We start from the raw sequence: 549,104 nt of genomic DNA, 5'->3' as shown, positions 1-549,104 counted from the left end.
GGCTGAGAGACTGTGGCTTCATGCCAAGGCTCAAGGCAAACCTATCCTGGGGCTTTCTGGTCAAGTTTCTTCAAAGGGGGCTGGCCATTGCCATGCTCTGAGGCTGAGAGAGTGTAGCTCCTTGCCCAAGGCTCAGGGCAAACCTATCCTGGGGCTTTCTGGTCACGTTTCTTCAGAGGGGGCTGGCCATTGTTATTATTATAATTATTATTAACCTTTATTTATAAAGCGCTGTAAATTTACACAGCGCTGTACATGCAATCTTTTTAATTGGATGGTTCCCTGCCCTCGGGTTTCTTCAGAGGAGATTTGCCGTTGCCATCCTCTGAGGCTGTTTTTGTGATTAATAACTATGCTTTACTTACGTTCAATTTGTAACAATGAAAATACGATTCCTAACAGTAGCAAAATTAAGGTTATGAAGTAGCCATAAAAATAATTTTATGGTGGGGGGTCACCACAACATGAGGAACTGTATTAAAGGGTTACGGCATTAGAAAGGTTGGGAACCACTGGTTTAAAAGTTCATTGTACATTGCAGTCAAAACGCAAAATTTTCCTTCATGATTCAATACGCAACAGAAATAATACATTTTTAACACCACTTTAAGTGCTGTAGCGCCATCCTGTGGACCCCTGGGATTTGCAGTTTTGAATCCTGGTATCTGCAGTTTCACAAGGTCTTGAGCCTTCTCTGGTTGCATCTACACTGTAGAAATAATGCCGTTTTAACACTGCTTTAAGCACTGTAGTGCCATCCCATGGACCCTTGGGGTTTGTACCATGACCTATGAGGAACGCCTTAGGGAGCTGGGGATGTTTAGCCTGGAGAAGAGAAGGTTAAGAGATGATATGGAAGCCCTGTTTAAATACTGAACCAAAGCTAACAAAATGATATTCAACACAGAAAAATGTAAGGTACTGCACTTAGGGCAGAAAAACAAAATGCATAGATATAGGATGGGGGACACCTGGTTTAAGGAGACTCCATGTGAAAGGGATCTAGGAATCCAAGTAGACCACAAGTTGAACATAAGTCAACAGTAATGAGGCAGCTAAAAAGGGCAATGCAATTTTAGGCTGCACCAATTAGAAGTATAGTGTCTAGACCAAGGGAAATAATAGTGCCACTATATTATGCTTTGGTCAAGCCCCACCTGGAATACTGTGCCCGTTCTAGGCACCACAATTCAAAAAGGACATTGAGAAACTGGAGTGTGTCCAAAGGACGGTGACTAAAATGGTGAAGGGTCTGGAAACCATGTCCTATGAGGAACGACTTAGGGAGCTGGGGATGTTTAGCCTGGAGAAGAGAAGGTTAAGAGGGGCTATGATAGCCCTGTTTAAATGTTTAAAGGATGTCATATTGAGGAGGGAGCCAGCTTGTTTTTTGCTACTCCAGAGACTAGGAGCCAGAATAATGGATACAAGATACAAGAGATTCCAGCTCAATATTAGGAAGAACTTCCTGACAGTAAGGGCTGTTCGACAGTGGAACACACTCCCTCAGAGTGTAGTGGAGTCTTCTTCCTTGGAGGTCTTTAAGCAAAGGCTGGATGGCCATCTGTTGGGGATGCTTTGATTGGGAGTTCCTGTATGGCCCTTGTGGTCTCTTCCAACTCTATAATATGTATATATTCTCAGGAGTTCAACAGGAAGTGCATTAACTTTGAAACCCATTTGCTGTAATAAAGAAACCCAGTGGTTGACTTCTTCTTTTACGTGTCCCTAGATACTCTTATTATGAGCAAAACCAAAACAATGCTAGTTCTTTACTTGCAGTTCTAAATATTCTAATTCTGTCTTCATTTGTTTATATTTTATGAGTGCTGTATTAAATTTAGATGGGGAGTGGGACCAAATCAAATCCTTTGCTGAAACATTAACCTCAGGGAACACTCTGGATCAATTTTCTGAGCCTGTGATAACAAGATGTGCAAGGATGTACTCTCTGAACCCAATGTGCAAAGAGAACATTGGATTTGTGTGTTCTTGTTTGTCTCTGGTTGCAATTTCCCTTGCCAATTTTATTTGATTACATACTCCATTGTCACAAATAAATAATGTTAAATCTCTATTTCAGGTAGCCTTTTCTCTACAACTTGTATAATGCCAAAGAAGTGGATATGACTCGTTGTAAGAGTGATAGTATATATACATATTACTCTTACAACGAGTCATATGTATATATGTGGCAACTTGCTTTTGTAATGTAGGGGTTATATTTATAAGTAGAAATGTACAATTTTTCAGGAAGTTAATCATAAATTTCAGATATTAGATTTTATTGTTTATCAACTCTCAGTTTACTGAGGACTCCAAGCTGATGAAAAATGGATTATTATTTTTTTTAAAAAAATTAAATAAGTAAAAACTTATTAAAACACTCCACACATCTCTATTGAAATATCTCTAAAACATGTGAGAGAACATGTTTGAAAATTTTTCCATGGGAAGAATAGTTGTTTCTGGACCCTAGCAGTTTAGGTTATTCTGTCACACATTTTGCTAGTTTCTCTATTTTTAAAACACGACACTCCTCCTGTATCATATTTTTACTGTATGTGTAGGTTAACTGTAAATAACAACAGTAAAACTTATTTACAATGCAATAAATTGGGTGAGATTCTACACAGGTGTAGTTGCTGAAGAGGTATAAGAGCCTGATAAGGCACACAGGGTGAGATTGTATAGTTATATAAAACATCATCATATCTGCATCACAATAAGTATAAATTAATATTTCAGCATAAGCTAATTTTTTTCAGAGAATAAATGTGAAAAATATATTGTACACTGTGAAGAACCTATGTGGACAAAAACCATGATACTATATCACTTGTTTATAAACATCCACATAAGTGGGAGTAAATGGAAAACGTAATGAACAAGAAATGTGAATGACTGTGATTTTGTGCAGCAAACAGACCATCTATGGCTATTACAAACCATCATATGAGGATTAGCTTGCATAAGAATGTAGCATTTGAGGGTGAGGCTATTACCTAGACTTGTAATTAGGAAAAATCTGCTTCCAGTCAAAGGGGCTCTGGATGGATTCCCATGTGTACAAAGGGATTTCTAAAATAAATAATCATTTATTTTCATGTGTAATTCTCACGAAGGTAGCTAGCTTTGAGAACAGGTTGAATCCATTTGGAAATTATCTCTCACCATAACCCTGCAAAGCTTATTATGGAGGTTTGTTTAACTACATGCCAGAAATCTTATAAAGAGATTTACAAGCAAATTTCCATCAGGTTCAGGCTAAGAGATAGAAAAACAACTGGTGGAAAAGTAAATTATTTCAGCCAAGCACTTGTACATGGGTGTGAAGAAATCACCATAACTGGACCAGAATACAAATCAGTTTTATGTGTTACCTCGCATTATTATGACAGAGTTTAAGAAACCCAAAACTGTCTTGTCATTCGTGTTGAACACTGATTTGCTCATGTGTATACTTTTTAAATGTGCCATCACAACATTCTTTCATTTATTCACTTTTGAAGGAGAAGTGGTGTTAGTCTGTTACACCAAAAAAGAAATGTCTCCATCTTAAAGAATGTTAATTAATTGTGGCATAAACTTTTGTTCACTACATCAGAAGCATGAACTGTTACCCTAAGATGACTGTGATAGCAGATGGCAAGTAGTGAAGTTAGATTGAAAATAAAAACAGAAATACAGAAATGTTTCCATGATACAGTTTGGGTATCCCTTATCCAAAATACTTGGGACCAGAAGTGTTCTGTATTTTGGATTTTGGAATATCTGTATTTGCATATACATAATGAGACTGAAGAGAGACAGGATCTTCCACAGAGGAGGAGGAGAGCAGTTTCTAGGCAGCCATTTTGACTGGGTGAGTGTTTAGTTTATTTAACTCTTGGGAGAGTGCTTGTTGATGAGGGGGTGTACAATAGTACAGCAGAGGCAGCAGGGGAGCAGCAAACTTTGTCTTTAGAGGTTCTCCTTTAAATTTTTCTACTTTTTTAAAAAAGGACTTTTTGGCGTTTCTTGCAACATCTTTATCAATGACTTGTATGACAGAATTAGGGGCATACTTATCAAATTTGCAGATGACACCAAATTAGGAGGAGTAGCTAACATCCCAGAGGACAGGATCAAAATTCAAAATGACCTGAATATACTGGAAAGCTGAACCAACACTAACAAAATGATATTCAACGCAGAAAAATGTAAGGTATTGCACTTAGGGCAGAAAAACAAAATGCATAGATATAGGGTGGGGGAAACCTGGTTTAAGGAGACTCCATGTGAAAGGGATCTAGCAATCCAAGTAGACCACAAGTTGAACATAAGTCAACAGTGTGATGAGGCAGCTAAAAAGGCCAATGCAATTTTAGGCTGCATCAATAAAAGTATAGAGTCTAGATCAAGAAAAGTAATAGTGCCACTGTATTCTGCTTTGGTCAGGCCCCACCTGGAATATTGTGTCCAGTTCTGGGCACCACAATTCAAAAAGGACATTGAGAAACTGGAGCGTGTCCAAAGGAGGGCGACTAAAATGGTGAAGGGTCTGGAAACCATGTCCTATGAGGAATGACTTAGGGAGCTGGGGATGTTTAGGCTGGAGAAGAGAAGGTTAAGAGGTGATATGATAGCCCTGTTTAAATGTTTGAAGGGATGTCATATTGAGGAGGGAGCAAGCTTGTTTTCTGCTGCTCCAGAGAACAGGAGCCAGAATAATGGATGCAAGCTACAGAGAAAAGAGATTCCAGCTCAATATTAGGAAGAACTTCCTGACAGTAAGGGCTGTTCGACAGTGGAACAAACTCCCTCAGAGTGTAGTGGAGTCTTCTTCCTTGGAGGTCTTTAAGCAAAGGCTGGATGGCCATCTGTTGGGGATGCTTTAATTGAGAGTTCCTGCATGGCAGGGGATTGGACTGGATGGTCCTTGTGGTCTCTGTCAACTCTATGATTCGCTGATCTTAAAAATGGTGGGAATCCAAGTGTAGTGACTGACATTAATCCATTCCTCCCATCATTTCACAGATGCTAGTGTCTGGGGCTCAACAGACGGGCGCTTTGCACCTGCCTGGGCCCAAACTAGGGGTGCACAGGGGCTGAGCGTTTAAACGCTCAGCAACCCTACCACGCATCCCAGGCACCATCTTGGTGTGCCCCCATACAGCATGCCAATGGTGCCCCGCACACAGACTACTTGTCTGTAGTAAACAAGAGAATGATTTCTGAACTGAGAAATCCCCACTTCAGCTCTCACCTCTATCATAAATTCACTACGTGTTCAATCCAACCACCACTTTATGTGTGAGACTATGAATCCTTTTGCATTTATAATATGAAGAAAAACAAAACTTATTTATAGGACTTGTAAGAATCATTATTTACCTTCTGGGAGGCTTTGAAGATTTAAAATGTACTGAAGACATGCCTACAGAGCCATTGTGCTGTAGTGGTTTGACTCTTGGGGACTGGGTGTTTTTATTTGTGGTTTTTCCACATTCATAGAATCATAGAGTTGGAAGAGACATTCATAGAGGTCCTTCACCCTTAACCCCAGCGAATGTGGAGGAACCACTATAAATATATAAATATAATATAAATATAAATATACTCTAATATACAGAGTATTAGTGGAATTTGGGAACAGCCTATCTTGCCAGACTATCTTGGCAATTGTACTGTGGGGTGAACATCACTGGCTCAAACTGGTTCTGTATTTTTTCCTCTTCCCCCTTATATGTCCAGATTGGCTAATACAAAAGAAGGAATACTTAATATTATTCACAGATGGTATTCAACTCCCATCCAATTATCAGGAAGAGTTAAAATGTCCCACCATCATCATGAAGCTGGAGGGGTTGCAAACAGACTGGCTCCTATCTTCATTTGTGTACAGAATATGCTAAATTAAAAGTTTTTGGGCAGCAGTCATAAACCAGATCTCACTTATCACCAAACAAACTGTCCATTTCTGTCCTGCCCTTTTGTTACTCCATTTGTATACCAAAGAAAACAGGGCTCTGAAACATGGAAACCTTTATTGCCTTCCTCTGGCAGCTGCAAGAACTGAAACAGCTGCCCACTGGAAGAAGGGAGATTCAACTCTGGAAAAATAGTGGGCTAGAGTTTGGAACATATGGTTCCTTGAATAACTTTCCTACACCATCCGTTCTTGTAATGGACAAAACTGCAAACAGCCTGCTCATTTAACAACACCTAAAACATGACCCATAGAACTGAGCTGGGCTTTAAAAGTCTTGTATGGGGATTTATTCCTGAGCAAGCATGCACAGAACTGAGGTGTGTTTGGCCAGTGAAAGTCCACAAAAGCGGGGTGGACTGACTGCACCTGCATCCTACTTCTCTGCTCCTGCCCATGCACACAGCCAGCATGCTGATACATTTTTCCAAGTAAAGGATCAAGTAAAGGAGGTTCGCAAGTAGCAGCTGCCTTCCTGCCTTTCCTTCTGGGTGGCACATGGGCACACCACCAAAGCAGGGGACAATGACCCCCCACACACACACATTGTTGGTTGTTGTTAGCTGCCCACAAGTGGACCCCAACTCATGGGGACCCTATGGATGAGACTTCTCCAAGACCCCCTGTCCTCCACCACACTACTCAAGTCCTGTAGGCTCAGGGTGACCAGATGTCCCAACAGCAGTGGAGGACAAGACACTACAAAAACATGGGGCATTCAAGGAAAATGTAGGACATTACCAGATAAAAGCAGAAAACACTAACATACTGTAAAGCCAGTATTAGAAAGCATTATTTAGCCTCATTCTTGAGAAGCTGGGCTGAGAGAGGGGTGATGAGAGCGAAGTGGCTTTCTTGTTGCAAGGGGCCAGCCCCTTTGTGACTCGTAGCGTTGCCGTTTCTGCTGGCAAAGCAGCTATCCTGAAGTAACAAGAAGTAGAAAAAGGATTAGCCTAGGTTTTTTTCTTGCACAGAATAAATGAGTGTCCTTTTTTGTTTATAGAACTGTATATAATTTTCTGGTATTATTTCAGCTGTTTGCTTTCTTTTGCTACTTTGAAATGGTTTGGAGATTTATTCAATAAAGAATATTTTGACTAACATAAATGTCAATTCATGCTTTAGACATGCTCAAAATGGTGGGCATTTTGGAATTCCTCCTGGAGAGAAGGCTGAAATGTAGGACGTGTCCTGGAAAAGGACTCCTGCCATTGTATGTAGGCTCAGGCCTGTGGCCTCCCGAGTCTATCCATCTGGTGTGTAGGCTTCCTCTCTGTCTATTCCCCTCTACCTTCCCAGCATTATTGTCTTTTCCAATGAGTCCTCCCTTCTCATGATGTGGCCAAAGTATGACAGCCTCAGTTGGATCATCTTGACTTCCACAGAGAGTTCAGGCTAGATTGGTTCGAGGACCCATTTGTTTGTCTTTCTGGCTGTCCATGGTGTCCTCCGCACTCTTCTCCAACACCACATCTCAAACAAATTTATTTTCTTCCTATCTTCTTTCTTCACTGTCCAGCTCTCACATCCAGACATGGTGATAGGGAATACAATAGCTTGGACTATTATCACTTTAGTGCTCAGCTGTATATCTTTACACTTTACATCCACCATACCAGGGGGCTCATACAGCGCAGATAGGGAGCCTTATCACACGGAGGGCTTTGCAACTCTGTTTGACACAACAGCGGGTCCAACCATGCAAATTCACGCTAAAACGTGATACATTATCTCATGTGATTGCTTTCTATGGGGGGTTGTTCTGAGGCACTTCCACAGTCAATACAAAGTGATTCCTCATTTTGGTGAATTCGGTTCCAAGCAAATTCACAAAAATTGCTTCTAAGCTCACTTCGATTTCACTCCGAATTGGTCTGGTGTGGAATGCAACTTTGCTTTCGTCCTCGTACACCTCCCCAAACCTCCAAGGTCCCACATTTCCCATGATGCTGCGCTGCAATTTTGCCCCATTTGCTTCCAGTGCTCAGAAGTGTAGATTTAGATGTAGATGACAGGTGTGAAGGGAATGAAACAGGAGGCTGGGGGGAAGAGATGGGAGCAACAGAGGGGGCCATCAGAGGCTGGGGGAAGCAACAAACTCCAACTCCCAGAATTTCATAGCCTCAAGCCAAGGACCCTAACCCCACAACAAACTCCAACTCCCAGAATTCCATTGCACTGAACCAGGACAGTGAAAGTGGAGTCAAACTGGATTATTTCCCAAGTGCAGATGCAACCTAAGATAAGGCAACTGTTATAAAGGGAAGGAGAGTGGATTGGATTCAGGGAGGTGGTACTTTAGGAAGCATGGAGAATAATTATAATAATTATAATTAAAAAAAACAAAAATGTTTTAATAATAATAGTAATAATAATTTATTTTTATAATAATAATAATAATAAGTTATTAGTTTGCTGAGGCACCAGAGCTCTCTGGCAGAGAAGGCTCAATGTCTCATGACACTACAGTTCCCAAAATTCCATAGCACTGAGCCAGGACAATTAAAGTGGAGTTAAACCAGATTATCTCCCCAGTGCAGATGCAACCTAAGAGAAGGCAACTGTTACAAAGGGAAGGAGAGTGGATTGGATTCAGGGAAGTGGTATTTTAGGGAGCATGGAGAATAGGGGAAACCGGATCATTTCTGCACTCCTTCAAAAGGGGTCTCCTTCACAGCCAAAGGATTTACTTCCAAGTAAACCTGCAGCTTCTACACTGATTATTTTGCAGTGACAGAAATTTATTAATAATAATAATAATAATTCCTTAATAATAATAATAATAATAATAATAAATGGATGGGGGCTCTGACACGGAGGATGTGGCTGAAATTGATGAGGAGAATGACAGGAGGATAGATGTAGATGTGGCTGCAAGGAACACAGAGAACCAGTTTGGATTTGGCTGCCAGGGATGGGAAAATAGAAGGGAGGAAGAAACGTGCAGCAGTCATTCATGTGAGGCTGTCATTCACGTGAAACTGGAACCAGGAAGTGGCCCCCTTCTTCACCCTGGAAGTGCAAAGGTTCACAATGTGCTCAGGCCCCCACTGAGCATGCGCAAGAGTCCCAATTCAAATAGCTGAATCCGCATGGTATGTACGGGTGTGGTAATTCAATGTGCATTTGCTCTGCTTTGACTCAGGAATCACCACAATTTTGTTGTTCACGTGTGATAATTCATCAGGTGGATTGCCTTGGATTCGAATTGACTCTTCTTCCCCTTCATTTTGAATGAACTCTGGATTTGAGTTCCAGTCTCATGTATGATAAGGGATAGTGAGGGCTACAATTCAGTTCTGGTGGCCCAGAGACCCCTTGTGAGAGGACTATGGGACACCCTCCTTGGATTGTATATTATGCTTTTGGATGAATAAGAGTGGCCTCCCTTCATCTGAAAAATGTTCCGCCCCTGAGATTAAATGGTGCACCCTAATCATGCCCTGCCATGGAGCAGTGCTACGGAATTCCAGGAACTGTACTTTGTTGGGGCACCAGAGCAAAGAAAGGGCAGGGCAAAGCAAAGCTCTGCCATGGCTGCATGCTATGAAATTCTAGGAAGTGTAATTTGTTGTGGCACCAGGGCAAAGCTCTGTCACGGCTTAATGCTATGGAATTCTGGGAATTCTAGTTTGCTGTGGCACCAGAGAAGAGCTCTGCCATGCTTCCATGCTATGAAATTCTGGAACTTGTATTTGTTGTGACACTGGAGCAAAGCTCTGCCCTGGTTCAATGCTATGGAATTCTGGGAACTGCTATTTGTTGTGGCACTGGGGCAAAGCTCTGCCATGGCTCATTGCTATGGGACTCTGGGAATTCTAGTTTGTTGTGACAACAGAGCAAAGCTCTGCCATGGCCCAATGCATTTGTTGAGGCACCAGAGCACAGTTCTGCCATGCTTCCATGCTATGGAATTCTGGGACTTGTAGCTTGTTGTGACACTGGAGCAAAGACTCTGGGACTTGTAGTTTGTTGTGGCACCAAAACAAACTGCAGAGCAGAGCAGAGCAATGAAATCAATCCCATTAAATTCTGGGGGTTGTAGTTTGCTCTGCTCTGGGCCCACAACAAACTCCAACTCCCAGAATTCCATAGTCTTGAGCCAGACAAAGAGTTAAAGCGGGTTACTTCTCCGGTGCGGATGCAGCCCTAGAGAGCCCAGGGAGTTTCCAGTCAGGGGCCCCGCCTCTGCCTTCGCCCACAGGAGGAGGCCTGGGCCTGGAAGAGAGAGGCCTGCCTGCCTGGGCTGAGCAGGGAAGAAGGAAGCAGGAGGGGCCCGAGGAGGAGGAGGAGGAGGAGGAGGAAGGCCTGGCTGGCGGCGACTCTGCAGACAAAATGGCGGCCCTGGCGGCGGCGGAAGAGCAGAGGCCCCCCTCAGCGTCCTCGGCCTCAGGGGAGTCGTGAGGAGGACGGGGAGGGCGGCCATGGCCATGGCCATGCGGCCCCTCGGCCTCCCTCTCCTCGCCGCCTTCTTCTTGGTCCTCCTGAGGCCCCTGTCTTCCTCGGCCAAGGAAGGTACTGCTGCCCAGAGGAAATGCTGGCCTCTAGGAAATGATTAGGAATAGCTGTCTGTAGGGAAATGTTGGGGAACACTTGAAGGGATGCAACAGGAACAGCAAATGGCAGGAATGTCTTGGCAAGATTTCCTGAGACAGCTGCTTTTTAAGCCTTCCTCTGACTATTGAAAGGCAGCATGGTCTAGTGGTTTGGGAAGGCATTAAAACAAATGGCAGTGCTTGCTCATAGGGGAACCACACCTGTCTATAGCGAAACATTGGGGAATACAGTAGAGAAATATTGGGGAATACTTGCCTATTGGGAAACATTGGGTCTTTCCCCCCATTTCTTTCCAAAGATTTGGAGAGAGCTGCCATTCCCAATTGATGCCTGACCTGACTACACAACAACAACAACAACAACAACAACAGCAACGTTTATTGATTAATCAGCTGGCCATATCAGACTACACATTGTCTCCTCCTCCAATTTCAGTCAGGGTTTCTTATAGGGCATTCCACTGAAATGGCTTTGACCTCTTCTGAAGATTCTTACCAACAACAACAACAACAAAAAACATGATAGGGTCCCTATAAGTTAGAAACAACATGAAAGAACACACCAACAACAGACACATTGTAGATGGTATTCTAGTGGCCAATGTTCAGCATCAAACATCTGTGTTGATCCTGTTGGATATTTCTGCAGCATTTGACACTCCGGATCATCAGATTGGGAATAACAGGAATGCTGTTTTGTCTGATTGTTCCTCCTGTCTTTCATTTTGGAGATCTATGCCAAAAGCTTTGCCTGTATCTCTAGGGGTGCCACAAGGATCAGTCTTGGGTCTCCCTCTTTTTTCATTATATACCCTCCCTCCTGGATTTTCTTATTTCAAATTTGGGTTTTTAATATCACATTTACACAGACAACACAGAGATTTTCCATAGTTATAAATTAATTGTTGTCTCAGTGTGGAAGTCCGTGATGGACTGCTTGTCGAGCATTTCTCATTGGATGGCTGTCTTAAACTGAACATGGCAAAAATGGAGCTCTTACCCTCCACTGTGTTTACAGGGTTGTTCAGTGGCTCCTTTCCTGGCTGGCAGAAACCTCAGAGTCCTGCTGGATTATTGTTTGTCTCCAACCCTTTATTGGGATGACAGCATAGGCATGTAACTTCCACCCCTTGGGCATCCATAGGATCCATAGGTTTTTTGACTGTTGAGATTGCTCATCTGATTGTCCAAGCTTTGGTTATGTCACACCTGGATTATTGCAATAGCCTACTGGCAGGTTTGCCTTCTTTTTCTCTTCTTCCTCTGGCTTTAATTCAGAACAGTGCCATTTGGGTTGTCTTAAATCTCCCTAAATGTTCACTTATTCTTCCCCCTCATAGATCCTTTTTTTGGCTACCGTTTTGGACTAGGAGACATTTTAAACTTTTGGTTCTTGTATTTAAAGCTCTGCTTTAATCTCTCCTGGTACCTGGCAGCTCAGGTAGCATGGTATTCGTTCCTCTTGAAAGGCTGCAAGCCTTTTAAGATCTGGCTCTGGCATCTGTGGAACTGCCTTCAACTAGAGGAGGGTCTCACCCATTTTTGTTAGGGATTGAACACTTTCTTTTTTGATTCACTGGATTAAGCTGCTGAATTGTGCCTAAAGTTACTGAGATGGGTAGTTGCTGGTGGAATGCTGGTGGTTTCATGTATGTTTATAGTTAGGTTTTATTGTCTCTTTCATTTATTGTATAGTGGGCGCTTGGCAACCACTGGAGTTTGGATCAGGATCCCCATGGAGACCAAAATCTGTGGATGCTTAAGTCCCATTATATACAGTGGCATAGTGAAATGGTGTCCCTTATATAACATGGCAAAATCAAGGCTTGCTCTTTGGATTTTTTTTTAAATATACATTTTTAAACCTTGGATGGTTGAATGTATATGTTACACATTTCTCCCTTTTGTGGAAAGGGCATTATAAATAAGTGTTGTTCATTTCCAGTTCCATATTCGTTCTGAAAGTTCGTGCCTTGCCCTTACATTTTTTATTTGCAAAACCTTCTTGTTATGTCTTGAAGTAAACTCTGAGTTATGGCAACCTTATCATAGAGTTTTCTAGGCAGGATTTATTCAAAGGATGTTTGCCATTGTCTTCCTTTTAGACTCAGAGAGGATATTAGCCCAAGTTTACCCATTGGATTGCCATGGCTGCAAAGGTATTGGAATCTTGCTCTCCTGGCTGAGATCCTACATCACCAAGTGTAGTGTACAGTTTCAGCAGGTGAAATTATGCCATGGCTCCTCTTTACCACCCTCAGGATTCACCCTTTCACTATAATAGCACCCCTGCCAACAGCTATTCAGTGATGAGAAGGGAGAAGTGTCTGGCTACATCCCCGTAACCAGACATGGCATAATGACCGGGGGGGGGGGGGGGTGTCCTCTGGAAGTCTCAATGAATATTCTGCGTCTGGCTCTGGGGACATAGTCAGATGCCTCTCCAGTCTCCTCCCTCCACCAGTCATTGAATAGCTATGGAGGGGGTTGTTCCCACTAGGTGAAACCCCGCGTTCTGAATCGAATCCAAGGAGTGGCGTTCCTATTAGGATCCGATTTAAACCTAGAACGGTTCTAGAGCAACCCGCAATCGTCCCCACTACAAATCGAATCGCGGGATAGAAAATTAATTTGAGCTTTCCTCATTTAACTCGTGTTAAAAAAACACTAGGGTCCGACCTACGTTTTTCCATTGATTCGAGTTAGGAACCGGAGTATTTAAATAGGAACGACAGCCTTTGAATCGTGTTAGATGGATGGGAGGAGCGGACTGTGTTGGGGCTGGCCTTGGGGGAGTTGCCCTTTCTGTCCCCATCTGTCATGGCTGTCGCCATTTTTGCTTCCCTCACCCCTTTGTCCGCTGTGGTCTTTCAATAAGAGATAAGAATTATTTTTATTTTTGCAACCTCCCCTCTGTGTGGGGAGAGCCCATTTCTAACGGAGGAGAGGCAGGAAGGGAAGGCTCCTTTCGAAGAGGCATTCCCTGCCCGCTTGGGCACTGATCTCGCCCAGACAGGGAAGGGAAGGCTCCTCGCGAGGAGGCATCTGATCTCGCCCAGGCAAGGAAGGGCTCTGATCAATGGGGGGGGGGGGGATAGAGCCTTTCTCCCTCCCTTTCTCAAATGGAATCTGCCTTCTCCTCCAACCCTGGAAAGAGAATCTTTGGGAAGAGTGCTCCCTCCCTGCTTTTCCAGCAGCCTCCTTCATTGATCTCTGGGCTCTCTGAAGGGATTCTCCCTGGCTGTCTTGGGAGACAGGATGCTGCCCTCCAAAACCTATCCCATAGTTCCTCTGGAAAGAGCTTCACTTTGCCAGAAGCCTCTCCCATTGATCTCTGTGCTCTCTGAAGGGATTCTCCCTGGCTGTCTTTTGGGAGACATGAAGAGGGGATGCTGTCATGCAAAACCTATCCCATAGTTCCTCTGGAAAGAGCTTGGGTTTCTTAAATTCGCTTTGCCAGAAGCCTCCCCCATTGATCTCTGTGCTCTCTGAAGGGATTCTCCCTGGCTGTCTTTTGGGAGACATGAAGAGGGGATGCTGTCATGCAAAACCTATCCCATAGTTCCTCTGGAAAGAGCTTGGGTTTCCTAAATTCGCTTTCCTAAATTCGCTAAATTCACAAACAGTCAATGAAATGGAAACGATGCCAAAAGATAAATCGCTTCCAAATATTCCGGATTAACGTTACGTCATTCTGACATACTATTGATTGACAGCTCCAAATAAGGTATGGAGGAGAAGAATCGCTTTATTTAAACACCGATTTCATGCCAAGTAGGAACGCTTGCAGGTAAAAACTTCGATTTAAATAACCAGATGGGAACGATGAACAAAGCGATTCGGATAGCGGGATAAGAACAGTGTTATTTTGAATCGATTTTATTAAAAACGTTGTATTTTAAATCGTTTCAAATCTTAAGTAGGAACAACCCCGAGGAGGACTATTGCAATGACATGGTGAATCCTGGGGGAGCCTTTGGTCGTTGCAGTGAGAGGAAGAAAATATCAACCACCACAATGACAGAAAAGAAGAAAAAACAAGACATACATAGGCATCTGTTGGACTAAAGCTTGTGCATGTCACTAACAAGGTGCTGCCAGCCTTGGTCTGACACTCAACACTGCAGTAAAGAACTGAGTCTCTAAAGCGCTAAGCACATTCCACCCACTCCTACCCAGGTTTTATGCATTAAAAAATCAATGTAAATGGGAATTTCTGGATTCAACATCCTTTATATTTTACTTGTAGCTCTAGCATAATTTCCTTGGGTGTTTTAACAACTGAAGACCAAAAATAAAAAGCCCATCTGTAAGCAAATAATCTTTTGCCTACCAGTATTAAACCTAGCCAGGATGATGATGATGATGATGATGATGATGATGATGATGATGATGATGATAGGTTTTATTTATATACCGCCCAATCACTGGGAATCCAAGCGGTTTACAACAGAGGGGATAATACACGGTTCCATGCCCTCAGGCTTACAATCTAAAAGACATGGCACAAAAGGAGAAGGGAATGGTGAGGGTGTAGGGGATCAGGTCCAGCATTCTTCTCTCCCTCTGAGACCTGGACCAAGGCAGATGGACCGGAGAGAGGGCTCTTCTTCTTCAGGCTAGCCCTGGTGGAACTGGGACAGCCTATTCTCTCCCTCACAGGCTGAAAGATGACAGTTATGGAGGGATGAGCCTCTATCTTCAGGCTAGCCCCTGATGATGCTGAGGACCTTATCGCACACACAATTTTAAACGTTCTGGGGACCAAAGGAGGACGCTCGTGTGCGCACGTGGCTGCCCAAAAACGGAGTTTATCGCACACAATTCAGTCCTCCAACAGTCCCCGTTCCGTCCCCCGGCGCGCACCCGTTCGCGTCCAGTCCTGACAGGCGTGATTTTTTGCTGACGGAAGGTAATCACTGGACGCGAACGGGTGCACGCCGGGGGACAGAACGGGGCCTCTTGGAGGACGTCTTCGTGTGCGATAAACTCTGTTTTTTGCAGCACGTGCGCGCACACGAGCGTCCTCCTTCGGTCCCCAGAATGTGTGTGCGATAAGGTCCGTAGTCAGCCTGTTCTCTCCCTCACAGGCCGAAAGATGATGCTAATTCCTTACCCATGGATCAAGGCAGGGAAAAACAAAAAAATTAACAATTAGCAACATCAATTAAAACACTTTAATTAAAACATTAAAAGGATAAGTAAGGCCCGGTATAGACAGGGCCAATTTTAGGGCTCGGGAATATGGAGCGTCTGCACACTCCCAAGCCCTACCGCGCACCTCCGGCAACATCATGGCTCGCCTCTGTCCCCATGACCACCATGATGGCGTACGCATGGTGCAGCCTCCAAATGGCGCCCTGGGCACATCCCAGAAAGAAAGTTCTTTTTAAGCCTCCCAAAGGCCATGCCGTTTGGTTTGCGCGACCTCTGTGTGGAGCAAAAATGGGTGGCTGCAAGACTCCCTTTCAGGGCTGTCTGCACAGCCCCTAAGACACAGACATTTTTAAACAGTCTACAATTAAAATTCAACATCTTAATTCATAATTTAAAATTACCTGGATAAACCTGCCAGAAGAGATTAGTCTTCAATGCTGTTTTGAATTCAGACAGTGTATTCAGCTGTCAAATCTCTTCCAGCAGGTCATTCCACAGACTAGGGGTGGCTGAAGAAAAAATCCTCTGGCTGACAGTTGCCAACCTTGCCTTGGCTGGCTGGAGTAAACGTCTGCCAGAGGACCTGAGAGTACGGGGAGCATTATTTGGGAAGAGGCAATCCTGAAGGTAACCTGTAAGAAGGGATTTAAAGGTAAGAAGGGCTTTACAGGCAAGAGCCCTGGTGGTGCAGTGGTTAAATGCCTATACTGCAGCCACTCATTCACAAACCATAAGATTGTGAGTTCAATACCACTGAAAGGGCTCAAGCTTGACTAAGGATTGCATCCTTCCGAGGTTGGTAAAATGAGTACCCAGATTGTTGGGGGCAATTAGCTTACAATTTGTAAACCGCTTAGGGAGTGCTTAAGTGCACTGATAAGTGGTATAGAAATGTACTTGCTAATGCTAATAACCAACACTTTGTACCTTGCCCTGAAATTTATTGGCAGCCAGTAGAGTGATTTGATATTTGTGTAATATGATCACTCCTGTACATCCCAGTAACCAGTCTGGCTGTCATGTTTTGAAGGTAAGAAGGGTAAGAAGGGCTTTCCAAACTTGGTACAGAGGTAGTCCAATGTACAGCACATTGCAGAAATGTAGCCTTGAGGTCACCAGTGTGTGCTCTACCATCATTAGGTCCTCCAGCTGTAATTAGAGACCCAGCTGTCATAAGAGCCAAAGCTGATAGTAAGTACTCCTGGCCATTGGTGTCTGATAAGCCCCGGATTGTTTTTAACTGTATTGTATTAAGGCATGATGTGAGCAGCTTTGGATCTTGTATGGAAGATAAGCAGGATATAAATGAGACAAAACAAAATAAAATACCCTAGCCCTATTTTATCTGCACAACCATTGGCAGCCCATTCACCATTGCCAGTATTATTATTCTGCTTTGTTCTGCTCTTTGGTGATGTTTGCATTTAAATATTTTTACTCCTATGAAATGTTCTGTTTTTATTTTTGTTTTTAGAATCTTCTTTGTTCTTGCCCGCACCACAGAATTTGACCATTCAGTCATATCATTTTGAGAATGTGTTGAAATGGTCTCCAGTTAAGGGAATCAATGGAACAGTATCCTACCGTGTGGAATATCGCTTGTAAGTAAATACCATCATTCTTATATACTAAAATAGTTACTTGCATTCTTAAATATTTTCGTTGAAAAAATGCAACAATAAGAAATTCCATTAATTGTCTGGTCTTTTTATTGTAGACAGTCTAATGAACATTGGGAAAAGGTGAACTGCACAGATATCACAAAGCCTGAATGTGATTTTGATCATGGCAAGGATTTTTATCGCATTATTTTACGTGTTAGGGCTGAACAAGGGGGATTAAAATCTAGCTGGAGTCAAGCAGATCCCTTTCAAGCAAAAAGAGACAGTATGTATCTTTTATTCCACTTTCATATTACTGTAGTATTATCACTGGGAAAATATTATCTGTGGATAAGAAATGAAATCAAAGTCATCAGTACTCCTATTGTCAACAACAGTTTTGTAGCAGTATAAACACTAAGGAATTTATTATGCCATAAAGTTTCATAGATCAGAGGCCATGTCCCTCTGATGAAATTCATGGCAACTTTAAGCTATACTAAATTTGTTAGTTGTTGAAATGTCAAGAGTTTTTGTTTGAAGCCATAGACTAGTATAGCTGCACACATACAGGGAAAGATTTTACATTTATATTATAGAGGTATGCTGGTATTACCGTGGCATTTCATACATAAGATGTAACACTGTTCAAAAGATGTTGTTATTCACTGTCAAGTTGGCTTCGAAGTTGGTGAATCTGTGACTAGAAGACTTTCAAGAGTCCTGATTGTGTAAGCCCTGCTCTGGTTTTGTAAACTCAATCTATTTGTAATGTGATCTTCCTGTTTTTTTACCACCTTCCACATTTCCCAGCATTATCATCTTTTCCAGTGTTTCATGTTGTCTCATGGTGTATCCAAAGCATGAAAGCTTCAGTTTTGTAATTTTAGCTTCTAGGAAGGTTTGATTTGCTCTAGACCCCATTTCTTTGCCTTTTTGCTGTTCCATGGGATCCACAGAACTCTCCTCCAGCACTGCATTTCAAATGAACTTTTTTTCCGGTCGTTTTTTTTTCACTGGCCAGCTTTCACAAACTTACATAGATTCAGATGACATCGCATATATGTTTATGTGAAGGAATAGCAAATGAGAACATCCTCATTTGCCAGTAGAAAATATTCCAGTCCAGATTTGCTTATTGAGAAATTTCCAAAATTCCTTTCCTACTCTGTGCACTCGCAAATTCTGCATTGGGGTGAACAACGGTAGAGAGGTTGGGCTGCACTGTTGTATTTTGTTTGTTTTGATGGTTGTTTTTTCCACATTTTATGGGGTGATTGGGTAAACTACTGCATCTGGCTGATTTTTAGGTAGAAAGTCACCTATTTTTTACAAAATTCAAGGGATAAGGGCTTCGAGATCCACATTTTGGGATCCAAAGGACCACAAGCAGCCCACAGGTTCTACTTTGTCCATCTTCTTTCTATATGAAAGAGAACACTTGTGGATGACAATCAGTTGTCTGATCTGTTTCTCTGATGTTTATGAACTTCCCTGTTTCTGATTTACATAAACTTCCTTTATTATTATTATTATTATTATTAACCTTTATTTATAAAGCGCTGTAAATTTACACAGCGCTGTACATACAATCTTTTTAATTGGACGGTTCCCTGCCCTCAGGCTTACAATCTAAAAAGACACGATACAAAGGGAGTGGTGGTGGGGAAGGGGCCTCTCTAGTAGGATAATACATATAAAATACATAGCAATACAGGAAATGATTCAATAAAACAGGCAACAAAAGAAAACAAAAGAACATCAAATAGCAAGTTTCCTTTAGACAGATAGAGAACACCAAGGTTTCTTACTGCCACAATGATTTATCCCCTTTAAATGGCAGTCATAAGAAATGCTGCAAGTGTGCGTTCCTGTGTGAATGTAGATCTGCTGCTTCCATTAAATGAACCAATATTAGCATAGAGTGGAAATCAAGCCTTTGATGAGCTGCATTTGATTGAAACTAATGGAAAATGGTGTTTTGCCAATTTTTGCCTTTGTCTTCATCTGTTTCAGCAATGTTGGGACCTCCACGAGCAATAAATGTGACCACAGAGGCAAACTCACTTATTTTGAGATTTTTGCCTCCTTTTGCTTATAGAGGAAATTCCTTTGTTTTTCATTATAGAATATACTCCTGGGAAGAGTCAGTGGGCAGAAAAGTAAGTACAGTCATCCCTCTATATTTGCAGCTTTGATTATTCACAGATTTGATTAACATGTTCTCTCTAGGAAAATGTAGGTCCTCCAGTGCAACTCTGTGGTCAACTTTAACTAAAATTTACACTGGAAGAGCTAGAGATTCCTAGAAAGAATACTCTACTAGGCATTTGTAGCTCCTCCAGTGCAGTTCTGTAGTCGGTGTCTGTTTGACATTGACCAAAGAGTTGCACTGGAGGACTTAGAGAGTCCTAGAGAGGTGTCCTCTCAGGTAAAAGCATAGTGTTTTTGTTATTTGCAGTTTTTCCATATTCACTGGGGTCTTGTTCCCTTAACCCTAGCGAATATGTAGGGACAAGTGTACTTGCCTTTGCTGAACCAGTTGGTCATGAAATAATTTCCATTCATGATGTAGACACACAGAAATACTTTTTAAAAGGTGGACAAGTGTGATGGAATTCTGTTCACATCCTGTCAGTCACACCAACAAATTTTCAGCAAAATGCAACTGACTACTTCTGGTTTTTATTTTACCTCATTATGAGCTTAGTTCCCTTTTGGAAAGTTGCAGTGTACACTGAGGGGTGGGGGCACAAAACATTTTTATGTGTTCCATGTGTTTTGGGCATTCCTATGGGTGACACTTTCCCTATCCATAGGTACATGTACCAGATGGTACCAGATGTACATGTACCAAATGGGTTTTGGTAGCTAGAAAACCCATGAGGCTTACTTGGGCTATACAAGCTGGAATAATAGACTGTTTGCAACTTTGTGTAACATACCTTGCTGCATCTGCCCTACAGAAATAATACAGTTTGACTGAATTAACTTTAATATAACTTTTACTGCCTTGGCTTAATGCTATTGAATCTTTGGATTTGTAGTTTGTTGTAGCACAAGAGTATCTGACAGGGAAGGCTAAATATCTCACGAAACTTGAAATTCCAGGATTCCATTGCATTGAGACTTGACAGATAAGTGGTGTCAAACTGCATTATTTCTGCAGTGCAGATGCAGCCCAGGATACCACTGTATCACTCACCTTTTTGTTGTTCCAGAGACCAGAATCCTCTACCTCCCTCATGCAAATCCACCTTTTTCATACTGCCTACACCCAATCCAGCCATATAGTGGCCAGTTGAGAGCAAGAGATATCCAAGGAGCATCTGGCTATATCCTTACAGCCAGATATTCAGTGATACCATTATCCTCTAGGGACTTATGGAGAACTCCTGGAAAGTTCTAGAAGATGACTTCACCATCACACATTTGGCTATAAGGGCATAGCTAGCTGCTTTTCATATGTTCCCTGATTCCCACCAGCCTTTACATGGTCATGGCCCGGGCCAGTAGCATGAAAAAGGTGGATATAAAGGGAGAGGAGACTGGACATGTGGTGTAGTTCCACCTACAGAATTTATATGCTATATTTGTTTGATGGTAGGATCTCAGCTAGTAGTGTCAATTATTGTTGATTTGGAAAACCTCTAGTGCGCATCTGTGTTTTCTTTATATCTATTGAATGGTTGACTTCTATTATCCTTTTGAGTATATTTAACCTACGTAGTTTTTGGATTATCATATAAACTTGGACTGGACAATTTTGATGAATAGAGAGTAATTTTGTAGCCATGGGTCATCAGGGTGGTTCTGGTCACATATGCTATCCAAAGGCCAAAACAATGAAAATGACATTAACTGGAAGTGGCCAGGAATCAACTTACAAATTTGAAAAAATGTATATTTTTTTTCCAGTGTTAAACCAAGGGTGAGGTTGCAAACAATTTTAAGGGTGAACTATTGATCCTGGAGGCTTCTAGGAAAGGTAGTTCGTCCTTTTTCTGACCAGAAAAGAGCAATTAGAGGGGTTGGGAGGGGACTGGGGGCTTCTGAAATTGCTGTGGGTGCTACACTTTGCTGACTCCTGATATATATTAATAGCAATTTCAGTTCTCCCAGTTTCTGTCCTTATGTACCCCAAAAGACCCCTGGTGTGTGCAAGAGGAAAGTATATATAGATGTGTGGTTAGAAAAATATTTTTAAAAACTGGAGGAGTGGCCTACAACCATGATGCAACAGTGTGGACTAAATATGCTCAGTGATCATGGAACACTTGCTGTCTGGGGCAGGGAGGTGGGGAGGGGAGCAAGGGACAGGGAATGAAGCCCCTGGAATCCTGCACAGAGAGGATGTCCACACTACACATTTTTAAGGTGCCAAAAGGATCAGTGTTAATGGAACTTCATAAATTGTCTTTAGAAACAGTTCCTATCTATGGAGACCATCACATTAAATTTTCTGTTAAGAGATGTTGTCCTGCATCTACCAAAACCAGTTATCAGGTTGCTTAGGAAGTTTCAGTGTGGGATCAGCTTTATTTTGCACTGAAGAATGTATCTCTTGATGGGAGGGGTGTACAAAAAGTTTTGGGTATTCCCATAAAAGCATTCTCAGAGGAATGGTGAGTATAGCTTGGGCATAAGAGAAAGAGCTGATAAGCTACTGCAGAACAACATGGCCCTGATATAAGTAGGGAAAGCTTTGGACAATTTTAATTTGCAGGAAACCAGATGTATGTAAATTCTTGAAAAAGGAAATAGCACAACCACAGCAAATCACATTAAGCCCACATAATATCTCTTCTACAATATTTTGAGGTACAAAAGTGTGTCAGTCATAAGAAATCCTACTAATTCTGTTGGATTAGAGCAGAACTATTCTTTAAAAATAGACTAAAGGTCTGTAACATAATTCCTTGGTATAATTACAACTAAACTATGAAGCTCATATGAAGTAGATATTAAATCAGTTTAGTTATAATTATTGCCATATAAGAACACTTGAATTTTCTCTTCCTCTGCCCTGTACAGGATTCAATAACAACTAAAAATACTGAAAAGAAATTCAAGGATCTAAAGGAAAGAACAGTATATTGCTTTCAAGTACAGGCAATATATGATGACAAAGAAGGACAAAAAAGTGACACTTACTGCAAAAAAACGACAACCACTGGTGTGTGTTTTCTTCATAAAGAATTATATATTAATTACTATATCATGAAACTGATGTGCACTTAAAGTAGTAGATTGCATTCATGTAATTTCTAATGCTAAAATGATGACTCTTACAAGTTAAGGAGTAGTTTTCAATAGCTACATAGCTATATCAAGTTGTTCAATTTGTACTAAAAAGAAAATGGTAATTATAGCTCTGGATATGTAAGATTTTATGCTTCCAAATGGGATCTTATATTAGAAATAAAATGTTCACATTGGCGGGATACAGACTGTCCAAAAAGGGCAGTCTGCCGCCGCCTCCATTTCTGCCGGCGGGAAGGCTCAGCTGCCAAACAGTGAGGCTTCCCGGCGTTGGAAAAAGAACCCGCAAAAAGTGTCGCGCAAATGACGCACTAGTGACGTCGCAAACGCAATGGGACGTATGGATGCTACGGGTCCGTCGTGTCAAAATGGCAGCGCCTGTGCAAACAGGGCGCCGCCATTTTGACGTACTGAGTATGTACTAGGGTTAGGGAGTGTCTGAAAAGGATGCTTCCAGGCAACCCTAGCACGTACTCAGTATGTGCTTTTTGGCCCATCTGGACAGGGCCATTACCATATATACTTGACTGTAAGATGACCTCATAAGTCGAGGGCAGGTTTTGGGGCCAAAATTATGGATTTTGATAGGACCCACACATAAGTCGAGGGTAAAACTTAGGGGCATGTAATGAAGGATATAAGGGACCAAACAAAGGAAAACAATGCCAAAGAACTTACAAAATTCCAGCAGGCATAAGTATTGGTTCTCACACTAAAGGCTGGATGGATGAAAGAGTAGAAGGGGATCAATGCTTCCAGGGCAGATTAAATTCTTGTCTTTCACCAGGGGATGGTAGGTAGGTAGGTAGATAGATTTCAAATAAAGTACAGTGTGCCCGCGTCATACGCGGGCGTGCTATATGTGCCTTTCAGCATAAACTGAAAGCTGTGCAAGAGCACGCGGGGTGTAAGGGGTGGCACATCCTATTCAAATTAATGGGGCGTGCACCCATGGTGCACGTGCGCCACCACATGCACGAGCCCCATTCACTTGAATGGGGCTTGAGCATACGTGGTATTTGCTTTATGTGGGGGAGTCCGGAACGGATCCCCCGTGTAAAGCAAGGCCGCAGTGTACTTACATTAACCCAAGGATAAGTCGACTCATTTTTTGGGTCAATTTTTAAATTTAAATTGCTAGACTTATACATGAGTATACAGTATACACTAAGCATGTTTCCATGCGTTTTAATTTGAATTTTGCAGAATTTGAAATTCTGTGTGCTAAATGTGTAGTTATGGATCAGTGTGCAAAATGTGTACAGTAGCAAGAGCTGGAATAGGACTGGAGAGGAGGTATAGAAGATATATTCAAAGGAAATGGAATCCCAGAATTCCATAGCACTGAACCATGGCATTTAAAGTAGAGTCAAACTGTTTTATTTCTGCATTGAAGACAAAGCTTTATTGATCTCTTTGGTTTTGAGTGGTCAATTCTAAATACTGTAGTACTGAATCCTTATAGGAATGTAAGTTTTGCTGATTTCAGTGAGATTTAGTTTGTGTAAGAAGCAAAGGTTACTTGGATACATGTATCATGCTTTTACTAATCATAGTATATGATTTCTTCCTTATCCTAATGTAGGAGTAGGGAAACACTGGCCTTCTGGATGTTGGTGGACTGCAACTTCCATCAGCCCTCACCAGCTTAACTGATAGTGAGGAATGTTGAAAGTTGCAGCCCAATAATATCCAGAGAGCCACTTTTTGCTTACCTTTGTTAGCTGAAAAAGCCGTAGCAACTTTTGCACAATGTTTAATTGTCTCTGTTATCCAGTATTCATTTCTTTGAGGGAAAATTGTGTTCTTCCTGCTCCTCACATAAAACTCCCAGAACCTTGCAGACAAAAATGTAGCTTAGTTCAAACTAAAATGTGACATTGAGCCACCCAGCAAGCTCCTGACATCTGCCTGCTTCCTTTTGCTATCTTGACTCTGAGCTCTGAATCCCACTTTCTGCCAAAAGCACATACATTTCCCCTCAGGAAGTTTCACATCAAGTTTGATAGTGCCCCTCTCCTATATGTCGCTATGGTAGGAAGTGTCATTCAGCTAAAATGACATTTCATTCCCTCCCCAACACACACACAGAGAGAGAGAGAGAGAGAGAGAGAGAGAGAATCTGCCAGTATCCAGTTCTGCCTTTTTGCAGTTATGGAGAGCATTTCACTGCATTATTTGAAAACTAATCCATGAGAGCTGAGACATTGGTTCATTCATAGATTTTTGAGGTATTTTAATAAATTTTAGTAATCATGTCAATAATATCAGGTTAAGAATAGCTGATAACACTTTTTTCTTTTTCAGAAGCAACACTATTTTTTTGCATACTGGGATTTGGCATTGCAGTTTTTGTCATTTTTGCAATATTTATGTGTCTGTGGCTTATTCGGAAGTATAAAAGTGCAATTAAATCTTTTTGGCAGCCACCTCTGAGAATACCTTCCCACTATGAAGAGGTTTGTATAGTGATCATTTATGATGGTTTAAAATAAAGTGCAATTAGATTAAATTATAACTAGTATGTGTTTAGTGTTTGAACTTTGATCTTAGACTCAGATTGATAGATCTATGTTATGAGATATTGTATGACTTCCCCTGTGGTCTCCCTGTACTGGTGCAAGGAGAGGAAAGTTGTTTAGTAGCTATGAAGCAGTAACACTGGAACACAGTTTCAGCTCTTGGATTAAGCAAAAACACTGCCTGGCTTTTACTGGCTGGTTAATGTCTGTGATGATATGCTGCTCACTGTAATTGGATCCTGATAGAACTTGCATTCCAGAAGGGGCAGGAGGACATATGATCCTTACTTACTTTATTCTGAGTTGGCTCAGGAGTGCTGTTTCACACAGGCTTATATTTGACAGCAAAGTCTGACACTCATTTTCTTTCACAGTTCTAGTTTTTCTAATAAGAACTCTTCCAGGTACTTAAAGCACTACATCAAAAGTGTCAGATTTTTTTTTTATTATTGTCATTATTGTCATTTTGTTGTGGGTTTTTTTTTTTTTTATTATTATGAAGTCATCATTTCACATTCATCTGTTTGTGTATTTGCTACTTGATAAATATATGCCTGTCCTCAAACTCTGGTTTGATGGTAAAGTATTCTGTTTCCAATTTGTCTTTAACTCAAGTACATGTCATTCAGCTAATGAATCATTCGGTTAATCATTGAGCTTCTCTTTCTTGATTTTTTTAGATAGAATGAAACTGTGGTTTGCTTCTCTCACATACCAAGTGAACTGAAAAAACAGCTAGAATAAATTGAAATCACAAATACATTTGTAGGGATCCAGGACAGTGGCCAGAATCTTGTTGGGAATTTGCACATGTGTAAACACCATATAGTACTACCCAATGAATCCCAATCCCTGTTTACCAGGAAGCAGCCACTGCAGTCAATGAGAGCCTGTTCCTTTTGCTGAGGAAGTTACTGACAGTCTCATTCCTCCCATGAACAATCTTTAGGGCAGGCAGAAGCATGACCTCTGTTGCAATTCTACCTTGCACCAGAGATCGCTCGCATGAGAAGCCAGTTCCTTTCTGTCGATGCAGTTTGGGGGAACTTTGATGGTCCCTATCTAGGCATCGTGAATACAAAGTAGTCATATAACTGCATTACACATTCATAACTGCCCAGCTGGATTCCAACCATTATTTCTAGTATCCTTTCTGTTCAGCAGGGAATTTCTGACAAATACAGTGTTTACCTGATAAATTATGATAAAGATGGGCTAGGTGAAGTTAGTTAAGAAAGCATAGAGCAGTATTAAAAACACAAAGAGAATATACATAATTGCCCAATATACTAGCACAATCAAGCATGGTCAAGAAATGATTCTTACAGGCTCAAATAACCAGGAATTGAGTTGTTTTACCTGCCACTCAAGAGGGATAGACTTCTCTGCATGCTTTTTCACTTTTCTTTGTTATGAACAGTTGCCCTTCATACCAGGGAGTGGGGGCAGTCAGGTGCTGCACTTGATCATATTTGCAGTGAACTATAATGTAGAGCTTATTCTGCATATTTTATTTAATTAGTAATGAAATGCTTCTTTTTTCAGGACTTACAAAATGCTCAAGTGGTCACATTTCAAAACTGTGCAGAAGAACACTGGGAAACAGTGTCAGTTACCTCTTGTATGGATCAAAGCCAAATTTTGAGAGACAGCTTTGTTAGTGGAAATCAAGTAGATATATCAGAATGGAAAGAACATAGATGACAATGTATAGAGCGTCTTCATCTCACACTTATCAGTGAATCTTAAATGTCCACTTGTGGAGTTTTACTACAGAGAAATTGTTTCAAAGGCCTCAACACACCCTTCTTGTGTTGAACGGTGAAATGGAAAGCAATACTAAATTTGCGTTGGAGGACACAAATGCCATGGATCAACAGAGCTCTATTTAAATACTTCTCAAATGATCAGAGACTATCAGGTTTATGGTTTCATGGTTCACTGCAGTAGGCCGAAACCTGAAATCAGGTTTGGAATGCAGTTCAGTTAGACTGCAGTACGGTTCAGTATAACCAGGAAGGTACAAGGAAAAGTATATGTCAGTGATCTCATGTTGCCTCATATATAGATGGGAGTGCGTGGGCAAGGGTGGGGTGGAGTTCATGTACAACACAGAGAACAATTGTATTGCTCTAGTTTTAGTACAGTGGCACTACCATTGTATATAATGGCAATTTCAGGCTCAAATTAATGTTTTCATTTTTACCTTCTGAAGCACTGGAGGAGCACTATCACCATGTTTCTCTCCTTCAGATATCACTTGAAAGTCTTCCTATCTTTTGTTGTAAACAGTACAATAGAATACACAGAGCGGAGCCTTTCATTTGTGCCCCTCACATTAAAGAATGGCTGTACTTGTTGCTCTCACTTTCCAGTTTAATTGACAACTCAGTATGATTATTTGAAAAGAAATTTACAGTATGGTTTACATTTACATTTTATTTTAGGTTGTTTTTCTACTGGACTGATTATGGTGTTTGATTTTCAACCTTTTTAAAGAGAACCAGCATGGTTAGTGGTTTGAGTATTGGACTGTGACTCTGGAGACCAAGGTTTGAATCCTCGCTCAACCACAGAAACCCACTGGGTGAGCTTGGGCAAGTCACATGCTCTCATCCTCAGAGGAAAGCAAAGGCAAACCCCAGCTGAACAAATCTTGCCAAGAAAAGCCCATGATAGGTTTGCCTTAGGGTTGCCATAAATTGGAAACTACTTGAAAACACACAAGAACATAGTCTTGTATATTGCCTTGAATGCTGCTATTCAGAGGTGAGGGACTTGTGTTATAAAAGCATTATAAAGTACATACTGTATGCTTTTTAATTTTGTATTTGGAATCAAAGTGCACCCAAGGAAACTAAAGTTTAATTTTTAGTTCACTTTGTTCTAGTGCTGGGTAAATTTTTTTTTACTTGACAGAGACAAAAACAATGTAAATAATCTCCATGCATGTGAAGAGAAGGGTAAATATATTCGTTTTTTTTAATGGTCATGTTCAAACAGCACAATAAGCCAGAATTCCTTAAAATACTGGCTTGCTGGGAGCAACACAGTGTGCTAGACATGCTGCTCAAACAGCCATCCTGCAAGTGGCATCAGCTAAACCAGCCACAAATATGGCTTGTCATGATGTCCAAACCCATGATTTTGGCTTGTCTAGGAAGGAAGGAAGCAGAGCGTTGGGTTCAGACATTACAAAAAGCAAACCACAGACTGGGTTCAGATATCACAATTAACAAATTGCAGCAGGAATGCTTGGGCAGCATAGATCAGCACATTTCCTGATTGTTGATATGCCAGAGTTCTGACTCACCATGATCTGATGCCGCCTAACATATCAAAACATTTCATCTTTTTTATTCCTTGACAGAAAAGAACACTGGCTGGAAGAATAATGAAATACTTGGAATATTCTGTGTAAGGTTTAATACTTTTTTTTTTGTGCCAAAATTTGAAAGTTTTTTTTTTCCTTTTTGAGAAAAGTGATACTGCTGAAATAAATTCTTTTCTATTTGAAGTAGTATAAGCTGTTGCTGTGTAATCAAATTACTACACTCTGAATCTAATTGCTATTCCCAAATAGAGTAGACCCAATGAAGCAACGGAACATATTTTTATTTTATCAAGTTTATCTTTAGTTAATTGAGCTCCTCAATTTGGGACTTGTAGGCAATCTGGTGTTATTACTGAATTGACTTAAATATAAGACATCACTAACTTAAATGGAGGAGTCTATATCTAGGTAGTCTCTTGGGAGGAGTTTGGCCTAATATTTGTCCTTTGCTTTAGTAAAGACATCAGTGTCTGTCACTAGGCTCCTGCAGCACACACAAAAAGAGCAGTCCCACAGGTTCCAGTCATTTTTTATTCAAAACTAAAAATTGGTACAAGTAACATGAAACAAGGAAATGAAACAATGTAAGTCTTGCATAAGTAAACAAACACATTTTGAACCAGCTGTGGACTAACTGAAGTTTCTTGCAAAGTGCATACAAGGATTTTTTTTCTTGCACTAGCCTCCACTTTTTTATGGTTTCTATTTTGGCAACCAGATTTACTGTATATACTGTACTCGACTATAAGTTGATCTCATGTATAAGTCAAGGGCGAGTTTTGGGGCCAGAATTAGGGATTTTGCTATGACCTGTGGATAAACTGAGGGGCACATAGCAAAGGATCTAAACCAGGAGTTCCCAACCTGGGGGTTGCGCAACCCTTTCTTGGGGGTCACCAAGTTGGGAATCCCCCCTGCCTTCCCGCTGCCCTTCTCCCCGTGGGTGCTGGTGCTGGAGCAGGCACCGCGCAGGGACAAGGGGAACGGGGCGGGGCTCTCCTTTCCCTTCTCCCTGCGAGTGCCGGTGCTGGCGCAGCCCCCCGCGCGGAGGAAGGAACGGGGGGGGGCTGCTGCCTCCTTTTCTCCCCATGGCTGCCAGGCAACCGCAGGGAGAAGGGGACGGGACTGCAAGCCCCAGCAGCCTTTGTGGCCGGACGTCCCGCCCCTTCTCCCTCGGTGGCCTCCCTAATTGGTTGGGAGGCTGGGAAGGGGCGGGACTTCGGCCCCAAAGCCCGCTGGGGCTTGTAGGCGGCCGAAAGTTCCGCCCCCTTCCGGCCTCCCAACCGATCAGGGAGGCCGCCGCGGGCGGGACTTTCTTCCCCAATGGGGGTCGCAGCCCAACAAAGGTTGGGAACAGCTGATCTAAACATTAAGCAAAGCAATGTCAAAGAACATACAAAATCCCAACAGACATAACTCTTTGTGCTTACTCTTAAGACTGGATGGATGAGAGAGAGGAGGTTGGTGCTTCACATACTATACTCTTGCTTTTCACCAGGAGATGGTTCCTTTTTTAAAGCAAGAGTTAAGATACAGTACTTACATTGACCCATAGCTAAGTTGATTCAGGTTTTTTGACCTAAATTTCTCAACTTAGACATGAATATATACAGTGAGCTTTTTTACACAAACTGAGCATATGTGGTGAGGCAGGTGCTTTCCCATTTTTTCTGTTTCGTTGTTTAGAGGCTTAGTAAGAAATTGTAGAGGAAGCTGCTATTTACCTTGCCTTTTGTGGACAAGTATGCATGGTTACAGTAGGATCAGATACAGTACAATACCATTCTTTCCCACCTCGAGCTTTATGCCATTGTTTACTACAGACACACTGGCAATCTAAAAATCTATGCTGTTCTAGCCCCCCTTCGCCACCGTCCTTGTTCTGATGTTGCTAAAAACCTTCCAGCTAGACAGAGGACAAGGAAGAAAAGGGGGTTGGGCAGGCATGAAAAAGGCTTTGTCACAGGCTTTGCTAACAGGTATGCCGGCCTCTAAAAATAAAACATTTTTGGATAGCCAAAGCCATCTAGTGGTCAAAGCAAATAGCACAGCAAATATCCTCGTCCCCAAATCAGTTTTGTGTTTGATAGAAAAGTGGAGAAGTGTAAGGAACACCAAAATGTTGCTATCCTCCAGTTGTGTTCCCAGTGTAGAAAACCATTATAGAACCATGACAAGATCTGAAGAGCTTTCAGCTCAGCTTTGTTGTTGTTATTATTATTATTGATGGTATTTATACCCTAAAGGCTATCAGAGCGGTTTTGTTATCCATCAGAGATATGCAAAGGGCACCCTACATGCATACCTCTGTCTCCCCCAGGTTTTTCAGGGAGTAAAACTTATTTTGGAGCTCATCAGGAAGGGGCAAAAATGGTCCTTGGGCCCTGTAATGACTAGGTCTCTAGTCATTTCAGAACTCTTCAGACAGTAAAGGGTTAAGACAGGAGAGAGGTATATGCAAATAAAGGAAGACATCACTATGGAAGGCTGACTTGGCCAACCAGGGAGCAGAATCAAGGGTTGTTCTGGAAGCTTCCATAGGAAGCATATATAAGGCCTCTGAGTCCGAATGACAGTTGGGGACAGTTGGAAGAGAGGAAAGAGAAGAGTGCTGTTTAGAGATGGATAGTGGCAGTAATTAGTGAGCCTGGAAGTTAATTATTTTTATAATAGAAACATATCAAAATAGAATGTGTAGGTTATTTTATTAATTTTTCAATAGTTTATATGAAATGAATATTATTTATTTATAAAGATTGTACCTATAAGATTCTTAAGATCTTGTATGAGTTGTATCTTTCTGGTTTTTATTTTGTGACTTCTAATAAAGATTTCCCAAAAAGTATCTACTAATCCACACTCCTTGACACATGGCCTGACTCGGTTATTGCTAGAGTAGATCAGTCAATAAGTAGAAGGAAAACCCTGAACAGTGTAGGTTAAGGGAAATTTATCAAATTCACTGGGCCGCTGATTGGCTGCTTAGACAACAGGAGACCATCACAGGCCCTCAGCAGCCGCCTATCCTGGCTGCAGCACATGAAGCAAACTTACCTTTGAAGAGGCAGGCTCTGGCTTCCCTTTGGTAGAATCATAAAGAGTTGGAAGGGGCCTCATGGACCATTGAGTCCAACTCCCAATTCAATACAGGATCTCCAGCTAAATCATCCTCAGCAGGCAGCTCCCCAGCTTCTCTGGAGATACCCGGAGAAAGAGACCACACGACCAGTTGGTTCCATTACTGAACCACTCTTACTGTCGAGAAATTCCTTCTAATGTTCAATTGAAATCTACTCTCCTGTCACTTTAAACCATTAGATTTGGTTCTACCCTCTAGAGTAGCAGAAAATAAACATGAACCCCACTCTGCGACAACCCTTGAGACATTTAGAGAGATATTTAAAGACTCATGTCATCCTTGTCTCCACCAAACTGAATGTGCCCAGTTCTTTAACCTTTCCTATGTTCTCCATGTCTCTTACAATCCTGTTGCCCTTCTCTGAAGCTGCTCCAACTTGCCTATATCTTTAAAATGAGGTTCCCAAAACTGCAGGATTCCAGATGAGGCTGGACCAAAACAGAATATAGGGAGACTATTAGTTTCCTCGACTTCGAAATTATGTTTCTATTAATGCAGGCTAAAATAACATTCAACCCTTTTGCTGCAGCATCACACTACTGGCTCCTGTTCAACCTATGATCAGTAAGAATCCCAAGATCCTTTTTGCATATAATACTCCTGAGCCACCTATCCACTATCCTATACCTGTGCATTTGTCCTCTGTGGCCTAAATGCAGAATTCTACATTTGTCTGTTCCTATCATCCAGTGCATTAGCCACACACACACACACACACCAGTCAGCAAATTTGATAAGGATTCTCTCCATCCCATTAAGTCATTGATAAAAATGTTGAAGAGTAATGGCCCTAAGAAAGAACCTTGAGGCACTCCACTCAAGACTTCCAGATTGAAGTGCAGCCATTGATGACAACTTTTTGAGCGCCGTTTTACAATCACTTACGGCTCTCATCTGACAATGTTCCACTTATTCCACATTTAACCAGTTTGCTAGTCAAAATACTATGTGGGACCTTATTAAATGCTTTGCTGAAATCCTGATGACATTCATAGCATTCTCATAATCTATTAAACTAGTAACCTAATTTAAAAAAAAAACAGTTTAGCTGGATTTCTTATTAATAAACTCATGATGGCTCCTAGTGATCACTGCATTGTCATGAAGATACTGTACTTGAGACAGATTCCTGCATAATCTGTTCTATTTTTCCTGGTATTAAGGTCAGGCTGACTGACCTTTTTTGAAGAGAATGTTTGCTCATCGCCAGTCCCATGGCACTTCCACCCATTGTCCAAATGATGGCAAATGGCTCTGAGAGTACATAAGCAAGTTTCTTCAATACGCTGTGATGCAGTTCATCTGGCCCTCCCGGGTGATTCCTGACTAGCTCCTTGTCAAAGTCTCTGCTCATGCATGGAAGTACACAGTCCTCTTTTTGAGGAAAAACTGAATCAAATCAGGTGTTGAGCAGTTCTGCCTTTTTGTAGTAATTTGTTAGCATTTCACGCTCCTTGTTGAGCAGTGGCCCCAACGTTTCCTTGGGTCATTCTCTTGCCTCAAACATTTGAAAACCTCTGCTTGTTGCTTCCTGCTCCCCTAACCAGTCTTATCTTATTTTGAGCTCTAGTTTGTGTTATACTCTTCCTGAAAGCTTGGGCTAGACACCTGTATGTTTCCTTAACGGCAGCTAGGATTGGCATATAGAAAATTGAACTTTTGGACTACACCTCCCAGACTCCACCAACATGATCAGAAACATTTTCTTACAGTGACACACCATCCAGAAGGCTTTCAGTACATTAAACCTTATAGTGTTGCTAAAACATGCAAGCAGAGGGCCCAGGACTGAACAACTGACTTGGCTTCAGACATTGTGGGCACCTCAACAGGAATACCTGGTAGAAGTGATGCTCTTATTTTAGTTTCTGGATCTTTTGGAGCTTTACTTCTTCATTTGCTTGCTTGCTAGTTTGCAGTTTTGGAAATGAGTTCGTTTCCCCACCAAACCCATTAGAATTAACAAAGACATGGAAGACTTACACAAATGTTTACATTTTTTGAGAGAATATGAATACGAGTAGGCAAAGAGAAAAAAAGGACTGAGTGGAATCTACACTGGGAGATGTTACACAGGAGCAGCCTTCTACATGTGGTGGTCTTGCACTTTTGGGTACAAGTATTTAGAATAATGCAACAAACCAAGGCCAGCCTTAACTTGTAACTATGGTGGTGTGTTAAGGTCCATCAGTGAAGTTCCATTGGGTGTCCAGAAAGGTCCTCCTTCCATGGCTGTACATAGCAGCTAGATGGTACCCAGACATACTCCCAATTCAATCAGCTCCCTATGCACAGGCACCATCCAGCTGCTGTGCATAGCCAGGAAACACCAGTCTTCAGCTTTCTTGGACAGTCAGTGAGGTCCAAGGGGAAAACGGCTGCTGCCTTTTCCCACATACTGTTCCACTTTCCAGGTCTTTGACTAGCCACATAGGTGGACCAAAGTACGACGTAGTTGTCACAGTGCAATCAAGGAAAACACATGAACACACTAGAAGGTAGACACCTACTTTGTGCTTGTGAAATTGGGAGGTTATGGCATCTTAAATCACCAAATGGATTCTACCCTATATTTAGGAAGCCTCCCATTTTTGCCAAAAGCTATTATTATACTTAGGAGCAGCAAGGATTTAAAAAGCTAAACAATAAAAAAAACTTATCTGATTATTTAATTTAAACTGCTTCTTCAGAAATGTGAGGAAATTAGCATGTTTCTTGTAAAGTGGGTCAAGATTACTAGATTCAAAGTTTTCATGCACTTGGTGTATCCATGCCCCTTTCCATCATCTTAAGTATGTGAATCGAGCACTGGTGCAACTCAGAAAGTCAACACCAAAGGGATTTATAGGAAGATCTTACAGTAGTATCAGTATAAACTTGATAAAACGAAATATTTTACCAATTTTTATTGGATGTTAATGTAAATACAGTGAACAACTATGGTTGTCTAAAATTTTATAACAGAACAAGGTGACAGTCTGATGGAGAAATCAAGTACAAATTAAGTCTGACATAATAGGACAACTCTCAGCTTAAGGATTTGCTTCATAGTCTGTCCACTGAAGTCTGTTTACAGAAATCCACACTACCAGGCCACTTCCCCAGGACCTCTAACAATCAGAATGCAGGGCACTCCTAGTTCACCTGATTCTTCATTTCCCTACAACTTGCAAGAGTACTTAATATAAAAGGAAAAAAACCTATTAAAATATGCTTTTTATGCAGCCTGACTTAATTCTCAGTAAACAATTTGGATTTGGGGACACAAAATACAACCAATACAAGTTAGTGCAAATTGCACTAGCATAAAGGCTTATCATTTGTATGAATAAAATATAAAACTCTTTGAAAATGATAGCCTTGCTACAAGTTGAACATGACTAGTTAAAAAAATATAATTGGCTTCTTCCATCTTTCCCTCCCTCCCTCTTTTTTTTTTTTCTTTTTTTTTTTTTTTTGGAATCTTAGCAAATCACATCTAAAGACAAACCTTTTCCTTAAAATATATAGAAAGCAACAAACAGGAATTCCTGCAGCAACTGGTGCATGGGACCTCCCTCACCCTCAATATGCAAATATCCATGGCAAATGTGATTTTACTTAAAATAATCATACAGCCTGCCTGTATATCTAATGCCCCAAAAGGTTAATACGTTATTAGACACTTGGGATATATATTTTTTTAAAATAAGAAAAGATCTCAAGTTTAAAACCAACTATTATGTTATGCCTTGCCAAACATACCAGTACTTTAGTTTTAAATAATTTGGGCCATCCCATTTTAGGACATGCTGCATTAGCAAACAAAGTTTTTGTGATCTTAGTGCATTTCAGAATTTTCATACTTCTATCATGCATTTTGTTCAGTACAAATTGTGCAGTAGTACAGAACATTTCCAGTATTCAGGAAATTCGTGTTAGGTGAAGTTCTGCGATAGGCTGCCAGATTATACTAGCTTTTAAGAACATTGGAAAACAATTTTTCCTCCCTGTCATGCATTACAAAATGGCTGTTTAGAAGAATCTTGCTAATGATATTCTAGATAAAATTCTTTAGTGTTACTTTCTGATCATCTAATCAAAGTTTTCACCCCTCAGCTAATGTAGTATAAGAAGCTACTAAGCTGATTTGCACTTAAGAACAGCATGTGATGATTCTGACAAAGCTATAGCCTCTTAAAACAGACTCCATATAATAATCAGATGATCCTGCCAACTGCAATATAATGGTAACATTCACTGCTTTTCATGTTATTTGAAAAATATGAGGAAATTAGCACAAATATTTCCCCATGATTGTCATTTAACATATAGATTCAGAGAGCAATAATATGTACATATGTACATATTCTATTAAAAAGGTAGCTAAATATAACAACTTGGAACAGAATATTTAAATCAGTTCACTTTCCCAAAAAAAAGGAAAAATTCAAAATGTGTAATGCAAATGTGCCTGCAAAAATAGAAAACAACCAAAACATAATTTATATTTACATTCAGGACTTGCTAAGCAGGATAAAGAAAAACTGTACTCTTAAGCCCACAATTCTTCTGTTCTTCCAAATTTGTAGATAAGGGTACTATGAAGAAAGAATTTGACATAAACCAGACATTAGTTTCATCTACATGCAAAAAGATATAACACTAGCATATACAGTATATTTCATTTCATTACCATCTCCACTGGCTTCTTAGAATAAAAGCCCAAGGCACTGCATACTCAATGGAATTTGGTACTGACAGCAATCTGAACACGGACTGCAGTCCAAGCACATGATCTACTATGCATGTCGTAAAACGAATCTAAATCCGTTGGTCTCAACTAGACATATTATATTACTGTGAAGCTGATAAATAACACTTACGTTAAATTCCAGTGACTTAATGTTTGAATGAAAAAACTGGATTAAGGCCATAATCTGATTTAAATATGCCCCTTTAAACTTCAGGTTCTTTTACTAAGCCTTACTATTTAAAACTGTTTGAGACAGCCACTAGTCAGTATGTAGTTTTGCAAAAGGCACAGATCAGATTTTGATATATTCAAGTGTATTCTTAAAATTTCAAAGAACAGCAGCAAAGCGAAGAATCTGTGAAAATACTGTATTCAGTCAGTGAACAAACTTCGTGGAAGAAGGCATTGTGTACTAAGAAAGTCTATAACCAAGCCAGTATGAATGCCAATGACATGTTTTGCTGAAGAAATCCTTACATGCAGCCCATTCGATATGCAATAATTTCAGAATTAATTTACTCCTCCACCCTGAGATTTTACTGACTTTGAAAACCATGGCTTTAAACAGAAAGCCAATCAGATATGCTCACTCCTTTTCAAGTAATCACAACCCAGTGTAACAGCTTTTGAATCATCATTATATACAAACAGTAAATAAGCACTATAAGAGGTACAGCAGAACTAATCCTAGGACACTGCCCTCTGAACATGGTAATATATATAAATGTATAGATAATGTATTTCAAATGTAACATAGTATCACATATGGCCTTTGATCCAATGCAAACCAGACAGAGAGATGCCTGGAAAAATCTGTAGAATGTGATTTTACAGTAGCACAGTAGTAGGAATTTAGATTTAAAAAAACCCAATAAGGTTATAACCAGATTTATCAACCAAATAATCAAAACACTGGTGTTAGGTAAGATACTACTTTGCAATACCACATGGTGGACTTCAGTGTATTCCTCATCTCTGTCACTGCTTACAGGTACTTCATATGTTTTATTATTGAACTGAAAGTTTCCTTTTAGTTTTGATGTTTTGTACCATGAACTAGAATTCCATAACAAGCCTTAACACATCTTATTCTTCTGTTTGAATCATGCAAATTTTAAACAACTGTATATTTAACATAATCATTCAATGTTTGGGTATGACTTACCTAAAAAATATCAAAGCATTTTGGAAAAACACTGCTAATCCGGGGTAGACATTAACATCTATGAAATAAAAATACAAAGAATATTAAGTGGTCTTCAGAATATGGTAATACACAAAGGGGTTTTTTTGACATTTTTCTGAAGTAGCTCTAAAATAGTTCTTTTAACACAAAATATTGGACAGAACCACTCACTTCCTACCAGAAAACACTAAGCCTTTGATTGCATGTATAGTGGAGTCCCATCTGACTGAGGGACTTCACACTGAACTTGTGTCTAAGAACTGAACATTTTCAAAATGCACACAACACTGCTCTGAGATTGAGCTGCTGCCAGGCTGGAGAGGGGAGGAAGACTCAGGAAGGGGTCTTTGGATTATGTCTAGATATAAGAATTATTATAAAAAGCCAGCAGTAATATAAAAAAAACAACAGTATTACACAGCTAGAGTTACAGGACACAACTTTAAACAATGTTTTTTTTCCTAGTTTCCACCTTTCTTGTTTGACCATCCCACCAAATACAGTAGCTCCTTTTATTCAGTGCTTCAGACCCCTCCTGCCCTGCCCCAATGGCTAACTGATGAGAAAACATCTGGCCTTTTCTTTTACAGGAAGAGTAAAATGTGGCAAAAGCTCTTCTGGTAGATGGAAGCCACAAAACTTTTCTACTTAGTGTTTGCAGTCCATGACTACATGGCAAGAAAGGAACAAAATGCCTGCAGCTTCCCAAAAAAGGCTTGACCTATGAAAACTGCTGACACACATACACATGAAATAAACACCAACTAATAAAAAGCGTTGATTTTTCAAATATCCAGGAAGTGGGCTAGCAATTTCCATAGAAGACAATGCATTTGCCCTGAGTCACTGAGATTCAGTTCAGTTGGAAGAACAGGCCAACAGAACCTCCCTTCCTGCCTACTATTATTGGGTAGAACCTGCCTACATAATTTAGAACAGCTGTACACAAATCCTAGCTAAATGGGCTTCTATTAAGTAAAGGTAAAATGTAAAGGTAGTCCTGTGACATGAATGTTTAATCATAACCGACTGTAAGGGGTGGTGCTCATTTCCGTTACTAAGCCAAAGTGCCAGCGTTGTCCAAGACGGCTCCAGTGGTCATGTGGCCAGTATGACCGCACAAAACGTTGTTACCTTCCCACCAAAGTGGTACCTATTTATCTATTTGCATTTGCTGCTTTCAAACTGCTAGGTTGGCAGAAGCTGGGATTAGTGACAGGAGCTCGTCAAGAAATGCTGTTAATTGTTAACCAACAACATTTTCCACAGTACTTGTTAAATAATTCCAATGATATGGGCATGACACAGTGAACATGCAGCTTTTATAAGTACTACAGTTTCAAGAAGGAATACCATTTCAAGAAAATGTACTTTTGTAAATATGTTCACCTTATATTAATGCCTAGCTCATGTTCATATCCTAGGTATTCCCCTTCCCTCTTTTTTCGTCTTTTTATTTTTTCCTATTTTTTTATTTTTTGTAATAATACTTTTAAAATCCAATTAAACATTAATGAATTAATAACAAATTTAATTTAATCTCAACAGAAAAAGAAAAGCATGTGCACCTATCTCATTTTAAAAAGGATGTTAAGTATGTATTTCTTCCTCCTTGGATAAAAAAGTAACAAGAATGACTCTTACTTTGGGTAACGTATGCTCCAAAAAGGATCCACATGGAAGCAATAAGTGAGCCAAACATCAACATGAAGCCAATGAAGAGCCAGACACGAGCACCTGTAAGAACATACGAAGCTAAGTACTGGGGTAATATTTGCTGTAAATTATGAGAGGATGCTACTTCAAAGAAGCACCACTGCTTATTCCACTCATGAAAAGTAGAACAAGACTTGCATTCATCATCTCAACACTGCAAAGATGACACAAAAGAACATCTACAAAAAACATTATCCTCAGAAATCAATGGTATCATGATAAACTCCAGAAAAATTATGGTTTAACATAGTGCAAGATAAATGAGACTATCGGGTAAAAATCTTATACTGTTTTGTCAAGCTTGTGATGCTTTCGGTCTGAACAATCACTTGATAGCACTGACAATACCAGTAAAATGCAATATAACAAAAGGAGAGTTATATTTTAATGAGGGAGGCCTGGGTGTCTAGCCTCTGGCTATGAAGTTTCTTTCATTAACTGGAAACCTAATTGCCTCTTGAAAGCAACCTACTTCACAGGTTTACTTGAAAGAGAAAATGGTAGTTATCCCATGTATACTGTCCTTGATTTCTACAGAAGATGGTGATATAAAAGTGCAATAATTTAGAAATGTTTCCAGAATTCATCTAAGGCATTTTTATTCTGTCATTTGTTAAATCTAAATCTTAATTTTCTAGCCAGTATTAGAAATTATTACTAACAATATTTTTATGAGCTGCTCCACATCTTACTTTGTGGTACTATACAGCTGGCCCTCCATATCTGCAGTTCTGATCTGATTGTTCACAGATTTGATTAATATGTTCTCTCTAAGAATCTCTAGCATGACTCTGCCAGACATTGACCATAGAATCACACTGGAGGACCTACCGTAGATATAACACTCTTTTAGGCATTTGTAAGGCCATCCAGTGCAATTATATGGCCAATGTCTGCTAGATGTTGGCCACAGAGTTGTGCTGGAGGTCCTAGAATTCCTAGAGAGGTGTGCTTTCAAGTTAAAAAAATGTTTTGGTTTTTTTTTGCTGTTTTTTCACTCTCATAGGGGCCTTGCAGCCCTAACCCCAGCATATATGGAGGGCCCATTGTATTTAAATAGGTCACATCTCAGCATCCACTTGTAGAGCAAATTCTCTAATTATTATTAAGTCTAGCTAGATAAACAGATGTATTCTCACCTGTTCTTCCTAGACATCCATCACCATAGCTGTCTCCTCTCACCTGAGCATTTGATACAGCATTTATCCTAAAAGACAAAAAGAAGCATTTTAATTTAACTAATTGATGTTACCAGCAACCTAAAAAGAATTAAAAACCTTCACTATTCTGGATCCACAAGATAGTCACTTAGTAAATAACTTCATTGTTAGCATTCTTCTCTTTGAATGTATCGTGCAATAAAATATGCAATTATTAAACCTGAACAGGTAACAGCCAAAATGCTAAAGCACAGTAACTGGTATCTGACAACAGGAGTATTGGATTCACTGGATTCTCTACCACACAAATACATATAGTAATTTCTGTATAGTTTAACATCTATAACTCTTAAGTATATTTTCTAATATTGGCAGTGATAGTGATCAGTCTACTGCAAAAAGTCAAAAGGCAGAAGAAAGGATCATTCCTAGATAGCTGGCATAAGGTACTTATTAAGTGTAAAAACAGTAAGAGGTGTAGATCAGAAATTGCTCTCTGAAGATAGTGGAGACAGATACCCAGGAAAACCAGCCCATGCCCCCAAACAGAGAAGGCAGCAAACTATAAAGGCATCAAGCGCTTTAAGAAATAAATAAATATAAAAGGGAAAACAAAATAGATAGAGGGAGAAGGGTTTCTTTGTAGCTTCTTTTTATCATTTGAGACAGTTTACATTCAACTGCCATCTGAGGTATGAAATTCATTTTATACTGTATATACTTACATGAAGAAAGCCAGTGTGGAAAACACTCCACAAGTATGGAATGCATGGTTCATTTGATCTGGCTTCGGATAAACTACAGCTGCATCAATCATTATCCACCAACCTGTAAAAAACTGCATTGCATGTGATGATTAAACGAAGTCAGAAACTATAGAAAGGTCACCTATGCAGTTTCCTTTTCCATCTTCCACTCAAAGTTCATAATCAGATGGGTCCTAGACATCCAGTCTCATAAGAGAAGCAAGCCTTCAGAAACAAATGTAGGTCCATTTTGCAGCTAAAGAACTCTCTCCTTCACAGTAGCTTTTAGATACCTCCTAGTAGGGATGGGAAACATGCAGCTCATGTGCTGCATGCAACACCCTGCCCCCATGAATTCTGGCAATACCTTATAGGTTCCCTGCCCCCACATCAAACTAGTTGCTATGAAAGAAACTAGGGGAACTACTTTAAGAACAGATTTGAAACTGGAAAAAATATGCCTACCTAAAAATTAGTACTTCCAGGAGATGCTCCATGGAAACAGTATGTTTCCAGACTAAATTGCCCCAACTACTCAACATAAATGGGCTCAAAATGGAGGCCAAAACAATGTAGGTCAAGCAGACTCCATTTAAATAGTAAATGGCACTTGGAAAAGATGATGTCCCATTCCTCTAATTAAGAGATATCATACTTCAGTATTGGCTTCAAGATACATAAGACTGTATGGTTTCATGGTTGTATCTGCTTATATAAAAATGGGAGCCAGTTGCACTGTCCTGAGGATAGAGTCTATGATAGGGTGTTAATTGCTCCCAAACTGTATCTCTTCCCAAATAGGCTGAAAAGCCATGGCAGCAACCCCCATGGTTAAAAATACTGCTGCTTAATGCCCGGCCAGTGAATGGTAGGACAGCTGCCATTCAGGACGTGATCCTGGATGAACATGCCAACTTGGCATGTGTTACAGAGACCTGGTTGGATAAAGTGGGGCAGGGAGTCCATCTTTCCCAGCTTTGCCCATCAGGATTCTCTGTGCAGCAGCAGGCAAGACCTGGGGGGGGGGGGGGGCAGGAGAGAGATGGAGTGGCAGTGGTCTACTAGGATAATATCCCCCAACCATGTGTCCTATTCCCTCAGTCTGCAGGGTTTGAATGTATGTATTTAGAGGTGAGCAGCCAGGACAGATATGGGACTGTTGGTGTACCGCCCACCCTACTGCTCAACAGTCTTCCTTCCTGAAATAGCTGGGGTGGTCTCAGAGGCTGGCGTTGGAGTCTCCAGGGTTATATTGCTGGGAGATTTCAATATCCATGCTGAGGCTACCATGTTGGGAGTGGCTCAGAACTTCATGTCCACTATGACAACCATGGGTCTTTCATTCCCCATAATAGTGATCTGGGAATGGAGGAGCTTTCTACTGTTCTGTTGTCATGGGCAAATCACTTCCTGATCAGGTTTAGACTTGCTAGAACTTGGAGCGTCCAGAGGAGTGGGGAACCCATTAGGATGGCCCACCCCATTTGGCAGGTGATCCTGTTGAAGCCCCCTGGTTGATCTGTGAAATGCAAGAATGACCAGGTCAGTAGACATGATCACTCCTAAGTGTTACGTCTCATGGAGTGGAGCTAAACCAGCTCCTTGTTTCTCTAAGGAACTGGCAGCAATGACGTGAACAAGATGGAGAGTAGAGCAGCAGTGGCAGAAAGTTTAGTTAGAGTGAATCTGACTGAAAACAGGCTAAAATCTATCTGAAGGCATATAGTAGAGCAACAAACAAAAAGGTTATTTTTTTTTGGCTACAACTATTGCAGCTGCACAGAACCATTCAGCTGAGTTGTTGAGAACTGCTGTGATCTGGTCCAGAGGATAATGTAAGCACAACAACTCATTGTGAAGAATTTGCTCACTATTTTGCAGATAAAATCACTCAGATTTGCTCTGACTTAGATGTGAGTTGATACAGTTTCAGTGGATGTAATCTTGGCCCCTGCTTGTCAAGTATTGATGGACACTTTTCAATTTGTGCAGCCTGAGGATGTGGACAGTATCACTGGAGAGGTGACAGCCACCACATATGTACTAGATCCTTGCCCTTCCTGGCTAATTAAACAGTCCAGAGGAAGACTGGTGGAGTGGGTAAAGGAAGTGATTAATGCCTCTTTGCAACAAAGCAGGGTCCCAATAGGCTGTGGTGAGACCTCTTTCTTAAAAAAAATAACTGGATACTACTATATTAGCTAACTATAGGCCAGTTTCCAACCTTCCATTTTTGGGCAAGTTACTGGAGCATGGCTTCTCAACTCCAGGGATTCCTAGATGAAATGGATTACCTAGATTCATGCCAGTCTGGTTTCAGGCCTGGCTATGGGACAGAAACTGCTTTGGTTGCCTTGGTGGATGATGTACGCAGGGAACAGGACAGGTGGAGTGTGTTCCTGCTGGTTCTACTGGACCTCTCAGTGGCTTTCAATGCCATAGTATCCTTCTGAGTCGCCTCTCTGGAATGGGGCTTGGAGGTACGGTTAACAGTAGCTCTGTTCCTTCTTGGAAGAATGCTCTCAAAAAGTGGTGCTGGGGGATCCCTGTTAGACTCCTTGGTCACTGGCCTGTGGCGTCCTTCAGGGTTCAGTCTTGTCCTCTATGCTTCAACATCTACATGAAACTGCTGACAGAGGTTGTCTGGAGTTTTGGAGTAAGGTGTCACCTGTATGCTGATGATACCCAACTCTCCTTTCCACCTAATTCCAAGAAAGCTGTTTCTGTATTAAATCAGTGTATAGCAGCTGTAATGGACAAACAAACTGAAGCTTAATCTAGATAAGACAGAGGTGCTCCTGGTCAGTCAAAAGACAGATCAAGAAATAGAGATTAAACCTGTGTTAGATGGGGTTATACTCCCCTTGAAAACCCAGGTTTGTTGTTTAAACGTACTTCAGGATTCAGTGCTGAGCCTAAAGGCCCACATTTCGACAGTGACCAGGAATTCTTTTGCACAGTTAAAACTGGTGCAACAATTGTGCCCGTTCCTTGAGAGGTCAGATCTGGCTACAGTGGTACATGCCTTGGCTACATCCTGTTTGGATTACTGTAATGAGCTGCCTTTGAAAAGTTCTCCGAAACTTTAGCTGGTCCAAAGAGCTGTAGCCAGGTTGTTAACTGGAACTGGCTACATGGAACACACAACCCTCTTGGCATGACAGCCCCTCCCTAAAGAGGCCAGGATGGCTCCATCTTTGCTTTCTTTTCGACCACAGATAAAAACATTTTTATGCCATCAGGTTTGGGATATAAATGCTGTGTAATTCAGATTTTAAGGCTTGTATAGAGTTTTTAATACATTTTAAAATTTAATGCATAATTGAACTTTTAAAATTATTTGTTAAGACAACATTAAAATAGTAAAGCATCATACTTCCTTATCACAACTACAAAACCAGCTTGTATTAATATGTTTAAAGTATATGCTCATTCTGAACAGAGAGGAGACAGCAAAATATGTCTTTTCCATTTCTGCTTCATATATCTAGTAATGATTTATCAAAAAAATGGAATACAATAGTATAGCATAGTGCATACCTGTACTTTATTTGTGAGGCTAGAGAAAGATGTGAGGATCTGTGAAATGGCAGGAGGTGTGGATTCATAACAAGCATGGATTCCTGCCATTTCAAGGATCCTCAGTCTCGATCCAGTCTCACATATTTTGTCACCTGGTTCTACCTTCAATGCAGCTGCTTCAATGCTCCTGTCTTGCTTCAGCCTCACATTTCATTCATTTGCCCCTTCTGTTATGTATGAGACACAAGGGTGACAAGAGACAGAGGATCTGAGAGATGAACCAGCAGGAGTGGCACAGTTGCTGCCTTGAAGGTGGAAACGGGTGGCTGGTGGCAAAAAGTTCCTGGTTTTTGAGGTTTTTGGACTTTGGATTAGAGGTGCTCAACCTGCACTGTGCTATCTGAATCCATCTATGACCATAAGAAAGATGAACTAAAACTAGAACTGAATTCGTAATGATGGCATATATCACTTGAGAAAAAAAGAGAAAATTAGGAATGCAGCTATCACTAATGCATGATTTAGACAGTGTGCTTGGAATAATGCCAAAATAACCATCACTGCTAATATGCTGATCTAACAAACCTATGCTTTCATTACTCTGCTGTACTGCTTCCAGTTCTCCCAAGAGGAAACCTAACAACACCCCATTTTGTAGTTCATAACTTCCCAGAATATATTCTGATATGATAAGGCCTTTAATACAAATATTATTTCTTTGACCAATCTATAAGTGTGGTGATTATTCTCAAATGAAAATGTGCACAGAATAGTGCAGTGGTAAGCATATTTTCCTCCAAAAAACCTGACAAGGATTTTTACCCATTGATAGGTTTGCCTTACGGTCAAATAAGTCAGAAACAACTTGAAGGCAGACAACAAAAACGTGTATAAGACTAATGCCTAACTGGTCCTCAACAATGCAAGAGAACATAACTTTTGAGAAAACTTGCACACTACTGCATTGTAACAGACCAAATGTAAATGTTTCCCAAAGCTTCAACATAAACAGTGCCTTTAAATATGATTATTTTTTTTTACCATCAGCAACTGGTCGACTTACAGTCAATTTTGTACAGTAATTTGTCTCAAGACTTACCAGAATCCCAGCTACCACTGAAGCAACAGTATTTCTTCTTTCACTCCAATCTATACACTCACATTCTGGCCATCGGAAATTGTCCAGGAAGCCTGCCATTTTCTAAGTTCGGTTTTGCTTCTTTACTTGTGTATTTGCATTAGATTTTCATAAGCTTCCAAGATCTAAACAAAAGATGATCAAAATATATGAGGGGTTTATTCCCACAGACTTTCTAAATAGTAGTATACAGTAATCAGGCAAGAACCCATATACAGCTGACCCTCCATATCAATGGATTTTTTATCCACAGTTTCAAGCATCCATGGCTTGAAAATTTATTTTTAAAATAAAAATTTCAAAAAATAAGCTTTGATTTTGCCATTTTATACCAGGGACACCATGATACATTGTATTTAATGGAACTTGAAGATCCAGAGATGTTGGTATCCACAGGGGGTCCTGGAATCAAACTCCAGTGGATACCAAGGGTCGACTGTACAGATATACAATTATCTACAGCTATACATACCTATTCAGGCTCCTGCTCTACCCTCTGTATAGTACTGTGTATCTCTTCTGAACAGGTCTCTAGAGCAAGACAACTCCTTTGCATTGGATTTTCCCAAAAAGATGTTTTGTCAAGGAACAATATAGGCCTACAATTACAGTCAACATGCATTTCTTTGAAGTCTATTGTCCCATGCTGGTAGAGGGGCTAGACATAGCATTAGGCTAAGAAGTAATGAAAAGCTGAATATTACTCTCCTGATATGCAAGCAAATGTACACACACAAGATTTCCTAACCCCATTCTCTGTCCTTTCCCCATCAGTAGGGGAAAAAACGCACAGAGAATGAATAAGGACAGAATAGACTAGGAAACCCTGTGTGTCTACATTTTCACTCCCCTATTCACTTGAAAAATACCATTGTAGAAGGGATGATCACGCATGAGGCAATGAATCTAATATCACATTACTCACAGAAATAGGCTATGCAGGGGTTGTAGCTGTTTTAGATATCAGTCCACTCACACCTTGCATTCATGCAAAATGACCAGAGTATGCACATCACTTTTACAAGGAGAGATTGATGATGTTCTAGGACAGGTGTACAATAGCCTATAGTGAAAGACATAGTTATACTAGAGCAGGGGTAGGCAACCTTTTTGAGCCGGGGGCCGGGTTGCTGTCCCTCAGACAACTGGGGGGCCGAAGCCAAAAAATAAATAATTAAATTTTTAAAAAATTATATAAATAAATAAACCGGGACAAATGTAGGACAACAACTTCAAATGGAGGATACTTTTTTTAAAAAATGGAAGACACGCAAAAATTTGTCTATAGACAATTGCCCCTGTAACGGAGAGCACTCCCAGCTGTCCAATCAGAAGGCAGCTGAGGGCCAGCCAATAGCCTGTGGGCTGGAACTTTTGAAGATTCCGAACTGACAGTTGGGGAGTCAGTGGGAACTGGGACAGTTTAGAACGGCAGTTAGGGTTTAGAATCTTGGGGAGAGAGGACTGAGGTCCAGGAGTTCCTGAGGGAATGTGTTAGTTAGGGGCTGGAATCCTGAGAGGGAGGGTTCCAGGGCTCGAGAAGGACGGTTAGGGGTAGAGTCTGTGTAGAAAGGGCTCCCTACCGTTGCACTGCCAGACCTCTAGGAGAGGGAGGGACTGGAGTGTAATATCCTGCGGGATATGGTTAGCCTTGGTGGCTGAGTTAAGAGAACGAACTGTCTAAAGAGAGGCAGGAAAGTCTCTAGGTGATAGAGGGATATCTAGGGAAAAGTAAAGTGACAGTAGCCGAGTCAAATAATACAAGTGTAACTAAGTAACCTGTGCCTGAACTAGCAATTACATAATATTATTCAGTTCAAGAAAGAGATGTTCAACCATTCTGTTTAATAAAGTTTATATTTTGGTTTACATAAAAGCTTGTCAGTCATACATATCAGCTCCACGCTACTATATAAAGAAAGGACCCTACCGCCAGGCATAAAAAAGAGGGTAACCGTTACATAATTGGTGGCAGCAGTGGGATAACAGAAGTCCCAGGTGCTTGCCATGAAAAAAGAAGGCTTGTGGTTTGGACATCCGGTACATACATGGTGGCAGCGTAATGAGGTGGCAGCGGTGGGATAAGTAAAGCCCAAGCGCCTGCCATCTTTAAGAGGGGGTCCGTTACATGCCCCCGCTTGCCCACCTCCTCCTCATAGGCCAAAGGCCCCTTGCCCTCGCGCAAGAGGCCAAAGGCCCTGGCGGCAATCGGTGGCAGGACCGGGCTGGGGCCAGTCCCAAGGCCTCGCCGGGCCACATCCGGCCCGTGGGCCGTAGGTTGCCTACCCCTGTACTAGAGTATCTACCCAGACACTTCCTGATCTACAACTGTAAAATATAAAACTGATGAAAAAAGTTGCACAGCTGTTTTCTTGGTGAATGGGGAAACAGATACACAGAGAAACCAAATATATTCCATCCACCATCATGGACTAAAGCAGCAGTAAAACTGTCAATGAAAAAAGCAGGTTAAGGGATATAATTACACTATATTAAGTGACATCTAATACCTCTATCAGAGAGCTAGCATAGTCTAAGTGTAGTGGAATCTCCCTCCTTGGAGGTCTTTAAACAGAGGCTAGATAGCCATCTGTCGGGGATGCTTTGATTTGGATTTCCTGCATGGCAGAATGGGGTTGGACTGGATGGCCCTTGTGGTCTCTTCCAACTCTATGATTCTAATAGTTTGAGCACTGGACTACAGTACTGGAGATCAGGGTTCAATTCCTTCCTCAGCCATGGAAACCCACTAGGTGACATTGGGCAAGTCACCCTCTCTCACCTTCAGAAGAAGGCAAATGCAAATTCTCTCTGAACAATTCTTTCCAAGAAATCCCCATGATATAGTTGACTTAAGATCACTGTCAAGTCAGAAACAACTTGAAGGCACACAACAACAATACCATTACAGGGAGATAATCAGACAATGTCACCATATTCTGTGGAAGTGTTGCATTGATTTATTTCTACAATGATTTCCTTCTACACTTTACTCAAAATAGTGGGATACACTATTGTAGGATATTAGCTTCAAAGCGGTAACACCTTTCTTGAAGATCCACATCTAAGGCATCCAGTATATCGTATTTTCTGGCGTATAAGATGACTGGGCGTATAAGACGACCCCCAACTTTTTCAGTAAAAATATAAAGTTTGGGATATACTTACCGTATAAGACTACCCCTCTTTCTGTGAAGCTGGCAGCTGGCCGTGCGCATGCGCACGCAGACTTCAACAGGCCTCTGGAGACCTGTGAAGCTGGCAGCCACGCACAGGCTTCAAGGGGCCTCCGGAGGGCTGTGAAGCCGGCTGCAAGCCATGCACGCACACGCAGGCTTCAAGAGGCCTCTGGAGGTCCCTTGAAGCCTGAGCGTGGGTGCCAGCTTCACAGGCCTCCGGAGGCCCCTTGAAGCAGGCAGCCGGCCGTGCACGCACATGCAGTCTTCAAGAGGCCTCCGGAGGCTTGTGAAGCCGGCAGCTGTGCACAGGCTTCAAGGGGCTGCTGGAGGCCTGGAAGCCGTAAGGAAGCCTTATGGAACAGACCAGGTGAGCGCGCCGGGCCGCAGGGCTCTCTTGTGGTTCTGTGGCCAGGGCTTAACCCGGCGTATAAGACGACCTCCGACTTTAGACGCAGTTTTAGAGGGTTAAAGAGTCGTCTTATACACTGGAAAATACAGTACTTTGCTACAAATTCAGTTAAAGGAAGCTGACATAGACATGTTGGGATTTCAATTGTTAGAGCACCAAGTGATACAGTGAGGCAGACAGAGCATGGAAAGTTACTTTTTTGGATTACAATTTCCAGAACTCCCCAACTGCCATGACTACCGGAGGGAGTATGCGACCCACACTCCAAAATATAACTTTTCTACCGCTTGAAGATCAAATGCTATGATAAGCATCTTTAGGGCAACAATCCTCTGAAAGTTTATCTGGGTATAAACCCAGTGGAATGAAAGGATATATTTCTGAATAAATGTATAGCAGACTGGGCTGCAACCTTCACTGATTTCAGCTAGCAAACATGAGGAACATTACATTTCTTAACTTTTTTTCTGATGCCAGGCACCTAAATTTTAATTTTCCATCTTTCATAGGGAGAAAAAAGTATATATCAAATAAAGAAATAAATTCTTCCAGAATGTTTAATTTCCCCTTTGAAATCAACTCCCTTATAATTTTAATTCATAAGCCGACACAACATTTTTGCAAGATATTCTCATGTTCAGTAATGAGGTAAAAAGCAATGTTAGCAATATGCATGCATGAAGCATTAATTATGCTGTGCACTCCCTAACCTCTACTTTACTTCTTTTGAAATTTTAAATATCCAGAGTAGGCAACCTGTGCTTAGCTGACCCAATTTCACACGTTTCAAAATGCAAATCTCTGATGGAGATTCCCCAACAGCAGCCCTCTGGAATTCTATTTTGGTCATTCCAGCAGCTACCAAATCCAGCTCTTTGTGGTCTGTGCTACTTTGTCCCAAACACCAACCTGATAACCTTTTCACACAAAGCCCTTGCGCTCTACTGCTGAATCCTCAAGCCAATACACTGAGAAAACTCTGAAATCGAGATTTTAATGAATAAGCAGGCAGCCTTTATCTATGCAAATGCAGCACTTTAATAAACCTGTAATAAATTTCATTCCGCTGAGGCCTCCTTTATTGGCTTTTTGCCTTTCGCAAGCACTCATATAAAGCTACAGAGCATTCATCTGAGGAAGTAGGCGCATGTCTATGAAAGCTCATGCTCCCAACTTCTCTCTTCCAGTGAGCCTCAAAACTGCTCCAAGATCTCTTTGTTGTTGTGTGCCTTCAAGTCATTTCTACCTTATGGTGGCCTTAAGGTAAATGGGCTTTTCTTGGCACGATTTGTTCAGAGGTTTGCCATCTGAGAACCAAAAGCGCAAGGTCAACTAATGGGTTTCATGGCTGAGCTGGAGAATCAAACTCTTGTCTCCAGAATGGCAGCCCAGCACTCAAGCCACTACACCAGGCTGGCATACAAGATCCCTCTGCATAATGGTTTTCCAGACGAACACTGTGATGGTGTCTTTGAATACAAAGCTCCAGTCACTCTTGCTGAGCTTGGTCCCACAAGTGGAACCGGTTTCCAGAGATGGAAAGATAATTTAAAAGGGGCGCAGTCAACTCCTCTGCACAGAAACAGACAGAAGGGTGTGTAAAGGCATCCTTGGGTGAGCATTCCCCAACTATTCTCATGAAGAGTTTTAATTTCCCCAACACCTGCGCACACACAAAAACAGCGGAGTGCCAGGAAACCATCCATCCGTCCATCGGGGCAGGAAACCCCCTCCCTGGCTTGGAAATCGAAACTAAAACAAGTGCTAAAAACACTTTTGCCCACAGGAAAGAAAGAATTAGATGCTCATTTGTGCTTTGCTGTGTGCCTTCGAGTCGTTTCCAACATATGGACCCTAAGACAAAACTATCACAGGGTTTTCTTGGCCAGATTTATTCAGAGGGAGCCTGCCATGGCCATCCTCTGAGGCTGAGAGCGTGTGACTTGCCCAAGGTCAGCCAGTGGGTTTGCATGACTGAGTTGTGACTCAAACCCTGATCTCCAGAGTCATAGTCCAACATTCAAACATAATGTACTACATCAAGCAGGATTATCTCTGCAATGTGTTTTGGTCCCTCCTCGCTATGTTTTGATATAATGAGGAAAGAAGACAGAGCCTAGTGGCACCTTTAAAAGTGGTTTATTTTGGCCTGAGCTGCCATAGAGTCAGAGCCACTTCTTCAGAGGACTTGAGGAACAGACACTCCTCCACTCCTGGCCTCCTGAGCCTTGGTCTCAGAAGCACTGGTTCTCAGGCCAAGGGTCAGGGTATCTTTGCAAACACAAATGTGTGACTACATATAGCCATACATTTGTGTTTGTAAAGATATACATAGAAAGGACAAGAGATATGTTTTTATATACACACACACACACACACACACACTTTATATACAGTATATATAGTCACACATTTGTGTTTTAAAGATATACATAAATAGGATGGAGAGATATGGAATGTGTGAGAATATGGAAAATTAATATGTATACATGTGTGTGTATGTGTGTGACATTTGTGTTTGTAGAGACATCCATAAGTAGGAATGGAGAAATATGTAATGTGTGAAAATACAGAATGGATAATAATAATAATAATAATAATAATAATAAGTGAGATATGGAAAATAAGGCAGTCATATAAAAGCACCAGGCGTTTGTGTTTGTAAGGATGTCCATAAATAGGAAGGGAGAGGCATGGGGAATAGCAGAGACTATCGCCAAAGAGCGTGGGGCTCTGGAGAGCAGGGGAGGCCTTGGGCAAGTGAGTCCTCAGAGGATGGCCATGGCAAACAACAACAACAACAAACACAACACCTCTGAAGAAATCTTGCCAAGAAGAAAGCCCCACGGCGGGGTCTCCTTGGGGTGGCCCACTCCCTCAGAGCCGCCCCCGCTGCCCCCAGCCTCGCTGGGCTCAAGGGCAAGAGTGAGCGGAGGAGGAGGGCGCCGGGTGGGAATGATAGTAAGGGCTCCCCGCGCGAGCCTCCCCCTCTCCCTCTCCCTCTCACCTGGAAGCGCCTCCTGCCTGCTCCATCCACTGCCCCAACAGGGCCACCCCTGCTCTGCCCTGCTGCCTGCCAGCCACAGGCTGAGGCGAGGAAGGAAGCCACAGGGAGCCTCCACCAATCAACTCCCGGCTTGACGCGTCACAATCGGGAGGAACCGGGATGAGCGCGGTGATTGGGCAGCGCGCCGGCGCAGAGACAGAGATTGAGACAGATATGCCTGGCGAAGGTGTGGCCTCCGTGGCTCCGCCCACCCGCAGACGTCATAGACGAACTGGCGCGCGCAGGAGTCGGTCGCGACTCGCGAGGCTTCAGAGCGCTTTCCTGCGGCTGGGAGCCCTGCTGATGCTGATGCTGCTGCGTTAATAGGAATTTTTGCCTATTGGCTATAGTGGGATCTCACTAACTGCTTATGTTTATTTTATCTCCAACATATATGTGTGTGTGTGTGTGTGTGTTTTATATATTGACAACATGTAAATATACACACACATCTAAAACATTGTGTGTGTGTGTGTGTGTGTGTAAATATACAACATCTATCTATCTTTCTATAAATATAGTTTTTGGGAGACATTGAGCCTTCTCTGTCATGGGAACTCTGATTCTACAATAAACTACAATTCCCAGGATTCCCTAGCACTGAGCCAGGGCAGTTCAAGCGGTCTCAAACTGGATTATTTCTGCAGTGTGTTTTAGACCTTAGGCTGCTGCCACACTGAGGAATTAATGCAGTTTGGGCACTGCTTTAACTGCCCTGGCTCAGTGCTAGGGAATCCTGGGAGTTTTCTGTGGCAAACATAAAGCTCTCTGACAAGGCTTAATTTCTCACAAAACTATAAATCCCAGAATTACACAGCATTAAGCCATGGCCATTAAAGCGGCGTCAAACTGCATTGATTCCTCAGTGCTGATCCATCCTTAGCTGCACCTAAATGTGCAGCTTCCTTTCCCATTTTGTTTTCTTCTGCACTGCTTTAAACTTGATGTCTATTGGTCATTTAATAATGCAATCCTATGCATATCTCCTCAGAAATTAGTCCCATGATTTATAGTGGCACTTACACTATGTCTTGAATGACATGCATACAGACAGACCTGAAGTTGTGCTCTTTAGCTCCCAGGAATTGTGATTTTACTGTTCAGTATTGTAATAGCCACACTATCCAAACTACACACTGCTGTAAAAATAGCAGTTACAGGTATCTTCACTCACTGCTGTTATTAGATAAGCTGCAGTACATTTGCTTAACTAGCTAAAGGATATGGTTCTAGTAAGTTTTCCCATTACAGGAACAGTAACTCTCAACCTAAATTTGTTTCAGTAATAGTCACTGCTACACTTCAAATTGAAAGTCTCAACTACAGGAGACCTACTCAATATATTTACTAAAGTATTGACATACCACTCAGCAATTGGTTCAGTAGATCTGTTCTAATGGACCTAATAACTCAATTCAAGATGAATCTCTGAAGATGCCAGCCACAGATGCTGGCAAAACGTCAGGAATAAACTCTTCTAGAACATGGCCACAGAGCCCAAAAGCCTCACAAAAACCTATTAATTCAAGATATCTCTCCCACAGTCATATTTTTAGCGTCCCTAAAAATTCCTGCCACTTTAAAACCTTTGCTCTAGGAACAAACACTTGTCTGTTTCAGCTAATTTTTAAAACTGTCCAAATGTGTAGGTGACTAAATTTCTAATCAAAATATTAATTCACCATAACTAACAAATGAAGGGATAGCAACAAAGGCAAGGCATGCTGGTAGAAGTGTTTTTATTTAATCCTATCCTTCCACAGCAAAGATCACTTACTATGTGTTTGAACTAGAAATTGTTCCAACAGTAAAACAGAAGAAGAAAAATCTTAAAGTCTTTTGGAAGGATCTGTCTTTCACAGAAAAATCAAATTATTATCTGCTTAATTCTACTTCAGAATAAGAGTAATCCAGTTTAAAAAACTGGTTTTAATATCAGATGCTCTACCACTTTTGTTTTCTGCTTTCTCTGTGTCATTTCCAGTCTTTTTTCCCACTTGGATTTTGTGGAGCTCCTGTATCTTTGCAATTTCTTTGCCTGCATTAAAATGTACCATTTGTCTGCTGAGAAGGGGAACAACTAAGTTGAAATCATTAATTCGTTTGTTTAATGCCTTGACATCTTCTATAAAATGTTCACAAATCTCCTGCCATTGTTTTGCTTTCTGTGGTGTCATTGGATCTCCCAGTTTCTTCCTAGAAATAACCATATCCTTTCTTAGCTTTTCAATGGTTTCCCGTATTTCTTTCTGCATGAGAATCCATTCTGGTTGGTATCCATTGTCTATCAGGATCCGGTTCAGGTTGTGAGTCATAGGATCAATATGTGGACAATCTGAAAATTTTCTCAAAGGCTTTCCTTTACCACTAAGGTTATCAAAATCTCCTTTTGCCATGGATTCCTGAATGAGGTCTTCAACCAATCGTTCCATTGCTTGGGTGATCTTTGCTTTCTTACTTTGCCGTACATCTTTAGCTAACATAGCTTCACTCATAGCAAGTCCACTCTCCATAATCTGCTTCCGGTATTCCATGACCTGTTCAGAAGCCCGATCAACTCTAAACTGCATGTACTGTTTTTGTCTTTGACTTGGAGTACCATAACCAATACCTTCAAAACTTAAATAGTGTCTGTGTTGTGGTGCTTTAGATTTGAATCTGTCTTCCTCATCATCCTCTGCCTTTTCTCTTGATTTCATTTTCTCAGCTATATCATTAAGCACAGTTGTATATGCTTCTTGAATTTGCACAAAAATTGCAGCATCTGCTGTAGCTGATCCGCTGTCTGGGTGATACTGCTTGGCAAGATCTCGGTATACATTTCTAACATCATCCAGTGAGCAACCTTCCTGAACTTTAAGAATCCTGTAAGATTCTTTGATGTTCTTACGCCTGTGATCTGACAGCAGTCGATGGCCATAATCAAAGCAACGTGGAGCTGGATTGTGTTTCTTTGGAACCAGCACTGAACATACCGAGATATGACATTGTATTTTTCTCATCAGCACCACAGAAAGCCACTTCATAGCTCTTCAGTGTAGCTACAGGTACAAACCTGAACAAGTTCAAATGGAATTTAAGTGAATTAGATAGATGTTTGAAAAGATCTATTGCCATTCTTGGGTTCTTTTCTGTGAGTTAGTTTAGATAATTAACAAATGTTTTGAGTTAATTCTCACACACAGTTAACCCAGAGGCTAAGCAGTTACGAAGTATACTTTATAAATGAATAGGGAATAACTTTGTCCACTTTTGTCCTGTCCCAGACCTTGAAAGGCCACACCTCTCTCCATCCCTTCCCCAGTTTAGGCCTGAACCCCACTTAGCAGTGGAGTGGAGACATGCTTTGCCTGCCCCTGCTTTATAAATATGTTTGCTGGATTCTGCTTCCACAATATCAGTGAAATGGGAGCATTTTTGAAGCTATATTCCACCTGACAGATTAGTATTACATGCATCACACCATCTATTAACTCAAGTTCCAATAGAAATGGAGGGAAAACATGCAATTTGACATAAGTACCTGAAAGAATTTCAGGAGGTGAGGATACTCTGTAAAGTTTTTCTCAATGGCTTTGTGTTTGTGCTGGTCTACCTACTCTGCATTTCCTATTTTCAGATTTGGAAAGAGACCTTCCTCTTAACAGTGAGTTTCCAAATTGTTTCCAGATTTGTAAGGGAACAACTAACCTTCATGCTGCCACCAAAAAATGCAACTGATTAAAAGTCAGGTGATTGACTGAATATGTGATCAATAAGATTAACTAAAGAAAGTAACTCTAAATAACTTAAGCCCATCTTTGAAACTGAATCAAGAATCTTGCAGTCTCAGGCAATAATTAATTTAGAAAACAAATGACGGAATATTCTTAATGATAAAGTGAGAAGACCGACACCATTTTACCTTCAATTCTTCTAGAAGAAACATGGTCATTCCGCATGTCTTGGCAATTCTGAAGCTTTCTGTCAGCTTCCTTTAGACTATGGGGGGAAAGAACAGTCCCATCAAAAATATAAGTGATGATCAGCAAAGAACCTTCAGTTAAATGACATACATAAAACTGGTAAATGTTTTCCTGGATACTATCATTTGTATATTCTTCCATCTTGGAAGGACAAAAGATATGAGTCAAAGACTAAAGTCAACAGAATAACTACCACATGTTTTTGTATTTAGATTAAACAAGGAGAAGGAAACAAAATAGGAGAAAATATCATTTGTTCCAGTACTGAACTGGAAATAGACTGAACCAAAAGTCCATACACATAAGTTGTGGCTCCTAAGACCTGAATGCATTGCATTTAAGGCAGATTAAAGGATTGTCTTAGTTTTTTATGGAGTATGTCCAATGATAACGGAAACAAAATTTATTTCATGTGCTATTACTCCATGATTGCTAGAAACAACGTCAATGTCGAGAGCAGACTGGATTTTCCATGGTTATACTTTTGGGTTTAATACTCTTTTGAATATGCTCTATAGTACAGATTACATAATGAAATCAAGATTTCTTTTTAAAAGAGTAATTTCTCTTTTTATCAAATCACTCTATTTCAGAGTATTGTTTACAAGCTTTTACTCTGCCTCCTACACATTATACCAGTATAGACCCACTACAAAGGTAAAGGTAGTCCCTTGACATGAATGCCTAGTAACCAACTGCAGGGTGAATAGTCCCACTAGTCTATTTAAAACCCCATTGACCCTTGTGTTTGTATCTTCCTTCAAGTCACTGGGCCCTTATGGCAACCCCAATAACTTCACAGGGAATGCTCAGAGATGGCTTTTAGTTCCTTCCTGTGAAATATAGCCTGCAGCACCTGGCTTCATTAGCAGTCTCCCACCCAAGTACTAACCAGGGCTGATCCTGTTTAGCTTCTAAGATTAGACAGGACCTGGGGCCTTTTAGGGTACTTAGGCCACTCGCAGACCCCTGCTGTTGTTGTTGTTGTGTGTCCTCGAGTCATTTCCCAACTCATGGTGGCCCTCTCTTGGGGTTTTCTTTGCAAGACTGGTTCAGAGGGGGTTTGCCATTGCCATCCTCTGAGGCTGAGAGAGTGTGACTTTTTGCCCAAAGTGGGCTTCACGGCCGAGCTGGAGGCTCAAACTCTGAGACTCCTTTGACAGCCCTGGCTTAATGCCAGGGGATTCTGGGAACTGTAGTTTTGAGAGACACTGAACCTTCTCTGTCACAGAGAGCTCTGGTGCCGCAACAAACTACAATTCCCAGGATTCCCTAGCACTGAGCCAAGGGGCAGTTAAAGCAGTCTCAAACTGGATTATTTCTGTAGTGTGTTTGGGACCTATGCTACCTAAAGAGCTCTTCGTCCTTTAGCGAGAAAGACACTGACCTTCCTTAACGTCTCCCGAGGAAGCTGTCAGCGAAGCCCCGCCTCCGCGCGCCGCTTGGGATGCTGGGAAACGTAGTCCTGGGTAAAGTTGCCATGGAAACCGTTGCCATGGGAGACAGGCCTACAGGATTCAGGCCCTTGGTTGCTCAGCCCAGTTCTTCATCATGTTGCTCTTGCTTTTTCAGAGTGTGGGTTAACAACAGATGTGAGAGTGGCACTTCTGGTGTCAAAAAGAGAGATTTGTTTTATTTATTTCAAGGATTTTATATATATACATACCGCCTCTCTCCCACAATGGGGTTCAAGGTGGATGATTATTATTATTATTATTATTATTATTATTATTATTATTATTATTATTATTTTCTTACATCCTGCCTTTCTCCTTACATAGGGACTCAAATAATAATAATAATAATAGTAATATTTATTTCTATCCGGCCTCTTCAATAAGAAGTGGCTAACAGCAAATTTGAAAACAATACAACAAAATGTATAAATATATAAAAAATGTTAAAAAGGGCAAACAATTTAAAAAGTTAAAACACTTATGAATTAAAACGTTACAATGTTAAAAACCTTAAAATTTAAAACGCACAACATTTAAATCCCAGCCTTTATCAGATTGGAAAAGCCTGACAGCAGCATTGAGAAGGTCTTTATCTGCCGATGAAAGGAATAGCAGGGATGACTTAAACAGCCAGAATTAAAACGTAGATGACAAAAGGCAGAAAAAATAATACAGTAATTAGATGTTACTAACATTCAAACATAAGTTAAAAACAGCATAGTTAAAACCAGTAAAAAAAAACCAGTAAAATATTAAGGCAGCAGACTACACAACACAAGTAAAATTCACCTGAATGACCCAGGTCAGGGAGACAAGATGCCTTGGGCACAAAGGAGGACAAAGTACCATGAAACGGAGGACGTCACAAAATAAAAGCGAAAAACACTCATAGGAATAAAATCCATGCTTCTTAGTCAAGCTGAAAATGGAGTACATTTTGGAATTCCCCCCGGACCAAAGGGTTGAAATGTAGGGAGTTTATCACACGGGTTTTTCCCATGCAGAAACAGGATTTAAAATGGGAAAATCCCACAATAGCAGGATCGTTTTCACACAACATCGCGCATTAACACATACAAAAAGTGGACAAATCCTGCAAAGGTGGGATCGTTTTCACATGATGTCAGCGGCACTGAGCATTAATCCAGCAGTAACCCACACAGAAAGTGGACAAAATCAGCTGCTTTTTTACACAGGATTTAGGTGCTTAGCCTCCTGTGTGATAAATTCCTGTCCAGGAAAGGGAAGATGTCTAGTCACCCTGACCAGAGTCCTTTCACCCTACACAGTTATAGCACTATGATGTTACTTTAACTGCTGTGGCAACATCATAGGGACACCTGGCATTTGTTGCTGGCAAGGTACTAAAGTTTGCTGGCTGAGGATTCAGAATATCCTTTCCTAAACACAAGAGTCTCTACAGGATGTTGCCATAGTACAGTGCGTCCGTGCCATATGCGGATGCACCGTACACTGCTTCCAGCCTAGGTAGAAGCCTCGCAGGGGGGGACAATGGTGTGCAGGCTCGTGCCCCATTATTTTCAATTGGGTGTGAGAATATGTGCTTTTTCCATTATGTGTGTGTGGGGGGGTCTGGAACAGATCCCCTGCGTAAGGGAAGGGTCCACTGTAGTTGAACTGAGTGGCATCACTGTGGGATATGGGGGGGGTGCAGCCCACATCGGGTGACATCCCGAAAGTAGAGGTGTTGACACCCGGTTGGGCCCTCCCCTGCACTCTCTCCTGTGCTCCCCCTGCCCCCACCCATGCAACGTCCCTATGCTCCCCCAATGTGCCATCCCTGTACTCCACCCCATCCACCCCAGCATGTGCTCCACCCCCTGCTCCCTACCATGTGCTGTTTCCTGATGAGGAAAAAGACAGGGTGGCATGGGAGATGCAAGCATGCGCCACCCTGGAAGCCCTGCCCCCTGCACAGGGTGACCTCCAGTGCGGGGACACCAATAGTTGAGGTGGACCCCATAGTGCTACAGTTGTGTTGCGTGAAAGGGCCCCAGGTTACTGCAACAAGTTCTTGGAAGAATTACAGTGGTCCCTCCACATTCACTGCAGTTAGGAGTGAAGGACTATGTGAATGTGGAAAAACCGCAAATAAGAAAGAGCCGCCTTGGTTCCCTTTTTGGGAGAAAGGTGGGATAAAAACCAAAGTAAGACAGACAGAAAACACTGTTCTTTTTACCTGAGAGAACACCTCTCTAGGAATCTCCAAGCCCTCTAGTTCAACGCTGGGGTCAACGTCTGCCAGAGGTTGATCATAGAATCATACTGGAGGACCTACAAATGCCTAGAGAAATGTCTTCTGTAGGAACCTCTAGGTTATCCAGCGCATCTATATGGTCAACCTCTGACAGAGTTGCTCCGGAGGATCTAGAAATTCCTTAGAGAAAATATATTAATCAAAATTGCAAATAATCAAAGCCACAAATGTCAAAACCACAAATGTGGAAGGTCAACCGTAGTCCATAGGAAGAACTGGGAAGAGTCAGCAGAGTAGGGGAGAATCAGCCTGGGCACCAAGACCACTTCTCAGAGAGTCTTTTCTCTTGTCTGCTGCTAGTGGTGGTCCACCTGTCTACATCTTTCTACTTGATATCTCCCAACAGGATGAAGTCCCAGGTGCTGGAGGCTTCCTGCTTGACCACATGGCCATTGACCTGAAGGGTCTCCTTAGGGCTCCTTTTTGTCCCCCATGCTATCAAATGTCTACACAAAACCTCTGGGAGAGGTTATTCAGAGTTTTGAAGTTGTATATTACGCATATGTTGATAACACACAACTCTGTCTCTTCTTTCCATCTGATTCTGTGGAAGCTGTCTGTGGGCTAAACCAATGTCTGCTGTCGGTAATGGACTGGATAAGGGCAAATAAATTTAAACTTAATCCAGACAATACAGAGGTGCTCCTGGTCAGTCACACAAGGCAGATCAGGAAACAAAGAGTCTCCGGAAATCTCACATTTGCTGCTTGGGTGTGCTCCTGAACTGTTTGGATGCTCAGTTTTCCGCAGTGGCCACGAATGCATTTACAAACTGGTATGCCAGCTCCACCCAGTCCTTGAGACATCAGCTCTGGCTACAGTGATACATGCCTTGTTTACATCCCATTTGGATCACTGTAGCACACTCTACTCAGGTTGGCTTCCAAACTTGAGAGAAGAAGCCCCTCATCACTGCGGGGTGGGGGGACATTTATGTCTCATTGTGCATATGATGGGGCATGGGGAAATGTGTGATTGAGTGTGTGCATATGTGCAGGCATGGAAGTCTGTGGACAGGTTTATGGATATTCATACCTGGGTGGGTGGGAATTTCATTGCACACTCAGTCTCCACCAAACATCCACGGCTATGTGCAAGGCAAGAAGGCTGTTCATTCTTAGATTAGTAATTTGTTCACTAGGATCCCATTCTAGAGTAGGAGTGAGAATTGTACAGCCCTCCAGGTCTTTGAAACATTTCCAGCACTAAAAGAAAATCCAATTTCTTAGGGCATATTGAGATAGAGTGCTGTGCAATTCATCAGTTGCCTTAGACAAAGCAGCCAAAGCTTATTTCAGCTGTATCTGTTTGGCTAACAAATTATTGCATGCTGGTTTTGGGAAATGAATCTTGCACTATAGATTAATCTCTTAAATTATTTTCATCTTTGACAGGTTGGGATCCTATTCCAATTTGCTTACTTAGAATTTTGACTTTTACAGATATATGTTTGTTCCTTGTTTCTTTTTCTTATCAATCACATGTATATTTCTCTAATTTTATATAAGATCATTTGAGCTGCATCATACAATTCAATTAATGCAAATGTACTGTTATCTTCCTCTTATGTGATTGGTCACAAGATGGAATTTCAGGCAGTGCATTCTGTCAGTGATCTAGACTAAAGCCTTCCCTCAGCAAAACAATTTCTTTCTTGGCCAAATATTCATATAACTTAAACTGGCATCTGTTCAGGGATATTTTTTTTTTAGTACTGCAGTTTACAATTTAGAAGAAAGAACACTGAAGCAATTTTTTTTAAAAAAATTCAAAGTAACTTAAATATTTGGTAAGTTATGTTTACTTTTTTATTATAAATCAGGTTTTAATGAAGTAGTAAGATAAAATATCTTTTAACTTTTACAGGAGAATAGCATCTGGGAAAATTTATTGCACTTTAATCTCTAAAATGTACATTTATTATAATGTGAAAAATCAATTCTGAATCAAATATTTAGATGAAGGAAAATAATGAAAATTAATAACACTTTTTACATGTGAGCAGAAACACAACAATATTTTGTTTTAAATTGACTTTACTCTTAATTTCCACTAAAAACTGTTGTGTCCATTTCCTGGACACTGTAGCAAAATGCTGTTGTTACTAGTCTGTGAGAATTATACTATTATCATTTGAAGAGGAAGTAGTTTATCTAGAGTAGGGCAATCTAAGCACTGTTCTAAGCAAAGCTGAGTTAAATACACAACTTGGGTAGCAATGATAATCTAAAACATTGACAGTTGTTATAATAATATTAAATTATGGGGTGTTTTCTATTTAGTGTGGTAAAGTTAAGTATATTTTAAGATCGTGGCAGAACAGCTAGACAGTTGATTTGTGTAGAGGTCTGTGCTAAACTGGTTTGTCTGGATCTCCAATCCTGCAAGGTAGGACTGGCTGCAAGATCCTTTTTGTCTGTATTCCAGAGGTTGCACTCATATGTTCTTAGTACAATTCTAGCCAGCACCTCTGAGAATATAGCTTACGTGTGTGTGTGTGTGTACATGCCTTCAAGTTGTTTCTGATGTATGTCAACCCTAAGGCAAAATCTTTAATGTGGTTTTCTTGGCATGATTTGCTCAGAGTTGGTTTGCTATTGCCTTTCCCTGAGGCTGAGAGTGTGTGCCTTGCCCTGGCTAAGTGGAGACTTTAATTCTGGTCTCCAGAGTCATAGTCCAACACTCAAACCACTGTGCCATGCTGTGCTCCACAAGCTTGTGTGTGTGGAAAAGAATGAGCTACTTTTTAACAACATTTTTAAAATAAGCAAAAAATGACATGAGTGAGGCTACCACTCTTCATACTGGGCAAAGAATTCATTTTAAACAAGGTGTGCTAAGTCCAACATAAATCTGCCTAGAAATCAAATTCACATGACATTAATTTAAATGGGTCTACTCTACTTTGGACTGAGACCATCATATTATTTATAGAATCAAATGTGGTGAATTTTAAAATTAATTGCTTACTTTAAAAAATATGAACATAAATGTGGCTAACTAATCAGGATCATAAGAATAACTAACTAAAGCAGCACATGAGGAGCCCCTGTAACATGGCTTAGTCTTGTTTTGACTCAGTCCCCAACCTAAAGAGAAAGAAAAGTTTGTCACACCAGGAGAGCTGGGCAGCTCCAAAAGAGGGAAACTCAGGGGTCATTCCCACTGGGCATATAATTCGAAGCACCCTTTGAGTCTGCTTCAGATTGCGTATTCGATTTGCCCGAGCCATAGTTCCCACTATAAAGTGTGTCTTTTTTGGAGCACATGCATTCAGTTTATCATCACCCATGTTCCTCATTCCCATTTGCAGTTTTCGGGAGCATTTGGATGCAGATCTTTCTTGTTGCCAGTTTCCACAGCTGATCAACAGCCTGGGATGATTTGATCATCCCCCATGATTCCTGCAAGTACCAAGTTCATGTATAAGGCTGCATAATAACACAGAGAGAAAAAGCAGGAGAAACACAGTCTGGACCATGTAAAAATGTAGATTTTTGATGCATGCAACTACCTGACCATACTCTTTATGGAAAAATATTTACAGAAAGGGGAGGGAGATAAAGCCTGGATTTCTGACAGAGGAGCTATAGGCTAGAGAAAGTTAGCACTATTTCAATTCTCTCATCTACATAGAAGTCACTTGCTATGATCTGTCTAGTAATATTAGTACATCATGTGTATCTTAACTCCTACAAAATGGTTACTGCAAGACTTTTGTCAAGCTATGACACACTTGTTTCTGTGCCCATTCAGAGTTCTCAGATATCTACCCAATCCATGAATAATCACAGAATATGTCTCTGGATGGAGATATGAATTAACTTTAATGTATAGTATGAGGTACTCTGTGCTTGTCTGGAATGGAGGATCCACAAAGTTTTGGGATGACTTTGGGCTAGTCTCAGTTATCTCTCAGCTTGACCTGCTTAATAAAAATTGTTGGGAGACTAAATTTGGAGGGTAGAAAATAATATAGACTACCCAGAGCTGCATGTAGATGAGGGAGAATAAAAACTGAGTAAATTAATAACTGTGAACTGCTTCGAGTGCAGCCCCAGCTCCCAGTACCTAATTAAAGGTCTCAACTTCCATCTTTCCTCCTACTTCAGTTTCATGCACTCAGATTGTCCATATATGACAGGGATTGTTCCAGGTAATCCTCTGTCATCCCAGTTTTCTACTGCTTTTCAAATATTCTTATTCTTCTCTCCTCCTCCTACTTGCCCCCTTTGTCCCTGGCTTACTTCCGTTTCTGGAAACTGAGTTCAAAAAAGCAAAAGTTGGTTGTACAAAATTAACTCAGCTGAGGGGAGATGATAGGAGGGAGCAGAGTCATGCCCTCTCCCAGTAGGCTTAGGCAAAAGCAAATTTCTGCAGCCTCTCCTAGCTTGTATATTCTTCCTCATTACACTAATGGCTTTTGGCATCTTGACCACACATTGATGTTGTTTCACCTTTCCTGTCCAAGTTTTCAGCTGTGAAATGTTGGCTGTGTGTGTAATTTCATGTACAAACAATTGTTTTGCCATGGTTCATTTAACATTGATAAATAATTCTTATGTAAAATGCTGCTCAAGGATGTTGGAATCAGGGGCCCAAGCATGTATGCACATACACACATGTGCACAGCCACCCACCCCAATAGCCTTTCAGAAAAAGGGGAACATTTCTCTTTCCATCTCAGCTTCCCATTTCTTTGGGAGAACTGTTTGTAGGGGGTGCATGCCTTACAATATGTAACTATTCATACAGTACAAGAATCCTCAGCCTTTGTCCTCCAACTATTTTTGAAGTTTTCAATATTTAATTTTATGAATAAAACTGATTTTTAAATGTTTTGTCACATTGATCATTTCAAAATATTTTCCATCATGTTTTATTTCCAATACAATGGTCACACTGTACAAGCAAGCAACATTTTACTTGGTCATTCTTTGTTATATCTTGCCTAGAAAATCATCTTTCCACCCCTGAGTTCTGTAAATTATTCAGAAAATTTAAAACAAAAATAATGTATGTGTAGAAAGAGTCATGTTCCCCTGTTAGAAAAGAGGATGTATCTCACAGTACTTTAATTAATGTATTTGATGGGCAAAGGGGAAGGACTGCATAATGTCAACAAAGTATTTCTTAAAGGTCACATTTGCTGAGCTTCACCCCTCCTCCTCTTGACATTTATGATAGCTCATTCCCAATTCATATTAAAAATAAGGTCACTGAATAAAAGTGTAATGAAGTAAAGTCAAAACTGTGTGTCATGTCATCTCTTCATCAAACTGAACATGCCCAATTCCTTATATGTTTGGTTCTCCATACTTCTTATCATACTTCTGAACTTCCTTCAACTTGTCTATATCCTTCTTAAAATAAGGCACCCAGAACTGAACGCAGGACTCCAGATGAGATGTCACTGGTGCTGAATATAGTGGAACTATTACTTTCCTCAACTTAGAAACTGTGCTTCTATTAATACAGTGCGTCTGCGTCATACGTGGGCATGCTTTACATGGCTTTCAGCATACCCTGAAAGCCACACGGGGAGAAGGGCCAGCGCATCCCATAGGCATGAATGGCGTGTGCACCTGTGGCACGTGCGCACCTCCACACCACCGCATGCACGAGCCCCATTCATTTAAATGGGACTAGAGCATAGGCGGTATTTGCTTTACGCAGGGGAGTCCGGAACGGATTTCCCGCATAAAGCAAGGGTGCACTGTACAGGCTAAAATAGCATTCACCTTATCTGCTTCAGCATCACACTGCTGGCGCGTGTTCATTTTATGATCAACAATAATCACATGTAGTACTACTGAGCCAAGTATCCCCCATTCCATCCCTGTACATTTAGAGTTTTTTGGCCTACATGTAAAATGCTGCATTTGTCTCTGCTGAATTTCATTTCATTAATTTCAGCCCTTTTTTTCTAGCTTATCAAGGTCCTTTTGAATTCTGTTCCGAATTTCCAAAGATTTCCCTTCCCAGTTTTGCATCATCTGCAAATTTAATAAGGATTCCCTTTACCCCATCTAATGGAGCACTCCTCTATAATCTATTCTAATATTTTTCCTGGTATTGAGATTTCCTGGTATTGGTACTGAGATCAGGATGACTGGCCTGTAATTTCCTGGATCATCTTTTACCTTTTTTGAAGAGAGACAGTGTTTGCTTGTCTCCAGTCCTTTGCCACCTCACCCATTCTTCACGATTTCTCAAAAAACCCGATGTTCCTCATAACTACCAGCTCTTGCTTCTTGGAGATTTCTGAGATTTGTTTCAGAATTGTGTTATCACTCATGACATAAATTCTAAATGAGGAACATTTTTATTATTATCAATAATCCAAGGTCGTAGCGTCACTGATCAGTAGTAGAAAGGCAAGAAATGGCTGCATGTTGAAAAGCCCCAGAGGATGGCTCTGTATGTGGATGGCTATGTAGGATCTAGAACTCAGCATTAGTAGGAAAATGCCCCCCCCCAAAAGACTCTCATACAGTTAAGAGAAATCACCACCATAGGTACCTTTTAGTCCATTCAATACCATTTTAGGTATTACTTTTGTGAACAATACAAATTCCCCATATAGTTGTCTAGAAAATCTAAAAAAAAAGTTTGTGCTAGTCCATTATGACATACACCTACATTTGAAATTATGCAAAAGGCTCTTTAGAGCCATTGTAGTTTGTCAAGATGAGCTGTTTGTGATGATCTATTAATTAACATATTTGTTAATAATAAAATAATTTCCCATGCAATATGTCTCCATGTAATAAATAAGTTTCCAGCCAATGAATTGGATCAGCTGCCAAATAAAAATGTTTGGGACTGAGACACTGTGGTAAATGATAAAGCACTTCTTATTCTAAACACCCAGATGGCGGATCGAGTGCTTGTGATTGGAAGTGGAGGTCGAGAACATGCTCTGGCTTGGAAACTGTCACAGTCTCCACATGTGAAGCAGGTACTAGTCGCTCCAGGAAATGCAGGAACAGCAAATGATGGGAAGATCTCTAATTCAGGTAAAAAGAATATTACCTTACAGACTATTTCCCAGGTGTTTATCACACATGAGGAATTTCTTTTAATTTCGAATGAAAAGAAAGTGGGGCCAGAATGCATTCACGTAAAGTCGCTGGTTTAGCAAAATTACGTGAATGCTCATTGCATTCGAACTGGCTCCCCATTGCCCAAAAATAGCATGTCATTGCCTGAATTTGTGTGTGGCAGTCTAACATGAAACCCCATGATTGCACTCGGACTGACTTCCCATTGCCCGAATTTGTGTGTAGTGAGTTATCATGCAATAACATTAAACCCCATGATTGCGTTCAGATTGCCATTGGATTATACTTCCAATTTCCCTTGGGCTAGAATCCACCAGTAGGTCTCATCCCACTTGCTGATGGAATTGCCTGCCCAGTCCTTATTAGACTAAGCAACCTGCCACAATCACGTTACAACCTTGCAACAGCAGCTCCTGGAATCACAAACAGTGCCTAGGAATCTATGAGAATGAGAGCTGATTAGGAAGAAAACCTGAAGATGCCAGCCACAGATGCTGGCGAAACATCAGGAAGAAAATTTTCTAGAACATGGCCACATAGCCCGAAAAACCCACGCAACCAAGATTGTAAAAGGCATGAAAAGACTATTGACAAGCTGAAACAAATCCAGAGAAGGGCAACCAAGATGGTAACATTTCTGGAAACCAAGCCCTATGAGGAATAGCTTAGGTAGCTGGCTATGTTCACCTGGGAACAGACTGAAAGGTGGTACTGTGGCAATATTTAAATATCTGAAGGGATGTTAAGTAGAAAATGGAACATGCCTATTTTCTGTTGCTCCAGAGAGTAGGACACAAATGAGGGAATTCAACTTACAAAAAAAGAGATTCCACCTAGGAAAACTTTCCTGATGATAAGGGCTGTTCAACAGTGCCATAGACTGCCTCATGATAAACTCTCTTTCTTTGGAGGTTTTTAAAGAGAAGCTGCATTACTGTTTCTCAGGAGTGTTTTAGTTGTCTATTTCTGCATGGCATGAAGTTGGACTTGATGGCCCTTGTGGACCCTTCCAGATCTATTATTCCAGCTCTGTGGTGGCACAGTGGTTAAATGCTGGCACGGCAGGCAAAACGTTGTGAGATTGATTCCACTGGGCTCAAGGTTGACTCAGCCTTCCATCCTTTCATAGGTTGGTAGAATGATTACCCAGCTTGTTGGGGGCAATTGCACACTGTAAACCACTTAGATAGTGCTTAGCACTATAAAGTGGTATAGAAATGTAAGTGCTATTGGTAAGTGCTATGATTCCTCTTTCCTAGTAGAATCTGGCATGAGGTAGCAAGCAGGTTTTTGATATTAGCCTTCCGATTGATTGATTGTATAGTTCCTTTTTGCCTCTATTGCAGTGGTATAACAATAATATGTAAGATATTTAGGGTCCAGGTGTTAACCACTCATCATATCTTTATCATTTGTTTCAGCTGTTTTAATTAGTAACCATACTATTCTTGCCCAGTTCTGTAAAGATCATAATATCGGATTTGTGATTGCTGGACCAGAAGCGACACTTGCAGCTGGTAAGGTCAGAACAGCTTTGAAAGAAAATAACTTGATTCTATATTTAAAATTAAAATTCAGTTTGAAGTAGCAGAGATATTATTTATACAACACTGCACGAGTAACCTAGTTTTAGTACATAACACTGAACTGATCATAAACTGGTCAGGTTTGGTTGAAGTCTATTGTTAGTTCCACAGTTGTTGTTGTTGTTGTTGTTGTTGTTGTTGTTGTTGTGTGCCTTCAAGTCATTCTGACTTACGTTGACCCAGAGGTAAACCTTGTAGACCCATTCAGTCAATTCAACTTACATAAATGTTGAGTTACCAAGTTGCAATTGATTAAGTGGATCCATTCTAGTTGGGGTTAACAATTTGATTTATGCCTTGGTTTTTACAACTTGCACCAGCCTGTTGTCCCCTAGAAGCAATGGACAATAATTCCCAGCATCCCCAGCCAGCATGGTCAGAAGTCTGGCCCATAATATCTAAGAATGTGTTATAAAAATTGTCTTGCTAGACCTGGGTGAAAATCAGTGTAATGTTAAGGATGGACACCTGTTTCTCCTGAAAAACCCATAAGGGTAGCATGACTGAGACAGTTATCTCTTTGTCCCAAGTACTTGGTAATCAGAAATAGTGTCTTCATTCTGAACTCTGTTCTTAGATGCCAATGTTCTAATTTAAAGTGACAAATAATTTAAAGAGATTTGAAGGTGGCATGAAGTCTCCCTTCAAACTAATGACCTACTTTCTGATCATTGTAATTGATCTTTTTCCAGCTGTATAATGTCTTTATTGAGAAATGGAAAAACTGATAAAATAAGATGTAACATTGTGTAAGCAGTTAGGTTTTAACTTTTCACTGTTTCATTATTAGGAATTATTGATGACTTGATAACAGCTGGAGTTAGATGTTTTGGCCCTACTGCCCAGGTGGCACAACTGGGAACAGACAGGCATTTTTGTAAGGTCTTTCTTGATCAACATGAAATTCCCACAGCAAGATGGAAGGCATTTTCCAGTTCACAAGAAGCCTGCATCTTTATTAACAAGTAAGTGTTATTGTTGCTGTCAGTTTATGAATAATTGTCTACTCTTTATATTTTGTGATAATAGACTGTTTGTATTTTCTTTCATGGGCAAATAAACAACCACGTTTGATACTATTAACATGTTTTTATAAGAGCCCTGCTGTAATTCATGTATGAAAGAGAAATCTAAGAACTCAGTTGTGAAAATCTAATCTGTTGCATTTTATGTTACTTTCTATTGATATTTTTAAAGGAAAAAAGCAAAAATTTTAAACCACAGAACTTGAAAAAAATACCTCTTAAAATGCCTTACCTGCCCTTTAAATAATTTTGAAAAGTAGTTATTTGGTAAACCAAACAAGTAACTTCATTTCCACTCATAGTATTACTTCTGAAATTTAATTTTTCCATGCTAATTAAAAAAAAGAGCTTGTTGCTAAGGTAGAAGAGAAGAGACAAATAGGCCACACTTTTCCTTTCTTTTCCATCATTAACATTTGTTGTTGACTACAATACCAGTATGCCTGGTATAAAAAAGACACTATGCAAACAATATGGAAAACTGGCTCTGTAAATGTAAAAAAGGAGTCATATCTAGCTTTTCTTTAAACACACACCTGCCTATAAACCTCTGTTTTTAAGTGCATTTATTGGTAAATGTATATAACAACTGGATGTCAAACTGGAGCTACTGTAGATGGTGGCTAGATAAAAATACATCTGTCAAATGCATCATTCTAGACTTTGCTTTAAGGAGAGGAAAGTTTGCAGTAATTTCCCTCTAACCTATCATATTTTAATTTAAAGTGCAGATTTTCCTGCATTGGTGGTAAAACCTAGTGGCTTTGGTCCTAGAAAAGAAGTAATTCTTGCATCAAACAAAGAAGAAGCTTGCAAGGCAACACGAGCAATTCTACAGGTGATATAGTATCTCTGTGTTAAACTACAGTGAGAGTTAATTTATAACAGCTTTACTTGATAAGTCTGCAAAACTCAGAGGAGTTGCTATATATCAAAATGAGTTATGAAATACATTCATTTTTGTAGTGTATGCACTATTTTTGGTATATGTTCATCACACTGAGTTGAAATTCATAGCTAGTCCTTACTTAGAATTATACCATCAAAGAGGAAAAGGGTGGATTGTTCTCACAAAACTGCAGATCAAACTGCCATTCAGCTGATATGTTTGCCCAACAGTGTTTACAGCCAACAAAAATTCATTAAGCACTCAGATGATGGTAGTACTTGAGGCCAGTGGCCAGACTACATGGTGATTTGCATGTGATTTAAAAAAAACCCCATAAAAACTGACTATAATTGGAAGTGATTTAAAAATAGCTTTATAATTAAAAAAAGAAAAGAAAAGAAAAATTAAAAGAATGAAGATCTGACCAAAGGTTCTCATATTTATAATGCAGGACAACATTTTTGGAGATAATCGAGAGACAATTATCATTGAAGAACTTCTGAAAGGCGAAGAATTTTCTGTAAGTTTTACATTTTAAAATATAAATTTCATATATTGTTTCTATATTGTCAACACATCGTAACTTGATTTGTCAGTATCAGCTAAAACCAAAACACAGATTACCACAGTTTGGAGCCCATCATTGAATATTCACTCACATTTGTAGAATATAATTGTTTCTAGTGTATTGTCATGGATAATCCCAGAATTGTAGAGTTGGAAGGTCTCCCAAGAGTTGTCTATTAGTCCAGTGCCTTGCCAATGCAGGAAAATGTGCTGGAATGAGGACTTTAACTTGGATCTGGCAGCCTGTCATGAAGCCTATTGGATATTCCTGTTTTACTCCTGGTTTCCCAGCCAAATCTACCTGGTAGGATTATTGTGTAGACAAACTAGGGGCCCCTGAACTCCTGGGAGAAAATACTGTGTAAACTTCAAGGGTATCATAAAAACTATGAAACAAATGGACTGCTGCATGAAGGAAGGTGTTCTTTAGCAGAGCTGTGCTGAAAATCAGAAGCTCTCAGCTTTTAAGAAAGATCCTGGGGGTGGGGGGGGTGGGAGGTTGGTTTTATTGTGCATAGGGGTTAACATGTAGTAAATCTTGATTCGCATTAAACATGACTTCCGTCAAAGAATACTAAAGGATATCTTTACAGAGCAGACCAGAGAACAGGATTTTAGACCCTTTCAGATTACACAATCAGAACACTTTGATTTCACTTTCATTGCCTTGGCTGCATCCTATGGAATCCTGGAATCTGCAGATTAGGGAGTGGTATTGAAAATTTTCAGCCTGAGTGCTTTAGTGCCTCACAAAACTACAAATCCCAGAATTCCATAGGATGCAATTATAGCAGTTAAAGTGGAACTAGAGTAGTGAGGACAAGTTCTGTGTAGTGAGGAAAGGTTCAGTGTCATTATTTCTCATAGCTGAAGAGTACAAAGAAACCTCCATCTAGAGCCTTTCCCTTTTTCTTCATTGCCAAGCACTTGGTAGAAATTACTGTAAATATTTCCCCTACTCCCTCCCCAAGAGCTTAAAGCAGCTTTTCAAACCATTTTAACTACTGCTGACATCATCCATGAGCCATGCTGGCTGTGGATGATTGGAGGTATCAGCCATCAGGAGGGTCTAAAACTGGGAAAGCTGGCTGAAACAAAGGGAAAGAGACTTGATAGTTTTTTGTGGATTTTTCGGGCTATGTGGCCATGTTCTAGAAGAGTTTATTCCTGACGTTTCTTTGAGGATTTGAGAAAAGAAGGGGGTAACAATCAAGGTAAGGAAAGGAGGAGAAACAATTTGACACCTTCTCATATAGATCCTTTTGAAGCTGTGCTCGTAACTGCAGACTGATCTGCAACACACATAAAGTGCTAATGAGTTGTGTCCACTGGTTTAAAAGGCATCATACCAAAGCAAAACACTAGCCACCTCTTCTGCTTCTGTGTTAGTCAAATACTTGATATAACCTTGATCATCTCTCTGTATTCAAACTCATACTACTTCCTTGAACCTTTCAATCCTATGTATTGTACTAAGTATCATAAATATATGTAACTTTTGCTCTTAACATATGCCACTCAATTCTGTCATTTTTCTTACAGTTTCTCTGTTTTGTGGATGGAGTCACTTTTGCTTCCATGCCACCAGTCCAGGTCCAGAAGCAGTTACTGGATGGAGATCAGGGTCCAAGTCCTGTTGGAATGGGAGCATATGGGCCTGTGCCTCAGGTACCAAAAAAGATTTTGGTCTCTTTGTGGTTCAAGTGCAGATGCTCCAATACTAAGAAGCCTCATTTCTTGTCAATCATACAGGGCTCCTCCAGGCTAACAAAAATCCTCAGGATTTAGTGGGAGTTATTCCTGAACTTACTGGGATTTTAAAAAATAGCCATATAATATGCTTGTTATTCTGATCTATTTCTTGTGAATTTCTGGGACTAGCCACAACTTTTTAAAATTTAACACAGGGATTACCTGCCCCATGTCCCAACAGTTTCTGATAGGCAAGGCAAGGGTAAATTCCCACAACTGTATCCATTGTTTCATTTTCTCCTGTACTTCTGTATTTCTGGGCAGTACCACTGGTGACAGGTTGATTAGGGATATGTGAATGTTGTTATGGAAGTTTTCTTCTGACTTTCCTCCCCTCATTACATATTCAATTACAAAACTGGACATTGTTATAATGATATAGTACTTTAATACTAAGGCTGTAACATTTTTTAAAAAAAGAAACTTGTCAGACTGGGAACGTGGATATTGGAGCATGGGGCTGAAATGTGGAGTTTACAAAGAGGATGAGAGTGAGGAAAGGAAATCCCACCCACAACACAATTAACCATGCCTCAAGCAAGTGGGGGAAAGTGTGGACAAAATCCACGTATATTTAGGGCATGACTGCATGCAGAAGTGGGAACAAGTGTCACAAGGCATGAAGTCCAGAAATAGAAGAGCCTGACATTTGTTAGAATTATTGACCCATCTGGAGAAGCCCGTGGTCCTGTTTTCTGCATAACGTCTTTGGCAACATTATCTAGAATCTGGGCAAGCTGCAATGTCACTTCTTTTTATTAACATAAAGTGTCATTACCAACATTCTCACAAATAGATGTTTAGTCAAAGCTATTCACAACTGTACTCTGACAACACAGAAACTAGTACTGTCTGTAGAGCTTTGCAGAGGAGAAGTGTTGCCTTCCTTTTTCCTCCCCTCCTCCACCCCACATGTTTCTGGCTCCTCGGATTGCAGAGACAGACCCGAAAGTGAATTGACAAACCAAGGGAAACTTCAGCTGTCTAGGATGCTTGCAGGAGTCAAGGCTTAGGGCCTTGACCCCCTGAATAAAATTCTTGGACCTTCTGATTTTAAGCTTATCAAAATCAATTAAGTATAATCAGGGAAGAAATGATACACATAATCTGTGAAAGCTACAGAATGATGCAGAATATTTAATTTTTGCTTAGAACACATAAAATTTTGTATCTCAGCTCCATATACAGTGCAGAGATGGGAATCATGCCCCTTCCAGATGTTAGTGGACCTCATTTTCAACAGTTCTAGCCAATATAACCAATGGTGAGGAATGCTGGGAGTTGTGGTTGAACATCATCTAGAGAGCTGCACGATTCCCGCTACCCCTGTTCTAGAGTCATAACTGCTTGCCCTCTGCTGGCACTAAATCAGCCTTGCACTGGTATAACAAGGCAGCAGTAGCAGTTCTCCATGCCTTAATGCAGCGTAGCAAGGGATTTGGAGAGCAATGTATAGAAATTTGGGGCCAATAAAAACCACTGACACCATGGCAGATCTGTGGCAGTAAGCAGAGAAGATTATAATTGCTAGATCAGTTGCAAATAATTCCAATGTAATGTAGTAATGTAGTAATGTAATGTAGTAATGTAATGTAATGAAGTGTAGGAGGGGGATGTGCAATGAATTTTCAGATGAACTGAGATTTAAAAGAGACATGCATAAGAAATGAACGAAATCTATTGGAGGAGGGCAAATGTTGTTCCCATCTTCAAAGAGGTTAAAAAAAGAGAGAACTCAAGCAAATACTGATCTGTCAGTGTGATATCGATACCAGGAAGGATTCTAGAACAGATTGTTAAACTGTGTACACAAAATTAATGCTGTGATTACTAAAAGCCAGCATGGGTTTCTCAAAAATGAATCTGGGTACCGCAGTTCATGAAGGACATAGACAAGTTGCAGCATGTCCAGGGGAACGATTGTGATGATCAAAGGTTTGAAAACCAAGTCTGATGAGGAAGAACCTGGGGAGCTGGGTATGTTTAGCTTGGAGAAGGGAAGTCTGAGAGGTGACACAATTGTTTTCTTTAAATATCTGAAAGGATGTCATGTAGAAAACCAAACCAGCTTGTTTTCTGCTGCTCCACAGACTAGAACACAAACCAATGGATTAAAATTACAAGAAAAGAGATTGCATTTAAGCATTAAAAAGAACTTTTTTTAAACTTTAAGAGCTATTTTAACAGTGGAATAGCCTGCCTCAGCATGTAGTGGACTCTTCATCTTTGGAGGTTTTTAAGCAGAGGTTGGATGAACATCTCTTAGCAGTGCTGTAATTGTATATTTCTGCTTAGCAGGGAGTTGGATTAGATGGCCCTTGTGGTCTCTTCCATCTCTAAGATTCTATGTTAACAACAACAACACATATATAATAGCAGCAGCTATTGTTAAGAACAACTGACATATAGTTAATTGTGCGGAATTATGAATTTTCCCATTTCCCATTGTTCTTTAGGTTCCTGAAGTTCTTCTACAAAAAATAAAAAGCACACTTCTTCAACACATTATTGACTGCCTGAAGCAAGAAGGCATGTCATATGTAGGTAAGAAATTGCTCTGATAAATAATATTGTTTAGAGATTATTGATCACATTATGGTTTGTTCTCACATACGACTACTCTGTGCTGTCTTCCTGGATTGTTTTATATGTTAGAAGCTCACCATATTTAAAAGTACAGTGCTTGTCATCTATTCATCCTTTCATATACACAGCAGATTCATATCAGTCCCATTTAATAAATAACTTCTCTAAAATTATTATTTTATTAGTGAAAAACCTGATCCTCAACAAGTAACAATTTACAGATTTCTAATGCTTTACTTCATCTCATACCTTAATCTCACTGTTCACTACTTTAAAAAATGTCTGTAAATGTACTTTTATACTTCTCCCATCCAGGTGTGCTGCAAATAGAATTAATACTTACAAAAGATGGTGTGAAAGTCTTAAGCATGGACTGTAACTTTGGTGACCCTCAGTGCCAGGTAAGACAGAATTGTACAGCTCAATCCTACAAACCACTGAGCCAACCAATTAGGAATTTAACTCAGTTTAATTTGTACTGTGTTGGTATAATGCTGTTGCACATGGTGCTGCACTGGCATGATAAAGTGACCAAAGAGACGCTGGTATAATGCCTTGGCTAGACTGAATCAGCCTAGCAACCATGCTACATGCACATTTTCTTTCCAATGGCCAGACCAGCTTGTGCAGCAAACAGATGTTGATTTTTGACAGCTCAGAGCTAAGAATCATGAGATTGTTTTTCTGTCATGAATTCACTTCATCATCTAAAACAATCTACTGTTGCTCTATTTCCATCTTACACTATAAGGTTTATAAAGCAAGCATACTTTAGAGAACCAAAACCAGGATTACTGAGCAATGTATTTAACATACTTTGAACAATTTAAAAGCATTTTATAAATGAAAGATGGTGAGACAGATTTTTGTTGTGGTCCAGATGATGTCAGTGGGCAGGACCAGACTACAGTTGTTGCCATCTCTAAGCAGAGCCATGCCCTCTGATATCTTTCACTTTGAATATCTGTTGTTATCTCTGGGGCAAATGTAGATATCTGCGTTCTCTGATTTGAGAAGGTATGAAGCGGGTGTTGAAAAAATCTGCTGTTAAGTCTGATCACTGGCCAGTGATGATGCCAGTATTGATCAACTATGGTGGGGGTAGAATTTCCTCCTCTCCCTGTGTTATTTTGTAAAATCCAGATTTTAAGAACCTTAAAAAGCATGCTTTTTATATTAGAACTAACTATCCCTAATGTTACTGACAAGGGCCCCATTCCCACTGGGCGATAAAGCGACGAATCTTGCTGCGAGTCAGACTTGGAGCGAGTTCCCGAGTTGTATTCAAATCACATCTATCGTTCCCATTACAAAAGGGAGCAAACGGACTCGGTTTTTCTTGACCCATATTTTTCCACTGATATTTCTCCGTTGTATTTTGATGCTGACTTTTTTGTTCCCCGTTCCTATTGCCTGTCTGGAACCGGTTTTCCTTTTTTAAGCTGTCAGTCAAGCACTTAGGCGATTAGTCATCACAGTGACGTCAGTTGCTTCAATGCATTTTGACTCGGGCTATTTTTGTTCCCCATTCACATTTGCGTCTTTCCAAACTGTTTTTCTATTCGGTTTTTTTGTGGTCAATGGATCCCTAAAACGCCTGAGCACTTGGGCGGCTAGGCATAATTGTGATTGCTGCCCAGACGCTGGAGCGCTGAGGCACTCAGCAAAAACAGAAAAAAGAAAAAGAATAAATAATAGTTATAAAAAGGGTGTGCAGTGGGTCTCCTCACACATTGATCTATGTGGAGCGGGGGGGGGGGTTGGCAGGGGGGCATCATGCGCTTACTGTGTTTGGAGGCCAATGAACCAATTTGCAATGTTCGGACACCTGACAGAGCGCCTAGGCTATCGAAAGCTTAATTATTATTATTTTTTTTTAAAAATTGTCTACACATGTGATCGCCTTGCCCTGCTTCCCCCTCCACTGGGGGAAAGGCTATGTGAGTGGGGGGAAATGCCGCCAAGAATGCAGGAAAGAGAACAAAGTGGGTGATACCCCTGGGACAGCCCCGTGAACATTGCTCCTCCCTCCATCATTCCCATTAGTTTGCCCTGGATCCGACACAGCAGCTGCAAAAAACCCTGCTGGAAATGTGCAGTCAGGATAACCCGTGTTATCCACCTCTGATTCGAGTTTTCACTGGAGAAATTGATCAAAGTAGGATCGAACACAGATTCAAATGGGAACGATTTTCCTTAAACAAGGATCGAATGCAAATTCAAATGGGAACAGTGTCCCTATAATCTGATTCTTGATTCGCTTTATAGCCCGGTGGTAATGGAGCCAAGGTGTTGGTGCCCCATCACCATTTGCTTATTTATTTTACAAGATGACTAATGAATCCTACAGCATGAAGGCATTGTGGAAACATTTTCTGTAAATATGTATTATCCTCAGTCTGATAATCACTGTATGCTGATCTCCATGGATTTTTGGGAATAAATAAAATAATATTTTATATTTTAAAATTCTATAGTTGTTGTATTTGACACTCAGTCATTTGTCTACTGTGTTCACTTTTGCAGGTAGTTCTTCCACTTCTTAACCATGATCTATATGAAGTGATCCAAGCTGCTATCAATAGCAGGCTCTGTGATGCCACATTAACTTGGCCAAAGAATTTAACTGCTGTGTCAGTTGTCATGGCATGTGAAGGCTATAGAGAATGTTATAGTAAAAATACAGAGATCACCGGTAATTCTTTCATCCTGACCACTTCTAGTAAAAAGAATTAATAATCTAATTTGATATTTTCTGATGATCATTATTCCTTGTCAAAGAAACAGACCATGATAATCCTCTTCACTCTCCAGTGTAGGGCTGAAGGCAAAGTATGGTTCTCCAGATGTTGTTGGATTTCCATCAGGCATAGGCAGCAATGGTGCCAATGGTGAAGGAATTACAACAACATTTGGAGGAGCATGCTTTGCCCACCCCCGCTCTTGCACTTTAAATTGTTTACAAGGGCATATCTACAATCCTGTACTCATTCACTTAACCATGAGTTAGCTGTTAATTGCATCCAGTCAGCTTCAACTTATGACAGTCTTATAAATGAGAGACCCTACTATTAGCAGCCCTGCTCAGGTTCTGCAAACTCAGGGCCATGGCTTCCTTAACTGAGTCAATCCACCTGTAAAGTGGTCTGCTTTTCCTACAGCCTTCAACTTCACCAATCATTGTGAGCTTTTTCAATGAGTCATGCTGTCTCGTGGTATGTATGACAGCCTCTGTTTAGTCCTTTTGGTTTCTAGGGTAAGTTCAGGCCTGATTTTCTGTCAAACACATTTATTTGTCTTTTTGGCAGTTCATGTTGCTTGAATATCTTATCTAGTTTCTATGTAGTTGGCTTTCCAAGTCTAGAGTTTGCATCACTGAAATAACTGAAACTTACTACTGAGTAGATACGATTGTGTTGTTCATAGGTCCCTTGTTATCCAGAGTTCCTAGAGTGAAACTTCAATAAAATGTGAAACAGGATTCTTGCCACCAACTCTCAATGCAACTGAGAAGATATTCTGAAAAGAATAACAGAGTGCACTTTCATTTTTAATTTTGTAGGTCTACTTCAGGCCAAGGAACTGGGCCTGGAGATCTTTCATGGAGCAACCATAACAAAGAATGACAAAGTGTTAATTAATGGAAGCAGAGTCTTGACAGTAACAGCTGTCAAGCAAGACCTCATGTCAGCACTTGAAGAAGCTTACAAAGGACTAGAAGTAATTTATTTCCAAGATGCAATATACAGAAAGGATGTTGGCTTTCCTGCTATGAAGTTCCTTGGGCAGTCTGTGTATGTATTTGTTAAAAGCACTAGTAGGCAATGGCTGCAATCCAATATCCCTTGGGTGTAGCATAAATATCCATGTCCAAAGACATGCCTCTCCAGAATAGCAACATTGTGTAACACATTCTAATGTGTCATTGCCACAATGCATGATGACAATATGCAACACCAATATGCAATGTAAAATTGTAATTCAGTGTGCAACTACAATGCACAGCATTGTTGTATACACAACTCTGGCTGTAGTCCTGTCAGCAGAATACATCTGTTGTGCTATGGCAAGTAATTTGCCTTACATGCATTAAGCGACTTACACATGTGTAGGTCATAGAATCATAGAATCATAGAGTTGGAAGAGACCGCAAGGGCCATCCAGTCCAACCCCCTGCTATGCAGGAAATCTAAATCAAGGCATCCCCAACAGATGGCCATCCAGCCTCTATTTGAAGACCTCCAAAGAGGGAGACTCCACTACACTCCAAGGGAGTGTGTTCCACTGTCGAACAGCCCTTACTGTCAGGAAGTTCCTCCTAATGTTGAGGTGGAATCTCTTTTCCTGGAGCTTGTATCCATTGCTCCGGGTCCTAGTCTCTGGAGCAGCACAAAACAAGCTTGCTCCTTCCTCAATATGACGTCCCTTCAAATATTTTAACAGGGCTATCATATCACCTCTTAACCTTCTTTTCTCCAGGATGAACATCCCCAGCTCCCTAAGTCGTTCCTCATAGGGCATGGTTTCCCAAACCCTTCACCATTTTAGTTGCCCTCCTTTGGACATGCTCCAGTTTCTCAATGTCCTTTTTGAATTGTGGTGCCCAGAACTGGGCACAATACTCCAAGTGGGGCCTGACCAAATCAGAATATAGTGGCACTATTACTTCCCTTGATCTAGACACTATACTTTTATTGATGCAGCCTAAAATTGCATTGGCCTTTTTAGCTGCCATGTCACACTGTTGACTCATGTTCAACTTGTGGTCTACTTGGACTCCCAGATCCCTTTCACACGTAATTTCATTCAGCCAGGTGTCAATAGCATGCCAACCAATGAGTGCTAACCCAACATTTATAAATTTGACAAGAATTTTCTTAAAACTACTGTCTTAAGCAAAATGTGATATTTGGGGAATTGGGGTTTTTGTTTCCAGTTTTTTATCCTCTCTTCCATAAAAATGTCCTCTTTCACCAACACAAGAGTACATAATTGCACTAAACACTTTAATATGAATTCATTTTGAAGAATAACTTCTTATTTATTCATTTATTACATTTCTATCCTGCTCTTTCACCAGTCCAGATTAACAATTCTTTTCAATAACGTTAACATGATTTATTAAAATTATTACAAATTATGCAGTTTTAATAATCAAATTAAAGTATTGGTCAGTATTATTCATCAATTCTTTAAATGAATCTGTATATGACCAACCAAGTTGTTTTACTGTAGATAATACAAACCACCTTGAAAGTGCCAAGAAAATAACAATCAGATTTTTCATAAACTGCAGCAGATGTAGGAAAAATTACCTTTTCTGAGGGTAACTCCTGAAATCTTCCTGGAGAATCTGAATATCAGTGCAAAAAAAAGCAACTTTTCCAAGGTCTCATGTGTCCCACTTTTTCTTTCATTCTGGTGCAATTCTTAAAAGCTTAAAACAACTGATATTGGGTTGGAGTCATATTCCTTTTCTTCCCTTATGCTCTGTGTAATCTGCTGCAGCATCTATGACAGTGATGTGTTCTTCCATTTTAGGAGACCATTACATGAAGACAAAATTGCTGATTTTATATCTTGCAGTATCTTGGTTCACCCATCTAAACTTCCAGCTGCAAGCAATTCCAAATCAGGTAAGGATATGGTGAACTGATAAATAACTAAATTACTTGATGGAAATTTCTCTAACGCAAATCAAATAATGTTATGTCAGTACTGGCCAGGTTTTTGCAAATTCTTTCTTCATTGTTCTTCTTTGCTTGTGCTGAGACAGACAGGCTGGACACCAAGTGTATGGGATAAATGTTGACTGCCACAACTTTATTGCATAGTAAATTAGCATAAACAAATGAAAGGAAGGGGTATAGACTGCAGTATGCAATAAGGCTCTAAGGAGTTTATCAGACAAGGAAAATTGGAAGTATAATCCAATGGCAATCTGAACGCAATCATGAGGTTTAATGATAACCCACTACACGCAAATTCAGGCAATGGGGAGTCAGTCTGAGCGCAATCATGTGGTTTCACGTTATTGCATGATAGACTGCCACATGCAAATTCAGGCAATGGCATGCTATTTTCAGGCAATAGGAATCCAGTTCGAACGCAATGCACATTCATGTAATTGCGCTAAACTAGCGACTTTAAGTGAATGCATTCTGGCCCCACTTTCTTTTCATTCGAATTTAAGAGAAATTCCTCCCATTTGATAAACTCCATAGTGTGGGTCCAGCCTATTCCTCTACAGTAGGATTGTAAGACTGCTCAAAGTAGGATTGCTCAAAAGTGTTTTTTTAGGCTTGATGTTCCTGATTTTTTTTAGACTTCTTCCAGAAGTTGGTTGTTCTAGCTGATGCTTCTGGGACCTGAGGTCCAAACATCTGGAAAACCAAAGGTCTCTTACAACTAAAGGACACTTAACTTTTCTTTTTTTTTCTTTTTTCTTTTTTTTGTCTTTAGCAAAAGTGATGGGATATGCAGAAGCTAGGTCTGCCTACAGTTTCTTCCCAGAAGAAATAACTTATGTTCTAGATCTGATATTTTACTTAATGCATCTTATGGCTTAGTATTGTCACTATCTGATACTGCCAGGGTGGCTTGGTGGATGTTTCATTGTTACCTATGTACAGTAATATGAGACCTAGCTAGAGTGCCTTGGTGATTATTTTTGCAGTCAACCCAATTTATTATCTTTAACTGATTCCTCATAGTAGACAATTCCCACCCATTATTATTATTATTATTATTATTATTATTATTATTATTATTAAACTTTATTTCTAAAGCGCTGTAATTATACACAGCGCTGTACAAAATTTCTATAACTGTACCCACTACAGTTATAGAAATTTGTTTGGGATCAATGTACTCAAATAGTGGGTGTTGTATGCTGTGCCTTATGTTGTTCACAAAAATATATTACCAGTGATCATTGGAATTCATCAAGGAGGTGGAATAAAGATGAGATGGAAATGTGCATGTTTACCACTAACAGTATCAGCAACACCAAGCAGTGATCTGTTTGTACAAACAACCAACACAGACCACACATCACAGCCAATCTCATTAACTGTCTTCCAGAACCACAAACACATCCAAAGGAGACAGTTAAAAATATTCTTTCAGATTATGAATAACACACACACACACAGAGTGAGAGAGGTTATTTTATATTGTGTCAAATGATGCTTAGGTATGTGTGAGTCAGATGTGTGAGAAGAGTAACGTTTCATCCATGTATATGAACTATAGAAGTGAACATTGTTGTCTTCCTTCATGTATTCTAACTCTTCCCAACATCACGTGCCTGTATCAGTGATCTGACAGGATTTGCAAGGGGGAACAATTTTCAGCTTTTCCTTGACTGGTATGTACTTTGCAGGCAGCCATGAGCACCAACGAGGTACACCTGCCTTCTTTGATTTGGGAGCATCTGGTTATATTGATCCCATTCTAGTATCCCAAACTAAAGGCATTGGAACAAAACAGAAGGTAAACAGAGATGTGTCTGTTTTTCAGTTTACATGATATGTGCACAGTCTTATGATAAAAGACTACAAATCTATTCTATTCTAATCCAGATGAAATAGTATTTATTTAGTATTTCAAACCACTGTATGTTTCTGTAAAGAGCTTTTTACATCAGGCCTTCCAAGGCCTTCCAAGCTAAATACAGCTCATCCACCATACATAGCTATGCAGCTTGGAGACAAGTAGATAAAAGTAATTCATAATAAATAATTCATTATTTTCCTACTAATTAAGTTATGGTTACATTACATTACAGTAGTGGCTTAAGAAGAGATAACTTTACATTTTTGTGGTGTAAATGACATCTCAGTTATTGTTATAGAGCTAGTCTCACACATTAAATGGCAAATTAGGAATATCACATCGTTCAAGTGCTGACTTATGCTGTGCTTCAGGTTGCAGCCTTGTGCTTTTTGTGGCTGTTGAGGCATGGAGAAGATAGAGAAGGTGGACTGAATCATTGGTCAGCTCCTTTTAGTATTCAGATTTTTTTCAACGTACCTAAAATTATCTTGCTACTTTTGAGAACTGGAAAGAGTTATTTTTAAAATTGCAGCTGTAACAGTTACTATGAATTTGCAATTTATTAAAATTTTTAAAAATAGCTTTTGAGCTTTGCTGTCAATGAATCTTTCTTTTGCTTTTTCTTCCTTGTTTGCATTTTGCCTGTATGACTTTTAATTTGGCACTATTCAGTGTCAGATTAGTCAGACTTGGGAAATAATGGTTCTAGTTTGGGTGGTGGTGATTTGGTTTTGTTTTAATTCAGTCATCCAGCTATAAGAGTGGGCCTATGATGATGTTTCCAAGCAACCTGGCAAGCCCCATTGTATTGGGACATGTATGTCTGACTTTAAAATAGGACTGGGGTTCTGTTAATGTGCCAGCCACCTACTGCCTAACAGTCTGTCTTCTGAGTTGCATATAAGAATGACAAAGCTGTGTGTTTTGATACACTTTAACATTCACACCAAACCAAAGCTACCTTGTCCAGAGCAGCTTGGGACTTCACAGTTAGTAGGAGAAACACGGACCTGCCATAGCTAAAGGCATGTGGAAAGACACACAGTATATCTGGTTGTCACTTCTAGTTTGTTCTGTTGCAGAAAGACCATCATTATCTGATCAAGTCTGATCTTTAAGACCCTTTTAGCCCCTGGTGGTGGAACAAATCTAATGGTTCACCAATGGGTGCAGAAAGATCCACATGATTTCCTTTGTTCTCATAAGCTCTGCCTTATGCAGTGGTTCTGCCTTCTGCTTGGAACAATGAGGTGATCCAAGCTATTGATACAATAATTCCCTGTTTAAATATTTGAAGGGATGTCATATTGAGGAGGGAGCTGACTTGTTTTCTGCTGCTCCAGAGACTAGGACCCGGAGCAATGGATGCAAGCAACAGGAAAGAGATTCCACCTGAATATTAGGAGGAACTTCCTGACAGTCAGGGCTGTTTGACAGTGGAACACACTTCCTTGGAGTGTAGTGGAGCCTCCCTCCTTAGAGGTCTTTAAACAGAGGCTGGATGGCCATCTGTCGGGTATGCTTTGACTGAGAGTTCCTGCATGGCAGAATGGGGTTGGACTAGATGGCCCTTGCGGTATCTTCCACCTCTATTATTCTATTTAGGGTTGCCATTCCTGAGGGCCTCCAAACCAGGAAAAATGTAGGACATGGTTTTTAAATGTAGGACCTTTTTTTTTATTTATTTATTTTTTATTTTTATTTTTTTAAATTCCTTGCCAGGAAATTTTTAAAAAAGGTGCTACGTTTTAAAACCTTGTCCAAGGCCTCCCTGGGGCCTGGGAAACAGTGTCCCCCAAGCAGCAGCAGAGGAGGAAGGGGGGAGGGGGAGAAAAAGGAAAGGGAAGGAGAAAGAAGAAAAGGAGGAGAAAGAAGAATAGGGAACAATATAAAAAGAAGAGGAGGAGGAGGAGGAAGAGGGGAAGAACAGAAAAAAGGGGAAGAAAAAGAAGAAGAGGAGGGGGAAGAGAAAGAAGAGAAGGAGGGGAAGAAAACAAAGAGGAGGAGGAGGAGGAGGAAAAAGAAGAAGAAGAAAAATAGGGGAAGGGGAAGGAAGAGAGATAGCTTGCCGGCCAGGCTCTTTTCTGCCCTCGCCCGCGCAAGGGACCAAAGAGGAGACACTCCTCCTCTTGAGGCTGGCTGGCCAATGGGGAGAGTGGAGCTGGAACAGCCCTGCCTCCTGCTAGCAGTCACAGGCTCCTGCAGCAGGGGAGGGCTGTCCAGCCTTTGGCCAGCCACCCTGAAGGGCAGGAGCTCCTGCAAGAGCACGCAGGGCCAGGGCAAAGGCTGCAGCCGCAGCCGCAGGAGCAATGGCGGTGGCGGCTGCAGAACAGCCGCGGTTGTTGCGGCGGCGGTAGCAGCAACCAGCTCAACCCGGGGCAAAGAGCCAAACCCGGCCGTGACCGTGCCAAGTGGCCAAAAATCGGGTTTGTCACGGCCCCAGGGGGGTTATGGCAACCCTAATTCTATTATTCTATTATTATTATTGTTGTTGTTGTTATTATTATTATTCCACTAATAGAAGACTTCTGATGGCAAAGCAACAAGAGTTAGATTTTAACCTGAGCCTTTGCCTCCATCAGGACCAATGACTGGTACAGGCTTTATATTTTATAAAAGAGGAATGCATTTGCATTACAATTTGGAACTGATTCACTTTTTTAAAATTACAGATTGCCCAACTATGCAATAAACATGATACAATTGGTCAGGACTTGGTTGCCATGTGTGTCAATGATATCCTAGCTCAGGGAGCTGAGCCCCTCTTCTTCCTTGACCATTTTGCCCATGGAAAACTGGATGCTGGAGTATCTCAGGTGATCACTGAGGGCATAGCTGGAGCATGTGAACTGGCAGGATGTCGTCTCCTTGGTATGACCATTTGTTCTTGCTCATCCATTTTGAAATGTGCTCCTTATGGCCAAGTAACTGCATGTTTTCTTGGCATGAATCTCCAATTGCAGACTTTTAATCAGATTTAAAGGCTACTCCAGATGGATAGTAGCTGTCCAAATTTGGGCTGGAACTTTCAATGTTGCATCTGCATTTTATATAGACAGAACAGGTAGACTTGTAGAAGAAGAATTAAGTATATTAACCAACTGCAACCACATTCCATTTTAAAAAAAGCATGCTATAAATGCTCCAGTGTTGAATCAGGGCTGCCTTTCCTTTGGTCAGCTGTTCCCTGGTGATAGCCTTGTGTTTTCTTAAATGGCCATATATAGATTTAGGCAGTGCTGTGGGATTCTCGGCATTGTACTCCCCAAAAAAGAACACATTCCATTTTTGGACTACAGCTCCTAGAATTGACTTTTTTGGACTGTAGTTCCAAATGGTGCTGATGGCTGAGGAATTCTGGGCATTGTACTCCCCAAAAAGTGACTTTTACAAATTCTTAATTTAGGATGTCAGATTATGATAGAGGAACTTGAAAAAGTGTCTGGCTTGTACCAGATTGATGCCAAATTCATGACAGGGAGAATGCAGCCCAACTGTGGGATCTTGGCATTTTTCATCTCTATCTTTGTGTGCACATGTGTTCATGCTTTGGAAATATTTCCCTGCCCTCTCAATATTTTGTGCCTCTGCTGACTTTTGTGGGTCTCCTTATTTTGTTCCCATACAACCAAACTTTGGGAACCAAGCTCAGCTTCATAAGTATTATATACAATAAGACAAACAGATAATATTTGTGTTTGTAACTCACTGAGGGAGGCTATGGTATACTCAAATGGAAAATAAGTTTCATGAAATTTGATAGTTCTTACTGTTGTTGTTTTCTCCCTTTCCACGCCTAGCAAGAGAGACCAGTGAAATGTCTGACACATGGGCAGCTGGAGAATATAATCTTGTTGGCTTTGCAGTTGGAGCTGTGGACCGAAGAATGAGGCTTCCTCAGCAGGAGAAGATTGCCAGTGGGGATGTTCTCATTGGAATTGCTTCTTCTGGTCTTCACAGTCAAGGATTCAACCTAGTGAGGAAAATTATTTTAGCATCATCACCACACTATTTATCTTCAGTCCCTAGTGGGTGTGGCTCCTATACTTTAGGTAAGTCAACATTAGTCATTTTCTTACTCTTAATTCTTTTTGGGGAGTAATAGCACTCAGCTATTAGTGAGTCTTCAGAATAAAATGTTGTACATAATTGTACATACTGTAATTGCATAGTTTTAAAACCACTGTTTATTTCACTTTATTTGATCTCAGTGTTAATTTCTACTGTAACTATTTCTAGTATGTCTTCAGACAGATAAATGTTTGCTCTTATCTCATATTGCTTCTGACAAAGAAGGAAAACAACCCTGTGTTGAGGAAGACTTTTTTACCTTGCTTGCTTCTCCTTCAAACTACAAATGATTTCATCTTCTGTTTTAAATTCATTCCTTCATATCTTCACAGGAGAACAGTTGCTAACCCCATCCAAAATTTATAGCAAAGCCCTGCTGCCTCTATTCCATTCAGGAAATGTAAAAGCCTGTATCCATATTGCTGAAAGGGGATTGATGGGGAGTTTTTCCAAAATTCTTCCAGAAAAAATTAGCATAATTTTGGGTAAGTAAAATATTACAGGCTGGAATCCTGTTGGTGCACTATGCTAATGTAAACGTATTCAAGGGTAGCTGTGTTGGCCATACAGCAAAATACAACAAATTCCAAAATCCACAACTAAAAATCACAGAATATTTAATGAAACTTTTGAAGCTCCACTGGCATCTTCATCAGGCCAAGGTGTTAGAAATCATATAGGAGAAGAAGAAATAAAATGATGATGTTAGAGTCTCAGGCCTGCATTTTGTCTTAAGATGTATTTCTTGTTGTCAGTTATGATGGTATGGATATTAATACAAGCAGATGCCACTCACTTCTTTGGCCATGTGGGAAGTGAGAAACAACGAGCCTTAAAATCCAGGCAATAAAATTTAAACTCCACTAACAACAGAAAAAGTAACTTCCCTTGAGATCCAGGCTGATTCTGTCCTGTATGAGGCTACCCACTCCTTTCTCAGGTAGAGAACACTGAATTTCTCAAGAAGCCACTGTACTGTTGCATCTGGAAAAACGTTTAGGTGCTGCAAAGGTAAAACTTGCCTAATGTAGTCCCAATGAAAAAGTTTTACTTTTTGTTGGAGATAGTTAAATTCAATTTTCTTGACTCCCTCATCTTTAAGATTCCCCTGTTGTAGCTAAATTTGGTATCCTCAAATCCAGAAAACATATTCAAGAGTAACCAGGTTGACTGTACAGTGAAATACAACAAATTTCAAAATCCACTTAACAGTGATACCTTTATCGGAACAACTAAAAAGCACACAATGTATCACGTAAACATTCAAAGCTCCACTGACTTCTTCATTAGGCAAAGGTATTAAAAACCATACAGGAGAAGGATTCCACGGGTGCAGCAGCAGTGACTGAAATAAAGCATTGGATAAACAGGCAGCTCAGAACTTGCAGATTTTTCTTTCTTTCTTTCCTTGTTACCATTGGACAGCTCTGGAAAAAGTGCAACCACTAGCATAGTGCATTAAGAATTTACCATGTATAAGTGTGTGTGTGTGTATGTGTTTTATTAAATTTAGTTATTATTAAATTTATTTCTCAAATTCAACCTCCTCTTTTCCACCTAAAAGACATGCAAGCATATAATTTTTTTAAACCTTCTATAATTAATAATACCATCCTGGAAACAAAAGGCCCCACTGAGATTTCTGACCAGTGGTTTGTGTACCACTGTCACACTTTTAGAACCCAGCTGTCTCTGAGATAATTGACTAAACAATGCCTGATAGGTCTTCTGTGCCAGACTGGAGCCCACAGGAGCACTCTGGCCATGAATGACTGATCAAGGAGCCAAAATACCAGGAAGACAGAAAGTTCAGTGTAAGGCTTAGAGTGAAAGTCAATCCAAAGTTCAAATTTACTCTCAACCTTAAAGCTTAGAATATGCTCAAGTAGTGCTCTGAAGCCAACAAATGGTTAGTACAGTCAGCCTTCTGTATCCATGGATTTTTTATCCATGGATTCAAGCATCCACACTTTGATTTTATATATATATATATATATATATATATATATATATTCTCTCTCTCTCTCTCTCTCTCTCTCTCTAAAAAGCAAGCCTTGATTTTGCCGTTTTATATAAGAGAAACCATTTTACTACACCATTGTATTTAATGGAACTTGAACATCCATGGATCTTGTTATTCACGGGGGTCCCAGAACCAAACCCCAGCGAATACCAAGGGCCCACTGTAGAGTCTTTGGATGGGAGGTTCATTTCACTGATGTTCTCCTTTTGTGTTTGGAGAAATCAGCCATCTCCATTCTCAGGATCTCCCAAACACTCCAAAATGTCTGTTAGTCTCCTGCAATTATAATTGACCCATTCCTCAAGCATACTATTCCACTTTGCTGCCTGATTTCAGGATTTAATAGGAAACATCCCTTTGGAGGGGGTCTCATACTCTCTAAGGGGTTGTTCCCACTAGGTGAAACCCCGCGTTCTGAATCGAATCCAAGGAGTGGCGTTCCTATTAGGATCCGATTTAAACCTAGAACGGTTCTAGAGCAACCCGCAATCGTCCCCACTACAAATCGAATCGTAGAGCGGTATAAAATTTTGAATCGAATTTTCCTCATTTAACGCGTGTTAAAAAAACACTAGGGTCCGACCTACGTTTTTCCCTTGATTCGAGTTAGGAACCGGAGCATTTAAATAGGAACGACAACCTTTGAAATCGGGTTAGATGGATGGGAGGAGCGGAGTGCGATGGGGCTGGCCTTGGGGGAGTTGCCCTTTCTGTCCCCATCCGTCATGGCTGTCGCCATTTTTGCTTCCCTCACCCCTTTGTCCGCTGTGGTCTTTCAATAAGAGATAAGGATTATTTTTATTTTTTATTTTAATGGTTTACAGGCGCTTAATCTCTTCAGCGCTTTAAGCGCCTGAAGTCCCGGCTGCTCAAGCGCCTGCATCTGCCGGTGGATTGCAACCTCCCCTCTGTGTGGGGAGAGCCCATTTCTAACGGAGGAGAGGCAGGAAGGGAAGGCTCCTTTCGAAGAGGCATTCCCTGCCCGCTTGGGCTCTGATCTCGCCCAGGCAGGGAAGGGAAGGCTCCTCGCGAGGAGGCATCTGATCTCGCCCAGGCAAGGAAGGGCTCTGATCAATGGGGGGGGGGGATAGAGCCTTTCTCCCTCCATTTCTCAAATGGAATCTGCCTTCTCCTCCAACCCTGGAAAGAGAATCTTTGGGAAGAGTGCTCCCTCCCTGCTTTTCCAGCAGCCTCCTTCATTGATCTCTGGGCTCTCTGAAGGGATTCTCCCTGGCTGTCTTTTGGGAGACATGAAGAGGGGATGCTGTCATGCAAAACCTATCCCATAGTTCCTCTGGAAAGAGCTTGGGTTTCCTAAATTCGCTTTCCTAAATTCGCTAAATTCACAAACAGTCAATGAAATGGAAACGATGCCAAAAGATAAATCGCTTCCAAATATTCCGGATTAACGTTACGTCATTCTGACATACTATTGATTGACAGCTCCAAATAAGGTATGGAGGAGAAGAATCGCTTTATTTAAACACCGATTTCATGCCAAGTAGGAACGCTTGCAGGTAAAAACTTCGATTTAAATAACCAGATGGGAACGATGAACAAAGCGATTCGGATAGCGGGATAAGAACAGTGTTATTTTGAATCGATTTTATTAAAAACGTTGTATTTTAAATCGTTTCAAATCTTAAGTGGGAACAACCCCTAACACAACTCTCTGTGTTCACAGCTACATTCTGTATGCTTTTTTCTACTCAGTAGTGTCTGACTTTCTCTGGATTGTATCCACTACTGCTGATGAGAGTTGAAGCTGTAAAGATGAACAGGGCTTTAACAGGGGCAAAATAAAGTACAGTATGTAATTGCACTGCCTGTGCAAGATGGTATTGTCCTTTACAAATTTAGTTGTTTTTAGATGCCCATCATTGGAAGATACCTTCAATCTTTTCTTGGCTCCAAGAAGAGGGAAATCTTTCAGAAAGAGAGATGTTGCAAACATTCAACTGCGGAATTGGTGCTGTGCTGGTGGTTCAGAAGGAACTTGCTGGACAGGTTTTGAAGGAAGTCCAAAAATATGAGGATGCATGGCTGATTGGGAAAGTTATCCACCATATTTCAGGTTACTGAATTTCCTAAACTGATTAATTTTCTGATTAGTTTTCTTACTGAGCCAAGAGAAGTGATAACAATATTCTGCTTGGCTTTACATTATTTGTATTACATTTCTGCTGCTGTGTCTCTTAACATGTACAGTAACTGAGGGATGAAAACCAATCAGATTTTAAAAAGTGTATTCTTCAGAACAATAATCACCAGCCTGGACTGTCTTCAGCTTTAAGAAAGATATTTATGGCCCCCCAGGACGTGATTCCAATACTTAGCTTTATTGTGATGGAGAATATTTCAATTCATTCTCCTAATGAAAGGAAAGGGTGAGGGAATCATAAACCTGTATGTGCTATTCTTAGTCCTTTTTGTGTCCTGGATAAAAATAGATCACCCTGGATCTAAAGATGTCATAACCTAACAAGTCCCATTAATTTCAGTAAGTTTACTGTGACTGAACCTGCTTGCATCCAGTGTGAAATTTAATCTGTATTTCCACTGAATCAATCTGTTAGATACTATTTGCTTGTAACACCTTTGTGTCATGGCTAGTTTAGGAAAGTGTATGAATAATGCTAACCAGTATCCTAAGTGTTATAGCTATAAGCAAAGTTATGTTTTAATCAGCTTACCTGATTCTTACATCTGAATGTTTTTAGCTGTTCTGTTTTAAACTGCAGAGGGGAATATCTCATCTGTATTCTAAACAAGCATAGCTTTGTGTTGCATGTAAACATAAATCATCCTTTACATTGCTGTAGCTTGCATACTTCTGAGTAAGCATGTTGCAAATTGACCTATTGCCACACATCACTCTGATGGATTATAATGGACACTGGTAGAAAGCAAGAAGGGAAAGTTAGAATGGCAGTAATGGGAAGTAAAGGGCACATCTTGCAGACTGTAGACTAGCAGAAGAGAACCTCTGGCTTGCAGACCTCATCTCTGAGGCTCCCTGAAGCTCCCAGGCATCTGTCCACCTTCTCTCCAACATCAGTAGCTTTCCCTTGCCTTTGAAATTTGCAAAATATCTTTGGAGGTCCATGCAAATGCTTGTATTTTTCCCCCTCATTACAATCTTCTTTTTAAAAATGGAACATATGCACTCAATTTTTTTTCCTCTTCAGGGTATCCTCAGGTAGAAATCAAAAATCTCCTTGAAGTGTTGCTGCAAAGTAAACACCTCTATCTCAATAGTGTTTCCGCTGTAGGTGGGCAGCCCCAAAACATGCAGAGAAAGAGCAAAGTGAAAGTGGCTGTTCTTATTTCAGGAACAGGTGAGCATGTCATTTATTTCATTTAATATCCATTTCTGCTGGAGAGGTTACACATTCTGCCTTGTGGTGGGCCAGGTGTGTCATACTTTCATTTTGCTATTGTGTGAAGTTAACTCTGATTGATGATATTCATTTCCACTGAATATTGATAGTCCCTGTGTGCATATACCGGTAATCTTTTTGCTATTGATAGTCTTAATCAGATTTTACACTGGGTGCAACTTCCAAATCTTGCATCACATCAAATTCACATTGAGAGTATAATATTCCTATTGGAAAGTTGAACAATATTTAATTTTCATGTCTGTGAGGTGTACCTCCTCAAACAGAATCTCCAAAAGAAAGAAAGTAATTAGGTTGCTTGTATTGTATTTTTTTTTAATGGTAGTGTTTTCTAACTGGTTTTTTTTTATTATTATTTGTAAGTCTCTCACTTTAGGGTAGCCATAAGACAGAGGGGCCGTTTCCACTGGGGTATAACGCGGGTTACGAAGCGAATTCAGGAAGTAGCGTGCCCATTTGAACCCGATTTAAACCTAGAACGGTTCTAGAGTGTCCCGCATGCGTTCCCATTTGAAATCGATTCCTATCTCGCTTCTTTTTTTAAACCGCATTAAATGCCTTTAACGCAGGTTAAAAAAATAGAAGGGTCGACCCTAGGACTTTCCCTTAATTCGGGATAGGAATCGATCTATTTTTAAATGGGAACGATTTTCCGTGATTCGGGTTGCCTGTATGGGACGAGCTGAGCGCGAGGGGCTGGCCTTGCCTTGTCCTCCATCCGTTGTGGCTGTCGCCATTTTCCTCATCGCCCCTTTTGTCTGCGGAGATTGTGTTCTGAAGGTAAGGAAATAATTGTGTTGTAAGGTTTTGTTTGGTAATGTCTTGAATTTTGCTCAGGTTTACTAAATTTTGTCATGTCTTTGCAGTTACAGCATCAGTGCCCAAAACACACTGCACAAATAATCCAGGACTGCTGTAACGGCCCCTGTTCAGTGCTATGGAATTCTGTGAACATGTCTGGAGCCACAATAAACTACCTTTCTCAGGATTCCCTATTAAATACTATTTAATACTGTCTTAAGGGGGGGACGGATAAAGGGTTTTTAATTGTCATATTTTATATTTTACTGTTGTTAACCGCCCGGTTTGGTTTGCCAGAGGGCGGTACACAAATAATAATAATAATAATAATTATTATTATTATTATTATTGCACTGAGCCAGGGCCTAACCCTAACCCTTCCCTTGAGGCTGAGAGAGTGTGACTTGCCCAGTGACCTTCACAGATGGCACAACTTGAAGGCACACAACAACAATAACACTGACCCCTTGCAAAAAAAACCCCTCAAAACCCCCCAAAGCCACTAAAGATCTGGGCCAGACCAAGGCTGTTATCACACGACGGAAATTGGAAGTATAATCCAGTGTCATCCTGAACACAATCATGGGTATTCACGTTATTGCGCAAAAGGTTATCACACGCATTTGCTGGCATTCCGAACGCAATTCCACATCAATCCAAATTTAAATAAATTTGGTGAACTAGCGAATTCACAAATCCTATTCCCAGGCTACTTCGCATTCAGTTTGGTGTTGTTTGATGTGATATGCATGCCTGCTTTGGCCCTGATATTCCCCCTGCATCAATTCCCATGATCCTCCGTTTTGGCTTCCAGGGCTCCTAGGTCTTCCCCAGCAGCCAGGAGGAAAAGCAGCTGTTTTTGGCAGAGGAAAGAATGAGGGGGGAAGGCTCTCCATTAGGCATCCTGCAAGCTCTCTCTGCCCAAAATGGTGGGCTTGGGGCTTGCCCTGCTCCTGGCCCCTTGTGTCCCTCAGGGACCTTTTTGCCTTCCTTGCTTCCTCCAGGGCCAGGGGGCTTCAAAAAGAGAGAAAACTCCCCCTCCTTTTTTATTATTAGCTCCAAAGAGTTGTTCTTCTTCCCTCATTCCTTCTCCTTTGGGGGATGATGGAGTGGGGCAGCCTAAGGAATAGGGATCTGTTTTCCTCCCCTCAGTGTCATTGCTCTGGGTTCAGAACAAACTCCAGCTCCCAGAATTCCATAGCCTTGAGCCACAAAGAGTTAAAGCGGTGACAAACTGAGTTATTTTCCAGTGTGGATGTAGCCTTAGTCACCAGCTCTGGTTCCTGCCCAGCTTCCCCTCCCCTTTCCCCATTTCCGACTCATGGTGAGTCAGCACCATTGCCTTCAGTGGGACTCCAATGGGCCAGGTTAGAACCAGAGAGGACCCAGGCCCCTCACAACCTCACTGCAGCCAAACTCTCCCAAATGGGAGGGACTCCTTCTCTCCCCCTATTCCCCCCATAGCTGGAGACTTAAAAGGCACAGGCACAGACACACACGCACACAACCATGGAGACCCACACCCTGCTTTTGGGTTTTCTTGGCAGGTTTATTCAGGTGGGGTTTGCCATTGCCATTTTCTGAGGAGGCTGAGAGAGTGCAATTTGCACCAGGTCACCCAGTGGGATTCCCTGCCTTTTAGAGTCATGGTCCAGTGCTCAAACTAAGTACAAGGTTGCTTTGAACTGATTTTGAATTGGTGAATTGCCTAAATTAGGTGAAGTAATGGGTAATGAATGGACAAATAATGTGAATTGCGTAAATAATGTGAAATAAAGGGTAATGAATGAACAAATAACATGAATTACCTAAATAATGTGAAATAAGGGGTAATGAATGAACATATAACATGAAACAAGGCAAAACCATGGGAACCAGATGCAAGCCCCGTGGGAAGTGTAAAAAGGTCACAATCCGATTCTGCCCTCACTGCGCATGTGCAGGGATGCTAATTTGAATTCTAGACTATGAAGGGTATGTACTCATATCATAATTTCTTTTCATCCACACTACTTTGGCTTTGCGATGGGCATTGTGTTCTTCTGTGCATTTGATAACCATTTGCATAATAGCGTTCATTTTCAAATTGGCCCTACTTTCTTTTCTTTCTAAATTGGGAGACATTCCTCCCATGTGATAATGGCCAAAGTCTATGAAAGCTTATGCTATAACTTCTCTCTCACAGTTAGTCTCAAATATGCTGCAAGATCTCCTTCCATACTGATATTGCACAGTAACATGGCTATGTCTCTGAATTCTACATAAAGCAAATGCAAGACTAAACAAAAGGGTCTTTATTCATCACTATATAGCAAAATACTGTCTAAACAAATAACATGGCTTATAAGAACAAAGAATTTTGTGACTGGAATATGGCCCTTATATAACTATGGCCTGGGCCAGACTTCCCAAAAAGGGCGCCCTGCTGGCGGCCTTTTTTCCTCTGGAGGGAAGCTGCAACCACCAAACCACACAGCTTCCCTCCGGAGGAAAAAGAACCTGCAAAAAGTGGGTTCTTTTTCCGCCACACCAGTTACATCTGAGTGACGTAACTAGCGCGACGTGTGGACGCTATGTGTCCGTTATGTCATAATGGTACCACCAGTACGTGCTAAGGCTAGGGACTGTGCGGTTACTGTGTGGTCCCTAATCCTAGCTACGCAGCTGCCACGCCACAAAAAGGCTGTCTGTCCCACGCCTAGGTTAATAAAACTGAGTGAACTTTAGTGAGCTTCAAAGATATTTTGAGTGAGTACTATGAGATGTAGTTTCCATTTCTACTGTGTAGATGTTTTCTGTGTGTAATAGAAACTGACTGACTGACTGACTGTTTCCTTTTCTAATTTGAGGTACAAGCCTTGCAGCCCTTCTCACATATGCAAAAGAACCAGCAAGCAGTGCACAAATAGTTCTTGTAATTGCTGATAGGTCTGGAGTGGAGGAATTGAAGAATGCAACCCTGGCTGGCATCCCTACCAGAGTAAGAAGAGTACTATATTAATTTAACTTACTTTTAAAAAATAGTCCACATTTTATATGCTGGAAAATACCTTTACTTAGAATATATTTCTTGCTTAATGATATACTGGTTGCAGGTTCAGATGTTAAGTAAACATGAAGTGATGATGTCAGTTTGATCATATGGCGGTTTGATAACTGGTAGGCTCTCCAAAGTATTGATTAGTGAAGATATGGAATTACGGATACTCGTGCCCTGGAGATTCACTGGCAGCTGAAAATATTTTTTTATCTAAGTGAGCTTTTATTTGTCTAACTCTAGTTTATTTAATTTTTTAATTACTGTCCTCTGAGCTCATTCTTTGTTGCCTGCTTTTTATGTGAGTTGATATGCTATAGATTACAGTGTGCACTTTATTTTTTTGTGTATTTTACATTAGCTGCCTTGGCTATTCCAGGAGCAGAAAGGAAGAACAGACATCCATTAGCAATCAATGATTGATGAAGCAGTTTAATGGAAACTGTTCACAGAAGCAGTAACTGATGTTACTTGTCTTTTGGATATTTTTGGTATCTCTGTTCCAGATGAAAGCTGTCTCCTAAACAATAACAATGTATTACAGATATACAGTTATAGCAGTTTATAACTGTACTACTTTTAACTGTCACAGCATCATCCTATGGAATCCTAGGATTTCTAGTTTAGTGAGGGTACATATAGCAGTAGAACTCTCACCAAACTACATATCCCAAGATTCTGTAGGGGGGAGCCATGGCTGTTGAAAGTTGTATCCAGCTGCTATAACTGTGTAGTGTAAATTCTCTGACAGTACCTTTTTGTGATCAGTGTTGTACATGCAGGCTGAATAGATCTCTCTCTCTCTCTCTCTCTCTCTCTTACATCCTCAAAGGGGAGGAAAGAAGGGAGAGGAAGGGCAGCATGTGAAATCACATCTTCTCAGTGTGACCCCACATTGCTGATGACCGTGGATGAATATTGCAACCAAGATGGTTGGGATGACTGGCTCTTTCACAGGGGTTGGCTTTGCAGTTGTCAAAGAGAACCTTGTTTTCTGAAAAGCTTCCAAATTCTAGCCACCTTAATCTGTCCTTGTCTTTGGAAAAACTGTAGATCCCATGAATGTCTTCTGAATGTGAATCTTGGAATGCTGAAAGATCTGCATATATCCAATATGTTGACCTTACTGTTCACCAAATTAATAACTTTTTTCTTTTGTTTTGGAACTCTCCCCTCACCTTTTTTCTTATTCTATCATTCACCTTGACTTTTGTAGGTAATTGACCATAAGCTGTATGGAAGCCGATCAGAATATGATGGCACAATTGACAGAGTCCTTAATGAATTCTCTGTTGAGCTGATTTGTCTTGCTAGATTTACAAGAGTTTTGAGTAGTAACTTCCTCAGAAAATGGAATGGTAAGCAACCAGGATGGAATAGCATTGTAATATATATTTAGAAGCAGGGATTGGTGCATCAGTTTGTGCCATTTGCACATTCATTATGCAAACTGGTTTTTTTTAATGGAGTTTGCAAAGGGAAGCTTCATTCTACCTTCCTCTGACACAGCTTCTGGGGCTTTTGAGGCTTCTGGGGCAAAGAGCATCCCCCCCGGTTCCCCCCCTGCCTGGAACATGTGTGTGTTTGTGCACTCATGGAAATGACAGTTTGGAGCATGCACAGAAAAAGTATTTCTACACTAGCAATGGGGATTTGTTTGTCACCTTATGATGGCCAAATTCGCATTGGGCCCTAAGTAATGTGCTTTTAATCCCTTGTTAGGCTTTGTGTGTGATAACCAATAGCAAATGGGCTTGCTTTTGTGGGATGCCAGCACTTTAACCATTTTTGGGATGGAAGCACATAGGTCTAAATGTGGAAAAGTCCATTGCAACAGAGGAAAAGAAACTGTAGGCATTCTTTGGAGCATCTCGTGGAATTGAGATGCTTATCACACTAGTCAGTTGTTTTGGGTTGTCCTGTTCAACAACTGGTTCACCAACATTTGTGGGGACAGCTGAATTGAATAATGCACTGAAATACATAATACTCATCACCTCTAATGTACCCTTAACAAACTTATGCTTTAATAGCGTAACTTCCACTGTTTTCTTTTCCACGCTGTAAATTCCTCAGTATCAACAATGCCATTTGTGCAACTCTGTTTGTTCTGCCTCCTATGTCATAATTGGTTTCCCTTTAACTTTTTTTAAACTTAAGCTAGAATAACTCAGTTATGGCATGGTGTCACAGTACCATTACATTACAACCTGAAAAAACTCTAAATGTTAACAATAATTATATATATCACTGAGGCAGTAACAGTGTGGCTCACAGTACATCAGGAAAGCAGAGAGATCTTTGGAAAACAGTGCAGTAAAGATACCTGAATAGTAACTTTCAAAGGTTAACAGGACAGCATTGTATGCTTATTGCACTACAACAGCAAACCATTAACATAAAATAATTACCAAACAAAAATAAAAAATAAAAAAGGGTTTCAAGATTGTAGAGAATAGAAATTAGATAAGAAAATGCAGCTGTTCTCTTGGGAAGTGTTGTCCCCCACTTCCAAACAAAGGAGGTAGTCTGAGGCTTTCCAGCCAGAGATTTCTTTGAGAATCCCCAAGGGAGGGACAACCAGACCACATCAACACCACACCTACTACTCAATACTTCTCACAGTGAACTGGAATGAGACATTTGCTCTCAAACTGGTTACTTAACCACAACAGGAAAGGGATCATTAACAGATTATTTCCAGCATGAAGAAAATTTTTTAATTACTAATAACTCTACAGTAAAACAACACCAGGAGCCACAACATCTTGTGATAAGACTGAAGCAAAGGTGGGATCAATCCACCATTATAACAGTATAACATCATTGTGTGATAAGCACCTCACTGACACTAGTTTTCTAAAGCAGAAACAGCAGGAACAAGAAGCATGGCTAAAGGATTCTGGGAATTTTAGTCCCAATAAGTAATTTTTCCCAAGCAAGAGTATATTCTGACTTGCATGTTGGTCCTGAAAGGGTGGATCGGGTGAGTCTGCTTTGGGATTTGGATTCAGTGAATTCTTTCTCCATTTCCACTCAGAAGGGATTATGGCTGCTGATGCTGAGTATTCAGTAACTATGAGGCAGTGCCTTCTACAGGTCAGTAAGGTTTATATGAATTAGCAAGTTGAATTCAGAATATCCAAAGCAGTGGTTTCCGTTTAGTAATCTGCATGTTGGACCAAAATTTGTTTCTTGCATGCCTATGCTCTGTAATAATTCTGAATAAGGATTTTATTAATTATAGGGAAAATTTTGGGCACGTATCCCTCACTTTCACATTTAACCAGAGGAGGAAATGCCCACAAGCTGGCATGTTCATCTGCAGACAAAACTGCTGGCTGCACAGTGTATTTTGTACTTGTAAGTATTTTTCCCCTATGTATAAAAAAAAAACAACCCACATTTTTGGTACTATGAGTAACAACAGGTAATTATTACTCTGATTAGATACAGCATGCTTTACCTGGATGTTATTTAGAATAATGAATTTTATAAGTAAAAAATGTCAGACCTTGGCAGATATTTTTATAGGGACTGGGACTGTGTAATATGTGTGACCCCATTATGTCCTGGTGTGAAGCAGCTATCTTCAGATTCTTCCTACTTTCTAGTTCTGATGGCCAGAAGCCTGTTCATTGAGCCATAGCAATTAAAAATGGTATCATGGTGCTTTAATTCTGTTGTGTGAAAAAGGAGGACTTTTTTCATTGCCTGGGATTTCTTGACGGATTTTCAACCACTCAGTCTTTCCTTGTCTCTCTCAGGAGGATACCAGCCTCGAAGCAGTAATTTTACGAGAGCCTGCCTATGTGATGGCAGAAGACACACAGGAGACTTTGCTGGAAAAAGTCAAAGAAGCAGAAAGCAGAGCATTTCCCACTGCGCTGCAGCTGGTTGCTAGCAGAATGGTGCGGCTGGCAATGGACCGTAAAACCTATTGAACCCAAGAAAGTCAGAAATTGATTCATCAAAAGGAAAGCCAGGACATTCCTAGTCTTAAAATCATCCATGACAGTTAAATACAGCCATCAACAGTACTTTTGACAATTACAAAAGCTAACCTTCTTAGTATCTGGTTTCAATCCTTCAGTCTCCTTTTGTTCAAGCACCAGAATGTAGTGCTTTTCATGTGCAATCAAAGCCATTCAGTTTCCTTTGCTATAATGGATGCATTAAGATCATTGTTGGCTCCTCATGGTGATGAAAGTGTGGTTCAGGAGCACTATGATCTAAAACCAATTGCTGTTTCCAACCAGAGTAGACCTGTTGAATTGATAGAACTTACACAAAGGTTGACTTACCAAGTTCTCATTAATTCAGTGGGTCTATTTTAGTTGTGACTGACTGGGTTTAGATTAATATGGCCAACAACTGATTTCACACCAATGCTCAAGCATTATCACTGTATTTTAACTTATATGTATATCTCTTTCTTTTCTTTCTTTCTGGTAATTGTGGAGGCTGGAATTCTCTGCCTTGCTTGTACTGTGTGACCAAACGCTTCCTCTGGGATCACCTGTTCTATGTCTAGCTATAATCACAACTAAGGGATGCAGTGGCTTAGTGGTTAAGATGCCAATTCTGACAGTCGTAAGGTCATATGGTTGGCAGTTCAAAGCCCAGATGACACATGATGGGGTGAGCTCCCGTCACTAGTCCCAGCATCTGCCTAACAATTTGAAAGCATGTAAAATCATAGAATCATAGATAGAATCATAGAGTTGGAAGAGACCACAGCCGTTACTGTTAGGAAGTTCCTCCTAATGTTGAGGTGGAATCTCTTTTCCTGCAGTTTGCATCCATTGTTCCGCGTTCTAGTCCCTGGAGCAGCAGAAAACAAGCTCCCTCCTCAATAGGACATCCCTTCAAATATTTAAACAGGGCTATATCATATCACCTCTTAACCTTCTATTCTCCAGGCTAAACATACCCAGCTCCCTAAGGTGTTCCTCATAGAGCACGGTTTCCAGACCCTTCACCATCTTAGTTGCCCTCCTTTGGACACACTCTTTTCTCCACATCCTTTTTGAATTGTGGTTCCCAGAACTGGACACAGTATTTCAGGTGAGGCCTGACCAAAGCAGAATAGAGAGGCACTATTACTTCCCTTGATCTAGACACTATACTTTTTATTGATGCAGCCTAAAATTGCATTGGCCTTTTTAGCTGCCACATCACACTGTTGACTCATGTTCAACTTATGGTCTCCTTGGATTCCTAGATCCCTTTCACATGTAGTCTCCTTAAATCAGGTGTCCCTCATCCTATATCTGTGCATTTCGTTTTTCCGCCCTAAGTGCAGTACCTCACATTTCTCCTTGTTGAATTTCATTTTGTAAGTGCAAGTAAATAAATAGATAAGCCTTTGTTGGGAAGGTAACAGCGTTCTGTGCAGTCGTGCAGGCCACATGACAACCAGAGATGTCTTCGGACAACACTGGCTCTTTGGCTTAGTAATGGAGATGAGGAGCGCACCCTACAGTCGGTTACGACTAGACATTGATGTCAATGGGAAACCTTTATCTTTTTACTTTATAGTCATAGTCAGTTCTGTCATTTCCTGCTCTTCATTGGCCACTGCATGGCTGTGTTAGTGGTAGGCAGCATGAAAAGGGTGGATTTTTAGGAAGGGAGACAGGTGACATGGCATAGTTCTGCTTGGAACTACATGTTCTCAATGAAGCATCTCAGCCACTCAGTCAGATCAAAGTTAAGCAAAGTTAAGCCAGCTGGGCTGGCTGAAGTAGAGTTCCCCAACCCGTCCTTCCCCACAGTACCCCTCCAAGCTTCTAAAAAGTGTTACCCAGAAAATTCAAGATTACTTTGCTAAATCAAGTGAACTGTGGGTACAGGAAATGTGGATTCAGAAAAACCAAATAGGAGGAACCCTTCTCCTGATGGAAGGTAGATCCTGAATCCAACCCATTGTGTTTTAATTGTTGATGCTCTGTTGTGACAGAGGACTGCCACATGTTTATTGTTTAGATCTCAGTTTTCCTACTACTTTAGTGGCTGTGAATAAGATCTGTGGCTAAGGTGTGCAAAATCATATGCCATATGAAAAATGTTGCCTGCCGTGAATATCTTTAGGCACTTACTCTCCCTTCAATAAAACTTCACAGTACAAGCCTTATCCACTGAATCCCAGCTTCTTCTCTATCATATTTACAAAAGTGTCTCTTCATTCAGAGCTGCACCTGAATCCTATGTTGACATGAACCTTCCCATCATTCATACTCACAGAATATGCCCTCAGCTCATGGATGAATTAGTCTAGTCTGGAAATACTTTGCTCAGGCTTAGGCAGGCTGTTCTCTGGCAGAAAATTTGCTGCTCAGTCACCATAGCCCTGTGCAGACAGAGACTATAGCCATTCTACAGCAGTGGATCTGTTTTCACAGGGAGTATGCAGGCAGATGCTAGGCAACTGAATGCTGTGAGTAGACTTGGGAGTACCTTCATATTTGGGTTTTACTATCTGTAATCTAGCATCTTTTATTAATTAAATTGTCCCTCATTTGGCTTTCAAATGTGTATCAGGTTATTGATGTGTCAACCATAAGGAAGTCTGTTAAGATGTGCACACAGATTGGCAGCTGTTTCAGAGAAAGGCTGTTGCTGTTCATAATGGTACTGTTTTATCCTGAAGTGGGACTGAGACACTTTGGGACTAAGATACTGCCATATTTTCTGTTGCCTGTATTGTAAATGTTTCAAATGGAGTAAATAATGGGCAGGCTCCCACAGTACACTTTCGGAACACATTCTTTCCTAGAAATAGTCAAATACTGCAAGCCATCTTTTACATAATTAAGGACAGAGATCCTGGATCTTGGAGATATAGCATAATGTTCTGCCACAGTATAAAGTTAATCCATGCCTCCCTTGTCATCCCAAAACCACACTTTTTACCTGCTTCCCTCCCCCAACACAGCCATTTTCTGACTGATGGAGAGCAGGAGTGGTGGGGAAGAATCTAGCTTTGTTCCTATATAGCTGGATGCACAGCAATGAGGCATCGTCTGCCTTTGGAAATCTCAGAGGATGATGTGCATCCAGTTATAGGAACAAAGCTGGAAGCTTTTCCACCATCTATTCATTCCACTGACCAGTAAATGGTCTTGTTGAGGATGTTGTGTAGCAGGTTAAAGGTGAGTTTGGGGAAGGGGTTTGGTCATTAGTGGATCAGTAGAGAATTCTGACCTCTGCAATGACAAAAAAAGGACTTTAAAGTGTAGGCTTACACAGATACAATGGATTTATACATGTGTAAGTGACTCACAGGATGCCAGCATTTCTTTATCGACCACTGAGGAATTCGGTTTTTATTTATTCAAAGTTTTAAAATATATTCAAAAAATATAAGAAAAGAAATAAAAACAGATGGGAGGGGGGAGAGAAGTAAAAGAGGAATAGAGAGAAAGAAAAGAAAAGATGACTTCTGATCTTCCTTTCAGTGGCTATGCATGCATAAGGAAGATCAGAGGTCATCTTTCTTTTCTTTCTTCACAACTCAGTCTCTACTATTACAACAAATTCTCTTCCTTCAATAATCTATTCTTTCTAATCATCAAAGCCAAGGGTTAACAAAATCATTTTCTTTTTTTCACAAACCTGTAAGAGGTTTCAGTCTTTGAGAAATGTCTCCAATGATTTTTTTCTAATCAAACATGACAATTTATCAATTTCTGGTAAGTTTATTAATCTCAATAGCTATTCCTCCATCGTAGGTAACACTGAATTCTTCCATTTTTGCACATATTTCTTTAAAAACATAATTCATTTTAAAAGGTATAGTTCCTTTTAATTCATTTCTTTAAAAATATAATTCCTTGTATTAATTATTTTTATTAGAATGCAGTTTGCAATTACAGAGCATTTCAGTATAGAATAGGTAACAGGAATGTAACAGTATTGGGGCTCAAGTCCAACTCCTGTGGATTCTTGCTATTTGAACACTGATTTTCTCAAGAGGATAACAAAAACATGGTGCAGGGCAATAACATACTTATTCTCTTTATAGAAAATCATGAAATTCTTTTTCATAATATATAGCATAATATATAAACATCTTATTCCCGCTTCTGCTTTCAAACAGGAGTTATGTAATTTCAGTCTGTTCCCACTGTGTTTCCTAGACATGATAAAACATCCCAAATAATGTTTTCACATGCCTGTATGATATAACAAGCTAAGTTTTAATAGACTATTCAACTATGTTTCACAGTATAGTATATTGAGAAAAAAGGGAGAACAACATCTGATGTAGGTAATTAACTAAGTATAGCTCTGGTATTCAGTGATATTGCTGTGTTTCTTTCAAGTGTTTAGTACTTTCAAGAACATTTGGCACCACTGCTATAACGAAGAAAGTTAATGGATTTGATTTTAAATTACCTTGGTATTTAGAAAGAAAAAGATCACTGTTGAGATGTGCTATTAAAATGCTTAATAACACTGTGGCCATTAATGATTTTAATATGTGATACCAATCCTAGCTGTAATTCCTGTTTGTGAGGGCACTGATTATTAGACCTGATTAAAATACCATGCAGTCTGAACTTATAAAGCAGAATCGTATTACATGTATTGTGATCGTAAGATGGTAAGCTCTATGGGCAGCATAGTCTCCCCTGAAAGTTTCAGATATTTTAATGCACCATAGTAAGACCTCATGATATTGTGATTGAAGTTGCATGGATCAATCAAATGGCTTGGCTGTGCCCCCTCCATTTTTAGCAGCCAGACTGTAGCCAAGTGGCTGAACATTAAAGATAGCAAGTTTGTTCCCTTCCCAGTTCAGCAATCTCATCTTGATGTAATGAAGATACATTAAAATTCCACTGCCCTATGTTATGATGCAAAACAGAGCTTCAAAGTAATGTGTTACAGATACTCTTTTGTTACAAGTCACTCTCTTCTAGGTACTTTTCAAAAATATACCGTCACAGTCGTTGTTCACTTCAGTTATGTTTTTTGACATTCCAGCTGAGCTTTCCATCTTCTAACTTCACTGCTCCACTAGCCACCAGCTGCATAGCTGCAGGGAAGGCTCTGTGCTCTGCCTCTTTCACTCTTTCTGACAAAGTCTTCTCTGTGTCTCCAGTCTTCACTGGAACTGGCTCTTGAAAAATGATGGCTCCAGCATCAACTTCCTCCTGCAATGAAAAGGCCAAGACAGAGACACAGTAAAGATTGAGTAATATAGCATGGCATTTGTTTGGTTTCACAGGTTCCTGTCGTGCATTCATACTTTAAAAAACAAACAAACAAACAATCAAATAAATAAACTTAATCTGCAACAGAACTAGATATATTGAGATGGATGACATAATTTCAAACAGAAAACAATCACCTGGTCTGAAAGCTAAGCAATTTAGTTGGCTTTATAGCAGATTGCGAAAGAAAATGGTAAAGTCTACCTGTCTATGAAAAGCAGACAAAATAATACATTTCAGATAAATGTATTGTTTTTACACCGTCAAGGAAGTAAAGTACTTCAAATTGTTTTCTCTACATGTAGCATTATGTTTCCCAAGCTAACTTGGGTTTGGTTCTTGCTAGTGGCAACCAAGAAAATTTAACAGAAAACACAATTGGGTCAATTTGAGAGGGCCAGGGCCAATTTTCCCACCCTTGCAATCCTCCATGGGCCTCACTCATTGTCAAAACCCCAAATCTAAAACAAAGAACCCAGAATCACCTGGAAATCCACTTCTGATTTTGGGAAATAGGTATTTTAAAACACTGAACAGTACAGGGAGCCTTCAACCCTTTAAGAAGGTGAATTGCCTCCATTTGAGAAGCAATTCACCCTTATTTTTTATTCAAAAAAGGTCTGGGTTGTGGGAGGTGGGTGAGGGAATCAGCGACTGTAAAAAAAAAAGCCTTGGGGCCTAGAATTTGCCCTTTGCTGACACAAACCACCCTCTACCATTTGCTCTTTGAGAGTACAACTGATAGGAACTGCGTAGACTGACAATATCTCTGACATAACCTTCCAGGGTGGTGAGATGTGATTGCCTTCAGGTGATATTGAAGTGGGTTTGAGGAGCAGTGGCTTTCCAGCTAGGGCACCATGTGCTGAAATCACTGACTAGATGATAATGATATTGGTATGCTGTTCTCTCTACATTTATTGATGGCCAATAAGCAACCTGACCATCACCTCTATTATAAGCAGAGCGATAGAAAGGAGAACATACAGCAACAAAGTGCACCGTACACCCAGTGACTCGGACGCCAGCCTCCAGCACTAGCCTGTGAGCATTGGATCCCTTAAATGAAGGTAGCAAAGATGGATGGATGTTCAATATTTTTCCTAGGAAGGAAGAAAAACAGATGACATAGTTTATAGCTGTCATCTGGTCCTTCATTTTACTAAGCTGAAAACAACCGTTGAGACAGCAAAACAGACATTGGAGCCAGACTAAGTCACAGTTAGTACACTCACTGATAGCAATACAACTTACACTGATCATGATTAAATCTGAACTCAACCCATAACATGCAATACTAGATGGGGGAAGGTTCAGGAAAATTGGGGGGGGGGGCACAGCTTTGGGGACTGGAAACCTGTGATCCGGTAGCTGCATGTGGCCCACACTTTCCCCATTCTGATTTCAAACATGACAGAGGTGAATACATGCTGCACTGTCAGAGTGCTAAAGCATCATACCACCAATCCCTTGCTTACCTGTTTGCATCCCATTCCATCCTCAAAACCACTGGAATCTGGAGCATACAGATTTTATAGCCAGAGCAGATTCTTCCTACCATTAAATGAAGAAAGACTAGCCAAGGAGGAAGACACCCACAGAGCTGGAATACGTGTCATGCTATCATTGTACTAATACACACTAGCACTATATTCTTACCCTCTCTGTCCCACCATACAGACCCTCCCCCTTCCCTTGAGACTGGTAATATTACCTAGCAGACAGACAAGAGAGACAGTGAATAGAGTTACAGATTAATTTCATTTCTTTGTAAATAAAAACACTAGGATATGGAATACATCATTTCTGCCAGGACACTGTAATGGTAAATAAGGTGGGCAGGGGGAGGCAAGAAGAAGCCAGCAAAGGAGGGGGACAATTACCTCATCCCTTCATGTCCCTTCTTAAAGCAATATGACCAGCCAAATTGACTTATTTTATTTTTAAATAATTTTTTTCTGATAAAAAATGTGATTGATGGTGGAAGTTGGGGCTGAACAAATTGGAACAAGAAATGTGTTTAGATTGCCACTGGGAAACTGATGAACTGATGAACCCTACAGAGTTCAACAAAACCATCACTCGGCTTCGCCCCAGTGATTCCACAACTAAACCACTCCATATGCTAAACTCAATGCTTAATTATGTCAACACTTCTAGTTTGTGTCCAGTATACTCAAATGTACTTACCATCCCACTTTCTGACAAAAGGACCAGATAAGATCCGCATAAATCCTGCGAGACAGATCAGTTGAACTGAGTACTCTTCAAGGACTTTATCAACAGCACTGTCAAACTCTGTACGACTACTGTACTGTTTGTGGTCAATTACCTAAGACACCAGAAGCAAGGTAGAAGACTAGTATGAATATGGGGTTCATTCATTTTACACTTCCCCAAATGGGTGCCCTCCAGATATGGTGGGCTACAGTTTCCATAATCCCCACAGATACAGGCTTAGTACCAGGGAAATGATTGCGTTTTCTGCCCATTCTTCCGTTCTGTCTGTATGGTGCAGATGATTCCAGAGGTGATGCAATGGTTGTTCTAATTAAGATATCAGGCCAAAATAAATCTTACAACTTTGCTTTAACACAGTTTCTTATTTTGGTTTATTGGTTGATCTTAAACTGTCACCTGCCAATTCAAACATCATGCCAATGCATAATACACTTCCTAAATAACGGTTTAGTATGATGTCTCATTGGAGCTCAGTTGAAGAATACAATTGACACATCATGCAGAATATAAATACACAAAATAAGCCCCAAGTTTAGAATTGTATGTTTTCTTATTACAATACATACATGAGAATAATAACCCTGTGTAACTGCTTGTTTATTTCACACAAAATGGTAATTTGCTGAACATATACTCACCTTCGTAGGAATACCAGCTCTTTCTGCTCTTTTTAGCCCTTCTACACCAGCTTTGTTAGAAACAACAAGGACTATTTGTGCATAACTAGTTGGCTTCATTGCGCTGGTTATGAGAGCTTCCAGATTTGTACCTGCAGATTCCAAAATAATGACATCTATATACATGTACTTCAATGTCCCAAAAGCGTCTTGCAATTACAAAGTAACACCTTTACTCCACAAGTATCTTTATAATAAGTTTATTATCAGATCCAATCTATTCTCCTCCCAAAAAGCAATGATCTTAATAAGTATACCCTTCCAGTGCAATACATGCTTTCTTTTAAATTATAAAATTACATCCTCCAAAAAATAAATAAAAATTACATGTAATCCCATAATTTTTTTTCTTAAGAATAAAGTAATTTCATGAGGTAGATGGAACAGGAACACAATCTACTCATTTTTCTTTTTCTTTTTAAAATAATCTTTATTAAAGTTTACAATATATACACCCATCAAACGTTGCTTTTCTATAATCTTGTTACATAAATACAGCTATAATTCCCCCTCCCCCCTGATTGATTCCCGCAAATACTTCTTAACAGCTAATCAAAAATATTCCTCTCTTGATCAAAGTCACTTTGTAACTACAATCCTTCCTCACACACTGTTTGTGCGTCTATGTATTTTTCTCCTCTTAAATACCAAACTAGAGATTGCGCCTTTCTACAAGGTTTTCTTCGTTATACCATAGCCAAACTACTATATTATTCTATTTACTACTTTATATGGAAAATAAAATATTATAAATTGAAATTACACTTAAAATTGTGTTTATATTAACCATTTGTCTTTGCAGAACTTTATCAATGGGTCCCATATTTCTTTTGACTCTTCATTTTTTTCTTTTAAGGCCATTGTAATCCTGTCCATTTCTACTATTTCCAATGATTTATTTAGCCAAGTATCTATCGTAGGAACCTCTGAGTGTTTCCACACCTTTGCTAATGACATCCTTGCTGTTGTTATCAACAAAATAGGTACAAAATAGGTTTTAGATTTTGTCTAATTTCTTTGTTGTCTACCATATTCAGCAAAAACAGCTCAGGTTCCAATTTCATTTCAATTTGATACATTTTTTGTATGATTTCTCTAGTCTTACATCAACAATCTCTTCATTTTTCAACTTAGTGGTAAAAGAAACTTTAGCAACACATTCAAAATATTTAATCAAATTATTTTTTCCCCAGTTACATTTAACAGAATGTTTTTTTTAATGCACGTTTCCAAACCCGGCAGTGATTTCAAAGGATTCTCCTCCCTCCACCTTCATACTACATTATTCTAAAGTATGTTTTCTTAAACACCTTGCAGTTTGGATTGTGTACTTCAAATGTCAAAGCAAATTTCACAATGATTATTCAAAAACCTCTGCTGGCAAAAAAACAAAAACAATAAACAATTCTGATATATTATGCTACTTTTTTCCTCAAATAAGATTATGAAAATGTCACATCTCCCCTGCCTCCCTCACAAACTACTGACTCATAAAATTTTAACTAGACAAGATGTCGTCTTTGGTTTTTTGGCCAGAAAAAGTTTAAACTTTGCATTCTGTTTTTAGGCAGAGCTGACTGGTCATTAGATTATTTATGAAACTAGGTAAGGCAAATAAATGTAGATGCAATAAAGAAGGGTTTTGTCTACCCTTGCTTATATGTATAATCACAATTATCTGAAAAATACAGAACGCAAAAATGCCTTTCCTGAATGGTTTGATCAATCTACCTTGAAGTCTGTCTGTGAGAAGGCCATAATCAGTGCCTTAAAGATGCCAGAGCTTCCTTTCTTGTAATAGATAGTACACAAGTCTCACCTGTACCAGAGATAAGGACAGCCACCCTTGTTTTGCTTGGCTGGGTTTTGCTTGGCTGGCGGTCCATGAACTGCAGCCTATTAGCGTGTAAGGCTTGAAGCAAGTTGTTGACTTCAACATGGGCAGACACTTCAATTCAAAAGAGAAATATTAATTGTAAGAAACAATATTGAAAGAATAGCTTAGAATACATTGTACAATAAATAAACTGGTGGTATTTCCATGTGCCTTAAATAAGCATCTAAAATGCAAACATGAAGAGGAATTTTATTTCACACAATTGGAAGGATCTCAAAGAGTCATTTAGTTTGGCTCCCTGGTTTGTTGTTGTTAGCTGCCTTCAAGTCAGTTGTGATCCATGGAGACCCTGTGAATAAGACATCTGCAAGACCCCCTCTTCTCAGGTTCTGCAGGTTCAGCATTGTAGCCTCCAAGTCTAACTATATGGCATGTGGTTTTCCTCTCTTTCTATTGCTTTTTACCTTTCCCAGGATTATTTTCTTTTCTAATGAGCCAGGCTTTCTCATGATGTGTCTGAAGTACAACAGCCTCAATTTAGTCATCTTGGCTTCCAGGTAGACTTCAGGTGATTTGCTCCAGGATATTTTTATATCCTGAACAGCCTTCTCCAACCTGGTCCCTTCCAGATGTCTTGGATTACAACACTCATCATCCTTGACCCTTGGCCATGCTGGCTGAAGCCAAAGAGAGCTGTAATCCAAAATATCTGGAAGAGTCCACAGTGTGGAAGGCTGATCTAAGAAACTCTGATTACCATTTCTTATCCAACTGCTACTTGAAGACTTCCAAGGAAGCAGTTTCTGCAACCTTTCTAAGCAGCTTCTTCCGTGCACATTGATTTTATAGTTCTAATTCTTATCCTTGACAAATCATCATGCACTTTAAATTGTACCAGCCAGAATGATCAAGAGGCTCCTTATCGCTTATGAGGAAAAGTTACACGGCTTGGTACATTTTAGCTCAGACCAGAGGCAAGAAAAGGGAGACATGACAGTGATATGAAAAGTACATAGGAAGTTCTTTCTCTCTGTCTCTTGTAACACTGGATATGGCATCATCCACTGAAACTGAATGCTATGAGATGCAGGGCAGATAAAAAGAAGAACTTCTTCACACAAGCCATAACTGAATTCTAGAATTTAACTGGCCACCAATTTGGATGACTTTTTAAAGAAATTAGACAAATTCATGGCGGATTAGGCTTTCACCAGGTATTACATGATGGACAGGGCCACACTTGTGGAAGGGGGCAAAATGAGGGCATTATTCATTGAAATAACAGTTCTTCCCCCTCATGAAATTTCCCTTTAGTCTCTAAATTTCAAGCATTGCAAGGAGTGAGACATTGGAAATCATTCACATCTAGAATTCATATATTTACTGTGTCCACAGCCCCTTGGTATCTTTGCCCGGTCCTTTTGTTTGCATGCCTACAGTCTTTTTCTAAATAGTCATCTGAAGTTTTAAGTTACTGCAACTCTGGAAATGTGTGGACTGAAGAATTTGGGGCAAGGGACAGAATTCTTATTGGGGTAGTATGATGTTCTCATTCTCCACCCCCATAGTTATACTTCTAGCTTTATATTACCTCCAGTATCAGAGGTAATGCCCCAGTATACCAGGTGCTGGGAAATATAAGCAGAAGGATGATACTATGCTCACACCCTGCTTCTGAGGTTCCCAAAGGCAACTAGTTGACCACTGTGTAAGCAGAACACTGGATGAGGTGGTTTTTAGTTTACTCTAACAGGGTCCTCTTATGTTTTTATTCTTTTAAATTAAAAGATAATTCTGATGAATATATTACATGCGCAAGGTTGAAATAATGAGATCTACTGCCCTCCTGTACTTATCTACCAGCCATATTAGTCATCTAAAGAATTCAGATGTGTCCCCACAACATTGTTATGGCATTACCATGACACCCAAGAAAAAGAAAATCCACAAAGGTAAGTAGTTACCTCTTTGATGCTGAACAACTTTCCCAATCACCCATGCCTCTTCGTGTCTCTGGACCTCCTTCAGAACATCTCCAGCCAATTCCTTCTGCACCACCAGGACTGCACCAATCCCACAATTAAAAGTTCGAGCCATTTCCTCTTCTGAAAGATTTCCCTCTTCTTGAAGCCAGGAAAAGATCTTGGGTATCTTCCAATTTAAGGCATCTGAAAACAGCAAGAGTTAAAATGTAATAATTACCAAATAAGTAGTCAAATATTATGCCCACAAAAGTACTGTGCTCTTATCTGAAGTATTCTCTTTTCAAATGTATCCCATTTTGGAACCACTTTTCAAAGGTAAAAACTATAAAGCTAGAAAAAACTTCATATCCAATTGTTAAAGCAGGCACTAGGGAAAACATAATGGATGGAATCCAGTGTCACATGAGTAGGCTTCCACCTATGCAATGGGACTTCCCCTTATTCTTCCTCCCTTTGCAGCCAAAATCTGTTCCCAGGGTCCCTTGGTCCTAAGGGGGTTGATTTGGGAGACACACGGGACTGCTGCAAACAAAGTACCAGAGGCATCTATTCTGCTGTAAAACAGATACTATTGGGTACGAAAACTTAAGTAATGAAGAAAGTAAAATACTGCATTTTCAAAGCCATCTTTAAACGAACCATAAATACGTCTGTATTAAGGTAAAATAATTTAAGTAAACAGGAAAATAACAATGTTAAAGAAAGTAAAACAGGAAAACATAATGTAGGTGTTGGCTAGGTGTTCCCCAATGTTAAAACATTCTTACCTAAAATCACTCTTAAGGATGCTGGGAGTACACGCGGAATATTCTCCAGGAGCCCTCCACCAGTGATATGGGCAAATGCCTTCACATGACCTGACCGAAGAACGGGCAGAAGAACTTTGCTATATATTTTAGTAGGTGTAAGCAGTTGCTCTCCTGTGAACATAAGTCATAAACAGTTACAACACAGAAATATACAGATACAAAGGCCTGTTACAGACTGCCAAAATAAAGCTGCTTCAGGTCTCTTTGGAGGTATGCTGTTTAAATGATGCATGCATCCTAAGAGTCCGGAAGCTGTACCAAAGCTGCACTCCAGTGCTTAGGAATGGAGTGTGGCTTTGGCGCGACCTCCGGACTCTTAGGACCCATGCATCATTTAAATAGCATACCTCCAAAGAGACCCGAAGCGGCTTTATTTTGGCAGTCTGTAACAGGCCAAAGAGAGTGAGAAAACCTAAGACAGCTGTTGCTGAGGCCCTCTATGCACACAACAGGGATGAAGGAGGTTGGTCCTGCTCCTAATGTTTTGTGGTTTTCCCAGCTTACTCCAATGTCCACAATCAATGACTGGGAATCAGGTTGGAGGGACCACACCTATAAGCTTACATAAAAATTGAAGCCTGGCATAACAGTAGTTCTGGGGTTCATAGAGGTCTATGTACATGTTTTCCACTTGCAAACATACACATTTAAAAGGTGGAAAATAGAAAGACAGGTATCTGAGATATTGGAGAGAGATATGCTGTATATGTATGGGACGTGGTGGCTCAGTGATTAAGATGCTGACCCAGACAATAGCAAGGTCAGCAGATTGGCAGTTCGAGACCCAAGTGGCATGTCATGGAGTGAACTGTCACTAGTACCAGCTTCTGCCAACCTAGCATTTCAAAAGCATGTGAAAGTGCAAGTAGATAAGTAGGTACCACTTTGTTGGGACGGTAACAGCGTTCTGTGCAGTCATGCTGGCCACATGATCACAGAGTTGTCTTTGACAAGGCTGGCTTCCTCAGCTAAGTAATGGAGATGAACACTGTTCCCTACAGCAGACACTTGACAACCTTGTCAAAGTGGAAACCTTTGCCTTTATTCTGTATATACAATCCTCTGTACAAACATATAAAATGAAAGAGCTAAAAATTATTCTGGCACTTTTCTATAGTTCTCTTTTCCCATCAGTAGATCAGAAAATATGAAGGGATTATGGTAACCAGACATTAATCCTTATTCACACTTTATTTTATTCAGAATAAAATTCAAAGGAGGAAGAAGGCTGTATACACAGGTCTTACCTAATGTCTGGTTGGTAGAGCCACCCACTGAAGGAGAGGAAAAATCTAAAGATGATTTTTCAACAATCTTTCTCACGAGACTAAATCCATTGCTGTGAACACCAGAAGAAGCAATTCCAATGACCACATCCCCATCAGTAATTCTGTCTAGCTGGGGTAGCATTTGTCCTCGCTCCACAGCACCCACTGCAAATCCACCCAGGTCATACTCTCCAGGTGGATACATGCCAGGCATTTCTGCAGTCTCTCCTCCTACAGAAAGATGGTGGAGACGAAGACATTGTGATAGTTAGATCAATGGTGGCCCTTACAGAAATCCTAATTCCTGGGTTCTTATATGCATTTAAGTAGAACAGGGTGGGTTTGTTATGAAGGGCTTTTGCTTTTTAAGCAGCCGCACTGGTTGAGAGTCATGCTATGATAAACTATTCTATTTTTCAGTTTTATTGTTCCACCTCTACCAGTTCACATATGCAGAATATAACAATCAAGTAGAAATAGCAAATGAACAGTTTAGGCAATGAAGAATGGAACTTCAAAAGAAACAATCAGAATATATTAGCCCTACCTTTAAGGGAACATTTTGAATGTTAAATAACCTCTCACTAAGAAAAAGGACATACTCTGAGCTCACAACTTGGGGGAAAATATATACTATTTTGGACTGCTACTCCTGTGCTTGCTGGTGGAGTTGGAATTGGTAGTCAACGTAAGTGCTTTTTCCAAGCTTTGCATTTTGTAGAGTATAAAATCACGCAAGGCATTTCTCATTAGACTGTAGCAATGAAGATTTTTGATGGAAATTGTCCAAAATCCAGGCTATGTGTCTGAATGCCTTTACCCACATAAACATGTAGAACACTAGCATGTTATAAGGGAAGGACAAGAAACCATCCAGATTGTTCAATCTCTTTTTTACCATTCCTCCCTCCTACTCAGACCAGTGGCAGCTGTCAGCTATGACAGCAGTTAGGGGGCAAATTCAGGCCCATACAGACTGCCTGAAAACGACGGTTTGCAGGCACCCATTTTAACTCCAGAGGGGCGTCGCAGCCACTAGACTGCGCAACATTTCTCCGGAGTAAAAAGAACCTGTTTTTTCCGGGTTCGTTTACCGGCGCCCAGGTTACATCACGACTTCGCCAATGGAGCATTTGTGACGTGACGGACACTCCGCGATGTGCGGACACTATGTGTCCATTATGTCAAAATGGCAGCGGCCTGTGGATGGGCCGAAGCCATCAGGCCACTGCTATTACATACTAGAGTTCCAGACTGTGCAGTTGCTGTGCGGTCTGGAACTCTAGTATCACCGCTGCCATGTCCCTTTTGGCCCATCTGTCTCGGGCCTCAGTTTCAGCCTTAAAGGAACTATCCAAGGTGCTAAACTGAGAGTGGGAAGGACAGAGTTCAGCACCTTCAATAACTCATCTGATGAAGTTTGGGCTAAATCCTGGAATTATTCACCATCCCACTGATATGGAAGATGCCAGCCACCACTGCTCAGAACAGAGTATGCACTGTGACAGTCTATGCTGAATTCATCCTCAGTCTCAGCCAGGTTGAGACACAACACATTTTCCTTCAACTAGCTGGAAGCAGGATAACTTTCTCATAAAAGAGAAAAAGCACAATCACCCTTACCAAGGAGAGCACATCCTGCCAGTTTACAAGCTTCTGCTATTCCAGCTATGATTGCTTGAGCCATCCCAACATCCAGCTTTCCACAGGCAAAATAGTCAAGGAAGAAGAGGGGTTCTGCTCCTTGAGCCAGGATATCATTGACGCACATGGCAACCAAGTCCTGCCCAATCATGTCATGCTTGTTGCAGATCTGGGCAATCTGTGAGCAGTAGAAGAGAAGTACTCTGAAGAGCTTGCCATCAGTTATGTACAGTAATTGCAAGGCTTCCTTTTTAACTACAATGAAATGTAGATAGGTCACTCTAATTGCAGGGGTTAAGGAAGTAGTTTCATGGAAAGGAACTAGTTTCTCACTTGACTTGATGAGACTTGACAAAGTGACAGGGATGGTGGACATTTCCACAAAATATACTGGGAATTAGTTACTATCTACCAATATAAATAGACCTGGGGCCATTTTACACTACAGAATAACAATGTTGGTTCTATTGTAACTGCTATAGCAAGATCCTATGGAATCCTGGAGCTTGTAGTATGGCAATGTATTAGAGTTCTCTGGCTGAAAATTATAAATATAAGTTGAGTATTGCTTATCCGAAATGCTTGGGACCAGAAGCATTTTGGAATTGGAATTTTTTCAGATTTTGGAATACACAAATAGCACAGTATGTACCTGTAATGTATTTGCAAGGATGGAGACGCACAAGGATCTGTGAAATGGCAGGAGGCATGGGCTTGCACTGAGCACTAGGCTCCCCACAGTTCATGAATCCTCAATCTCTCCCTAGCCTTGTGTCTTTTTGCCACCAGCCATCCACTTCCAGCTTTGAGGTGGCTGCTGCAGTGGTCCTGCTCATTTGTCTCTTTCTGGCCTCATGTCTCTCTCCAGACTCACATCTTATTTTTTCATTATTTGTCCTCTGTATGAGATGCAAGATTGGAGAGAGACTGCAGATCTGAGAGATGAACAAGCAAGAGCACTGGAGCTCCTGCCTTGCTGGCTGGCAGCAAAAGGTTTTGGAGGTTTTTGGGTTTCAGATTTCTGGATTAAGGGTGCTCAGTCTGTACTTTCCCCAAACTCCATATCTAAGGATTCCAGTGGAAGTAGCTATGCAAGTTAAAATAGGAATCATAGCGCTATAATGATGTTGTGTGAAAGGCCTCTGATAACTGAAAAAGTTACACTTTTCTTAACTTTTCTGTTATTTGTCAGTGAGTAGACCTGGTGCCTGGAATATGTTCTTCCACTTGCAGCTGATAATCCTTTATTTTTCCCATGGTTCTCTTTTGTGGCAATTCATCTTTTAAATAGAGCACAAGCCTTACACTATTTAACATTTTAGAAACTGCAAATTGTTCAAAAACCAGGGGTGGATTTCTGGCTATTCCCTAGTTTACTTTTTTCTGTTTTGACACTTTTTTGAGGAGGAGGGGGAAAGACATTTATGTATGGAGGCTTTCATGATCAAAAGATTGGTCCCCAGACCTGCTGCAGTTGCTAGGTCTATTATAACTAGGCATGCTGAACCTAAGACCTTCTTTATCCTCTGCCACTAAGCTGTGGTCCATTCCCATTACCCATTATAAATCTAGTATGGAATTAAACATTTAGTTACTGTACCAAGCAAAATGCTGTTGTCATACTAAAACCTACTCCCACCACCACCACCACTTGCCCTCCTCATTACCTTGAGCTTTGTCCCAACACCATCAGTTCCAGATACCAAAATTGGATCTTTATATCCAGCTTCCTTCAGATCAAAGAGGCCAGCAAATCCTCCAAGCTCAGCATTACAGCCTACCAATTAGTGGAAAAAAAGATTTGTTCACTAAAAACTTAACATAATGGAGGATTTGGGGAGTTACAACAGAATTATTGATCAATCCTCTCATACAGCAGTTTCTCCCCTTCTTCAGTTTTTGAAGTAAACTCACACAAAACAGGTCACACTGGGCATATAAAGGAATTAAATTCTTCCCACTATGTATTAATTCTGAAGTTTAGATGCCAACTGCAACATAATTCTACAATGGCTGGCCCAAGACATTTCGCTGGCTGAGAAAGAGAATAAGATGGTGTCCCTCTACCTGTATGATATTTGTAGAAAGTGACCAGACTAAGAGTTGCATCTTAATTTGGTCATAGTAATGAACCAGGATCTTCCATTGCATCTGAAGATATGGAGTGTATACAGTGCCACAGAGCATATACAGCTCTGTCCACCAACATCTTGCTGCCAGTTCCCACCCTGCAGTATTTGCCATTTGAGGTGGATGCTTCACTTGCTATCCTTACTCTTGACAGTGCTCCTTGAAGTGGTGGTACATGGATCAGTGCTAATCTGAAAGTCACTGGCTGCCAGTCCACATATTTCCAGGGAAGAAACTGTTGTAGCCAGTGGGCAAAATGTGGCACTGGTCCCTGGCACATCAGAGAAAAATATTCCAGTCTCCTACATCAGATTGCCTGAGAGGCACTGCTTTATAATATAATGTCTAACAAATAATAATAATTTGTTTTATTTATATACCGCTATTCCAAAGATCATAGCGGTGAACAGCAAGTAAGCTAATTAGCAAGTATGCTAATTTGCCCCCAACAGTCTGGGTACTCATTTTAGCGACCTCAGAAGGATGCAAGCCTGAGTCGAGCTTGGGCCCTTTTGCTGGTCTTGAACTCGCAACCTTGTGCTTTCGAGTGAATGGCTGCAGTACAGGCATTTAACCACTGTACCACCAGGGCTCTTAAATGGGTTAAGGATTTCTGTCTTAGGATAAAACAAATATGATAAATGTTTAAATGGGCTGCCACTGAATTTTTGGGGCTGCTTAATATCAGTGGCATGGCTTTCAGGAGTGCCTTGGGGGCACAAAGGCTTCTAGGGCACTTGTTGCTTAAAAATAATAATTGTTACTCAGTGCATGCAGGCACTTCTTATTTGTAGCACAATCCCACTAGTAAGAACTCTGTGGCCCATCTGAATGCATCATCTTGAATTATATAAAACTCTAACACAACTTATGGTGTGTAGCTATGTTAGTCCACTGCAGCAAAACAAACAAGGAGTCTTGTGGCACCTTGAAGATGGACAAATTAACCATTTCATCTGAGGAATATCTCAGTTGCTCATGGATTAATCCTACAAGCACTTCAGTTAAATGCACAAGCTTACCTGGTCTTGATGTTGCTGCCGCTAAAGGCTTAATTTTCTGAACCAAGGTGTTACCAGCTGCAATATCTACACCACTTTCTTTGTAAGTCAGACCACTAAAAAGGCAGAAAAGCCTGTTATCAATTTACTTACACAAATGATCCAGCTGCATCAGTACTTTTTCAATGCCAAAATAAGGCTGTGAAGAATTAATTGGGATCCTAGTATTACCTATACCTAAAAATTATTTCTTTTTGCTGAGCTTCTTTATGTGCCTGTAGCAAGCATAACTGAATCCCAGTTTGGGAGAAATGTGGCATATAAATCCCATTAAATAAAAATAAATAATAAAAATGGTGAGATTGGCTTTTCAGCAAATTAAGGGTGTGTTCTGACAGGCAGAATTCTGATGTGTTCTTATTTCAGAGGTCAGTAGTTCTGTGCTGTGTACTTATGATCCCTGTGCCCTGTGGCATATGGTGCTTTAGCTGAAAGTGGTACCTAGCCCATCCAAATGACCATCCACAGCTCTGTATTAAAGCTACTATGTGTTACATAGTGTGCTCAGTGTAAATGTTTTAACTACTATTATCTAAGGACTACTATTTCATTTGAGACCAATTGTCCTGTAGATCATTATCGGATAGGACAGCCTAAAACCAAGATTTGAAGTACGTGATTGGGTTTGTTTGAGGTTTTTTTTAAAGCAATTCTTCTAGCTATTAGCTGAGCCCTGGAAGCAAATACTTGACCATGCCCTGGATAAATGGCTTTGAATGTAAGGCCTTGATAGGAAAGGTCACTTATGTCACCATTTTACAGTCACTAAAATCTGTCTGTCACAATAAGGTATTACTGAATCAGTATTGCTTTAATTTGCAGGTCCTGTTTATATCTACCTATTAGCTTCAATACAGTACCACAAATGCTTCATCTTAACCAGTGTATGTCTAAGAAGATCAATTCACATCCCAGACAACTGAATATCCAGTTATAAACTCAAAATCACTATAACTGTTTAGGTTTCTAAGCTCCACAGAAAGGGTCCACTTATATAGTATTTCCTGTTAACTTTACCCACAGATGGAACAGCATTTGTCATGGAGGTGGGAAGGGGTGATCCCTCTGCCTCTTCTGCAGCTTCTCCCAGAAAAATCTACTTGAGAAAGCTGGTAGCCCCTTGACACAATATCTAGAAAGGAGGCTGTGGCATACAGAGGTGAAGGAAGACTAAACCCCGTTACATAACCAAAAGTCAGTTTCTCAGAAACATTGTATTCTGTCCATATGTATATTTAAAGTAGATATATTTGTAATACATGCACTTGAAAATAAATGTTGATTTACTAGATAAAGCATATCACATAAATGTCATTGTTTACCAGATAATTATCAAATGCTAAACATTCAGAAAACATAAAACTAGATACTATGTCATTTTTAATAATTTTATTGTATGTATACAAGACAAATGTTAGAGATACTAATACCTGATGTCATGTGTATTCAATGAAATATATGCTTATACATTGCATAAAGCTATGTTATCAGAAGGTAGCAGTACTTTAATGGTTCAAATGTGGTGGCACTGGTAAAAATAAGTTCATTTAGTTCAAAACATATCTACCAAAAACAGGAGCTCAACTGGTTCCAGTTCTCACACTAACAGAAACATCTGGTTTAATTTTGCTAGTGCAGCTGTGTTAATAATAGACACAGTTGTACTGATATAAATGTCTTCCCACTATTTACTGTTCTTAGAAGGTGTCTGTGTGATACAAGTGCCTGTACTGGTAGATACTAATCTCCCCTAATCAGTGTAACATCAGAGATATATGGGTTCATATTTCAGAGTGGGGGTGGGCATTGGGTGACCTTCCAGATGTTGTTGAACTGCAAATCCAAGAGCTCAAGTTCAAGATCCTGAGGGCCATGCAATTCTGACCTCTTTCTCTCTCTGTGAGTGAGAGAGAGATAGAGAGAGAGTGCTAAAAATGCACATATCGCCAGTGAAAGACTATCTGAAGACAAACTCTAAAACTGACAAAGCATAAACTGGTAAGCCCTGCTTTTTGCAGTAGTGTTTTAATTTAAATGACAGCTAAAACAATGCCCTTTGCCAACAATTTCTTAGAGTGAGAGCTTTAAATAGTAAGATTATGATGGTATTCCACATGGTTCATACTGTGACATAAATACCAACAGAAAAACAAGATGAAATCTATCCTCATCAATGTTTTAGAAGTCTTCAGCAAAATCTGTGTGTTTAACCTTTGAATTCTGTTGTTAAGATGCTGCACAGACATATCAAATAAGAATTGTTGTATGGGGATATTAAATCATATATAGACATCAAAGTGATGCAGTGACTATGTAATGATTTCCATGAGTGATGATATTTGGTTTTAAAATTAACATATTTCTTCAATATCAGTTTTCAGCTTTGCCTTCTGATAGATACCTGGTTTGGTTAAGGAAACCTATTGCTCGATAACCAATATCCTTTCTATAAATGGCGCCTTTGAACCGAATTACTTCTACTCCTCTGTTGGCTTCTTTGAGTGCAGACATAAGGTCTTTTTTGATAGCTGTCACGGTGAGGACTCTGCCTCCACTGGTCACAACGTTGCCATCTTTCATGGCTGTGCCTGCATGGAACACCACCAAGCCTAGCTCTTTAGCCTGGGAAAATCCTATAAAGGCAATGGGGCAGAGGTAAAAACAAAACAAAAACAATTACTTAAAAGGATTTGCTATACATGTATAGTGTAACTAGGAAATACTTTAACAAAACAAAAAAGGCACTAAATCAAACAATTAAAAGCTTATTATTAATTCATTATTTTATCAGAAATATCTGTGAAATCACATCTTCTGCAAAGACCCATGTGCATTACACACTATGCAAATGGAATTTTTATCACATTAAGGTAACACAATCTCTATTATAATAACCAATTTATTTTCCTCTTGCAAAAACACAGATGCCCCCCTCTTAGTATTATGATGTGAAATGAAAGCTATCACTCCAGGAAACAAAAGTGACCTTCCTCCACATTGGTTTGAATTATGCCTGGGTTATTTGAACAAGCCAAGCTCCAAAAGCATCACATAGCCTCTGGTCAATCATATGAATGAAGAAACATATGATATACTATATATTTATGTTTTATGTATCCATTTCCTACCTGTTATTTCCAAACCCTTAGGGTAGTTTCCTGGATAGCCTTCACTAGCCATCACCACAGTCACAGCGGAACAGTGTTCAAACCAAACAGGCATGCAGGAAGCTAACTTTCTATCAATGGTTGCCTGTACAACTTCATAAAGGTCACTCTTCAGTAATGGTAGAATTACCTGCATAGGCAAGAGTGAAGAGTAAAGCTGACAGGTGCCATTTCATAAAAATAGATAATAAAACTTGGATATTAACAACTAATTAAACACAGAAATTACAAGAGACTTTAAAAAAGCATCTGACTAATGGTAACATTCTGTGTATAAAAAATAAAAATAAATCAAATATACCTGTGATTATCTATGAAAAAAAAAATGCTTAGCTGACAATGTTCAGAATTTGGCAGCCATCTCAAGTTAATGGTCCCAGATGTATTAGACTACTCTCTTAAACTATTATGTAGCAGAAAATGTTTTGAATACTGTGATAACTTGGCCAAGATGGAATTTTAAAAAGTATTTCTGAGAAGGTCCCAAGAAACATAGTGGGACTTACTTCTGAGCAAACATGTCCAAGATTTGCACCATTAGGGTCTCTCACCTGACATTCAGGGTCACCAAATCTACAGTTGAACTCTAAGACCTTGGGTCCCTCTTTGGTAAGCATTAGCCCAGCATACAGCACACCTAATTGGAAAAGCATAACATATTGAGAACACATGCAGCTGGTAAAACATGCATTATAGATGTATTGAAAAATAAAATTGCCTTAATGGTCAATTATGACTTTTGTTTCCACCATGCAGAGACAGCTATGAAAGGGATATGTAGAACTTCATTCACAATTAACTGTGTTTGCAATTTTTAGGGTATCAGTAATTTACTGTTCGTCTCCCATAACACAGGCATATTTGAGGTGGAAAGTTATGCTCAGTACTTTAAAAAAACATGAAGTTGATGCAAAGCAATAATAAATAGGGACAGAAAGAATAAGTTAGGCTGGTTGGATCTATTGTCTTTGCTCTCCTTGAGGACAGCTGATCAGAACCGCTTAAAACTGGCTTTTTATGTTTGTTGTTGTGTGCTTTCAAGTTGTTTCCAATTTATGACAACCCTAGGGTATCATGGGGTTTTCTGGGCAAGATTTGTTAGAGGTGGTTTGCCATTGCCTTCACCTGAGACTGAGAGCATGTGACTTGCCCAAGGTCACCAAGGGGTTTCGTGGCCAAGCAGGGAATCGAACCCTAGTCTCCAGAGTTGTAGTCCAATGCTCAAACCACTCCTCCATGCTGGCTCTGTGGTTTCTGTTCATGTTTTCACCTAGATCATCATACTTCCTTCCAAATGTGTTAGACTGTAACTTCCCCACCTAAGTCCCAGACAGAAGGGAATGTGTGCTTTCCCCTCTTCTCATACAGAAAGAAGATTTGCACAGCTAAGCCTGTGCAAATGTTTGGCACACACATTCTATACCATGACAGAACAACAAGTCAGACAACATAAATGCCTGACACTTGAGGAACCAGCCTGGGCCAGCTGTCTGCAATTACTAGAGTTGGTGGCGCAGCAGCTACAATAGCTAAATACTCATGAAACCATTAAACAAGGCACCAGGAGACAAAGGCACCAGGGGACAAAGAAGGATACTATGACAAGGTTCATCTGGCTGCACCAGAGGGACAGTAGGGTAACACAGCCCGGTCTATTAACCTGCCTGGCATCAACTGCTTTTGGTAGCATCCATGTGACATTTATGTAACTTCAATGGGGATTACTTCCTAAATGGCTTTTTTGCATTCTCCTTTTATATTGCAACTATTAGCCTGTGAGCTTGTAAGGAGGGACTGTTTTCTTCTCAGATTATTGTATGGCACCTAGAAATGCTAGGTGTGCTGTACATATACAAGGGTACACTTACCTATGTAAGGAATGCCTTCATTTCTCATGCCATCAATTGTTTTCTGGAGAATAGAATTTCTGATGTTCAGAAGCAGATCCTTGGATAGCTAAGAAAATGTTACAAAAAGTAGAACTTGTAAGCATGCAAATATGCACATGTGACCCAAATGCATTCCTATTTTGAATCATTTCCAAGAACCCCTAGGCAATATTATGGAAATAAACTACTTAGGTAGGAATCATGGTTCAGTAGCAGAACACATAATGCAGTCACAGGTTCATCTCCAAGTATCTCCAGCTTTTAAAAGTACTCAGTTAAGAGGGCTGAAAAAAATAAAAAAAGGCTGGGAACATTACTGTTTTGGACTGAAAGAATCCCCCAGCCAGCCTGGCCAGTGTAATCCAAAAGAGTAACAAGCTCTGGACCATAGAAACATCAGAAGCTTTCTTACACTGAGTCAGACCTTTGTTTCACCTAGTCCTGCACTGTCAACATGACTGGCACCAGCTTTCAGTGTTTCAAGCAGGACTCTTTTTTAGCCCAATCTGGTGATCCTCCATGCAACAACTAACCAGGTCCAACCTTGTTTAACTTTCAAATTCAGATAACGTTGAGTACCTTTGGAATGGTATGATCTGACAGTATAAGTCAGCTTCCTCGTTTGTGGCATTGACTGACTGACAGATAAACACTTTTCTCCCCTTAAATGAGACGTAAGGCAGCTACACATTCCGTATGCTCACATATGTAATTCGGTATCTGCAGGTTGTAAGCATTTCTTCCTGCTTCCCAAACCAGTCTCACAAATGGTGCTCTCTAGGAATAAGCTTTAACAAAGAAACATAGTAGGACAAGGCATCTTACCTGAGGTGCTGGGCAATACGCACCCATACCACCTGTGTTTGGGCCCTGATCTCCATCCATTAGTCGCTTGTGATCCTGGGCAGGTGGCATGGAGGCAACAGTGACACCATCTGTAAAGCACAAGCACTGTAACAGAATAAGATGAATAATGAAAAGTTCCATTAGTATCAACAGAAAATACCTTGCCTTCCAGGTTTGTAAGACTGATGGTTAATAGTATCCTGCTCATAACAAGAAACAGCCTCATGTACAAAAGATACTGAACATCCCATTAGGAAGTATATAACATTATGTTAGATACTAACATCCAAGTATCTAACCAAATACTTGGAAACAGAGCAAATATTTCTTATGCAAATTACTTTAAAAGCTACAGAAGTGACACAAAATATCAACATCATTTCTAATACTTTGTTCATGGTATTTCTACTAGAAAGTTGAACATTTACCAATAATTAAGTCCTAAAATAAAATAAAAAGCAACAACAACACAATAACCTGAAATTTATTTTACAAGTATAAACGCTATAGCCTAAATCCAGCTGCTAGCCTCAATGAGACTAGATACACAGAATCAATGAAATGTACTTAAATACTGTAGTGTCTTAATGTACAGTAATTGATCAAATGGGAAATGGCCTTCATTCTATTGGCTGTCCAAAGATGATCAACAAAAGAGATGAATATTCAGGATTCTCCAACAGGAAGCCCATTTGAACGCACATTTAAGTCTCATAAGCATATTTAATACTCATTTTCAGTGGGGAGGAGTAAAGCACCTGCTTAATTATTCCACTGAAATAAATGAGTCATAAAAATGATTAACTTCAGCTGGCTCTCTTCAGTGCATTATGTTATAGACATGTGGTCAGATCCAGCACAGTTGCTCTGTCAATGTAATGTGTCATTATAAATACAACAAGAGTTAGGCAGCTCCCCTTCTATGAAAGAAAACTTCTTCCATTCATTCATGGACCAACTACATATTATATCAATAATATGTTATGTACTTACAGAAACCTCTTCTCCTTCAAGTAGTTCCTCAACCACAACAGTTTCTCCAGCTGCTCCAAAAGTTTTATCCTGCATTAAAAGTATATGCAAATATTTATTCAAGTGGAAGGCTTGCAATTTATAACACTAATCCAATATATGGACTCTGTCTCTTCTCATGGGGTAGGGGAGACAGAACAAATACTTTTTTTTTGTTTTTATTTATATAGCAAGTAAGCTAATTAGCAAGTAAGCTAATTTGCCCCCAACAGTCTGGGTACTCATTTTAGCGACCTCGGAAGGATGCAAGCCTGAGTCGAGCTTGGGCCCTTTTGCTGGTCTTGAACTCGCAACCTTGTGGTTTTGAGTGAATGGATGCAGTACAGGCATTTAACCACTGCGTCACCAGGGCTACTTGAAATGGGTTCTCTATCACCTATTTCAGAAATCCAATATTAGACAGTACCGGGCACCCACGAATGACACGGGCACCTTTTATGCAGCTTTCAGCATATGCTGAAAGCCCTGCACCATTTCCTGAATGGTGGCGTGCCACAAGCACGAGCCCCATTATTTTCAATGAGGCTCAAGCATAGGCGGAATTTGCCTTATGCGGCGGGGTCTGGAACGGATCCCCACGTAAGGCAAGGGGCCACTATATTTCCTTTTCTAGGTCAAATGAATTTATGTTCTTAAAAACTAATGTTGGCCAAATCAGCCATGAACATACTTCAAAAGTGCTTTCATAATTTTTCATTCATGACAAATTCCATATTGGCACTCCCTTCTGAAAGAAGCCATTTGTCTTGAGTTCTGAGGCAGAGAACTGACACTTGTAACAGCAGCCTTCTGTAATCTGCCACTCACTTGATGTGCTGGACTACAACTGCCATCATTCTCATGCTAGCTGAGAATGATGTAGTCTAAGATATTCAAAGATATTAGTTTAAAATATTCAAAGAGCATTAGGGTAAAAAAGCTTGATTTAAACCATATTTCTATATATCATTAACAATACAGTCATCTGCATGTAAACTCAAAAGAAAGCCTACCTGCACTGAACAGGACTCATTCACAGAGAAGTACAAACAGTGAATTACAAAGCAATGCTAAGGATGTTTACTCAGAACCAAGTCCCAGTCCAGTCCGTATAATTTAATTTCTAGTGAATGAATCCTGGATTGCAACTTCAGCCTCTCAGAAAATCATTCTAGGTGTAAAGGTATTGAGCAAAAAAAATTCCTCCTACTAATAAATCATTAAATTGCACCTCTACAAAGGATGCAGTTTTAGAAGAGATAAAATGATAACCAACACTGTGTATTTATTAGGAGAAAGGACTGCATTATAACAAGTTGTACTGCAATACTTTTGAAAGAGTCTGACTTCAAAATTATGCACCATCCCTTACCTGGCATCTTAATTGTATCTATCTGAATTTAGGGACAGCTGCAAACACAAACTGGATCTGCAGAACTAGGAAAAGCTTAAAAATGAAACCATTCTTTGAGAGCCACTGTGGTGTAGCAGCTTGAGTGTTGGACTGGGACTCCAGGAAACCAGGATCAAATTCCTATCCAACCATGGAAACTCACTGAGTGAACCTGGCCAAGTCACACACACTTAGCTTTAGAAGAAGGCAATGGCAAACTCGCTCTGAATAAATATGGCTCAGAAAATTCTATGAAAGAGTTGCCAGAAGTCAGAATCAACTTGAAGACATGTAACAAAAACAACTACAACAAGCCATCAGAGAATTAAGAATACAGCTTCAAACAGAATTCAAGAATGTAACTTTGAACAGGTGTATCCATGTTCTGAAAATAATGTTGTTGGTGTAATTTGCATCACACTTAATTAAAAATAAATAAATTTAAACCCAGTGTGAAGGTGACTTTACTTTGACTTTATTTCTAATACAGTATTTCTGCATTCCCAACTCACCTGCATTATTTCATGAACAGCTTTGCATGCTTCTGCTTTGTTAGTGGCCACAATCACACCTTTTCCAGCAGCCAAACCACTTGCCTTTACAACTAGAGCAGGGAAGGTTGCACTGGAGGGGAGAAAAAGAAGAAAATAAGTAAAGTAGCACTCTGGATACATTTTCAAACCTAGGGAACAAACAAACAAACAATGCCTCCCTTTGTCCATTATACTATGCTGGTAAGAGGTACCTGGTAATAAAGGTACAAGCTTCTTCTGCATTAGTGAAAGCTTTCCATCTTGCAGTTGGGATATCATGACGATCAAGGAATGCCTTGGAGAAGCTCTTACTGGATTCTAGCTGAGCTGCCTTGGCTGTAGGACCAAAACATCTCACACCAGCAGCTGTCAGGTCATCAACAATTCCTAGCAACAAAGGTATTTCAAAGTTACATGGGCTCCCCAAATAGTCTAAGCATACCTGGAGCCTGGAAATGTTACAACAACTCTCAGAATCTCAGAGTATAAAAAATACACATTAATGGCAATCTCAGTACTATGCATTCCATGGCACAATCCAGGCAAAAGGAAAGTTGCATGGGGGAATCTAACATGTTTTCAGAAGTAAAAGGAAGGGGAAAATGTAGAAACTGGAAGATGAAGACTGGGTGTGTTTCGTGGTCACAGAATGCTGTATGAATCCAAGGTGGGGACACACACACACACCAGAAAACCAAGGGAGAAGGGTAATTGAATGGAGTTATCATGGAAAAGATTATGGCTTGCTGGCACTTTGAACAGTACTCCTCCATGCTTCAATCTTTTGTTCTGCTCCCCCCATTCTGCTATCTTGGGACTTAACCCGGCTGGGATGAAATTTACAAAGAAGATGGACATCTACAGTGATGGTAGCAACAAGGCAATGTTAAAGAACTAGAAATCCACCCTATTAACAACCACATCTGTCTCTAGACTATCATCTGTAGCAACCATTTCAAAGGCAAACTGGGGGAGACAAAGAAGTTTGTTAGGAAAAGGATCATATCCTGCGCAAATCAAAGCCAGCCCAGATCTCTGAACTGTTATTAAAACAGAAAGGCCCAAAAAGTACCTGTAAACTAATCATACTACATTTGTTATTATCTTCTGATAAAAGAGATGTTCTGTAGAGCAATGTTTCTCAACATTTGGTCTTTAAGATAGTTGGGACTTCAGTGCTCAGAATCCCTGACCATTGCTGGTTAGAGCCCTAGAAGTTGAACTCTAAAACATCTGGAAGACTGAAGGTCAAGAACCATTGCTATAATGCACACAGTTCATTGTATATGCACACAGGGAGACACACAACAATTGGTATGTAGCAATAATAAGTATTTGCTGGAAGATTTAAATTTATATAAAATTAAGTAGTTAATAAATTACTAATACTTGTGGCCAGTACCTGCATAAATAAAAATGTATATATGAAAATATTTTGGACATACCGGCAGCAAGAGGAACTTCTGGACCAACCACTACAAGTCCAATCTTCTGGTCTTTACAGTACTTGGAAAGTGCAGCATGATCACCGATTGAGATAGCTATCAGTGGAAACAAAAATCAGGCCAGTTGCAATTAGATGGGCTATTTCTTCCTTAAATTTCTTTCCCAACCTTCTTCTTTACAGCTCAGAAAGTCACTCTCAAAGGATCCTACTGAAGGAAGGTATTCCAGAAGTATCCCATGAAGTGGGTTGCTCTGAAGACCAAACACCTTTCACAGGTTTTTAAGAATAAATTGCATATATCAGCGTCCTCCTTCCAATTCAGACTGAATCTTGATGGGGAAGAGGTAAAGTCTTAAACCCTTTGCCCCTACTGCAGCTCCAACTGGGATCAACCTGTAATATTTGGATTGTGAGGGTGTAGGAAGCTCCCATAATACTACCTTCCTCCATGCAAACAGGTGTATGAATGGGGGTCAATTTTGATCAGCAGTGCAGGGAGAGCAAAGAGTTGTGTTTACATCAGGATCCAAATCTGAGATGTACAGTACTTGCAATGCACTTTTAAAGAGCCATCCATGCCATTAGTAATTGTGCAAATGGCATCATGTCCAGTTGGCTCTGACAGACAGCTATCTAGCCCAAGGTCACATAGTGAGCCACATGCTGTGGAGGGTTACTAGCTCACCAGTTCAGCTACTACACCTCCCTGGCAATCATCAGGTTACAGAGAATTTCTATAATTTGCTACTGAATAATGAAGTTCTATTGGAGTAGTATGGTACAGTAGTTAGGAACTAGAACCTGGGAGATCTAGTGTCCACTCTGCCATGACACTCACTGAGTGATCTCAGACCAGTCCCACTCTGAGCATGAACTATCTCACAAGATTGTTGTGAGGGTAAAGTGGGGTTGAGGAGGAGAGGCATGTATGCTGCATTGAACTAACTGGAGGCATGGTGGGATATCAATGGCCCTATTTAGATGGGCCTTTACAGTGCCCCCGTCACGTGCTAGGGGTTGGCCGAGGGTGCAACGCCCATACGTGCCTCACCCCTAGTACGTGATGAGGGCGTCAAAATGGCGGCGCCCTGTACACACAGGTGCCGCCATTTTGACATGATGGACTCCTAGCATCCACACGTCCTGGCGTCATTGTGATGCTGTGAGTGCGCCATTATCGTGCTGACTTAATAACAATAACTCATAAGTATCATTATCATCTAAGTCACTGACTAAATTCCAGCAGTTTAATATTAAACCTTGGTGCTGCATAAATTCTGGCATTAATACTCTTGGTGGCAAGGAACTTGCTTGGGGAAAAAGTTACCCTATTTTTCTAAGAAGAATGTGTTTTGTAAGAAGAATGTGAAGAAGATACTTTAGGGTTAATAAGCAGCATCTCTCTCTTTCTTTCACACACACTTATACTTAATGGTAACATCTGCTGACAAGAGAGAAGAATGCTAGCACTTGATTTTTAAAAGAAAAACCTCAAAAAGGGAATATTATTCTCTCCCTTTTATCAAGGCTAAATAAATCCAAAGTCTAACATGAACTGGGTCATGTGAGTCATTTGGCCAAGGCAAATGTTCTATTTCCACCTCCCACCCCTTTCTTCATGCCAAGTATTGGGCAGCTGCAAGGGGTGTTACACAGACAGAAACCTTTCATCCCTTGGCAAACATGTGACAATACATTTTAACTGGTCTGCATATTTACTCAGAAGCCTTCTTTTTGTCTGTGATGCTGTAACTGAGCAGAGGTTGGGAAAGTTTTTTTGGATTACAGCTCTCAGAATGGCCATGGGCCACACTGTTAGGGGGATTCTGTGAGTACTACAAAACTTAACTTTCCCAATCTCTGTTCCTGATAAGGGTTTCATTCCTTTGGCTTGAGAAAGACACTGAAAGCCGTGGGATTTCTCGACAGCATGAAAACTTTTATTGTGGCCACTTTCATTTTAACCATCTTCCTAATCACATTTGCAATACTGGATGAATATCTGGAATGCGCTACATATTATGGCCCCCACTGTTTTTGAAACAGGGATGAAATCTGAGTGGCCTTCCAGATATTGTTGAACTGCAAGTACTAACCAGTGTTGCCAACAAGGCTCAAAGATATTCCCTAGAATGTTTTACCAAAATCCAAAATCCCCAGAAAAAAATTAATTAAATTCTCCGGATTCCAAGGAATTCCCCAGAAATTGACAACGCTGGAAATAACAGCTTTTCATATTTGTACTTTGAATAGAGAATATAAGGAATAGAGGAAAATTTTCTGATACTTGTTGTTTACTTCAAAGCTCTAAACTGATGGGAGTAACTCCAAAGAGAAGACCCATTTGTTATTGAATATATTGTTTATCAGACTCTCAGGAACACTTGCACTTGATAAGTGGATTTGTGGACACCTGATAATACCATTGTTAAGTCAGGACTACCATAGGCCCTGATATTTCAGGACAAAATCTAGAGATCCCTTGTGATGTCATGGGGAGCAGCTCCTGATGATGTCATTAGGCGTGACACATTAAGCATCAAGCACAGTTGCATAGTGTATGCCATTCAAACAAAAATCACCAAATGAACAAATTATGAAATCCATGTGCACACTTTTCAAGGCAGTGTGATTCCTCCCATTGCCTTGAGGACCAAAGAAGAAGCCCCAAGATTCTGGCAACCCTAGCCTAAAATATTATTGTTCTTATGCTGGTTTTATTGTTCTCATGTTCGTTGTCACCCGCCTTGATCCAATACAGGGAGAGGCGGGATACAAATAATAATAATAATAATAATAATAATAATATAGATGCTCAAAGGGCCCTGTAGCCAAAAGGGGTTCACAACACACTGCAACAGACACACATAGACAAGTAAATCTGCAATTGTCAAGATAATACTATTACCCTGAGATTCCTCCCCTTCCCATGTGGTCTGGCAACTGCTCATATCTCAACCTGCCTACCTACCTATCTACACACACAGTTTAGTTTTATATCCAATTTCCAATTGTATCAAATTAAATTATATCCAATTAAATTCAATTTTCCCAATTTGTTGGGATGGGGATAAGGGTTTTTTTTTTTGGGGGGGAAGCTTTTTTTCTGGACCACTGTACATGTATTCCTTCCCCTCAAGGGTAAGTTTATTCCCTGTCACGATGCAATGCTTCCAAAATGTAGATGGAGGTTAGGACGATGTCTTGGTCTCTTCTGTGACTAGAAGCCTGCGGGTGGCATCTCTGCAAGTGAAAATGGAAGAAAACTACATGCCTTCTCTGTACCTTGGAGCTCAGGAGGGGAAGGAAATGTGTTGAAGTTGCCCTGCATTCTGAAAGTATTTGGCAGGCATTAGGAACCCAGGAGAGTCCGGGGAATGGTTGCTGTCTGCCCTCTCCAGTTCTAAGATGCAAAAGAAGACTGATTTTCCATTATAACTCCAAGTCCCAGCCTTTCTCCAAACCTTGGAGCTAGGGACGGATGGGAGAGAGATCATCCTTGCGGAGGCAGTGGGAGAATCCTGGAAGCCTAGTAAGATTGTTAGCATGGCCCACAATCTACTCCCAAGCTCTAAGGCTAAGAGGAGCCAGGAGTTCATCACATTTATCAGTGAGCAACAGAATACTCACTATGGCAGACATGGTGAATGTAGTTCCTGACTTATATTTCCACTTGCTGTTCCCATCCAGAAGAAACATCAAGACACAGAATCATGTTTCCACATGAAGACCCATTTCCTTAACAGGACATGATTCTGCTGGGCCAAAAATTTTATTTCTAACTTGGTATATTTATTATTTCTAACTTGGTATTATTACTCTGGCTTCTGCCACATTTCTTTCTTTTTTCCATATTAAAAAGGGAAAGATTTTCTGCATAATATGAATCAATATATTCTACTTAGCTATAGTTTTTGTGAAGAGAATGACATATTCTAAGGCATTCACGTGGCAATCATATGACCTATTCAGCTCTAGAGCATTGAACAAAAATTTGTGTGTCTGTGTTTATTGAATTAAACATGGTTTCCTCTCCTGGTAATCTTGTCTATTCACATGACAGAACCAGTATTAAAGTCAAATTTACTGCATTTTTATTTATATTTTAAGAAGCTCCTTCTGCTGTTGTTAATAAAAAACAGAGCAGCAAATTCATCAGTAGATTAGAAAATCTCACTGGTTAAAATAAGAATTTTAAAAGGAAAAATCTTCTCCTTTTATCTCCTGAAAGCTTTAAACCATGTAATCTGGTATGCATTACTACTTGGTCTTAATAGGCTTCTTGGACATAAGTTGCCTTGACTTTGTTGGCCAGCTCAGATATTTTAGACTTCAACTCCCATGAGCTTTGCCAAGCATGGATGTTGGTAAGGGTACTCCAGACACCAGGAGGACCATAAGTTCCTCAGGTTAAACCCTGGTTTATCCTGAACTTGCTTCTATGTGTTTGTGCACATTTATTTTAATATATTTCAAATGTATCTATCCATTCATTCATCCGTTTGAAATATTTTAACACTGCCTTTGTTTCAAACAGCTAATCAAATAACAACAAAAGGCAGTGCTAGAAACAATCACACTAGGGTGGAAAATCTATTATTTTGTTTCTGTACACTTTTATTAATTCCATTTAATTATACTTTCAGGCAAGTAGAAATAGTTTTCCTTTTCAGACAAACCAATAAACTATTGGTTTGAGGCAGCCCAAGATCAGAAATAGATAGGAAGGAAAATGAACTCACTAAAGATCATTGTTGCAATTCCAAACCAGCTTTTAATGTTGTATTTGAACAGTTTCTCTAAGCAAGCAGTATTTACATGTTCAGAACATGCTAAATGGCTTAATATTGAATGGCCAATTAAGATCTACTCACTTGACAAAAGACCTTCTCTTGTTAGAGATTAACATCACTAGGTCTGGTTTGTTAACATGAAACAACACAGTTGCATGCATGTACCGTATGTCTTTAGGGTGGGGGACTGTCAATGTAAGGGCCTGCACATAATAATCTGCTACTACACAAATTTTATTTCTGTTTTGCAGCCTCTCATGTGTTTCCTGAATAAGCTCTAGAGGGTTTGGAAATTCTCTAGAGCAGATAGGGGTGAGTGTTTAGGAAGCTGTAGGAGAAAAAAGAGGAAGAGGGAAATGCTAGTTGCATGAGTGGATCTTGGATTTAGCCCTCTGTAAAAATACTCCACAATAAAGCAAAGCAAACAAGTGGAAGACAGCTTCAGTAGTTTTATCGTAATGTGTGCTGATTATCTACATGAGTCCGTAAGGGTCAAAACATTAATTAACTAAACTACAATTTCACAACTCAGTATCAAGAGGCAGGTTTGCTGTTCAGAAAAAGGTATTGTTGAATGGACTGCTCCTCTTTAAGCTTCACGGGAAGAGGAGGGTATAATTTATGAACATGTATTTGGACTGAAACAAAGATGTTAGTGGGACCTTCTATTGTTAGGCTGTCAATCTTTCACTATTAGTTATGCTGGCTGAATCTGGTTTGTACTGCAGTCTGTGGAGTCTGAGAGGACACACATTCCCCATCTCTGGTTTGGGATGACCATTTTTAGCCTGAGGTCAAATGAAGGGTTGATTTTTAGAAGCAGGTATGTCTGCTTCTAGAGCAGGGGTAGGCAATCTTTTTGAGCCGGGGGCCGGGTTGCTGTCCCTCAGACAACTGGGGGGGCCGAAGCCAAAAAATAAATAATTAAATAATTTTTAAAGAAATTAAATATATAAATAAACCAGGACAAATGTAGGACAAAATTTTCAAATGGAAGACACTTTTTTTTAAAAAATGGAGGACATGTGAAAAAATTTGCTGATTTTTAAAAAAATGTTAATATAAATGCATGTTTCTGAGGCTTCTATAGACAATTGTCCCCCAAAGACCCCGGCGGCAATCGGCGGCAGGACTGGGCTGGGGCTGGTCCCAAGGCCTTGCCGGGCCGCAGGTTGCCTACCCCTGTTCTAGAGCAAAAGCCAGAGATACACTGGAGTCATACAATCTCTGCTCCTGCCAGCTATTTCCATTATCCTTCCTTGCATTTAGAAATGCTGACATGCGAAAGAAATAAAAATCTTTCAAGGGCATCACAGACCCTGAAGTGATGTTCTCTTCCATTTGGGGGATGTAAGGAAAACATCTATACAGTCTAGAAACAGACTGATGACATCCTTCCTGCTCACAGTTGTCCTCCAAAACAGAAGCCAGGAAGGAAACTATGCAAAGCAGTTTTATTACCTGTTAAGGCCACTGTACATCACAACTTGGAAAAATTACTTTTTTTAACTGCAGTTCCCAGAGACCCCATGTACCAGTATACTATAATTACTAGCCTTGCTGATGAGGGAGTCTGAGGGTTGTAATCCAAAAATAATTATCCCAAGCTGTAGTGCAGAAATGAAATGAGTTTGTGAGTGATGAGTTTCTAAGCAATTACTATAATTGAAGACACAATCTTAGCTGTTTGGACAAAGAAAGCAGAATAATTAATACTAGTAGTGTATTATTAATAATTCCAATAACCTCCCAAATAAGTCAGAAAACTCTGTATGATGTTGGCAGATAATCCAAAATGTATCAGATGAAAAGACTGTAAAAAATCACCTTAAAAAGAACAGTGATGTAGAACTAAAGAAGGGCAAGAACGGACCACCAAGATGCTTGAGGTTCTGTATAGAAATGCTACAGCATTGGAGCTTTCTGATTCAGAAGAAAATCAAGAAGTGGGGCATGACAGAAGTGTATAAAATAATATATGGTGTGGAGAAAGTTGAAGGGAAGAACCTGAATGGATATGTAGAAGGAAGTATTGTACAGTCCAACTGGTTGCCACAAGATGTAATAACAATTGTCAACCTGGATAACAAATTTATGAAAGATGGCGCTGTCAAATGCTAGCAGTGGTTGCATGTTACTCTCCATCATCCTAAGCTATGTACCTTCTTTGGATACCAATTGCTAAGGAACAAAAGTAGAAGGGTGTTCATGCACATGGGATGAGTTTTGGGACTTCCCATATGCATCTGGTTGGAAAAGATTGTAGGGACGGATAGGTCTTTTGTTCAACCTAGCATGGCTTTTCTTGCATTCACAAATTATTTCACATTTTCATTGATTACCTGAGTTAGAGATCTTCCCATCATTTGCTGTTCCTGCATTTCCTGGAGCAACCAATACCTGCTTTACGTGTGGAGACTGTGCCAGTTTCCAAGCCAGAGCATGTTCTCGCCCTCCACTGCCAATCACAAGCACTCGGTCTGTCATCTGGATGTTCAAAATAGGAGGAGCTTTGTCATTTACAGAACCACCACATTTTTTGAGCTGCTATTCCAATGTGGGTGAAGGACAGCATCTTAACTGAGTATGGCAAAATTTAAGCGAGGTTCAAGCCCTGTGTTTAGAGATATATATCATTTAATTGAAAAATGAGAAATGTATATTTGAAAATATTTTTTGAAATTACTTTGAGTATCTCATAGACTCATAACAGTGGCTTGAAACAATGGGATGAGGGGAATTGTTTAAGTGGTGCTTCTCATCTGAAATTACTCTGGTCCCTAATGTAACAGAATAAACAGCAAAATTTTAATACAATCTGAAAGCATCACAAATTGTAAATTAGCAACCAACGTGCCAATGATTTGTTACTTATACTACTCAAATAAGTGCAAGGTAGGGCAGTATGCAGGTCTCCTGTTTTAAACTTTCTTATCTCAGAAACCATGTGAGTACAGTAGGATGAGTGAGTGATGGGCCAAATCTCACATAGAAGATTAAAGAAGAATGACTACTCTCTGCTAATTATAAAATACAGTTGTGTGACAAGCACCCCATTCATTTTTATTGAACCATAATACAAGAATATTTTATATAAACAATACTACATTTAAAATATCTGCAAAAATAGATTTAGGGATTTATATGCATATTTATTTAACATGCATGCCCTCGCACTTTCTCTCTGCATCGTGCACACACACATAGTCATAGACATTTATTAGACTGATAAACAAAATGAACTGAATTAATATTTTGGTTTCTGTGTTCTTCAGCTGCTCAAAATCCAAGTGAACTGTCTCCAAGGTGGTAGATTAGAACACTACCTTTGATGGCCATTAAGCATAATGATATACTTGGAAGTAGATAGCTGGAAGTGATATAAGATGCAAGTTGCTTTTGTATATAAAAAAATAAAGAGACAGATTAAGAGACCTTTTACCAAGTTGGTTCTGGATCCCAGGAGAATACTGATAAAAAATATATATACATTTATTAGTGTGATTAACAAACATAACTTTATAAATGAATTAACAAAACATTTCCACCTCCTCATGCCAACATGCACCGACACATCACCCCTCTCCCTAAATGAAACATTATGGCTTCTTTATGGAAACCCATGTATAGCCCTGAGGGAATTAAAGTTTCACATAGACATGACTAAAGCCTCATCTGCACTACAGAAATAATGCAGTTTGACACAGGTTTAACTGACGTGGCTTCATGCTATGTAATTCTGGGGTCTGCAGTTTTATGAGACATTTAGCCTTCTCTGTTAAATCCCAGGATTCCATAGCATGGCGCTATGGCAATTAAAGCAAGATCAAACTGCATTATTTCTGCAGTGCAGATAATAATAATAATAATAATAATAATAATAATAATGTTTATTTATATACCGCTTTTCCTTATTAGATCAAAGCGGTGTACAACAGCAAGTCAAAATAGTCAAAATAAAACAACAGGCCTCTCTCCCCCTCAAGATGGTGGTCAGAAGGAGGGCTCTTAGTCTTTCAGGCCAGGCCTCTCTCCCCCTCAAGATGTTGGTCGGAAGGAGGGCTTTTTCTTCTTTCAGGCAGATAAGGCCACACTGTTGCAATCTTTGCAAACAGGGCATTGACCCCCCCCCACCTCCATAGTATCATCTTTTAAAAAGGCTGGTCATTAACCCCAGTCTTGTCAATGTGTACAGTTCCTTCTAAACGCAGATAAAAGCACTTGGCAGGCTTTTTAGGTATGGAGACACACATTCCATGTATAAAGGCCAAAGACTGGAATTGTATCACATAGAATGGCATCAGAGCTGCCAACAAGGGAAGACTTTCTTCCATGAAAAGCTTTTTTTGAAATTCAAACCAAGCTTTCCAGAGTAGCAGACACTTCCAGGTTAGAGACTTCCTAATTTTTGGACCCCATCTTTTATAGCAGGGTTGTTGTTTTAAAAAAGAAGACTCTGAAAATGTGCACAATTGAAAGGAAAGGAAGGTTTACAATCAGTGATGTAAAAAGCCAAGGCTTGGAACCAGCCATAGTCATATTTGGAGTATAACCAATGGAAAATAATGTCCAGAATCCAATCATGTTCTTATCCTCCATCTTTCTTCATCCAACAGAGTCAGTAATCTTTCCACTTCTTACAGCCCACATGTACCCCAAAAACCTGTTCTATTGGCCTTTGGGTAGTGACTAAATAAAGTCAGCAAATCTACCTAAATATGATTAAGTTTTAATCTGAATGGGAGAAATAGTGCAGTGCATAGTGAAATGCTATGGACTTCTGAGATTTGTAATTTGTTGTGGCGCCAGAGCTTTGAGAGAGAAGGATAAATCTCTCACAAAACTGCAGTTCCCAGAATTCCACAGCATGGAGCCATGACAGTTAAAGTTGTGTTAATTTGGATTATTTCTGCAGTGCAGATTAGGCCCATCACTGGATCCAACTGCATAAGTAAAAGTAACTGATAACAACAGCATTTTTCTTCTTCTTAAGCGGAATGCTCAAAGACATGAGGGAGGGAGCCTTTGACAGTAAATATATGATGTTTCCCATCCAGTCTTGCACCTTTGCTCCATAGTAGTCCTGTTCTATTTTTTAAATGCTCTTCTCCATTTTTAGCAGACTGTATGCCACAGATGAGTGTGGCTTGCACTACCTCCAGAGGGCCACAGTGCATCATCACAGTCATCATTTGGGGCAAGTGAAAATGACCATATATTAGTTCTCAGACCTTTGAGGAGGGGAGCTGGCTATTCTGGGGTAGCTGCTGAAACAGCATGTAATTGGCCTTACAATGCATTTTTAGGCCTCAAAAGGTGTATCCCCACTAAATAATGATTTTCCATGGCCAAAAATATATCTTTGGTAGGGGGTCCCAGGGGCTTTAGGTGGATCGATGGTACCCTAGGGCTCAAAATAGATCCTCCAAAGTATCACATGTGACCCATTGGTCACACAATTTTCACCTCCGCTGTAAGCTAACATTTTAGGCAGCTGTCTGGAAATAACATTTGTGGAACAAAGTGGGACACATTTCTAAGCGGGCATGCATAAAATTGGACTGTGTAACTTTTATCAATATTAAACATCATATTTCAGTCAACTGATTTGTTGTCGTTAAGGGAACTGAAGCCAGAATCACAGTTCAGGGATTTATATATTTAACTCCAAACTTCCAAAGGGACTGCTTTCTTTGTGTTAATACTTTATCTACCATCAGTTGCTGGCCACCATTCAATTTTTTAAATTTGGGATTTAAAAATACCTAACTGATACAAAATCGGATCATGGTGAACAGGAGCTGTTGCACTAAGATTAATCAGGCTGTAAGGCTGATCTTAGTAGCTAAGCAGGGTCAGCCCTGGTTCGTACCTGGATGGGAGGCTGCGAACAAATACCAGGTTCTGTGGGCTAAATTTAAAAAGAAAGAACTGGCAAAACCACCTGTGAGTATTCCTTGCATAAGAAAACTCTATGAAATGTATGGGGTTACCATGCGTCAACAGGTGACTTGAAGGGACATACACACACACAAGGCTAAAAGTCTATATACCAACCTTCCCTAACCCAGAGCCTGGAAACATGACTTCAGAGGGTGACATCTTCCAGAAACATAAATGCTGGCTGGGGGATTTTGGGAAGAGTAGTTCACAAAAGTAATGTTTCCAAGCTCATTCATTCAATAGCCAGATTAGGCAGGGATGATAAATGTTTAGATCAAGACATTTGAAGGCCATTATACACATTTACTTAGAATTCATAATAAATACAATGAAACATAACTGAGAAGACACATGCAGGATTAGGTTGTAAAACTGCATATCCTGATTTCAGACTAAACCCCATTGAACTGTGTGGAATTTACATAAAAAGCAAACGCCTCAAGTTGTACATTCTACTATGTTAGAAGCCCCTGAGAATGCCTAAATTCTAGGCAGTAGCTGTGAGATAGGGCGAAACCTGTATAAAGTTCATGCTTGCTGTATTTCTAATCTGTACTCTAAAATAATCTAAAGTGATTTCTTAGTCCCAAACCTCTCTGTTAGCAAATCCAACAGATATCTATTGAATATGATTCCCACATTTGTTGCTGTGCTGAGCAAAGAAATCAATGAGGTTTACTTAGGTAATGCCTAAGAACACCCTATGAAATTCATTGGGTCGCCATAAGTCGACAGGTGACCTGCAGGCAGATATACATACATGCAATGCACTAAGGGCTGTTATATAATATCAAAAGTATCAGAATATAATAGTTTTAAGGATCAGAAATGAGAAAAATTAAGAATTAAGGAAGTCATTCTCATAGAGATCGAAGTAAAGGCTAACACTATGACACACAGCATACTTACTGTGATCTAGCTACTGGCAATCTGGAAAGAGGATTTCCAATAGGCGAGCAAAAAGCAGAGAAGAGGAGAGAGCAGCCTCCAGCTTTAAGCCTATCAGAACCCTACTGACAAGAGTAAAGAAATGACCAATGAATGAGAAAGTTCAGTTCAGTATATATAAAAAAGAGGGTGGCTACAACTGGTCATTCATTTGTTATTTTATAGGCTAAAAAAGATCCTTTTCTTTACTAAAGGAACCAAAATAAAAATAAGCATACAGCCTCTTTCATAATTCTGAAAATACTATGGACCCAAAGAACCACCATACAAACTGGTTCTGCATTTCCACAGACATTTCACCTCTCCATATCACCAGGTTAACCATTTTTAAAACAGAAAAAAAAAAAAAACCCAAAGAACTTTGAAGGGTGGTGGAGGACTGAGCTTGGCAAAGTTACTTTTTGGATGACAGCTTCCTCCAACATAACATTGAATTAAAGGTAAAGGTAGTCCTTTAACATGAATGTCTAGTTGTAACTGACTGTAGGGGGCAATGCTCATATCAGTTACTAAACCAGTGTTTTCCAAGGACTGCTCTGGTGCTCGTGTGGCCAGCATGACTACACTGAATGCTGTTCCCTTCCCACTGAAATGGTACCTACTTATCTACTTGCATTTGCATGCTTTCGAACTGCTAGGTTGGCAGAAGCTGGGACTAGTGATGGGAGCTCATCCCATCATCTGGGACCCGGGCCTCGAACTGCCAACCTGCTGATCTGGCAATCAACAGAGTCAGTGTCTTAACCACTTGATCCACTGCATCCCCCCAACATTGAATTACTGGACCAATAAAAGATAAAAAGATGTATACAACTCTGTGACCTCTGACTCCAGAATTTCTCCTGTTCACATTTCTTGGACTCTTAGAAAAGAGCTGGCAACATTCTAAATTACACTGCAAACTAAAAACATACTTTTAATACAGTCAACATTACTAGTACTAGCTGCATTTTCATCTAAAAATAAAATAGGGTTCATTTGTCTTCTGCCTTAATCCCTGAAATACTATAAATATGAAAGAAGCAGCATAATATATATAAAAAATCTTGGTAAGCATGTTTTGATGAGGGTGGAGAAAAGATCATCACACCGTTCCTAATAACTCCTGAGTGACTGCACTCTTCATGCCTGAATACAGTACAGTACAGCAGGGTAAGCAACTCTGCCCTTTGGATGTTTTGAGACTACACTTCCCACAGCTTTAGACATCAGAGCCATTAGTAAGAAATTATTGGCACTACAGTCCAAAAATATATGGAGGGCCACAAATTACTGACCCTTGAGGTTCAGCAACTACAGTTCCCAGAATTCCCTAACATTGAGCCAGGGCAGTCAAAGAGGTCTCAAACTGGATTATTTCTGCAGTGTGTTTTGGACCCTGGATTATACCCCCAAGAGCCAAATTTTGTATAAATCAGATGTAAAGGCTAGTATAATCTCGAACCCTGACTCTCCAAATCTGAACAAATTTATCAACAAACCCCTATAAGTGTTTGAAATCACAACTTGGAAAATTTACTTTTTGGAGTGGAACTCCCCAAATCCCCCAGGGAAATCGGATTTGTGAGCTGAAGAAAATATCCTAAAAAGTCCTAAAAAGTAATGTTTCTCGCCCTGATGGAAAGCAACCTACAGTATTACTCACTATTGCTTTTTTTACTGGCAGTAGCCCAAATTCTTTTCATCAGAGATGGGAAACACTTTCTATGTTGTTTAAAGAGCATGCATTCAGATGCATAACCTATATAACACACTTGCAACATGGAAACGATCCAGCGGTTCTTCAAAGATGTCCTTTCCCCCTGCAATGCTGCTCAAAGACCTTGACACAAATAGTTTAAGTTGTAAACTTCAGGGTCATGTTGTAAACTTTGCAGCATATGCAGATCTTGGTAAAAATATGCAAAATCCGTATTTTGGATGGACATCTGTGCAATTTTAAAAACCTGCACAACTCTTTTTCTGCCCTCCAGTCACCAGGGTTAGTATACAATGCACAAAAAAAAAAAGCCATTCACAAAACCTCAGAAAGAAACAACTGCAAGGAAGAAGGAGATCAAGAGGCTAAACACGTGGCCACCAAAACTTGAAAAATAAACTTTCCCCTCAGTAAAAAAACGGGGGTCGTGCTGCAACGAGGTCTACGGAAGCTGATCACAACCCTGGCCTGCTTTCCCTACTCCTTTCTCCCCCAGAAAGAGAAAGCAAATACTTACTTTTTTCTGCAAGCAACTTTAAAAAACAAAAATGGGCATTGCCCTCCCTGGAGCTCAGCACTACGCCTCCCACAATGCTGCAGTTTCAAGAACCTTTAACTCTTCCCAGGAAGAAGAAGGAGAAGAAAAAGAAAAGGCACGGATTTCTTTAAAAGGGTGGGATTTAGCCTTCATTAACAGGGCTGAAAAGTCAAAGGTATAGCCCTGTTAGCAGGCTGGTCCCATTGCAAAACTAGACCTGCCATTTCATCTCCATGCACAAAGACCACTCTTTGGGCACTATTGGCCCTCGTTAAAACTGGACCTGCAACTTCATTTCCATAGACAAAGGATTTGTAATTTTAATGGATATCCTCACATACTGACGGCATATCTCTCTCTGTCTCTGGCTTCCACTCCACCAAATGCATCTGAGGAAGTAGATTTAAGTCTAGGAAAGCTCATGCTGCCAACTTCTTTCTTTCAGTCTCAAAGGGGCTACAAGATCTCTACATGGCTGAAAATTGATAGGGACAGTGTTAATCCAAACTAGATAAATTGCCTTCTTTAAAATAAAAAAACCTAAACTATATCTATTGGGGTTCACACGTGGATTTGCACAAGCGATCTTTGTTATCACAGGGCATTTCAACGTTTGTATAAACCACGTAAAGGATGAATCTTTCAAACACTGAATCTCAAGTCTTTAGACCAGGGGTAGGCAACCTTTTTGAGCCGGGGGCCGGGTTGCTGTCCCTCAGACATCTGGGGGGCCGAAGCCAAAACATAAATAATTAAATAATTTTTTAAAAAATTAAATATATAAATAAACCAGGACAAATGTAGGACAAAATTTTCAAATGGAAGACACTTTTTTAAAAAAATGGAGGACACGCAAAAAAAATTGCTGATTTTTTAAAAAAATGTTAATATAAATGCATGTTTCTGAGGCTTCTATAGACAATTGCCCCCCAAAGGCCCCGGCGGCAATCGGCGGCAGGACCAGGCTGGGGCCGGTCCCAAGGCCTCACCGGGCCGCATCCGGCCCGCGGGCCGCAGGTTGCCTACCCCTGCTTTAGACCATGGAAACATAATAGGTTGTGTAACAAGGTGAGCAGTCAGGCGACAAATTCCTCTTGTTTTGCTCAACCCTCTCCAAAGCTCAGGAGCCCATCAGCAATTGCAAGAACGATACAATACAAGATAAAAATCACATACTGATTCTACAGATTAACACAGAGATACAGCCATGTTAGTCTGTAGAATCAGTGTGGAGAGAGAGCTTGTAGCATCTCTGAGATTCAGTGAAATGAAGAAGTTGGCAGCATGAGCTTTCCTAGGTTAAAGTTTACGGATATGCACCTGAGGAAATAGACTTTAGCCTAGGGAAGCTCATGCTACCAACTTTTCTTCCAGTTAGCGTCAAAGGTGCTACAAGATCTCTATGTCTACGCACTGATTCCACAGAGGAACATGGCTATATCTTTGAATTCTGTTGTTATTATTATTATTATTATTATTATTGGTGCAGAGATTTAAACATTCAATGAGGGCTGTGTCTACATTGCGGAAACAATCCAGTCTGAAACTGCTTTATCTGCCCAGACTCAATGCTAGCGAATCCTGGGAACTGTAGTTTATTGTGGCACTAGAACCCTCTGCCAGAGAAGGCCAAATGTCTCAGAAAAGTGCAGTTCCCAGAGAATTCCTGAGCATTGAACCAGGGGCAGATAAAATGGTGCTGAAGGGGCTTATTTCTGACTCTGGGGACCAGGGTTCGGCCATGAAACGCACTGGGTGACCTTGGGCAAAAGTCACACTCTCTCAGCCCCAGAGGAAGATGGCCATGGCAAACCCTCTCTTCAGGGCCGCCATTATGTGGGTTAAGTTTTCAAGGCGGGCATCCATAGTATTTTTGTGGGCTTTTCGGGTGCTGAGGCCGTCTTCTAGAGGGGCTTATTCCTAAGCCCTTCTGGAACAAGGCCTCATAGCGCTGTCCCTTCAGACACGAGTGACCATAGAGTCGCGGCGGAGGGAGGGAGGGAGCGCCTCCTTTCCCAGTCCTCCAACATCAGACTCTATGGTCGACGTGGAGGGCAGAGCGTCCACCGGCCCGCAGGCGCGAGCCTCTCCATTCCCGAGCCAATCAGAGGCCAGGGAGCGTACCGGAAGTGACGCCGAGGCGAGGTGGGGGAAGTGGCGTCAGCTTCCGGTGTGGCCTGGGACCTGCGTCTCGGGGAGGGAGGAAGAGAAGGGGGCCCCCTTCTCCGGCTTCGGGGCTGTCATGGCGACCAACATCGAGCAGATATTTCGGTCCTTTGTCGTGAGCAAGTTCCGGGAGATCCAGGAACAGCAGCAGCAGCAGCAGTTCGGCGGGTGAGGAAGCGAGGCAGGAAGGAGGCCTGGGCCGCGCGGAGGGAGCGCCGAGTAACGGTCGCAGCGGAGGCGGAGGGAGAAGGGGAGGGAGGCCCAGGAGGGACCAGGCACCGCGAATGGAGGGCGCTCCAGGAAAACGTTATTGTTATCGCTATTATCCGCCCTCCGCAGCCCTCCTCGGAATGGAGGACGCTTGGGAACTCCCTTGGAGTTCATAACAACGACAACAATCATGATGCTTTCTGGAACGTCATAAAGATCCCTCACCCCAAAGAATGCCTGGCATTTGCCCCTTCCTCTCTGGGGCAGGCAGTGGAAGGGAAGAAGGGACCAGCGGCAAAACGGTGGTGGTGGTGGTGGTCGTGAACGTTGTAATGGAGACAGGTTGGCCCTCTGGTAGACAGGGCTGTACGAGAGAAGCTGTTGTTGTTGTTGTTTCCTCAGATCCCGCCTTTCTCCCAGTGTAGGGACCCAAGGGGGAAACAGCAAGTTTAAAACAATACAACTTATAAACAGTACAAAAGCATTAAAACGCATAAATATAACGTTTAAAAACTATTAAACAATTTTAAAAGTTGTGCATTAAAATGTGTTTAAAACTCTATACAAACCTTAACATCTGAATTACTCAGCATTTACACAGCGCAAGGATGCCTTTCTCTTGGCCTCTCTGGGGAGGGAGCTCCGGAGCCTGGGAGCAGCCACCAAGGAGGCCCTCTCCCTTGTGCCCACCAACACTTCCGCACTTTAGTGGGCTCTTGGAGGGAGGTATGGCCCTTCAGATAGTCTGGACCAAGATGTATAGAGTTCTGTAGGTCAACAATAGCCCTTTGAATTGTGCCTGGAAGTGGATTGGCAGCCAATGGAGCCGGTCAGTTCCAGTTAAGACTTTCTGTCTGGCTGCAGCTCTTTGGCCGGCTAAACTTTCAGAGAGTGCCTTGGGGGGAGTTCAGTGGAGCAGATGGGGGCACCGTGTGAAAACTGGAAGGGGAAGGAAGCTCTTTTGCAGAAGCAGCGTTGGTTGGCGTGACTTTGGCTGTCTCCTATCGGTCAAACAGCAGTGCTGACCCTGTGACAACCCATTACATTCACTGGCTTTATAGTATTAAAAATATTGAGCACTGTATAGAATGGTTTTTTATAACCATACAGTATTACTCAATCTGATTTTAATTTCATTCACCTTATGAACTATTTGATTATCTTGTTTGGAAGCAGGAAGACATTTATTGAAATTCCTGATATTGTATGAAAAGTAAGAGTTAATATGACAGTTATTTGATTAGCTGACAGAAAGTGGTAATTGCATGAAGCATGAAATCCTATCACTAGTCATTCCCTAAAGAAGCAGTAAATGCATTTTGTGTTTCGAGTCGGGTTTCATCCCCAAGACATCTCATTGTGCATGTATACGCAAAGACACATATTCCAAAATCCAAAACCTCTGGTCCCAAGCAGTTTGGACAAGGGACAATCAATCAACCTGTATTGTAAAACTTTGGTAATGGTGCAAGGAAGCCATCCTCTATGTATGTAGTTCTGGGGAGAAAACAACAACTGAAACCTTTCAGGGTTTTAAAAAAATATGTTACATGTTTTTTAAATTAACCGTACACAACTGGCCTAGGTTTAACATTCTTTTTCACGCGTCTAACAAAGAGAAGTTTTAATCCTGTTCATAATTTAGAACATGTAGGAGAAAAAGAGGAATGGTGTGTATCCATTTTAGTTAGGATGAAAATGTCAAGGCGGTTATTTCTGTGCTGCTTGCTCTACAACAAAACAAAGCTCTGTTAACTGCTTTGCATTAAAAAGGACTTCTAGTGTTCAGTTCTTAAATATGCTGTAAAATTTTATAAATAAAGGTTAATAATAATAATAAAATTCTGACTCTCAACATACTTGTGTTTTCAGTAATCACATAGGTTTGACATTCAAATTGTATTATATAAACACAAAGTTGTTGCTATTACAAGTTGTACTTGTTTGCAGCCTATATCATCTGTTCGCTGTTGGATTATTTAAAACATTACACTGTACATATTGCAGTCAGAATATGCAGTGTCCCCAAGGAAATATGTACAGTATAGCCACTGATGTGTACCTTTTTGACCATAATCAAAAATAAGATTTCATCATAGACCTCATTGTACATTTTGAACGTCATATATTCATTTGTTCTAACATTATAGAAATCTAGAATTGAGAATGCAATCTTTCATTGTTTCTATGATAGTTAGATCTGAATTTGAAATTTCTGTGATCACCAGTTCCTGCTAATGCAGAGCTGTTTATCTTAAGTGGTTAAAATACAATGGTAACACCTTTGTAGAGTTTACATTAGATAATATTTTGTTTAAGACAGTTATATGAATAGATATTAAATATTTAAAATTTGTAAATATGCAGGATGTGTTTATTTTATTTTTTAAACTGAAGCGCTATATCATATTAACGGACATTTGTTTTAACAATATTTGTAATCTACTGATTTTTGCATTTTTTCTTGATTAGTGGAAAGATAGGAAGTCAATACAATGGTGAAATAAACTCACCTGAACACACCAGTTCTTCAGATGATAACATTGGATCTGTTGGGAATCTTCAGAATGATCCACTAGTGCAGAAGATAGAACAAGTATTATCGGAAGTGTTGGCTGCAGAGTCACAGTACAAACCAGGTAAACAAACACTAGTCAACGGTTTTTGCATAATTTTTTTTAATGTGCATCGCAAAACATTATCAGATGTGAGGTTGCTTTATAGGTCACAATATTTGTTCTGCGCTGCTATGCAAAATAGGACTGAAATTATTTTTATAGGATTTAGTGGGCTTATTCCTAAAAAAGTTGAACTGTTGCGTATTTTATGGCTAAAAATGTACAGTTGTCCCTCCATATTCGCTAGGGTTAGGGGCACAAGACCCCCGTGAATATGGAAAAACCGCAAATAACAAAAACACTGTTTTTACCTGAAAGACACCTCTCTAGGAATCTCTAGGTCCTCCAGTGCAACTCTGTGGTCAATGTCCAACATACATTGACCATAGAATGGCACTGGAGTAGCTAGAAATAATAATAATAATAATAATAATAATAATAATAATATATTTATAGCCCGCCCAATCACAAGGAATCCAGGCGGGTTACAACAGTAAAAATAAAGATAATAAAATAAAATACAATAAATAAATAAAATACAATAAAATTAAAGAGAGCGAAGTGAGTACATTCACAGTTAGGCCTGATGGAAGTTGGGCCTCTCTTTTTCACTCCCTCCCAGGTCTGATGATGATGTCATGGAGGGAGGGCTCTTCTTCTTGAGGCAAGGATTTTATTTTAATTAATTTTAATTTAATTCTTCTCATTAAATTTAAGAGAAGAATTGGTGGACAGAGTGACATAAGTCACAGTAAATGGGGAGTAGAACTAGGTAGGGAAGGCCTGCCGGAAGAGATCCGTTTTAAGAGCCTTCTTAAAGGCTGTAAGAGTAGAAATGTCACGGATCTCCTTCGGCAGGTCATTCCATAGCTTCGGAGCTGCGATAGAAAAGGCCCTCTGGGTGACTGAAGTTAGCCTAGATTTTATTGGCTGAAGTAGATTCTTCCCCGAGGACCTTAGAGTGCAGGACGGACAGTATGGAAGTACTGTAGGCGATCTCTTAAGTATTCTGGACCCAAGCCATGTAGGGCTTTGAAGGTAATCACCAACACCTTGTACCTTGCCCGGAAACTATTTGGCAGCCAGTGAAGGGATTTCAAAACCGGTGTTATGTGATCGGTACGACGAGTACCTGTAATTAACCTGGCTGCCATATTTTGTACAAGTTGAAGTTTCTGAACTTGGCACAAGGGTAGCCCCATATACAGCGCATTACAGAAGTCCAATCGAGAGGTGACCAGCGCATGTACAACTGTTTCAAGGTCTCCCTGCTCCAGGAAGGGGCGCAGCTGGCGTATCAGCCGAAGCTGATAACAAGTGCTCCTGACTGTCGCATCTACCTGAGCTGTCAGGTGAAGCGACGAGTCAAGGAGCACCCCTAAGCTGCGGACAGAGTCTTTCAGGGGAAGTGTGACCCCATCCAGAACTGGCTGACATAATTCCATACCTGGGCTTGGGTTTCCTATAACAAGTACCTCCGTCTTACCTGGATTCAGCTTGAGCCGGTTTTCCCTCATCCAGTCCATTACCGCCCCAAGACAGGCATTCAGAGGAGAGATGCCATCCATAGACACTGCATCAGTTTGAGACATAGAGAAATATATTTGGGTGTCATCAGCGTACTGATAACATCCTGCCCCATGTCTCCGGATGATTTTTCCCAGCGGCTTCATGTAAATGTTAAACAGCATAGGAGACAATATTGCGCCCTGGGGTACACCAAATTTTATCTCTCTTTTAGAAGAGCAACTGTCTCCTAGCGCCACCATCTGGAATCTGCCTGAGAGGTAGGACCGGAACCACTGTAGAACAGTGCCTCCGATACCTAACTCTCTCAGGTGTTCTAGAAGGATACCATGGTCGATGGTATCGAAGGCCGCTGAGAGGTCTAAGAGCACCAGCAGGGTCACACTTCCCCTGTCGATGCCTAGACGGAGATCATCAACTAAGGCGACCAAGGCCGTCTCAACTCCGTATCCTGCCCTGAATCCGGTTTGAAATGGGTCCAGATAATCAGCTTCATCCAAGACTGCCTGTAGTTGATTGGTGACCGCCCTCTCGATCACCTTGCTCAAGAATGGCAACAATGAGACTGGCCTATAGTTATTTCTATCCAGAGGGTCCAGGGAGGGCTTTTTTAAGAGTGGTCTGACCACTGCCTCCTTAAAACAAGAAGGCAGGGTACCCTCCCTGAAGGATGCATTGATTATATTTTTCAGCATCAGCTTGACTATATCACCCCCCTGGACAGCCAGCCAGGATGGGCAAGGGTCAAGAGGGCAAGTCGTTTTTTTCAGACTACTAAGGAGCTTGTCCACGTCCTCAGTACTTACCGACTCAAATTGATCCAGTCTAACAGTAATGGCGGAGGCGTTGGATGCCTCTCTCATTGCTTCTGACTTAAAGTTGGCATCTAAATCAGCTCTTATCCGAGAGATTTTATCTGTGAAATAATCATTAAAAGCATTACAGTAAGCTATGGTTGACTCTAATAGAGGGTTCTGGGTGGGAGGCAGTTGTGTTAAACTCCTTACCACCCTGAACAGCTCAGCTGGACGAGATTTCACAGATGCGATAGATGCAGAGTAGAAAGATTTTTAAAACATTTTTAATGGTCTTTCAGTGCAACATTTAGTTAAAGTTGACCACAGAGTTGCACTGGAGGACCTAGACAGTCCTAGAGAGAACATATTAATGAAATCCGTGAATAATCATATTCGCAAATATCAAAGCCGTAAATATGGAGGGATGACTGTAGTCTGTAGGTTAAAAAACCCTGGTAAGAGTATTTGTCTTGTGCTGGAAACTCACATAATTTTATTCTTTCTCGTAATAAACTGCTAGAATGAAGTTACTAATGCTTGCTAATTTAGATGCTAAACAATTACCTACTCAGTTCTCGTTCTCTCTCTCTCTCTCTCTCTCTCTATATATATATATATATATACACACACACACACACACACATATATAATACACAATTTTTTTAAGAAGAATTTTTTCAAGTCTAATAAATTCCTGTGTTCTTTGAGGTCTTTTTGTAATTTTTAAACAAATGTATGCTCTAATAGTTTCTCTAATCCTACTATGAAAGTCGATTCTGCTTTGATATTCTTTCTTTCTTTCTTTCTTTTTTGTTTTTTTGTTACAATACATTGATTTATTATTGACAATATTCTCTCCAAGGTGAATTAGTGGCATCTCTTAGTAACATGACAATTCAATAAAGTAATAAAATTTAAATGATTCTATTCAGGAACTATATGAATTGATTTAATTTTTAATTTTATAATAGATAATTGTTTTTTTTTTAAACAGACTATTTCACGTACAGTATTTAGTGAAATTTCAATTCAAAGAGACATTACTCTCATTTTAAATGTGGACGCTTTCAGATATTATACTTCATTTATGCACAAAGGAAGAGAGTGGAGAAAGCAATGAATGAGCCCATACAGGCTTACAGCAACCAGTCCTACTTTCATTAAAAAAAAAAAAAAAAAAATCACCAACTCGGCTATCCCTGAATACAGTCCTATTTTGTTACATGTGGACTGGGTCACCATATATGAACCTATTGAGATACTAACTGCTAGCTTATTGTGCCACAGTTCTATTCTTTTTTGCTTTATGTACATTTCTAGTCTGGTATCATCAATTAATATTCAGCAGATAGTTACTCAAATTATGTAACTAAATTATGTAGCCCTGGTGGCGCTGTGGTTAAATGCCTATACTGCAGTCACTCACTCACAAACCATAAGGTTGCGATTTCAGTTCCAGCCAAGGGCACAAGCTTGACTCAGGCTTGCATCCTTCCAAGGTTGCTAAAATGAATACCCAGATTGTTGGGGACAATTAGCTTACACTTTGTAAACAACTTAGGGAGTGCTTAAGTGCACTGACAAGCAGTATAGAAATGTACTTGCTATTGGTATGTGCGTGACATGCATATGCTTTCCCTGATAGCGCACAAATAGTATGTAGCTTGTGGTTCTTGAAAGCTGACAATATCCAACATATACGTTCCTTGAGTATGTCCACAGGTTCCAATAAGGTGACTGATACTGCCAGTTCTGACAGTACAGTGTGCCCTCCTCTTACATGGGGTTCCGTTCCGGATCCCTCTGCCTAAGGGGAATGCCGCCTGTGCTGGAGTCCCATTGGAAGTGCCTGTGGTGTGCAGCAGTGTGTGCGTGCTATGGGCACGCGCCCCGTGCGTAAAACACGGGTGCGCTGTACAAGCCAACTAGGATTTTTAATGTAATCAGATTTTAAAATATAGAAAGTTTTGTTTTCATATAATCTAGAGCATCTGCCTCTTCAGGAGCATAAGCGTGATATGAACTCTGGGCATGATCTCTGCTCATGAAGTATATACACTCCTTTCTGTACCCCCTTACAAAAGCATTTTGTGGTTTGCAGGGTTCTCCAAAAGGTGTGAAATGTGATGCAGAAGATGAGACTGATGTGGAAGAATTGGGGGAAAAGGGAGGGGTGTGAGTGCCTTTTAATTTAAAGCCACAATTTTATATGAAGTGTTTTTTCTAACCTAGACTTCTCTGTATACTTTTATGCACTTTTATGCCACTTTGTAAAGGTATTTATATTTGTACCTTTTTAAAAAATTTTTCAGGTGGTGGAGAGGATGCTGTGAGAAGTAAATCTCGCTCTGTTAAAAGAGGGTTATCTGAAGAAGTGCAAGATGAAATTCCAAGGAAGAAGTCTAAGAAAGATAAGAAACATAAAGATAAGAAGAAAAAGAAGAAGAGAAAGAAGGAGAAAAAACATAAAAAACAATCCAAGGAATCAAAATTAAATGACCAACAAAAAGAATGTGAGGATCTGCAGCGAGTTTTGCACTCAGAACCAGAAAATCCATGCTTTATATTAAGTGCAGGTGATGATGTGAATATAGAGTCTGCATCTGTCTTACAACATGCTTCTGTATCAGTTCAGGAAAAAACTGCATACGAAAATGAAAACTCAGCTATGCCAAATTCACACAATACTAATTCAGATAGCAGCAGACTGGATACATCTAAAGAAGGTTCTACTTTGGTCAGTGCTCATGAGCTCTCAGAAGTCAAGCTTGCAAGTGAGAGAGAACTGGAAAGTGGTACTGGTAAAACTACTGACCTCACTCTGAATTTGTGCATAGAAGATCAGTCTTTAAGAACTGCTGAAGCTGAAGGTAGTTCTGTAAGCATGGTCAGAGATGAAGTTATTTGTTTGGAACAAAATGAAATTAGTTCTGCATTAGAGGCAACAAAAAAACTAAATGTTCCTGAAAACAGTTCACATTCTATAATAGTACAGCCAGAATATTTGGAAACCAGTCTGGAGTCTAACATGTTAAAAGTTAAAAGTTTAGATTCTGTCACAGACTCATTAAATCCAGAAGGCATGAAACAATCAACACCAACTTTACTTGAAACACCTGCTTTGCCCCACTTGGAGCTAAGTGGAGAAGCCAAAGATTCAGTGACAACTTTGGGATTTTTGGCTATGGTTGTAGGGAAAGACTTCGAAGCAACTTCAGAATTTTTGAATACAGCAAAGATAAAAGCTTCTGAAAGAAGTCCCAGACATATTTCATTTACAGATATGAAAGATGATAATGACTCTGAGAGACTGCTCACAATGCAGGATTTCCAAAAGGCTCTGCAGCCTAGAACAGAGATGAAAGCTGCTCCAGAATCTCAACATGTAGTCTCTAAAAATGATTTTGAGCTGGCTCTTGTAAGTAAACTAAAACCTCAGCAAACAGACTCAAGAACAATGGTAGAATTTGGTGAGCAAAAGTGCATGGCAGGAACTGCTGATGCTGAGGCAATAGTAAAAGAATTAAGAGAAACCCAAGTCTCTGCTGTTATGATGGAGCTGAAAGATTCAGAAAAGTATCCAAGGCAGTTACAAATTGAAAAAGTTGCAAAAAATGTTAGCCAAATGCCAGAATTGGAGATGAAGAATAAGACAGATTTAACAACACCTCTTTCAAATGTAGGAATGGAAACAAGGACTTTAGACAGTGTTTCAGGATTTCAGGAGATTGACTTGAGTTGTCTGAAAGAAAAATCTGCAACAAAGAAGGAAAAGTGGAATACTGTTCCAGAACCTTTTAGAATGATGAATTTGAAGAATGTTGGTCCTCTTACAGAAACTGAAGAAGCTGTGAAGGTGAATAGTTCTTTAGAAGCTGTTGTGGTGGAAAAAGAAGTTTCAGAAATAGCTGAAGATTTAGAACCGGTGACTGAGGTGAACATTCCTGAAAACATCTCACAAACTTTAGAAACAGCTCCAGGAATTGGTGAGATAGTGAAGCCGCAAAATCAGGAGGTTTCACAATATGCAAGCAAAATATCTGAGAGTGGGATGAATCTGAAGGACTTGAAAAACGCTTCAGAATCTTTGGCAACTCTGAAAAATGTAGAAACCACTTCAGAATCTCAGTATGTAAAAGGAATGAGTTATATACATGATACTTTACAATCTGATGCAGTGTCACGAGGCAAAAATTTACAAACTAACCTAGAGGTTGAAGGAAAAAAAGAAGAGAAAGATGTGGACACTGCTTCAGAATCGTTGCATATGATATTTACAAACTATTCAGAACAAAATCTAGAACTTTTTTCAGAACCCAAGGTTATGATGAAACTGAAAAGTTCAGACATAGTCCCACAGTCATCGCACATGGGGGATGCAAACAGTTTGGAGTCACAGCATATTAGGAAAGTCAAAGACTTAAAAATGGTAGAATCCGAAATGATGGTTGGGTTGAATGACTTACAGAAAAAAATAGAATGCCTTCACAGAAATGTTAAAATTGTAGAAGCAGCATTGGAATGTAAGGGTGTGTCTGATTGGACTGCATTAGACGAAAAGGCTTCTGATACCATTGAGAATATGACGAAGGATCAGTACAGTGCAGGTGCAGACCACCTGCGGACTTCACCAAGATATGAAGAAGTGAATAATGGCTCCAAAACAACAACAGGAAATGAGCTGACTGCTGAGAGTGAAAACCTATCATTGACTTCAAAATTTTCAAAAGACATGGATATAAGTTCAGAAACTGCTGCAGAATTGGAAGCCTTAGCAGTTGTACAAAAGTTAAAAGAAAGAGTAGGATTTACAACTAGGGTTGAGGAAGATAGCCCTAAGGAATCCTTAGAGTTGAAAAGTTCAGTGTCAACAGATCTAAAAGACTATCCGAAATCTGTGAATATTGGAAAGTGTTTTGAATCTATTTCTGAATCTCAGAAAGAACAAAACCTGCAATCTGTGCAGGACACAACATCAAAAAGGAAGGAGGTGAATTTGGATTCTCTGTATGATTTGGAAACTGAGTATGCAAAAACAAGTTCAGAATTCCACTTTATAGGTGCATTAAGTAACCAGGAAGGGAAACAGAAATTTCAGGAAAGGACAGAAATGACAGGATTGATAGCATCCTCAGAATCCCCGTATGCATCAGAGAGAGATCTGATTCAAGTTTCCGAATGTGAGAAGAAAAATGATGTAGAAAGTTCAGAATCATCAGTGTGTCTGGCAGAACCCAATTCAGGGAATGTCCCAAAAGCTTTCTACATGATTCAAATGAAAAATTCAAAAACAACATCAGAGTCTAGAATTCTGGATGGAGAACATGTGAACACTGATTCAGGATCTACCCTCACAGCAGGTGTAGAAATGGGAGAGAATCTTCCAGAAAGTGTGACCATGGTAGTGTCAGGAACAGAAACTATTTTAGACACACCAAACAAAAATGAACTCCTTGAATCACAAGGTATATCAGCATTGCAAGAGTCAGAATCAAAGATCAGGAGTAAAACATCATCCCCTACAAATTTTGAAGAATATACAAAAACTGTATGTTTGAGTGAAAATAAGAAGTTGGAAATAGCTCCACAATATGAAGAATCTGAAGAAGCAAAAAAACGAGACTCGTCATCTTTGTGTGCGCCACATATGGTAGTTATTAAAGCAATTCCTTCCTTTGTCCATGAAGCTGAAGATAAAGAACTAAAAGTTGCTAAAGCAGCTGAAACAATAGTGACTTTAGCAAAATCAAAAGGATCAAGGGAATCTGTGGACATAGTGAAAGATATAAGTACAGAATTATCTGATGATATAAATGCAAATAGTACAGAAACATTTAAAAGATCCGAATCAACTGTAGTCACACAGATTTCAGAAAGCTTGTTGATAACTACAGGCATACCAGTTGAACAGGATGCAAAACTGGTAGTTACAGAATCAGTTTCAGACTCAATAATAGGTTCAGAGAAAGAGGGTCATGATCCAGCTTTGACTGAGTTTATGATGGATGTCAAAATTGCAGAAGCAAATTCTAGCATTCTGGATACATCAGAAAGGAACACTTCAAAAACAACTTTGCAGTTTGAAACAACTTCCAAGCCTCCATGTATGCTGGACTCCATGGATTTAGATGACAATGTAGACTTTCCACCAAAAATAGAAACAAAAGATTCAAGACAAGTAATAAACTATGTAAGACCATTGGAAGTAAAGGACAGCAATTTTCCAGCAGCCACTTCAACACAGCTAGTCACACCACAGTTAAAGTCTTCAGAATCTTTCTCTGTGTCAAAAGAAACAGACTCTGCAGGAATTCTAAACCTAAATCCTACTCCAGTATATAAAGGTACAACAGATTTTAAATCTTCTAGCATAGTTTCAGAGATTGAAGTATTAGAAATAAGTGACTCTGGCATACATCTAAAACCAGAAAATAATTCGGAAGTAAAATATTTTGAAACCCCTTCAGAAACTGAAAATGTTCTACAAAAGACTGCACCAATTTCTGAAAGAGAGATGGAGAAATTTTCAGAATTAATATCAGAAAAAGTATGCCCACACAAGATAAAAGAAGTAGAAACTATTTTAGAACCCAAACATGCTCAGCAAATTAAAACTTTAGAAACGTCTTTACAGCCTGTGTATACAGTGGGGGCAACAGATTTGGAAGGAAATCTTATATCTGAGGTGCTCGGTGTTTCAAAAACTAACCAACAGTTTTCAGGTATTGTGGAAAAAGCAGATGTAAGAGCTGCTATATCATCTGTGACTGTAGAAGCAGTAAAAGATACAGAAAAACAATTGCAATTAGATCCACATTTTGAAGGAAAATGTTCAGAAAGCAATTTGAAGAGCATGCATGTGTCAGATTTACAGGATGCAGATGCAGATGAAGGAACAGCCTCTTTAGCAGGAAAAAAATGCTCCAAACCTGTTCCAGAAGTAGCATCTGTTATAGATGTGAAAAAATCAAAGTCAGACTTGGAACTGGCCCTATGGTTAACAGATCCAGAAACTATGTTCAAACCTAGAAGTGTTCTAGAGTCTGTGCAAAGAAATGAACCAAAAGACTTTGAAGCAGCTAACAAATATGAATCCTTAGTGGAAGTAAAAGAGCTCCAAGTTATTCAAACATCTACAGACAAAGAACAAATGGATTTAGGAGGATTGTCAAAATCTGTGTTAACTTTGGAGAGTGAGGATTTGGAAAGAAATTCAACCTCTGTGCTTTTGCCAGAAGGAAAAGCCTCTGAAGGATCTTTAGATGCAATACATGTGCAAGTGAAGGATTCTGTAGTAATGCCTGAATATGTGAGTGCAAATAACAAAGAAGTTTCAAAAGAGACATGCAGAGCAGAAGTGGAACATTTTGAACCAACTGCAGCACATGTAATAGAATCCAGAAATTCAGAAATGATTTCACAGGCCATTGTACAACTGAAAAATTCAGAATCAGCTTTAGAGCCTTTAAATATAATAAAGGAAAAAGACTTGAGTGGGATTTCACAGATCATTGTGGAGGAGCAAGGTGTAAAAGTAACTGCAAAACCTGTATGCCCAGTAGCTGGAGAGTCCTTAGAAGTAGTCCAGGAAATAACAGTGGGGCTGATAGATCCCGAACCAGTTCTGGAATCTGTGAAGATGGCAGAGAAGGATTTGGAAGCAGGGAAACAAGTAATTGTAGCGGCAAAAGACTCAGAAATAATAACTCTTAAATCCACGCACGTGACAAAGGAAAAGGATTTGGAAATAATTGTACAGGACTATTTGAAGGATAAAGATTCAGAAGCTGTTACAGAACATGATGGAAGTATTTTAAAAGATAAGAAAAATGAGAAAATAAGTAGCAAAAGTAAAGATAAAAGTAAAAGTAAGAAAGCAAAAAAGAGTAGATCAAAATCTCCTTCCAAGTCAAAAAAACATAAAAAAAAGTCTAGATCACATTCTACCACTAGGCAGGTAGCATCAAGAAGAGAACGCTCTAGAAGTAAACATGATTCCCATTCCAGAAAAAAACACTCTACCTCACGTCATAAATCCAGATCAAAATCTACTGACAAAAAAGAGGATAAAGAATCCTCAAAGTCTAGACGCAGACGATCACGATCTAAATCTAGATCCAAATCTGTAGACAGGATTGAAACTTCAGCAAAATCAAGACGGAGACGTTCTAGATCTTCTGATCATCGCAAGTCTAGATCCAAGTCTATAGATAAAAGAGAATCAGTTAGAAGAAGACGAAGATTGTCAAGATCCTCTGATAAACACAAATCTAGATCACGATCTGCAGAAAGACGAGAGACATTGATAAGGTCAAGGCGGAGACGATCCAGATCTTCTGATCATCAGAAATCTAGATCACGATCAGCTGACAAAAGAGAAACTTCAGTGAGGACAAGGAGAAGGCGATCTCGGTCTTCTGATCGTTACAGATCTAGATCCAAGTCTCTGGACCGAAGGGAATCTTCAGTAAGAACACGTAGAAGACAGTCTAGATCTTCTGATCACCACAAATCAAGATCCAGGTCAGCTGATGATAAAAAAGAAATTTCAGTGAGAAGAAGGCGAAGACGTTCTAGGTCTCATGACACTCGTAAATCTAGATCCAGATCAACTGATAGAAGGGAGACTACTGTGAGAGCAAGGCGCAGGAGATCTAGATCCTCTGATCGTCACAAATCTAGATCCAGGTCAGTTGACAAAAGAGAGAGTTCAGTGAGAACAAGACGAAGGAAGTCCAGATCATCTGATAATTGCAGATCTAAGTCCAGATCTGTTGATAAAAGAAACACTTCAGTGAGGACAAGGCGAAGGCGGTCCAGATCCTCTGATAATCGCAGATCTAAGTCTAAATCTGTTGATAAAAGAGAAAGTTCAGTAAAGAGACGGCGAAGACGGTCCTTATCTTCTGATCGTAAATCTAGATCCAAATCTGTTGAGAAAAGAGAGACTTCAGCCCAGGTAAAAAGGAAGCGTTCCAGGTCTTCTGATACTCGCAAATCTAGATCTAAATCTGTTGAAGCATCAGCAAGATCAAAAAGGAAACGATCCAAGTCTGCTGATCATAAATCTAGAGCAAAATCTGTTGAAAAAGAAGAGCCATCACTGAGGTCTAGACGTAGAAAATCTAAGTCATCTGATTGCCAAATCTCTAAATCAAAATCACGATCCAAATCTACTGAAAGAAAAAAAGACAAAGATTCTTCAGTTGCATCAAGAGAGAAACACTCCAGACACAGATCAAAATCCAAATCTATTGAAAAAACAGAGGAATCAGAATCTTTGGATATATCTGTGTGCAATCATGCAAAATCTCCTGTACAACACAAATCTAAATCTAGGTCAAGGTCCAAATCTATAGATAAAATGGACGAGAGAGAGAGTATACGAAGATCAAAGAGTAAAGGCTCTAAATCTCCAGAATCTAGATCTCGTAGACGTAGAACAGTATCACGATCGAGAAGGAATCGTTCTCGATCATTAACTCGGAGAAGGACCTCAAGATCAAAATCTGACCATCGATCACGAACAAGATCACGAAGTCGATCGCAATCACGTTCAAGACGTTGGAGAAGGACTAGATCAAGGTCTTTGTCAAGACAACGATCTTTATCAAGGGAAAGGCGTAGGAGATCTCGGAGAAACAGATCAAGATCGCCTGATCGGAGGAGGAGGAGGTCTGATTCAAGAGACAGTTACAGAATATCTCTCAGATTACGGTCCCGAAGTCGAACACCTGTCCGTTTAAGGTCTTCCAGGTCAACAGGAAGAAGGAGGAGCCCCAGTAAATCTCCTGATCACCGAAGATCCAGGTCTTCAAGCAGGTCACCTAAACGTCTGACTGACTTGGGTAATTCATCTTCAGCAGTTTTTTGCAAAGATAAAATAGAATTCTCATTAATATGTTCTGACTTCACAGGTTCCTTTTAGATTCCTTTATTGAAGATAGTTCCTTTTCAGTTCTTTTAATGATAGCATGTTTCTTAACACATGTTTTTGAATATGCCATTATACATGCTTTCATTGTAAATACAGATGGAAGTAGAGAAAAAATATATTTCAAGATGGTGTGTTACAAAGTAACATGCGTGCATGGTCAGTATATGAAAATGTAAGGTTTTATACAGGGAAAGAAAGTATGCAGTGTAATTTTGGGACATATGGATCTTCCAGGAGTTCTTTAAATATTCTGATCATTCAAATGGGATATCTTAATCTTATTAGAGTAATGCGTTGTTGCAGGATTCATACAGAATAAGACATTCAATATTATCCCCCAAAGAGTTGTAAACCTTGGTTCTATGGGGCAAAATAGACTGTCATGAAAAGCCAGCTTCTAGCCGGCTTGGAGGCATGGCATACAGATTCCGCATGCCCCCCAGGACAACTGGAAGCTGCACCAGTGTTCAGACGTGAGCTGGCTTCCAGGCACTCCAGCAGTGCGTTGTTTAGATGCTACACACTGCCAGACCGGCTTCAAGCCATCCATGGGCTACGGCAGGGCAGAAAAGCTGCCTTTTTGCTGGTCCAAGAAGGAGCAGTTCTTTGTTGCTCCTTTTTCAGGCATCTTCAAGGCGGATTGTGTCATGCTGTGTGGTTGCTGTGACCCGAATCTGTTTTCAGAAGGGGCAACTTCAAGCCACCCCTTCAGGGCTGTCTATTTTGGTCCTAAAGTTCAGCCACTTGCTATGTGCCCTTCTTTTCTCAAAGCAAAAACAGCTGGAACAAAAATTGTCCTGACAAGCCAATTGCTTTTTGCCATTGGGTACCTCCCTCCCCCCATGCAGTGTAATGTTTTGGGACAGAAAAATGACCCATTCTGCTTTTTTGGCAAACCGTGATGCAGAGTGCTTGAAGTTACATATTTTGGTTATAGGTTGGCCTTACTCATAGGGCTGAGCATTGGGATTGTCAGTAGCTTCAGGGAATATATCTAGGATTGCCAGTGGTTTCAGGGAATATATCTAGGATCAAGAAATTAGCCAGTTCTTGGTCCTGTGCCACAGTCTGATCCTAGTCTTCCTTTGTAGAGAGAATGAAGCTTCTACATCTGCTTCCAATTATGTAGTCTATAATATTTTCTTTATTGGTCATCAGGTGATACCCTGGTATATAGTCACCTCGTTGGTTGCTTGAAGAATGTATTTATGATGAACAAATTGTTGGTTTCACAAAATTTGGTTAGTTGTTCTCCTGCCTAATTTCTTGATCCTTGACCATTTTTTCCTACAGTTTTGATTCCTGCTTTTGCATTCTAGTTGCTTCTATTTTCAGAAGGGACTGAGATCCAACCATAGCTGCTCACTGGAGAAAGGAGTGGAAAGAGAGTCTTTATACCAGTTTCCCTTTTCTCTTGCATTCCAGTGTCCATACTGTACTTGGGGGAGGGGAGCTCTTGATCATTAAGACAGTGCTAGGAAAGGTGGGAGTACTGTGGACTGTAGGGAGAGTAGGAATCGGCAAAAATTGCTTCTGCCATCTTCCAGTGGAGCATCCGTTGTGAGGTTATGCCCCAGGTAATGTAGATTCAATCCCATATATATCAAACATGTTCTGCATGTTTCAGGAATTAATTCAGTATCTAAAATTCCTGTGTGATACTGGGGCCTGAAATGTATTACATTTATTAGGCGCAGGACAGACATGTGCGATAGGGCATAATGTGCGAGGGGCGATGCTCCCAGACGCCCCTCACCCCTCGCACGTGACGAGGGCATCAAAATGGCAGCCCCCTGTACAGATGGGCACCAACATTTTGATGCGACGGATGCTTAGCATCCGCACGTCGAGGTGCCACAGTGATGTGTCGAGTGCACTATTGGCGCACTGCATCGTCATGGCGCTGCAAAAAGAACCCTTTTTTGTGGGTTCTTTTTGCTGCACGAGGAAGCCATGTGATTTGTCCGCTGCAGCTTCTTTGTGCAGCAAAACAAGGCACCTGCAGACCGCCCTTTTTGGGCGGTCTGTACCGGGCCTTAATTTTTTTTTTAAAAAATCCCCATTTGGTACATTTAATCTCTTCTTTGAGATGAGGGTCCTAAATTGTACCTTTAAATGGCATCTGGGGACTGAAAGACTAACTCAAGCCATCAGAGAAGGAGTTAGGAGGATCATTACTTGAGTGATGTTGAACAGTGGACAAGACCTACTTGGATTTCACTTTAACAGAGGCTGGCATGGAATGGGAATGTTGAAGAAATTTGTATTTTGAAATAATTAATGTTGAGAAGATCTGAGCAGGAAAGTTGGGTAATTTGCTGTGCTGTTTTAGTTTATCATGATTTCTTCAACACTTGACAAGCATATACTTTCAATTTCTCTGTAATTTTATATCAGCTAATGAAGCACCCTGTCTGTAGTTAAAATGTATCATTAGTATTCCTAAATGCCCTTTATTCCTAAATTACTGTAATCCTTGTCAAGCTTGTCTACTTGAAATTTGTATGGAAAAGTTATGTAGATTATTTAAAATATTTCTTTTTCATCTTTTTGTTCAAAACATGCCTAGGCTGTCTAGAGATCTAATCACCATAGTAAAACAGTGAATGATATCAATAAAGAGAGATGATGCAGCAAATAACACTTGAGAGAATAAAACCAGCATTATGGCAGGGAAAGTGCCTGCTGAAAAATAAATGTCTTGGGGGGTGTTCCCACTTGGCAGATAAAACGGATTATATTGGCGCGATTCTGATTCGGATTATGTTCCGAGAATAATTCGAATTTTTCCATCGTTTTCCATCGGCAAATTACCCCAATTCATTTAGACCCTGTTTTCGTTCCCATGTATTTTAAATCGCTGTATTTTAAAGCGGATTAATTTACTTCCCGTTCCCATTTGTGTCTGCAAGCTGTCAATCAAGCGCATAGGCTTCAGACGTCACAAGTGTTGTTGCCCGATTCGAAACACTTTGACATGGTTTATTTTACTCTCCGTTCCCATTTCTGTTTTGTTTTTTTGTTTTGTTTCTTGTTGTTTTTGGGCAGCCAATGAAAATAGGCTACAAAGACCCTTCTGTGTCTCCCCAGATTCCGTTTGGGAAAGAGAGAAGAGAAAGCTCTATTTTCCCCCCAGATTGCTGGGCATCCAGGCTCTCCTATGTCTCCCCAGATTCCCTTTGAGAAAGAGAGAAGGAAAGGCTTTAATCACCCTTAATCCCTTTGTCTCACCCATTGCTGCCTGGGCTGTCTGGGGGGGGGGGGGCGATCAAGCAGGCATTTACTGCAGAGCCCATATGCTGCCTCAGGCGGAGGCAAAAAAAGAAAAAGAGAAGAAAAAATAATAGTTTAAAATGGTGTTCAATGGCTCTCCTCACACATCGGTCTATGAATGTGGAGCAGAGGGGAGGTTGTAGGGGGAGTAATGTGTTTACTGCATCTGGAGCTCAATGTAGTGCGATCGCCTTACCCTGCTTCCCACTCCACTAGGGGAAAGGCTATGCGAATGGAAGAAAATGGGGCTGGCGATGCAGAAAGAGAACAAAAGAGTGATACCCCCAAGCCAGCCCTTCGAGCGCTGCTCCTCCCATCTCCAGGATCCCGAATCAGACACCCTTGTCGTTCCCATTCGGATACAGTGAATCGTACCCCAGGATCAAAAATAATCCGTGTTAAAACCTACTGTTTTTTTAAACTGGTTTATAGGCATATAATCCAGATTATACAATATAAATCAAATCAGGTTCCAATATCAATGGGAACGATTCAGGGGCAATGCAGATCAGATTCGGGGTTAAATGGGAACGATATCTCCCCCCCCCCCAAATTTGCATCCTGATCCGCGTTTAAGGTGAATGGGAACGCAGCCTTGGTGTGCTGAAGGCTGTTAGGAGCAGAAATGAGCCTGCCTTGGCAGAGAGTTCCAAAGACTAGACTGTGGCGTTTCCGTAACCATGTGGAACTCAAGAAAAATTTGAAAGAAAGCCTGCAAATAAGATCTCAAAGGATAGGCAGGTGTGTATGGAAGAAGTCTTTTCTCGGTGTTTTCATCTTAGGAGGCCGTAATAAGTTCAGCTGGCTGTTCATATCAGTGGGCCCTGCCCCAATATTGTCAATGGCGGCTTGTGTACACAGCTGCACTGATGCAGCCATTCACATGTTGGTGTTTACTGTTGCTAATGGAACCTGAGGTTCCATGTTACTTGCAATCTGCAGGCAGGGTCTGGAACTAAAGCCTTGCCTATGCAGAGGACTGTCTACTATGAATTGGACCTTAAACAGATGAAGTTGTTGGAATAAAGAAATCACATGCCTTTGTTAATCAGCTCCAATCAATGTTCTGTTCCAGAAGCAACTATATGTCTCATGCATGTTAGTGTCCATGCAAACGGAGACATTTCTGTGGTACAGTGGATCCTTGTTATACGCTGGGGTTTGGTTCCCAGATCCCCCGTGTATAACAAAATCCGTGTATGCTCAAGTCCCATTATATATAATGACATAGCAAAATGGTGTCCCTAATAAAAAATGGAACATCAAGGTAAATTTATACTTTTTGGGAACATTTTCAAACCGTGTATGCTTGAATCCATGTATAAAAAATCTGTGTACAGTATAAGAAGGGCCGACTGTATTTGCATACTGTAGAGTCCTACAGTAGTTCTCCCCTGCTACCACTGAAAACAGGAACATTTGTTCCATACCATATACAGAAGGAAAGATAAACTTGGGTAAACAACTGTGTGAGACCAGGGACGAATCTTCTACTACCAGTCCCTGAAGGGTGCATGCTAAAGTACTTTTTTTCTCTGTTTCTCCTCCAAAATGACAACTTTTTGTTGCCATTTTTGAAGTGAAATGGAAATAGGGGAAGGCATTTGAGTGGGTATGCTGAGGGGTTTGGGAAGGTTTTTTTGGGGGAGGGGTTGGTACATATTGGGAGGATGGGTTTGATTTTTGAGTGGGATGCCAGAACTGCATTGCAATTTTTTTAAATGGAGGGCATTGGGGAACTAAAGCGGAGCTTTGAGTGATGCAGTAGTCAGATTTAAGGGGCCGCACTGTGCCTGTGTGTTGCATTTTCTACACCCCTGGATTAAAGATATTCACCTGTCAAATTTTGTTTTAGCTAATTTGATACTTTGAGATTGTCTGGACTGGTATCAGAGGCAGAAATACCTATCGAGAGTTGAAAATACCACTACATTTGGAAATACCTCTAGTGTTCTTTATAGCAATGTCGCTTATAAAACTGGGCTTTCTCAGTGTAAATAAAATAATAAAAACAGTAAAAGTAAGCCTGAATTCTCAGGGATTCTCCCTGAGAATTGGCATAATATAACAAAATTAATAACTTCATAATATTTTTGTAGACAAGGCACAACTACTTGAAATAGCCAAAGCAAATGCAGCTGCCATGTGTGCCAAGGCTGGTGTTCCCCTGCCTCCAAGCTTGATGCCTGTTGTAACTCCAGAAAAGAAGGAGGAGAAGGTTACCCAAAAGTCAGCAAAAGAGACAATATTGGAACTCACTGAGGTAAGGCGAAGGAAACAAAGAATACATATGAAAGTTAAGCAATCTTTGCTATTACAGTAAAAACGACTTCTGCAAAATTTGTCCCTCAGATGTATAAAAATCTGCTTGAGAAGTTGCTGGATTTTTTAATATATAAGAGTTATAGTAGGGTACTATGATGGGGTAGAATATGGCTTTAACGCATTTTCAGGGCTGAGAATAATAAAATTGCTTTAGCCTTCATGTTGAATGAGATTATGCTTCCTTTATGCAACAAGCAGACCTGATAGCTCTCAAGCAAATGTTACTTGGCTGCCATCTGGCTTCATACCTTGAACATGGGGATTTCGTGGCAGATTTAGCAAGCTCTGTTGTAATGGGAGTGTGGTCATTTAGCCAAAGTGAACATATGCTCCATGTCAGATCTTGAATATAGTGTTATTCTCAAAATGACTGTAAGTTTTATCTGCTTGTTCTCTTTCATCTGTCATCAGTGTTGATTTTTTTCCCCTTTTTAAGAAATGCAAGAAGATAGCCCAAAGCCAGGAAGATGATGTGATTGTGAATAAACCACATGTATCTGATGAAGAGGAAGAGGAGCATCCTTTTATTAATCATCCCTTTAAACTCAATGAGCCAAAGCCTATTTTTTTCAACTTAACTGTAAGTATCATTAAAATAAAATCTTGTAAACTTATTTTATTTTTTCAGATGTTCTTTTATGTAAAATAAATGGGACAAGTGTGAAAATGGGATAATATGTATTTATTAAAAATTATTTGTTGCAGAGAAATATGTTACTTTCTGCCACTCTTGGAAAAGGCATTACCTGGACATACACTCAATGCTTTTGAAATCGCTTTTAGAGCTGGAATACATTCTAAACAAACAGAATAGTTATAATTCCAGGAAAGAAATATTGAGCAATAAGAGTTTTAAATTGTCCCTGTAAATTCATTAATATTTACTGTACTTGTTTAGTTCATAGCAATATTTTTCAGGCGTTCATTCTGCTACGGAAATGGCAATGAACAGCCAGTTTGATTATTATAATCTAAATTACATTTTGTGGGTTGTGCCAGTTAAGTATTCTCACCAACATAATTGCTTCTGTCATCAGAACTGGAAGAAGTCCACCTCTTTCTTCCCCCTTCTCCCTGACTGAAGGTGGAAGTCTATACAAAACTAGTTTATGAATTATAAAAATAAGTAAAATAAACTGTCCATCCTGTGGCATGCCTTATCCACCAAACTTACAGCTTCATCATCAAGAAGTGATTACTTGCCAGAAGCTATCATTAATATAGCAGCCCCATCAAATTGTACTGTAGTATGATCAAGGTTGACCTCTGCAAGAAATTAGTGCTGTAAAAATTCAGAAGAGAAAGGGGACAGTAGTTTCTGTGTCCGTGACTTCTGTATTCATAGTATGGAGGATAGATGTCTGGAGAAGCTCTGGCTAGAATTTTTGTCTCCTTTGATGATAAATGCTTACAAGTTTCACTACTAGGGAAAAGAGGGGAGTTTGCAAAGGGGGAAAATCTAACCTAATAATTCTCTAGAATGTTAAAAAGTTAATGTTCACAAACTGTTTAGTGTAGTGCATATTGGTTTCAGTTTAGTATAAATGTTTTGTCAAGCATTGAGAATGCACTTAGTATGTGAAATTCATGATTAATCATAATTGTAATGTTCTTTCTCCTTTTCTTAAGACTCCAACCATAAAGCCACCACCTCCGAAAAATCAGGTTACTTTGACCAAGGAGTTTCCTGTTTCTTCTGGATCTCAACACAGAAAAAAAGAAGCAGATAGTGCATATGGTGAATGGGTCCCAGTTGAGAAGAACAAGGATGAAAAGAAAGATGATGTGTTTCCCAACCCAGCCAATCTGGAGGTAAAATGTAACAAAGTGTTAATACAAGGCTTTAAAGATGTTTTTACCTGGAAGATGGAAGGGATGTTGACTGAATTTTTATAAAGCAATTTGTAGAATATAGACTAAAATTGTGTAAGGCACACTCACCAAGGATTGTAACTTAGAGCCTATACAGACAGGCCAAAATAAAGCTGTTTCAGGTCACTTTGGAGGTATGCTGTTTAAATGATGCATGTGTCCTAAGAGGCCAGAAGTCCTGAGGACTGAAGCGTGACTTTGGTTTGGCTTCTGGACTCTTAGGATGCATGCATCATTCAAACAGCATACCTCCAAAGTGACCCAAAGCAGCTTTATTTTGGCCTTTGTGCACAGGCTCTTAGTTTAAGTGAAACTGAGCTGCAGCTATTTTGGAGGCTTCCTTTGGCCAAAACTGGCTTGCCTGACAAAGCCTGCAGTTGCTGCACACTTGAGACACATTGATAAGACTGGGCAACTTCAGAGTGTCCAGGAGGCAATTCTCATACTGAAAGAAGTAGACATTTGCCAGTGGCCAACTCCTGTTGCTGACCAGGAGGAGGCACAATCAGAATCTCAATAGTCTTGTCCTTGGTTCCACTCCCAGTTCCCTTCTTCCTGCCTTAACCTGATTCACATATGTTTGACTCTTCATTTTGGTTTAATTGGGTATCTGCCCTTTTTGCAATCTTCTTTCTCACCTCTTATTACTTTATGGATGTTGTTGTTGTTGTTTTCTGTTAGGATCTTTTTAAAAAGTGTTCAGTTTTTTGGTTAGGAACTTTTTAAAAAGGGTTCGGCTGTTTTCTCCCTTCCAGACTGGAATTGACCTTATTTTTCAACTGAAAAATATTATTAGTTCAAAACAAGTTTAGAGGGCTTGTGCACATTGGTTGAAAGGGGTATTTTGTTCCTTACAGTGTGAATCTTCATGTTTAAATAAACTTTCCCCCCTGGAAATGGAGTAACCATTCACTTTTGTGGAAGAAAATAAAGAGCTGCACAGAGGCATACAGTAATTGTGATTTGGTCAAAATCTACCCCCTCATGTCTGACCATTGAATATAAACCTTGCTCTTAATGGTTTTGAGGGGCAGACTGTAGATTTATTCCATTTTTCAGTGATAATCATGAATATGAGTCCATCTACTTTCTTCCTTGTTAGTGAATGGTCCAGTTCTGGTTTCTAGTTCTTGGTAACTTGAGAGCAGGGAGGCCTCCAGTTTTTGAAAATCTGTAACTGACCTAGTCACTCTGAGTAGTTTCAGAGAAGCAGATTCATTGTGCATGGAGTCTAAGGGCTATTGGAATCTGACTCCCAGACCCTCCACAGTTGCCCAACTCTGGTGGATTAAGATATTGATGCTTTTGTATAGATAGATTTCTCTCCGTAAGGTATACATTGCATAGATGTGCAGATTCAAAACCGATTGTGTCTGTACTGTTTTCTAGCCTGTGGACATCTCATCAGCTCTGAATGAGCGGACTATAGCCCAGAAAAGGCTTACAGAAAACACATTTGATCTAGAGGCGATGTGTTTGTTAAATCGTGCACAGGAACGGGTAAGTTACAGTTTCTTTTGACTTTTCTTTATGCTTCTTGAAATCTGTATGAAAGTTGAAGCATGCTGTGATTGCTGAAATTCTTATGTTCTACATAAGTTTCTGACAGTGTTCATTTTAGAAATCTTAAGAGTTTTAAGTTTCTGGTATGAAATCACACAATTTTGGTAAGGGTGTGGCTAGAAAAAAATAAAATTAGCTTATACAGTGAAATGTGTAATTTTAAATAATTTTAAATTGGAAATGTGTTTGCTCCTAAATGTAAACACTCTGGCACGCCCACAAGGAGACTGATTTCTATCCATTTCTAAAATTTTAAGCTTTACTAATTTTATTGTTTGCTTATTTTTGCTTGCAGATTGATGCTTGGGCTGAGCTGAATTCTATACCAGGCCATTTTACGGGAAGTACTGGAGCCCAAGTCTTGTCTTCAGAACAGTTGTCCAACAGCGGACCCCAAGCTTGGGTTAAAAAGGTAGATGATATTCAGACAGATGAGTCCAAATGTCATATATTAAATTCCTTTGAAATCAGTGGGAAAAGTGATAGTGATACAGTTAGGACACTAATAGCCTCCTAAAATACACACAGAAAATAAACTGATTAATTTACTTTTGTGGTCTTTCAAGGTGTGTTTACAATCTGTTTTGAAAACTGTATCTGCAATACGTGATTAGCTCTATTGTTAATACTGGTTCTTGTAAACTGACTGTAGAAACTGGGAGAAAGATTTGTTTGTAAGAGTTTGAATTACTCCCACTGGTTACTGTCATCTTGTGCTGAAATATTTGTGTAATATGGATGCAAATGAATGGAGCACATTTATTCCTTACCTAGAGTTCAATTTGATCCTGATTTCATTAAAATTTTGACAGTTCAGTGAATGGTTAACAGGGCTGTAAAAATCAACTTGCTTTCTTTTTTTGAGCACTTTTTTGAAACTGGAACAACAAGAAGATGGATGGCTCAATCTATGCTGTTTAGGATCTTCACCTTGTACCTTCATGTCATAGTGGAAGTAGGCAAGAGCTTGCCTTATCCCTTCTTTAAAGAGAGACTTGAGATCCTCACCACTGCATGATTTTAGCAGTACATTTGTCCCTTCACATTTGTGGCTTTGACATTTGCGGATCTGGTTATTCACAGATTTTATTAATATGTTCTCTCTAGAATATCTAGATCCTCCAGCACAACTCTACAGTCAACTTTAACTAAAAGTCATACTGAAGGACTTAGACATTCCTAGAGAGTACACTCCAGTGCAGTTCTGTAGTCAGTGTCTGGCAAATGTTAACCACAGAGTTGCACTGGAGGACCTAGAGGTTCCTAGAGAGGCGTTCTCTCAGGTATAGTGTTTTGTTATTTGTGGGTTTTCCACATGCATGAGGGTCCTGTGCTCCTAACCCCAGCATATGTGGAGAGACAAGTGTACTGTCTGGGAATATTGGATATGCCTGATCAGCTCTTAAAAAGGTAGGCATTATTATAGGTTTTCCTGCATTGTTGGATTAATATGAAGAGCAAGTTTTCTTATCTTGTTAGTTCTCTGGAAGAGAAATAATTGTTTAGCTGAATAGAGTTAATATCACTTGAGGGACAAGCAGATTGATCTCAGCATCTAGTGCTAAAATGGGGTTGAGGATGGGGAACTTGTAAGCTGCTGGGCAGGAGCCAGCAAGGTGTATCTATAGAGCAGGATTATATGTCTTGCTGAGGCAAGGTTTGAGGACAAGCTGAACATATGTGTCTGGTATGAGTTGATCAGTAGTTTATAAGGATGAGATTAAAATAAAGAATGTTTGGATGCTATGGTTATAGCTGAAATTTATAAAATGAGCCCTGACCTCTCCAAACTTTTGATATATTGGATGACCCTGAGGGGGAAAAACCCCTGAGGACAAAGAAGCCTTGAGCTTCTGAGAGAAATTTATTAAATTAGATTTTAAAATTGATTGTACTAGAGAATTCAGAGCAGGGTTGGAAAATAAGTAATTTTTTTAAATTTAAAATAAACTTTGTTTAAAACAGGGTTTTAAAAATTTTAAACAGGTGGTTTTTATCAACGTTGTGATGAAAGACTGGAATTCTGCTTATTGTTTTAATATTTTGAAACATTTAATTATTAGAAAGCGTGATCAACCATGTTTCAATGTTTTCTAACATTAACCATCCAAAGTTTACTAGGCTTTAACTACTTACTAGTCCTTTTAAATCTGAACACAGCTGCCCCTCCGTTTGCGCGGACATCAGATCCATGACCCTTGCTTACAAAGGAGCAAACGGACAGGATTAAATTGGGGGGTGGGCGCTCACAGCCACACGTGGCCACACTGCCCCATTCAAGCCTATGGGGCTTGAATAAGTGCGAGTTTCTGATTTTGTGGGGTGGTGGTGGTCCGGAACAGATCCCCACAAAAACAGAGGGCTGACTGTACATGTAAATTATAATTAAACATTCAGGTAGATGAAAATAAGCATCGGTCCTACTTATTACTTATAATTAAATCTGAACCAATAGTAGCACAAAAATATAAAAGCACTTTTCAGAGAAACACACACAAAAAACGTAAATTGAGCATTAGCACAGATATTAAACACTTTGAATAAAAACAGTAGTTTAGAGGCCTTTCAGATGTTATGGCCACTAGCTAAAATAATAATTGTTCTAAAGCAAGTTGTTTTGGTTGAATTTATGTTAATTGAAGGATTTATTTCTGAATTGCATTTCTTGCACTGTAAAATAAAGTGATTAAAAAGAAGCATCTGACACTGGATACTGGTCTAACAATGAACAACTGACAAACTGTTAAAGTTAAAATGTTGAAATTCCAACAACCATTGTTGTTCCAGTAAGAGGGTTGGAAAATAGTAATAAATGCGAGGTTTAAAAAAGAAAAGAATAATCAAGTCAATTGGTTTAACACAGCCAACCTTGATTCAGAGTGAGGTTGTATGCTTGGCAAATAAATTTTTACAGTCTTGATAATTGGTTTTTCATCTTTCCGCAAGCGCACTTGTCTGTCAGAATTAATTTTATCCATTTTCTAGCTTCAGCTTTCGATGTAGTATCATTTCTTGGAGCCAACTAATTTGAAAAGTGGATTGTTATTAATATGATGTATAAGCACCTAGATACAGTAACTAGAGGGTTTTAAAACTGCTGTTGATAAAATGTATTATATACTTTTACACTTTTGTAATTAAAATGATATGGGAAATTCTGTAAATACATTATTATCTGTAAATATTACCTGGTGAACAGGTTTTCTTTGTGGAAATAAAAATGAAGTGGAATGACAATAGCCATTTTAACAAGGGTTTTGTTGAAGCTTCCATTGTATGTTTGTCTTTCATCACCCATGTACCGTTCACAAAAGAGGACACACTTGCTTTAATTAATTGGCAATGTATCCATTAGGTGTATGCCAATAGTTTTTAATAAACTGAAAAGACTGAACAAGTGGTTTTGAATCATGACATTCTAAAAACTGAAGAGCTCAAAATAATTTGTTTTCTCCCTCATTTTACCTAGAAATCTGTGACATGTCTGGGTGGGTCAAATAGTTACCACTTCATAGCCTGTTAATTTACTTTTTTTTGCAGCTGATTCACACTGCAGTACACTGCTCTTGCAGGGATTGAGTGGTCATTATTTAGAAATAGTTTAAGCTTTGAAGCACCTAGTACAGCAGTACTAGGATGTCTGACCTTTTCTTAAGATTCTCAAGGGAGGATGAATGGCCTCTTGGTTTGCATAAGCCAATTGTTCTCATCAAGTCTATGGCGAATCAGGATTTCGTAATCTCCTCTTTAAAACAAAGTTTGCCAAGTCACTTGTAAGATTTCTGTCCTTCTTTGTCTCCTAAGCTGTGCTTACATATCAGTTCTTTAGCAACGGCTTTTCTTGATTTGAGTAGTACAGTATGACCTTTGTATCTGCAGGGATACTGTTCCAAAAGTCCCTGTGGATACCTGAAATCATGGATAATAGGGAACACTATTATTTTTAATGAGATGAACTACTTCCAAACAAATTTACAATAAAATCATGTTGGAGTACTGAGGAATGCCTAGATAGCATAGACATGGATAAGAGAAATGGTGGATACTGAATCCGTGAATATTGGGGTTGTACTGTATTGGGATGTCTGGGCGATGGAACATGATTTTCCTAAGAGTAGGTAGAGTTTTACTTGGAAATATTTTTTAGCCACAGCTTGCTGTGTGTAGGCATAGATGGAGGATGGTGAAGCATTTACATTTCCATTCTTTACTTCCCCCATTGTGTATCCTGTGTGTTTGTGCCAGTTTAGATACCAAAGAAGGGGAAGAGAGATGTTTTATTCCCTGAAAGGTTGGATTGCTGTGCTTCTGTGGTTACATAGATTTAAACTTTGGGTCAATGAATGAGCCTTCTCCTTGAAATATTTTTTTCTCTATAGAAGGAAAATCGGAGTTAGTTTGAATGTAGATCTTCTTTAGATTTTAAATTGTACTATAATGAGATGTATCTTTATTACTTTTCAAAACTTTCTGGTAAAATCAGACAACAAAAACAACTATTCTTAGCTAGTAAGCCTCCTGCTTTTTGCTTAACGTTCCTGAATGAAAACACTTTTATATGCCACTTAGGTTTTAGTTGGCTTGGCTTGTACTCCCAGACACTATCCATGGAAGTGAGCCCATTGAAATCAGTGGGACTTCTTTGTAAGTAGACATAAGAAAATAGTCTCAGTCACTATTGTCTAAAATAATAACAGTTTACTGTTTTCTCTGAGTACAGAATTTGGAGCACTTTTAGACTAAGGCTCTAAACAGGGGCCAAGCCATGCTGTCCTGCCTTGGATCAGTCTTCAAACTGACATACCAGCAGGAGAATGTTTACATGCCCCACCCACCAATGCACATCTGGTGAGAAGACCCTCTGTTGCGGACTGTCAGGGTGGAAATGGGACATCTGGCTACACCCAAGTGGCCGGATATACCATCCAACATCACAGGCCAAGACAAGGGTCCTCTCATTAGACATGAAGATGAGGCAGGTATGTGGTGTGTGGGGCCATCGGGTCTGTTGCTCAGTGGCAAACCTGGCAGCAAACAACTGGCTTTTTTAGACTGAGATAAGGCCCCCTTTGGGCCAGGATTGGACTGGATCCATATCCACTCTGCCAGATCCCAGCCAGGGACCAGTGGCCTCTGTCATTCAGAGAGAACAATATGAAGCTAGGGGAGCCTTTACAGATACTGTACTAGTCTGACTCTAAAGGAATCTTAATGGAATTTAAATTGGCATTGGTGATTTGTTAGAGAAGTGAAATTTTACATCTACCTTACAAAGGTCAGATTTTTAAAAAAAGTAGTTGAGGCCAAGTACCCTGAAATTCAGTAGTCACATTAAAATTAATTCAAGTTTGTTTTGTAGAAGGAAGGCGCTTTAAAGGGGGAAAAAACAACAAGGAATTATGTTTTGTTTGTTTTTCATTTGTTTGACTTTTAGTAATGTGTATTAAAATGCTTAAGCAGTAGGCTGTTGAACAATATTTGTCAGTGAACAGCAGCTTCAGTCATAAATGATTCCTGTTTTGCATTGTCAGTGGTGTAATCAGTTCACAAATGCAAAAAAAAAAAACAACAACAAAAACATTAAACTCTCCACAATACATATGCAATACATTTATTCTTTATAGGCTTATTTATTTGCTTGTTACTTCAAATCTATGATAAAGCACCATAGATTCTTTAGAAGGAAGTTAATAAAATACTTAAATCATGTCTTCAAAGAAAGGACATAGCTGATTCCATGTGCCAGACAAATGTCTGTTCCTCAGAATAGCAGCCTGTATTCTGCTATATGGTTAGGTCTGCAACTCTGGTTTTATATTTAAGTTGTATTATTGATTTTAAAGCAGTGCCACCTACTTTCTGTTGCCAGATATATTTTTCCAACACTTAAATGGCATTTTTAAAATTTTATTTTAATGTCAAATAAACAAAAATATTTAGTGAATGAAAACATTTTGTGACTTCACTTTGATAGGATGGGAGAATTGACATTTTGAGAGTTGACATAAGTGACATTTCTGGAAGAAGGAGTAGCTTTTGATGAAAGGAACTAACATGATCAGTATTTTGGGGATGGTGTTGAAATTGAATGAAAGTGCGTCTTTGAATAAGTCAGTGTTTCTTGGCTGTGCTGAATGCTGTACTCTTATGAAGCTCCCCTTCTCCTAGTACTGTGTCCCCCTTCAGGACCTAGATTTCCTCTGGAAGGGGCCCAACTGCACTGATCTTATACAGTTGCTGCACTGACTGGGAGTCCTGCTGCTGAGTGCCCAGGTGAAACTTTATGGGGAAAGGGGTAGTGCTTCATTGGTGCTGGACTGTAATAATTATCTTCCCTTACTTCAGAAACCAGTGACTGCCACTATTAATGTTTCCTGAGAGCAATGCAAGATTCTCCAACAAAGTAAGCACTTCCTGGTAAAAAAAATCCAAGGGAATGGTGGGAGGGAGGGCTGACTTTTTTTTCCCCTTTAGGAGCTGTTCTTGTGTATTGCTTTCTAAACATTTGGCAAAGGTCAGAACATTATTAAATCTAAGCTTTTTCAGAAGACTTGAGCTGATAGATTTCTGATCATCATACTTCTTCAGGTCTATATCATAGTAAAAAAGGCTGCTGGACAGTGTGTATATTGATGGTAGCTGAAAGATAAAGGCAGGTGAGGTATGTTAAATGTGTCATTTTACCTGCAATGCCTGTCACATACATTATCATATGCTCTATGTGGGTAATATGCTTTAGGACAGGACTGTTGTATATATTTTCATCGGTGCATCTTTGGACACACTTGACATCCTCAAAAAACCTCACCAGTTTTTAAAAGCTACCCCTGCTATTGTGGTTGCAGAAGACAGCTTAGATAAATAGGATGTGTCTGCTCTGGAAATGCATGTACCACATAGACTTCTAGTGATGAAAGAATAGGACCTGAGTGCAGTGTGCATCTTCTAGTCACTACACCTAGTTTACTTGCCTTACTTGTGATACTGTAATTATAGGATCCTGAATAATCAAAGTAGATTGTATTACAGAAAGTAATGTAGTCTGAGCTTGGAACATAGGTCCTTGTGATATTTCCTTATCAAACTGGCTTTCTATAAAGGCTCAAGTGTTAATAGTAATGAAATACACTGGTGCCTCGGGTTACGAAATTAATTCGTTCCGCCATTCCTTTCGTAACCCGAAAATTTCGTAACCCGAAAAATAATCCGTTAGCACTGGAAAGCCTATAGCTGCACTTTGCAGCATTTGAATTTCGCGCCGAAATGAATTTCGTAACCCGAAAAATATTTCGTAACCCGAAACAGTTTTTGCTAATCCAACTTTTTCGTATCCCGGAAATTTCGTAACCCGATCATTTCGTATCCCGAGGCACCAGTGTAATAATAATAGCTTTTATTTGTGAAAGTGTGGAACCACCAAATGTGGCTGAACTGTCCACCCTTCTTGTTATTTTCTTTCTTTACCTTTTCACCTTCTCTAAAGTGCTTGGTGACTTCCACAGTTCGGTTGCTTCCCAGATAAGGAGATAGAGAGACATGGGCCATGGCAGTTTCAGCTGCCCCCTTCCCTGCTTCACCTATGATGATAGAATCGTAGAGTTGTATTATCTTATTTCTGCTTTTAAAATAGTAAGATGTTTACTAAGTTTGTTGATGCAGAAGCCATCACATTTGAACATAAGAAGTGCTTGTGAATGTACATAGGAAGTCAGAAGAAGTTCTGTAAAAGACAACAGTATAAGTAACATTTAATTTTAAACCAATTATAAGCTTGACTGATATTGCCAGTGGCAGACATGGTCTGCTCACTGCAGTCCATTTTGTATTTTTTTTAAATAGGATTTTACCCTTTCATCCATGATTGGGTATTATTCAAGTTCTCATTTGTATGGGCTTTTCTTGGCATTGCAAGATTCTGGTAAATTCTAGTTTTTCAGCTCTTTGATTTCTGGCTCTTCTTGTGATAGCCCAGATATCATACTAGACTTTTATTCTTATATTTTTTGGTGTTGATTTCTTCCCATGCTCCAAATTCTTAGTTGCTTGTTCTAAGGTTTAATTTACTTGTCCTGTAAACTGAACATGAACTAGTGAGCTCTTTCCCAGAATATAAAGAGGAAATGGCTTGGGTTGATTGGCAAGATACCTACAATGTCCTAGTCTGGCAGAGAAAAAGCAGAGGATTCACATATGAGAAACTGCCATAGAATCAGCAGAGTAAATATCAGAATGAGAACGTTAGAAAGCCATTAGAGGAAATTAAGGGGGAAAGCTCCCATTAAGGATTATCAGACTTTAAACTTTGCTATTAAAATTATGCTTATGTTTAGAATATTTTAGACAGGTCCACATGATTCAGATAGTTGTCCTTTCCTAAATTTGCTCACTTCACTGCTAACCAATTGTCCTTTGCTGTATCACTTTAACTTGCTACACACTAGTAGTACCTTTGCTTGAATTCTTGCCTCCAAGTGAAACAAATGTGTCTTTTCTAAAGTCACACTGCGAGTTACTGTCATTTCAGGTTCTTGTTCAGTTTTCAAATAATACTTACCAAACATTGTAAACAGATTATAAACATTGAGTTTACATATAAACATTATATCAACATAATACTGCTGATTTATTCTAAGTTACTTCTGTATTGGCAGTTGTCATGTGTACTGTGTATATTCAGGTATATGTCTAGAAATTTTAGTCAAAAATTGACCCGAAAGATCTGAGTCAACTTATTCATGGGTATATGTAAATACTGTACGTTAATGCTCATAAAAATAGAAACAATCCCCCTGATGAAATGCAAGAATGTAGTCTCTCCCAGAAACACTTCAATCCTTCAGTATGAACACAGTTGTTCCTCCTGCAATTTTACAAGTTCTTTGATATTGTTTTCCTTTACTTCATCCTTTAGATCCTTTGTTACACGCCCCTAAATTTGACCCTCAACATATCCATGGGTCATATAAAAATCCATCATTTGGGCCCCAAAACCTGCCCTCAACTTATAAATGAGATTGACTTATAGTCGAGTTTAGATGGTAGTTAAAGTTATTTAAAATAATCTGTGATGCTATAAAGGCTTGTGAGGAAGCTCAGTAATCAGTTAATAAAATTAGTTGTGTTGATACTGTTGTAGCTGTTAAAGAATAGTGGGATGCAGTCCAGGGAAAGTGAGGTATGGTAAAGTCCCATTGGAATCATTGCCACTTCTCAGTGCACACTTGAGTACTTAAGTCTTATAATTACCTGCTAAAAAAATAATTTCCATTAGTTTAAGGGGGCTGAAAAATAATTACCAATAGTTCAGTGGTACTAACTCACAGGTAAACAAATCTGGGATTACAGGCAATTGTGTTTCAGACATAATTAACCTGTCAATCCAGTTAGGAAAGGGAATGCTTAATTTCAGAAATGAACTATACTTCAAAACTTCTAACTGTACTAGGTCTAACTTTATTAATTCATAGGATTTTGAAACATATATCCCATAAAGCCAGATAAATGTGTGCACGATTCCACCTTTTACTTTTAAACCTAAAAATATTATTCTTATTCCACCATTTCCAATCATTTTGGAAAGTATTTGCGATTGTCCTACAGTTGTCAGTAGATCTTGTCAAAATGATGGTCTGTGTCATCTTTGTGAACTGGTTACACATTGGTGATGAAACAGGCATTGTTGATGTACATTCTATCATTGCAAAGCAGGTACAAAAGCGGAGTCGGAGCCCTGGGTGACATTGGCTGGGGTTTGTATCATTCTCTGCATGGTTGCCCTTTTCTAATGAGAGGTTCCTGGAAAGGAGAGGGGAGGATGAAAATGGAAGTAAGTAAAAGCCATTCTAGGTGCATCAACTTGAAGCAGTTGGTAACTGGCATCCGCTAAAATATCTGTGTACTCAAACTGCATGGCTTGCATCAGTCAAAAACGCTTCAGTGACAGAGGTAGTTTGCCTCAGTTTAGCCTTTCCTTATAGCAGAACACCATTTTCAAAGTAATATCCAACTGCATGATGTATAAACATTAGTTTAACTGCATTACAAAGACTGATGTAATACCTGTGGAACTCAGATTACACATATTCTGGAAACTTCTACAACTGTGTTGATTGATACTAGCACATGGAGGGTGTTGTGTTAACAATGGCTGTGTGGCCTTGACCATTTGTGTGAAGAAGAAATCATTTTTAAAAATGATTATACACTCCGACACTCTTCACTTGCTTTCAAAATCTAATCTTGGTAAATAAAAATCATTTTTTAAAAAAACAGTATGAAAGCAAAGAAATTATTGCTGTGTAGGTTGACTCAAAGCGGTTGTTTTATGGCTTACCAAAGACAACCTAGAAATATTTGTTGTGTTGATGCTGCCAATGTATATATTTAATACAAGCAGTTTGTTGCGTCGGGTCATTGGGTGGGGCAGAAAAGAGAGATGATAGTTCACAGAATAGTCTGTGAACTTTCACCCCTCTATATGGAAACTTGTTTCAGGGCCAAATCTGCCTTGTAGCTGTCTTCTTGCCACGGTCAATGCCAGCCCTACTATTCACAACACTGCGGCCACCGAGGCCTAGGTATGTAAACGTTTAAGGCGTTTTTAAAGTACTTGTTTCGTAATCTTAACAACATATAATACAGTTTGTGATTATTTGAAAAAGTTGTTACCTGCTACTATCAAACTGTGTGCCTGTATTTTGCTCTTTTAAAGAAGTGCTTGTGTCATGTAGGAGAATCGTTGGGTGATGAGCATATGCTGTTTTTTTGTGGGATAGCAGTTTTTAGAAACCAAAATAGTCTCTGAAATTTTCATTTGTGAATTTTTGTGTTTTTTTGAATAATTAGGTATTGAATCATTTAATAACTGCCTCTTTCCACAATATGAGAAAAGATGAACTGGAGTTGCAGTAGTGTATTTTAAATGCTTTTATAAATAAATATATGAGCAATGGATTGTTTATATTTCCAGTTTTGTCTTAAAATATTTAACTTTTAAACATGCAATTTCTACATGCAATATAATAAGTTAACAAGTGAAAACCAAATTTAAATTGTAAGACAAGTGCATGTGCTGATGGCTAGAAAGTGAAGAACTTCAAAAAAGCTATTACATTTTCTTGAGAGAAGGCTAAACAAAGGGTTCCTTTTTACTTTTTCTCTTTGGTAGGATCAATTTCTCAGAGCTGCCCCTGTAACTGGAGGAATGGGAGCCCAACTTATGAGAAAAATGGGATGGAGAGAAGGAGAAGGCTTGGGCAAAAACAAAGAAGGAAATAAGGAGCCTATTTTAGTTGATTTCAAGACTGATCGGAAAGGTGAGTCTTCCTCTTGACACTGTGATCTTGGCACTGCAGTGGTCCCTTCCCTTACGCAGGGGATCCGTTTCGGATCCCCCCGCGTAAGGGAAATTCCACGTATGCTCAAGTTCCAAGCTTGCGGTGGCGGTGCGTGCATCATTAGTTTACCCGTCGCATGGCACCACTTATTCCCAGTCGGCTTTCAGTGTATGCCTTCTGTCAGCTCTACAAACCATCAAAATATTGCTAGTATTCATCCAAGAATTTATCTCCCAGCTCAAAACAGTATCTGTGATCCTCCTACCCCAGATGTTTGCCCAAGTCCATGGCAACATGTCCTTGTATGGCAGCATGTATGGCAGTAGTATTGTATACTTGAGGACTCAGGGAATAACAGTGTTGGGTACATTGCTGATTAGCTCCTGGTGGCTTTGTCACAGACCTGGCTATAGGATGACCTCATCTTAAAGCTGAGCTACATTATTAGCTACATTATGTTTTGTACCAGCTGCGGGATTGCTTATTTTTAGTTGTTGTCTTAAAGGACAGTGTTGCACTGCAGAAATTTCATCTAGTGTCTGATGTGTTATAGAAGGAGAGGAAGTACCAAACACATGAATATACTTTTTAAATATGTCTTTGTTTTTTAGGCTTGGTTGCAGTGGGAGAAAAGACACAGAAGAGACATGGACCTTTCAGCGCAGTGAAAGATCTTTCAGGTGAAACATTTAACATTTTTGGATAGGGTTAAATGCTTTGTATAAAGGTCACATGTTTAATCCCTGGCATCTCAAGTTAAAAGGATCAGGTAGTAGCTGATGGGAGTGATTTTGGCTTGCAACCCAGAAAGCAGCAACCAGTTTGAATACACAGTTCTGAGTTAGATGAGCAAGAAATCTTGACCCTTATGTAAACTTGCTGTGTGGCTATCTGAATTCTAGTAACTGATATTTAAAGATAATTTCTAAAACAAAATCTGTTTTCTTAAAGGCAAACATCCAGTTTCAGCATTGCTGGAGGTCTGTAATAAAAGAAGATGGTCACCCCCTGTATTTGTACTGGTGAATGATAATCGGCCTGAATATCGCAAACATTTTCTTTTTAAGGTAATTGAAATTTTCTTTCAATACAGCTAATTATATTTGGATTTCATTCTGACAGTATGATTGCTTCAGTCATAGTGCATATTTAAGGAGACTGCCTGGCATACAAAATTTTTGTTGTGTTCATGAATTGCCCTCATGTAAGGTGCAATTTTCCTTCTTTAGCAGCGTCTTCATTCAAGGAGCAGAAAGTTAGGATTTAAGTGTCATAAAAGCCCAGGTTTCTAGGAGCTGTATTATGTACTGAGAATATTGAGATGCAGAGTATTCTTCCCTTCCCTATGCAGACTAGGATTGGGAGTCTCTGATACTTTCCTTCAGTGCAATATATATGAATGCAATTACTTCAGCAGGGGAGAAATATTTTGCACCTTAGTATTGAATATTTTGTGTAAATCAGGTGGTAACAATGCCAATTAAATCCCTTTCAATTTGATGTTGTTACGAAACAAAATATGGAACTGTATTTACTTAAAATTATTCACCAGTCAAATGGAGACAACAGATATCTGGGGGGATGTAATCCACTGTCCAAAAGAGGGCAACCAAAATGGTGAAGTATCTTTAAACCATACTTTATGAGGAAAGCTGGCCATGTTTAGCCTGAAGACAAGACAGTTAAGAGGTGCTATGACAGCTCTATTTAAGTATTTGAAGGGGTGTCACATTGAGCATGGAGCAAGCTTGTTTTCTGCTGCTCTGGAGAATAGGACCCGGAACAGTGGATGTAAGCTCCAGGAAAATAGATTCCACCTCAACATTAGGAGGAACTTCCCGACAGTCATGGCTGTTTGACAGTGGAACACACTCCCTCGGAGTGTGGTGGAGTCTCCTTCCTTGGAGTTCTTTAAACAGAGACTGGATGGCCATCTGTTGGGGATGCTGATTGCAGTTTTCTGCATGGCAGAATGGGGTTGGACTGGGTGGCCCTTGTGATCTCTTCCAACTCAGATTCTAATTTTTCTTTCAAACAAACATCTATAAAAACAGCAGATGGGAAGCATAATTGACCATAACTTTCATTACTGATCGGCTTTCAGCTTTATTATTTTTATTTCGAGTAGTCAAAATGTCTTAATAATACACATCAGTACAGAGCATGGCAGCATAACAGAATATTAAGTAGGTATAGCCTTATTGTTTTTTATCTTCTGAAGGAGGAAGAAACATATAGTACTTATTTTGAAACCTTTATTATTCCTCATGCAGGTGATGGTGAATGGAGTTGAACATAAACCTACTTTTGTGAGTCCCAATAAGAAGCATGCTAAAGCCATGGCAGCTACTGTGGCTCTCCAGGCATTGGGACTAGTACCAAAGGACCTCTTTACTAATGCCACCAGCTTCAGGAGTGCCTCACACAACTAAACAGTTGTTTTTATATTGACATTTCAAATGTTTTTATTCTGCATAAAAGGGTTCTTTCCCTCCTGTGATTTTGTAAATACATTAGCAAGTCATTGTAAAAAAAAATTGTACAGACACCTCCGGGCTTTTCTTTTTGTAAATGGAAAATGTATTTAAATCATTTAGTTTTGGTATGTATATTACTGTTAGTGATGTCATTATTTCTTAAATTACTAAAAATCACAACATGACTCTGGAAGTATCCATAACTTGTTTTAAAGCTCAGTCTTCACCCTTTAGTATGAAATGTAAATTGTTACTATTTTGTACCATGATGCAGTTCCCATAGTTTTGGTAAAGTTTGTTAGAATCAGCAGAGTCGTGTAGTCTTGAGTCTGCAACAGCTGGCAGCTAATGCTAGTGTCAGGCCCTATTTTATCTGCAAATCAAAAATAATAGATTTGCTGGGTGATGCTGCAGTTACTGTTTCCCTATTTGAAGATTCAGTTTAATACTATTCAGTTGAGTACAAAATAAATAAATCTGCATTTAAATGAGAAGGAAGCATATATACCAGAATTGGTAAGAATTGCAACATAATTTGTCTGCATGTTTTGGTACAAGGAACATGACATTGTAATTTTCTGTCTCAAACATAATGCCTGATGTTGATTGTATACATTTGTAGTAAACAAATGTTCAGCTATAACTGGATGGGGATGTAGAATGAAGCTAATATTGTATGCAGCCTCATCAATAAAGCAGCACAAGTTCGTTCTTATTTACTGACCAATTAACAATCCCTTAAGGTTTTGTGATTTGATTTCATGTCGGAGAGTCATTAGTAGTGACAATGGGCTTTCCTGATGGCTTCTTAAAGCTCCGAGTAAACCTCACAGGCTTTTACCATTTAGCATAACTGAATTCTTTAATATCTTTAATAATTTAAAATGCTAGTAGTTACTTTTTCTATTCAGACAAAATAATAAGATTTTGGAAGATCGTGGGAAACTATTTGGATGCTGTTTGTACCAGTATTTACAGTACTTGATCAATGAGAGATGTCCTGAATTGTTTGAAATCATAGGATATCTGACTATATGTTTGGGTTTATAAATATAGTTAGCTGTAGCACATTCTGCTTGCATTTTAACTCCATAGTTTTTTCACTGTTTAACACTGCAGCTTAATAAAGTTGCAGTTGTCTTGGTTTTTATGGAGCAACTATGGAATTTGCAAGATTAATGTATAAATTGTGTACAGACAACTAAATAGTCTTAGTTATTTGATATTGCCTTTATTAATAATTTTTCATCATTAGCATATATATTGTGAAATCAATTTATTCAAAAATTTAATTGCATGTATTAAATATAAATTAAGAGTCCTAAATCTCAATCTCTACCCAACGCGTGCCTTGCTTTTTTGAATATCATTTTCTGCTGGGATGCAAGAGCAACTTTCCAATGATATCTTTTAGCTCGTTTGTTTTAGACATGGACCCTCAAAAATACTGTGCCTTACAATTATGCCCTTATTACAACAATTAATAGTTATGGTAGAAAGAAAAGTCAACATTTATTTAGCTCACATAAATATGGGACTACATAAAATTCTGACAGGCCAATTTAGTAGACCCAAGGATGTGTTTATAAAAATGTAAAACAGGTAGTTTTCATGAATAATTTTGGTACTGTGACCTCAACAACCTGAAGGAGTACTGCTCATATGGTGATTTTAATAAAGTTGCATAACATGAATGTTAATGATGTGCACTACAAAACAGTCAACACAATTTTAAGTGTAGGATACAGAACTGAACATAATGAAGTCATAGCAGATGAAGCTTCAGATAATAGCCTTGCAAGATATAAAAATCAATTATCTTTAAAATATTTGAGCTGGATTTTTAAATGTATGCTCTTGAATTTTACTGGAGTTTGCTGTGAAGATTACCACTTGGACAAGCACTAATAAATTCATGCAAAAGCCATACTCCACTATTCAGCCATTGCTTCAGTGCTGTTTTTCACAATGTGATATGTTGCCCTCTACTTTAAAACATTAATGTGCATAAATGACTTTGGGCCAAAACACACTGCAGAAATAATCCAGTTTGACACTGCTTTAACTTCCCTGGCCCACAAACAGTATCAGAAATTTTTGTCCTTGCCTTGTATTTGGCCATTTCTTCTATAAAGTGAGTTACTAATTTTACAGTTTCCATCATAAAAATACACAGGATTTTTTAAGTACAAAGTTTAATTTAAAATCTTTAAAATGTTACAACTTTTTAAAAAAAGAGCTGTATTGGATTGAACTATGCACAACAGCTTTATCAGTTCAATTTACAAAAAGCTCACCCACCCAATGGGATTATAGTCTTCAAGTTTTGCACATTACTAAATGTTACAGGAATAGCAGCAGAGAGTATTTCAAGAAATATTAAATGGCAATTCTTCATTGACTGAAATTGCTCAGACTTTCCATGTGTAGCTATAATCACTGACTTCAAGGATCCTTATAGAAGACTTTCCTAGTGTTGGACAAAGGGCAAGTTGATTCAAGGTGTTAGGGTGTAATCCACAATTGCAAAGGTCTTTGCCAAGGGATTCCTGTAAAAATTGAAATGTACAAAAACATTTTAAATCATACTTTAGATAATTAATTCCATGTCCTCCCACCAGAAAAAAATTCAAAGTGGTTTATAGCCTGCTGTGAAGCTTACCACATGAAGACGTAACAGAAAAGGAAAAAGCAATGAGAAGAGAAAAGAACATTTCAGTATCAATTCCTGTTACTATACAAATCGGTAGGAAAGCACCCAGAAAGCTCCTGGTCTTTCTCATGGCCATCTGGAATGGAAAAAAGAGGGAGGAACTAAAAATTCTTGATATATCAGGTGAGTCAACAGCTTGCAATCTGGCCCCCAGCTAGACTGGGATGGTTGCTGGATGGCACAGTATAGGAAGCGAAAACAACTAGGACAGATAGTGGTTGTTTTCTGTCCTTGCTTTACTATTAGCACATGGGCCCATTGGATGATTACCATAGCTATAAAAGGCAATTAGACAACGTCATTAAGAAGAATGTTACCAATACTACTAGTCATGATGGGTATGTATTAAGTCTCACTAAAGAGGCAGTATGCTTGTCAATACTAAATTTGCTGGCAAACATAAGTGGGAGTGACTACTACTGCACTTCTTTCAACCTTGCGGGCTTCCAACAGGCATCTGTTCAGCCACAGAGAATAGTATGCTGGACCAGAAAGAACTTTTGGTCTGATCCAGGACCTCATTCATGTTCACAACTTACAAGTTACCAAGGCTTCTACCTCATGCCCCCTCTGCTTTTAACACAATATAATGTAAGATTTAGCTTTATCGCTTGACTTTCTATTTTTGACGGACTAAAAAAAAAGGGGGGGGAGAAACAAAAACTGGCACAATAAAAAAAATACAAGAATCAAAAGATAAATCTCAAGGTACTCAGAATATAATTTATTAGTTGAAAAGCACAAGGCATTTCAGCCTAATGGTACTCTAAGATATTCTTTAGGCGGACATAAAACCAAAACTCACAGAAATTTATGAAATCTTGATTTTAAGTGTCCCCTGAAGAAGGCCTAAAGAACGCCTACGGGCTGAAATGCATTGGACTTTTCATGTAGTAAGTAGCTAAAAAGATGGTTTCTTTGACAAGTCACTTGCCAACGGATGGACACAAAATCTGCTTACCTTTTTAATGTTCTGCTCATTGCTGATGTCCACGTTGAAGACTGCTGTCGGTTCATGTGTATAACACACAGTTGAGAAAGATCCATTCTGAGCAGACTGCAGCAGCATGGACAAAGAATGTAGAGAGTGAGGCATGATAGGACCCACAATCTCCAAGCTAAATGCATCTTTGTAATGCGAACGGACTTGTGCTTTTATATTTATGCTTCGCGCCTAAAAAAAGAAAGTATTATAGCATATTAAGTTGTTGCTTGCAGCAAGAGTGAGTGGGTCATTTCTAGCAAGGTGAGAAGTCTGTCCACAAGCCACACCCTACCCCATTTTTTTATGCTAGAGAAAAAAAATAAACCAATAGCCAAATATATCTTCTTGAACTACTGGAAGCATCAAGGTAGGTAAAGTTATTCCCTGTTGATAAGGTTGTCATGTAGTGTCTGACAATAGGGGGCAGTGTTCACCTCTGTTACTAAGCTGAAGAGCCAGCATTGTCAGAGACTACTCTATGGTCATGTGCAGGGGTAGGCAACCTGTGGCCCGCGGGCCAGATGCGGCCCGGCGAGGCCTTGGGACCAGCCCCAGCCCGGTCCTGCCGCCGATTGCCACTGGGGCCTTTGGCGTCTCGCGCAAGGCCTCAGAAACATGCATTTATCTTAACATTTTTTAAAAAATCAGCAAATTTTTTCGCGTGTCCTCCATTTTTTATTTAAAAAGTGCCCTCCATTTGAAAATTTTGTCCTACATTTGTCCCGGTTTATTTATTTATTTAATTTAAAAAATATATATATTTAATTATTTATTTTTTTGCTCCCCCCCCCCCCCCCCCCCGTTGTCTGAGGGACAGCAATCCGGCCCCCAGCTCAAAAGGGTTGCCTACCCCTGGTCATGTGGCCAGCAGGACTGCACAGAAAGCTGTTTGCCTTCTCACTAAAGGGGTGCCTATTTATCTACTTGGATTTGCATGCTTTTGAACTGCTAGGTTGGCAGAAGCTGGGACTAGAGACAGGAGCTCACCCCATAACGCAGTACTTGGGCCTTGAAGTGCCAACCTGCTGATCTTGCAATCAACAGAGTCAGCGTCTTAACCACTTGAGCCACCGCATCCCTTTACCTTACCCACAAGACACCCCCCTGGAAGCCCCAAACCCCAAAGTAAAAGTGGATGCCCACCCCCCTTTTTAAAACTGCATATTTCTTTCTGGGCATTTCTGGGCCTGTGGCAGATGCAGAGGGTGAATGTTTTTGGAAAGTTTTCCATGGCACACATTTTTGTGTACTATTTCCATTAATATATACATAGTTGCTTCTGGTGGCGCAGTGGTTAAATGTCTGTACTGCAGCCACTCACTCAAAACCACAAGGTTGTGAGTTCAAGACCAGCAAAAGGGCTCAAGCTTGACTCAGGCTTGCATCCTTCCGAGGTCGCTAAAATGAGTACCCAGACAGTTGGGGCCAAATTAGTTTACAGTTGTAAACCTCTTAGACACTGCTTAGGCGGTATGAAGCGGTATATAAATGAAGCTTGTTTGTTTCCACTTCCACATAGCCCCCTTCCATGGCAGCCCCACTATGAGAAGGAATCCTGCTTAGTAAAGTAACCTGGAGTGGGGAAGGGTATCACTGAAAACAGTAGTGGCACCTCACATGTATGTAGATCTTCAACTTGTGCAAGGAAGATCCTGGATACCTCCTTATATTGTATGGTAGAGCTCAGAATAGCAGTTTGAAATTATTTTATCTGAAGAGGCAGACATCTTGAACATTTAATCACAATGTATTGAAGTGCACAATAAATCAAGCCAACAGGCATGCCAGTGAAATGAAATACTATCAGAGCTTTATTGCGTGAAAAAAAACCTGAAACAGGAGTAGCAGGTTTCTCTGCATGCTGTGTAGCATTTCCATTCTCTTCCCAAAGGAGATGGTCATAAAAGCATCCCTTTTGTCATAAGGGCATGACATACTCTTTTATGACTGTCTCCCTCAGGAAGAGAATGGAAGTGCTACAACATTGTGCAGAAAGGCATGGAGAAAGCCGCTATTCTCCTGTTCCATTTCAGCTATTTCTCATGCGATAAGACTCAGATTCCAGTTCATTCTTCAATAGTTTGGATGTGGTGTTTCTTTCTGCCAATCAGAGTACCAAAGGTGGAGAGCTACTCAGGATACTCCAATTAATGGGTGGGCCTTTCGTATTTTTCTGTGTAGCCTCTGCTCCACTTCCCAGGCTGTTCTGAAGGGTCTCCCAGCTACCTAGAGCTGATTTGCAGGAGTGGCAGAGGATTGCAGGGGGGACTGCTAGACCCTGTCTACCCTCATTCTACTAGCAGATCTTCACTTAATCAATCTTTTCTCTAGATGGAAGGACCTCTTTAGTCCAGGAAAGACAGATTTCAGATCTGATCCCATCCCCAGCACATCATATATGCTCAGTCTTTCTTAAAAAGAATGTGTTGCTACATCTTTTACCTTAAGCATCTGCATCGTCGCACCTCTAAAAGCAACTGGGGACAGCAGTGTCGGAGGGAGACCAACTTGAGGACCTGCAGAAGCCACCAAACTCTTACAGTTCATCAAAAAGTTTAGCAAGGTGAATGTATTTGTTCCTTTCACTAACACCACAGATTCAGGCTTGTGATCCATCTGTACCTCATTTCTCTCTTTATGGCTACACAGGAAAATGTCAAGGAGAATTAACACAAAGGATCAGAAGTCTGCAGAAAAAGCACTGTTTTTAAATTTTAAGTATTAGAAGTCGCAAGGGTTTTCTTACTTGCTGCTCTTGCAACCTCTTCCCAAAAAAATCAGCCACAGAGAAAGATGCATTTGTGTGTGTTATTTTTTTCTTCTTACACCAGTGATGTTTCTGTTCAATGACTCTTTGAGATGTTGGGCAGCAGGGCTCTCTTCCCCTTCAGGGAGACGGGAGACACCTGGCCAGCATCTTCCTCCCTTTCTGCTGGAATTCAGGTAGATAAGAAAAGAGGAAAGGAGGTGTGTGTAAGTATATATGCATGTGCAGTCCTAAAAATTGTTTTAATGTTCACTTCTTGTATGTTTTTAATTGTATTTTTCTTTTAAATTGTGAGCTGTTTTGTGTCTGAATTTGAGGGAAAAGCAGAATATAAATAAATATAATAATGATAATAGCAGTAAAAGAAAGAAAACTGTCATTTTGCAAACTTTGCAAAAACTGAAATATCACATTAAAAGAAGCAGCTTAAAATATTGTCATTTTTAGACTGTAACTATTCTGCAATTCAGATTCCAAATATAACACGAAAAAAAACTTTCTCACTCTACTAAGAATTTCACTTCCTCAGTTGCTACAAGAAACAAATGTTGAATGCACTAGCAATGTACACAGATGTAAATCACTGCTTAAAGAAAGTAACTCACCCCTGAAAGGATACAGTTGGATATAAATTGTATCAGGTTTTTTAATTTTGTCTTGAACTCCCATCTCTTCTAACCACAAAAGTCCTTCATCATCATCATCTTCATCATTACCATCACCAATCTGTTGTTCCCTAAAAAGAAATACCCATTTAAACAGATTTTACACTGAATTGTTCTATCAGGATGGGAATCTCTAGCAGTAAAGTTATTATGTGGATGGGAAAAAGAAGAGGGAAAAATCAGTCAACAAGGTGTTACAACAATCCCTTTTTCCTCCCCTTTCCTTTCTCCTCCTTCTTGATTGAGTGTGCTTTTCATCTTTACTATTCTCATTAAAAATTCTTAGAATTATTTGTGTTATGCAATAACATGAATATTTAAAAATATTATAATGTTTAAAAGTACTTTTTAATGGAAGAGGTTTTAGTATGAGTACTTCAATTTATTTAGTACGTTTAGCAAGCAATGAGAGAGAGAGAGAGAGAGAGAGAGAATGTTTCCAGCAAGAAATGTACAAGGCCCCATACGTAAACAGTTTATTACATACTCTTCATTCTCAGCATCCTTGCCTGTTCTTTCAGAATCATTAGCAAGTCCTAATTCTACATGGGATGTAGAAGTGTTTGATTTTCTTTTTCTAATTTCTTGAAATGGCATATAAAATTCAATTCCTAAAAAGGAAGGAGGAAAGGTAAGCAATTGTGATTATCCAGTGCATAACAGAAGAGACATTTATATATTTTTAAAACTTTATTAAATGATACTTCCTTACCTTCATTTTTCATGGCTTCCCTTAAGCCTCTGGTTGTAGGAGAAATCAGTGCAGTGATCACATCACTTCCAGCAAGTCCTGCTGCACGGAACAGCACAGTAAACTGGTAAGTGCAAACATAGAAATAGGGACATAGCTTGGCTCTCAACAAATTATACAGAGAGGTAAAACTGAGAGACCTGTGAGAGAAAAAAACAAGATACAAAATGATCAACTTATCTTCTGGGAGCAGCAAAAGTGAAGCAAGTAAACATACCCACAACCTATTCACAAGGTGGAGTGCTTCAAACCAGGAAAGAAGGGAAATTATTTAACTGAGGCTTGAAAACCAGAAGTCACTTCCCATTTTGATTTTGTGGCTGAGGAGCGTTTTGTGCAAGATAATCACTCCAGCAGACTTTCAGAAACAAGAAACAACATTTTCTCATAAAAAAAGGTTGCCCATCTGTGCACAAATTTAGTGCAATCAGAACAAGCCACTACAAGCCTTCATTCAGTTCATAGACTCCTCCCCTGGTTTCACCGGGAGAGATCAGAAGTTTTTGTTTCAGATTTCGATTAGCCACTGTTTACTAGATCATTAAAATTCTGAACTGTGGCTATTGTTAACAAGAGCTTATTAAAACTAAGGCATTTTGAACAAACATAGTTAACTTTAAATTGTCACTTTGGAAAACACAAACTGTGGTCTAGCAAAAATGGAAATTAAAGCTTCAAAGCTTACTTAGCCTCTACTCACAGCAGGATGGAGAAGGTGTGCATAAACCCAGGACAGGCTGGGCATGTGCCTACTACAAAAAAGTATAGTTTACTGCTATATCAAATGTAAGTGAAAAATGGCATGAATTTCCACAGGCTGCTATGTGTGCAAGCAGTTCATGCTAATAATCTTCTTCAGTTCCCCTGCAAACAGAAAGCTGTACTCAGAGTATCAGCTGCATGCAGTGGCATCACTAGGTTTGGTGTCACCCAGTGCAGTAACTCATGGTTTCACCTCCCCTTGACCTCCTCCCATACCACACCATACAGAATCCTTAGTAATGTTTTTTGTACTAATGTTGCTCATTAATCGTAATCCTTGTATATTACTAAACGTATAATGCTAATAGTTGTGACATAAACAACTAGCAAAATTAAAATTATACCTTTAAATTAGAACATCATACACTCAGCCTAAATGCATTCATACACATGAGCGCGCGCACACACACAGTTTCATGTGACAGAAGTGAAAATTTGGTAAAATGTAATATTTTAAAAGAATTTAAATTTTTTAAAAATAATCTTTTTTAAATTGCTAAAAATTTAAAAATCTAAAATTTAAAACCTGGACCCTCTCCGTTTTCTTTCCATTAAGCCTCACTCCATTCATACCCTCCCTTCAGTATTTTAAAGGGTCACAGGTAAATGCCACAGCCCATTTCTTCCCAAAGGCAGATGTCTGAGGAACAGTAGTGTCACCTGATGCAGCCCGCATCCCCCCCAGCACTTATCCTGTGACGCCACTGGCTGCATGCACCCTGCCATGTGTGTAACGAAAAAGAACATTTTCACTAAGCTATGATCCATCCTTTTAGAACACTTCTGATATTTATTACTTAGCTATATTTATTTCAACTTACCATTCACTCATGAGAATTTGTTGGAAAGCTTCATCACAGGACAAAGGATTATTTTTTCCAGCCATTTTCCTATCTGCTCCAATACGAGGAAACAGGTGCAGCCATGGGAGGAAAGGATGAAGCCAATACACAAGACTTTGCTGGAAAGCACATCGGAGTTCTGTAGAGAGTTTTGGTTCCTAAGATGTAAAAATACTGAAGTTACATATTTTGAAATGATCTTTAGAAGATGCCTGAAAATGTTCACAGTACACAATAGGCTCATGGGCCACATAAGCAGGCATTTTTAAGGGGAAATTGAGAAATATTAACTATGAAACTCTGAGGTACTGTCTAAACTAGCTACATTGATTTTACACAAATGTAAGCAGTGACTTAAATCAAAATACAACAGGCTATTGCTCTGGTTGACATGAAAACAATATTATGACCTATACCCTCTTGTCAACCCCAACTAGAATCAATGGAACTTGTGCAAATTCCCATTAATTCAATTGATCAAACAACTGGATTCAGACCTGCAAAGGACTGGTCCATATTTTAGGAAACTGCTGAATGCATCTGTGAGCATGCTGAAATCCACAGCATGAAGAGTACATTGAGAACAAATACAATGTGTCACTTAAAGCCAACTAATTTTATTTTCTATTCCTCCAATCCTGTTTTTAGTTTTGGACGTCTCTTCTTTTAGAGGTAAAAACAGTTACTACTATGGGGGTATTCCTTAACTTCAATTGGAACTTTGCTAATAAAAAAATAAATTCTGTTAGTCTGCAATGTCTGATACAGGATCAAAAATGTCCTTGTATTTGCTAGGGATTTTTTAAAATCTAGATTTTGCTTCACCAATATCCTATTTTCAGTGAAAGCACAAAAGAGAAATATAAGGTATCTGTATAGACTGGTTAAAAACAGAGAAAAGATAGCAAGGAGACAAGGGCCACCTGAAAGTGGCCAATATAAAATTAGTTATACTGTCTTGACAAACCATCCTAACACAGATCAACACAAAATATCATTCCAGTTTTAAATGTTCCGATTCCTGCTCACAGGAAGGTACATTTGCTCAGTATGTTTTTGGCACTGATTCAGGTTGAGGAGTGATGTAATGTCCTAATGTAAACAAATATCCAGCCAACATGTAATGGTGGGGGTGGGAGAAAACTTCACAAGGGTGTGCCCTTTAAAGGCGAAATGAAGACATCTGGCAATTAACTAGCTGTACAGAGGTGTTTTTAAAATGGGATGAGCATGTTGCATTTTATTGGCATCCTAATATTGTTTTTAAAAAACGATTCTATGTGCTTTTTACATTATAGACGGTTTAACATCAAGAGAAGTCATAGTGCCACTGTATTCTGCTCTGGTCAGGCCCCACCTGGAATATTGTGTCCAGTTCTGGGCACCACAATTCAAAAAGGACATTGAGAAACTGGAGCGTGTCCAGAGGAGGGCGACTAAAATGGTGAAGGGTCTGGAAACCTTGCCCTATGAGGAACGACTCAGGGAGCTGGGGATGTTTAGCCTGGAGAAAAGAAGGTTAAGAGGTGATATGATAGTCCTATTTAAATATTTGAAAGGATGTCATATTGAGGAGGGAGCAAGCTTGTTTTCTGCTGCTCCAGAGACTAGGACCCGGAACAATGGATGCAAGCTCCAGGAAAAGAGATTCCAGCTCAATATTAGGAGGAACTTCCTGACAGTCAGGGCTGTTCGACAGTGGAACACACTCCTTCCTCGGAGTGGAGTCTCCCTCCTTGGAGGTCTTCAAACGGAGGCTGGATGGCCATCTGTCGAAGATGCTTTGATTTGGATTTCCTGCATGGCAGAATGGGGTTGGACTGGATGGCCCTTGTGGTCTTTTCCAAGTCTACGATTCTATGATTCTATTAACATGTTGGCAGATTATTTTTTAGAAAACCTTCTTGTCATCAGATTTTTAATGGTATCTTGTTCTAGCCTTGTTATAAGCCACTTTTGGACATATGCTGTGCGAAATTAGGATATAAATCAAAATAATTAATTACCTGAATACTTTGAGGCAGGTTTATAAATGTTGCTCTACAATGTTGGACATATCCTTGGGATTCCTCTTGTGCTTTTATATGATCTGCCCATGCAAATGACTGAGATGACGTGAACAAAAGACGGGTTTTAATACTCCAGTCTGCAGGAAATTCATAACTTGGAAAGGAGGGAACGTCAGTGTTGGAAATGGCCAGAGAAGGGGGGTCCTTGAAAAACATAAATGTTGAGCAAATAATTAAAAAAGGTACTTTATTAAAATGGCATTTGTTGATTCCTTTTGAATAATCTTCATGTGTCTGCAGTGTCCACAGCATAGTGCTACATCTGTACCTAAAATGATCAAGAATACAGTTTACCCTGAATTTGAAATGTGGAACACACTTGCTATATAACAAGAAGGAAAGGCTGCTGCTCTTAAAGTATGAACAGGTATATCACGCGGCTGGAAATAGTAAACATATACCAACTATACACAAAAGACAAACAAACAAAATAACCACCGCCAACAGATCTCTGAAGTGGCAGAACACTCCTGTTGCAGTGCATGTAGTCTCTGTACAAGGCAGGGAAGCACAAAGCGCCAACCACTAGATGTTGTACAACTGCAGTTCCCATTACCTGCAGACAGGATAGCTAACAGTGACCAATGATTTGAGATGCAAAAAATCTGGGGTGGTTGTGTGTGTACTTGTCCCAAAGCTGATATAAGGGCTTTGTGGACCTTAGTACATATATATGAAATCAATCTCACTCATCTTTCAGTAAGTTCAATTTCCTTCTCTTCAGAAACACTTAGAACAAGATCATTCTGAGTTATTACAACCCTTATTCAGTCTTTTTGCCCAGGTCCCAAAGAGCATGATGCATGTCATTCAGCAGAATATACAACACTTCAATCGCTCATAGGATTTTACTACTTTGATGTTTCTGCTTTGCCAATTGACTGAACCAATACACACACACTGAGGAAGATGAGTAGCATGGACCTGTGGAAATTGATAGAAAGAGCAAAGGACAGGGTCTCATGTGACAAAAATTGTAAACTGCTTGTATTTAGAAGTTCAAGAGCTATGGTTCTTATACTTACTAATGATTCAACAGCAGGTGTTTCAGAACAGTCTTCCTTCTGAGTGGACCTGTCCTCTTGGATAACACTTAAAAACTGGAATGAAGTGCAAAAACAGGGTCAGCTTTATGGAGGGCAAATGAAATACATCATTATTCTTGGCATAATTTATTTTAAAAAGGTTCAGAATTAACTGTTACTAGTAGATGTATCAGACTCTGCACAAACTTCAAGCACAGCAATTCTTATTTATTAACGAACTTTCTTAATGGCATCTATTTAAATAGTTTGTAAATAAAGGTCTATACAAATTGTTTGCTGAAGTGTTTTTGTTTTATTAAGTAATGATCCAGTCTAGCCAAGACTTTTGACCCTGACCAACTTCACTGTGAGAGTGAAATTTCAGAGCAGCGTTCACTGAAATGTCCCTGTGTTCCTCAATTGCAACAGAAATTTTCCTTCCTCCCTCCTATGATCATAGTATCATAGAGTTGGAAGAGGCCACAAGGGCCCTGATCCAGTCCACCCCATTCTGCCATGCAGGAAATCTCAGTCAAAGCATCCCTGACAGATGGCCATCCAGCCTCTGTTTAAAGACCTCCAAGGAAGGAGACTCTATCACCTTCCGAGGAAGTGCATTCCACTGTCGAACAGCCCTTACTGTCAGGAAGTTCCTCCTAATGTTCAGGTGGAATCTCTTTTCCTGTAGCTTGCCTCCATTGTTCCGGGTCCTGTTCTCTGGAGCAGCAGAAAACAAGCTTGCTCCCTCCTCAATATGACATCCTTTCACATATTTAAACAGGGCTATCATATCACCTCTTAACCTTCTTTTCTCCAGGCTAAACATCCCCAGCTCCCTAAGTCGTTCCTCATAGGGCATGGTTTCCAGACCCTTCACCATTTTTGTCGCCCTCCTCTGGACACGCTCCAGTTTCTCAATGTAATTTTTGAATTGTGGTGCCCAGAACTGGACACAATATTCTAGGTGGGGCCTGACCAAAGCAGAATACAGTGGCACTATTACTTCTCTTGATCTAGACACTATACTTCTATTGACTGTATGGAAGAAGCATGGCTAAGGATCGTGTGTGGTGTGAAATGAGAGGGAGTCAATGGGTGTGTTGTGTGTGTGACACCAACCCTAGTGCTTCCCCTGGCCGGCCCTCACTCGGCCCTTGACTCACCCTTCCCGGGGCCTCCCTGCCTGCCTCCTCCGCCTTGAACGGGTTCCTCGCCCTCCTCCTGCCGCTTCCCGGGAAGGGCCGAGGGGAGAGGAGGCTAAGGGGGGAGGCGGAGGAGGGGTCCTGGGGGGGCGCCTCCTGGCTCCTCCTCCGCGGCCTCTTCCTCTTCAGCCGCAGCGTCTCCGGGGGACGCTTGAAGCCCGGAGAGTAGCCAGGGACCACGGAACACATCGCCATCGCCGCCGCCGCCGCAGCCTCACCCTCTTAGACTCAGACTCTCTCGCGCGCGCCTTCAAAGGAGGCCCCGCCCACAAACGCTTTGCCGCGCGCCTCGCGGCGGCCAATCAGAGGCAAGGATTCTCCGCCTCGTAGTCCGGCCACGCCCCCAAAAGCCTGGGAAGTCCATTAGCTGTGCCGCGCGCCCCACAACCAATCAGGGGCGAGGATTCTCCCTCAGCCTCCTCCCGAGAGGCCCTCAGGAGCCCAGGCCTAGAGAGGGCCTGAGAAGCAGTCTGTGTAGCTTTACATGCAGGGCTTCCAGGCGTTTTGGACTTCAGTTCCCAGAAGCCCCAGTCAGGATGCTCATTGTTCAGGAATTCTGGGAGTTGAAGTCTCAAAAAATCTAGAGGACCAAAGGTTGAGAAGCACTGATAGAGTGTTTCAAACTTCTGTTTACTCACGCCCTCCATTTTTCTTGGAGGTCCTACATTCAAGGTGACATTTCAAAGGTGACATTTCTACCTTCTGTGCAGGAGGAATTCCAATATAGTCTCCATTTTGTGCAGGACTAAGCATATATATATATATATATATATATATATATGTGTGTGTGTGTGTGTGTGTATACATACATACATTCATACATATATATATATACACACATACATACACATACACACTAATATTAATTAATAATAATAATAATAATAATATACCCAAAGGAGAACAAGGCACTGCAAAATAAATTATTATTATTATTATGCAGTACTTGTTCTCCTTTGGGTACCTTGCCTTGAGGAGAGGCAGGAAAGAAATTATTAAACAAATATTATGCAGCCTTTGTTCTTGAAGGAGTACCGGAAGCAAATGGAGCAAAACTGCAGCGGTGCACCATGGGAAATTTGCCACCTTGGAGGGTTTTTTTTTTTGGGGGGGGGGGCTAACCAGGACAGAAGCAAAGTTGCATTCCATACCAGACCAATTCGGACTGAAATCGAAGTGAGCTTGGAAACAATTTTTGTGAATTTGCTTGTTACCAAATTCACCTACATCAGGAGTCACTTTGGATTGATTTTAGATCTGCCTTGGAACGACTCCCCATAGAAAGCAATCACGTGTGATAATCCATCACGTTTTAATGTGAATTCGCATGGTTGGACCAGGAGTAACTTCGGATTGGAGCTGCAAAACCCATTGTGTGATAAGGGCCTCTGTGGATGAAACATCTCCAAGACCTTTTGTCCTCAGCCACTCTGTTCAGATCCTGCAGGCCCAAACCCCTGCCCTCCATGATTGGGTCTAAACATCTGGCATGTGGTCTTCCTCTCTTTCTACTGCATTCCACCTTTCTAAGCATCATTGTCATTTTTCCTCATGAAGTGGCCAAAATAACAAACATATTGTAAACTGCTTAGAGAATGCTTACTACTATAAAGTGGTATAGAAATGTTAGTGCTATTGCTTCCTATTTTATCAACCAGAAGAGCTAAAGACCAAACTTTTAATGACAACTAAATAATTTTTATGTATTAAAAGAGTTGTTTGAGGAACCAAAATGTTTTTCCTTAACACAGTACATTGTTACAGATGATCTGGTTGTATTTCTTCATTGTTCCGTTTCTGTTGTGGAAAAGTGTTTTTTTCTAGCAACTAACAGAAATATTTTGTTCTTCTGAAAATTTTAGAAAGTATTTTCACCCCATTTTGCCATTTCAATGTTTTTTTTAGTACCAAATTACACATAGCCCTATTCTTCCCCCAGTTTGAGTATAAATATGTTAATAGGACTTCCTTCCAGAATATTTACTTGAAATTGGAGCCTATATAACAATGAAATAAGCTTAAAAGGAAGAAGTGGAAAACATAAAAACTTATGACAGTTCAAAAGGACAAAAAATTTTGCTAACACCTTTCATGATGTTAATACTGCTAAGCCATTCTAGGAATCATAGTCAGAGCAAAGATTATTATTATTATTATTATTATTATTAAAGAAAAAGAAAATCAACCATGAAAATTAAGTTAAATTAATAAAACACTTGGGGAATCATATATAGACTTTGGTTTTCCAGTGGTACCTTTCCCAATTTTATTAGGATTTCTCCTGTCTTAATCTGATACAGCATGTCAAAATCCCAAGTAAACAAACAATAACAGCATATAAAAATAATACAGTAGACAAAAGGAAATGTTGCCTCTTCTATTCACGAGAGAGAAAAAGAAGGAGAAAGGACAAATATGGGAGGTTGTATCATGATTGCTTACAATTTTTTATAAGATATGCTAACAGAAATATTAAAGCTCTGATAGGAAACATCAGCTTCTTCTTCAAATCTCATAAGATTAGCGGAAACTCACTGAACAATGTTTTATAACACACAATTAAACTGCCTTAAAAATTTCACAGCTGGACAACTTGTCTTTTTCTTGCTTGATTATTCTGAACCATTTCCATAGAAACTTTAGCTTCATATAATGGGATTGGCTCATCCAATAGAGGCCTAGAAGAAAATAGTATTTCTGAAGTGTCTCAAATATATCCTCAAATGAGAATACACACAATGCAGGACAATTGCCATAGACTTTGCTTTTTAGCAGAGCAAACTTCACAGCTTAAATAAACTGAAAGTATTATAGTCTGCCTAGAATCCCAGGAGCAAGGAGAAAGAGGAAGAACAAATAGAAAACAGCTGTTCAATGTATTACAAACATTTGAAGACAGTTATTAAAAGTAGTTTTAAAGATGACCATGTTATATTGCTTTGGAGAGCAAATATTCAACATTTCTCCTTTTGTAGCCTAAACTCAACTGCAATCCATGCTATACAGGGGTAATAATTAGTAGAAAATTAACCATTGTTGCAGGATCAGCTCTGGTTAGTACTTGGATAAGAAACTGCCAAAGAATACCAGGTGCTGCAGGCTATGGAACTGGCAAGAAAGTCCTTTGAAATTCATGGTGTCACCATACACTGAGAGGTAACTTGAAGGGGCACACACACACAAACTCACACACACACATATTTATTCAGCAATTTCACACCAGCAAACCAGTTCAGGCTACTTTCATTCAGCAGTAGTCATGCCTAGACAAACACTATGGATAACTGCTCTGTAGAAGATATTTCCATCATAATGATTTGCAGTTTAAGTCATATTTAATTTATATCATGCCTTTCCCCTGATATATGACCCAAGGTGGCTTAGAACCAGGTTAAAATAAGATACAGCTATAAATCTGGCGATAAAAAGTTTTTAAAAACCTATTAACTACCACATTAAAACATCCTTAGTTTAAAACAGTATAAAATCTTTTAAAAGCAAAAGAGAAAGAAGCACGCATGCTCCATTGTAAGACCTTTACTTACCAAGTGTCTGTTTAAATAAAATAGTCTTTATATGTCATTACATTTCAGGAAATAAGATAATAGAATCACAGAGTTGGAAGAGACCACAAGAGCCATCCAGTCCAACCCCCTGCCATGCAGGAACTGTAGATGGCATCCATTGTTCCGGGTTCCGTTCCCTGGAGCAGCAGAAAACAAGCTTGCTCCATCCTCAATGTGACACCGCTTCAAATACTTAAACAGGGCTATCATATCACCTCTTAACCATCTCTGCTCCAGGATAAACATACATTCCTTGACTAATTCCTTAATATGACTAGATGGCCAAAACAACAACAACAACAACAACCAGCATATTGTCTGTATGTGCCTTCAAGTTGCCTGTCAACTTAGGGCGACCCCATTAATTTCATAGAATTTTCTTAGGCAAGGAATATTCAGAGCTGGTTTTGCCAGTTCCTTCCTCTGAAATATAGCCTACATGACCTATCATTACTTGCCAGTCCCTCATCCAAGTAATAACCAGAGCTGATCCTTCTGAACGTCTAAGCATGTTACCCCCAGCATTAAGTCTAATGGCTATAATCATGGTAGCTGCTAGGGGTCAAGAACTACACAGTAGTATTAGGGGTAAGGTTTTTCTTTTCTTTAAACAGCATGATTTTGCCTAGTTACCCAGGCCTTTGACTCATCAACCACCACCATGTAATCTCAGTGGTACTGAGTAGCTTTGCTTCAGGCAGATTATCATTTGTTGTGCTTTTCAGGAAAAAAAAAGATCTGAAGTCTATTGGACTGATGGACTGGTTTCAGGTTCTCTATAGTGAATGAGAATGACCATAAAGTGAGACTATTAAGGCTGAAATTCTACATTCACTTACCTCCAGCTTAGTGGAACTTATTTCTGAATACATATATACAGAATTACAATATATTCTATGGTACTGTTCTATTATATATCTGATTTACCTGAAAACACCATTTGATAACTTTTCCATTATATCTTCCAAAATGCGTATGAGAAAGAATTGTCAAGAAAAACAATTAGTACATGGTGACTAGTGTGCAAATCTAAACATACAACGTTTCCCTGAACTCCAAAACACTTATTTGTGATAAAACAAGTACAGGATTGAGCTCCAGTTCCAATCTGCAACAGGTTGGTTTTATTCTTGGCAGATCTTTCATTTCTAGGTACAAATGGATGGCTTGGTTTTAGATATTATTGTCATTTATACAGCATCTGACTGATTTGTACATTAATTAAAACTAAAACAGTTCCTGGCTGTAGATTTTTAATCTAAAATGCTTTACACCACTGAAAGTACTGTATTTAAAATCAGGGAAAGGAGTAAAGTTCTCCATCTAAGCAGGATGGAAAGCAACAACTTCATCTGAATCATCAGTCCTGAGATTGGATAGTTTGTTACCTCTAAATGACTTGGAGGACAAGAAGATTTGGAGTAAATTCTAGACTGTTGCTATATAAGATGATGATGAATCATGAGAACACAATTTCTATACACTTTTTCTTTACAGCAAATACACATATGCTGGCACAAACAAATCTGTGATTCTAGCACAAGGAGAATCCCACAAATTGGCCACCTGCTTTTCACATCTATCAGTTATGAGAAAACTATTCTCTATCCAATGAGTAGTGAATTTTATTTCCTGTTTTTAGGAAATCTGTAAGTAGCTTTATTTTTATGCCATTCCTCCAATAAAGAGTAAATATTACACCACTGAAAAGGGGTATCATGGATATGTTATATAAAGAATATTCATGATCATTTAATTCACAGCCTCTATATATATATTATCCTCCTGCATCTTGTCAAGGTAGATTAACCAAGGCTAATACACTGACAAGATGCAGGATGCAGGAGGATAATATATATATGGAGGCTGTTGAGTGAAAAAATGCTCGTCACAGGAACATTTAGTAATTTATTGAGCAGACTTGTAGAAGGTAATGACTACATTAAAAATTATTACTGTCCCAGGTTATTTTTTCGAATTGAAAAACGTAAATATAGCCCACTGCACCAGTAACGACACACTGCCTCTGAAAAAGCGCAACTGCTTGTATAATTGTAGTACTCCAATACAACTCTAGGCATAATAATGAATTATTTGATTAAATACCATACTACTTTAAATTGCAGTAGTTAAATGCTTAGATTATAGTGCATTGATCAGTACACAACCTAATAAAAAGGCTGGCGGCAGTGAGAAAGTTGAGAGTGAGAAAGTCACCACAAACAGGAAAAGTAAGGAACTTATGTATCTCAATAGTGCTTAGTTTCTAAAATGAAAATAGCTTTTCCTCGTGCTCACCTAATACCTCAGTCCAAGACAGTGTGCCAGCCAGCTGTTCTTACTTAGTAGTAATAACAGTTACTTTATGTTTGCTCACAAAAACAATACTTCTTAATATCTTATTCTAAATATTGGTTTTAAACATGATATAGTGAGTCTCTTTATATATAAGGAAGTGAGTTCAATGAATTAAAAAATAGGCACACCATCTCAACCTGAAATAAGACAGTGTGGGAACTTTGCTAAGCATCAAACTACATGGGACATGGGCTAAGTTGTTTTTCACATAAACACTCCAATTTCTCTGCAATGGTTAACAGTACAAACCTCTGCCTCTTTGTTCAGAACAAAATTTTGCAGAGCTCTTTTGGACTTCTTTCCCTGGTACCCTGGGGAGTACAGGCTGACAGAAAGAGTGGCTGCAGAAGCATCAGGGATGTTATATTAGCACCAGCATTATTAATATACAGTAACCTCAGTTAAGCAAATGTTAACCATGTTTATATTCAATAGCAGAACAATGGGAGTACAAAATGCCACAGATCACTCCCAGACCCTCAACGATAATGAAGAGAATTTAACAACTGTACCCAAACTGATTTTTAATTTGTATGCAAAGGGATCTTTTAGCACATCTTTGAGACTAACTGAAAGAAAACAGCTGGTAGCATGAGCTTTTGTAGACTTGAGCCTACTTCACAGAATCATGGAGATGGAAGAGACCACAAGGGCCATCCAGTCCAACCCCCTGCCATACAGGAAATCACAATCAAAGCATCCCTGACAGATGGACATCCAGCCTCTGTTTAAAGACCTCCAAAGAAGGAGATCCCACCACAATCCAAGGGAGTGTGCTCCATGTCAAACAGCTCTAATTGTCAAGAAGTTCATTCTAATGTTAAGGTGGGATTTCTTTTCCTGTAGATGGCATCCATTGTTCCGGGTCCTGTTCCCTGGAGCAGCAGAAAACTAGCTTGCTCCATCCTCAGTGTGACACCACTCCAAATACTTAAAGAGGGCTATCATAACACCTCTTAACTGTCTCTTCCCCAGGGTAAACATACCCAGCTCCCTCTTTCTTCATAAGGCATGGTTTCCAGACCCTTCGCCATTTTGGTTGCCCTACTCTGGACATGCTCCAATTTGTCAACATCCTTTTTGAATTGTGGTGCCCAGAAATGGAAACAGTATTACAAGTGAAGCCTGTCTAAAGCATAATTGAGTGGCACTATTACTTCACTTGATCTAGACCAGTGATGGCGAACCTATGGCACACATGCCATGGGTGCCATGGGATGCCATTTCGCCAGGCACGGGCCGGGAGAAGGATGAATAGGCATGCATGTGCCCGTTCCTTTTCCTCCCTGCCTTTTCTTGGCCTCTCCAAGATAGCTGGAAGCCAGAAAATGGCATGGGGAGAAGGAGCCAGAGGCATGAGCCTCTGGCTCCTCCTCCCGGCCTCCTCCCAGCCTTCAGCTGCCTCTCCCCAGGGACCTTTACTGGCCTCCAACTATCTGTGAAGAGACAGCTGGGGCCAGGAAAAGGTCCGTGGGGTAGAGAGATAGGCACGTACCCAGTCCTCCTCTTCCCCCCATGCCTCTCCTGACACCAATGAGTCCGTTGGGGGTCAGGGAAGGCCTGGAAAGAGGAGGACAGGGCCTGTGCCCATAGCTCCGTCCCCCACGAGCCTTTGCTGACCCACAGCTGTCTCTCAGAGCTGTCTCAGAGACAGCTGGAGGCCGGGAAAAGGGTGGGGAAAAGAAGCCCCACCCCCAGGGCCAGAAGTCCTGCCCTGACACACAACCCCATCCTGTGGTGGCAGAAGTTCTGCCCCAGCATGCAAACCTGAAAAGGTTCGCCATCAATTATCTATAGACACTATATTCTAATGATGCAGCCTAAAATTGCATTGGCCTTTTTAGCTGCCAAATCACACTCTTGTGTCATGTTCAACTTGTGGTCTACTAGGAATCCTAGATCCCTTTCACACATAGTCTTCTTAAGCCAAGTGTCCCCCATCCTATATCTGTGAATTTCATTTTTCCGCCCTAAGTGCAGTACTTTACATTTTTCCATGTTGAAATTCATTTTGTTAGTTTCCTCAGATGCATCCTTAAACATGCATTTGAGGAAGGAGGCTCAATGATGAAAAGTCATGCTACCTCCTTCTCTCTTTCAGTTAGTCTCAAAGATGCTACAAGATCCCTTTGCACACTGATTTTCAAGAATAACATGGCTATGTCTTTAATTTTTCATTTGCTAGCCATGACCAAAAAAAGGACACTTTTGCAGATGGTAAGGCAATCCATACTGGCATTTTGTTTAAATAAATACTTGATCAAGTTGCAGCAATTCTGAATTCAAGTAGCATTCACTGTTTTTTAACAAATTATACATATTTTGGTATGTTTTCACCAGATGCTGAACATTTCTGTTTGGAGTAGAAAATGCAGTCTCCCATAAATACCATATAAAAACCATCCTGCTTAGCAAGGAGATGAGAAGAAGCAAAAATATGCTGGTCAACTGGCATTATCCAGCTCCCAGTGGTAGCACCACCTTCGCCCAAATGCCACCACAGAGGTTTGCCCAGAATGGGGTGGGGGAGCAGCAGAAACAACTTTGTACATACATTATTTGTATACATTTTATTTTAAAAACAACAAAGCCTATTGTTTCTGTAACTGTATGTAAACCAGTTGATGATGCCTGCCTGAAAATAGCATATAAACACATGGAGTTACAAAATAACACATGGAATAACAAAAGCAACCACTTGGAAAGGATATATAGGTACTTCCCTTGATGCATATTTGACAAATTCCACACTTCATCATTTAGAAAAGAGATTGTAGCACCTTTGAGGAAAAGACACCGACTATCTGGAGGATCCAACTTTTAAAAAATGTGAAAAATTGTTAAGCTATAATGGAAACTAAAAGTTGCATGAACAAAGCTTATTATTGAACAGTTGACATAAAGGTTCTGGTAATAAGAAATGCAAAGGGTTTTCAAAATATGGAAATTAACTTATTGCTTTGCAAATATTTATCATCTCTAAGGTACGGAACAGGTGATTCTAAGATGAAAATAAATTATCATTCAGTAATGGAAGAGCTGATTCCCATTACATTAGCAATTTCAGTTGGTTTTCCTTATAAACTGTCCAAGAGTTTTGCTGTACAGGTTCAATCATTCTTGAATATTCACAGGGACATCACTGTGAACAGGGAGTGTGCTCCAGATGACTTTAATCCAATTTCGATAAAGTCACCTTTTACCTTGATCCTTTTCTGAAAGTATGGATTTTCCTGTGTGTAGCTGACTCCAAGGTGGTTTTAGTGAGGAGCCAGGGTGAAATAAGTTTTTGGCAGGTAAGACTGGTTGGGTTTAGCAAGCCTGTGTGTTACCATGTTTTTCTACTTCGGTGTATGTTTAGCCATGAGATCAATGGTGAGGGACTGGGGACTCTTCCTCTTCTCCCACCTTAGTGTCACATTTGTTTTTACTCTCCCCCCTTCTGATCCTCCACTCCAATCAGTGTTGCATCATTTTTGTTTTTATTTTAGTTATTTAGGCCTGATATACACTGTCAGGATGTGATGTCCTTGCAGCGATAGTAGGGCTTGGGACCGCGCACCAACTGCACGGTCCTGAGCCCTGCTACATGCTGGCGGCGCTACTATTCAGTGGCACCACCCACACGGGGGGCATAGGGATGACACGTGGGTGTCTGAGCGTCCACAGGCCTCAGCAAGGATGTGATGCAGCCCTTACGCTCTAGGCAGCTCCTTTTTTGCTGCGCAGCATTACCACTCCGTTTGGTTGCTGTGGTAACGCTGCACAGCAAAAAGGGGTGGTGTTTAAATGCCAGTCTGTACTGCCCCACAGTTTAGTTTTTTATTTAATGGAACATACACATTCCCTTTCCCCGCAATTTGCTCACTCACTTGTGCAGTGATTTCACACATTCTCTCCCCTCCCTCCCAATCATTCAATTGATCACTGTAGATATCTGCAAAGTATGTATGGAGAATATGGTGAGGGAGTGCATGGGGATGGGGAAAACAAACATGACACTCCAGTGGGAGGAAGGAAGAGGGAGGGTATAGCCTGATCTAAACCCTCACTGCTGATCTCATGACTGAACATTTTAATAAAAAAGATAAATAAAACACAGTTACTTTTTCTTCTCTGTTGTGTGTGTATGCATGTATGTATGTATGTGTACAGTACATTTAAAATTACATCTTTTAGTCACTGGGGCGGGAAAGGATTGGATGGACAGGCATCAAATCAGAGTGCAAGGTGGTCTAGATTGACAAGCTATCAGTAACAGCTACTGGTTGATATGCTTCTGTGTCTGTTAGTGCATGGTGTTAATGGATTGCTGGGAAGTTGTTGTAGACCAGGAAAAATGCAAGGTGAAGTCTATTTTTTTGGTCAGTGTAGACAAGCCCTTAGACAATACTCCAATTGTTAGTTGTCTGGTTGGTGGCAGCAGCTGCCTCCAGAAAAATTGTAGCGTGGTAATATTAAAAGCAGGGTAATGAATCCTAAAGGCTCCAGATGACAACTGATCTTGGAAGCTAAGCAGGTTCAGCCCTGGCTAGTACTTGAATGGAAATAGTCAATGCTTGGTATGTTGACGATAGGACTAGTCCCTATAATTCTGGTCCCACTCAGCCTTGCATTGTTTCAATACAAAAACAGCACTTCTGAATAAGGCTAGAACAACAGCACAATCCTATGTATGTTTACTTGGAAATACATGCAAAACACATGCAAAAAGGTAACAAACAATCCCAATTTTAAAACTTTTCAAAGATTTCTCTTTTATTAACATTGTTAATGCATAGGATTATTAAGTTGGTATTCATTTTTACAAGGTAATGAATGATAAACATAAACATGTATATACTTACTTACAGTCATTTCAGATATTTCTTATTACCTGAAGATTTTCTTCCGTTGTAATCCAGTGGCCTCCAACACTCAGCAATGTAATGATGTCATGTTTGTGTGGCAACAATTGTTGTGAAGTTGCATTATCTTCCTTACTGTGTAATCGCACTAAAAAGATGCAAATTAAAACAACTTCGTAAAAAAATAAAAGTTCCATTTAGATTGCCTATGCTTTTGACATTCTTCTTCTTAAAATATCTAATATATTCAGGATATAGATTTTTCCCTCTTTAACAAGGACAGTGGAACCTGAGACCCTCCAAATGTTGCTGGACTCCAATTTTCATCAGCCTTAGCCAGTCTGGTCAATGGGGAAGTACTGTATGATGGGAAATGTAGTTTAATTCACCACAAGCTGAAGTCCAGTAATACTCTATATGAAGGATGAAATTCTCTATACTATATCAACTTGATCTTCTCTAGCATTTTTGCTTTGTGGCACTGGCACAGAATATTATCCTGCAAAGTCTTTTAAAAAAATATTTCCCTAATTTCAATATGTCTGTCATGTGACAGCTGCCCAGAACCCAGTATGGTCCTTATGCCACCTTCACTGCTGCTTTGTTAAAGCACAGATGACAATTAAACTGGCAAGAGTTAAATGGACAGATTCTAAAAATGACAGTAGAAGGACTAGTTTCAGTCTCTGGACAGCTTCCACAAAAGAGAGGCTGCATCTTCACTGCAGAAATAATCCAGTTTGACACCACTTGAACTGCCATGGATCACTCCTATGGAATCCTGGGACCTGTAGTTTGTTGTGGTACTAGAGCTCTCTGACAGAGAAGGCTAACTGACTCACAAAACTAATAATCCCTAGAATTCCATAGCACTGAGCCATGGAAGTTAAAGGAGATTATCACATGAACTTTAAAACCCTCTTCAGTGTCCCAGGCTGCAGCTGGGCTGCGGGATGGAGGTGCTGATTATCGCATGCTAAATGGCTGCCTAATTGCCGCCCACCATCAGTCTGGGTCAAAACTGGGTCTCATCCATGCTCTACCAGCAATTTTTAGAAGCTGGAAAGCTTCTGACTTAGAAAAAGTGTTGCGATTTAGCATGCGATAATCCTTGCCTCCATCCCCTGTCCCGGCTGTAGCCCAGGATGCCTGAGATGGTTTTGAAGTTCATGTGATAAGCTCAAAAGTGCTGTCAAACTGATTATTTTTGCAGTGTAGATGCAGCCAAAGAAACAACTGTACCATAAGATGTCATAAGAAGCAAAACATGGATGAAGGGCTGTGGTTTTGTCAGCTTCTAGTGGAACAAAATAAAATAAAATAAAATAAAATAAAAAAGGAAGAAAAAAGAGCAGAAAATCAAAAAAGGTTTTGACAAGTCACTGAGCCCTGGCGGCACAGTGGTTAAATGCCTGTAGTGCAGCCACTCACTCAAAACCATAAGGTTGCGAGTTCAATACCAGCAAAAGGGCTAAAGCTTGACTCAGGCTTGCATCCTTCCGAGGTCGCTAAAATGAGTACCCAGATTGTTTGGGGCAAATTAGCTTACAGGTGTAAACCGCTTAGACATTGTTACAGTGGATCCTTGTTATACGCTGGGGTTTGGTTCCAAGATCCCCCATGTATAACAAAATCTGTGTATGCTCAAGTCCCATTAAGTATAATGACATAGCAAAATGGTGTCCCTAATAAAAAATGGAACATCAAGGTAAATTTATACTTTTTTTGGAACATTTTCAAACCGTGTATGCTTAAATCCGTGTATAAAAAATCCGTGTATAAGAAGGGCCGACTGTAGTTCAGTATGAAGCGGTATACAGTGGTGCCCCGGGTTACGAAATTAATTCGTTCCGGGGCGCCGTTCGTAACCCGAAAAGCCTTCGTAAGCCGGATCGCCATAGGCGCTAATGGGGAAAAGCCGCGTTTCGTGCGAAAAAGCCGAAAAAAGCACCAAAATTTTTTTCACACGTAATTATTAAAAGATTATTAAAAATAACAGTAAATGATGTTAATGTCAGCATTTCTGTAAGCCTTTTTCTAGGTATACGGCACTCATACAATAAAGAGAATCCTCATTTGCATTAGGTTCACTATTCCAGAGGAACTGAGATGTAATTCACATATTCATCAGCATGTATTCCATTTCAAATTTCATAATCTTGATTTTATAAGGAATATGGTTTTCACTGTTTTAACAAAGGGTTGAAACAGACGGGCAAAATAAAGCAGCTTCTAGCTACTTTGAAGGAGGAGCATTTATATTGTGCACATCTTGAAAGCGGGTGGAAAGTGAAACAAAGCTGCACTCTGGGGCTAAAACAGGAGCAAAAAGAAGCTGGGATACTCTGGCTTAGCAAGCAAAATGCACATCTTTGCACTTGCATATAAACAGCCTGGCACCAGTGCAAAGCAAAAAAAAAAAAAAAAGTGCAACAAGCATAATGGAGGCAATTACAATAGACCAATAGTTCAACAGAGGAGCATGGGGTGAACAGAGGTGAAGGGGGCATGTATGGGGAGCCTCCATGATTGTGCTTTGCCAATGTATCATTCGTGCACCAATGCACTGATGCCCAGTATGTGCAGAGAATTGTATGCATGGCTGAGTGGCTGATCAAATGGGTAGCCATGCAATAAGATGGCATCTGGGAGGACATGGAAGGTACTTGGAGATTACAGGTGGTGTGTTTGTGTGATAGTGCACATATATGGTAGGGAGACAACAAAATAAAATTACCCAATAGCACGGCTTCGTACCCACTATGCGGTCTGCCCATGGGTGTTCAGCTCGCCTTGGGAGCAGGTCGTTCGGACAATGGCTTTTTGCCCAGCTTTTGAAAAAAGCAAACAGCTTTTCTTGTCTGTTTGCTCCAGCCCAAAGAATGTCTCACACTTATGAAAGAGCTGTTCCTATGCTTCCGTATTACATATGACAGTTCATATAGCTTGAATGAATTTAATAAAAGTTTTAACTTAAGAAACTCTTGTAAAACTTGTTAATAAATATGTCACGCTGTTGATAGAGTTCTGAAGTAATGACAAACCTCCTGCATCAAGGATGATGTCAACTCCCAATCCACCGGTTTCTTCCAAACAGCTTTCTGTCAGGTCATACTTTCCATTTGACTCATCTATAATACGAGCTAGATGGGATGTTAAAGGAGGATAAATTACAGCAATAATTAAGTCCCAAAATGTAAGTACTTCTGTTCTTAAAACCAGAAGACACACAACTATGTAACAACACATTTTCCTTCTAAACAAGACTGAAATAAATAAGTACGTTATTGAGGCCATTATTTGGGTCACTCCATAGCTCAAATGAAAAGGCTGGTATGACCCCAAAAGGGCCTGAAAAAATGGCTCTCAGATCTATTGGCAAGATACCTGGAGCCTGTCCAGCTCTACAAGGGTTTTTGCTACAGTCCCCACACATATTACCTCCCACATCCTAATGGAGGATTAACCAGTTCTCCAGAGGAAATTTTCCAAAGACACAAGTAGAGGCAGAGTGAAAGAGAAAACCAGTTTAAGCCATTTCCATGCCTTCTGACAGTGGAAGCTAAGTTCTAAAGATAAAACCCTGGGCAGAGTTAAATTCCACAGACTCACTGCAATTTACTACTGAGTAAAATGCATAGAATTGGGATTTAAAACTAAAATAAAAGTTGCTTTCTTTATTCTAAATTTTTATTAGTTTCCGGGCCCAGTACAAGGTGTTGGTTATCACCTTTAAAGCCCTAAATGGCTTGGGTCCAAACTATCTCAGGGACCGCCTCCTCCCATATAATCCTCCCCACACACTCCGGTCCTCTGGGAGGAATTTGCTGCAGCCTCAAAGATCTAGGCTTTCGGCTACCTCCCAGAGGGCGTTTTCTGTTGTCGCCCCCAGATTGTGGAATGACCTGCCGGACGAGATCCGTCAACTGACATCTTTAGACAGCTTTAAAAAGGCTGTCAAGACTGATCTCTTCCGGCAGGCCTTTCCTGGATAGATAATCCCACCCTCAAGAACCCTCTTCTCATGAGAGTCCCTAAGGTCCTCTCTGGAAATTTGAGTGGATTGCTGTCACAGTTTGCTGTTTTGTTTTTGTCTGTTTTGTAATGGTGTGTATGTGTTATGTTGTTTAATTTGTTGGTTTTAATTATAATTGATTTAATAACTTTTTAAGGGGGGGAGGGAAGTTTTTGTATATATTGTATTGTATTTTATTATTGTTAGCCGCCCCGATTGACCTCAAAGGGGCGGGATATAAATAAAAAAATTATTATTATTATAAATTCCAGAGGAATGGAATATTTTTGGTAACATATTTGGTCTATCCTGACATAGAGACTGATTTTTTTGCCATGCAGCATGTAAAGTACTTGAAATGGAAATTATTATTAAAAATAAAAGGCTGTCTTTACACTTACCTACTAATGGTTGCTTGACACCTTTTAAAGTAAAAGACCAAAATGAGAATTAGAATCAACAGTCCAAATATTTAAATACTGCTTTTATATACCTGGGGCCAAAACCATCTTCTTCAGGGTATTGCTGAGCCCATAAAGGTTGACAGACACAAGGCTGAAGGAACCTCCGCTCTCTCCTTCCTCCCAGCTATGCTTCACCAGCAATAAGCTGGTCATTATTCATAAGGCTGCCAATTAAAACCTTCTATATAATAAATTTGCTTCTCCTTAAAAATGGAGTAATTTACAGATGAGGAGATTGTCTGCTGTCAGAAAGTTACCTACATCTCTCTCATTGTGCATCAGGGCTACCATATAGGAAGGAGGACAGAGAGTTCTATTAAATCCCCAAATTAATATATTTTCATAGCATTTCTATCTGTATGTGTATCATGCTCTATTCTTGCACATCATTCACATGTACCCATCTGGAGAGTCAAATTATCCAATATGACACCTAATTTTCTTACTGAAATCTATGGAATGTATAAATTCTTAATTTGGATGAGATCATTGTGCCTTCAAATCATTTTTGATTTATGGAAATCTTAAGGTGGACCTATCACAGGGTTTTCTTGGCAGATTTTATTCAGAGCGTGTTCGACATTGCCTTTCTCTGAGGCTGAGCTAGTGTGACATCATACCCAATAGCATTATTTCTTTGATTTTTTAACTGTTTTAAAAACACACAACTTAATGTAGTTTACAATCACTGCACTACTAATACTGCAATATAATAAAAATAATTACAAGTTGAACAATATTGACTATATTTTATTGACTATAACTTTTAATATTGACTATTAGTAGACCACCAATGAACACATGCTGTAGGACATATTTCAGAGGAAGGAACTGGCAAAACCACATCTGAATATATCTTGCCTAAGGAAATCCTATGAAATTCATGGGGTCATTTGAAGGTATGTATGTGCACACAAACACATAGGCAAAGGTATGCAGGAAAGTGCTTAGCTTAGTGGGGGGCTGGGGACTGGGAGGAATGGCAGAGTTGTGAAGAAAGTTAAGGAAATAAGATAGAAAATAAACATGGGCAAAGGAAGAAAATAAATATTTTTAAAAGTATTTACTGCCTGTATTACTGCATCTTTATTCCAAAGTGAGAAGTTTGCAGTGGAAATGTCTGAGGTCCATTTCATCTACTGAGTGGAGAGTTTGGTTTATTAGCTTATGTGGGATTGATGTCCATCTGCTAAAATATTTGCATTGCAAATATTAATCAGGTTCCTATCCTGTGCTGTCATTCTGCTAGTAGCACAAGGCTTTTATCACTTGCAGAAACCTCATTTTTATCCTTACTAGAGTGTCAAACTGATACTTTGATTATTCCTATGCAAAGTGATTTTGCAGCACTTTTGGGGCTGTGTGAAAGAGGTTGTAGAATAAGCTTAATAGATTAAGTCTACAAAAGCTCCTGCTACAACATCTTTCACACAATTAGCCTCAAAGGTGCTGCAAGATCACTTTGTATACTGATATTCCAGACTTACACAGCTATGTCTCTGAATCTGATTATTCCTGTGCAAAATGATTTTCAGCCTCTTCTACAAGGCATTATGATCTGTTTGGCCTAGGTATGTGTGTGTCCTAATTGTTCTTGTTCTTCTGCAAGAGGTTCTACAATCACAAGTAGAATAATGCCAGTGCTTGTAATACAGGATGTAACCAATTTTTGGGCTGTGCTAAATAAGACATTATTCTCAAGCTGCTGGGAAGCACTTAGAGACTGCTTCATATAAAACATTTCAAGCTGCATTTAGCAGAAGCCTGAGAAGCTGTTATTTGGGTCACTGTATTCCATGTTTAAACCTCCTTGTGCTTACAAAGCACTAGAAGATATTATTTTCTTGAATATACAAGGCTTGACTGTGTAATAAACCTTTCAACACACTATTCTAACCTCAAGTCCAACAGTTCATAGCTAATTCCCTGTACAAACAATTTTTAATATGTCCCTGAAGTGTGGACTATTTGGCTTGGTAAACTGTATTAACTACCAATTGGCAGTTCTGTTTTATTATACTGATGCTGCATAATGTAGACTGTTTTGTTTCTCATACTTTCACAGAATTTTAAGTAGCAAGAGAAGCCACATTCAAACAACTAGATGCCATAGTTCCACTTATTATAGAATGGTGTAAAATACAGAAGCTGTCAAAACAGATACTTGCCATTTACTTTTATGAGAACATACACAAAAGTGTAATAATGTGTTATTAGTGTAAAGCAACATTTTCAATCAGAGGACAAAGAGGAAAAGTGGAATTCTACAGAGATAAATTATTTTATTAAAAACAGACTTGGGAAGGGAAAAACTCATTCAATAGTTACATGGGACTGTGATGATAGAGTGAAAAACTTTAGACTTCTGTGTTGAAAAGGGACATCTGCAACCAGAATAACAAATGTGACATTTGAACATGAGAGATCTTTGAATATGCAGCTATGTATCACTAATGAATAAAAATGTCCTAATTATCCATAATCCATCTGTGCAAGAAACTATTTTGTGCAAATTCTGCTTCCTTTTCCTCTTTTTGAACTCAGATGCAAGAGGATACAACAGACTCATCCAGTTTGCAGATTAGAGGTGAGCAAAGTGTACCCTGCAGGGCACCAGTGCTGCCCCAACCCTTCGATTTTTGTATTTAAAAAGGGGTGGTAGTGGGAAAATCCTGCCATAGGCGCCAGGTCCTCGTGCCCTGCAAACTTTCTTTAGATCAAGGCAGGCATTTTTCCCAAACCAAAGAAAGTGTCTTGGAGGGGCCAAGACACCCCTTGCTTTCTCTTCCCCATCCTCTCCCTGACAGGATCAGGGAGGAAAAGGGTCTTGGAGGGGTTAAGGAACCTCTTGCCTTCTCTTCCCTGAACTTCTCCTTGGGATGCCCAGGGAAAGGATCAGGGAGGGGCCAAGGCATCTCTTACTTTCTCCTCCCTGATCCTCTCCTTGGGATGCCCAGGGAAAGGATCGGGGAGGAAAAGGGTCTCTGAGGGACCAGGCCACCTCTTGCCTTCTCTTCCCCATCCTCTTTCTGGGATGCCCAAGGGGAAGATCAAGGAGGACAAGGGGCAGGGAACCAATTAAAGGGAAAGGAGGGTGAGAAAAAAAGCAGTGTGCACCCCTACTCCTCTTCCCCCACTCACCCTTCCATTTAACTGGTTTCTGAGTGGCGGGGGATGAAGTTATTCACAATTTTTTCATATCTGTGGGGGTCTCATTCCCCTAACCCCCATAAATATGGAGGGAGAACTGTCCACTAAAACTGATACAGTATTCAAACATCTGGCTGAATAAACAAAGGTCTTCTTCCCCTTGAGCCTATAATGTTGGTGGCTGGACATGACCCCTTAGGGAGGAACTTCCACAGCTGGAGTGCAACGTCTATGAAAGCCCTGTGACATCAGATGTGGTAAGCACTCAGAAAATAAAATTTGGAGCTGACATTCTGGTCAGGACTAAACAATATGGGGGTATATACTCTCCTTCTTAGGTCTCAAATTGTTCAGGCTCATAAAGAACATAAATATTTCAAATACAAAAATAAATAAGAATGCTTTTAAGTTTCATCACACATTTTAGGATGAAGCAATGGAACTCACCCACAGAAGGTGTAAGACGCTCAAGATACTGCTTGTCTTCAGGACTATACACTGTAGAAATTACTTTGGCTCCTCTGTGTTGTGCTAACTGAATAGCTATTGTACCAAATGGCTGCAGGGGAAAAATGAGACTAACTATGTACATATGGTTATACATTTATGTAATGTAAATGGTTAAAGAAAAAAACCATTCAAGAATTAATTTGGTCATATTTGCAGATAAATTGATAGCTTCTCAATTTTAATCTATATTAAACTACATTAAAACCTATTCATCTGATATTCCTCACTTACTCCTAATGAGACTGAAAGAGGATCTGAAGTTCACAAGCCTCATCAGTGGTTCTATTACCCTATGGGCAGTAGAGAACAAACATTTATGTGACAGAAGAAACTCTTAAAGTGAACGAAGTTTGGCTACCAGTCCTGAAGAATAGTAAAATGGGGACTCAACAAATACAAATGAGAAATCATCCAGGGTCTGGGGCTTTCCCAGCAAATAGTGATCACCAATTAGCAGACACCAATTCTCCTTTGCATATCCTCCCACCCTGAGGCCCTGCCATCAACAACATAACAATACACAGATTAACATGGAATTTTCTCCTTACAGTATATGTGTGTATACACACACACACAGCTCTATTCTATGCCAACATTCTCTGAAGATGCCAGCCACAGATGCTGGCAAAACATCAGGAATAAACTCTTTTAGAACATGGCCACATAGCCCGAAAAACCCGCAAAAAACTATGGATACTGGCCATGAAAGCCTTCGACTTCACATTTATGTGACAGCCTTGCAGGTTTTTGACAGCATTAACACATCTTTATTTCTCAGTGTTCCCTACACTAGGTTAAGTACACACAGTTCTTTAAACTTATTCTCACTGGAATTTGTTTCCAGCACCATTGAACTCATTCCAGTCTGTTCACATCATTCTTAAAAGTCTGCACTCACACATGGTCAGCTGAGATCTGACAAGTGCCATATAAAGTGGAACTGTTACTTTCCAGAAACTGTGGTTCTGTTAATGCAGCCTAAAATCACATTATTTCTGCAGTCACGGATGCCTCATATTCAGTATATGATTGATTATAATCCAGAGATCATTTTCACATGTATACCTGTAAGGACAGGTACTCAATACCCTATAGCTGCTCAATATCTTAAAGCTGCTTGTCTGTTGAGACTACTTCCCACTTAAAAGCAAAACTTCACATTTGCCTGAAACAGATTTCCAGCCTATCAGTATCATTTTAAATTTGAATTTCTTGGTAGCATGGTCAAGATACTATGCCTAAAGCAGGGGTAGGCAACCTTTTTGAGTCGGGGGCTGGGTTGCTGTCCCTCAGTCAACTGGGGGGCCGAAGCCAAAAAATAAATAATTATTTTATTTTTTTTAAAATTAAATAAATAAACCGGGACAAATGTAGGACAAAATTTTCAAATGGAGGACACTTTTAAAAAATGGAGGACACACAAAAAATTTGCTGATTTTTTTAAAAAATGTTAATATAAATGCATGTTTTGGAGGCTTCTATAGACAATTGCCCCCCTTGCCGGCCGCTTGCCCCCCCTTGCCTACCTCCTCCTGATAGGCCAAAGGCCCCATGCCCTCACGCGAGAGGCCAAAGGCTCTGGCAGCAATCGGTGACAGGACCAGGCTGGGGCCGGTCCAAAGGCCTTGCCAGGCCGCAGGTTGCCTACCCCTGGCCTAAAGTGTAACATACAATTACAAGTATAAGAAACAAAAGGTAATAATCAAATAGAAGAATATTGTTTTCTCTTTCTTCTGAATCATATAGGAAAACACACATAATATTTCATTTTTTCAAGACAAATATACCTAGATAATCAAGATAATGGTTTCTTAAATAGTTTTCATAGTATGCCATTAAAACTGCATTTCTTGTACCTACACTTGCTCCATTAATTACTAGCACAGTTTTTCCTGTAGAGACGTAGGAAAGATAATGTAAAGCTGTGTATGCACGAACACCATCACGAAGAGTCCCTGCTGATTCAATCCAGGAGATTTTTTCTGGTTTATGAGCTGTTTCACAAGAGGAAAAAAATGTTGGTGCACAGATATTACAGAGGTCAGAGGTTTGCCTTATTCATTTTCAGTTTTGAAATGAAACATTCAATTTGTTGTTTTTAACAGACCAGAATCTATTAGGAGAAAAAAAAATGGGCAGTGTTCTTTTTCCTCCAAAAAAGAAAATTAAGTAGAACATGCTGCATATTCCAGAGTCTTTATTTTTAAAATGTTAACAAACTTGTAAGTCTTAACTTTAAAATTAAAAAAGAAAAGAAAAAGATGGGGGAAAGAATCTAGAAGCAACCTAGAATGAGTTTTCATGGATTTCTTTCTACAGTACTTCCTCAGGTGTTGTAACTGTTTGGTTAAAAAGTGTTCTTAAATAGTTTGATAGTAACTAGTGATAGTTTGTGGATTTCACTAACACATGGGAAGTTAGGATACAAACAAATCTATAAGCTTTAACATGAGAATTGCTTGCAAACAAAGTGTTAAATGGATTTATAGCATGATATCTGATTTCACAATGACCTAGGAGAAGTCAGGATATAAATATTATTGCTGATTACTTTATAAAATCATTATAATTACTTCATGATAAAAATGCAAAAAATATTACCGTATATACATGTGTATAAGTCAAAAAATTTAGGTGAAAAATTGACCCCAGAAAACCGTCCTAGGTTAACGTACATGGGTCAATACCATAGGACAGTGATGGCGAACCTATGGCACGCGTGCCAGAGGTGGCACTCAGAGCCCTCTCTGTGGGCACATGTGCCGTTGCTTCAGCACAGAGTTTGTCATAGTTTGTTACTAGAAAGCCAGAGGGTCATGGCACTTTGCAATAAATAAGTGGGTTTTGGGTTGCAGTTTGGGCACTTGGCCTCTAAAAGGTTCACCATCACTGCCATAGGAGCAAGGCCGAGCCTTCGTCTTCCAGAGCTTTTTCCCAGCTGGGTTGTCTCCCTGGGGAACGGCCCAGCTGGGAAGAGGCAGGGAAAGCGATGGATCGCTCCCACAGCCTTTTCACAGCTAAGCTGCCTTTGAAGGAAAGGCAATCAATGCCCCCGCAGTCCATTCCCAGCTGGGCTGCGTCCTTAAGTCTGACCCTCGATTTATCCATAGGTCATATAAAAAGCCACAATTTTAGCCCCAAAAGCTGACCTCAACTCATTCATGAGGTTGACTTATAGTAAACTATATATGCTAAGTTCAAAATATGTATTTTGTATAGGGAGAAACTTATACAGTGTAAAATACTACTAGTAATGAAATGGAAATCCTAAAACCAGCTTCATAAATTATACCAGGTTTGTTGAAGTTGTTCAAAAATATGTGAAGGTATGAAAGACAGCAAAATCTAGAATACATGGTGTAATGATACATTTATTTGACCAGCTGAAGGTCACAAAATGCATCACACTAACTTTTGAGCTCACTGGCTTTTTCATCAGGTTAATGTGGTTAAAGAACCATATAAACATAGTGTTGTATAGCTAACATGGAAACTCTTGCGTTGTCATATATGTGTGTGTATGTGTGGAAGCCTTGTGATGGTGTTTGGTTTGCAATTGGGAACTGAGGGGGAAAAGCCCCCTTTCAACCTCTGCTGGGCCCTGTTTACATTTTTTTTTTTGGCTGTCTGGCCAAGATGGCAGCTGTTGGTGCCAGAAGAAATTAAAAAATTCAAAGGAGGTATAGCATGGTTCCCCCCCAACCTGTTTGGGTTCCAAGCACTTTCAAGATTACTTTTCTAACAGTAGTCACATATTTGCTGTACTATGAACTGTGATCTTTTTAAGATTCTACTAAAATTATTTGCAACCCACCACAAATGGTCTGTTATGGGAAAATGTAAGCCCTCTTAGATTTAAGGAGATATTTGTGCAAATTTCTGGATTTCTGGATACATGTAGTTGCTTGTTTTAATGTTAAGCAATCTGCTTTCTTTTGCTTTGCATTCAGCATATATGTAAATACACTTGCCATATACGGCATTATGTCATTAACTGAATATTTACACAAAATATTCATTTATGTTACAAAACTATACTAAGATTTCTGCAAAGGCCATTGTTTTAGTCTAACAAGGAAGACAAGGGTATAATAGCCTTTGGGGCCAGTAGATGTAACTGGAGGTATTATTCATTTAAGTCACAAAGTTTATCCACGACCCAATGACTGGGTGGACGTAACTTTTAATGTACATGGAAATTTGCATTCCCAGTTGGAACACTTAGACAAATTACTAGTTCTGCCTGACTACCGTTCAGCTTGGGCCCCATGATTTTATTGTCATGTGAGATAACACAAATGACAATATCAGTATCATGTTTCTTTTGTCTTATAGCAATCCAATAAAGGAACTGGATTTATAAGTGTCTCCAAATTTCCAATGGTTGCAAAGTGATGACTATAATATAAGAACCTTTATAAAGTCTAGAATACACCCACCATCATTGTTTCCACTGGAAAACTGGAAAACCCTCCCCGCTCATGAATGGGTTGTTTCCAAGTTAACAGAAGACAGCTCTCTATAAGAGAAGTCAGTTCAAATCCAGAGATGATGGTCTTCTAATGTAAGTCTTTGCACAACTGTATATACAAGGCTCATTTGTGTATACTGGGGAGGGTAACTATAGGAGGCTAGGGGGCCCCCAAAATAAAAAAAATGCCCTCAAATGCCTTCTAAAGGGAATAGGGAGCATTTTCACCATATATTAAACTCACCACAGGTCAATTTCATCCCAGGAGACACCTTTTTAACAAAAGGAAGTGAGCAGAAGTCACTTCCTTTTTTCTTTCTCTTTTCCATTTTTTTTAAATAAAAAAGGCCTCTTCTGGGCCTAAAATGGCTCAGGGTGGGGACAAAAATGTGGCAAAATGCCCTTTGTGTCCCCTGGGGGCCAAAAATCACAAGCAATATGCCCCCTCCATCTTCCTACAATTTAATATTTAAACACACCATGCCTACACCCAACAGCCTAGCTCAAACATACGAGTAATTATTTTGCATAACGTACCAAAAAAACATTTTGATGAATTAAAACTTTCACTAGTGCTTTCCAACATTTTGCAAATTTTGAATCCAACCCAAACTTGCTGTTTTTCACCTACTTGTGATCTTATGAATTTGCATGCTGTTTTCAATTTTATAATTTGCAAATTCATGGTCCTAACTATTACAAAGGACAAAAAGACTTAAAAATGCAAGTTCAAAAAAGGGTGAGAGTCTTTCAGAAACACTTGTTTTTGGGCTTTCAGAGTGAAAGAGCAGGAATACTAAGTAAAGTAACAGGAATAGAAGTTTAAGAAAAATGTATGAGTCAGCTCTTGTGGTTTCTGTCTGAACATCAATTGACTGAATAGTATGTACTGCTACCATTGTTTAGGAAAAGTCAGATTATACAGAATTTAAGTCTTCAATGTAAAATAGAAAACTTTGGAATACACATGAGCATTGTTCATTATCTAAAACACTTCAACGAAAAGTGTAAGCAGTTAATTTCAAAATATTAATTCTAACTCCTATGCCCATTAATATACCATACATACCTAAATAATGCTCATGAATGAAAATAACTTCACACAAACCAGACTCTTCAGAATCCAGTGGCAAAATTCCTATGAAACCAAAACAAAACCACCAAATCAATCCAAGCATGTCATCATACATGAAACAATATTGTTAGTTTGCTCATCATTGTTACCATCTTTAAGGTTTACATACAGTGGGCCCTTCCCTTATGTGGCGGATCAATTCCTAATCCCCTCACATAAGGGGAATTCTGCATATGCTCATGCCCCATTGAAAACAATGGGGCGCATGCTTGCTGCACATACATCCTATGTTATATTGACTTGCAGCTTCAGCATAAGCTTGAAGCCATGTATACTGCACCCGCGTACAGTGCAGGCACACTGTATTGAATCACAGAATCATAGAGTTGGAAGAGGCCACAAGGGCCATCCAGTCCAACCCCCTGCCATGCAGGAAATCACAATCAAAGCATCCTCGACGGATGGCCATCCAGCCTCTGCTTGAAGACCTCCAAGGAGGGAGACTCCACTACACTCCGAGGAAGGAGTTTGTTCCACTGTTGAACATCTCTTACTGTCAGGAGGTTCCTCCTAATGTTGAGGTGGAATCTCTTTTCCTGCAGTTTGCATCCATTGCTTCGGGTCCTAGTCTCTGGAGCAGCAGAAAACAAACTTGCTCCCTCCTCAATATGACATCCCTTCAAATAATTAAACAGGGCTATCATATCACCTCTTAATCTTCTCTTCTCCAGGCTAAACATCCCCAGCTCCCTAAGTCGTTCCTCGTAGGGCATGGTTTCCAGACTTTTCACCATTTTAGTTGCCCTCCTTTGGACACGCTCCAGTTTCTCAATGTCCTTTTTGAATTGTGGCACCCAGAACTGGACACAATATTCCAGGTGGGGCCTGACCAAAGCAGAATATAGTGGCACTATGAGTTCCCTTGATCTGGACACTATACTTCTATTGATGCAGCCTAAAATCGCATTGGCCTTGTTAGCTGCAGCATCGCATTGTTGACTCATGTTCAACTTATGGTCTACTTGGACTCCTAGATCCCTTTCACACGTAGTTTCATTCAGCCAGGTGTCCTCCATCCTATATCTGTGCTTTTCGTTTTTCCGCCCTAAGTGCAGTACGTTACATTTCTCCGTGTTGAATTTCATTTTGTTAGCTATGGCTCAGTTTTCTAGTCTGTTCAGGTCATTTTGAATCTTGATCCTGTCCTCTGGGGTATTAGCTACTCCCCCTAATTTGGTGTCATCTGCAAATTTGAAAAGTATGCCCCTAATTTTGTCCTCCAAGTCATTGATAAAGATGTTGAATAGCATTGGGCCCAGGACAGAGCCCTGTGGGACCCCACTGGTCACTTCTCTCCAGGATGAAAAGGAGCCATTGTTGAGCACCCTTCGGCTTCGGCCAGTCAACCAATTACAAATCCATGTAACAATGGAGGACTCAGGTGGAGAGGACTGCCTTGCCCCACCCACCATCATCCCAGAGCCTCAAAAGGCAACGGAGGACTCAGCTGGAGAGGCCTGCCTCACTCTACCCACCATCATCCCAGAGCCTCAAAAGGCAATGGAGGACTCAGCTGGAGAGGCCTGCCTCACTCCACCCACCATCATCCCAGAGCCTCAAAAGGCAATGGAGGACTCAGCTGGAGAGGCCTGCCTTGCCCCACCCACCATCACCCCAGAGCCTCAAAAGGCAACGGAGGACTCAGCTGGAGAGGCCTGTCTCACTCCACCCACCATCATCCCAGAGCCTCAAAAGGCAATGGAGGACTCAGCTGAAGAGGCCTGCCTCACTCCACCCACCATCATCCCAGAGCCTCAAAAGGCAATGGAGGACTCAGGTGGAGGAGGACTCCCTTGCCCCACCCACCATCATCCCACAGCCTCAAAAGGCAATGGAGGACTCAGGTGGAGGAGGACTGCCTTGCCCCACCTGCCATCATCCCAGAGCCTCAAAAGGCAATGGAGGACTCAGCTGGAGGTTGATTGTTGGATTGTTTGACTCATGGTTTGATTCATTCTTTTAAATAATTTAATTCCAACAGTTCTTTTTTGCAACATCTTTAAGGATAAAAGGCTAAACCTACTGTTATAGTCCAACCTAGACCAGACCCGTTGAAATCCACAGGACCTGTTAGCTATGATTAAGAAGTTGTCTTGATTTATGATGGGCTTGCCCTAAGTCTGTAGAATTTTATAGGCTAATTTCTTGCAAAAATTATTCTGCGGAGTGCCAAAAAACATGCTGGGAACCCATGTGGCCCATATGCTCCCCACTCCTGCTGTATGAGAAAGTTCTGTGGGAAGGCTTGGCTTGCCTAACCAAACTCTAAGCCAAAACTGGCTAGGACATAAGTGAAGAAAACTGTTCTTCCACTGTCTTGGTCTAAACTTAAGATGGAAGACAATAAAGAACAGCACCCCTAAAATGAACATACTGCTCTGAGGAACAATAGTATTTGTAAAGGTTACAAATGTAAATCCTAGTGCTTTCTTTAGATTTTAGTCATCCATAGAATTTGAACATCTCATAAACTTTCTGGCTAGAGGGATAGGAATAACATCATTCAAATTGAAATATCCAATGTTAAGTGCAAGCTAATGTCAAACAAAAGGTTCCCAAATAACATATCTTCATAATTTGATGCAATCTTATAGTTTCAAAGCTTTAGCTGATGAGACCAAAGAGTAACTTACCCACAACCTCATCATGTGGCTGAAAAGACGACACTTTATTTCCAACTTGAAAAAAGAGAGTGTAATAGAGAGAAAAATTAGTGTACTTTTAAAGAAAACCATATTTCCTACCAAGAATTTACCATACAACCTTCTAAGTGTGATCTATGATTTCCAGTAAGATACTTGTGATAAGCACCAGTTTTAAGGTTTACAGAGGAGAAAGGGGAAGAAAAATCTTCTCTGAGGCAGAGCAGTGTTTGTTCTCCAGTAGAATGGGATAGAGTGTAACATGCAATAGGGGCAGAGCAGTATTCCTTAAGAGGAAAATATATACAAAAAAGTACACAACATTGTGAAAAATATATTACCTCCTAACATGTAAAAGCTATTCTATCCTAAAAAAGAATCTCTATTTCACAAGCAAAAGGCAGCCGCCCTGCAAAAAGGTGCTTACAGAGAGAAGAACTCAAGATACTTATTCACATAGTCTGAACTACAAGGAGCAGCAAAATGTAAAATCCCCAGGGATTACCAGCATGAACTATGAAGAACTTCCTCAGACTTAAAGCTATCAGTTATATTGGTTTACGATCCTGGCTTGTTCTTATAAGCCACAATTCAAATAAATCACAGGTCCCAGAGTTCAAAAGTCACAAAGAAATGTGGTTAGTTAAAAGTTCAGAAGCAGACATTTCCAATTTTTTTCTTACTGTATGAAAAAGCAGAGGAAAGGGTGGAGCATGTGAGCCTGAGTCTTGTCCATTCATCACTTTTTCTTGTTATGTCTGAACTGGGCATTCATTACTATGTTTAAGAAGCAGGGACCTGACACTATGGAACTCCTACCACCGGAATATCAGTTTAGCTCAACATCCCCTTTTAAAATATTTTTAGGAACAACCTTATTTTAATGGTGTTTGAAAATCTGAATCAAATACATTTTATCAGATGCTTAAAACTAGTTTTATAGTGCATTCTACTATTGGTTTTACTTATATAGTTGGGGTTCTATATGTTTAGTTTATTTTTTATTAGCAATTAATGGCATTTGTTCATTTATATGGTAGAAAGTAAACTGGTGCACCCAAAGATAGCATCAGATAGGGCAATATTTGCTCCTTGGCGTTCATAAATCCAACCATTAAGGATCATTGTTTTATTCTGCATAAGCCCATTCTGCCTTCTATTTCCCAGTTATATCAAAAGAACATTGAAAACTTTTTACAGACAATATGAATAGTTCAACGTTGTGCAGTTCAAATAATATTTACAATTAAATTTTCCCTGCCAAAGAAACAGCAACATGCCAATTAGACTTTCAAACACAATGATAATTATACTCACTTTCTAATACAACACCAGCAACTTCCCTCCCAACCGGCAGGAATTCCTTCTCCATCTTGATTTCTGACAAAAGCTAATTCAATAATTAATAATAAATAAAACTTTTATTTGAATCCCGCTTTTCTGTGACAAGACAATCAAAACGGCTCACGACACATTAAAATCCACATTTACAAAATTATGTCCCAAATCCCCCCTTAAAACAGGATTAAACATGTTACAATTAAATATCTATTAAAACACAATAAAAATTACAACGAGGACAGTGCGGTGGGCAAATACATGATGTGGGGGGCAGTCATTCTGTGGCCGGGCACTTTTATTCAGGAAAGGCCTGCCAGAAGAGATCCGTCTTGACAGCTTTTCTAAAGCTGTCTAAGCTGGCAATTTGACGGATCTCATCTGGCAGGCCGTTCCATAGTTTGGGATTGATAGTTAAAAGGTCTATTATAAAGTGTTGATACATTAAATGCTACTTTAGTCACCTGTCAACATTTTACTTCACATTCTTTGATTATTCAGAGGGAGAGACAAGTGTAATTTTAGTAAAGAAAAGGGTGGTGAAGGGATATAAGTAAGGATGCAATCCTGAGCACACTCTCCATCCAGAAAGTAAATCCACTGAACCTGAAAGAGTTCTTCTCAGTGATATACAAGATTGAATATAAAATTACACTTGTCCCTCCCTTTTCGTGGGGAGGGACAAGCAGGGAGGGACAAAATGGTGGTGCACACCCATGCACTCACCATTATTTTCAATGGGACTCGAATATTTGCGAGTCACCATTGGGAGGGCCTACTGTAATACTTGTGGTAATACTGTACATATTTGGTGTACTGAGGAAGCCTAGTTCTTCACAGTGCCTATGTTCTGTCTACTCCATGAACCAAACAGTGTTCTGTGTGTTAAAAGGTAATCAAGTTAATATCCCTTCACAAATTTCCCTAACATTTACAATCTTGAATGACCATGCACTCTTTTAGTTTATTTTCAGTAACTAATCTACTGAAATGCTATGAAGGTATAATGTACACAATTTCTATTAATAGTTCCAATAGATGTTACTAACTTGCCATTTAATTTTCAGTTGCTGGCATTGATCTTGATTTTCCAGTTCCACTCCTCTAACTATTTCCTTTACAAAATTAACAACAAAATCAAGGCATATCTATTTATAGATAAGTCCCTACTGAACAAAGTGGAACTTACTCCCAGGTAAGTATGTAGGACTACAGCACAAAGGGTTCATGTCTTGGTCTAGCGAAATATCTGTCTCAAACAAAACAAAATAAAACACACACACCAAAGAAAATCACAGTCACAAGAGTTTTTAAATTTCATTTTAAAGGTGTGTAGAAAATGTGCACAATAAGCTTGAAAAACTCACAAAAAACTATGCGCACAATAAGCTTGAGATGTTTGGCAGCAGGCAAATGTAAGACATCAATTTTATGCTAGTCACAGTTTCATATACTGTACAGGTACCTAGTCTCACTCACTGTAGCTCAGATCATACAAGGATTAAGTATATGTTGCCCAACTGATTCCCACAAGACTAAACAAGGACCTGGGAGATGCTTAGCTTTAAGTGTGGGCAGATAATATTCACCTATGCCTCTATTACAGTTAATTTACATGTAATAGTAGTCATGAGATGTCACTTGGAACAACCTCTGCATGTTAGCTGCAGCAGTGTAACATGTAGAACAATTCATTGCAAAGATCCCTCCTATTGTGTGGAGATTTATCACATCAATAGCAAACATTCCTGGCAGTGAAAATGGAAACACTGGAGACAAAAAGGACAATTCATGTGCTAAGCTGCACTATCCGTTATGGCTATCATTCCCCTCATGGGAAAGATTGTTTCAAGCAGCATGCAACTGTGACATGAAAATCAGCCATTGTATTCCCAGGATTACTTTTCTTTCATTTATGTTAGCAATCTATATTACTCACTTAAAGCTGTGATCCTACTTACCTGACAGTAAGCTCTCCTGAATACTCTAAGACTTGAACATGCCTATAATTGAACTGTGACTATAGGTGTAACACCAACCTCACAAAGCCACCACAAATAACTTATATAATTTATCAAATTAAAATAGAATTAAAAAAAAATAAAATTACTTATGTATTTAATTTCACTGAGACCAGGTTCACTGGAAAACAAATTCACATAAACTTTCTACAAATAAAATTGAATAAATACCTTTGTGTCAATCGGGCTAAGAGCACAAGCTTTAACCTGTACTTTCACATAGTTGTCCTTCACAACAGGGAGGTTTTCCTATGATGAATTTATATGAAATACATATTACAGATCATATAAACAGCCCACAACAATATATTTTTATAATGAACCCAAAAGTTTAGATTAATAGGAAAAAAGTCAAGGCCCATGGTAAAAGGAAAAAACAAAAGGTCTCTCTGAAGTACTGTACAGACAGACCAAAATAAAGCTGCTTCCGGTCACTTTAGAGGTATGCTGTTTAAATGATGCATGTGTCCTAAGAGTCTGGAAGCCGTGCCAAAGCCACAATCCAGTCTTAATTACTGGAGTGCAGTTTTGGCGCAGCTTCCGGACTCTTAGGATGCATGCATCATTTAAACAGCATACCTCCAAAGTGACCCAAAACAGCTTTATTTTGGCCTCACTGTACAGGGCCATATTCTCCAATATAAGCCTGTCCTGGTTCTGAGAGCTTCAGCTGAGGCATTTCTCTCTGTACCACCATCCTCACAGGTATATCTGATGCTAAGGGATCGTCTAGTACCTTTGAGATGAACTATGTGAAAGGTACATCTGGAGGTAACATATGAGAGGCTTGCCTTGGTAACTCCCCTCAGGTTCTGGATCCCCCTTTCTAAAAAGGACAGACATGCTTTCTTCATCATATCCTTGGGATGGCTGGTGAAGGCCTTTTTGCTTCATCAGGCGTTTGGAAATGATTTAGTTAGGATTTTTGATAAGATGCTATTTGTCCATATTTGTTGCTTTTCAGTAAGTATGTTTTTAATTGGTTTTGGTTTTACTGATAGCTTAATTATATTTTAATTTTTGTGTTTTCAGTCATATGAATTTTTATCTTTATCCATTTCAATTTTTGTAAGCTGACTTGAGTCCCATGCCTGGTTAAAAAAACAACAAAATATACATAAAGAAGAAAAAAAATTAATTGATGCTTTTTCACTTCCTGCAGTTGTTTTTCAGCAGAATTCCTACTGCCACAGTCCCAGGCATTTTGCCACTTCACCAAATTCACTTCAGAGGGAGCCATCAGGCAGACCCAGCAACATCGGGGACTGCCTGAAGGAAGAGGCCCCTCCCTCCTCAACTGTCATCTCGGCCTCAGAGGGAGCCATCAGGCAGACCAGCAACATCTTGGACTGCCTGAAGGAAGAGGCCCCTCCCTCCTAAACTGTCATCTCGGCCTCAGAGGGAGCCATCAGGCAGACCAGCAACATCTTGGACTGCCTGAAGGAAGAGGCCCCTCCCTCTTCAACTGTCATCTCGGCCTCAGAGGGAGCCATCAGGCAGACCAGCAACATCGAGGACTGCCTGAAGGAAGAGGCCCCTCCCTCTTCAACTGTCATCTCGGCCTCAGAGGGAGCCATCAGGCAGACCCAGTAACATCAGGGACAGCCTGAAGGAAGAGGCCCCTCCCTCCTCAACTGTCATCTCAGCCTCAGAGGGAGCCATCAGGCAGACCAGCAACATCTTGGACTGCCTGAAGGAAGAGGCCCCTCCCTCCTCAACTGTCATCTCGGCCTCAGAGGGAGCCATCAGGCAGACCAGCAACATCTTGGACTGCCTGAAGGAAGAGGCCCCTCCCTCCTCAACTGTCATCTCGGCCTCAGAGGGAGCCATCAGGCAGACCCAGCAACATCTTGGACTGCCTGAAGGAAGAGGCCCCAACCTCCTCAACTGTCATCTCGGCCTCAGAGGGAGCCATCAGGCAGACCCAGCAACATCGGGGACTGCCTGAAGGAAGAGGCCCCTCCCTCCTCAACTGTCATCTCGGCCTCAGAGGGAGCCATCAGGCAGACCAGCAACATCAGGGACTGCCTGAAGGAAGAGGCCCCTCCCTCCTCAACTGTCATCTCGGCCTCAGAGGGAGCCATCAGGCAGACCAGCAACATCAGGGACTGCCTGAAGGAAGAGGCCCCTCCCTCCTCAACTGTCATCTCGGCCTCAGAGGGAGCCATCAGGCAGACCAGCAACATCTTGGACTGCCTGAAGGATGAGACTTCTCCCTCCTTTAACTCTATTTTGTATTTTTTACGATTTTACTGTACACCGCTATGATCATCGCGGAATAGCGGTCTATAAATAAAACATATTATTATTATTATTATTAAATTCCATATGCAGATATAATCTCACTATTATATGTGTGGAACTCTACAAAATAAATGCAGAGAAGTGGCAGGTAGGGAAAGGTTTAAGTTCACGCTTATTTGGCCCACATGCTGTACACAAATAAGTCTTCAATCCTATGTCCCCTTACCTGGGAGTGAGATCCATTAAACATAATAGGCCTCGTTTCTGAATAGACACTATAGCATTGTAGTAACTCACCTTTTCCTGGAAGACAAAATTTGTTTCTTCTCCAGATGAATTCTGCTTCCAGTACAACCCCTTCATACTGACTTCTAAAATATAGAAAGGCAAATTAAATACTTGATTACAAAATTTCCAAAACTTTTTTCATATACTGTATAGTTAAAAGAGAACAAGTGAAAGCAAAAGAGACCATGCTATTTTAAAAATAACTTAACAATGTGCGTGTGTTGTGTTCCTTCAAGTCGTTTCTGACTTATGGCGACCCTGGGGGTTTCTTGGCAAGATTTGTTCAGAGATTTTGCCATTGCATTCCCCTGAGGCTGAGAGCATGTCACTTACCCAACGTCACTCAGTGGGTTTCCATGGATGAGCTGGGAGTCAAACCCTGGTCTCCAGAGTTGTAGTCCAACACTCAAACCACTGTGCCACACTGGCTCCCAACAGGCCTTAACAAACCATATTTAAAATGTATGTTCTAATTGTTTTTTGTGGGTTTTTCGGGCTATGTGGCCATGTCCTAGCAGAGTTTCTTCCTATGTTCTAATTGCTAATCCCAACCAGAACAGACTCACTGAATCAATGTGATTTACATAAATATCATCATACCACTGAGTACTTGATATATGGGCTGATTATCCCTTATCAGGAATATTTAGAACAGGAGTTTCAGAATTTAGATTTTTTTTTCAAATTTTGGAATACAGTATTCTGGATTTTGGAATATAAATTGTATAGTATGTACTGCATTTGCAAGGCTGCAGAGAAATACAAGGATATGTGAAATGAAGATTCCAAGTGCAGTGCCCAGTGCAAATCCATGCCTCCTGCCATTTCACAGATCCTCATATCTCTATCCAGCCTTTCTGGGGGGAAATACAATACAAATCTCTGCTGAGTATCTCTTGCAAACAAACAAGTAGGAGCATTGCAGCTATTACCCCAAAGTGTCTTGCCAGAACTCAAGTTTTAGGATTTTAGAGCATTTCGGATAGCAGATTTTTAGATAAGTGGAACCTAACCTCTATTACAGGGGTAGGCAACCTTTTTGAGCCGGGGGCCGGGTTGCTGTCCCTCAGACAACTGGGGGGCCGAAGCCAAAAAATAAATAATTAAATAATTTTTTAAAAAATTAAATATATAAACAAACCAGGACAAATGTAGGACAAAATTTTCAAATGGAAGACACTTTTTTTAAAAAAATGGAGCACATGCGAAAAAAATTGCTGATTTTTTTAAAAAATGTTAATATAAATGCATGTTTCTGAGGCTTCTATAGACAATTGCCCCCAAAGGCCCCGGTGGCAATCGGCGGCAGGACCAGGCTGGGGCCGGTCCCACGGCCTTGCCGGGCCGCATCCGGCCCGCAGGCCGCAGGTTGCCTACCCCTGCTCTATTATATATCATAAATAATATGGCATACAGTATATATTACATATACTACAGTGGGCCCACCACAGGGATTGACTAGCTATCCATGGATTGGAGAATCTATTGCTAACCGCTTCCCATATTATTCAATGGGACCATGTGCTCACACATATCACCACCCACTGCACTGAGTAATATGGGACTTGAGCATATGTTTTTTCCCAATCCATGATATATGTGTGTGTGTGCATGGAACAGAGTCCCTGTGGATGGAAGGGTTCACTGTATATAGTATACACACCTGTGTAAGGCATACTATACATTTTATACACTAGTGCACGATATATAATATGGTACATATATAGTACATACCATATACTACACGGGGGTTCTGAAATCATCTCAGCCCACCTCGTTTCCCAAAGTCTGAGCATAATTTTGTCACTGCAGCTTAAAACAATGTTCTTCTGTATTATTAAATGCAAATTTGCAGGAGCTCTAATACATAGCTCTAATTCCTGATATCTTTCAGATCACTGACAGAACCATGTCAACTAAAAGTGTGAAATTTTCAAGTACTGAACTCTGGGCCATCATGAAGTTCTTATTCCTGAAAAAGAAAACTTCAAAGGAATTCCATGAGTGTATGATGCAAACACTGAGTGACAAGTGCCTGTCATGCTCAACTGTGAAGTGGTGTACCAACATTCAACATGGAAATTTTAAGACTGAAGATGCAACAAGGTCTGGAAAGCCTTCAACAGTGCCAGTACCTAAAACTGCTGAGCATGCTCATGTCATGATTTTAAGACTGGCGAATCAGCTAAAACAATTGCTGAGACACTAGAAATATCCTGGGAACAAAATGGTATTATAATTCATAAACTGTTGGCTATGTAAAAGTTGTCAGCAACGTGGGTACTGAAATGTTTGCATGCTGACCAGAAATGAAATCAAGTGGATACCTCCAAGTTGATTTTGAAGCATTTTGAGTTATCTAGGCTGCATCCACAATGCAGAAATAAGGCAGTTTGACACTGTATTAACTGCCATGGCTCAATGCCACAGAATTCTGGGAACTGTAGTTTTGCAAGACTTTTTGCAAGTTTTGGAAGGAAAAATGGCAAGGGAAACTGCAGAAAGGTGTTTTCTTTTTACAGGACAATGCACTCGCTCACAGGGTTGTCAAGAAGATAGATGTTTTTTAAAATCTGATGAGTAGGGTGGATGGTCTATGTACTCAAACTCCAGATTTTAAAAAACATCTATCTTCTTGACAACCCTTCCTTTTCCCAAACCTGAAAAACAGTTTGCAAGAAATGAAAGTTTTGAATGATTCAGCAGCAGAGTAGTATTTCAGTGATCAGACATCAGATTTTTTTTTTGGGGGGGGGGTGGAGATTTCAAGGAAGTTGAGAAACTGTGTGCTAAAGTGCAGTGTATTTCAGGGTGAAAATGCAGAGCAGCATGTTAGTTGCATGGCTCTAGGTCATTCTTTTCTTGGTTGGGTTGAGAACTTTTCAGCACCTCTCATATATACAGTGTACAATATGCATGTGCCTTTAAGTCACCTGTTGACTTATGGTGACCCCATGAATTTCATAGGGTTTTCTTAGGCAAGAAAAACTCAAGAGGAATTCTATGTCTCTGGAGAACAGGGGTCAAAGCCCTGCTCGGCCATGGAAATGTACTGGGTGACCTTGGGCAAGTCATACCCTCTCAGCCTCAGAGGAAGGCAAAGGTAGGGTTGCCATAAATGAGGAGCTCCGAACCGGGACAAATGTAGGACAAGGCTTAAAAATGTAGGACCATTTTTTTTAAAAGGTCCTACATTTTAAAACCTTGTCCTCCTCCTCCTTCCTGGCTTGAGAGGAAGCCTCGGCCTCCTCTCAGGCCGGGAAGGATGCAAGGGCTGCTCCTCATCGCGGCGATCACCGCGGTGGGAAGCAGCCTCCTCCCGGCCCCCACTCCCTTTCCCGGCCTCTGTGAAGGCTTGGGCCTCCATAGAGGCCGGGAAGGAGGGAGGAGAGCGCCCGCGATCGCGGGCGGCCCCCACTCCCTTTCCCGGCCTCTGTGAAGGCTTGGGCCTCCATAGGGGCCGGGAAGGAGGGAGGAGAGCGCCCGCGATCGCCGCGATCGCCGGCGGCCCCCACTCCCTTTCCCGGCCTCTGTGAAGGCTTGGGCCTCCATAGAGGCCGGGAAGGAGGGAGTAGAGCGCCCGCGATCGCGGCGATCGCGGGCGGCCCCCACTCCCTTTCCCGGCCTCTGTGAAGGCTTGGGCCTCCATAGGGGCCGGGAAGGAGGGAGGAGAGCGCCCGCAATCGCGGGCGGCCCCCACTCCCTTTCACGGCCTCTGTGGAGGCCCAAGCCTCCACAGAGGCCGGGAAGGAGGGCCAGGGCCGCCTGTCATCGCGGCGATCGCCGCGGTGGCAAACAGCCTCCCCCTCCTTCCTGGCCTGGGAGGAAGGCTCGGCCTGCTCCCAGGCCGGGAAGGAGGCGGAGGCTGCCCCTCATCGCGGTGATCGCCGCGGTGGGAAGCGGCCTCCTCCTTCTCTCGGTCTGGGAGCAAGCCTCGGCCGGCTCCCAGGCCGGGAAGGAGGCGGAGGCCGCCCCTCATCGCGGTGATCGCCGCGGTGGGAAGCGGCCTCCTCCTCCTCTCGGTCTGGGAGCAAGCCTCGGCCGGCTCCCAGGCCGGGAAGGAGGCGGAGGCCGCCCCTCATTGCGGTGATCGCCGCGGTGGGAAGCGGCCGCCTCCTCCTCCTCCTCCCTGGCCTCGCTGGGGCCCGGGAGGGAGCGTCTCCGCGGCTGGAGCTCCAACCGCGGAGAGCCCTCCCAGGCCTCAGCAAGGCCTTGGAGCCGCCGCCACGGCTGAGGTGGCCGCGGTGGGCGGGGCCGTTCCGGTTTGGGCGCCAAACCGGACCGGGACCGGGATGGCACCGCCCAAACCGGGATTGTCCCGCCCCCCGGTGGGATATGGCAACCCTAGGCAAAGGCAAACCCTCTCTGAACATATTTTACCAAGAAAACCCCATGATGAATTCCCCTTAGTCATCATAAATAAAAAATGACTTAAAGGTACACAACAACAATACATACACAGTATACTATACAAAATATGACACAGTACAGGATAACATACTATCTCCTGCATATCATATAAATGTATAAATTATTTAATTTGTGCAGTAGTATCGAAAAACAATGCCACACCATAACATCACTTCCATAGAAAGTAATGCATTTCTTTAACATAATGCATTTATTTCTTTAACAACTTAACACTTCTTGTAGTAACTAATACTTGAATTACTAATGCCAGTAAAGTCTGCTCAGCACTTCTCAATAAATTCTGTTCATCCCTCTAGCATCAATTAGGATTGTGCAGTATTTTCTTGCACCCTTCTGTAAATAGATTTGTGGTGAAGGTATGTAGAAATGCTTTACAAGGATTAGTCATTCTTTCAGTAACTCTGCAAATTACACAGTTCCCCTTTCTTTTAAATGAACTCAAACCAGCACAGAAAGTGATTTATTCCTCCAGCCAGGCACTGGACTTCTTGGTAATTTGAAATTAAGACTTCAGGTTTCCACAGAATTAAGATTTACAAATAATGGTCTACTAGAATACTCTGGCAAACAGAGTAGAAGAGTTTTGATCCAATTAAGTGTCTATGAATAAAGGAATGAAAACATCAGTGTTTGTCAAACTGTGTTCTGGAGAAACCTTAGTTACTTGTGCCTTCAAGTTGCCTGTTGACTTATGGTGACCCCATGAATTCCATAGGGTTTTCTTAGGCAAGGAATACTTAAGAGATGGTTTTGCCATTTTTTTCATCTGAAACATAACCTATAGCACCTTTTTTGATTGCCCTCTTCTGAGGCTGGGAGACTGTGACTTTGCCCAACATCACCCAGTGCCCAAATAGGAATTCAAACCTTGGTCTCAATTTATAGTCCAGTACTCAAATTGCTACAGCACACTGGCTCTTGTGTACACATTATATAGCCTGAAGATAATTTTATGTATAACATTTTTAATAGTTTTGTGCATGAAACAAAGTTTGTGTATGCGGAAGTGTTAGAAAGCAAAGATTTTACTATCTCAGCTACCCATGTGGGCAATTTTGGAGTATTTCGGATTTTAGTATTTCAGATAAGGAATAGTCAATCTGTACTTTTTATTCACATAGGCCTTTTAAGTGCTTTATAGCTCACCATAATGCATGTTTCTTCAGAAATCTGGCACCATTCTATTCAACGAGTCTCACTCCAAAATAATTATATACCTGGCTGAAATGGTTTGGCTTGGATTGCATTTGCAACTAACAGATTATATTCAAAGACCTATCCACGCTAGTCTGGAAAATCAGTATGCAAAGGGATCTTGTAGCACTTTTGAGAATAACTGAAAGTTAGAAGTTGGCAGCATGAGCTTTTGTAGATTTGAGCTTACTTCCTCAGATGCATTTGGTGGAGCAGAAGGCCCAGGGACAGACCTATAGAGCAGTCTGTGTGAGAGAATTCAACACTTTGTGAGTGTGGAGACGAGCTGACAAGTTCATTTTTAACAATAATACTCATTGGGGATAAAGCAGTGATTCCCAAACTCTAGTCCTCCAGATATTTTGGACTTCAGCTCCCAGAAGCCTCAAGCATCTTGGCCAATGGTCTGGGATTCTGGGAGTGGAAGTCCAAAACATCTGGAGTTTGGGAATCTCTGGGATAAAGAAACAGACATGTTACTTACTTATAAAAAACAACAATTGCATTTTATAGTCAATGGATAGCTGCTCTGAGAATCTCTACCAACTTAAAATAGATAAACCAAAATGAAAATGTCCCATTTCTTTATCAAATACTGCAGGTTACATGATTTTAATTGTGAGCCCAAGCATGGCGCAGAAAACCTCACAGACCTGGAACACCTACTAAGGAAGATCAAAGAAGAAAGTGCAAAGGCAAGCTTAATGTTGAACATAAAGAAAACAAAAATAATGACCACTGAGGACCTTCACAAGTTCATCCTGGACAATGATGAAATGGAAATAGTAAAAGAATTCCCATATCTGGGATCAAACATTGATAGAAATGGGGACTGCAGTCAGGAAATCAGAAGAAGATTAAGAATGGGGAGGGTGGCTAAGAAAGAATTTGAAAAGATTCTAAAATGCATATATATACAACGGAGTACAAAAGTTAGAATCACAAAAGCCATCATATTCCCTGTTACCATGTATGGATGTGAGAGCTGGACAGTTAAGAAAGATAACAGGAGGAAATTCAATTCATTTAAGCTGTGGTGCTGGAGAAGAGTGTTGAGGATTCCATGGACAGCCAAAAGGACAAACAAATGGGTACCAGAGCAGACCAAGCCAGAAACCTCCCTGGAAGCCAAGATGACCAAGTAGAGGCTGCCGTACTTTGGACACATCATGAAAAGGAAGGACTCATTGGAGAAGGCAATGATGCTGGGAAAGGTGGAGGGAAGTAGGAAGAGAGGAAGGCCACATACTAAATGGATGGACTCTATTAAGGAGGTGACGGGTTTTTATGTGGTTGCAGGAATTAAGCAGAACAGTAGCAGACAGAGGGTCTTGGAGATGTCTCATCCATAGGGTCGCCATGAGTCAAGATCGACTTGAGGGTAGTTAACAACAACAGTGTAGTGGATTGAGTGTTGGACTATGACTCTGGAGACCAGGGTTCGAATCCCAGCTTGGCCACAGAAACCCACCAAGTGACCTTGAGCGAGTCAAGCTTTCTCAGCCTCAGAGAATGGCAATGGCAACCCCCTCTGAAGAAACCTGTCATGAAAACCCTTTGAAAGGTTCGCTGCTTTAGGGCCGCTGTAATTCGGAAACGACTCAAAGGCACGCAACAAGACACATGATTTTAACTCAAGTAAGTAAGTTGTGGAGACAGACAATGGCTGCAAGGAACTAATGATGCCTGGCTTCAGGGCTCTGGAGCCCCAACCTCAGGATGAACGGATGTCCTCAAAGCAAAGGAGGACGAGGCACCTGAAAATGGAGGGCAATCAAGAAAAAAGGTTAGGAGATAAAAGCTAAAAACACTCCTAGAAATGTAAATTCATGCTTCTTAAATCCACACTAGAGAGATAACCCGGTTTGGCACCGCTTTAACTCTTTTTGTGGCTCAAGGCTATGGAATTCTGGGAGTTGGGAGTTTGTTGTGGGGCCCAGAGTGGAGCAGAACTCCGCTCTGGGCCCCACAACAAACTCCAACTCCCAGAATTCCATAGCAAAGAGTCAGACAAAGAGTTAAAGCGGTGCCAAACCGGGTTATCTCCCCAGTCTGGATGCAGCCCTAGTTATGCTCCAAATGGAGGACATTTTGGAATCCTTCCTGGAAAGAAGGCTGAAATGGAGGACGCGTCCTGGAAAAGGAAGGCTGTCCAGGGGCGCCTCTTCTCACCAGACAAAACCCATTACCTCTTTCAGGCCCCTTCTCCGGATCTCGCAAGAGCTGCTCAAACCCCGCTTGGGAAAAAAACAAACCTTACAAGCCGAGCTCGATGGCCCATTGGCGAAGGCCGCTGTCACTCTACCGTAAGGGGCGGGGCCAGGAGAAAGCCGCCTTCCATTCAGGCGCATTCCAACCCCAGCGCCATGGCAGCTCCCGGATGGAGAAGACTACACTTCCCGGCATGCCCCTCACCCTGGGTCTCCTGATTGGTCCCCGCCCTCGGCTACGGGATAAAAAGCGGTGGCACTGATGATGGAGAGACCATAGGAAGAAACATTGAAGGGCTTCGCTCAGTTTAAGGGGAGAAGGCGCAGTTGTTCTTTTTTCGTTGGCGTAAACACTGTGGCAAAATTTTTTAAACTGTGGACATATATATATATATATATATATAATTAAGTATAAAATATAAAATTATATATATACATATATACACACATATAAGCACAGTAATATATATATGTATATATAGTGTGTGGTTGCATATATATATATATATATATATATATTGAAACAGTAGCCACACATATATAATTACATATATATATGTGTGTGTGAATTAAGGCAGGGACACACACAAAAATATAAGTGTGTGTGTGTATATATATATATATATATATACATTTTTACAGTAACCATATATATATAATATATATATATATATATAGTCAAGACGCACACACACATATGTATATAATTGTTTGTGTGTGTATATAATTAATTTTTTAAACTGTGGCCATATATATATATATATATTTCACACACACACACACATATACATACATATAAAATTAACACACACATATATATGTATATAAATGTGTGTGTATATAAATATAATAATTAATACTTATTAAATTATTAATAATTTAAATTAACAATTAATAATAATCCGTAAGGTTTTCATTATTATTATTATTAATGATAATAATTATTATTTTATTAATTATTAACTTTAATTACTAATAGGTATGTGTCTGCATTCCGCCCAGTGAGGCTGCCCCTCCTGGCAGGCCGTCCCTCTTCCGATGAGTCCTTCCCCTTCAAGGTCCAAGGGCCACACAGTCAGAGCTGGGTCTCCCATATAGATTCTCCTCAGGAGGGAGGGACTGCGCCGCCGACCGTTTACCTCAGAGGGAGAGGGAGAGGGAGAGAGCGCGGGGGAGGAGCCTAGAAGACGCCCGCCCCCTTCCTCCCTTTGCCCTTATTGGCGGAGGGGCGCGTCCGTCATCGGGAAAGGCGGGACCCGTCCGCCAGGAGGAGCCCGCGGTTGGCTGGTGGCCGGGTCCGCCGTTGTCTGTCTCTCTGTGTCTGTGTCGGGGGTTGCGCAGTGTGGGGGAGAGAAGGAGCCAGCCGGGAGGGTCTTCGTCTTGCTCCCTCTCCTCCTACTCCTCCTCCTCCTCCGGTTGGAGCCTGAGCGGATGGAGGCGGTGGCCTTTGCCCTCGCCGCCGCCACCGGCCCCTCGCTTCTGCCTGTGTCCTTGCCGGTGTGAAGAGGACGCCCAGAGCAGAGACAGAGATGATGATGAGGAGGAGGTAAATGGAGGGGGAGGGGGTCACTCTGGCACAGAGCGCGCATGCGCAGTGAGGAGAGGGCAGCCTGAGAGAGAGAGAGAGGGGGGGGGTCCCCACCCCCTTCTTCCGCCCCTGTCCTTCAGAGACCCCCACACCGACCCCGCCCTCCTCCCTCCCTCGGTTGCCCTTTCCATGCCCACGGCCCTCGCCCCCCAGGAGGACAAGGGAGGACACTGGAGCCCAAGGGGCGGGCACCCCCCCCCCCCCACAAACCAAAAGCCTTAAAACACCCCTAGGGATGGAAATCTGTGCTTCTTAGTCATGGCCCCCCAAAGGAGGACATTTGGGGAATTCCTCCTGGGCAGAAGGCTGGGATGGAGGACGTGGCCGGGAAAAGGAGGTCACTATATGCATACATATATCTATACACGTACATATACATATATACGTGTGTGTGTGTGTATATATATATATATATATATATATAATAGTATTTATTTATATTCTGCTTTTTCTCAAAGGAATCAAAGCAGATTACAGCAATAAAATAACATACATACACACACACTATATCATATGTATATATACATATATATCACTATGTATGCATATCTATCTATCTATAGTTCAGTATATATATATATATATATATATATAGAGAGAGAGAGATCTATCTATCTATCTATATAGATCTATAAAATCATGCTTCTCAGTCACACTCAGAAACAGAGGACCTTCCTGGGCAGAAGGCTGGTATGGAGGATGTCTCCAGGAAAAAGAGGGCAACCTCTGGTCACCATATATGTGTGTATATATAAATAACCATGCTTCTTAGCCATGCCCAGAAATGGAGGGCATTCTGGGATGGAGGAGATGTCCTGGAAAAGGAGGGTGACTGCAGGTCTCAGAATATATCAAATAATGTTTCTTAGTCAGGCTAAAAGATGGAGGACATTTTTTGAATTCCTCCTGGGCAGAAGGCCGGAAGAAAGGATGTGTCCTGGAAAAGGAGGACTTGCATGGCCACCCTGCCTCAAGCCGGCCTGGTTCACTTCCCTTTTTCATTGTGTGTCTCCCTCTTTTCTTTCCTTCTCTTCTCTCCCTTTCCAGCCCTAGAGCAATGCCAGGAAGACCCCAAGAGAGGGTCACTTGAGGGTCACCATAAATTGGGAAGGACCTGAAGGCACCAACAGACAGACACATATAAAATGTGTAGTGGTTGTGAAAGAATCACTAGACCAGGAGAGCATGAAAATCACTACTAGTTTTCAGGATGCTTAAGGGAATAAACAGAATCTGCCATTCTTACCTCCTTTAGGTTTTATTTTGTGTGTGTGAGGGGTAGTGGTTTGTGAATATGTCACAGTGCCCCTATAGAAGGTTGCCTTAGGTCATCATAAGTCAGGAATGACTTGAAGGCACACAACACACAGAGAGACAGCATGTCCCCTCCGATCCCCAAAGACACCACCTTTTAAAAGGATGGTCGATGACAGGAGTGGCAGTGATTCCTGTAAAGAGATATTAGGGCATGGGAGGAGATCCTTCTTTATCTTTGACCTCGTCTTCCCCGAGATTTCTGGCTCCTTACTCACAGGGAAGAGGATCTGACAGGCAGAGTGATGTGCAAACTGGACACATGCTAGCCTTGGGCAGATGAGTGCTCTGCCCTGCCTTGCCTGAAAACGAATCGACATCCTCTTTGTGGGCCAGGCCGGCTTGTCCTTGTCTGCCTCGTTAACAGACTCATCATCGATCGCGTGTCTGCAGCAGGAGCCTTGAGGCTGGAACAGGCAGAAGTAACACACTGAAGAAATATTCCAGGTTGAGACCGCCTTAACTGCTCTGGCTCAGTGCTAGGGATTCCTGGGAATTTTAGTTCTGTGAGGCATTTAGCCTTCTCTGTCAGAGAGCTCTGGTGCCACAACAAACTACAATTTCCAGGATTCCTTAGCACTGGGTCAGGGCAGTTAAAGCACTCTCGAGCTGGATTATTTCTGTAGTGAGTTAGAATTGCTAGTAGCCTAGAAAACACTGCCCTTGGGCAGCCATGCTTCTTCCACGAGAGAAAATTATCTCTGTATTCAGCTCTGTGATCCTGTCTGGGGAGAGGGGGAGTGTCTGGATTTCTGCTTTCGGCTTGGCCTTGTGCTTTGTAGTCCTTGCCCCTTTCTCGGCCTTCAGAGTGAAAAGGGAATGTGATCCACTGGAGACATTGGCATTGGAAGGAGCAAGGCCTTAATCATGTCCGTTCCATTTCCCCTGGATGGCCACAGTATATTGATTATATTTATGTGTCTAATTGCTAGTTCAGTTATTTGATTTTGGCGAGTATGTACGTGTATCTTCCTGCCTTCTAGGAAATTATCTAGCAAGGACATTGCTAGTATCTTCTTAGTCCACTGAGAATTCTTTTAAAAAAACATTTGAGGGCACTCTCTTCCTATTTTCGTTTGGAACAAGTGTTCCAAGATCAATATTGAAGAATCCCTGAATAGTTAATGTGGCTCCGTATTCTTTCACAAATGCTAAGCTCTTTTTGGTCATGTATTAAAGATGGATATGTCTTATTCATTTCATTGTGCTTGTGGATGAGTCCAAGGAAACATTTTCAGATCTCTGATTGAATTACTTGTATATATCCTCTAGCTAGAACTATCACTGGAGACTTAGATACCAGTATAGTTACAGTGTTGAATTTGAGATGACTTATTGGATGTTAATACTCTGAAGTGTCTGGGATTTATGGTTCATCACCAATTGAATTATAACAATGATGGCAAAGTATAAAATGTCAAAAGCATTATTAGAGTGAATACCAAAATCACAGTATCCACAGGATTGGATACTGCGGATAAGCTGTCTCTAGACTTCTGGAGGTTCTCTAGCATGACTATGCTCAGCTTCCAGCAGAAATATAGCATCCACCATTATCCATAATTCTCAGTGTCCATGATAGGTCCCCCACAGATAGGAGCATTTGATTGTATTTTAAAATTATATGAAGTATCTCCTTGGCTCTAGCCCTGAAACTAGCTGTTGGAATTTCTGGACTGCTGAAAGATACTATCTGTGCCCCTACTTGCCATGCTAGACTTGGGAGAAATTGGCATTTATAGCAATAACTTGCAGTTGTTGAGTTAGTGCAATATGTTACCCTTCCTGTCGCATTTCGCACAGTGGCTTTTTAGAAAAGCTACTTACTGACGAGTGCTCTCAACTGCTGATTTGATCCATATATTTTTATAATATAAGTTAAAAGATAGTACAGTGCATCTGTGTCATATGTGCCAGAAGAGGCAATGGCACGTGCACCTGTGGCGCACCACAGGCACGAGCCCCATTGTTTTCAGTGGGGCTCCAGCATATGCAGTACTGTATTTCCCTTAACATGGGGAGGGGGGATCCAGAATGGATCCCCTGCGTAAGGGAAGGACGCACTGTATCTTGAGGGGAAAGAATAGAAAGTAGTATATAATAATCCAAAATCATATACACTCGTCCCTCCACATTTGTGGCCTTGACTTTTGCAGATTTGATTATTCACGAATTTTATTAATATGTATGTTCTCTCTAAGAATATCTTATTCTTTCAGCACAACTCTATGGTCAAGCGTAACCAAAAATTGCATTAAAGGACCTAGAGACTCCTAGAGAGAACACTTCACTAAGCATCTGTAGTTCTTCCGGTGCAATTCTATGGTCAATGTCTGGCAGATGTTGACTAAACAGTTGCACTGGAGGACCAAGAGATTCCTAGAGAGATGTTCTCTGAGGTAAAAACATAATGTTTTGTTATTTGCGTTTTTCCACATTCATGGGGGTCCTGTGCCCCTAAACCCAGTAAATGCGGAGAGACGAGCATAGATTCTAAAGTGTATTTATTATTTTATATCCTGTTTTTCTCCTAGTATGTGTTGAGATAACTGCTTCACCCAAAAGCCTGTTAAAATTTAAATAAAATAAAAAAAATATTTGCTTGCTGGTGCATGGAGAGCAGAGAGGGAGCTAGTCTAGCCTCATATGAAAGTTACTTCAGTAGGTTGGGGGCATGTCTTCAAACATGCCTGTGATAGTGATGGGGCTGCGTGAAAGCCTTTTCCTGAGGATGTGAAAATGTAGATCAGCTCCTACAGGGAGTTAGGATCTTTCAGATAGTCTGGACTCAGACAATTTGGTCTTGTTGGCAGTCAGCCTATTGTAACAGGGGAGTTACTTGCTCAGTGGTTTGGTTTTTGCTTTAGAAAAAAAAAAGATTTGGCAGCTAGAAGTTATGTAGTACTTAATTTAAAATGACCAGTAATTTTTATTTTATTTTTTAATTATGGGTTGCTGAAAAAGTTGAACACAATATGTGAAAAATATTAGGTGTAAAACAGACTATAGAGACAGAACATAAGGCCTACTGAAACTCTTCTAAGTTCAAGAAATGTTTAACTACCCTTCAGTTACAGTTTTGAATGAGTTAAAACTGAGCAGATACAATTAAAATACAGCAAACCACCATAATGTAAATAGTAACACAGAGCAGTGGTACAGTTCCAGCATTTGTGTAAATAGTTTTCACATGACAGCAACATCAAGTGCCAGGAAGATTATCTAGGAAGGGAATTCCAGAGATAGGGCTTTTTGACCAAGGGAAAACTATCTATTTGCCTCTTCTCTTGTTTCTTGTGGGTGTGGATCTGGAAAACATCCTGCTTCGATATAAAGGCCCCATACAGACAAGCCAAAATAAAGCTGCTTCAGGTCACTTTGGAAGTATGCTATTTAAATGATGCATGTGTCCTAAGAGTCCGGAAACCATGCCAAAGCTACACTCCAGTCCTTAGGACTGGAGCGTGGCCTTGGCACAGCTTCTGGACTCTTAGGACACATGTAGCATTTAAACAGCATACGTGCAAAGTGACTCGAAGCAGCTTTATTTTGGTCTGTCTGTATGGGACCATAGACAAGTAATTTAAGAAAAGGCAGTCTTCTAAATTTACAAGCCATTTAGGACTTGAAATTGACTTGAGAGCTTGTTTCACTGTTTTTGATCTAGGTGAAAGATCCTGTTTGCACCTAGTCCAAGTTACTTTTGCATGAATTTAATTTATATTCTATCTTTGTCCTGCGAAGGGGCCCAAGAGAGCTAGCTTGAAAATTAAAAACAAAGGTACCCAGATTATGTTTCCACCATAGTGGTGCTCAAGGCAGCTAGCAACAAAAGCATAAAAACAGAAGATACAAATTGTGACCAAAACTTAAAATGAGATGAGTTAAGGACACCAATACTGATAAAAAACAAAGATTATCCGACAAGTACCACTTGTTTCAGCAAACTTGACAAGTGGGTATAAAGGTCAAGTGGCTGTCTGGATATCAAATCTTTGCTAGGTGAAGGACATCAAAAATATAGCTACTTTGACCCCCTTGGCAGGAGATTTCAGTGCCCTGCAACAGCTACTGCCCTTTCTTACATACCTACCAAATACGCTTCAGATTAAGGAGGGAAGGATGTAGCATGAAAATAATTGTAGGCAGGCTCATATGGGAGCATGCCATCCTTCAAAGTAGCCTCTTCCCAAGTTGTATCGAGATTTATAGACCATAATCAACACTTTGACTTGTGCCTGTAAATGGACTGGTAGCAGGTGAACATGAAAGTTTCATACTCCCTATGACTGGTTTTATCAGTTACAGCATTGTAAACCAACTGCAGTTTCTGAACACTTGGAAGCTGGCTCTGTATACATTATGTTTGAATAATCTAAAGAGAATGAAACTACATTGACATGGCAGAGTTGGCATTTCCAGGAATGTAGCTGACACACTTACTTTCTGGCCACTGCTGAAATCTGGGCTTTCAAGTTTCCTAAATCCAGGGGCACACCCACAAAATGAACTTCAGACTTCATTTCAAGCCCATCCTAGGCAGGCTGAATCACTATTCCTGCATTGTTTGATTAAGCTTCTATTTGTTTGCTCTCATCAGCATTATTAACGTAAGACATTTTTAGAACATCTTCCTTCACTTAAAGTAGGACAGGTACTTGTGGCCCTGCAGAAGATGTTTGAGTTCAGCATAGTCTGCAAAGGCAAGATCCTTCTATAATGTAGTATTATAAGCAAGCTGTTCCCAGTACAATAATGATTTTTTTTTTTTCATCAAAGCTTTTTGTATGAAAGAAGATAAAATCATTTAATTGCAGAAAAGATGTAACGGATGGAATGACATGAGTTCTTACTCTGAAGGAAATTCAAGGAGACAGTCAAGTATTGCAATCCAAAGAGCCTTTTCTGTGGCTGCGTCCAGTCCCCTGGAAGCCCTGTTCAGGGAGGCCTCGTTCATCACATCTGTGATAGCTACAGATCTGAAGATGTAGGTTTTGGGGTTCTGCCTCTTTTTATAAAATCTGATATTTCCCTGCTGAGTTTTTGGGATTTTTTAGCCAATTTGTTTTTTAGAAAAACTTATTGTTTCCTTGAATGAAGAAGTTGAATTTTATATTCATAATGTTTACAACTTATGGGTTTGAGCCAGGATAAGTACTGTAAGTCTAAAGAGTCATGAATAGCTCAAGTCCTAGTGACTTCAGGAAAGCTAGATTAATTAACATAACTCAGGGTCAGACTATTTCATCTTTATACATTGTTATTTATTTCCTATTTGTTTGTTGTTGCTGCCTTCATTGTATCTCTGTACTGTTCTGATCCTGTCATTTTTAACATTTTGGAATATAAAGTGAGTTTAATTATATTACATTCAGAGGACTTCGTTGTATGTTCAGTGTGGTTTCCCCTATAGTAATGGAATCTAGAATTGTAATTCTGTTATTTATCCTTAGTTTGTTATTTGGTGTATAAGATAGATGTGTCTAGCAGTACATAGTATGTTACCTAGGAGACTTCCACTGGTCCTAAGTGTTGCAGCCAGGTTGGTACCTGGAGTTAGCTACAGGAAAGACAACTCTCTTGTTGCAACAGTTTCACTGGCTGCTGGTCAGTTTCTGGGCACAATTCAAAGTGCTCGTTTTGACTTATAAAGCTCTCTGTGGTTCAAGTCAAGGTTAGCTGAAGAACTGCATTTTCCCTTATGAACCAGCCTGTGGTTTATCATCTGTTGGGGAGGCCCTTCTTTCAGTCCTACCACCCTCACAGGTACATTTGGTGAGAATATGAGTGGTTTCCCTCAGGCTCTGGAACACTCTTCTCATATGTTAGACTGGCACCCTCCCTACTTTCTTTTCACAGACAAGTAAAGACTTCTCCATTTCAACACATATTTGACAAGTGACTGTATAAGACCTGACTCATCTAAAACAGTGGGGTGGATCTTACTGATTGTTGTGCTGATGTGTGTGTGTCTAATGATATATGTTTTAGGATGGGTTTAAATTTGTTTATTGTTTAATCTGATGTTAAATTTTGTATCCTGTGAATTTTAAACTTGTAAGTCACCTTGAATCTTGAACTGGGAAGAAGGCAAGATGGGAATAAATATAATATTAATAATACCAGCACCTAACACACACACACACACACACACACACACACAAATGAGTACAATGCAGACATTTTGCAGACTCACAATCCAATAGGAGCCCTGGTGGCACACTAGTTAAATGCCAGAACTGCAGCCACAAGGTTGTAAGTTCGATCACAAGCAGGGCTCCAAGGTTAACTCAGCCTTCCATCCGTTCATAGATCAGTAAAATGAGTACCCAGCTTGTTAGGGGCAGTTGGCTTCCACATTGTAAACCGCTTAGGGAGTGCTAGTTCACTGATAAGTGGTATAGAAATGTACTTGCTATTGCTATAATGCAAATAGCAGAAAGAGAAAAGAGAATGGGGAGGGAAATAGAAAGCAAATACTGGTTCCAAAGAGTAGGGCAAAATTGGTCTTTGATTAATGTTCTCCTTGGGCATCACATGATGCAGCCTTATAATGGTTCTTGCATCTCCTGACTCAAGCCAGAGGCTATGCTATGCCCTTTTCCTACTCATAAATGTAAGGGTAACTGGGAATAGGAATTCAGTCTTCTTTTTTCTGGGAGTGGGGAAGGTAACTCTCTGCAGTTCCTCTGACCATCAGATGGATTTCCCTTAACTGTGATTAACTGGGAGGGAGTGGGTCATGGTATCTAGCAAGCCCTGAGAGGTGGTTGTGATTTTTCATTTATATATTTAAAAAATACCAAACTATAATCTATGATTGGTATTTTATTGGCTTGTTACCAATATTTCTTTTTAGATAAATTTAGTCTTATATATTTTGTACCACACAAAAGTTTAACCTAAAGAAGTAGAAAATAATAGTTATACATATAAGGTAGACATTCTATATAACTGGAAGCAGGGCTGTAGGTTTTTTAGATGTCAGGGAAATTGCCAGTGGCATATAGAGGAAATGCATATTTCTAGCAAGGACAGCCAGTCAAAAACAAAAAAAGGGAAATGGTTTAATTTAAAGGTCTTTTTAATTCAAACCATAGAACCATTGGTATTTAGCTGAAACAGCTCACAGACCTTTCAAGCTTGTATGATTGGTACTTGTATGCTCTCATTTTGGCAGCCTTACAGCAGTCATGTTTTCACACAGATGAGCTGTTTCAGAACAATTTCACCAGTGTATTAAGCCCAGAATCTTTTCTTCAGAATTAACAGAGAAAGTGTTGCTTAAAGCTGCAGTAAAAGGAATTGATTGTTTCAGTTTGTCCCTTATTTTATTAGAGTTGCAGCTGGACAATTGCTAGCTTTATTCAGGTTTCTGTCTTTTTGAGAATTAAGCTCTGAACTTTTAGATTTAGATAGTATCAATGTACTTGAGGTATGTTACATAAGAATCAATGGGGAATATTTCAAGAAAAGAGATCTAAGTTGATGTTCCACAACATAGATTGAAAAAACAACTGAACTAAGACCACTTTAAAAACTAGATGTGACGAATGGAGGTACACTTGTTCTTCTGTTGTCTAGATGTCTGCTCTTCACAATAATAAGTACAGACAATTAAGATGGGGTGAATCCTGTCCTCTCCTGACCTTGTTGTTCTTTATCAATTTGAAACAGTTTTCTTCAGCACAGTTCCAGTACTGTAAGTAAGATGGACTGAGGAGAAAAATGCTTGATAAAATGGAACACAATAGGATAAAAAAGGCCAAGGTTCATTTCCCTTTACTTAGTCATATATATTCTTGCAAGCAGGGTTGGGAGTCTTGTGTCCTCCAGATGTTGGGCTTCATCTTTCACCCATTACCATTGACTGTGCTGGCTAGGAGAGATGAAGGCTGGAGGAGCACATTTCCCTACTCCTTAAAACTACATTCCAAACATCAGCTTAGAAAAAGTGAATGAGCAGGTGTGGCTGTCCTGTCCTATTTTTATTTTCAATTTTGGTCAAACATATATTTTCCTAACAATCCTTTGTGACCAGTTGCTATGTAATGTAATGTTCTTCTTCCCAGAGAGTGCAAATTTTGAAATTAGACTGGAGGTTGTAAGCATATCTCAGTATTTTTTTTATTATACAGTCACGCCCTCCATTTTCACAGACTTGAGATCTGTGGTCTTGAATATTCATGGAGGGGCTGGAGGGGCAACCTCCATTAATTTGAATGGGGTGCCCCCCCCACAGCATGCGCACTCACAGGCATACACCCCCTTCAAGCTTATGGGGCTTGAATATTGGTAAGTCTTCATTTTTGTGGGAGGGACAACTGTATTCTTGTATCATCATAGTGACAAAAATATACATAACAAGACAGTGTTCTGGATCAAAAATGATTCAGTTGCTAATTGTCTCTGAGCTTACTGATGAACACTGAGGCCCGAAACAGATGTGCCAGAAGTGCCGGCTGTGACCTGTGTTGGAGGCATGGTGTTTCTATAGTGCATGGCCTGAACGCGGCTGGAAGCTGCTTAGAGAGCGTGCCAACCCAGAAGAGCTGGCACAAAAAAGAGCAGCTGGGTTCAGGACTGTGGTGGTGGCCCTCTTCAGAAGTGGGCCCATACAGTTGCCACAGTCCTGGAGCGATTGGGGCAGGGGCGGCCTCTGCCTGCTTTTTTTTTGGCCCCGTCTGCATTACCTTTTAGTTACCTATTTTATTTTCCAGTTTGCCTTGCAATAAAATTAAGAAGCAAGCTTATATGTAGGGCTAGTTTTTTTTTTTTTAAAGAAATGTGTTAGGTTTATGTTTTAACTACTTATCAAACAAATATCTGGCTGACCTTGATCTGATGGTAAGAGATCAGTGTGGATTTCTAAAGATGAAACCTGAATCTGACAAGATTCCTAGGAGCGTTCATCTTTGACTGTTCACGTATAAGATAATGTATGTCTCAGTGGCAACTTTTGAAAACTCATTAAGACTTGATTTTATTATAAGTTCAAAAGTGTAAACCTTAATTCTAAAAACTTCATACTATTTTCTAACAAATAGTGTTACTGTAATATTGTTCTTGGTGCATGGTTTCTAAGCTAGGTTCTTCATTAGCCTGTCTTTAAGATTTTAAAATATCTTTAAAATAAGCGAAAATTCTAGGTTTAAACACAGGGATACAAATAGCATGATACTAAAATAGTTGATGCTTTCAAATCTTTTAGTTCTGATATGATCTGATAAGTGTTCTGTTTCAGAAATGTATGTACATATACACAAACTGGAATAAAATTCAATTGCACTGCTACACTGTTGAAGGTAATTTATCATCAAAATGTACAGTACCTCTGATGTCCCAGACACATTTTGATATAAAATGAATTAACTCTCAGTGCACCATAAATCTCTCATTATCTCATCTATCAATTGGTCAAAGAATTTGAGTTTTGTAAGTCTTCTACTGCAACTCTGATTTTTCAGTGGTGGGCTCTGTGTTAAAAACAGAATATTGCTACTAAAATAGTAAAACATTACTGTATAAAAAGCAATGTATAAAATGTTTATTTAAAAATATACCGTTAGATATTTTCTTGTTCTTTTCCACCGAATTGTAGTGCAAAAGCTACCATTGTACTCTCAGGACTGTTACAGACTGCCAAAATAAAGCTGCTTTGGGTCTCTTTGGAGGTATGCTATTTAAATGATGCATGGGTCCTAAGAGTCCGGAGGTCGCGCCAAAGCCACACTCCATTCCTAAGCACTGGAGTGCAGCTTTGGTGCAGCTTCTGGATTCTTAGGGTGCATGCATCATTTAAACAGCATACCTCCAAAGAGATCCGAAGCAGCTTTATTTGGGCAGTATGTAACAGGCCTCAGTCTACAAACCATCACTGGATAAATCCCATTATAAATCTCTACTTGTTACTTCTAAAATGAGTCAGGAGGAAATAGTCACAGAAATACTGTAGTTCAAAATGGCATTGCATGCCACTTCTGTCGTGCATTCCATAGGCCCTCCCTCTTTGTCAACTGTCATCTTCTGGCCTGGAAGGAGTGAAAAGACAGGCCAGGCGCAACACCATCAGGCCCAGCCTCCATTAAGAAGAAGAGCCCTCCCTCCAGTCCATCTGCTGGACTGGATCCCCTTCCCCACCACCATTCCCTTCTCCTTTTGTGTCATGTCTCTTTAGATTGTAAGCCCAAGGACAGGGAACTGTCTAATTAAAATAATAATTGTAAGCTGCTCTGAGAGCCTTTAGGGCTGAGGGGCAGGGTATACATACCATAAATTAAATTAAATTAAATTAAATTAAATTAAATTACTTGCTGGTGTCCCACAGGTCCCACCAGAGCTAACTTTGCTTGGCTTCCAAGATCAGACAGAATCTGATATTTTCAAAATATTTAGGCCACTGGCTATTAATTCTGTAGTGTGGTGTGGTTCAGGATGAATAACCTCACCACAGCCTCTTAGGCATGGCAAAAACCTACCTTGCCTCAGTGAGGCATTAATTACTCCCTTTACCCACTCTGCAAGTCTTCCACTGGTTGCTTTTATGTGTCAGGAAAGGCACGGTTCCTGTGTCTGTTTGATGGATGCATAGATGAATGACGTCCATATCCTCAGGCCACACATATTGAAACATATTCAGTAACATAGGACAAGCAGGACCTGAAGTTACACTTATTGGATCTGTATTGACTATAGCGTCCCAAGTCAGAGTGGATGTAAGTGATTATTATGTCTGTAAAGCGTTCTATACATTCTTCTTAACAGTAGTCAGCATTATTTTCCTGCTGGGAAAGCCCTTAATGTATAAAAGTGGAATTGTACAAGAAACTATAACGAGGTCTATAAAAGTTGCATATTTGGATAATGAGTTTCTGTTAATGAGTTTTGGGTCATTTAAACTATTCTGAGTACATTGTTATACAGTATTCTAGAAAGAATCGGGTCGTGAACACCACAGGGCTACTATGCAAACCCTGCAGTCATGAATTTCATGTTACTTTGCAAGATCTTTCCACAATGTAATCATAAAAATGGAGGGGGGTGTGTGGAAATCTAGCAGCATATTTGAAATGAACTGAATTATTTTAGCAGTTTTATATGCATGATGCAGTTTTTTACCATGTTGTAAGCTGCTTTCAGTCTCAGTAAGGAGAAAAAAAGTAGGATGTAAATGAATAAAATAATAATGATGACCCTTTGTTATCTTAGAGTTGCTGCTAGATCTTCCCAATCTTTTCTATGTCGAAGCACACTAACATGACTGACTGTCTTTTTGAAAAGTATTACCATGTTATATGTAGATTCTCTTTTTTGCTTCACTGTCTGCTAGAATAGGGAAATGCATCAGCCTGTGCATTTCTGGTCATTTTTTTCTTTCTGCCGTCTCCTTCCCTGGTAGAGAGCTTCTGTTCTTAGTTACAGCCTCACGTTAATCATAACACATGAGAGACAGAGAGAGTTTCTTCAAGTAGAATGACACCTGGATCAAAGTCCTTGATTGCTAGGAGCATTTTGGTTCTACACCTGGTGGTTCTTTGGATTTAACCCATGCTTCTTTAGTTTGAGTCCCGTGTGCCATCAATTTTGCTCTGAACTTTGACTCAGTATGTCCATACTTAGAATTATGAGAAGTTTAATCTGTAGTTTTTCTGGAGAATTATTTCATCTTGGTTTTGATTGACATTTCATAGAACCATAGAGCTGGAATAGACTACAAGGGCCATTCAATCCAACACCTTGCCATGCAGGAATACACAATTAAAGCACCCCCAACAGAAGGCCATCCAGTCTCTGTTTAAAAACCTCAAAAGATGGAGACTCCACCACACTCCAAGGGCATGTGTTCCACTCTCAAACAGCTCTTACCATCAGGAAGTACTTCCTAATGTTGAGATGCAATATGAAGTTGAAGGCTTTCATGGCCGGCATCCATAGTTTTTTGTGGGTTTTTCGGGCTATGTGGCCATGTTTTAGAAGATTTTCTTCCTGACGTTTTGCCAGCATCTGTGGCTGGCATCTGCAGAGATGTAAAGGCTTGTTTAAATACTTGGTAATTTTGGGGTAACAGCTTCAAATTTTACTTTTGCCTCTAGCTTTTCTGTTCTGAAAACTTAAACAAGTGTTTAGCAACTTTTGCCATTGTTGGGATCATTTACCAGTATAAATAAAAGATGCTAGTGAAGAAAAGACTTTCTCCCTAATGGAGAATAGAGTTCCAGAAAGGGAATGGGGATGCATGTCCTGCCTGCTTAAAATGCCCAATGGAGAAAATGTTTATAGTAACTTGAGAATCAGAAGCTACTTTTATCTGTCCAGATAATGTTCTGTGATGCTAAGTGATTCACCAATTGCTGTATGAACACATAAATGTCTGTACCAGATTTGTTTAATTCATATCTTGCCAGTCTCCCACTATGGGACCTGGCAGCTAGTTTACAGCATAGGTTAAAATAAAGTACAGCTAAAGCGATTTACATTAAAAATTTAAAATTAAAAGGAAATAGGCAACCCCAATAAGCTAATTTAAAATTGTGAAGTCGAAGGCTTTCATGACCGGCATCCATAGTTAAACCGACCAAGAAAATCCAGCAAATGCTCAGCAAAGGACAAGAGAGCCAGGCATGTTCTCCAGGAGCCAGGCATATTCTCTCAGTCTGAGGAAGAGGCTGAGAGCCCAGGGCACATGCCAGAAGGGGAAGAATTTCTCTCCACCTGAGCCAGACCTAACAGTGCCTACTCCCACAGAGAGAAAGGAAAAAGGAAAGGAAAAAGAGAGACAATGGCCTTCTCCGGTTAAGTAGGAAGCAAGTTGCTAATGGGAGCACCTCTGAGACGCAAATGGGCTCTAAATATCCTGACACCTTTCTCGGTCCATCATGGTCAGCAACCATCCTTCTTGCTTGGTAAACACCTTACTGTTGCTTTGAACCTTGGCTGATTGCTGTTGCCTGGAACTTTGCTTGGACTTGGGCTACTTTTTCAGATTTTACCTTTAAATCTGCTGTACTGAATTGACTGGAGCCTTGTTACAAACCTGGACTGGATTATACAACCACTGCTTTTGTTACCAAAGACTTAGTGAGACAAGCTTCCTTTCCCCCTCTCCCTCAATGCTTTAAACTCTGAATCTCTGGGCTGAGGGTTTGGCTAGCCTTCCAAGGGCAAAACAGGACAATATGTGCCTTTGATAGGGCTGAGAGGAAGAGAAAATTCTTGTAGAAGGACCTTAAAACCTGGGCAGGTTCATGTAGAGACATATGGTCTTTCAGATAGGATTTTATAGATCATAAACATCACCTTTAAGCTGATCCTGGAAACAGCCTGGTATCCAGCAGAGCTTTTACATGCAGACATTATATACTTCCAGGTCATCAGTTTGGCTGCAGCATTTTGGATCTGTTGAAGTTTCTGAACAGTTTCTAAAAATTTCCATGTAGAGTGAACCACAGTAATCCAAATGGGATATAATGCAGGCACGTGTCACCATAGCCAGGTATAACATCTCCAGGAGTGGGTGCAGCTGACACACTAGTTTCCATTCTACAACTGTAGTCCTAGACACTGTTGAAGCCGAAACGCCCAGGCTCATAGTTTAACCCAAGGATGCAGTATGCCCAAACCTGAGACTTTCGGAGTTTAGCCTCATCAAACACAAGCTCAGTCCCTGTTTCCTGGTCTACCTTTTGGGTTACAAGTTTACCTCTGTCTCATCTAACCTGAGCTTCAGTTTGTTCATCCTTATCCAGTCTAGTACTGTTCATTTTGGACTGACAGAACATTTCAAAAGGATGTCCCTTGAATTTCAAAATATTTTATTAAAATTTCTTCCCCTTCCCCAATACTAATAAAGGTGGAAAAATAGATCGGAATTGGACCAGTTAATATTTATTAGTGCATGAGTATTGCCAGAGTATGATTCCATGTGACTTGTCTAAGGTATGCTTAGCTCTTCTGCCAGTGCTGTTTTGGTGTATTAGGAGACAAAAATGATAGAGCTAGTGCTGATGTCTCTGTACTTTTCTTTCATTTGGACCTCGTGTATTGGTACTGTGCTATTGTACAACTCAGATGATATATAGCTTTAAGCTGCCAAAAGCTAATCTTAATTGACAGCAATACATGTAATGGTTGTGTCTCTGAAAGAACTTGGAAACTCTTTGTTAGCTAATGAAAACTGTTTTATTGATCAATTACTTTCTTTTCATTTTATAATGAAACTGATTAGTTAGTTGAATATACTATTTACAGAAATATTATATAAAGCCAAAAGAAACATGTCAAAGTCAGAGACATAATTATAGACTTCTGGAGAAAAGATTGTGTTCAAATTAAAAATATTAAATATTGTTACTTGTCTTATTCCCAATGGAACTTTTTGTTTTTGTGGCATATTCACATATAACTATTTTAGCATGAGACATTTGGATCATCTAATACCATGGGTGGCACGTAACGCCATTTCGCCAGGCACGGGCCAGGGACATGGAGGAACAGCCATGTGCGTGTCCGTTCCTCTTCCTTTCTGCCTTTTCCTGGCCTCTAGCTGTCTCTCTGAGACAGCTGGGAGCCAGAAAATGGCACTGGGGAGAAGGAGCCAGAGCCACATGCTCTGGCTCCTCCTCCTAGCCCTCTCCCGCTTCAGAAGCCGTGCCCCAGGTACATGGACCTAAAGAGGTTCACCATCACTGGTCTAATATATATTAAAGGCATGCTGTATATGTGAGGAGCAATGCACTTTTTTCCAATCAGGGGACCAAATAATTGTTTAAATATTCCTATTATTATTTAAAATTTATCTCAAGCACCACCAGTTGCTTTATGTGCATAAATGTGTTTCTGTTCTGTAACAGCTGTTTCCTGTAATACTAAGTAACAGGATAGTGGAACATTGCAGAAGAAAAAGGAATAAAAAAGAACAGTAACAACAGTGGATCTGACACATCTGTTCCTCCAATTTACTTTTAAACATGTATTATGCATCCTGGTGTTACTAAACCTTAAATTTGATTCCTGTTTTCCACTAAGTATGTCAACACCAGGAAGTCTGGATAATGGCTGGCTATGTAACACACTTAGTGCAAACCTTATGAGAAACTATTACTTTTCATTAACCCAATATTTATAGAGTGCCTAAATCTTGAATCATCTGCACCAGTGCAATAATTTATTTTTGTCCCAAATTTGTGTTCATTGTCTCAGGTACATTGTTTTTCAACATCTCAATTTGGATTTTGATAAAATCCCAGAGAAAAGCACCTGCCAGGAATTTTTAAACAAATAAATATATCAAATATTAAAACTTAGAAACACCAGTTCTCCTGTACTTTTTTTCAAGCTGATTTGCCAGTTACTGGATTTTTTTTTAAAAAAAGATGCATTTTTGCTGGGGTTCAGTCCTCCCAAAGCAAAGTACAGTAGCCCCTCCCAGTTTGTGGGAGATCTGTTTCGGATTCCCTGCAAAAATTGACGACTCGCAAATATTCAAGTCCCATTAAAATTAATGGTGCGTATGTGGGGCCGTGTGCAGGCACACACCGCCATTTTATCCTTCCCTGATTGTCCCTCCCGCAAAAAGCAAGACTGTGGACTCCCAAGTCCATGAAAAGGGAGGGACAAATGTAGTTTGCTTTTCTAGTTTATATATATAAAATGCACACACATACGCACACACACACTACTCCAGTTCTCATAACTGGATATAGGAGACAGTGGTTTTTAGGTCTTCGTGTTATTAAGGATTTATTCCTCTATTTTTTGTGTAAATGTGATTAGTGTCATTTCATTGCTAAACCTGTGTTATTTAAGAACATAATAAGAGCAAATATGAATGCAGTCAACTAAATGATAAGGAATTCTGGGAATTCTAGTTTTGTGAGACATTTAGCCTTGTCAGAGAGCTCTGGTGCCACAATAATTCCCAGGATTCTCTAGCATCGAGCCAGGGCAGCTAAAATAGTCCCAAACATGATTTTTTCTGCTGTGTTTTGGACCTATGAAACTGATTTTCTCTACTATTTGCATTTAACCACTGCGCCACCAGGGCTCTTTCATGAAGAACTCAATGAAAGTGTGATGTGATCAGTGTTTGCAGTCTTTGTTGTTGTTAACTGCCCTTAAGTCAACACGACCCCATAAATGAGACACTCCTTTTTGTGCTCTGATAGCCAAAGCCTTTGCTGTCATCTATAAAGCACATGCTGATTTTTTCCTGAAATTAACTGGTGTGCACCATTATCCAGCGTATGTAATGTGATCCCTGGTGTCTCTTCCTTTCCTGAATCCATCTTGCACTTCTGGAATTTTTTGCTCCATATATAGCAGGAGTCTTTGTTGCAGAATTTTGGATTTGCTTGCAGTAGTCCTGTAGTTATTGCACTTTTCTGTGTCTCCTTTTTGGGGACAAGAATGTATATTAAGTTTTTCCAGTCTATAAGCCATTGTTGTGTTTTCTATACAGTCGGCCCTTCTTATACACAGATTTTTTTATATACGGATTCAAGCATCCACGGTTTGAAATGTTAAAACCCTTTTGATGTTGCACAGAACGTGAGGCAACACGTCAATGTTTGGCACCAGATTTTCCACCTTTGTGACTGTAGTCAGCAGCTTGTGAGCTGGAGAAACACCTCTCCCTTTCTGAATGAACAAAGAGAGACTGTAAACTTCTCTCAGATGAGGCTTTTATTCTTAGAAGAAGTTCCGTTGTGTGCAACAATATATACATCGACACCATCCACACTAGTCACAACCCCCTCTGAGGTGAAATGCTCGCCACTACTCTAGCAAAGGCTCCGTGAGACCTACTAGGCCTTGCTCTCCCTCTGGAGTCACAAAGCCTTCCTCCTGAGGGACTCTTCAGACTGGCAGCATCCTACAGGACTTTACAGCACTTGTTGAATATCTTTTTGATGTCACTTCCTGCTTAAATGCCTAATCATTGTGGCTCACAGTAACCCTTTTATGCCTGGTTACTATTAAAACCCACATTGTACATTTTCCTTGTGACTATATCCCAACATGAAAATGTTTTTTAAAAAGTATAAATTTCAAATATCAAACCTTGATTTTCCATTTTTTATAAGGGATGCCATTTTGCTATGTCGTTATATTTAATGGGACTAGAGCATCCACAGATTTTGTTATCCATGGAGGTTCCTGGAACCAAACCCCAGCGTATAACAAGGGTTCACTGTATTTGTTGTCACATTTTGGTTAGAAATAAATTTGATTCTGTCTCTGTAGATTGTGACAGTTCTATTGGTACATCATCTGTATCTAGAGATTTATTCTTTACAATTGCTTTGAGTGCAGCATCCACGCACATTCCAGGGGTTCATCTTTGTATGATTCTTCTTCCAATGTGTCATTTATCCTGTCATCTCTTTCAAATAGCTCTTCAGTGTATTGCTTCCAAGATCCTTTTATTTCTTTTTAGTTGTGTATTATGTTTTTCTGCTGATCACAGGGCATCCCCATCCTTGGTTTAAATTTCCCTTTGATTTCTCAGATCTTGTGGAAGAAGTCTCTTCTTCTTCCTTTTTTGCTGTCAGCTTCTATTTCTCTGCATTTATTGTTATCGTAATTGTCCTTATCCTTGTGCACTAATCTGAACAGTTGCATTCATGGTTCTGTTTCAGTCTCCCTTTTTAGCTGCTTCTTTCCTTTTCCTTTACTGCTTGTTTAGTTTGTCATCCATTGTTTTTTCTCTTTCTTTTTGGCCACAGATAGTCTTTCAGCAATCCCCCATGCTGTGTACCTTGCTTCTAGCCATAGTTTTCTGGTTCTCAGTCAGTTAGGTTTAATAGCATAACTTTATCTGGGATGTTCTTCAGATTGTATTTTGGCATGATGACTGATTTTGTGTTATTTTTCAGCTTTATTCTAATTTTTATATTAGTAGTTCATGGTCTGTACCACTATCTGCCTGGTCTCAGTTTTCTCATGAGAATAGAGCTTCTCCATCTTTATTCCCAGTTATGTAGACTATCTGGTTTTTGTGTTGGCCATCTGGTGATGTCTATGTGAAGTCTCCTCTCTGGTTGTGTGACGAAAGTGTTTGTGATTAATAGATTGTTGGCACCACAGAATAGTCACTCTACTGCTTCATTTTTTTAATCCTAGTCCAAATTATCCTGTAGTTTTTATGCTGCCCCACTTCCTACTTTTGCATTCCAGTCACTTATGATTAATTAAAAAATCCTGTTTTGGTGTGTTGTTAATTTCTTCTTGAATTCCAGTATAGAATCTCTTGATTCCTTATTCCTCTGCCTCTGTGGTTGGTGCATAGACTTGGATTATGATAATGTTGATTGGTTTCTCCTGAACAGTGGCTAAATCCCAGCCTAGTACAGTAATCCAGAATCTGTGGATGAAAGCCATAGTACTACTTGAGGCATGGAATTACTGTGCTACTTTAATCAAGATTTTTTTTCTTATTTCATTAAAACAAATGGATACATTTCTGTTGGTTTGTGTGTGTGTGTGAAAATCCAAGTATGAAATAGTCTAGGAAATGAAACCATCGTTATAAGAGTGTAATGATAATGTTAGAGATTGAAAGACACATTTAATCTGTAATAAAGATCAGTACTGAATTAAACCAAAGAAGGAAATAATGGGCAGGCTCTACAAATGAGAAATACTATTTGTATTGTGTAGTTTATTTATGTTGTTCTTACCATTTCTCTCCATGTTCAGAATTTGAAAATAGCTGTATGGCTGCTTTTTTTCGGTATTGCTCATAATGACAGTGCCTGTGAACAGATAGACCTAGGAGGAATAATTTTTCAGATTTATGAGGTACTAGGATAAGCATGTTCTTAGAAGTCATTATTGGGAATGACATAGACAATATTTATTCATTTAATTAATTTTAATTATAATTTAATATTGCTTTGCTGCTCTGTCAGAGTGTGATGATATGAATTCTTATTGCAATATGGTTTATTGATATAGACCTGGAATTGTAGGCAATGTAAGTCATTTTTTTAATGAAAAACTACCATGCATTTCTTTTATTTCTTTACATACTACATCTGTTCTTTGCTAACAGTTGTCATGGCAGTATACAAAATTCACTGAAATAACAGAAATACAACTCCATAACATAACAAAAACAAAGTCTTACTAAAGTGGGCAATAAAACAAAGCAGATGCATGATTAAATAAGTTTGTAGCATGTGTTTAAATATCAATATGGGGACCTATCATATGCTAGGAGCACCAAAACCTGGAGCATCATAACATGAAAGCTCTGCCCCAAGTAGACATATTGAGGTGACAAGAAAACCAAGAGATCTTCGTCTGTACCCCCACCTGGAATGCACTGTATATTCCGTCACTGGATCATGCCAGGTTAATTTCCCCCACAAAGCTATGTTAAATCTTTTGTTCAATTTCCTAGTCTGCAACCCATCTCCCAGATGGGTTGCAGATGAGAAATCATGATATTAGGCACAAAATTACAGCAGGCATTCTAGTGAATTGAGGTAGGAGATTCTCTACTTCTATTCTTAAGAGTGCTATGCATACTGACTGATAACATAATAAGGAATATAAATACTGTATATACTATATGTTGACCTCATGTATAAGTCAAGGGCATGTTTGGGGCCAAATTATGAATTTTGATATGACCCATGGATAAGTAGAGGATAAAACATAGGGACATATAACAAAGGATGTAAAGAACAAAGCAAACAAAAATCATTCCGAAGAACTTACAAAATTCAGTAGGCACAACTGTTTGTGCTCACCTTAAAAGCTGGATGGATGGGAAAGGAACTACAGTAAATCATGGCTGTGTGATATGTGTGGGAGGTGACCAGGCAAAGGCAGTGCTAAGAAAAAGCACACATTTCAAAAAGGTTGAAAGGGGAAAGCAAAGAAAATGGTGACTATGGCCTGAAAGAGATAAGCCAAAAGGACTGTGGTGGGACCGTGCCAATGACATTCGCACCAGGGCCATGGCAAATGCACTCACCGGGCCCCAATAAGGGCCACCACTGCATTCCTGATCCCAAGCCGCAGGAAGGAGGGGATTCTTTCTGCTCCTTCTTAGCCCAGTTCTTTCCGGATGACATGGGCTCAGCGCAGGTTCCGGCCACATTCAGGGTATGCGTCATCTGAACGCTATGCCCTAAGTGCGGCTGCAATCCGCATCATTTGGCCCATGTGCTTTGGGCCTAAGTTAGCAGCGATTATAGCCTTTAACTTTAATGTGATTGCTTTGTCTGATTTTAACCCAGGAAAGCTGGCAAACATACACATATGTCTTAGTCAAATCCTTCAAAATCTGATTCCTATCAAAACTCTTTAAGGGGAAGCGCCAAAGAGCTGTCAGCACCTCCATTTTCCTGCCCAGGCATTCAAAAAAGGTCAGAAGTGGCACCATGACAGAGAAAGTAGAGGGGGCTGGTACTTCTTTTAGGTGCTACCAGGAAGGACTAAGCCAGAGTCAGACACGCATCCTAGACTTTAGGAAAGCGGATTTCAGTAAACTTAGAGAAGTATTGAGGGCGATTCCATGGTCAGAAATACTAAAAGATAAAGGAGTTCAGGACGGATGGGACTTTCTCAAAAGGGAGATACTGAAGGCACAATTTCAAACAGTTCCAGTGAGAAAGAAAAACGGGAGGTGTCTCAAGAAACCAGGATGGATGACTAAGGAACTTTCAACCGAGCTAAGTTTGAAACGGAACATGTATAAGAAATGGAAAAAGGGGGAAATCACGAAAAAGGAATTCAAAGAAATAGCAGGCATGTGTAGGGGTAAAGTCAGAAAAGCTAAAGCGCAGAATGAACTCAGGCTTGCTAGAGAGGTTAAGAACAATAAAAAGGGCTTTTTTGGATATGTCCGCAGCAAGAGGAAGAAGAAGGAAACGGTAGGGCCACTGCGTGGAGAAGATGGCAAAATGCTAACAGGAGATAGAGAAAAGGCAGAATTACTCAACACCTTCTTTGCCTCAGTCTTCTCAGAAAAGGCAAAGGGTGCTCAACGTGAGGATAATGGAGCAGGGGACAGAATAGGGGAATTTCAGCACAGAATAAGTAAAGAGATAGTAGAGGAACACCTTGTTAATCTAAATGAATTTAAGTCTCCGGGACCAGATGAACTCCATCCAAGGGTATTAAAAGAACTGGCAAAAGTAATATCGGAGCCATTGGCAATCATATTTGAAAACTCCTGGAGAACAGGAGAGATCCCAGCAGACTGGCGAAGGGCAAACGTTGTCCCCATCTTCAAAAAGGGGAAAAAGGAGGATCCCAACAATTATTGTCCAGTTAGTCTGACATCAGTTCTAGGAAAGATTCTGGAGCAGATCATTAAACAGAGAGTCTGTGAACATCTAGAAGGCAATGCCATAATCACAAAAAGTCGACATGGGTTTCAGAGAAACAAGTCATGCCAGACAAATCTAATCTCTTTCTTTGATAAAATTACCAGCTTGGTAGATGAAGGGAATGCTGTGGATATAGTATATCTTGATTTCAGTAAGGCCTTTGACAAGGTTTCCCATGACATTCTTGCAAACAAGCTTGTAAAATGTGGGCTAGACAAAGGAACTGTTAAATGGATCTGTAATTGGTTGACCGGCCGAACCCAAAGGGTGCTCAACAATGGCTCCTTTTCATCCTGGAGAGAAGTGACCAGTGGGGTCCCACAGGGCTCTGTCCTCGGCCCAGTGCTATTCAACATCTTTATCAATGACCTGGATGACAGAATTGGGAGCATACTTATCAAATTTGCAGATGACACCAAATTAGGGGGAATAGCTAATACCCCAGAGGACAGGATCAAGATGACCTGAATAGACTAGAAAGCTGGGTCAAAGCTAACAAAATGAAATTCAACACAGAGAAATGTAAGGTATTGCACTTAGGGCGGAAAAATAAAATGCACAGATATAGGATGGGTGACACCTGGCTGAATGAAACTACGTGTGAAAGGGATCTAGGAGTCCAAGTAGACCACAAGTTGAACATGAGTGAACAGTGTGATGCGGCAGCTAAAAAGGCCAATGCTATTTTAGGCTGCATCAATAGAAGTATAGTGTCTAGATCAAGAGAAGTAATAGTGCCACTGTATTCTGCTTTGGTCAGGCCCCACCTAGAATATTGTGTCCAGTTCTGGGCGCCACAATTCAGAAAGGACATTGAGAAACTGGAGCGTGTCCAAAGGAGGGCGACAAAAATGGTGAAGGGTCTGGAAACCATGCCCTATGAGGAACGACTTAGGGAGCTGGGGATGTTTAGCCTGGAGAAAAGAAGGTTAAGAGGTGATATGATAGCCCTGTTTAAATATTTGAAAGGATGTCATATTGAGGAGGGAGCAAGCTTGTTTTCTGCTGCTCCAGAGAACAGGACCCGGAACAATGGATGCAAGCTACAGGAAAAGAGATTCCACCTGAACATTAGGAGGAACTTCCTGACAGTAAGGGCTGTTCGACAGTGGAATGCACTTCCTCGGAAGGTGATAGAGTCTCCTTCCTTGGAGGTCTTTAAACAGAGGCTGGATGGCCATCTGTCAGGGATGCTTTGATCTGGATTTCCTGCATGGCAGGGGGTTGGACTGGATGGCCCTAGTGGTCTCTTCCAACTCTACGATTCTATGGCCTGTTACAGACAGCCAAAATAAAGCTGCTTCGAGTCACAGTGGAGGTATGGTGTTTCAATGATGCATGTGTCCTAAGAGTCCAGAAGTCGCACCAAAGCCACGCTCCAGCCCTAAGGACTGGAGCGTGGCTTTGGTGTGGCTTCTGGACTCTTAGGACGCATGCATCATTGAAACACCATACCTCCACTGTGACTCGAAGCAGCTTTATTTTGGCTGTCTGTAACAGGCCTATGATTCTATGAGGGGTTGGCAACCCCCGGCCTGCGGGCTGGATGCAGCCCGCAGAGGCCGAAGGACCGGCCCCAGCCCGGTCCTGCCGCCGCCGCCTCCTCTTCCACCTCCACCTCCTCCTGGGCCACGCAACCGTGTTGCCCTCCTCCTCCTCCTCCACCGCGCGGAGGAGGAAGAGGAGGGCCACGCGGCCTGGGGCAGAGGAGGCAAAGGGGGAAGCCCTGCGCTGCCCTCCCCGCCTCCCCGCGCGGCCCTCCCTGCGTGGCCCCGCGCTGCCTCCCTGCGCAGCCCCGCGCTGCCCACCTCCTTCTCCTCTGCCTCCTCCGTCCCGCCCCCAGGCCGCACGGAGCATGGAGGAGGGAGGAGGAGGAGGAGGATGAGAAAAGGAAGAGGAGGAGGGGGAAGAGAAGAAGGAAGAGGAGGAGGAAGAGGAGGAGGGGGAGGGGGAGGAGGAGGGGGGAGCAGGAGGGGGAGCAGAAGGAGGAGGTGGTGAGTGGCCAGAGGCCTCAAGGTTTTTTTAAATTTTATTTTGTGTGCTTTAAGTGCTAACAAGTCTCCCTTGCTTTGACAACGATAATGTGATGATGATGATATGAGTCAGCTTGAGAGGCATGCAGACACTGTTTCTGAAGCCGAGAGAGTGTCACCTTCCAAAGTGTGTTTTGGGTGCTTTTAATGCTAACAAGTCTCCTTTGTTTTGACAGTGATAGTGTGATGATGATGGTGATGATGATGATGATGATGATGATATGAGTCAGCTTGAGAGGCATGCACGCACTGTTTCTGAAGAGTGTGACTTTCCAAAGTGCCTTTTCTGTGTGTTTTTGGTTCTTTAATGGTGATATTGATATCAGAAAGCCTCTGAGGCAAGGCCAGTGTAAATTGCTGTGATTTTTACAAACTCATGCGCAGTGAAGAAAAACCAAAGTCCCTTGACCAAGTACACACTTCTGAGAAGTACACTTGGTGCAAGAATTGTGAAACCACCTTGACATGTTCAATATGCATAGCCATGTGAACCCATGTTCAGTGTGAAACCCAAAGAGTTTGGTTATGCAGTAAGCCTCGAAATATGCAAGAGGCTATCTTAAGTAAAGCCATGTTCAATGCCCAAATGTGCTGTTTGGAATGGGGGAAGGGGGGGTTGGCCAGAAGTCAATTTCTGCCATCTGTCTAGGAATAATGCCCAAATGTCCTCCATTTTGATCATGCCAAAGAAACATGCATTTATATTAACATTTTTAAAAAGTCATCCAGTTTTTTCGCATGTCCTCCATTTTTAAAAAATGTGTCCTGCATTTTAAAATGTTGTCCTATATTATTTAATTATTTATTCCCCCTCCCCCGGTTGTCTGGGGGACACCAACCCGGCCCCCAGCTCAAAAAGGTTGCCTACCCCTGGACTAAGCTCTTGCCTTTTGCCATTCTATACAGGGAAGGAGATGGTTCCCTTTTAAATAAGAGTTAAAGTACAGTACTTACATTGATCTGTAGATAGGTCAACTCAGGTTTTTAAGTCAAAATTTTTAGGCTTATACATGCATATGTATATACAGTAATATTAATATTCTAGTTAAATGAGCAAATCCATTGAACCATAGATACATGTTGTTTTTTAATATCTGTCTTTCTGTTAGTCAGAACTTTTATTTAAGAGTATAATCTGCAGAGTATTAACATTAACAAAGATAACTTCATTTTGAAGATTACTTACCATATATATTCAACTTTAAGTCGACCTCATGTATGAGTCGAGGCAGGTATTGGGGGCAAAATTATGGATTTTGTCATGACTCATGGATCAGTCAAGGGTAAAAGGTGGAGACTCCTTCAGTGTGTGTATTTGTGTGCGCACAGCAAGAGGGACTTTTTGCTTGAACGTTTCAACTTTGGTTTTACCCTTGACTCCCCAAACAGCAGCAGCTAGTGTGGTGGGAGAGGGACTCTGTTTATTTAACACAGACCTGCACAACATATGGCCAGGAGGCTGCATGTGACCCACCAGAGTATCTTGGGTGGCCTGTAGGGATGTGGAATAACTTCAAGGCTCCTCTACCACTTGGCCTCCTCCGGAGGAGAGGGCCATACAGAGAAGGAGGAAGAAGGGTGAGCACTTACCCTGCAATGCTCCTATGCCACCTGGCTTTCTCCTGAGGAGAAGGAGAAGTGGTAGAGGAAGAGGAGGACAGGTGAATACTCACCCGACAAGGCTCCTCCACTGCTCAGTTCTCTCCTAAGGAGAAGGCCAGGTAGAGGAAGAGGTGGAGGACATGCAAATGCTTGTCCTACAAGGCTCCTCCACTGCCCTGCTTTGTCCTGAGGAGAAGGCCAGTTGGTGGCGGTGGAGGAGAATGGGCAAATACCCACACTGTAAGGCTCTTCCAATACTTGGCTTTCTCCTAAGAAGAAGGACTGGCAGAGGAGGATGGGAAAACACATTGCTAGGGTCCTCCTTTGCCTGGCATTCTCCTGAGAAGGCTGGATGGAATTCTAATTAATATTAAGTAATATTATTAATTAATTAATAATATTAATTAATATAAATTATTAATTTAATATTTAATTAAAACGTATCTGTGGCCCGAAGAAGTTTAACCTGTTTTAATTTTGGCCCCTACCTAATACCAAGTTGTGCAGGCCTGGTTTAACAGCAATCAGTTTACCAGAACTCTTTCTGCTTGGCTCAAGAGAAAAAGAAACTCTCTCCCCACCACATGGGGAAATCTGAAAGAGCTGCTATCAGATTATCATACTGACTCGTGAATAAATCGACCTGGGATTTTGGGGTCAATTTTTTAGATTTATAGACGAGTATATACAGTATTACTGTGGGCATATTAGTGACAGCTCTGATGCTGTATGTAAAAGAAAATGTAGTGTTTGATGAAATGTTCCTATCTAGTAGATTTCATGAGAACTCCATACCCTGACCAAAGTATGATTCTGTGATAGTGGTGTGAAAAACTGCTGTCATTTGTTTCTTTGCTACTTTGTTTCTTATTTATTATCCCAACTTTTTCCTAATACAAGATCTAAGGTGGCTTCCAAAGTGCTGAGGCTTAGTTTCAAACTGTTATTTTTTATAGTTTTTTGTGGGTTTTTCGGGCTATGTGGCCATGTTCTAGAAGAGTTTCTTCCTGACTTTTTGCCAGCATCTGTGGCTGGTTATCTTCACTTGTTTTTTTAAACAGTCAGATAGTCTAGTTTCTTTGCTGTTTGCCATTGGTTTCCTTTAAATAATTTGAGATGTACATGTCTTAACTGGAGAATGTTGGCTTTCTCAAAGTAGTGATTACTTTTGGATGCAAAAAGTGTTCCTGGGATTTCTTCAGGTAGATGTGAAAGCTTAGTGATAAATAAAGAGCTAATGTACTAACCTGTGTGGTAATGCCAAAGTTCATATAGAATATCGGCATGCTTTACTGGCAATTTAGATAATTAAAGCATACTGACAGTTTGATGATATTTTAGAAAATGGCTGTAGAATAATCATGTTGTTATAGAAGGCACGCAGATATTGCACAGCAAAATTGCTCGGTGTGAACAAGGTGCTAGTTAGAGTTACATGTGCCTCAGATTTTTTTAAAAAACCTGGCTGTGGATAAATCCTTGAAAGCATTGATAGCATCACTTCCTGAATATTAATCTCTTCCTAGTACAGTTATGTTGCAGAGCTTCTTGCACTAAGGTGGGGGGGGGGAGGCATACTGCTACAAGCAAAGTATGAAATGTTGAATAGATGAGAAGGATTATCAGTATGCAAAGGGATCTTGTAGCACCTTTGAGACTGAGGTAAAAACGCACTGCAGAAATAATCCAGTTTGAGACTGCTTTAATGGCCCTGGCTCACTGCTAGGGAGTTCTGGGAACTGTAGTTTTGTGAGACATTTAGCTTTTTCTGTCAGGGAGCTCTGGTACCATGAAAAAGAACAATTTCCAGCATCCCCTAGCACTGAGGCGGGGCAGTTAAAGTGGTCTCAATCTGGGTTATTTATGCAGTATTTTTTGGACCTAACTGAAAAAAGTTGGTAGTATGAGCTTTTGTAGACTTGAGCTTACTTCCTCAGATGCATGTTTTGAAGTGGAGAATCCAGAGACAGACCTATATATGTTGTTTTTGTGTGAGAATATCAATTCAAATTCATAACATTGTGAGGTGGAAAGTACAGTTTTAACAATGGTCTTTGTGGGCCAAAGGCAGCAAGAAAGCTGTTGCATACAGGCAAGGAGAGTAGAAAATCATATGAATGAATATTGAAAGGTAGTGTGGGAAACAGAGAGGGATGGATGAATAAGTCAAGGGCATCCTCATGAAGACGGAGGTTAAATAGTGTTGAAATCTGTGTAGTGTGCCAGGAAACCATTATCTCTGTTCAACCCATTGCTGCTGGACTGTAGTCTGTGGATACATTCCAATTCTCCTGTTTCTCTTTCCAATCTTCTTTTGTAGTTCTTTTGTTCAAGGACTGTTATGAGAATGCCCAGGGCGATTGAAGTGTTCTGCAACTGGTTTTTATATATTCCCATTCCTAACATAGGAAAGACTGGCCTGTTTGCCCAATGCAGAGTGCTGAAGGGCATTGCTGACAGTGTATGGTGAGAGGGATAGTAAAGGATAAAATACTTGTTCTTTGTAGCCATCATGGACTACTTGCCACAGTGCACAAAGAATGACTAGGTTTTTTTTGTAATAACATGTAATAATATTGTTTGGAGCAGAAGGAAAGGTGGATATTTTGTACCCCAAGGAATACAGTCGGCCCTTCTTATACACAGATTTTTTATACACGGATTCAAGCATACACGGTTTGAAAATGTTCAAAAAAGTATAAATTTCAAATATCAAACCTTGATTTTCCATGTTTTATAAGGACACCATTTTGCTATGTCATTATATCGAATGGGACTTGAGCATACATGGATCTTATTATACACGGGGGAATCTTGGAACCAAACTCCAGCATATAACAAGGGTCCACTGAATTTTGTCCTGGTTATATTTATAAAAGTAATGCATTTTAAAAAAAATGTATCATTAAAGTATTCTCATACATATTAATACATAATGCTACATATTAATTCATGATCTCACTGTCTTGTTCTTTATTTCAGGCATCTATTAGCAAGTTAACAGTGATTAAACCATGGCTCAGTTTCCCACACCTTTTGGGGGTAAGTACTAACACATTTTTCTTATAATGTATTACTTTTTCAGAGTAAATTCTCCAACCCAAATGTAGTTACATGTGTGGACCTGAAAATCTTAGCAATTTGTCATGCAGTTACAGTGGTAGAAAAATAGCTTATTGTTTACATACAGTGGGCCCTTGGTATCCTCTGGAGTTTGGTTCCGTAACAAAATCCCTGGATATTCAAGTCCTGTTAAATACAGTGGCATAGTAAAATGGTGTCCCTTTTATAAAATGGCAAAATCAAGGTTTGCTTTTGGGAGTCTATTCATTTTAAAAATACTTTCAAACTGTGGATGCTTGAATCCGTCGATACAAAAAATCCATGGCTATGGAGGGCTGATTATATACTGAAGTATTTGTGGGGTTGTTCTGGGAAGACGTAGGAGCTAGTGATTCAGCAGCAAGATTTGGCAGTCTAATGTAAAAGTCTGATCAGATGCCCTGTTATGCCCTAGCTGTTTAAAATAAAAATCAGGCTCATCAGAAAATGATGTAGAATGCTGGAGTCTACTGCGCATCATTTCTGCAACAAGGAAGAGCAATGGACAAATCATAGGGATTGTGGGATGAGGGGGGAGAGGTTAGTGATGTTCAAACTAGATACAGTGGGCCCTCCCCTTATATGGGGATCCGTTCCGGATCCCTCCGCCTAAGGGGAAATCAGTGTATGCTGGAGCCCCTTTGGAAGTAATGGGGCTCGCGCCTGCGGCAGCACAATAAAACAGTGGCACGTGCGTGCCATGGGCATGCACCCTATTATTTCTTCTGGGGCACGAGAGGGGCTCTTCTGGTGCGGCTTTCAGAGTATGCTGAACTGTACTGTGGCTTGTCTCTTTTCTGGTTTTTCATGGTATCTGAACATGTACTGTACAGTGCATGCTTGGCTTATGTGGGGGATCCATTCTGGACCCCCCCCCCCCCCGCGTAAGGCAAATTGTGCCTATGCTCGAGCCCCATTCAAGTGAATGGGGCTCGTGCACGCGGTGGTGCGGCGGCGCATATGCACCATGGGCACATGTCCCATTCATTTAAATGGGACTTGCGCCCCTTGCAGCTCTACATGGCTTTGCGCGTAAGCTCAAAGCCGCGTATAGCGTACCTGCCTATAACGCAGGCACACTGTATATGCTATGAGCAGTGAGAAGTACCTCATAGTCAAGGAAGAAAATATGCCGAACGTATGCTGAGGGAAATTAATGTTCATAAAGTCGGTATTTCTTTACTGTATCTTAATTTCTTCCTTGTGACATAGGCAACCTGGACATCTGGGCCATAACTGTGGAAGAAAGAGCTAAACATGATCAGCAGTTCCACAGTTTGAAACCAATATCTGGATTTATCACTGGTAATTCCATAGTTAACATATATAATTTGTATTATGATATTTTATGGCATCATGTATTTTGCTTCTCTTTTGTGTGAAGGTAGAAGCATCCAAGAGAGAAGTTAGCAGCAGTACTAATCCTTATGGCTTCAGTGACAAAAACTAATGCGTCCATGCCTCTTGAGTACTTTGAAATCCCTTTTCAAATGAGTACTTAACTGCTGTGAATCTGGGTGCCAGTTTTGTGTCTCTAGGGGTCTCCCAGATTGCCAAAAAAAGAAAAATGGAAGTTATGGTCTTGTTTTGTTGTTATGTGCCTTTAAGTCATTTCAGACTTATGGTTACCCCCCCCCCCCCAAAAAAAAAACAACTTTTCACTGTATTCTTGTCAAGCTTTGTTCAGAGGGGCTTTGCCTTTGCCTTCCACTGAAGCCGAGAGAGTGTAATTTGCCTAAAGTCACCCACTGGCTTTCCATGGCCGAGCAGGGATGCTAACTCTGGCCTCCGGAGTCATAGTCCAATACACAAAACGTTATACCATTCTGGCTCTCAAGGTCTTGTTTTGCAAAACAGGTACTCCTCTCTCTCTCTCTCTCTCTCTCTCTCTCTCTCTCTCTCTCTCTGTGGTATATTTTTTGGTATATGAAGTGCTGCATGCTGTTTAAAAGGTGAGTTGCCAATACTGAAACTGTCCAGGAGATACTGTTCACTCCTTTCTTTGGAAAAAAAATTCCAGGAAATCACATGAAGGGACTTAAAAGCAGCCTTAGTGCCATGCTGCATTTTGCCCACTGTTGCAGTTATGTTGACAAATGCCAAAAAATAAGATCAAAATATTAAATTCATAAATGTGAACCTTTAAAAAAATCTGGTCCTGTATATTGAGTTTCTTCAAGGCCTAGTTGCATTTTTCAAATTGAAATCTAATAGTTTTAGAAGAATATTGTTAAAATGGATGCAGGCTGACTGGAAAAGATTCTTGTCTGCCAAATTTGTATTCTGCATCTCTTCCCCTTCCCACAATGAGGAAGAGAAGGAAGATCAGAATGGAAGTGAGATTATTTATTTGTATATATAAAAAAAGAATGTGAAGGCACTACAAGAACCACCATACCTTATCTTTGCGCAACCTATTTATACATACCCAAAGTTTCTGTCTACCTGAACCTACCAAGTACAGTGTCTAGAAATATCTCTTAACTGCTGTAATAGCTAAAATAATCAGACGTAATAAATTGCCTGGGGAAAAAATCCAAAGAGGAATCTTGTCATTTTTGTATCAGCCTTCCAGGCAGTTTTACAAAATAATGCAGTACAGATTGACGCTTCATAAAATACATAGTAAATTTATAGAATTCACTGTTACAAAATGTTGGTATACCATCAGATTAGATGGATTTTAAGAGCTATAACACAAATTCATGCAGTTCAGTGGCATCTCTGTTTTCAGAAGGAAGTGTACTTTTCATTACTTTTCATTCCAGGATGAACCTGGAAAATTATCATCTTTTATGTACTTTATGTATACTTTTAAAAAAAATGGCTGACAGGAATCTTCTGTTTAGTGTAAAAGTTGAACTCATGAATTGTCACCCCTGTTCCCCATGTGAACCTAGTGTTTTCTGTCTGGGGAAATGAATGGTCCATACAGATGACCCTCTAAAATTTCTTTCTCCCTAAGTGCACTTGTCTCTCAAAACATTGAGAGTTCCCTCTGAGATACCACTTCAAAAGACAAGTCAACGCTTCCTTAATTTTCTTGCTTGCTTTTCTTTAGTTTTAAGAGTGTATATATGACATTGTAAATAAAGTCTTGTGGAGAGGTTCCTTGCCTGTAGTGAATCCTCTGAGGGATGTTAGGTTATCTTTGTTTAAATATAGGTGTCTTGGAGGTCACAAAAGAGGAACCATATGCAGCCTGTACTTCACCACTGATAACAGAGCAATGGATGAAGACTCTTATTTGCTATTTATTTGTTTTATTTATTTAAACTATGCTAATAATGCCTTTTGTAGTAAAGTCAGGGCAATATGAGATAAAATCTGAAAACTATATGCAAAGAGATCTTTCAGCATCTGTGAGACTAACTGAAACATAGAAGATGGTAGCATGAGCTTTTGTAGACTTGTCCTTCCTTCCTCAGAAGCATTTGGTGGGTGAAAAGCCCAGGGACAGACTTATACAGCATTCTGTGTGTCAATGTGAGTGGGACATTTTCTTACACAGACTACTGTAAAGGTTTGTCCTTGGCTTTCCACTCCACCAAATACATCTGAGGTAGGAGGCTCAAGTTTACAAAAGCTCATGCTACCAACTTCAGGTAGTCTCAAAGGTGCTGCAAAATTCCTTTGCATACTGATTTTTCAGACTAACACAGCTATGTCTTTGAATTCTCTCTCTCTCTCTCTCTCTCTCTCTCTCTCTGTGTGTGTGTATGTGTGTGTGTGTATACACATACACACACACACACACACACACACACACACATATATATATATATATATATATATATATATATATATATATTCTTGCTCACTGTTGACATTCTGACATTCAGGCTGGCAGAAACCTGAGGCCAGAATCTTGCTGGAGCTCTAAGCTATCTGTACTTTTTTCCAAGAGCTATAGAGCAGTGGTAGGGAAGGCAGACAAAATTGCCAGCTCTGAACAGACTATATCTCCAAAACTATCCTTCCTTCATGGCTCCTAGGCTGTGTCATTTTTCTTTCTGCCACTGTACTTATGTGCACTAATAAGGTTAATGCCTGTGGATCTTTTACATCCTTCTTAACTGATCTTTATTATATTGATTAGTACATGGTACTTTGCTGGCTGCTGAATTTATCCTTAGAGAAAATGGAGGTATGTTTGAACTGTTGGGAGGCTGGTGGAGAGGAGAATGTATATACATGTTACTCATTAACTCTACTTTGCCTTATTGTTATTATATACCTTTTAACTCTGTAGTTTTCAATGAAAGAGTTGTAGACTCTCCCATATGCAATGACATTTAAAACATTCATGTAGTTAGTAAGAATGTATCTTGTGGAGAACATTTTTGCTTCTGTGCTTCCACAAGACACATAATTTCAATAAAGGAAGAGCTGTTACATACACTAGCCAGCAGGAAGCATATGTTTTCCTTTATTTTGTCTAAGCTGATATTAATACAGTTTGAATTTCCTATTGACTGATTCTTTTAATTTGTTCTTTTAACTTGTAATAATATGTATTTCCCCTGTCCCGCTGTAGTCTTATACAGCAGGATCTCTACTAGAGTACTTCCCTCAGAATGGTGTATAGGGGACTAGGAATCAGGGTTATGGAGAAAATAAAAAATTGTTGCTCAGTTTGCCTTCCATTTCCCAAATCATTGAATACACTTCTGGAAACATTTGATGACCTCTATAATAATCTCTATAAATGACTAATGGCATGCTCTATTTTATTATGGCTGTGTTAAATGCAACTTTTAGTTAGCCTCTTACCCATTATGCTACATTCAGATGTGAACTGAAAAAATCTTCACTCTGATTCTGTCATATTTATTTTTTAAAAACGGTTTTCAAAGACATGATGTCTCCCAAAGAATATTGTATTAATAACATGAGATACAGTCTCATTGAGTTTACAGACTCAAAAGAAAAGATGGGCAAAATGAAGACAGTGGAGGGGAGAAGTAGAGGAGTCACTTCAGTTTTCCAAAGTCAAAACAAGATGACTATATCCATTTTGGTTTGGCGGGTCTTGTTCACAGTCCTTAGATAGAAGTACTGCAACTGGTCCAGTAAGCCTAGGGCTGAAGTGGATGGGCCAGAAGGAGCAGCCTCTGGCTGCTGCAGCTCCAGTCAGGCCAGGACTGCAGCAACCACACAGCCCACTCCTGAAGCAGGGTGCCACCACAGTCCCAAACCAACAAGAGCAGATTTAATCCGCTCTTAAAACGGACAGCTCTTGCTGGCTTGGTGCAGCTTCTGGCTGCTTTGGCAGCATGTGTCATCGAAATGCTATGCCCCCAAGTCAGCCTGAAGCCGTTTTATTTGGCCCCATTTGTTTCAAGCCCTAGTTATTTTGACTGGTGACAGAGCCCAGAATAAACAGAGGACTCCTCCCATTTTTTTTTTTTAAATCTCAGGACTGTCAGTATATTTTTGCTTCAAGCTGTGCAAAATGTGTCAGGTGCATTCAATGGGTTAAAGAGGAAATGCTGACTCAGAGGAAGCTGATGCAACTTGAGCATGGAGATGAGTAATAGCAGTTCCAAACAGCACTGTCACTGTGGCTACATGACAGGAAGCGGATGAAACACTAGCATGGACAGCTCTCACTTTTGGAGATGTTTTAAATCAGAGGAGTTCATGATTCTGTGCACCTCTTCCTTTCTGCTCCTTGCTAAGCCAGTTAGATTTCTTAAGACTTTTGATATCCTGGCCCGTCTAGAGATTATCCATTATCTGCTGTTATCCCCCTGTTGTGCATTGATGTATATGTTTTGTCTATACAAACATGAAAAAATGTGAAATGGTTTTAGAATGAAGGACCAATCACCTTCATTTTATTGTTGTTGTAAAGATTATTGATGAGCATTGAATAATCTAAGAGTGTAAAATAGATTATTCATTATTTGTTTTCTGTCTATGAGTTTTATGAGCTATTCTTTGAAATACTTTCCTTCTCTTTGCCAGGTGATCAAGCCAGGAACTTTTTTTTCCAGTCTGGTTTACCTCAACCAGTTTTAGCACAGATATGGTAAGCTTTTAAAAATTTCCATTAGTTTGCTGGGTGTTAAAAAGAGAGTACAGTGGCCCTCCCCTTATGTTCTGGATCCCTCTGCATAAGCGGAAATCAGCGTATGCTGGAGCCCCATTGGAAGTAATGGGGCTCACGCCCGTGGTGCATGAAAGACTCTTCCGGCGCAGCTTCAGCATATGCTGAAAGCCGCATATGGTGTGCCTGCGTAAAACGCGGGTGCATTGTACTAACACAGTAATATATTTATGTCTGAAAAGTTTCACCTATTTTAGTCAAAGGTATATTGTAAATAATATTATATATACACATTTTGATAAAATAGCTTATTGTGAAACCACTTGTAATTAAGATAATTTTTTAAAAAGTTTAACTCATAATGCAGCAGATGAAAAACTATATCCTGGTATCTTTTCCTAGGTAGCCCTTTTAATTTAGCCACTTGAATTAACAGTAATGGTGTTTCCTGTGGACACGATTGTCAAGTTGTGTCTGACCATAGGGGGTTTTGCTCATCCCTATTACTAAGCTAAAGAGCCAGTAGTGTCAGAGACTACTATGTGATCATGTGGCCAGCATGATTGCACAGAACACTGTTTACTTGAATTACTTGCAGAAAAAACATAGTATGATTATCTCTAATTGATTCTTTAATCAGAAAGCAGATTCTATACAGAGAAATATTTCATTGTTTAGAGACAAGCTTTTAGACAATGAAAGCATAGATTTTAATTTATGCACGTTGAGATACTTGATTTTAGAAATTTTTAGTGATGATCTAATTTAAAAAATCAAGAGTTGTGTCCCAGATTTGAAACTGTATTATAAAGCGAATGCTTTAAATTGGATAACCGAATGGATGACATTGAAAAATGAAAAGCTTCTGAACTTAGAGAGTTTTGATAGCAGATTCGGCTGGCATGCTTATTTATGGTACGGGAAAACAGCTGCACACAAAGACTTCTCACATCATGTGGTTAGAAGATCTCTCTTAAAAGTGTGGGAGAAATTTAAAAAGAAAGTGTACCGGAAGATTCCGCTTTGGTTATCCCCTCAAGAAGCATTCATTGGGAGATGGAAAGAGCTTGACTTATGGTTGACTTACAAAGGCTTGATACAGACAGGCCAAAATAAAGCTGCTTTGAGTCACTTTGGAGGTATGCTGTTCAAATGATACATGCGTCTTAAGAGTCCAGAAGCCTGTATAAGGCCAAAGATACCTGTTTAAGACTGAAGATAATAGATTTGAAATGAAACCCATTGAAGCATTAAAACAATTAAATCCAAAGGTGCACTGGTATCCTTATTTATAGATTAAAGAAAGATTCAAAATTGATCAAAAAACTCAAGATTTTGAAGAGGAAACTTCGGAATTTTCAAAAATTTTATTAGATACAGCCAACAAAAAGATAGCAAAACTATATAAATTCCTTAGAAATTTGGAACAGGAGAAATAACCTGTCACAGATACAATGATAAAATGGGCATCTGATTTAGGGCACACAATAGATATGGACATTTGGAAATCACCCCGTGAAAAAACAAAGAAATTCACAACATCCCAAAGTCTTCGGGAAAATTTTTGGAAGATGGAACATAGGTGGCATTTGACCCCTAATAAAATAGCAAAAATTTACAAAACAGGCCCAGGAACTTGTTGGAAGTGTAATAATGCACCCGGAACCTGAATTCACGTATGGTGGAAATATCCAAAACTAAAACTTTACTGGAAAACCATAGATAGAGAAATTAAACAGATGTTACAGATTAATTTCGAAATGTGTTCGGAAATGTATTTGTTAAACATCCTAGATAAACTTTCTACACAAATTAAGATCAAGCACGGAAGAATATTACTATATTTAGTAACTGCCACCAGAACTACATTAGCCCAATTTTGGAAAAATCATGAGACACCTGATCGTGAAATATGGTGGGAGAAAGTTTTTGAAATGAGGGAGATGGACATTTTAACAGGTCGTTTATCTCATAAAGACATTACAGTAATAGAAAAAGAGTGGGATCCGATATTGATAAAGTGTAGGTATAGACAATAAAGGGTGCAGATTACGATATGATAAACGCATCTTATATAATTTTACATTTGATCAGACTTTAATTAGTAATATACTTCGAGGTAACAAGAAAACAGTGAATAAGGGGGAAAAAGAAAAGTGAGACAACACAACGTAAGGAGTTGAGAGTTGATTTCAAGGCAACTATGAAAGTATTTGTATAATTTTACAATGTATTCTCTGAAACCATGAAAGGGTATATATCCCTAACATGGTGAAACGAAAACTCTTTTTTTAGCTTTATGTAAATAAAATGTTTTATAAAAATAAAAAATTTAAAATAAAAAATCAAGACTTGTGACTTGTATAAAGACATATAGAGTTGATAACACAGAACATGTTTACTAGAACTGCAGTGTACGGATAAAAATGCTTTGCTATGTCACAAGTCCTCTGTAACAGTACTTGCAGTGGTGGTTGTGCACTGATGAAAAGAAATTATTTTATTTACATCTTTATATTTTGAATATATAGAATATATTTTGGCATTGTTAAGTCTGAGAAATTTGAAGGACTGTCAGTATTGCGTCTGTTGTCTACATTATTCTTTCACTGGCCTGTATACAGGATTTGTGTTGGCAAACCAGTAATCCATTAAGAAGCATCTTAACGTAGGCTTTCAACTCAAGCACTAATGGTACTGAAGACAGTGACTAAATATAAGTCGGCGTAATCTGGATTACTTACAATTTTGTTCTACTTGGATATTTGTACTCCCTGAAAACAATACTTCTGAAATCTACCTTGACCTCTAGGGAGTTAGATAATGAATATCCCACTCTTTCCATAGCAAATTAGATAACTGTACTTAAAATAGGTACAGTAATGAATGCCAGATGGAAATATATTTTTAGTTAATAATGATAACGTACAATTTCTTGCATTTACAGTATAAAATTAAATTATTCTGAACATGAGAGGGAGGGAGACTGGTTAGTCTCCAGGAAAGTCTTGTCTCTCTAGAACAAAAGGTAGGCTCCAGTCTTCTTCCTGGAGGAAGCCAAACTTCTTCTCCCAATCAGAAATGGAATTCACGGGCGGGTTACATACCGCCGAGAAGCAGCGATGTCCCGTCGCTTGTGGCGTCCGGGAGCCGCAGCTGCCACACAGCGGGGCTCCCGGACACTCAGAGGAAATTGCGCTCCTTCTCGGGCCCCGAAGAGGCGCCGCAAGTTCCAAAGGGCGCACTCACGGCGTCACTTCCGGTGTGCCACGTGCGGACGCAGAGCGTCCATTACGTCAATATGGCGGCGGCCGTGTGGAACAGCCACCGCCATATTGTACGTATTGAATACGTATTAGGGTTAGGGGGGTACGGAAGCACTGGCTCTTCCTAACCCTAATATGTATTCAATACGTATTTTTTGGCAGTCTATAACCCGCCACAGTTAAGAAAATAATTTCCATATATTCATCTATATGATGCATTCCATATAGATATGTATATCTTCATAAAGCTAAAAATATGGTTTTAAATGCTTAGTAGATAAAGAAAACTCATCTAAGCAGAGCATGTAAATCACTTATGTTTGCCTAATTTATTATTCATAGCTTCAACTGTACTACTTCATGACTTACTATTGAAGGACAAATTTTCCTTATGAAAACATTAGGAGGCAAAATGCAGAGAGATGACATTTACATTGCGTTGAAGCAAGAATTAAGATACTTGCTTCTGGGCCTACTCACTGATTACATACCAGTAAAAGAGCCAGTCTGGCGTAGTGGGTTGAGTGTTGAACTATGACTCTGGAGACCAGGGTTTGACTTCCCACTCAGCCATTAAACCCACTGGGTAACCTTGGACATGTCACATACTCTCAGCCTCAGGGGAAGACAATGGCAAACCTCCTTTGAACAAATCTGGCCATGAAACCTCCTGTGATAGGTTCACCTTAAGGTCGCCATAAGTCAGAAATAACTTGAAGGCACATGTAATCTCAACATTAAAATATCATATGCTTTATTAAATCAAAAAAATCTTTTCTCTTTTTAATTCTAACAGTAAATAGTAAAGTATATTTAATATTAATTTAATAATTATCCTCAAGACTCAGATGTACAAAGAGACCAATCCTATTTCAAAACCGTTTAGTTAAACCTTTTAAGGCTATCTTAATCTAAATTGTACCATTAACATCTTAACATTCTTCCCTCCAGAAAAAAAATTGGGGTGGAGAAATACAGATTGAGGCAGATGCCCCACATTTAACAGTACATACTTGGGATATATTCTTCCACACCATTCTCCCCTCTCAATCTCCTCTTCTTCCCTAGTAAATTGCCTATATTTTCTCCCAGTCTCATGACAGTTTTTTTATCACAGCTGCAGCATTCTTAAACATTTTCATACTTCCAGTGGTTCATCTTTATGATCTCTGTGCCTCACACAAATGGATTTGTGCCTGTGCAGAAACTCCATTCCTACAATTCCAAATGTTAGTAAGAGGAAACTAGAAGCTAGAAGTTGAATAAAGAAATAGAAGGTTTTGTGTCTGTTAAAGAACTGCTTTTCAGCTTTCCAGGCAAACTGAGGATAGGAGGGAATGCTGGAATCCCGGTTTCTCCAGGCAGTTTTGCTGCCCTTTCGGGCAATCCTTTTAATCTTCTCTTGATCTGGGAAGATAAATTGCTGAGCCCAGCTTGTCTTCAGCTGGAGCCTCACTAGGGTGGAAGCATTAATTCACCATCTTTTCTTGAAAGTACTGTAACACTATTTTAAATTTTTGTAACTGCTTTTAAATTGTCTGGTTTTTAACAGATAAATTGGTTAATGTATTTTTGTTATTATTTATTGTTTTAAATTGACTTTATTGTAAGACCTCCTGAAATTTTCAGGTATTGTTGTTGTGTTGCTTCAAGTTGTTTCCCATGTATAGTGAACCTAAGCCAACCCTATCACAGGGTTTCCTCAGGCTGAAAGAGTGTGGCTCACCCAAGGTCACCCAGTGGATTTCAAGGCTGAGGAGGGAATTGAACCCTCATCTCCAGAGTCATAGTCCAATATTCAAACCAGTACACTACACTGGCTCTCTTTGGGATATAGGGTGGCATATAAATAAAGAGATACATACATTGTATATCCTTAGAACTCAGGTCACTTTCTGAGTTACAAGTGGTTTCTTTCTCTGTTCAAGGGAAGTTCATATTCATTTGATGTGTATGTAACTGCTAGTTATATATAAGTTGTAGTTAAGGAAGTAATAGTAGATATGTTTTTTTAAATGTGATGCAGAAAGGTACAGTGTCAGCCTTTTTGGGTAAACCGTGAGACCAGGAAAAGAGAGTACATTGTGAGACTTCAGACAACAATGTGAAAAACTTAACAGGGAGCTGGACTCAGCAAGTCTTACTTCTTCACAAATTTGAATATAATCATATGAAACAAAGCCAAATTGTTGATCCGTTTTATCCAGTGTTGATTGTGATTCTTCAGGCAAAATCTTTTTCCAGTTCTAAAAGAAATCCTTTTCAACTAAAGAAGTTAGTTGAACTTGGATCCTTATTTAATCAAAGCTCTTATCACTGAGCTCTGGTCGCTTCAATTTAATTGTAATTGTTCTGTGCCTCTGAAAAGTGAGGAAAGATGCATAGTCTTAAAAACAGGATGTATATCCAAATGACTCTGCAGGATAAGGGTCAGAGTTTTTGTATTTAGATAAAACTGCATTATTTCATGTGAAATTACTTGAAATGTAGAGGAAAGATAGAGTGAAAAGAAACTGCAAGTATATATTTTTTCACTATTCCTTTTGTAACCATGACCTTACAATTTCCATGAAATACAGTGCATCCTCATTTGTGAGAAAACATGTCAAAGTAATAGTTTTCTGGCCTTTTTATGTACTTGTCCTAACTCAGTCATAATTCTGTAGTAACATTGACATCTAGTTCAGCTTCGAGTGAAGATGTATAGAGTGTAGAATTTGAAAATGCAAATTTCTGTGAAGTCTGATCATTGTGTTAGAAGTGGTTTAATAACCAAAGCTGCTAAAAACTTCTGGACACGAAGGGTGATATTTATGCTTAGGCATGGCAGGAGGCTAGGTTGAATGGTGCTTGAGGCCTCCTCCATCTCTAAGAATCTATGATTCTAATATGGGTAATAGATATTACTGATCTAGATGTGTCAATCTTGCAGTTTCATGATACTATCAAATGTTGTAATGGAGATGTGCTTTTGTTAGATTTTGGAAGATTTTGCAATGTTATTTTAAAAAAATCCCACTTGGTATTGCAGGGCTCTGGCAGATATGAACAATGATGGGAGAATGGACCAGCTGGAGTTTTCTATAGCTATGAAGCTCATCAAACTAAAACTACAAGGTTATCAACTCCCCTCTGCATTGCCTCCTATTATGAAGCAACCTCCCATTGCTATTTCTAGTGCACCAGGATTTGGTAAGGGGAAACTTTGTTTGTCTTTGTGTAGTGTTCTAATAGTCCTTTTATAAAAAAAAAAAGCTTTCTGAACATACTCATACACTGTTTAGAGCTCATTTTAATAAATCTCTTCTCTATCTCCAGTTGTTGTTGTTAGTTGCCAAAAATCATAGCACCTGTTCAGCAATTGAAACAAACATTTCACCAAATGTTACCCATGAAGGCTGTGTTCTGTGACACACACACACCCTCATATAGTTTCTTTTTATTAGGGGCTCCTTCAAGGCAACATCGGAATAGGAAGGGGGCATACAACCCTGAAGCTTGCTCCAACTTTAATTTTTTGCACAAAACTAAGGATTGCTTTTGTTTTCTGCAAAGTTTCATGTTGCTTAGTATTTTTGATAGAGGAAAATAGAGTGGCCTGTTATTATAAAGCTTTTCTGGATACAGTGGTCACTTGGTATCTACTGGGCTTTGGTTCCAGGACACCTGAGGATTTCAAAATATGTGGATGCTCTGGTCCCATTATATACAATGCTGTAGTAGAATAGTGTCCCTTATATAAAATGTCAAAAATTAAGGTTTGGTTTTGGGGCTTTTAAAAACATTTTCAAACTGTGGATGGTTGAATCTGTGGATGCAAAATTTGTGGCTGACTGTACTTGACTACAAGTCTGTTTTGACAGAAGCTTCATGGAGTCTCCCAATACATCAGTTCTGTGAGAATCTTTATATGATGTTGATTAACAATATGGATTGCTTTCAATGTAGCATAAAATAAATTGTGTATTTTAAAAAGCAGTTTCTATTGAATCTTTTATTGGGATTATATTTGATTTGGTGTAAAATTTTCATGTGAGAGCCAGTGTGGTGTTGTGGTTTGAGGATTGGACTATGACCCTGGAGACCAGAGTTCGAATAACCATTCAACCATGAAAACCCACTGGGTGACCGTTGGCAAATCACACTTTCTGGGCTGCAGAGGCAATCCTCCTCTGAACAAACCTTGCCAAACAACCCCTAGGATAAGATTGCTTTAGGGTCTCCATAAGACAGAAACAACTTGAAGGCACAGATCAACAAGATATTCACCAAGAGAGACATGTTTCTTTCCTTTGTAACTGGTGAGCCTTCAAAGACCTTTGTGGTTTGTTGATTTTCCATTTCAGCCAGGAACTGAAATTGGTGCAGTTTCTTGGTTTTGTGGCTTTTTGGACCAAAAAAGAAAGAACAGTTTTTGCCCCAAAAGACTCACAACCTGTGCAGGTTTTGAAGAGGATATTGCACCATGTTTTGAGGCCCCCTCTTCTGCCAAGTCTAGGCCCTGGAGAAGTCTTTTTTGTTTATTATTTATTTTATTTACTTATTGCACTTATATCCCACCTTTCTCCCAAATTGGGATCCAAAGCAACTTACAGTAATTTTAAAAAGATGAAGTTAACACATTAATTTACAAAAGTTAAAAAGGAATTAAATGTCAGTATTATTAAAATATTATTAAAGTAGCTAATTTCTTAAAAACATATTTAAACATATTTACTTTTTCAACTTTGGGGTTTCTTCCAGTTGGAAATAAACCTCTCCTGGGCATAAAATGCTCCAAAGAGGGCCTCAAAATTGAAATTGATCCCAATTACCCCCAGGGTGCTTTGGAAGCATTTCAGGCCAAAAAAATAAAAATTTTGGGCAGGTGTGGAAAGATGCATGACTCTACATGATTCTCAATGTCCCAATGCCCAATAGGTGTCTACATCTAATGTAATCCAAACCATAGTGTTGTGTTATGTCCAAACCAGGCCACTGTCATATAAGTGTTCTGTTTGTAAGTTGCAATAAATTTATATTTATCTCTGTCTTGTAGGTATTGGTGGTCTTCCTAGTATACCACCACTTACAGCTGTTGCTCCTGTGCCAATGGCGTCAATTCCAGTAGTGGGAATGTCTCCACCTTTAGTATCTTCTGTTCCTACAGCAGCTGTGCCTCCCCTTGCAAATGGAGCACCAGCTGTAATCCAACCTCTTCCTGCTTTTGGTCATCCTGGTATGATGAATTTCTAACACCTACTATATTATACAGATTGATTTATGCTTCCCTGTCCAATTAAAAAAAAAAGGCACCATGAATACAGCCTTATAATATCCCAAGGAGGATCATATTGTGTTTTTAAAACAGAATTGTCATACTTTCTATGTCAAGTCAGTTAAAGGGACTGAAAATGAAACATTTAAATAATAGGGCTAGTTTACCTCCTGAACTGAGGCATAATCATTTAATTTTTTGTTATTCGTATGTGTATTACAAAAACATGGATCTTTTTAAATAGAAAAATATTTAGAAAATTTTAGAGCGAACCTTCATAAGTGCCAGCAGCTTGTAAATTTGGGTATTCAGAAATATTTCTGAGTTATCATGTACATTAAGTCTGGTTTCTAACTTCCAGATCTATTAGTAAGTTTTTAGTGGTAATTAGCTTTTAATAAACTAAATGCTTCCTAAATTGTATTCAGTGTTTTGATTTGTTTTAAATATTATACTTGGCTTCAATTGGTGTCGCCCAAGTTTTAACAAATACTGATGTGTTCCTATTAATAAGTATGAGACTGGTTTATATTGTTTTGCAAAAGATTACAGTCTTTAATCTCTAGCAAAGCTACATGAACCAGTCTCATAATTAAGGAAACATAAGACAGGGTCGAGGACAAACTCTATATGAAAGATTTCAGCTTCACTTTTTTCTCAGCTGTTGCAGCACCCTCTCATGAATCCCATGCCTTTCCTGACTATCACCCAATTCTTAGGAGAGACTTTCTGGTGGCCAGATGCTTCTGGCCACTTTGGAGGTGTGGTATGCAGACAACGCACACCCCTGACGTAGCCAGAAGCTACTCTGAGGTTACCTAAGACGGCTTGAAGCCACTGAAAAGAGGAGTGGCAAAAAGCTGCTCCTTGTCGGTGGCCCACTCTCAGAGCAGGCTGTCTAGTTGCCACAGTCCTTGGTTGATCAGGGGCCAATCAGGGCTGGAGCAGCCAGTAGCTTCAAGCCACCAGTCTGCTTCGCTCTCAGGATATTTGAGCAGTTGGAAGAGGGAAACCATGTTCAACAAGTACTTCTCTTCTAACAGAAGATGACATGCCTTCATTAAACTTATAAACCATATAACATTCTGTGGATAGCATGGATAAGCAATCCACAAAATTGAGTTATTTGCCTTGTGCATGCGGACATTGCAGAGTCTCAAAGCCTTAGATTCTTTTCCAGTAATACAATTGGCTACAGGGCCTTTACTTCAGTTTTTAATTTTCCTGCCAGCCAGCTAGCTAGATGTGTTTTTAGCCTTCACTACCAAAACTTGATTAGACTAGACTCAAAAATGGAAGACATTCAGAAGAAAAGAAAACAGGTAAGAGAAGAAGAGGGCAGTGCTGTATCCCTAATATCATTAGAAAAGAGGAGAAAAACAACAGCAGAAAAGTAGGCTTTTGAAACAGGATTTCTGGTTGCACCTCAGCAGATTGCAGCTGGAGTTAAGAAATTGAAGCCCAGATGACTGCACATGTCTCTGAGACATTACTAGAGAAATCCTTGAAAATAATTTTATGATCACAAGAGACAGTGATTCAGAGTCCTCTCTCTGGACATTCCTAAAGAAAAAGCCTCCAGTCACATCTGAAAACAGCAGACAGTGAGGCATCAGCACTGAAAAAGGTAAACAAACTTAGAAAAGGGGCTTAAAAGGGGGGAAAGCCCAGAGGTACCTACAAAGAAAGGGTCAAGTCCTTTGCAGCTTAATGCTGACAAATAGCAAAATTTTCACTTTGATCTGTCATCTTGAAAATAGCTGTTCCATGAAGAGGGGAGGAGCTAGACCAATCAGCAACAAGAACAGCAGAGAAGTCAGCAGCACAAGAAATCCATAAATTAATGAATTCACAAATGCCAGTTCACTGGTAGAAGGAAATTTAATGATTTATAATCATTCATTTAATTTAATTTTAAGGAAGGGCAATGTGTAAGCACAATGTATTCAATGTCTGACAGACCTGATAAATTAATAAAAACATTGAAGACAGATGATAGGAAGGAACACTGTTGGTTACAGCAGTTCCCCTAAGAGGCAAGTAGAAGTGTGGGAACAAAAGAGCACAGAGGAAACAGTCAATAATAATAAAAAAAAACAAATGCAGGAGATAGGAGGAAGAGTTGGAAAGTTCAGAAACAGAACAGTCTACAGATGGTGAGAAAGGAGAAGATATGGCTTCAGACCCACTGTTTAACGTAGATTATTTGAGACATGTTAAAGAGCATATTGCAGAGATTGGATATGGAGGAAAGCCAACGATTAGAATGTAAAAAGGGGATAGACAGTAAAGAGAGTAGAGCAGCAGCTGTAATGAAAGCACCAGTGCCCAAAGAAATAGAAATTCCTCTACCAGATATGTTCAGAGATTTAATTGATAGGGAGTGGGAATTACCATTGAGTACAAAGAGACATATAGATTGTAGTCAGAAATTATACATGTATAGGAAAAAAAGATATAGCACAGTGATGGGGAACCTGTGGCACACGTGCCAGAGGTAGCACTCAGAGCCCTCTCTGTGGGCACATGTGCCATTGTCTCAGCACAGAGTTGCCAGAGTTTGTTACTAGAAAGCCATAGGGATATGGCACTTTGCAATAAATAAATAGGTTTGGGGTTGCAGTTTGGGCACTCGTCCTTGAAAAGGTTCGCCATCACTGATATAGCATATTTACAAGTCCCACTTGCCGATGGCACCATTTCTACACTTTTTTCTCATGCATTAATTCCCAGAAAAGCCAATACGGCCCTTAGAAATGTTGAGCACAGAACTGAGACAGTGCTAAAAAGGGCACATGAAACTTAACTTTGTCAATAAGATCTTCATGATGTCATCCATGTTTGCCAGGCCAGCAGTGTTATAGTTGTGGGAAATATTAGAAGAGCAAGACATCAGTATTCCTCGTATAGGGCTGTAGAGAGGATTCAAAGGGCTCTCCAGTTTGTGGCAGATGCAGGCCATGATTTGGCTACATTTGCAGATAGGAACAGCACAGCAACTACTGTAGTAAAAAGCACATTCTGATTTTGTCACTAGGATGTGGACCAGAAGTTAAGGACAGATTTAGCTTATATGCTTTTCACTTGAAAACTACTTTTTGGGGAGAAAGATTTACAAAAATACTCAAAGAACAGAGATAAAAAGCAAGTGATGCCTTCAATGAAAGAAAAGACTAGACAGAAAGCAATTTAGAAATTCTTTTTATTCCTTTAGAGGAGGAAAGAATTTTGGAAGGCCAGATAAGTTTAGGTTTGGAAGACCTCAGTGGGGCAGAACAGATTTTAGCCAGAAAAAATAAAGATACCAATACAACAAAAAAGAGACAGGCTAAGCCAATATTGACAAAGAAAGTATTCTGATAGGAGGAAGGCTTCTGTGTTTTCAGTAACTGTGGTTGGATGTAACAACAGATCTTTGGGTCATTCAAATGGTAACTGAAGGGTACCACATTCTATCTGAAGTGCCACCAAAGTGCAGATACCATCAATCACCAGTACCAAAACATTGGACCAAACAGCTAGTTCAGAGAGAGAGAGAGAGAGAGAGAGAGAGCGGCATGAGCATCTTCTGCAGAATAGAGCTATAGAAGTGATGCCCTATTCCCAAAGGTTCAAAGGAGTAATATCTAAATGGATTCATGAAATACCAGAGGTTCAAAATGGAAACATGACAAAACATCAGGGACAATCTGGACACCAACAATCACATGGCATCATTAGAAGCTTATTTGTACATTCCAGTGGTTCCAATATTCAGGAGACATTTATGGTTATAATACCAGAATATAAACTGTCAGTTCAGGGCTCTCTTGTTTGCTCTTGCATCTGCACCCACAGTGTTCAAGGTACCTTTGGTGGCATCTCTTTCAGAAAGGAATTAAATTATTTCTTTATTTGGACAATGTATTTCTGAAATCATGGTGCAGGAACAAGATCAAACATTCTACAAACATTACAAACACTGCAGACATATGGTTTCTTAGTGAATTATGAGAAAAGTCATCTCAAGCCCACACAGATTCTGATGTATTTGGGAATTTTTATAGATAAAACCAAGAGCTATATGTTCTTTTCCAAGACAGAGTACTAAAAAACCAGGAAGGAACCAAAATTAATAAAAACCAAGAGAACCAGAGACTTGATGGAAGTGACAAGAATTATGGGATTACTAATACCCACAATTCAACTAGTACCTTGGGCAAGACTGTGTACCAGAATGCTACAGCATGTTCTGAGGCCACATCAATTATCAATAGCAACCAATTGCCACTACCTGGTAAAGATCAAGATTTGAAGGAGGATTTCAAATGGTGGATGGTCAATGGTCATTTGAACAGAGTGTACCATTAGTATTGTACCACAAGAGATTGTAGTCGTAATAACAGATTTGAGCCTGACCACTTGGGGAGCACACTGTGAGGGGAGGTCAGTCCAAGGCACATAATGTGGCATGGACTTGAATCACAGTGCAAATTTCATAGAGCTGATAGCTGTAAGTTTGGCACTCCTCAAATTTGTAAACATAGAGGTTGAAATATGCAAATAGCAATGAACAACATGACAGTGAAGTCATACATTTCAAAACAAGGGGGATCAAGATCGGTACAGCCAATAAGAGAAGCGAATTGAATCTTATGCTGGGCAGAAAAAGTAACGGAGTCTCTATCAGCAACATACCTCAAAGGTTCTCTGAATGTGGAGGTTAATTTCCTGAGCAGGAGCAAGCAGGATGGATGAAATTTATGGAATTGACATTGAAAGGAGACATTTGAATCAACAAGGCTATGCAGATGCTGTTATGGAGACCATGCTAGCCTCAAGAAGGTCTTCCATACGTAGAATATGCAATGCTATATGGAAAGTATTTGTTGCCTGGTGTTGCTTGCATAATACTGATATAAACAAGGAACAAGGTAACAGTCATAATATTCTGGAAATTCTTCAGGAAGTTGAGACGGGGTTAAGACTGAATATGCAGAAGAGGCAGGTGGTCGTTTTAACAACCATGTTTAAGCATTAGGCTTTATCCTTACACCTGCATGTGTGAAGGTTTCTCAGGAGAGCAATTTTGGAAGCCCTACCAAGTGTACATAGATTTTTCAATATGGAATCTGAATTTGGTATTGAATAAGTAGACACCACTGCCATTTGAAGCATTGAGAGAAGATTCATTGACCACATTCACTTTTAAAGTCCTTTTTCTGATACTCTTAGTTCAGCAAGGTATATATTAGAATTGGTGGCTATATCAATACATCCCCAGTGTTGTCATAGGTATGTTTGTGTGTGCAGTCGTGTGGACCGGGGGGGGGGGTTCGCCTGGTGGGGTAGTGGGGGTGGCGGCTGCCTTCTGGATCCCGGGCAGCCATGGCAGCATGGAACTCGGAGGGCTGGGGGGGGCTGCTTAAAGAGCTAAGCATGACCCACTTTGCTGCTGCAGTGCCAGTCTAAACACCATTGCAGTGAGGGGGAGTACCCTATTGGCCCCACCTTCAGAAGTCCTGGCCTCATGTCAGGTGACACCCTGGGTGAGGATGCCATTGTACATCCCTACTTGTGTAAGTGGGATTGAGAAAAGCTAAAAAAATTGGATCCATCATTCCTACCAAAGTACAGATTGAATAGAGGACTGTTCCAATCCAATAATGTGCCAATTTTTGCCCAAATCTGATTCATGACTTAGACATTATTTTTCTTGTTCAATTCTAGGTCTTTAGGTAACAAAGCTTCTAAGTTGATTTTCACAAACGATCCCAAGATCTCAAAATGTATGGCCACATTTGATACATTCTGTGTCAACCAGTGCTGCCTACTTTGTATCAGCATCATTAGAGGATGTATGTAATGTAGCTGGCTGGAAAGAGCCTTCAATATTTATATGGCATTACAGAATAAAAAAATATAACGTGGCATAAGTGCTTTTGGTTGGAGAGTGCTACAATTTGTAAGATAGTTAGGGCAGACTTTTCCCTTCCCGAAGTAGGATAGCTTTGGTGCATCCCAACTTTATGGATTGTTTATATGTGCCATCTAGAGAATGAGAGATTGGTACTTACTATGAGAATTCATTCTTGGATGGCTCATATAAGCAATCCACTCCCATCAGGCTGCATTTATATAATAGTAATTAATATAATAAATGAATATGAATAAATGAATAAATACATTAGATTAGACATACATAACCAGCAAATTTGAAGTTAGATATTTAGGAGGCTTTGGAACGAAACTGAAGTTGAAGGCACAGGAATCAGCTGTATTAACGAGGGGAAATCTAAGTCTTTGAGATGATTGCAGCATTCACTGGCACGAGGGGAATAACTCAACTTTCTAGATTGCATATCCAAGATGTCCAAGAATGGCTCTTCAATCTCTCATTTTAGATTTTTTTTTGTCCTAAACCTTTGTTTTCTAATGCTGAGATACTTTAGAATAGCAATAGTTTGTCACTTAAGAAAAATAGTGTGAGGTCTGTGCCATCTTATCTATAGCAGCCGATAGCTGTACCTTACTTTTTTTTTTTACATTGTTTATGTTTTACAAAGTAGGTAAGTATACTAATGATTTATATATGTTATTGTTTAAAATGCTCTGAATTAGAAATTCAAAGTAAAATAGCACCTGTTTTGGCAGTTAGCTTTTGTATCTTCATCTATGTTTTAGCCTAACCTAATATTTTCTGTTGTTTTTATTTTTATCTCCTAGCTTTCCTTTTTTATTATTTGTTGGTTGGTTAGAGTTTTTAATATTTTTCTTACAAGCAACGTTGAGGCCTTTTATAACAAAAGGCATCATAATAATCTGAAAATTAATTTTGTAAATAACACCTTGCATATTGGTAACTTCAATTTGAAGTACTGTACAATATAAACTATTTTCATGTACTTGAGATTCAATTTAACTGATCTTAAAACACAACTGTTTTGTTTCAGCCACGTTGCCAAAGAGTTCTTCCTTCAGTAGATCTGGTGCAGGCTCACAATTAAATGCAAAATTGCAAAAGGCACAATCATTTGATGTGGCTGGGTAAGTATGGTTCTGTGGCTGTTTAGACACAAATATTCCCATTCAATCCAAGAAAGGGACTTGTAAATAAGGGATGTGATTTTGTCATGTAGTAGTATAATTTAGAAGCATGAAATCAATCTTGTTGAAAAGCATGTTTGTGTGTAAGTATAATTGTTTATAATCTCATTTCATATTGTACAGTCTCGTTTTCTTTTGTGTTATGCCTATATAACTCAAAGAAGAGCATGCATATAAGAGAAGAGTTTTCAATGTAAGTGACAAGATGAGGATATTGTCTACAACAATGATTAGTAAACTCTGGCCTTCCAAGTTTGGACTTTGGTTCCCAGAATCCCATACCATTGGGCAAAATGGCTGAGGTTTCTGGGAGCTGAAGTTCAAAACACCTGGAGGACCAAGTCTGGGAACTGTTAGTCTAGAAAAACAACTCTTTCTAAATTGTGATTGTAATTGTATAGAGGTGGTTTTGGCAAGATACAATGTATACTCCTTGGTGTGCATTTTGCCATCTTACTAGTACTGAATTTCTTCAGTCAAGCCCCACACCAGAAGTCACACTGGAGGAGCTAGACATCCCTAGAGAGAACACTTCCCTAGGCATTTGTAGGTCTTCCAGAGCAATTCTATGGTCAATGTCTGCCAGATATTGACAAAAGAGTTGCTTTGGAGGATTCCTAGAGAGGTATTCTCTCAGGTAAAAAAATAGGTTTTTTCCCACTTTCGCAGAGGTACTGTGCTCCTAACCCCAGTGAATGTGGAGGGCTCACTGTATTTGATCCCCAGACTTTTTTTAAAAAAAATCATTAATTGGTTTATTCAGGTATTAATTAATTACTTTCCTTCCTTGTATGTTTGAACTCCACAGATTGTGTGAGTCATACTGATATTATTTCTTCACTTCAAAATGTTAGTTATTTAGGTTGTTAGGATTTGTTAGAGGGCAAGGTACTCTTTTTCTTTTGGATTGAAAGATTAGGACTAGGGGAAATGCATCGCATAGGTCTGTTGCCTTGTTATTTTAAGCAGTCTGCTGCTTCATGAATTTTAGAAGCAAAAGCAGAAAAAGAATGAAGGATAATATCCATAACCCCTCCACCTGGCATTAGTAGCCTATATGGAATATAGAGTATTTCTCTGTGGTATACAGGGAGGGGAGTATTGTGACTCTCTTCAGTACTCGTCTTCTAAATTTTGTTTGTTTTATTTTCTGCTCTTAATTATTATTTGAGGTGAGCAGCAATGAACTGGGCACTTAAGAGAACATTTTGATTCCTTCCTGAAACTTTCTTACAAATATTTCCCTTGTGAAACACAGATTGACAACAAATGAATATGTATGAACAGCATTTTATATGAAAGCATTATAATGCAAGGTTAAATGATGTAAACAAGCAAGGATAGTTGGCTATCCTCTTCCGCAGGTTTACCATCTGCAAACTGGAAATCCACAGATGGCTCTGCCCTGTTCCCTCCAATGGCAATGTATCCACGTGGCCATGCCAATGCGGTCATGCACAATTCGTGCTGCCATTGGAAAGAAACTAATAATAATAATAATAATAATAATAGGATTTATTTATATGCTGCCCAATCTCTGGGAATCCGGGCGGCTTATAACAGAGGGGATAATAGACGGTTCCCTGCCCTTAGGCTTACAATCTAAAAAGACATGACACAAAAGGAGAAGGGAATGGTGGGGGGGGGGGGGGAGGGGATCAGGTCCAGCATTCTTCTCTCCCTCTAAGGCCTGGACCAAAGCAGATGGACTGGAGGGAGGGCTCTTCTTCTTCAGGCTAGCCCTGATGGAGCTGGGCCTGCCTGGTCAATTCCCTCATAGGCCGGAAGATGACAGTTATGGAGGGAGGAGTCTTCTTCCAGGCTAGCCCTGGTGGAGCTGGTCCTGCCTGGTCAACTCCCTCACAGGCCGGAAGATGACAGTTATGGAGGGAGGAGTCTTCTTCCAGGCTAGCCCTGATGGAGCTGGGCCTGCCTGGTCATCTCCCTCCCTCGCAGGCCAGAAGATGACAATTATGGAGGGAGGAGTCTCTTCTTCCAGGCTAGCCCTGATGGAGCAGAGCCTGCCTGGTCATCTCCCTCCCTCGCAGGCCGGAAGATGACAATTATGGAGGGAGGAGTCCCTTCTTCCAGGCTAGCCCTGATGGAGCTGAGCCTGCCTGGTCATCTCCCTCCCTTGCAGGCTGGAAGATGACAATTATGGAGGGAGGAGTCTCTTCTTCCAGGCTAGCCCTGATGGAGCTGGGCCTGCCTGGTCATCTCCCTCCGTCGCAGGCTGGAAGATGACAGTTATGGAGGGAGGAGTCTCTTCTTCCAGGCTAGCCCTTGAGGTCTCACTGATTTGGTATCCGCAGAGAGGTCCAGAACAGAACCCCTGCAGATATGAAGAGCCAACTGTATTAAGATAATATGGGTGCAAAGGATAGTGGGATTCTTGATTATTTTAAGTGGAATGCCACTAATTGAACTTTATTCCATTCTAAAATTTGCTGTGTCCCACAAAGCAAGGATTTCCTCCCTTCCCTGTCAATGTCATTATGGTGCTATTGTCTCATTTCTTTTTCATTAGATGTACTGTAGTTGTGGCAAGAAAGAGCCCAAAAAGACAGGCCAAAATAAAGCTGGTTCGGGTCACTTTGGATGTAGGCTGTTTAAATGATGCAAGCATCCTAAGAGGCCGGAAGCTGCGCCAAAGCCATGCTCCAGTCCTAAGGACTGGAACGCAACTTTGGCGCAGCTTCTGGCCTCTTAAGATGCATGTGTCATTTAAACAGCATACCTCTAAAGTGACCCAAAGCAGCTTTATTTTGGCCTGTCTGTTCAGGCCCAAAGTTTCCCGAGTATCATGGAATGAATGATAATGGGATAATTGTCTCTGTTTCATTGTTCCAGTGCTTCTCCAGCAGCAGAATGGGCTGTTCCTCAATCATCACGACTGAAATATAGGCAGCTATTCAATAGCCATGATAAAACAATGAGTGGACACTTAACAGGTATTCAGTAATGTTTTTGTTTTAAAAAATAATTTTTAAAATATAGGGCTTTGTGAACTCTGTGAATTACAGTGTTTAAAAGGACATCACAGATACACACTCCATCAGAGTCAGAGGAGGGAAATGGCAAACCCTAGCTGAACAAATCTTGCCACGAAAATGCTGTTATAGGATCACCATAAGTTGGAAACAACTTGAAGGCACACAACAACAATACGACATGTACAATACTATTGTTAGAAAGACAGGTCCATCAGTGGGGTACTAGATGCAATTGCTAAATGGACCTTCAGGATCAGGAGCTCTATAGCTCTCAGCACCAATTGCTAAGGGGAAAATGGTAGTGGAAGCTTTGGTCTTTATGGTATACAGTGAACCAGCATTTAATCATCCACTATCAGAAATAGGATGCTGCACTAAATGGACGCTTGTATTAAAGTTGATTTATATAGCTCCATAAGTTTTACACGGCGCTTTACATAGTCATCAAACAAGATATAGATAACAACCTGCTTACGGCATGCAACCTAACAAAGCAACAAAATTATAAAATAACGACTTAACATTAAAATAACTGTAAAACCGTAGGCTATAAAAATAATACATACTAATACATACTTATCTAACAGTCAAAAATCAAGCTGTAAGCTGAAAAGCTTCTCTAAACAAAGTCGTCTTTAGTTCGGACTTAAACTTAACTAAGAAAGTGATCATCCGCACATGTTTGGGAAGAAGATTCCAGGAGTGAGGAGCGACAAGAGAGAAGGGGCAAATCCAGGCTGGGTCAGGAACCCTGAGTCCCTGGAATGTAAAGCCCAATTGTACTGATTTTGTAGGGCTCTTATATTTCTAAAGAAGACTAAGGAGTGTTACAGACCACTGCTTTGCGGCGGCCTGCTGGCACTGCTGTTTGCTCCACGAGGGAGCCGCAGCAGCCAAACCACACGACTCCCTCGCGGAGCAAAAAAGAAGCTCCAAAATGGAGCTTCTTCCTGCGGCGCAGTTATGACGCCGCGAGGCACCAATGGCGCACTCGCGACATCATAAGCGCCGCACGACGTGCAGACGCACAGCATCTGCTACATCAATATGGCGGAAGCATCGCCCTTTCCTAACCCTAATACGTAGTCACTATGTATTTTATGGCGGTTTGTAACCCGCCTTAGTGTCTGACTTCAGAGATCTCCAGATAGAATCTGAGCTCTGGCATCAGTTTAACTAGGTTGATTACTTATTGAATTATTTTACATACATGTTGAACATTTATTTACTGAAATATTTGTATTCATTTAAAATATATATATATTATTAAGGCAATGTAATGTTGAAGGCTTTCATGGCCGGCATCCATAGTTTTTTGTGGGTTTTTTGGGCTATGTGGCCATGTTCTAGCACAGTTTCTTTCTGATGTTTCGCCAGCATCTGTGGCTGGCATCTCTGATGCCAGCATCTGTGGCTGGCATCTCTGATGCCAGCCACAGATGCTGGCGAAATGTCAGAAAGAAACTGTACTAGAACATGGCCACATAGCCCAAAAAACCCACAAAAAACTATTATTAAGGCAGTTTGCAGACATTTTTAAAAATATCATCTACATTTTTCTCTCTTTTTATAAACTTACACATATACTCTGATTGCAGATTAAAAGATAGTTGCATTATCATTAGCCTCTGTGACCTTTGTAGGAGCCTTGGCAAAAGAATGCATCCCATTTCCTCATTGTCACTGTTAGTATAACAGAACCAAGAATACCATTGCTTGTATAACAGAACCAAAACCATGTGTATTGCTCTCAAAATGTACAGATGAGTTCAGCACAGAGAAAATGGGGGAGTTGTTATTGTGCTTCTAAAAAATAGACTTCTAAAAAATAGAATTATTGATGTGCCAAGCCTCCCGAATCAATAACAAGTCACGTCAATGTACAAAGACCATTAATTTTTTCTGATCTTTGTGTAAATGTAGTTAACTACTCATTTTCCTTTTCAATCATTTTTACTATTAAAACTGTTGAACCTCTGCAGTACTTCATATCCTTTGTGTATAAGAATTTTTAATATGTGCAATACATCACTGACGTTAAAAGGCCTCTTGCCAAATAAGACTGTGCAGAATTCCATATACCTGTTATTTATCAAAAGATGATGAGCTGCATTCCTGCAAGATGGCTTGTGTTAATTCTCAAATTACTTTTGTGAAGTAGGGCAAGCTTTTGTGACTTTAACCATCTTGACAGAGAGTCTCTTGCCACTTACCACAATTGACGAGTGTCTACTTACTTTCAAAGTGGTGTTTCTCATTGCCATTACCTCTGCAAGATGGGCATGCAAACAGACAGCTTAACATTTAGCATTATCATTTTAAGTGTTTCATCAGGATAAGGTAGTCTACTTAATGGACATTGCCTTCTTATCAACAGTTATTTTCCAGTTCCATCTCAGTGAGGACAGTTTTACCTACCATCTATCTGAATCCTTTGACTAATGTGGAAAATTCCCTCCATTGCCTCAATGTCCATAGAGCTCTTTTTGTTGTTTAATTAAATTGTTATTGAATTAAAAAACATAAACGTGTGTTACAATACATTACATAACATACAATCGTTACATAACATTACACAGACATCCTCCCCCTCACCCCTGTCCCCCCCAAAAAAAACAACAGACAAAACATCATTCAGGACAAAACAAACAAACAAAACGAAACATAACTTCCTGAACTCCAAAAGAAGTCATATCATGTTGTATAATTCAGCCAGTCCTTATCAGACTTATGGTTACGGGCCTTATAAAGTAAGGTAACAATAATCCAACCTTTTTCTTTTTAGGTTTAAATACATTGTACCCTTATGTATAAACCATATATTCCCCAACACCTTCAGTCTGTTTCTCTTTCAGATATTGTTGCAAGAGGTCCTAAATTCTTTTATTTTTGTCCCAATCTTTTGACCTCTTATCAAACAAGATAACTTGTCTAATTGCACCATATCAGATAGTTTAAACAACCAATCCTCTATTCCCGGACTAACTGAAGTTTTCCATAGAGCTCTTGTTTTTTAATACAGTTTACTCCAGGGTTCTGTTAATCCTACCAGACTCTTTCACTGTTATGGTGGACCCAAAAAAGGCCATCCAGTTTCTTCTCAAATACGATCGAAGTGGGTTGTCAAAATCATATTTTCTTACGAACTTGCTAAACAGCCTATCCCACCTGGCTTGAGAGCACACTCAGAATAAGTGGTTGTAACATCAGCAGCACTTGGTTAGAGTTCCTCTTCTTGATTTATGCAAGATGGCAACATGGTCAGAACCATTGACATTCATCCAGCACTACAGACTTGATGCAGGACCAGAGCAGAAACTCGTTTTGGTTGTGCTGTCTTGTCTTATGTTCTCCAGTGACCTGCCCACCATCCTCTAGGAAGCTTCATGTTCACCCATTTGGGTGAGGCACAGAGACCACAAAGAACAGGTTGCTTACTGAGTACTGTGACTCTTTGAGTGCTCAACTGTGCCCTCACACACACTCAGCTCTGGAAGGTTCTGAATTGACTTTCTGTGCAAATACAAGAACCCTGTATGTGAGGTTCTAGATGACCTCTCTAAGAACCACAGTAAGTGACTCGTTCATATACATGTTGCCAGCAAATGTTTGAACATTCTGTAGAAGCTGCATAGTATATTTGTGTTTTTATTATTACTTTTATTACAGTCTATAGACCCATCAATACAAACAACAACAAACAAAATTTGTACTGTATCAGATAGGATACAATTTAACATTCCATAAACACACCAAAATCGACATATTCAATAAAAACATTTGAGATACTCTCAAACAGTAGTCCCTAAACTGCGTCCTTTAAGAGATTTTGGATTTCAGCTCCCAAAAGCCTCAGCTGTGTGGGCCAGTCAGTAATCTGGGATCTGGGAGCTTAAGTCCAAAATTGGTTAAAGAGCACAGTTTGGGGACCACTGCTCCAGATGGAAGCTCTAAAAGGAGTTTACTTCTCTCTAATCTTAATTTTCAAAGACAGGAACTAGGCACCTGACAGGATGACATTAGAACATCTATTATCCAACTGCACTTTAACATTAAACTCATCAGATTGGCCAGGCAGATGGCTTAATAGAGGAGAGATCAACTATTTGTGAGCTTGGTTATAAAAAACAAAGATAATAAAATATATGACAGTTTCTACCCCCAGTGAACTACATTGTCAACATTTTGAGGAGTGTGGTAACCCAGCATACTTAACATAAAGCAGTTCTGAAGGGAAAGCATTACATCTGGCCTTATCCAGTAATTAGGATCAGTCAAGTTATTTATACAGTTTGCCAGAAGAAAAGATCCTATGTAATGGATATTCAAAGCACTAGGTGAGCATAAAGAAAGGGAATAAGCCCAAAGATTGTGAAATGCAATATCCCAGAGTCTTTATTTAACTAGTTTTAACACTGTATCATAACTTAGGTTAATGAGCAAAGATGATGAAAGACCAATTGTGGCCACTTTTGGGGCTCTGTATTTGGACCATCTGTTAATGTAGTTACCCATCGCAAGTAACTAAGCAGGCTTTTGCCACCATTGAAAACAATAACTGAGCCAAAACATTTTAGCAGTCATCCATGCCCAAGTTGGAACTGTCTCCAGTTTCAAGCATTTCAACAGGGTCAGAAACACATCTGGGATATGAAGTATAGATTTTAAGTATTTGGCATGGAAGTTATAATTGCATTATAAACCTTAATAGCAGAAATAATCTCTTTTGTAAAAATACAAACAAACAAAAACTTAAAACAACTGATTTACAGCCTAAGACTTAACTAATAGCTGCTGATCTACGGAGGTCCACAAAATCTTATGATAGAAGACAAGCCCGAGCTATTGGAAACTTCTGACTTGTTCTAAGAAACAACTATTTAAACTCCATCTACACAGAAAAATTTCTTTCAAAAATAAGGACCTTAGATTTAGCAAAAATTAATTTTAAGTTGGTTCTTTGAAAATTTCTCTAACAAATGTTTGAGCCCTATTCTAGATCTTTAAAGCATTGCACTATCATCTGCATAAAGCAGGGTGGGGATTTTTCTGTCATTTAGTTTGGGCACATGACCATTTTTGTTCTTCAATATGTCTTCACGATCATTCACATAAAGGGTGAACAGAGTTGGTGCAAGAATGCACCATGGATATGACTCTTGAAAGTTGTCCCTGTAAACCACATCTTATTCCAAGCTGACTATGATTATAAAGTGCCCTAATTAGGCCGAAACGTTTGGTATCTAGGAATCAAATGTCACAATTGAATGCATAGGTTATAGCTGTGTGCTATCAGTACAAGAGAATAAACTTGCACAATAACAATTGATAGCTTGAGTGTCATATATAGACATTCAGGTAGGCATTTTAAAAATATACAGGAAAAAGTACTTGCATTCAAAGCACTAAATACTATATAAATCTGCATTCATAAAATTCGGTTGATGGGATTCGGAAGCATATGAGAGTTCTGATTAGAGGTGGAGGGTAGTAATGGCATGTTTTTGGTAGAATTTAAAAGATTCTTTCCTGATGGCTTTTAGGTCCAATACTTAGTTATGCTGCAAATAAATTAGGTAAGATTGTCACACAAACAACAAACAATTCATATATTGAAAAATTAATATAGTCATTGTTATATGTGCTAATGTTTCCATTTTATTTAGGTCCACAAGCAAGAACTATCCTTATGCAATCAAGTTTACCACAAGCTCAGTTGGCCACAATATGGTGAGCATTTGTTGTATTCAGGTATAAGAGCTGCTTGCATTATCTCCATTTTTTTGACCCTCTTTGCTTCATTATCACATTTTCAAGTATATTTATTTCTATTATTAAAGCAGAAGACATGAATACAGTTCAGAGTATAATTTGTAAAGCTAGGTCTTCTAAAAGAATGCCAAGTATTAGAATGTTCCTATGCATTAGAAATACCATTCTCTTAACTGCAGCAAAGCATTTTCATATTAACTGTCTTCCAAAGGGTATCCTGTCTCTGGAAATAAATAGTAGATGATCACCCACCATGTTTCCTTTTTTAAAAAGAATTATAATTCAGATATCTACATAGTGATAGGGAGACGTTGATATGGAGAAAGAATATATAATAAAAGTTACCAAAACATGCACGAACACCCTATTGCTCATAAGAAAATAATTTTTTTTTGTGAAAGGAAATATTTTTCCTGAAAGGGAAGGGGTGGGTCAAAGTCGCCAACCCATTAGAATTGGGTGTCTGATTACATCTTCATCTGCCTTCTTCGCTCCACACTCTCACATTCTCACATTCTGAGAGAATGTGAGAGTGTTCAAGGTTAGTCTAGTTGATCAAAGAACAGACATATAGATTGTTCCCTGTTTCCTTCTCCTGTCCTTGAAAGTAAGAAGGGTGGTGGGAGCACAGGAAATAAAAATTTTACTTGCATCTTTTTCCCAATAGGAATCTTTCAGACATTGATCAGGATGGAAAGCTGACAGCAGAAGAGTTTATTTTGGCTATGCATCTAATAGATATGGCTATGTCGGGACAGCCATTGCCACCTGTGTTATCTCCAGAATATATTCCTCCTTCATTTAGGTAAAAGTATTACAATTTTAATTTTGATCCTGAAGTTTATGACTGGTTAGATCTGTATTTTTGTTTTTATTGATTTTTAAAAGACTGTGTAGAAAAAATATGATATGTATTTATATTTATTAAATTACTGAATTTATACTTCACCCTTTTACCAAAATGGAATATGATCTCTTGTTTATCTTACACATAAAAAGTGCCATGTCCCTTTATTGTATTTTTAAATTGTTATATTGAAGGATGTAATATCAGATTGTTATCTGTCTTGAAGTTACTATTAATCACTTTAGAGTGGACATAATATTTTTTTTAAAAAAATGTGGCTTAAAGTAACTGACTATGTGTACAAAACACTGCTTGTCCTTAGCCATGATTATAATAATAATGGCAAGCTTACTGATTTGTCATAGCATTATAAATAGTTTTGCAGTAGTGCTGTGCAACTTCATAATGTATCCATCAGATAGCAACTTAGTATCACAAAGGAAAGTGGCTCAAAAAACAAATAGCTAACTGGATACAGAGAGTTATATGAATTAGCCCTTTCTTTCGATTTGTTATAGCACATGGACAGTGTAAGTATCATTTAATGCTAGAAAAATAGAAATGTCTTTTGTAGTTTAGCATTGATGTTGAATTTAATTTATTGCAATATGATTGAGTCACATATTTTCCTGCCCTTGTTAAGGAATCAAATGGTAATTTATACATGTAATGTCACCAGCAGAGTGTTACCTCAAAACTCATTGCATTGTAAGTTGAACCACCAAATTTAGACACTTAGATATGATTTAATTAATTAGGAATCAGGTGATATACACTTGTATGTGAATTGTCATATGTTTGATTTCCAAGGTAGACTTTCTGTACAACAAACTAGGGAACAATATAGTAATATTTGAACTAATAACAGTAGTGCTGCATGCATGCACACATTTTAACCTATCACGGCTTCTCCTTACTGACAGAAGAGTTCGTTCTGGCAGTGGCATTTCTGTTACAAGTTCAGTTTCAGTAGACCAAAGGTTACCAGAAGAACCAGTGTTAGAAGAAGAGCAGCAGCAGTTGGAAAAGAAATTGCCTGGTGAGTTAAACGGTAAATGAGTGTGGTTGCAACTTGCGTTTTGAGGAGATCCAAAAAAACAAAAACAAGTTATTATTTGAAATTCTCATTATAAGGCAGGGACAAGCAACTATGGAAAGCAGGGGTCCATGTTAGATCCTCCAAGAGATCTCAAGGGGCTGCCACCCCCCTGCAGAAAATAATCTGAAACCCCTTTTTTTGTGCCCAAATATATTCTAGGAGACCTGGGGACATTTTTGTAATATGTCTGCAGTCCACTGGGCTAGTTCAGTTGTTGTTGTTGTTGCTATGTGCCTTCAATTCATTTACCACTTCAGGTGGCCCAAAGGTAAACCTATCATGGAGTTTTCTGGAGCTAAGAATGTATGAGTCACCCAGTGGGTTTCCATGATGAGCAGGAAATTGAATCCTGCTCTCTAGTTATAGCCCAACAAGCTACTACACCAGGCTGGATATTTGTGCAGTCGTTTTTTAGTAACAGGGAGTTACCAGATGTTATTTTAGGATCACTTCCTGTTTTAGGAATATGCTGCTCCTGCACTTAAAATGGCCCCAGGAGCACAAATATGGGGAATTTTTTCCCATGCCCCAGGTATTTTGAAACTCTGGCGACTAGCATGCAACCTCTGGGTCACACTCTGCCCACCTGTGTCATAAAGGATATGCTTAAAGAATAGTTTGTGGCTCCATAACATCTGATTTTGATGAATTGCATCAATTGTTTTCTCTTCAGTGTGTTGTGGTCACTATAAAGGTGCATTGTAGACAAATGGAAAAAATTACATACTGTATTTTCTGGCTTATAAGGTGACTCTTGAAGTCTGCCTTAAGCGCTGGAATTATACCCCAGAGACAGGCGAATGGCAAGGTCACCTCCCTGTCTCTGGCGGCTGCAGAGGATCCTCTCAGGCCTCCAGAGAGGCCCCCTCCAGCCGGCGTGAGTGCCGGCTGTCTGGGAGAAGACCCTCTGCGGCCGCCATTTTTTTTTTCAAAAGGCAGCGGCTGGGAAGCGTCTCCAGAGCCAGCCAGGCCAAGGCAAAGAGCCGGCCCCTTACTTCTCCGTGCAGCTGCTGAGGAGTAAAAGGGCCAGCCGGGCCGAGGCAAAGAGCCGGCCCCTTCTCCGTGCCACCACCGGGGAGTAAAAGGGCTGGCCGGGCCGAGGCAAAATGCCGTCCCCTTCTCAGAGCTGCCGCCGCCGCCACCAGGGATCCTCCGATCCTCCAGCAGCTTCAGAAGTCCTCTGTGGAGAAGTAAGGGACCGGCCCTTTTCCTCGGCCAGGCCAGCCCTTTTATTTCTCGGCGGTGGCAGCGGAGAGAAGTAAGGGGCCGGCCCTTTTCCTTGGCCAGGCCAGCCCTTTTACTCCTCGGCGGTGGCGCGGAGAAGTAAGGGGCCGGCCCTTTTCCTCGGTCAGGCCGGCTCTGGAGCCACTTCCCCGCTGCTGCCTTTTGGGAAAAAAATGGTGGTGAGAGCCCAGCCGCCGAGAATCCTCTCTGCCTCCAGAGAGGCCCCCTCCAGCCGGCGCGAGACCCCCTGAGGGCAGTCCAGGGATGCTGCCGGAGGGCAATGTGGGGGGTCGTCTTATACCCACCGTCGCCTTATACGCCGGAAAATACAGTACTTCAAGAATTGTCTCTAGGTGGTATTTAATTGTAAACCATCATGGAGTATTACTGTTTGTCTGGTACAACCATTAGGATGATAGTGAAATGATTTAATACTGGTTATATTGTTTAGAGACTTAAGATATTAAAGTACATTCTACTTGGAAGATGTAATTTTGTTTTTATGCATTAAAAATACTCATGCATGCAGCATAAACTGAATTCTAATTGTAACATTCTTCTTACAGTTACATTTGAAGATAAGAAACGTGAGAACTTTGAACGTGGCAATCTTGAGCTTGAAAAGAGGAGGCAAGCCCTCTTGGAGCAGCAAAGAAAAGAACAAGAGCGTCTTGCACAGTTAGAAAGAGCAGAGCAGGAACGAAAAGAGCGTGAACGACAGGAACAGGAACGGAAAAGACAGTTAGAATTAGAAAAACAATTAGAAAAACAGAGAGAATTGGAACGCCAGAGGGAAGAGGAAAGGAGGAAAGAAATAGAAAGGCGTGAGGTAAATGGACAATTTCAGAAGGAATACCTACTTGTCTAAAAACAAATTAAAAGGTATATTGGGGAATACTTATCATGCTGTTTTTTCAAAAACTGTATTAGGGAAACCATTTCTTTATCAAATTGTAGCAGGAAGATAGCCAAACTTCAATGCAACATTTTACCATGGAAAGCATAGAAAATTACCTAATTCTTTACTTGTGTAAGACAGTGATAGGGAACGTGTGGTCATCCAGATATTGCTAAATAGTATTTCCCATCAGGTCACCATTAAAAACATTACATCATCACCATATGTTCGTCAGCCCCCATCTAAGACAAAATACTGTGAGATTTGTCTGCATGTTGATTTAAATCCACATGGATTCATGTTGGCTGCTTTGAGAGTTACATAATGTGTCTCCAGTTGACTTTTGGGGCACAATTGGAAGTACTCATATTGTTGTTGTTGACCTTTTTAAAGCCCTGCATATCATGGAATCAAAGGAACATTAAGGACTGACTTCTCATATATGCTTTAGGATGAATAGGAGTAATGTGGCCTTTCAGATGTTGGAAGAACACAGCTCATAGCATTCCCTCATCATTGGCTATGCTATGTAGAGTTGACAGGATTCTCATACCTGCTTTTTAAGAGTGCCCAAGAAAGCCAAGTATTAAATATCCCTGTCTTCATAGTTAAGACAGTTTGTTTTCTAAAGCAGACCTTTCATTGACCGTTTACAGAGTGTTATAGCAATTTTGGCAGTTTTTTTCCTACATAGCAAATAGCTTGACATTTTGTGAGAGCTGTGGTCATCATTGTGATGAATATTTGTAAGCTACTTTCAGAGAATTTGGAGCTGGTACATTTTTATTTAAATGAAAATTTAAAACTGTTAGCAATCCTGCTAGAAATAACTAGGGTGGTTTTAATTGATATGTTCTCTTTTTTCTAAATTATGGAAATTAATACCATGGTTATTGTAATTAATACATCAGATGAAACTTGTTATCAAGTGAGAATTACCTGAAAATAACATAATATTTCAGTAGCCTTTTATTTTCCCATTGATCACTGGTAGAACACAAGCTTTATGTGAAAGATCCAAGGTTCAATCCCTGACATCTCTAGAAAAGGTTGAAAATTGTTTTGGCTAATCCCTGGAGAATGTCTGCCAGTCATCTAGATGGACCAATAGACTTGGAATAAATCAGCTTCTCACATTCCTAGAGGTATATAAGCAAAGGCTATAAGAATTTATTATTACTATAATTTTGAGTTCATCAGAATGTAAGATCTCAGTTAAGTGTATGAATTCTTATAATAACATTACATAGACTGTGCAGTGTTAATTCATATTTTTAATCATTGTTAGGCTGCAAAAAGGGAACTTGAGAGGCAAAGACAGCTTGAGTGGGAAAGGAATCGGCGGCAAGAGCTCCTGAATCAAAGAAACAAAGAGCAAGAGGATATAGTTGTTCTGAAAGCCAAGAAAAAAACTTTGGAATTTGAACTAGAAGCTTTAGTAAGTGGGGAATATCTTCTAAAATGTATTGTAAAGTACAATAGTATGTAAACCCAAATGATTAGAAATTACAAGATCAGTTAATTATCACAGCATATGCCTTTTCATATTCATTTTTCTTTTCCAGTTTACAGGCCAGACTGAAACTTTCTTGCAACTAATATTGCACTCTAATTAAAACTTGAGTAATTTTTTTTTCTTATTCAAGAATGATAAAAAACATCAGCTGGAGGGGAAACTTCAGGATATCAGATGCAGATTGGCTACCCAAAGACAAGAGATTGAGAGTACAAACAAGTCTAGAGAACTAAGAATAGCAGAAATTACACATTTGCAACAACAGTTACAAGTGAGTATATGATCTCTGCAGTATTTAGCAATTACATCCTTTTTGTTCTAATAAAGAAGGACCATAGAGCATAACATATAAATATTAAAATAGTAATGGTCAGAATATTGGTCTACCAAAATTATAGTCAGGTCACCTTAGCATCACCATAAGTCAAAAATGACTTGAAAACACAAAAGAAAACAAACATTGCTCCAAGTAGTGTTTGGAGTGTTGTATGGGTTATTTTTTTTTCATTTAAAAAAAAGTGGGGGATATCTAAGCACATTAAGGAGTCCCAGGTAGGGTTCCATGACATAGGATTAGGGTGTTATTTTTAAAGAAGTCTTAATTTAATAATGCTAAAATGAGGACAACTCACTTCTGTTTCTTAAACAGTAATTTGGCCTATTCTTCTTCTACCAGGGCAGCACATACTTCAACCCTCCTTCCCCGCTGAAGTTATGTTGCTGATCATTTTGCCATTTTTTCCCCCAAAACTAAAATACCCCCCACAAAAAACCCAAACCCTGAAAATGGACATTTAGCTACTTCCAGTTTTGTTTTGTCTTTATTTGTGCCAATTTTCAGAGATGGTGGGGCTCATGTTGGGTTCTGGGACAGAAGATGGGCTCCTGAACTCAAGCTGCCCACCACTTTGTAGAATTGTGATAATGAAAACATAACAAAAGCAAGGTCAGCCTTGGAAGCAAATGCCATAGTTAAGGACAAACTACTTGTCTTAACCTGTTTCATGGGGTGGAGTGAGAAAAAAATGTTGTGGGGAATGTTCAGACAAAATCTGTAAAATGACTTTTTGTATATACATAATTTCTTTTTATATATATTATGATTTCTTCCTAAAATAATCAGTTCAGCTGTAGTATGAGGCTTTTATTTATACCTGAATTCTGTTTTATTTCATTTAGGAGTCTCAGCAAATGCTTGGAAGATTAATTCCAGAGAAGCAGTTACTCAATGATCAGCTAAAGCAGGTTCAGCAAAACAGCTTGCATAGTAAGTACAGTCGGCCCTTCTTATGCACAGATTTTTTATACGTGGATTCAGACATCCACGGTTTGAAAATGTTTTTTAAAAAGTATAAATTTCAAATATCCAACCTAGATTTTCCATTTTTTTAATAAGGGACACCATTTTGCTGTGTCATTATATTTAATGAGATTTGAGCATCCATGGATGTTGTTATCTACGGGGGATCTTGCAACCAAACCCCAGCGTATAACAAGGGTCCACTGTGTATTGGAAAATATGGTGTGTGATGTGGACATAAATATTGCAACTTTTTGGTTGGTTCAGGAATCACAAGTCGCTGAAAAGTACCTTTATTGTCAATATTTTAAAAACAGGAGATTCACTTCTCACGATCAAAAGAGCCTTAGAAGCAAAGGAATTAGTACGTCAGCAGCTCCGTGACCAGCTCGATGAAGTAGAAAAAGAAACCAGATCAAAACTACAAGAGATCGATATTTTTAATAATCAACTAAAGGTAATTATGCCTGAGCTTTGTTACTTTGAAAGTCTACTTTGAAATCTCAGGAGCTCATATTTACAAGGCAGATGAAGCCAACTATTGATGGTTTGTCCTGGAAAATGGTCGAAATCTATTAAATAAGTAAAATGGGCATTGATGAAGTTGAATTAGTACATGTGAAACAACGTGAGTTTTGTGGTCAAGAAATCAAAAGCTGAAATTTTGAGAATACTTCCTTTGAGCTTGCAAATGTTTTTACCAAAAAATATTTGGTACCATCGGGATGATCCCCTATGGTCGTCACACAACCCAAAATATTTTTTGGCTAGAAACAATGAATAACACCCTCCAGGGCAGAGGTGGGGCTCCTCAAGGCTGTTACTTTGGTCCTTCACCCAACCAGGCTTCCCAAACTGCCTTTTTTCCTTCTCTCACCAAAACAAGAGAATTGCTTCTCCTAAAAGCTTCCAGCAGTGGCAGTTCATATTTTAATTAGGTTACAGGCCCCCTGCACTGTTTAACATCAAATAATACCTTTCTTAAAAAAAAAATAGGAACAGAATTCCTGCTACTTGTGCATTTTTTGTTTGTTTGTTTTTTGGCATTTTAAAAAGTCCATGCCACCACCAGGAAAACAGAAAAATGATATCTGCATCTGCTGCAGTTGGCCATTTTGGCAAAAAAACAAAAAACAAATGGAGCAAAAGGAAAGAATCAGGGTTTGTGCAATTTTTCAAGGCCCGCTGTGGAGATGTAGCTCCTGAATGAGGTGAAGTGGAGAATATGGGGGCTTGGAAATGTCTCATCCACAGGGTTTCCGTGAGTCAAGACTGACTCAAGGGGCATTAATAACAATGCTAATGGGGGAAAATTAGGTGCTTGGGACTGTTTAACATAGCAGAAAGTCATGCAAAGGGAGCTGTAGTAAAAAGACATAAAATTATGAATGATATAAAAACAGCAAATAGAAAGAGATTTTGTGCTGCATCTGTAATGCTAGAACCCAACACCAGCCACTGAAGCTATGTAATGGGACGTTAAGCACAGACAGTGGTAATAACTACAGTTTGAACCTTTGGGATCATAGACATAGAAGTTTGACACTCTTTGTAAGTTAGATTCCCCCAAACGTGAAGCTTTGTTCTTCATGCTGAAACATATGAATAATAGAATAGAGTCCTCAGCCACATAACGATCACTTCCATACACCATGGACACTTTTGGTCCTTGCCATGACACTGCCCACGATTATTAGATTTTAATGTTATTTATGTAATTTTAATCTCAATTTGTTTAATTCTTTTTTAAGGGGATATATTGTGTATATCATTGTATGATTTTATATGTTGTTCGCCGCTTCGATAGTTTTTACAAAAAGTGGGATAAAAATAAAAGTTTTATTTATATTATTATTATTATAACATAGGGAGCTATATGAAATAGTAACATAGCACTCCTTTATTGCAGGAACTAAGGGAGATTCATAACAAGCAGCAACTGCAGAAGCAAAAAAACACAGAAGCTGACAGGCTAAAACAGAAAGAGCAAGAGAGGAAAACAGAGCTGGAAAAGCAAAAAGATAGCCAGAGGTGAGTTAGTTTATACAATGTATTCATTCATGATTACTGTGAAAAGAATCTGATGAAACTTTGAACATTGTCTGATGCTGTCCAAATATTTAGGAATGGATGAGCTTCAAGATGAGTATAGTTCTTAAATATTTGTCCTGGCTAAGCTCACAGGTGCCAAGCACAGAGTGACAAACATGTTTGTCACTCTCCTGATCTAATAAGTATCTCCTTGGTATTCATGCTTATTATCGTGGTTAAACATGATATACTCCAGTTATGAGTCTCCTTATCCTGCCATGCTACCAGGCTTTACATATGACAAGAAAAGGTTGATCTTGTGGAATAGATGAGTTTAGATTATTTTAATTGTTTTAATTTTATTGTAATTATTTATTCATTTTTTAAACATTTTTATCTGTGAGCCACCTTAGGTCCCATCTAAGAAAAAGGCAACAAACAAATGAAGTGAAATGAAATACAGTTGGCACTCCATATTTGTGGGGATTAGGGGCAGAAGACCCCTGTAAATGTGGGAAAACCATCAATTACATCCCCCCCCCCCGAGGAAGCCAGTTAAAGGGACAGGAGGGGGGAGAGGCATAGGCACACACCTGCTGCCTCTCTTTCCCCCACCCTCCTGTGCCTTCAACTGGCTCAAGAGAGCCAGTTAAAGATAGGGAAGGCTGGTGGGGAGAAGGCACAGTCACTCTTCCTGGCTACTCTCTCCCTCATGGGCTTTTTCCCCCATGAGGAAAAGCCCAAGAGGAAGGAGAAGGAGGAGTACGTGACCATGGAGGCTTAACATCACGAATGATCAAAATCGTGAATGTTAAGTCTGCGAATGTCGAGGGCTCACTGTAAATACATTAATGACATCCAACACTGGCTTTCCTTTCTATCAAATTCTAAGGAAGGTTATGTCAGTATTAAATCCGTGTCTGGTGTCAATAACAGAGCTAATGACAGCAAACAAATTGAAGCTTAACTCAGGCAAGACAGAAGTGTTCATTTGGAAAGCAGATCAAGCATTCAGTCTGTGCTGGACAGAGTTATGCTCTCCTGAAATCTCAGATATGTATTTTGGCTGTACTGTTGGACTCAGACTTAAGCCTGGGAGCCTGGATCTTGACAATGACCAGGAGTGCATTAGCACAGTTAAAGCTTATGCTCCAGCTGTGCCCATTTCTGGAAATGCCAGATCTAACAAGGATGACACACATGCTTTGATTATATCCCATTTGGATTATTGTAATGTACTTACATGGGGCCACCTTTGGAAACTGTGTGGAAAGTGCAGCAGATCCAAAATGCATTAGTAACACTGCTGACTGGGGTTCATTGCAGGGAACATACAACTTCCCTATTGAAACAACTTCACTGCCTACCAGTTTATTTTCGGGGACAATATAAAGTGCTGGTTACGCCCTCTAAAGCCCTAGATCACTTGGGTCCAGACATATATCCTGATATGAGCTTGCCAGAATTTTAAGATTTTCAGGGAAGGCCCTTCTCTTGGTCCCATCCCTTGCACAGGAGGCTAGGTTGGTTCCCTCTCTGTTCTTTTTTCACCAGTAGGTGAACACTTTTCAATTTAACTAGGCATTTGAGTGTCAATAGTCTTTTTTAATTGTGGCATTCTTATCATTATTATTATATTTTAATTGACTTTTAAAACAGTTTTAAATCAATGTTTTAATATGATTTTTGTTTATTTTAAAACTTTTGTATTATTTGTTGATTTAACTGTATCTTGTTTTATTTCATAACGTGAGCCAAATTGAGTCCTATACTGGGAGAAACGTAGGATGTGAATGAATCAGTGAACACATACATACTGTACATACGAGGGATTGCCTGAATTTCTATAGTCTTGGGAAGAAAATATGTCTTGGTTATTGTCATAACTATAATCCAGGGTTTATGTGATATGTCTCAACTGCATGTACTTATCCATCCCACCAGGTTACCTTATTAAATCATCATGTTTTAAAGCTAAAAATTAATATTGATTTGTGTATATTGTATTCTGTGTGGCCTTTTCCATTGTGACTTGCATGACTGAAAAGACATCTTCAGAACATTGAAACAGCATAAAAATATAAAGTAATCATTTAGCCTCTTTGAGATTGATATAGAAAAAGAAATTTCTAGTATTAGCTTTTGTGGATTACAATTTGCTTCATCAGATGTTACTTTAAAACACCTTCTTCACTGACAGACCTCTTACATTACAGAGTTTGGATTCTCCTGGTGGTTGGATTCTTGCTTTCTAAGTTTCTTGCTTTGGAACTAACATATCACCCATAGTTATTTGCTTTGATTTTCCAATGCGGATGATGTATATCACTTTCTGTGGTATCACTGGTAATGTTGACTAAAATGCCATGTTGACTGTACAGTTGTGATCTGGCACTGTACATGATATTTAAGATTTGCCTCCAAGTTAATTTTCTGGAAATAGTTAGTGCTTTCAATATTAAACTATTTAATCTTAACAAAATTTTAAGAATTTCTGTATTTTTATTTTCATTCAGAGTATAAAATACTGTAGAGTGGACTCCCAAGAATATATTTTGACACCATTTGTTAGGAAAGGTAGTACAATATTATGCTCATTTTGTTTTTCTGCACTAATAACTGTAGAAGAACTCAAGAGAGAGAGAGACAGTGGCTTGATAGAATACAACAGGAGGAAGACCACGTAAAGCCAAGGAAAATACAAGAAGAAGAAACACAAAAATGGGAAGAATTAAACAAAAAGAGAGAGAATGATGATAAGAACAAACAAGAAGTGCAAGAAAAATTAAATAAACTTTTCCATCATCATAAAGATCCAACAAAGCCAGCTATCCAAGCTCCCTGGTCAACTGCAGGTACAACAGAACACGGGACCACAATGTACATATGGAGTTTATAGTCTTTACATTATTATATACAACTGTACATCTCATTTTAAACACATTTTACATTTGTTCAGGAAGGAAAACCAGATTCACACTAGAAGCTACAAAGAATCAATTTGTTTTTCCCAGCACCAAGCTGAATCTGAATCATTATTTGAAAATCTCCCCCCCCCCCCGCAAAAAAAAAAATTGCCCAACAGAAAATGAAAAACACCCACAAGCAAAAAGTTACTAATTCCGAATAAGGATTTAACTGTTGTGATAGAATGCTGTTCATTTCCTTCGTCCCAAACTAGTGAAAACTTAAAAGCATACTTTAAGGGGGGGAGGGGGGACATAAGAACACTAGCATTCTTGAGAACCACTTTAAGTCAGGTAGTCACCCAACTTCTAAAGACCAGTGTGTTAACATAGGAAGTCTTTTACTGTATTAATGTGGACTTTTCTAGCCTAGGTATGTTGGCATGACATAAATTTGGTATTTAATTTTTTTTCAGAAGTGTTGGTAGTAGTCATGCTAGTTCATTAAGTAGCTGACAATCTCAAGCATAAAAATAAACCATAATAGTTGTGTCCCTTCTCCCCTCTACTCCAATAGTCATCTTCCTGTACAAACTAAAAGGGTTTGTGTTCAATTTGTCTAATGCTAGTATCCAGATAGTAATAGTGCATCCTGTTCAGCTCTTCCTAAAGCCAGTTATTGTGTAGTGGTTAAAGCTTTGGACTGGAGTTTGGGAAACAGAGGTTCTAAAGGCATAAAACTCCCTGGGTCTCACTCTTGCTCTCACTCTGACCTACTTTACAGGATTGTGAGAATAAAGGAGGAATGAGGAGTATGGTGTGTACTGGTTTAATTCCATGAAGTAAAAGTTGGGATACAGCTAAAGTTGGGATACAACTAGGTAAAATGAATTTATTTTGTAGATTTAATAACCTTTTTTTTTTTTTTTTTTTGTGGATGTAGAAAAGGCTCCACTAACATTTTCTGCTCCGGAAGATGTTAAAATAGTATATTATCGGGCATTATATCCTTTTGAATCCCGAAGCCATGATGAAATCACTATTCAGCCTGGAGACATCATCATGGTAAGAGAGAAATATTGTGTTAGAAAAAAGCATAAATGTTCTCTATAACCTAAATATTGATTAGTTGTGAAACTAACAAATGGGAGGCTGAAAGCTCATACCAAGATTGTGTGGTATTTGATAATAGTCTATTTAATACAAAAAAATGTTGAAGAAAGCATTTCAGGAGAATGTGGTAATGAATAACAGCACACCCAAGAACTCAGGTTCTGAACATAGTGCCTCTCAACCCCACTGTAGTGCTCACCAATCTTCCTACCTGTCCTTTTTAAAATAAATAAATAAATAAATCTGTTAAGGTGACAATATGGCACTCCAAAATCTCTTAAAACCACCACTGCAAAGTTGACATAACTCAAAGTGAATTACTATTGACCAATGCTATATTTATTTCTAAGAATGTCTTTGGATCCCAGAGGTGAACAGGGTGCAGCTTGTGGTTGCCATGCACCACAAGTGGCCCCCATGTGGCCCCCACAACCTTCCCTAGGGGCTGTGGAAACAATTTTGCAATATTCTGGATGGTCCTGTTTGGGGACAAGGAGGCCTCACTTCCATATGCGGAGGTGATGTAGTTTGTTCATCCCATGCACCTGGGAAAGTTGTCCATCCCTGTTCTATAACAATAAATGAGCATGTGTGGGTCTTAGCCTGTATTTAAAATGTTTACATAATGTTATTAGATTAAAGCTGACTATATTCTGTAGTATTAGTTTCTCTCCCTAGGTGGCAAACTTTCTTACCTGGTAAAGCTACAGGAAGCTTTGAGTTAGTCTTTTCTTCAGAAGTTCCATATGCTGCTATTCACTGAAGCCCTTCAGTGCCTTCAAAAAGTTAAAGAAGGAAATGGGGCTCAAGCTGTTTAGTAACAGAACGAGAAGAGTTAGCAGGGACAAAGGCTGAATGCATGTTGGAAAATGGGAAGAAAAACCAATAAGAAAAAAGATGGGGTGAGAAAAGAGAGTTGAACACCAGAGTTGGGAGATGGCTAGTGGGTTTATAATTGTTGCAAAGCTAGGTAGTTCTGCTAGTAGATAATGGTAGGTGACTCCAGACCAGTACTTCATTTTGAAACATGCATTGTCACCCAGGAAATTTGCTTTTTACTGGGGATGGTAAGATGCTTCCTGGCAGGTACAAGTATCTGGGGGCGGGGGGCTAAGTTGTTAGGGCTAGTGATGTGATTAGGCAATGTGTTTTGCCTGTGTGTATGTTAGATTATTTGCTATTATTGGCTATTTCATTGGTTTTTGTGCAGGCAGATATGTGATTTGGCATTTGGGGTGCAGATCCTACATCTGCCTTGTATTAATATTATTGACAAAATTAATGGCCATATCTGTTTGCTTGGTGGGAAATGGCTGTCGGAAGAGAAAACCAGGGTACAAAAAGGGGTTTTGTGTTTTGGCGCTCAGATCCTATTTCTTCCTCAAGTGCCTCGGTATGTTAGATAGCTTGTAACCTAACTTTTTTGACTTTTGAGAAATGCCATTGCTACCATTTCATGAATGAAAAAGCTCCTCTTTCAGCCCAAGAGTAATATTGTATGATTTCCACACAGCATTATATAAAATTCCTAATTTGCTTGCTAGCCCTAAAAATCTGAAGACACCTCATTTCCTCCTGGGAGAATTAAAAGACTGAAGTCCTATGTAGGGTGTTCCCTTTTGGAATGAGTGAAATGCTTTTAATAAGAAGGTTTTAATAATTTCTGTGTAATACAAGTTAAGTATCTCTTATCTGAAATGCATGGGACTAAAAGTGTTCCATATTTTGGATTTTTTTAAATGTTGGAATACCTGTATAATCGTCCTCCACATCCACAGATTTAACTATTCACAGAGAAAATACTCCTCCCTCCAGAAAAAAAACCCAAAACAAAACAAAAAGCAAACCTTGATTTTGTCATTTTAAATAAGGGACACAATTTTACTACACCATTGAATATACAGTAATAGGACTTGAGCATCCACAAATAACCGGTCCGGAAATCAAACCCCAGCAGATTCGAAGGTTCTCTGTATTTGCATATACTGTACATGATGAGGCGGGAGAGAGACTGAGGATCTGTGAAATGGCGGGAGGTGTGGAGATCTGTAATCCTAGACCATATTTGTCTGATAGAAAGTTTGCTTTCTTTCATTGGGGCTTATAGCCAAGTAAGTAAGTACTGTACAGGATTGTACTGTAAGGCATCATTTATGTTTTGAGGCTTCAATCCTTTGTCTTTTTACCTGAGAATCTGTACTAAGCAGAGTTTTGTCTATCTTCTGACTAAATATGTACTGTACAGGATTCTTTCATGGAAGCCACATGGGATTGTTTTACTCATGGGATTATTTTACTGAATGGGCTTTTTTTTTGTGTTAGGACAGATTAGGGATTATTTTCTCTTTTTTGCCATATGGTTCTTCCCCTGCTCCAGCTGCCCTAACAATTATTACCCTGGTTATTATTGGGAAAGAAACTATTGGTTGGATGTCCCAGAAGGACAGCTGTTCTGTTTATTTTATTTTATTTTATTTCTATGCCGCCTTTCTCCCAAAAGGGACCCAAAGTGGCTCACAATATAAAAACACATTAAAACAAATTTGAAAATACAATTAAAATAAACTAATTAAAATGCTACAAAGTTAAAATTTAAAACATAGAAAAGTTTAACAATGTAATCTAAAACACCTCCCCCCATAAAACCAGGCTAGCATGATTTTAAAAAGCCTGCCTACATAGAAAAGCTGTTGCTGTATCCATCTATAGTGACAACCAATACAGTGCGCCCATGTCATACATGGGCTCCCCGTGCCATTCAATGAATGGCGCTCACTCACACCACCACACCGCCATGTACACGAGCCCCATTATCCTTAATGGGACTCAAGCATAGGCAGAACTTGCCTTACATGGCAGGGTCCGGAATGGATCCCTGTGTAAGGCAAGGGACCACTGTAATAGTAAGTACGAGCACTTCCAAATGTCAGTGAACAACAGGCTTGTGTGTGTGTGTGTGTGTGTGTGTGTGTGTAAAAGAGAGTCTAAAGCTTTCAAGAATATTTTTATTAGTAAACATCTTGGATGGATTGGTTTGTAGGCTCTGTATTTCAGGCTGAAAGACTGATATTTTACAAGTGGTCACTGCTGCTATTGAATTTTTAAGACAAAAGCTAAGAGCAACCCTTCATTTCTCTTTCTGGTTTGTTAGGAGAGTCATGAGTCAAGAATCCTAGTTTGGATACTTCCTGGTTTGTTTAGCCACTGACATAATTTCCAATAGGACAAATAATAAAGAATTCTGGCTATCATTATGTCTGAATTGGACCATTGTGTCCTCTATCTTTGGGAAGATAGAGAATTATTTGGATAATTTCCTTTAAATCAGTAACTCTGAAACAGTAGTTTAAGAGATTTCTTGGAACTGATAGCTTCAGGCCAGTAACAGGTTTCTTAGAGTGTTTGCTTTAACTGATGTTAGAATTTATCAAAGCATTCTGCCATAATCAGTACACCATACTTAAATTTCATTAACATAACTGTCATATCACTGAATAAACGGTACACAGAGTACAAACATTGCTTCATAACTTTCAAATGGTAACAAAAATATGTAGAATGTAACTTTTTTTTTACATTCTAGATTAATTTGTGAATTGTTTATACAGGTGGATGAAAGTCAGACTGGAGAGCCTGGGTGGCTTGGAGGTGAACTGAAGGGAAAAACAGGATGGTTTCCTGCAAACTATGCAGAGAAAATTTCTGAAAGTGAAACTTCAAACTCTCTAAAGCCAGTAACTGATATAACAGCTGTACCTAAAGTTTCATTGCGTGAAACCCCTACAACACCATTGGCACCGCCTGTTCCTACAGATTCAAGTACCACTGCCAACAACTGGGCAGACTTCAGTTCAACGTACGGTTTCATTGGGGTTCAGTTTTTCCTTCTTTCTTCTTTATAACTTTAAAGCAGGATAATCCAGATAGTTCAAAGCAGCCTTGCTACAAGTAGTTTTGAACCATCTGTGCTGGTGCTTAGTTATTTGGGGAGTTTCAGAGGTATAACTAAATTGGTTCATCCTAGGCAAATGAATTCTCAGAAGTTCCTATGTTCAAAAACCAGTCTGAAACACGAATTTAAAAATCATTTTAGTAAAACCTTTTTCTAATCTTGTACAATGGAATACAGGCTTTAAAAGACTACTGGGATTACAAATATTAAAAAGAAAAACCATTGAGTAAAAAAATTTGGAAACAAAAAAAATTCCTTGTTAACTACAAAGTAACAAAGAAAATAGTTGTGGTCATAGTTTTTTTCAGAGTTTCTAACTTGATTGAAGACAAAACAAAAATTTGTTCACTCAGAAATGTACATTTCATATGTGAACTTCCATATCTCCTCCTTTTTGATTTGGGGGTCTTACAATAGCTGTGGGAGATGAGGCAGGTATAAATATGTTGCAGTAGAATCTGAGGCATGATCCAGTATCTCAGTCAAGAAGTAAAAGGGGAAGGGAATTTGTCACTGAATCAATTGTATCTGCCTTCTTTTTCCAGATGGCCAACAAGTACTAGTGATAAACAAGAGACTGATAACTGGGATGCTTGGGCAGCTCAACCTTCACTTACTGTTCCTAGTACAGGACAGCTGAGGCAAAGATCTGCCTTCACTCCAGCTACTGTTACTGGATCATCTCCTTCTCCCGTCTTGGGTCAGGTGAGTAGCTGTTTTTAAGCCAAAGTACTATGGTATGGCTGTAAGGTTTTTGTTTTTTGCTAAAAATGTCAATCTGTTATTTTGCAATACTGTCACTTAAAGAATTAAGTAATTAAAGGTAAGAAAAGAGCCGCACAGACTGTTTGCCTTATTTTATAAGCATGGGCAGGACAGAGTCAATTAACAATTTAGGAAATCCTGCTTGTACAATAATTAGTATTGAAAAATTCACAGTAGACAGTTTTTATGTGGTCTTGCTATATACTGTATTTTCCGGCGTATAAGACAACTTTTTAACCCTCTAAAATTCCGTCAAAAGTTGAGGATCATCTTATACGCCGGGTTAAACCCGGCCACAGAGGTCGCAAGCACGTTTGCCGCTGGCCTCCTCCTACTTTCCAGGCCTCCAGAGGCCCCTTGAAGCCTGCGTATCTGCACAGCCAGCTGCCGGTTTCCAGGCCTCCGGAGGCCCCTTGAAGCCGGCGCATGTGCACAGCCAGCTGCCAGTTTCCATGCCTCTGGAGGCCCCTTGAAGCTGGTGCATGTGCACAGCCAGCTGCCGGTTTCCAGGCCTCTGGAGGCCCCTTGAAGCCTGCATGTGTGCACAGCCAACTGCCGGCTTCCAGGCCTCTGGAGGCCCCTCAAAGTGGTGCGTGTGGGCACCAGGCCCCCTTAACTCAGTCTATAGTAGGCCAGGGCACTGCCTGCATGTGAGGCAGGCTTTGCAGACCTCAGTAGAGGCCTGGGGAACTGGCACACGTAGCTGGTTTTTAATTTTATTTGGTATGACAAGGAGGTTGTCTTATACGGCGAGTATGCCGGAAAATATGGTAGTTTCAGGCCAGTTACTGCATGCTGTTAGTGTTAGCCAAATTAATGTTTTTTTCATCTTCTGTATATCCAATCAGGGTGAAAAAGTTGAGGGACTTCAAGCACAGGCTTTATATCCTTGGCGAGCCAAGAAGGACAACCATCTTAATTTCAACAAGAATGATATTATCACTGTGTTAGAACAACAAGACATGTGGTGGTTTGGAGAAGTTCAAGGACAAAAGGGCTGGTTTCCTAAATCATACGTGAAGCTTATTTCTGGTCCTATAAGGAAATCCACAAGGTACTGTTCTTATTTTTGCTACAAGACCTTTTCTGTAATATTTGAAAAGAATCATGGCTAAAAAACCTATTTGGATAGTGCTATGTGTTTGTGTGAATGGATCTGGTGCCTTGTAGTACAGTATGGAAGTAATATAAAGACTTCTAATCAGAGCCAAAATAAAATGTATTATCACTAACATTGTTACTTGAATGATTGTATTCTGTATTCTAAACTGACATGGTGACAAAAGAGTTCATTTTGAAAATACATTTTCACTTGTTTTTTTAAGCATGGATTCTGGATCTTCTGAGAGTCCTGCTAATCTAAAGAGAACATCACCAGTAGCAAAACCTGCTGTTTCAGGAGAAGGTAAGAATGTTAGAGAATGTGCCAAACAAAAACAAATAGCATTAAGTCATTGAGTAATACTGGATGTGTTTGAATGCAGTGTAGTTTTGTATAAATACTGTTGTCAAACTGTTATAGACAATATCACTGTTTCAATTTGACAGCTGAATGGCCTAGGTTCGGGCATGGTGTGCTAAACATTGGTTTGTGATTATGAGAACAATATGCCTCCCTTTCCTCTCCTTCTGTCACACATAAAGGAGGAGATCAAGGGTTTTGGATATGAACTAGATGTAGTTCTATCTTAGATCTAAGCTTGGTGAATTATAATTTGTTCTTTAGTTTTTTGTGAGTTTTTTGGGCTATGTGGCCATGTTCTAAAAGAGTTAATTCCTGGACATTTGATCTGTCTGTTTAATCAATTAAGTGATCATCATATGGCTTTTATTATATTGTAGAAGATATAGAGGCTATTTAATATGCTGGTGGGGTGCTGCATTTTCTGAGCTTGTGTAACTGCTAAATTTCATTTCAGTTAAAAACATATACAGTCGGCCCTCCACATTTGTGGATTTAACATTCTTGGATTTGATTATTTGTGAGTTTGCCTGTGCCTGAAGGAGAACCATGCTTCTGAGTTTGCCTGTGTCTGAAGGAGAACCATGCTTCAGCCCCCTGCACAGCCGGGAAGGATGCATGTTCTTCTCGTTCTCTATTCTGGGCTCCCCCCTAGGACAGAGCAGCAAGGAAGGGTGCATGTGTGCTCCTTCTCCATTCCTGGCCTTTTAACTTGAGGAAAAATCCCAGGATGGAGCAACCAGGAAGGGCACACATGTTCCTCTTCTTCCTCGATCTCAGGCTTTCCCCCTGGAAGGGGGAGCCTAGGACAGAGCAGTCAGGAAGGGCACGTGCATGCTCCTCCTCCTCCCTTCCATTGTCTCACTTGCCTAGCCACCACCTGGGAGCCCTGGGCAGGCAGCCTGCTAAGCAAGTGGGTGACCCCCTGCCATCGCCCCCCCCCACACACACACACTGGATGACACTAGGCCTGAGGCACCATAGGCCATGCCTATTCATGTTTTTCCACTTTCATGGAGGTTTTGTGCCCCTAACCCCCACAAATGATGAAGGGCAGACTGTATTGTCTCTTGCCATTTTTGTTTTGAAAATTATGGAGGAATTATACATTCTTGGGATGACAGGGAAGCAATCCACTTCTCTTGGATTTAGTCCCATGTGCCATCCATGAGGCAGGAGTCAATAATGTTTTCAGGGGTTTTTTTCTGTTGTGTCTCCTAACCGCCTTCTCCGTCAGTTTTAATTGCTGCCTTGCCATCTGGTCAGAGGCAACCCATTCTCCATAGATATAGATTAGACAGTTAAGAAAAATCACCAAATCAATGACAAGCAGGCAAAAATAAAAACAAAGAAGAAAGAAGAAATCAAAGAAAGAAAAATAAAGACAACTTCAATAACGTCAGAGATTATTAAACCTATGAAAATGCCAAATATAAGTAAAAGGACTATGTAGAATAAGCTTATTGAGAATAAATCCTAGGAAATGGTATTATTGTACATGAAGAATCAATGTTGACATTTTATTGTTTTGTGTAGGTCACTCAAGGAAGTTACTTGTACTAAAACCTTAAAGGGGGGATTGTTTGTGGAAGGAAACCCTCTGTAATATAAAGTGTTTATGTTTGTTAACTGTATTTTTTATTTTATAAATTTTTAATGAAAATTTAAAAAAAAAGAAAAGAAAAAGAGCCCTCTCAGATTACCACTGCGAAGCATGTCTCTGGAGATGATAAAGACGAGACTTTTTAAAAATATATTTTATCCTTCAGTGAAAGCAAATTGGAGGAAAATCAAGCTGGCTGCTTCATAGAGGCCATAAGTGGACAACCTCTAGAGGAAGTTACCCATGGGTAACTTCTGTCCAGGGACCTCAGAGGGCCTCACCTGCCCCTCTGTCATTCCACCCCCATACCAACTCCCTTAGCTAAAAAGTCTGGAAAATGACCAGTGGTACCATATGGGGGAATATGATTGGGCATTTAGCCCTATTTGCCCATCAGCCTATGTGGGCTTCCTCCCCCCCCCAAAAAAAAAATTAAAAGTAACCAGTCAGTCATTTTCATTTTTGAGAAATGCTCCTTAGACCTAAAAGAAGTAGTGGTGAGGAATAGGGCAAAATGGCCGCTTATAACAGCAAAATATATATTGTTCACTTGGGGCAATTATTTCTAGGATGTGGAGTTTTGATGGGGCCAGAGCCCAGCAGTGTAGGCCTTGGAGATGGATGGTCTCAAGTAGCCTATGGGTGGCAGTTCGCCCCATTCCTGATTTAGGCCTTCTCATGTTATAATGAGAACATCTGAAAATATACTTTTGCTATTCCTTTTTAATAGAGAAAGGAGCACCATATGTGCACACTCTTTTGTACCCATGGGGAGTGTCCACTTCATGAAATGAATAGAAAAGCAAGCTGCTGAACTTCATGTTCTCACAAGGAATTTCCTGATTTTTTTAAAAGTAGATACTGAAATAGAGTTACTTGTTTAAATGCTAATGCGTTTTGTGGATTTAATCATCCGCCATTCAACTAACTAAAATTATAAAGCATTTACCTAAATTGTGTGTATACGTCATAAGAAGGGAAAGAATGTACAGTGGAATAAATGAAACTATGCCTTTCCTTTTTGTGTTGAGATTTTAATTTATGCAAATTAGTGAATGAAACAAAATCCACCATTTGTTCTAAGAACACAGATCATCTTTAATTTCTATTCTGTATAAATAATGAATAATAAAACCAAAATATCTCTAGCTTTCAGTATCACTGAAACTGTCATCAATTAAAATTGGCTCCATTGATTGCTAGTCATTGTACCACCTAGAGTAAAGGTGACCAGCAAGTGGGATTTTGGTGGTGCTTTGGCTCACCACAGGACTCTGGTGTGCTTCATCCATCCATTGTCACCCATTCCCTAGATTTTTTGAGGAGGGCCAAACACATGTTTCCCCAAAATGGGCAATTACTGGAGGCTGTTGATCACATTGCTATCCACTCACCCTAGCAAATTTCTGACATGAGAACATTTCAGTAAATTAAATATTGTACCAAGAACATCAGAAAATGCCCTCCTCCTTAGGTGGGACTTCTTTCATTTTAGGATTGCCATGACGTTAATTTGTGAGAACAGACGTTGCTGCTATGAAAAATGAAAGGAAAACCTATATTCCATTAAATTATCTTCCTTTCATAAAATACAGTTTCTATTTTGGCTCATTGTTAACACATATTTTCTGATTTCCACCTTCTAGAATATATTGCCATGTACACATATGAAAGTTCAGAACAAGGGGACTTAACATTTCAGCAAGGCGATTTAATTCTTGTGACCAAGAAGGATGGAGACTGGTGGACAGGAATGTTGGGAGATAAATCAGGAGTATTTCCATCTAACTATGTTAGACTCAAAGATTCTGAGGTAAAGTGTGTACACATCCATGTTCCTAACAAAACAATAACCCAGATCCTGCTTTACATTTGTAACTACATAAACATAGTTGCAAATGACTCAAGGAGCAGAAAGCTTGTCACACCATAATTCAGAAGTAGGGAAGGGCCAGCTGCACTATCCTAAAGTGTCTCACTTGCCTGCACTGCAAACCACCATTGTTCAGAGCAGCTCCCTCAAGTTTAAGGTGGGTTCTTTGGAGTATTTACAATTAGGGCATAGTGCCACAATCGTAAATACATAGCATATCTGAATACAGAGTAGATATCTATCTGTAACTCTAGGATATAAACATATAACTGCAATACAGGATGACAATCATTGTTTATAGTCTCCTTTTCTCTCCTATACTACAGTAGATGATTTTAAATTGATGACCTTAAACTGAATGGATGGGGAGGAACAGAAATGTTGACCTGGACAATTTCAAAAGCAGTCTTTGCTTCTGTGGGTTGCGTATAGCCCAGTCAGGATGGTTTGCTTGTTTGCCACCTTTCTCCCAAATTGGACCCAAGGCAGCTCACAAAAGATGTTTAAAAACAACAACAACTAAACAGTACAATTTTAAAGCGTAATTAAAATACCATATAAAATATAACAGTCAAAAATGTAAAATCCTTAAAAATATGAAAATATTTAAAAGATAGCAAAGCAAACACCCCAATAAGAAGCCTTCTGGGCACCATTACATATTAAAAGCCTCTTGGAAATGAAAGGCTTTGCCTTCAGGCAACAGGAAAACAGGGACAGGGATAGCCTAGCCACCTGCGAAAGAGAGTTGCAGAGGGTGGGAGCAGCTACTGAGAAAGCTCTCTCTCATGTCCTCAACCAACTCATGTCCTCTGTTTCATGTCCTTAACCAATTTGTGTGATAGTGGCAAGGCTGAGAAAAATCCTTCCCCTGAAGAGCTTAGATTTCTGGCAGATTCATATAGTGAGATATGGTGTTTCAAATAGTATGGACCTAAGCCATATAGGTCATGATCAGCACTTCGAATTGTGCTCAGAAATGAAACAGTTGCCAAAGAAGCTGATTAAAAGGGGAGTTATAAGCTCTCTATAACTCACCCTAGTTAACCTTCTGGCCACAGCCTTTTGGACCTGCCTGCTGCAGGTTTCAAACACTATCCAAAGGCAGCCCCACATAGAGTATGTTATAGTAGTCCAAATGGGATGTAATCAAGGCTGCCTCTGTAGCCAGATCTGACATCTCAAGGAATGGGTACAGCTGGTTCACTAGTTTTAACTGTGCAAATGCACTCTGAGCACTGTTGAAATCTGGGCATCCATGCACAGAGTTGAGTCCAGGAGAACACCCAAGCTGCAAGCCTGAGATTTCAGGGAGTGTAACCACATCCAGCACAGGCAGAGTCCCTATTCTCTGATCTATCTTTTTCAACTGACCAAGAGCGCCTTATTTGTCTGGATTAAGTTTCAGTTTGTTTGCCCTCATTCAGTCCATTACTGATCACAGATGTTGGTTCAGACATTGCTATTGCTGCTGTTTTATTTATTAGTGTTAAGTCAAGGAAATACACATTTAACATACTGCTTGAAAAACAGTGTATTGTGCTTAAGTGGAACAGTTACTCTGTTATGTCAAAAATACCTGTGAATTTGAAAATCCCTTAGTTGTTACAAAGCATCAGTGATGTCACTCTGATCAGGGACCAGTACTCTTTTCCAAAATGTAGTCCTTTAATATTTATCACACTGAATTTGTTTAAGTCACTGCTGTGGCAAACACAAAATACTTGTGCAGAATAACTAATTTTAAGATGATTCAGTTGCTGTGTGATAATTTGAAATACAGTCTTCACTCAGAATACAAATAAAATATGTACAGTCTAATTTTAGAGTGCACAGTTAGGAGAGAGAAAGATTTAAGTTTCTGTAATACTATAAAATTGCTCTTGTATGTTTGACTTTCAGAATCCTTAAATGCATGTATGTTAAATGTGACTTGGCCACATTTACAAAGTTCCTACATGCAAGGAACATCTGTGAGAGGATTAGCATGTGTCACACATATAGATTGGGATGTGTAGCAATCCTCTGTCTGTAAAAAAAATGCTTTGTGTATACGTCTGTCACTTCTACATGTAAGTAACACATTGGTTCCCACAGATGTGCCTTATATGTTGGTGGTTCCTATTGCTGAAGGTCAGAATAGAAACCTGAATGTAAAATAGCAAAAAGTCCAGAATAAAATTGCACAGGTTTGCCTTAAATTTACGCAATGGATATAAGTGCATTTGCTAGAAAATTTGGATTGCCAGGATTCACAACTTGACGTGTTTTATTTTAGCAGAGAATGAGCAGCTCTTAACTATAACCATGAGGGTGTAGTGTTGTTTTAATGGCCTCTCAAATACAAAATGTTAAAATGTTGCATAGGAAAACACCTTGGCCAGAAATAAGAAGCTAAAATTGGGCACAAGTTTAAGATTTTTGCTTCTGTTTCTTTGAACTGCAGTGCATCCTACTATATCACAGCTTACTTTTGAAACACTTTTTAAGTTTTCAAAGAAGCTTGTCATGTGGTATGTAGGAACTGCTATCAGGTAACTCTTTGTATAATTAATTGCAGAGCTTTGTAGAATCTGGCCATATTATACAAAAATTATTCTGCAAAATGACATCTTATGTTTGCATTATTATTTAAAGGTGCCTGGAACTGCTGGAAAAACAGGAAGCCTAGGGAAGAAACCTGGTGAGTTGTATTCTGAGTGATATGAAATCAACAGTTGTAAAATATTTCTTGTTCTTCCCTCTCTGTTATCATTGTACAAGTATAACTGTTTAAAGGGTCAGTCTATTGTCTGTGTCTTTATCAGTTTTTAAGAAATATCATACTGCTGCTATATATGATATCCCATTTCAATGCCTAGCATTCTTTCTGGGTGCTTCTCTAGATGGGACACGCTTACCGAGAAACTGTAGTTACTGTAGCTCCTGGTTTGTTTGGTTTTTGTGTGAGTGGTTTTTTTTTAATCAAAAAACAAAATAACATTTCTGTTGTCTCAGGCTATTTTCTGGCCATGCCCAGCACCAGTTGCAACCTTCGATCTACCCTTCCCTGCTCTTCCTCTATCTTGTAAAAATTTAAAGACCTATATTGCAGAATTCACACTTCTTTAGACCAATCTGTAAGATCCTTGGAGCCCACAGTGCTGAGCGGGTTTTTTATTTGCTTCAGCACTGTGTTCTCAGTGCTTCTATAACAATTGGCCTTGAGATGACCTGCTACCAGGAAGTATACATCTAGTCAGTGTTGTACAATGTTCTTATTACTTTAAATTGAGAAGAGAAGCATGAAGAAAAAAAGCACAAAAAGCTCTTGAGTGAGAAAAGCTCTTGATAAGCCAGTGAACTGGGGGCAAGTATAGATCAACATTTTGTCTAAACCACACTTGGCATCTATTAGAAAATTGTGCATAAAATGAACACTGTCTTAGTATAATAAATGAAAGCACAATAAATGTATGTTAAATTTAATGAATACTGTTACTTTTCAGAGTCTAGATTGATGAAAATATTTTTTTTTCGTTTGACAGAGATTGCTCAAGTTATTGCTTCATACACAGCAACAGGTCCAGAGCAGCTTACACTTGCTCCCGGTCAACTAATACTTATCAGGAAGAAGAATCCTGGTGGATGGTGGGAAGGAGAACTACAAGTTAGTTACTGGTTTTGCCTCAAATCTTTTACTGATGTCCAAAGCAAATGAGGGCTAAATTAGCTACAGAAAATATTTATCTACATCAACTGTTTAAAAAAAAAAGATTCACCATCCAAAAGTAAAAATGTTTAAATCCATTCTGGATATGGCAGGTGGAACAATCCACTACCTTTGGGTTTTACCCCATGCTCCAACCGCAAGGCAGGAGTCAACATTCTTTTCGTTTATTCCATTTAGATTCCTCTCCTCTTCTCCATCAGTTTTTATTTATCTGCCCTGCTGACCGGATGTGGGCAACCCTTCTCCAATAGATTCTCTAATAAATAGATAATAAAATAGATGAAATGGAAAGTTGTAAGAGGGACGATAATAAGACTGGAAAAAATACATAAACGAAATGATGCATCAGATCCAGAGACAAATGGACTCAAAGAAAAGGTTTTCGATAACCAAATCCACCCAGATGACCACTGTCCAGCAAGTCTCTGTGGAATGAAAAACCAACATTTATACTTTGCCCGGAAACTAATTGACAGCCAGTGGAGTGATTTTAAGTTTGGTGTAATATGATCCACTCCTGGATGTACCAGTAATCAATCTAGCTGCCAAATTCTGGACCAGTTGGAGTTTCCGGACTTGATACAAAGGTAGCTCAATGTAGAGCACATCCATTCTATTGGAAACGCCCTATTGACTATTTGGAATAAATATAAGAAACAACTGTACATGCATTTTCCCAGATGGATATCCTCGTTGGAAGCATTTCATAAAAGAGAAAAAAATCTAACCAAAGACAAGAGAAGAATTAATGCAGATGGACCTCCAGATTAATCGGTTTAAATATTGGCAAAACAGAGAAGACTGGAAAAGGGATACACTTAGAGATGGTATAGAAAGTAAAGAGACAGAATTCGATAAAATCATTAAAGGAACTAGGACAAAATTAATTTTAAAAATCTACAAATTCTTGTTGAGTATGGGAATGATAGAAGAAACAGGTAAAACAAACATGATAAGATGGTGCCAGAATATTGGAAGAGTAATTCCTATGATTAGCTGGGAGAACGTATGAAAAAGGAACCTAAATGTAACAATCTAAGAGAGAACTATTATAAACTGTTCTTCAGATGGTATGTGTCCCCAACAAGGATTGCCAAAATTGCTAAACAACTCATACTGCTGGAAATGTAATCAGAAAGGAGGCTCTTTATATCACCTTTGGTGGCAGTGTAGTACAGTTAAAAAATTCTGGAAACTGATACATAGAAATATAACACTTACACTGGGGAAAAATATTCCTTGATTCCTGAATTATTTTTGTTAAATATTACTGATGCAATATCTGATAATTTGGTCCAGGATGAACTGAGTGTTTTGTATATGATTTCTGCTGCCTGATTGACATTTGCTAAATATTGGAAATCCAGTACTGTCCCAACAATAGAAGAATGGAATTTGAAATTGAATGAACTAGCCACTTTTGATATGATTTCAATGTCTAAAAATGACAGAACTTTACAACAATATGAAGAAAAATGGAAAGGGGCATCAATACTATGAGAAAATAAGAGTAATGGCTAAAATAATGGAATAGGAATTAATGTTTTGTTTGTTAGGTATGTAACTATGTGGTTATTCCAATAAAGCAAAAATAAAATATAATATAGAGCACATTGCAGGTTACCAGCACCTGCACTGCCATCTTTAGGTCCTCCAGGAAGGGGCACAGTTGGCATATCAGCCAAATATGATAACAGGCACTCCTGACCATCACATCTATCTGAGCATACATTTGGAGGGACAGATCCAGGAGCACTCCCAAATTTTCAGAGGGAGTGTGACGCCATCTAGAACTGGTTGATACACCTGCAGCCTCAGATTAGGACCCTTGATAGTAAGGACCACTGTCTTATCTGGATTCAGTTTCAATTTGTTTTTCTTCATCCAGCCCATTACCTCTTTCAAGCATTCATTCAGAAGAAATATACGGTCCTTAGTGAAACTGTTTTTGTAGGCATGGAGAAATATATTTGGATGTCATAAAGATACTGATAGCATCCCACTCCATGCCTCCAAATGCTCTTTCCCAGCTGTTTCACATAGCATTGGGGATAGTATGGCACCTTGTGGTATGCCATATGTTCCTTTTTTGAGGAGCAGTTCTCCCTAAGCACCACCATCTGGAACCTGCCTGGGAGGTAGGACTGGAACAATTGCAACACAGTACCCTTGATTCCCAACCTCCTCAGGTGTCCCAGAAGGATACTATGGTTGATGGTATCAAACTCTTTTGAGAGGTCTCAGAGCACCAGCAGGGACACACTTCCCCATCAGTGCTGAGGTGAAGATCATCCACTAAGGCGACCATAGCAGTCTCAACTCTGTATCCTGCTCTGAAGCCAGTTTGAAATGGATCAAGGAAGTGTACGTCAGCTAAGACCACCAGGGGTTCAAAGGCCACTGCCTTCTCAATCACCTTGCCCCCAAAAAGGAACATTTGTTCTTGGTTTGTAATTATTAAGCTCCAGAGGATCCAGGGAGGGCTTTTTCAGCAGTGGTTTAACCACTGCCTCTTTTAAACAGGATGGAAAGTTCCTTCCCTGAGAGATACTTTGATGGTATTTTGTATTTGAAGCCCAATTGCATCTCCTCCCTGGATGGCCAGCCAAGAGGGACATGAATGAAGAAACCATGTTGTCTTCCTTACTTGACACAGCGCCTTGTCCACGTCAACAATACTCACCATTTGAAACTGATTTAGTGTAACCCCACTCACGGAGTCACTGGACACCTGAAGCCTGAATGCACACAGCAACAACATCATTGCAGAGTGAGACAGTTGTCTTCTGGATGCTTCACAAGCTACATGTTATCTTCCACAGCTTAGAGAAAGTAGATGTACCATTGACAATATTGCTGGTTTCTCATTTTAAAACAACTCACCTCTGAGAAAGAGGTGGTTTTAGATTTAAGAATAAAATAGGTAAGAGGAGATAAGTTAAAACTGTATTAACATGGATGATGAGAGTTACAGTTCAGCAAGATCTGGGAGGCTGCACATTATCCTCAACATGATTTGTGTGCAAGAACATAAAGAAAATTGATGGTCTCCTCCCTTTGCACAGTGAACTTTAGATTTAAGCCCCCTTATCTCAGCAAGCTCAGAACGCTTCATTGTGTCTATGAAATCACTCAGCACTTTTCTAATATTTTAAATACAGATTTTAAACCAAGATGCTCCTAATTACTAAGAATATATTCACAGATAGATTTCTATCCATCATTTTCTCATTAGGCTCGTGGGAAAAAACGGCAGATTGGATGGTTTCCTGCTAACTATGTGAAACTCTTAAGCCCTGGTACTAGTAAAACTACACCAACTGAGCCACCTAAAACAACAGCATTACCTTCAGGTAAGTATGCTGGGATGTTCCATGATACATTTCTGTCTGACTTGCATTAGGGGTTTACAAACTGTCTCTAAAAAGGGAGCTCTTTTCATATATATTTGTCTGTTAACTAATTTTTTTATTTCAGCAATAAGTTTTTATGGTCCACTTAGGCCCAAAACACACTGCAGAAATAATCTAGTTTGAGACTACTGACCCAGTGCTAGGGAATCCTGGGAATTGTAGTTTATTGTGGCGCCAGAGCTCTCTGACAGAGAAGGCTAAATGTCTCACAAAACTACAGTTCCCAGAATTCCCTAGCATTGATCCAGGGAAGTTAAAGCAGTCTCAAACTGGATGATTCCTGCAATGTGTTTTAGACCTTAGTTATGAAACACACTGTGTTACAGAGAATAGTCATTCAGATTATGTACAGTGTAGGCTAGGCCTCTGGGGTTTGAGAGTCTTGTTGTGTGACTGGAAAGTGTACCTTAGAATAGTATAACAAATGCTCATCTTCTCCCATCTTCTTCATCATCTTAACATCCTCAGTTGCCCAAGTTGCAACACAAGCTGGCCATTAAAACATGCAGTATTTTTTCTCCATTATTTAGTAAGCCCACCCTTCCATTACTATAAAGGTAGTTTATGAGTTAGTTACACTGCAGAAGCTATCCCTCAGTCATTTGTTGAGGGATATTGCTGTTGATTCCAACCCCTCTCTCCTTAGTTTTAAGTTTCCTGCCTTGCCAAATAGTCAAGCATTAAGCCTCCTCTCCTTTCAGTTAACTAGAAAATAAGCTAGTGTTAAGAAGTAGGCAAGGATGGTATCAGAAATAAGCCTTAAGAAATTGAAACAACATGAAATGGAGGATGCAGCTGTCAGTGGGCAGAGATAGGGAATCTGTAGCCCTCCTGATGTTGGCCTACAATTCATGTCAACCTAGCCAATATAGTGGTGAGGGATGATGGAAATTGTAGTTCAGTATTTGGAATGTTAGACTTTCTCCATCCCAGCTCTAAAAAGAAATTGTTCCTGTAATATTTTCCCATAAACTCTTGGGATCATGTCCCAAGAATTCTTCTTCAGGACAACTGCCCTGGCGATAAGATGGTTCTTCTGTATAATAATTGGTGACTCATTAAGAGCATGTATATTATGGAATATAGGTGCAGCTAGAGTAAGCAGAGTTTACCCAGTTATTTAAAAATTCAGATGCTGATTTAAACCTTTTGATTAATTAGATCTGGATAATACAAAAACAGATTAGCATCTCCAATGAGTAAGTATGTTTTCAAAGAAATTACTGCACCTCCTTGTTATTTCTTTATAAAATAATAAATCTTTATTTTTATACCGCTTTTCCTGGGAGATCAAAGCGGTTCACATGCAAATACAGATGCACAACACATCGTATTACAGCATAAAATACAGTAAAAAACATTCCACTAAAAACCTCATATAAAGACATCCTATAAAAACGAATTAAAAACTCAATCTCACATTTTACAATCTCACAATTACAAATTATCATCACAAATACTCATAACATTGGAGGATGATGGGTAGGAGGATAATTATCTCTATGAAGGATTAGGGGGATATGCCAAGTGGAATAGGTGAGTCTTCAACGCTTTCTTAAAAACTTCCAAGGAAGAGCTGAGACAAATCTCCTCAGGGAGTCCATTCCAACATGCAGGAACAACAGATGTAAATGCTCATTGGTGAGTTACAGACAGTCTCACCCTAGGATATTCCAATAGATGTTTGCCTGTTGTTCTGAGTGTGCAGGGCAGATTATGTAGGGAGAGGCGCTCCCTCAAGTAACTCGGGCCCAAGCCATGTAGGACTTTATAGGTAATAACCAACACTTTGACATAACATTTTAAAGTGTAGCTATCCTAATTAGTATTAGAGGCTGCCTTACACCTCAGAGATGCACCAAGAATCGAGTTACAGTATTTGATGTGACCTAAGCTCGTGTTGCATTAACAGAAGTCATTATTTATCCCATACTTAAAACATTTATAATGTTTAAATGCAAGAACTACCTAGCACAGAGAAGTAGGAAAAAGCAGTTCATGATCATGTTAGCACCAGAAAAGCCTTATGACCTTGAGACTAAGGATTGTGAGGCAGGATCAGCATGGTGCGTCAGAGGCTCTTGTCTTCCAAATTCAGTTTCACATCAGATGTAATGCTGTATGCTCACTGTAAGAACATGTTATCTCCTATCCATCTTTTTTTTTTTTTAAGAAAAACACAGTCCATTTTTGAAAATGTTAAATGCTTTTGGGGGGTACATTTTCAACAATATATGGATTACAACTGGCATATTTAAATGTTTAAGGATATTTTTTCTGCCTTATGAAAATCTTAAATCTCAAAAGTTGTCTATTGTTTTCCAGTGTGCCAAGTAATTGGTATGTATGACTACATTGCACAGAATGATGATGAACTAGCATTCAACAAAGGCCAGATCATAAATGTCCTCAATAAAGAAGACCCTGACTGGTGGAAAGGAGAAGTGAATGGACAAGTGGGTCTCTTCCCATCCAACTATGTGAAACTAACAACAGATATGGACCCAAGCCAGCAATGTAAGTGACAACTTTTGTCAGAAGTTGCTGAAATAATACTTATTTAAAAACAAACAAACAAACATGCAGCATTGCTGTGATTCTGCTGTGTTTTGCAGAACTTGGAACTTGGCCACTGCTATATATTTACCTAACTCTCTTTGAAGACCTTCTATATTGCAAGCCTAAACTTGTGTTGGTTTTTAGTTCCATTCCCCTTGTAGCATGTGACCTTTATCATTTTTGCACCACGCTGTTTACATACCAGGCTCATTTTCCTAGCTTGAATTTTGCTCATTGTTTTGTTTTGCTTATGTGTTGTTTTCCTCCTTTTTCTAGGAATCATATGTTGTCCATCCCCCACTCAGGCTTGAAAGTCCTCAAAGAGACCCACTATCCCATATCACTGTCCAGAGGGATGCTGGGAGATGCAGCCTTGATCATGTGACTTCCAGCATGATCATCTACTGCCTTCTGAGTAGAAGAACACACTGCAGAGCAGTTTACCTCATTTTACATTAGTTGCATGTAATCACAATGTTTTTATTTAATATCTACAGATATAGAAGCAAAATTACAAAAAAGACAAAAAAACACAGGATAGTGGGTCCTTTTGTGGCTTTCATAGTTACCCACCTATTTCTCCACCTTGACACAGGTGCTTTCAATAGTATAAATATTTTTAAATGCCTATTTTAGCCTTTTAAAGGAAATTAAGTATTTGTCATTGCAATTTTGTTATTGCAAAAAGACCCACTATCAAGGAATGCTGCATGTGTTATTAAAATTGTTCCAAATGTCCAAAAATCTGAGGCTTGTATTCTCACTTTTTCATTTGTCCAATGATGTTGCTGTCTGTCTTTTTTCCTTTGTGTACTACTAAAAGAACAGGATTTATGTACTACTAAAACTGGTTTAAAGGAAATTAAAATGTGCTCAATTACAAGTTCAGCTGAGGGATTTTGTTTCTTGTACTGTTATATGTTGGATGTTCTTGTGGAGTGTATGTGTGTGTGTATGTGTGTAAATACATCATGGACAAGAAATTAATTTCCTTCCATGTGCAAGAAAGAATATTCATGTATAATACAGTTATTTCCATTATGTTATATTTTGCACACTTATTTGTAACTACATATAGTAAGCACCTTTTTGTTCTATGTCTCAGATTTGTTTAGTTTTTCATATAAAATCAAAAGAATACAAGAATTATATGTTTCTTGAGAATTAATGTTTTTTCAGGTTAAGTAAACTTTTATCATCACAGTTACTTTAGTGACTATGGAACAGCATCCTTGAGCAAATAATTATCTTATCTTGACAAAAAGAATGTATAGAAATATCTTCCTGCAATTAATTTCCAATGTTTACATTTTTAAAAAACTAGACTGTGGAATTTATACACGTAATATGAAATGGAGGTTACAGTCAAATTTTATGTAGATATGTTGTAGTCAAAGCTATGTTTGTCTTTCAAATATTAGTTATAAGCTCTTAATTAAATACCTAGTGCGGCCAGCACATAGGAGAAAAAGCCCTATGCCTCAAGCACAATATAGCATCTCTACTAATACCTTTAACGTTTTATCTCGTTTATGTATTCTGTTTCTAAATTTCATGCTGGCAGTGTTGTAGACTTCCTTTTATCTCTATTCTTATGGTGCAAAGAACAAGTGAAGCTCCTTATTCAGTTGCACTTCAGTATTTTCTTTGATATGAATGTAAAATATATAAATATATAAAACCTTCAGCTTTAACAACTGTAATACAGCCTTTACAATTAGCTACATGTATAGATAATTAAATTCTTCATATAAAAGCTAGACTAAACGTCTCTTGTGTTGTTACTGTGTACATATGGAATTTAGCAAGTGACACTACAAGGAAATAGCCTAAACTCCAAATTTCACTACTGAAAGTCATCAGCATTTATCCTGTTTAACATTCAAGGGGAGGCTGATCCCAGTTGTCAGTGTTTCCTTAATGCCAATTTTAACACATGTTATGTAAAAGAGTTGCTTTTTTATTAATCTAATTCTCTATCAGGTCACTTGGTCATTTTGTATCTGTTTTGCTTCCAATGGAGGGTCTTTCTCCAGAAACATGCTATTGATAGACTGAAAAGCACTGCACTTTTGTACTATTATGTAGAGGACCAGCAATTTTTCCCCAGTGTGCCTGAGACTAAAGCCATATTTGTACATGTTGGGTACAGTTGTTCCTTTCTTTTCTGGAAATTCACCAAGGATCAGCACTTTGAATAGCGCTTAGAGCATTCCCTTATGATGCCCAAATTCTGTTCTTTATGTGAAAAGAATTGCATAATTGCCTGAATCTAGCATGGTGTTTACATATTGAATAGATGTGGGGAAACTTTGCTTCTCTAGATGTTTTGGCTCATAGTTTCCATAATCTCCACCTAGTATGAGCAAAACTGAGCCAAAAGACTAAAGTTTTCCCATACTAAGTCTAGAATGAAACTTACAGCCGGTGCAGACCGGCACTAAAAGCTGCCTTGTGGGGGTGTGGCATACACATGATGCATGCTCTGATGCTACCGTGACACCACCTGGAAGTCACTCACGTGCCCACACATGGGCTGGCTTCATGGTGCTCCGGCGGTGTGTTTAGACGCTGGATCTGGGCCACAGTGTGTGGTTTCCATGGCCCAGATCTGGTGATCAAAGGGACAGTATCAAGCCTTGCCTTTAGAACTGCCTGTACCGGCCCTTAGTTTCCTAAAATCCATTTAGCTAATGTAAGTTTGTTGTCACGTGGGTTTGTATTTTTGCAGCAGTCTTATCTATAAATGTGAATTCTACTGTGTACAAAATAAGAACATTAATTCCAAAGGCACACAGACATGTAAATGCTTTAACAAATAAATATATTGGTAGTTGAAATAAATTTTGTAAGCCCATTACAGAATCAGTCTCTGAAAGTTTAATCTAGTGAGTGCTAAGATGTTATGCTCTGTTTTACAAGAAGCAGCTTGACACTTTGCACTTGGAAAACATTAAAGCCTGATCTACAGTAACTTGAAATAAACTAAGATAACTTGGCAACTTATATCAGGCTGCCAAAAGACTGAAATGGAATAACAATCCCAGATACAAATTGGAATAAATTCCTTTGGGTTCAGTTAAGCAGCCGCCAACGTTAATGGGTTCACATGAAATGTTATTGCATTGAGGTACCTCAACTTGGCCAATAGGGACTTCAAACTCATTGCTAAGCTTAAGGCTTCTTCCATGTGCTATGGGTCCCTCCACTCCTTTCCAATGTGAAGACTTGAGATTTTGTTTGCAGGTGAAAAGGACACTTGAAAGATGCAGAAATAGCATGTTGAGATTCCTTTATGATTCCCACAATATCTTGCTTTATACTCTACACTCTTACGGATTCGCATAGTCCTTCTATTCATCACTCAAAAGTACCTCAGTAGACAATAAAATAACTTTTTAGTCAGTTTTCTGGCTTGTCACTTTATCCTACAGTAGCCTATGGCTGACAGAATATTGGGACTTGCTACGTTAAGCAACCTGATAAACCAGGAAAGTACCAGATATCCAGGAGAAACCATTTTCTCTGATGAGCTACAGCAGTTAACCTTTTTTCCTATTGTGGGATGTATTCCTTAAGAGGTACTCATTCACAGAGTCATAAAGTTGGAAGAGACTACAAGGGCTATCCAGTTCCAGCCCCTGCCAAGCAGGAACACACAATCAAAGCACTCCTGACAGATAGCCATTCAATCTCTGCTCCAAAGAAAGAGACTCCACCATACTTGGAGGCAGTGTTTCCAACGGGACTTCATGCTGGCAGCGAAACAGGGCTGAAGCCAGTGCAGACATGGCCAGAGGCAAAAACGACAGATTGCTCTTTCAGCAGCTTTAACAAGCTATTTGCATAGGACCTTTGAAGTTTGGCTGAGAGTCTCATGTAGCCTAGGCTCCATGCCTTGTTTCTGTTAAGGATTTAAAATATACAAATAAAAATTCCAGAGAAAAATACAATAATTACTATAAAGCAGGGTGGAACACTAGCAGCCCTAATCCTAGTTTGAAAAGCCATCTGCAAGCAATCAGTTCAGATGTCTGGCAAATACATTCTTTAGCTGTCCACTGAAGAGAAGGGAGTAGGCAGAGAGAAAATGAGAGGAAGGAGATTCAAGGCAAAAGAAAAGAGGTGATACTTTTGCTGGGGATATTTATTTATTTATTTTATTTCTATCCTGCCTTTCTCCCCAAAGGGACCCAAGGCGGCTCACAATAACAATTTTAAAAACATGTTCCAATAATTTTTGAAAAAAAACATCAGCTAAAAACATTACAAATATTAAAAACACAATAAAAGTACAAAACCTTTCTCATATAAAGCCCATCCCATAACTAAACATTAAAAGCCTGCCTGAACAGAGCTGTTTTTACCTGCCGACAAAAGGCCAGCAAGAAGGGGGCCAGCCTTGCTTCTCATGGAAGGGCATTCCAGAGGGCAGGAGCAGCCACCGAGAAGGCTCGCTCTCGTGTCCTTACCAGGTGAGCCTGTGATGGTGGAGGGACTGAAAGAAAGCTTTACCTGGAAGATCTTAGCACTCTAGCAGGTTTGTATGGAGAGATACAGTCTCAAATAATCTGGACCTAAGCTGTGTAGGGTTTTATAAATCATAACTACCACTTTGAATTGTGCCCAGAAATGAACTGGTAGCCAGTGAAGCTGTTTCAGCAAGGGAGTTATGTGATCCCTATAACTGGCCCCAGTCAGAGACAGCTTCCTTGGAATCAGATGGAATTGAGAGATAGAGTTGGGTATCATCAGCATACCCAAAACGCCGGATGACCTCTCTCAGCGGTTTCATGTAGATGTTGAATAACATGGGGGACAAAACGGAACCCAGTGGGACTTTTTGTGGGACCAACACCACCTTTTGAGTTCACCCCTCCAAGAAGGACCAGAACCACTGCATAACAGTGCCCCTAAGTGCCATCCCAGAGAGGTGATTCAGAAGGATACCATAGTTGATGGTATCAAAAGCCGCTGAGAGATCTAGCAGGACCAGCAGGGACATACTGCCTCAGTCCAGTTCCTGGCAGATGTTATCCACCAAGGTGACCAAAGCTGTCTCTGTCCCATAGCCAGGTCTGAAGCCAGATTGACATGGATCTAGAAAATCCATTTCATCTAGAAACTCCTGGATGAAACAGATTAACAGACTGAACAGATTATGTTCTGTGTTTGCAAATGACATTTATGAACCTCTCCCCCCCATTGTATGTTACGTGATAATGGTAGTATTAAAAGATTTTTTGAGAGTTCCAGCTAAGTATCCTAGTTCCAGTTACATCACACCCACATGGACCAGTCATGAATGCAAGGAAATTTTAAGGGGAGAAAGTGTGTTCAGAAGCTGCATATGATCAAAGTAGGAAACTGGGTGACCTTAGACTAGTCACATACTCTCAGCCTCAGGATCACATTGGCAAACCCACCTCTAATGAAACTTGCCAAGAAAAAAACCCATGATAGAGGTCCCATAAGTCAAACAACTTGGACACACAACAGCAGCAACACAGATTAGTGAATGAGCTGCTAGACCTGAAGAGACAGTATGAAATATCTCTGGTCTTTGCTTGACAATTTTATGACTCCTTCGCCCTCTGTTTTCCAATAAAGTATCATTTTATTCTGAGTTATATGAGATCTCATTGGACCATAATGCTAATTCATTTTTTCTAAAGTGTAATCTTTGCTTAATCCTAGATTTATAATCAGTATGATGAAACAGAAAGGTAAAGTAGTCAATTTTCTTCCAGTAGGCATCAGATGTTTTCCTAGTGAAGTATTTAATTGTACTAATTTTGTAAGTGATGGGAAGCCATCATAAGGAAAACATTTTTATTTACGGTAATTCTGTGGGCTATATCTTTCTGAGCTGGAACCTCAGTGTTCTGATGGTTGTTGTGTGCCTTCAAGTCGTTTCTGACGTATGACAACCCTAAAGGTTTACTAGGCAAATTTCTTCAGAGGGAGGTTGTCATTGCCATCCTCTAAGGGTGAGAGAATGTGACTTGCCCAAGGTTATCAGTGGATTACATGGCTGAACAAAGATTTGAACCCTGGCCTCCAGAGTCATAGTCCAACAATCAAACCACTCTACCACACCGGCTGTGATGTGTGTGTGTGTACGCACACAGGCATATACATATAATTCTCAACCTTATAGGTCCATTAGTCTCATCAATATTCAGGCAAAACTTTACAGTTTATTTTTTTTTAAGATTTGTGATGTGACCTGAGCCTCAGGTACTTTTCCACTGAAGAAAAGCGAAGATTCAGAGATGGCTACTCTTCACCTCCCCTACATGTTTTCTATTAGTAAATGTAATCTAAGAATATAGAAAATTTCTCTCTGCAGCTTTTGAAGGTGATAGAGAAATAACACAGAGATGCTTTCTGAAATAAATATTGACTACATATTATTGGCAATGACTGAGATCCTATACTAAATATAGTGCATTTATTCAGATATTTCTTTGATGATGGATAGTGTCTTTTACAGGGCTGCTGTTAAGTTTTATTATCTACCTAGAGGATGAAAAGTGATGGTATGCACACTTGCTTGCTTTTTTGTTTATAAATAATATTACTAAATTAATTAGAGCTATCTTCTTGGCCATTTCATTACTATTATTTCTGTCCAGTATTCTAGTAGTATAACACCATTTTAACCCTCCCCCAGCTGCTGTTTCAGTCTTTGTATTGTTATTTTTTATGTGGCTGAAATTATTCTCCTGTAGCTGCGGGTACGGATGGAAAAACCATCTAGATCAGGTTTGTCCAAAGCTATAAATGGTTGGGCACAACCTTGAACATTTTAGTAATTAAGCTACACAGTTTGTATATGGTATTGAAGTTTCCTATTTTATGGATCAATTAAATCCATGAACTAGTAAGATAATAAATATACAAAATTGAAATTGAATAGGGGCTCCACAATTCCTAAAAGCCATAGCCAGCATAGCCACTGGTAAGAGCTTCTGGGAGTTGGAAGTTCCACAACAGATTAATCCTCCCTGGTTGCAAACCACCAACAAGAAGATGGTGAACAAATGAAAAAAGTGGCAAAGTCCACTTCGGGATGTGGGACAAGTTTTAACCTTATAGATTCTGAGAAGGCCCTTGTGGTGACAGGGTGAGATACCTGGAAGCCTCTTCTGGGTTGATCATCATCATCAGCCAGTTTATATGGCTTTCAACCATATGTAGTTATGATTTTTGCCTCGTTTACTCCATAAAACTGCAAAACCAAAATTTCATATTTTGCAGATGTTACAACAGATGTCAATATCATGATCTGAAAATTCAGATCTCACTTGTGAAAATTCTGGGATCCCTGAGTTTACATTTTGTGGCTTCAGAGTTTTTGCAAACCTGAGCGGATAACAAGGTCCCACTGTACCTTATGATTTGAGTTGGATGGTCTCTGAAAAATCAAATGTGTGGTCCCATGATACACTTGAAGAATTATATTCCAGAACAATGTATAAATATACCTTCAAAAATTCATGGATTTTTATATTGAAAATATTTATATTGTAGTTTTGCAAAAACAAGTGTGACACATAATGTAAAAATAAAATGAAAGAAAAAAATGTGTGCACATGTACATCTTTAGGGATGCAGTTCTATGCTAATTTTTTTCTCAAAGGAAGCAACAAATACTTTTAGTGATTTTCTTTTCACTGTAAGAAAGATTTCAAAACCTGTGCCATTTTCAAACACTATTCACATTTCTTCTGTACAGAAAATGCTGTTTTCTGTGCAAAACCTCTGTATGAATTTTGCAGAGAATACGTCCTGAACTGTGAAGATTCTCATCAATTGAGGATTCTCTTCACATGTGTTTTGTGCCACTCAAGCCCATTTTGATCATTTAAAAATATTTTTAATATTCTTTCCATCCATAATCTATATGCATATGTATGCCATGACTGAAATCCCATGGGCAGAAGGGGAAAAGTCTAAAAAGCCATTTCAGAGGAAAAGCATACGGAAGGAGCCACACCTCTGGGTCTTTGTTAGGTTACACATTAATGCTTAGAATTAGCATTTACCTGAACAGATGAACTCCCATTTGCAGAAGCTGCCACTGCCTAGTTTCAAGGATCTCCACCTTTAGGACTTCATTCCACAATGTCTCCCAATCTGGTATGTAGATTTTCACAGAGTTTAAGGAGCTGCACTTACCTACATTTGATCTAACGTTAAATTACTCTCCCTGTCTAATAGTGTTACTGTCCCATTCAGTGTCATCCCTGGTTTACAAAATTATGAAGCACAAGCAGCTGGGTATTAGATATCTATCTGCTTGTTTCCTGGACATGGTGGTCTTCTGAGGTGTGCTTGCCTCCATGTTCCCATAGAAGAAATCACAAATAAAAGCTTATAGAGTTTCTTCGGAGAACCTAAATTTAGTCATTCCCAGAGCTGACTCATTGAATCCAATGGGTTTTTAGTTAGTCGTAACCAGGGGGTGGAATTGTGCAGGCCTTCAGGTGTTGTCAGACTGCGGTTTTCAACAGCTCTAGCCAGCATAATCAGTAGTAAGGAATATTGGGAGTTGCAGGTCAACAACATCTGGAGGGCTTCACAATCCTCACCCCTGGCCTTAATTAACCACTGATGTCAGTGGGTCTGGATCCTCCTGTGTTGAGTAGAGCACAGCAGGGCATTACTCTCCACTGCTTGTGTTAAATACTCATTCCCAACCAAACACATCATTCTCTTCCTTTTCCTGTTGTATTTCTATTATTTTTGGTGGTAAGCTCTTTGGGAACAATGATTTGACTGTATTGACATTGCTGGCACAAAAAAATAATACTTCACCATGTAATGACTGGCAGAAAGGTCAGGCAAGACACCTTATTTGGACAATACCTCAACAGGATAAAAGGTGCTTAGTAATGCAGTAAGATCAGAATCAGATTCAGATTGTCATTTTGCCCTACAGCCAAGGCAACTGGTTCCTTGTGTGATAATAGAGCTGCATCTCCACTGCAGAACTAATCCATTTAGATACCACTTTAAATGCCCTGGCTCAATGCTGTAGAATTCTGGGAACTGTAGTTTTGTGAGACATTTTGCCTTCTCTGTCAGAGAACTCTGGTACCACAACAGACTACAAATCCTATGATTTCATAGCAGTTAAAGTGGTGTCAAACTGGATTATTTTTGTAGTGCGAATGTAGCCTAGGTGAGGAAAATATTATACCATCAGGGTGCTGCTATCATGGGACATCAGTGGAGCTGGATTTATATTATGAGAATCAGATGTAGCCTGCTTATACCTCACTCTAGCAATGTTGGCATAGCATTCCCATCAGCCTCCAATGGAGAGCAAACAGAACATCAGCTATACTTTATGACAGAATTACAGTCTCTACAGTTTCTTGTCCTCAAGCTGATAATCTGTATATTTAGGATCATTCTTCTAGGGCATGCAGTGAAAATGTCTTTCATAGGGCCTTGGGCAGTGTAAGATGACTGCACAAAGCAGTAGATCTTAGAAGGCATGGAACTGCAACCAGAACTGTGGGTGTGTCATGCAACTTGTCCTACACACACACACACCAGATAGCCTTTTCTTGTAGTGTGTTTTGGAAGATGCCATCTGATCACCAGTAACCGGGCTTTCTCTGTAGCAGTGTCTTGACTGGGAACTCCCTACTTAAACAAGTTGGGGTGACCCCATCTCTTTTTTGCTTCCAGTGGACAGCCAAAACAATGCCGTTCTGCATGGCATTCAGTGTTTGAAACTGCTATCTTAGCTGTTTCAAAACTGGTTTCTAGGATTGTTTTTAGACGGCTTTTAGGCCTTGTGGGCTGGGAGATGATACAGAAATACCTAAAATAATAGATAAATAATAAAATGCCACTATTGATCTAATTAGCTTGTATACATAGAATGCAAAGGGGCACCATCTTGTCCTTTGTCTCAGGGAGCAAAATGTCTTGGACTAACCCTGATATTTTACCTTGTCTTAAAAGCTCCCTGTGTATGCATGCCTTTTTAAAAATTATACTGAAATACATTATCTGTAGTTTAATTTTTTAAAAAAAATGCAGAAAAATGGGTGAAAATGTTATATCCAACAGCTAACTGCTATTAGCTTTAGCAGATGATTTAGATCCATAAAATGGGAGAGGCATTAGTACTTGATGTGATAGCACGTCATCTGTTCATTTTCACTTTTTTTTTACAAGCAGGGATCCTCAGTCTTTCGATATTGCAAGCAAATCAGATGGGGGCAGGGGCAGCCTTAGAAAACTGAAATCATGTGAAAACAGGAACAACACAAAAATGCCTGATACATTTGAACAAAATAATAGTTTCTGATATTCTTTTGGGACTTTTTATTGGAAAGCTACCTTATATAGTTTATTCTACCAGTATACAGACAATCTACTTGAGCACCACACACACATCTGTGTTAAAGTCAGCAGTACAGCATGAGAACTGCAACCTGAAATTATGGAATCCAGCTTGTGCAAAGAAAGGTCAACTTGCACAAACATTTTCCTTCGTGAAAGTAAGCCACTAGATGTTGTTGGAACCAGCTGACAGAGACAAAAATGTCATTCAGGGAAGAGTTGGATTCTGTAGTTCTGAAGAATATTTTCAGTAAAAAATTGTTATATGATTTCTCTTCTATCTAGTTCATGAGCCTAACAAGCACAAGATTTTTAACCTTTTGCCCATGTTGCAATCCTAGATGAGAACTGTATTGCCAATAAAACAAATCAATCACTTTTAAGCAATAAAAATGGGAGCTGCAAGGGAGACTTTAGTTGGGACTACCATGGGGACAAGGAATTAAAGACCACTTACTCTTCATTTTAGGGGGACAATCCGGATCAGGTCATCTGTACTTAAGAAAAAAACAAAAAAGACAGAGCTGCTAGCTAAGTATACTTCATTTGACCCTAAATTTGTCAGCAGTTGTTTAAAAATGCTACTAAATTTAATCTGATTTGTTAGGCCTGCAATATTAAATTTAATCTGGCCTGGTAGGCCTGCAATATATCAGCCGTGGGCTTGGATTTTCCTCCATACAAAAACATATCTGTATATAAGATGCCAGGGTGGAGTACAATGAGACCTGAGCTTTCACTTCAATAATTTAAAGATTTTTTTCCAAATAAATAAGAGATCCCACAAACCGAGTTTCCTGCTGTTCACTGCTAAAATAACCAAGAATTAACTAATCACCATCATGTGTTCTGTGAGGAATAATGTTAGTATTTTTGAGAGAGTGAATTTTGCTCCCATCCTTGTGTTTTCCAGGGTGTGCTGATTTGCACCTCCTAGACATGTTGACACCCACTGAAAGGAAACGGCAGGGGTACATCCATGAACTTATAGTTACAGAAGAAAACTATGTGAATGATTTGCAGTTGGTAACTGAGGTGAGCCTAATTATACATGTTCTATAAATGCCTTCGGTCTGTTTCTTCTTGCTGATATCATTGTAAATCTTGTTGTAGGTATGCTTTTCAAAATCATGAACTCTAGTGACTTCTACTGGACTGCATAAGAATTGCTGGGCTCATGTCCTTATGGAAGTCAAGTTGGCAATTACAAATATACATAACTTTAGCTATACCTTTTGTGGAGAGGGGCTATACAGGCTTTACCTAAGTGTAATTGAAATAGCTGTATGTAATTGCCTGCTCAAATGGATAAATGCAAGTTGCAATCGAAATCCCTATTATCCTGAGCCACTACATAATGTGGATGGTTTTAGTGGGCTTGAACAATGGTTTTGACCCATTTTTCTCATTGGTTGAAGTGTTTTGTTGAATGGCACTGTTTCAATGCCATATGTAAATTATGCAAGTTATGCAGTAGGTAACTGCATTCAAACCCATGATGAGATTATGAATATTACATTTTAAAACTAACGTGGCATATGATGGAGGGGGGAAACCCACTGAAAGTAATGGAAAACCTAGGAAAGGCCTTGGGAAGAATGCTGGAGTGTCTTGTCCCACAGTGGAAAATCATTAAGAGATCTTCTTGATCTGATGTATAAGCAAGAAGACCAGAAGAGAAGGGTAGAATGGGACATAACTCCCCTTAAGCCCCAGCAATGAAGAGTGGACAGGCACACCACATTTTTGGGATCAAGCAAACAATTGCACTGTTATGTTTACTATAACAGGACAGCTGAACTTTGCTGTTGGAGGAGTTGAATTCCTAAGATGCTTGGGGTGAGAAAGACTGAGAGAAGAATAAAATCTAAGCTCTAAATAGTGAACTCCTAACATATGATATTCATGAATTGTGAACTGGGCCCTGATTTAGTTATGTGGAACTGGATTTATGGAAACAAACTTCCTATTTCCTCTTTCCACAGCACCCCCTCCATCGCTATTAAATATCTACTCAGAAGGTTAAGGATCTTGAGAACTGTGGTGTCAGAGTAACAAGGGTGCTCCCCAAAACTGAGTGGTGGTACGGATCACTCTGGAGTTTAATTTTTGATCTCACACCTCTCCCCTCAGAAACTCTACCCAAGACTCCCTATGCACTACAAACTTAAACTAAACTTGCAAGATTCATGCTAAAATTATTTGTCATTATGTCAGTTATTCATTTCAGTATCCTGTATGGTAAATTATAAATGCTTTCAGGGAAACCATCAGGTAACTACCAAGGCATATGTTGCTTTTGCCAATATATGCCTAATAATTGTGATCATGATCCAGCTGAGGATAAGGTACCGCTATTCCAAAGATCATAGCGGTGAACAGCAAGTAAGCTAATTTGCCCCAACAGTCTGGGTACTCATTTTAGCGACCTCGGAAGGATGCAAGCCTGAGTCGAGCTTGGGCCCTTTTGCTGGTCTTGAACTCGCAACCTTGTGGTTTTGAGTGAATGGCTGCCGTACAGGCATTTAACCACTGTGCCAGTGAATGGGTGAAATGAGCAAAGTTCTTTCCCATTGGAACTAATGATATTTTAAAGTGCTTGCCATTGGCTGTATTACATCCTGTCACATGTTCACAATGAGGCAGAAATTAAGTTTAGAAGAGCTCTAATTTTTAGCTGAGTCTGCAAATGTAGTACAGTCACAATGGTTATTATGCATTCTGAACTGTGCACTTGAATCCACAGATCTTCCAGAAGCCACTGATGGACTCTGAGCTCTTGACTGAAAAAGAAGTGGCTATGATTTTTGTCAACTGGAAAGAATTGATTATGTGCAATATTAAACTACTGAAGTAAGTTATTTTTTTAAAAAAAATCAACAATAAAGTTTTGAGGTACCTTTGTCTTCCTTTTTCTTGGAAAAATATTGCAGGAAATAAAAGTCATGCTTTGTTTATAAGCTATTGTGCTCTAAAAATATGTTTATGTTACCAACAGTTATTCTGTATAGCATTTCATGTTTACAATGAAATGCTATTCCCATCAACTAACATATCTTGCAATTTATTTTCTTATCAAATATTTCTTACAGATCTAGAATAATGAAACGGTGGGGGTTTCTCATGAACTATTTTAAAACCCATTATAGAATGAACAGTTCACACAGTGAGTGATTCACGACCGGTATGGGGGCAACCTCAAAACTGGGGATGGCCCAGCTTGCTGCTTCACAAAATCCTCTACGTTAATAGAGTGCTGCTTTGTCTTTCCACAAGATCAGTTACAACAAATGAGTTTATATTCAAATTCCTCCATTGACAAGTGGCTCTTTGATCCAGTTCTATGCCTAAGACTTGCCAATACCACAATAATCCACTTGGGAGTCAGAAGCATACATCATGGTTGGGAATCATATGGTCTTTAAGAAGTTTTGAATCACAGGTCTGAGCTGTCCAAGTCAGCTAAGCCACTGGTAAGGAATTCTGAGAATTACCATCCAACAATATTTGAAGAACCACATGATTCCCACCATGATGAAAGTTGAGGCTTTCATCAGCAAAATCAGAAGAGGTTAATTCATGCTTCTTGGTGCAGCTTCTGCCTCCTCTGTCCTCCAAAATCTGATATGGAGGGTTGGAGAACCTTTCAGTTCAGAATGACAGATACATGGGTTTGCAGAGTAAATTTGGAATCTTCCTGTTCGGTCATGGGAACCTTCCTGTTCCCATGACATAAATATAAAATCAATCAGAGTCTTCTATCAGTGAAGAACAGGTTGTACACCAAATCTCTATTGCTTTTGTCTGGAAATCCAGGAGATTCTTATTAATTTAAATGCTTACCAGAATATCTCTGCCATATTTTCTTTTGTTTTCCACTTAGAGCACTGCGAGTTCGTAAGAAAATGTCAGGGGAGAGGATGCCAGTCAAAATGATAGGAGATATCCTGACAGCCCAGCTTCCACACATGCAGCCTTACATTCGTTTCTGTAGCTGTCAACTTAATGGGGCAGCCCTCATCCAACAGAAAACAGATGAAGTCTCTGAGTTCAAAGAATTTGTTAAAGTAAGAGAACATTAGTGTTGATGATTTGTTCTGCTCAAAGCTTATTCAGCTCCTTTCATTTCCTTTTCTAAATGCATAAAACAAGGAACATAAATTATTTGGGACTAGAATTGCCAGACTTTCTAGCCAGCATAGCTAATTTTCAAATCTTTTTCAAAGAGCACTCTTTTTATATAATGCAACAAATAGCAATAGCAATTACATTTCTATACTGCTTATCAGTGCACTTAAGCACTCCCTAAGCGGTTTACAAACTGTAAGCTAATTGCTCCCAACAATCTGGGTACTCATTTTAGCGACCTTGGAAGGATGCATGCCTGAGTCGAGCTTGAGCCCTTTCGCTAGTATTAAACTCGCAACCTTATGGTTTGTGAGTGAGTGGCTGCAGCACAGGCAATTAACCACAGTGCCACCAGGGCTCTGTATTTTCAAAAATGACTTTTGAAAATCAGAGGAGATTCAAAAGCACTGTATAATTCTGCATTAGAGACTTTTATTTGTTAAAAAAAACATTTGAACATCTCAAGGAGCATGAGGGTCCTGTTTCATCAGATCCAGGATCCAGTTTCCAACAGCTTCTGGCTAGATGTTTCTTTAAAGCACAATAGTGGGAGCCTTTAAGAGCTCATTGAATTGTAAGCTTACTAAAGAATTTTGCACTTAGCAGGCCAAGATTTTGTTTCCAGAGAACATAAATAAATGCAAGGACTATAATACTTTATCCCAATGCTTCTGCAGAGGGATGCTCATAAGATGTAACAGAGCTTTGTCTCTTCCCCATCCCACAATAGAAATTCCATGTTTTTGGAAGTATTAGGAAAACTGTGCTATGTAAATCTTCTACATTCTGTCTAACACTTCCCTCTCCACTTGTTTAAGGAATGCTGGTTTTCATTTTGCCATAATAGTCTGGTATGGTATGTACAGTTGCACATGACCACATACATTGTGATGGACCAGGGCTCTCTTATACACACAGGGCAACCAGATGTCCTAACCACAAAGGAGAACAAGGCTCCACAAAATGTAGAATATACAAGGAAATGTAGGACATTCCCAAATACAAACTAAAAATACTCATATCAAGATAAATTCAAGTTTTTTTATTGTGCTCAAAATAGAGGACATTTTGCAATTCCTCTTGGACAGAAGGTTGACATGTCCTGGAAGAGAGGACATCTAGTCACTCAGTATACACTATATGAGTGTGGAGGAAAGGATTACACCCAAGAATAGGAAGTAAAACCATGTGTCTCCCGCACGGTTCCCAAGCTGCTTTTCTTCTCTAACTTCTCTAAACGTGCACCTTTTGTTCAGTGCTGGGAAGGACTATGAAGAGGGGTGGCTTCCACATTGCACATATGAAATTACAACATTATTTCAAAAGCTCTGTTTTTAAATAAACAGTATCAAACAAGCAACCTGATACGATTTATTTTGATATTACTCATTGTGACACACAAGGAGGAGTAGGAGTTTGGAAAACTGAAGATATTAAACCTTGAATGATCTATGTATTATAAGCAGTGTGTATCCAAAATAGCATGTGACATATTTGGAATACCATGTGGTATAGTCACAAGCCTAAAAACATAAGCATTTAAGTTGTAATGACTTAGTTAAGTTATAATGACTTAATCCCTTCCCCACTCTCAGGATGTGACTTTTACCTAAATGTAGATAATAAATGTGGGCTACAGTTTGCTTTTGGCATTTTGAAAATACACTGTTTGATGGTTTTTTGTACTCTTTTACTATTTCAGAGGTTAGCTATGGATCCTCGCTGTAAAGGGATGCCACTGTCAAGCTTTCTTCTAAAACCTATGCAACGAGTAACACGATACCCTCTGATAATTAAAAATGTAAGTCTTTTGGCTAATGGGGCAATATGCAGAACTGCTGTCATTGAGAAGCTGGAATCAGAGGCCTAAATCTAATTCTCAGTCTTAACTGGAACAGACCCACTGGGTGACCAGATCTGCATAATTTATCATTCAGTAATTGATTCAGTAGATCTATTCTAGATGGGACTGGTAATTGGATAAAGTAGTGGCAAGGAAGATGCACCATGCTTTTGCTGAGGCTCATGCCTTTCACATGCTTCTGGATGTATGATTCTTCATTATTCGTTTTTTTCTTTCCTTTCCCCCCGCTTTGGGGGCTGCACAAGAGGCCTTGGCAGTTTGCACTCCTACTTTAAATAAACACTACTTTAAATTTACAGCGCTTCATAAATAAAGGTTAATAATAATAATAATAATAACAGGTACCCTGCAGGATTGTATAAAGCTCTTAGAAAACAACATGCAATTGGAGTCCCTCCTCTTCTTCTTTGGGCCCTTTCACATTACATAATTATAGTGCTATGATTCCACTGTAACTGCCATGGATGTCATCTTAGAAAATCCTGGGATTTGCAGTTTAACATTGTCAGTCAGAGAATTCTAGTGCTTCATTAAACTAGAAATCCCAGAATTTTCATACATGGCAGTTAAAGTGGAACCAGAGTGCTATAATTGTGTGTCTTACCTGCAGATCATTCCTCTCAAAGTGCCCTACCTGCTTCATGGCACAAGAGCACAAGTGATGACTCAGTTTCCGACTTCGTTAAATGATTGACCATGTAAGGTTTGGGAATTGTAAAAATAATCAATGTTCAGGTTATATAGGATCAATGCGAGGAAAATAAAAATGAGATTGCTTTGAAGAGAAGTAAATTTTGTACCATTTCAACAATCAAGTGACAGGTGTTTCATTTTTTTTTACTGGTTTAGGCCTAGATTTAATGAATTAAGTTATACTTTTCAATTTCATTTAAAGATATAGCATGTTAGTCTGGAAGATCAGTGTGCAAAGGCATCCTGTGGCATCTTTGAGACTAACTGAAGGTGCTACAAGATTCCTTTGCACACTGATTTTCAATTTTATGTATTTTTATATGGCTTTGCAGATTTAGCAAAAGTACTTTAAAATGGAATAGATTTCTAATTTAAATGGAACTGAAGCAGTTTGTTTTCCTATAGATATTAGAAAACACTCCTGAAAACCACCCTGATCACAGCCATTTGAAACATGCCTTGGAGAAAGCAGAAGAACTGTGTTCACAAGTTAATGAAGGTGTTCGTGAGAAGGAAAATTCGGACAGATTAGAATGGATCCAGGCTCATGTTCAATGTGAAGGATTATCAGAGGTAAAGCTGAAATTCATAGAATCAGATTGTGTTTACTAAAAATCAACAAGAAAATAAAAGCAATGCTACTGAAGCAATACTGATGAATTTCTGTACCTAAAGAGGGACTAATAAGTAAGCCTTGCAATTTGGCATTTTTCTCCTACATTTCATTGGGCGTAATTTCTTCAACTGCTAATTTCCTTCTCCCCTTCTTCCTAGATCCTTTTGCACTATCCCTAATATGTTGTTTTCTCTTCCTGAATAAACAGTTCTACAATACATGAAATCTCCAGCTTTTGTTCAGTCCATAACTTTCCCTCATAGTAGCAATGCATTCAACCAGTGTAGTAACAATAGCAGAGTATTTCTAGCAGGATAATTACAAACATTTCTACGTGAACAGTGTTGAAAAAAATGACTTATCTCCAAAAATTTATTCAAAAGTCAGAAAACAGAAACTCAAACAAGTCCTATTTGTGACTATAGAAAGATTAATCACTTCATATTAGTTAAAATATGGTTTGAACTTTCTGGGATTTAGAAATTAGACATTCCAGAAAAGAACCCATGTGAGAAGCTTGCAACAAAATATCACACAGTGCCATTGCACATTATTTATTGTTAACATATTAATCACTATCAACGCGCACTTTACAGTATAAATAAGAAAACAAGTCCATACCCCAAGGAACTCCAGGCTAAAATTCAGCATAGGTCACTGCATTTCCTTGTCACACAAAAGTGTAGTTTAGCACAACATGCACAAACAGCATGAGTCACAACAGGCATCAACTTCATATTCTCTTTCCTTTTCTCCTTCTCTGCACTGCCAGGAAGACAAATTCAGAAGCTTTGGTTTTTGCATTCCCATAACCACCATATGATGTGTTGAGTGGAGCAACTTGGGAGCTTATTGCATGGACAAAAAAACTGACTGCACCGCAACGAGATGCAGCTGGGTTGCGAGATGCAGCCAGGAATTATTGCAAATAATTTGCTGCCGATGCTGCATCCTGGGTCCCAGGCACACTTCGAAGGCCACTTTTCAAAGTCAGAAAACTCCCTGTTTTGAAAAGCGGCCTATGAAGGAGGCCTGAGACCTGGGATGCAGCCGGGCTGTGCTTGCCTGGTGGAATTGGCAGCAAATTATGTACAATAATTCCCTCCTGCATTCTGCAACCCAGCTGCATCCCATTGGGGTGCAGTCGGGGTTTCTTGTCCTTACTATAAGCTCAAAAATGTGATTACAATTAAATAATGGTAATTGCCAAAGTAATTTTAAAACACACCAATTTCAAAACATGGCTTCTGATGTTGGCTTTTATAAAGTAATCACATTTTCTGTTTTGGTTTGTGTTTGATGCTGTGATGACATTAAATGAGAAGTAAAAGCTTTTAAGTGCTCCTCTTTGGTGACATTGGAGGAAATGGGGATGATGAGGGTATGAATCCAAACATCACTTCAGCTTCTTCTTCATGATACATTAACATGTCTAGTGTTGACAGCAGAGGGAAAAAGACCAGGCAGTAGCAACACTAGCTCAATGTATTTATGGCACTTATCTTTAATAATTCATTGTTTGTCTCTGAGGTGTTTGTGAGTTTATTATATGGGTTCTTCCAATTCATAGCCATAACTGGAAAACTCAAAGATTGAGATGTTTTGGCAAGAAGCCCCTTCAGTATCCTCCGCACACTCTTCCTACACACTTCCTTTTCAGCCAGGACAACAGCACCTAGAAATGTTCTCTCCAATGAGTCTCTAGTCATCAAAACCTAATTGGTTTATCTCTTTTTTCTTCTTCCTCTTTTCCTCCCCATGTATTTTTCTTCTATCGATTAACATTAGTTTTGTCTTATTATGTCTTGGGTCTTATGACCTCAAATATGTTTTTCTGGAAATGGTCTACCTGCAGGAGTAAACTTCCATCTACTGATAGCCACCAATTGTACCTTTTGTGAATGGAATTCACAATTTCACATTGTGAAATTCCATCAGCACTACCATAGTTTCAGCAAACTAGCCTACTGGAATTGTTAATTGCCCCTTCATGATGAGTCTTCTAAGCCACCAGTCATTCCTGTGCTCTGAGCTCTCTTGATCTATCTTTTTTTGCTGTTGATTCTGGTACATATCTGCCTCTGGAGCCAGACACCTCTGTAGATAGATGGATGTAGGGTCTCTCAAGGTCTTTCTTAGCTTACACTTCCTAGACCCTAATGGACGGTCTGGCCCAAGTTTGTCCAGTGTTCCACCACTTATTCCATTGTTTAATTTTTCAATCCTTTTGTTCAATAAGATTTACCAATCTATTTCAAACTCCTGCACGATGACAAACAGGAGCTGGCAAAGGTTTCCAGGCAACATATGAAAGCAAAAAACAAAACAAAGTCCTTTCAGTCTTATGACAGACTACACATCTAAGGCTTTCAGGAGGCATGCTTGATTCTGGTTAGTGAACTAAACTAAATAAATTAGGTGACATATAAAGGATCTGCCACTGACTGATGAGGGTTTGTTTCCAAAGCAGATAATATTTTAGATTGGGGTGAGCAAGTGTCTGAGGATAGAGGATTACATTGCCACCAATGGGGACTCCTTGCTGCATTTCACTGGAGAAAAAATGATTTATTGCCTATCCTCAAATGCCCCAATGCCTCCTAGGGGATATGGGGACAATTTAGCCATGGTTTGACTTACTTTGGGCCATACTGGGGCCAGAAGAAGCCTTTTTTCCAATAAGAATTGATCAGGAAGTCAGCTTTCTCTTTTGGGCTTAAAGCAGCTCAACAGGGAGGGAGGCAAAAAACACTAGAAAATCTCTCTCAGGGGCACTTTTGGCCAATTTCAAATTGAGGAGATCAGGGAGTCATAAAAATGGTCCTAGGGAGTGTGTGATGCCCATGGGTGAGATTTTTTGTAGGGTTGTCAAAGTGAGAAAAGGAGAGAGCTTCAGGTTGTGTGACAAGCAACATCAGCTGAAAATCCTTCATCTACAAACCAGTTAACGTGCCAGGAGACATGCCCAGTTTTCATTCTGGCAAACCTAGATTTTCTACTGACCCTGTTTTAAATCAAAGGCGGGAGTTTTGTAATGTGTTAATCTGCCCCAGTCCATTCCTGATGTATGCATTTTAGCCTGAAAATGGCCACTTGTGTTTCTTGAAAATTCCAAGGAGCACACAATTGGTAGTTGAAAGGGTAGTTTGTCCCCTAGACCTTTTTCAGCCACAAATAGCTTCTCTTTTTGTGGCCCAGCAAAGTCAAGGGTGAGTGAAAATGGAGCAGGTTTGGCCCTCTAGATGGTCTGTAGCTGCCCACCATTGCCTTAGAGACTGTGGGGCTTGACAGACGGGCAGGAAGGGATGGCGAGATGCCTCCCCTTTCTGCCTCAGATCATTGCCATAGCAACTGCATGTTGCGGCAATGCTCTGCTCCCTCTCGGGGCCAAAAAAAAGCTTCTGTAAGCAGCTTCCATCATGCACCATGATGACGCCCTTTCTGGCCAGTGCCGTTTGGGCGCTGCGCTACCCTTGCATCATCATGGCATGCCCCGTATGGACAGGAGCACACCAAGATGGTGCACGGGCAGCAAAAATAGGGCTGGGCACGTGTAACTGTTCAGCCCTATCTAGCCCTACTTTCTGGCCCAGGTTAGCACAAAGTGCCAGTCTGTACAGGTCCTGTGTTTAGAAGATGAAAGCTAGGATTTTGGCAATTAGTAGCCTTCTCATACTAATGGAACAAAGTACAGTTCGCATGCTTAATATCCAGCTCATCTATCTCATGGTCTGCTCACCTGCTATCCTCTCAGGATTCACTGAGTTCTATGTTTTCACTTACAGCTTCCAAATTTAGGGATATCTCTATGTGTAACCAGCCTGATAGCACTGATACCTTGGAGTACTTGGCAGCTGTACTGCTTGTTACCAGGCCTGTTTTGGAAAATAAAGTCTTTCTTCCTGTTTGGTAATGAATTATACAGTACTAGCGGTGTGATTCCTCACTTCTTTCAATGTTGGTGTATATTTGTCCTACTCCTGCAGCCCAGCTCTTGCTGTACAAAATCTGATTGTTCTTTATTTCACTGCAAGATGGTAGCCTTGTGATGCAATCTCTTAAAGTTTCTATTTTGACATTTTATGAGCTGCTCCATTTCCATTTGCTATTATGTTATTGTTTTCTTGCACTCTTGCCAGGCTTATACAACCAGTTTCTAACTCTGTTTCTACCTGGAATATGTCAGTGTCCCTTGGCAAACTTATTGTGACACCATTCAGCTCCGTCCCATCAATCTCAAAGTGGCATTCCTCAAAACAGTCATGTCAGTGAGCTTTATACCCTGAGAGCTGGTATCCCAAACTTTGTTTTTTGTAAGATCAGGATAGTTACGGGTTTGGATTTGGCCTTTCTCCAACCTTAATCAAGATCTTATCTTACATATATTTTACTTCATAGGTCTGACATTGCCTCTAGATGTTTTTCTTCCTTCATAGTTCACTATGCCATCACCTTTTATCTTGCCTGCACAGCACCATAACAAAAGATACCCAGGCTGTTAATATGTTATGAATCAGGTCCCCATTTCCAAACAAGAAATCTACCTACTGCCACTACCATCCACAACAATGGTCACATTTGCTGCATTTGTCTCTGGAGTTCCTTTGCTAGGAACATGCCAAACTTTGAAAAGGTCCCAGACTCTCAGATTTGTGGACTACATATTCAGTCTAGGTCTAATAACGTAGCCACAGTAATCCATGCACTGGTAACTTCCTGATTAGTCTACTGCACTGCATTCTTTATGAGGCTGTCCTTGAAGATAAGTCAGAAGCTGCAGCTAGTGCAAAATGCAGTAGCTACATTACAGATTTGGCACACCATCTAGAAAGCATATAATGTTGGTTTTAAAGGAATGGTATTAATTGATGCTATACTTTGGTCTGGGGTGTGGCTAGAGTGGGATGAGGGCATTTTTCCTTGAGTCCCCAAATTCAAAACAATTCCTAGTATTGCAGAGAGTGGGACATTAAAAATTGTTCAGTCTTAGAATTTTTACAGTATATTTGCTATGCTCACATTCCTTTGGTAATTTTGTTTGCTCCTTTTCTTTGGATGCCTAAACTGTATCTCTAAATGTACAACTGAAGAGTTCAAAGATACAGCCGTGTTAGTCTGTCAAATCAATATGTAGAGAGATCTTGTAGTACATTTGAGACTAATGGAAAGAAAGAAGTTGACAGTATGAGCTTTCATAGACTTAAGTCTACAAAATGCATCTGAGGAAGTAGACTTAAGTCTACAAAACCTCAAGCTGCCAACTTCTTTCTTTCAGTTAGTCTCAAAGATGCTACAAGATCTCTCTACATACTCCTCATCTGAAGTTTTAAATTACTGCAATGCTAGGAATTTGGTGATGGAAGAAAGATTTCATTCAGACAGGGACGTAGCCAAGGGGGGGGGGATCTTGGGGTCTGGACCCCCCCCCCTTCCATTAGAAAAATGAATGGTGTGTGCTGCTGCGCCGCTGCACCCAAGCCCCATTATAATGGTGGCACTTAGTCTGGACCCTCCCCTTCCTAAAATCCTGGCTACGTCCCTGATTCAGAGGGTAGAATTCTTATTTGGGGGAACAGTGCTTTCACACACACACACATACGCACCCACAGCTACAGCTCTGTTTCTGGACCAAATTCACAGTGCTGCTAGAAATATTTTAAAGCCCTAAATTGCTTTGAAACTTGTAGAAATACCACTTCCTATATATGCCTGCCCAAAGATTAAAGTCAGCCAAATCATTGTTTTTCTGTATTCCCAGTCATGGCAGTACACTGTAGGAGTCCGCTGCAGGAGGACATGTGAGAGCGGCTTTTTGCTGTGACATCCAGTTGTAGAATACAGTCAGCCCTCCTTATCCACAGATTTGTTATCCATGGATTTAGTATGTCATTGTATATAATGAGACTTGAGCATCCACAGATTTTGGTATCCACAGGGGGCCCAAACCCCAGCGGATACCAGGGGGCCACTATTACGGGCCTCTTGCCACCAACTCTGGTGTCGTCTTGGTACCAAGTAAAAACATGTATCTTTACTAAAATCCCTGGGACATAATTTGTTTCCACCCAAATTTGCATATGTGCATGGTTTTAAATTACCATAACTGTTTTAATTACTTTTAACTGTCCTGTTTTAACTTGTTAAATTGGTTTAGCCTGGATAAATTTTTCCTGTTTTAAATTGTTATAAACAATTTACATTGATTTTATTGTATGCCAGCCAGAAAGCCTTGCATATAGAGTAGAATATTTTAATAAAGAAACATTATGTCATATTTATATCAACAAAAAGCCCAGTTCAGAACATTGTAGAATGGGTCTTTCTTTTGGTGGGAAGACTGTCTTTTTCCTTGCCACAATGTGCATGCTTAAGGAGCACATGGCTTCATTTTTCTCATCTTTTCCAAAACCATTGTAGCAAAAGGTCTTCTCATTTTTTTTCCAGGTTCTTGTTCCACCTTTAGTAAATCAGCTTACTAATCATGGATGTGTGATTTAAATAGATCACGAAGAAGTAAAACAGGTCATTGACTTGTAACTGGTTCTTTGCATGTTCATTCCCACAATATCTTCTCTGTGCAACAGATGTGGTCTGTACTTCTCTTAACTTCTGCTGCAGAAGTCTCAAAACAGAATGAGATGGAATAATGCACTTTTGGGACATGTACATTGAAAAGAGATGAGGGGGCTCTCCACCAAAAACTCAGTTCTAGAATGTTCTGGATGGGACTTTGTGTAATTGTAGACCCCCCCCCCCCCCGCCCACACACACACACAGAGTGGACCTTGGTTTCTGCTGCAGTTTGGAAGATTTGCTTTTTGGAATCTTTAAAAAAAATGTTTTCTAGTGGTGGATGGTTGAATTTGTGGATAAAGAATCTGTGAATACCAAGGGCTGACCATATAGAGATGACCACTCAAAGAATCCCAAATAGTAAACATCCATGCTGCTTCCTATGCTACTCTGGAAAAGCAGAAAAGAAAATTAGGCATCATTACTTCTATTTTCATTCCTTTTTTAAAAAAAAATTCAGTAGGATTTTGAGGTCAGACGGTTTTTAAAAGGAGGGCTTTAAGAGTGTGCTTTACTGTTTTGTCCTTTTTTTATAAAAAAAACCCTGGTTTTTAACATTTTTTAAAATTTTATTAAAATTTCAATCCTCCTCAGAGTACAAGTTTATATATGCTTTTAAACATTTTTACTGTATGTTTTAATTTGTTTTTAGCATTGGTAATAGTTTAATTCTATTATAATGTCCATCTTCTGTATTTTTTAACTATTTATATTTTTTAAAACCTGTAAGCCACTTTGAATCTTTGGGGCTGTGCACACTGGCACCTTTGGTTGAGTTGGGGACAGAGTCAGAGCGTAGCGTCTACATGACGCACACCGCGGTTCTGCCCCGAGGGTGACATGAAACCGCGTGCCACACCACATGGTGTGTGGCATCATGGTGTTCTTCTGGAACTGCGTCTGCATGACGCAGCACTGAAGGAGTCGCTGCCACGGCCATCACACCCTTTGCAGGACACAAAAAGGAACCGCTTTTTGCAGCTCCTTTTTGCGCCCTGCAAAGGCCAGATCAGGGACGCGACACGCGATTGCCGTGGCACCAATCTGGCTGTAAAAGGGGCTGGAGGCCACCCCATTGGGACTGCACAGCCCATTAGTTTGAGAGAAAAATCAGGAAACAGATGATGATATTATTGATGCTTAGGATTGCTTTCCTCCTTCATTGATAAGTGAACCCAGCATGGTTAAAGAGCATAGCAGTATAAGACTAACCCTCCCAATTACAAATTTCTTGCTGTATCACTAAGTGTTGATCTTTCACTGGCAACACCAAAGCATTAGTAAGCATTATTCCTGCAAAACAAACATTGTCAGCTGCATACCAACAGTATCATGACTGTTATATTTTTATACATCTCATTGCTTCTGTCTTGTGTGTTGTGTATGTGTGTGTGTTGTTTCCCCCCAGCAACTTGTCTTTAATTCTGTTACAAACTGCTTGGGGCCACGCAAATTTCTACACAGTGGGAAACTCTACAAGGCCAAGAGCAACAAGGAATTGTATGGCTTTCTGTTCAATGACTTCCTTCTGCTGACACAGATCATAAAACCTCTGGGCTCATCTGGCACAGATAAGGTCTTCAGCCCCAAGTCAAATCTGCAGTATAAAATGTACAAAACAGTAAGTATCACTTTTAAAAGGGAATTTGGATATTTTTGATAAAAATCCACAAGGCTCCCTCATCCACCCATATTAAAATATATAGACCATAAATGTTTGTGTTTGGCTGCATTTGCACTACAGAAATAATCCAGTTTGACACCATTTTAATTGTCATGACTCAATGCTATGGAATCCTGAGAATTATAGTTTGTAATGGCACCAGAGCTCTCTGACAGAGAAGGCTAAATGTCTAACAAAACTACAAATCACAGAATTCCATAGCACTGAGACGTGGCAGTTAAAGTAGTGTCAACCTGGATTATTTCTGCAGTGTGGATGCAGCCTATATGGACCATTTTACACAATACAAGTCTTATATGGATTTCTGTGTAGGAAGACTATTGAACCACCAGAGTCTGTAATGAAGTCAGATTTGTCTGTCTCACTGGGTGTTCTCAAAGTGGGATCTTTTTTTGTCATCATCATTCCTTCTGAAACCACTTCAGATTTTCCAGTATGCATGCAAACAGAGCAAAAACCACACTATTCATCTACAAGAGGGAGGTATCAGTAAACTTCTGGTGACACCAAGGCTTGGAGGGTAAACGTAGAATCAAAGAATCATAGAGTTGGAAGAGACCACAAGGGTCATCCAGTCCACCCCCTGCCATGCAGGAACTCACACTCAAAGTGCCCCTAACAGATGGCCCTCCAGCCTCTGTTTAAAAACCTCCAAAGGAATGGGAAGCCCTGTGATGACTCATTGACACAGAATGTTGACATACTGAGAGGAAAAATAAGTGACAACTGGGTGGAAGGCATGAGGGAATTTAATGGCTGGGAAGACAACATCCAGGTGGAGTGGAAATGAACTGGGTGGCCACACAAAGAGGAGGGAGTGGGGGGAAAATAACCACAGAGACTAAAATGGTAAACAGAAACACCTTATTTTCTGGCTAGGTCATTTCCTGATTCACAACTATTCACAACATGTCCCCAAGGAAGAGCTGATCATGGATACCAGTGAGGGTTTTTTTTTAAAAAAATGTGTATCAGACAATGTGGCATGAAATACAATAAAATAGGTGTTTGAAAACTTGCATGTGAAGTAAATGTCTACTGAGTGTTTAACTGAACTACAAAGAAGCCTAGGTTTGTTGCTGCATTGTATAAAATTGATCCCTTGTTATTTCTATACCATCAAGGGAGCATTTTTAAAAAAAAATTTAAAAAAAGATAGGTTGCTACTTGCTATGACTGGTCCAGTGAGTAGGAGGGAAGTTGAAATGTACTGCAACACTAAAATATTTATGTAAGGGAAAGCACAGCTAAATGCTTTCCTAGCTATATAGTCTTCTGTCCTCTCTCCCTCCCCAATCCAGCATTACTGTGATAAAGTATGTATGTGGATTGTTCTAACCCAAGGATTTATCATGATCATGGTTCAATTTAGAAACTCACAAATGTTTACATTTGTTATCAAGGTTCAGGTAGAGAAATCTAGTTATTTGTATATTAATCCAGAAAAAAGCTGCATTCAGTTATGACTCCAAGAGTTTGTTAATTAGTCATAGAAGGTAAGAGGAAATTGTTTCTCTCTTATTTATTTGGTCTATTTTTGCCCACATGTTTACTTGTTTTTTGGGCTGCCATATTCCATTGAGGATAGGATGGTGGAATATTAATCCTCTTTTTGTGCATGCCTGCAAACTAAATCATCCAGAAATCAAGCAATGTTTATAAACCATAGTGGATAACAAGTGGGAACTGCAACAAAATTAACAGTTCAGTGGTTATAAATTATAGAATCATAGAGTTGGAAGAGATCACAAGGGCCATCCAGTGCAGTCCCCTGCCATGCAGGAACTCCCAATCAAAGCACTCCCAACAGATGGCCATCCAGCCCCTATTTAAAAACCTTCAAAGAAGGCGATTCCAACATACTCCAAGGCAACAAATTCCATCCATTGTTCAACAGCTCGTACTGTTATGAAGTTTTTCCTAATGTTTAGGTGGAATCTCTTTTAATAATGAATAACAAGTCATTTGTCATTATTAACTTCCCAGTTCTGTAAAATTTATCATAGAGCATGGAGGACATACATCAAGCTGAGATCAAACTCTACTGAACATTTTCATCAGATTACTGTAGATTCAGCTATAATCATAGTAAATGATCCAGCCAGCCACCTGTGCCCTCTTTCATAAAAAACTTGATTTCATCCCTTTCCTCTGTTATTTTGCCTGTTTCACTAATGCATACATATATAGTAATGTCTGGCCACTAAGCATGGTTTTGTCTTCCTTTGGGTCGTTTTGACAAAGGATGAAGGGCTCCTTAAGAAACTCTGTACTTTCACAATCTTTACCATCTTGCTGATACCTTCCTCTTGTTTCTTGGGCTGAAACAGAAGTGATGCTAAGCATTTTATTACTATTTTGTAGTGCTATTTCATCAGTTTGCTTGCCTAGGTAGATTATGTTGAAAATCACACCCAACCCCATGCGCACAGTTATGTGCTTTAGGAAAAGTTGCTTCCCACAGGCTTTGGTATTGGTGAAAATGAAGGATAGCTCAGCTGAAGAGCAGCCTTTTAGTACCCCACTGAATTTCCATAGGCTTCATGCTTGGTATTAAGTGAACAAGGAATACTCAGAGGTGGTTTGAAATATAGCCTACAGCATCTGGTATCCATTGGTGGCGATCTGTTCAAGTATTAACCAGGGCTAACCCTGATTAGCATTCCAAGGTCAGATGGGATCTGGTTCCTTTAGGTTATTTAGGCCCCTGCAAGCACTAGTTACTATGATCTGAATCAAAAAACTATTTAGTATGAGTTAATGTTTCATATTTTTAAATCAAAGTGGATGATATTATGATTAATCATCCCTCCCAGACCATCTGTCTGGTTTTTTTTTCTTTTCTTTGTTTGCTGTCATCTCTGCTTTGGGGAGCTTTAACACACATAAGCTTGAGGGAACCTTAAAACAGATAATTTTCACTGTGCATTTGGGATAATAGTGAGATGTTGTCTACCATGTTGTCATCTTTTTCCCCCCCCTTTTTTTGAATAAAAAGCCCACAACTTTTTAATTTTGCTATAGCAGTTTGTGAACCATTAGGTTTACATGGCTAGCAGCTCAGTGTTTTATACTGGCCCTCACAGTGTGAACTGGGTATATTTGCAATTATGTCATGCTCTCAGGATGGTGGTGGGGTATTTATTTGTTTATTTAATTCTAATATATAGCAAAAGAAATTGTGAAAGTTGTAAAATACAGTAATACATACATAGAAACATGTCAGTCATTGTATGCTAAACATGACACCTGTTATACAGCAGTTATTCAGATCTAACATAAACTAATATTTCCTAATATTTCTGCAGCCCATATTTCTAAATGAGGTCTTGGTAAAACTACCTACAGATCCTTCTGGAGATGAGCCCATCTTCCACATCTCTCACATTGATCGAGTGTACACACTTCGTGCAGAAAGCATAAATGAAAGGTAAATTCTTGCTGAATTAGCACAGAGTTTAACTAGCACTTTTAAAAGCTTTTGTGTTTGTGTGTGCATGTGCATACGCACATCCATCCAGCCTTTAGTGTGAGCACAAACAGTTATGCCTACTGGATTTTTTTATAAGCTCTTTGGTAGTTTCTCTTTGCTTCATCCTTTAGATCCTTTGTTACATGACACAAAGTTTTACCCTCAACTTACCCACGGGCCATATCAATCCATAATTTTGGCATCAAACCTGCCCTCAACTTATGCATGAGATTGACTTGTAGTCCTAAAACAGCAGGCAACTCAATGTCTTTAGCCAGTTCTTCTTCCTATCCTGCATTTAATCAGTTTTACATAAACTTTATAGTAGTATTTCAGTTTATTTTTGCTTTTCTCTTTCTCAAGGACGGCTTGGGTTCAGAAAATCAAAGCTGCTTCTGAACTATACATAGAAACAGAGAAGAAGAAGAGGGAAAAGGCCTACTTAGGTACCACAATGGGGGTACAGTATTTATAAGTTTTCCCCAAAGTATCTGAAGAATATTTTAATGAATCTTGCCTGTTCTTGCCACAGTCCGGTCCCAGAGGGCAACAGGCATTGGAAGGTTAATGGTGAACATTGTTGAAGGTATTGAATTGAAGCCCTGCAGATCCCATGGTAAGAACTTTGCTTCCTTTCTATTTTGTTAAGCATGTGCCAAAAAGAACAGCACCTCCTAGGGATGCCTGATAAAGTGGGTTTTAAAAAATTATTAATCAAATTGTGGGGTATATGCAACAGGCTCATCTAAAATGCTTGTGAATATCCTTGAGGCAAATTACAAAATCTATGCTAATATTTGAACATGGCTCTGCTTCTGTCTTCTCCTTTTAGGGAAGAGTAATCCATATTGTGAAGTGACAATGGGTTCTCAGTGTCATATTACCAAGACTATACAGGACACTCTCAACCCCAAGTGGAATTCTAACTGCCAGTTCTTTATCAAAGATTTAGAACAAGATGTGCTCTGCATAACAGTGTTTGAGAGGGATCAATTCTCCCCTGATGGTAGGTGGCAACTCTTATTTTTAGGCTTTGTCTTTCTGTATGTGCATATGAGTAATTGCAGCATACATTCTTTGGATGGCATGGAGAAGCAATCTTCCTACAAATGGGTTATTTTCCACATGCCAATATGAGTTGCAGGATTCTCTAAGCATATTGCCAGGAGCACTGTGCTCTCTTGGCTGTCTCATCTTTGCTTTGACTTTGGTTACAGAGGCCAAGATGCAAAGGCTTCACTGAGGCTTTCAGTTTCCTCATTCCCACTATAGTCTCTAACAAGCAGGGAGAACTGTAACTGGAAGAAAAAATGTTGCATGTTTGCACAGGGTTCTTGGAATCCTGTCCTCAGCTGCTTTTTGTGCAAAACCAGATTTCGGTCCCAATGGAAGTATAGAACTGAAGTGCTAGGAAACAATATCTGTAGTGAAATAAAAAAGAAATTAATGGAAGCCCACTGACAGACCATAAAATAACTGTAGTCATGAGACGATTTCCTGCTTCTGTTTTCAGTTTGATCTGAATGCTCATGCTGTTTTCTGAAGGGCCATTCAGACTACCTTTTGTACCGAATTGTATCCCGGATTAAAAGTCGGAAGTTCCCATTGGCACTGGTTTAAACACATCAGAATTAGGGTCTTTAGAAAACCCCTTAGAGTGGTTTTTCTGGAAGTGGATTATTTCCCGTGTCTTTTAGGAAAACCCATTTCTTCCCTGCTGCCGGCAAATGTGAACTTGGCCCCAGTCATGATCGGGTCAAGTTCCGGGGAGGGATTTAGGTCAGAGGGAGGGCAGAGGACAGACCATGCCTCCCCCTCACAGGCAGCTTTCTCTCTCTCTCTCTTTTGTAATTTTATTTTTGACAGATTATGCGAATGCTTGTTCTACAGGTCGGTACATAGTGATAGCATGTGTATGCTTGTGCTACATTTCCCTTTTGTTTGTTTGCTGCCAGTATGGCACCTCACTTTGCAAGTAGCATTTTTTAAAAAAAGTGTGTGTGTGTGTGTGTGTGTGTGTGTGTGTGTGTGAGAGAGAGAGAGAGAGAGAGAGAGACATATTTTGCGAATGCTTGTGTTTCCTTTTAAATTTGGCAAATTGATACAATGTGTGAATGCTTTTGTTACATATGTATGTGTGTATGTAAGGCATTCTGGGGTGGCAATGGAGGGAAAGCAAGGAAAGAGGATGCAGAGATGACATTCTGAGGTGAGGTATTATTATTAATATTATTATTATTATTGTGACAGATTATGTGCATGGAAGGGAAGGGAAGAGGTTCCAAAGAGGAGGAAATGCTGGGCTGGAAGCGAAGGGGAAGCTAGAGGCTGGCATTTAGTGGGAAGGCTGTGGAAACCCATGACTTTGGGGGAGTCACACTCTCTCAGCCTCAGGGGAAAGGCAATGGCAAATCTCCTTGAAACCAATCTTGCCAAGAAAACCCCAGGATGGGGTCGTTTTAGGGTTGCCATAATCTGTAATGACCCAAATACACACAAAACACACACACCTGGAGGTTTTTAAATTTGACAAGTTGACAGAATAGGCGCACACTGTAGGATATGTCACCTCTGACGAAAGTGGAAGTGAATTTGATAGACAACAAAGGAAGTTCCATTTTAAAGAAGTACTAGAAATGTGAACTTCAGAGGGGCAAATTGCATCAATCAGGGTAAAGGATAGTCAGAACTATTACCCAGGGAGATTTGGTATAGGGGAAACTGGATCTGCCCAGTTCTATCCCGTGCAAATGGGCTAGTGAGAATGGGGCCTTAACTGACTTCTTGCCAGAATTGGATCTTTACTGGGGAAGCCTTGTCATTTCCAGTCATGACATGCATTTTATCTCTTTCAGACTTCTTGGGCCGAACAGAAATCCGTGTAGCAGATATTAAGAAAGACCAGGGGTCAAAGGGACCGGTTACAAAGTGTCTTCTCCTGCATGAAGTCCCAACAGGAGAGATAGTTGTTCGACTGGATCTGCAGCTGTTTGATGAACCTTGAAAAGGAGGTGCTTCTCTCAGCTGAAATGACTATAATAGGTGTTTACAAAATCTTTCCATAGAGATCCTCAGTCCTTTTATATGAAAAAAAGTCCTCCACATGGAAAGAGATTTAGCAAAGTCACACAAAACTTTATATCTAGCTAATCCTTGCAGAAAACTGAATTTCAAGTTTGTGGGGGGCATGCCATCTTTTTAAAAACAGTTTGTTTTATTTTATGTTGAAATTCGGCTGTAGTTTCAGGATTTCTAGAGTAACAAGAGTTGTGGCTTGCGCTCTTGACAGAGAGGTTAAAACACTGCACTTTCTCTGGTTGCTGCAACATTCCATGTCAACCGAAGAAGGGTGTTGCTGCCATGTCTGCAGATTTCTATGAATTTCCCCTAGAAATGTTGTGCCTATTGCCCCACAGAGTGGTGTATAAACATAATGTGAATATATTTATATACAAAATGCTGTTAACATGAATGCATTCTTGCCATGTAAGATTTCTGGATTTCTTTTAAGAAGTTTGTGATAATATTTGAATCTGTTTTCAAAAAATAAATGAAAAAAGAAAAGAAAATTCCAATCTGAGGTTTAAATGACAGTTTCCTGTAGATTAGAAAGCTTTCAAGAGGTGAGGTGAAGATAGCTTTTTCAAGATATTCGTACATGTAAGCCAGTGTTATGTGGATGAAAGATTGAATTACTGGTCTGGGACCTAGTAGTTCAACCCCCTCCCCCACCACCATTAAAGGCAAGACTGTAACCAAGACCAGATGTTGGTTCTTTGCCATTTGCATTGGGACATCTTTTTCCCAAACTGTATATCCACAGATCAGTGTTTTTTACGGCTGTGTTTTAACTCTCTTGCAAACAACCGTTGATCACATTAAAAAAAGGTTTGACAGATTCCTGCTGCGTGTCTGTACTGTACCGCTGAAACATAATTATTAAACTGTTGCTCAATTGTGAAAGGCTGGGGTGGGGGGACCAGCACTGATAAGAAAACAGCTGCTCAGAAAAGTTGTATTGAGACAAGACAAGCAGTCAAAAGAAATTAATTAATGAAATTGTACTGTGCCTAAATAAAAATTTGACACCACAGTTTTGAAGTCAGGGTGGCAGCATACTGTAGCTCATCAATGATTTTTAGGTGCAAACATGCTTAATTGCAAATTTGTCCATTTCAACATTAGGTGTGATCAGAATTTTGTAAAGTAAGTGATCCCAAAAGAGTTGTTGCTGTTTTGCAGTTGTAAGCATTCAATCGGACAGCAATCCACATAAAAAAGCTTGATTCAGCAAAGTCCTGTCAAATCAGTTGAATAATAAAAATACACACCTTGCTGAACAAGGCATAATGTTAATGACCAAATTTGGGAAGCATCTTCATTTCAGTATCAAGGACATTCGTTCTCTTTGTGTTTTCAGTCCTTCAGTTTGTTACCCAAGGATCATGCATAAATGGGTATTTTTGTATCAACTTTCAGAATGGAAGGTGTTGACTGGTCTGTTAGCATGTCAATGTTCTTGTGAGGTATTGGCTTTGCTGTTTTTTGCATGTTGTTTTGGTATCAGTTTCCATGTTTCCTGTGGAGATGGTGTTCTCTAGCACAGCAAATCTCTATTATTTCCATTAGGAAATTAGGACAGCTTTATACTTGATAGATAGATAGATAGATAGATAAGGTCTGGTGATAAATGTAAACTGTGCTTGAAAGTGTCTGTGTACTATCATTTCCAAGGAGACCACTGTATTATTTTCAGCAATTATTTTTTAAAAATCCTGTATGTTGGAGGGACAAAAAAAGTTTACATTTCATACTTTTAAGAATTGCTTTATTATTTATTTATTGAAGATAGTGTAGAATTTTGTATCAGAAATTACATACTTAAGTATTTTTTTGAACAGAGAAACACACTTTCGTTAGAAATTTCAACTGACCAAGTTTTAGAGGAAGTTTAACTTAAAAGGCATGAAGTTATTTAACACTGACTGGTTGAAAACACAATTAAAAAGCAAACAATGTTTATGTTTCTATTTTTCAGTGTTGTTACAAAAATGTTTGAATTAAAATTTGTAAATAGAACTAAACTCATGCTTTCCTTTTTCCATATCAGTACATTTTATTGAAATATAATGTATATGAAAATAACAAATTGTTGTGGTAGAAGGGAAAAAATAAATCCTTTAGTGGTGGAAAATATTAAATGTCATGATTCCAAACCTTCTTTGGCTGTCCTAATTTTACTCAAGTGCTGCAACTAAGCAGTTGCTGTATTTTTAGTCATTCAGACATAATGATAACATTAAGAAAGCCTTATCATTGGACTGTGAGAAGAGACAGACCTGTATACCCTGAAGTAAAACAAATTAGGTGTGTATTTGGAGAAGCCAAAAGGGCAAGATCTAAATGAGACACAATTCCTAGACTCTCCTTCAATAAAGGCCCTATTGGTATAATTTCTTTGTCACCATTCTAAGTTACTCTTGCCATTTCAGAGCCACACTATAATAAAGCTGAATTCCAGTTCTAATCTCCTGCACAGAACCATTTTCTGTAGCTTCAGTCAGAAATCTTTTCACTGCACTTTGAAGCCAAACATATTATTAATGGTAATTTCAATCGTTCTGTGTACTTCCTTATTCCATTTTAGACTGCTCCTTAATCTAAATCCTCTTGATGGTAAAACGCTAACATAAAATACAGACTCTAGCTCCCTCAAGTAATTGTGTTCCAAAATCATAGTGACCCTTAGGGTAGGTGAATAGTGCTCCATTAGGCACTGGCTTTTATGTTTGTGTCCAGGGAGCTGTGGGGGAAGAATATTAGCAGTGTGTTGTGTCTTGCACAGCCTGGTGGTAATATGAATTACCAGATTGTTGTTGTGTGCCTTCAACTTTTTTCCAACTTATGGTAACCCTAAGGTAAACCTATCACAGGGTCTTCTTGGAAGATTTGTTCTGAGAGGGCTTGCCTTTGCCTTTGCCTTTCCCTGAGACAAAATGTGACTTGTCCAAGGTCAACCAGTGGGTTTCCATGGCTGAGTAGGATTCGAATCCTGTTCTCCAGAGCTGGAGTCCAACACTCAAACCACTACACTATGCTAGCACTCGAAGGTAAAGAAAGGCCTGCCTATTCCAGACTGTATCTGTCATCATTTGGATCCATTTCTCCTTACATGAAAGCTCATTCCTCCTGAGAATGGTTTCTCATAACCTGTGTAAATAAATGTTTCTCGTCTTCTCTGGCTTATATCCTACATATCCTTGCTATTACTGATGCCTTCATTTAGGCTGACAGTCTAGCCATGTATCTTGCTTGTGTTTCATAACTTAATTATCACAGAAATTCAGACCTGCTTCCCACCCACCTCCATTTTTCAGTGAATTGGATCAAATGTATCCTCAGGTATGTGTTACTGATTAAATTACACATATTGTTTTTAATCTGAAAATGAAAAAAACTTGGGTCTCGTAGGGAAAAGGCTATCTTAAAACATTGATCAGCAGCAACAACAGGATGGGGGAATGGCCCTGTCATGACACATCAGTGACAATAGAGGCAGTGATTCATGCCTTTCTCTATGCACAGCAGAGAACAAGTGGGGAGAGGATCTTCCATTATAACAGTGATGGCGAACCTTTTTAGGTTCACATGCCAGGGGGCGGGGCTTCTGCCCCCTTGGGATGGGACTGCATGCTGGGGAGGGGCTTCTGGCCCAGGGGCTGTGGCTTCCACCCTCCATGGGTGGAGCTTCCACCCTCTGGGCGGGGCTTCTCCCCTGCTTTTTCCCCAGCCCCCAGCTGTCTCTCAGAGACAGCTGGGGGTCAGCAAAGACCCATGGGCACAGCCCCAGTCCTCCTCTTCCCGGACCTTTCTGCGCCCCAAAGGGCTCTCCTAACAATTTCATTAAAGAACCTAGATTCAGCATGTTTTGGCCACTGGTATCAACTACAGATGATTTACATAACTTTAAAGTAGACAATGAAGACACTGAAACAGTTCAAGATTTTTCCATACCTTGGCTCTGTCATAAATCAGAATAGAGACTGCAGTCAAGAAATCAGAAGACTAGAACTTGGTAGGGCAGCTATGAAGGAACTCAATAAGACCCTGAAGTGTAAAGATGTATCATTGAATACTAATTTTAGGATTGACCATTCCATTGTATTTCCAGTTTCTATATATGGTTGTGAAAGCTGGACAGTGAAAAAACTGGTAGGAAGAAAATCAGTTAAAATTGCTAAAGTGACATATAAATGGGTTCTAGAGTAAATTAAGCCTGAATTCTCCCTAGAAGCCAAGATGACTAAACTGAGACTGTTGGCCATATCCTGAGAAGACATGACTCACTAGAAAAGACAACAATGCTTGGTAAGGCAGAAGGAAGTAGGGAAAGAGAAAGAACACATTCCAGATGGATAGACTCAGTCAAGGAAGACATGGCCCTGATACAGCAAGACCTGAACAGGGCTACTGATAACAGGATGATCTGGAGGTTTCTCATTCATGAGGTTGCCATAAATTGACGTTGACTTGATGGCAGTTATCAACAAGCTATCTCACACTCTTTATTTATTTGTTTACAAGGAAGCAAGTTACAATCTCATAATACTGCTCAACTCAAAAAATGGTTGCTCTTAAAGAAAACATTATGTTGAAACTCTATTATGGGAGCCTCTTAATCACACTATGAATTAAGAAGATGGGATCCAGTTTAGCTGTGAATTATGAATATGCAACAGCAGGGCTGAAGAATCTATAGTCTTCCAGCTGCTATTGAATTGCAGTTCCCATCAACCTTCACCAGTGGCCATGTGGGCAGGAACCTAATACAGGTCACCAAACTTATTTTGAATCTGTCTCTAGTTCCTAACAGTGTTAACAGTACCCAGTTCTTCCTCTCTTTATGGCCAACTTGTAGTTTTCCAGTAGTTGTACTACAGCTCCCATTAACCCTAGCCAGCATTGCCAGCAGTGAAGAATCATAGAAGTTGCAGTCCAAAAACATTTGGACAACCACCAGTTGCCCACTCCTGCTCTAGGTCATATGTAAAATCATCCATGTACCACATTTTTCAACATAGCACTTCATAAAGATTTGTGGGACCATATTATGTGTAAGCACAAATCCAGCAAGTAATATTTTAAACTTCTAAAAATTATTTCATCATGTTGACCATATTGCTCTACTGAGATGCTTAAAGACTACCAATGGTTTGATCCAGGAACAGACCTACAAAAACCTGAATGATGTTACTACACCTAATCATAGTTTCATTAGCAAAACACGATTCTATGAAAATCTATGACCTCAATTGTGTAAAGATATACATCTGAGCACTAAAGTCAGAATCATCCAAGCAATTGTATTCCCCATCATCATGTACAGATGCAAGAACTGGACAGTAAAGAAAGCAGATAGAAAGAAAATAAACTCATTTAAGATGTGGTGCTGGAGAAGGGTGCTCACAATACCATGGACAACCAAAAAGACAAACAAATGAGTCCTTGAACAGATCAAGCCTGAAATCTCCCTGGAGGCCAAGATGATCAAACATTGGCCCTGGACAGACGGGCCCTTTGCGACGTCATGGCGATGTGCTAGGGTTGCCTCGGGACAGCATGTACACACATCCCGCAACCCTAGCACATCGCCATGATGCCATAGCTGTGCGGCAGCGTCCAGACGGCATGCACAGCTATGACGTCACAGCTGCACGCCATCCAGATGGACCTGCACAGGAGTGAAGTGCTCACGCCGCTGCCAGCAGTTTGCAGCGGCGCTAAAAGGAGCTGCTTTTCAGTGCTCCTTTGTTTTTCATGCAACCGCACCGTGCAGTTTGGTTGCTGCAGTGTGGCTACGCGGAAAAGAGAGGCAGCTCCCAGCCGCCTCTTTCTGGCGGTCTGTACCCTGTCTAAGACAATAACGCTAGGAAAAGTAGAGGTTAGTCGAATGATAAAAAAACCGCATGCCAAATGGGTAGTCTCCAAACTGGGGGGTCACGGAAATGAATTTGCAGGAACTAAGCAGAGCAGTCGAGGTTGGGGGATCTTGGAGGTGTCTCATCCAAAGGGTTGCCATGAGTTGGGGTCAACTCAAGGGCAGTTAACAACAATGTTATGATCTGGATCACTTTTACTGTTGGATTAGCCACTATTATTTTATTATATATTCTGTTAACCCCTCCCCCCCTCAGTTATGCCAGCAAAATATCTGCTATTCTGACTAGAAGAGGCATTTGCATGTTTTCTGTCAAGGTAGAGAGAGACTCAAATGTTTGTCTCTCAGTTCCTCTATTTCAGTTTGGCTTTGCCTTGGAGTGCTGACTTGATTCCAAGACAAATATGCCTCCCTCTGTTTTTGCACAGTTAGTTTCTTGGCCACTGTCCATGACAAAGTACTTCTGCTAATATTGTGTGGTCATATACAGTCCAGTCCCCCTGCTCTTAAAGCATAGTTTAGGCCATTTGATTTCGATCTTCACATACATCTGCTTCATACCAATATATTTAATATGAAAGACACTTAGAACTACGCCATTAAGTACCAAAAGATATTAACAATCCCTCTCCTTAATAGGCAGCAACACAACCCATTTTGTTGTCTAATATAAAGTAATAGAAATCACAAAAACTGTTCCTTTGGTCGTGTCCCACAGATAACATTAGAAGAAATGGTAAAAAGGCATGCCAAGAAGTTGGTTTTGTGAGATCAGACTCCCCGCAAGGCCAGTATGCACAAGCTAAAAGGCCGTGCTTGTGTCATCCAGACTGAACAATGCAGTCCATTAGCCCTGGGATAGGATCGGCCAATCCAGACACCAATCTAGTAGTCCCAGCCCAAGGGGGTCTTAATCTAGTCCAAAAAGACTGGCTGTTTGCCATGGAGTTTCCTGGAATCTCTGCAGTGACAACTGACAGAAAGGACAACCCCCCGAACATCTCTGCCACAACCTCTGATGTCAGAAAGGGCTGCCTGGCCATGATAGTATAGCCAGATACTGTTTCCCCCTTACGGGATACGACAAAGGCCTCCAGGGTATATGCAATGATGGCAGCAGGTAAGGGGTGTGTGGCAGCAGTGGGTTCATGGCACAATAGCATGCATGTGTATGTGTAAACACCATCACTATGCTGGCCCAGGCAATAACCCAGGTCAGAACCAGGAACAGGATATCACGGACTTGGTCTCTTGTGTCTTGCCCATCTGCTGAGGCCCACAATCAGTTGACACAACCATGAATGAATGAATAGAATAACTTTTCTCACTTTTGCCTTTAATACTATTAAGATTTCCTAGATGAAGCAGATTCTCTTGATCCATGTCAATCTGGTTTCAGACCTGTTCATGTTCGTGCCTAGTCTGATCAGTGACACATGCTTGGATTGCATCCCAACTGGAAGGATGCAATATGCTCTATGTAGAGCTGCCTTTGAAGAGTGTTTGAAAAATTCAGCTGGTACAGAGCTGCAGCTAGTGTTAACTGGGGCTGGTTACAGAGATCATACAATTTCTCTGCTCCTACAGCTTTAACAGCTGCTGGTCTGCTTCTGGGCACATCGAAGTGCTGGTTATGACATTAAAGCCCTACACAGCTCAGGTCCAGTCTATCTGACACACTGTATCTCCTCATATAAGCCTGCCCAGATCCTGATATCCAGCTTAGATACCCTGCTCTCAGTCCAACCACCTTCACAGATAAGGTTGGTGGGAATGTAAAAGAGCTTTCTCGGTGACTGCCCCTAGACTTTGGAACTCCCTCCCCAGGGAGGCTAGAATGGCCCTATTGTTGCTGTCCTTCCATCAGTAGGCAAATACCTTTTTAATTTAAACAGGCTTTTAGAACTGAAGGATTTTTTTTAAAAAAAAGAGCTTTAAGAAATGTATTGGTTTAAACTGTAAAATAGCTTAATTTGGCTATAATATTGACTTTTTAATAATTTTAACTGCAATCTTCTAATCTTTTTAATGTGTAATCCGCCTTGACTCCAAGCCTTTGGAATAAATATGGATGATAACAGTGCTGATGATGACAATTATAAAAATGATACCAGTAAACAAGCCTATGCATGATGAAGAAATCAAGCTTGTAAAATTAGCTAAATTGGCTAAACATATCTCAACAATGGTCCAAAACACACTGCAGAAATCATCCAGTTTGAGACTGCTTTAACTGCCCTGGCTCAACGCTAGGGAATTCTGGGAACTGTAGTTCTGTGAGACATTTAGCCTTCTCTGTCAGAGCTCTGGTGCCACAGTAAACTGCAATTCCCAGGATTTACCCTAGCATTGAGCCAGCGCAGTTAAAGTGGTCTCCAACTGGATTATTTATGCAGGGTGCATTGGATGAAAGCCAAATGTAGCTAAACACATCTTACCAAAATCAAGGGTAATCAAAATTGATCAATTTCTAGGTGCAAAATCAAAGTAACATCACCATCAGTTCAAGAAGAATTTTTATTACTGGCATAATAGAGCTAAATAGGTTTTCACTGGAAAAAATTGCTGAATGATCACTAGATAGTCTCTCTCATTATTTTGCTCAGCTTCTGAATCTTGGTCTTTGTAGACATGTCAATGTATTTATCACCAATGCTGACAACCATTCCTCCCAAGATGGATGGATCAGTCTAGAAAAAACGGACAAGAGTCCTTATTATACCAGTTACAGGAACAATGGATTCTCTATATATTATAACAGTGAAGCTCATTAAACTAGAACATTTGCATCTGAATGTTGAAAAACAATCCTATCAGATAGAATTAATTAAATGTATACAAAACAAACTTATTTCTACAGAACCATTTTTGTAGGTTTGTTTTGTTCTGGAGCATTCATTGTAACAAAGGCGGGTTACAGACCGCCTATTTGGGGCGGGCTGTACCCGCCCCTTTCCCCAGTGTATCGGGGCCTCAGCTGCCAGAACAGCAGCCGCTGAGGCCCCGATCCGCCGCTTTTCAGGCTGCGAGGAAGCGGCAAAACGCCGCTTCCCTGCAGCCTGAAAAGGGGTGTCCTTGGGGCTTCAAGCCTCAAGGACACCCCGTGGCAGCGGGGAGGGGGAGAAAGGGACCGCTTGGCCCCTTTCTCCCTTGCTTCGCTGGGCGTAGCCGTCTGAAGGCTGCGCCCAGCAATGCAAAGCAGCGCCGCAAACCAGGAAGGAGCTCCAAAAAGGAGCTCCTTCCTGGTCCGTGCTAAGGGCGCACTAGGCGCCCTGGTGCGGAGCAAGGATGTGACGTCCGTGCCGCCCTGTATAGAGGCGGCGTGGCTGTGACGTCCTCATGGCAGCGGCCGTCTGGAACGGCCGCCGTCATTTTTTACGCGCAGAGCGTGTATTAGGGTTAGGGAGGTGCGGAAGCACCGCACCTCCCTAACCCTAGTACACGCTCCACGTGTACTTTCATGGCAGTGTGTAACCCACCCATATTACTTTACTATGCCAGGAAAAAGTTCCTGTTCCTACTGATGGCTCTGTTTCAGTTATAAAATACTTTCCAGACATCTGAAGGAATAAGAGAATTAGAATCTAGAATGTGTCAGCAGGCAGCAAGTTTATCTCCTCATTTTTTTTCTCTTATCTGTCACTTGGGTATAAATGCTTCACTGTAATTCTTCTTTTTGTTATCACTCTGTCCCCACAGCTAAGGATGAGACTAGAAAATTATTCAGTGTGGGCTGCAAATTTTTGAATGTTTTGCCGTGAAAAGACTGCATGCTAGATGGAAAAATTCCAGTGTAGAATGCTGAAGTGCCTCTTTTTCCTGCTTTATTTTTGTGTTATTTTATTTATTTATTTTTGATTTATAGAAAGCTTCTGCTTTCTAGACAATACATACAACTATACCCTTACCTTTGTTTCCAGTTTCAGTACTTCTCCTTTAGCTAGAAAGCCATTCAGAGTTGTTTTCAACTCAGTAAGACTAGCTTCATCCAAGGCCTAAAATATTAAGGTAAAAATAGAAAAGATTTTAAAGGTCAAATAACAATAATGTAACAGTGAAATATTCAATCCCCAAATTTACTGCCCATCTGGGATGGAAATGCGGTATCTTTCAACACAGTGTTGACTACCTTACTTAATTGCTGTTTCAGTAGCATACAGTCGACCCTTCTTATATACTGATTTTTTATATACGGATTCAAGCATCCATGGTTTGAAAATGTTCAAAAAAAGAATAAATTTCAAATATCAAACCTTGATTTTCAATTTTTTAATAAGGGACACCATTTTGCTATGTCATTATATTTAATGGGACTTGAGCATCCATGGATTTGGTTATCCACGGGTTATCTTGTAACCAAACCCCAGCATATAACAAAGGTCCACTGTATATTAAAATTAAAATTCACCACTTAGTAGATTGAATATGTGCAAGCAATTTGATCTCTACCATTTGCTAAGTGAAAATAAGTTTTGAGATCCACAAGACAGTGACAACCATGTTCTCAAGATGACATCTGGCCCAAGAGCAAAACCTACCAACCATAATTTTTTGAAAAATAGCCATGTTAGTCTGTAGAATCCACATAGTTTTTCTTTCCAGTTACTATGAATATGCTGTAGCCTAAAAAAACTCTTCAGAAACCCCCTGTTACAAGGAAGGATAAGATAACCTTTTACTCCCCTTTTCTACTACAACTCCCACTAAAGAGAACAAGAGCAGGAATATGTTCTCTCCAAGTTTTTATCTGAAAACTATAGCTAGGATTTGTTGACCTGTAGAAAATCTAAAATGTTAATTGAAATTTAAAGCCTTGAAAGAATGCTCAAAATAGGAATTTATTCATGAATGCATCAGAGTATCATGCAGAGCCACAGTATTATATTACTATAAAAGAAGCAAGGTTTGTCATGTCTCAAAGTTATGAACATTGTCCTGCTTAAAATTAAGAAAGGAAAAGTAAACAGAGAAAATAATATATTTATAGACTGTTTCTAGAGATAAATTTAAGAATGTTTGACTAGGCCAGAAAATAAATGCAAAAACTTTTTTTAATGTGAGTGCTGCAAATAAAATAACCCACTATACTTATTTTACATGCTAGTAAATCATTAATTTTGCAGCTGTAATGCACATTTCCTTTATTCAGTATAGTAATACTTAAGAAGAGTCTTACAGCTTACATGTTATTGACTTACCTGAGCAGTAGTTACAGAGCATAACACTTCTCCACGATGTGCACTCATAATCTTACCAAATGCAGAAATTACACCTGGAGTGTAACTCAGGCGACCATTTTCAGCAAGCACATCTCAAAAAAGCAAGAAATGGAAGTGTTAATAGTTGAATTCATTCAAACTTCTAAAAATGTAATGGAAGACTGACAATTTGTTGAGAAAAGTGCCTTCCAACTTACAGTATTCAAGATTACTGTCTATTATTCAACAAACACTTTCAAAGCCCAATCCTACTACTGGGTTCATCAACTGACAGATTACTTACTGAAAAAATTGACAGTGATAGGAGATAGCTTCTCTTTAAGCAGAACGTCATTCACAGTTTTTTGCTTTACTGTACCCTTTACATGAGGATTCATAACAACAGCAGATAATTTAGGGTCCTTGATTAGTGTCTGGAATTAGAACAAAGGTACAAAAGTATCACTTGATCAAAATCTGCTTCTCATCAGTTCAGTCACTATGAAATAACTTGTTCTATCAATACAAAGAAATTTAATATGTGCTTTTAACTAAATTACAGACACTCACTAATGACAAGAAGGCACTCCTGTACTACAACACTTAGAAGATTTCACACGGGACTAGTTCTAATGACATATGGCTTCACAAAAATACCTCACAAAATATTGTTATCCAGAGCATTAACAGCAAAATCCTCAGATGTAAGCCAGATCTGCTTTTTGACTATTTTCATAAAAATGTATTACGACTGCAGGACAAGTTAGTTGCACAAATTCAGTATTGTTACTGCAACTGAAAAGGACTTCATGGGATAAATACACTACTAGAGTGATCGTAACAACCTGTTTTCAATCCATAACAGAACAATTTACTGAAGAACTGAAATTATATTATTTTCAGAAGATGCATGGAAACTCATTTTAAAAAAAACAAGATTTTGGTTTACTAAAGACTTGCTCCATCCTGGCCATCTTAACCCTCTTAGGTGCCTATAACCATTTAAATGCACAAGGAGTCTATAAAAGTGCAAACTTAAAGCAACTTATTCTGCCCTCAATTAAATGGGAAAATAAAGAACGGCAATGCTCTTTGAAGCAATAATGTGCTACAGCTAGAGTAGCTACAATCCATAAACATGTAATGAGTCCCAAGCCCGCAAATTCTTCTGTCAAAGCTAAAGATAAAAACATTCCTATGCTACAACACTTTATCTCAATATGAGATTTCACGAGAAGCTTGTTTTCAATTTCTCTTGTAAGCAACTGCCTGCCCATTTCAAATTTTGACTGTGTTCCTTTACAGATATCATTTTTATCAGGTATGGGTAAGGGGGGGTCACATTGACCCCAGGATGGCCACATCACTGTTGCACTCCTTGCAAAAAATAAAAAAGGTCAAATTTTGCCCTCAAAATATTCCTGAATGCCCCTCTAGGGAGTGCAGGATGCCATGTTTTTGCCCCCACCTCAGACCATTTTAGGCCCAGGAGATACTTTTTATAAACAGTAAGTAACCCAGAATTCACTTCCCATTTTAGTAAAAGGCCTCTTCTGGGCCTAAAATAGCCAAAGGAGGCAAAAATGTGGCAAAACTACCCCCCGTGCCTCATAGTGGATGGCTGGACTCATTGGGGCAAAATAAATAAACAAACACTGCATGTAGCTTGTAGGTCACCCGTTGCCCATCCTTGCTTTCACATGATTAATCTTTCTCAACCACAACAGGGCTTTTCTACCTGAAAAAAGTGGAATTAAAACTTACTGTTTTTATTTCTTACAAAACACATTTAAATCCAACTTTTCTTGTTCTATAATAAACCATAGGTATTAAGAAATTATTTTGCCTCAATTCAGAAGAGAAGAGCATGAGAGAGAAAAAATGTTCTCCAAATATTATTCATGAACTGACACCAGCAAAGTCAGTGAAAGAGGTATGCAATAGGTTGATTCAAAATCTTATTACCAACACTCGAGCCAGCTCTTTTTCTACATTTTCCAACTTCTTCTGCTTAGAAGCAGCTGAGTAAAGCGCGGTGGCATATCGACCTTCCAGTCCATACACTTGAATTGGGGGCTGCACAGAAAAACAGAACCAAAAGTTACCAACATTAATACATAAAGCAACAATGACACTGGACGATTTACAAAAACTACCCAAGCACACTTCAATCTAAGGAATCCAACTAAATCCAATAAGAGAATGTTTAAATCATAAACCCCTGCAACAAAATCTTGCAGTATTCTCCTGGCATGCATGCACCTATGTCAGAGTTGCTGTTGATTTAAAATTGAAGGAGTAGTTTTTTGTTGTTGTTGTGGAGAGAACACAGGTGAAGTCTGTATCACCCAAGGGGAAATGCTTGATTCTGGTTCCCGAGGAAAACTACAACTCCTGCCACATATCTTTGACCAATTGTCACCCTGTCTTCTTAGTCACTCATCCAGGGCTCTCTTTGCTTCATTCTCATCACCTCTGTTTTGGAATTCTGCTGTTTTTTCCCATCTACTTTATATGAATTTCAATGCTGCTTATTAGTGAACTAGCACTCTTTAAACAGTTTACAATGTGAAAGCCAATTGCTCCCAACAAGCTCGGTACTCATTTTACCGACCTGTGAAAGGATGGAAGGCTGAGTTGACCTTGGAGCCCTCCAGGATCAAACTTACAACATTGTGGCTGCAGGACTGGTATTTAACCACTGCGCCACCAGGGAAGAAATACTTTCTATTTCCTCTCCAAGTTTGTCTGTCCCCATCTCCTTCATTTCTCCCTCCTCATCCAGCCAATTTTATTCCGCACTCCATCAGTTCTAACAGCAGACATACTTGAACTTTACTGGACTGTGTGCATGTTGGAAGGGAGGTCCCCTTAGATTAGTTTTCAAAAGAAAATTTAACAGAATTTTCATAACCTCTGAACATTTACTTGGGAAGACAATGGATCTTTTCAGTAAACCTGCATACCTCTGTCCTGTAAATTATTAAAATGTGTTACCTAATTTAGCAGTTTCAAACATAGCATCTAAAATATATCAAGTAAAATTATGTTCTTTGCAAATTAAGAGGACCATATACCTTCCTATTAAATTCAGTTCTGATCACAGCACAATCCTTTAAAGTTGTAATCAAATCAAACCGAAAGAACCTTATTCCAAGGTGACTTTATGAATGCAACCTTAAAAGCCTTGGTGCAAATTAGCAGCATGATTTAAAATTTTGATCAAACTTACCTGCACCAGTTTTGAAGCTGGCCTAACCAGAGAGGTACTGAAGTGGCGTACCTACAAAAAGACATTTATAATTTGAATTCTCTTTTTAAAAAAAAAACAGGAAAAATACATGTTGTAACATAAAGCAAATACGAGAGGATGACTAGCAAATCAGTTCTAAAACTTGTGTCTAACCACAGACTTCTACTGAAAACAGATTCTTAAGTTTAATCTTTAAATCCTACTATTTTCAACAGATGTCAGTACAATTAATTAACCAGCATCCCAAGAAACAACACTACACAGAAAGATGAGTTTTGATGTCTGCAACACAATTCCAAAACTCCCTCTGTATGAGGAGCCTTCAAACTCACTTGTATAAGTGTTATTTTATGCATTTTTTAAATTTAGTGCACACCACCATGGGACCTTGGAGCTAAGAAGGACAAAATCCTGACCAAAACTGCTCCACAATTATCATGTTGGTTATGGCAGAAAGAACATACAGAGGCAAATACAATGTCATACTACGTGGGCATCCAAAACACATGGACAACAAAGCTATCTAAAGATAATGCAGATAATGTGAACTCTGCCACCTTCAGCAACATGTCACCTGATACTGAGAAATACTCCAGCAGTTGTTACTGGGAAGTTAATAGGCAGCTGTCACCAACTGGCCTTTTCCACAGCAAGTAAACAAAACAATGCCGTGGAACAAATAGAAAGCTTGATTCTTTTTGGTTTTAAAGGGAAAAAATATTATTTTTGTCTTTTTAAACTGGGAGGGCAAAATGCAGTGTTGCAGCCATTTGCTACCTCCAAGCCTCTGTTGGTTCCCAACAACCCGCTTTTTCTTGCCAGAATAGTGAACTACCTCTCCTGGAATTCTTCTGGACCAGCCATACACCTTTTAAGCAGGCTACAAAGCCCCCCTGACCTGTTTAACATAAAAAGGGCATTTTTGTTCCAAAATTAGATACATTGTTTGCATTGCTGGCAATCTATGCAGCCCCTAGAGAAGTCTGGGGCAAAAAACTGGCTACTGGACCATGTTTTTTTTAAGCAGACCATCAACATTCCTCTATTTGACCATCAAGGTACCTATGATACATTATATGTATGCATATGTGTTGTTGTACATAGAATGACAGAGTTGGAAGAGACCACAAGGGCCATCCAGTCCAACCCCCTGCCATGCAGGAACACAGAATTAAAGACAAACTCCATACAGAGGGCTATCTAGCTTCTGTTTAAAGACCTCCAAGGAAGGAGACTCCACTACACTCCAAGGGAGTTTGTTCCACTGTCGAACAGCCCTTACTGTCAGGACGTTCCTCCTAATGTTCAGGTGGAATAACGTTTCCTGTAGTTTGAATCCACTGCTTTGCATCCTGTTCTTTGGAGCAACAGAAAACAACCTTGCCCCCTCCTCAGTATGACACTTTTGCTTAAACAGGGCTATCATATCACCAATTAATCATCTCTTCTCCAGGTCAAATATACCCAGCTCCTTAAGTCTCTTCTCATAGGGCATAGTTCCCAGACCTTTCACCATTTTGGTGGCCCTCCTCTGGACACGCTCCAGCTCTTACTGTCAGGAAGTTCTTCCTAATATTGAAGTGGAATCTCTTTTCCTATACTGTAGTTTGAATCCACTGCTCCAGGTCCTAATCTCTGGAGCAGCAGAAAACAAGCTTGCTCCAGCCTGGATATGGAGCACTCCTTCAAATACTTAAAACAGGGCTATCGTATCACCTCTGAAGCGTATCTTCTCCAGGCTAAACTAGTTGTCTGCCTTCAGGTCATTTCTGACTTATGGCAACCCTTTCATTGGGTCTTTTTTTTTTTTTCAGTATGTGTGCAAAGTTTCTTCAGAGGAGGGTTGTTTTTACTCTCCTCCCAGGTTGAGAGAGTGTGACTCGCCCAGGGTCTGCCAGTGGGTTTCATGGCTAAACCAGGATTTGAACCCTGGCCTCCTGGAGTCTTAGTCCAGGGCTCAAACCATTACATCACATTTGCCCAATACACACCCCACATAAGACAAGCATTCAGAGTCACCAGGGCAGATGAAACCTGTACACAAGTGCCTAGGGTTAGGGGCACAAGACCCCCATGAATATGGGGAAAATGCAAATAACAAAAACACCATGTTTTTACCTAAGAGGACACCTCTCTAGGAATCTCTGGCTCCTCCAGAGCAACTCTGTGGTCAACGTCCAACAGACACTGACCACAGGACTGAGCCGTAGGAGTTACAAATGTCTAGTAGAGCATTCTCTCTAGGAATCTCTAGGTCTTTCAATGGGATCTTTGGTTAAAGCTGACCATAGAGTTGCACTGGAGGAGGACCTAGATATTCCTAGAGAGAACATATTAATCAAATGTGTGAATAATCAAGGCTGCAAATATGGGGGGATGAGTGTATTTACATGTCCAACCCCATCTGCGCTGCAGAAACAACCCAGGTTGATATCGCTTTAACTGCCAGGGCTCAGGACTATGGAATCTTGGGATTTGCAGTTGACTCTCTGACAGGGAAGGCTAAATGTCTTCCCCCCAAAACTACAAATCCTTCCACCTTCAGAAGGAACAAAAGACAAGGGCTTGTTGCCAGAAGGCAATATGACAGTGGTTCTCGACCTTTGAGAAAACCCTCTAGGTTTTTTCTGAGACTTCAACTCCCAGAATTCCTGAACGATGAATATACTGACTGGGACTTCTGGGAGTTGAAGTCCAAAGGTTGAGAACCACTGCAATAAGAGCAATGGCAGCTCCATATACATCCTGCCAGGCATACATGTGCTCTTTAATTCTGAGCTCCCAGACGCCTTTCCGCCCCAGAAGCCCCGCAGAGATCTACCAAGACTCAGAAACCGAAGAGAACCTGCAAGAAAAGCTCTCCCCAAATGGGTTCACTGAGTCTCCTTCTCACCTTCCCAATCAGCCCCGCAGCAGCCGCCATTTTGTTCTCCTCCTGGTGTAGGTCAAAGAGGCGCATGCGCAGTTCTGCCAACGCGCATGCGCGGCGACGTCGGCTTTGCCCATGGCTTTCTGGGAATCGTAGTTTTTCCCTCAGCGACAGTAATTTCTACAGTGTAGGCCCAGTGGCCTTACACTGTGAAAATAACCCGCTTTGACACCGATTTAACTGCTACAACCCCATTCTAGGGAATCCAGGGCTTGGTAGTTTTACAAAACCTTCAGGCTTCTCTGCCCAAGCTTTAACTAGCCAATGGCTCCAATGCTAGGGGATTCTGGGAGTGTAGTTTTGTGAGACATTTATTAGTATTCTCTGACTTTGTTTACATTAAGCTACATTTGGAATAATAATAATAATAATAATAATAATAATGTTTTATTTATATGCTGCCTTTTCTGTAGGATCAAGGTGGCTTTGGTCCAAACACACTGCAGAAATAATCAGTGCGAGACCGTTTTAACCGCCTTTTGGCTCAGTGCTAGGGAATCCTGGGAATTGTAGTTTATTGTGGCACCAGAGCTCGCTCTCTGGCAGAGAAGGGAAGGCTAAATGTCTCACAACACTATTCCTGCAGGGTGTTTTGGACCTTTGCTCACCCAGATTTTCTGGATGTCAGCTCCCAGGATTCCTGACAGTCTGGGGCTTCTGGGAGTTGAAGTCCCCAAAAAACATTTGGAGGACCACTAATAATAATGACGTTTGAGAAACATTGGTGTAGATGCATCATGGAATCTAAAGTTTGTTCTTTCAAGGTTTCCAGGAACAGGGTGACCAGACACCATGTCCTCCTTTTCCAGGACATTGTCCTACATTCCTCCAGGAGGAATTCCAAAATATCCTCCATTCTGAGCATGGCAAAGAAGCATAGGTTTATATTTCTTCTAACTTTAACATTTTTCTTGAATCTCCAACATTTTGCAGAATGCCTCGTTCTTCTTTGAGGTTATGACATCTGATCATGCTGTGCAGGGAGGATGATTGATTGTTTTGAAGCCATGGGTTCCCAGGCTCAGACAGTATATATATATATCCACTTTTTTCCAGGCAGCATTCTCTGAAGCTGCCAGCCACAGATGTTGGCGAAACGTCAGAAATAAACTCTTCTAGAACATGGTCACATAGCCCGAAACCCCCACAAAAAACTATGGATGCTGGCCATGAAAGCCTTCAGCTTGACAATGGCCCTTTAATTGTGACATCATGTGAAAATGTTAATTGCGACTGCACAGTTTTCATGGGATAATCACTGTTTAAACCCCCAGTTTTCCCAGTGTGATAAAGTCCTCTTTCTAGTAGCGTTCTTATTAGTATGGTTCCAGTTTGTACTAAAAAGATCTCAAATTATCCACCCAAAAACTATCAGCCCCCTTTGTAACTTCTTTGCTTAGATCTTCATCTGTTTCCAAAAAGCCAGGTGTTCCTATTTTCTGCTCTTTTTCATATCACCTATTATGCCCCAAGCCTGTATTTGTAAAAAATAAAATAGAATAGAATTGGATGCCAGTGCCACCTTAAACTTAACACATTTATTATAATGTGAGATTTCATAGATGATAGCTCATTGAAATTAGCTGTACAGTCAACCCTCTGTATACACAGATTTTTTATCCATGCATTCAGGCATCCATGGCTTCAAAATAATCAAATATATATATATAAATTCAAAAAAGCAAACCACCATTTGACATAAGGACCACCATTATCCTATCTATTATATTTAAAGGGACTTGAGCATCCACAGATTTTGGTATCCACTGGGAGTCCTGAAACCAAATCCCAGCAGATACCAAGGGCCCACTGCAAGACCTCACACTGCTGTGGTCGTGTAAAATTGTGCTAGTGATGGATGTGTCTGTTAAACAAAAGGACATGGGATAGAGCTTGTAAAATATACTTTTTTGGGTTATGCCCAACAGAACCCACTGGATAGGGAATTCTGAGGTTGCATCCGTGCTGCAGAATAATCCGATTTGACATCACTGCTATGGCTCAATGCTACCACCAAACTACAAATCCCAGAATTCCATAGCATTGAGCCTTGGCAGTTAAAATGATGTTAAACTGGATTATATCTGCCTTAAAAGCTGGAGTCCAACAGAAGAATTTTTTCCAAGCTGTGGTACAGGGATGGTGTTATGTGTGTTACTTCAACAACCTCAGTGATGCTCACAGCTCTACTTTCCACTAGTGAATTTGAAATAATTCTGCTCTTTGAGTATTTCACTAACATGTTTGTTGTGGCAGCACAACTGATACAATGTCAGTATTGTAGCAGGGTTTGCCAATTTATTTATTTTATTTTTATTTATTTTATTTCTGTGCTGCCTTTCTGCCAGGAGGAGACACAAGTCCTGATGTTTTCTTTGAAATACTTTAGTTGAGCGGACAGATGGAACAGTTAGGATAAAAACAGAGAGAGAGGACAAAGTATGGGTTGTCTTGTCTTACCTTTGGCTGCTGCTTCCCCCATTTCTTCAACTTGGACAGTACAAATCCTGCTAGACGTGTTGTAAACGCTAGATGATGCTGTTGCTACAGCCTCTTTTGAGGACCACTAGAGAAAATTTGGTGACCAATATTACTGTAATCCCATAGACTTCAGGCTGAACAATAACCAGAGCAGTATAAATTAGAGCCATATTCAGCAATCAAACCCATTATGTGTGCACTTTATGAAGGGGGGAAGTAGGGAATTTGAATGGTTTTTCTGTTTCTATAGAACTCAGAGCTAGCTAATTTTTCCAGATTTCAGCTGGGACAGCTTGGGGAGAGAGAAATCTGAGCATGCCAATATGATGATTTGCTGGCCTATGACACCAGGCTGCTCCTACCTCCTTCTGCCTTTTCCCCCCAGCAAGTGTTCAGTTAATGAGCAGGCCAGGTCAGGCTCATGTTTATCAGGAAACTGAGCTTCTGGCTTGGAAGATTTTCTTTCAGTGCCCTCCAACATTTGCCTAGATTTTGTGTCTTTTGGATTGGCCTGTAGGCTGTACCAGACACTGTAGGTTATATTTCCAAGAAAGGAATTGGTAAAACCACCTCTGAGTATCCATTGCCTAAGAAAATCCTATGAAATTCTTAGAGTCACCACAAGTTGACAAGTGATTTGAAGGCACGTACAATGGTATTGCACAGTATGGATTTTGGAAATTGTTTTACAGCCAGCACAGCTGATCCTGCATTTTGTATTCCTGGTGGTTATACGACAACAGTGCAAGAAACCCATGTTGAATAGATGTGCAGCCATTTAGTGTATTGCTATTCCTACAGTTCTTCTCGAACTAAGTTTTAGCATTAATAGGTTTTAGTGCCTGAGCTCTGGCTCAGATGAAAGATCTACTGTGGCAAAGTACTGAAAAAATAAGGGGGAATTTAAAAAAGGAAAAGAGAGTGGGAAAGATTATAAAAACAGAGATGAGAAGACAATATGATGGCAGGAGAAGATAAAGGAATGGAAAGGAAAAGGATCTTGTGGCTTAATAAGGAATATCACACCAGTGAAATCCCGCTGAGAAATGGGATTTAAAGTAGATTTAGATTAGAAAAAAAACACAAATGTGGGCAGTTTATCACAACGTTTTGCCAGACCAGAAATAATGCAAAAATAAAGCAAAGGCAAAAGGGACAAAAATTGCAGTTTTTTACTTTTGGAACTTCCCGAAAGTAAAAAGTTGCCATTTTTATCCCTTTTGCCTTTGCTTTATTTTCATGTTATTTCTGGTCTGGTGAAACGTCATGTGATAAACTTCCTGCATTTGCAGTTTTTTAAAATCTAAATCTACTTTAAATCCCAATTCTCAGTGGGATTTTGCTAGTGTGGTAAAGTCCAGAAAGCTATTGAAAGCTTGCAGTGATGGCGAACCTATGGCACGTGTGCCAGAGGTGGCACTCAGAGCCCTCTCTGTGGGCACATGTGCCATCGCCCCAGCACAGAGTTTGCCAGAGTTTGTTACTAGAAAGCCAGAGGGACATGGCACTTTGCAATAAATAAGTGGGTTTTGGATTGCAGTTTGAGCACTCGGCCTCTAAAAGGTTCACCATAACTGGATAGCAAGAAATACATGAAGATCTGGAAAGCGGTGGAATTGCTTGGAAGTAAACATTGGGGAAATATGAGAGAATGAACAAAAGAACAAAAGAAAATGAAGAAAATAATAAAAAGGATAAAAATATGAAAGGAGTAGAAAAAAAGGAAAAACTTAGACCTGAATCAGTGGTTTCAAACTACAAGAAAAAGAGATTCCTCATCAACATTAGGAAGAACTTCCTGATAGTAAAAGCTGTTTGATAGTGTAACACACTCCCTTGGAGAGTGGTAGAGTCTCTTTCTTTGGAGATTTTTAAACAAAGGCTGGATGGCCGTCTGTCGGGGGTACGTTGTGTCTTCCTACATGGCAGGGGATTGGACTGGATGGCCCTTGCGGTCTCTTTCAACTCTAAAGAGATTATCACACCAGCAAAAAGATGGTAACATAGCTGTATCATGTGATAACATGAAGATTATCACCTGATGTTGCGCAACGTTGCGGTTATCCTGTGAATAAAGAGGAATTCTAGCGCTGCTTTTAATTTAAAGGGATTCTATGTTCAAATGATAGTGGTAGCTATCATGGGCTATTCTTCCTGATTCCCACAGCCCATTCCCTCTACTGGAGGACAGAATTTATTTATTTATTTATTTATTTATTTATTTATTTATTTATTTATTTATTTCCAGGATTTATATCCTGCCTTTCTCCCACAATGGGATTACTGTCCACAAGCCTGTGCTGCACCCTCTAAAGTAGTCTTCTTCCTTCAGGTCTTAGAAGACACTATCCCATTACCAGTGATGAAGAAAAAAATAACTGTCTGGTCACTTCTAAGTGTGGAATGGTGATGAGGGAAAGACAGCTTGTCCTTTTCCTAAGACAGGAAAATGTTATGGATTGGCATTTTTTCTAGGAATTGAAAATCCTCATCTGTCTAGAGAGTAAGGTTGACAAAGGAGCTATAAGAGAACATGAAGCTTCCTTATACTAAAGTATTCAGTATGCTTAGGAACAGAGGAATCTGCCTTATACTGAGTCAGACCATTGGTCCATCTAACCTGTCAATTGCAGTTGGTGTGGCTCTCCAAGGTTTCAGACTCAATTCTTTCTTAGCCCTATCTGGAGATCCCTGGTACTCCCTGGTGGCTCCCATTCAAGTACAAACCAGGTCTGGTCTGGTATAGCTTCTGAAATCAGATGGAATTTATGAGGGTGGTACTTGTGGAAGTGTTTCTAATGTGTAGGTTGCATTGCTTATACATGGCTAATGTCTTGGAAATTAAGAGCTTGCTCATTAGCACTGAAGAGAAAGTACAATCAGCCCTCCATATCCATGGATCCCCCCCAGATTCAGGCATCCATGGCTTGAAAATATTCAAAAGATACATAAATTCTTTTTTTTTTTTTTTTTAAAGCAGATATTGTCATTTTATATAAGGAACACCATTTTGCTATCCATTGTATTTAATGGGACTAGAACATCCATGGATTTTGAAATCCACAGGCAGGTCCTGCAATCAAACCCCAGCGAATACCAAGGGCCCATTGTATATCTTAAAATATGGCATCTCCTGGATAAATGGTTTCTTCTTTTCACAAAGTAGATCTTAAATTTGAGGACTTCAAACAGACAATAGAGAGAATAGCTGTTGGTCAGCATGCCATGTAGTAAATATAGCATAAAATGAATTACATGGTTTCATCTGCCATATCCCAATGGCATGTATAAAGCAGAATGTTAGGATAGCATGGATTTCTTTCAGCCTACACAGAAGCGGAGGGAAACTTGGCTCTGGTTAAATCCAGCAAAATGAAAATTCTGTTCTCCCTCATTTGACCTTAATGCTCTAGAACTTGTAAGGCATAAATATTTTTAACACATCTCATAGTCATTTGACTTTGAAAATAAAGCCTTTTTGTTTAAGATGAGTGTAAATATTTTGGGCAAATATGGTAATGTATTCTGACTTACCTAGTAACATCGAGTAGACTAATCACCAAATGACTCTGAATACTTAATATTTTGGTCAGAGAGTAAGTAGTCCTTATTGTGGTAATCAAATGAGGTAGGAGACATGACATATTTGGTGGGCATTTTTATTACCAGGAATTATAACGTTCTTTTCCACTGTTGTGCCCATAATGTAGAAAATGCCAAACTTCTTCAGCAAAGGGCAGGACCCCATTTTTCTGGGGTATTAACTGAGAGGACCAGTGCAGCCTACTAGCTTCCAACAGTTGTCTGTCTCCATTGTGGCAGTTGTATTTTTTCCAGACTTGTGTAGAGTGGTAAGGGAAGGCACTGCCACTCCACTTCTCTGCTACCCACCCCCCGTGGAGAGCTACATCAGGCACATAGGGTGGCCAAGGTTGCTCTCGGCAGAGCTGGCATGGCACAAATGCCTGGATTTGAGGAGACCTTATTTGGAACTGGGCATTTAAGACCTAGCTTATTCTAGAGAACCTTTTTTCTAAGGGTCGCCACTGCTGCCAGGAGTGAGTATGAATGGTGCAATGTGTCCTCTGTTTCAGTTGGTTGCACATGTTGCCATATTTAAGAGCAGGGCTGGTCCTACCTGAAACAGCAGAATGGGGCACCGTGTCTATGTTTCAGAAATGTTGTTGCTGTGTGCCTTTTATTTCTGACCATGACAACCCTAAGGCAAACCTATTACAGGTTTTTCCAGGGCTGAAGTGTGTGACTTGTCCAAGGTTGTCCACTGGGTTTCCATGGCCAAGTGAGGAACTGAATCCTGAACTCCAGAGTCATAGTCCTACCTCAAACCACTACACCACATTGGTGTACGTAACTAGAAATGCTACATTTCCAAAATTCTCACAAGTATGATTTACACATACAATGCTTCCATTCAGGACTTTATTCCATGAGCCCCATTCTCACAACAGTCATGCTAACAATAATAAAATGGGAACATATCACTTTCCAGACAGCTAACACTGCATCTCTCTCAATCACGCAACTGGGGCTGCTGCTCTCATTGCACTCTCTTCCTGACCTGTCCCTTAACCCTGCTTTATGTCCAACACAGCATGCCTTTAGGGATTATTTTTTTGCCCCCCCCCCTTTTTTTTTTCCTGTGCAATTCCAGAGCTCTGTTGCTGCAATTTAAGTCTTGAAAAGTTTTTTTAAAAAAGAAAATAAATAAATAAAAATAAAGAAAAGTAATCAGGTCACTTTGGAATAGTGAAGGGGAGGGGGGAGATTTCCACATTTGTTACAACTGCCTTGGGAGTGACATTTTGCACTTGGGAACTTGTGTGATTGCAAGGTCACTCACGGGTTTCCGCTGTGAAGGAAAAGGGATGGGTAGGGTACAGGGCTGCTACAGGCTGGAGACATTATTGTGTAATGAGTGTCACCAAAGCCACATCTTTCCTGGTGTAAATGCGGTTTAAAAGTTGTGTTCAGTAATGTCCTCAGAAAAATTTAAACAGTGTACATTTGGAAGAATGTGCTAAAGTACCATACATACTTGTGTGTATGTCAAAAATTTTATTCCAAAAAAGTGACCCCAAAAAACCTAGGTCGACTTATACATGGGTCAATACGGTAAAAGAGTAACCAATTGGGAATAAAAGAGACTCATTAGAGGCAAGTTGATATGTCCAAGTCCTCCCCTTAAAGCTCCATGTGTGAGCCCTGCCCCAATTGCTCCAACAGTCACCCAGAGCATCCCACCACCACCACAGCCAGCACTTCTCCCTCTCCCAGATGGGGCTTCCCTTTGAGAGCCTGGGGGTGGCCGCTTGGCCTCCAGGGCTGCTTTAAACCTGGATGGGAGGTGATGACAGAGCTCACAGATCCAGTTTAAAACAGCCCTGTCTTTTTCTTCTCCTTGGCGTCCCCCCCACTCCCCCGATTGGCTTTATCCTGAGAGGTATCCAATGTGTGAGGGAGAGTGGAGGGAGAGCCCTGACTCCCAGACCATCCCAAGCTCTCGACTGTTGGAGCAATTGGGGCAGGGGTCACATGTGGAGCCTGTAAGGAGGGCTTTGTGGGGAGGACTCGGCTGCATCAACTTGCCTCTGGTGAGTCTCTTTTACTTTTACTCTTATGCCCGATATTTTACCCTCAACCTATCCACAGGTCACATCAAAATCCCTGATTTTGGCCCCAAAACCTGCCTTTACATATACATGAGGTTGAGGTATAGCCGAGTATATACAGTAAGTCTCACTTTGCAATATAAAAAAGCAAAGGTAGCTGCATTGAAGAAGAATACTCCAAAATCCACATATGAGCAATACTTTTTATTAGAACCAATGAACATGATACAAAATAATGAGTCCACTAATAACTGTTAGAAGCCTTAGCTATTGTTTTGCCAGAAATGAGCAGAAATCATGATACTATAAAAAGCTCCAGAGTGATTTCAAATTGTTCCTTGATTGGTTGCCAACTATGAAGACGAACTCATCAAATGCATATGCTGTTAAAGTATTGAGTTAATAAATATGGAATACCAAAGAGAAAATAAGTTAACAAGGAGGTCATACTTAAAGAACAGGCTGCCATGAGTGTTCTGGACCTGCATAAGACCTTGGTTTCAGCCATTGTACAAGGTTGCACCATTTCTTGCATAACTCCTTCCTCCAAAGAAACAACTTTTACTGTATGTTTTTACAGCAGCAACTGATCCAGAGCTTAAAAACATTATTTGGGGGTGCACTACTCCCAGATTTCCCCAGCTGGCAACTACTGGGAATTGTAGTCCAAAAAGTTACCTGTTTCAAAGCTCTGAACTTGACATTTCTGGATGCCATTGAGGACTTCAGCAAGAGTTTTGGGTGAAATTTGGAAGGGGGAAGAAGCATGGAGGATATTAAGAATGTTTAAGGTATTCTGTGTTTTTCAAACTTTGGTTCTCCATATGTTTTGGACTTCAGCTCCCAAAATCTGTCATCACAGGCTGTGCTGGCAGAGGAGTCTGGGAGCTGAAGTACAAAACAGCTGGAGGATCAAAGGTTGATAACTCCAGCTTTAGATGCTGTACTGTGCAGCACGCAATTCTAGGCATGTCTGCTCAGAAGTAAATTCTCATGGGCTGAGTAGGTCATATTCCCGGATAAGTGTGATAAAGACTGCAGCCTCACACAGATAGATTAAAATTTTTAAGTAAAATATACCCCTGATAAATCAGTTAGCAAATTTGATTTGACTTTACATTAAATGTGGTTGTTAATAAATGGTGCACTCCTGTGAAAAAGAAAAGCCACTCCTACAATTTTTTTAAAATGAAACCCATTTTTTTTCTTAAATGCAAATATATGTAAGCAAAAATGATTGGCTAAGTAAAACTTATATGCTTCATCGGTTAAGAATTCTTTTTTTAAAAAATTAAAGTGCTATTAACTTCCTGAGCTTTTCTGCAGTTCTGATGAAATAAAGTCTAATCTTTCTTAAATATATTCACTATCATTTTATGGATTTTATGTTGGAACCTTTTCTTGCAGACAGGGATCATACTGAAATATAAAGAAGAAGAAAGGCTTGTAAACGAAACACTAGATTTATTTAGTCAAGCCAGCAGAAATGCTAGCAAAACCTCAACATAAACTGTTACAAGTACACCCCAGGCACATGTGCAATGGCAAGTCATGATGATGTGGTTTGCTGGTGGCTGACAGTGTCCACTGTTGAGGGCCAGTGATGTGGGAGAGTGACACTGATGCCCTTGTGGGAAAAACATGTAGGGACTGTTAATACAGCACTGTGATGGCAAAACATTTTGATATCTGGGGCAGATGAGACATGCTAGCTGGAAGATTGTGGGAGAGAAAACTTTTCCAAGCTTTGGCACATTCCCTCTTCATAACCCTATAACAGTCCCAACCATTTCAACTAGGACTCAGCTATATTAAAAATGAAGTACCAGATGCAAATTCTGGATACAGTTTCCCAGTGGAAAAGACTGGAGAAGTTATACAGAGGTAATATTGTGATAATATAGATCTTCTTATATGTTTTAGGATGCCTCTTGCTTTATTCCTCTCTTCCCATCCAACCATGTCTCCCCCATTGCTGGTGTAACCTGGGTAGGGTTCCAGAAGACCTGCCATCTTTGTTTACTGCCATGCCAACATTAGAAAGGAAGAAGTAGGAAGATGAGAAGATATTAGGACCCTTCTTATGTCTTAAGCATGGCTCAAAAGAAGCTACAGACACATCTGGGCTGATGAAGTGGAGCAGAAGAAGCAGCCAGCTTTCGTCCAGTATGTATGTTTCCCCATCTTGAAGTGTAGGTAGGGTAGGAAACAAGAGAGAAGGCACCTGCTTGTGATCATGACAATACAGTGGAACCTCAGTATCCACAGGAGATCCATTCCAGACCACCCCACGGATACCAAAATTCACGGATGCTCAATCCCACATTGTCTCCAATGGTGGCGGGTGATATATAATCCAATTCTAGTCCCAGACAGAGTTATCCCATTTAAGCAACTGTATTTATATAAACCCAACTGATTCAATTGGTCTACTGTGGTTGGGATTACTAAGTGGATCTTGGCTGTTACTGACACATGGGTAAATGCCCAGCACATCCTAGTCTACTTCTAAAGCTATTGGTATCACTGATGGTTTTCAGGAAAATTACAGCTGTTTCAGCAAAGGAAGTACAATGGGATCTCAGTGGGATTTGAGCATCTGCAGACAGCAAGCCTGTGTAGTTCCCAATGGCAGCATGTGCATGTGGCTGCATCACCATTAGGGACAGCCCCCATTGTCCCTAGTAGTGGCATGTGCACTGCCATTGGAGACAACAGGACCTCACCTGAATATATGGATACATGTCTATCTGACCCTATATCAAATAATCTCTGGATGGTGTACAGTAAAATCAGTAGTAACAGGTCACAACAATGATAACAGCAACAATTATTTAAACAGACTGTTTAAACACAGTGATGAGTTAAAACAGATTTAAAAGATCAAAACGGTTTAATAACCCTCTCCAATAGCATTTGAAGTAAATAACTGAGCCAAAAGGTTTAATAAACAACCATGTTTACTTTGCACCTAAAGAAAACCAATCAGGTCTTTAGGGGGCAGGCATTCCACAACTGGAAAGGCAAAAACCTTGTGATAATATAAGGATGCCGCCCAAATTAAGATGTAAGACTGGTAGAAGTAAATCGATTTATTAAGCGATGCTATAGGCTCTAACCCAGGGGTAGGCAACCTTTTTGAGCCGGGGGCCGGGTTGCTGTCCCTCAGACAATTGGGGGGCCGAAGCCAAAAAATAAATAATTAATTTAAAATAAATAAATAAATAAATAAATAAATAAACCGGGACAAATGGAGGACAAAATTTTCAAATGGAGGACACTTTTATTAAAAAATGGAGGACACGCAAAAAAAAATTGCTGATTTTTAAAAAATTGTTAATATAAATGCATGTTTCTGAGGCTTCTATAGACAATTGCCCCCCTTGCCCGCCACTTGCCCCCCTTGCCCGCCACTTGCTCCCCCTTGCCCGCCTCCTTCTGATAGGCCAAAGGCCCCACACCCTCACGTGAGAGGCCAAAGGCTCCAGCGGCAATCGGCGGCAGGACCTGGCTGGTGCCGGTCCCAAGGCCTTGCCGGGCCGCATCCGGCTCGCGGGCCGCAGGTGGCCTACCCCTGCTCTAACCGGTCTCAGCCTTTAGGGAGCAGGTACTTAATTGTTATTGCAAGCACCTTGAATTCAAACCAAAAATGTACTGACTGTCATATTTAAGCCTAAATGTTCTTTGCTACCAGCTCAAGACATGTTGTTTCTTCAGATGAAGAACAAGATGCTAGCCATTCCACCAGTCCTGACACAGAGGCTAACTGGTCTGGCATTTAGCAGGGTATTATCCTCTACTCCACTGAGGCAGCAGGCTAGTTTATGAGGACCAGGAGCGGGATACACATTGCCATCCTGGAACAGATAGGGATGACTGGAAGGCTGTTGTTACCGAGTTTGGTTTTATACAGTGCTACCTCGGGTTACGAATTTAATTCGTTCCGCGGCGCCGTTCGTAACCCGATACATTTCGCAACCCGAAAAGGCGCTGGAAAGCCGCTAGCCGCGGCTTCCGATTTGAATTTCGCGCCGAAATTAATTTCGTAACCCGAAAAATCGTTCGTAACCCGGAACAGTTTTTTCCAATGTAACTTTTTTGTATCCCGGAAATTTCGTAACGCGGTGAATTCGTATCCCGGGGTACCACTGTATAAATTTTGGGTGCCAAACGATAAAAAATCATGACCCCCGACTGACCCCATCGCAAGCCGCCATTACCCTAAAAGCGAGCCGACCACGTAGCCAGCAAGCTTGCTAGGCTTGGTCACAGAAAAAACGGTAAAATGCAAACCTTTCAGCAGGCAGTTTGGGGAGTTGCCCTGCAGGTTTCGCAGGCAGCCCAAAGAGAAGAGGACAAAGGAAGTAGCCTCTCTCCTAATGATCAAGTGATTGTATTAACAGCTCTGCCATCTAGATATTTGTCTTCCCCTGAAAAGTGTCAGACCTCTTCTTTGTGTATCCATTGTGTAAGTTTCAGCTTAGACTAAAGATAGCCATCAAGACCTTTGTTCACCAGGTAGCCATAGCCTGAGGATATGTTTCGCAGTATAAATAGGACCTAGATTTCTGCCCTCATTGGGCTTGTCGAACTGAAGTTCCAAACCTCATTCCTTGCTTGTAGAGCGCCTCGCTCCGAGCTTGTGAACCTTGAGCCCTGGGCTCTACTGAAATCACTCAAGCTAAGCCAAAAGCTCACTCTCTCTCGGGCCTCGTGTTAGCTTTGCCCACCAGAACTCAGCTCCCAGCCACCGCAGTCGCCGCTTGCTTTTCCCGTTCCCGCAGCCGTGCTTCACCATCCACCCTCCCTCACATCCGTCGCTTTGGAGAAGACTCCTAAGGTAGTTATCCCAAGGTGCCTCTATCCTTTCTCCATTGGCAGAGTGAGATGCTCTGTTAGGCAGACTATTTTGGGTATTATAAAAAAGGAAATAAATTATTACTTATTTATTCATTATAATTGTTATTGATTTACTGGGAAGGATGGAGACAGGTGCTTGTGAAAGCTTCTGTCCTAGCCATCAAAAAATTTAGCTGTCTCTGGGTACTCTGAGTATCTTGAAATAAGGTGGCACTTGCTGTTCCACCTCAGGGACCAAAATGTCTTGAGCTGGCCCTTGTAGTTTTGCTCAGCTAACTGTGATACAACCCCATTGTAAATCCACTATATTGGCTCATCTTTACCTTCCAATCGAGCAGGACTTAAAATGCTACTCTTGTCACACAGTAACTTGTAAGTATAACTTGTGCTGTGAAACCATACTTTGCAGGATCGTGTCAGTGATGACTAGTCTAAGAGAAGCACAGACTGATCAGTTAATCTAGCATCCTTTTAAAATGGATTTTCTATAGTACGTACAAATGAGAGGAGGAGGGAAAGGGAGAAAAGATCTAACATTTACTTAATTTCTTCCTAAAGAAGTATGATGGATGTTTATATATTTTAAATGCAAGAATTTTAATACTGGGCAAATAATTAGGTGCTTAGGGAAGTTATTCTAGGAAAAAGTATTTAGGGACATATACCCTAACATCCAATAAATTTCTTAGGGTGGCTAAATGCTGCTATGTTTAAATCATAGCACAGGTGAAAAATGAAGGTTTGTTTTTCAGACTTGACCCCACTATCATTTATACCACCCTGTTTTAATTTTATAGAGCCTGTGTGGTGTAGTGGTTTGAGTGGTGGACTAACAGAAACCAGGGTTCAGTTCCTGCTCAGCCATGAAACCTGCTGGGTGACCTGGGAAAGTCACATGCATTCAGCCTAAAGGGAGGCAATGGCAAACCTCCTCAGAACAAATCTTTCCAAGAAAATCCCGTGATAGGTTTGCCTTAGGGTCGCCGTAAGTCGACTTGATGGAAACGATTCAAAGGCACATAACAACAGTTGCAGTCTTCTTTATGCCAGCATAAACTTTTTTTGCTTTGTGGTTTTGTAATTTTTTCATTTCAGTGTGGGAAAGTTGGTGTTTTATTTTTGCCACTCCCATAATCCCTCATCCAATTGGAAGATTTGAGAACTGTAGCCCAAAACATCAACAATACGCCTTTCCTAAGTTTTATTAGTTCTTTAGTAAAACCTCCAGTAGTATCTCTGCCTGTATATCTCTACCCTTTAAATAAACCTCAGTAGACTCAGTAGGATCTTCCATTAAGCAGGGTAAGGCAGCCATCTCAAACAGCAGATCTGAGATGTTGTGAAAGAGCAGCAAATTGTTTACTCTGTTGTTATTCTTGCCTTTTCCCTGCCAACGATGGGGAAAGGTATTTGTGGGATTTTCTGTTATGTGTGCCAAAATAACTTGGCCACCTTTGCATACTGTGCATCTTGACCTGGGTGAGGGAGTGTGTGGCATTTGTTACTGTGCCTCAGACAGCAATATGTCTTGGCACAACTTTGTATATGAACCATCTGTCTAGAATATGCCCCTGTCCCCCAAATCTTCCAACAATATTTACACTACCTGTTTTCCCACCCACACACTTGCCTGGAAGAAAAACCTCTGAATGTCATAATGAACTTCAAGAAAGAAGAAAAACAACCAAAACTTTGCATGCAGAATTCAAGACGGCTGTAGCAGCGTCTATCTTTAGCTGCAATAGTGAGTCACATCATTGTGATCTGACTGCATGGCTAGGCTGAGGTAATATGCAGGCCAGGGGACTGAGACAAAGCATGATGGGATTAATGCTGTAAAATTCCACTACTCTCCCAATCAGGTTTATAGAGACTTAAGAGGCTGTGGGCTTTTTTTCAGCCCAAGGATAATTACTTGAAAAGCATGGATGCAGATTCCACACTCCAAGGAGTTATAAAGAAAGTGGAATAACGTCCAGAATATACCCACACTTCCTTGAATAATGTGTGAGAGTATCTATGTATCCGTGTGCTAAGTGTCACGTCCAACTAGCCCTACCAGCCACTCCAAGCTAATGCTGGATTTTCTTGGATGATGCAGTGTTGCTTAGCAACATTGCTAGGCAGCAGGCAATACATGATGCATAGCACTGGCAACTGTGTAATGCGGGACCGAATTCTATTATTGTTCATTAAACTGTAAAATATTAATTTGTAGTTTGCAAACAAAAACTATGCCAAGAGATTATGAACCTACTTCTCGTAAACCATCCTCCCCATCAATGTGTCACAGATCCTATTGACTCCAGTTACTACGGGCAGCCCCAGGTTGAATTTAGCCTGATGTATGTAAAACATGGATGGAATTCATGAGAATCAGCTACTTCTCATGCCTTGGGTAAAAGAGGCTGATATGTGCAAACACTTCTCAAGGTGACATTGTGCAAATTATGTGGCATTTATGTACAGGCACTCAAGTAGGTCGGGGTGGGGGAGAGAGAAGTCACCTTGTTGTTCTCAGTTGCATAAATACTAGGAGGGGAAGCAATTCAGAGAGAATAAAAGAAGCACAGATTTGATAAAATGTGAAGACTTTTAGAGAGGTGCAAATCTGCTGAAAGAAAAGTGTTTAGATGCATTGAGATGATGATTACTCATATTGGTTCTGCCGGCCAACATGCACAATTCAATTAGAAGTGGTCTCACTAAAAAGTTTTTTAAGAAGTGGAGGATGGAGAGGAGGATTCTGAAAGCACATGAGGCCAGAATTCATTGCTCGTCAAAGGCCTTGAATGCTGTATCCTGTGCAGTAGGATGGTCATGTATCCTCTGTTTCAAGTGGGTTGGAGGATGAGCTTGTTTGGAGCACTAATCTACCTGAAAGCCTATCCAGATAAGGCTGGAACTGGGATGAGAGAACAAAGAACATAAAGCTGACCAGAAACCATTAGCATCTGAAGCACAGATTGACCAGGCACACAAGTCACCAGTACAGGGACTATGATATTCTCCTTTCTGTCATTCCAAGTCACCTTGCCACCTGGTGTGATATACTGACTATTTCAACTAGATGTATAAATGAGCCAGCATGGTATAATGGTTTGAGTGCTGGACCATGACTCTGGAGGTCAGAGTTTGAATCCTAGATTGGCCATGTAAACTGACTGGGTGATTTTGGGAAAGTCACACTCTCTCATCCTCAGAAGATAGCAATGACAAAGGCAAAACTCTGAAGAAATTTGCCAAGAAAACCCGGTGATAGGTTTGCCTTGGGGAATTTGAATTCCATAAATTGGAAATGAGTTGAAGGTACACATTACCACCTCCACCACCATACTTATTGTGGAACTCTGCATGGTCTCTTGTCATCTCTCTCATTCTTCCTTTTTTAAGGTAGTCATCCTTGTGTTACTTGAGGTTAGTACTGTTCTGTAATTCATTTAGAATTGAAATATAAATTTTAGATTTATCCAATCTGAGGGTTCAGGAAAGATTACAGGATTACATTACTATTTTGTCTAAGGGATTATAATTCTAATTATATTGCTGTGTGCTCCCTACTCCTGAGCAATGAGAACTTCTAGAGGCAGCACTACAGGATTTAATTTTCTTTAAAAGAGATTACACTGGAGACTTATGGCATACTTTGTAATATTTGCTTCAGTTACAAATGCACCATAAGTGGAGGACAATACATTCCTATAAACAGACAGTATAATCTGCATCAGATTTCCCAAAAGTAACCTGTGTGATCTTCCAAATGTTACATCCCAGATTCTGGCTAACTCAAGCTGCAAAATTCTCAGCTCTCTCTCTTAACTCACAAATAAACTCATGAATGACCACCAGGTTCTTGGCTCCCCAATTTCTTGCAATAAAAACAGCATAGACAAATGTAGTTATTTACTGTAAAAATAGGTTTGTTGTTAACTGCCTTTGGATTGACCTCAACTCATGGTGATCCTGTGAATGAGACACCTCCAAGACACCCTATCCTCAACAGCTCTACTCAGGTCCTGAAGACCAAAGGGTGGTGGGATGCACCCTTGCCTGGCCCTCTTTCTGATTAGAAACCAAGCGTGTTTTCTGCTGTTCCAGAGAATAGGACCCGGAACAATGGATGCAAGATACAGGAAAAGAGATTCCACTTAAACATTAAAAGGAAGTTATCATTTTCAAGTCCACGTTAGCATTTTTTTATTCATTTATCTGAGTTGTCCTATAGCAAACTTAAATGGCAAAAATAACAAATAACAACAAGATAAGACAATACCCACAGAGAAAAAAGGAGGTCTTGGAGGCAATTATAAGCTACATCAGAGCTATAGAGTATATAGCAAGTTATCAAATAATATCGAATTGCCTAATTATCCGTAATTATCTGATAATTACCTAATGGCAATTGTCCTATACCTAAAGCTCTCATAAAGCTAACAACATAACACAATAAAATAAATAAAACTCAGTTAAAGACTGAGAGTTGCCACAAGCAGCCATTGCTCTTCATGTATGGTAGGTGATCTTCCAAAGGTAAGATATTTCTTAATCTTTGAAGGTTTTTTTTTTACACAATTCATAATAAAGGAAAATCAGATCTCTGAATGCTGTGGGAAATCTCCATGCACACAGGAGAGTCTTTTGTTAATAAAATCACTTTATACAGTATATGAGGTTGGGGATGGGGGGTAGCATGCTCTGCTTCCTTGTGCATGAGTGTCTGAGTCCTCATTCACGTGTCATTTTTTTTTTTACTGGAACAATGCAAATAACCTCACTCACACATTCTGGGTTTGTTATTCACCCCATGGAACAGCATCTTTCTGGGAAGTTCAGTTGCTCACAGATGTGGGCACCCTTCATTTGTCCCCACACTCAGCTGGACAGAGGTGGGGGGTCAACATCCTTTTTTTCTCCCCCCTTTTCCTCTCTCTTTCCTCTTTTCTCCCCAGTGGCAGCTGTTATTCTGGGGAAGGAGCAGGGATGTAGCCAAGGGGGGGGAGTTCTTGGGGTCCGGACCCCCCCTTCCATTAGATAAAATGAATGGTGTGTGCTGCCGCACCCCATTATAATGGTGACACTTAGTCTGGACCCCCCTTCCCAAAATCCTGGCTACGTCCCTGGAAGGAGTGGTGCTTTCTCGACCACATGGACTGTTGATGATGCAAATATATTCGAAGCCCATTTTATCCCAAGTTTTATGGAGAGTTTTATCCTGAATATCTTCAGGTCTATTTGCATCATTGTTCACACAGCAAATGCAAATCTTTTGTACAAACTCAGGGAAAAGCCCGATATCAATTACCCTGGGGTACATGGAGTTTTTGGCAACTCCCCAAACTTGAGTGCATTCAGAATGCATGTGATCCACAAGGATTCATCACAAATTTATCCTGGTAGTCATGCGAATAACCCCTGAAAAAGACTGGAATGGCATCTAATTCTTCCAGAAAGCGGTCACACCATTGATGAGTTAGAATGCTCCTACTTCTTGTGTGTTTAATCCCCACAGCTAGAGAGTGCCCGAACAGAGCCTAGCCTTAGCAATATCCTGATTATATTTTTGTAATATGGTTTCTATGTCATTGAAGGGTTTTCTGAAACTTCAGAAATGCTCAAACACAAAATGCCTACTTGTATGCATGCCATCCTACTAAATGGAGTTACACTAATGCTGATCTACCTATATATTGGTCAGCAGTTATTTGTGTACCTGCTACTCCACTGAAAAAAATGGCGACTGCAAACCATCAAAGCTGAAATTCAAACAGTACCACATCCTGACTGCCTAGTCCTTCCACCAACTTGTTCTGGTCACCGAAAACTCCCTCCCTTGGCTCCACTCCCATTATGCCTTAAGAGTGCCATCCACACATATGATTACCTGGATTTTCCAGGTATATGCAGGGTAAAAGGCAGTTCTTTTTAAATCAGATTTTTGACAAAAAGCCCTGCATTGCCTGCAATTTTTTACAAATGTTGTGTGTCCAAGTCGCAGCAGCTGTGAGGTGAGTTTGGGTTTTTTGTCCAGTGTAGACATGCACTGATTGTCTGGCAACAGTGGGGAGAACTCTCAGAGAGATAATTCTGACCACAGAATTATATTTCTCAGAATTATATCTCTTCTGAGAGATATAATTTTGAGAAATATAATTCTGAGGTAAGATTGTTTGAAACTGCTTAAATGTTTCCTTAGAAAAGTGGTGAGGCAGAACCTCTGTAGGATGGAAACAGTATAGAACATGATAAGTTAACAATGTTAAGGAAGGGCACCAGCCAATTGTTACTTGGAAGTAGGTTGATAGGTATGTTCTTTACTGACAGCGCAAAGAGATCTAACTGAGGCTGCATTAATTTTCGGGAGATGCATAACTGAGGCGATAATATTACATGTAGGTCCCTTGCTCCTGCACCATCAGACACTGATAGGATATACAGTAATTACTTTTTCCATTACAAATAATCTTGGTGGTGGAGAAAAATTTCCCAGGGATTAATGTCCAGCTAGAGTCAATGGCACTCAGCTGTGCTTCAGTTCATCACACAGCTCCTCCTGGTTGGTGATTGGTCCAAGGAAATGCCTTGCACCCAAATTACAATTGCTAAATGAAACTACTATCTCTGATGGGATGAAAACAATAAACAAATCTTCAGCCAATACAATTACTTGTGCCATTTCAAATTATACATATAGCCACATCCATTTTATTATAGCATCGGGCATTGTTTCTCCTTGTACTCCTTCTCTGTGTAGTGTCTGTTTCCAGAAATTGCCAAGGGAAAGAACCAGCAGGTTTCTCTAATGTGGGTCACAGTTGGATCAAATGGTTTCACTCTCTCTCTTCATGGAAGAACACAATTATAACACATAGGACTCATATTAACACACATGAAAGCACTAAGATTCATGCTGATCCTGCCAGACTGGTTCAGTTTTTACATGCTGAATACAATTGTTGTACATTTAGGCATCTGGAATGAAAAAGAGGTTTAGAAAGAAACTGGATTGTTATGAAATCTATCCTTGCACTAGAGTATTTAATATCCCACTTTAGTATAGAAAGTATATACAGAGAGAGAGAAGAGAGAGAGAGAGAGAGAGAGAGAGAGAAAGAGTATTGAAAGTGTGTTTGTATACCTTCTATACTCGTCTAGTACAATGATACACATACACACACAGTACTAATACATGTCCTTCTTTCCTTGCTGTATTCTTCAGAATTGGTAGTTACGGTAAATAGATTATCCAGGAGCAGGAGCTGTAAAAAGCAATTTTCAACAGGCAAACAATTGCAAACAGTACATACAATTCACATTAGTTCATACATATGTAATTATTTCAAATTCTGATCCCTGTATTTCACTTAGATCACTCTTTCCCACTAATTCCAGCTGCAAGGAAAAGGCACTCATATCAGGTTCACTGGAGGAGGAGTTGGAAAGAACATGTTCTGCTCCAAGCAGCATGAATGAATCATCAGGATGTGTGGGTACAAATGCATGCATTTGTATACACCCATGTGCTTGTGCACAAGCATATCCAGGGCCATGCAGCAAAATATGGCAAATCCAAAATCCACAAACAGCAGTACCTTTTTTGGGCAAACTCCAAAGCATAAAATACATTATGCAAGTTTTAGAAGCTTCATCAGATGAAGCATACAGTAGAAAAATGGCAATAATGTTAGAGTCACAGACATTCTGTCTGAGATGTTGTCATTAAAGATGGTATTAAGGGATTTCAATACATGCAGAGGTGACTCCCATTATTCAGCATGTGAGGATTAGAGACAAAGAGCAATAAAAGATAGTTAACAAGGATGTACATGTACAGCCCCAAACTGCTAAACCAGCATTGGCTCTCAGTATCCAGTAGTTCTGACTAGTGTCATTCCACTAGTGCCTAGGTTCTCAAACAGTGGGTCATCCCCCCCCCTCCCCCAGGAGTGTCTGACAGTATCTCCAGAGGGGGAACAACTCAGGTGCTGATTAGTTCACCCTCCAGAGCAAGGGGGGATGCTTGGAATGGTTTTTCAGCATCCCCTTCAGTTTCAGATTGCATGGCAGGGAGTGAGAGTGGAAGAGAAGGAGGTAGTGTCAAGGTGTAGTGAGGAGGCTGGGGCTTGTGTGTGTGTGGTGTCAGTTTGGGAGGGCTTTGCTGCCCTCCTTTCTTCCCCTTTACTCTTTCCAAAGGCAAAATCGATTGGCTGGTGGCAAAATTAACCCTTTCCTTTCCCTTTGCTCTTTCCGAAAGGAAAATCTCTCATTTGTGTCTTTAAAAGAAGCAAAGTTAAAAACTCTTTCATTTCCTTTCGCTTTTTCCAAAGGCAAAATACTACAGGTGGTGGGGTTTCTATCTTTGGAAGGAACAAAGTTAATCCTTTCCTTTCCATTTGCTCTTTCCAAATACACATGCCTCACATCGAGTATAAACATTGTGTTGAGCTGGGTATTGAATTTATTGAAATTCGAATGATGCTAATTTGAATGATGCCATTTCTTTATGAAGTGTTAAAATATGAATATACATAAATGTGTGAATGAAAATGTATGTGCATGCTGTGTGCCTTCAAGTCATTTATGACTTACGGCGATGCTAAACCAACACTATCATGGCGATTTATTGGCAAGATTTGTTTGCCATTGTCTTCCCCTGAGTCTGAGAGAGTGTGACTTGCCTATGGTCACCTAGTGGATTTCATGGCCAAGCAGGAATCAAACCCTGGTCTCAGAGTCCTAGTCTAACACTCAAACTGCTACACTGCACTGAACGAAAATGCACATACTAAAAAACAAAATACTTTTATGCATCTACTACATTGAATGGGAAGGTCCCCTTACATGTGCATGTAGATATAAAGGGGGGTCCAGGGAAATTTTTTTGAGATCCACTGCGCTAGCGCAAAACCTAATGTGCTCACTGACACACATTTTCAGACTATTACATGTACATGGGGAGAATATAGCACATTTTCTGGTTATACAGTCAGTTACAAAATCAACAGTGTGCCTAGGGACCCTAAATATGCTACCACTTGCATTTGCACTTGTTGGATTTAGGCCCACATTTCCCCAGTAACAACAATCAGAGTCATATTCCACAAACACAAGCACATTCCTAAGAGGAGACTCAGTGATCCTACACAATAAATGATGAGCAAATGTGAATTTCTTACATTGTAATCCAATTGTTTAACAAGGTCCTGAATGAGGCTACATTCTAATCTAATTGCTTTGAGAGAAACAGCACAGAGCAGGATAGAATCAAAAAGAGTGATTACATTCTATAAATATTGTATACTATTTACAGTATGAAAATATTCTTTCTTTGGGCAAGAACTAGCTGAGACTTCTAGGCTCTTTGTGTATACACAGCCAAATGTGTTCACTAGTTTTATTAAATTTAATCCATTTAAAAAATATTTATAACATTTATTTCAATGAGATTGCTGTAAGTCAAACTTTTATTTTAAAAAATAATTGAAGGCTTTGAATGTTGGTGGGTTTTGCCTTTGAAGATACAAGCAAGTTGCAGAATGGAAGCAATGTCATAGGTAGCAAGTGACTTGCTCAGAGTCAGAGCTCAGTAAAGTTACTTTTTAAACACTGTACTGCCTAGGTGACCCCGAGGAGTTATCATCTAAACAAATTACTTTTACAAGCTCTGCTTGGGTCTCCTGTGAAAGGGAAATAATTTTTGACAATAGCAAAGAAGTGATGTCCTTTGCTTCTTTCTTGTCACTGCTGCTTTAACCTCATTAGTCACGTTTCCAGATATCAGTCTTCAGTCACATGGATTGGATGTGTGGAGGTTCAAAGTTCTGTACTATAGTGTGACACATACTTTTATCTTGGTTTTCTGTGAGTTTAATTTTCAAAATATGGGTGTCATCCTGCAACAGATAATTTTTCTTCTTCTTCTTCAGAACTATGTAATGGAGCCCTCAGATGCCTTTGAAATTTAGAGTATTGAAACAAATCTCAGCTTTATAGAGTCAGAGTTCAATCTGACATGCAGGGTGATCTAATGTCTCATTACAGCAAGCAGTTATTACAACTGCCAGGAACCAGCATGACATATTCCTTTGCCTTTGCTCAGACAGTAGCAGAGGCCACAACATTCCAAGACACAATAAGAGATATATAAACAGTACTCATATATTAGCAACAGCAAGAGCTACTTGCCTGCAGCATGCCTGATATCTCCACTGCAAGCCGCTAATCATTCTGCCAAGGTTAGCTATGCAAGGAAGTCACCAACCAAGCCATGACAATGGCTCATGATGTCAACCCAACCCAGTTCAAAATCAGATACAAAAAACAATTGAACTTTCCAGTACATGGCACTATAGTCCACTGAGCAGGAGGGCACTAGTAGTTCCTAACTTTATCGTTCCCTGCAGACATGAGTTTGCATCTGCCTGGAATGTTACATGCTGTGTATTAGTTTAAAAAGCATGTTAACATTCCTTACAGGGTGTTAACATTTCTTGGTCTGCATTAGTATTAAAAATCGGTTTGTTATGCATTATTGACAAGGTATTGTTGCCTTGTAATTATTATTTCTTAAAATAACTCCAAAAATATAGCAGTGTCCAAAAGTTCTACCAAATGACTCCACCCCAAATCAATGTTTAGACTTATTTATTTATTGCATTTATATGCTGTCTTTCTTCTGGTGTGGGACCCAAGGCAATGTAACACATAAAATATTACTTGCTGTGCCAAAAAGTAATGGCATCACTAATTTTTATTATTCTGAAACCTTAAAAGATATTTTACCAAGATAAACTGACACTGGAAAAGTTTGGGTTTGACTACAATGCTTCTTTAAAAAATATTAAAATATGAGTATACATAAATGTGTGAATGAAAATGTATGTGCATGTCTGGGAATTAGAGTCAAATAAGTAACATTTCCAAGCTCGGAAAATAAGTAGTGTGTTGTTCCTGATGCAATAACATGTTATTTGCAATTTCTGACACAAGCTGTCAACAAAAAGTTAACCTGTTTACCACACAACAAAGAAAGAAAAAGTACTAGTAAAAAACAATGAGCAAACGCCATAACCCAGTAAAGAAAAAGAAAAAAATACAGTATTTGTAGGTCTGGTCCAAGATATTTTATTGGCTGAGATGTAAAGTAGCAAATTGCATCTTCTGTCCAATCCCTAAGTAAAGGTGTATAGTACACAAAACAAGCCAAGCTACTGTGGCATTGGAGGAGATGATCCTCAAATATGTCTTCCCATCAATAGCAGTAAAAATATAACATTAATTAATTAAATAATTGAGAATGATATATCCTTTCAGAACTGCTGCCTGAGTTGGCTAAATGTAGGACCAGTTGCTACGTATTAGAAACACACCAGTTCCCCAGGTATAGGATCAAGTCTTCCTGTGACAACCATATTCCCAATGTTATGAGAGGAACTACATTATTCCAGGGCATAGTTTTAGGGCTCAGGATGCATTTGCCTTCATGATGTTAAGGAGATTTTAATCTTTCCAGTGCCTGGATTAAAGGCTGCCTGGGGACCCCATGTACACTGCCTTAACTTCAACAATTGGAGGAAAGCAGAACTGAAATACCTCTGACTGTGTGAGGAGAACCATAATACTAATACTAATACTACTACTACTACTACTAATAATAGAGTTTATTTATATTTCCTGCCTCTCCCAAGGATCGAGGTGGGATTACAGCAATAAAATAATACAATAATACAAAATACAGTCAATAAAACACTAATATTGAATTTACCTATTTCTATTTGTTCTCTAAAAATCTATTTATCAGTAGCTAATGATCATAGTCAAGAATGGAATATTGTTATAAGCTTTTATATGGAGTCCGGTGGATAAGCCTGCCGGAAGAGATCCGTTTTGAGTGCCTTCTTAAAGTCCTCTAAGGTAGTGATGCAACGGATCTCTTCCGGTAGGCTATTCCATATTTTTGGAACCGCAGCTGTAAACATCCTATGGGAAGTTGTCATTAACCTAGTGTTATGATGTTCCAGTAAATACTTCCCTGATGTTCAGAGAGTGAGGGGCCGATTGCGTAGTGAAAGGTGTTCCTGCAAGTAACTTGGGCCCGAGTCATGTAGGGCTTTAAAGGTAATAACCAACACCTTGTATTGTGCTCAGAAGCTAATTGACAGCCAGTGAAGAGTTTTAGCACTGGTGTTATATGGTCAAACCTAGATATGCCGGTGACCAATCTGGCTGCCGCATTTTGGACCAATTGAAGCTTCTGAACTTGGTACAAGGGTAGCCCTTGTTATCTTAGACGGAAGGTCGCGTATAGAAGCAATGGAAACCAGAAATAGATGGTCATAAGGATGAACATGAGGAGCCATATGGTAGCTCAATGGTAAAGAGAAGTGCCTCAGAAGATGTAGGTTTGAGTCCCACTGTCATGGGGAGATGTTGAAGTCACAAGAACAAGTCACAAACCTGCCTTCACCAGCAACATTTACTTCAGATAGCAAATAGACCACAGGGTTAGAAAACAAAACCACAAATATCTTTCCATCCATTGACAGATTCATTCATGCCTTGCAATCATGCTTTCTGTTAATTGCCATTGCCTGTAGATTTTTGTGTCTAGCACTTTCTGTTATAACATCAGTCTCTGTCTGTCTCCCATAAGGACAGTTAACACTGCTTAGTTTATTGTCATAATCAAAGCAAATAGAAAGGTGTGAGATCATAAGAAGAACCATGATGGATCAAACCAGGAGGCTTTCTAAGGTGCTGTACACACTGCCAAGAAGTAGTGTCCTGGTGGCGATAGTAGGGCTTGGGAGCGTGCACCAACTGCATGCTCCCAAGCCCTAGGAGATGTGGGCGACGCCATTATTGAGTGGCACCACCCATACAGGGAACGTGATGATGAGTGTGGGTGTCTGAGCACCCACATGTCTCTTACAGGAAGCAGTGTCATAGGGCTGCATTGCAAAAAAGAAGCCGCTTATTGCCCTGTGGTTTGGTTGCTGTGGCAACACTGCACAGCAAAGAGGGGTGGCGTTTCACTGCCAGTGTGTACCAGACCCCAGTTAGCATTCTCCTCTACATAGTATAATGGCTAACCAGCTTCCTATGGAAAATATACCACTTTGGGAAGCTCAGTACAAGAGGCAGTATATACTTCTATATACCAGTTGCAGGGTGCAATTGTATTCATATTATGGGTATGTGAGCTTCCCATAGTCATCTGATTAGCCACTGTGGGAACAGAATGCAGGCCTTTGATTTGATCCAGCAATGATCTTCTTTAAAGGGGTAGTTTGCTTTACACAAGCCAAGGGCAACCTGTATCTTAAGGAAAGTTACTTTTCTGTGGCTAATAGAGTTGAAATTTTATTATCTGTCTTACATTGCCCTTTGTCCTAGTTCCCACATGACCAAGAAGGGGAGTTGCTTCTATTTGCATTGATATCTCTTTAGACCATCTTAACAAGCAACAGAAATAACATCTGAAACAAAATGTAGGCCTGTAACTTTTTTCCAGCTGTATCATTTTTAACATTTTTGTCTGAGGAAGAAGCTAGTGAAGCTTCAAAAGCTATTGTGATGTATTTTCTACATTTTGTATGTCCAATAAAGGTGTAAATTTTGTGGATTTTAGATTTTATTTTATTTTTAGGGACAGAATTACATTGTGAAGTTATTTCCCTGCCCTGTGTTTTACTTTACTGTTGCAGTTTTGGCTCTAATTTTTATCCTGACTGTTCTTTGCTTTCTCCTTTGCAGCTGCAAGTGTATGGGATTGGGTTGAAGCCACTGGTATTACGTCAAGGTTATAATGGCATTAGTGGCTACCAAGGTAGCCAGACCATAACATTGCACTGTTAATCTGTTGCTTTTATGTGGCACATTTCAAAAAGATCTATCCCAATTATGTTGATAATCCTAGGATTCTTATTACAGCTTTAAAGATTAATAAATGCTGCCCAAGCCACATTGCCATGTTCCTTTGATTCCTAAGGAAGTGAGTATCTGATAGGCCTAGCATACCTGAACTCATCTTTGTGAACCTGGATTTATTTATTCTTTTGGAGGGGGGAAGAGCCTTTTGAAAACTGCTTCCTGGAGTCTAATCTGTTGCCTCCAGCTGTATTTGTACCTCTTGCAGAGGTATTCTGCCTCAGGGAGACGACCAGGAAGGATTGGGCTCACATCCAAATCACCAGCTGAAAACAGTGGTCAGTAAAGTTATGCACAGACAGCAACTGTGGTTAAATCTGGGAGGTAGTTTACAGGAAGGAAAGAAAGGGCAGGAGGCAAGTACTTAGCTAGAAAAAAAAACCTCTCAGAGGTGCTCTGGGAGGTATAAATAGAAAGAGGAAAGGGTAACAGCTGTTAGTGGATCCCAGCATATCAAAGGAGCCCTTTTACTTTGTAGATGTGCATATAGTTAAAGGGATCATTATATATTTTCTTATCAGACGAGACTTTACTACGTTCTGCCAGCCTATTTAACTCATGTAAACAAGTGGTGGGTACAAAATAATGTTTTTCCTGCTGACTTTCCACACGGTTTATTTTTCAGGTCTTTTTATGCTTTCCAAGGACTGGCTCAAACAGTGCTTTGTTGGGTCATTTTCATCATGCAAACAGTTGTGATCATTCCAGGAATACGTTTGTGGGAATAAACCGTAATATTTGACCAAGTAATAATGGATATGACTCATGAGCCCACAACAGTAGATACTGGGTTTATGAAAGCAGGAGAAATTATTAGAATTTTTGTTCACTGTATGTTTTACTTACATCTTGGAAAAGTTACTTATTGGACGATAATACCTAGAGTTCCCCTGCCTTGCATGGCCACTAGAATGGTGGTTCGGGGGATTCTTGGGGTTTAGAGTTCAAAAAAGTAACATTTCCAAGCTGTGGTATTGCCTGGCATTTGTATAGGCACAACGTATACATGTTGTTTGAATCAGATCCCCAATAGGACTAGGTCTTACTGAATTCTAGTGCATTTATTTTATCACATGAAGAGAAGCATTCAAACTTCCTATATAAAAAGTGCTTCTGTGTACACACAGGCTTCAAAGCTGTGTGAAGGGCATCACAAGTAATGATTACAGATTGAGCTGAGATCTGAAGAAAGATATTTGTCTCGGGTGCTTCCAGATGGAGAGCTCTTAGTGCTATTAGTCATTGCCTTTGCCCTATAAGCAACTGACCATCTGTACTTCAGGAGTCTGTCACATTTGCAGTGTTTATTTTGCTATATTCTGTCTACTTGGTGGGCACAACATAGCTAGGCAGTGTTGTCTCTTTCTCTTTTCACACTTCTCATTCTTCTCTTAATATTTTTGAGTGTTTCTTAGGATCATTTTCATACCCTAGTGTGTGTCTGTGCATGTGTGTGCAATTTATGAAGCAATGCAGTTGCCATTAAAAATATTGTAATGCACCCACTGCTTTCATCAAGAGGATTGCAACTTATATATTAGTAAACATGATTACAATTTGGCCTGTAAGTCCCATTGCATTTGAAAATGCTCAAATGTGTTTAATATAATCAATTTCACAACAGGATCTAATCAGATATGTCAATCTAGTGAATTTCATTACACAATGAAACAGTTTCACAACTCATCCAGAAAAGCAGCAAGTCTGATGCCTCCCTTCTATAACACAAATACAAAAATTAAAAGAGAGGAGAGGGAGGGAGGGAGAAGTAGCGTGTGCAGCACGGGGACAGAGGAATGCAATTTAGCTTAGTTCCAAATAAACATGGTTATTAATTTGCTCTGCAACCAGCAATGCAAAGCAAGCAGTAGAGAAAAGAGTGGAATCCCTCATAAGCTACCATTCTTCCACAGGGAAACTGCTCCCATTGTATCTCAGCCATATATTTTCCTGTTCACACCTGCCTTATCTTCCTTCACAGATTTTCTGCAGAAAGAAAAATGATGGAAGTGCTGGAAAAATGGGGGAGGATTACAAATGAAGTGACATCATTTCGAACCTGCATGAACAAGGTATGGCAGTTCCACATTAAAAGCTGCAATTGGAAGCACTATTAGATCATTCTGCCATTCTCCAAATGACAACAGAGAAACCAGAAATATGTATAAAGCCAAGAAAGAAGGCCCCTTCTTGTTCCTTAAAAGGTTATAGCTTTCTTCTGCTTGATTTTTTCATAAGTCTGTGTAGTTGCATATTGCAGAGGTACCCACATCAAGGCTACAGACTGTTGGTGTATATTAATTATACTAGCTTGATGTGCTGGAAAATGGCTTAGGGGCAGATTTGAACTCTGACCAATAATTATGTGGAACTCTTCTTTTTTAAATTGTTGCCTGCAGCTGGCTCATGTTGATGCATTAATAAAAAGTTGTAGACCTCCACCCCTCCAAACTCCAGGTTGCATGTGACACTTCTGTCATAGATGGTAATAGAGAATAGATTTTCTGACCCTGGGCATGTGACTTAACTGTAATAAGATGGTGTGGCTAAGAAGAAAACAACCAGCAGTGTGAGAAAAGGTATAAAGTACAAGGGCTTGGTTTTCTCTTTGTGCTATGAATCCACTTTAACTGTCTTGGAATCCTGGGAACTGTCTCTCGCTAAACTGAAAACCCTTAGATTTTATAGGATGTTGCCATGCCAGTTGAAGTAGAATCATAGTGCTATAACTGTGTAATGTGAAAAGGGTTCTTATTAAGTTATTGGCAAAGATGTTGATAGCTGCTGGTTATCTGAATCTCTAACTCATGGATGTCAATAAAATAGCTGTGTTAACTCATTTGAAAAGGATGACCACTCACATCTTACCAATTTAAAGGTGTAGTGTTTGTTCAGGACATTTTAACTTCCCTTAAAACAGTCTCTTCTCTGTGCAAATGCTGAATATTGCAGCCCTGTGTTGTTGTTGTGTGCTTTCAAGTTGTTTCTGTCTTATGGCAGCCCTATCATGGGATTTTCTTGTGTTGTTTGGACATGTGTGTGCTTTTGCCTCCCTCTGAAGTGGAGAGTGTGTAACTTGTCCATGGACATTCAGTTAGTTTCCATGGCTGAGTGAGATTTCGAACCCTGGTCTCCAGAGTCATAGGACCTTATCGCACTCACTTTCGCCCACAATCTGGGCATGGGCAGGGGATGTGCGCAGCCAAGGGAGAATACATTTTACTTTACGACGCACTGTCCTCAAGCTGGCCCCATGCCAATGTCTGTCACCAGGGCGACCCCAATCAGGGCTCAGGTGTGTGATTTTAGTATGGCAGATAGCTTCTGTTGGACCAAAATCACATGGCTCAGCCCTGAATGGGAACTGCCCGTGCCCAGATCAGGGATGAAAGTGAGTATGATATGGTCCTCTGTCTAATGCTCAAACCACTACACTATACTAGCTCTAGCTGACCTTTTGTTGTTGTTAACCACCCTTGAGTCAATCTCAACCCATGGTGGCCCTGTGGATGAGACATCTCCAAGACTGTCCTCTACTACTCTGCTTAGTTCTTGTAAACTCATACCTGTGACCTCCTTAATAGAGTCCATCCATCTAGCATGCAGTCTTCCTCTCTTTCTACTTTCCTGTCAGAGACCTTTCCTATCATTCTTGTTTTTTCAAATGAATCGTGCCTTCTCATGTTGTGTCTGAAGTATGGCAGCCTCAATTTTGTCACCTTCAGATTTAAACCTTTTCTGTCTCTGTGTTTTCCAAGCACATATATGAGGCTCAGACAGATAGTCCAAGTACATCATTCTAGCAGTAGGTTTATCCACTTCCACTTCTTGTTCCTTTTGGAAACTGATTTTTTTTAAAAAAAAGTTATGTGTCTTGTGCATGTAAATTAGTGTAGTTTATAAAGGTGTCTTATTTTGGTGCATTTGTAAACATCTACTGGGATTATAGCTGCGAGTTTACTCAATCTCCTTGCCTCTCTTGACTTATTCCTTCTATTTCCATCTCTTCAAATACTTTATATGCTCTTTCTCTTCCAAAAGCTCCTGTTTCATTTTTTATATTTTCCCAGTTTCCATTTTTAAAAAGTTGGTCTGTTTATGGAGATTATCAAATGGGGGAAAAGGATGGGAGTAAAAGGCATACTCCTGGCAAAATCATGAGATCGCACTGAAGATTTTTGGGCACATCACGCTTATCCAAGACTTAACCCATGAAGATCCAGGAATGCTCCAGCAACAAACCATTCACAGGGAAGACCCAGGCATGGTTTGTTGCTGGAGCATTCCTGGATCTTCATGGGTTAAGTCCTGGGTAAGCATGACATCATCTGAAAATGTTTGCAGTCGTGCAACTTTGCCAGGAGTATGCCTTTTTCTTCCCTGATTACCCCCCTTCTGATAATCTCCAAAGTGTGTGTAATGTAGGGACTTTATCACATGGGGGGAATTGGGGGATTTAAACAGCGCTTATCCCATGAAAATCATGCAATCACAATTAACATTTTCACACATCATGATTAAAGTGGCATTATCCCAGGAATAAACAGGCAATAAACAGCAACAAATCATTGATGGGGAAATCTCATGAATGATTTGTTGCTGTTATTGACTGGATAGCAGCTCTTTAATCATGATGGTGTGCAAAAATGTTACTTGCAATTGCGTGATTTTCATGGGATAATCACTATTTAAACCCCTGATTTTCCCTGTGTAATAAAGTCCATAGCAGCATTGGAAGAGGAAGCATCAAGAAGCAACCTTAAACATCATGGCTATGGAGGCTGGGGAGGATCCTTGAAGTAGTACTATTTTAAAACTAATATTCTCCCCAAATTTTAGTACACATGTATGTGAAATAAGTTGCATGTTACAGCTCCTGCATGCACATTGCCCAAGACTAGCAAATGGGAGGGAAAAAACCCAGCCTAAAGAGACTGGACTTCAACCAGGACACAATGCACCAGTTATTCTTGGCTGGTGTTAACTGTCCTTGAGGGCTTGTTACCAAACAAACAGAATTAAATCAGGCTAGGATTGGGACATTAAAAAAACAAAACAAAAATAGCTGAAAGCCACCTTTGTTTCATATTCATATTTTCTTTCAAAAAAGGCACTAGATGGAGAATCTGACCCATAGATTAAGGATGAAAGGAGTTGGACCAGTGCATCAAGAAAACTGATACTAGATTAGTTTAACCTTGATGATACAATGCTATTGCATATGGAAATGGACATTCTACAGATATCATAATTGCTATATCTTTTTTTTTGGAAAGGCTCCCTTTTTTGTTGACATTTCTATATTTATTTTAACTTTTAGTGTGAACAATCCTTATGTGAGTTTCAAGCTGAGAGAGTTATATTTGAGAAGTAATTAGTTACAGTTGTAGTTCCATGGCCCCATTTCCATGACAGTTCTTGATTTTAAATTAGCACAAAGCATACAGATAGCCTTGTTTTAATGTACACATGGCCCTATTTAAGAGTAATCCACCACTTTTCTGTTTCTCAAAGCTAACTAAAATAGTCACATTTATTTACTTTTAAAACACATCTGAATGTTACAAGGTGCTGGCCTGTGGTACATAATACAGTCTTCTGCCCCATTTGTCATCACCTCAACTCCCACAGCAGAGCAGGGCGCAGCAGCAACAAGGCACATCACAAGCCAGCCTGTGAAATATGTGATTTTTCTTCTTCCTCCTCCATTCAGCCAGATATAAATGCAGTTTTTAAAGTTATGGTTGTGCTCCAGAAAGAATGGACTTGCTGCTTAAGTTAGAATCATAATACAGTTGGACCTCCATATCCACGAATTCTTTATCCATGGATTCAACCATCCACAGATTGAAAATATTAAAAAAAATATATACAAATTCCACAAAGCAAATTTGATTTTGCTATTTAATATAAGGGAAACCATTTTACGACGCCATTGCATATAACATGACTTGAGCATCCACAGATTTTAATATCCACCAGGGGTCCGGGTACCAAACCCCAGAAGATACCAAGGGCCCACTGTATAAGCCAGTTCTAAATAAAATTGACAAAGGACTTTTTCACATGGGGAAAATTGGAAGGTTAAACTGATCACAATGCAGGGTCATCCAGGGCATTAGGGACAATTTCACAGTTGCTTTTCAGATGACGCTGTGCACAAACTGATCAGAATTCAGACAGAAAGTGAGGTGAATTTGGGAATAAGCATTTTCGCAAAAATACTATGTTTTCATGTCCAGTTCATTAACAAATTCGCTCTCTTCATGTAATTGCAGCAGTCTGAAAACTATGTCCCAGATTCTCCCTGTTCCCAGATTTCTCATAGTTCTTTGCTGTGCCAAAGAGAGGGAGACAGCCTTGTTCTTAAAGGGACACACACACACACTTCTTTCCCTTGTGCGGCTGCTCTTCTTCTCCTGCAGCAGGGATCAGCTGGTGGAGATCAAGAGAGAGGACGTTTTGGAATTCCTCCTGTACAGGAGGGAGAAATGGAGGACATGTCTTGGAAAAGGAGGGCATCTGAGAGGTTCAGCCCTCGCTTAAATCAGGCAAGTTTATGGACTAGCCCCGTCCTCTTTCTCTTTACTGTTTGTGTGTGGTTTTATGGAAGTTTGCAAAGGGAACCCTCAGCCTTCCTTCCTCTGAAACAGCTTCTGGGGCAAAGAGGATTTTCCTCCCTGGTTTCCTTTTCCTCCCTGGAACATGTGTGTGGATGCACTTGTGGAAATGACAGATTGGAGCATGCGCAAAAAAGGTATTTTCAAGCTAGCAACGGGGATTTTCCCTCACCGTCTGAAACCTAAATTCGCATTCAACCCACTTTCTTGCCTAAGTAATGCGCTTTTAACTAATAATAAATAACTAAAACTTTTATTTTTATCCCCCTCTTCTGTGACTAGACAATCAAAGTGGTTCACAACACATTAAAATATCCACACTCACAGCATTATGTCCCAATTTCCCCGCCTTAAAACAGGATTAAACTTGTTACAATTAAAATAGCTATTAAAAACAGAATAATAATAAAAAATATCGAGGACAGAGCGGTGGGCTAATACATGATGTGAGGGGCAGTCATTCTGTGGCCGGGCACTTTTATTCAGGAAAGGCCTGCTGGAAGAGATCCGTCTTGACAGCTTTTTTAACCCCTTATTGTTCTCTGTGTGTGATAAGCATTAGCAAATTTGCTTGCTTTTCTGGGATGTCAACACTTTAACCATTTTTGGGATGGAAGCACATAGATCCCCATGTGAAAAAGTCCACAGTGTTTTGGAATCTTTTTTTAAAAAAGATTTGAATTGGATCCAGTGTAAGCTTCCAAGACAGGGAAGGATTTCCTTTTGCCCTCAGGATGTTTCTCAAAACATTTCCATTGGCAGGGTAGAGGAGGAGGAGATCTTTGTCAATTCTTCCATCCTCCTGCAACCCTCTCTGCCTCCCTCCTGAAAGTTGGGGGACAATCTAGGGCAGTTGGGGTACTGGAGGCTGCAACAGAAGTAGGAAAAGATGAAAATCCTCTCATCCCATTTCCAGTGACAGAAACATGGTGGTAAGGCTGTGCTGAAGGTGTACTCCTGCTAATGGGATGAAATGCTGGATGAAATTTATAGTAAACTAATACACTAAACAACTTCAGAGTGCACACAGGTACATGGACAACTGGCAGGGAGATAAAGGAAATGAGTAAATATTGGGCTGAGTTCAAGGTATTTCGCTTCAGAGATCAATTATTCAATCTTTCCCCCCCCCTCTTTTTGAATATGTTCTAGGTGATGGAATCCTTACCAAATGAAAAGTGAGTAGAGGAACAACAGTTTGGAGGCCCTTTGCTTATACAGATGATAAAAGGACACCATAAAATGTTTCTGAATATATATATATATATATATATATATATATATATATATATATATAGGTGATATCTCATCATTTTAGTCTGACACATGAGTTCTGCAAGTGTTATTTAGCAGATTCTGGAGATCCAGCCTGTACTATATATTCTGCAGCTCTTTTCCGGTTATCTCCATTCTGTCTGCAGTAAGTAACAGCAGAATAATTTCCTTGTGAAGATTTTCCCTTTGGATCTGTCAAATAGATGAATGCCATCCTAACAACAACAACAACAACAATTTTTTTTATTTCTTACCCACCTTTCCTCAAAGTATCAGCTGGAAGGGATGTTCCATTATCTCTGCAATTATCTAAAAAGTTGACCTCCAAATACTGTACCATAATACATGTGTAGAACACCATGTCCTTGTACAGTATTCTTTCCACCACATAAGCATTTATTAAAATGATTCAGTGTAACTAGCATTGAGAAGGCTTCCTTATAACTGCAAGTGTGGTTTGATGAGATTGCTTGTTCCATAAAATATCCCATTAGGTATTGTATAGTTTAGGACACATCATATTGTGCACTCACAGCTGGTGCCAACAAATACTGTCTGAACTACAGAGAGTGAGGCTTACTTGGGGTAGAGGGCAAGGAGAGGGTCAGATTCTCACGCCTTATGGACCAGATGCCTCTTTCTGTTCCCACTTTTAGTTGGTTGATATTTAAAACTCTTTCAGTCTTCACCTCTGGAGAAAGTCCAGCTGAAGTCAAGGCAAAGTCTAGAGGAGCTATTCAGTGGAATTAGAAATGACTCCAAAAGAAGGGCTTTCCTAGATTTTGCCCAGAGATTTTCAATTTTCCCTTCCCTTCCCTCCCAACTACCACTGCTGTGGCTTCAGAGGGAGAGATAAATAAGCAGTATCTGCCACTGTGGTGTAGTGGCTTGAGCATTGGACTGTGGCCCTGGAGACCAGGATTTAAATCTCTGCTTGGCCACAGAAACCCTCTGGGTGACCTTGGGTAAGTCACACACTCTCAGTTTCAAAAACAAACAAACAAACAAACAAACCCTGTAATAGGTTCACCTTAGTGAGCCTGAGGGAGAGTGATTTGCCCAAGATCATGCAGTGGGTTTTCATGGCCAAGTGGGGACTTGAATTGCAGAGTTGTAACCCAGTGCTCAAAACACTACACCACACTGGCTTCACATGTGCAACATACACAATAGCCAAACTCTTGTACTTAAACATTTAATCCACAAATGTAAATGTCTCACTCGCTTGTAAGTATATGTCTGCCTCCTATTTCAAATCCACTGCAGAATAAATACCATAAAACTCACTGGGCATTCCCACTGAGCAAAAAAAGTGGCTTATTTTGCTGCGATTCTGACTCGGATTCTGACTCGAATCTGACCCATCGTTCCCATTAAAAATGGGTGCAAACAGACCAGGGGTTTTTTACCCCTGTTTTCGTTCCTATTGGTATTTCCCCTGTGGTAATTTGAAGCGGTTTATTTTGCTCCCCATTCCCATTGCCCTTCCGGAACCTCTTTTATAAAAATCAGCTGTCAATCAAGCGCTTAAGCACTTGACGTCACAGCCAATCAGTCGCTGAGGCGCTTTTCCCCTCCGGGAAAGGGAAAAGGAAGCCTCTCTTTGCCCCCAATACTTTGGCATCCAGCCTCTTCTGTGTCTTCCCATAGTTCCTCTGGGAAAGAGAGGAGAGGAGCCTCTATTTCCCCAAATCCCTTTGCCTCTCCGATTGCTCCCTGGGCTGTCTGGGGGGCGATCATGTACTGCAAAGCCCATCTGCTGCTCAGGCACTCAGGCAGAGGCAAAAAAATAAAAATAATAATAATAGTTAAAAATGGTGTTCAATGGCTCTCCTCACACATTGGTCTTTGAATGTGGAGCAGGGGGGAGGTTGCAGGGGGAGTAATGTGTTTACTGTGTTTGGAGCTCAATGTAGCATGCTTCCCAATCCACTGGGGGAAAGGCTATGCGAATGGAAGAAAATGGCGTCGGTGATGCAGAAAGAGAACAAAGAGGGTGACACCCCCAGGCCAGCCCCTTGAGCGTTGCTCCTCCCATCTCCAGGTTTCCAAATCAGACACCCTTTCGTTCCCATTCATTTGCCCTGAATCAGACTCAGGAGGCACAGGAAAACTAGCTTTAAAACCACTGTTCTTTAAAATTGATTTATTGACCTATAATTTGGGTTTTCCTAGATAAATCGAATCAGATTCGAATCTCAATGGGAACGATTTCGGAGCAATGCAGGTCGGATTCGCACTCAAATAGAAAAGATGCACCCATGATTCTCATCAAGACCCACGTTATAGGCCAGTGGGAATGACCCCTTCCTTCCTTCCTTCCTTCCTTCCTTCCTTCCTTCCTTCCTTTCTTTCTTTCTTTTTTGGAGGAAACATGCTATGGCATTGGGTTTGGAGCTGGTTCAGGCTGATGGCTCTTTGACTCTCCAGGGTTCTGAAGAAGAAAGAGCCAGGCTGCGTTTTGTACTTTGCTTCTATATTCCTATCCACTTACACTTAGCTTTTAAAAAAAAAAATCCCCCCATCCTGCCACATTCTATTTCAACCTTCTGTTGCCACTTTCTTTCCAATGGGATGACTTCAGACGAAGCAAAGATCTATCATTCAGGTTTGGTAATGTCTGTGAAGAGAAGAAGGGAAAAGACAGGGAGAGGAAGGTAGGTAGCTTGAGTGAGCAAAGAAGGGGGTTACGGTGGGAAGAGCCAATAGATGCAACTGCTGCACTTCTGCAGGATAGTTCATATGGCACACAATTCCTCTTGTCCATGTCAGCCAGAAAATGTGGCCAAGGAAATGAGGATTTTGCTAATAAAACCAGAACGTATTATAAGGGAAGTAGAAACCACTGCACGCCAGTAAAACAAACACCCCAAAGAAGTGACTGGGGTAATTGTTACTTTTGTCAACCAAAGGAAAGTGTATGGGCAATGGCACGAGACTGTGGGAATAATTACCAATGGGTCTGGATATCTGTACAAGTTTATAGAGAATTTACATACAGCAGCACAGTATACTGTCAGGTATAGAGGAACTTTCACACTGTTTGGATTCCCCCACAATGGTTCTTGTGTCAGCTATAATCAGTTCTTACACAACCAGCACATCAGAACGTATTGATAGAATTGAATGTGATTTTATTGTGAGAATAATTTCTAGGCTGCTTTGAGAGCCTCTTGGGGCTATAAAATGGGATGTATGCTTTACAAAAAAAGAGACCACACAAAATTTTATATTAGTGGTGGAGGTGAGTAATTTTCATGACAGCAACATTTAATTTTTTTGTGGCTTTCATTTGAAGATGCTACTGGATAGTCAGCATGTCCACTGCTGGCAAGGGGTTCCTGGAAGATGTAGTCTAAAAAGAGAACTTTGAAAGCTCTTTGTAAAGTGGTTAAAATGTTGTTGTTCTTTCTATACCATACATGCTGACGCCGAATACTGAAGTTAACAACCTGCCAAAGCCACAAGAATTCAAGGTAAGCAACAACCACATTTGCTTATGTTTTAGTAGTATACTGAGTCAGTTTCATGTTGTGTTCCTTACTGACTGAGGCATCATTTGAGGCATCATTCTGTGAAGAAGATCCCAAGACAAGCAATGAAATGCTTTTGCTAGCAAAGTAATACACCAGTGCCTGGTGTATTTTCCTCCAGGCTGTCATAAAGCCAAGACTAGCTCAAGGAATAATACTTAAACTGATACCCAAATTAAAGATGCTCACCCAAGCAACCCAAAGGGAAAAAAAACCTTGCTGCTGAATTGAGCTTATGGAGGCTCTACATTTCGAAAAATATTGTTCAGTAGTGTTTAGTCTGTCATCAGGCTTATCGTTTTGCATTGAGAATTTATAAATAAATAATATATTAAATTGTTTATTTATATACCGCTTTTCCTTGTAGATCAAAGCGGTCTACAGCATTTGAATAATGACCAAATGTCATATTACAATACAAGCAAATTAAAAACGGTAATACAAATTTCAATTATGAAGGCTACTCTAGGATTGTTTTAATTCCACAGTTTTGTTTTGTATTACCGAGGCACTCATCATTTGATTGTTTACATCTAGAATTCTAGATGGCAGAAAGTGTGTGTGTGCGGGCGCGTTTCCCATATTTTTTGCTAGCAAAAGACACAAACTTAATTACTATGTTCAGAAAATCTCTTTCAATTTCATTTCAAAAATAACTTCCATTGTTCTTGTTTCTAAATGATTAGAGCCATTTAAAAATGAACAATTTGGTGTGATAAAAACATGGGGCATAGGGTGGAATTCCACAGCAGATGATTAAACCTCTTTCATAAATAGTATGTAGATCAAGTCTGTGGCCAACTGTTTTGGGCATTTGACTGCATTTCTAAAGATGATATGCTCTGCAATATAATCCTAAACTTGTTTACTTTTCCATACCAATTTAAATAGGACTTAATTCCTTGCACATATGCATAGTAATGCAAACTGAATCTCCCTTACATATTCAAATAAACAGTCATAAATGAGAACCTGGCCCACTCAGTTCTGAAAGATGTTCAAACACACTATTGGCCTAATCCTTTTTGGTATCTGCTTGCCATGAAAATGCCTGATTTATGGAAGCACATGTAAAGTTCTGCAGTTAAGTAAAATAAAATAGGATAGGGCATGGGAAGAGGAGAGGGCTGTGGCAATAGTACATGTGAAAAAGATCTTGGGATTTTATTTCAACAGTGAAACCATTACCTGGAGACATGGCTTTTGTTTACTGGAAGTCTTCAAGTAGAGTTGGGACAACTGTTTGATAAGGAGCTGTCTTTTGGATTTCAAGTTCCTGTAATGAGCAATGTGTTGGAGTAGACTGGGTTGGAAAACATCTGGCATTTTAGGTGTTTTGAAGTGCAATTCTGACAGTCCTCTAGAACATAGGAGAACATAACACTGCCTTACAATGAGTGAGGTCAAGGTTCCACCTAGCTCAGTACTATCTCTGGCAGGAATTTCAAGCAGAACTCTTTCCTAGTTTGACCTTGACATCCCTAGTTCTCTCTCATCCCAGTACTAACCAGGCCTAACCCTGCTTAGCATCAGAAACCAGACAAGACAGTGTGTCCAAGAAGGTCATATGATGGCCCCACTGGCATGGGGACTTGGGATTTGAAGTACAAAAACCCTGGAGGGTCATAGGTTTAGTAGTGCACAAGATCTCTCATCAATTCTGTGTTAAATTCTGTATAAAGATTTACTGATAATCATATCATTTAAAAGTTTCAGGACAAGTAGAAATTTAACTGCTGAAGCTCATTACTACATTCTTACAGAGTGCAAGTAATTGAAAGCCACACACCTGTAACAGTTAACACAACAGCAAAGGACTTTTGCCTGTTAACTGTGTGATATCAGGTAGAATTAAGCATTTTCTTTACCACCCCTTTGGGGTGGTCTGCAGCCACCCCTTTACTGGCCAGATCGGTGCCATGGCAACTGCATGCCACGGCACCAATCTGACCTCCACAGAGCACAAAAAGGAGCCACGTAGCTGCTGCCATGTGGTGTGATGATGTCCCTATGGCGCTGTGCCATTTGGGCACTGCGCCAGAGGTACTTCATCATGGTGCACGCTATGTAGACTGGCGCGTGCCACAATGGTGCCCTGGTGGCAGTGGTAGGGCTTCAAGCTGCCAATGCTCAGCCCTCACCCCACCCACAGGCCAGCACTTTTCGCCGACTGTACAGGGCCTGACCTGTTAAATTGTTGCTTGTCATAACATGTGTTAAATCAAGAGATCAATTGGGAGTGGGGGGGACACCACAGTTTCATCTGTAAAACCTTTGGCTAGAATTTCATTTTTTGGCCTTGTTACCAGCAGGCCTTGCTTGGGCAAGAGCCTATATGACTATATACACACACAAACACGGCTTCCTTCTCTTGTATGCATCTGAGGAAGTACCTATGAAATCTATGAAACTTACGTTACTACATCTTTCTCTCATATAGTCTCAAAGATGTCAAAGCTATGTCTCTGAATTCCTCTCACATGAGCTGAGAGCCTGTCACCTAGCTAAATTTGCTGCAGCTGGAGAAAGACACTGGAGAATGAGTAGGTGTGCTGCTGCCACCTTGAAGGCAGAAGCTTGCCACTGGTGCTGTCAGAGTTGGTTATTACTCCCATCCACAGGAGACTTGAATAGGAAAGGTATTGACTGGGATCTGGACTCTGGTGGTAGAAGCCGGGAAGAGAAGGGAGGGGGCTGGGTTTTTTGGTGTGGGGCTCTTCTATGGGCCCAGGCTGAGATAATTACCAGCCACCACCACCGCTGTATTCTGCTCTAGACCTTACTTCTGCTGGGGCATTCCCCTAGCTGAAGTGAGGTCTAGAGTGGGATGCAGCAGTAGTGGTGGCTGACAACCACCTACAGCCTGGGCCCTGAGATGTGACAGCAGCATCAGCCACCATGGCCACTGGTTGTGCAAAGGCTTGGCTCCAGACTATCTGAAGGACCATATCTCCTTATACAAGCTACCCCAAGTGCTAAGATCAGCAGTGGAGGGCTTTTTCTCAGTCCCACCACCTTTACAGGTGCAGTTGATGAGTACTTGGGAGTGAGCCTTCTCCATGGCTACTCCCAGACTGTGGAACTCCCTTCCATGGGAGATCAGGTCGACCTCCTCCCTGCTCTCTTTCTGCCAGCAGGTGAAGTTATTTTTATTTAGGTAAGCATTTGGTGGATGAATTTTATTGGTGTTGTGCAGTGTGCTGTAAATGCTTTTTATGATTTTTACTGGATTTAACGATATGTTTTTAACTTATGTATCAATACTAAGAATGTTTAATTATTTTTTAAATTTTCTAATCATTGTTTTTATTTTTGTCTTTTTGAATTATTGTAACCCACCTTGAATCCCAGTGTGAGAGAAAGGTGGGATATAAATCCCTGAAATAATAAATAAATTAATTAATAACGTTTGGGTGTAAACGTGACCATGCCATTTTCCTTCTGCTTTTCTCATACCCCTGGAGGCAGAGGAGCCCAAATACACATCTGGTGGTCAGTGCTTACTGCTGGCATTTTATATACCTGTATTCCAAAATCCAAAAAACTAAAAAATCTGAAACAATTCTGATCCCAAGCATTTTGGATAAGGGATGCACAACTTGTATTTTATTTTCTCATCTTTTGGATTTGTGGATTTGCTTTTTTGCTTAAGAAATCCACAGTTTTAAATCAGAAGCTATCTGCATGTTACCTAGCTTTGCTCTGAAAACACTTTAGACACAGGAATCATCCCTAGTATAAGGAAATTCCTCTTAGAACTTGGTAAAAGTTACTTTTAGGGGCTACACCTAGCATGGCCACTGGTGTTCTTGGAAAAGTTTACCCTAACTTGCTGAACAGTTAGTAGCAATTTCTTCTTTAAAAAGTGACAATATCTTTCTAAAAACATTTACAAATGACAGCTTTGATGCCTGAAAATGGGACATGCTTTAATAATTCTCATCTGGTGGAAAGGAAATTTCCAGTTGCAATCAAGTGTATGTTTGTGCTTAGAATATGCAAGACAACTCCATTCCACTAAACATCTATTTTTCTTTGTTTCTTGTCACACTAAGTGTGTAGGTTTCGTTAAATGCCATTCATTTTGCAGCACTGAAGGATTATGATAACGGGAGACAGTGATTATAAAACAGCAAAGTCCTGTTAGTATTTATTACACAGAGTTGTAGCTATGTTATGATGATCTCAGGCCAAGCAATTTGAAAACACTCTTTTTTATGGTTTTTTGTGGGTTTTTCGGGCTATGTGGCCATGTTCCAGAAAAGTTTCTTCCTGACATTTCGCCAACATCTGTGGCTGGTATCTTCAGAGAAAACTCTTTTTTAGATTAGAAGAGCCAGACATTTGCAGTCCAAATGGTAGAATAAGAATGAATATATGCCAAGATAAAGAATTGTGTGCATACTTAATTTGCATAAATATGGGTGCACATGTTTGCGTATTTTCTGGACAGACTGGTTGAAGCAAAGTCACAGGAAATGGGGAGGAAATGGGGTTTCTAGCAGAGAGGGAGTGGCAGCCAGCCATAGTGTAGATATTTAACAGAAATATGATTTAACTTTTGAATTTTCACAAAGGCTACAGACATCTCACAGATTAAAACTAGGACATGTGTGGCCATATCAGAGTGTGGTTAAGATGGTAAATTTTCCTTCCCAGGGAAGGAAATTTATCCACCTGTCCTGAACGGGGTCACACTTCCCCTAAAGGATGAAGTTCGCAGTTTAGGAGTACTTCTGGACTCGTCCCTGCAGTTGACATCTCAAGTAGATGCAACGGTCAGAAGTGCTTGCTATCAACTTCGGTTGATACGCCAACTGCGACCCTACCTGGGTCAAAGGGACCTTGAAACTGTGGTACATGCTCTGGTAACCTCTCGCTTAGATAACTGTAATGCGCTCTACATGGGGCTACCCTTGTACCAAGCTTGGAAGCTACAGTTAGTACAAAATATGGCAGCCAGACTGGTCACCAGTGTATCTAGGTTTGACCATATAACACCCATTCTGAAAAATCTTCACTGGCTGCCCATTTGCTTCCGAGCGCAATACAAGGTGTTGGTTATTACTTATAAAGCCCTATATAGTTTGGGCCCAAGTTACTTGAGGGACCGCATCCCCCCATATAATCCGCCCCACACACTCAGAACATCCAGGAAAATCTGTTGGAAGTCCCTTCATCCAAATATGTCTCCACTTCCCAGATGGCCCTTTCAGTGGCGGCCCCGCAGACTTGGAATAGTCTTCCCGAGGAGCTCTGTCTGATGACCCCCCTAGAAACATTTTAAAAGAGGCTTAAAACTTTTCTCTTTTGTCAAGCCTCCCCCCTGAAGAATGAAATTGCATATTTCCGTTGTCATCGATTCTCTGCCTTACCCTCTTGAATGATTGTGTTTAGAGTTTATGTAATTGTATGACTGTATTATTGGATTTTATCTATTTTTTTGAGATGGTTTGTAATGGTTTAATAGTCTGTAAACCACTTTGATCTATGGAAAAGCGGTATACAAATAAATATTATTATTATTATTATTATTAATGAGAAAGAAAACACAAGCTACAAGAGGCTGCAGAAGTTTGCTTTTGCCCAAACCTACTGGGAAGGGTCAGATTCCCTCCTTTCCTATTCCCCTAGTGAGTTAAAATTGAGTGCAAAGTACTTTTCCATTTTGAACAGTTTGCAGCACTGAAGTAAGCTGAGTCCAAAGGTGGGGATGAGGGAAGAGGAAAGAGAAACTGGAACATATTAAAAGCAGCTGGAAAAACTGGGATGACAGGATTAATTGGGACATTTGGAGGATATGCAGATATTACTAGCCAAGATGAGACAATCTATACTGAACACTAACTACCAATTCCAAGAACTTAGATTGTTCAAACCTCAATGTAAAACTACTAACTTTTACAGAATTTTCTTGGACAACAGAATCCAGAAATCTATACTAGCTTTTCCCAGTTGCACACAAGGGCTGTGCACACCAGTGGGAAGGGTGGGTTGGGGGCAGAGTCGGAGTGTAGCATCTATATGGTGCATGCCCTGACAGCATGGGCAGCATGATACTGCACACTGCATCACACTTCACATAGCATCACAGCACTTCTCTGATGCTGCTTCCGCATGTCACAGTGCTATAAAGCTGTGGCACCACCGCTATTGTGCCCTTTGCAGGGCACAAAAAAGAGCTGCTTTTGTGCACCCTGCAAAGGCCAGATCGGGGCATGGCGTGCACTTGCTGTGGCCCCGATTTGGCTGTAAAAGGGAAGTATGGAGGCTGCCCCTTAGGGGTGGTCTGCACAGCCCCATAATCTTAGAATGATCTTACCCTACATCTTTTAAATACTTTTTCAAATAAAAGTGGTGTTACATCACTGTTGATGAAGGCAGCAATGTATGAACAGGTAGTTGCAGATGGTGTTGCCTGTGTGAAGCTGTTTTCACACAGTTCAGGTTGTTTTAACAGCACTAGTAAGTCCTGATTCTTTACATAATTTCCTGAGCAGGTGTGGGTATGGGTTTAAGAATGTTAGTTTTCTTTAGCAAACTTAAAAGCTAATATTTTTAGGTAGCTTTCATGGACTCTGGCCACTTCATCAGATTTACAGATAGCCAGCATGGAGTAGTGGTTTGAATGTTGAACACTTAGAGAGACCAGGATTCAAATCCCCACTCAGCCATGGAAACCCATTGGGTTATTTATTATTATTATTATTATTATTATTAACATTTATTTATAGAGTGCTGTACATAGTAAGGGTCAAATAAAATAAGAAAAAAAGAAGAAGAATAAAAACCTGCCAAGTGGTGTACAATCTAAAACAACATTACATGATTAAAATATCTCCAGGATGGATGACTAAGAACTAAGTTTTAAACAGAACATGTATAAGAAATGGGAAAAATCACCACACAGGAATTCAAACAAAAAGCGAGCACGTGTAGGGGGTAAAGAGAAAAGCTAAAGTGCAGAATGAACTTAGGCTTGCTAGAGAGTTTAAGAACAACAAAAAGGGCTTTTTTGGATATCTCCGCAGCAAAAGGAAGAAGAAGGAAATGGTAGTGCGTGGAGAAGATGGCAAAATGATAATAGGGGACAGAGAAAAGGCAGAATGACTCAACACCTTCTTTGCCTCAGTCTTCTCAGAAAAGGAAAAGGGTGCTCAACCTGAGGATAATGGAGCAGAGGACAGATTAGGGGAATTTCAGCACAGAATAAGTAAAAAGATAGTAGAGGAACACCTTGTTAATCTAAATGAATTTAAGTCTCCAGGACCATATGAACTACATCCAAGGGTATTAAAAGAACTGGCCAATGTAATATCGGGGCCATTGGCAATCATATTTGAAAACTCCTGGAGAACAGGAGAAGTCCCAGTGGACTGGAGGAGGGCAAATGTTGTCCCCATCTTCAAAAAGGGGGAAAAAGAGGATACCAGCAATTATTGTCCAGTTAGTCTGACATCAATACCAGGAAAGATACTGGAGCAGATCATTAAACAAAGAGTCTGTGAACATCTAGAAGGCAATTCCATAATCACAAAAAGTCAACATGGGTTTCAGAGAAACAAGTCATGCCAGACAAATCTAATCTCTTTCTTTGATAAAATTACCAGCTTGGTAGATGAAGGGAATGCTGTGGATATAGTATATCTTGATTTCAGTAAGGCCTTTGACAAGGTTTCCCATGACATTCTTGCAAACAAGCTAGTGAAATGTGGCCTAGGCAAAGTAACTGTTACATGGATCTGTAATTGGTTGACTGACCGAACCCGAAGGGTGCTCAACAATGGCTCCTTTTCATCTTGGAGAGAAGTGACCAGTGGGGTCCCACAGGGCTCTGTCCTGAGCCCAGTGCTATTCAACATCTTTATCAATGTCTTGGATGACAGAATTGGGGGCACACTTATCAAATGTGCAGATGACACCAAACTAGGAGGAGTAGCAAATACCCCAGGATCAAAATTCAAAATGACCTTAATAGATTAGAAAGCTGGGCCACAACTAACGAAATGAACTTCAACAGGGAGAAATGTAAGGTACTGCACTTAGGGAGGAAAAAATGAAATGCACAGATATTGGATGGGTGACACCTGGCTGAATGAGACTATGTGTGAAAGGGAAGTCCAAATAGACCACAAAATGAACATGAGTCAACAGTGCGACGCTGCAGCTAAAAAGGCCAATGCAATTTTAGGCTGCATCAATAAAAGTATAGTGTCTAGATCAGGGAAGTAATAGTGCCACTGTATTCTGCTTTGGTCAGGCCCCACCTGGAATATTGTGTCCAGTTCTGGGCACCAAAATTTAAAAAGGATGTGGAGAAACTGGAGCGTGTCCAAAGGAGGGCGACTAAAATGGTGAAGGGTCTGGAAACCATGTCCTATGAGGAACGACTTAGGGAGCTGGGAATGTTTAGCCTGGAGAGGAGAAGATTAAGAGGTGATATGATAGCCCTGTTTAAATATTTGAAGGGATGTCATATTGAGGAAGGAGCAAGCTTGTTTTCTGCTGCTCCAGAGACTAGGATCCGGAACAATGGATACAAGCTACAAGAAAAGAGATTCCACCTCAACATTAGAAAAAACTTCATGACAGTAAGGGCTGTTCGACAGTGGAACACACTCCCTTGGAGTGTAGTGGAGTCTCCTTCCTTAGAGGTCTTTAAACAGAAGCTGGATGGCCATCTGTCGGGGATGGTTTGATTTAGATTTCCTGCATGGCAGGGGGTTGGACTGGATGGCCCTTGCAGTCTCTTCCAACTTTATTATTCTAAGATTCTATGATTCTAAAATAATACTAACTAGTATACAATAAAGACAAAGTAAGCAGCAGATTAACAACCAGTAATTTGGAATGACCAAATTGGAATTGGGTGACCTTGGGCAAGTCATACTCTCCCAGCCTCAGAGAAAGACAATAGCAGATCTTTTCTGGATAAATATTGCCAAGAAAACTCTGTGATAGGGTTGCCATTAAGGGTTGCTCTTAGGCCAAATAAAACTAGTTGGACCTTAAACTGTCACTATTGACTCTTTGCTCTTTCACAAAATAATTTACTGCTTTGGCTGATATAACCTATATCCAGTCAGTGGCATCCCTACCCCTGGTGTCAAATTGATAAATTTGAGATTCTGATTTCATATTTTGGTGGTCCTGTATAATTTTATACCACCTTTTCTACTAACTTCAGAACAAAAACTTCTACTTTCTCAACTAGTCATCCCTACGTTGATATATTGTACCCTTTAATCCTGTCAGAAAGAATTAGAAAAAATGTGTGCATTATTGTTATGCTTAACAGAGTTTCCCAAGACACTCCCTAAGTGCAACAAGTGGTATTGTTAGCTGCAACACAAAACAGCTTCTAAACAAAGGAATCTTTATTTTAGAAAATATTTCCACTGCACTTAGTAATAAAAAAATGCCAAAACAGGGGATAAATTGGCTCTTTCATTTCAGAAGAAAAATAAAATACCCACCCACTTGGTAGCACACATAGTAAATGTCCAAAACAAGTAGTTTGTTTGAGGCATTTACAGTTTTAGGCAAAGGCTCAAGAAAAAGAGGGTATGAGAGGAGAGAAGGAAGCCAGAAGGAAGGTGCTAGAACCTACATGTTGTGCAATGTAATCACTTCAAACAATCTTAGTGGCTTATTTGAATTATACAGATGAAGCATTTTGAAAGAAGAACCTGGAGTGTTTGCTTGATATACAGTTTGAAAGGGAGCAGGGGATGGGAGGGTGTACGTGTGTGGGGGAAGGTTAATTCTGTGAACTTTTCCAGATCTATTTTTTGTATTCCTGCTTTTGCATGGGAAAATAACAGGGCATTCCAACCACATCATTTGGCAGACACAAAATCTAAATGCTCCAGTTGGAGTTTCAATAAATCAGCACTGAAATTGGCACAGTCACATTATAAACTCTGGGGCATTCGCCTGACTGCCCTTTGGAACCTCACGTTGTCATGAGGCAGGGACTTTTAAGTCAAAAATGAAGAAGGCAAACATTTATATTCACACTAGCGAATGGCATATTATTTATGGTGTGTGCAGGGCAGGGACATATTATTTACTGGGGGGGCAGGTGTAGCAGGAAATATAAACCCATGTGACAAACTCTGTGGTCAAACTGTCAACCTCTGGCACAGTGTATGGGAAAATGCTATGCCTACATAATGCTGGAGCCAGTGTGGCATAGTGGTGTGAGTGTTGGACTAGGACACTCGAGACCAGGGCTTGAATCCCAGCTTGGTCATGAAAACTCACTGGGTGATCTTGGGCAAATCACTCATTTTCTGCCTCAGAGGATGGTAATGGCAATCCCCCTCTGAAGAAACTTGCCAACAAAACCCCATGATAAGTTCCCGTTAGGGTCACCATAAGTTGGAAATGACTTGAAGGCACACCAACAATAACATATGATTCTGGATGGACAATCCTTTGTCAAGCTGATTGTATAAAGAGCTGGCTGATGTGGTACTGCAGCCACTTACTCACAAACAATAAGATTGTGAGTTTAATCCCAGCCAGGGGCTCAGGCTCAACTCAGGCCTGCATCCTTCCAAGGTCACTAAAATGAGGATCCAACTTGTTGTGGGCAATTAACTGGCATGTTGTAAACTGCTTAGAGAGTGCTTAAGTGCACTGATAAGTGGTATAGAAATGTAACTTGCTATTGCTAACTCCCACCAAATCCTGAGGCTTTTGGCCAGTCTGGAAGAGCTCTAATCTAGCTTCTTAACTGGGTGCAGGATAAATGATTGCTCCAGGGGCAGCCTGTGGTGGTGGTGGGGCTTGCACACTGAAGTGTGTGACCATGAGCTGTCAGTAAATTGTGCAGTTAGTTCCACTAGTTGTTGTTGTTGTTTGACTTCAAATCATTCCCAACTTATAGTGAACCTAAGGTAAGCCATAGGGTTTTCTAGATTTGTTTAGAGGAGGTTTGCCATTGCCTTCCCCTGAGGCTGAGAGTGTGTGACTTGCCCAAGGTCACTCAATGGATTTCCATGGCCCTGAACCAAACTATGACCCAGAGTCACAGTCCAATGCTCAAATCACTATACCATGTTAATTCTCACACTGTTCTTTACATGCACCTTTGTATATCAAATATTACAAAGTCACCTTAAATCCCCAACCTGCACTCTTATCCAAAAGTTAAATCCTCTTGTAGTACTCTTAACATTCTTTCCCTCTCAAAAGTGGAGAACATGAAGCCATATTTATCTAAACTGGAAATTTACTTGAATATCTAAGGGGAAAAAAACCCATCGCATCATAGTATATCCTAATGCTATACATGTATACTGTGCTACAGTTAACAAAATAGATGTGTTCCTGGCCATTACATCTTTAATGAACATTTCTTCTACCAGAGGAAGAAAATAAAACAGAAAAAATACACTACAAAAAGAGCACTTTAATGTATTTCAGCAAATGTTTATTCAAAACTAACAATATGCCCATGTGAAATGAAACAATCAGGTCAGGTAAGCCTTGCATAAGTAAACAAAAACATTTTGAACCTTTTAGAACCACTTGAGGAATTCTTCCAAAATACATCCGGGGATGATTTTTTTAATTTTATTTTACCAGTGTGTACTTTTCCTATAATTTCATAAGGTGGCCAGACTTACAGAGTTATGCTTTAAACAAACAAACACAAAAACCATGGTGGTGAAACATGTTTCTCTGCTTCCCTCTTTTCTCTCTTTTGTTGTACATGCATCCTCAGTAAGGGATTAAGGAAATATCCACTCTTTATTTTGCCTGTTGTAGACAGGCACAGTTCCAGTAGGATTGACTAGAGCAGAATCCCATTCCTTCCCAACTCAAGCTTGATTGCATTGATTACGGCAGGCACACTGCTGCAAACCAGCATCAAAAGCCTTGTTTCTCAAACTCTCTTTCACCATCCTCCCAGTGTTGATCCTGCTAACAGACTTGTGGTTGGACAGAGAACAAGGAGAAAAAGGAGAGGATAAGGTGACATTAAAAGACTTTGTGAAAAGGAGCTTCACTGCTAGAGGCTTTGTTAACTGAACCATGCCTTTACATACTTACTAAGGGTAGTACTAGGTATTGTATAAAAACCTGGCCACTATTGTGAAGTTGAAGGCTTTCATGGCCGTCATCCATAGTTTTTTGTGGGTTTTTCTTCAGAGGATGCCAGCCACAGATGCTGGTGAAACGTCAGGAAGAAACTCTTCTAGAATATGGCCACATAGCCCAAAACACCCACAAAAAACTGGCCACTATTGCTCATGAGTATTGCTACTAGTTATATGATTTACCTTGAGCAAATAGAATCATAGACTCATAGAATGGAAGGGGTCTCATCCTCCCAACAAATCCAGTCCCAGACATCTCTGCCTCCATTTCATAGTACCCAAGGGCAGTGAGAGGACTTTATTACATGAGGCCAGCAAAGTGGAATTTCAACGGGAAAAAAAATAAGCAAAATGCAACAACAGGAAGATACAGCCCATATTTCCTCCATTTGATCCTAGGTGAAATGTCTGTTACTAGTAGGAGAAGGCAGCTGATTCCCTAAAAACTGGTGGTGTCATTTTTACCAGAATCCCCTCCCACAAAATTCCAACATAGTATTAAACTCAAGCATTAGTGCAAAAATGATATACATATTTGTAGATAGTTACAATTAGATAACTCCCACATTTGGAAATGTTTATATCATTAAGTGCAGTGATGCTGGTCAGTTGTCTAGCGTTTTAGGTACATCATCCTTGTCATTGCCTAAATGAAATATCTTTAGCATCCTTGTGGGTACATTAATGGCTGTACCATTAGTGAAAATAGTTCTAGTCTTTCCCCTTTTTAGATATGTCATTAAATCATCATGAACAATGTAGCTATTATAGAAAAAAGCATAAAACCCCAATGATAACAATATTTCTAAATATTTTCCTTATGTAGTCTGACCTCTACTTGCCCAGGACATTGATTCAATATGGTAATTGAATGTTTCAGCATGGTTTATGAGCAAAACCACCTTCTGCCTCTGCAGCATGGTAGCAAGGCCAAATTGCAAATCTTGGACTGGGACCACAGCTGTCATGTATGTTCACTGACCATGACCACTGGCCAGGCTGTGGGGTTTTTATGGCTGTGCCACTAGTCATACTGGTTTAAAAATTCTGGAATGGAATTAAACTAGAATCAAATGGAATTAAAAAGATAAAAAGCAATTTAAAACAGTTCAGTTTAAAACAATACAACACCATTAGCCTGTTTTTTTTTAAAAAACTTTCTGTTTAAAAGATTGTTAGAAACCAAAAAATGTTTTGCTTGTTTACAGAACAGCAAGGAGGGGGCCATTTTGTCCTCCGTCAGAAAGAAGTTCCAGAGTCTTAGAGCAGCCACAAAGAAGGCCCTCTCACATATCTCCACCAGTTCTGCCTATGATGATGGTGGGAGTGAAAGGCCTTTTTGAAGTATCTCAAGGCTTGGGCAGGCTCATATGGGGAGATACGGTCTGTCGATAATCTGGATCTGAGCCACATAGAGCTTTATAGATCATAACCCCAGCATTTTGAATTATTATGAACTGGCAGCCAGTAGAGCTGGCTAAGAGTCCCTGATGATCACCAGTGGAAATAGGCACAGTAAAAATTTTCTTTTAGAAGTGTTGGGCAATAAGATTATTTCTTAGAATACAGGATAAAGTGTGTGCTGCACACTTACTGAACAAACTACTGGCCATATGGATAAGATTTTATCTTACAACATCTGTGTATACAGCTTTATCTTTCATAGTAGGAAAAGAAATTATGGTTGGCGTTGGAGGAGCAACAACAACTGAGGCTGTCAAAATTGACTGATATAATAATTTAAAAAATGTCCTAGAGGGACTCTACATAGCAGAGCTCAGAAAAACTACTTGTTTTTCTATGATTTCCAGAATTTCCTACTCAGTATGACCATGGCCATGCCAGCTGGGGGATTCTGGGAATAGTAGGGGAAAAACCTTTTCTAAGGTCTGCTAAATAGTATAGCTATGAAATCTCCATGCCAGCCTTCTCCAAACTGATAGCCATGTGTTACAACCCTAATAGTGGCAATGCTGTATGAAGGTGATGGGAATTGTAGTTCAACACATCTCAGGGAGAACCGTTTGTGTGAGGCTACATTGTTCCATTTCAACAGCACTCCACTCTGTCACTGGAGTTGCTGGCTTCCAGGGTGCCTCCAGGAAATACCCCATTACTGCCCTTAAACCTCTTTTAGTGGCCTCTTTTTATATCCATTCTCCACAGATCCTCTACAGATCCCTTGCAAGTAGTTACAAAATCAAACAAAATTGCATATTCTATCAATTTTATTTTTTTTAAAAAAACACACACACAAGTACACAGGCAGCGCTGCAAGGGGGGAATGGTGGATCTGTCATAACATCATCCCTCTGCCCTTTGTCTCTCCCCTCAGAAAGAATCAATTTTGAGCTGGTGTTCCCACTGTTAGGAATCGCATCAGAACCGATTCTTCTCAAAAGAACCTCAAAATAACTGCTACCACCCCCCCCCCCCCCAAACTGGGCTTTTTGCGTTTGCTCTGCTTTATTTCCCCTGGAATCGATCTAATGAGGATCAGAATTGATTTCCAGTGGGAACTAGGGGGGCATATACATTGAATCAGGATTTGGAGATTATTGTAGTGGGAACGACCTCCAAGATATCTCATGTGATGGCAAATGCCAGGATTCCATAAAACAGAGCCCTGAGAATTAAAGTGGGATCAAACTGCTGGAACTGTGTAGTATGGAAGAGATGAAAGTTTTAGAGGAGATTCACACCCCATGATGATGCAATTCCCTATGAGGGAAGAGGCAATGAGGGAATTCTATGGGACCCAAAATCAGACCCAGGGTGCATGTAGAAGCTGTATGATTCCTACTCCTATTTTCAAACTTTTCATTACTATTAGTATGTTGGAAGAAATGTGGAGACAGCAGCAGTCAGTACTGTATTATTATTATTATTATTATTATTATTATTATTATTATTATCCCACCTTTCTCTCAAAAAGGGACCCAAGGCAGCTCACAATATAAAAACATATTAAAACAACATCTTAAAATAGCCTAATCAAAACAGTAAAAATTTACAGAGATGAGGGCTTCTGTTCACTTTGATTACTTATGTAGGGCCTCATCCTGTGGATTAAGGGAAATCCTGGAATGCACACAACTGTGTTGATCCACATCTATATTTGTGTCTGTGTACAGTACTCTGTGTGCCTTGTATCATAATCAATTTATTTTAATCCCCTAACAACCACTGCAGTGAACTGGGAAGAAGCAAGTTAATGGTTAACATATTGGATAGACTGGGGCCCCATTCCCACTGCCGGTTTTGCTACTGAAGGAACTGGGCAGATTTGGGGGGCCCCCTCCTGAATCTCTCCGTAAGTGAGTGCCCACTACAAAATGAGGGGCATTTTAACCCAAATGCCTTCTTCAGAAATTGGGTTTAACATGAAGGCGCCTGTTGTCAATCAAGCAATCGTCATAGGTGACATTTGCAGCACTCATTGGGGCATCGGAAGTGTGCTCCCCCTCCTTTTTATTTTAAAGAGCCAGGCACAAAATGCACCAAAATGCGCACATTTTGTCAAATTTAAAAACCTCTTTTGTGTGTGTGTATGTGTGTGTTGTGGGCATTTGGGTCAGTGCAGGTTATGATCTGCCCTTGGCCCCATTTTCAAACCCCAAATGCAAGCTAATGCATCCTTAACCCCCCTTGCCACCCCAGAATTACACATGTAATAATAATAATAATAATAATAATAATAATAATAATAATAATATTCCTCTCCTTGGAAATGCCAGAAAAGGATGTGGTTGCCATGCATTCTTTTTTGCTTTTAAAAGCAATTCAGGGCTATCCCTGCATTCCTTAGAGACAGTAGCAAAAGCATGTATCATTTTGCCAATTTGCCAAATAGAGCAACAAATGTAACATTCGAATTGTAGCATTCATTTGCAAGTCTTGCCATTTGCAACATTTCTCCTTTGCTGGTAGCCAGCAAATAAAAGGGAAAGGGAACAAGCTGCTAGCCATGTTCTATCCATCTATATATCTGCCTCAAGAAAAAAAAAACCATGTGCATATTTTGTCAAACATAATTTTAAAAAATAAAAAAGGGAGGTAAGGTGCCTGATGCGAGCTCTGTTCAAGCCCTGCCTTTGACCTGAACTGAACGGACCCCTTTCCTCCTGCTACATTCTCTTCAGAGGAGCTTTGCCATTGCCTTCCACTGAGGCTGAGAGAGAGTGACCTGTCAGTTCCAAATGACCCATGGAATCAATTGGGAATAAAAGGGAAATGCAGCGCAGGCATTCTGACTGTAGCATCCTCATATCACACTAATAATAATAATAATCCAGGAGCAAGAGGAAATGAAAGTAGCACAAGCAAGCACACAGACATGTCACCCAAAAAATCATGCACATAAATTGTCAAAAATAAAAGAGGCTCCTTCTCCAGCCTGATTTCTCTACATCCCTCCTCTGGCTTGGCCCCGCAGCCCAATTTCCCTTGGCAATCCTCCTCCTCCTCCTCCTTCTCCTCCTCCTTCCTTCCGACCCTTCCCTCCCTCTGACTTGCCCTGGCTCCTTCCTTCTCCTCCTCCTGCTCCATTAGAGAATGCCCTTAATGGCTCCCTTCTTCCCATGGCTCCCTCCTCCTCCTCCTCCATCATCATCACTTTCTCCACTCCCCGCTGCCCTCCCTCTGACAGCCCTTTGCAGCCCCCGTCAGTCACCCTGATTTCCCCTTTTAGCCTCCTGCCACCCTTTGCCTCCAGATTCCCCTTTTTTCCTTCGGCTCTTTCCTCCTCCTCCTCCCCCTCCCCTCTGATGAGGGGAGGGAATGCTCTGAACTCTGCCCGCCCTCTGACCTTAATCCCTCCCTGAATTTGCCCCGATCATGATTGGGGGCAAGTTCAGATTTCACGGAACCCGGGTCTTATCAGAAAAGACGGATTTTAGCCTGAATCTCGATACCCTGCACTAAGGGGCATTTCCTTGTGCAAGCCTCGACATGGATTGTGACAGAATTGGGCACAATATGAACTTCACGTGGAAGAATCAATTTCAAAACCGGGTTAAAAGGTAATGTGAATGGGCCCTGGGATTTTTATAATCGATCCATGGAAGTGTTGGTCATGTAAAAGTTGATCCGAATGAGGTGGGGAGTGGACCATTAGTAGACAGGGCTTATCATGTTTTGTTAACTGAGGGTGAATTAGAAATAGAGTTTACACTAACATTTAATGGGAACTATTTTATTTTATTTTATTAAAATATCCATATCCTACCTTTTATTCAAAAATCGCAAGATGGTTTACAATAAAATCAACTTGAAACAATAAACAGTTAAAGTTTTTTTTAAAAAAATATTACAAATATGGGTTGTCAATTTAGAAACAGACAAATCAAATGATAACTTTACTATTGTGTTCCCATTATGTTAAAAACTGTAAAAAAAAGAAAGAAAGAAAGAAAAAAGGAAGGCAAACAATATTTGGGTGGACATAATTGCCACAAGTGATCCCTTTTGTTAGTGGCTACTTCAGAAATGTTTCTTTTGGAATCTAACGTGTCTTCTCCAACTGGATACTTTTCAGATGTGTACCAATGACACCAAATGATTTTTTTAGCTGGGGATGGTGAGTTTTGTAGTCCAGCATATCTGGAACTGTGTTGGGAAAAGTTGTTCAAAACATATCTAAGAATGTGTGCATTAAATTTCTCCACTAATTGGCTGCTAACTTTCCCCTCTAATCTGCTGCTAATTTCCCCACTAACCTTTCCTCCTAATCTGCTCACCCTTCAAGCACCATGGATTTTGTAAAAGAGAATGACATACAACCTGGAACATTTCTCTCAGAATGACTCAAAATTACCTTCTAGAACTAACTAGAATGCATAACTCATTACATCAAAAAGATACTGTTATTCTTCTCACTTTCTACATTACAAATGTAATGTAGAATTACATTATCAAAAGGGGACAAACAATTTATTACAGTTAAATTTATTACTTTAAGACATTACTTGTAATTTGTGGTCTAAGCCTAACCTACTTCACAGTATGACAGAATAATGTGTTTGTGACTGTGTTTGTGTATACATACAATTCTTACTCTTCTATGCTACCCTGCTCAGCGGAGGAGGAGTCGAATCAAAACATGGAAAAAAGTTATTACAATACCCAGAATGCACCAGGATGACTGTGCCAACTGGGGTATTCTAGGAACTACAGGCACACAAGTAACTTTCCTTAAACTCTGAAGTGAGATGCAGATATGAAGACTCTTAAAGGAGCATGGAGCGTAGAGCAGTGCTACTCAAAGTGGTGATCTCTGATCTGTTGTTAAGTCCATGAGCTACTGGTCTGTGAGTTTCCAGAAAAGAAAGAAACAGCTGTAGCCAATGGGCACAAATACGGTGCCAGTCTCTGGAACAAAGAGGACAGAATTTGCCAGCCACCCATATCAGATAGCCCAAGGAGCAATCATGTAGAGCATATTACGTAGAATGATGGTGAGACTCAATTTGATCTGTTCATAGCCAACTGTGGCCTGTTACAGACTGCCATAATAAAGCTGCTTCGGGTCTCTTTGGAGATATGCTATTTAAATGATGCATGGGTCCTAAGAATCCGGAAGCTGCACCAAAGCTGCACTCCAGTGCTTAGGAATGGAGTGTGGCTTTGGTGCGACCTCCGGACTCTTAGGACCCATGCATCATTTAAATAGCATATCTCCAAAGAGACCCGAAGCAGCTTTATTTTGGCATTATTTTCTAACATAATAATGTAAATCACACTCAACACCATCTCCAGTTGTAGCAGTTGACAACTCTCTCCACACTTGACCTTCTGAAAAGCTAATGGATCCTAATTATCTGTCTAAGATGAAGCTCACCTCAGAATTCTCAAAACCTCAGGTATATCTCACAGTGACCTAGGTTCTCATAACACCACACCATTATACTGTCATAGTAGTGTTTTGGTCCCACTTTTGTCTCAACCTTGTTGCTTTACATTGTGGTTCTTTTGGTGCTGTTGTATTATACAGTTGTTGGGATTTTTCATGCTGAAAATAATCCATTAATGATGCCCTTTCCGGCTATGATTCAGTAGCCAGTATAAGAGCGATACCTTGTTCTGACCTCTCATTCCGCTTCATTGGGAGAGTTAATGGGTGGGGTGTGAGTGTGATCTGGTTGTCCTTCCCTTGGGGATTCCCAATGACATCGTCATCATAGACACTTGAAACTACGTCTGGTGCGTGGGCAGAGAGGACAAAACTTCTGAAGAGAATAGTTGTGTTTTTGTGGTCTACACTCTTGAAATCTTTTTCAGAATCCCCCCCCCCCCCCAATTTGCTGCTATAGTGCAATAATGCTGCAATACTGACTTGTTAGCCATTTAAAGTCACTATTCAGATGCCTTTACTGCATGGGGGTGTTTTCCAAAGATTTCCCTACTGCCTCTCTGTGGTACCCACAGTGTTGCCACCACAGTGTTACTTTTTAAACATTATTTCAATTTTCTAAATGGCTTAATGAGTACAAATGAAGTGGTTTTTGAATGGGGCAACCTGAAAACACTGACTAGCATGATAAACACGTTGGTTTTTTTTTTTTTTTTTTTTTTTTGCAGTAGAAAGATATAAAAAATGGTGGGGGATGGCGTGGTTCGTTTCTGTTTCTGTGCCACCTCTTGTAATGAAAGATTTGGATAATGATGGGTGTGCTATAATGACATCCTGCTGTGGTAGTGTTATTGCAGCTATTTAAATAAAATTGAACTCAACGTATCATGGAACACAAGGTGGGGCAAATTGGATGATGATAACAGCATTAGTGCAAATGAAAAACTCCTTGCAAATCATGCTGTTACAGTGCAAGTGTAGTAAGAGTGTGATACACAGCATCAACAACCAGTTATCGTTGTGGGTACAGCGGAAGTGGTCTCCAAACAGTAAAACCTGGAATAATAGCATGGTATGATTAGGGCCCTAACGTTGATTGGAAAATCCATTTGTCATTCAGCTACTGTGAGGATTGCAACAGTAGTGATGTCTGCATGGGCCAGAATATACTCTGGGAGCAGCCCAGAATATCCTGGCCTCGAAGTTGCCATGAACTCCCCCTCACCTCCATTACTTGAGGTCCTCTGTTGTGACATCAAGTAGCTATATGCATATGCATCCTTCTGTGCCACCTGGTTATGTGGTGTTGATCACATTACTGGACACCTTGTTCCGACCTCAGAGTGAGCAACTCACTGCGATGGTGGACAACCCATGTGGCACAATGCTATGTGCATGATAACACTTCCTGGCATCATAACGGTGGGCTCTGGCTCTTCCAGGAAGATTTGGAACAAACAGTGAGTTTTTAAAATATTTTCTGAGGATGCTATACCTCATGTTTGGTGCTGAACAAGTCAGGCGTTTTCTGGACTGTTCACACCAAAACCAGAGATTGGGTCCTCTGTCACCAAGACTCCCCATTGAGGAGAGGTTAGGAGAACATTTTATTTGGCCTGTGCAGACAGGACCAATGATCAAAGGGAACAAGGATGTTTGAGGGGAGAAGAAGTAGCAGATGATCTCATCTTTAGTAATTCTGATGCCATGGCCCCATGTTTGCAAGTTATGAACAAAAATGTTGATGACTGGGGCTCTTGGAGGTCTCTCATTCATAGAGTTTATAGTGATAAACCTGACATGATGGCACATAAGATGGCTGTATTTAGATTTTAATAAAAAAATACATCATTCAGAGTATCTGCTTAGCAGGATATTTAAAAATTCAATAAATATAAATAATCCTTGTAACCCCTGGCTCCCTCATTTAGATCAGGAAAACTATAGTTAGAGAGAATTAAATACGCATCCCTTGAAACACTTCCCCAAATTAGCACTCTCGTGTTTATGCTTTGACATTTAACAAACATTTGTAATAAAGCCACATCACAGATCTCCTGCATTATGGTTAGTTTGGGCACAAAATCACACTGTTTACAACAAGTTCCATATTGTAATGTTGAATGGCTGATAACACTTGTAGCATGCTGCCTTTAAGGTGTAATACAATATAGGAAATTCTAGGGAAGATGATGAAATGGCAGAGGACTGAGAGAGGAATAAATTAAATTAAATTTGCAAGATATTACCCTATATTTCACTTCTGTTATTGGACATAGGCATCCAACTCTGCCCTACAATTCTACACTGGCAAAGATGTCACAGATCTTGTTCAGTCTTGCCTTTAAAAGTAATGCCATTTTATTGTTTCTATTTAAGATCACTCTCAGTAACTTGCATGGTATGCTGTTGCTTCAAATCAAGCATACAGAGGAAAATTCCACTGACCATTTGAACTTTTTTCTTTCCTGTTTTGATCACCATAATTAAGAAACTCAACTCACATGTATCTTTAGCGATTCCATTCTTTTCTAATGTGATGGAATCCCATGACAGAGTATTAATGAGATTTAAATACAAAGAAGGAGATGTGTTGAGGAAAAGAACACAAGCTGATAGTGCATGTGATTTGGGGGGAAGACAGATTAACCTTGATCAAAAGAAATTTCCAGAGCTGGGAAAGTTAATTTTCAGTGAGATTAATATAATGACTTGCTGAAGCCATCTGTGACTAAGTAATGGTAGGATGGCATGTGTGAGGCATGCAAGAAACATAGCATAAGTTTATTTGTTATTGGTCACTTCTATGCACACACAAACATGTATGTATGTGTGTGCATACAACCAGAAGAATGTACAGCTACTTTTATGGTGACTACCAAACATTTTATTACAGCTTTTTCATACAGCTGGCCTATCATGCTCAGACCAATGGCTAAAGCCCACAGGGTGGGCAGCAAGAATTTTCAAGTGAATACTTGCTCCACGAATGGCTTGAGCTAACTGGTCCAGGGCCAGGCCAGGCTGACCAGTTGCCATAACTGCAAAAGAGGACAAGACACCACAAAATGTAGGGCATTCAAGAAAAATGTAGGACATAACCAAATACAAGTTAAATACACTAATATAAATATAAATTCATTTCGTATGATTTATTTACAGCTATATTACACATGCTGTATTTTATTAGGTACTCAGACACATTTTTCTGATAAACCTATCTTCATTAAAATGCCTTGTTGGCTTGCAATATACATCTATAACCCTGAGCAAAACAAATGCCTAAAACTGTGCTTTGCTAGCAACAAACCATCACCTGAATCTACATTTAATTTATTACTTTCATTTGCTTCCCATTTGCTCTCTAATCCCTCTTTCCTCCTTAACCCAAATAACACAATTTGCTTCCTGTTCTGCTGATTTGCTTCAACAACCCAGATCTTCCTTTCCTTTCCACACCTATCTAGGCAGTGAAACCCCTTTTAAATCATGCTCTCAGCAATTCTTGTTTGTTGAAGAACATATTTATATCAATTTTCATTTTAAAATATCAGAGTGGTTTACAGCAAAAACAGGAACAATAAATCCAATGGCTACAATAATAACAACAATAAAACAATAAAAATATTTTAAAATCAGAGCATTAACCTTTCTACTAGAGTGCTCATGGGTTCCCCATCCATTCCTCCTATCCATTGGGTTGCAGATCTATCTCTTTAGTACTCCTGTCATGTTCCCTAACAAAAGCATGGTTGCTTGAGGGTAGTTTGAAAGATGTCTAGGGAAACAGGGGGTCTGTGTGTTGTTCTCTAACCACTGAATTGGGGTCCTTTGCTATACGGGAGGAGGCACTGTGGATACCTTCTGGTAACATGCTTATATCTTTTATGTTACCTTTTTGGACTAAGATTCCCTGAAAACAACCCCTTCTCCCAGCCAGAAAAGCTACTACCCATACTGGCTGGGTGATTCCTGGAGCTGTAATCCACAAAGTCACTTCCAAACTCAATTGCTGTTTGGAAGCAGATATGACAGATACTAAGAGATACATTTTGGCACTCCTGATATCCCATCATAGTATGCCTCTTGCTGCTAAGTATTTATCAGCCCTGGACACAAGGCATTCATCCAGGGGGTAATGTTGAAAGCAAGGTAATGATTGGATGATGTTGATAGTATTGCTAGGGGCACTGTGGAAGTGGCTGTCAATTCTATCTTACTGACTTTATTGTTTGTATGGGTATTGTTTCTGCTGCACTAGTGTCAGTTTCAGTTTAACCATGCCAGTAGCCATTTTAATGGGGCCACAAGACAGGACAGCCTCTCTGGGCATTACTTGCAGGTGCCTATGAGGTGCTTACTTGGCTCACCTGACAAGAAAACAAAGGGAAATTCTGTGATTTAGCTTCTAACATACCTTTCTGCCTGGGACAGCTGTTCTGACAAATTTGAGAAGGCATAGCCATCAGGGCCAAGAAAAGGAAAGTTAAAACCACTGACCTTTTAAAAGAACACCATAATCCAGTAAGAACCCTCATAACCTTATTAGAGAAGAATCTAATTATTATGGAGAGCTGCAACACTGTGTTCAAGTAAACCCACTTTAGTGGTCTAGTTCCCTTTCTGGTTAGCTTTTAATAAAGGAGGTCACGAAGTAATTACATTTTTCTACATGTGGGAACTGCTTTTCATAGCAAACTGTATGATACATATCCAAATATAGCAAAGGCTATGAAATTCATAGGGTTGCTATAAGTCAACAAGTGACTTGAAGGTGTGCACACTCAAAAATACACATGTACAGAGTAGTAACATTACAAGAAGTAAAAATAATCATAGGGAAGGTAAGGCACTAGGTAAAGCACACACTCACACAACCTTGGGGCTGCATACTTTAAATCCTCAAGGGGATGGTGCTTTGTAGGTTTTGGGGGATGATGTTGCATAGGAACTAAGGGGTACTTGAAGGCCAGTAGATCCCAGGAATTAAGAAGCAAATCTGGAGCTTTGAAAGACTTTTTTTTTTTGGTGGTTCTAGAATTTTTCAGCCATCATGGTCAGTGGCTGTGCTGAGTGGGGCACTCTCATGCTCTCAAACATTTCACAGATGAAAACCAGGAAATGTGTGGCCAAGCAACGTTGAATTTGGTCAAGAAGGCAAAGGTTATTAATGACAAAGAATACACAGTTTGCTTTTGATGAGCCTACTGAGTAGGGCATTGTATATATGGCATTGTAGTATGACTAAAACAAAACAAATATTTTGCCATTTCTACACATAAATGTATGTATGCCTCCCCCCCCCCCCCCCCCGTCTATATATATAGCAAAAAGAGAGGCAGTGTTACCTTAAAACCCCATACCACACTACAGGGTTTGTTATTATGAAATAACACCTTCCTTTTTCTTTCTTTTTCTTTATGTCAGCAGAAAATTCAGGTTTCATTCATGTTTTGTAATCCTGACAGGACTCTTTGCTCAAGTTCCTACAATAATAATAATAATAATGATAATAATAATATTTATTTATTTATTTATTTATTTATTTATATATTCCAAATTCCAAATTTGATCACAGCGGTGTACAGCTAAAAGTGATACAAGACAGCAACAACAGGTATCACCAACAACATATTAAAAACATCTCAATACAGCAATAAAACTTATAAACATACAAACAGTTAAAAACACATGAAACAAAACTAGCTGGATAACAACTGCATGTCAGTGGGGAGAACAGCATAACATCAGAACACATGGGGGAAGGCTTGTCGGAAGAGAAAGGTCTTTAGTTTCTTCTTAAAAAGATCAAGGGAGGTGACAGAGCGGAGTGGATCTTTCTGGCACAGCCACATGAAATGGCACTAAGAGAAATAATATGGACAGGAGGTGTGTGTAGAAGATGTCACACACCCCTCTTACCAATCTCTTGAGAACAGTCACAGGGTTACTGTTTGCATGACAAGTCTGGTGGTTTCAAATGGCATTAGTGAATTAATGGATTATTTCCAAACTGAGAAAAGTTGGCACTTGGCAAAATGGGATTGAAGTTGTGTGAAAACTTCTGAAATTTAAGACACCAACAGGATTCTGGACACAGTGGAGATTTTCATATGGGCAAAACTGATGGGAGCACAGCAAGATGCTTCCATCACTATCATACAATTTGTATGAAAATTATCAGATGATGTCGTGCAATATTGTGATAATCACATCATTATTCCATGAATAAAGAGGAATTCTATTGTCACTTTTTATTCATGGGACTTGTGTCATAATCACAAGTAAGAACTGCTTAACTCAAGCAGATAAGCTCAAATGCACACATCACCACGTGTATAATGTAGGCAGACAAACACAAACATCTATAGCATGTTAATAAATGAAATGGGCATTTAAGAAGACACTGAGCTGAGAGCCTGTGCTCCAACGGGCAAATAAATTAATTACAGAGAACTCAAAAGCCTTACAACATACACCCAAGTAAACCCCACACATTTGTTTGCACTTGTCATCAAACTACAGTCAGTAACCTAGTTCTTGCACAGTCAACAATGTGGCATTTAGTCAAAAATCACTAGCCCTCAGGGAGGTATGTGTCCTTTTCCTTGGCTGCCCCTAGACTTTGGAACTCCCTGCCCAGTGAGATTCCGCCTTCCTCTTCAGACAGGCTTTCAAAACAGAAAGCTTTTAAAGAATGGGCTGGGGTGCTATACTGTTTTAATGTATTTTAAATATTTTTATCTTTTTAAAGTATTTGATATTTTAATATGTAATTTGTTTTAATTATTGTAGTAATTTAATTCTATTTTAATGTATTATTTTTGTATGCTTTTAATTGTACTGTTTTTTAATGTTGTAAGCCATTCTGAGTCCCGCTCTGAGTCTCTGGGAGAAAGGCGGGATATAATAATAATAATAATAATAATAATAATAATAATAATAATAGGATGCATGGAGGGCTGCAAAGCTCCCTGTGGGACACTGGAGGATTGCAGCCCTCCATTTTAGTCCACTATATCCAAGCTCCCTCTCCAAATTTTCACAAGGCAAAATTTATTTGACAACAAATGTTTCCAAAGTACAATGGCCATTTTATTACTCCCACCATCATCTAATTTAGGGCAGATAGTTTCTTTCTGTTTTGAATAAATGCCCTTTGTTGTCCAACTGTCTCTGGGGACTGGGATATTTCTTCCACAAGCCATAACCACATCGGGGTAAAAGCTGGTATGCTGGTTCAGTATTTTGTCTATGTTACACATGGAATATTCATTGCCTATGAAATTAATGGGATTGCCATAAACTGGCAAGTGACTTGAAGGCACAATCACACATATACACAAATACACATGCACATGATTGCTGCTGAATATATACAGTCCTCAAGTGAGAGAAGAATTAAACTATCTCTGAGGCAGCCTCTTGTCTAGTGCTGTAGCTTACATCCAGAACCATCTAGAAATAGTCTTACTTTCATTTTTACCATCCATTCCTATGTTACACTTTAAGAATCTCTCTGTCTATCTTTCTTTTTCATAGACTTGTAAAGTTGCAGAATACTCAAAATTGGCTGCTGTTGCTTATTTCTATGGGTACCTGAAGTTGGCCAGGGTCAGGGTTAAATGTAGTGGTTCTCAAAGTTTGGTCCTCCAGGTGTTTTGGACTTCAGCCATCAGAAGCCTTTTTTTTTGCAGATTAAAGCCCTCAGGCACCTCAAAACCCCACACTCACCACAAATAAGGCAGAATATTGTGTAGCTGGATTGTTGCCAATTTGAAGTGACTAAATAGTGTAGACAACCCTTCAATGTCAAAATACAATCAAAAGAATATTTCTGTAGAATCTAACGACCACATAAAGAGTAGAAATTCATTCCTAAACTTAATTGACCATGAACCAGAAAAACTCTCAATGGAAGCCAGGGACATTACCAGATAAAATATAAAAAGACATTATCTGTAACCAAAAACAAAGAAAAGCCTCTTGGGATGACAGATGAAACTCTTCAAATGGTTAAGGACATGCAAACAGCAAAAGTAAAAGGTGACAGAAACAGGTCAAGATCGTGAACATAACTGTTTGGTGATAAATAGAACTTTTATAATAATCAGTGCAAAAAAAAAAAAAAAGAAAGAAAAAGACAAAAAAGGTAGAACAAGAGACCTCTTCCATAAGATCTAAAAAATCAAGGGATATTTTGGTCAGTAGGTATGCTATATTGTCACTAAGTGACTAAGGGAACACTTTATATGACCAAGACAAAATAAAAAAATGATGGAAGCAATGCACAGAACTATACACAAAAAGAAGAAAAGATGAGAGATGCCTTCAGAAAAGATGCTTTTGATGATGAACCCACAATTTTAAAAAGTAAAGTGGGAAAGGCTCTGAAAGCACTTTGGAGAAATATATCAAGTATAGATAACATACCAAGAGAGCTGTTTTAGATTATGGGGAGAGAGAGGGAGAGGGAGAGGGAGAGAGAAAGTCCATTCAAATTATAACAAAAATCTGCCAACAAATGTGGAATCCAAAGCAAAGGTCCATTATTCAGAATGTTTAATATATGTTCCAGCCCAGAGGAAAGGGGACACCAGGAATTGCAGTATTCATTGACCCATTGCATTCATCAGCTGTGCAAGCAAAGTGAAACAAAGGCGGGTTACAGACTGCCATGAAAGTATGCGCGGAGCACGTAAAAAATGACGGCGGCAGTTCCAGACGGCCACCGTCATCAGGACGTCACCTCTATACGGGGTGGCGTGGACGTGACGTCCTCACTCAGCGCCAGGGCGCCTAGGGCGCCCTTAGCACGAACCAGGAAGGAGCTCCATTTTGGAGCTCCTTCCTGGTTTGCGGTGCCGCTTTGCTTCGCTGGGCGCAGCCTTCAGACGGCTGCGCCCAGCGAAGCAAGGGAGAAAGGGGCCAAGTGGCCCCTTTCTCCCCCTCCCCGCCGCTGCGGGGTGTCCTTGGGGCTTCAAGCCCCAAGGACACCCCTTTTCAGGCTGCGGGGAAGCGGCGTTTTGCTGCTTCCCCGCAGCCTGAAAAGCGGCGGATCGGGGCCTCAGCGGCTGCCGTTCTAGCCACTGAGGTCCGGATACACCGGGGAAAGGGGCGGGTACAGCCCACTCCAAACAGGCAGTCTGTAACCCGCCAAAGACTTTTACCACACATTTAGCACGGTATGTCAGATGTCCAAGCTGGGTTTAGAAAAGGAACAGGTACTAGAGGTCATACTGCAGGCTGATGAAGCACACCCCCAAAGTTAAGAAGTTAAATCACTCTGTGCTTGATAGATTATACCAAATTCTTGATTATGTAACACATGAAAATCTATGGACCACTCTAAAAGAAACAGGTGTTCCACAGAATTTTATTGTCCTGATGTGCAACCTATGTTCTGAACAAGAGGAAATTGTCAGGACACAACATGAGGAAACAGAATGATTTTCAGTTGCTTGGGGGAGTCAGACAAGGCTGTTTAACTTATCTTCTTAACTTCTATGTGGAACATATTAAACGGGAAGAAGGATCTAAGCTGAATGAAGGAGGGAGAAATTATGGGAAAGAACATAAAGAATTTAAGATATGCAGGTGACACCATACTATTACTACTACTGGAAAATAGCAAATACCAGGAATGATTGCTGATGAAAGTTAAGAAAGAAAGTACAAAAGCAAGATTACAGTTGAACGTTGAGAAAATAGTAATAATAACCATAGAATATTTTCTTAAACCTAAAAGAAGTAAGTGGAGAAGACAGTTAAAGATTTTCTATACCTTCATATCACAATGAAGAATGCAATCAAGAAAGCAGAAGAAGGCTAAGACTCAAGGGCATCAGTAGGAGGTGCAGGGGAGGGTGCAGGCTGCACCAGGTGACCTCCAAAAGGGGAGTGACACCACTGCTCTCCAAACATCTGTCTTTTGGCAGAAATGGGCTGTGGTATTCACCTGTGTCCCTTTAAAACATTGTAGAGATGGTGTGAATGAGGCAAGGCTCAGTGGGAAGAGAAAGAAATGGCCCCAGTTTGTTTGTTTTTTTTTAAAAAAATTAAAATTGCAATTTTTATTTTCTTTAAAAAAAATCACATCTTATCAATTTTTCACTTTAACAACATGAAACAATGTACTTGGTTTTTTATTGGTTTTAACTGTCCTATTTCTAACTTATGCTTTAATGTGGCTAATATTTAATTATCTTTTAACTTTGTAATCAGAGTTTGAAAAATAAATAAATAAACAAACAAATAAATATGATGTGCACATGATATTGTAATTTAAAGGTATAGTTTTAATTTTTTTAGTTGTTCGTGTCACAACTATTGCCATTACCTTCATTAATATATGACTTACAGCTATCCTAAGATGAAAGTATTATAGATGTAGAGAGATCTTGCAGCACTTTTGAGACTATCTGAAAGAAAGAAGTTGGTAGCATGAACTTTTGTATACTAAAGTCTACTTCCTCAGAAGCAGTGAGTGAAACTTATCATGGGGTTTTCTTGGTGAGATTTGTTCAGAGGTATTCGGCCTGTCCTGTCAGAAAGCTCTGGTACCTCACCAAACTGTAAATCCCAGGACTCTGTAGGACAGAGTCATGGCAGTTAAAGTGCTTTAATTTTGCAGTGTGGATACACCTAGGGACAACGGCGGTTGCACTGTAGCTAATGTTTGTTAGTACTGCACCAAAGGACGCAATGGTAAACCCTCTTTGAATGTCTTTTACCATGAAAACACTATATTGAGACAATCCACAATGAAACAATATATAGCACTAGAAGATTTGAGCAGGGCTGTTGAAGATAAATTGTCTTGGAGGTTTCACATTTATAGAGTTGCCATAAGTCAAAGTTGACTTGACAGCGATTAACAACATATAGAGAGAGGGGGCATACATATGTAAAATGTATTATATCTTTATTACTAAGAGGCAGGTGTCATGTGTCACCAACTTTGTGTCACTTTGTGTCATGTGTCACCTCCCTCCTCAACTGTCATCTTGGCCTCAGAGGGAGTCATCAGGCAGACCCAGTAACATCAGGGACTGCCTGAAGGAAGAGGCCCCTCCCTCCTCAACTGTCATCTCGGCCTCAGAGGGAGCCATCAGGCAGACCCAGCAACATCAGGGACTGCCTGAAGGAAGAGGCCCCTCCCTCCTCAACTGTCATCTTGGCCTCAGAGGGAGTCATCAGGCAGACCCAGTAACATCAGGGACTGTCTGAAGGAAGAGGCCCCTCCCTCCTCAACTGTCATCTCGGCCTCAGAGGGAGCCATCAGGCAGACCCAGCAACATCGGGGACAGCCTGAAGGAAGAGGCCCCTCCCTCCTCAACTGTCATCTTGGCCTCAGAGGGAGCGATCAGGCAGACCCAGCAACATCAGGGACTGTCTGAAGGAAGAGGCCCCTCCCTCCTCAACTGTCATCTCGGCCTCAGAGGGAGCCATCAGGCAGACCAGCAACATCTTGGACTGCCTGAAGGAAGAGGCCCCTCCCTCCTCAACTGTCATCTTGGCCTCAGAGGGAGCGATCAGGCAGACCCAGTAACATCAGGGACTGTCTGAAGGAAGAGGCCCCTCCCTCCTCAACTGTCATCTTGGCCTCAGAGGGAGCGATCAGGCAGACCCAGCAACATCAGGGACTGCCTGAAGGAAGAGGCCCCTCCCTCCTCAACTGTCATCTCGGCCTCAGAGGGAGCCATCAGGCAGACCAGCAACATCTTGGACTGCCTGAAGGAAGAGGCCCCTCCCTCCTCAACTGTCATCTTGGCCTCAGAGGGAGTCATCAGGCAGACCCAGCAACATCAGGGACTGTCTGAAGGAAGAGGCCCCTCCCTCCTCAACTGTCATCTCGGCCTCAGAGGGAGCGATCAGGCAGACCCAGTAACATCAGGGACTGTCTGAAGGAAGAGGCCCCTCCCTCCTCAACTGTCATCTCGGCCTCAGAGGGAGTCATCAGGCAGACCCAGCAACATCAGGGACTGCCTGAAGGACGAGACTTCTCCCTCCTTTGTCACCTTGTATTTGTATTGCATTAAGATTTTTACTGTACACCGCTATGATCATTGCGGAATAGCGGTCTATAAATAAAACATATTATTATTATTATTATTAGTACTAGCCACCAGTATAATAATTTATTTCTCACCAAGTTGTTGTTGCTTTTCCCTTGGCAATGCTAATCTGCTTCAAGGAACAATGAAAACGTATTTACTACATCAGTATCTGAACTGGACAAGTTTAACTTCCAACCCTTTAAAAATAACTGATTGTGTATGTGAAGAGAACCAGCTGGACATTTTTACAAATTTCGAAAAACGTTAATTATATTTTTCTGTTTTGGGCCCTATGCCAAAGTTCATGCTCCATATGGAGGCAAGAGGTTATGTACCCTTTTCTTAGCTAGGCATGTATATTCAGCCTTCTAGATCACTGAGGGATACGAGCTACTCCCAGCCCCTGATCTTTATGTCGGCCTTTTATATGAAACTATTTTCACCTGGCATTTTTTTTGGCATGCACACATTTCTAGACTTTGGCCAAATAGTTGGTCAAAGTGATTCCATGACTAAGTTCAATTCTATGCTATTTTCACTGTGGGTCTTTCATTTTTGTAATATTAGAGGCAATGTAGAATATTGTGTTACCTTGCTTATTTATTTTAAATTATATCCTGTCAGTTTAAATAAGAAGGAACGTAGATTCTTATTAACTATAGTTTAAAAGCTTAAATGATAATTAACCTATACACTACATAGCTAATCATTAAGTAAATTTAAAGTTTGTTACAGTGCTAGTATTTTATTCATAATTACGACTTGTATATTAGTTGTGTTCCCCTGGCTGGTACAATATCTGGGTATATCTATGGTTGCCTTGAGAATTTTTACAATTGTGTTTTGTCAGCAAAGATTACTCTGCCTTGCAGAAACAACACCAGGGCTGTAATAATGCTGCTTCTGTATATCATTTCACCTCCCCAGCTTGCATTGTTGCTGCTGAACTGTGTTTACCAGCCAATTAATTGTAAAAGTGATTGACAACCCTATTATTCACCATGCTTTCTTGAACATGGGAGCAGGGGTGGAGGGTAGGTGAGTGGCTCACTCTGCCCCTTTCATCAGCACTTTGCTCATGTGGAAAGTGTCCCATCTGAAGAGAAGTTGCGCTTCATGTGGATGCCTCCAGTGTTGTTAACTTAGGCGGGTTACAGACGGGCAAAAAGGGGTGTGTTCATGACGTCATGAAGGTATAGCCTTCAGATGGCCCTTACCTGAATGCTGCCATGAACACGCTGCCCGCACGCCCCAAGCGGGAAGAAGCGGCATTAAAAAGGTGCTGCTTTTCCCCGCTTCTTTTCTATATACTGCGCAGCTGCGCATCTCCGTCTGTAAGCTGCTGCACCAGTACGCCAGAATTGCTACGCCGCTAATTTAAGTTGCCCATTTAAAAGCTCCGAGTCAGCTGCGTCGCATAATGAGTCGGGGTCCTGGAACATGCGCAGTTTGCACCGAGGCTCTAATTAGAGTGTCAGATGCCATGCAGATGTGGAAGCTGCAGCACAGCTGCACTCTATTTTAATGCTCGTAACCCTAACCCTAACCCTAGAGCAACATGTACGCATGCACTGCTAGAATTGGGGAAAGTTTGGAATTTAAAGTGAACCCCTACACACATTCCTGTGCCATTTTCACCTAACTATAAAAAACCCCTAAAACTTTAAATATTTACATATGTACAAGGGAGGTGATGGGGGATGGCAGGGGGACAGCGGTGGCAGCGGCGACAGCTGTGGCTGTGCATTGCAGATTCAGCAAGAGCATGGGGACCAAAGGAGAGGAGGCATCCATGATGCTGGTGACATTGGCAACATGCAAGCGGACAAGGATGCCAACACCAGCTGATCACCAGCTGGCAGGAGACCACTATTGTTCTTGGGCAGGGCGAGGGAAAAAGTTTTAAAGGGGCTTGGGCGCTTTAAATGCGCATCCGCCAGCCGGCAAAAGAAAAAAAAGCCCCGTTTTTGGCCGCCCTTGCAGAAGCTGCCTCTCTCTTTGCAGTGTCCTGCGAGGTGGCGGTTTGGAAACTGCGGGTCAGAAACGGCCCCAGGTGAGGCGTCTTCACTGCCCCCCATGTGGAAGCCCCATCACCTGAGCCACGCCCCCGGGGCGGGCGGTCTGGAGGCTCCGTATTCAGCAGAATACACCTCCAAGACGTCTTCCCTTGCCCGTCTGTACCCCGCCTTAGAGAACTTCCATGCAAATGTGAACTTATCTTCAGATATGTCATTTCCCACATGAGGAATATAGGAGGGGCAGGTTAAGGCATCCCCCTGCTCCCATAATCAAGAAAGAGTAGCATCTGAATGGATCTAAGAAGAGTAATAGATCAAGCCAGAACCTATTCAATCCAACATTCAGTTCCTATGGTGGCCAACCGGATACTGGTGGGAAGTCCGCAAGGATTGCAGGAGATAAGAGCCATCCCATATGCTAGACACATACCCAGCATGATTTTATCATTATATGATAACAAACAAACCTGTACCTCCCATAGCTAAACCCTCTTAAAAATAAAGAATATTTGCTGCTGTTGTGTACCTTCAAACCATTTCTGACTTATGGCAACCCTAAGTTGAAAGGTCAACATTTAACTCCTAAGGAAGGAGTCCTGAAAGTTCTGGAGATAGTTATGGTGTACCAAACGAGCGATTTCATCAGAGAGAGATGAATCCTTCTCATTCTGTTTGAGAGTTGTATCTAAAAAGGTGGCATGTAGGATCAATCTTGTATAAGACAAACACAATCCTGAAGCCAGCATACAAGCACTTTGTTATGATGATTTCGTTATGATGAACAAGAAAATCTGAAGGAATACTTTACTTACCGTACTTTGGTAATAGTTATGTTCAGTGTATGGCAAGATAAGCTGTAATGGGGATCAACTTTGGACTTTGGATTCTAGCACACCAGGCTCATAAGGTGTCACAATTGTGTTAGTCTATGACATGCAAACATACTGGATTGGGGACAATCATTATTGCACAGCTCTTCCAAATTGCCATGGCGCTGCTTCTGTCCCAGAGTGTGCCATCTTCTATAGCATTAACAGTGGAAATGCAGCGCAACTGGGAGTCATTAATGGGTTTTGCCCATCAATGAAAAGGAGCAGATTAGCAACAGATGGACTATCAACTAGCTACTAGACAGAAACAGCATCTTGTGATAAGGTACACTGCTATCCTGCCCCCCCCCCCCAAAAAAAAAATAAAAAAAAAATTGAAAGTGTTCTGAAATACATTACTCAAATTACCAGGGATGGGAGAAGTGTACAGCTAACCATTTTCTTTAAATTAAGTAGGGATTGAAAAGTGTACGTAAATCCTTTGGATTTCTTTTTTTACTATGAGGATGGGGAGGATAAATAGGGCAAGGATATGACATTTACTGCCACTCTAACTTCAGTTGCTTGTGGGTTTAGCTTCCCTTGGAACAGAGGTATGTCTGAGAGTGGGTGCTACACATTAAGATACCAGACTTGTGTTTTCATGCCAAACACCCATTAGCAGGAGGTGGGGTGATTTCAAGATAAAAGGTATTGAGTGAGAAGAGGGGAAGGGCCATAGCTTTGTGGCAGGACACAACAGGCTCTGCTTTCTGTACCTCTGGTAAAGCTGGAAAATATTTGAAACCCTGAGGGGCTTCTGACAATCGGTGCAAACACCTGTGAGCTAGATGAACCAATGCTTTCACTCAGTAGAAACAAGCTTCTAACTGATATCTATATTCAAAATATAACTACAGTGGACCCTTGTTATACGCTTGGGTTTGGTTCCAAGATCCCCCGTGTATAACAAAATCCGTGTATGCTCAAGTCCCATTAAATATAATGAAAGAGCAAAATGGTGTCCCTAATAAAAAATGGAACATCAAGGTAAATTTATACTTTTTTGGAACATTTTCAAACCGTGTATGTTTGAATCTGTGTATAAAAAATCCGTGTATAAGAAGGGCCGACTGTATAACAGACCACTCCGAAAGGGCGGCCTGCAGCAGCCCGCTTTTGCCCTGGATGGAGGCCGCACCAACCAAATGGTGCAGCTTCTGCAAGAAGTTCTTTCTGGGATGTGCCCGTGCTGCCATTGGCACCTTTGCGTGCACCAATAATGTACGTGCGATGTGTTGCCATTTGGATGCTGCGCCACGCATACGTCATCATGCCCCCCAATGTGAATGGGGGCGAGCCATGATGATGCCTGGATGGCATGGTAGGCTCAGGAGCGTGCAGACGCTCCTCTCTCCCGAGCCCTAAAATTGTCCCCAGGCCGGTGCAAGGCACCAGTCTGTACCAGGCCTATGTTTAGAGCCAAGCCATCCTTATAACACGAGTGGTGTGACCTTCCAGGTCCTAGAACATCTGGAGGGTCACACATTCCTCAACCCTGCTATAATATTTTTATTTTCTGTTTTTAGTAACTATAATATTTGAGTGCAGTTGTACATAAGATGAGGTACATAATTTGGTATTCAGAATACATATAATGGCTTTGTCAAGGGATTTTGATGATTTGCTCTGCTTTATGGCTGATATTTATTACAAGTATGTATTCTGCAAGTGTTTATTTTGACCACTAGAAGATGCTGTGAAACAGATACTGTGCAAACAAATGAATCCAAGGCAGGGGCTGAGATCAAGAAGGGCATCCCCATAGCGTTTAAGTTTAGACTCCTTTGTCAAATTACTGTAAGAATAGCCAAAATTGAAATCTGAGGTGATCATGGCAAAAAATAAATAAATCAATTTTTGTAAAATTAGCAGGTGGGGGAGGGAGATCTTTTGAAGAAAGCGTCCATGGGGTTAGGGAAGCTGTGCACTCTTTTTTCTCTCCGTCTGCATCTTTTTCTCCAAGCAGAGCTTGCTTCTAGTGTCAGAGCTCAGTTGAGGAGAAAAGCACCAGGGGTGGGGCAGTTAGATGGAGGAGATTGCAAGACTAAGGACTCTATTGCACCACCTGTGGTTCCTGACTTACCTCTTCTGAATTTGAGCCAAATTCAGAAAAGTTAGTCTGATTTTATCGCACTGACATTTTCCTCATTCGGACCCCGTAACTCTCACCAGCAGCCATTTTTTTTCAAGCCAATTTGGCAAAAATGGCCACCGAAGCGAGTTACAGGGACTGAATTCAATACCGGAGGCAACGGAAAGCCGTTTTGAGGAAAATTTCCATGCGATAAAATCAGCCTAACTTCTGAATTTGGCTCAAATTTGGAAGAGGTAAGTCGGGCACTAGAGGCGGTGCGCTAAAGTTCTAAACTACAGAAAGAGGATGACTGATTTTAGTATCAAATGCCTAAATGGCCATTTGCAGATTCAGAGTAGATTGGGGGGAGTCAGGATTGCTTGAAGAGCCTGCATAGTGTAGTGCAGTGGTTCTCAAACTTTTAACCCTTCTGACTCCCTTTACATCTACATCCAATCATCATATTTTAACATCTTATAAAGAAATAACTGCCCCCCCTCCTCCTCCTCCTGTCTCAGGCAGAGGATCCAAGCATCTTCTTTGCATTTCTTTTCCCCTCTAGGACAGAAATGGAGGAGGGAGGATCAGGGTCTCCAAATCTTGGGCCCTCCTTGAGCAACTCCTGTACCCCCCAGGAATCCCACCCCACAGTTTGAGAACCACTAGTGTAGTGGTTTGAGTGTTGGACTATGACTCCGGAGAATTGGATTCAAATCCTTGCTTGGGTCACATTCTCTGAGCCTCAGAGGAAGACAAAGGCTACCTCTCTCCAAACAAATCTTGCCAAGAAAGCAATGTGTAGGAAACCACTTGAACACACATAACAACAAGGATTGCTCTGCCCCTTTGTATACACTTGGATTTATTCTTATAAGTTCTAAATCATTCAGGGCAATCTATGTTATTGGACAGTATGCCTGTGTCATTAATAAAAATAAATATCATCAGCTCATGGGTAAGAGACAAATTATGAACTCTACTGGCTTTCTATCCTGCCTGGGAATTAAGGTGGATCAGATAGAGAAACAAATTATGATCAGCTTCAACAAAGTGGGTGATGCCACTAACAAGCCATTAATTATAAGCAGAAATAGAGGTTGGGGCAAAAATGTTCAAAAATGTTCTAAAAAAATCTTAATATCACAACACACAGTTTATTATTATAATGCCATTTAATGTCTAATAATAAATGTCAATTCCACTTATGTTAAACCTTTTACAAATATCTATGCAAATATTATTATGAAATCAGGAAAGAAATAGAAATATAACATTGGAACCAAAATAATAATAAAAAGGAAGAATGACATCTATCTCTTTTTAAAAGAAGTTTCCATAGCTGTAGACTCTTTTAAGGAACTCAGGCTTTTCAGTATAATTTCTTTCTTTCACCTAAGCAGTTGGCTGTTGTTGTGTACTTTCAAATTGTTTCTGACTTATAGTAACCCTAACATATCACAGGTTTTTTTGGCAAAATTTGTTCAGAAATGGTTTGCCTTTACTTTCCTCTGAGGATGAGAACGTGTGACTTGTTCAAGGTCACCCTTGCTGAGTGGGGATTTTAAATCTGTCTCATAGCTGAATGCTCAAACCACTATAAGTTATAACTTATATAAGTTACAACTTATGTTTAAAACTCCTGCAAGCAAGCATGCTCTCTCTCTCTCAACTTTAACCAAAATTGGTATAGTCAGATAACAAAGATATTTATGTAGAGTTGTATTTTCATATACCTGCATTATTTGTACATTACAACTGTAGGAAAAGAAGATTTCCTGCTAAGTGTCTGTACAATATACATGCTAAAATATAGCCTGTGTGCCTATTTTCAGAATTCATTTTTTTTTGTAATGCTGTGCAAACAGAATTAAATGTGACATCTTGGACTGAGAACGGAATTGATGAGCATCCTTAAAAACTATATTCCCAGTTCTCATGCTTGCAGATATCATTTGAAAATGTACATTAAATATCTGCATTGACTACAGAGTTCCCAGAGTGACACATCTTTGCCTAGTTATGGCTTTATGACGACTTAAAATTTTATAGGGTGACAGACAAATCTATTTTCCAGGTTCCCCTTGCACCAGCTCTCCAGAAGTGAACTGCAGATGCACAAGGTCTCAATAGTGCTCTCATAAGAGAACACACTGATGGATTGCTATGTAGGCCATTTTGTGGTTTGTTCCTTCAAGACCTTTCCAACTTATGGCAACCCAAAGACAAACTGATCATGGGGTTTTCCTGGCAAGAGTTGTTCAGAGGAGATTTACCATTGCCTTACCCTGAGGCTGAGAGCATGTGACTTGCTTAAGGCCAACCAATGGATTTCATGACCAAGCAGGGAATCCAACTTTGTTCTCCAGAGTTGTAGTCCTGCATGCAAACCACTATGTCATGTTGGCTTTCTACAGACCACTTACCTCAAGCATTATACTGTAATATCCTTGGCTGACCTCAATAATAGCCTCCTCAATTATCACATTCTACCAAAAGTTTCTTCGTCATACACCTCAATATCTGCACCTTTCAACTTGTTGCAGTGCCACTGCCAAAAACTCAAAATGTTTTAAAAATCTAGGCAATTCATGTGAATAGCCTTCTTCTTCTTCTTCAGCTTGAATTATTTGAAGTATAACATGAATTACTGGAATTCTTTAGTACCGGATTTTGGAAAAAAAAAATAGTTACAGAGATTTAGCAATCCTATTTTCATCTGTTAATAGAGTGGAAAGGGTTTTTATTCAGGGGGATTGAAGCATGGAGATTTCACTACAGGTGGGTTACAAGCTGAGAAGGGATCGGTTAATCCCTAACCACCTGGGGATTGCCTAGCAACCACAACATTTGATTACAGTACTGTTTATTTTATTTTATTTTGCCTGGCTGGAGAAATGACCAGGAGAGTGTAGCAGAACTGGATTTTAATCAGGTAGTTTGCTGGGACTCCTCCTGGGTTCGCACATTATGGCAAATACCTATTTTGCCATTATAACTGGCCTACTCTGTCTGGAGCAAAATATTAGCTTTATGAAATAGTCAGTAGTGCGGATGAAATAGATACAGCATAAGGAATGTTTGAGAAAGTTGGTTCTTCCCAAGATGTGGCTGCTCTTCTGCTATTTTTATTACTCTAATAAAATTTGTTTTTAATGTCTCACGGAGAATTATTAGTACATTTCAAAAGGACATATTAAAATATTGCATACTTGTGCAGCAAAAGTACAGTGTCACCTCTTTCCGTAGCTTGGAAAAGTTACTGTTTTAGATTGCAAGCCCTAGAATCCCCAGCCAGGGGGGAGACTCTTGAAGATGTCCTCCAAAAAAGTAACATTTCAAATTCTGCCCTCTCTCTTTTCACCCGGGGAACTAGCTTACCTGGTGAATAGGGTTAATTCTGGGAAAATGAGGCAAAAGTAGCCAGAGACATTATAAACAGTGCAGAAACATCAGAAAGTTGCCTTTTAAATCATGACAGAATAACACTGGTGGTCAAGTGTGGAGCTGACTAGGGATTTTCACTGTCTACACATGTTTTTGTCTTGTTTCATTTCCAAGGAGACATAACCTGATCCACGCCAACACAACTCTGTGTTGTTCTGGAGACAATTCCAGAGAAATCCCAAGAGAGACTTGACTTTATAAATTGGAAATGATAGTCAGCACCACCTCATAGTGTTAATTAGGTTTTCTGAACATTTTTGGATAGCAAAAAACAGGCTATTTATGTTGCAATATGAACAGTGTTGTGAAACTGATTTGTATAAATGATACAAAGAGCCCCTGCCATTAGTCAGAATAAGGTGACTGCCTTAAGCTTTACATACGGGGTTGTTGTTGTTATATATATTTATATCCCACTTTCCCCCAAAATTGGTACTCAGAGCAACTCACAGTTTAAAAGAACGATACAATTAAAAACATACCAAAAAAGAGTATTAAAACAGAATTAAACTTTTTGCAGTACAATAAAGTACAATTCAAAATATTAAAAAGCTCTTAAAATAGTTCACTTAAAATAATACAGCACCCCTTAGCTCATGGATGGGGAGCAAATGTTCCTTATTTAAGTTCCTTTTGTATTTTATCTCCACTGTAAGGAATGGAGGGAGATACTTAAGGATATTGTCTGCCTTGTGAACCAAAATACTAGCTGCCTTGAATCCCATTTTGGGAGAAAGGCAGGATATAAATCCAATAAATGAATAAAATAAATAAATAGTGTGGTTTGGATTTGGGGACGGCCTTCTTTCTACTCTTCCTAGGGAGCAAAATGTTTGGGGCCAGCCTCATAAGAAGTGATGATAGCACTCACGTCAGGATAGTTCAATTGTTGACTATGATGTGACCATTTCCCACAATAAATGCATTGAAATATTACAATCTTGCGTTTGTGGAATAACAAGTATTTAGTCAAATTGTGTACCAGATACTTTTTTGTAGTGGAATCTCAGAAAACTAGGGAAGTACATGTCTGAAAGTTTTCAAAGTCCTAACATACTTAATGAGCAAAGCAATCATCAAATTACATCCAGGATCAGAGATATAAAGCCAGAGTGGTGTAGTGGTTTGAGAATCTGGTGAATAGGGTTCAAAACCCTGCTCAACCTTGGAAATCCACTGGGTCTCCTTGGGTAAGTCATACACTCCCAGCCTCAGAGGAAGGCAAAGGTAAGCCACCTCTGAACAAATCTAGTGAGTGAAACCCCATGATAGGGTTGCCTTAGGGTTGCCATAAATTGGAAATGATTTAAAGGCACACAAAAACAAGCCAGAAGATATGCCGCCTCTATGTTGGCAGTAGAGCCTGTGGTGCCCACTGGATGCTTAGCTTGGGAGGGAATAGGGAAAACACACACAGAAACAAAAAGCACAAAGACAGCAGAAAAATGATAGAACAATGCCCCAGTCAGGGACTGTTCTATGAATGCTCACACGGCACCTACACAGAAGAAGCCATGAACACATTGTGACAAAACACAACCTTTCATCGTCACAGAGAACAACATGCACACACACACACACACACAAAGTTTATCAAACTTTTGTGGTGCTGTGTATTTTCCACATGTTCAGTTATAGATGGTGGGGAAAAGAGTCCCCAGTTCTCCTGCAAGCAAGAGTTCCCTGGTGACTGGGACTTCTATTGAGGACACTAAGGTCCAAAAACAGACTGCAGAAATAATCCAGTTTGAGCTTGAACTGCTCTGGTTCAGTGCTAAGAAATCCTAGGAATTGTAGTTTACTGTGGCACCAGAGCTCTTTGACAGAGAAGGCTAAATGTCTCACAAAACTACAGTTCCCAGGATTCCCTAGCATTGATCCAGAGCAGTCTTAAACTGGATTACGCCTGCAGTGTGTTTTGGACCCAAGACTGTATTCGCACTGCAGAAATGATTGGTCATGCATCACTTTGACTGCCATGGCTCCAGGCTATGGAGTTCTGGGAATGGTCGTTTGTCGTTTACATTCCCAGAATCGTATAGCCTGGAGCCACGGCAGTTAAAACTGGTCTGAAACCGGATTATTTCTACAGCCCAAATTGTAGTATTGTTTCTTAAAACCCAGAGGTATCACCAGGGAGCGTGTATGTGGAGAGATGTTTTTGTAGCACTTTTGAAACTGAGAGAAAGAAGTTGGCAGCATGAGCTTTCCTAGACTTCAGTCTACTTCCTTCAGTGCATCTGAGGAAGTAGACTTTAGCGTAGGAAATCTCATGCTGCCAATTTCTTTATTTCAGTGAATCTCAGAGGTGCTACAAGATCTCTCACTGTGCACTGATTCTACAGACTAACACAGTTATATCTTGGTAGAATTCAAAGATATAGCCGTGCTAGTCTATAGAATCAGTATGTAGAGAGATCTTGTAGCACCTTTGGAGCTAATTGAAAGAAAGAAGTTGGCAGCATAAGCTTTCCTAGGCTAAAGTCTACAGATATACATCTGAGGAAGTAGATACTGAAGTCTATGAAAGCTCATGCTACCATCTTCTTTCTTTCAGTTAGTTTCAAAGGTGTGCTACACATATGGATACTCTTATAGTACTGCTATTCCACTTTTACTGCTCTGGCTGCCTCCTGTTGCATTCTGGGGCTTGTAGTTCAGTGAGGCCTAAGAGCTCTCTGGCCTAGAATCCTAAATGCCCCTCCTTAAATTGCAAGTCCCAGCAACAAGAGTCAGCCAGAGCAGTTATAGTGGACTATCAGTGCTATAAGAGTGTAGTGCGGTAATTTGGTATATATTTGAATTCTACCAGGGACGAGATTATCCTTTCTAGCGGGACGTTGCTGTGCGTTGTGTACCACAGGAGCTGTTTATATTCTTCTAAGATCAAAACCTGCATATTACCAGGCTAATGGTGTTGGTGGAGGCAACAAGCTTATGGCTTAAATGTCACAATAATGATTGTGGAGGGGTTTTTTTTTGGGGGGTAAATTGTTGTATGCCTAATAAGGTTAAATGCAATAAAACATTCTTCTTCCCAAGGGGAATTTTCTCTTTATGAGGGGAAGTTAGGGTTGCCATCCCCGAGGACCTCCAAACCGGGACAAATGTAGGACAATGTTTTAAAATGTAGGACCTTTTTAAAAAAAATTTCCTGGCCAGAAAATTAAAAAAAAAAGGTCCTACATTTTAAAACATTGTCCAATGCCTCGCTGGGGCCTGGGAGACAGCGTCTCGCAGGCCCCAGCGAGGCCTTGGAGGACTCTGCAATCACGGAGCTGCTTGAAGGCTTCGCCGGGGCCTTCCAGGGCTCCGCGATCGCTGGCCCAGGCTTCCTCCCAGGCCGGGAAGGAGGCGGAGGCCGGCTCCCATCGCGGCGATCGCCACAATGGGAGCAGTCTCCGCTTCCTCTCCGGCTTAGGAGCAAGCCTGGACCTGGCTCCCAGGCCGAGAAGGAGGCAGAGGCTGCCTCCCATCATGGCAATCGCCGCGATGGGAGCAGTCTCCGCTTCCTCCCTGGCTTAGGAGCAAGCCTGGGCCTGGCTCCCAGGCCAGGAAGAAGGCGGAGGCTGCTCAACACGGTGATTGCTGCGGTGGGAAGCGGCCTCCTCCTCCTCCCTGGCCTGGCGGAGGCCTTGGAGGACCCCGTGGCCAGAGCTCCGACCGCGGAGCCGCCTCCAAGTCCTCGCTGGGGCCCGGGAGGGAGCATCTCCGCAGCTGGAGCTCCGACCGCGGAGAGCCCTCCCAGGCCTCAGCAAGGCCTTGGAGCCGCCGCGGGGGCTGAGGTGGCTGCGGTGGGCGGGGCCGTCCCGGTTTGGGCGCCAAACCGGACCGGGAGCGGGATGGCACCGCCCAAACCGGGATTGTCCCGCCCCCGGCGGGATATGACAACCCTAGGGGAAGTGGTGTCCAGGTGTCATAAAGAGCAGCCACAGAGGTGCTTCCAGAACATTCCAGAAAGCATGAGGGAAAGCCATTACCATTCTGGCCTCTCCATTTATGGATGTATCTTTGAATTCTACCAGGGGACAAGACTATCCTTTCTAGTGGGACATTACTATGCTTTTGTGTACCACAGGAGCTTTGTATACACTTGTCCCTCCATATTTGCTAGGGTTAGGGGCACAAGGCCCCCGTGAATGTGGAAAAACCGCAAATAACAAAGCCCCCATGTTTCTACCTGAGAGGACACCTCTCTAGGGATCTCTGGGTCCTCCATTGCAACAGACAGAGACTGAGCATAGGACTGCGCTGGAGGAGCTACAAAGGCCTAGCAGAGTATTCTCTCTGGGAATCTCTAGTCTTTCAGTGCAACTTGTAGTTGAAGTTGACCATAGAGTTGCACTGGAGGAGGACCTAGATTTTCCTAGAAAACGTATTAATTGAATCTGTGAATAACCAAAACGGCAAATATCAAAGCCACAAAATATGGAGGGATGAGGGTATCTTTGAATTCTGTCCTTTCTAGCGGACGTTGCCATGCTTTTATGTACCACAGGAGCTTTGTATATTCTGAGGGGAATTTTCCTTTCATTAAGGGAAGCAGTGGCGTGTCCAGGCTTCGCAAAGAGCAGCTACACAGGGGCTTCCAGAACATTCCAGAAGGCCTGATGGAGAGCCGTTCCCATCCGAGCCTCTCTGTTTGCGGACTATTATTATCATCATCATTATTATTTTATTGTGAGGAGACCCTGGTGGCGATGTTGACTTTCCACTTGTGAGGGGTGTGCGTGTGTGCGTAGCCTTTCACGTGGAGGGCTCTGGTGACTGGCTTCCATGTGGAGTGGGAGGGGAGGAGGAGGAGGAGGAGGAGGAGGAGGCGCGGTTCAGTGGAAATTTCCACTCCCTGCAGTAACAGTAGTAGCCATGGAGGAGGAGGAGGAGGAGGAGGAGGAGGGGAGGGAGGAAAGGCCTGCGTAATGTGCATCCTCCTCCCTCCTCTCCATCCCCAGCATTCGCATTCAGGGCCCCCTTTGGAAGCATGGCAGCAACGTCTCCCTTCTCTTTATGGCCCATAAGGCTTCTTTTTAAATGAAAGAGAAGCCTCCCTATTAAGCCGAATCGGAGGCCCTTTTGCGAAGGCGGGGCGGGCGAGGGGAGGAGCGGGCCTGACGCCATCCAGGGGCCGGCCCTGGGGTGCCTCCAGCCCGGCTCTTCTTAAGCCCCGCTCCCGCTCCTCCTCCTCCTCCTCCTCTGCCGTCTCCGCCGCCAAGATGCCCCGCTACGAACTCGCCCTGATCCTCAAAGCCATGCAAAGGGTGAGTGCCTCTGCTGCCTCCCTCCTCCTCCCTCCTCCCTTTCAGCCTCCCTGGACGCGTCCTCCATTTTGAGCCAGGGCTAAGAAGCATAGGTTGGCGTTTCTGTGAAGTGTAGTCATCTAGCTTCTGCTTTGGGGCACGTCCTACATTTTTTTCTGGAAGGTCCTCCATGCAGGGGTGACCAGAGACCCTTACGTCCTCCATTTTGAGCCAGGGCTAAGAAGCATAGCTTGGCCTTTCTTTTTTTGGAGGGGGCGTCCTCCATTTTAATTCAAAATCCAACATCCAGGATGACCAGGCGCATCCTCCCTTTTGCAGGACCTGTCCTCCATTTCAGCTTTCCTTGTCCAGGAGGAATTTCCAAAAGGTCCTCCCTTTTGAGCACGGGTTTATATTTCTTTGAAGAGTTTTTAGGATTTGTTTTGGCTATGTCCTCCATTCTTATTGAATGCCCCACTTTTAGGGGTGACAAGGAAATCCTCCATTTCAGCCTTCTGTCCTGGATGAATCCCACAATGTCCTCCATTTCTCTGACCAGGCGCGCCCCCCTTTTTCCAGGACCTGTCCTCCATTTCAGCCTTCCTTGCCCAGGAGGGATGTCCAAACGTCCTCCATTTTGAGCATAAAGAAGCCTGAATATATTTCTGCCAAGTGTTTTTAGCTTTTGTCTTGGTCATGCCCTCCATTTTTAACCCTTCATTCAGGCACGTCCTCCTTTTCAACCTTCTTGTCTAGGAGGACTGTCACAACGTCCTCCATTTTGAGCAGGGAATGCTATCTTTACAGAGGAGCTTTTCCAGCTTTTTGCATTTCCACCTTTGCCCTCCCTTTTCCTTCAAAGGTCCTACATTCAGGGGGAGACCAGACACACCCTCCTTTCAGCATGCCTCCCATCCCAACCTCCCTTGTCCGGGAGGAACCCCCTAAATGTCCTCCAATTCAGAGCAGGGATCTCTCTCTTATTTGCCAGTGTGGGGTTGTCCTTTGACTCCCCAGTGGGTCACACTCTCTCAGCCTCAGGGGAAGGAGGAGGAGGAGGAGGAGACCATGTGTGGCAAACAAACCCTCTCTGGACAAACTTGCCAAGAAAAACCCTGTGATATAGGTTCGCTTTTTTTGGGGAAGGGGGGGTTGGCCATCATGTCAAAAACGACTTTGAAGACATACAGACACGCAGCTTGGCTGTGTTTGGCTGCGTCCTCCATTTTGCGTTGAGGACACCTGATGGCCATGCCTCCTCCTCGTCTCCTTCCTCTTCCTGTCCGCCCTAAATGTCCCTCCGGCATTCAACTGTCTCAGGGCTGCATCCATACTGGAGAGATAACCCGGTTTGGCACCGCTTTAACTCTTTTTCTGGCTCAAGGCTATGGAATTCTGGGAGTTGGAAAATTTCATAGCCTTGAGCCAGAAAAAGAGATAAAGCGGTGCCAAACCGGGTTATCTCTTCAGTGTGGATGCAGCCCTAGTGTTCAGAACCAACCCTTTTGGCACTCCTTTCCTTGAGCACATGCGCTCTTGTCTTCTTCCTTTTCCTTCCTCTGAGGGAGAAGCATGCTAGCAAAGGGATAGTATTTCCTATAGTTTACCAATACAAAAGACACCCCCAAAGAAAGGAAGCTGAATTTTTTAGTTTCCAAATTCAGTCCAAGCAGGGGGGTGGTTGTTGTTGGGGAGGGGGAAAAGGGGGCCTTTTACAACCTTTCTCCTCAACTCAGGTCCCAAACAAACTGCAGAAATAATCCAGTTTTGGGACTGCTTTAACTGCCCTTTGGCTCAGTGCTAGGGAATCCTGGGAACCATAGTTTGTTGTGGCACCAGAGCTCTCTGACAGAGGAAGCTAAACGTCTGTGCAAAACTACAGCTCCCAAAATTTCCTAGCTTTGAACTAGGGCAGCTAAAGCGGTCTCGCACTGGATGATTTTTGCAGTGTGTTTTGGACCGGAAAGCACCTTTTAGATACTTTATTCCCTCGCCTTATCTTTGGATATATAGTAGGTGGGGAAAGGTGAATGAAAGCTTCTAGCCCCACACAGTAAGGCAACCAGAGGCCATCCTACTTTTTGGGACGTGTCTTCCTTTTCAACCTCCTGTCCAAGGGGGATTTCAAAATGTCCTCCATTCTGAGCAGGACTAAGAAGAATGAGTTTATATATTAGCTTTTATGTTGAAATTCCCTGCACTTTTTTCCTCACGTGTCCTAGATTTTGCGGTGCCTTGCCCTCCTTTGTGGTGAGGATATCTGGTCCCCCTGCACGCATCTGGAAGAGAAACTGTCTAGGACTGTCTGGATTTTTGAGGGACTGTCAATGAAAGGGTGCTGGACTAGGATCTGGAGATCAGGGTTTGAATCCCTGCTTGGCCATAGAAACCCTCTGGGTGGCCTTGGGCAAGTCACATTCTCTCAGCCTCAGAGGAAGGCAGTGACAAACCCCCTCTGAAGAAACTTGCCAAGAAGAAATGCTGTGATAGGTTTGCGCTAGGGTCTTCATAAGACAAAAGGAGGCAGGTGTACAACAACTACAACAATGGCAGGGAATTTTAGAATATTCTCCACCATTGTTTAGACTCCTAGATCTCCCTCAGTGGTGAGTCAACATGAGAAGCAGCCGTAGAATGACAGGGTTGGAAGAGAGCGAAAAGGTCATTCAGTCCAACCCCTGGCATGCAGGAACACACTATCAAAGCACCTGCGACAGATGGCCATCCAGCCTCTGTCTAAAAACCTTCAAAGAAGGAGAGGTAGAAAGCCAGCTGGATTTCCCTTTTTTTTCTTGTTATGTGTAAGTGTAAATGGTGGTGAGTTAAAGCGCAGATTGTGTGTCTGACTGCAGTGGGCCCTGTAGTGCCCCAAGCCAGCTGGCTTTTCATGTAGAAGTCCCTGGTTCAATCCCTTGCAGAGCCAGGATTAGCAATCTCGGTACAACAAACTGGGAAGAGCCACTGCTAGTTAGTGCAGACAGTACTTATTAAGGTGTATTTTTGCATTGGTTGATGTTTATGAAAAGTAAGAATGTGGAATGTTACTTACCATCATGATTTAAATCTGAAATTTAAACCTGTATGCATATCCTCAATACACGGTAATCACAGGTGTTTCTTTTTTTAAAACACAGTACCCTTTTTCTTACAAATGAATCACCTTCAAAATACTGTAATATTTAGTAATAAGCTTTGACAGGATTACCTGCTAGTATCTTGTAGCGATGTTGACAGCCATCATGGTGTAGTGGGTTGAGCATTGTAGACCAAGGTTCAATATCCTTGAAAACCCACTGGCTGACCTTGGACGAGTCAGCTTCAGCAAATCTTGTGCTTGGTTTGCCTTAGGCTTAGGGTCACCATAAGTTAATAATGACTTTAAGACACACAACAGCAGACATTCCATACCTTTCTAACCAGAATTAATTTCCATTGAGCTCAGTGAGACCTGCTCCAAAATGAATTTGCATAGGATTACAAACTTGAATGTAGAATTCAAATATAAGGTCATGTTAGTTTGTATAATAAGTACGTAGAGAGATCTTGTAGCACCTTTGAGACTAACTGAAATAAATAAATTGGCAGCATTAGCTTTCATAGACTTCAGTCTACTTCCTCAGATGTATTTATGAATGTAGTTTTGGTTAGAAATATATTTGCTTAGAGAAGTTTAACTTTAAGCATTACAAGAAGCAATTTGTGTATTCTATGTACACGCTTCTGAACAAGTGTATTAGCTTTAGTTTGTGTCTTGTATTAGGAATTGCTATTTGAGGGCTTAGTGTAGTCTTAATTTTTGTAGTTATTGGTCTGTGTGTCTCCCACTTGTTCTATGCATGTCTCCCTTATTTCCATTAATTTCATTCCAAAGTCATTTATATATGACTTGCCTACTTTCATTGAATTTTCACTGAAGCTTAATTACCATAAAGTCCAAGACAAGAGCCATCTATATTTCAGCTTTGGCTGCTGTGGCTGAAATATTTTTTAAGAACCTCAGACCTACTTAGTAAAGCTGTTCAAAATTATTTTAATAACAAGTAAGTGCTTTCAATCAGTAAATAAAATAAAAATTTCAGAATGGATGAGGGCAAAACTATCAAGAAGGTCAACACCAACCATCCTTCTGCATGAGCACATGGGAATCTGTGGATCAGATTGTTAGGATTAGGCTTAGTGGAAATGTACAAAGATGTACAGAGAGCAAAAAGAGGGCAAAGTAGCAGCTTTGTAATAAGATGCCAGGGGCCTCATACTATTTCAGGTATGAGAAATAGATCTCCTTTCCACAGTGGTCTCACACAAAAGAAGAGAGGACAGCATCTGGACAGTCTCCATCCAATTGCCCTCTGCATAATGTATGGGTTTCAAACCAACCATAGTCATTTTGGAGTAACTTTCCAATTTTTAGTTACTCAAACCCAGATCTAATTAGCAGTTTTCTTCAAATTTGACATGCAAATTACAAAAATACAAGGAACATTTTGCATTGGACTTGCAAAGTTCAAATGGCATAGGGAGAGGAAATGTGCTTTTGTATGCCTCACATTTCAATTTAGAAATCTCAATCTACAAAAGTGTGTTCTCTGGGTTCACTGGAACCTTCAACTGGTTTCTGCCCCAACCCAAGGTTGGTTGCTGCACCAACCCAACTTTTAAAGTTGTTTTTAAGAAGTAAAAGAGAGGATGAAAAGGGGCAAAGATTTCTGAGTGGATCCCTCAGTTCATTTTGCAAATATGGTATGTCTATAGATCTAAACCAGTGCTACCTCAAAAGTGGTAGTCCATGGACCAGTGCCTTTCCGTGGAGTTATCAGCTACTGGTCCTTGGCCAATTTTCTGGAAATAAGCAATTACAGCTAATGGGCACAGATTGCCATTTTCCGACATCAGCTATCTTGAGATGCACTGATGTAGACTATTAACTAGTTAGCAGTGTTGTAGCTGTAGTGTAAATATAATATGTCCATAATACTGGCAAATATTATTTAGCATGATGAGTGCAAAAATCCAGTAAATGGAACTTAGAGGATAGCTGACCATAAGATTAGAAGTATATTTGTGCTTATAAACATATTGGGAAGTTGGAATCAAGCTCTGATTTAATTGGAAATCACTTCTAAGTAAAAGTTAACTGGGCTTGAGCTATGAGTCTCCATTGTTGTTCTTGTATTTGTCAGGAGAGGGTGTAAGAGCTAAACTTGCTTGCCAAGAGTGCAGGTTGTACTGTATACAACTAGGCTTTTCATTTGGTTCATAGTAATAACTGCTGCTCATCTTGTTAACTTTTAAATTAGACGAACAATTATTGGTGCAAAAAATAAAAGATATATGTGTACCTAGAGTTAGACTGACCAAGGTGTTTAATGTAAATTAACCAAAGAAAAATAATCTCAAATTATTCGGAGTTCAAGGACCACCTATTCTATGTAAATTTTCAAGATGTAACACAATATAGCTATTACTTTTTCTTTATATAATCTGAACTATTTTAAGTTTCTAATTTTGTTGGAAGAATGCATATAGAGATGTCAATTACACTGTGGAGCAAGCTAACTTCATTATAGATGTATAGATGGTTATTGCTATAGGAAAAAAACAAATGAAAGACAAGTATAGAGTGATGGGACAAAGAATAATTTACTAAACACTTCACCTACTTTTCTGAGCATCATGCATTCATGCTGCAGTTTTTTAAAATCCTAGACTAGAATGGAAATTCTCTATTCACTGTTCAGTTTTTTGTGGATGAAGTTCTATCTGTGTAGAACAACATGGGATAGGCTTTCTTCTGCTGGCTCTGCATTTTCAAAATTGTCCTTATTGCTGTAGCTTGCATTGGGGCCCTCTATTAGTCAATTACTTCAAAAATGAAACCTCCTCTTGAATATTTTGTTTTGCTTTGTTTAGATGTCTTCATGTTGGATTGAATCAGCTGTGGTAATAATAATAATAATAATAATAATAATAATAATAATAATTTGTATCCCACCCCTCTGAGAACAATCGGGGTGGCTAACAAGGTTAAAAATACAAAACATATAAAATCTCTGATACCCTCCCCTCCTTAAAAAAGTATTAAATTCAATGCCTGGTTACCCTTATTGAAGAACAGTTGAAGAGCATTTGTACAGCAGTGTGTCACCATGTTATCTTTCATGGCTCCATGCTAAGGAGATGTGGGATTTACAGCCTGGTGACATATTTAGGATTTTCTATTAGAGAGTTGTAGTCCTTTCTTTGAGCTACAGCACTAGACCTCTCCAGCAGAGAAGTCTATTACCTCACCAAACTACAAAAATCCCAAGGTTCCCTACTGTTTGACAGTTAAAACGGTATCATACTACTATACTTATGTAGTAGTTAAACTCCAACTGAAATAGGTGAATGGCCAACTGTACCATTTAACAATTGGAAGGCCAAATGATATGCAAGTTGCAGTAGTTCTGTTTTTAAATATGAGTCTTTTCTACTTAATGTGTACATTAGAAGATGGGGAGTGCAAATGGGGTTTGATGAGCAGGGTTTGCTTTTGGTATTTTCCTTTGGTTTTTACAGTCTTACCTGCTCTCCAAGTGCAGGGCCTACTGTCATCTATGTTAACGTGGGATCTGAAAATCATGACTGCATCTGGCAGACCTTGATGTCTTTCTGATAAACCTTTCAGGATTCCAACACCCTTTAGCTTAGTAGGATGCATGGTTGGTGACAGGGCCAAATCAGATGAATGGTTCATGAACCCACTTAAACCAGGTTTTATGAGACTTCATATGATCAAGAAAAAGATATCTGAATGAATTCTTCTTGGTGTGTATAAGAAGTGAATTAAACAAGAAGACGGCTGATATACTGTGATAATGAGAGTGAAGGAAAAAGTTGAGACACATGATTAATGTAATGACATGTCATGCACATTTCTAGCTTTAAGGTTTTATTTTAGGTGAAAAAATAATTTGCCTCTTATCTTTGGATATCACTTTTCAGTGATAAGTAACCTTTTGAGGGGAGTGTATAACAGAAGATGGGATTCAGAAAACCACTTATGTGAGGAAGATTTTTCTGCCCCCTCTGCCCCACCCTTGTTTTACTGAAAGGAAAGAGGAGAAGGGAACTTGTGCTCCCTGGATTTTGCCCAAAGTATGACATAGAATTTATTGATCAAGTATTGGACTTCTTTGTAGGGCAATTAAAGTTTAGGCTAGAGAGTACAGTATTGGATTCTCTGATCTTATTCAGAAATTTTTTATCAAACAATGAGACTCTTGCTTCCTTTTACACTATTTTATGCTTTAATTTGTTTTTGGATTATTTAAAAGTTTGTAAATTGCCTTTTTTATGAAAAGGTGAGCTCAGACTTTCTTTAGACACAAGGAAAACAAAGAAGTCTCAAAGGATGTGATAATGCTCTTCAGTCACTGTATTGTGTGCTTATGTGCTTGCATTTCATACTGTCAAGATCTGAAAGGGTATCAGTGAAAAATGATTTAATTTACTGTTAGTAATAATAGTAAGGAGTTAGAGTTTCTGTTGCTATGGGAAAAAATTTGATAACAATTCACTGCTGGTATTAATGCTGCATAAACAGTTTCTTAGTACAGGTAATGTTACATCTCTGGATATATAAAGCTTGTAGAAGGATTTGGTTTTTTCCCCCCTCGAAAACTCATTATTTGCGAAATTCTCCAATTGTATGTGTACCATATTACAACCAGTGGACATGAACAGTGGATGAGTGGAAATAATGACATTTTCATTTAGTGGTGCAATCAATGTGTAACCTCTGTGTAGGGTGTTGATGTTCTGGTGCCATTGGTTGTGTGTTGGGCACTTCTCTAATCCTGCAATAGGGTTGTACATACAGACCTCTTCCATTTTTTTTTAAATCTGGGCAAATGACTGGCTTGGTTGGCTCAGCTTGTGAATTGTCATCAATGTCCATTGAATGTCACCATCTTATAGAATACAGCTTAATTGTGTTGGTTCTGGAAATGGTTCTGAAATACTAATGCTTAAAAGGGCAAGCTCAAGCCTTTAGAAAACTGTCAGTTTTTCATCTAGGTAAAGTGTAGCTTTTGTTTTATATATGTGTATGGAACCCATACGTCTGAGTGTGCATGTGCCTTCCAAGTCGCCTGTCACTGTATGGTGCCCCATAAATTTATTGGGGTTTTTCTTAGGCAAAGAATATTCAGAGGTGGTTTTGACAGTCCCTTCCTCTTAAATATAGCCTATTGTTTTTTGTTGGTGATCTCCCATCCAGGTACTAACCAGGGCTGTTCCTGTTTAGCTTTCAGGATCAGACAGGATCTACTGCCTCTATGGAATTTAGGCAGGCCAAGTTATAACTTAATTTTATGTGTGTGTTCAGTTTGTATTATTCTAATGCAGTTATATTTTCATTGTGTGCTATTTGTAGAGTCATACCATTTAACCTCCAATGAAAGCCCTCAACTTATTTGGTTTAAATGTTACACATTTTGCTCTTATGTGCAGTATATTCCACAGTAAATATACATTTACATACATAAATAACATGTTTCATAAAATAGCCAGTATATCTACAGAGTTAAAATACAAAATAATTTCTGAGCAAGATTAATTGACAGTAATATCTAAAATAATTGAAAGAGATTGCAGATCAGGAAAAACATTGTATTTGTTTGGAAACTATCCCATGATTATTAAATTTTAAATTTTATAAAATAGGATGTATATCTTTAAAACTAAAATGTTTGTTTCCTTACACATGTAAAATCTAATGTGTTGTATTTAAGTACTGTTCTTCATATAATGACCCCATGGTCTTAGACCTGCTGGCTTTCTGTGCACTGGTGGACCCAGAGGGTTCCTAATATTCATTTCTCCTCTTTAGTGTATAATAGGTCATTATGAAGCTGTCAAGTTTAATTTGGAATCTTATGCATGTTTTTGTAGATGGAAGTCCTGCTGAGGTCAGTAAGGTTTACACCCTAGTAAGTGTGTTGAGCATTAGAGGACTTCTAAACATTGCACCAGTTGAAAAGATTGAAAAATTTTCTTCTGCTGAGCTGTTTATATTTATTTTAGTGCTATGCTATGACTGTACACCAATTAAGATGATAATGATCTAGGCTTAATTTGCAAATTGACTTGAGGTCCAGATGTGCCCAGTCTACCTTCTATTTTTCTGTCCTGACCACATTCCTCTTTTGTGCTTATGCTGGCATCCACTTTTCTTCTTTGACCTTATCTTTCCCCTTCCTTACATTTTGTTTCACCTTATTTATGAAAGTCTACTTTTATCTCACTGTTAGTTGTTTCTAGAATGATTATGTTTCTCTCAATTTTAAGTAAACAATTATGAAGAGGAGGAGGAGGAGAATAATATGCTGGGGAATGGTCCAGATTAATACTCAGTCTCACCGCTTCCTAAGTGTGTAAAACCCACAATGGATGCTTGGGGGACTAAATGGCAGGAAAAGTCCCACATTGTGTTGTGTTCAGATCACATTACAAAACATGGGATCCTAACGGTACAAGATGTGAGAAAATCCCACTTAGATTTCCAGGCTGTCTCCACTCATGCTTCCCATCTCACCTTCTTAAAACAGTTGTGCTCAAAGTAAGTAGTGGCACCACTATGTTGTAGACTGCAGCATGTAAGCAATTCCTTTGTACTTGGTGTAGTTTTGTCTCTAGTATAGCCTGCTGTATGCAACACTAGAGGGGCAAGATAGTGACCCATTTCTAGCCATTGTGATTTGTCCTTCTTTCTGACTTCTACATGTTTATCACTGGTGTCTTTTGTTTTCTAATACTTCAGCAGTCTTCAGTATTTGTGTGTTTTATTGTCTAGGTTCCTCCTATTCTCTAGCTGCCTTCCTACACTGTTTCACAGTCTAATAGCTGTGGTTTTCCTACTTTTGCAACAACTGTAGCTGAAGAAATGCAGCACAATGCAATGGTGTGAGAGTAAAGGAGGGTGTCTGAGAGGGAAGGGGAGGGTGACAAATGTGTAGAGGTGCTACAACACTACATCTCTGATTGGAAAAGGGCAATGAACATAGTAAAAGTAATAGTTCAGCTAGGCAAATGATTTTGTTGGACTAGACCAGTGGTAGCCCCCCCGGGGGGGAGAGGAAAAATCCAGGGGGGCAGTGAGGAAAAAAGAGGGCGGCAGGGAGGCCTTCAGTCAAAGTATTGATATGCAGAATAGCCAAAGGGGACCAGTGGCCTTTAGGACCATAGTGGGAATAAAACCTCTTTTCAGGGTCCCCCCCAAAAAACCCACCATACATTCTTGCTGATCATTTTGCGTGGTGGTGTCTCATGGTGAGGCTTGGGCACAGGGCATCACTCCCGTGGCTTGGAGCGGCACCAAAGAGTTAGATCACACAATGATGGAGGAGACGTGGTTGCAAAAAGGAGCTTTCAAATTTGGGACCCTGCTTAAGCTTTGTGAGCTTTGGTGGGACTTGGCTGGCAGGTTGGAGTTGTACTGCTGCTCCTGCTTTTTTTCATCAGACAGGCTGAGAGAAGAGGTAGCAGAAGAAACTTTTTTTGTGGAAGAGTGGATACTTAAAACTGTGTTGGGTAGGCATGTCTTTGGGAAGGAGTATCTGTGCTCGATTCTCGGAAAGAGTCCTCTTGGAGCGATTCCTGTAGTTAAAATCTTTCCCTTTCCTGGTCCACACCAATCTCCAGTCCAGAGCATGTCGCCTTGATGAACCCCCTACACACACACCGGCTGCCTCAATGGGATTGAGAGTCCCTCCATTCTATGGAGAAGCTTTTCCCTTGCATCTGGTCACCCTGGGAGCAGCAACTGAGTAGCTGACTGAGCAGCAACCATGAGGTCTCTTGCCCTTACTGGCCTTTGCTGCAAGGTTGGCATGGGTGAGTTGCTTCTTAGTCACTGCTCAGCTCAGTTGATGGTCTCAGGATAACAAGGGTACAAAGGGAGCAGCGACTGAGCAACCAGTCAAAGTGCAGCCAAGAAGCCTCTTACCTGCGTTGGCCTTAGCTAGAAGGCTGGCACAACCAAGAAGCTTCTTGGTTGCTGCTTAGCCAGCTGCTTGGTTGCTGCTTCAAAAGTGACTGAGTGCAGAGGAAGCAGGAACCAAGATTGGTTGTTTTGAATTTGAAGTACAAAAAGTAGACCTCATATATGTGTGTATGTGTGTGTGTATATATATATAATACACGCCCTGTGTGGGGTGCTAGGATTGTCACCCAAGAAGAAAGAGGGCAGTAGCCCCAAAAGTGTGGTGAACACTGCACTAGACTGAGATGGCTCCTCCTGCCCCAGAAATTCTTGCAGTTGTGTAGTCTGGTCTTTGGTGAAACTTAGTGGTTAATGTGGCATAGTATATTGTATATTTAATTTACTGATATCATATGGTGACATTAACTGACATATCACAGTTTGGAAATCATTTGTACATTGAAATGAATTGTAAATGTAATGCTCCCATATGACCAGAATAAAGTCTTGACAGTGCCTGTGTGGTTTTTATGTATCATCATTTTGAGTATCAGAATTTCTTTGGACAGGAAGATTTGTATTACATATTTCTGCAAGTATGGAATCCTAATTTTGAAGAAAATAGTATATTTTCTGTTACTTTACTGGAGAAGCTTTGTTTTATATTCATTGAAAATCATTTCTTGCATGATACATAATTCTACGTAACATTTACAAAGGAAGAAAAGCTGTGTTTAGCGCTGTGTTTTAACAGTTCAAATTTTTCTGGTGCGTAGTAAAATCTTTCTCTAATTCAATCTTTGTCTTTTGTCTTTGCTGCCTTGCAGGGTTGGTACAGTAGGCCTCAGTAGACTTAGCTGCAACTAAGAATTTCTCCTACATCAACAAAGTTAATGGTGATGCTCTTGTGGATTGGCGAATAAAAGTTCACGTTAAATATTTAAGAAGCGGAGAAAACAATTTTTGTCTTCTCAAAGTTGTACCACAACCACTACCATCAAGACAGCAAACAAATGGACAAAGACTTTGATCCAGAGTGTTTGTAAAACTAAAGTGATTAATCTTCCTAAGGCTTGAGGTCTGTGATCTGGACATCAACACTTGGAAGTTACTTTGTTTACAAAAATGAGGGCGGCTTTGGAACCAGCAGACATTGCTGTTGTGGCACTGTATTTTGTGCTTGTCATGTGCATAGGCTTTTTTGCCATGTGGAAATACAATCGAAGCACTGTAAGCGGTTACTTCCTGGCAGGGCGATCTATGACATGGCTAGTAATTGGTGCTTCCTTGTTTGTGAGCAACATCGGGAGTGAACACTTCATTGGGCTTGCAGGATCTGGAGCAGCAAGTGGATTTGCCGTGGGGGCATGGGAGTTCAATGCCTTAATGCTTTTACAACTCTTAGGATGGATCTTTGTTCCAGTATATATACGATCTGGAATATACACCATGCCTGGGTACTTATCCAAACGTTTTGGAGGGCATAGAATTCAAGTATACTTCGCAGTGCTGTCTCTAATACTATACATCTTCACCAAACTTTCAGTAGACTTGTATTCAGGTGCATTATTCATTCAAGAATCACTGGGCTGGGATATTTATTTGTCAGTTACTTTGTTGATTGGAATGACTGCATTGTTGACAGTGACTGGGGGTCTTGTGGCAGTCATTTACACAGACACGGTCCAAGCATTGCTTATGATTATTGGTGCCTTCACACTTATGATCATAAGTATTAAAGAAGTTGGAGGGTTTGAAGAGGTTAAAAGAAGGTACATGTTGGCAAAACCAAATGTTACATCAATCTTGTTGACACAAAATCTTTCCAATACTAATTCCTGCCATGTTGACCCAAAGCCTGATGCACTGAGAATGTTGCGTGAACCAACTGATGAAGATATACCTTGGCCTGGTTTCCTGTTGGGGCAAACTCCAGCTTCTGTATGGTACTGGTGCGCAGACCAAGTCATTGTTCAGCGGGTTCTGGCAGCAAAAAATATTGCTCATGCCAAAGGATCCACTCTAATGGCAGGTTTTTTAAAGCTTTTGCCTATGTTCCTTATAGTTGTTCCGGGAATGATTTCACGGATACTATTTCCAGAAGATATTGCATGTATTAATCCAGAACACTGCATGAAAGTTTGTGGGAGCAGAGCTGGATGCTCTAATATTGCCTATCCACGTTTGGTAATGAAGCTTGTTCCTGTTGGCCTGCGAGGCCTTATGATGGCTGTTATGATTGCTGCACTAATGAGTGATCTGGATTCCATATTTAATAGTGCCAGTACGATATTCACACTTGATGTCTACAAGCTCCTTATACGGAAGAGAGCATCATCTAGAGAACTGATGATTGTTGGAAGAGTTTTTGTTGCTTTCATGGTGGTAATAAGCATTGCTTGGGTCCCAATAATAGTGGAAATGCAAGGAGGCCAAATGTATCTGTATATACAAGAGGTAGCAGACTATTTGACACCACCAGTGGCTGCTATATTTCTGTTGGGTGTATTTTGGAAGCGTTGCAACGAGCAAGGAGCCTTCTTTGGTGGATTGGTTGGCTTTGCTTTGGGAGCTGTCCGACTGATACTGGCATTTGTCTATCGTGTTCCAGAGTGTAATCAACCAGACACTAGACCATTTTTTATCAGAAGTATCCATTATATGTATGTTGCTACTGGGCTGTTCTGGATCACTGGAATTGTGACAGTAATAGTTAGCTTTCTTACACCACCGCCTTCAAAGGAACAAATTCGGATGACAACGTTCTGGTCTATGAGAAGCAGAAAAGTAAAAGAGAGCACTTCTGTGGGCAATTCATTGAAAACACAAGAGAAGACCATTTTAAAATATAGCGAAACTCCCAATCTTGCCTCTTCAGATGGAAAATCTGAAGAAAATGTTAAAAATGATTCACCAGAAAATGTCAATCTTCTAATTACTTGCCGTGATGACAGCAATCCAGTGATTTCTCTAAGTAACTCTGAGGTTGAGACACCAGTTGATTGTTACTCTAATGGCCAGGCAGCTTTGATGGGCCAAAAGAAGATTGAGGAGGAGACAGAAAGTGGTGACAAAAACTGGAAATTTATAGATTGGTTCTGTGGTTTTAAAAGTAAAAGCATGAATGATAGAGTCATCCCAGATAAGGGGGAAGATGAGACTATTTGTCTACAAATGCTGGAAGAGACCCCCAGAGTTAAATTACTACTAAATTGTGGACTAATTTGTGTGTGTTCACTTGGTATATTCATGTTTGTTTATTTTTCTTTGTGAACAAATGTGTAATTTTAAAGGTATACTCAAAAAGAAGTAATGGTTGCTGGAGATATATTTATATATAAATGTGTGTGTTTGTGTCTTACATCTCAGGCATTCCTTACACTATTATTATCAGCCAAACTATTTTCAACCAATCTGAAAATCATCAGACTTTCTACTTTACAACATTGCTGGTTTAGCACAGAATGTCTGGGGAATTTAATGTTCAGAACTAAAAACTGAGTTTTAATATACCAAAGTAAGAAAAAAGAAGGGTGTGTTAAAGGAGAAATATTACAGCAGTTTGTCAAAAGTCCTGCAAAAGTAAAAATGACAATTTCATATCTGGTCAAACCTGTTATGAAGCATGTTGCATAATATTTTTCAGCATAAGCTGATGCCAACTTCTGAATTAAGTAATTGTTCATGGCTCCCCATCTTTAAACATCAGATCTAGTTATATTCAAAACAAATCTTGAAATTTTTAATTGAATTGTATCTGTCACTTCATACTTCACATGGCTGGAAATTTTGAACTGCTAAATCCTACAGCTCTTTGTCTTTTCCAGAGAACCAAATATATATATATATATATTTCAGATGTGTGCATATGCTGCCTCCTTTAGTGTTCTGTTTAGCAGCAGTGATTTAAAACAGATTATTTACAAAGAAAATAGATGCTTTCAAAGCAATGTGGGGAAAAATATCTGGATCAGCCTACCCCAGCCTTGCCCCACCCTCACCTAGTGGGCTACAACTCCTATCCCTTCATTAGCCTGGCTGATAGGATTGTGGGAATTATTGTCTGGCACATCTGGAGAACATCAGTTTGGGGAAGGCGGCTATAGTCAGTGGGTACAATATGAGTCTGATTGGTACGTGTATTACTGGATATTCTAACAAAATACTTGTCATGTGCTTTTGGTGTTTTCTTAGGTTTGAATTTTGTTCATTAATATATTTAGGAGGATAGTCATTTCTCCCATTGTGTGTTGTTAGAGGGGGGAAATGTAGTATCCCTTCACAAAGCCAGTGTGTGTAAAGCTTGTATTTATACTGTAATGGTTTGTCAGAAACTGTTCAGAGATGGATATGGAAGTAATTATAACACAGTTCAGTTATCTGATTATAACATGTTGAATGGGAAAAGCAGAATACAGTTTGAGTCTCCCTTATCTTGGAATTCCAAATTCCAAAATGTTCCAAAAACCAAAACTTCTTTCTTGGTTGGCTGAGATAGTGACATCTTTGCTTTCTGATGGCTGTGAACAGAAGTATGTTTCATGCACAAAATTATTAAAAGCATTTCTTAAGATTACCTTCAGGCGTATAAGGTGTATGTGAGACAGAAATGAATTTTATTTTTAGACTTGAGTCCTGTCTCAAAGATATCTCATGTACATATATGCAAATACAGGTATCCCAAAATGCAAAAAAATCTAAAATGCTTCTGGTCCCAAGCATTTTGGACAAGGGAGACTCAACCTGTATAGTAAGCCTTCCATTTTATGGTTCTTGGGTTTATTTTTGGTGCAAGGTGGGTAGGCGTGGGGGGAGAATAAAACAGGTTTCTCGCCCCACCCCATTTTAAAATCAATTTTTGCAGTTCCCAGGCATGTTTACTCTTTCATGTTTAGGGTACATGTCTCCTGTGGGGTTGCTTTGCATAGTGCTGCTTACACAGGATTTATTAATACAGTACGGGCTTAAATGGTGAGTACTCTCAACTAAAATATCAATTCCAGCAATTGTAATTGTCAGCTTCAGTACAGAGAGAAGCATTACAGGCAGTATTTCTCTCAGGCTTGGATTTTAATGACAGCCAGACCTTGTCCCATCTGCAGCTTTAGTAGTCATGGCAGGAAGAAATTCCACCCCAACTCCGTTCTCATCTCCTAGTGCTCTGAATTTTATAGATGGGACTATAGAGGATAGTATTGGCACCTCCCTTTAAGAGCCTTGGCAATCCCCAGAAAATGAAGATGGCGGGGGCCCATGGTGGTGGAAACTGGCAAATATGAGGGAATTTGGAACTTTTAGTGACAATTCTTCAGTATTCTGTCATGGCATTTGTGATTGCTAGTGCCAATTCAAATTGTGCCTGGAAGATTTACAACCCCCAGTGTTAAAGATCAGAGCTGAAATCTGCAATTTAACAAGAAGTGCATTCATCTACTTCAGAGTTTGGAACCTGTGGCCTTGCATGTGTCTACTTCATGTCCCATCTTTCCTGACCATTCATATTGGCTGGGTTGGAAGAAAGTTTGAATACAACAAATGGAAGGCTTAAGGTTCCACACCCCATGTTGCAATGGTTAAATCTTGGGAGTTAGCATCCTAACTCATAATGGAAGGCATTTCTTTATAGATTTTCTGACACCTTGCAAATTCTTAAGATGGCAAGGGCTGCCACAACAGCTGACAATTATTCTGGAATAACTAAAAGAACAAATGGAGAGAATTTTAATTGGTGGTATCGTCTGTAATCAAAGTGCCCTGCCATTTCTTATTGTATTAGTGAAACAGCTTGCTCACTAAGGTGACATTAATTACTAAATGGTTCTAGAATATAAACAGAATAATTTATTCTGATAAACTCTTGGCTTTCATGTTGAACTTTAAATGGAGCCTGTTGTGTAATGTACTAGAGAGACTGGTTTAGATTGCTAAGCTGAGGTTCCTTGTATACTGGGTTGGGAACCTCTACAAACCAGTGGCCTTCTTTGGCCAAAGCGAGTGAATGACACCAGCTCTGGAATGCAGATAAATGCAACCACAGCTAAATAAGAGTTGTTTTTGTCAGCACTTGCAGAGATGGCTTTGAATGAATTGCCAGCTGTCATTGTGCAGGTGGGTTAGCTCAGGGATCTCTTTGGCTCCCACCCTTCACTCCTAAGATGCCTTGCATAGACTAAGCCATGTATGTCCCACGCCTTACTGCCACTTTAAAACAGCAATGTCTAATACTCCCTTTGCCCTAATCCCAAGTCGCTTAATAGTTTATGCAGTGTTATGAATGTATATGGCAGAGTTTAATTTGGACCTAAGTCAATTCTTAATGCAATACAGCCATGTAACAGTGTAGTGCATAAACATCTAAATATTGGATTATTTTACAGTTTAAACAATAATGGAAAACTTTTCCAAGATCTATAGGGGAAAAAAAGATTGCTATTTAATCCAATCTGGGCCTTATAGAAATTTCTGTTCTTTTATTATCTGTATGGTTTATGTAGCCTACAACATTTTTGTCAGATTGCGGCAGTTTCTAATGCTTTTGCCAGGTTAGAAAACCAGAGGTTGCCTGTCAGTTTAAAACATCAAAAGCAGTGAGCAGGTTGGCAGCATTGTCATTTCTTGCCCAGCTGTACTAACTTTGAATGATGGCAGCTATAGATCTGGTTAGCACAGTCTTTGGAAAGAAAGGGTGAGCAGAGAGGCTATTGTAACACTGGGATGTTTACCTTTTCTCTATATCTGATCTCTTAGGGCAGGTTCAGGTGAACACCTAAACCAAGTTAAGCCAGAATATCAAGGTATAATGTAATATTCTGAGTTTGTTAATTAGCCTTGCTTACAGCAATTGACACTTTGCTGAGCATGTAGCTAGAAGGAAATGGATGTGTTCTAAAATTTCCTGCTGCTTGTGAAGGAGAAAGTAAAGAAAGCAAGTGCATCCTAGGTCCACTGTAGTGCGTTGAGTCATTTAAACTGCCCAGATAATCATCCTAACTGATCTGTTAGGTTACAGGCTATCTCTGTGTTAAAACCTGTTTCTTGCTATTTGTCTCTTTAGCGGAAGATATCCTAAGTGTAACTTAAATAATGTAACCTCCTAATTTAGTCCTTCTGTAGTTGCAAGAACCATGACCAAGTTGGGCTTCCCATATTCCTTTATTCTTACTACTGAACATTCCTTTTAGAATACCTTGTAATAATGCTGTTTCTGTCCAAATATGAAAGTGAATCTGTGGTAGCTTGTTATAGTGCCTTTTAGTAGAAAAATATAACCTTGTTAAGTTAGTGTACCTCATCTGTGATGAAAATACATCTGTTCTGATTCTTCACATTTCTACCGATGTCATGAGGGAGCATTTATATTTTTCTAAATCCTTCTCATATGTGTCTCTGTAGTCTTACAAACAAGAAATTATTAAAACAGTAGGGTGTAGCCTAAATTAACTGTTAACGGTATGGTATTGATTTGTTTTGTTTGAAAAGAAGTCTTAATGACAATTAACCTCTAAATAATAAAACAATGCTATTTATTATCACATATCTGTATGTTGCATTACATTGGCGTCTGCTACACAAATATATTTAGCAAAGTTAAAGGTAACTAAAACAAAAATTCTCCAAAGAAAAAAAGTTTCAGCACATTGTGGTCTCATTGTTGTCTCTTGGCAGTTGTGCCAAGAAGAACTCTATTTTAATATAATTTAATGTCAATAAAAACTAAGTGTTCTTGAACTTGTAAACCACTGCAAATTCCATTTTTTGATACTATGAACGATGTGCTAGAAATTCTTTTTGTTGCATTCCATGAATATACCTCTCATTAGTCTTGTGGTTTGTAGTATAGACAGAAAGGACCTTTGCTTGCTGTAGTACAATTTGGCTGGCTGTGTTCTTGTAGTAAGCTAACAGAAATTCAGAGGGACTGTTCCCCACAGACTGTCATTAGTTCATGCCAAGCTTTTGGCCTCTCTCAGTGGCTCTATCCCATGCAAATCTCCCAACGATGGAGCTGGCCAGTTACCTGAGATATCCTTTTGGGTCTCTGGCAATTTATTGTGTTGCATGTAAGCATAACACTTAATTGAGCCCTACTTCAGACTTTCATACTGTGTCTTAAAAGGAGTTTAAATGTTAATTTGAATATTTAAAGGAATAGAAGCTTTATCTGAAGAAACTTGTATGAGGGCTTTATATTTGCACTGTATTTAGGGGAAACACAGCTTCTGTTTTGGAAAGCATTTCTTATTCTCTTTTGTTGCCAAAGTTTTCCCCCACCCACTACTGCTTTGCTATTCAGAAGCAACAAGAGGTTAAGTGACTGTGTGTGGACCACATCTCTTCCTTTCTATCACCATTTCAAAAATCTGAGCATAGTACCTGTACCTTGATACTTCATAAATTGTCTTGCTAGTTTGAAATATCTTCCAAAAAGAAAAAAAAATAAGGAAAGGGATGGAGTGTGGGCTATCATATACAGATAAATGTACTTGTAGACTTGGCAGACAGAAAAATGTGCTTTTGTTAAATTTTACAGCTTTATTTTTAAATCATTATTCTAAGATAAATTATGACATATTGGGGTGTGTGTATGTGTATGTGTGTGTGTGTATATATATATATATATATATATATACACATATATATACACACGTATGTGAGACCCCTCAAAGTAAACATACTAAATTTACAAATTAGTTTTTAAAGGAAATTTTAGAGTATGGCAGTGTATTTAAATTAAAGATATTAATTGTTTTTCAGTATAATGTATGTTTTGTGCCTGCCCTTAAAAGTAAATGTTTTGAAGATAAAGCTAATGGTGTTAATATGTGATATTCTAAAACAAAGATGTGTGAAATGCTTAAAGGCTCTTATCAGAGAAATTGTGCTTAACTCAGTGGTTTTAAATATGTTTTTAATTAACTTTAGGATAAATAGTAGTTCTAGAATGTAAGTATATATAATTGAGATTTCTAATTTCACTGTGAGCTCTTTCAACTTTCGTTGGCAAAAAAGCTTTTTCTTTCTTACAAACAGTTTCTGGGGGTATTGTTTTGAAAGCAAATGCTTTATTTTTGTTCTGATTGTATCTAATATAAAATGTTACGTAGTGACATCTGGTGACTACTTTTCCATAGCATTTACTGGGCAAAGACACTGAGTGAAGATGAAGATGACATATGACAGTACTAAGTGTCTGTGAATACATGCTTTTAAATGAGGTGGATATAAAAATAGTTGCTGTGCAAAAAATTTAGTAGTCTTCTTCAAGAAGAAAGCAAATTCTTTTCTAATAATGCTAGAGAAATACCTTTTTGTTCATACTCTTAGTTTTATGTACAGTGTCAAAAGTGATGCTGCTTTTACCTTGTACCCTTTTGATAATAAGTATACTTTTTCAAGATATGTCAGGTGTTTTTCTTTCTGTTTTTGCTGCTCTTGTACTTTTTGTAGCTCTCATGCAGATTATAAATCAATTAATTGCTTTGTTATTTTTTTAAAAAAAGAAACAGTAAACAAAGATTTTGCAGACCAAAAACCAATTAAATACAGCATGTCAAGTTTTCAACTACAGTACCACCGTAATTTGGGTGGAAATGAACCAAATGAGCATACAGATGTAGTGAACCTTGTTGATTCTAGGGCTCTTTGGTTAAGTTTTATTTTAAATGTCCATTTGACAAGAAGGGACATTTAATAACATGTAATAATCTAGACTGAAAAGTATTAAGAAATGAAGTCTCTTTATTATTGCTACCGTCCATAAAGAAAAATTTGTCACAGAAAAATGATTCAAGTACAGAGAATATGGTTTGTATGAAATTGAACTAAACCTGATTAAAAACAGTTCTCTTTGCTAGCCCTTGTGTATATTGTTTGTTGTATACTGTATTTGTATTATTTTGCTTCCTCAATTAGTCTTCAAAATAAACTCTTATTAGAGTATTCAGATAATTAAAACTGTATTTCTTGCAGTTTACATTCCTTTTGAATATTGAATTTTGTCCTGTCAAAGTCATTGTATGGAAATGTTTAAACTTCTGTAGAAAGTTTAAATAAAAGTGCAAAATAAAGATTTTTCAGTGATCTGTTTTATTAGTAGAATTGTTAGCATTTAGTAATCTGTTTGGTAATCAAGCAGCTAATAAACTGAGAGTGTTCAGCATTTTTACACACTTACTGTATCTCTGTATTAGTTCCAAAAATGGATTCACTGCCAAAATTGCATCTCACTCCTGTCACTAGCCACTCTTTCAAGATGTGTTTCTTCCAACAGCATCTCATGTAGGTCTAGTGGTGGTTTGGTTCCCCTCTTAAGGGCATGTGCAAAGATGGCAGATCATCTTGCCACTGAAAAGAGGGTGGCAATTAGGCAACTGTTAAATGAGCTCTCAAACCTTGGTAGAAGGGAGGCTCTGCCTTCCCTGAGACCAAGGATGGGGAACATCTTTCAACCTGAAGGAGAAGGCCTCCGTTCTTGTGTGTAAGGCCAAAGGCAAAAGTGTGGAACCAAAAATACCAGCATATTTTAACTGAGAGCTCCAACTGCATGTAATTAAACATTAAGGGAGACATTTGAACCTTTTTGAATGGTCAAAAACCTGTACAGAAGTTGAAAAAACAAAGGTGTTGTTAGGAAGGATGGTTGCCAAGGGACTGGGTTTGGACACAAGACTTCAGGTTCCCAACTGCTGTTCCAATAAACGGAATAATACAGTCTGAGGGAAGAGCTGAGGTGAACCAGCATATACACTGCAGAAGTTCTTATGGTAGAGTCAGGCAACAAAAGAGTAATGAAATTTGGGCCTAAATATGTATATAATATGGGAAAAGAGCATATGGTTTTTTTAAAAAATGATACTGTTGAGGTGAAGCAAAGATGCAGTCATTGCACTGCAACTGTGATTGGGCCAGTGGAGGAAAAGTCAGGTAGAGAAACTGGATAAGCTGGCGTGGTTGCAATAAAGGACAGCACATGGTGCAGTCATCTCTACTCTTAACTGGACATTTGGTAATTAGATTTCTTTCTAGTATTGCAGTTACATAACGTAGAACTGTGATCCTTAATTAATGTCCAAATATATACATCAGTGCCATCAGGCAATTGTTGCTGTGGTGCCACACACCAAGCATGTTTTTTTCAAGTGCCACATAAGATACTTTTTCAGTTTTAAAGTAGAAAAGAAAAGCAGCTTTAGTTTGGGTGGAGAACATGTGGAACATCCAGTCAGTCCTAACTGATATAGGTAGAGGTCAAGCATGATGGGAGCTACAGTCCAGCAATAGCGGAAGGACTGCGTGTTCCTAGTTCCTGATCAATGACATGCTCAACTTGCTCTGAAACCTTTTTCAGGCACTGTTTCTGTTCCTCTATGAATGTGAAGATAACAATTAATTTGGCCCACAGTATGCCATTCTGACATCTGAACACATTCTGCATTTCCAGGGAATTCCCAAGCTTACCCACATACCTGAAATAATGGCACTGTTATTGAAATAGATTCTTAATCCACAATGGGGGAAGCAATTTTATGGAAGAGTTATCTATCTCCTTATAGATATATAAATGGGACAGCATAGCTTATGAACTGCAAGCTGTTCAAGAGCAGTTTTGAATAAAGCACTAGAACAGTTGAAAACAAACAAGTATGTTCATGGTTGCTTATAGGAGCAACTTTGCAACTGTTCGGCTTCATCTTCCTGCTGTATCACTTGAGGCTCCCAGTGGTCTCCCCTGTCAAGATAGTCAGTTCCACACCTTTCAAGTTTCAATAAAAGTGCAGTATTGGGCAATTCCAGACCATTTACTGAGTCCATCCAATGAGACAATGGTTCTAGCAAGAGCAGCATAGCTTATAAAATTCTGAAATAGAGAGGTAGAGTCTGAGCTAGAATGAGAAAGCAGTGTGAGATTGGCTGCAGAAGAGGAAGATGGAAACCACTGAGTGCCTTTTTTCTAAAAGTTAATCCACTGCCCCACCCCCAACCTACATCTTCTGCCTTTGCTAGTTGGGGGGCAGAAACTGGATGGTTTGGGTCAGCTGCTTGCCAGTACTGTACAAGGCTTGAGCCCAGAGCCACACCGCCTGTCCCCTGGCCTTTTAGTGAGGCTGTGAGGGACACAGAGGCAGATTCATCTAATGACTCCCAAAGCTTGGACCTTCAGGTGTTTGAACTTCAACTCTCAGAAGCCCTGTAAGCTTGGGAATTCTGGGAGCTGATGTCCAACCATCTGGAGAGCCAAGGTTTGGGAAATACTGAACCTAAATATTAGGAAGAGCTTCCTGAGCCCTGATGGTACAGTGGTTAAATGCCAGTACTGAAGGCGCAAGGTGGTGAGTTCAATCCCAGGGGCTCCAAGGTTGATTCAGCCTTCCATCTTTTCCTAGGTTGCTAAAATGTGTACCCAGTTTGTTGGGGGCAATTAGCGTACAGATTGTAAACCGCTTAGAGAATGCAGAGTTCACTGATGAGCAGTATAGAAATATACATGCTAATGCTGTTGCTGATGGTAAGAGCTGTTCAGCAGTGGAATATGCTGCCTCAGGGTGGTGGAATCTTCTTTGGAGGTTTTAAACAGAAGCTGGATGGCCATTTGTCACAGAGAGGGCTTCGAATGTGTCTTCCTGTATGGCAGGGGGCTGGACTGCATGACCCTTGGGAGTCTCTTCAAACTGTGATTCTAAGTGGGAGGATGAAATATTTGCAGGAAGTGAAGGAAGGAAGGAAACCTATTGCTCTTTAGAGACGGATTGCTGGAGAAAGTGCTGCAGAGAAGTAGTTACAGATATATATTATATGATCTTTTGTGCAGTAACTCCTCTAAAAATATTTCTGGTGCTGTTTGGTCTTAAAAGATAATAATAATAATAATAATAATAATTATTATTTATATCCCGCCTCTCACTGTTTTGGATCGAGGCAGGTAACAACAATCAAAAACAATAAAATCAAACATGACTATCAATCTCCCTCCCACCCTAAAATACCATTAAAAACAATTCCCAATAAAATGGTTAATAAAATAAAATGAGATCAAAGTCCAGTGGGTACTGCTAAACAAATGGAGGGGAAATTCTGAGGAGATCAGTTTGGGAAGGCCTGCCAGAAGAGATCTGTTTTTATTGCCTTAAGAGATCTGTTTTTATTGAATGTTTATTCTGTTGTTAATGGTAGACCTCAGGGTAGGAGGGTCAGCAGACAATGAGCACTAATCAAGCAGACACTAATCCTCTTTTGCAGACCCTTCCACCCAGAGGCCTGCCATTAGCAACAGAACAATACACATGCAAATCACTCCTGCCTTTCCTGGTCACACAGTATATATACCCAGCTTGTTTCCAGGTAAGCATTCTCTGAAGATGCCAGCCACAGATGCTGGCGAAACGTCAGGAAGAAACTCTCCTAGAACATGGCCACATAGCCCCAAAAACCCACAAAAAAACTATGGATGCCGGCCATGAAAGCCTTCGACCTCTTAATGGATTACTTTTGCTTTTTAATTGTAGTGAACTGTTCTTGATATCTGAAGGCATGCAAGTAGAGGAATTATTTAGATTTGCTGGGAATTGTGGCTGACACTCGGAAAGATAGCTAGGTATGATGGAATATATTCTTTTCTGTCTGCTGGGGCTAGGCTTCTATAGGAAAAATTTCTAATGAGAAGGAGATCCAATAACATGGCAGATAATTTTCTCGGTTGCTACTCTTCCTAACACGGGTGAGGCTCTTGGGTATTTCATTTGTCACTGGGAGAGGTGCCAGATAAAACAGAAAAATGCCAAAATCCATATTAGAGGAGTAGATGTTTTAGGCCAACTCAGTGGATGCAAAAGTAGGGAGGGACAGAAGGAGATGGGACATTGTGCTGATGTCATGCTGTCTGTGTTTTGAGCTGTAATGGAAGTGGAATTAATGTGCAAACACTCAAATAAGGTCCTATTGAGTGATTTGATAGTTTTAGGTTTCACCTAAAGTAGTTCTCTAGCTGTATTGAAAGCAAGGAAGGCAAATTGGATGTTCATTTGTAAACTATGAACTCTTTCCTGTTGTATCCTGGCCAAAGAGCACAAGTGGTGGAAAACACAGAAAACCTAGTTGATCTATTCATAAAGCAGGGTTCTTTATGGAGAAATATAGCCCATAGCATTGCTGGAGTGAAAAGGCATGTAAAATAGTCATCCTCCCCAATGAAACATTAAACAAATAGATATTTTTGTACCTGTATCCACTGGGAAAAATATAAAAGACTGTATGAGGTCTCAGAGCATGGTGGACAATCCCCTAAGTCTTAAGGAGGAGGGTTAGTCGAGTACAGTGGACCCTTGTTATACACTGGGGTTTGGTTCCAAGATCCCTCATGTATAACAAAATCCATGGATGCTCAAGTCCCATTAAATATAATGACATAACAAAATGGTGTCCCTTATAAAAAAATGAAAATCAAGGATTGATATTTGAAATTTGTACTTTTTTTGAACATTTTCAAACACTATATGCTTGAATCTGTGTATAAAAAAATCCATGTATAAGACTGTAGTTCCTTTCAGGCCTTCTTCAGTCCAGTCCTTCTTGATGCCCACAGAAGATAGGCTTTCAGAAATGGAAGTTAGAATGGGTCCTGGTGATGATGCTGGAAAGGTTTCTGTAAAACGCCTTAGTTCTCAGGAGTCTTGCAAAATTGGAGTTGGCTCTAAATTTCATATACTGAAAAAGCAATGGTTACAGCAGAATCAGTTGTAGTTTCCACTTGCAGGCTGAGCCTCCTTTATTCAGAATTCCAAATTCCAATATATTCCAAAACCCAAACCTTTTTTAATGGGTGGTTAAGATAGTGACACCTTTGCTTTCAGATGGTTCAGTGTACAGAAACTTTGTTTCATGCACAAAATTATTTAAAACATTATATAAAATTACCTTCAGGCTATGTGTACAAGATATTTATGTAACATAAATGAATTTTGTGTTTAGACTTGGATCCTATCTGTAAGATACTCATGATGTATGTATATGCAAATACAGGTACAGTGGTGCCCCGGGTTACGAAATTAATTCGTTCCGCTGTCAATTTCGTAACCCGAAAGGCTTTCGCAAGCCGAATTCCCATAGGCGCTAATGGGGAAAAGCCGCGATTCCGTGTGAAATCGCGCCGAAAAGCACCAAAAGTTTTTTCGTAACCCGAAAAAACTTTCGTAACCCGGAACAATGTTTTCCAATGGGATTTTTTCGTATCCCGAAAATTTCGTAACCTGGGTATTTCGTATCCCGAGGTACCACTGTATTCCCAAATCCAAAGAAATTTAAAAAAATAGTAAAAAATCCCAAATCCCAAATACTTCTGATCCCAAGCATTTCAGATAATGGAGACTCAATCTGTACTTTCTTTCTCATCAGGTGAATTTAGTAGTCTAGAGGAGCACGTACCAGGTCAGACACATAAATTGTGCAAGCCACTAGAATCTGGAACATTTTAACTTTTGTGATAGATCCTTGACTCCTGTCTCTGTTTTCTAATGTTAGAGAAAAAGGAATCTCTTGCCAATGATTCTTGGTGCTTCCCTTAGCACTGACTCCTGGATAAGCATAGCAATACTGAGCTGATTGGCTGACTCCTCTTATGCATCAGTAACAGGCTAACAAAAATCAGTCAGTAGATGTAAATGAGCAGTTCACACAGTGGAAGAAAGTGAGAACAGATTTCCCCAGGGTCCTTCAAATACATCAAGAGGGAGCAAGAGGGAGAAAGTTGAGCTATCTGAACACCCAGATTCATGGGCAACAACCCTATTGAACACCAGTTGATAGGAAGCAACTATGGGAGGAAGTTTTTATTGTCATGTTCTCTGTATGGCTTTCTTGTAGGAGTGTGATTGACCACCAAGAAACAGGATCATGGGCTAAAGGGGCCTTCGGTGTCATCCAGCAAGTGTTTCTTACATGTGTTTCATCCTATAACTGTAACAATAACAGATGCTGAATAATACATAGGAGATGAGTGCACACATGAGGTGGTAACAATCATGTTAATCATCAAAACACATCGTATTTTCCTTCAGAGTTTTCTTGCGGTACGCTAACTTCCCTCTCCTAACCAGTTTTTAATAGTTGTATATGCTTAATGAATTTGGAATGAATGATTTTCCACCTTTATAGTCTGAAAGGTAACTTTTAAATTTGTTACCTGACTACAGCAGCACTATAATTATATTTAAGAAATATCACCTTTCAAACAGATGTCTTCTGGTGTCAAGCTAAAGTAGTTATATAGTCTCTAATTAATGGTTACTGGGAGTGCTGTAAAGTATTAGGCTCATTATCTGTAATTTTAAAGTTCATTTAAACCCCACTGAACCTGATGTGATGTATCTTCTGAGGGAAGTCAGGAAAGCACCAGTATGTAGCATAAAACATTTCTTTAACAACAAAGAATAGAAAACAACTACATATAAAATGAATCCTATCCAAATTTCCATAAATTGGAGCAGCAAATCAATATATTAAAGTGGAAAGAAAATCACCCCCTTTTTATGGGACTTAAGCTACAGGTAACCAAACTATTAATAATAATAATAATAATAAAGATAAGTACAGTGCACCCATGTCATACGTGGCTTTCAGCATATGTTGAAAGCCGCGCGCAGGGTGCAAGGGGTGGCACATCACATTCGGATGAATGGGGTTATGCGCCTGTGGTGCGCATGCGCCGCTGCACTGCTGCGCCGTTGCATGCATGAGCCCCATTCACTTGAATGGGGCTTGAGCATGCATGGTATTTGGCTTATGCGGGGGATCTGGAATGGATCCCTGATGTAAGCCAAGGGTGGACTGTATCATATTATAAATACAATTCATAAAGGTATTGTAAAGACTTTTTTTAAAAGGCACATTATAGACTTGCCAGTGGCAGAGGCCTCTATACAAGTTACATTTCAAATTGAGGTTGCAAACCGTTGTTTATATTGGAACCACACGCCATGGCATCTGTAAGCCATATGTTATCAATTAACTGAGATACAGAACATTCCTCTGGTAGAAAGTCTGAAGAGACCTGTTAATGTCCATAAAAGATAAAATCCTGCGCTAAAATTAAGACACTTCTCTTGAAGAACACCAATAAAAGGAATGTTTCACAGAAAGAGACCAAGAAGACAGAATAAAATGGCCCCATCCAAGCTTATGCAAGAGCCAGTGTGGTATAGTGGTTTGAGTCTATGCCTAGGGCACTGGAGATTAGCATTAGAATCCCTTGTCAGGATTATTTTCATGTAATAGATTATTTTGCAAGCACAAACCAGGCCACATAGATTTGGAACAAATTTACATCCCGTGGTCTATAGCCAATATTTGCCTACAAGCAGTCATTTTTTCTTCAGTTCTAATTCAGCCAAGCAATACAAAAAATTGTAGTTGTATTAAATAAACTGGTATGGGGTCATATTAAATTAAGTGAATTATAAATCAATATAAATCTTTTTTATGCACAGAAGATTTCAAAAATTAATGTATGAAGACACAGATTCCAAAATTGAACCACATCCTGAAATAATAGGACAGACTAGAGCAGAAAAGACCAGACCAGAATAGGGGAAGCTGCCTTTATGAATCTTAGGAGAAGATACTATTTGGCATTCTTTCCTCTGATTGAGAAACTCATACTGATCTTTCAGTGTTCTGGACCTGAGGAGTGTGATCACATTTACAATACAATGTATTGTCCAATTGTCTATTAGCTTCTATGATTCTGTTTATTGATATTTATTAGGGCATCTCTCTTTCTTCTGGCTTGAATGTTACAAACTTCTCTTAATACTTGTCTATCCTACCCTTAGTTGAATTATGCCAAATGCAGGACTTGTATCTATCAAGCTTTTGGACTTCTTTGACAACCATATCCTCAAACATTGTATTTAATTGTTGGGTTAGTTGAACTAAACTTGGATTTAGATTTAAAAGTTTCCATTCCACAACTAAAAACAATCCTCTCCATCCTTTAAAACTCCTAATTAGTCTTATTCTAAATAACTTTTGTAATGTGAAGTTGAAGGCTTTCATGGCCGGCATCCATAGTTTTTCGGGCTATGTGGCCATATTCTAGGAGAATTTATTCCTGATGTTTCGCCTGCATCTGTGGCTGGCATCTTCAGAGAATACATTCTCATTCAGCATTCTCTGAAGATGCCAGCCACAGATGCAGGCAAAACATCAGGAATAAACTCTTTAGAACATGGCCACATAGCCCGAAAAACCCACAAAATCTTTTGTAATTCTACCTTGCATCCTAGCTTTTAGCACAACATACCTAGCTTTTAGCACAGAAGATAACCCTTTTGCAATACCTGAACTTACAAGTCTGAAAAGGTACAGAATTCAATTTCACTACTGATTAATGTTTGACTTTTTTACATTGTATATTCAGAAATGCTGAGAAAAATCCAGTGCTTACTTCTGGTCTAATTCTTCCTTAGTAAGACTTAATTATTTTCTAGGCAAGTAAGTACTATATCAACAGTAACTGCCGTTAACTGCACTCTATAAACACATTTGTACATCTTCTTCGTTTTGTTTAAAGCCAGAGACAGCTGCAACGCTGAAACGCACAGTGGAAGCTTTGATGGAAAGAGGAGCAGTAGTGAGGAATTTGGAAAATCTGGGAGAAAGAGCACTGCCATATAGAATCTCAAAACATAACGATGATCACACCAGAGGAGGGTATGAACCTTGCATAATTTTTTTGGTAGATTTTTGTTAAACAAATGTTCAAGGTTGCAGTTAAAAGAAGTGATAGGAGCATGTCAAAAACAGTATATGCATCTGAAGCTTGTTTTAGCAACTATTCCCACTGGGTCACAGACAACCTGGTTATCAATCAAAACTTCACATGCAGTCTTTCCTTGTGTACACATATTACTACTTTGGACTGCAGCCCAGGTCTAAATGTGATTGCTAAAGGCCTTTAATTTCCATTGAGAAACCAGTGTAATTTAGATATCTGGCCTTTTTATGTTTAAGAATTTAACCGTTTATATCCCAAGTTGTTCTTAACATATACCCCACAAATCAGTTGTTTAAGTAACTGCAAATAGAGATGCAAAATAATTTGAGTAGAAAACTGCATTGTTCCAATTATGATGATTAATTAATATAAACCCTTAAATTGTTTATATTGATCTGTCAGCATTGACTCATACATATGTACTTTCCCCTCAGAATGGTAAATTTACAGCACATTCGTGTGCACTAGTGCACGTTTCCTTGTAAGATACAACTGTAGCCTTATATATTTATTTATACTTTACATTTTCTTTGTTCAGAAACATAACTTCCTCATGTAGATATTGTCACTGAATGTCAACATTTTCTTTCACAGAATTCAACAATTTGAGAAGGTAGTATTTTGAGGGATATTTTATTTATTTTAATTTGTCTTAATCAAAGACTAATTTCGTGGAATCATAGGATTGGAAGGGCCTGCAAGTACACCCTCCTGCCATGGAGGACTCCACAATAATGCACTTCTGAGAGATGACTGCCCAACAACTGTTGAAAGACCTCAAAAGAATGCCAGCCTACCAGATTCCAAGGCAGTTATTCTGTATTTAAAAAGCTGTCAGGAAGTTTCCCATCATGTTTAGGTGGAATCTCTTGTAATATGAATCCATTTATCCATGTCCTAATGTCTGAAACAGCAGAAGGCAAGCCTGCTTGCTCCATCTTCTATGTAACTTCACTTCAGATTATTAAAGATAGCTATTATATCATCATCATCATCATCATCATCATCATCATCATCATCATCAATTTATTTATTTATATCCCACCCTTTCCCCAAAACTGGGACTCAGAGTAGCTTACAATATTAAAAAAGTACAATTAAAAATAGATAAAAGTGCTACATTAAAATAGAATTAAATTATTACTATATTAAAACATATTGCATATTAAAAGAATAAAATACAATTAAAGATAAAAGTGTTTAAAACACTTTAAAACAATATAACACCCCGTCCAATTCATTAAAAACTTTCTCTTTTAAATGTCTGTCTGAACAGGAAGGTCTTAGTCTGCTGGCAGAAGGACAACAAAGAGGGGGGCCATTCTGGTCTCCCTGGAAAGTGAGTTCCAGAGTCTAGGGGCAGCCATGGTAAAGCCCTCTCTCGTATCCCTACCAACTGATGGTGGTGGGACTGAGAGAAAGGCCTCTCCTGATGATCTCAGAGTCTGGGCCAGCTCATACAGGGAGATACAGTCTGCCAAATAGCCTGGACCTGAGCCAATATATTATTCTTTTTTCTCCTCTTCTCCAAGTTCAACATACCCAGTTCCCTAAGCCATTTCTTATTGGGCTTGATTTCCAGAACTTGATTGCCCTCCTCTACATGTTTGTCAATATTCTTCTTGAACTGTGACGCCCAAAACTGGTCAGAGTATTTAAGGTGAGGCCTGATCAAATCAGAATAGAATGGTACAACTACAGTGGTTTCTCCACATTCACTGGGGTTAGTGGTGAATGACCCCTGTGAATATGGAAAAATGCAAATCTCTCCCCCCCAAACTATTCTTTTTACCTATGAGAACACCTCTCTAAGATTCTCCGAGCTCTCCAGTGCAACTCTATAGTCACCATCTGCCAGATGTTAATCATGCTGGTGGACTTACAAATGCCTACAGAAATGTTTTCTCTAGGCTGTTTTCTTCTAGCTAAATTGTGATGGAGGACTTAGAGGTTCCTGAAGGGAACATACTAATCAAAACCACAAATAATCAAATCTGCAAGAGTCAAAGCTACAAATGTGGATTGTCAACTGTACTTCTCTCGATCTGGACGCAATATTTCTGTGGATGCAACCTGGAATTGCATTGGCTTTTGGGATTCGTTTAGCTTGTGATCTGCTTAGACTCCTAGATTCTTTTCACATGTGGTGTCAACCATCCTGAATTTATGCATTTCATTTTTACCAATAGCAACTTCATTTATATACCGCTTCATACCACCTAAGCAGTCTCTAAGCGGTTCACAACTGTAAGCTAATTGCCCCCAACCAACTGGGTATTCATTTTAGCGACCTCAGAAGGATGCAAGCCTGAGTCGAGCTTGAGCCTTGGCTGGTATTTTTCCTATCTAAATACAGTTTACATCTGTTAAAATTCAGTTTGTTAGTTATGGTGCACCTCTCCAGACAGTTAAGGCCATTTTGAATCCTGAGCAGTGATGTCCCTAAGGTGGTCTCCCTTGTCACTAAGGATTCTCAAGGACTATTGATAGAGGCTCTTAAGATTTTGTCTACATGTTCCTTTAGTCCCTTTGGATGCAGTTCATTGGGTCCTAAAGACTAGAGTTCATTTAGAGTAGTTAGGTATACCTGTGCTACCTCTTTACATATTCTAAATGGCAGTTCCATTACTGTATCTGCTCTGATTTCACCAGGGCGAGCACTGATTTTTTTTCAAGGAAAAGACTGAATCAAATTAGATGTTGAACAATTGCTCCTTCTCATTGTCCTCATTAACATTTCACCAGCTTTCCCATACTATGGTCCTATCATTTCCTTGATCTTCCTATTGCTCCAGATATAACCAAGGCTCCCTTTCTAATACTCTCAGTCTCTGTAGCAACTCTGAGCTCTTCGTGAGCGTTAGCTTTCCTCACCTTCTCTGTACAAGGACTTACTATGTGTTACAGTTAGCTTTACTCACCTTCTCTGTATAAGGGCGTTAGCTTTACTCACCTTCTCTGTACAAGGACTGGCATATGTGTTACAGTTTTGATGATTTCCCCCCTTTCCCATTTCTTATACGTATTTAAGCAGGTAGTGTCCAAGCATCCTCTATGAAATGCCTACACAAAATTCTTACTTTACTTTCCTTGTTTCCTGAACTCCTGGTTGCTGAGCTCCAGAAATTCAGTGGGTTGGGGGGCTATGTAGAGAGCTACTGACTGCTAGATTTATCCCTAACCAAGTCAGTGACTCCCTCCTTCTCATTACTTACTTCCTCTTAGCAAGCCCTGCCCCCTTAGACAATATGCGCAGGAATAGCACACAACCCAAAATGCAGATACAACCCCTCCAACTCATAGAAAAGCCTCCAAACATCTCCACCGAACAACCAGACTTACACCAAAAGAAAAAGGTTCCCTTTATTTTGTCCCTCCACCAATCTCAAATGAATTGCCTGCTTTCCTTTGCCTGTTTCCCAAGCTCCTGTTCAGCTGTTTTTGATAGTACAGTACAGTACTGATTTTAGATGACAGTGCATGGCTGAAAGAACAAAAATAATATTTTACTGGAGTTATTTGTTTGGAAGTAAATGTCTTGCAAAATAGAAAATGGTGCTTTGACCTGTTGAAAATTAAGATGCTTTTATTGGTGTGTGCCAGTGGACTGAGGAACATATCCTTTAATTGTTTAACACATTGTATTGTTGCTCTTCTTGATAAACTCCCTGAGAATACCTTTTGAAAGAGAGCTGCTTCTCAGCAAGGATCGAGAAATGTTGCTAAGCAACTATGATTGCATAGAGACTGCATTCAATAATCAAAATAACTATTTGTTATTTCTTCCTTCCTGACATTTTAGGATACAAATGTGCATAATTTGATGGGCAGTCTGTGCAATTTATCCCTTGCCACTTGTGGATGTGTCCACAAGTGTATCTTGATTTCACTAAGGCCTTTAACAAAGTCCCCCATGATATCCTTGCAAAACAGCTAGTAAAGTATTGGGCTAGACAATGCATCTATTAGGTGGATTTGTAATTGGTTGATTGACTGAACCCAAAGGATGCTCACCAATGACTCCGAAAGAGAAGTGACTAGCTGGGTGCCAAAGGGTTCAGTCCTGGGCCCAGCGCTATTCAACATCTTTATCAATGACTTGGATAATGAAACAAGTGGCATGCTTATCAGATTTGCAGATGACAACAGAGTAGGAGGGGTAACTAATACCCCAGAGGACAGGATCAGAATTCAAAATGTTCTTAACAGATCAGTTTGCTGAGGCAGAACTAACAAAATAAATTTCAACAGGGAGAAATACAATGTATTACTCCCAGTCAGAAAAATTGAAATGCACAGGTACAGAATAGGTGACACCTTGTTTGACAACAGTACATGCAAAAGAGATCTAGGAGCCTTAGTAAACCACAAGCTAAAGATGAATCAACAGTATGATGCAGTTGTTAAAAAAGCCAATATGATACTAGGATGCATGAATAGGAGTATAGAATCTAGATCAAGGGAAGTAATAGTGCCACACTATCCTGCTTTGGTCAGACATCCCCTGGAACACTGTGTCCGGTTCTGGGCGGCACAATTCAAGAAGGATATTGACAAGCTGGAATGTGTCTAAAGGAGGATAACCAAAATAGTGAAAGGATTGGAAACCATGCCCTATGAGGAGTGCCTTAGGGAGTTGGGTATGTTTAGTCTGGAGAAGAGAAGGTTAAGGGGTGACATGATAGCCATCTTTAAATATTTGAAGGGATGCCCTACTGAAGATGGAGTAAGATTGTTTTCTGTTGCTCCAGAGACTAGGACACTGGGCAATAGATTCAAACTATAGGAAAAGAGATTCCAGCTAAACATTAAAAAGAACTTACTGATCATAAGAGCTGTTTGGCAGTGGAATATGCTGCCTTGGAGAGTGGTGGGGTCTTCTTTGGAAGTTTATAAACAGAGGCTGGATGGCCATATGTCAGGAGTTATTTGATTGTGTATTCCTGCAAGGCAGGGGGGTTGGACTGGATGGCCCTTCTGGTCACTTCCAACTTTACAATTTTGTGATTCTAAATCATGTATTGAGCAAATGGTAGAAGACTTTCTAAAAAATGATAGCCAAAATAATTTGGGTATTAAGAACCCATTTTCCTATATTTTAAATCAAACATCCTAGTTATTGACAATGTAGAATGCTCAACTTGACATAACATTTTTAAAAATGAAACAATATGATAGAAACAATGAGGCACTCATAGATATTAAGACATTCCACTTTTCCTGAAATCTGTTGGTGATATTGAACAAAGGGGAAGTACCCTAACTTTGCCTTGCCTTACCTTTCATTTCTTCTTTTCCTTTCTTTTCAACTGTACTCTATGGATCAGAGTAACAGATCAGGGATAATGTTTTTATGACACAAATTGAATACAGACTGGAGATGAATTGTCAGGTGCCCTTAGGTGAGCTGAAGAAGTGAAGTTAGTTTATCTTTGACAAAATGGCACAGTAACAGGTTTTATGACTTGTACCTGCATCCATTACAAAATTTGGCTTAGAAGTGCTGGGCAGAAATAAGACCTGAGATATGTGCAGGTTCTCTGCTTGGATTGGTATTTTTAAACATTAATTAATGATGTAGAATCAGGAATGAACTTTTGGCTACCAATTAATTTCTGAAGCTTGCTGCTTACAACATTGGCCGTTAATTAATTTAACCCTCATCACCTTAGGCAAGAAAATTGAATAGCCTTACATCACCTTTTGTTATAGAATTCACACATAATTAGCCCTACAAGGCCGATATTTTATGAGATGGTCATCTAAAATATTGTAAAGAATTGTCCCTAGGTTTTTAGCTACGTACAGTTTGTCTTGTAGCAGACAAAATAGTACTGTTTTCAAATTGTGTTTGTTGAAGTTGTTGGCAAAAAGGAGATCTGAGAGTTCTCCAGAACAATCCACCCGATGTGAACATGTGTTTCGGTTTTGGATGTTTAGGTATTGTAGAATGCTCTTAATTTGGTATCCACAAACATTCCTGTGGAACTGGAACATTTTTATATTCTTCAGTTCACTTAAATTCTTGTAGAAGTTAAAAAAATACCCTAGATTTCATTATTCAGAATAGATTTTTAATGTTAGGACATGAGCATTAAGCCATATCAAAGGCTCGGCTGGAGGAACTCATGAAAAATACATTTATTAGTGGCTACTAGTCATGATGGCTGTATACAGTCTTCAGATTCAGAAACAAGAATGCCATTTTACACCAGCTGCAGAGGATCAAGAGTGGGAGAGAGCTTTTGCACTTAGTTCCTGCTTATGGACTTTCTTTGGTCACTCTAGGAAATGGGATGCTAGACTAGATGGACCCTTGGTCCGATCCAAGAGGGCTGTACTTTTCAGATGGAAACATGCTGAGTAGCTGTGTTTTAAAGTAGTGGTTTTCAACTTCTGATTCATCAGATGTTTCAGACTTCCAAGTCTATGTAAGCCATAGCCAGCATAGGTAAAGGGCAACTATTCTGGAAGTTAAGGTCCCAAGCATCTGGAGCACCAAATATTGAGCACCACTATTTTAGAGAAAACTTTTCTGGAAGGAAACTGTGGGCAAAGCTATAAAGGGAGCTCTTATAGTTTCAGTCACGTAAGAACCTCCTGTGCTTATATTGTATGTCATTCCAGAGGCTTATGAATAAAAGGTGAATCTCTTGTGAAAGCAGAACATCTGAAAGCTGAGTTGAAACTATTTTATCCTGGGTTTCAACAATCCCTCTCAAAAGATTTTGCTATGCTCCCCCCTCTTTCCCCTTTTAAATTTCAGTTGTGGATATTCATGTCTAGTATATTTACTAGCAGATTGGATCATAAAACTTGCTTGGCACAAGTTTTTTTGTTGTTGGATGGCATTCTAAATAGATAGACTTGTGTGTAATCAGATGCTAGAAATTTTCATGAGTAGGTATTGTTTGGTGGACGTGGCTGTGTTTCTCAAGGACTTTGCCCACTTCTGAGCTGAAGTATCCTTTCTGAAACAACAACAAAAATTTGTTTTAGCAAACTGGATTTGAATGTATCCTGTAATGGGGCCTTGTGTTTTGCCCGGTATGGAAAGACTGGAGCCACAGTTGTTACATGAAACAGCACTGAGGCTGCAAAATCCTAAATTCATTACCTGGCAGTAAGCTACATTGAACTACATATGTGGAAGCCTCTACTGTTGCATTTGGAAAACCTTTGGGTGGAGCATGTCAGTTGTAGTCCCAGTTGGGGAGGGTTTTGCCTTTGTTGGACGTGGAAACCTCAAAAAGTTAAGTCTTTGTCTCCCAAGACCCACATGCCCAAAAGGAATGGCCTCTTCCTGCATGGATATCCTTCCATGCCATCTTAACTGAGAACAATAACATCTCCACAAAATCTAGGCCTGTGACTCTAACATTGTCACTCCCTCATGTAATTTTAATCATTTTTGCCCGATGAAGAAGCCACAAATCTTCGGAAGCTTGGGTCATGTATTTTGTGCATTTTGGTTGGTCCAATAAAGGTATAACTGTTTTGTGGATTTTTGCTGTTATTCTAGTTTCCTGTGGAAAGTGAGTTAGACATATATAGGATTGGCCTGTAGAAAGTTTTGACCAGTATACAGGGAAGTCAGACCATTACACTAATGAGGCACTGTCTAGCCAATCTCCGTTTACCCTCCACCAGCCCAGCCCTGCCTGCTTCTTTGGTTACAGTAATTTCTCTCTCCATTATGTTATTTTGCTCACTAAAAAGACAGCTCACTTTATCTCACCCCACCCCCCACCCCCCACCCCCCCATTAAAACATGATTTTAGACTACTGAGTTTGAGTAATGGATGGCTGTACACACGCAAATCATTTCCACAGTAAGAGTCTTTGTTATATGGAGTGTGTTGTGGTTCTGTCTTGGGTTATTGCAGTGACACCTTGGCTATGGTAACACCATACCCCAGTGGCAGAATGTACTTTACTGGTCAGTGCAGCAAAGCCTTTTTCTTCCACTGTTGAGATTTGGTCTTGTCCTTGATGCAGGTAGCTTGTTTTTTTTTCCTATCGTAGGAGGGCTGACCTGGAGAGCTCTATTTTGCATAGAATATCACAGGAGCTGCAAAATGGGTCACTTGATCTTTTCCAGAAATGTTTACTGGTAGTGTCCAGCACCTCTGGAATTCTTAGCTTGCCTCTTGCATGGTGGTAGACAAGGAGCTATTTTAATCTTCTCCCCAACCTCACAATCCATGGTATTCATCATGACTTATTAAGGCTTCTGGGGCAGAGCTTGAAAATTATGATGCTATATGAAATGCTGAAGTTAGCTCTTTATAAAAGATGGAAATTTTCTGGGCACTCGCTTAACCAGGTTCTCCCTTGGGCACCTTGTCACACTAGATCAGCTGAGAACAGTTTTCCCAGTAGGACTCCAAAGTAAGCTTTGGCCCAGGTGCTTCTCTGATGTTGATTATTATTTTTTTTTCAAAATCTCAGCAGGGAATGCAATTGTTCAATATATTTAAAGTCCAAGGATTTGAATCTTGCTCTGTGTATAATTAAATATCCACCCCACCCTCTCCCACCACTTCTTTAATCTGAAATGAATAGTCAGAGAAACCCCCATTTAACTATTTGTAGCCCTAATTCATTGAAAGTGGGGAATTTTATTTTCCTGTAGAGCTAATGTGGTGTGGTGGTTTGAGCCTTGAACTATCACCCTAGAGTTCATGGTTCAAATCTCCATTCAGCCTTGGAAATGACCTGGGTGACCTTTGGCAAGTCACATTCTCTCAGCCTCAGAGGAAGGCAAAGAAAAAACAAACCCTTTGCCAAATAAATATTGCCAAGAAAACCCTGTGATAATGCCTTAGTAGTGTTGCCATAAATCTGAAATGACTTGAAGGCACACAAGAACAACAATTTAAGATGACCTACTATTTAAAACCACCCAGATTATTGTAATGTATGTGGCTTCCCCCAATGAATCAGTGGGATTTTCCTAGTTTGTTTGCTCCGCAGTTGTAAGGCAACAGACTTCTTCTCATAGGAACCATGTTTCATCAGTTTACTGATAAAAGGGTTTGATTGCATCTCTGTAAATAATCTTTGGGGCGTGTTTCCTTTCCTCCATTCTCCATCCCTCAACACAAGACCACCCCAGGTTTTGTTACTCCAGTGAGAAGCAATAGCTTCAATATTTCCATGTCCCTTGCTTTAAATGAAGGCAAATGTGATCCTGGTTTGCATGTTTGGAGAGCTGTGCAGGTTTGCACAAAATACCTCTGTTGGCTTGATAACCTGTTTCTTTCTCTTGATAGGCAGAGCTGTGGCTCTAGTCCTGAACTGCAGTTGTTTTCCTTTTTCTTTTGAACATACTGAAGCTATAATTACAAAAGGATAAGAAGATCCTTTCTCAAGCAGGCCCTCTTGTTCATAGACAGAGGTCAGTTCTTTGGCCTGGCTCCAACGCTGAAAGAGTTGTCTGATGCTGCTAATCTAACTGCCTTGTTGCAACTGCTGCATTTTTTTTAATCGGTAGATAAAATTTCTGGCTGGTGAGAAGGCACAACAAAGACAATGTAGCCACAGCTCATCTCCCCTCTACACACACACACACACACACTCTGCCTTCAGTTATCATCAGCTCTCACTGCGGTGGAAATTTCCACTGTCTGCCTTATGTGAGCAGGAGAAAAAACCCTGTGAAGTATTATAAATCATCCTTTTTAGGGGATGGAATCTATTTCTGTTTTAAGGGCGTGACATGACAGAAAGCAGCTCCAGTATTTATTACATTTAGCCATATAATAAGAAAATTTAGTGAAACATTAGAAAGGAGCTATGTTGGGAGGATTACTAGCAAAGGATGCAGACATTGTGGGCTCCAAACATACATTTTACACCGTTTTGTTTTGGCAGCATTAAATGACCACAACAGCACTCCAGTACGACATATTAGGGCTTCTCCTCTTGTTCAGTTTTGTTGTAAGACTTCATTAATACTTGAATGCTGCAAGCTCTGTCTGAAAGGCCACAAAGAAGATCTCCTTTATCACAGTCAAGTAAAACAGAGTTCCTCAGTTTTCCACTGTGTGGAGAGAGGTAGTCAGATAGCTAGATAGGCTGATGTCTTTACGAGCCTCTCAGGCTTCATAAAGGATTCTGTACTTGTCAAGTTAGTCTGATGCATGGCTTATATGTAATATGTTACATATTTCTCTCTCTCTGTGTGAGTGTTTGTGTGTATTTCCTTATTTAAGATATTATACATCGAGCCAGCATTATGTTCATTTGAAAGTCTTTCTTTAAGACTTTGGTGTCCATAAGAGTGTTTTCATTTCCATCTGTATTGGGAAATGATAAATATTACTTAGTGTTGTTGAAATGTGCCTGTGTGAGAGTAGAGCCAAGGTAGTATCGTGGTTTGAATGTTGTACTTAGGTAGGCTTGCCATATCCCGCCTGGGGGCGGGTCTGCACGGTCCCGCCCCGGTTTGCCCCCGCCCCCAGGATTGCCCCCGCCCCCGGGCTGATGGGAGGATTCCCTCCCCATTTGGGCTCCGCCCCCACTGAGGGCGGGGGCCCAGGCTGGGAGGGAAAGCCTCCCTGAGGGGAGGAAACCTCCCCGTTTGGGCTCCGCCCCCCACCGAGGGTGGGGGCCCAGGCCAGGAGGGAAAGCCTCCCCTCAGCGAGGCTCCTATTCAAATGTAGGACACAAAAAAATGTGTCCTACATTTGAAATTTTTGTCCTACATTTGTCCCGGTTTGGAGGTCCTGACAAATGGCAACCCTATACTTAGGACTCTGGGAGACCAGGGTTCAAATCCCTAATCAGCCATAATGGGGCTGGAGCATCCACAGATTTTGATATCCACAGGAGGTCCTGGAACCAAACCCCAGCAGATACCAAAGGGCCACTATAATTGTAATAGTTGGGCTTATTTATGTCAGTAAATGCATCTAATTGTGTTTGTCCATTAGTCAGTTTGTCCATCATGGCTAAATCCTTATGTAGCACTGAGCAAACAGAAGCAATTGATTTGTCCATTCAAGAACAATTTGTCCATTTGTCCATTCAAGAACAATTTCTAAAGCCAGAGAAAGAGAGACTTTAGACCTTTATCCAAACTTTGAAGTAAGTATAATTAAGAGTTAAATACCATGTAAGATTGTATCCAGTTAGCCCCTCCTTCTGATGGAACAGCTATTTTTATGATTCCTCTTCATGCTACAGCTTCCTGCATTTCAGAACTATATTGAAGTGCCTGAAAGAGGAACTGAAGGAAAGGAGGCGGGTTGGGGAAAGTCCCATTATGCATGTGGAAGTGCATTTATTTGTTTCACCTATAATTTCACTTGTTTACTTAGATTTACCTATGGATTATTACCGAATCCAAATATTTCTACAACATTACATTTTACTGCATGTTAGATAACTTAGACAACATCCTCTTCAGTAAATAGAAGATTAAAAAAAATTTATATGATGGAGTTTAAAAACGGATGAGTACCATCTGTGAATTATTTCCACCAAATCACATTTTCAGATATATAAATGTGTTTTATATAAAGAAAATTATTTATATGGCTAAGCAAATATTGGTCACTTTGAAGTATAATTACACAAAATAACATGTAGTTACATGCTTAGAAAGGGGATGTAGTTGTTTGCCTTTCCTATGGAATCACTTCCAGTTGCAATTCCAACTCTGTTGTTGTTTTGGTAGTTAATGCACTCACACATCACCAGTTTGCTAGTCAGTTTGCTTCTAGCATCGCACTGATGCTTCAAAATCCAAAATATATGCTAATCTGGAAAAATTGAAAATCTTTGGCCATTATGAGAAAGTAATGGGATGTAACTTAAATTAGAAGAAGATTTATTTATGTAGTATATTAACAAATCAGTGATGGCCTTCTTCCATTAGAGAAAAAAAAAAGCATTGGGAAGGTATGAATTCACTTGCATTGGGGTACATGTGAAGATGTACATAGGTACCAGTGGCTGGTGAAAGGGCCTTCCTTCATACCAGCTCCCACTGCTGTGGCCTCAGCAGGAAAGAATAGCCAGCATTTGCTGGACTTAATCCACTCCCCCATTGCTATCCCCTTGTATTTGTGTTTCATGTCTTTTTACATTATAAACCAGCAGGAAAGGAACTGTCAATGACCTGTCAGGTGCTTTGGGAGCCTTTTTGGTGGGGGGTATAAATGCTCTAAATAAAATAAATTTTAAAAAATATACTTAGCACTCTCCACACAGGTCTTGTTTCAGCGGCAGTTCCTCCTCCATAATTTGTTTTTGATAATTTGTTTTATTTATATACCGCTATTCCAAAGATCATAGCGGTGAACAGCAAGTAAGCTAATTAGCAAGTTTTTCAGATGCCCATTTAACCCTGGGATCCCTTGTTTGGAACACCTTTTGGGAGAGAATTGTACTATAAAAGTGGTTGAGGAATGATGAAGTTTCTGCCATCTCGCTGCTTCTTGGTTTTAGATACTCATCTCACAAAGCACCTTTTTCCTAATAGATTACTGGGTTTTTTTTTTGTTCCATTTAATATACAGTAACTCCTTCCTGAAAACAACACTATTGCAGCCTAAGGGGACAAAACATACATAAACTTTCTTTCTTTCTTGCTTGCTTTTTTGGTCAGGGTGGAAATAGCAGACAGGAAATGTTTGCCTGAATGCTGAGAATTTCAGGCAGTACTGGAAGAGTGTGAAAATTGAATCTACAGTGTTGGCAAAGGCCTGGAGTTCTACAGTCTGGCATGCTGAGCTGAAGAATGAATGCCAAGCAGCTTGAGTTGGGGCTGCCAGTCTGTAGGTGTCATTTCTGCCCACAGTGGCATAAATCCAAGGGTGCCCTGGTACTTAACAGAACTCCCCACACCTCCTTCTTGAAGCCATAAGTGCTGCTCCCTTAATGGCTCTGAGGGATTTCCTGGTTCCCTAGAGGAGGATTTTTGGGGGCTCAGCGGGACTGCAACCAGAGAAGAGCACCCCTTTCTCCAGTTCTGCTGATAGAAGCAGCTCCAGCAGCAGATGCAGGTTCCTGGTTTTAATTTCTTAAAGCAAGAAAGCAGTAAATGCCTGGTGCTTCAAACTTGTTTTCTTGCTTTTTTTGAGGGGGGGGGGGAAGCTACAGTATTTTGTTGGAGTTCATGGTTTTTGACAGACACGTACATATCTTATGGTATATAATTGTAGATCTCTGATAGTGTGCATCTGTTCTTTGTAGCCTTCCCCAAATGCAACATGACAGTCTTGCCCCAAGGAATATGAAGTGCCCAGAATGCAAAGTTTTCTTCATCATAATCTCTACAGTGCCTTTTCACACAAGTTCTGTTAGCTGTGCAGCTGTGCAGAGCAATAAAAGACCCTCTGGGAGCCAAGCATTACTTATTAAAAAAAAAGTTGAATCCTGTTGTGATGTTTGCACAGAAAATATTAGGCACTTGGCTTTCATGCAAGAGCTGGTGAATAATTTGGCAGAGTATCAGCACCCTCCTCTAGTACCATCTAATGAACCAAGCCCCATACATAGAGTTGCACTGAGACCGCAGAGAAGGTGGTAAAGGGTGTTCTTCAAATAGTTGTCAGCACATTTCAGTCACATATTTAAATCTTCTTCTCCTCCGTAGAAGCCTCTATTGAGTTTATTTTGAGTTGCAAAGAAACAAGGTTTTCTTCATCTCTGATGAAGAGCCTGTCCCATGGCAAAGACTTCTAGAATATGACTAGATTTTATTTGTGTCACTGAAGAAACCACATGTCTCGTCTACACAAATAACCATTTGAACAACAGTTAACTGATAAGCAGTTGTGTTTACTGATGTGAGTTTGGACTGCATTATGTGTGCAATAGAAAGACCAAATGGGGGGAAAAACTTGATTGCAGCAGTTCTTGAAAAGTATGGTAACATTATTGCTTGTAAAACTCCCAGGCAAGTATGTTATTATTCAGCCAGGCTAGTGAAGTGTTTTGATTGTCTTATCCTTGGTCACTTCCTTGATTGTGCTTTTACCCATGTTTATATTTTGCTTACTTTTTGTAAGCTACCTTGAAATCCTTAAATATCTGGTAGTAGCAAAAGGTTTTAAGTAAACAGTATAAAATAATTTTAAAGAACGCGTAATTGTTTCTTCTGTGAACATTGGTCTATTAAAGCCTGTAAAAAATTCCAAAGAATAGTTTTCTTTAATACTTTGTTTATTTATTTAATTTACATCCCACTTTTCTTCCAATTTGGGAATCCTAATATAAGGGGCTTGATAGATGGGCAGATCCGTGCCGACCCTTTTAGCCCCACATTGTTACATCAGTCACCAAATGGCGTGGCAACAATGCGTTCCCTCCTGGGAGCAAAAAGAAGCTGCCTAAAGCAGCTTCCTGGAAGGGGTGGATTGACGTGCATGCCCCAATTGCATCACTCCCTGCCAGCACCATTTGGGTGCTGCACAATGCTCGCGCCATCCTGGCGCTGCCCATGTGGAGGCGGCAGGCCATGATGGTGGCATCCTGGCGACTAGGGCTTCTGGGCATCTAAATGCCCACCTCATCTAGCCCTAGTTCGTGATGAGGACGCCGCAAGCTGCCTGTCTGTACCAGGCCATAAGTTAAAACCATAGATAATACAAAAGATAAAAAGCAAGTAAATAAACAACTATATTAAAGACATGAATTCAAAACAATTTAAAAGGCATAGTAATTATGTTTACACATATTCCCCAATTAAAGGGCTTTCAATGAAGACCTTGGATCTTTTAAGCCTGAAAGTCCAAACAAGTTCTGTTTGATTTTGAAACTACAGTGATACCTAAGAAAAAAGTGTGTAACATATCTAATTATTATTATTTTTTTGCTTTTGTTTTTTCTCCAGGTATTTTTTGGTAGATTTTGAATCTTCACCAACAGTTATTTCAGCCATGAAGGATCATTTGGGACGTGACATTGATGTAATCAGGTCTACTGTTTTAAAGCATCGAATGATTAATGCAGAAGAATGTATGGGCATTATTGAAGAAAACAATGCTGATAAACTAATTGGGAAGAAAAAATAAATACTGGATGATTAAAAAAGAATGGGACAAAACTGAATAAAAACAGTTTTCCTTTTGCATCATTCTTTTTAACCACCTTGTAATAGAAGACTATAGAGAGACTGTAGCCACTAATTCTAATCTAGTGAGTGTATAATTTATGCAGAATTATCTTTTGGCTATTTTTCTTTCATATTCTTGTCCCTTCTTTGAAAATCTAGTTGTGTGTTCGCCTCTCCTTAATGTTACATTTGTTTTTGAAGATTGTCCTACCCTAAAACTCTACTGACAAACTTTTACCCAACAAAGTGGGACTTACTTCTAAGTTATAATGCAGGACTGGTCAGAATTTTCACATTCTGTACATTTAACAGCAATGTCCTCTGTGATGTATATACTGTATAATGATATTTAAAAATGTATTTGAATGTAATAAAGTTATAAAATGAACAGAGATTGGTTTATAAAGAATATAAAAAAGACAAAAATAACCATATGAGTTCTGTTCTCTAGCATATTGCTTTTTGGTTTCACTGTAAGTAACCCTCTTTGGGTATTAGTCCATCCAAACAAAGAAAATTATATTGCTATATTAAAAATATAATTTTAGTTTTCATTTTATTTTATTTATGCCATATGACATTTTGTAGTCTTCAAATATATTCTTAAATTTAATTTCTGTTGGCTTGTCCTTTTTTGTTCTGATTTTTCACTCACTAAAAGTGATTCTTTGCAAATGGATAGATTTGATAATAATAGCAGCTTCCTCATTTTATTAGTATTTAATGTTCTTTTTGGCCTCCTTCAAGAAATCACGAAGATTTCAGGACCTTACTCTTTTTTCAAAATTTGAGATGTGCAGTTATTCCCAGTTGTCCATAAAATCAATGTTACTCTTGAAAGGAGAGGAAAAGTGACTTGCTACAACTAATTTGAACTACTGTGATCTAGGTGCTTTAATTGTGAGCTGCATCCATTGTATTGGAAGTATTTACAATCAGTTGCAATCCCTGTTTAACTTACAACAGGGGACTTCCATTGGCCTCCCCTATAGAGAACCACTTAGATCCATAGCAGCAGAACAACATCAGGTGCTCCAAGGTCATTCACTAAAGATGGGGTGAACTGGACGGTGTCAAGCAACAAAAATGCTTCCCAGAGTATCTCCCACAGCATTATGAGGACCACCATCCCGATGCCCATTTTAACATTCTCTCTGTTGAGAAAGGGACTTGCCTGGCACTTGGAGGACTAACATTTCCAAGCTCAGTCATACTCTGGCTTCATGAGTTTCTCGTACTAATTTGGACAGTACATGAAAGGATTTGACCAGGGCCTGGAGGACTTGCAGCCTTACCTCTGAATGTTTATTCAAAGCCATAGCTGTGTCTTATGTCCAGTCTACTTCATCAGATTTAATGGGATGTCCCTGCCCTGTCTCTCCCATGCAATCGCATGAAGATTATCACACAATGTCATTATCGCATCCATGACACGTTCTTATTGCACTATCATGATAAGATTTTCAGACGATGTCGTGCTTGTCATGTACTTCTCTCACTCCTGAACTGGCATAGCCCCGTCAGTTTGTATTAACGGAAACTTGTGTTAATACAGTGACAGGGCCACTGACGGGACAAGGCCTGGATAAGCGTGGACACAGTAAGGATGGGAGCGATCCCTCTTTATCCCTTGTGATAATCTCCAGGGTCTCTGAATGCTTATGCGGCAAACTTCTTTCTCCCAATTAGCCTCAAAGATGCTACACAATATCTTTGTTTGAAGGTTTATGTTCCAGTTCAGAAGTGGGGAAAGTGCAACCTGCAGGGCATATGTGTTATAAATCCCCAACACACTGTCTTCAAAACCTACCAAAATATGCTGAAAAAATTGGCTGAAAACCAGATCCTCCACCAGCCCCCAAGTGCAAACCAAAAATAGTTTCTAGTCATTTGGGATCACACTTTAAATCAATTAGGTGTGTAGGCCACTAAGCAGTACAGGGAGAAAACTGGTCCTCACTACTGTTCTTGACCCTGTTCTAGCTTAAATGTATTTGGCCATTAACAAGGCCTTATAGTACTTGAGCATGAAAAGTTATGTTCATATCTGCTACTGATTCTTTTCTAACAAACAACAATAGAGGCATATTCTATTGATTCAAGCAAGAGGAGGAATGTGAAAACACACCATGCCATCCTTAAGGTAAAAGCCGGCCACCATGCTAAAAAAAAAAAAAAAAACCCAGAGGGAAACCAAAGGCATTAGTGTCTAATGTCCCTCTTCCAGTGTCAACTAGAGAGAAACTGCAGCCACAAAGATGATGGATTCCAAATACTAAGCAGGCATCCTGACCACTGAACCTACCAACTGCAGCAAAGATTTGTATTGTTCAGATGTTTTATTAGTGTCTAAATACATGCCTAGATATTTCTTTCTCCTCAGCCAGAAACCTCTGTGTGAACAATCCACTCGTTGAGCAACTGAATTCACACTGATACAGATTCACATTTTCCAGTCATTCAATACACACTTTGTGTTTTTGTTCCAAATATAAATATAACACTCCTTCCCACCCAGGTTAGTAATTAGCTATTTTAAGCTACTAGAATGTAACAGCTTTTAAAGCACATCTTTCTCCCTCCTCCCCAGTGAAGTTTGGAATATACACCAACTTAAATCAAAAGCATTTGTATATTATTAGGTAAATTATGTTTTAGTAAACTGAGAAAGTGGGCATAAAATTTCACTAGAATATTCCCTTCAAGACATGATGATTTACAAGTAATCTTTATGTGAATGGTTTTAGTTTCATTGGTCAGGGTTTTTCAGCATTTGTTTGAATCGGTAATGTTGTTCACATCCCAAAATGTTGGCTGTTGAAAGAGCTGGAATTTCTCAGCTGTGTAATAATGTTAGCATTTACAAAGCATTAATGTATTAGGAAGTGGCCTTCAAGTAAGAAGGTGGGGTGGGGACCAAAGATTTTCCCCCTTTACATAACAGTAAATACCTCCTCTTAGTACACATTAACAGTATTGGAACCAGCACTAGTTAATGTATTTGTAAATTTTTAGACCCAAATATGGCAGCCATTTGCAGACAACAGTAAACTCTTCAGTAATAATAATAATAATAATAATAATAATAATAATAATAATAATAAATTTATTTCTACCCCGCCCTTCCATAGATATGATCAGGGCGGCTTACAAAATTTAAAAACAGTACAATAGAAAAAGAAAATTCAAATATAAAAGTTAAAAACATTACTACAAAAAACAGGAACAGGAAATCAATAAAATACGCATGTCAAGGGCAAAGAAAAAGAAGAGTTAATTTACAGCAAACCGGGGTGAAAAGGGGAAAAATAAGGGGCAGGAAAATAAACAATCTAACTAAGGTGGGAAGGCCAACCGAAATAAATACGTCTTCAGATTTTTCTTGAAGATAGCTGGTGAGGCGGCGGAGCGAAGCTCTGCGGGGAGCTTATTCCAAGATGAAGGGGCAGCGATGGCAAAAGCCCTCTGAGAGGTCCGTACAAGGTTAGATCTAGGGACCTCCAACAGGTTTGTCCCGGATGTTCTGAGTGTGCGGGGCGGATTATATGGGGAGAGGCGGTCCTCCAAGTACCCTGGGCCCAAGCCATTTAGGGCTTTATAGGTCAAAACCAACACCTTGTATTGAGCTCGGAAGCGAATAGGCAGCCAGTGAAGATCTTTTAGAATAGGTGTTATATGGTCTGACCTGGAACTACCAGCGACCAGTCTGGCTGCCATGTTCTGCACCAATTGCAGCTTCTGGGTTTGGTACAAGGGTTGCCCCATGTAGAGCGCATTGCAGAAATCCAATCGAGAGGTTACCAAAGCATGTACAACAGATTCAAGGTCCTTACGGTCCAGGTAGGGACGCAGCTGGCGTATCAGCCGAAGCTGATAACAAGCACTCCTGACCGTCGCATCCACCTGAGAAGTCAGCTGCAGCGACGAGTCAAGGAGTACACCCAAGCTGCGCACCGAGTCCTTCAGGGGGAGCGTGACCCCGTTCAGGACCGGGTGACAGATCTCACTACCCGAAGCCGGGGAACCTATCACCAGTACTTCCGTTTTCCCTGGATTCATACTGAGTTTGTTCTCCCTCATCCAGCCCATTACCGACGCCAAGCAGGCATCAAGAGGAGAGATGCCATCCTTAGTTACTGCATCAGTCGGAGACATAGAGAAAACTATCTGGGTGTCATCAGCGTACTGATAACACCTCGCCCCATGTCTCCGGATGATCTCTCCCAGCGGCTTCATGTAAATGTTAAATAGCATAGGGAACAAAATCGCTCCCTGAGGGACACCAGATGTCAGGGCCCTCCTGTCGGAGCGACAGTCCCCCAGCTCCACCATCTGGGATCTGCCCGAGAGGTAGGAACGGAACCACCGCAAAGCAGTGCCCCCGATTCCCAACTCCCTCAGGCGCTCCAGAAGGATACCATGGTCGATGGTATCGAAAGCCGCTGAGATGTCCAAGAGCACTAACAGGGACACGCTCCCCCTGTCCATGCCCAGACGGAGGTCATCAACTAAGGCGACCATGGCAGTCTCAACTCCATAGCCCGCCCGGAAGCCGGTTTGAAATGGGTCCAGAAAATCGGTGTCATCCAAGATCGACTGAAGCTGGAAAGCGACTGCTCTCTCGATCACCTTCCCCAAAAAAGGCAGCAGCGAGATGGGCCGATAGTTATTATAAATCAGGGGGTCTAAGGAGGGCTTCTTTAGCAGGGGTTTGACCACTGCTAATTTTAATTTAGATGGAAATTGACCCTCACTTAGAGATATATTAATTATGCGATGCAACGTAAGTCGCACCACATCTCCCCACTGAGCTGTCAGCCATGAGGGACAGGGATCAAGGGAGCAAGTCGTTTTCCTAACACTTCGAAGGATCTTGTCCACTTCCTCGGTACTAACAAACTCAAAGTGATCCAGTATAACAGGGGCCACGGACGCTTCGGACACCTCTCCTACAGTAAAATCCTAAAATCCAATGCTGTTTCATTAAAGCCAATGGGAATGTTGCTATAGACTCCAATGGGAGAAAAATTACATTCTTACTAAGCATTTACACTTTATCTTATGTAAGTCTCAGCTTTGTGTATCTGAATTCTGCAATTTTTACCTACTCTGGCAAGATTGCTCCAGCCTTATTAGTTTGGATGGGGATCATTGGTGTTTTAGGACCAATTAGGACCAATTCTCAGTTGCATTGGGTCTGGGCTTTGAGTAGGTCATACTAAGATATTTAAATTCTTTTTTTTTAAGCCACCATCTGGTAGTTTTCCTGTCTGTTCAAAGTAGAGCTGTAACATTTCCAGAAACTTTGAAGCCATGGAAGGAAAATAAACATCCTCTTTTTGGGTTGGGGGGATTATTATTTTGTGGGGGTGGGGGTGGGAATTAAAAAGGCAGTATTAATATCCTTTACAGATTGAAAGTCACTTTGTTACTTTAGGATCATAAAATATGGTATGAGTAACATGGTGGAGCATAAAAGTATGTTTTATATATTAGAAGAACAATAAAAACAAACTGATTTTATTTTTATTTTTTAAAAAAATTCTAACAAATGGAGCTACATTTTCTGAACGGCAAGCATTGCAAAACCACTGAATTTTGGACATGAATTTTGGTTTTGCTAGTTTATGAGAATCAAGCAGAAAACAGAATAAAGCAACAGCAAGAAAATAAGAAATCTTCAACCCTTATAAAAGAAAGAAAATTATTTTGCCACTTCTAAACCTCCATAGTGTCAAACAAACACAAAGTACTCATTCCCATCAAAAGAACAGAAAAAAGGAAACCACAGGCTTTTGTATCTAGTTCAGTATCATTATCCTGCTGGAAGACTCCATTCTTCTTGCCTTCAGTTCTGGTGAATTTTCAATTCACTTTTGAAGAAAAGGATCCCCATAACATGCTGCTGTCACTGCTACTACCATGTTTTACCATGGAAATGGTGGCCTCAAGGTAGTGAGCACTGTTGGCTTTGTGCTACATACTCTTGTGGGAAAGTCAAATGATCAGTTTAGGTCTCATTAGACCAGATAATGTTTCCCCACATGTTTGCCGTGTCTACCGTGTGTCTTTTTGCAAATATCAAGTGGACTTTGATGATTCATTTCAGATTCATTTCAGTTACGGCTTTTTTCTCACCACTTTCCCATAAGACCCAGCTTAGTGTGGTATCCAGGTGATAGCTATCCCATGGATGGTTTCTCCCATTTCCTGTGTGGATTTCAGGTGTGGATCTTTTGAGCATCATTGGCCTCTTCATAGCTTTTCCAATTGACGTGCTCCTTACCTGGTGACTGTGTTGTGGGTTCTCTCAGTGCTCTAGTCAGGGCCATGGATGAGCTGTAATCTTTACATTTTGTAATAATCAATTTAACAGTGCTCTGGTGGATGTTTGCAGTTTAGGATATTTTTTGATTGGTGCTTCTACACAACTATATCCCAGACTTGTGTGGATAGCACCTTGGTGGTCTTGATGCTATCTGCTTTGATATGTTGTCCAATAAACTCTAGTGCCTTTCAGAAAAAGGTGTAATTAATCTCAGATCATATGGCACTGGAATTGCACATAGGCAGACTCCATTCAATGGTGTCTGTGACCTCTGGATGCAGTGGGTTGCACCAGAGTTTATTTGTGTATGTCATAGCCAAGGAGGTGAGTACTTACAGAGCCAACAAATGCCAATATGTTTTTGTTTACTTAACATATATGCCATAATATAAATATTTTGCACCTTCTCAGTGTTATGTATCTTATGTACATCAAGTGATAACAACAAAATGTGGAAAAGTCAAAGTGGGGTGAATACTTATGTGAGGCACTAGCATGGCTAATTTTTTTGTAGGTATTTGTGGGTGTTGTTGCTGTTTTGCTCATCCACTTACAAAAGAGTCAAGAGTGACATAATTATTTTTAAAAAATGCAAAATACAGGATTAAAACAAACATAAATTGAAGACAAAATACTTTCTCACGCATGCACACACGCAACATGGCAGTCTGCGATTTACACTTTCCAAATCTTGTGGTAAAAAACTCTGGATCTCTTCCAGTTTTTAGGTTTTCATTGAGAACATTTCCAACTCTGTTTATCTCTTCTTTATATGCAATTATGATGTCTGAGAAATGAAAATATTTTAACTGGTAAGCATAGAACATTGTAAATTATCCCCTAGCTGTTCTAATTAACTATCCCAGTGTCTTCAGGAATATGTAGAAACAGTAGACAGAAATTTGCTATAACAATGCTAGTGGGATGGAAATGAACTAAATTAAATAAATGTAAAGACATTTCCACAGCTGCTTGAAGAAAGTTCAGCAGGTGGTTTTTTAAAGAGAAGAACTATACTGGGAAGACTGTGCCTTTCACAAAGCATGAACGACAAATCTTTGCAAGAATTACAGTAAGCATTAGGCACTAAATCTACCAATTCCTACATTGAAGTATATTTATTTGATAAATTCATCTCTCAGAGGAGAGTGCTTACCTTGTTTCAGAAAGCTCATAGTTTAGTGGAAGACCAAATATATTATGTGTAGAAGATACTGGGTTTGATCACCAGCATCTTTGTGGAACTTTGGTGCCTCCAGAGGTCAGTGAACATAGATTGAATTTATAACCCACCTTTCTCCCAGGATGAGATCCAAGGGGCACCAAGGAGTACTCTTCCTATCATGACTGCCTCATTGTTGGCCTGGTTGTCTAGTTCTAATGAGAACCAGATTCACCAACATGAAGACCATACCATGCAATATGAGGTACAAGACAAGAGGATTGGAAAAGAGGACAGGCTAAGATCCTGGACATGCACTAATATACATGGATGGGCTAGTTGTAAGTGTAAATCAATTTTGAGACATATTGCAAAGGTCCAGGTCAAGCTATTTTTGTTGCCAAAGGCAGGGCAGCAAATCATAATCTCTAGTCATCTAAGTCAAGATGTATAACGTTCAAAGTGAGTCTAGTTATTTTGGCACTTGAGCCAGAAAATCCCACAAGGACCTCATCTCATCACTGGCAGTAAAAATAATAACTAATAAATTGTTGCCCTTTCAGGACATCCAAAATGGACCACATGGGTCTATTGGTTTATTCTGCCTAATGGCAAGGTCTGCTCTTATAATACAGAACAAGAGATCTGATTTTAATCTGGGATTTATATCTTCAGTTCCCAACTGAAGCATAAATTGAATTGGAATGGAGATATGAAAAGACAAAGAGTTGGTTACATGTCTGAAAAACACAAAAAAATTGCTTCTAATACAAATGCTGACAGATACAATAAAAATAATGTATTCAGTTTTAATTGATTAATTGATCTCACTGTGTGACATACATGGGTCTAAGTCCACATTCCTTTCATTGGACATTGGTAATTTTTAAATTGTTTTTAACATGTTATTTTAATATGATTCTAATTGTGTTATAAATTGGTATCTTTTTAGCTTATTCTTTTGTCAGCCGCCATGGGTCCTAATCCAGGAGAAAGGCAACTTATAAATAAATGGAATAGAAATAGAAATAAACAGATGTTGTTGGACAGCAACTCCTGTTAACCCTAACCATTGACCTTATTGCTGGGGGTGAGGGGCATTTAGAGTCCAACAATATCTAGAGGGACACAGATTTCCTGCTCCTGGCCTATTCCGTCCTTTGTGTCTGCACAGAAGAGTTTATAATGTTCAGTATTATTGTTATTATTATATTTATTTGTAGCCCACTCTTTCTCCAGAAGTGGCTCCAGAACCAGAGCAGCTCACAACATTAAAAGAACAATAACTATACTGGGAGTACAGAGAAGCAGGATACTTATGTGTTTACACCGTGTGGAACTTTATAAGTTCCTGGTGAATATGGGACAATGCTCAGCAAATTCAGAGTTTAAATACAAGAAAAGAGGGCATGTCAGCATTCTCAACATAAATCAAAGCAAAAACTGTTTGATCGTTTGACTTGTTAACTATTAATTAACATGAACTATTTCAGATTACAACAGCCGCTGGGTAAATGCAAACTATTATCTTTAGTAATTCCTTAAATATTCTAAGACTATTATTCTGCCCTACAGTGATGAAAAGTTACGCCAGCAGATTGCCAGGCCAAATGAAAACGTAATAGCGGATGGGTGGGTGGAAGGGAATGTATCAAACCATGCATTTTTCATCTTGATTGAACCTATCTTAGCTATGTTCAGAAGGCAGGCCCCTTGGCAAGGGAGTACTACTGCTTAGACTCAGTGGGAAAAGCTTCGTTCCCAAGACACTTCAGGGTGAAGGTTAGAGCAGATGGGCTCTTGTTTGTTTGTAGGGAAGAGGCTGAATGAACACAGCAGGATTTAAGAACCAGGAACTCAGTCCCAGAGGTTGTCTTTGGAAGCCATAAGTCTTGAGTCTAACAAATTTGTAGGTGCTTTTTATACATGACATTTTTTAGATACCTCAAATTTCATGCGTGAATGAGACAAATATGTATTTGGATATAGGTTTCTTGTAGATATACTATTGAGAGATGCAGATGATAGCTCCCTGTCAAGTATTTACTGGCCTCCAAATGTGCATCTGTACTCTTAGAAAGAAGAGAATTAACAGCAGTTACTAATAGTTTGTTGAGTTTGATAAAATAATTTCCAATACAGGGAATCAGAGCATTATCTTTGCTCATATAGCATCAACCCCAAGGACAGACATTTTCCATCTTGCTGAAACAAGAATGAAATTCCTAAAGAATAATCTTGATTGTAAATAATTTTTACTTTATTATTATTATTATTATTATTATTATTTTGCATTTGATACCTCACTTTTCAAAACAGGATGATTCTCAGAGCAGCATACCAAAAGGAAACAAAAATATTTTAGTTATGTAAGCAATGACACTGTGTGTGTGTGTTGAGTGTGTCTGTGTGTGTTTTCAAGTCACCGGTCAACTTATGGAGACTCCATTAAATTCGTCGGGCAAAAGGAGAACTTAAATCTTTATTACAAGAGAAGGTGATTGTGATAATGTAAGATAATAAATAGAATCTAATAAAACTATAAAACAATCACAGTACAATTTAATGACTGAAGACAAAGTTTAAAATGGCAGAATGAAAAGTATTTGGAAAGAAACAACAACAAGCAATACTTCATTTCCTCTAACTTCCACTGAAGATATAGCAAATTCACTATCAAGCAAGTCTCTCTGAAGAAAAAATTCCAGAGTCAAATTTGGGTTGTTTCCCACATTAGATAACTGACAAGATCAGCCTTTATATAATGGTTGGCATCTGTTTCTAACTTTGGATGGTGTAAATTGAACTTATTCCATGGTTAGTCTTTCTTCTTTTTTTTCTTTTTTGGTCATTGCAGAAGTTGGAATTCTCTACTTACTTTGCACAATGATCCGGTAGTCACCTGGCTGCTGCAGCCTCTTCTCCATGGCTATTTAGTGACCAGTAGAGAGTGGATAGTATCAGAAAAGCACCCCTACAGCCAGGCACAAAAGGAAGAAGGGAGCCAGCCTAACTTCCCGTGGAAAGATATCTACTTCATCCAATTCATTGCTGGTTCTGCAATATGATACCCAAATGCACAACAGAATTTTATGTCCGTGTTTGATTCTAATTAACAATGCAGCGTGGCCCAACCTGGTGAACCTACTCTGTCTGCCAGTGAAATGGTATAATGTTTCTTTTTTTTCTTTTCTTTTTTTTTTAAAGTGAGTTTGAAATATGGATAGATTACCATATATACTTGACTATAAGTCAACCTCATTTATTAAACGAGGGCAAGTTTTTGGGTCAAAATTTTGGATTTTGATATGACCTGTGGATAAGTCAAAGATAAAATCTAGGTACATGTAACAAAGGATCTAAAGGATGGTGCAAAGCAAACAATGCCAAAGAACTTACAAAAATCTAACAGGCATAACTATTTGTGCCCAAAATAAAGGCTTGAGGGATGAAAGAATAAAGGGAGGTCAGTAATTCCAGGATAGATTACATTTTTGCCTTTCACTAGGGGGTGATTTCTTTTTCAAAATAAGTGTTAATTTGCAGTACTTACAATATCTATATGGACCCATGGATAAGTCGACTCAGGTTTTTTGGGCCAATTTTTTGACTAAAATTTCTAGACTTATACATGAGTATATACAGTAGTTTCAAAATACTATGATCAGCTTCGAACAAATTCTGTGAAAAATTATTTCCTCTCACAGTGTAACACCAAGAAACCATCATACCATTTAATCATTTTACACCACAGGAAGCTTCTTTTGGGGATGGCTGTCAATGTGTCTGTTTTCCTTCCTTCATTGGTAAAATCCCTGTAGTGTATGAAAATGATGCTTTTGTATCCTTAGGCATTTTTAAATCACTCTTCTACCAAATTAAAAACAAGAATATACTCACCACAACCACACTCAGCCCCTATTTTTCACTTTCCTCTCTTTGTTCTCTTTGATAGTATATTATTGTTAACCAAGCATGTTCAATTCTTGGAAAGTTCAGTAAACAGCAAATATAATGCTTATGAAATGTGTATTTTAAAATGTGTATGCATTTAGGGGAACAGATAATATACTTCTATGGGTCTTGTGTATGTTCATATATACAATATGGGCAGAGGTATCGATGTTAATTTAAGAGCTTAGGGTACAGCAAAATAAAGCAAGTTACAGCTCCCAAATTCAAGACAAATTTGGGCTGCCCCCTGGTGTTATTGCATGGCTTTTGCCCCTAAAACTGCCATCCGAGTACAACCCAGCTCCAGTACTGGTCCTTGAACTTGCTTCGGTGGCCATTTTTCAAAATTGGGAGCTTTTTGACTTTGAAAAATGGCCGCTGAAGCAAGTTCAGGGACCAGTAATGAAGCTGGTCTGTACCCAGATGCCAGTTTTGGGTGCAAAAGCCATGCAATAACACTGGGGGGCAGCCCGAATTTGGCTTGAATTTAGGAGCAGTAAGTTGCTTTATTTTGCTGGGTGCTAAACTCCTTAGTATCAATTGTATCTGGCTTGGGGTGACCAGCTGTGACTATGGACATGTTTTTGGACTTCAGCTTCCATAATTCCTCACCATTGGCTAACTAGGGATCATGGGAGTTAGAGGCCAAAAAATTAAAAACTAAAAAAAAAGATAGCTACAACTGTTTATCCTTGTTCTAGATCATTTCTAAACCTTTTACTTATAATACTGATGAAAGTATCCAGCTTCACTAGAAATCAGATCTACAATCCTACTCAAGTACTATTTCAGCAGATACCAGCATGCTTGGCTTCAAATCTACTCAGGGGCTGTTTACACTGCATTATAAACCGGATTGCAAACCAGTTTAAAAGGGGGTAGATCACACTTGTGCCGGATTGGCTGTGAAGATTACAGTTTAAATCAGGAGGGGTGTCATGCCCAGCCTGGAGGATGGCTTGGAGGACTCAGAGGATGAGCTAGAGCCCCTGGGACCTGAACCTGTAATGGAGGAGCCAGAGCCCCTGGGGCTTGAACCTGTAATGGAGGAGCCAGAGGCTGGCCCTAGTTCTGCTGGAGCAGAGTCTATGGCCCCTCCAGAGATTCAGCAGTCAAGTTTGCCTGGTGCCGAGGCTGTGGACACGGAGGAGGATCTGGGCAGTGTGCCTACCTTCAATGAGCGTCGAGCAGAAAGAGAGGGCCTTCGAAGATCTCGGAGGCTTTATCAGAAGCGTCTTCGTAATCAGACACAGCTGAAGGCCGGCTCCTTGCCTTCTTAAGCACCTAGAGCATGTGTGGTTCTTTGCCAGTGGATATCTGACTCTTTTAGAGGAAAGACTCTGTCTCTGGCTCTTTTGGCTTCTTGTCTTGACTACCTGGAAACCTTGACCTTGGACTGCTTTATCGACCTGCCTATCTGTTATCCTGAACCTCGGACCGTCTGACAATTCTCTTGGTAATCCCTTTTGGTAGAACTACTGTGAATCTCCAGGACTGTGTAGCTTACACTGACTTTGCTGTGCTGGGAGGGGGTTTGTTTGTTTGGGAACTAGCTGCCTTATCAGCCCTTTGGCTGCTTTCCCGGACAAGGGGATTACTCTCATGTGCTGTCTTCCTCTTCACAACTGTGGTCATCCACCACACCAAACAGGCATTTGACAAGTTCGGGAAGCATGACATTCCATGGCAGGATGACACACAAAGAGAGTAATCCCCTACCAACAATAGCATAGTTATAACACTATTATTTCACTTTAATTGCCCAGGCTATTTTACAGACTCAGGGAATGATGATTTCGTGAAACACTACAGCTCTCTGATTGAGAATTCTAAATACCCCCTCTCAAACTACAACTCCCAGGATTCCATAGGATGGAACCATGGCAGTCAAAGTGAAATCATACTATATGTGTGTAGTGTGAAAGGGCCCCTGTGGGATAATGTGCTTTTCTCCCCACTCTGGTCTCTGTATTTGCATTAGGGTTGCCAGGTGAAAGAAATGACAGGGCTCCTGTAGCTTTAATAGTTGTACAGAAGAGGGAATACATACCTTTGTTATCTTCTGGATTTTGGTACCAGGACCTCTCATGGATACCAAAATCCATGGATGCTCAAGTCCCATTAAATACAATGGCATAGTAAAATGGTGTCCTTTATATAAAATAGCAAAATCAAGGTTTGCTTTGTTTGGAATTCGTATATTTTCTGGATATTTTCAAGCTGTTGATGCTTGAATAAGTGGTAAAAAAAACCTGTGGATATAGAGGGCCGACTGTATCAGCTGGTGTTGTTTGTTATGCAAGCAGTACTTGCTGAAATTCCCTGTTCTACAGAACTATTGAAGGTATAAGAGTGTTGTGCCTCATTTCACCTGGCAACCTTAATTTGTATTTGTGTATGAGTGGGTGCTTGTCCTGGTCACTCTTGCATTCACCCACACCTACTGTTCATTATCTTTGCCTTTAATCTTGAATTCCCCTTGAATGTCTACAATTACAGAGAAAGCATAAACTAAGTACAGACATAAAAGTGAAAAATGTTATATAAGAAACTGATTTCTTCAGGGTAGAGGAAATGTCAGGGAACCAAAAAAAGTGTGTTTAGGACAAATAACAAAGAAAGAAGAAGAAGCAGGTGACAAAAGGAATCATCTGGAGACTAGGCTACTGAAGGTGACTACTGATGTGGAAAAGCTAAAAGGGACTAGTGGACTTTAGAGAATAAAAAGAGTATTGGTGGCAGTGTAAACATGCAGGAGTGCAGTCAGTGAGGCTTGTATAGATGGTTGGAAAGGTTGGAAATATTAATTTTTTTGAGCACAACTCCTAGAGTCCTCCAGCAGTGTCACTGGTGGGATTATGGAAGATGTAACCCATCCCACCTTTTCCAAGCTATGGACAGGAGTGAGGGGAGATCAAGGACTGCTTGCAAAGCTCTAGTATTCTGCTCACAAAGACCCTCTTGGAGTTTGGTGGTGGCTTCCAATAGAAAAATGACTGAAAGAAAGAGAAACATTTGGAAGGAGAATTGGCTGGAAATCATGAGGAACTTATTTAAGTCAGGGCTGTACGAGTATGAAGAACTCTTTGATCCTAAACTCATTTCCAGAGCTGCACAGGCTTTGCTGTTATCAGTGAAAAATGCCTCCATGTTGTGTGTTAGGGCTGGATTGTAAGACAGAGAGCCTGAGTGGGAGTTTAGTAGTGTCTAGAAGACCTGTCTTCCTAAAGAGATGAATGGGCTGATACATGTCACATACAGATGTTTGAATATTTTGCCATTTTTCTTTTTTCTAAATAAGAACAACCATCTATCAAATCCTGGGTTTTGCATCCTTCTGTTATTCCTCCCCACTAGTTTGGTTCTCACAGCTGCAAATTCCAGTTTTATCTTTTTAATGTGCTAAATATATCTACTGTGGGATTCTTTTTTGAGCTGACATTTTCAGATTTTATATTTGAAACAGTACACTTTTTTCCAAAATAAAAGGAACCCACTGAAGAAGACAAAATGTTGAGTGTACTATATTTCTTAACAAAATCCAAGAGAGCATTTTCAACTTTGCCTTCTTGCTTTCCTGACTGCATAAGCTCCCCCACACCAAGATAATTTACTGTATTGAAAACAGAAAATTTCCATTAGAAATATGTGTAGAAATGGAAATATGTGTAGAAATGAATTTTATCACACAACAGAATGGGGAGGGGAGGGGAAGCTGTAGCTCTACAACAGATACCCAGTATTTTGTAAAATTTTGTTCTTGTTGGGTATCTTTAAGTCGCTCCTGATTTATGCCGACCCTAAAGAGATCCTATCATGAGGTTCTCTTGGCAACATTTATTCAGAGGTCAATTGCTATTGCTTTCCTTTGAGGCTGAGAGAGTGTGACTTGCCCAAGATTATCCACTGGGTTACCGTAACAGAGCCAGAATTTGAATCCTTGTCTTCAGAAATGTAGTCAAATCACTGTAACACTCTGGCTCTCATTGCATAACTCTAATTCTAAACCTATGATGTTATGAGTCTGCACTGCATCATGTATTCTCACAATAACTTGATCTGATTTTACAATGACCAAAAACAGGGATGGGTAATTGTGGCACTGCTACTGTTTTTTAAACTATGGCTCACAGCTTCTTCTTCGTGGTCTCTGCGAATCACACAAATGGGTTATTTCTGCGCATGCGCAGCAAACTCGGAAACTTCCAGAATCTCTGGGCAGAAAGTCATGTAACTTTCTGCAGCCTCTTTGCAACTTTTTGGCGGTAGCCCCGCCCATCCCGTATATAAGGCCCCTGGTGGCCCGCTCCTCTTCAGTTCCTTCATTCCGCCGCGTAAGCAGCTCGAGGAACTTCGCTCTATTAGCACCATATAGAATCTCTGACCTTTGGACATTTGACCATGGACTGGACTTGACTATTCCTTTAACTAACGATTTGGACTTGTTCCACTCTCTTCTCTACCGTTTTGACCGCGGACCAGACTTGACCATTCTTAGATTCCACTCACCGTACTGGTAACAATTCTCTCCCCGCAATGGCTTCCTCCAAGCAATGCGTAAATTGCGGGGTCAAATTCCCCATGTCGGACGGACACGATAAATGTGTCCTGTGCCTGGGAGAGGGCCATATTCCCGGGACTTGCAAACACTGCAAGGCTATGACGGCCCAGGCATTGAAGAATAGAGACCAGAAACTCAAGGCGTCTCTATATGATAAGGTCTTTCAGCCTGCGCCATCTGAAGCCCAACCTTCCACTTCAGATGCCCCAAAATCAAAGGCGGACAAGGCTTCAAAGAGGGCTCATGCCGACAAGCAAAAGCCCCCCAAACCGCCTAAGGAGGGACGGGAGTCCAGGAGAGCCAGATCAGCGTCTCCGCCACCAAAGACCAGGCGTAGGGGCCCCCCGAGCACTGTGTCGGTGTCCCCACCGGATTCACGTCCCGTGACGACTCCAATCCCAGAGCTCTCCTCTGGCTCGGCGCCTCAACCGCTTGAACCAAGGGTCCTTGTTTCTTCCCATCTTGCGGTCCAGGACTCAGACTTACAAATAGTCAATTTGGACAATTCGTCGGAGTCCGAGGGGGAAATTCTGGACTCAGACGCACCACTTCTGCTTTCGTCAAAGGTGACGTATCCTACAACCATTGGGCAATGGAATGGGTGCTTTCCCCCTCCTTTTTAAAAAAACCTGGCAGCAGCGTTCACATATTCTGTCAACTTGTGTGTGTATGTGCATGTGTTGTGTGCCTTCAGGGCGTTCCAGATTCCATCCTCTGCTTTCCCTCCATTTGCCATCCCAGAATGCAATCTCTCCTTCTCTCCCCCTTTGCATCCTCTTGCTTTCTCTCTGTTTCCCATCCCAGAATGCAATCTCTCCTTCTGTCCTCCTTTGCATCCTCTTGCTTTCCCTCCATTTCCCATGCCAGAATGCAATCTCTCCTTCTCTTTTCCTTTTCCTCTTGCTTTCCCTCCTTTTCCCACACATATGTAGCACAAGCATTTACACATTGTATCAATTTGCCAAATTGAAAGGGAAACATATGTAGCACAAGCATTCACATATTCTGTCCCCCACACACCAAAAATAATTTTTAAAAATGCCACTTGCAAAGTGATGTTCTGTGCTTGCAGCAAGCGAACGAAAGGGAAATGTAGCACAAGCATACACATTCTATCAATATGTACCAACCTATAGCACAAGCATTCGCATAATCTGTCAAAAATAAAAATTACAAAAAAAGAGTGAGAAAGCTACTTGCGAGAGGGGAGGCATGTTCTGCCCACTGCCCTCCCTCTGACCTAAATCCCTCCCCTGAACTTGAACCAATCATGACTGGGGCCAAGTTCACATTTGCCAGCAGCAGGGAAGAAATGGGTTTTCCAAAAAGAAACAGGAAATAATCCACTTTCGGAAAATCCGCTCAGAGGGGAGCCCTGATCCTAATGTGTTAAAACCGGTGCCAATGGGAACTTCCCACTTTTAATCTGGGTTACAATTTGGTACAAAAGGTAGTCTAATGGCCCCTTGGTTGTGCTCCTCTGGACATGCTCCAGCTTGTCAACATCCTTCTTGAATTTTGGTGCCCAGAACTGGTTACAGTATTTCAGGTGAGGTCTGGCCAAAGCAGAATAGAGTAGCACTAACAAACTTGATCTCTTCATCCTCTCCAACAAGCAATCCCTGGTGCAATAGTCAGAAATAGGATCCCTGTCACAATTCTTCCTTGCACTTGAGATTGTTTGCAAGGGGGAAGGGAGAAACATCAGTCTACTGAGTCCCAACAACAGACCCTTACAGTGGCTGATTTCAAGTAAATCAGGATGGGGAAATTTATAGTCCCTATATATTGTGAATACATAATCATCATGATTGTGTAACTCTAGGTAGCACATTTATAACTGCCATATAGGATTCTAGGCATTATATCTACAACTGAATATATATATATATATATATATATATATATATATATATATATATTTCAATCATGAGTTATGGGAAATCCTCGCTGGGAAACTCTGGATACTTAGGCACCATGAAATAGTTAAGAAACTGTAAGTTACACATTCCTAACTGTGATTGTGAATTATCATTTATTATTATTCTCAGTTATTTATACTGCACTATTGATGTTCATGCAGCTTTATAAGTAAAAACAAAAAACAGCCAGCCCTGCCAAAAGCATACACTCTAAATATATAACTACACACACACACATACAGAGAGAGAGAGAGAGAGAGAGAGAGAGAGAGAGAGAGAGAAAGTAAGGAGTAATGCAAATATAAAACCATGCAGTACAACTGTAAAACAAATGATCGAGATACAATACAGCCCCTCCCATGCAATAGAAAATAAAGCAAACTGACAGAAACATATAATCAAAATATACAAAATGATGAAACAATATCAAACATTATCAAACTATTAAAAGCTTTGGAAAACAAGAAACTTTTCCATTGAGATTTAAAAACTAGGGAAGAAGCAGTGCAGTCCAGGGAGGCAATTACAGGAGTATTGAGCAATGAGTGACTTCTGAATTCCAACCAACCACTTCTGAATTTAACAATACATTTTATTCTAGAACAGTGATATTGTTATGTGCCTTCAAGTCGACGCAGCCTAGAGAGACCTCATCCTAGTTTTCTTGGTATAAATTTATTATTCAGAGGTCATTTGCTATTGCCTTTCTTAAAGGCTGAGAAAGTGTGACTGCCCCATGATCCACTAGTAGGTTTCCATGGTTGAACAAGGATTTGAACCTTGGTCTCCCAGGTTCCTAGTCCACACTCAAACCACTATACCACACTAGTTTCCACAATACAGATGGTGATACTGAGCAACCCTAAAATAGAAGAGTGCATCAACAGTGTTGTCTGTGATATTATTAACTAAAATCACTATAAGGAAATAAATCCTCTGACATAGGAGCCTTATAGATGATTGAGCCTGTGGGTCAAACTCCTTGAGCAAATTGCTTCATGACCTACTGTGCTTTGGTTCTTTTGATAAATTACAATCACCCAGACTTCTATTCATGTGCATGCTTTTATGTAAAATAAAAATGGCATTTAGTTGACTGATGAGAAAAACAAGAACAGAGTCTTAGAGTAAGAGTGCAAGTAATGGGAAAAGCCAGCCTCTATTTATACATCTTTCCATGGCCAAAACATTTTAGCTTTGCAAGTGGAAAAATGGGAGTAGTTGATATGTTGGGCCAAAACACATTTATTTTTCCTCTTTTTGTCATCTCTGCCTTATAAGAACATAAGAAAGAATATGGTGGGTCAGAACAATGGCTTTGTTTAGACTAGCAACTTGTTTGGAAGCCCACAAACAATAAATAAAGGCAAAAGCCCTTTGCAGCCGTTTCCCCTCCCTCCACAACTAATATTCCGGGACAGGCTGTCTCTATCCTGGAAGCACTCTTATCATCACTATCATAACTACGCCTAACTACATCTGTCATGAATTTGTCTAACTCCATTCTAAATTTGTGGCCCTTTCTATATTGTGTAATAGTGAATGCCACAGCTTAACTGAATGTATCTACAATATATGGTTAAATCCACTTTATCAGTCATGCCTTCATTCCATGGAATCCTGGGACTTGGTGAGAGACTTAAAATTCTCTGCTACAGAGCAATAGTCTGTTCTTTTGCCTCATAGCACTATTGTTCTGCAGTAGAGAAATTTAAGTAACTCATCAAACTAAAACTACAAGACCCAAGGTTCCATAGGATGTTCCTTCAGCAGTTAAAGTGGCACAAGACTGCAGTAACCAGGATGACCTGATGGCATAACCGCAAAGGAGGACATTCAAGAAAAATGTAAGACATTACAAACTAAAAACTAAAACCAAAATCATATAAATATACATTCATGCTTCTTAGTCAAACTGGGGGACATTTTGCAGTTCCTCCTGGGCAGAAGGCTTAAATGTCCTGGAAAAGGAGGATGTCTGGTCACCTTGTGAAGGTCCTGGTCCCTGATCCACTGTCTGCTAGTCTCTGATGAGTTTACAAGAAAGAAAGAAACAATTGTTCCTGATGGGTACAACTATGGTGCTAGTCCCTGGCACACTGTAAAACAAACAAACAAACAAACAAACAAAATTACTTGTCCCACACACACATCAAATAGCCTGAGAACCACTATGATACCCTCTATGTACTGTGGGAAATACTTCCTTTTGTGTGACCTGAATCTCCCACAATGCAGCTGCATTGGATGGTGCCTGGTTCTAGTATTGTAAGAAATGTCTGTCTATCCATTTTGCACTTCTTGCACACATTTATACACCTCAATCATGATCTCCCTTGTTTTTTTCCTATAATAACCCTCTCCTCCAAAATTGTCACGTTTGCTCATTTCATTCTCAGCTGCTTCCCTTGATGCTTTGTCACTGAGGCAAAATACCTCGTCAGTCAAGAGTCCCAACTCAGCTCAGAGAGTCCTTTTTGTGATATTTTTGTGGGGACAAACTATCTGTGAATGTGGAACATGCAGACATATGTACAAAGTAATTTAAATACCCTGCTTTAAACAGTAGGTTTCACTCTCCTGCTGTGTGTGGTAAGACAGATGGGGGAATTATGCCTTCTGGGTATTTGAAGACGAAATAGGTTGGGTGCTGAAAAGTTCTCAACCCAACCAAGAAGAGAATGACCTAGAGCTATGAAACATAGGGCCTCTACAGATGGGTAGCTCAACACCACCCGTTTTGTGCCAGAAGGAGGTCACAACAAGCATACACCGCAGCCTCTGGAGGGACCAAAAAGAACTCGCTTCTGGGTGGGTTCTTTTTGCATCCCGGAAGAGGTGGCATAGGCACGCTCATGCACCATGATGATGCCCCTTGTGTGCTGCGCCATTTGGGCACTGTGCCTGAGAGACGTCATCATGGCATGTACCATCTGTATGGGCACATACCAAGATGGCACCTGGGTAGCGCAGTGAGGCTAGGCTGTACCACCTCATGGTCACCCTGAATATGTGGCATATTTGACACACATGGCATATCATTTTTCAAATTTCTTTAACAGTTCAGAAAAATAATCCTGCTATCTTTTCACTGAACTATTGTGCTGTCACTGCTATCAAGTCTGAATCATTTGAAAATTTCCTTTCTTTCAAACTCTTTTAAGGTTTGGAAACAGGAAACAGTCAGATGGAGCAAGATCTGGTGAGTAGTGTGGGTGGTCTATGCACTCAAACCCCAAATTCTTCAAATCATACATCCTGCCATTTGGGGGCAGGTGTATTGTCCTACAAAAACAGCTTCCCACGCTGTTCCTTCAACACCTCCTTCATTATCCCTGTGACAAAAGGAGTCAGGCCAAGCTATTTACTTGCTCCATTTCTTTTTAATCTTTTGAAAAATGAGACTGTAGAGTTCCTGAAGGGTGATTGTTATTTCCCTGTCTAAGTTGGACAAAAGAGGATCTCAGACCCCCCTTATGCTGATGACATTATTCCAATATTTCATGTTCAGCTAGGTTGTTAAGATAATTTAGTAATTAGTGACAAAATGAACAGCTCTCTGTAAATTATAGCAAAGCCAAGGTACTGATATTTAGTAAATCTAAGGAAATCTGCAACTGGAATATGGAGGTAAACAATTTAGAAAAAGTCTCTTCCCTTTAAGTATCTTGGGGTTATAACAAACAGGGATTTGATCTCTCCAAGTGTGCACTAATGCTTTGCTAGTTGATAAGTGGTTTATTTTTATGAATTTATTTTTATAACTCTATTTAAAAAGGGGGCGGGATTAAAATGTGTTGCCCTCAGGATTCACTGGAAACCCAGTTGAATCCCCAGCCCCATTATCTAGTGCCCACCCTTATCTGTCTGTCTGTCTATCTAAAGTTATATCCTGCCTTTCTCGCTATGCAGGATCCAAGGTGCTCTAGCTGATGGTTCAGAGTTCCCTCTGCCAGTGGATAGGCAAAATCCCTTTGCAAGTTAATGAAAGGCCATCTAAAGTCTTAAATCTGTTTTTAACAGCTCAGTGTAGCTTCTTAATTGTTGAGTTTGAGCAGATCTCTGGTGACCCTGGTGTGTGTTTGTGTGTGTGCGCACCTTTTCAAATTATTATTTTATTGTGATTATCCTCCTCAAAACATCTCTTAAGTGTCCTTGCCACCCAACAAAGGAAAAAGTAACATGAGAATAATTTACTTTTTTTTAACAGATAAATAATATTTATTACGTTTTCACATAAACAGATTTGTAATGTTCATACTCCAACGTAATTAACAATTGTCACATTTTTCTCCTTCTTTACACCTTCTTTAAGCTTAATTTAAGTATCCAGTTTTTGGAATTTGTTTCAGCTTGATTCTTCCTTCTTCTTATATTTTTTATATAAAAAAATGTAAAACATGTCTACTATTACATATATATTTCCCATTCATCTTAAAGACCCAAGATCAGATTATTTTATAACTATTATATACAATTGTTCTATTACAAACTTACTCATTGGTTCTGTTATTATATATTCTATAACATATTTATTTTTCTCTCCTCCATCCATTATTTACACACACAAAAAAATTAATTGTTCTGATTAATCTTAAAGACACTTGAGAGTATTTTTACTCCAATTGCATAGCTTTACTTATACTTCATTTTTCTTAACAGTACTGCAACACTGATTTCCAATCCTCGTTCCATTGGTTAAGTGACCTTTCATTCATCAAAGCTGTAAGTTGATCCATTTCTAATATACATAATACTTTATCTAAACAATCTTCTATTGTTGGTATATCTAAGACAAACTGAATTTTAAATATTTGTTGTATCATATTATGAATTTGACCCCATTTTTAAAAACTTTTGGGCAGGTCTACCATATATGATAGAATGTTTCTTCTGATTGGTCACATTTCCAGCATTTTCTGTTTCCATTTTTATAAATTTTTGTCAATCTGTTTGGTGTCAGGTACCATCTGTGCATCATTTTGTAGAAATTTTCCTTTGCTTCCATGCATAATGTAAATTTTGAAAATAATTTTCAATTTGAGAAGAAAATAGCCAGTGCAGAAGAAGGTAGAGTCCCCTCTGAAAAACTTATAGTCACAACTTCTATGCAAGAGTTAGGTGTGTCTACATGTTATGACTAGCTTGGTCTTAAAACACAGGTAATAAAACTGCTAGAAGTAGAAGAGTGTTTCTGAATATTCCAGAATGTTTTTATCATTGATGAGATTTTATTTCTTGTACACTGACATTCAAGATTTAATTGATTCATTTAATCTTGGCGGTATAGGCTTATGTGGAACCTCTCCATATCTCCCCAGGTATTTCACTACCACCATATATTTAGGAATGCATTTATCATTGCAATTCCTCTCCATTGACACCCCCTTGTCGTGGGGGAGAGGCTTGCGCACCCTAATGATGTTGTGAGCTATGATGGCGGTGGTATAATAGCCACCAGCAGGGCCTCCCATGCCAGACAGGTCACAACCGAAGGGTCTGACCAAGAGCGCCAAAGGGCAGGTTGGGCTCTCTAGCCTTATGGCAACCATCCTAGGAGAAGGAAAACTCTAATCCCAAACCCGGGCAAACTATCGAGGTATAACACTGCTCTGCATCACTGGAAAAATCCTTGCAAGGATACTGCTGAACAGATTAGTCCCTGCTATTGCAGAAGAGCTTCTCCCTGAAAGCCAATGTGGCTTTAGAGCTAATAGGAGCACTACAGACTTGGTATTTGCTGTTAGACAACTGCAAGAGAAATGTAGAGAGCAGAACAAAGGACTCTATGCAACATTTGTCAACCTCACCAAAGCCTTTGACACTGTGAGTAGAAAAGGTCTGTGGCAGATCCTGGAACGACTAGAATGCCCCCCCAAATTCCTCAAAATGATCATCCTACTACATGAAGGCCAGCAAGGTCAACTCAGATATGGCGATGCATTCTCGGAGCCCTTTCTAATAACTAATGGTGTGAAACAAGGTTGTGTACTCACTCCAACTCTATTTACAATCTTCTTCAGCATGATGGTCCAAAGGGCTACGGCAGATCTCAAAGAAGATGGCGGCATTTATATACGCTACCGTACTGATGGTAGCCTGTTTAACTTAAGCCGCCTGAGGGCCCGCACTAAGACTCTAAACTATCTAGTCTGTGAGCTGCTTTTCGCTGACAATGCTGCCCTCGTTACCCATACGGAAGCAGCTCTGCAGCGCCTAACATCTTGTTTTGCAACAGCTGCAGAGTTCTTTGGACTGGATGTCAGCCTGAAGAAAACAGAAGTTCTCTACCAGCCGGCACCTCAGGTAGAACACTACCATCCCCACATCACTGTAGGCACATCTGTGCTTAAGTCCGTCCAGCAGTTCACCTACCTGAGAAGCATCATCTCCTCAGATGCCAAGATTGATAAAGAGATCGATCACAGACTGGCAAAGGCATATAGTGCATTCGGAAGGCTTCACAAAAGAGTCTGGAGTAACAAACACTTGAGGCGAAGCACAAAAATCAGTGTGTATAGAGTCATTGTACTGTCTATTCTCCTCTATGGGTCTGAAACATGGGTCACCTATCGCCAACACCTACGACTCCTTGAATGCTTTCACCAGCGCTGTTTACACACAATTCTAAATATACACTGGACTGACTATGTGACAAATGTTGCTGTCCTTGAGCAAGCAGGGATCACCAGCATTGAGGCCATGCTATTGAGGACGCAGCTGCGCTGGGCCGGACACGTTTCTAGGATGAAGGACTATCGCCTCCCAAAAATAGTATTCTATGGTGAACTCGCCATGGGTCAGCGTAAGAGGGGCGTCCCAAAGAAGAGATACAAGGACTCCCTGAAACAACATCTCAGGCTTGGCCAAATTGATCACCAACAATGGTCTGCCCTGGCCTCGCATCGGGAGGCATGGAGACGCACTTTCCACGATGCTTCAGCCTTTTTCGAAAGCTCACGCCGAACGAATCTTGAAGAGAAATGACAACGCAGAAAGAACCACAACCCGGAAACATCACCCAAGGAGACTTTCTGCTGTGCTTTCTGCAACCGGACCTGTTTATCCCGGATTGGCCTTTTTAGTCACCAACGTGCTTGTACAAAGCGCGGGATGAGTCCTTCCTGAATCTTCGTTCGCGAAGCAAAGCCAGAGAGAGAGTATCATTGCCATTACACAATATCTTTCATAATCACAATGCACATATTTCATGTATTTTATTATAGTCTCTCACAGAACACCTATAAATAGACATAGCCATCTAAGACAGGATGACAGAACAGCTTGTTGACAATTCCCTGTAAGGCAGGGTGGGGTTGAGGAGCTTTAAAGGGTCACTTACCACATCATTGGGCAGAAGGTCAAGCACCCACATTTATGGCTCAGATCAGACAGGCCAAATGAAGCAGCTTCTGGCCACTTTGAAGGTGTGGGGTTCAAACAATGCATGCCTCCAAAGGACTGGCGAAAAAGGAACTGGAATAATCCAGTTCCTGGTGGTGTGGGTTGGGGCCAGTGTCCATGGCCTACCGTGGGAGCAGACCATGCAGTCGCCACAATCCTAATTCGGTTCTGGCTGGAGTGGAGTTAGACCACTCCTTTCTGCCCATTTGCTCCAGCCCTATATCATCCCTCTCCCTTTTCTCTTTTATATTGAGTTTAATGGTGAGTTTATTGGTTTGGGTGTTTGACTAAGGAGGTTATCACACTGCCCTTTTCCATACTTCCCTCCCGACCTAGGTGTAGGATGAAAACTTTTAAGCACGGATTTTATCGTATGCCCCTGTGCCCAGGCAGGAGGCATTCCATACCTTACCATGGAATCCCTGTACCCGATCAAGACTTCTCCGGCACTTTTTGAAAGAACAGGATTTTCCTGTTCTTTGCAAAGTACAGGAGAGGTCCAGATCAGGTACAGGATGCCATGAGGTTTATCACACAGAGATTTTTAGAGCTTTTGCAGGTCAGTTCCGACTTGGCTGTGCTTCCAACGATGTGCATTCACGTTAGAATGTGAATGTGTTATTAGATGCCATTCCTTTCTATGGGAGCTCCTTGCGAGGTGCTTCTGCAGTGATTCCAAAGTGACCCCTCATTTTTGTAAAACCGGAAAAAAAAGTGACTTCACAGAATTCGCTTCCAGGCTCATTTCGATTGTACTGCGAATTGATCTGGTGTGGAAAACCACTCCGATGTCACCCCCTTGCCCCCCTTCGTCCTGCTCCGTCATTCCCCTCCTCCTCCTTCATGCTATCTTGCCCCCTCTGCCACCCTGCAACCCATCCCATCATTCCCATCATCCCCTGCCTTCTCCTGCATCCCAATCCTGGCCCCAGGGACCCCCAGCGACCTATCCCATCATCCTCTGCCTTCTCCTGCACCCCGATCCTGGCCCCAGGGACCCCCAGCGAGCTATCCCATCATCCCCTGCCTTCTCCTGCATCCCGATCCTGGCCCCAGCGACCCCAGTGAGCTATCCCACCATCCCCTGCCTTCTCCTGCAGCCTGGACACTGTCCCCAGGGACCCCCAGCAAGCTATCCCATCATCCCTTGCCTTCTCCTGCATCCCAATCCTGGCCCCAGCCACCCCCAGTGAGCTATCCCATCATCCCTTGCCTTCTCCTTCATCCCAATCCTCGCCCCAGCGACCTCCAGTGAGCTATCCCATCATCCCCTGCCTTCTCCTGCATCCCGATGCTGGCCTCAGGGACCCCCAGCGAGCTATCCCATCATCCTCTGCCTTCTCCTGCATCCTGATGCTGGCCCCAGGGATCCCCAGCGAGGTATCCTGTCATCCCCTGCCTTCTCCTGCATCCTGATCCTGGCCCCAGGAACCCCCAGCGACCTATCCCATCATCCTCTGCCTTCTCCTGCATTACAGTCCTGGCCTCAGTGACCCCCTGCCATCCATCCCATCATCCCCCGATTGCTTCTGCATCCTCATCTCACCCTCTCTGCCAAACTGCCATCTGTCCCATCATCCACTGACTGCTTCTTCACCCCGATGAAGGATGACAGCTAAGGAGGGGGGAGGGAAGGAGGACAGCATCCAGAGCCCCACTGAGCATGTGCAAGGGTGCCGATTCGAATCATTGAACCCTCCGGTGTGGTAATACAATGTGCACTCACTCTGCTTTGCTTGAATCCGCATCACATAACTTGCTTGGAATAGAACTGATTCCGCTTCCCCCTCAGTTCGGAAGGGCAGCGGAAAGGCAAACAGGTGTGGTAAAACATCACGTTTTAACCTTAATTCGCATTGCTAGATAGGAGTCACTCTGGATCTGCTGTGAAGAAAATCACGCTTTGCATTGCTAGAACAGGAGTGACTGTGGATCTGAGCTGCAAACCCCCCCCATGTGTGATAAGGTCCCATGATTGGTACGGGATGTCTCTGGCCTGGACACAGGGCTGTGCAATAAAATCCATGCTTACAAGTTTTCATCCTGTGCCTTGAGAGGGAAGGATGGAAAAGGGCTGTACAATAATCTCATAAGACCCTGAAGACCAGGATTGGATTCCCCGCTTGGCCATGATATGCACTGGGCAAATCACATGCTCTCAGCTGCAGAGAAAGCAAAGGGAAACCTCTGAACAAATCTTGCCAAGAAAAACCCACAATAGGATGTCAGAAATGACTTGAAGGCTCACAGCAATGGACAACAAATTGTATTTGATAGTACACAACTTTAAAATGCTGATAATCTATCATATCCCAATCATATTTTCAAGATTTTCCTTGGAAGAGGCAAAGGGAAAAGAATGAGAGATAGAAAGAAAGAAAGAAAGAAAGAAAGAAAGAAAGAGAGAGAGAGAGAGAGACGGAAGAAGACGAAGAGAAATGAGATGATGAATGTAGGTAGAAACGCAAGTAGAAAGTGAAAAATCATGAGAGAAAGAAGTAGAGAGACTGGAAAGAGGAAGAAGACAAATGTAGACAAAAGAACTGGAGAGGACATAGAACGAGGACAAGAGGCGGAGATAGAGGTAAAGGAAGGAGAAGATGTTTAGCTATGAGCTTGAGGAGAAGGATTAGAACAAGAGAAGGAGAGGGACTAGGGGACAAAGGAGATTATAGGCAGGAATTGTGAGAGAGAATAAGAGAAAGAATAATAAAATCATAGAATCACAGAATCATAGAGGTGGAAGAGACCACAGGGTCATCCAGTCCAACCTCATTCTGCCATGCAGGAATTCACAATCAAAGCACCACCGACAGATGGCCATCCAGCCTCTGTTTAAAGATCTCCAAAGAAGGAGACTCTACCAGTCTCTGAGGGAGTGTGTTCCACTGTCAAACAGTTCTTACTATCAGGATGTTCCTCCAAATGTTGAGGTGGAACCTTGTTTCCTGTAGTTTGCATACATTATTCTGTGTCCTATTCTCTGTAGCAGGAGAAAACAAGCTTGCTCCATCCTCAGTATGACATCCCTTCAAATATTTAAACAAGGCTATCATATCACCTCTTAACAGTCTCTTTTCCAGGCTAAATATACCCAGCTCCCTAAGTTTCTACTCATAAGGCATAGTTCCCAGACCTTTCACCATTTTGGTCACCCTCTTCTGGATACACTCCATCTTCTCAACACCTTTTTGAATTGAGGTGCCCAGAACTGGACACAGTATTTCAGGTCAGGCCTGACCAAAGCAGAATAAAGTGGCTTGATATCTAGACACTATACCTCTATCAATGCAGCCTAGAATTGCATTGGGCTTTTTAGCTGCTGCATCACACTGTTGACTCGCGTTCAACTTGTGGTCTACTAAGACTCCTAGATTCCTTTCACATGTTCTGTTGTCAAGCCAGGTGTCTCCCATCCTATATCTATGCATTTCATTTTTTCTGCCTAGGTGCAGTACCTAACATTTCTCCCTGGAAGGAAAGAGATGATGTTAAAATAAGAGCTGCAGGGTGGAGAAAAAGAGCAGGGAATGAAAGAAGAGGGGGGGGGGGGGGAATTGCCTAAGCAAAGGAGAGGGCTTTTTCTATCACTGCCCCCAAACTTTGGAACAATCTCCCTGTCGAGCTCTGTTCCACCGCGTCCTTAGTTCTTTTCAAAAAGAACTTGAAAACATATTTATTTCTGCAAGCCTTTCCACCATAATTATTTTATTCTTTGCCCCTCTATCAACGCCCCTGGATTGTGTACCTGACCTGCCCTTGTACTTCTACTTGATTGTTGTTCTTTTTTAATGCTGTTTTTAACTTTTTATCGATATGCTTTTATCTGTATTGTAAGCTGCCTTGATCAAAATATTGGAAAGGCGGGATATAAATAAAATTTATTATTATTAATTTATTATAACAGGCTTTTTGTTAACATACACTGGAAACTAAGGAGCTTATTGCACAGCTTTAAAAATTGACTTACCGCTCCCAAATTGAATTCTAATTTGGCCTGCATTCAGATCCTATTCCATGGATTTTTGCCACTGACACTGCCAGGTGGGTGCAGCTTGTGTACCTTCCAGGTAGAATCTGAGTTCAGTTAGCTGATTTGCAAAGCCAGGACCATTGTGGGAAAGCTCCCGACTTTGAAAAATGGATGTTGAAGCGAGTTCAGGGACCTGCATTGGAGCCGGGCTGTACCCAGATGGCAGTTTTGGGGATAAAAGCCATGCGATAACACCAGGGTACAGCCTGAATGAAGATTCAATTTGGCAGCAGTAAGACACATTTTTCAGCGATGTGATAATCTCCATAGTCTGCAGCATCAGGAGTCAACAGCTCTCTCTCTCTCTCTCTCTCTCTCTCTCTCTGTGTGTGTGTGTGTGTGTGTGTGTGTGTGTGTGAGAGAGAGAGAGAGAAAGAACCTTCAGGGGAGAGACATTTGAGGATTCTGACTCTAACCTGAAATAGCAAAATACATACCATTTATACATGTCAGAGACTTGAGGTAGCCACTTAGGGAGAATCAAATTCTTTTATGATATGGACTTAAGATGGCTGACCCTGCCTGTGTTTGTGTGTAATCAGCAGTGTTAATATTCCCTACAAAATTTGTCTGAGAGCAAACCAATGTCTTCCCTCTTTTCTTTCTAGTGCTGGAGTAATCATTCCTTCCCTCTTCTGATGCATTAACGTTTGGAGCATTTCAGAGTACAATCATCAGTTATGAAGAGCACACTTACCCTGCTCTTTACAATCATACCTAACAGCACACTATAAAGTTTCTCAAGTAGGAACCTGGAATACAAGAGTGGCTTTGAATCTCAATCCAGAAAATTCAATACTAGCCATGATGATTAATTACGTGTCTGCTGTATTTCACTGCTAATTAAGACTGAACATACTGAAAGGTCAGGTTCAGATAAAGCACATCCTGAGTGCCTCCTAGATCAGGGATGGGAATCATGCAGCCTTCAAAAATTGTCACTGGGAGTTGAATTGTCACTGCCAGCATTCTTGCATGGGGGCAAGGCTGGTTAGGGTTGATGGGAATTGCAGTCCAATCACATCTGGAGGGCAACATGTTTCCACCTCTTATCTGGACAAACAGCCCAAGTTTCAGGCAGAGGAAAAAACCATTTCATTTCAGTTAGGCTAGTGCTAGCAGCTATGTATGTGCAAACATGCCAGTTGCACTTGAAGGATGTTTTGATTCATTTATTTAAAGTATATTTTAAACACTTCAATCCTATTCCCAGAACAAGAAATAACACAATAATAACATAAATACAAACTAACTTTGTAGACATTTGGCTTGGCTCAAATCCACCTCACCAGAATTAAGACTCCATTCTTCAGTTATCTTCACAAAACCCAGTAACATTCCACCTTGTTTTCATAAAAATATCATTTAGCATGATTTGATTTCTGATTTGATTTTTTCCTCCCCTTTAGCTGCACAGTATCAAAGGAAAGAAACTATAACTTGTAAAGATTAAAAGCTGGAAGAGATTTTACTGTCTACTTCAGGGGTAGGCAACCTGCGGCCCGGTGAGGCCTTGGGACCGGCCCCAGCCCGGTCCTGCCACCGATTGCCGCCGGGGCCTTTGGCCTATCAGGAGGAGGTGGGTAAGGGGGCAAGCGGCGGGCAAGGGGGGACAATTGTCTATAGAAGCCTCAGAAACATGCATTTATATTAACATTTTTAAAAAAATCAGCAAATTTATTCGTGTGTGCTCCTTTTTTTTTTTAATAAAAAGTGTCCTCCATTTGAAAATTTTGTCCTACATTTGGCTCGGTTTATTTATTTATATATATATTTTTAAAAATATTTAATTATTTATTTTTTGGCTTCAGCCCCCCAGTTGTCTGAGGGACAGCAACCCGGCCCCTGGCTCAAAAATATTGCCTACCCCTGGTCTACTTACTTGTAGTAAACCCCCTCCCCCGCCACCAAACAATGCCCCATTTCCATTAACAATGCAATCACAGCCCTATTCACTCAAAAGTAAGTACTAATGAGTGGCCTGATGCACAGTGGTCACTTTGCTGGCTCCCCTACATGGAAATGTAACAGCAGTCCCTTGCTGGACGTGGATCTAGCAAAACTGCTCAATTCTACTTCCTGCAGACATAAGTAAACTTATGAAGATGTAAACCTTCAAATGAATTCTGGCCTATATTTATGGTTAATTGTGCTGTGTTCATGTATGCACACACAGACAATATTGTATTTATTGATTTGGTTTTATTTTATTTTTTCATGCTTTAAAAAAGATAAATATATAAATTCCAGGGTTTCTCTGCTTAAAACAATAAGTGTTTTTTAAAATATTCTTTCTCATTAACAACCTAGCCACACCCTTTTGACCACATTTTTATATTGCTTGGCCACACATGTGCCACTTTTCACCTGTGAAATGTTGGAGGGTGTGATTTGGAAGAACTATGCCATGTTATTCTCCTGAATATGTATCTACACATATTTCTCCAGCTGACTTGGCTTTTTCTGCAGTGTTGAAACTGGTGATAAGAGATCAGATGTTGCCCTATTCTGCTCAGGGCAACATTACTGCTAAGAAAGTAGTGTGTCCCACTAAGACAAAGAATACTCTAGAATAGATGGAAGAGTTGAGGCCTGTTTTAAGTCCAGCACTGTGATCATGAGCTTCACTCTGCTGAACTGAATTGAACAGAACTATAAGACTGTAAATGACCAGGCTGTTATTCTTGTATCTTGGTGTATTTGATTCTCTCTCACAGAACAGGTATGATCTCACTGAGAATGGAAAGAAGAACCAGACTAAAAGCTACAAGATACACTGGTACCATGAAAATATGAACAATATAAATAACTAAGGGGGGGGGGGGGATACTGACCGGCACTTTTTGCCAGCCTGTGGGCAGAAGCACGGCGGAGTGTCCACACACTTGATGCTATGACTCCTCTCCCAGGGTGCTATTTTGGCATGCACCCATTTACACAGCACACACCATGATGACGCCAAAAGGGCATCATCATGCTGCACCGTGGTGGATATGGCACCCTTTAGAGGGCGCAAAAAGGAGCTGCGTTTTGCCGTTCATTTTTGTATCTTCCGAAGGCCAGATCAAGACTGCAGCATGCAGTTGCTGCGGCCCTGATCCTGGGTGAGAAGGAGTGGTGCCTTGCCACCCCTTTGGGCTAATTTGTATAGCCCCTAACATACTTGAAACCTGTCTCTGTGTTTTCTTTCAGGTCTGGACATTTCAAGAATACAGCCTTGTTCTCCCGACGTGATTTTTTTGCTTCTTTACCATTATGGAATGTGCTGCCGGGCAATTCCCAGTGTCAAAAGATGAAATTATTTTTATATTTTCAAAATAGTGCCTCCCAGGAAAGTGATTGGCTTCAGTTGATTGGCAGACACTGTGGCAGCTTTCCCAGAAATGCTACCTCGTGGCATGAAATCATAATATGTTTGCCTGATGAAATGACTGCCCTATGGGAAGAGTGTGGGCTAGTGGGTGATTCACTTTTGCATTATCTGCAGACATTTTAGGTTTGCCAGCTAAGTCTTCCACTATTCTTGAAAATTATATGGATATTCTACAAGAAACTAAATTAAAATTAAAGCTAAATTGAGTCTATTGATTGGACAGCATTGAGTATGCTTTTCTGTGTAAAGAACCTACAGAACCACTGGAGCAAGGATATCTGAGTACTAAAGTGGCAAACAATCATTATTAAATTTCTAACTTTAGGTTCCTCACTGGACCTGGAAGTTAGCAAGATTATCAATGGACTCCATATGGGTGATATTGTATCCAAGTAACATGTCCCCCGCCTGTCTGACTCTGCAATGTCTTCAGTTCTCAACTAAGGAATGATTTTATGGCCCTACCAAATATATTATATAAACATTTCTTTTCCTTCTCATTCATAAAAACTGTCCCCCCCCCCTTCCCCAGGTAACCACCATTCTTTGCTTCTTTCAAATTCTGGACATGCTTGTCCAGAGTAGAAGCCATATGATTGCACTATTGGCTGGGACTTACTTTCAACAAAAGTTTGCTGATGGGGGAATTTTTGAAGTTGTACTCCAAAAAGGAACTTTTCCAAGATCTGACTTTCAAATAAGCACACACAGGCTCATAGGAATAGCCTTTCAGGAAGTATGATTGTTGAATAAATTTGCTGATGTATTTGTTGTTGTTGTGAGCCTTAAGTCATTCCTGATTTATGGTGACCCTATCGCTGGATTTTCTTGACAATATTTGTTCTGAGGAGATTTGCCTTTGCTTTCCTCTAAGGCTGAGAGAATGTGACTTGCTGATGTATAGAGGCAGAATAAGCAGAAATGGATGTTGGTGGAGATTCTGCATTGGCAAGTATAGCTATGTTGACAGAGCTCCATCAGCATAGCATCTTCTGCTGATGTGAGGTAGGTTTTTGTGGAGCAGCAAATTCAGGTCTTCTTTGTTTAGTACTCAACCCAGACTGTGGGAAAGACAGTATATCTTAAAATATAATAATAATACAATAAAGTTAAAAATTAGTCCCTTCCCATCCCCCCATCCCAATACTAAAATTACAATTAAATAATCAGCATTTAAAAACAATAAAATACAATAGTGTTAAAATTAAGGGAATTGGTGGACAGAGCGATGAAAATCACAGTATACAAGGAGAGGAATGGGTTTGGAACAATTGGCTGTTACTTGCCTGGACTCAGTAGACCGCCATGCCTACAAAACAGATGTAACTCAGCATGCAGGCTGTGTGCCCATGCCCACTTTGTAATCCTCTTGTATGCAAACTGTAAAAGTATACAATAACTCCTTCATGAGCTTCATAGTGGTAACAGCCTGATACAAGAGACAGGATTGTTGCATAGAGACAATACAATAGCTATTATTTTCTCAGCTGTAACTGCGTGCCAGTTTATCTGTCTTTACAACAAACAACTGAAAAACATTTGCAGCAGCATCATATGGGCAATTTAAGCATTCAGATTCTCCTGTCGAACCAAATGAGTGAATAAATGACAGTCTATTGTGTAGGTCTTGGGAAATGCAGAAGTGCTAGTCGATTTTCCAGGGAGGCAATGCTCTAGATTTCTCCACTCCTAAAGTTAGGAGGGAATGATACCCAATGCAAAAGGGGAGGCCTTCTTGACAGTGATACCATTAGGGATTAGGGAATTCCATCTGTGATGTAATGTTTTTTGCATCCATAAATAAAAACAGCTCGAGGAGGAATAGCATTAAACATTACTTCAAATCTGCAGATTCACACAACAGTTTCTCCAGCAGTTAGACCAGTGGTTCCCAACCTTTGTTGGGCCGCAACCCCCACTGGGGAGGAAAGGGCCTCCCGTGGCCCCCCTGATAGGTTGGGAGGCCAGGAAGGAGTGGGATTTTTGGCTGCATACAAGCCCCAGCAGGCTTTGCGGCCAGAGGTCCCGCCCCTTCCCAGCCTCCCAACCAATTAGGGAGGCCACTGGGGAGAAGGGGTGGGACTTCCGGCCGCAAAGGCCTCTGGGGCTTGCAGTCCCATCCCCTTCTCCCTGTGGTTGCCTGGCAGCCATGGGGAGAAGAGGAGGAGGCAGCCCCAACCGTCCCTTCCTCCCCGCGGCTGTCTGGCAGCCGCGGGAAGGGAGGTAAGGAGGAGGAGGACCCCCATTCCTTCCTCCCTGCGGCTGTCTGGCAGCCATGGGAAGGGAGGAAAGGAGGAGGCAGCCCCCGCCCCTTTCCTTCCTCCCCGCGGCTGTCTGGCAGCCGTGGGAAGGGAGGGAAGGAAGAGGAGGAGGAGGACCCCTGTCCTGTTCCTCCCTCCCCGCGGCTGTCTGGCAGCCGCGGGAAGGAAGGGAAGGAGGAAGTGGCCCCACCCCCATCCCCTTCTCCTGGCGAGGGCCTGTGCCAGGGCCAGCACTCACAAGGAGAAGGGAAAGAGGAGAGAGCCCCACCCCTCTCCTTTCCCTGTGCGGTGCCTGCGCTAGCGCCGGCACCCGCGGAGCAAAGGGGAGGGGGAGGCAGGGGGGATTCCCAACCTGGCTACCCCTGCGAAAGGGTTGCGACCCCCAGGTTGGGAACCCCTGAGTTAGACAATATCCTCTGCTCTAACTTCAGTTGACTCAAATATTGGCATTTTCTCAATTAAATTAATGGCCATTCCACAAAATGGCATGTCAATTATAATAAACTTTCACTATACTAAGGGGAGTCCACTCTGTTACCCCCTTTTCTGTTGATCTTGCCAAGCTAAGGTGAGGGTTTTTCCAGAAAGTCTTTGGGGTTGTCTAGAAATATTCTCACAGTCCTAAATGCATGTAATGAACCTGTAGAAGGCTAATGGGATGCTGGCAGCACAACTCCCCCTGTCATATCCATGCACACTTCCACTTCAACAAGCTGGTGTTCACACAAACATACTGTGTATGGTCACTCCAGTTGCTCCCATGTGAGTGAGGTGGTGAAGGCACTCTGTTATTTAGCCTTAAACTTTAAAGGCACTATCCCAGGTGCTGAACCTATTTTAGGAACAGGGATCAGGGCCTGAGATAGTCTCTTTAAAGTTCAGACTGAAACTCAGAGCACATTCACCATTCCCCTAAAATGGAAGCCATAAGCATGATTAGAAACTCATTAAAAGGTATACCAAGCAGGAGTGGGGCTTGCTACCATGGTTCCATCTGCCCCATGTGCTTCCTTTGTTTGCAGGTAGCATTGGGTGAGTAGTACTTTTGAATTAGCATCTTCTTCGCTTGTTGTTCTCATCTATTATTTCATGATACTGCTCTAAATGGTTATAATGCACTTATTTACTTCTTTATCGTAGATCCTGTCTTTCTCCCAATAAAAGGTTAAGATAAATCTAACAAACCCAATTAAACAAGCTATCATATTAAAGCATCTGTACTTTTAAAAAGTGTAACATCATTAAAAACATAGCAGTAAAGTTAAAAATATAGTACCTCCCCCAGACCCTTCTGTATAACCAGTTAGTCATCAAGTGCCTGTTTAAATGAAAAGGTTTATATCTGCCATAAAAAGGGATCAAAGAAGGGCCAGTCTAGCTTCCCAGGGAAGGGGATTCCATGGCCTGGAAAAAAACCTTAGATGTGTACTCACCACGTGGATCTGCGATGGGGATGGGACTGAAAGACTCTTGAGAGAATCTTAAGACATAGGCTAATAAAAGGAGACCATGTTCTTCTCATATTGTACTTCTTATCTTAAATTTAATCATTTCATATTTTGGTTCTAATATTTTACTTTTCTGCTATGGATTTTGAAATCTTGTTCAATAACATGCCAAAACTATTCATATCAAAGATTGGGATCAAATGTAAAAACAAGTAGCTAGAAACACTGAAAAGAAGTTACAAAAAAGATTCAGTTTGCCATCTGCAATTTTTTTTAGAGTTTAATGTACTTTCTGGGCCTTTAACACAGTTATAGGAGTGTACATTGCTCCCTGCCATTAATTAAGAATGTTTTCTATAAAAGGATCAAGGAGCATAACATGACTAAACTTCTCTCTGGAATGAGAGTGTGTGTTGGTAAGGCGGCACAGAGTCTGTTTGGCACTTATTCTGAAAATGTAGTCATAATTCTCAAACATTACTAATATTATTACTTACTGCTTCATATTTCTCATCCATTTATAGTGGAGTTTCTCTTTCTGTCTCTGTGTGGAAAGATTGGGTGGAGATAAAAAAAAAAAGACAAGTACTACATGTCGTGATGGCAAGTACATTACCTGGCAACTAGTTCTGTGTCTGCCCATTTTGAATAGAGGGTAGAGGGTACAATGTTGTTGTTTTGTTTTTCTTTTACTGCCAAATGCCCATAATGGCTCTTTGGATCACATGTCATAGTGAGTGATTTGTTTTTAACCATGTTTTAAAATGTGTTATGAATATTGTGCATTTAAAAACAAATACTATATTTCTAATGTCCCCAGTGAAGACTGTCCATGTACGGAAACACCATGGGGTGGTGGACTAGGACTCTGGGATAAGAGGTCTTAAATCAGTGCTCAGCCATGGAAACCCAGTGGCAAACCTCTGAATAAGCATTGCCAAGAAAACCCTAGGATTGAATAAGTCAGAATTGAACTGAAGATGCATAACAACAATACAGTAATGTGTACATAATCCATAGCAATGACAAACTTAGGCAAAGAATAAGACTAGGAGAGAGAGAAAATCTGATTTTCAGGGCTCTTAGAAGCATTTTTGATGCTGTTTGCTTTCCACCACAGCCCTCGAATTCTCGAGCTTTGTTGCAGAGCAACTGATTTGACTGCTTGTTGGGAATATTTAAACTGCACCTCTATCTATACTTGCTCAGTCAGTCAGTCAGTCAGTGAGTCAGTCAGTGAGTGAGTCAGTCAGTCAGTCAGTCAGTCTGTCCATCTGTCTGTGTTGAGCATAGGCACTGAAGAGCAAGGGTGAGTAAAACAACATCCTGATTTGAAGTTGAAGGCTTTCACGGCTGGCATCCATAGTTTTTTCAGATTTTTTGAGCTATGTGGCCATGTTCTGGAAGAGTTTATTCCTTACGTTTTGCCAGCATCTGTGGCTGGCATCTTCAGAGAATGCTTGCCTGGAAAGGAGTTAGGTGTGTGTGTGTGCGCATGTGTGCGCGCGCGCGCGTGCGCACACACACACACACACACACACACACACACACACACACACAGCGTGACCTGGGAATGCAGGAGTGATTTGCATGTGTATTTTTCTGTTGGTAATGGCAGGCCTCAGGGTGGGAGGGTCTTCAAAAGAGGATTAGTGTTTTCTTGATTAGTGCTGATTGTCTGCTGGGAAACCCCTGACCCTGGGAGATTTCTCATTTGCATTTGTTCAGTTTTGATCTTGCTATTTTTCAGGATTGGTAGCCAAACCTTGTTTACTTTAAGGATTTCCTCTTTCCTGTTGAAATTGTCCAGGTGTTTGTGGATTTCAATGGCTTCCCTGTGCATCCTGACATGGTAGTTGTTGGCATGGTCCAGAATTTCAGTGTTTTCAAACAGTATTTTATGCCCAGGATGGTTTGTGGCATGTTCTGCTACTGCGGATTTTTCTGGCTGACCCAGTCTGCAGTGTCTCTCGTGTTCCTTGATTCTTGTTTGCACACTGCGTTTGGTGGTCCCTATGTAGATTTGTCTGCAACCGCATACCTCATGTGGCTGTGAGAGGGTCTCTCTGGTTCTTGGCTGAGTGAAGAATTTGTTGGATTTTCTTCGTCAGTTTGTAAACCATTTGCCAGGGTCTTACCCAACCCCTATCCAGGCAAGCATTATCTGAAGATGCCAGCCACAGATGCTGGTGAAATGTCAGGAATAAACTCTTCTAGAACATGGCCACATAGCCTGAAAAACTCACAAAAAACTAAACATCCTGATTATGTACTTCAATGTACTGTATGACAAAGCAAACAAACAAACAAAACAAAACACAAACACAGACGAAATGAAAGCAAGGACCTAGAAGCATGTACAAAAGAACCATCAGTTACTATATAGATAGGCACTGAAGGAATACAGTGCTCCAGCAACATAGTGTATAAAATTACGGGACTTGCTTTTTTTTTAAAGGTATGATTAAAGTGAATGTCTTTGGGTTAAGAGGGTTAGACATGCAAAAGGAGAGTCAGAATGCATAGGAGAGTTTGGCTCAGGGAGGTCAAGTTCTTTAGGGATCTCAAGTGACAGCAGGAGGAACATGTTCTCTTCCAGATGTTGTTGGACTGTAGGCCTTGTGGCGCAGTGGTTAAATGTCTGTACTGCAGCCACTCACTCAAAAACACAAGGTTGTGAGTTCAAGACCAGCAAAAGGGCTCAAGCTCGACTCAGGCTTGCATCCTTCCAAGGTCGCTAAAATGAGATTGTTGGGGGCAATTAGCTTACAGTTGTAAACCACTTAGACACTGCTTAGGTGGTATGAAGCGGTATATAAATGAAGCTTGTTTGTTTTTGGTTTTGTTTGTAGCTGCCATGAACATGGCCAATGGTTAGAGATTATGTAAGTTGAACAACATTTGGAGGACAACAAAGGGGATGTACAAACAGCCCGACAGGGGTGGCTCTATGCTGGGGGATGTGGCAACCGGATGTCCTATATGGAAGCTGAACTTTCAGATCTGATCTTCATTTTTTTCGTATTAGGTCATTTCCATTTCATTTTTCTAGAGCTCCTTTATTGTTGCTACATTTTTTTATGGTGCTCTCCCACTGAATATCAGTCATGTTCCCCCTGTATACGGGGTGGCTTGGACTTTCCTTATATCTCGGTACATAGATAATATGAAAACATTGAGAAAAACTCTCCTTT

The 549,104-nt window shown here is 40.1% G+C and overlaps 11 protein-coding genes and 1 pseudogene across 25 annotated transcripts; 6 read left to right on the top strand and 6 right to left on the bottom strand.

Annotated features, from left to right (window-relative positions):
* Window positions 1–10,266: 10,266 nt before the first annotated feature.
* IFNGR2 (interferon gamma receptor 2) lies at window positions 10,267–28,586 on the top strand. Of its 3 annotated transcripts, XR_016280224.1 has the most exons (8): window positions 10,270–10,486; window positions 17,159–17,285; window positions 17,402–17,571; window positions 19,302–19,447; window positions 22,320–22,461; window positions 24,855–25,006; window positions 26,615–27,838; window positions 28,440–28,586. XR_016280224.1 is itself a non-coding variant. In XM_089512066.1 (7 exons), exons 1-7 carry the CDS (start codon window positions 10,396–10,398, stop codon window positions 28,488–28,490), a joined length of 879 nt encoding a protein of 292 aa, XP_089368192.1. In that variant the 5' UTR covers window positions 10,267–10,395; the 3' UTR covers window positions 28,491–28,586. The 3 variants fall into 3 exon arrangements, 2 of the variants coding, with proteins under 2 accessions (XP_089368192.1, XP_089368191.1); XM_089512066.1 differs by lacking the exon at window positions 26,615–27,838 and having other exon boundaries at window positions 10,267–10,486; XM_089512065.1 differs by having other exon boundaries at window positions 26,615–28,586.
* A 5,847-nt stretch (window positions 28,587–34,433) lies between these two features.
* Window positions 34,434–56,362, bottom strand: TMEM50B (transmembrane protein 50B). Of its 3 annotated transcripts, none has more exons than XM_089512063.1 (7): window positions 56,284–56,362; window positions 45,707–45,870; window positions 41,065–41,177; window positions 40,319–40,386; window positions 39,108–39,200; window positions 37,443–37,500; window positions 34,434–36,122 (listed from the first exon to the last, which is right to left on the bottom strand). In XM_089512063.1, exons 2-7 carry the CDS (start codon window positions 45,803–45,805, stop codon window positions 36,077–36,079), a joined length of 477 nt encoding a protein of 158 aa, XP_089368189.1. In that variant the 5' UTR covers window positions 45,806–45,870; window positions 56,284–56,362; the 3' UTR covers window positions 34,434–36,076. The 3 variants fall into 3 exon arrangements, with proteins under 3 accessions (XP_089368189.1, XP_089368188.1, XP_089368190.1); XM_089512062.1 differs by lacking the exon at window positions 56,284–56,362 and adding an exon at window positions 52,341–52,484; XM_089512064.1 differs by lacking the exon at window positions 56,284–56,362 and adding an exon at window positions 46,218–46,430.
* Window positions 54,138–56,363, bottom strand: DNAJC28 (DnaJ heat shock protein family (Hsp40) member C28). Its single transcript, XM_089512061.1, is given in 3 exon segments — window positions 54,138–54,304; window positions 54,307–55,434; window positions 56,284–56,363. Coding segments are annotated over 2 exon segments (1,149 nt in total). The 5' UTR covers window positions 55,406–55,434; window positions 56,284–56,363; the 3' UTR covers window positions 54,138–54,254.
* Window positions 56,364–66,953: 10,590 nt separating this feature from the next.
* LOC149319617 (trifunctional purine biosynthetic protein adenosine-3-like) lies at window positions 66,954–100,460 on the top strand (annotated as a pseudogene).
* A 3,268-nt stretch (window positions 100,461–103,728) lies between these two features.
* GART (phosphoribosylglycinamide formyltransferase, phosphoribosylglycinamide synthetase, phosphoribosylaminoimidazole synthetase) lies at window positions 103,729–144,187 on the bottom strand. The gene is made up of 23 exons (XM_089512060.1): window positions 143,860–144,187; window positions 141,243–141,346; window positions 136,733–136,877; window positions 129,596–129,691; window positions 128,363–128,537; window positions 128,130–128,241; window positions 126,207–126,275; window positions 125,193–125,318; window positions 124,347–124,434; window positions 123,030–123,115; window positions 122,440–122,608; window positions 121,713–121,944; window positions 119,273–119,367; window positions 117,788–117,897; window positions 116,100–116,298; window positions 114,456–114,707; window positions 113,167–113,319; window positions 112,379–112,582; window positions 110,397–110,525; window positions 108,539–108,669; window positions 107,850–107,991; window positions 106,647–106,762; window positions 103,729–105,599 (listed from the first exon to the last, which is right to left on the bottom strand). Exons 3-23 carry the CDS (start codon window positions 136,875–136,877, stop codon window positions 105,405–105,407), a joined length of 3,024 nt encoding a protein of 1,007 aa, XP_089368186.1. The 5' UTR covers window positions 141,243–141,346; window positions 143,860–144,187; the 3' UTR covers window positions 103,729–105,404.
* Window positions 144,188–145,672: 1,485 nt separating this feature from the next.
* SON (SON DNA and RNA binding protein) lies at window positions 145,673–184,334 on the top strand. Of its 2 annotated transcripts, XM_089512052.1 has the most exons (12): window positions 145,673–145,852; window positions 148,367–148,533; window positions 153,149–160,684; window positions 166,146–166,309; window positions 166,808–166,951; window positions 168,001–168,183; window positions 169,633–169,743; window positions 170,102–170,218; window positions 180,974–181,121; window positions 181,754–181,822; window positions 182,094–182,209; window positions 183,416–184,334. In XM_089512052.1, exons 1-12 carry the CDS (start codon window positions 145,761–145,763, stop codon window positions 183,572–183,574), a joined length of 9,006 nt encoding a protein of 3,001 aa, XP_089368178.1. In that variant the 5' UTR covers window positions 145,673–145,760; the 3' UTR covers window positions 183,575–184,334. The 2 variants fall into 2 exon arrangements, with proteins under 2 accessions (XP_089368178.1, XP_089368179.1); XM_089512053.1 differs by lacking the exons at window positions 180,974–181,121; window positions 181,754–181,822; window positions 182,094–182,209; window positions 183,416–184,334 and adding an exon at window positions 176,152–176,209.
* Window positions 184,335–185,361: 1,027 nt separating this feature from the next.
* Window positions 185,362–197,589, bottom strand: DONSON (DNA replication fork stabilization factor DONSON). The gene is made up of 10 exons (XM_089512054.1): window positions 197,362–197,589; window positions 196,199–196,273; window positions 195,111–195,317; window positions 193,084–193,262; window positions 191,462–191,640; window positions 191,237–191,360; window positions 190,704–190,820; window positions 189,760–189,958; window positions 187,294–187,506; window positions 185,362–186,168 (listed from the first exon to the last, which is right to left on the bottom strand). The coding sequence occupies exons 1-10, from the start codon at window positions 197,587–197,589 to the stop codon at window positions 186,031–186,033; spliced, it is 1,659 nt and encodes a 552-aa protein (XP_089368180.1). The 3' UTR covers window positions 185,362–186,030.
* Window positions 197,590–199,569: 1,980 nt separating this feature from the next.
* On the bottom strand, window positions 199,570–239,311 carry CRYZL1 (crystallin zeta like 1). 4 transcript variants are annotated; one of them, XM_089512056.1, is made up of 14 exons: window positions 239,258–239,311; window positions 230,459–230,532; window positions 228,089–228,166; window positions 225,876–225,948; window positions 224,550–224,594; window positions 221,851–221,919; window positions 218,171–218,304; window positions 216,248–216,359; window positions 212,588–212,608; window positions 211,216–211,314; window positions 208,201–208,319; window positions 206,036–206,141; window positions 201,894–201,939; window positions 199,570–200,078 (listed from the first exon to the last, which is right to left on the bottom strand). In XM_089512056.1, the coding sequence occupies exons 2-14, from the start codon at window positions 230,522–230,524 to the stop codon at window positions 199,979–199,981; spliced, it is 1,068 nt and encodes a 355-aa protein (XP_089368182.1). In that variant the 5' UTR covers window positions 230,525–230,532; window positions 239,258–239,311; the 3' UTR covers window positions 199,570–199,978. The 4 variants fall into 4 exon arrangements, with proteins under 4 accessions (XP_089368182.1, XP_089368181.1, XP_089368183.1 ...); XM_089512055.1 differs by lacking the exon at window positions 239,258–239,311 and adding an exon at window positions 238,264–238,350; XM_089512057.1 differs by lacking the exon at window positions 239,258–239,311 and adding an exon at window positions 238,330–238,349.
* A 247-nt stretch (window positions 239,312–239,558) lies between these two features.
* ITSN1 (intersectin 1) lies at window positions 239,559–366,546 on the top strand. 4 transcript variants are annotated; one of them, XM_089512048.1, is made up of 39 exons: window positions 239,559–239,830; window positions 269,145–269,204; window positions 270,477–270,569; window positions 275,235–275,298; window positions 281,614–281,774; window positions 283,621–283,800; window positions 290,772–290,865; window positions 293,776–293,876; window positions 299,585–299,648; window positions 300,358–300,495; window positions 301,464–301,576; window positions 303,427–303,689; window positions 305,047–305,196; window positions 305,405–305,545; window positions 306,454–306,541; window positions 306,892–307,031; window positions 308,484–308,605; window positions 311,231–311,460; window positions 312,455–312,576; window positions 316,233–316,480; window positions 317,122–317,281; window positions 318,190–318,395; window positions 318,667–318,746; window positions 322,053–322,219; window positions 324,917–324,962; window positions 325,807–325,928; window positions 329,227–329,344; window positions 331,730–331,921; window positions 343,245–343,366; window positions 345,078–345,184; window positions 346,215–346,398; window positions 348,162–348,260; window positions 349,422–349,589; window positions 357,614–357,826; window positions 361,198–361,319; window positions 361,725–361,807; window positions 361,894–361,977; window positions 362,194–362,367; window positions 364,217–366,546. In XM_089512048.1, the coding sequence occupies exons 2-39, from the start codon at window positions 269,177–269,179 to the stop codon at window positions 364,363–364,365; spliced, it is 5,136 nt and encodes a 1,711-aa protein (XP_089368174.1). In that variant the 5' UTR covers window positions 239,559–239,830; window positions 269,145–269,176; the 3' UTR covers window positions 364,366–366,546. The 4 variants fall into 4 exon arrangements, with proteins under 4 accessions (XP_089368174.1, XP_089368173.1, XP_089368175.1 ...); XM_089512047.1 differs by having other exon boundaries at window positions 301,461–301,576; window positions 364,217–366,545; XM_089512049.1 differs by having other exon boundaries at window positions 239,560–239,830; window positions 301,461–301,576; window positions 357,746–357,826; window positions 364,217–366,545.
* A 6,256-nt stretch (window positions 366,547–372,802) lies between these two features.
* Window positions 372,803–381,701, bottom strand: ATP5PO (ATP synthase peripheral stalk subunit OSCP). Its single transcript, XM_089512051.1, has 7 exons — window positions 381,644–381,701; window positions 378,730–378,780; window positions 377,463–377,573; window positions 375,802–375,931; window positions 375,498–375,610; window positions 374,208–374,294; window positions 372,803–372,989 (listed from the first exon to the last, which is right to left on the bottom strand). The coding sequence occupies exons 1-7, from the start codon at window positions 381,671–381,673 to the stop codon at window positions 372,876–372,878; spliced, it is 636 nt and encodes a 211-aa protein (XP_089368177.1). The 5' UTR covers window positions 381,674–381,701; the 3' UTR covers window positions 372,803–372,875.
* Window positions 381,702–419,831: 38,130 nt separating this feature from the next.
* Window positions 419,832–509,856, top strand: MRPS6 (mitochondrial ribosomal protein S6). 3 transcript variants are annotated; one of them, XM_089512043.1, is made up of 4 exons: window positions 464,641–464,689; window positions 488,868–488,969; window positions 494,194–494,333; window positions 509,243–509,856. In XM_089512043.1, exons 1-4 carry the CDS (start codon window positions 464,645–464,647, stop codon window positions 509,421–509,423), a joined length of 468 nt encoding a protein of 155 aa, XP_089368169.1. In that variant the 5' UTR covers window positions 464,641–464,644; the 3' UTR covers window positions 509,424–509,856. The 3 variants fall into 3 exon arrangements, with proteins under 3 accessions (XP_089368170.1, XP_089368172.1, XP_089368169.1); XM_089512044.1 differs by lacking the exons at window positions 464,641–464,689; window positions 488,868–488,969 and adding an exon at window positions 419,832–419,947; XM_089512046.1 differs by lacking the exon at window positions 488,868–488,969 and having other exon boundaries at window positions 464,607–464,689.
* SLC5A3 (solute carrier family 5 member 3) lies at window positions 419,917–485,676 on the top strand. 2 transcript variants are annotated; one of them, XM_089512042.1, is made up of 2 exons: window positions 419,917–419,947; window positions 476,459–485,676. In XM_089512042.1, exon 2 carries the CDS (start codon window positions 476,757–476,759, stop codon window positions 478,902–478,904), a length of 2,148 nt encoding a protein of 715 aa, XP_089368168.1. In that variant the 5' UTR covers window positions 419,917–419,947; window positions 476,459–476,756; the 3' UTR covers window positions 478,905–485,676. The 2 variants fall into 2 exon arrangements, with proteins under 2 accessions (XP_089368168.1, XP_089368167.1); XM_089512041.1 differs by lacking the exon at window positions 419,917–419,947 and adding an exon at window positions 464,608–464,689 and having other exon boundaries at window positions 476,459–484,229.
* Window positions 509,857–549,104: the final 39,248 nt, after the last annotated feature.

This window comes from Sceloporus occidentalis, unplaced genomic scaffold (assembly GCF_023333645.1).
Source record: "Sceloporus occidentalis isolate IW3139 unplaced genomic scaffold, rSceOcc1.0.p SCAF_2, whole genome shotgun sequence".
Taxonomy (NCBI): domain Eukaryota; kingdom Metazoa; phylum Chordata; class Lepidosauria; order Squamata; family Phrynosomatidae; genus Sceloporus; species Sceloporus occidentalis.
Note: the sequence above shows the minus strand (reverse complement) of the source record. Positions and strands in the feature narration are given on the sequence as shown.

Bases quoted from the DNA above. Each gene is read 5' to 3' on its own strand.
- IFNGR2 (XM_089512065.1), top strand. From the start codon at position 10,396: ATGGCCATGGCCATGCGGCCCCTCGGCCTCCCTCTCCTCGCCGCCTTC. The intron at 10,487-17,158 runs GTACTGCTGCCC...TTTTGTTTTTAG, and splicing joins GTCTTCCTCGGCCAAGGAAG to AATCTTCTTTGTTCTTGCCC. The intron at 22,462-24,854 runs GTGTGTGTTTTC...TTTCTTTTTCAG, and splicing joins CAAAAAAACGACAACCACTG to AAGCAACACTATTTTTTTGC.
- TMEM50B (XM_089512063.1), bottom strand. From the start codon at position 45,805: ATGGCAGGCTTCCTGGACAATTTCCGATGGCCAGAATGTGAGTGTATA. The intron at 39,201-40,318 runs GTGAGAATACAT...ATGTTCTTACAG, and splicing joins TGGATGTCTAGGAAGAACAG to GTGCTCGTGTCTGGCTCTTC. The intron at 36,123-37,442 runs GTAAGTCATACC...CTTTCTTCATAG, and splicing joins AATGCTTTGATATTTTTTAG to TACCCTTATCTACAAATTTG.
- GART (XM_089512060.1), bottom strand. From the start codon at position 136,877: ATGACAGACCGAGTGCTTGTGATTGGCAGTGGAGGGCGAGAACATGCT. The intron at 113,320-114,455 runs GTAAGACCTGTG...TTATGTTCACAG, and splicing joins CTCTACCAACCAGACATTAG to GAGAGCAACTGCTTACACCT. The intron at 107,992-108,538 runs GTGAGTATATGT...CTGGTGTCTTAG, and splicing joins GAGCTGGTATTCCTACGAAG to GTAATTGACCACAAACAGTA.
- SON (XM_089512052.1), top strand. From the start codon at position 145,761: ATGGCGACCAACATCGAGCAGATATTTCGGTCCTTTGTCGTGAGCAAG. The intron at 160,685-166,145 runs GTAATTCATCTT...ATATTTTTGTAG, and splicing joins TAAACGTCTGACTGACTTGG to ACAAGGCACAACTACTTGAA. The intron at 181,122-181,753 runs GTGAGTCTTCCT...TTTGTTTTTTAG, and splicing joins TTTCAAGACTGATCGGAAAG to GCTTGGTTGCAGTGGGAGAA.
- DONSON (XM_089512054.1), bottom strand. From the start codon at position 197,589: ATGTGTTCCGTGGTCCCTGGCTACTCTCCGGGCTTCAAGCGTCCCCCG. The intron at 193,263-195,110 runs GTAATTAATTAT...TTTACATCTTAG, and splicing joins ACCTGCCTCAAAGTATTCAG to GAACCAAAACTCTCTACAGA. The intron at 186,169-187,293 runs GTAAGCAGATTT...CAATTTTTACAG, and splicing joins ATGAGCAGAACATTAAAAAG to GAATCCCTTGGCAAAGACCT.
- CRYZL1 (XM_089512056.1), bottom strand. From the start codon at position 230,524: ATGAAGGGGTTGTACTGGAAGCAGAATTCATCTGGAGAAGAAACAAAT. The intron at 211,315-212,587 runs GTAAGTGTAAAG...CATCCCATCTAG, and splicing joins TGTCAAGCAACCATTAGTAG to CTCGTATTATAGATGAGTCA. The intron at 206,142-208,200 runs GTAATAAGAAAT...ATTTTTTAAAAG, and splicing joins CAACGGAAGAAAATCTTCAG to TTGGATCCTCCAGATAGTCG.
- ITSN1 (XM_089512047.1), top strand. From the start codon at position 269,177: ATGGCTCAGTTTCCCACACCTTTTGGGG. The intron at 283,801-290,771 runs GTATGATGAATT...GTTTTGTTTCAG, and splicing joins TCCTGCTTTTGGTCATCCTG to CCACGTTGCCAAAGAGTTCT. The intron at 306,542-306,891 runs GTAAGTACAGTC...TTTTAAAAACAG, and splicing joins TCAGCAAAACAGCTTGCATA to GAGATTCACTTCTCACGATC.
- ATP5PO (XM_089512051.1), bottom strand. From the start codon at position 381,673: ATGGCGGCTGCTGCGGGGCTGATTGGGAAG. The intron at 378,781-381,643 runs GTGAGAAGGAGA...GTCTTTTTGTAG, and splicing joins CTGCGGGGCTGATTGGGAAG to GTACGCCACTTCAGTACCTC. The intron at 375,611-375,801 runs GTAAGTAATCTG...TGCTTTTTTGAG, and splicing joins TATCACTGTCAATTTTTTCA to ATGTGCTTGCTGAAAATGGT.
- MRPS6 (XM_089512043.1), top strand. From the start codon at position 464,645: ATGCCCCGCTACGAACTCGCCCTGATCCTCAAAGCCATGCAAAGG. The intron at 464,690-488,867 runs GTGAGTGCCTCT...CCTCTTTTGCAG, and splicing joins TCCTCAAAGCCATGCAAAGG to ACCCTTCCACCCAGAGGCCT. The intron at 488,970-494,193 runs GTAAGCATTCTC...TTTTGTTTAAAG, and splicing joins TATACCCAGCTTGTTTCCAG to CCAGAGACAGCTGCAACGCT.
- SLC5A3 (XM_089512042.1), top strand. From the start codon at position 476,757: ATGAGGGCGGCTTTGGAACCAGCAGACATTGCTGTTGTGGCACTGTAT.